Source organism: Rhinolophus ferrumequinum, chromosome 17 (genome assembly GCF_004115265.2).
Source record: "Rhinolophus ferrumequinum isolate MPI-CBG mRhiFer1 chromosome 17, mRhiFer1_v1.p, whole genome shotgun sequence".
Classification (NCBI taxonomy): Eukaryota; Metazoa; Chordata; class Mammalia; order Chiroptera; family Rhinolophidae; genus Rhinolophus; species Rhinolophus ferrumequinum.
The window spans coordinates 6,919,431-7,464,840 of NC_046300.1; the positions used below are offsets into that span (position 1 = coordinate 6,919,431).

At 46.7% G+C, this 545,410-nt stretch overlaps 28 protein-coding genes and 1 pseudogene across 60 annotated transcripts in view; 20 read left to right on the forward strand and 9 right to left on the reverse strand.

Moving 5' to 3' along the window:
* DAG1 (dystroglycan 1) overlaps nt 1-8,053 on the reverse strand; it is a 54,229-nt gene extending 46,176 nt beyond the window's left edge. The window contains exons 1-2 of one of the 4 annotated variants that reach the window (XM_033131729.1): nt 7,736-8,053; nt 1-69 (exon numbers count right to left, since the gene is read on the reverse strand). The exon at nt 1-69 is cut by the window's left edge and continues 66 nt beyond it. The gene's annotated coding sequence lies outside the window, so the exon portion shown is untranslated. The other 3 variants (XM_033131732.1, XM_033131733.1, XM_033131728.1) reach the window with 3 other exon arrangements.
* Nucleotides 8,054-32,783: 24,730 nt separating this feature from the next.
* Nucleotides 32,784-37,011, forward strand: NICN1 (nicolin 1, tubulin polyglutamylase complex subunit). 2 transcript variants are annotated; one of them, XM_033131745.1, is made up of 6 exons: nt 32,784-33,019; nt 34,125-34,301; nt 34,556-34,669; nt 35,131-35,202; nt 35,540-35,644; nt 35,718-37,011. In XM_033131745.1, exons 1-6 carry the CDS (start codon nt 32,888-32,890, stop codon nt 35,757-35,759), a joined length of 642 nt encoding a protein of 213 aa, XP_032987636.1. In that variant the 5' UTR covers nt 32,784-32,887; the 3' UTR covers nt 35,760-37,011. The 2 variants fall into 2 exon arrangements, with proteins under 2 accessions (XP_032987636.1, XP_032987637.1); XM_033131746.1 differs by lacking the exon at nt 32,784-33,019 and adding an exon at nt 33,611-33,759.
* Nucleotides 37,012-37,149: 138 nt separating this feature from the next.
* AMT (aminomethyltransferase) lies at nt 37,150-42,192 on the forward strand. Its single transcript, XM_033131737.1, has 9 exons — nt 37,150-37,605; nt 37,708-37,875; nt 38,412-38,492; nt 39,322-39,453; nt 39,856-39,934; nt 40,225-40,370; nt 40,461-40,641; nt 41,016-41,171; nt 41,273-42,192. Exons 1-9 carry the CDS (start codon nt 37,321-37,323, stop codon nt 41,449-41,451), a joined length of 1,407 nt encoding a protein of 468 aa, XP_032987628.1. The 5' UTR covers nt 37,150-37,320; the 3' UTR covers nt 41,452-42,192.
* A 360-nt stretch (nt 42,193-42,552) lies between these two features.
* On the reverse strand, nt 42,553-45,889 carry TCTA (T cell leukemia translocation altered). Its single transcript, XM_033131748.1, has 3 exons — nt 45,442-45,889; nt 45,038-45,092; nt 42,553-43,913 (listed from the first exon to the last, which is right to left on the reverse strand). Exons 1-3 carry the CDS (start codon nt 45,662-45,664, stop codon nt 43,871-43,873), a joined length of 321 nt encoding a protein of 106 aa, XP_032987639.1. The 5' UTR covers nt 45,665-45,889; the 3' UTR covers nt 42,553-43,870.
* Nucleotides 45,890-46,099: 210 nt separating this feature from the next.
* RHOA (ras homolog family member A) lies at nt 46,100-95,529 on the forward strand. The gene is made up of 6 exons (XM_033131747.1): nt 46,100-46,280; nt 49,971-50,049; nt 88,212-88,369; nt 91,874-91,994; nt 93,264-93,394; nt 94,281-95,529. Exons 3-6 carry the CDS (start codon nt 88,214-88,216, stop codon nt 94,452-94,454), a joined length of 582 nt encoding a protein of 193 aa, XP_032987638.1. The 5' UTR covers nt 46,100-46,280; nt 49,971-50,049; nt 88,212-88,213; the 3' UTR covers nt 94,455-95,529.
* Nucleotides 95,530-96,537: 1,008 nt separating this feature from the next.
* GPX1 (glutathione peroxidase 1) lies at nt 96,538-97,688 on the forward strand. The gene is made up of 2 exons (XM_033131744.1): nt 96,538-96,902; nt 97,132-97,688. The coding sequence occupies exons 1-2, from the start codon at nt 96,642-96,644 to the stop codon at nt 97,489-97,491; spliced, it is 621 nt and encodes a 206-aa protein (XP_032987635.1). The 5' UTR covers nt 96,538-96,641; the 3' UTR covers nt 97,492-97,688.
* An 8,825-nt stretch (nt 97,689-106,513) lies between these two features.
* Nucleotides 106,514-145,502, forward strand: USP4 (ubiquitin specific peptidase 4). Of its 4 annotated transcripts, XM_033131726.1 has the most exons (22): nt 106,518-106,676; nt 108,421-108,548; nt 111,839-111,969; nt 113,163-113,289; nt 113,911-114,056; nt 114,186-114,247; nt 123,310-123,450; nt 124,275-124,392; nt 127,330-127,503; nt 129,098-129,256; nt 130,094-130,318; nt 131,084-131,167; nt 132,082-132,176; nt 134,445-134,636; nt 135,275-135,363; nt 138,647-138,874; nt 140,187-140,257; nt 140,481-140,599; nt 140,907-141,056; nt 142,098-142,201; nt 144,379-144,467; nt 144,825-145,502. In XM_033131726.1, the coding sequence occupies exons 1-22, from the start codon at nt 106,576-106,578 to the stop codon at nt 144,984-144,986; spliced, it is 2,895 nt and encodes a 964-aa protein (XP_032987617.1). In that variant the 5' UTR covers nt 106,518-106,575; the 3' UTR covers nt 144,987-145,502. The 4 variants fall into 4 exon arrangements, 2 of the variants coding, with proteins under 2 accessions (XP_032987617.1, XP_032987618.1); XM_033131727.1 differs by lacking the exon at nt 123,310-123,450 and having other exon boundaries at nt 144,825-145,445; XR_004425426.1 differs by lacking the exons at nt 140,481-140,599; nt 140,907-141,056; nt 142,098-142,201; nt 144,379-144,467; nt 144,825-145,502 and having other exon boundaries at nt 106,514-106,676; nt 135,275-135,431; nt 140,187-140,258.
* On the reverse strand, nt 137,504-137,575 carry LOC117037356 (uncharacterized; annotated as a pseudogene).
* A 178-nt stretch (nt 145,503-145,680) lies between the features above and the next one.
* On the forward strand, nt 145,681-149,367 carry C17H3orf62 (chromosome 17 C3orf62 homolog). 2 transcript variants are annotated; one of them, XM_033131743.1, is made up of 4 exons: nt 145,681-145,818; nt 146,476-146,890; nt 147,704-147,795; nt 148,799-149,367. In XM_033131743.1, the coding sequence occupies exons 2-4, from the start codon at nt 146,481-146,483 to the stop codon at nt 149,062-149,064; spliced, it is 768 nt and encodes a 255-aa protein (XP_032987634.1). In that variant the 5' UTR covers nt 145,681-145,818; nt 146,476-146,480; the 3' UTR covers nt 149,065-149,367. The 2 variants fall into 2 exon arrangements, with proteins under 2 accessions (XP_032987634.1, XP_032987633.1); XM_033131742.1 differs by having other exon boundaries at nt 145,701-145,847.
* A 6,185-nt stretch (nt 149,368-155,552) lies between these two features.
* Nucleotides 155,553-179,605, reverse strand: IHO1 (interactor of HORMAD1 1). Its single transcript, XM_033131736.1, has 7 exons — nt 179,550-179,605; nt 177,136-177,310; nt 175,410-175,573; nt 163,355-163,403; nt 163,085-163,172; nt 157,393-157,496; nt 155,553-157,079 (listed from the first exon to the last, which is right to left on the reverse strand). Exons 1-7 carry the CDS (start codon nt 179,603-179,605, stop codon nt 155,991-155,993), a joined length of 1,725 nt encoding a protein of 574 aa, XP_032987627.1. The 3' UTR covers nt 155,553-155,990.
* An 8,769-nt stretch (nt 179,606-188,374) lies between these two features.
* On the forward strand, nt 188,375-196,982 carry C17H3orf84 (chromosome 17 C3orf84 homolog). The gene is made up of 4 exons (XM_033132836.1): nt 188,375-188,401; nt 190,297-190,410; nt 196,126-196,182; nt 196,569-196,982. The coding sequence occupies exons 1-4, from the start codon at nt 188,375-188,377 to the stop codon at nt 196,980-196,982; spliced, it is 612 nt and encodes a 203-aa protein (XP_032988727.1).
* An 810-nt stretch (nt 196,983-197,792) lies between these two features.
* KLHDC8B (kelch domain containing 8B) lies at nt 197,793-204,840 on the reverse strand. The gene is made up of 6 exons (XM_033131741.1): nt 202,526-204,840; nt 201,089-201,592; nt 199,857-200,021; nt 199,292-199,516; nt 199,096-199,197; nt 197,793-198,648 (listed from the first exon to the last, which is right to left on the reverse strand). Exons 2-6 carry the CDS (start codon nt 201,462-201,464, stop codon nt 198,452-198,454), a joined length of 1,065 nt encoding a protein of 354 aa, XP_032987632.1. The 5' UTR covers nt 201,465-201,592; nt 202,526-204,840; the 3' UTR covers nt 197,793-198,451.
* Nucleotides 204,841-206,683: 1,843 nt separating this feature from the next.
* CCDC71 (coiled-coil domain containing 71) lies at nt 206,684-210,500 on the forward strand. The gene is made up of 2 exons (XM_033131738.1): nt 206,684-206,835; nt 208,820-210,500. Exon 2 carries the CDS (start codon nt 208,872-208,874, stop codon nt 210,267-210,269), a length of 1,398 nt encoding a protein of 465 aa, XP_032987629.1. The 5' UTR covers nt 206,684-206,835; nt 208,820-208,871; the 3' UTR covers nt 210,270-210,500.
* A 122-nt stretch (nt 210,501-210,622) lies between these two features.
* LOC117037112 (laminin subunit beta-2) lies at nt 210,623-222,735 on the forward strand. Its single transcript, XM_033132838.1, has 25 exons — nt 210,623-211,877; nt 211,996-212,177; nt 212,355-212,469; nt 212,541-212,614; nt 212,718-212,906; nt 212,979-213,042; nt 214,417-214,616; nt 214,706-214,826; nt 214,904-215,092; nt 215,185-215,364; nt 215,496-215,608; nt 216,177-216,256; nt 216,340-216,496; nt 216,750-216,896; nt 217,052-217,210; nt 217,298-217,419; nt 218,400-218,520; nt 218,993-219,185; nt 219,278-219,421; nt 219,515-219,746; nt 219,826-219,989; nt 220,327-220,566; nt 220,658-220,878; nt 221,794-221,890; nt 222,329-222,735. The coding sequence occupies exons 1-25, from the start codon at nt 211,874-211,876 to the stop codon at nt 222,733-222,735; spliced, it is 3,915 nt and encodes a 1,304-aa protein (XP_032988729.1). The 5' UTR covers nt 210,623-211,873.
* A 169-nt stretch (nt 222,736-222,904) lies between these two features.
* On the forward strand, nt 222,905-226,655 carry LOC117036657 (laminin subunit beta-2). Its single transcript, XM_033131740.1, has 9 exons — nt 222,905-223,057; nt 223,236-223,492; nt 223,624-223,788; nt 223,898-224,036; nt 224,434-224,620; nt 224,701-224,842; nt 225,024-225,197; nt 225,401-225,557; nt 225,814-226,655. The coding sequence occupies exons 2-9, from the start codon at nt 223,283-223,285 to the stop codon at nt 225,945-225,947; spliced, it is 1,308 nt and encodes a 435-aa protein (XP_032987631.1). The 5' UTR covers nt 222,905-223,057; nt 223,236-223,282; the 3' UTR covers nt 225,948-226,655.
* A 579-nt stretch (nt 226,656-227,234) lies between these two features.
* Nucleotides 227,235-238,784, forward strand: LOC117036648 (laminin subunit beta-2). 3 transcript variants are annotated; one of them, XM_033131708.1, is made up of 33 exons: nt 227,235-227,297; nt 227,418-227,503; nt 227,622-227,794; nt 227,874-228,009; nt 228,090-228,163; nt 228,559-228,747; nt 228,840-228,903; nt 229,137-229,339; nt 229,429-229,549; nt 229,883-230,071; nt 230,267-230,446; nt 230,569-230,681; nt 230,927-231,006; nt 231,096-231,228; nt 231,426-231,584; nt 231,662-231,789; nt 233,488-233,620; nt 233,803-233,995; nt 234,075-234,218; nt 234,429-234,660; nt 234,742-234,905; nt 234,987-235,211; nt 235,299-235,516; nt 235,627-235,723; nt 235,811-236,183; nt 236,277-236,461; nt 236,535-236,776; nt 236,856-237,204; nt 237,535-237,742; nt 237,819-237,960; nt 238,044-238,220; nt 238,312-238,471; nt 238,551-238,784. In XM_033131708.1, exons 2-33 carry the CDS (start codon nt 227,419-227,421, stop codon nt 238,685-238,687), a joined length of 5,406 nt encoding a protein of 1,801 aa, XP_032987599.1. In that variant the 5' UTR covers nt 227,235-227,297; nt 227,418; the 3' UTR covers nt 238,688-238,784. The 3 variants fall into 3 exon arrangements, with proteins under 3 accessions (XP_032987599.1, XP_032987600.1, XP_032987601.1); XM_033131709.1 differs by lacking the exon at nt 227,235-227,297 and adding an exon at nt 227,313-227,330; XM_033131710.1 differs by lacking the exons at nt 227,235-227,297; nt 227,418-227,503; nt 227,622-227,794; ... (2 more) ...; nt 228,559-228,747; nt 228,840-228,903 and having other exon boundaries at nt 229,138-229,230.
* Nucleotides 238,785-238,949: 165 nt separating this feature from the next.
* On the forward strand, nt 238,950-250,412 carry USP19 (ubiquitin specific peptidase 19). Of its 13 annotated transcripts, none has more exons than XM_033131715.1 (27): nt 238,950-239,108; nt 240,591-240,865; nt 241,111-241,149; nt 241,320-241,448; nt 241,535-241,668; nt 241,747-242,049; nt 242,166-242,388; nt 242,513-242,666; nt 242,764-242,835; nt 242,951-243,066; nt 243,175-243,389; nt 243,473-243,668; nt 243,752-243,885; nt 243,994-244,152; nt 244,236-244,346; nt 244,813-244,923; nt 245,010-245,111; nt 245,859-245,999; nt 246,099-246,217; nt 246,447-246,584; nt 246,684-246,997; nt 247,097-247,207; nt 247,296-247,512; nt 247,595-247,747; nt 247,846-248,006; nt 248,088-248,266; nt 249,279-249,788. In XM_033131715.1, the coding sequence occupies exons 2-27, from the start codon at nt 240,727-240,729 to the stop codon at nt 249,504-249,506; spliced, it is 4,098 nt and encodes a 1,365-aa protein (XP_032987606.1). In that variant the 5' UTR covers nt 238,950-239,108; nt 240,591-240,726; the 3' UTR covers nt 249,507-249,788. The 13 variants fall into 13 exon arrangements, with proteins under 13 accessions (XP_032987606.1, XP_032987614.1, XP_032987603.1 ...); XM_033131723.1 differs by lacking the exon at nt 249,279-249,788 and adding an exon at nt 249,934-250,412 and having other exon boundaries at nt 238,951-239,108; XM_033131712.1 differs by having other exon boundaries at nt 238,951-239,108; nt 243,169-243,389.
* Nucleotides 250,413-253,288: 2,876 nt separating this feature from the next.
* On the forward strand, nt 253,289-260,210 carry QARS1 (glutaminyl-tRNA synthetase 1). The gene is made up of 24 exons (XM_033131734.1): nt 253,289-253,651; nt 253,797-253,944; nt 254,303-254,412; nt 254,556-254,631; nt 254,861-254,925; nt 255,487-255,540; nt 255,676-255,736; nt 256,070-256,141; nt 256,265-256,350; nt 256,527-256,613; nt 257,031-257,130; nt 257,250-257,328; nt 257,409-257,517; nt 257,615-257,745; nt 257,831-257,923; nt 258,029-258,166; nt 258,257-258,344; nt 258,434-258,577; nt 258,677-258,781; nt 258,953-259,045; nt 259,164-259,291; nt 259,385-259,451; nt 259,523-259,648; nt 260,075-260,210. Exons 1-24 carry the CDS (start codon nt 253,535-253,537, stop codon nt 260,123-260,125), a joined length of 2,328 nt encoding a protein of 775 aa, XP_032987625.1. The 5' UTR covers nt 253,289-253,534; the 3' UTR covers nt 260,126-260,210.
* Nucleotides 260,211-261,082: 872 nt separating this feature from the next.
* QRICH1 (glutamine rich 1) lies at nt 261,083-302,365 on the forward strand. 3 transcript variants are annotated; one of them, XM_033132101.1, is made up of 11 exons: nt 261,083-261,533; nt 263,000-263,059; nt 270,951-271,280; nt 285,966-287,000; nt 291,907-292,084; nt 292,709-292,863; nt 294,000-294,114; nt 298,891-298,999; nt 299,359-299,510; nt 299,822-299,912; nt 301,375-302,365. In XM_033132101.1, exons 3-11 carry the CDS (start codon nt 270,972-270,974, stop codon nt 301,565-301,567), a joined length of 2,337 nt encoding a protein of 778 aa, XP_032987992.1. In that variant the 5' UTR covers nt 261,083-261,533; nt 263,000-263,059; nt 270,951-270,971; the 3' UTR covers nt 301,568-302,365. The 3 variants fall into 3 exon arrangements, with proteins under 3 accessions (XP_032987992.1, XP_032987991.1, XP_032987993.1); XM_033132102.1 differs by lacking the exon at nt 261,083-261,533 and adding an exon at nt 262,079-262,181; XM_033132100.1 differs by lacking the exon at nt 263,000-263,059 and having other exon boundaries at nt 261,369-261,533.
* Nucleotides 302,366-302,656: 291 nt separating this feature from the next.
* IMPDH2 (inosine monophosphate dehydrogenase 2) lies at nt 302,657-307,476 on the forward strand. Of its 2 annotated transcripts, XM_033132103.1 has the most exons (15): nt 302,699-302,796; nt 303,232-303,280; nt 303,503-303,604; nt 303,720-303,794; nt 304,136-304,342; nt 304,819-304,906; nt 304,980-305,179; nt 305,259-305,349; nt 305,444-305,539; nt 305,781-305,852; nt 306,505-306,648; nt 306,732-306,876; nt 306,971-307,114; nt 307,192-307,275; nt 307,379-307,476. In XM_033132103.1, the coding sequence occupies exons 1-15, from the start codon at nt 302,699-302,701 to the stop codon at nt 307,398-307,400; spliced, it is 1,617 nt and encodes a 538-aa protein (XP_032987994.1). In that variant the 3' UTR covers nt 307,401-307,476. The 2 variants fall into 2 exon arrangements, with proteins under 2 accessions (XP_032987995.1, XP_032987994.1); XM_033132104.1 differs by lacking the exon at nt 305,781-305,852 and having other exon boundaries at nt 302,657-302,796; nt 307,379-307,456.
* A 560-nt stretch (nt 307,477-308,036) lies between these two features.
* Nucleotides 308,037-310,777, reverse strand: NDUFAF3 (NADH:ubiquinone oxidoreductase complex assembly factor 3). Of its 2 annotated transcripts, none has more exons than XM_033132108.1 (5): nt 310,646-310,777; nt 308,790-308,982; nt 308,567-308,633; nt 308,368-308,468; nt 308,037-308,288 (listed from the first exon to the last, which is right to left on the reverse strand). In XM_033132108.1, exons 2-5 carry the CDS (start codon nt 308,886-308,888, stop codon nt 308,172-308,174), a joined length of 384 nt encoding a protein of 127 aa, XP_032987999.1. In that variant the 5' UTR covers nt 308,889-308,982; nt 310,646-310,777; the 3' UTR covers nt 308,037-308,171. The 2 variants fall into 2 exon arrangements, with proteins under 2 accessions (XP_032987999.1, XP_032987998.1); XM_033132107.1 differs by lacking the exon at nt 310,646-310,777 and adding an exon at nt 309,083-309,614.
* A 1,189-nt stretch (nt 310,778-311,966) lies between these two features.
* Nucleotides 311,967-314,938, forward strand: DALRD3 (DALR anticodon binding domain containing 3). The gene is made up of 12 exons (XM_033132106.1): nt 311,967-312,154; nt 312,236-312,531; nt 312,647-312,903; nt 312,988-313,049; nt 313,154-313,267; nt 313,600-313,670; nt 313,759-313,820; nt 313,928-314,010; nt 314,103-314,285; nt 314,362-314,475; nt 314,566-314,634; nt 314,706-314,938. Exons 1-12 carry the CDS (start codon nt 311,990-311,992, stop codon nt 314,823-314,825), a joined length of 1,596 nt encoding a protein of 531 aa, XP_032987997.1. The 5' UTR covers nt 311,967-311,989; the 3' UTR covers nt 314,826-314,938.
* Nucleotides 314,490-321,698, reverse strand: WDR6 (WD repeat domain 6). 2 transcript variants are annotated; one of them, XM_033132098.1, is made up of 7 exons: nt 321,504-321,698; nt 316,267-318,748; nt 316,104-316,187; nt 315,909-316,025; nt 315,697-315,815; nt 314,993-315,596; nt 314,490-314,870 (listed from the first exon to the last, which is right to left on the reverse strand). In XM_033132098.1, the coding sequence occupies exons 1-6, from the start codon at nt 321,601-321,603 to the stop codon at nt 315,136-315,138; spliced, it is 3,363 nt and encodes a 1,120-aa protein (XP_032987989.1). In that variant the 5' UTR covers nt 321,604-321,698; the 3' UTR covers nt 314,490-314,870; nt 314,993-315,135. The 2 variants fall into 2 exon arrangements, with proteins under 2 accessions (XP_032987989.1, XP_032987990.1); XM_033132099.1 differs by lacking the exon at nt 321,504-321,698 and having other exon boundaries at nt 316,267-318,299; nt 318,623-318,749.
* A 192-nt stretch (nt 321,699-321,890) lies between these two features.
* P4HTM (prolyl 4-hydroxylase, transmembrane) lies at nt 321,891-336,293 on the reverse strand. 2 transcript variants are annotated; one of them, XM_033132095.1, is made up of 9 exons: nt 335,590-336,293; nt 335,323-335,404; nt 327,202-327,326; nt 326,164-326,260; nt 324,606-324,768; nt 323,864-324,049; nt 323,129-323,219; nt 322,797-322,920; nt 321,891-322,324 (listed from the first exon to the last, which is right to left on the reverse strand). In XM_033132095.1, exons 1-9 carry the CDS (start codon nt 335,917-335,919, stop codon nt 322,104-322,106), a joined length of 1,419 nt encoding a protein of 472 aa, XP_032987986.1. In that variant the 5' UTR covers nt 335,920-336,293; the 3' UTR covers nt 321,891-322,103. The 2 variants fall into 2 exon arrangements, with proteins under 2 accessions (XP_032987986.1, XP_032987985.1); XM_033132094.1 differs by having other exon boundaries at nt 327,136-327,326; nt 335,590-336,291.
* A 4,906-nt stretch (nt 336,294-341,199) lies between these two features.
* ARIH2 (ariadne RBR E3 ubiquitin protein ligase 2) lies at nt 341,200-385,727 on the reverse strand. 4 transcript variants are annotated; one of them, XM_033132090.1, is made up of 17 exons: nt 384,032-385,718; nt 381,175-381,236; nt 379,571-379,914; nt 367,313-367,357; nt 355,834-355,901; nt 353,150-353,213; nt 351,183-351,333; nt 349,773-349,894; nt 348,668-348,777; nt 347,675-347,792; nt 346,690-346,740; nt 346,578-346,599; nt 344,460-344,611; nt 343,693-343,836; nt 343,058-343,126; nt 341,893-341,976; nt 341,200-341,685 (listed from the first exon to the last, which is right to left on the reverse strand). In XM_033132090.1, the coding sequence occupies exons 3-17, from the start codon at nt 379,817-379,819 to the stop codon at nt 341,614-341,616; spliced, it is 1,521 nt and encodes a 506-aa protein (XP_032987981.1). In that variant the 5' UTR covers nt 379,820-379,914; nt 381,175-381,236; nt 384,032-385,718; the 3' UTR covers nt 341,200-341,613. The 4 variants fall into 4 exon arrangements, with proteins under 4 accessions (XP_032987981.1, XP_032987982.1, XP_032987983.1 ...); XM_033132091.1 differs by lacking the exon at nt 384,032-385,718 and adding an exon at nt 383,676-383,911; XM_033132092.1 differs by lacking the exon at nt 367,313-367,357 and having other exon boundaries at nt 384,032-385,715.
* A 6,432-nt stretch (nt 385,728-392,159) lies between these two features.
* Nucleotides 392,160-414,103, forward strand: SLC25A20 (solute carrier family 25 member 20). The gene is made up of 9 exons (XM_033132097.1): nt 392,160-392,691; nt 397,602-397,694; nt 400,692-400,819; nt 402,376-402,466; nt 410,904-411,021; nt 411,718-411,790; nt 412,125-412,234; nt 412,705-412,829; nt 413,251-414,103. Exons 1-9 carry the CDS (start codon nt 392,587-392,589, stop codon nt 413,311-413,313), a joined length of 906 nt encoding a protein of 301 aa, XP_032987988.1. The 5' UTR covers nt 392,160-392,586; the 3' UTR covers nt 413,314-414,103.
* A 6,023-nt stretch (nt 414,104-420,126) lies between these two features.
* Nucleotides 420,127-496,467, forward strand: PRKAR2A (protein kinase cAMP-dependent type II regulatory subunit alpha). The gene is made up of 11 exons (XM_033132502.1): nt 420,127-420,677; nt 454,286-454,321; nt 463,437-463,489; nt 466,634-466,717; nt 472,743-472,849; nt 476,300-476,453; nt 482,551-482,652; nt 483,115-483,189; nt 490,089-490,154; nt 492,281-492,422; nt 492,587-496,467. The coding sequence occupies exons 1-11, from the start codon at nt 420,425-420,427 to the stop codon at nt 492,718-492,720; spliced, it is 1,206 nt and encodes a 401-aa protein (XP_032988393.1). The 5' UTR covers nt 420,127-420,424; the 3' UTR covers nt 492,721-496,467.
* Nucleotides 496,468-508,062: 11,595 nt separating this feature from the next.
* On the forward strand, nt 508,063-530,031 carry IP6K2 (inositol hexakisphosphate kinase 2). Of its 2 annotated transcripts, none has more exons than XM_033132271.1 (6): nt 508,063-508,215; nt 522,368-522,702; nt 524,632-524,854; nt 525,685-525,860; nt 528,665-528,840; nt 529,264-530,031. In XM_033132271.1, the coding sequence occupies exons 2-6, from the start codon at nt 522,501-522,503 to the stop codon at nt 529,762-529,764; spliced, it is 1,278 nt and encodes a 425-aa protein (XP_032988162.1). In that variant the 5' UTR covers nt 508,063-508,215; nt 522,368-522,500; the 3' UTR covers nt 529,765-530,031. The 2 variants fall into 2 exon arrangements, with proteins under 2 accessions (XP_032988162.1, XP_032988163.1); XM_033132272.1 differs by lacking the exon at nt 508,063-508,215 and adding an exon at nt 508,218-508,314.
* A 1,877-nt stretch (nt 530,032-531,908) lies between these two features.
* On the forward strand, nt 531,909-542,173 carry NCKIPSD (NCK interacting protein with SH3 domain). The gene is made up of 13 exons (XM_033132696.1): nt 531,909-532,172; nt 534,666-534,775; nt 535,000-535,204; nt 535,398-535,488; nt 535,734-536,221; nt 537,335-537,505; nt 537,667-537,753; nt 537,840-537,978; nt 538,063-538,143; nt 538,313-538,441; nt 538,542-538,634; nt 538,759-538,931; nt 541,275-542,173. Exons 1-13 carry the CDS (start codon nt 532,002-532,004, stop codon nt 541,476-541,478), a joined length of 2,142 nt encoding a protein of 713 aa, XP_032988587.1. The 5' UTR covers nt 531,909-532,001; the 3' UTR covers nt 541,479-542,173.
* The last annotated feature ends 3,237 nt before the right edge of the window (nt 542,174-545,410 follow it).

The following is a 545,410-nucleotide window of genomic DNA, read 5'->3' on the forward strand; positions in this document are numbered from 1 at the left end:
CACCCTTGGGAGCAGCAGGCCTGCCTCTCCAAATATGGCCTCAGATTTGCAGCAAGAGTGAGCTCAGGCCTGCAAAGGGGTCCACAAGAATGTTTATCAAAACGTGACACAATCAGAGGGCAGACCAAGGGGCAAACAAAGCATGAGCCACCCCTCAGAACACTCCTGAATAGCAGGGCGGCATGTGAGGAATTGAGTGCTTGCACACCCAGTAACCACAGCAGACCGGACGGAGAGGCCACGGCAGGCCTGACACTGAGCGGAGGGCTGTGCCTGTGGGCACAGCCCACAATGGGCCCCATTCTCCCTGGAAGCTCATGGCAGGAGGAGAGCGGGGAGGCCAGGACATTCCTTCACCCCCTCACATGGAGGAAAAGGGCACAGGCAACCCGGAGAACCAGAGGCCTGCATACGAAGAAAGCCGAAGAAGAAGCCATTTTCCTTTCCAGCTGCACAAATCAAAAAAGGGACCCCTCCTAAAGAGAACAGAATGGAGACCTAAGATGCCATCTGATTAAATCAGGTGGATTAAATGGCCTGCACAGGAGTCCCCTCTCTGGTCAGCAAGGCCGAACCAGAAGGGAAAAAAAACCTCAGGGCTTTGCGGCGACAGGGGACCCCTCAGGCCCTATCAGCTTAAGGCTGGCACTGCAAGCAGAACAATCAATTTCTCCTGCTAAGGATTTCTTCCTGGTGCCAAGGAATCCAGTCACTTTTTAAACTACATTTAAAACTGGGGGGAAAAAGCACATCTTCAGACTGGCAAACAGTGTTTTAAGTCTAACTGTTAACTCGTCTGACAAAATAGTGTGATCTTTTCCAGGTAAGCAGAAGCAACAGCTGGTAGCACAAATCCAGAAGAGAGAGCGAGACAGGAACCCTACTTGTTATCTATTTGTGATTTTCATAAATTCTATTTTTACATCTTTATTAAAGAGCTTCTCTTCTAGTCTCCTCCTACCAAATTTCTCTACTCAGGCGATTCAATCTTCCCAACACAGCTCAAAAGTCTAAAAATATAAGACACTTACTGAGGCCTGCTTAACAAACAGGTAAAGCAAAGTTCTCGACACTTCGTTTTCCACTAGACCCAGAATCCAGCCTGCTCCAGGGCTACTCGTGCGGCAGATCTCCACTACTGAAAACCCAATAAGCAAGGCTCCCTGAGGTCAGGGCAGATCCAATGCGGAGAGAACTACCCGCCACGCAGGCGTACACACAGCCATTTACAGTGATGAGAGATGCACATTTTATGGAAGCATTCCATAGTAAAACAAGGGCCCAGAAAATGGATGGTGTCCAGGTTCTGATTAATAGCCAAATAAAAAGGAAATGCTATTTGGAATTCCACTATTGACTGTATCATTTTTCTTGACAAAAACTGGCTAGAGAATCAACCCAGCCCTGGAGAACAAGTGAGCTAATTAAGAGAGGCGGTTATGACAACTAAGGCGGAACTGGTTTCACTTCTGCCACAGACAGCCTTGGGAAGTTTCTTAAGTAATCCCATACCAACACCTGGAATGCCTGGGGAGAAATACTCCCAGCACAGCGAGAGGTAAAACAGAGATGACCACAACATTTGCAAAAACAGACATCTTCCAATTCCACTAACCTGTTCCAATAGATATTATACACCAACCATTAGAAAGAACCCTGTAGGAGGAGCTTCTTGTTTGTAGATTCCCATACTCCATATACAGAAACGCAACATCCAAAGACATGAACAGCAAATGCCAAAACAGGGGACCAAGCTGGGCACTGGCCAGTGTTTCCTTGAATATGCCATATCCTTCCAAGTGCTTCACTCATCCTCGTCCTTAAGCTCCCCTCAACTGGCACACTGGCCTATACTTAGGGTGTCTAAGGGCTGTGAATGCCTTGGGAAGAATGAATCTGTGTCTACACATACCTCCAACGGCAGGGAACATCAAGTCGGGGCTTCCACAGAGCTATAAAAAACCATACACCCATGCAAGTCACAGGAAAGGGACTGGGGAAAACATACCCAGTGCTTAGAAATAAAAATCAATACAAACCTGTCTTACTTGACGTTATAGGCGTGCTCCTGGAAAACTAAGTCACCTCTCACTTTTTCAAAGGCTTTATATTTAATGTTATGGTAATAAGAAAAAGATTCTAAAAATACTTTATGTACAAATTATAACCAAAGTAAGAAACAACCATCTAAGAACTGGGGACAGGTTAACCATGAAAAATGTTCTGTTTATGGGACAATGTTCACCCTCAAATGCTGGGAGGGGAAAAGCAGGATAAAAATTAAACCTATACTCTAACCCACACTTGGTAAAAGAGCTGCCCAGGGGCCATCTCTGGAGGACACCCAAGAATCAGAGAATAATGGCTGCTCCTGAGATGGAGGACCAGGGACGGAGGGGGTGGGTAGAATGAAGATTTCTTTCCCTTGTATCATCCTTTTGAACTTTTTCAATTTGTACCACGTGTTGGCATTTCCTATTTAAAGAAAAAATAAAATTGGGAGGGACAAGGAATTTTTCCTCTTCTTCTAATACTTTCATCTTCTACATTTCTTATTTTAAATATCTGTATTATTTGATAAACTTTTTCCCCAATATGGTGTTTTTAAACTCTGGTTAATCATTTTGCCAAGTATGTGTTTATCCATCATCTTTCTTTCGCAGAAACCTCTCTTTTCAAGTACCTTACCTCACCTTCTAGTGCTATGCTGCTTTATGAGCCTTATCTTCCTGGAGAGCAGAGGCCCTGCAGGAAAAGAACGAACCAATATTGGTGAATGCCCACAACCGAAATAGAATTACACCACAATGACCAATTCCAAAGGAAGTGGGGAATGCCAGTCAGTCTCCTGCCCACGTTACCAATTAGTCACCCTTCTTTGTCAAAAGGTGACAAAGAAAATGAAATGTGTTCTATAGTCAATCCAGGACCAAAAATTATAAAGTTTCAAAGATATAAAATTAATTCCAACGTCTAAAATTTAGACAGCGGTATTTTAAAAAACAATGAGCTCAAGAAGGTTTTAAAAATAAAACCTCAACACTATTAAATGCACCCCAAGATGTGTAGGAGAAAGACATTCAGTCATAAAAGTGACTTTTTATTTTCAATGTATTTCCCATGCTTTTAAAATATAATTAAAGTCAACATACTGCTCGAGTTTCATTCAGATTTACTTCACTCCAACAGAGAACACAGAACAGCTTCACCAACACAGAAAACCCTCCGTTATGATACTGTACCACTGCATCCCATCCATCTTTCCTCCCTGGACCCAGAGCAAGGCTAAGAAAATGCTTAGCTATCAAACCTAAGAAATAGGAAAATAGGAAACCCTATTCATTAAGGCTAAATTAAGCCCTATGGCTGGTGTAATTTTATAAACTACTCTAAAATCCTATTTATAGAAATTGCTATCTGAGCAGTATTACTGATTAATGATCAGAGAGAAGAACGGTCAAAAGGCAAAGCAGGTTATACGACTTTAGGAAGACTGCTTTAAATTAATACCCAAAGTCACGGACACACAAAGACCTATTGGGAAGTGACCAGATTAATCACTTGTATATTCAAAACCGCCATCACCTTACTTCAGGCCAGGAGTGTCAACACAAGAAACGCAGAGGAAGAAGGGGGCTTAGGAATAAAGAGCACAGTAACACTGGCAAAGGCATAGAAAACACTTTTTAACGTGGAGGAAGACAAAAACTTGCCCTAGAAAAGGAGAGAGAAACCCTTGACCACCACACACGACACACTGAAGAACACATTATTTGAATCTATTCTCACTGAGATCCCTTGAGGTTCAATACCATCTCTCTCTAGTGCCCATCTGGGACCCCTCAGATGTTCATACCAGCATTTCTTACTTCTCTGGAAGCCTCTAAACAGGCACATACTGCAGTGGCTCAAATCTAAACAGCACACCCGGGAACCTGGATATTGAACAAAGTTCTCATAGCTGACTTCCTATACGGGCTAGAAAAAAAATCACAAGGTCTCACTCTTATTCTCACCCATCCACAAATGGGTCTATCCCAATTTGCCATTCTGCGAGGCTAGCTGTGAGCCTCTTATCAAGAAGGCTACGAGCAAAATAAATCCAACTCAAAAAGGCAAGCACAGGTAAAGGGGCTCTGACTTCACACCATCATGGACCACCCCTAGTTTGCCCTGCACAGGTCAAGTCTTTTGAGCCAGTCAGCCTTCAGGTCAACTTTCTGCCCTACTATTCCCCAAAAGACACTTCCTTTGGCTCCAGCCTATCCATTCCTTGATCCTCGGATGTGGCCTGCTCTTTCCCTCCTTCACTCTTTTCTGCTCATCCAAAGACAGCCCCTCATCTTGCCTGCCTGCCATAAAGACTCAAGCCTTCCTTACTTCCTTCGATCCAGGGGCCCCTCTTTATTCTGAGTCTCTCTAGTCGTCAGCAGCACTGGGCTGATGCAGTCTTACACCCTCACCTTTTCAGTGTCACCTCCAGCGCCTTCTACTCAATGGCAGAGCCCTGAGGGTACGAGCACCTTTCAGGTCGCTACCATTGGCTGAAATGTCTCATTTGAAACCTTCTCTCTCTCTCTCTCTCTGCTCTCCTGTGAAGCACTGTCCTTATTCAGGTCCACTCTCTCCCCACTGGACCACAGCAGTAACCAACCTGCCTCCCGTCCAGTCTCCATGCTCACACGGGGGGCTCACTTCTTAAAACCAAGAGCTGATCCTACCACAGCTGTGCTCCAAAACCTTTAGGGTTCCCCATTCCTGCCTACATAATTCCAAACTCCTCCATGTGGCATTCTGATTCCAACATTCCAGAACATACAAAAAAGGTGCTCGCCTCCCCTTCCCACCCCTTGCCTCTGCTCCTCTTTTCTTCCCCAGATTTATGAACTTCCTGCCACCACCCCTTCACCAAGCAAACTAACCCTTCTTGAAGGTCCAGCTCAAAAGCAGTGCCCATAAAGTCTGCCCCCCCAGCCTAGGATCCAAACTCCGTGGCTCCCTACAGCATGGAGCCCAGAACAACCAGCACGGGCACCAGGACGGCTCTCACAGCCCTCGTTTCTGAAAATGGGCCCTCACAGCGTGTTTCTGGAGTTCCATGTGGGGGCCTGATCACCTCTCCCAGATCATCCTGGCATTCTGCCCACCACCAGACACCTGGGCTTGGTCTTCGCCACAGAAGCGCCTAACCGAGACCACCATGATGTCTGATGCAACACAGACACACATGGGTATAGCCAAATGTTCACCCTGAGTTCAAATCCTAATTCTGCCACAAGACAGTTGTGCGACCTTGGGAACATTCCTTCATCTATGACTCAAGTTTTCTCAGCCAGTGGAAAGGATTTTCATGAGCATTAGCAAGGGGGCACGTGGAGCAGAAACACAAGAGGCCCCCAAATGTGGCCGACGTCGCTCCGTCGCATCGCTCACCTAGACAACAGGAAAGGCTGGAACTGCTGTGAGGTAAAGAACTGAACACGCTCTCATCTGCCTCCACGAGGATGGACACATCTCCTCACAGGCCAGTATACCCGCACTGCCCAACAGGACATGCGATGCTGCCAGTTCAAGCGACAGAGGTTTTTAACAATCAAATGCCAAGCCTCTCCTTTCCCAAAAAACAACCTCAGCCTAAGTGGCCCCAGGGTCCCTCCAAGCCCTACTATTCGCAATGTTTAACAGACACCAGCAAACTCGTAGAAGAGGTAGTTAAAATTCTTGGTCACGCTTAGTCTTCGGACCCACACATTCCTGAATGCAGGCTCCTCCCCTCACAGCTTGGTATCCCCTCTGCTCAACCTTTGCAGCCTCTTCTCAGCTGGCTCTGCCTCCCTCCTCATCTCTCCTTTACTGGCTGACCTCACAGCCAGAGGTCCTCACCCCCACAGGTCCCCTCCCTGCCACTAGCGATGTGGCCACCAGCAAGATCTTTCTGAACACAGATCTGGACCATGCCACTCTACTCATTGAAAGTCTTCCCAGGCTCCTGTACTCTGAATATGAAGTTTGAACTCCTAAGCAAAAGAAAGGCCCAGGGCTCCCAACTGTCAAGCTGGAGGACTCACAGGTGCTATTTTAGGCGCTCTTGTACATGTGGTTCCCTATGTCCGACCTTGCTGTCCCCCAGCTAATTAATTCTTGCTGGCCCTGCAAGCCTCAGCTCAGGGATTCCCTCTCCCCAGGCTTCCACATCACTATGTGAGCACACTTAGTGGCCAGACACCTTCAATCTTAGGTTCCCTAACCCCCACTGGCCCCAAAACCTAGTTCCGTAAGGGGAGAATCAGCCTTTTACATGGGTCCTCAGGACCTACCACAGAATTTGGCAAGTAGTGAAGTCAAGCATTTGTTAAATGAATGAATGTATTTTGCTAAATTGAATTTTTAGTACAGTGAAGACTTGCCCTCTGCCTCTTTCAACAGAGGCTCATATCAACACAAGCTTTCCCGTTCCAACCTGGTGTTTGCTGCCTATATAGCACTGCTTGCTCCAACTTTCATACGGTATCCCAAAGGCTTTGAACAGGCCAGCACTATGCATCCAACTCCTCCTCAAATCTGATTTCTCCAAGAAATGGCTCCTCAGCCTCCTTTAAGGATGCAGGCTATGGGCTCTTGCTCCTTGGCTCCAAGGAAAACAAAGTTCAATTCAAGGTTCCCATTTTCAAACTACAGATCTTTATGCCTCCAAGGTTGAATTCTTTTTTAAAACAGGGACATTCCAAAAGTATCATGTCTCTGAACACTAAGCATAGAACAACTTCATAAAGTTACAATATCCCATCTACACCAGACTCCAAAAACACCTGGTAGCACATCCAACTCGTTATCTGGACTTATGTCCTATAAACACCAGCCTCCCTGCATAGTCTGGGTTCCATGCCAGGAATCACTTCTACTCACTTATTTAGGGAAACAGCCGACTGGGCTCTTAAGTTAAAATTCTAGGCTATAAACGTGGTGTCCCAGACTGTTGCTCCCACCAAGGCAAAACTTCATGGTCACTATTAAAACTAATTCTAAAGTCAGTTTACAAATCTAAGAGCTTCTCAAGTCATAGAGATTAAAACATGCATTTTTAATTAGTAGTTGAGTTTTATAAAATTAAGTTGGAATTTATGGCAGAAGAATTTTTAGCTGAGCGATCATTTGCTCTGGAGACCTTTTCCAAATATACTAGGGGGTGGGGGATAGGGGATCTGGTTTTCCAAACACCAAGTGAAAAGACAGTGAGCTTCCAAAGAAGTTCAGGTGTATATGTGTTGGGGGGGGGGTGACCCCAAGGCTCTGAGCAGCTCAGGACTCAGCGGCTGCAGCGCCCTTCCGCCTCCTGCGGGGGCTCGACTGCCCATTTCTCCGGCTTCCGCCCATTTGGGCCACGCGACCCTCTTTGGAAGCCCGGGAGGCGGCCCACAGGCCGCATACGCCCATGGCCGACGAGCAGGCCCTGCATTCCGGGGAGCGCGGGCCGAGCTGAGGCCTGGCCCATCGCCGCGGCGTGCAGCCGGGCCCGGCCACCAACGCCCCGAGCCTTCCCCTGAAGGGCCGAGAGCAGAGGGGCGGCTTTGCCCCAGCCGCGCTGCCGCCTCACCCGCAAGGACGTCCACGACCATGTCCCCGCCCCGGCCAAACAGCGAACAGCAGCAGGTGTTCCTCGGGAAGCTCGGGCGGGCGACGGGGGTGGGGGCCTGGGCTGCCAGGCTCGGCGGCAGGGGGCGGACGGCGCACTCACCGAGCGCCGGCGGGCGGGCCGCGGCAGGTGCTCGCTCCTCCTGGCCGCAAGACGCTGCCGCCACCACCGCTCCCTGGGGACTCAGCGCAAAGCTGCCGCCGACGCTACCGCCGCGGAGCCCGAGGACCGCGAGCGCCGCACCGCAGCCTCCGCGCGAGCACGTACCGGGCAGTGAGAGGGCGCCGAGCGCGAGGGCGGGGCGCGCGGCCGGAGCCTAGCAACCGCCTGACACGCGAGTACCGCAGCCAATCCCGCGGCCAGCTCCGCGCGGCGCCGACCGGCAGTCCGCGCGACGCCCGCTTCTGCCTGCGTCGGCCGCCCCGCAGCGCGCCGCACCCGCGCACAGTCCCCGCCCCCGTCCGCTCCGCTCTGCTCATTGGCCCGCCACGCCCCCGCGCGAAAAGACACGCCCTATACTGGAGCCCCGCCCCTCTGCCAGCCAGGTCCGTCCCCGGGCCACGCCCCGGCCCGGCCGGGTTGCCCGGAGCGTCCTGGACTGGGAGTGGGGGAGGGGTGCCCCGCCCAACCCAGGCCTTTGGGCCTCTTAGACGTGTCCAACTAACCCGGGGTGGTTAGGCTCGAGAACTGCCAGACTGCAACTGGCCACCCATGGACTTAGTTCGGCCCTCCTGATTGCCCTCCAACGCAAATCAAGCAGTATTTCTAAGCCATGCAAACAATCAGGAAGCGTCCTCCAAATTACCAAGGATGATGGGCCTGTTGCCCAACCCTTACACGAATGGGGAAACTGAGGCGGGGGCAAGAAAGGCAGGAAGCCAATACCTCTCTGAGGGCTCAGCCCCCAGCAGGCTTGGGAGTCTGGGAAGTGCCTCAGGCTTGACCCTCATCCCCTCCCCCTGCTCTGAACGCCGGAATCTGATGCTTCCTCGGGTGTCAGAAATAGCTCTGACCCGCTGGTGTGCTGGCCACTCATTCCTTGTGGCCTGCATTCTTTCAGGGGGTGGGGGAGTAAGGCACAGAGGTGACTGCTGAGTTCCGTCTCCCTTCAAGAGGACGATCAAAAAGGTGCTCTCACTCTCCGCAGGGCTTACCTACAGCTCCCTACCCCAGAGGCGCAGGACCTGACAGTTACGGGTCCTGAACAATTCCTGGATGGGTCTGGGGATGGGACCCGTGGTGGGCTCTGCTCCCTTTCCCTCCCCAAACCCTGCGCAGGATGTGTCCATTCCCTCCTGGGCCTGTGGCCAGACTGGAATTCCAGGCCCACACTTTTGTCAGCAAGCATTCTGAACACAGAACTGGCTGCTGCCGGACAGCTCTGGGTCTCCTCTGCTTTCTCCCCCACCTTAGGAGGGTCTCGGAAAAGCAAATTTCAGAGAGAGCAAAACAGGAGTGCCCCATCTCCCAAATACACCCTTTGTGATTCTTTATACTTAAATGCATAGGCTCCAAACCTCATTCATACAGACTAGAAAAGGAACTGAAAATCAAGAAAAAGGCCCAAAATAATCCCTTAGATGTTAAAACTGAAAAATTTAATGGCCTCTCAAATTCAGCTCTAAAATTCTACAGCTTTGAAAACACTAAGAATGCAGAAAGAGCTTTGGGTTTCTATAAACAAAATATATTCTCTCATTCACACCATCAGCTTACAAAGTCTCCCCTACCCCCCACCCTGAAACACACACCAGGCACTGCTTTGCAGCCCAAGGTTCTGCTGAGGATTTAAGTGTCTGACTTATAAAAACAAATAAATATGTTTTTCCAAAACAAAAGATAGCAGTGGGTACAGGCCTCATGAGGCACCTCCCTTCTACCATTTGCACAGAAGTCGACCACCTATGTAAGATAGAGAAGGGTCATAAGGACTATTTTTTTACAGAAGAAACTAGGAGGTTGGATTCCCAGCCTGCTGCCTACGTGTTCAAAGCACAGAACTCAGGCAGACATTAATCAACCTCACAGAACAGACCATTGCAAGAGATTCCATTATGGCCATTCCCATAATTAAACCTATTACAAACTAGCCACAGGCTGTACCTTACAAAAGTTAAAGGTAAACTATTCTTGTACCCTGCAGAAGTTCCCCCCCTACCAAGAAGTTTTCCGTGGAAACAAGAAACACATATAAATGCTAGCCCGGTGGATGGAGGGAGGTCTCCCTTCCATGATTAGAGACTGCCACTCTGTTGGGTGGCCTTCCTTTCTTTACTTACTCTCTGCTAAATAAACTTACTTTCACTTTAAACTCTATATTGGCTCACGTTTGAATTCTTTCCTATGTGAAGGCAAGAAATCTTTTCTTTCTTTTTTTTTGCCCCTGCCCCCCTGTTCCTGGTTATTAAGCCATTGTTTCTCAGTCTAGTTGTAGGGCGCAGCTCCCTGGCCCATGCTGGTATTATGAGCCTTGCGTTGCCCGGGCAGTCAGTCGCCAGTCATGGGAAGGCCACTCACAGCTGCTCACAGCAGCCCACGCCAACCTCAACCCGGTGTTCACTGTAGCCCAGCTCCAGGCAGAGCCACTGTTCACAGTGTTAGCTGTAGAGGGCGCCACTCACAGGCCCATGTGGAAATCGAACTGGCGGCCTTCGGCATTAGGAGCCCAGCACTCCAGAGCCACCGGGCAGCCCACCAAGAACCTTCTTAGCCCAGGATTTGAGTCCCCACTCCGGGGATTCACCTCGCCCAGCATCATCTTTGGTGACTATGAAGGAACTCCTCATCGCCTCTGTAGGAGAGAATTGACCAGGACCCCGGGACTGTTACCTGGACCCCAAATAAAGACCGCATAGCACCTTTTGGCCATAAGGACAGTTGAGTGAGCCTCAGGGATCCCTCCCTCTTGACATTTACTTTACTTCTCTTCCCTGTCCTTTCCTATATCTGAGTGCACCTGTCAAGACGCTGCTTGGAGGGTCCCTCTCTTCGTTTCATTTTCCTGATTGGTTCTGGGATGCCAGAACAATCTTTGAGGAAAAACGTTTCCCTTGGACTTCAGCTCAGCAGCCCCCAGGGCTTCGGGTTCTCGATCTGTCGTTCCCCATCAGCTAATACTTCTGCTCAAAAAGCAGAACTTGGAGTGGCTGGTTGGCTATGTGGTTAGAGCACAGTGCTCATAACACGAGGCTTGCCGGCTCAATTCCCATATGGGCCAGTGAGCTGAGCCCTCCACACCTAGATTGAAAAACAACAGCTTGACCTGCACCCTCCACAAATGGATTGAAAGCATTACTTGACTTGGAGCTGAGCTGCGCCCCCCACAACTAAATTGAAAACAACGACTTAACATGGAGCTGATGGGTCCTGGAAAAGCACACTGTTCCCCAATATTCTCCAATAAACATTTTTTTTTTTAAAAAAAAAGCAGAATTTATTGCCCTCATTAGGACACTACAGTTGAGCAAAGGACTCAGACTAATATTTATACTGATTCAAAATACAGATTTATGGTGCTTCATGCACATGCCACCATCTGGAAAGAAAGGTCTCCTTACTACAGAGAACTCCCCAATCCAACATAAGCCTGAAATTTTACAGCTCTTAGAAGCTGTAAATGAACCTCAAGGGATGGCAGTTATTCATTTTGGGGGACATCAAAGGGGAGATTCAGGGGAAATCAAGGGAAACAGTCTAGCAGATAAAGCAACCAAAATTGCAGCAAAAGCTAGCCCCCTCATCCAGGCAGCCCTCACACCAGATGTCCCACTTTCCAATTACATACCCAATTATACCTTAGAAGAAATTACATGGGCAAAACAAAGAGACCTCACTCTGGACCCATCAGGATGGTGCACAGATACGGAAGGATTGTTCCTCCCAAAGGCTGAATGAACGCTAGAAGGTTATTAAACATTTACATGACTCTTCCCATTTAGGTCGAGATTCATTATATAAGTTCATCTCCCGTATCTTCATAAGAAAGAGATTATCTCAAACCATTAAAGAAGTAACCAGAGCCTGTGACCTTTGTGCTCACAATGACCCAGAGAGTCACCGGATCCCATCTCCTTTGTAAAAGCCAGTACAACACAGGGAATCGTTCTGTGGGGAAGACTGGCAAATAGATTTCACCCAAATGCCATCATGCAAAGGATTTTTAGGTACTTATTAGTATTTATTGTTATCTTTAATGGGTGGATAGAAGGCTTCCCCACCCGAACTGAAAAGACCTTAGAAGTTTCTAAGTTTGTATTTATGGAAATTGTCCCTAGATTTGGATTGCCAAGAAGCTTGCAACAACAGGCCCTCTTTCACTGTTAAAATAACCCAACAAGTAGCCTCTGCTTTAGGAATTAAGTATCATCTTCTCTCTTCCTGGAGGCCCCAATCCTCGGGGAAGGTAGAGACAGCTAACCATATCCTTAAGAAAACCCTAGGGGCCAGCCAGGTGGCTCAGGCAGTTGGAGCTCCATGCTCCTAACTCCGAAGGCTGCCGGTTCAATTCCCACATAGGCCAGTGGGCTCTCAACCACAAGGTTGCCAGTTCGATTCCTCGAGTCCAGCAAGGGATGGCGGGCAGCACCCCCTGCAACTAAAGATTAAACATGGCACCTTGAGCTGAGCTGCCCCTGAGCTCCCGAATGGCTCAGTTGGTTGGAGTGCGTCCCCTCAACCACAAGGTTGCTGGTTCGACTCCCACAAGGGACGATGGGCTGCGCCCCCTGCAACTCGCAACCGCAACTGGACCTGGAGCTGAGCTCCGCCCTCCACAACTAGGACTGAAAGGACAACAACTTGACTTGGGGAAAAAAAAAAAAAGTCCTGGAAGTACACACTGTTCCCCAATAAAGTCCTGTTCCCCTTCCCCAATACAATAAAAAAAAAGAAAAAGAAAAGAAAAGAAAACCCTAGTTAAACTCTGCCAAGAAACTTCTGAAACACGGGTAACTCTTTTACTGATCACACTGTTAAGAGTCTAGGTAGCCCCCAAGGACACCTTGAAGCTAAGCCCTTTTGAAATGACTTATGGAAGGCCCTTCTTAACTTCAGATTTGTATTTCTTTTTTCTTTTTTTTTCTTTAAATATTTTCTAATTTACACTATGATGTGTGTGGGTTTTTTTAACCCATCACTTACATAGAAGCATATTTCTTAATACTCAAACATTTGGAGATTTTCTAGTTGTCTTTTTTTTTATTATATACTTCCCCCCCACTTTTTTCGTCTCTCTCCCCCCACTCGGTTCAAGCCATTGTTTCTCAGTCTAGTTGTGTAGGACACAGCTCCCTGGCCCATGCTGGTAATATGAGCCTTGCGATCCCCTCGGCTGAGGCAGTCGGTTGTCGTCAGTGGGCTGCTCATTGCAGGTCTTGCTGGCTGCAGGCCGCTCACGATGGCTGCCAGCCACTCCTGGTAGCCCACGGCAGTCTAGCTCTAGGGAGGGCTGTTGTTCACAATCCTAGCTATGGAGGGCACAGCTCATTGGCCCATGTGGGGATCGAACCGGTGACCTCGGGCGTTAGGAGCACAGTGCTCCAACCGCCGAGCCACCGGGCCGGCCCCCAGATTTGTATTTCAATGAAGAAATTCAACAGATACTATCTCATATCATGAATCTAGGCGGAGTCAAAAGTACTAGGCACTCCAATAACATTCTACCTAGTCCCTCTAAAACTCAATTAGACCCTCTACTACAACCAGAAGACCATATCTTATTAAAAACTTATAAGGAAAGGTTCCCAGAAAATCAACTTCAACCCAAATGGAAGGGGCCCTACCAAGTTCTGCTAGGTACCCCAACTGCTATCAAATTACAAGGAATCAACAGTTGGGTACATCTGTCTCAAATTAAACCTGTTTTCTATGAATCCCTGCAGGTCTCTCCAGAAAGCCCAATGAAAAGTGTGACCTACTCTTGTGAACCCATAGAAGACCTCAAGCTTCTCTTCTGGAAGGAAAACAGATAAATTAGACACATCGAGAGGCTTTCCCCGGTAGTCTATCCTCTCATCATGAAAATTTTATTTAACATTATACCCTTCTACTCTATATTAAACAGATAGCCTAAGCCTATCATGGGAAAATAACTTTATTGTCAATTCTTCTCGGATTATTACTAAGGGAGAAAATATGTCTAACTGCTGAGTCTGTCATTTGAAACCTGAAAGTCTGGGAAATGCCCAAACTAACTTAAGAGCATATCCCATAAGTAATGGCACAATATTTCAGACCCTAACACCGCTTTAAATATTACAAGGCCAAAAACCAGTTTTATAATACAATGGGCTAATACAATGGGCTTCACTTCACTTCCCCTTCTCTGTTTTCACATAACCAAGCTCACTACTCACAAGTTTATTTATACTACCACCTCTTTAAATTGTAAAATGAATGTGGGATGCACACACTCTTACAATGATACCCATATTAGTGAAATAGACCCCTACAAAGTTTTAGCTAATTTAAGTCAGGGGGTAACCCGCCCCCAAGAAGGATCTATAGTTAAATGGCTAAATTGGTCTAACATTGTAACAGTTTAATTTTAAATTGGATTGTATCCCCAATACTACCTTTCATGTATTGATTTAACTCATGCTCCCAGGTCTAATGGAGCTGGTTGTACCTCCTGGAAATTAGGCTACACTCTTCAAGGATTACCCTCCTTTAAAAGGCCTCCAGCAACAAAAGATCTCTATATCCAGTTTTCTCTCCAGGTCTTTATTGCAATTGCCTAAGTCCGCCCACAACACTCCTATACCGATTTAATCAAATAAACCAAACTTCCTTCCCTGTTCCTAGTACTAGTGCCTAGTACTTTGGGACTCAGCCTAGATTAATGATATGAGATACTATCTGTTGAATTTCTTCATTGAAATAAAGCAAACTTCCTTCCCTGCTCCGTGGGACTTCACTGGCTTTGCGGCACCCCTAATGATTTGATTTTCTTAAAGAACCTAGAGAACCCCTTAAGGCACGGGTCTCCTCTCACTTAGACAATTCCCAACATGAAAGTGATTGCACCCTAGGAACCATGGCCCCTGGAAGTGTTACCATTCTTAACAAAGACACACCTTGAGAACCAAATAAGCTTTTGGCCTAATCCTCACAGGAGCCATTGGAGCCACCTTGGCTTTGGCGCACTGTGGAGGATTTGCTTATCATGAAATCACTTTTAGATAACTACCAGTAGAAGAGGCCATTAGTGGCCGACTCATTAGGAGCATTACAAACCTCTCTAAACTCATTAACAAATGTAGTCTTTGACGATTGATTAGCCTTAGATTATATTCTAGCAGAACAGGGGGGTGTATGTGCTGTTATTAATCAAACCTATTACATTTACATCAACAATTCTGGAATCGTAGAAACCAGCACCAAGAAAATATATGACCAAGCTGAATGGTTGCATCGGTATAACAAAGAAAATAAAGATTCACAAGACGCTTGTAAGGGATGATTTCCTGGCTTTACCTGGCTATTGCCCTTTACCACACTTCCAGTAGTCTTAGTTTTACTGTTAGTCTTTGGCCCTTGTCTTTTTAATCTTCTTATCAAGTTTGTATCTCCTAGGCTACCACAATTTCATATAAAGATGATGGTCTTACAGGATTTCCAGCCTGTTCCAATCACAAACCAAAACCCACATCCTCAGCCCCTAGGGCTCCTAGAACAGGCTTCCTGAGTTTTATGCCCAACAGGCAGCGACCACTGCCCTTTCTCAGCCTCGAAGAAATTACGAAAGTAAAGATTTTATGGGGTATCCGATGGACATTTGTCTTATTAGGGAGACCACTTCATGGACGGTGTGGATGCCTGACCACTGTGCTGTACACCTGACGCTGAAGCTGAATAATACTGAATGTCAACTATGATTTAATATATATATGCAGTCCTACAGGATGTGGAGTACAGCATAGGGAATAGAGTCAATGGAATTGTAAGAGCTATATATGATGTCAGAGGGGTAGTAGATTGGGGGAGAGGGGTTACCACTTTGTGAGGGGTATAAATGTCTATTACATTGTTTTGTACACCTGAAACTATTTTAAAATTTTAAAAAAGAAAGAAAATACAAAAGAGGGATCTTTGTCCTTCAACAACCCATTAAGATTAACGGAATAATATCTTGGGGCGAGGGAGGGAATAATATAGGGAAGAGGCATAAGGACTAGTTTTACAGAAGAAGGAACTAGGAGGTTGGATTCCCAGCCTGCTGCCTACGTGCTCCAAGACACTCAGGCAGACATTAATCAACCTCACAGAACAGACCATTGCAAGAGATTCCATTATGGCCATTCCCATAAATTAAACCTATTACAAACTAGCCACAGGCTGTACCCTACGAAAGTTAAAGGTAAACCTATTTTTGTACCCTGCAGAAGTTCCCCCTACCAAGAAGTTTTCCATGGAAACAAGAAACACCGTAGCCTGGCGGATGGAGGGAGGTCTCCCTCCCTTCCACTAACGATTGGAGACTGCCACTCCATCTGTGGGATGGCCTTTCCTTTCTTACTTACTCTTTGCTAAATAAACTTACTTTCACTTTAAACTCTATATTGGCTCACGTTTGCATTCTTTCCTATGTGAAGCCAAGAACCTTCTTAGCCCAGGGTTTGAGTTCCCACTCTGGGGATTCACCTTGCCCAGCAACACATGGATGCCAGAGAACACCCCTTCTTCCTTTTTGCTACTGGTCTTGCTAGATGAGGCAATAGGCTACATTCTGGTATCCAGGGTCCTATATCCAAGCACCCCTAGAGCTCTGGCCAAGGGAGGATCTCTACCCCAACTAGCTGGTGCCAAAAGGTGAGATAAGCCCTTCCTCTTCCCAGGAGGAAAGAGTTAAGTCAGAGTTTGCCTGAAGCCCTTTCAGCCAAATCCTTTCCAATCCCTGCCTCTCCAGGTTTGGGGCTCAGTTGGAGGTGCTATGGCCCCAGGCTGGCCCTGATGCTCTCCCGCTCCCCCAGCCAACCAACCCTGGCAGATCTCTCCAGGCCAGAAGAGCTTTGAATTCTGGGTTCCATTGCTGACTTTCTTCATTTTTTTGTCTGGAGTTGGGGTTCCCCCAATCCCCCGTTCCTTCAGGCCCTAGAAGTTAGGAGGCCTGGCTGGCCAGAGTTGGACCAACCTCTTGGAGTTTAATTAGCCCAACCAACCCCCATTAAGCCCATAGCTAAGTAAAGAGGGAGGTAGACAGCTGTCTTCAGCGGCCCCTAGCTTGGGTGAGGGTGTGAAGTCAAGGCCTTGTTACTCTCTGTAGCCCTGAAAGCCGATGCGTTCCCCTCCTGGGGAACTCCACGTCCCACCCTAGGGCTCAGCAGCACGTTTCCAGTGACTCCCTCTTGGGGGCTCTTCTGGAACTCCAGCAGGGCCCAGGCCACCCCAGGTCACGGTTGGTGCTCAGAGCCTGTTGGAGGTCACAGCCAAGAATGAGACCCACACAACACCCACAAGGGCCCATGTGGTATGAGCCTGGAGAGGACCAATGAAGAGGCTGAAAATGGGACCCTTCAGGCCTGACAACTCTCCTGGCCCTTCAGCCTCCAGTGCTTCCTCCACTTAGAACCCAAGCCAGAGGCTCCAGGAAGATTATCGGGGTAAGGTTTGTCTCAGGCTGGAGTATGAGCCCTTGAGGCCGCAGACCAATCTGCTTGGCCCCACATTACAACCATCACCCAGCAGCCTACACATAGTAGAGTAGAGGCTCAATTTCTCTTTGGGGAGAAAGGAATTAGGATGCTGCCCACCTCACTTCCTGGTAGGCAGTCATCCCCAAGGACCAAGTGCTATGCAAGGCCCAAGGCAAATGTCCCAGTGTTTACTTAGGGCTCATGTGGTTCAAGCTCAGGCCTTGGTTCTAGCTCAGGCAAAATCCAGCAGACACCTACATGGACCAACCTTTTCTGTGGTCTTAGGATTCTAGCTTTTTATTCTGGCACGTTCCCAAGGAACTAAGGGCCAAGGGCCAGTGCCCAGCCTCAGACTCTTCTAGAGGGAGGAAGGCTCCTGCTGCTGATCGTCCCCCAGGCCCAGTGGAGAGGGGTAGGAGGCAGTGCTGGCTGAGGGTGGAAGCTCCTGACCCAAATGCCAGGCCTTCAGGTCTGCCTGGGGCAGTGGGCTGGCAAGCAAGTCAAGTCAGGGTAAGGAGGGGTCCTTTTTGTCTGGGTTGAACAGAAGGCAGATTGTCTGGCAGCTCTGGCAGAAAGAAAGGGCTGATAAGTTCATCCGGGAGAAAGTGCCAGTAGGCGTGTTTGTGGGTCACCACCAGCCTTCCCTTTCAGGGGAACGCACAGTCCTATAGGGACAGAAGCCCCAAGCCCCACAGCAAGGGTGAGTGTAGACTGAATGAAAGAAAGTCACCTCTACCCTGGGTAGACACACATGTCCGTTGGCCCCTCCCTCAGCCACATTCCACTCCTTGCTGGCTCTGGGATAAGATAGTCCCCCAAGGCCGACTTTGGGTGACTCTTCCCAAAACACTGGGCTTGTGGCCGTGAGCCCAGGAAATAAACACCAGATTAGGCCTGGTCTGGCCAGGCAGCCAGTGGAGACGAGCAAAGCTGAGGAGCCTATTTGTTGACTCTCTTCAGTCACTGACCAACTGGCCCCTAAACTCAGCCCCCCACATTCATGTAGGTCAGCTGACTGAGAGTCCCTTCTCTGCTCTCAATCATACGTCCAGGTCTGGCTTAGGGCTCGGCCACAGGCTGCTCCTGTGGGGCAGAAACACTTCTTCCTCACAGGGTTGGCCCAAAATCCGGGCATGTCCCTCTCATCAGCCTGAGCTCCCCTCAGTGGCCCCTTAGTCAGGAGACATTGATGGGCTACACAACAATCACTGAGCCTATTATCATGGCCGATGGGCTTGTCCTTTGAACACTGGAAAGTGTTTGACCCAAGTGGACAGAGAGCCTTTGCTCTAGGCTGAGTGCTGACAGAGACAGGCAGGGCCTGCAGTCTGGAGCACCCACAACATTTCCGGGAAGAATGAGAGGGATCCCTGCAGCCATCTTGAGGGGAGCTAATAAAGGGATAAAGAGTGAATGATGGCTCATCAGACAAAGTTCCCAGTGTGTCCATGTGAGGAATAAACTCCTGCTGAGACCCAGAGCTAAGGTCACTGTGTGACTTTATGTAAGCTGCTTGCCTTCTCTGAGCCTCTTGGTCATCCCCATCATCAAGTGACCTCACATATGGGCTTCGGACCTGCCGGCTCACTGAGAGTGACAGAGGGATCACTTTATGTGACTGAGTCAGGGCCAGGGTGAAACATCCATCATGTGCTGTCAGTCCACAGATATTTACTGAGTCTGTTGTATGCTGGCAACAAAGTGAAGGACAAAAGGATAAGCCCTATACTTGTGGAGCCCAAATTCTAGTGTAACAAGATAGGCAGTACATAAAAATGGAATAATCGGACTGGAGGACTGGGGGGGGCCAGGATCTATGGTAGGGTATAGTTCATCTGGACGTCCGTCCTGTAGGAGCTGAAGGAGGAAGCACTGGGGCTTTCTAAGGAATGGCCACGGTGAAGGCAGAGAAAGAAGTGAGCAAGCAGGTCTGAGGAACCTGGGAGGACACCACAGCCTGAGCAATGAATGGAACAGTGATCAAGGGAGAAAGAGCAACTGGTGGGAGGGCAGGTGCTGGAACTGGATTTAACCAGGCTAGGGTTTGCCGGAAGTAGAGGACCCCAGGAACAAGGGGCAGGTTAGCTGAAGGGAAGGAGGGAAAAAGGAAGGGAACAGGGACGGTGCCCTCAGGCCTTCTGGAAGGAATGTGGTGGGGTGAGGAATGAGAGGGCAGCAGCTTGGCCCCAGGCCTGGAGCCCCTCCTCCCCCGGAGGTGGGGAAAGAGAGAGGGAAAGCAGGCAGGGGGAGGGGCAGAGATGGGGGTCTTTGGGAGGAAGGCACGCCAGGCCCCAGGGAAGTCAAGTCAGAACAAGCACACAGAGAGCAAATTTCTCACTTTCCCTACTTCCACCTCCCCCCCCTGGAATGCAGAGAGATTACATCCCTCCTTCCAGCCCCAGAGGGGGAAGGACCAGAGCTGAGGGGATGGCCCTGGGCTTGGGCAGCTCCTGGTATGTGCTGCAGGTGAGGGCTTCAGGAGAGGCCCTGCAGAGCCCACCAGAGAGGGACTAGCACCAACTCCCCGGGGAAAGGAAATCCATGGATTGGGTCAAGGTGGAGGTTGGGTCAATTGGGGGACAGTAGGGGAGTGAGAGAAGGGGGAGTGGGAGGTGAGGAGTAGTCAAGAAGGTCCTGTCCCAGGAGGATTCCAGGGCAACTGTCCACCAACTCCCCTGGGGCTGCTGCCACACACAGGCTTGCAGGAGGTGCTGGGGACAGCTGGGGTATCACCTGGGAGTTACTTGAGGCCTCAGCCAGCTGTCCCATTCATATATTTCCTGCTCACTGCTCAGGGCCAGTGACCTTCAAAGGTCCCTCCCTGCAGCTGCCACTTGCCCACACTGGACTGAGGTCCCGCCTGGGGTCACCTGTGAATGGGCAGGAGAGGTTCTGTTTCCGTCACATGCGCTCAGTAAGCTGAACTTGACAAGGGACCCCAAGGACCAGGAAGGCCTGGAATGGGAAGGATAGGGCGTTGGGCTCAGGATGGGCCCTCAGGTAAGTGAGACCCCAGCTTGGAGCCGGCACTCTGGGTGTGAGCAAAACTGTAAATACTAATGGGCTGCAAGCACAGTGGGGGCTCTCTGCACAGGGGCTGACATGTCCCAGGGGCCGTGCAAAGACCCATTCGTGATGCATGGCGAGTTTGTCCAGAAAAGGTGAAAAACATTTCATGTCTGCCTCTCGCATCTCATCTCTGTGTCCATGAGGGAATGTGGCAGCTGGTACAATACAGAGGTGGGGACATGGGGGTGGAAGGAAGACTGCTCCCAAAGGGGATATCCTGGGCCTCACAACCAGGGTGCAGCAGCTGCTCGTCCCATGGTGGGGGTCCCCAGGAAGGAAGGCTAGCCTCAGCTGACTCCCTACCTTCCCCTCTGCCTGAAACTTCCTTGTATTCATCCGGCTGCCCCAACTCTCAGCAACTGGTTCAATGTCAGCCATGGCACTGAGGCCCTGGGGTTGAGGTGGGCAGAGAAGTGGGAGCGCACAGACCTCCTTGCCACACCTGCAACCACTGGGACCAGCCTCACTCAGTAACTCTCACAGGAGGCAGGGCTTGGGGTTACCTCACGAGTGGATACAAATGGACAGCCCAGAGTTGAGGCCCCTGAGTGTTCGTGCAACAGGCAGGGGCCCTGGTGCCTGCCTCTGACTGACTGGGACCTTGGCCAAACCCCTTTCCCTCTCCAGGCCCTTTCTGTCTCCAAACCTTGTGGGCCAAAGTTTTCCAAAAGGCCCAAGGTTGTTTACTTTCCTTCCTAGGAGAGGGGCCAAGACACAGGTGCAGATAAGGAGCTGAATGCAGGTAGGGATGGAAAAAACCAACCCAGGGACGAGGGTGGGTGAAGCATTGCAGCCCAGGGGAATGGTCTTTGGGGGAACCACTGAAAGGGGGTGAAGAGCACTTGGCTCCCAGTCTAGCTCCCCAGCCCCCACCCCAGCCTCTCCTTCCCTGAGGAATTTCTGTTGCATCTGAAAGCCAGGCAGTCCCTCCCCCAATGCCCTCCCACCCGCACTGGCTCTAGACCTCCATTCCCACGGCCCAGCAGCCAGGGAGCTTCCTCACCTGTTGCTGCCCAGGCTCCCTCCCTCTTCCTGGTGGCAGCTGTTACCAGACAGCTGGATCAGAGTGGGATACTGCCCTGCGCTGAACTGCCATGACCTCCTCTTCCTCTGCCTTGAGGGCTGTTGCTGGCCCACCCACAGCCCTGCCTTTCAGATGTCCATGACCTCAACTCCTCGAAACCCACCACAGCTGTGGACTGCCTATACCCTCACAAGGAGCAACAGCTGCCACTGTTCCCAGGTTCCTCAAGGGCCAAGCTCCCCTTGCCTCCTGTCAGCCGAGGGTGAGGCGCCAGCCCCTACCCTACACATCCCCCCTTGTCTTCTTGGGTCTTGGTCTTCTAAGCACCTTCTCCCATAAAACAACTGTGGCCTTCAGGGAGGAGGGGCTGTGGGGCCCTGTCCTCTGCTGACCCAGCTGTCCTGGGGCAGCAGCCAGAGCTGACTTCCAGACCCAGATCTACCTGTGATCCTGCCCTACTCAGCACTCTGCCTGACGTACTGCTGCCGGAGGACAAGAACTCATTTCCTCTTTGTCTGTCCAGCTTGGCCCGCTCCCTTCATGCTGCTCCCCGCACCTCTTCAGTCGCCACTCCTACCCACGTGATCTCCACTTCCACTTCTCTCAATACCTACCCACACCTCATTACCCCAGTTTTTCATGACCCCGGCCCCATGGAGACTCTTTAAGTTCCTACAAATATGCCAGGCATCTGCCAGCTCCCCTCAAGACTTCCCACTTGCAACATTTCTACCCACAGCATTCTTTTTCCACTTGGCCAACCTCATTCCTGCTCATCCCCTGTCTCAGTTTCCAGCCTGGGCTTGTGTCCCTCCTCTGGATCCCTGTTTAAACTGCCACATTATTATGTCAGATTTAAAGATGATCCCTAGAACAGGCCGAAAGGTCTGTGTCTGTCCTATTCCCTCCCTCCATCCTGGGAATCTCTACTAGCTGAGACAGGGTCCAGCACTTCGAAGGTACTCAATAAAACTGGAATAAAATGAATGAACATTTGATGGAAAATGAAGCTTCCTGGAGCCTCAAGTCTATGCTAGAGACCTACAGCCTTCTGGAGAGACCTCCTAGAGAGTCCAATTGGCATCTAGGAGCCTAAACCCCATAAGCGAACATACCTTCAGGGACTTCCAGTCACCTACAGAATAAATTTAAGCCGCCCCCTTTCCCCCATAATAGGGACCTGCTCAAGCCTGTTTCATCCCTTCCCCTCAGCTCCCTGCAGAGTACAACCTGTATGGTCCCCTCTTTATCCACCTACCCAAGTTCTGCCTATCCTACTCAAGAACAATACCCACAAGCCTTCCCAGCATGACTCCTCATTATCTCTAGGGGACCTCAAACTCCTGGAGGGCAAAGATCACCCTTGATTATAACAGTTATCATCATTGAGCTCTTTCCTGCACCCTTGCATCCTGGACACACAAAATTTCAGCATGCCTCCCAACAACCATCTGTGGCCGTTACTATCAGTGGCCCATGTTAAGGATGAGGAAACTGAGGCCCGAGGGTTGTCACTTATCAGAGGTCACACAGCCAGTAAGTGGCCAAGCTGTGGATCTCTGCTCATCTTCATAGCTTTCACTATGTCTGGCCCAGAGCAAGGAACTCCACTGATTCTTGCTGAATGAGTGAACAAATGGATACATTTGCCTCAAAATTTCAACTACCAGGACCCATCCACTCCTGGAGCCCAGGGCACAGAAGCTTTGAATTCATGAGGGGGGTCTTCCAGGGCCAAGTCTGTCTCCCTCTCCCCATGTGCACATGGCCAATGGCCATCTTATTGGGGTCTTGACACTGTTGAGTTCTGGGAGTAGTCAGGGACCAGTAAGGGAGGGAAGAGGCTAATGGCCAACCTCAGTGAGGAAGAAAAGGCAGAGGCCTCCAGGTTGGCTAGCCACGTTCAAAGAGCAGCAAAAAGGCCTGGGGGTTGGACAGACGTATTCTGAGAGCGGCCCGATTGCAGGGTCTTCTGCAGTTCTGCCATTTAATCTAAGCCCACCTCAGTCTTTAATTGTAAAAGGATAAGGAACCAGGTAGGGGGCCGGGGAGTAGCCAAATCAAATCACAAAACCCCTTACTGAGCACCTATTCTGTCCCCAGACATGAAGAAGTCAGAGCAGAGAGACAGAAGTCATAGCCAGGGCAACTGAGAAGCATGTTTTCCAGCCCTTCAGTGGAAAGCTGCACACGGGAAACAGGAGGTGTGTGGAGGGAGTCAGGCAGCCTGGCCTGGTCTGAGGAGGCCACGTGGAAGAGGGGTCACTACAGCCACGTCTTTGGGGGAGGGGAGCAGCTGCATTTCCTGCTGGCTTGGTGAATTCCCAGAAGGTCTTCAGGAGTAGAAGAGCCTGTCCAGGCCTGGCCAGATGGACAAGAATGGGGCAAAGGTGACTGCCTGAGCAGGCCCCAACCAAACCTCCTAGACTTTGCTGGAACTTGTCTGACTCTGAGCAGAATGGTCTGGCGTGGGGGCCAAGCAGGCGGAGCTCAGAAGAGGAGGTAGGGGAACTGACAAGCTGCCCAGCTGCTGGTCCTGCATTGCCCAACACTAGAGTCATCTCGTTCCAGATTCCTTTCATAATAGGATAAAATGTACCAACAGGGAGGCCCAGAGTGGAGCCTGGTGGAGCCCAGTGGCTTCAGTGGCAGGACAGTGGGTCCCAGGAAAGCCAGGGAAGCACAAGCATTCCTTGGCTTCCTGTCCCCAGCAGCTGCAAGACACTGCTCCAAGTTCCCAGCTATGCCCAGCGGCCCCAAGGAGAGAGTCTTATTTCCTGCCACCCCCCTGATTGGACACACAAAGAGTCCTGGATGGGGTTGCTGAGTATTCCATGGCAGGCCCCAAGGGATATGGTGGGTGGAGCTGTCAGCCGACATTCAGGAAGGCAGCCTAGGCCTGTTTGGAGACCAAACCTGGGAAGGGGCGTTACCATGGATTTCATTCCCTGTGGAAAGACCCCCAGTCTTCCTTCCTCCATAATCCAAAAAGCTATTGACACTTTCCCAGACAAACTCCCTACACACAGAACCTTGTCTACGGTTTACAAGGGTCCCTGAACAGCCCGCCGTGCTTCACGGACTCCAGGCTAGAAGCTCCTGCAGTGTGCTTAAGGTCGGAGAAATTCCAGACTGCTTGTACTCCAGCTGGCTGTGAGGCTGGGGCCAGCTCCCCAGCCATCTTAACTTGCAGTGCCCTCTAGAGCCTGTGGAGTTGGGCTAGGGAAATCTCTTGGGACCCACCTGCTCTGCCACCTCCTTAGAATTACTTCAAATCATCTTATTGGGGACAATATAAAAGAAAGAGCAGCTTCAAACCCAGCTGAGAATCTAGACCTGCACTCACCAGGGCTGGGCTGCCCATTTACACAAGGCCTCCCCAAATTCCCAACAATATCTGCTGTTCCCCTACCTCTGCCCATCCAACTGGGGGCCTCTGGAAGCTTTGAAAGCTCTGGGTTCTGATTCACATACACATTCATCAATATATGTTCTGTCTTTGTTTTGTTTTTTTAATCAGCTGTATCAGTCATTCGCCACATTTAGTGAGCACCTATTATGTCAATCATGCCTATTTTTCTGGGTCCTGCCTGAATTCCATGTCCTCCCAACCTTCGACAGCCCACCCAATGTGGCCCTCCCAATTGGTTCATCTTGAAACTGAATCCCTTTTCCATTTATTTAGTAAGCTGCCAAGTGTGGCCACCTCTAGGCAGAGCCTGACCTTGTTGGTCACTTCTTGCCACCTCCTCCAGGCAACCAGCAACTTTGAACCCACAGTAGGAGATAAGAAAAGAACTTGTCTACCCTAGGATCCAGGAAGCCTGAAATAAAGTGACCTGGCTGAAACCTCATAAGGGTATGTTGGATGTGTTCCTCGCCATTACTTGTTCCGAGTGCTTACCACTACTAGCCATTATATGTAAACTGATTTATTTGTCTTATCTCCTCCGCTAGAATGAAAACTCTATGAGGACAGAGACTTTGGTTCACCGCTTTATAGCTATGTGAAAAAAGTATTCACATAAATTAAATTAAAAAATGCATAAAGTTGAGACCAGAGTTTATATACAATGTGGTATCCCTTCCGCCAGTGTTGAACCCCAGTATGGCCACTCCACGGCTTTATGGGCTTGGGCAAGTTATTTAACCTTTCAACTCAGTTTTTCTTTCTTGTGATATGAGAATGATTGTGATTTCTACCTTGAAGAAGAATGGGTTGAGTGAAGAACACAAGTGTGAAGAGAACAGTGAGTGTCTGGCACAGAAAAAAATGTTAACTAAGTGTTAGTGGTTATTGTTTTCGTTACTATTATCCTGCTTTGTCATTGCTAGGAGCTTTCCCCATCTGGATCAGAAACTTGATTGCTATTGGGCCACTGTGCCATTGGACCAAGGTGCCATTCACTCGGTACAAGCTTATACATATGAGCAAAAGCAGCTGTGTGTGTGCGCGCGCGCATGCGCTGGAGCAGGTTGGCTTTCATCAGGTTCTCAAAAGTCCAAGACCAAACAGAAGTTAAGAAGGGCTGATCAAAGGGCTGGCTTGTAGGAGACTCTTTCAGGCAGCCATTTCCAGAATCCAGGTATGGATGGACCTTGCAAAAGGGAACCTGGCATGGTCTTCTTGTTTTTTTGTGGGTTTTTCTTTTTGTTTGTTTGTTTTTTTAATTTTTTATTGGGGAATATTGGGGAACGGTGTGTTTCTCCAGGGGCCCATCAGCTCCAAGTCGCTGTCCTTCAGTCTAGTTGTGGAGGGCGCAGCTCAGCTCCAAGTCCAGTCGCCGTTTTCAATCTTTAGTTTCAGGGGGCGCAGCCCACCATCCCATGCGGGAATTGAACCGGCAACCTTGTTGTTGAGAGCTCGTGCTCTAACCAACTGAGCCATCTGGCCGCCCCAAGGTCTTCTTGTTTTTGACTATTGATGGGATTCTTGATACGATAGTCGCATTGGTAATACTAGGAAATAAGATCTGGGAAAGACCTTTGGAAAGTTGAGGGTCCAAGGCTCAGGTGAAAAATATCATTCCAGGTACCCAGAGCCTACCTTCCCACCTATGCCTGCCCCACCAGCCTTGAGTGGAGGAGCCTGATTCTCACGGGTGGGTGACTCTCCACTGACCAGCAGGTGGCGCCACTGTCTTGACTATGCTGAGAGTTGCCAGCTAGGAGGTGGTTCTCAGGGCTGGTACCAGGACTAGTCCCAGGGGATAGCACAAGGAGCACAAAGCTATTCCATTCATTCAAGAATTCAACAAACACTAACGAACACCTACTCTGTGCCAGATGCTCTTCTAGGTGCTGGTAATCTAGCCATGAACAAGACAGACCTGCTTTTACAGGATTTATATTTTAGAGTGATGCTGTCAAGTATGGTAGCTACTAGGCACATGTGACTATTGAGCATTTGAAATGTAGCTAATCTGAATTGAGAAGTGCTGCAAGAGTGAAATACACATCTGATGTTAAAGATTCAGGAAAAAAATAATGTAAAATACCTAACATTTTTATAGTTTTACATTGAAACGATCATATTTTGTATATTTGAGGTTCAATAAAATACCTTATTAAAAAGAATTTGCCAAAATATACAATGAACTCATGCAACTCAACAACAAAAAAAACAAACAACCCAATTGAAAAATGGGCAGACGACCTGAAGAGACATTTCTCCAAAGAGGACATACAAATGGCAAATAGACATGAAAAAATGCTCAACATCACTAATCATCAGAGAAATGCAAATAAAAACCACAATGAGATATCACCTCACCCCAGTCACAATGGCTATCATCATCAAGACAAATAGTAACAAGTGTTGGAGAGACTGTGGAGAAAAAGGAACCCTCATACACTGTTGGTGGGAATGCAGACTGGTGCAGCCGTTATGGAAGGCAGTGTGGAGGTTCCTCAAAAAATTACGAATAGATTTACCATATGACCCAGCAATCCCTCTCCTGGGTATCTACCCAAAAAATCTGAAAACATTTATACATAAAGACACATATGCTCCAATGTTCATTGCAGCTTTGTTTACGGTGGCCAAGACACGGAAACAACCAAAATGTCCTTCGATAGATGAATGGATAAAGAAGTTGTGGTATATATACACAATGGAATATTATCTGGCGGTAAGAAAAGATGATATAGGAACATTTGTGACAACATGGATGGCTCTTGAGAGTATAATGCTAAGCGAAATAAGTCAGACAGCAAAAGCAGTGAAAGCATATGATTTCACTGATATGTGGTATATAAACCAAAAACAACAAAAGAACAAGACAAACAAATGAGAAACAAAAACTCATAGACAGTTTAGGGGTCACCAGAGGGTAAGGGAGGGGTGGGTGGGAGATGAGGGTAAGGGGGATCAAATATATGGCGATGGAAGGAGAACTGACTCTGGGTAGTGAACACACAATGGGATTTATATATGATGTAATACAGAATTGTACACCTGAAAATCTATGTAATTTTACTAACAATGTCACCCCAATAAATTAAAAAAAAAAAAATTGGGGTCGGTGCCCGGTGGCTCAGCTGGTTGGAGCCCTGTGCTCCTAATGCCGAGGTTGCCGGATCGATTCCCGCATGGGCCAGTGAGCTGCATCCTCCACAGCTGAGACTGTGAACAACAGCTCTCCCTGGAGCTGGGCTGTCGTGAGCAGCCGGAGGTTGGCGTGAGCTGCTGTGAGCTGCTGTGAGCTGCTGTGAGCTACTGTGAGCTGCTGACTGACCACGACTGGCGACCAAGTGCCTCAGCCCGGGGGAGCGCAAGGCTCATAATACCAGCATGGGCCAGGGAGCTGTGTCCTACACAACTAGACTGAGAAACAACAGCTTGAACCAGAGTGGGGAAGAAGGGGGGAAAAGAAAGAATTTAAACTGTTTCTTTTATTTTTTTAACATAAATACTAGGAATTTAAAAATTACATTTGTGGCTTGCATTCTATTTTTTTATTTTTTTATTTTTATTATTGGAGAAGGGAGGGGAACAGGACTTTATTGGGGAACAGTGTGTACTTCTAGGACTTTTTTTTTTCCAAGTCAAGTTGTTGTCCTTTCAATCTTAGTTGTGGAGGGCATAGCTCAGCTCCAGGTCCAGTTGCCATTACTAGTTGCAGGGGGCACAGCCCACCATCCCTTGCAGGAGTCGAACCGGCAAACTTGTGGTTGAGAAGATGTGATCCAATAAACTGAGCCATTTGGGAGCTCAGTGGCAGCTCTGCTCCAGGTGCCATGTTCAATCTTAGTTGCAGGGGGCACTGCTCACCCTCCCTTGCGGGACTCGAGGAGTTGAACTGGCAACCTTGTGGTTGAGAGCCCACTGGCCCATGTGGGAATCGAACCGGCAGCCTTCGGAGTTAGGAGCACGGAGCTCCAACCGCCTGAGCCACCGGGCCGGCCCCCTTGCATTGTATTTTTATTGGACAGTGTTTTTCAAAAGGATAAATCAGACAACATGTAAACAAAAAAATGTGCAATGTGATGTCAGGTGGGGAGATATTGGGGCTGACAAGTGACAGAAATGAAGTGGAAATGAACCTGTGAGCTTGGGGACAACATGAAGGCCAGTATGGCCAGAGCAGGAGAGTGAGAAGTGTAAGAGACAGGTTAGGAGAGGAGGGAAAGAGATGTAGTTTAAAAAGATTCTTACTGTGTGACTATTTAGGAAAGACATTTGATGTTATTGACTAAATTTAAGGATATGCATTCTCCCATAGCCATGATCCAGCAATTTGACTCCCAGAAATAAACCCTAGAGCAGTGGGCCTCAAAATTTTCACTCTCAGAACCACAGTACACTCTTTTTTGTTTTTTAATTTTTTTTTTCAATTACAGTTGACATTCAATATTATTTTGTATTAATTTCAGGTGCACAGTATAGTGGTTAGGCATTTATATAATTTTTCCCCCTTCTTTCACTTCCTCCCCTCCCCTCTCCGCCCCATTCCAGTTCAAGCCGTTGTTTCTCAGTCTAATTGTGTAGAACACAGCTCCCTGGCCCACGCTGGTATTATGAGCCTTGTGTTCCCCCGGGCTGAGGCAGTCGGTCACCATCCTTGTTTGGCCGCTCACTGCAGCTGGTGGCAGCACTCAGCAGCCCATAGCCACTCACCTTTCTATAGGTTAATAAAAAGCTAGTAAATAAAGAGAATATCATTGTACTTTGGATTTGGTTTGTAACTTCTCACTTTTTTTATATGACTTAAAAGGCAAATGCATAAAACAACAATTAAAAATCTATGTCAGTCATAAAATGTATAAAGATATAATTTGTGACAATGACAATATAAAGGGAGAGAAAGAGAGATGTATGGGAGCAGGGAGTTTGTATACTATTGAAACTAAGTTGGTATTATTTAAACTAGCTTGTTATAAATTTAAGATGTCAATTGTAATCCCCAAGTTATCCGCTAATAGTTTAAAAATATACAAAAAAAGGAAAGAAGGGAATCAAAGTGGTACACTACAAAAAAAATCAACTAAATACAAAAAGGCAGAAAGGGAAGAAGTGAGGAACAAAAAAATCCATTAAATATACAGAAAACAAATAGCTAAATGTCACAAGTAAATCCTTTATCAGTAATCACATTAAATGTAAATGGATTAAACTTTCCTATCAAAAGACAGATTGGTAGATTGGATTTAAAAAACCAAGATCTATCTATATGCTATCTACAAGAGACTCACCTTAGATATAAGGACCAAAAGAGGTTGAAAGTAAAAGGGTGGAAAAATATATTCCACGTGAATAGTAGCCAAAAGAGATCTGTGTGGCTATGTTATTGTAAGACAAATTAGACATAAATCAAAACAGGTTACAAGAGACAAAGAAGGAAATATATTGATAAAAGGTATAATACATCAAGAAGATATAAAAATTATAAACATATATACATCTAACAACAGAGCCCAAAAGTACATGAAGTAAAATTGACAGAATTGAGAGAAATAGTTCTGCAATAATAATTGGAGACCTCAGTACTCAAACTTTTAATAATGGATAGAACAACCAGACAGAAGGAAGGAAATGGAGGACTTGAAGAAAGCTATAAACCAACTAGACCTAATACACTCCACCCAACAACAGAATATATATTCTCCTCAAATCCATATGGAACATTCTACAGGATAGACCATATGTTAGAAACAAAAAAAGTCCTAAAAAATTTTAAAAGATTGAAATTATATATAGTGTCTTTTTTCATCACAATAAATGAAACTAGAAATAAAAGTAAGAGAAGGAAAACAAAACAAAAGTCACAAATATGTGGACATTTTCAAACAGTTAGTTTTATGTGTCAACTTGACCATGGGTTATGTAGACATTTAGCCAAACATTTTGACTCTGTGTCTGTGAGGGTGTTTCTGTGTGAGATTAACATTTGAATAGACTGTGTCAAGCACTTCGCTTTCTCTAATATGGGTGGGCCTCATCCAATCAAATTGCAAACCTGAATAGAACAAAAAAGCTGAGTTAGAGGAAACTCCTCTTCCCTGATTGTTTGAGCCAGAACTTTGGTCTTTTCCAGCCTTCGGATCTGAACTGAAACATCCCCTCTTCTTGGGTCAAGTTTCTGATCCAGGTGGGGAAAGCTCCTAGCAGTGTTGAATGAACAAAGCAGGATAATAATAGTAACAATAACAATAACCACTAAGTCATCTGTTGATAGTGGTTTTGTTAACTTGGATTTGTTAATTTGGATTTGTTAATTTTTTATTGTTGACTAAGCAGTATTCCATTGTATGTATATACCAAGTTAGTTTATCTCTTCATGTATTGGACATTTGAATTATTTCCAAATTTTGGCTGTTGTGAATAAAGCCCATGGGTGGACGTATGCATTCAATTCATTTTTGTTGGGCAACTACTTAGGAGTACAATGGCTGGACCATAATATAGGTGTAAATTTAGTTTGTTTTTTTTTTAAAGATTTTATTGGGGAAGGGGAACAGGTCTTTATTGGGGAACAGTATGTACTTCCAGGCCTTTTTTCTAAGTCAAGTTGTTGTCCTTTCAATCTTAGTTGTGGAGGGTGCCGTTCAGCTTCAAGTTGTTGTCCTTTTAGTCCTAGTTGTGGAGGGCGCAGCTCAGCTCCAGGTCCAGTTGCCGTTTCTAGTTGCAACGGGCACAGCCCACCATCCCTTGCGGGAGTCAAACCGGCAACCTTGTGGTTGAGAGGACGCACTCCAACCAACTGAGCCATCTGGGAGGCAGCTCAGCTCAAGGTGCCGTGTTCAATCTTAGTTGCAGGGGGCGCTGCCCACCATCCCTTGTGGGACGGGACTCGAGGAGTTGAACTGGCAACCTTGTGGTTGAGAGCCCACTGGCCCATGTGGGAATCGAACCGGCAGCCTTCGGAGTTAGGCGCATGGAGCTCTAACCGCCTGAGTCACCGGGCCGGCCCCTAAATTTAGTTTTTAAAGAACCGCCAAACTTTATCAAAACGGCCAGAAATTGAGGAATTGAATAACGCTTACCAGCACTCCACATCGTTGCCAGTTGTTGGGACAGAGCCAGGAGTGCAGTTTCCAGGCTCTCGGCCTCACATGGAAAAGTGCTGGCTGAGGTAGTAAATGGCCATCAACTGTGATTGGATGGCCACCAACTGTGGCTAGTTGGCAGTCAGCTGTAACCAGTGAGCCATTGGCCGCTAATATTACTGCCGTGGCTTCGCTAGTCGAAAATGGAGGCTAGCAAGAGGATGGTGGCTGAACTAGCAAGCATGGACTGCAGCTAGCGAGTGGGGTTGGTTGGCAGAAAAGCAACTGGCAGGTTGCAGATAGTGTGGCTCCTGCTTCCTGTGTCTCCAACCCAGCCGCCAGAGAGAATATAGTGGTATGACTCTCCTAGCTATGGCTCTGTGGGTGTTCCTTTTTGGCCTCACCATATCCCGCATTCTTATGTGGGGAGCGGGACCAGAGACCCCACACGCCATCCTGCATGACACCAGTCTTTAATTTTACTTAGCCTGTTTTTCAGTGGCTGTGTGGGGGTTCTAATTTGTATTTCCCTGATTAATAATCATGTTAAGCATTTCTCATGGGCTTATTGGCTACTTATCTTTTGTGAATTACGGTATCTGTTCAAATCCTTCCCTTGTTAAAAAAAAAAGTAGTAGTTAAAATATATATCCATTTTTGCAATTAATGTCGACCAGGCACTTATAATGATTCGTGCTCATGTTTTTACACAGTTAACTGACGCCCGCCCTGCACAGAGGAAGTAACGGAGGGAGACCGGGGGACCGTTTAGCTACATAAGCGCTTAGCTACAGAAGCACTGTGCCATTTCTGGGCAAGTACGGAGTGGCTCTCGAAGGCTCGCGCGGTGATTGGCGGAAGGAGCACTTCCGCAGGCACTTCCGACTCCCGGCCCGCCCTGAGCATTGGTGATTGGCTGGGCTTGCGAAGCACGCATCCTCCCGGGAGTTGTAGTTTTGGGGGCTTGGCTGGGGACGCCGAGAAAGACCAGCGGTCCCAGGCCAGGATCGGCGTCTGTGCTTGCTCCTGGCCGCTGGCACCATGTCCCGCGTGTTGGTGCCCTGCCATGTGAAAGGCACCGTGGCCCTGCAAGTGGGCGATGTGCGGACCTCCCAAGGCCGGCCTGGCGTGCTGGTTATCGATGTCACCTTCCCCAGCGTCGCGCCCTTCGAGGTGAGCAAGCCCTGTGGGCGCGACCGGGGCTTCTGGGCGGGGCTGACCTGGGAACTCGGGCGTGTCCCAGGCATTGAATCTTTTAATAAAGCCTCAATACTGGCCTCGCCCTTGCGAATCAGTTAACCATTTATTCCTTCAGTTAACACATATTTACTAGGACACAGTTTCTTGTCCTGTTCTGTACGCCATCTCTCCCCCATGTCCAGGGCAGCGTTGACAGGGAAGTGCCAAGACACGTAGTAGGCTAGGTACTGGAAATACAGTTGTGAACCAAATATAGGGAGAGGTCATTTTGTCCCTGGCCCCTGGGTGGGGATCATTACACACAATAAGTTACCCCAAAATCTGCCTCCTGCTCATTCCTACAGTCCTTGCGGTAGGTCAGGTTCAACTCATCCCTCATCAGGATCTTCCCAATGGCTTATTTTCAATCTCTAATTGCACTTCCGCATCAGTTGGCAGAGTGACTGGACACTGCAGGACCTCAACACAGAAGACAAAGTCCACTTTCTGGTGGCCTGGCATTCAGGGCCACTCTGTGTTCTGCCTGCCTCTCGGCCCCATGCACTTTGTCCTATAGAGTGTGGTTCTTCCCCAAGCTGTTCCTTACTGTACACTGGGAAATTTCATTAAAGGACCCAACCCTCGAAATCCTGATTCAGTAGGTCTGGGGTGGAGCCTGTACACCTATGTATTTTTCAGAAACTTCCTTAGGTGATTCTGAGGAGCGTCCAGTGGTAAGAACAGCTGCAGCAAGGCTGAATTACTCAATGTTATATGCTACTTTTACATTCTCTGCCTTTCCTTTCTTGGTGCACTTGGTGAACTCTTCCCCCTTCAGGCCTCATCTGTACATTTTCTGTCTCCTCTAGAGTTAGGGTTCTGACCTCTGGCAACGTCTTGGGCATGTGGCAAGACCTGTGGTTGTGGTTTATATGACTGTGATCTCCTCTAGGAAAACAAAATTGTCTTTGGGCCCCAGAGGATGCTTGTTAGATTGGCAGAAGAGAACATTCCCGAGGGCAGGAGGAGATGATGCCTTTGAGTCTCTCGGGCCCTGGGCCTGGGTCTGATTCGTCATGGTGGACTGTGTGTGCTCTAGTTGCAGGAGATCACGTTTAAGAATTACTACACAGCCTTTCTGAGCATCCGTGTTCGCCAGTATACCTCGATGCACACACCAGTCAAGTGGGTGACCTGCCTGCGGGACTACTGCCTGATGCCTGACCCACACAGTGAGGAGGGAGCCCAGGAGTATGTATCGCTGTTCAAGCACCAGGTCAGCTGGGACTCATGGCCTGTCAGCCCAGATGAGGGCTCACAGGGGGCCTGGGAATGAGACCAGGATACCAGGAGGGAAGAAGGGGGATAAGGCTGGCCCGGGCTATGGCTCTTTGGGAAGTACCTTGGAGGGACTACTGTTCTTTCCTTCCCAAAGGCCTGGGAGACAGCAGCTTGGCTCACTGCTTGTTGGGAGGCTCCTGGGCAGTGAGCTGGGCCCTCGCTGGGTCCTTGTCTGTGTGTATGTGTCAGATGCTGTGTGACATGTCCAGAGTACTGGAGCTGCGCCTGATTCTGCGACAGCCATCACCACTGTGGTTGTCTTTCACAGTGGAGGAGCTACAGATCTACCAGCAGGGACCGAAGGTAAGTGACTAGCGCAGAGGTGTTGGCTGGCCTTTTCCCCAGGAGGCTCCTAGTTATGGCTGGGAGAACTGGGGGTGGGGGTGGGAGTGGATGGGAAAGGATGGTGAGACCCAGAAGGAGGCCTTCATGGAAGTTAGCCAGGTTTGAATGCCGGAAACTCATGATGTGAGGTGAGGCCATGTCCCTCTATCCCTTAACCTTTGGGACCACCTGCCTCTTTCAGAGCTGGAGCCTTCAGGTGCTGGGAGATACTTCTCTTCCTTGTGTTCCTGGGGCCTCCTTCTGCATAGCAGAAGAGCTTAGGTAGTCTGACTGCCTCTTGGGCCTCTGTGGACCCCTGAACAGGATTTTCCCAGTGTCCGAGGCTCAGTGGCCCTTCTCTCTGCTCCCAGGACCTTGGAATCTGGTCTCAGGGCTCTCCTCCTCTGCCTGTCTCAGAGCAGTATGCCTTTGCTTTGCAGAGTCCTTCCATGACCTTTCCCAAGTGGCTGTCCCACCCAGTGCCTTGTGAGCAGCCCGCTCCCCACCTTGAGGTAAGCCCTCACCCTGAGTAAGAACCATGTATGAATAGCTCTCGTGTCTAGCACATGCCCAAGTGGGCCCCCATTTGCAAGAATCTGGGCTGGACCCAGGGCCCTTGGTTCACTCTGTGCCATCTTTCTCCTAGCAGTTCCATGGGATTTGAGGCATTTCTGTGTGGGGCTGGGCCACTTCCTTCACATCAGGCCCCAAACTCATGTTTTTTACAAGTCATCTGGGAATGTTACTGGTCTCAGCTATAGGGTTCCATAGCCCAACTTGGCTTCTCTGGAGCTGTAAGGGCACTGCTTGGGAGAGACCCATAGCCACTGACCCTTCCTTCTGGAGCAGGGTCTCCCAAACCCCAGCAGCGTATCCTCTGAGGTGCAGCAGATGTGGGCACTGACGGAGATGGTCCGGGCCAGTCACACCTCCACAAAGATCGGCCGCTTTGATGTGAGTGATCACTTCCTCTGCTTGGCTTCCATCACCCTGAGTGGGTCAGATCTGATGGTCTTTTGTGTTGCAGGTGGATGGCTGTTATGACCTGAACTTGCTCTCCTACACTTGAGCTGTGGCTCTTAACCCAGATGTTGAGCTTCCGTGCCCGTCCAGGCCTGGTTTGGGCCACCAGAGGCCGAAGTGCTTTCCCTGTGCATTCCAAATGTTGCCCGCATGTCTATTCTGTCTGGGCCACATTCACAGATTGAAGATTCTTGGGGGCTTGGGCTCACTGTGGTGCTTCAGCACGAGCTCCCAGTGGGGGTATACTCTCCTCGCCTGATTGCAACCCTAAACTCCTCCTTTTCCTGCCCTAAAAACTCTTCAGTTCTACTCACTAAGAATCCCCATGTGCCCTCTGCCCTCCTGCTGATGTGCACACGCCTGTCTTCTGCCTGCTCCCTCACCTGAGTGCAGTGGGCAGGAACCTGCCCTATCTAGCTCACCTTGGAAGGCTGCTGTAGCCATGGCACTGTTGTAGCTTGGCAGCTTGAGGGAGAAACAACAGCCCCATTTCTTCCTTCTGCACCCCCTATTGGTCTTCTTTCCCTCTGTGTTATGCCCACAAAAAGAAATTTCCTGTCTAAACTGCTGCTTCCTTCCTATGGAGCAAAGCTGGGGATTTGGGCTGCCGCCCAGGTCCCTTGGTCTCTGAGCTGGCACCTGGACGTGTGTTCCAATGGGTCTGCCCATCCATCTTGGGCAGGTGCCCCTGTGAAGGCTGGGGCCTGAGTGAGTCCTGAAACCTGTTTGCCGTCTAATGTAGCCCAAAGCACATCCTCGTCCTTTCTCCCAGGTGCTCCCTTCCAAAAGTCCTGCTCAGTGTGGTGAGGGATCATGGTGGGGGGTGGGTCCAGGTGAGGGTTCTCACTGGTGTCTTTTAAAAAGCTAAGTTCCTCTACATCCCCAGGCCAGCTGCTGTATAAGGCAGATTACTCTTCCTTATAAGAAAATCCTGCTTCTCTTTGGTGTTTCCTGGCTTTGCCCCTTGGGGCTAAGATAGTACTGCAATATGTGTTGGACCTGGAAAATTGGACGTTTGTGTAGCTTGACAACTTTCTGGAGGAAGGTTAGCTCTCTGCTGTCACCTGTCAGGGTTCTTGCAGGTGGCATCTTTCCCTGCCAGGACATTTACTTAGCTCCATTCAGTTTTTGCTGAGAGGATAATGACCATAGTCCTGTGCTCAGGGAGTAGCCGCCCTCTGTGTGTGTGAGAGGGGAGGTCCCTGGAGTGGCAGGGACTGTGCTTCATTCACAGCTGTGTCCCCAGCACCCAGCACTGGGCCTCTCGTGCAGCAAGATCAATAAATATTTGTGGAATACATGACTGTGCTGGCTGCCTGTGTCCGCCCAGTGGGAGAGCTGGAGACACTCACAAGAGCCCAGGTGACTCCATCTGGTGCTCTGTCTGCCAGGCTGGCTCTCCCTCCTGTGTCCTCTCCACCCCTTCCCCTCCCATTTGACCTTACTCTCCTGATGTCCTAAATGTGCAATTCTGTCCTCTCCACTATTTGCTGAACTTTGGCCCCTGGAGGCAGGACAGTGAGCAGTGGGAGGTCAAGCCCCCAGCTGTGATTCTGAGCAGCTTAAAGGGTTTGGACCCAAGCCCAGTCCGCCCTCATCAGCTGTTAATGCCTGGGGCTGTTTCCCTGCAGCCAGGACCCATTGCACTGTGTGCTCTAAAGCCCCGCCTGCTCTTGGGGTTGCCCGCCCCTATTCTGATCCCCTTTGTGGGAGACTTGACTAAGCCGGCCCGGACTACATCTCCCAGCGTGCCTGACAGAGTGGTGGCCTCTGTGCGTCGGCTGCACTGGTCGCCGGTAACAATGCAGCGAGTAGTGAGCATGGTGGCCCGCCTGGGCTTGCGTGGGCAGCCTCTCCCCTCGGTCCCGGGCCGTCCGCTCAGTGGCTCACAGGTGGGATAGAGGGTGCTGGGGCATGATGCTAATCTTGGAGGGTGGGGGAAGGAGCGGGCTGGGGGCTGGGACCCTGGTGGCATTGAGCCCGGCCGCCCGCAGGATGTGCTCCGCAGGACACCCCTCTATGACTTTCACCTGGCCCATGGCGGGAAGATGGTAGCATTCGCAGGCTGGAGTCTGCCAGTGCAGTACCAGGACAGCCACGTTGACTCACACCTACGTACACGCAGGCACTGCTCGCTCTTTGATGTGTCCCACATGCTACAGGTGAGCCAAGGGAGCAAGCCAGTCTCTGGACCAGGGCTTCCTCCCCAGCCACAGTGGTGCAACCCTGAGCTTTGTTCGCTGGGAGCTGAATTCCAAGGGCCGCCATGTCAGAAGAGTTGGAGGTCTCGGGCGTCATCGGCTATGGCCCCCAGGAAATTAACTCAGAAGTTCTCCTGATCAGCTCCTCTCTAATCTCTCCAGCCTGCTCCCACTTAGTGGCGTGCCTTAATGTTCTAGGGTTTCCAGGGTTGGCACCCATTTTCATCCACTGTACTGGGTATTGGTTTGGAAAAGTGGGTATTTCAGGAAGGTGTTGGGTGCTTTCAAATGCCCCCCCCTCCCCGATTGTACCCCTTCCCATATTGGCAGATGTTGGGGAATCAGAAAGTGGGGACTTCTACCTGCAGAACCAAAAGACTGGTCAGGCAGTTTGGCTGGGTGGGACGGTGCTGTGGACAGCAGGAAGGACGCCTCCTTGCCTCGTGGCCAAGATTGGAGCTATTGCAGCGTCCTGAAGCTTTTGAACTCTTTCCCAGACCAAGATACACGGTTGTGACCGGGTGAAGCTGATGGAAAGTCTAGTGGTTGGAGATATTGCAGAGCTAAGGCCAAACCAGGTGGGCCCCTCTTCTCTCATTTCTGCTCAGTGGGTGTTTAGTCATGAGCCAGCAAGCAGGCAGACTCCCTCCTTCAGGCTTGGGGGCCCAGTGATGGATCAGACATAGCTTCTCAGATTGCATTCTTGGGTGACTGAGTCCCTGAGACATGGCCAGACACCCAACCATCTGCAGGGAGGGGCCTATCCTATCCTCACACATCAGGCTGGGAGGCCAGAAACCCAGATTTGTGTCCTGTTCTCTGACTTTCCGTGTGGCCTAACCCCTCACAATTGAAAGTCTGGTCCCTAAGGCAGCCTTTTCATCACCTACGAGCTTGTTAGGAATACACTCTCAGGCCCTGCTCCAGACCCGCTGAATCAGAACCTGCATTTTAACAAGATCCCCCAGGGATTCCCGTGACCTCAACCTCAGGCTTTTTGTCCATCCAGTGTGGAGGCTGAGGACTGCCTCACAGTATTTTGGGGCTTTGCTGCTGTGGAGCATATGAGATCAAGATGGACTTTGAAGCTTCTTTTTTGAGGTTTAGAGGATGGGCTGAGTTGTTCTAGGTCTGAGTGGGATAAAACAGCAAGTCCTGGGTATCCTGGATTAACAGTGACACGGGGCTCTCAGTGCTGAGTAGGAAGGGGTGCAAATGTCCTCAATGCATGAGGATCAAAAACTCTGGGCTTGGGCAGGGGCCTGGGCTGACCCAGCCTTATTCCTTACGTCTTCCCAGCCCTGTTCATGAGTTTGTGGTGGTTGAGTGGGCCCAGCTGTGTGTCTCACTCACACTTGACCTTGGCCTTGTGAACCTGGAAGCAAAGATGCTCCATTTTGGTGTTAGGGGACCCTGTCGCTGTTTACCAATGAAGCTGGAGGCATCTTAGATGACTTGATTGTGACCAACACCTCTGAAGGGCACCTGTACGTGGTGTCCAATGCTGGCTGCTGGGACAAGGACTTGGCTCTCATGCAGGTAGAGCCCCCGTGTTTGGGTACCGCCTTTGTCGTTCGCAGAGCAGCATCCTTGGTGTCCAGGGCAGACCTGGTGTGGAAAAGGGACTCAGACAGTGGGTCTTTGAGTGAATGAACAGCAGGCCAGAGTGGGGCCTCCCTGGCGCATGCCCGGTGTCAGTGGTGGGGAAGTGGAGGAGGTAGGGGGGGTGAAGCTGATCCTGGCCCCTAAGTTAGCATCTTCTGGTGAGGGTGGAGGGCTGGAGCCTGGCATTAGAGCTGGGATTGGGTCACCACTTAGCAGCTACACAACCTTGTGACAGAACCATCCTACTCTGCCCAGCTCTGCAGCACCCAGCCCATGGGTGGTGTGGTGTTTCTGTCTTCCCAGAAGCTGATGCAGTGTCTCTGTCTTTCCTTTCAGGACAAAGTCAGGGAGCTTCAGAACATGGGCAGTGATGTGGGCCTGGAGGTGGTAGATAATGCCCTGCTAGCCCTGCAAGGTGAGTGGCCAGGTGCCGGCCTTGGCTTTACTGGCTTCCTCGACTGTTCGCACAGAGGCCATACCAGGAGGAAGGTGTGGGTGCTGTGAGGTTTGTATGCTATCTTCTAAGCTGGGTGTCATGCCCTCCCTCTACCTGCCCCAAGACTTCATGCCGTAGGCAAGAGCATCTTCTCCCACCTGCAGCAGAAGACTTGGTCAGGGCTTGTTCTGATCCCCAAATAAGGGTTACAGTTCAGCTTTGAGGGGCACTGGGACCTGGATACTTGGTCACTGGCTCTCTGGGCTCAGGCCCCACTGCGGCCCAGGTGCTACAGGATGGCGTGGCAGATGACCTGAGGAAACTGCCCTTCATGACCAGTGCTGTGATGGAGGTGTTTGGTGTGTCCGGCTGCCGCGTGACCCGCTGTGGCTACACAGGAGAGGACGGTGTGGAGGTGTGTCAAGAAGTGGGTGCAGGGTAGTAGTAGTGCAGGGCACAGGACTCTGGGGCCAGTGGCCCACCGGCTCTCTGGTGTCCCATTCAGATCTCGGTGCCAGCAGCTGAGGCAGTCCGCCTGGCAAAAGCTCTGCTGGAAAACCCAGAGGTGAAGCTGGCAGGGCTGGCGGCCCGGGACAGCCTGCGCCTGGAGGCAGGCCTCTGCTTGTATGGGAATGACATCGACGAACACACCACACCTGTGGAAGGCAGCCTCAGCTGGACATTGGGTGAGCTGGGCTAGCACTCAGGGATGGCATGCTGAAGGCTGGAGTGGCTCTTAATGAGACCAGCCAGCCTGTGACTGCTCCCAAGGTTCTGTTGGCTGGAGCAAGTGACTCAACCTCCCCAGGTCTCCATTCCCTGAAGGTGCCACTATAGCTTTGCCCATTAGACAGAGGACTCTCAGCAGGCTGAGGTGGGCAGCATGGCCTCTCAGACCAGGGGGCGGAAGGTGGGTGGCTGACTGACTACATGGCAGGGGAGTGATGGGTCCTGTGGGCGTCGAAGTGACAGGGCCTCTATGCTGAATAGATGTCACTTGGGGTCCTTGTAGCCAGGGGTCGTATGGACTGTGGCTTGAGTCTGGTGTGTTATGCTTCAGGGAAGCGCCGCCGAGCTGCCATGGACTTTCCTGGAGCTGCAGTCATCATCCCCCAGCTGAAGGGCAAGGTGCAGCGGAGGCGTGTGGGGTTAATGTGTGAGGGAGCTCCTATGCGGGCACACAGCCCCATCCTGAGTACAGAGGGCACCGTGATTGGTAGGTACACCAGGAAGGTTGGGGAGCCCTGTCCTTTCCCCAGGAGGGTGGGGGCACTGGATTGGCAGGGCAGGGCTGACACACGGCCTCTGTCTGGATAGGTACTGTGACCAGTGGCTGCCCCTCACCCTGCCTGAAGAAGAATGTGGCGATGGGTTATGTGCCTTCTGAGTACAGTCGGCCCGGTACCCGGTTGCTGGTAGAAGTACGGCGGAAACAGCAAACAGCTGTGGTTAGCAAGATGCCCTTTGTGCCCACAAACTACTACACTCTCAAGTGAGGATGGCTTCAGACCATACCCTCCCCTCTAGGAGCCTTGCCCTGGAGGGCATTCTATAAGGAGTTAGTCAGGAAGCTGAAGCAGAGGGTAGATGGCTAGGGTGCAGGCTGGTTCTGGTTGTCTGGTTAAGGGGGCCACATCATCTATACCCCCTTGTCCTTCAATTTCAATTCTCAGTGACGGACCAGCTCACCCAGTGTCCTGTTTCAGCCCTTGCTCCCACTGACCCCACTCTTGCCTGCTGGAGGGCTATGAGAAGCACCAGTTCTGGTGTCTCTCCCTTCCACTCTGCCAGGTGCAGGTGCAGCAAAGTCTCCCCTTTAGGATAAAGTCTGCCTAACCTACCTCACCACTGTTTCTCACACTGCAAAGGGTTATTACGTTGGGCAGGGCTGGCCACCTCCTCCAGTTTACTTTCCATGAATGCAGACTGCTGCCTCTCCCTGGGCAGGAATGATTCCTGACTCACAGAGGGTTGGCCCAGGAGGGCTACTGTGCCGGTGTGTAAACGCGGGGATGGCCGAGGGGGCAGACTCACTCTTCCACATTCCCAAGTTGGCCCAGCTTGCTGCCTAGTACCAAACCATGCCAGGCTCACCACCTGTTCTGAGCCCCAGGGCTGTTGTAGGGCAGGCTGGGCCTTCTCCTTGGACTCGCCTTACCCTGCGCTGACCTTTGCCCTTGCATCCCATTACCAGACTCCACTGACTCCTAAAAAACATTAAACGAGCTTCCTTCTTGCCAGTCTCTACCTTCATTGTCCTTTGCCTACAGGGTTGCTGGGGTGCCAGGCCAATGCCTGACTTCCTGGCCCAGTTTCCCCTTGAGAGGGACAGGTCAATAAGAACTAATATAGTGCCCACGTTGGGCACACAGCACTGTTGCTTCCGGTAGCTGGTGTCACCTCTTCGGTCCACGTTCCCACCGACCCCACTCTTGTCTGCTGGAGGGCTGTGAGAAGCATCTGGTGTTTCCCCCTTCCACTGCAAGTCATTAATTTCTGGGTGCTGAGGGGCAACGGCCCTTGGGGTGTTCCCCCTCGTTTCCCCTGTGCATGCACACCCTTTTCCTGTCTGAATAACCACACCACTGATGCACTTCCATGTTTGATAAGCCATGTTTAATGAGCCTGGAGTGGAATGTGAGACCCTGATTCTGTGTGTGGTATCAGTGGATAGGCCTGGAGCCGCAAAACCACCATCCTGCCAACCAGAAGATAACTCTGGACTAAGTACTTGTGCAAGAGCTGGGTATTCCTGTTTCCAGTGCACCTCTGCTGCAAAGGCTGCCAGATGGAAATGTGACATCTAACAGAGCGGAAGCAGGCAGCGGGACACAAGTAGCTGGTGGCCCAGCAGGAGCAGGCAGAAGTACATCCATCAGGGAAGGAGGCCGGTCTAGGGCCGCACTGCTTTCAGGAACTGCCGTTTGCTACCCACACCTCTGGAAGCCCCCCTGGCCCACTGTGGAAGTAGCAGGCCTGCCGAGCCAGTGGCTCTTCCCTCTTAAGGGTTCTTTGGGGCTGAGATGGTGCTAGTGGGGATCAGCTGAGCCCGTGGGCTCTTACAATGAAGCTCCTGAGGTTCCAGGTCAAGATGGCAAGTGATGAAGCGGCAGGGCAGGGTGGGGCCGCTCTGCACTAACAGCTTAGTATCTGAGCGGGCAGGGTTCACACCCACAACCCCATGGGCACTTACGTGGTGGGGGTGGAAGGTCACGCCTGGGGCTTAGCCTCTTTCAGACACCCGGCTTCCCTCCAAGAAGAATTGAGAGGAACATGAGTATGATGCTTGGGAAAAGACAACTTCCACAGCCAGGCTCACACATGGAGAGCTCTGGATGCACCAGGGAGGTGTGTGTTTAGTACCTCCACATCTGGATGGTGCCAGCTGCCCCCTGCCTTATACTTGGATGTCCAGCTAAGTGGCCATAGAGTATAAGGCTGTGTTCAGGCCAAGATTCTTGGCTCCTTGCCAACAAAGCAAAACTAAATTCAGGAAACCTGGGGCTTAGGGGAAAACAGACTTCCCTTACAAATCCCAGAGCTGGTCAACCTCAGGCTTCCTCTCGGACAAATCTCTATGGGGTCATATCCCAGGGGGATGGGTAGAGGGACAGGAAAAAGCCAAGACAGAAAATGGACCTTCCCAACCCAGAGGCTTCTCCTAAACTGACCCCTGAGAGGGGAGGAACATGTTTTCTCTCCTAAGGCCCCCAGATCAGGGTTGAGGCAAGCTCTTTACTGGCCTAGTGCGTGGGGCTGCTGGAGGAAAGGCCAAGGGCAGTGGAGGCCCACCCCGACAAGCACTGGAGTACTCCCTGACCCCCCTGCAGTCATCCCTGGGGTCTGGTTAGCAGAACCCAGTGTGGGAGCCAGCAGACCCGGTGATGTCCCTGGAGACCCCTCTGCTGCCTTCCCTTATTCTCTGTGGGTTTTGAGAGGTTCGTTTGCTGCTGTTTCCCTAAAAGTGATGGAGAGAAGAGAGGGGTTATTCCACGGGCAGCACAACAGTCTGAGATTGGCTTTCTCTAGCCCCTTCATAGGGGCTGAGCTGGGCTCAAAAAGGTCACACTACAATCTAAACCTCTCTGCTGAGCTCCCACAGCCTACACTGTTTCCCCTGGAGCCCACCACCTTTCCCCTGTAGACCTGTTTTTCCTTCTGGTTCCCCACCTTATGATGGGGATGGTTCCCATCCTTCTCCATTTGCCCAAGAAAAAAACTTGGGGAGTGGCAGGCCTCCTATCTGGCCTCCTGCTCTCTCCGTTGGCCTCCTTTATGTACTTGCCATGAGGCAGGCAGACAAAAAGACAAATTAGGTTAGGTCATGGCCTAATCATGGCTGAGGCCTTTAATAGCTCCCAAAAGACTAGTGCTTTGCAGGTCCCTCCATGCCTTCATATTTGAGCTTCAGCATCACATCTTTGTCTGTTTTTCCAATATGTCACCCTTGCATTACCTCCAGCCCTTTTTCTAGCCATTCTCTTTGCTTGGTACACTTTACCACCCCCTAGCCTTTGCCCTCCGCTTAGGTGTCTCTCTTTGGAGAAATCTTCTCTGACCATATTCATCCCTGCACTGCTGCCCTCCCCTTTCAAATATCTGGCTCCCCCTGTGAGTAGGGCCTGGGTTGTCCTTGTTCTCTGGACATAGCAGGGCTCCTCCCAGGTGGAAGGAGCTCAGAGAGCAGCTGAATGAATGCCCTGATTAATGAGTTCATGTTTCACAGATGAGCAGGCTGACCCTGATGAGGCCAGTTGGAACAGAGAATGGTACAGTTGGTACTAAGGACAGAGGCTGCCACCTTTCCAACTAGTGACTTTCAGTGGAGTAGAATCCAAGGGACTTGACATTTCTTCTCTGAAATTGTCACAATAACACCCCCCACCCCACAGACTGCTGAACAACATCCTGATGGATTGTTCAGACATCATTGTCACTTGAAGCCTGAGCTCTATTTGTGAGCCTGCTGCAAAGGCCACAAAGCTGGTGGACTCCTACCCTGAGCACTCCCGTCCCATCCCCAGCACAGGAGTGTCCTCTCCCTGCTAGGCATGGGGTTGAGATGGCAACAGATTTACTCACCACGAAGGGAAATGCGTGGAGCCATCAGGTGTGGATCCGTTCTGGCCGCCCAGACCTGGGGGCAGGAACACATCCAGAGCTGCAGCATGTTGGCTTGGGGATCTGAGCAGGCATCAGCCCAGGTCAGGTTAGAGGCTAGAGAGGTATTTGGAGAGTCTGGTGGGGGACCTAAGGGGCTAGTGGTATTGTCCGATGAGGGTTTAAGGTAAGAATTATGATGTGATGGGTGGTCTGGTGGGGTTTCTGGCGTGAAATGGTATGTTGGCATTAGTTAAGAGTACTGCGTTAAGTTGCGATAAGGTTCTTAGGGGACCAGTGTAGTCTAAGGGGGTTCTGGGGAGCCCAATGGTACAATCCTGAGGGTTGGGGGCGGCCAGCTCACGGAAGTTGGTGGGGAGCCTCACCTGGGCGGTGATATAGCCCGGTCACCGTACTCCCGTAGAACCCCCACGCCAGCTGGATGCCCAGGAGACTTAACACCAACCACAGCAGCAGAAGCTTGAAGAGGGTCACGCGCATGTCCTGCGCCTCCCACTCCCGCAGGAACTCGCTGCCCAGGGCGCCCAGGACGCCTAGCACCGTGGCCGGCAGAGCTTGCAAGGACTGCCCGGACCAAGTATCCGCCATGATTGGCCTGCGTCCCACCCGGAGGACTGTCACCGTAGTTCCCACAGCGCAGGCGTCTGGTCTTCCGGGACCAAGCCCGTTAGGGCGCACGCGTGAACCCAAGCAAGGCAAACCTACCTCGCCCGCGCGCAGAGTTGGCAGTTTGGGAGGAGTAGTAGAACCGCGCACGCGCAACTAGCCCCACCCTGCTCACTTAAAGGATGAGTGACTCGAGCAGTACAAAATAGCAACCATGTCTTTTATAGCCCCGGAGTTCCCGTGATGCCTCACGCGGTTGCAATTATTGGTTAAGCGCCTTGCTGTTAGGGCGTGGACGCGCTCCTGAGCAATCGTGGCTGAGCTGTGAATGCGCGCGCGTGCGCGGGGCCGCGACTGGGGCCAGCTCGAGCCCGCTGGGCAACCGGGGGCGCGCACGTCGCTCCCCGCCCTCCCACCGCCACCCGCCCTCGCTCGCTCGCGCTCCGCTCGCGCTCCCCTCCCGCCGCCCGCCGTCCTCCGTCGGTTTTCTCGTTAGTCCGCCGCCGTCTCCTTAGCCACCCGCCCTAGTCTCCGAGCTTGCGACTCGCGGACAAGCGTTCTCGGCGCGCAGAGGCCGGACTCGGAGTCGTTGCCTGAGGTGAGTGAGAAGGTTTCCTCTTGGCGTCGCGGCCCCTCGGCCCGCCCGCCCCGCACTCTTCCGGCCGCCCTCCCGTCGCCCCGCCGCGGCCGCGCCCCACCTGCTGCTCTCGGCTGGCCTCCCCTGGCTCCTGACCCTGACTCCGGGTCCGGACCCCGCTCCCCGAAACGGCGGCCCCGCCCGCGTAGTCCCCGGAAGCGCGCCCCGGGGCCTCCCGCGCCCCTTCCCCCGCCCCACCAGGCCTGGTGGAGACCAAGTCGCCCGCCGGCGGTCCCCGGCGCTTCCTCTCTCACGGCGGTGCGGGGCAGGGCGGGGGCTCTGAGCCGGGCCCCACAGCCGCTCGGTGCAGCCAGCCGCTGCGAAGCGCGTGTGGCTGTCCGAGTTGAAATGGGAAAGAAACTCTTTACAACTCCATTTTGGCCTTTACATGTAATGTGAAACATGAATCACCGTTTTATACTGCGTGAAGTCCAGTTATATTAAGTAGATTTTCTTGTTCGATGCTGTATTTTTGGAGATTGTGTAAGTATTAATAAAAGATAGTGTTGAAATCTTGGGGGTTAGGATTCTTAGGTATTGCAAAGAAGGAAAATATACATTTAAAAAATATTTTTCATGATTTAAGCTATGTTGCATCAAAATAGTATTAATTTGCAATGTTGCCTAATCTGAGTTACTACTTGACTAGGAATCATCCAAACTATCTGTTCTTAGTTACCGACTAGAACCAGTTACAAGTCGTCCTCATTAAATAGCACTATTTGCACTCAAATTGATTTGGTCAAAATCGTGTTTATTAGTTTATGATGGAAAATTGGCATTTTAACCTCAGAGTTGGTTCCACTTGTGTTTTTAATGATCCGGATTTAAAATCTTAACCACTGTTTGTGTCTTCACAAGTAAATGTTTCTTGCAGGTGTGTAATCAGGTTATATTCCTCCCTGCCAGATCTGAAGGGGAAAAACACTTTAAAAAAATTATTTAATGTTGTATGTGGTGAGAAATTTTCAACCACTTAGTGTCACATACCCAAATGTATAATGTGTAAAGTGACATTGCATGATTGTCACTTTAGACATGGCTAAAATTGGTAGAGATACTGTTTTGAGTATTTGGCACAAGTGACATTGTTTGGACTGAATATACAAAACTAGTTCTTAGTTTGAAGGATAACTTCTTGAAGGATCTCTTTTAATAAATTGTCTTTGTACAACACCACTGATGCTCTTGAGTACATAAAATAATGTAAGCTGGAACTTGCTTAGAGTCAAAGTCTAATCCTAGACTTACAGCCTCTGTTCTCAAAAATCTGTATTGGAGGGAAGAAGGGAGTAGGACTCCACTGACTTTTTTCGTAAATCCAGAATTTTAGACCTGAATAGAAGCTTCAGGATTTATAGTCCAACCCTATTGGCAGATAAAGAAATAGAGTCCCAGAAGCTTAAGTCAATTTCCCAAGGTCAAATGTCTAGTCAGGTATAGGCCACAACTATTTTCTCTGTAAGGTATTCTCCATGTACTCCCAAACATCTTGTTTAGTGTCAGCTTAGTGAAGCTGAAGTTCAGGACTTACAATTTATTCCAATGTGTTCTCCTTTTATATATTGCTGATTTTATATATATTGGGAGAATCTGAAAAATTCATTTTCCAAACAAATTTCAGTTCTTTAGTTAAAGCACTCTTCTCTCTGTAACTGAATGGTCCTGTAGCAGTTGATTGGAATAGATAAGTGAATATACAGAGCCCCTGCGTGGCTGGCTAATCCTGGTTTTAGGAGTTTGGGTTTCTTGAGGGACCAACTTCTTCCACAGGGAGGCCCAGACTCCCCTGCACTAAATCCAACATAATTAAGTCAGTTTAAGATGTTACCAGGCGACTGTGGGCTCTTGACTATTGATTTGAAGTAGGATGGGGAGAAAACTACATATATCAAGTAAATAGTCCCTTGCGTGTATGATAGTGGTTTTGTTGGAGTATTTTCATAGTCCTGATTCCTTTTTGTGTGTGTCAGTTAACTCCTTTTAAAAGTTTATTCTGGTCACAAGTGGGGGTGTAAGTTATTAGGAGAGTGAAAACAGGTAGATCTTAGGTGTTTCCTGTCCATGGGGTGGAGTCCAAGCAGTGACAGGAGGAGGAAGTGGGTTGCCACTTTGGGTCATGTTAATTGTTCTAGAGCTGTGAGGTTTATGTTGTCTCTGTCAGAAGAAAGACTGATTTTCAACTTTTAAGAGCACTAATTTGGGCTTGCTGGGCTTCTATAGACAGCACCTTGGGTTTAATTGCATTATGGCTATTAGTGATAAATGGTACATAATCACTGGATTTTAATCATATGTACGGTATTAGTAGTTTTAAAAGGTCCATAAGTATTTCATCTTCTCCTTACCACTTAGTTTATCCGTTTTGCACCTAGCCAGTGGAACTCAATTTGTACCTACACGTTAATGTAACTACATTTTAAACTTGTTTTGATGTGTCTTCCTGTATTCTGCTCTTTGGGGACATGGTCACTGTTAAGTACTTGTGAGATTAATAAAATTTCCAAGACAGTTTAAAGTTAGTAATTACTGTAAAATTCCTATTTCAAGTGTTTCTATTTTAAATGACTCATTTTTAATCTGTGGTGCTGTAGTAATAAGTGAAGGCCTTGTATACTCATAATTATGGTAGTCATGTGACTGCAAATCAGATAGGCATTGAAGCTGCTGGTTCTGGGTGTTGGTCTGAGTTTACTGGTGTTTAGATGATTCTGAATATATCTTTATATAGCTAATAATCATCAGAATATGAGATACACTCTGTTAAATTACAGTCAGTTTGCAGTTTGTACCAACTTGAGCTTGATTATTTTTTAAGAGGATGGGTAAAGTAAATGTGTTTAAGCATATTTGTGATAGTATCTTAACATCCAAGTAAAGGGAAAGAGGAGAACATAAGCAGCCAGTGAAATAGGTTTGGAGTGTGGGGAAAAATGAGATAAAATAAGAGAGGTAGGTGGGGACCAGATTGTGTAGGGCCTTTAGGACATGGGAAGTTCTTTAGGTGGTTCTAAGATTAGACATTTGTTTGTTTAGCAGGGGAATATGATTTGATATTAAATAAACTGTTAGAATCGCACACCGAAGGTAGGGGTAGATCTGACTTTAAACAATAGGCAAATACTGATCATTTCTGACAAACAGAAGGATTTCCTTGACCTATTTTTTGAATCAATTGATCTTCGGACAGTTGCCTTTCAGCCTGCAATTTCTCTGTAATGCCAGTATTAAAAAGAAGTATAGTTTGATAAAGCAAGTCATTAAAGTGTTCACGGTAGTCTGGGTGGTAGGGATACAGGTGTTCACTATAAAAGTCTTGTAACTTTGCTGTGTGTTGGAAAATTTTTATAATAAAATGTTGGGAAATTTATATAGAATTCATCTGCTTTTGATTTTTGCTTTTAAAAGGGTTATATTTATAATCAGAAAATAAGGTTGATTGTGTACATTTTTTAAGTGAATGAGGCCAACACTTGTATAAATATGATAAATTTTTATGGTATGTCAATTAAAAATTAAATTCTGTTCTTTCTCTCTCGGATTCTAAATTACTTCACGGAACTGTGAACAAGCACATTTACATCTTGAGCTTTGTTTTCTTACTTGTAAAATGAACAGACATAATTCCTGGTATTTTTTACATTTTTGTAGTGCCTTTCATCTGAGACGTTCAAGGCACTTTGTGGAACTTCTGCCACACAGGCCGTGGGTCTTGCAGCACATTTGTAAGGTATGTAACTAGAACCTCATCTTTCATTCTCCTTTCCCCATGGAATAGAGATTATTGTTACATGGTATACATTAAAATAAGTTCTAGGGAAGTGTGGGTATCACTATTGATTTTCTTCGCCAATCTTGATATCTTTATGTCACTCCATAACTTTTCTCTTTGGTCTTATTTCCTGCCTCTCCTAAGATACTCCTCTAACTTCCTTTTTCTCTCCTAAGTGATACTTCTTCCTTAGGTGAAGATGTATTTCCTAACCTCTTTCCTAATCTTGAAGGAGATGGACTAACCATATTACACACATAACTTTTCTTACTTGTGGACCATTCCTCCCATCCTGTTCCTTCTTTCATTTTTAAGTTTTCATTTTTTTAATTTTTTTTTTTACTTTTTATTTATTTTAAGTGAGTTTTTCCAGGACCAATTAACTCCAAGTCAAGTAGTTGTTTCAGTCTAGTTGTGGAGGGCGCAGCTCACATTGGCCCATGTGAGGATCGAACTGACAACCCTGGTGTTACGAGCATCATCCTCTAACCAACTGAGCTAACTGGCCGCCCCCGAAGTTTTCATTTTTTGATGGAGTAGTTTGGTCATACAGTTTATGCACAGCCTGTGCTGTGGGTATATCTAATTATCAACTACAGAATGAGGAACAGGACAGACTTCCTTCTTACCAGAAGAGTCAGCAGTGGTAGGAGAGAGTGGTGTTAACAGAAGGTGTAACAGCCTATCCAGCAGCTGTTCAGGTATCTTAAACTGATTACAAATAAGGGAAATAGTATCTTAATTTAATGGACACCATGATAAATATTCTGGTCTGGTACCATTTTGACCAACTTTTCTTGTTTTCCTTGGATTTGAGGGCACTCCATATGGAAAAATGAGCTGTTAAGGGGATTCTCCTTTGGTGTCATGGGTGTCATTACCTGGCAGAGAAGGCATATGATGGTAGTAGTTTTGGTTGGCTATGAATTTGTCCTTGTCATGGTAAGAGGAATGGCCAAACTTGGTTGTGCTTTTGTAATTATTCATTCATTGAACAGATAGTTACTACTGAATAGCTACTATGCCAGAATGCCAGGTAGTATTCTGAAGAAAACAAAGAAGGTCCCGGCCCTCGGGGAGTTTTTTGTTTGCTTTACAATCTTTCTTTTTTCTTCTAATTTTTGAAAATATAGCAGTTTTAATGGTTCTTTTAAAGTTTTTTTTTAAAGTTTATCTGGGTGACAATGGTTAGTAAAGTTACATAGGTTTTAAGTGTACAATTTTGTAACACATCTTCTATATATCACATTGTGTGTTCACCACCCAGCGTCAGTTCTCCTTCCGTCACCATATATTTGACCCACTTTTACAATATCTTTATTCTGAAAACATGAACAGTTGGTTTGAAAAGTCTGTTAGTTTTGAATTATCCCATCTACTTTTCTCGATATCACTGACAAGAAAGTGGAAAGCACATCAGATGTTAATAATCACAGAAACATTGAAAACCCTGCTCATGGAGTTTTTATTCTTTTTTTTCCCCCTCTTAAGTTAAAGAACAATTTATCAGTGTTTTTATTTTTATGTTTTTTAATTTTTAAAAATTTAAGTGTGGTTGGAATGCAATATTATATTAGTTTCAGATGTACAACATAGCCATTCAGCGTTTATATACCTTACAATGTGTTCACCACTCAATCATCTGTCGTCATCCAAACTTACACAATCTTATTGACTATATTTCCCTTCACCTTTTTTTACCCATCCCCCACTCCCTTCCCCTGTGGCAACCATCAGTTTGATCTGTTTCTATGAGTCTGTTTTTGTTTTGTTTGTTCGTTTGTTTCTGAGATTTCACATGAAAGTGAAACCATACGATATTTTTCTTTCTCTGTCTGGTTTATTTCACTTAGCATAATACCCTCTAGGTCCGTCCATATTATTGCAGATGGCAAGGTTTCATTCTTTTTTATTGCTGAGTGATATTCCACGTATGTATGTACCATATCTTTTTTTATCCATTCATCTCTGGACACGTAGGTTGCTTCCATGTCTTGGCTATTGTAAATGTTGCAATGAACAAGGGGTACATGGAGTTTTTATTCTAGTAGAGAAGACTGATGATAAACAAGTAAGAAATGGGCTTGCCTTTTTTAGGGAATTGCAAAAGGGCTTGAATGGCTGGAGTCTAAAGGGCAAGCAGGAGGAGTCTAAGAAATAAAGTCTTAGAGGTAGCCAGGGGCCAGATCTTATAGGAACCGGGAATTTAGGGTTTATTCGGAGAGCGCTGGGAAGCCATTGATGGGTTTTTGTAGGAAGGGTGTGATATCTGATTTATTTCTATTTTGGGCTGCTCTACAGAGAATGACTATAGGTAGGCAAATAATGGAAGCAGGGAGATCTACTGAGGGCTCTATAAATCCAGTGACAGATTATAGTGGCTTGGATAGGAGTGGTAACTGCAGGTGGTGGGGTTTATGATACAATGTAAAGACGTGCTGCTAGGCTTCCCTGATAAATTGGAAGATGTGGCCTTTTTTTAAAGATTTTATTGGGGAAGGGAAACAGTGTATTTCCAGGACTTTATTGGGGAACAGTGTGTTTTTCCCAGGACCCATCAGCTCCAAGTCAAGTCATTGTCCTTCAATCTAGTTGTGGAAGGCACAGCTCAGCTTCAAGCCCAGTTGCCGTTTTCAGCCTTAGTTGCAGGGGGTGTAGCCCACCATCCCATGCAGGAATTGAACCAGCAACCTTGTTGTTAAGAGCACGCGCTCCAACCAACTGAGCCATCTGGCTGCCCCTTGGCAGCTCAGCTCTTAGTTGCGGGGGACGTGGGGGTGGGGGGCAGCTCACTGGCCCATGTGGGAATCACACTGGCAACCCTGTTGTTCAGAGCTCTCGCTCTAACCAACTGAGCCATTCAGCCACCCCGGAATATGTGGCTTCTTGAAGCCTTTATCCATGGCCAGAGATTAACCCAATGCAACTGCTGGTAATAGGACAGCTAGCCTAACACCACTGGAGATGGTACATTGTTGTTCCATGAGGCTTGAAATGGATTCTTTAAGTAGCTTCGAGTAATGCATTTGGGTAGTTTGATTGATATCTCCAGACTCATTTCAAAGTTGTTTCCTTAATTGTTCGTTCCTACATTGTGTTAAAAACAAAAGTGAAGTTATGCTTTTCATCTGTAGGTTTGCTTAAACCAGAGTATTATTACCAGAAATGCTGATGGCCCTGTAATTACAAAGGAGTTCTAGCATAGAAGAGGTAGACAGACAGACAGACACACGCACACGCTTGGTGTTTTTTTTTAGGTGCTTTATATAGTTTATTTCATTCAATCTTCTCTATTACTTTAGTGAAGTGTTTTTGTTTTTTTTTTAATTAAAGTTTATTGGGGTGACAATTGTTAGTAAAGTTACATAGGTTTCAGGTGTACAATTCTGTATTACATCATCTATAAATCCCATTATGTGTTCACCACCCAGAGTCAGTTCTCCTTCCATCACCATATATTTAATCCCCTTTACCCTCATCTACCACTTCCCTCCCTTGCTTGTATTTCTTAAGCAAGTTATTTTATTTCTCTGAGCCTAAGGACCTATGTCTGTAGAATGAAGATAACACCCATTTAATGGGAATTTTAGATGAAATAATATACAAAGAATACAGTGCTCAGTGCATATTAGTTTACTCCCTTAGTAAAAATACTTGTAACTCTGGTGGATTCTTCAAGAATATTTTTCCTTTAGGATATCAGTGCATAGTATTTATATAGTGACTGCTTTCAGAGTGACAAATAAGGATTTTATTGGTAGGAAGCTAAAAGTTGTATGAATTTCTTGACTGCAGCCTGACTGTATCAGAGAAACACGACATGTTTGGTGTTTTTATTTTCTTTTAAACAAAAGAAACTGTTAGGAGTTAGTATATTGGGGCTTATGTCCTAGGATTTTACCATCATTTTAAAATGTTATTTGACATTAGAAATAATAACTTGATAACATGAGACCATGTAAATCACACATTGTCTGAATTCATTCTTGGGTTGTAAGTAGAGACTCTGGAATCATTTAGTTACACTCTTAATCATCAGTAAATCGTACCAGCAGAGATGGCACTCTTCAGCAAGTGGACAGAAAGTAGTTAATGGGTTGGAGATTTTTTTTCTAATTACTTGCGGCCATCACCTTTTATAACTGAAGGGTTCTTAAATTTCTAACCAATGCCAACTCTCATTGTCTCATCCACATGTGTGTGTTGGAACTGTCGCTGAAGGATCTTCAATCACGAAGTCAGAAGCGTTTTTTGTTGTTTGGTTTTTGTTTTAATTTTATTGGGGAATATTGGGGAACAGTGTGTTTCTCCAGGGCCCATTAGCTCCAAGTCGTTGTCCTGGTTTTATTTTAATACAAGACTGGGTCTTATATAAGACTGGGTCTTAATGGTAATTTTTGCTCCAAAAGATGCATTAGAGCTGATGGTCCGGCTAGGTCTTATTTTCGGGGAAACACGGCATTTAGGAAGCCAGAAGGTGTATGTTCCCTCTGGAGTTTCTTGGTCTTCCCCCTCCCAAAGAAGAATTTTAAGTCTAGATTAGTTTCATTTGGCAGTATATTGGAGGCTTTGTTCTCTGTTTGCCTTTAGGTGCCTTAGGCCCTCTGTTCTCATCTCCAAGGGCCCTTGAACTGGCATCAACCCTTGGCACCTGCTTAATCAAGATGGCCAAATAATGGCAGTACCAGGCTCAAGCTCATTATGAACAAATGGACAGATGGTAGTGTGGGCCTTTTTGCCAGAGGTTCCTATGTAGTCCATAAACAAAATAAATGGCTTTATGCTTTCAATTTAATTTCCCATTTGTTTAATGGTGTTTCCTCTGCCAGGCAGTCCTGGGTGTGGGTGAACCTGGAGTTGATAGGACAAGTTTCTGCCCACTGCACTGAAACAGTTTCAATATAGGGGTGTCCTTCCTCTGATATAATGAAGCAGTACGTATCCTGTTCATTTTATGTATACTTCAACAAAGGAGAAAAGATGGGAATGGAGGGTGTTAGAGAAGGGTGCTTATGAAAAGTGTACATTTCCTTTCAACCAGGTTTATTGTTTGAACAAAAATTTGATTCTAGTTTGGTTGTTATTTTTAGGGCTATTTGGAGAAAAGGCTGTATTTTGACCTTTATTTTCAGTTTCATAGTTTCGATAGCTTTACTTCAAGAGGATGCATTGAGGGGCAGCTTTTAAACTTTTATGGGATTCACGTGTTTACATATGGGAGGTATGGCTTTTGAAGAAAAAGTGAGCTCTTAAACCACTGAAGTAGTATTATTATGTTCTCGATAACTGAAGCTTCTTTAAGCTTTAAAATTTGTCTATTTTTGTAATGGATGTCTTCTTTTGTCCTGTCTGACTGTATCTGAGCCTTAAGCTTCTCTGTGATGATTAAGGTCTTCTTTCCTCTAGGAATTTTGAGGTCTATCCTTGGAGTCTGTTGCCCCACTTTAGGACTCTGGCCTGGCCTGAATGACACTTCTCTCCCTCCCCATTTTACATTTCCGGGCCTGGTTTACAGGGTTTTCTGTCTCCTACATTCTTGTCAGAGGCTGCACCTTTTCTCACCCAAGCATGTATTTTTCTAAATTGCTGTGAACTGAGCCACTTAGACTTAGAGTTGTCTAAAATAAGAGCAAATGGTTCAGAGGGTAGGTTCTGAGTTTTAACACTCCTTGTTACAGATAATTGAAGTTTTTGGTTATATGAGGGGTTTCTATAATTCTATGAGGGTGAATTCTTGAACTATTAAAATTAAAGCCAGTGTCCTAGGAAGTAGTCTTACCACGTGTGTGTACACAGCTGATCTTGTAACTGTTTTCTTTTTAAAATCTATGTACAACAAATTGGTTATATAAAGTTTCTTTGCCCCTGGAAATTTATTTTTTCAAATCTGTTATTTGAACACTTAACTCTTAGTGCTTGTGTCTGTACTTGTCCAGCAGGGGTGGGTAGGACAGATAGGATTCTATACTATGGAGTTTGGCAGGAAGAACGTGGGAGGAAGGAGTATGAAGAGTGGAGCGGAGAGAAATGCTGGTGCTGGGGGAGTACCTAAGGGGCCTGATCCAAGTTGGGAACTTGGAAGGCCTTGAGAGAGTGTCACTTAGTCTTAAGTATGAGGTTTTATCTAAGTTGGGGAAGGGTCAGCAGGGTGCATTCAGGGCAGAGAAAAGAAGGAAAAAATCATGGCTTAATAACGCAAGTTACAGGATAATTTTATTGTTTTGGCCAAGGGTGGTTGTATACTTTGGTTTTTTAATAAGTTAGTGTCTTGGGATTTATAGTATTTCCTTATCTGCAATATGACATTTTGTACACAGATTTCATCCAAAATATTTTTTGTACTGCTTGCATTGACACTGCTACCTCTCGCGGAAACAAACATTGACAAAACCTAGGGTTGGGTGGAAGTTTTTACGTACACTCGGAGCATGCTTAATGAAATTCACAGGATTTTTATGTGCCTTAAAATTTCCTTTTAAACTTTCAAATTTAGTTTCTACAAGACTACTTTAACTCTTATAATAGTCATCTGTACAATACTGATTTGAGCAAACTTTCAACTAGATTACTTTTTTTTTGGTAAGATTTTAATCTTTTATTAGATTTTTTTTAAGTTTATTGGGGTGACAATTGTTAGTAAAGTTACATAGATTTCAGGTGTACAATTCTGTAATACATTATCTATAAATCCCATTGTGTGTTCACCACCCAGAGTCAGTTCTCCTTCCATCACCGTCTATTTGATCCCCTTTACCCTTGTCTCCCACTCCCCCTCCCCCCTCAACTAGATCACTTAATTGAAGCGTATGGATGTTAACAGGATAAGTCTTACGAACTCAATCTCTAATCTGTTGTGTCCACTGTATTTAAAGTAATGGATGCTGGAAAACAAAATAAAAATTAAGTCATGTCCAAAGCTATGCTGTAGTAAAAGCTTTTATTTCATGGATGGTTGAGAAATGGTAGAAAGCTTGCTGTAACTATCACTGTTTCTTTTGCACAATTAGTCCATTTGAAGAATTATGGGGTAAAATTATAATTATCTCAAGTAGTCTGAATTAGTAATTTTTAAAGCTGTGATTATGTGCATGGAAATTTATTATCTTTCCAAAATATTGTAAAGATCTTGATCTAATAGAAGCTACATAGTTATTCAGTCAAATTATTTCCACTCCGTTTCTTGGCTGGAGAGCTGTTTTGTGCTTGCTTATAAGGAATGTTTGGCTAATAAATGTCTATAATACATTGATTATAACCTGGTAGCACCATCTCAAACATCTTTGGTGTCTCCTTATCTGCCAAAAATGATCTAAAAATTGTGCACAGAGGCAGATTTATAGTGCGTCTAAGAAAGTACTGTAAAATGTGTAGTCCCTAAACAAGTTACCAGAATTATTCAGCTAAACAAAAATAAAAAGCAATCCCTGAAAATTAAAAAAAATTGAAATGAAAAAAAAATTCAGCTAATTTAGGATGTGGAATTTAAATTACTGTCCTCCCTGCAGTTTAGCTTACGCACACCAACACTCAAACCCCTACTCACCTAATTTAAAGGCTATTTTCTTTTAATTTCCCAAGAGAAATAGCAGGAGGGGCTCAGTCCACTTCTCTGAGATAACAGCATGGTTATGAGTCATGGAAAAATCAGACGGGAGGGAATTAGAAAGGGTACTTGAAAAGTATTGAGAAGAAGGGACTGAGGGAGGGAAGGAGGGGGGAAGAAAGGGGGAAGATAGGGAGAGAGAGAGATATTAAAACAAATTGTCATTGGGTTAAGGCTTTTCATAACTGCCATTCAGAAAATTCTGAAAACCACAAAAGCATTTGATACAAAACCCTGAATTTAACTGATGTTGTTTAGTCTTTAGTCTACTTAGTGTGAATATTCATTTATTTCACTGAAGAACTATTAACCTATTGGGTGCATTTACAGAGTATTTTACATTTGCACCATACTACTTTTCTAAAATCTGAAAAATTCTGAATTTAGAAACATCTGTCTCCAAGAATTGTGGGCCTATTGTCTGGGCAGTGAGAGATAAACTAAGGTTTTTTTGTTTTGTTTTGTTTTGTCTTAATAGGCAAGAAGAGGGTGGGATGAGGTGTGCATGGGGCGTGCTCTGTGGAAAAATAATTATTTGCTAGACTGGTAAAAGTTTCATTTTAGGAAAAACAGTGTTCTTTTCAGGTCAGGCCATATTATAAACTGTTCTTCAAATTCTGGACAGTTGGAATTTGAAGGAAGGAGTTGCTGTTTGTCCAAAATAAGATATAAATAATGACAAGCATTTATTGAACACTGACCTGTTTTCAATATAGGTAATCTCTTTTTGGGCAATAATTTTAATTTAAGCTCTTTTTGTGTGATAGCTTATTTAATCTTCATACCAACCCTATTTAGAATGTTCCATCCTCCACGTGACAGATAAGGAAACTGGTTGTAAAGGGGCACAAAACTAGTTAGTGGAAGGGCCTGGATTAACACTTAGGTAGTGTAGGTCCTTCACCACTACTGTAAATAGCTTTCTTTCTACAGTCTTGCCGCCTGTAACTGAAATTAATTTCTAGTAGAACCTTCTACTTTGGCTAGTCTACATGGGACTTGCTCAGGTAATGAATATTTCTGATTTTATTGAGTAGTTCATTTGGTAGATGCTAAATGCTCGTGAGACACACCTAGGGTGGGACTCAGCTTTTGAAAACCAAATGGAATGTTTGGTCAAGTAAGGTTGGTGGTAGTGTTTTGGGTGGGGAAGGGAGGTGGATAGGAACCACCTGGAACTCTGAGAACCTGTGTCACTTCCAGAAGACAGGCCCCTTCCAGAATTTGTCGATGGGGTAGAGATTGGAGTGTATGTAATTACACCTTCCTCCAACTTCAGTGAATAATCATGATTATTCACAGGGTAAGATAACAGTGATTGTGATGCACAATTTTCAAGCCCTCTCTCTTCTGCCTGGGAACATTTACTAGAAAGCAAGAGAGGAATGCCGTAGGCCTTAAAAACTTTTGGTCTTAAAAAATAGTTACTGGGGGGAGGCCGGTTGGCTCAGTTGGTTAGAGCGCAGTGCTCATAACACCTGGTCACCGGTTTGATTCCCACATGGACCAGTGAGCTGCGCCCTCCACAACTAGAGTGAAAACAATGGCTTCACTTGGAGCTGATGGGTCCTGGAAAAACACACGGTTCCCCAATAAAAATTAAAAAAAAAAAAGGCTAGCTATATTCCAAGAGTACCAGTCTTTTCCTCAGGTTTTTGCCATGTTTAAGGTGATAGACAATTTAGTCTCTTTTTTTCTCCCCTTTATGTTGTTTTCACACGTGAATATAGGGACTAGGGAGTTTTATATATACAATGGTTTGTTAACTTGTAAATCTTGTTTGAAAAGAAGTAACTTCCTGCTTGAATAAGACTAAGGCCAATCTAGAAAAGAAGGGAAGTGATTTAAAGGAAGTAAATTTGAAGGCTAATGTCTAATCTTAGTAACTTGAGCTTTTGAAAATTAACTTTTTTCTTTTCTTTTTTTTAAATTGGGAAATATTGGGGAACAGTGTGTTTTTCCAGGACCCATCAGCTCCATGTCAAGTCATTTTCCAATCTAGTGGGAGGCGCAGCTCAGCTCCAAGTCACCTTGTTTTCAGTCTAGTGGAGGGTGCAGCTCATTGGCCCATGTGGGACTCCAACCGGCAACCTTGGTGTCATGAGCACTGCGCTCTAACCACTGAGCCAACTGGCCGTTCAACATTTGTATCCATTAATTTAGGAAGACTAGTTTTCTTTCAAGACTAGTTTTCCTTCATTCAATCAGTGAACACATGTCTGTTCAGTGCTATTTTTTTTTTAAAGTATTACATATAACTTTCCCCCTACTCTTTTTTTAAGATTTTATTGGGGAAGGGGAACAGGACTTGATTGGGGAACAGTGTGTACTTCCAGGACTTTTTTCCAAGTCAAGTTGTTGTCCTTTCTTAGTTGTGGAGGGCGCAGCTCTGCTCCAGGTCCAGTTGCCGATACTAGTTGATACTAGTTGCAGGGGGTGCAGCCCATTGTCCCTTGCGGGACTCAAGGAATTGAACCAGCAGCCTTGTGGTTGAGAGCCCACTGGCCCTTGTGAACATGGAGCTCTAACCACCTGAGCCACCCAGCCGGCCCCTGTTCAGTGCTATTTTTGACCCTGCTAGGCATTGTAGGAAATATAGAAATGAAGATACAGTTATTTTATTGAAGCTTACGGATGATAGTATCCAACAGTTAAACATTAGCTGTTAAGTGCTAGGAATTCTTTATTTTAAGTGCTTTCCTTTTTTAACTCATTTAATAATTACCACTAATCCTGTGAAGGTAGGAACCATTAGGGTACAGAGGCACAAAAGGGTTAGGTAACTTGCTACAAAATTCACAGCTCCTTTAACCCTAGCACTTAGCTCAAGGGCTTTCTACCAGTGCAAACAGTATCGAGTGATGCAAGTTTATAGTTATTTGGGAAACAGCACTGAGTAGACCAAGTGCTATAGGAATTATGGGAGGAAGAAACATTTATGCTGGAGTAGCCAGGCCTCCCTCGCCAGGGTGTAACTCTTAGTTTTAAAGGAGATAAAGGGGAATGTTACGAGTGGGGGGAATCAGCCCTTGGCAGTATTAACTTGTGCTTGGACAGATAATCTCGTTTTACCTCCTTGTAGGGAAGAGCGGGTGGCCAGTGTTGTTTAGTCTACGGAAGTGGTGTTGGGGAGAGGGGCAGTATACTCCTGTAGCCTTGAGGAGGTCAGATCCCAGAATAGATCTTTGCATATGGACTGCTTTGTCTCCTCCTTTTCCTTACAAAATATACTGTGTAGATCTTTCCAAGTCAGTACATTTTAAAATTTATTAATCTTTTTCGAAAACATAATACTTTCCATTTGGTAGATTCAGACAGCGCAAAGGAATATATGGTTCGTAGAGTGATCATGGTTAAGAGTTTCCTGTGTCTTTTTTGAGGGATTGTCCGTGCAGTGTTCGTTGTTCTTTCGTGAATATTAATTGTGCACCTCTACCAAGCCCTGTTCTGTACATGTATACATCCCACTATTACATAATGGTATGACAGTGTACATACTCAGTATCTTTTTTTCATTTAATAATCTTGGGGATCATTTAACAAGATTTTTTAAATGATTGCATAATATACCATTGTATGGCTATATTCATAAGATACTTAACCAGTCCTCAAAAGGGGCATCTAGGTTGTTTATAGTCTTTTGCTTTATAATATAGATACTGTTGAAGAGTTCATTCTTGAACATAAATGTCTGCTTCCATGTGTGAATACATTTGTAGGATAAATTCTTGTAAGTGGGATTGCTATTTCAAATGGTGTATGCAGTTTAAATTTTAATAGGTGTTGCCAATAGCCTTTAAAAAAAGTCACTCCCTACGGTAATACCATGTTTCCCCGAAAATAAGACAGGGTCCTATATTAAGGTTTGCTCTAAAAGACGCTTTAGGGCTTATGTTCAGGGGATGTCATCTCAAAAAATCATGCTAGGGCTTATTTTCCGGTTAGGTCTTATTTTTGGGGAAGCACGGCAATAGTATTCTCTTTTTTTTTTTTTTTTAAATAGTGTTCTCTTTTAATGACTTAATCCAGTGAATAACTCAGACACTGAAATTCTTCAACTGCATTCGGTTTAAGATCCATTGATCTTACTACCATTTGACTGCCCCCCCACCATCTTCAGTTCCCACTTTCCTTTTCACTTAACTTAGAGTTCATAGTCCATATCCAGGGTCAGCCCCTCCACTTGTATGCTAGGTGCTATGCCCCTTCATCTCAAATGCTGCTCTGGAAGGTGTCTCTCCTGCATCAATTCTGCATACAGTCCTTAATGACTCTGTTGAAACTGAGGCGGGGGATGTAGTCTTATTGTTGACCAGGAAGGGGAATAGTATAATAGATACTGAGGCAGACAGCAGATAGTGTCTGCCACACCTTCCAGACTTTTTTTTATAGATACAGAAAACAAATTGACTGTCACCAAATGGGAGGGGGGATGGGGTGAGGGGGTAAGTGAAAGGGATTGAAAAGAACAAATTGCCAGTTATAAAAATAGTCATGGGTGGTGTAAACTACAGGATAGGGAATATAATCGATATTTTAATAACTGTGTATGCGTACTAGACTAATGAGGTGATCATAAGGTATATGAATGTCCAACCACTACATTGTACACCTGAAACTAAATTGTATGTCAACTGTAATTGAAAAATAAATTTAAAAAAGAAAAATAAATTAAAAAAAAAATCTTTGCTTGTAACAGTTTTACTGAGATGTAACTCATGGACCATATAATTGACCCATTTAAAGTGGGTTTTAGGGGATGACCGGTTAGCTCAGTTGGTCAGAGCATGGTGCTGATAACACCAAGGTTGCAGGTTTGATCCCCACATGGGCCACTGGGAGCAGCGTCCTCCTTAAAAAAAAAAAAATTGGGTTTTAGTACTGTATATTCACAGATGTTTGCAGGCAATTTTAGAACATTTTCATCACCCCCAAAAGAAACTCCTGTGCTCTTCAGCTGTCATCCTCCAATCTCCCCATCACCACCCGCAGCCTTAGGCAACTACTGATCTTTCCGTCTCTGTATTTGCCTGTTTTGGACATTTCATATAAATGGAACCATATAATATTTGGTCTTTTGTGTCTGGCTTTTATTTAGCATAAAGTTTTCAAGGTTCATCCATGTTGTAACGTGTACGAGTTGTGATTGAAAAATAAGGTGAATGTTTAAATAAAAAAGTTTATTACAGTAAAAGACAAATTGCCATTAATCTCCCTCAAAATACTCCCCCTCACTTCAAACACACTTATCCCATTGTTCTTGCCACTTTCTGAAGCAGTTCTGGAAGTCCTCTTTCGTGAGTGTCTTTACTTCATCCTCCATCATGACAACGCTCCGTGTCACACATCGCTTCTGGCACGGCAGTTTCTGTCAAATGAAAACATTATATTGTGTCCTCATCCACCGTATTCACCGGATCTGGCACCATGCAACTTCTGGCTCTTGCCCAAAGTTAAAATGACCATGAAAGGAAAATGTTTTGAATCAATTCAGGGCATTGAGGCAGCCACGAGAGCACAACTAAAGACACTCACCTTTAAAAGAGGACTTCCAGGACTGCTTCAGAAAGTGGCAAGAATGATGGGATAAGTGTGTTCGATGGGAGGGGCAGTATTTTGAGGGGGATTAATGGCAATGTGTCTTTTGCTATAATTTTTTAAAATTTAAACATTCACTGTATTTTTTAATCACACCTCATTTTCTGGCTTCTTGAAAGAACATTTTACTGCCCTTATCTTACCTTCGTGCCCTTATCTCCTCAGTCTGTTACTTCTCCCCCATGGCCAACTGAAAGGGTTTTCCCCCGTGTTGCTAGAGACCTGATTGCTAGGTGTATTTCCCTTTTGCTAGTCATGTAAAGTGGATACTTTCCTTGAAACTCCCCCTTCCTTTCGCTTGGTGCTGGTTCCCGTCATATCTTTCTATTCTTTCCCAATATCTCTGGCTCCTTCACGCCCTCTGTTTTCATGCAGTCTCTAGAGAGATCACTGCCTCTCCCCATTCCATGCACTTGAGGGCTGAGCCTCTTAGATTGTGCTCATTCCACTTCACCCTTCTATCAGGTTTCTTTCTCCCCCTGGGCACTCTGACACCCTCACGATGGTCCTCTCATCCCTGTCAGTTCACCTCCCAGCCATTTCCCATACTTTGTAAACCACAGAGCTGATCATGTCATGCCGTTGGTTTTACCCGCTTCCAGAATAGAATACAGATTGCTATGCATGGCCCTGGAGATCGTTCAGTCTCACCATCACTTATCTTTGTAACATTTTCCAACAGTCTCCTCTCTGAATTCTTGTATTTAAGCTCATTTGCTCAGGCTGTTCCCTCACATTAGAAAGTATTCCTCAGCCACCATCACTTTACTAAACTCCCAGGGGATTTGTTCTCATTCTTAAAGGTGTCCAGGTCACATGTTACCTTCTCTGAAGGCAGAATTGCTTGCTTTTCTCTCGGTTCAGACGAGAGAGGATAAGCTTCTGTTGTAGCACTTACATTGTGTTGTTTTCTCTAAGAGCATCTTCTAGAAAGCACTGCTGTCTAGCACCTAGAGCAGGGAATGGCCCATAGAAAATCGTAAGTTTTGTGTTGGGTTGATTATCAGAGAGAGAGAACTGGGACAAAGCGACTGGACCTGGCATGGAGCTGTTCACGATTGTACGGAAGTAGTGGGTGGAAGAGGCACTGACTGGAGAGGAAGTGTGAGGGACGGATGGGAGTGCCTGCCAGATATTATCTTTAAATGACCTTATGTTTACTGGAAAGATTTCCTAGAAAAATCTTTAACATGAAATTATTATGGATACGTCGTCTTTGGCAGATCCTTATAGCATGCGAAATGCCAGAGCGTTGAATAAGAATCCTGTCGTCTGCCACAGCCATGGGAGAATCGTTGAGAGCATCCCTGTCCGTGGTGGCGGTGGACACGTTCTGCATCTTCACTGGCCAATAGCATAGTCAGATGCAGCTGTTGAGCATTTGGAATGTGGCCAGTGTGACCAGGAAGTGAATCTTTAAGTTAATTAAAATATTAATTAAAAAACTAAAATACAAGTAGTCACATGTGTGACTAGTGGCTCTCGTGTTGGGTAGTGAAACTGGCAGTACCAGCTTTGGGAGTGAATGAGGCCCAAACATTTTGTCTCTTGTGCTTAAGATTCAAACAACGGCTCTGTTCCCTTGAATGTACGTACTTTTTACTATTTTAAAATAACAGTTTATAACTATCATTAAAGTCTTCGGCTTTCGTCCTGCTTATGAATTAAATTTATATATAAGGGCAGTCTTACCTTAGGGTGTTGAGGAGAGCTTCGTAAAGGCTTCCTTTGAAAGGTAGATTGAAGTTACATTTTATTTCTGTATGTAGCAGCCAAGGTGAATTACACAGTGGCTTTTTTTTTAAATAAAGTTTATTGGGGAATATTGGGGAACTGTGTGTTTCTCCAGGGCCCATCAGCTCCTTCATTCAGCAAACGCATGTGGAGAGCCTGCTGGTGTTTGACACTGCTTGCTTGGCATTGGTGATGCAAAGATAAGTTAAACTATCCCTGTCCTAGATTGGCTTTCAGTCTAGTTAGAGGGAGTCTTGTTTAAACAGGAATTATTACATAGGAGTGATAAATAGTGTAAGGATACTTATAAAAGAGATTGTGTGGGGAGGGAAAAGGAAATGAAAGAGATCATGAAAGAAGTAAGTTTTGTCTTCTTGAAAGGTAAATACTTGCTAGGTAGACAAGAGATGGGGAAGCTTCCTAGGTAGACAGAAGATGTGTCTAGGACCAAATGTGCCTTTACTTTGTACAAAATTATATTGTGGTGCAGAAGAGCAGCGAATGGAGTTGCTTCTGCAGTGCGGTCCTTGAAGTCCAGAAGGTGTGCTTGTAGGTGGATTTGTGATCCAGGCTTAAATCTCTGAACTTTGATCTTTGAGCTGGTTTTTCTATCCCACCATTCTTCTGACCTAATCCTAGGTGAAGTTGTTATTTACTCATACATTACTTTAATCAAAGCCAACCTTTGTAGGCAGTTACGTGGTTATTAATGGTTGGTGTGTGAACATAGTTGGTGCTTGATAGATTGTCATTGAAATATCTTATGAGTCCTGTGAGTACCTAAGTTTAAGCAGCTTTCTGCTTGTCTTTGTTCCTGATAAACTGTAATTAAGCTGTGTTTTTATAAATCCAAATAACAACAGTGTTTGTAACAAATTATTGGCCGTACTTGTCACTCTGGGCTCTTTGAAGAACAGTGACTTCTTCACTGTTCTTCATTAAGTAAATTTTTCACTGTGATCCCCTATTTTCCCCTTTGATGTCTCTTCTTTCATATTAGTAACCATAACTTCTTTCTACCTTTCCTGAGTTTTGTTTAATTTCTCTAATGCCACCATGAAAATTTGTAAAATTTCCTTGGACTCCTGAGCCCAGAATTAGGCCACATACTCTTCCAGTCCAACTTTTGTTCCATCTGTATTTCCTTCTCCATGTCCGCTGTTTCACACTGAGTAGCCTTTTCAGATAAAGTCGGGATTAAATCCCAATTTGGACTGGCAGGCTAATTGCCTCTCGTAGCCTGTGGACACTAGAAATGGAACACAGGTGCTACTTGCTAACAAGGAGGGAAGGCTCCTTTTCCTTCGTAAAACTGATTTGCCTTGGTATTTTACATCAGTGTGCAGACTGAAGCCCACTAATTTTTTAAAATTGAGTTAAAATACACATAATATGAAAATTATAAGCCATTTTTAAGTGTACAGTTCAGTGGTATTAAATACAGTCACATTGTTGTGCAACCATCACGACCATCCACCCCTTTAACTCTTTTCTCTCATAAATATGAAACACTATACCCATTAAATATTAACTTCCCATTCTCCCTTCCTCCAGCCCCCCCCCCCCCCCCCCCCCCCGCCATTTTACTTTCTATCTTTATGATTTTGGCTACTTTGAGTAACCTCTCATAAGTAGAATTACACAGTATGTATCTATATGTGACTGGCTTTTTTTTTCTTCACTTAGCATAATGTCCTCAAGGTTCATGCATGTTCTAGCATATTGCAGAATTTCCTTCCCTTTAGAGCTGACTAATCCATTGTATGTATTTACCACATTTTGCTTATCCATTCATCTCTTCATGAACACTTGGGTTACTTCCACATTTTAGCTATTGTAAGTAATGCTGCTATGAACGTGGAGTGCAAATATCTCTTTGAGACCCAGCTTTCAGTTCTTTGGGGTATATACCCAGAAGTAGAATGGCTGGCTAATGGTAATTCTGGTTTTAAATTTTTGAGGTGCCTCCAACTGTTTTCCTCAGCAGCTACACCATTTTACATTCCTGCCAACACTTGTTTTCTGTTGTTTTGTTTTGATAGTAGCTATCCTAATGGGTGTAAGGTGGTAGCTCATTGTAGTTTTGATTTGCATTTCCCTAATAATTAGTGCTATTAATCATGTTTTCATGTGCTTATTGGTCATTTGTATGTCTTCTTTGGAGGGATCTATTCAAGTCCTTTGCCCATTTTTGAATTGGGTTGTTTTGTTGTTGAGTTTTAGTTCTCTCTATATTCTGGATATTAATCCCTTATCAGATACATGGTTTGCAAATATTTTCTCTCTTTCTGTGGATTGTCTTCACTTTCTTGATGGTGTCATTTAAAGCCAAAAGTTTAATTTTAACGAAGTCAAATTTATCTTTTATTGACTTTGCTTTTGTTGTCATATCTAAAAAATCATTGCTAACTCCAATCACAAGATTTTCTCCCAGTGTTTTAAGGTTTTTGTAGTTTTCCTTTTAAATTTAGGTCTTATCCGTTTTGAGTGAATTTTGTTTATGGTGTAAGGTAAGAGTCTAAATTCTTTTGCATGTGGATATCCAGTTTCCCAGCACTGTTTGTAGAAAAGATTGTCCTTTTCCCTGTAGAATGGTCTTTGCCCTTTATCAAAAATCGACTAACCATATATATGAAGGTTTGTCTGATCTCTCTGTCCTGTCCCATTTGTCTATGTCTTTATACCAGTCCACACTGTTTTGATTTACTACTGTAGCTTTGTAGTAAGTTTTGAAATTAGTAAGTTGGCCAACTTAATTTTTCTTCTTCAAGATTGTTTTGGCTGTTCGGGGTCCCTTGAGATCCATATAAATTTGGGGATGACTTTTTCCATTTCTGCAAAAAACGCTGTTGACATTTTAATAGGGACTGCATTTATTCTATTGATCACTTTGTATAGTGTCATTTTTATTAATATACTAAATATTTCAATCTGTGAACATGGGATATCTTTTCATTTAACTCTTTAATTCTTTTCATCAGTGTTTTGTAGTTTTCAGTATTCAAGTCTTTGGACTCTTTGGTTAAATTATTTCTAAGTATTCTTTTAGGTGTTATTTAGATATAATTAATTTTTTTTTCCTTTTTGAGTTACTGCAAGTATTTGGAATTATAACTGATTTTTATGTGTTGATTTTATATCTTGAAGTTTTTGCTGAATTGATTTATTAACTTTTAACAATTTTCATGGATTCTTTAGGGTTTAATGTTCCCATCAGCAATGTATACAAGGATTCCAGTTTCTTGACATCCTTGCCAACACCTGTTATTTTCTGATTTATTTTTTTAATAGTTATTGTAATGGGTTCTTTTTTAATGTATACATTAAAGCTATCAATTTCCTTCAGTTCTGTCACTTAGTATATCTCGTAAATTTTGGCATAGTTTCATGAATCGCAAGGTATTTTTAGATTTCCCTTGTGATTTCTTCTTTAACTCATTGGTTGTTTGAGTTTGTTGTTTAATTTCCACAGATTTGTGAATTTCCAGTTTTCCTTCTGTTAGGATTTTTAGTTTCATTCCCTTGTGATCAGAAAAGATTCTTTGTATAATTTCAGTCTTTTAAAGTTTATTAAAACTTGTTTTGTGGTCTGACATATGGACTGTCCTAGATAATGTTTCATGTGCACTTGAGAAGAATGTGTATTTGTGTTGTTGCAGGGTGGAGTGTCTTAGGTCAAATTGGTTTATAGTGCTGTATGTCCTCTACTGTCTTACTGGTTTTTCTGTCTGGCTCTATCCATTATTGAAACTGGGGTATTGAAATCTCCAACTATTATTGTAAAACTGTCTACTTCTCCCTTCAATTCTGTCAATTTTTGATTCATATATTTTGGGATTAGGTGTGTATATGTTTATATTGTATCTTCTTGCTGTATTGTGCCTTTGGTCAATATACAATGTCCTTTTTGTCTCTTGTTACCGTTTTGAAACATTTTTAGTTTTTAATTACAGTTGACATGCAATATTATATTAGTTTCAGGTGTACAACATAGTGATTAGACATTTATATAACTCAGGAAGTGCTTATCCCGATAAATTTAGTACCCAACCCATCTGACATCATATATAGTTATTACAGTTTTATGGACTATATTCTCTATGCTGTACTTTTCATCCCCAAGATTATTTTGTAACTACCAGTTTGTACTTCTTAATCCCTTCCCCCTTACACGCATCTCCCAACCCCCCTCCCATCTGGCAACCATCACAGCGTTCTCTGTATCTACCGTGTTTCCCTGAAAATAAGAGATAGCCAGACTATCAACTCTAATGCGTCTTTTGGAGCAAAAATTAATATAAGACCCGGTCTTATATTATAGTAAGATAAGACCGGGTCTTATATAGTATTATAATAATACAACATAATATAGTGTTGTATAATATAATGTATAATACATAATACTGGGTCTTATATAACTTTTTGCTCCAAAAGATGCATTAGAGCTGATGGTCCAGCTAGGTCTTATTTTCAGGGAAACACAGTATGAGTTTGTTTCTTTTGTTCATTTATTTTGTTTTTTAAATTCCACATATAAGTGAAATCATGCTTGTCTTTCTCTGTTTGCCTTATTTCACTTAGCATAATACCCTCTAGTTTTGTCCGTTGTTGTTGCAGATGGCAAGATTTCATTTTTTTTTATGGCTGAGTAATATTCCATTGTATATATGTACTACTTCATTCATCTGTTGATGAACGCATAGGTTGCTTCCATATCTTGGCTATTATAAATACTGCTGCTGCAAAAAAAATAATGCTGCAGTGAACATATGGATGCATATGTGTTTTTAAGAGACTCTAATTCAGATCAAAAAACAGACTGAAAATGAAGGATTGGAAAAAAGATATTGTATGAAAATGGAAAGGGGAAAAAGAAAAGCTGAGGTAGTGTGTGGGACTAGGGACCCCTCATGACAGGTAGCAATACTTACACCAGACAAAATAGACTGTAAAACAAAGGCTATAACAAGAGACAAAGAAGGACCCAGTAATCCCACTTCTGGGTATTAATCTGAAGAAACCCAAAACACCACGAATCTTGTAACCTTTTTTGATTGAAAGTTATTGTCTGACAACAATATAGCTACCCAGCTGTTGACTGTTATTTCTGCCTATTAGGAATACTGCTATTACAAATCTTGCATATGTGTTTGGTATATTTATTTTACTAAATATTTCTGTGGGTTTATACCAAAGAGAATGTTCTTCTGCTTGAGTACACGCTACTAAACAGTTTTGCAAAGTGATTATACACTCCCCCAGCGGTGAATGTATGTTCCAGTTTCCCATCTAACAACACTTCTTAAATTTTAGCCAAGCTGGTGGGTATGTAGCAGTATCTCATTGTGGCTTTAATTTGTATGTCTGTGTGTTAAATACTTTTTCCTGTGTTTGTTGGCCATTTTAGTAAGATGCTTTTGTGAGAAAGGATTACTTTCAACTAATATGATTAATCCTACAGGGGAAATAAGATACCTATAAAAAGATGTAGATTGGGATTTTATAATAGAAGCCAAAAGAGTAACAGAATAGGTCAGATTATCACTAAGAAGCGGATAAAAAGATTTCAGAGAAATTTTAAGATTCAAAATTATCCCTGGATACCTGGTGGGTGGGTACTTCATTTTACCCCTCTGGAAAAGCTACACACACACTAAATCAGTGGTTCTCACAGTTTAGCATGCATCAAAATCACCTGGGGGGCTTATTTAAACCCAGATTAATGGACCCACCCCCAGAAGTTTTGAATCAGAAGGTTTGTGGTGAAGGCTGATAATTTGCATCTTTAACAAGTTCTCAGTGGTGCCGGTACACTGCCTGGGGATCACTTTGAGAACCGTTGACTAGAAAACAGATTCTAAAGGAAAGAGCAGCTAGTGGAAGTGTCGTAATTTGCCTTAATATGAAATATGATTATTTTGATAATTGAAAACTAATGATTAAAGGATTAAAAAGGATATTAAATCTTTAGTTCCTGACAACATTTGCTTTTGATTCAGTGAGCAGCTATTTTTAATTTCCAATACAGTTGAATCTAGGAAGACTTTAAAATATCATATACTAAACTCTAGGCTAATGAACAGCTTCAGTGAACCGCTCCAGAAAGCCTCCTGGAAGCTATTCAGACAAATGTGTGTCAACATCATGGTCACACAATCCAAGGAAATCACCAAAGACTGCTGTGTTAAATGGAGAGAACTGAATGCTACTTCATGGTTGTGGTTTACCTACACAAATGCAGGCAGCAGCCACTCTTAACGGCTGAAAAATGTCTGGTGGACAGACCACACCCATACTGTGCAGCTAGATAAGCAAGGCAGGCAGGAGTGTAAATAAGCTGTAGTCACCAGAATGAATCATTAGACTTGTAAAAAATAGTGTGCAAACGGCTGACCACCACTTATCAGTCTTACTGTAGCAGAGCTTTCTGAAGCTCAGAAAACTTCAACCCTTTGCTAAACAGCATCTGTCCCCCAATGAAAGAAAACAGACTTAAAACACACTAGAACCAAGAGTTGATGACCTCACAGCAACTCAAACATACTTGACATTTGGCATTGTCTTCCCTTGATATGTAAATGACATTCTTAAAAGAATGTGTGCAAAATAATCATAGTCTAGAAAACAAACGGGGGAAAATGTAAAATATAATAGTTTTTAAAACCACAAGACTTTCTATCAAATGCATTAAAAACTTAATTAAGAAGGGGTGGCTGGTTAGCTCAGTTGGTTAGAGCCGTGGTGCTAATAACACCAAGGTTGCGGGTTTGATCCCCACATGGGCCACTGTGAGTTGCACCCTCCTTAAAAATAAATAAATAAAAGACTATTAAAAAAAACAACAACACATGAGATACCACTTCACACCCACTCTAATGGCTGTAATTTTTTAAATGGAAAATAGCAATTGTTGGCAAGGATGTGCAGTAATTGGAGCCTCTGTAATTGCTGGTGGGGATGTAAAATGGTGCAGCTACTGTGGGAAACATTTTGGCAAAGTCTTTAAAAAGCAAAACATAGAATTGCCCAACAGTTCCACTCCTAGGCACAGGCAGACCTCAGAAATACTGTGGGTTCAGTTCCAGACCACCTCAATAAAGCAAATATCGCAATAAAGTGAGTCACGTGAGTTTTTTTGTTTTCCAGTGCATAGAAAAGTAATGTTTGCACTATACTGTGGTCTATTAAAGTGTGCACTGTGTCTGAAAAACAATGTACATACCTTAATTAAAAAATACTTTATTGGGGCAGCCAGATGTCTCAGTTGGTTAAAGTGCGGGCTCTCAACAACAAGGTTGCCGGTTCAATTCCCACATGGGATGGTGGGCTGTGCCCCCTGCAACTAAAGATTGAAAACAGCGACTGGACTTGGAGCTGAGCTGTGCCCTCCACAACTAGATTGAAGGACAGCGACTTGGAGCTGATGGGCCCTGAGGAACCACACTGTTCCCCAATATTCCTCAATAAAAATTTTTTTTTTAATGTCTTTTAAAAAAATACTTCATTGCTAAAAACGCTAGCCATCATCTAAGCCTTCAGTGAGCTATAATCCTTTTGCTGGTAAGGGTTCTTACCTTCAATTTGTGAAAACTGCAGTATCTGCAAAGTGCACTAAAATGAGGTTTATCTGTACATACTCAAAGGAATCGAAGGCAGAAACTTGAACAGATACTTGTATTCCGGCGTTCATTACAGTGTTATTACAATAGCTAAAAGGTAGAAGCAACCCCAAGTGTCCATCTGCAGATAAATGGACAAACAAAATGTAGTATATCCACACAATGGAATATTATTTGGCCATAAAAAGGAATGTAATTTGATATATGCTACAAGGTAGATGAACCTTAAAGATAACCTTAAAGATTATGCTGACACAAAATGACAAATATTGTGTGATTCCATTTATATGATGTATCTAGAGTAGGCAAATTCATACACAGAAAGTAGAACAGAGGTTACCAGAGGCTCAGGGGAGAGGAGAACAAGGAGTTATTGCTTAATGGTTACAATTTCTCGTTGGGGTGAAAAGGCTTTGAAAATAAGTAGTGGTGCTGATTGCCCAACATTGTGAATATAATTAATGCCACTAAATTGTTGTAAAAGGAAAAACACATCCTGTTCTCCTTTATTCTCAATACTCTACTACAACATTATTTCACTTCTGATACTTCTGGTCACCAACTGGGGGGTTTGGGGTGGGGTTTCCCACACCAAGCAATTCTGTGACAATAGCTGATGTCCTATAGTTTAGTTCTAACACTTGTCTACCTGGAGTTAGCATCAGATCCCACAGGTTAAACACTCAGTCCCGCAAGATTGCCCCACAATCACCCACTTCAGATGCCAACAGCAAGTCCACGTTGTTACCTGTGCTTCTGACAGACTGAATATAAATCCCAGGTTCATTACCCCCTCCTGGAGTTCAGTTAGGTTGCTAGAGCCGCTCACAGAACTCAGGAAAATATTTTACTTACTAGATTACCATTTTATTAGGATATAACTCAGGAACAGCTAGATGTATAGGGCAATATATGTGGGAAGGGGTACAGTTTCCATGCCCTCTCCTTGTGTGTCACTCTAAGCACCTTCACATGTCCACCAACCTGGAAGCTCTCTGAAACCCACCCTTACGGGATTTTTGGAGGCTTCGTTACATAGGCATGATTGATAAGTCATTAGCCATTGGTGATGAATTCAACCGCTAGCCCCCTTCCCTACCCTAGTTCCATCCCTTCACTCACAAGGTTGGTTCCCCTGGCAACCAGCCCCCATCCCTAGGGATTTTTCCAACGTCACCTCATTAACATAAACTCAGGTGTGGTTGAAAAGAGTTTGATATGAATAAGAAGACACTCCTTTCACCTTGATCACCCTGGAGCTGTTTTCAGGAACGAGCTATTTGAGGACAAAAGACCAAATACTGTAACAAAAAATTCTCCCATTGTTGTGTATGTGGAACAATATGTATTTCTTATTGTAAATCATATCACAATTGTACACTAAAAAATGGTTAAAATGGCAAATTTTGTTATATATTATTACAGCTTCTAAAAATTAATAATATAATACGCCCAAAACTATTGAATTGTATGCTTTCCCCCATCTTTATTGAGACATAATTGACATATAACGTGTAAGTTTGTGTACAAAGTGTTCATTTGATGCACTTATGTATTGCAGATGATTACCACTGTAGCATTAGCTTACACCTGCATCACACCACATTCCATTTCTTTTTTTGTGGTGAGAATATTTAAGATGTGCTCCTTTGGGCCGGCCCGCTGGCTCAGGTGGTTGGAGCGCTGTGCTCCTAATGCCAAGGTCGCTGGTTCGATTCCCACATGGGCCAGTGAGTTGCGTCCTCTGCAGCGAAGACTGTGAACAACAGCTCTCCCTGGAGCTGGGCTGCTGAGTGCTGCTGCGGGCTACTGTGTGCTACCATGAGTGGCTGGTAGCCAGCGTGAGCGGCCGGCAGCCAGCGTGAGCTGCCATGGGCTGCCATAGGCTGCCGTGGGCTACTGTGTGCTGCCATGAGCGGTTGGTAACCATCGTTGAGCGGCCGGCGAGAGCTGCCTTGAGCTCTTGTGAGCGGCCTACTGACGACCTGTGAGTCGACACAGTTCCCCCTCAGCCCAGGGGGGAGCACAAGGCTCCTAATACCAGCATGGGCCAGGGAGCTGTGTCCTGTACAATTAGACTGAGAACCAACGGCTTGAACCGGAGGGCGGGGGAGAGGGGAGAAAAAAGATTTACTCCTTTAGCAACTTTTCAAGTATGCAGTATAGTAGTATTAATCATAATCACTATGCTGTACTGAATTGTGTAATTTAAATGGGTAAATTGTGTGCTATGTGAATTATATTTGAATAAAGCTATTTTTAAGAAAGACTTTTTTGTGTATGTACCATGTTTCCCCAAAAATAAGACCTAACCGGAAAATAAGCCTAGCATGATTTTTCAGAATGGCATCCCCTGAGCATAAGCCCTAATGCATCTTTTGGAGCAAAACTTAATATAAGACCCGGTCTTATTTTGGGGGAAACACGGTATGTACACACTTTAATAGAATAGCTTCTTTCATTTTACATGTTGAGCGCCCACCCCATGTGACCAGTTAGATGTCCCACATGGGTGCTAGTGGGCACTGGGTCCCTGTGACAGGTTTGCTGAGTAGACCCTGCCTAGTTTCTGTTTACTGGCAAAAATGTAGACTAATAGAGTTTGAGTGTGATTGATTTGTAGGCTCTTTGGCAATGAGTAAATCCTTTGTTGTCTATCCCAAATTGTCCAAGTAACGTTTCGGTAACCTCTCTGAAAACAGATGGGAACCTTATTCCAGAAGAATTCTTCAGCTTGAAAATTAATGTATTTTAATAACATACTGGCCTTACGCTCAGTAAAATCTAGTAACTCTAAGCGTCTTTCCCCATTGCTAAAATGGGGATGAGTGATAATTATACATACCTGCCTCTGGAAGTTTAGGATCAAATCAGTCCTATCAAATATATAGGAAGTGCATCGTGATAAACCAACGTAAGGTGTCACAGTGGCTTTTGAAGATCCACACAGTTTCTTAGGATCTGTTGTAGTACAGTAGATTTTGAAACTTCCGACACCATTTGTGTCATTATTAAAGAAAAGACCAGAAGAATGATTAGCATGTAGGGTGTTTTTCTGAAGAAGTTGTATGTCAGTTAGTAGGGTAAGGCAGAAATGGAGTCTAGAGTCCCCTGTCATTAGCGATAGACATCTATCAGATGTGGCAGAGAAGTGTATCTTGTGGTTGCTATGGTTTCCTCCAAAAACCCAGGCTATGATGGAGCCAGTGAGATATGTGCTTCGGAAAGTGCTTCATCATCATTGCCAGCAGAGGAAGTCGCCCTGAAAAGGCATTGCTTTGAGTACTGACGACCATGGCAACCAGGGTTTGCACATCACAAAAGACATTCTTACCCTCTGTTCTTGCTGTTGTTCAGGGGAGGATGTTTATGTCCAGACAGCCCTATTTCCTCTTGTAGGGGGAAGGTGGTGGTTTCCAGAAGGGTGACCTCTTGCCATTTTTTCCCAGCTGTGCTTCTCAGTAGCAGTGCCCGTCCTCTCCTCCTGAGTTCCAATTCGGAGCCAATCTTGGGACAAATAAAACAAAGGCTGCTTTTTAATAGAAACTCTTAAGTAACAGTTAACAGTTTTTCATTGTTTTATGCTTTAGCCACCAGATCATTGACTCCTGTCCACAGAGAGCCACCCATGTGGCGTTGTTGAGTTCACCCTACTGCGGTAGCTTAAAGCATTCTGGATGCAGAGTTAGAAGGGCTTACTGACTTCGTTTTGTGGTCATCAGTGACTTTGTGAGTGAAAGTAAACTGGGAAGACGTTCATGTTGCCTGTAGAGTAGTAACTGTCATCAAGGCAAGACACCAGAGGCAAGGCAGGCTCCACATCCAAGTCTGGGCACCTTCAGTTCTCATCGTTGTGGTTGGTTTTGAGAGGCTGTACAACCAGTGATACCACATGTGTTCCCTTCCAGGGAATGTTCCTGACCTTGTAAATCAAAGGGCAGGGCTGGGCCCGATACACTTGATCCACTGTCCCCCTATGAACAGTAACCACTAAGAGCAAGCATCTTTGCTGTGGTGTTACAGCATTTTACGGGATTTTTTTAGCTCTGAGGGATCCAGCTGCAATACAGTGATGGTAGGAAGTGTGTATGGACTTAAAATTCGAGGCTTTTAAAAGGCAGATAGCAAACATTATATATATGGTATATCAGATCTAAAGGGGGGAAGCTGGAATGTCGAAACTCCAGAAACATCCCTAGTAAGTCAGGCGAAAGTAAGCTTTAGGCTGACATATTTCGGTAGTCTGTTTTTCAAAGGAATGTCATTGAAATTCTCTACTGAGTATCCAGGTCCAAATAGTATTTCTGAAGTCTTTTCATTATTTTGATGCTTGGCCTGTGGTAGTTTGATTGGAATTTCAGTTTTCTGATTCTTTTCTTTTCACTTTTTTTGTGTGTGCAAGTTTCCTACCTGCTGAGTCCTCTGTTTTGAAAAAAAAGAAAGTCATTGTTGCAAGAAAAGATTGATCAGAGAGGGCCAAGGAATCAGATTTTTTTTGGTCAGTATTTTTGGGAAACATGCCCCTCCTTTGGGCTTTTTTATTCCTCTCTCTAGGGTTTCCAGGTGGGAATTCCTGCCCGATCTCAGGAATTTTTTTCACTTTTCCGTTCCGAAATCCCGAGAAAAGTTGGTCCGGAAATTGGGCAAATCGGCTCCTTGAACCCAGGTGGTTGGTAGTATTGGCTGTTACTTTGTGGAGACGATTCATCGTGGAGAACAGAAAACAGTTTGTATCTCGGGATTCAGGAACGGGAAAGCAAAAAAAACTTCCTGAGAACGGGTGGGAATTCCTGCTTGGAAACCCTACCTCTCTCTATATGGATCCTATTCAGCATGTCTTTGCCACATTACTGCAGCTGGAATACAGCTCCTTGTGGGATAGGCTAAGCCAGAAGTAGTCAGTGTCTTGAAGGAACTTATACTCCAGGAATGGGTGAGTCAAGCATACAGAAATGCAAGGTGCCAAAAAAATGTATGCACATTTTAAGAAAAGAAAAACTGTATTAAAATTATAATGCAATGAATGATACTAGCATTCATTTGACTAATGTCATCTTTTGAGCCAACGTCGTACGAGTACTACACATTGCTACTGTAATTCAATTCAACTTCGAAAAGTAATACATAGATAACAGGTCTTAAAATGTGTACATTTCTTTGGCACCCCCGGTATATACTATGTGTACAAAGGGTGCCCAAAAATATATACACATTTTAAGGAAAAAACTATTAAAATTGTAATACTCAATATGTACCGACAACAAAAGATGAATACAAGTCAGGTTTGACTTCTGCAATTACAAGAGGTGCTCAAAGTGGTTACCATCAGCGTAATTTTAATAGTTTTTTTCTTTTCTTAAAATGTGTATATATTTTTCTTTTTTTTTTAATTGGGGAAGGGGACCAGGAGTTTATTGGGGAACAGTGTGTACTTCCAGGACTTTTTTCCAAGTCAAGTTGTTGTCCTTTCAGTCTTAGTTGTGGAGGGCGCATCTCAGCTCCAGGTCCAGTTGCCATTTCTAGTTGCAGGGGGCACAGCCCACCAACCCTTGCGGGAGTCGAACCGGCAACCTTGTGGTTGAGAGCCCACTGGCCCATGTGGGAATCGAACCGGCAGCCTTCAAAGTTAGGAGCATGGAGCTCCAACTGCCTGAGCCACCGGGCCGGCCCCCTGTATACATTTTTTTGGCACCCTCTGTACAACTGCTATCTCACTCACATACAGTAAGATGCCTGATAAAAGTGGTTGAACTGAAGTGTATAAGGACCAAGAGAGAGCCAAAGCCCCACGTGGAGGCAGCACCTGATTTTTGGATGTGAAAGGTGTAGGATCAGAAACAGGCTTTAGAATGGAAGGTAGTAAGTTGGGGCAAAAGTAATTGCAATCTTTGCATTTTTTTAACCTTTTAAAGCACACTTTTGCACCAACCTAATAATACTTGAGGTGTACAAGTGTAATGTTATTTTCTGGGGAACTGGAAGAAATTTTAAAAGATGGCATTGCTTTGAGCTGAGGTGGAAGAGTTTTAAAAAGGACAGTAATGGAACCAGGTGTGTGATAAGAAATGGCAAGAAGGTGGGAGGAGAAAATAGGTTGCTGTTAGAGTTTTAGAGGACCCTACAGGTAAGGCTGAGGTGTCTTGACCTGATTTTGGCATTGAGGACTTTCTGAACTCCTTTGAGCAAAGGCACGATGGACTGAAACCCGGGCGTAGGAATGGAGAGTTCGGCTGCCGCAGGCAGGGTGGAAGGGAAGTAAGGAGACCGGTTGGTTTTTGCTCTTTTTCCAGGAAGGCGGTTCTGAGGACTTAGCTGGAATGCTGACTGGGAATGGGAAGGGAGTTGTGGTAGAAGTGAGACCCGGGAAGGCCGAGAATTCCCCAGAACTTGACAGTAGTCATGCTCAGAAGAACAAAGGGAGTAAGAATCGAATTGGTTCACCTCCGGGTTTCTACACTGAGCTGAATATGTTCAGAGTGTAATCTTGTTTTCACCACCAACATTAGGGAACTGGGAAGAGAAGATTTGGCAGGTTGGGATGATGGCTTGGAGACACTGAGTTGGAGGTGCAGGTGTATAGAGCACAGAGTATAGGTGTGTCGGGTTGGAGAACAGACTTGAACAGAGACAGAGATTTGTATTTGAAGAATTGGAATCCTCAGAGAGAGGTAGAATATTAGGAGAATGAGCAGGTGAAAAACCAAGGAAGGAACGAGGAGGTGGAGGCTGGAGCTGAGGAGACAGAAGACTTAGGGATCAGCGTGTGGCAGGGAGGTAAATTGCAACACAAGATATCAAGGAGAATGAAGACTAGATTTTGTGAAAGTTGTCTCATTTGGTGACTTTAGAGAATGTTTCAGTAGAAGTTTGGGCAGAAGGCAGGTTGTAAGAATTTAAGCAAGTGAGTGGGCATGAAGCAGCAGAAATATGTACCTTTTCTTTGAAACAGGCCAGAGAAGAAAGGTAACTAGAGGAAAGCATGGATGTGGGAAGATTCATTGTTTTAAAATAGGAGCATCCTGCACTTCGTTGTAGATTGAAAGAAAGAAGCCAGCAGAGAGGGAGAGAGGCAGGGGCTGTGGGATACCTACCACAGGTGGCAGCGCAGTACTGTGTGAACTGAAAGGTTAGGCCGTGGCAGGAACAAAAGACCCTCTAGTAGAAACCACTGTTTCCGGAGTGCCTCCTGTGATGCCAGGCCCCGGAAGAGATGCTTGCTGAGATCCCCACACCCTCTGGAGGAGTGCTGCACTAGAGGGCTAGGGTGTGCGCTCCTGAGAGTGAGCTGGCTGCTCTTGTGTCTGCTAAGTGTGGGATTCTGCGGGACACTGCATGGCTCCCTTCAGTTGCTTCTCATGGGCACCCTTTCTGTTTGCATATATGGGTGGGAAATACAGTGCAAGATTAGTTTTCTTTGTTTTCTTAATTAACAATCATTGCTTAATGTAGTTTGCTAAAGTTTGTTCCATAGCCAGAAGGAACACATTGTGGGGTTTTTCGTTTGTTTTGTTTTATTATTTTTTTTAATTAAAATTTATTGGGGTGACAATGGTCAACAAAACTACATAGGTTTCAAGTGTACAGTCCTATAACACATCATCTATATATTGCATTATGTGTTCACCACCCAGAGTCAGTCCTCCTCCTATCACTGTATATTTGACCCCCTTTACCCTCTTCTACCATCTTCTTCTCACTTACTCTCTGGTAACCACTAAACAGTTTGTGTCTGAGGTTTTTTTTCTTTGTCTTGTGCCCATGTTGTCTTCAGTTTTATATCGCACACATGAGTGAACTCTTACGGTTCTTGACATTTTCTGTCTGACATATTTCACTTAGCATAATAATTTCAAAATCCATACATGTTGTCGCAAAATGGCAGTGTTTCAACTTATGGCAGAATAGTATTCCATTGTGTGTGTATATATATATATATACATACAACATCTTTATCCAATCATCTGTCAAAGGACACTTTGGTTGTTTCCATGTCTTGGCCACCATAAATAATGCTGCAATGCACATCGGAGTCCATATATCTTTACAGATAAGTGTTTTCAGATTTTTTGGGTAGATAACTCAGGAGAGGGATTGCTGGGTCATATGGCAGTTCTATTCTTAATTTTTTGAGGAACCTCTATTCTGTTTTCCATAGCAACTGTACCAATTTATATTCTCACCAACAGTTGATGAGGGTTCCTTTTTCTCCACAGCCTCTCCAACACTTGTTATTATTTATCTTGTTGATGATAGCCATTCTAACAGGTGTGAGGTGGTATTTCATTGTGGTTTTGATTTGCATTTCCCTAATAGCTAGTGAAGTTAAACATTTTTTAATGTATCTGTTGGCTGTTTGTATGTCTTGTTGGGAGAAGTGTCTGTTCATGTCCTCTGCCCATTTTTTAATTGGATTTTTTTTTTGTTGTGAACACATTGTTTTTTGAGATTTGGGGAAAGACTGGTCTAGTAATAGCAAAGAATATAACTTGGAGTAGGTATTTTCTGTGCCCTTTCAGCACCGTGAGAGAGCTCCTTTTGACTTGAGTGAGGGTAGCACAGTAACTAATACTAAAGATTTTGAACTTAGGAAAATAATAATTTTTGAAAGAAACAGGTAGTCATTTGTATACTATTACAGGTGACTTAAACATATTTTTTAATTGACTATTACTGGAAAAATCAACTTCTATCCAAAGCTCTTAAGAGTTATTTCTGAGACTGAATTGAGCCTTTTTTCTAGGCTCAATTTTCATGACACATCTGGCAGAGAGACTGCAGAGAGAGCCCAGCATGATTTCCTTTTTCAAGATGACAAGCCATGTAATTTGAAAAGATACTGGATTATAGCAAAGTGGAAAGGAAAGATGCTAGAGCCAAAAATATTCCTGGGTCATTTCAGGAAATAACAGCAAGTTTCATCTTCCATTGTTTGTACTTTTCACGTCTTAGCATCTCTAGTTGTATTACCAGACTGCCACGCAGCATCCCAGAAATCACCTTGTAATTGTAGGCTTTCATTTTTATTTTGTCCCATAATTGTAATTTCTGTTTTTGTCATCAGTAGAGGCTGAATGGTTTTACACATTTCCTGGGCCAAAGTTCCCCCAAGGAAAATTTTCTAGAGCCTTTTTGGTTTCTCGTTTTCATTTTGTGTGTCTTTAAGCACATTCAATTGAGAGAAATTATTTCTCGAGAATTGAGTGCCTTCTAGCAAGGATGCTATTCAGAGATGGAGCCTTTTCTTGAACTAGGGGATTTCTGATGAATTCTTTTGTTTGCATCCTGTAAGGGTGTTTGACTTGGGGCACAAACAGATACAAGTTAGGCCTGAGGAGATGTAGAAAGTATAAAAATGTTGACAGGAATTTGAGAGCATGAGGAAAACAGAACATTGCTTACGAATCCTATCAAGATGTCAGCAGTCAGACAACATAGAGGAAGGACTTTTTATGAGGTAAATTCATTCGTGTCTGTGCTCTGGATTATTTCCTGGGAGACTGGAAATGAGGTAATCTATCTCCTTTCTCATTGAAGAAAATTTGTTTTATTTTTGTATTTACTTAATATCTACTACATGCCCACGAAAATGCTAAACTGCATAAGGCTGCAAAGAAATTTAGGATGTTCTTTGCTCTGAGGTGATTTGCAGTCTGGTTGGAAGACAAAACACAAGTGAAACAAGTGCAGGACCTCGAGGGAGGTCCCATATTCATGGAGATCCAAAGCAAAAATGCAGGGAAAGAGGGATATAGGCACTGAGTGGCTGGCCAATATGCTGGGCTCTCGTTTAAATGACTGGTCTCAACGCGGTATGGTTTCCATTGCATGGCCTGTTGTTCAACGAATTATAATGAGTAGGGTAGCCAGTTGGCTCAGTGGTTAGAGTGTAGTGCTCATAACACCAAGGTCACTGGTTCGATTCCCACATAGGCCAGTGAGCTGCGCCCTCCACAACTAGATTGAAAACGACTTGAAATGGAGCTGATGGGTCCTGGAAAAACACACTGTTCCCCGATATTCCCCGATTTAAAAAAAAATTATAATGAGCACAGTTCTCCTCATGTATCTGCTTATTACTGTGCTTTCATTATTAGTACTATCCTCAATCCACTACTTTTTTGCAACAAAAAATCTTTAAAAATCACTAGATTATATTGTGGGTTTGGTTAAAGCATAATATCTGTGTATGCATTTAGGTACATAGTCACTGCAATATGTCACTGCTGAGTACTTGCAAATGAATGATGGCAGCACTGTCAGCCATTCCCAAACCTTCTGTTTATGAGTTTACATTAAATTTTAAAGCTAAATTTCTTATGTTTTCTAGACTGAAAAAGATTAGTTTCTGATGTTCACTTCATGCACCCCAGTGGATTGTCTCAGCCACTCCAATTTGGGAAACATTCCCTTTAGACAATGTGGTTTTGTCAATGCATGTGTATTGTTGAGGATTAGTTTGACTCTAGGTAGTAGCAGAGACCTGAAAAATACCACCTTAAACAAGACAGTTACTTAGTTTTTGTTCACATAAAACAAGTGTGGAAATAGACAGTCTGCGGCTAACATGCTGGCTCCCCACATCCTCCAGGATCCAGGCTCCGTCTGCCTTTGATTCCTCCAATTCCAGAGTGTGGCTGTTTACAAAGCTGCCCTGGCTCGAGGTTTAAGCAGCAGGAAGGAGGAAGGGGGTCAGGACAGGCATGGAACTTCTCTTTAAGAAAGACTTCCTAGAAGTCCCAAAAGATACTGCTGATTACATCTCATAGGCTAGAACTTTGTACATGGCCATACCTAGCTGTAAGGGAAACTGGGAAATAAAGTCTTTTAACCAGGCACCAAGGTGAAAATTGGAGTGCTGTTCCGAGAGGGAATGGTGGTAATTGGGGTGACTGACTGTTAGTCTTCACCGACAGTCAGGGAGGAAGTCTGCATGCATGTCTGGTTTGGTTTTTTTTTGTTTTTGTTGATGGATGTTTTTTGGTAACAGCTTTACTGAAATATAACCCACATACTTTGCAGTTCACCCATTTAAAGTGTACAATTCAGTGGTGTGGAGTGTATTCATAGAGTTGCACATCATCTCACAGTCATTTTAGAAAAACTTCATCATCCCATAAAGAAACCCACAATTCCCTTAGAAATTATTCCCTCTTCTCCTTTCCCACCTCTTCTTCCTAGGCAACTACTAATCTACTGTCTGTCTCTGCATTTGCCTTCTCTGGACATTTCACATAAGTAGAATCACACAGTATGTGGTTCTTTGTAACTAGCTTCTCTCACATATATAACATTCAAGGTTCATCTATGTTATAGCATGTATCTGTACTTCCCCCTTTATTGCCGAATAATACTCCATTGTATGGGTATACCACATCTTGTTTATCCATTCAGTTATTGGGCTTTTGGGTTTCCACTTTTTGACTATGATGGATAACAAATGCTGCTATGAACATTCGTGTACAAGTTTTTGTGTGGACATGTTTGCATTTCTCTTGGATATATACCTAGGAGTAGAATTGCTGGGTCATATCTATTCAGATGCTTTGTCCACTTTTAAATTGGATTTTTTTGTCTTTTTATTATTGAGTTCTATATATATTCTGGATCCAAATCAACATCTTGACTGTAGCCTCAAGAGAGACCCTGAACCAGACCACCCCACCTAAGCTGCTTTTTTTGTTGAGTTGCAAAAGTTATTTATATATTCTAGATACAAGTCCTTTATCAGATACGTTATTTGTAAACATTTGCTTCTATGCAGTGGGATGTCTTCTCATTTTTTTGATGATAACTCTTGAAGCACAAAAGTTCTAAAATTTTTTATGAATCCAATTTATTTTTTCTTTGCTTGCTGGTGATAAATATATTCGTGAATATACTATTCACAATATATTGTAAAACATATATTATTCACAATAGCTGAAAGGTAGAAGCAACTCAAATGTCTTACCAAGAGATGAATGGGTAAACAAAATGTGGTATACACACACACAGAGGAATGTTATTCAGCCTTAAAAAGAAAGGCTACACATGCTACAAGAATGGATATACCTTGAAAATGTTATGCTGAGTGAAATCAGCCAGTCACAAAGACAAATACTGTCTGATTACACTTATAAAGTAGCTAGAGAAGTGAAATTCATAGACTTCAGAAAGTAGAATGGTGGTTGCCAGGGGTGGGAGGGAGGGGAAAGGGGGATGGGGAGTTAATATTTAATGAGTATAGAGTTTCAGTTTTGGAAGGTGAAAAAAGTTCTGGAGACGGATGGTGGTGATGTTTGCACAACAATATTAATATATGTAATGCTGCTAAACTGTACAATTAAAAATTGTTAATGGTAAATTTTATGTATATTTTATCGCATTTTTTAAAAGTTTTTTTTTATTAAAATAATAGCTAACATACAATATTATATTAGTGTCAGGTGTACACCGTAGTTATTCAACATTTGTACACCTAAAGAAGTGATCACCATCATAGTCCAACAAGCATCTGACTCTGTATCTGTCACACTATCACAATATGATTGACTGTATTCCCTATGCTGTACATTACATCCCCATGACTTACTTGTTTTATATCTGGAAATTTGAATCTCTTATTCCCCTTCATCTTTTCCCTCCTTTTAAAATTTTTCAATTACAGTTGACATTCAGAACTTTATATTAATTTCAGGTATGCAGCATAGTGGTTAGACATTTATATAATTTAAGGAGCAATCCCCATGAGTATTTTGTAACTATCAATTTGTACTTCTTAATTCTTTCACCTTTCCCACCCTACCCTTAACCCCCTGCCATTTATCACCTTGATAAATCTAGTACCCTTCTGATACCATACATAGTAATTACAATATTATTGACTAACTTCCTTGTGCTATATACCCTACATGTCCATGACTTCTTTGTAACAACCAATTTGTACTTTTTAATCCCTTCCCCTTTTTCACCGTCCCCACCCCTAACCAACCCTCTCACCTGGCAACCATCAAAATGTTCTTTGTATCTATGAGTTTCTGTTTTGTTTGTTCACTTTGTTCTTTAGATTCCACATATAAGTGAAATCATATTGTACCTATCTTTCTCTGACATACTCCACTCAGCACAATACCCTCCAGGTCCATCCATGCCACCACAGATGGCAAGAACGCATTCCCTTCCATGGCCAAGCAATATTCCATTGTATATATGTACCACCTCCTCTTTATCTTTTCATCCATCGATGGATACCTAGGCTGCCTCCACATCTTGGTCATGGTAAACAATGCTGCGATGAACATAGAGATGCACACATCCCCTTAAAGTAGTTTTGGGTTTCTTCGGATAAATACCCAGAAGTGGGATTAGTGGTGGGTCTTTTGTCTCTTGTTATAGCCTTTGTTTTGAAGTCTGTTTTGTCTGGTATAAGTACTGCTATCCCAGTTTTTTTTCCTTTTCCATTTTCATGAAATATCTTTTCCCATTACTTGACTTTCAGTCTCTGTATGAGGTGCGATCAAACAATACAGTGAATGTTTAAATTTTAAAAAAGTTACTACAATAATAGACATTGCCATTAATCCCCTTCAAAATACTCCCCCTTGCTTTGAACACACTTATCCCATGGTTCTTGGCACTTTCTGAAACAGTTCTGGAAGTCCTCTTTCGTGAGTGTCTTTAGTTGCGCTGTCGTGGCTGCCTCAATGTCCTGAATCGACTCAAAATGTTTACCTTTCATGGTCGTTCTGACTTCGGGGGAGAGCCAGAAGTCACACGGTGCCAGATCCAATAAATAAGGTGGATGAGGACACACCATAATGTTTTCATTTGACAGAAGTTGCTGTACCAGGAGCGATGTTTGACTCAGAGCCTTTCCATTGTGATCACAAAATACGGTGAATGCTGCTGCTGAGTGCCATCCAATGGAAAGGCAGGGATCTTTAGTACGGGAAGCGGCATATGGAACCTTAGTAACAGTGTATGACAAGTTCCAACCTGTTTGGTGCAGTCAGTCAGGTGAGAGTTACGGTTGAGAGAAGGTGTATTTTAAAGTGTGCTGTAAATCATCCTCCATCATGACAACGCTCCGTGTCCCATATCGCTTTTGGTATATGGCAATTTTTGTCAAATAAAAACATCACAGTGTGTCCTCATCCACATTATTCACCAGATCTGGCACTGTGAGATTTCTGGGTCTTCCCCAAAGTCATAATGATTCAAGACATCGAGGCAGCCACGACAGTGCAATTAAAGACACTGGTGAAAGAGGACTTCCAGAACTGCTTCAGAAAGTGGCAAGAACTGTGGGATAAGTGTGTTCTAAGCAAGGGGGAGTATTTTGAGGGGGATTAATGGCAATGTGTCTTTTTCTGTAATTTTTTAAATTTTATTTAAATATTCGCTGTGTTGTTTGATCACACCTCATGTCTTTCAGTCTGAAGTGAGTCTCTTGCAGCTATCACATTTTTTAAATTCAAGATACTTTATGGTTCTAGCTCTTACCTTTGGGCCTTGAGTTAATTTTTGTATATGATGCGAGGCAGGGTTATAACTTCATTCTTTCAAATGTATCTATTCAATTATCTCAGCAACATTTGTTGAAAAGACTTTTTTCTCCATTGGATTGATTGTCTTGGCATCCTTGTTGAAAATCACTTAACCCGAAATGTGAGGGCTTATTTCTGGACTCTTCATTTCTACTTCATTGATCTATGACTATCTTTATGACAGTGCAACACTGTCTTGGTTACTGTAGCTTCGCAGTAAATTTCGAAATCAGGAAGTATGAGTCCTGTAACTTTGTTCTTTTTCAAATTATTTTGGCCATCTGGGTCAATTGAATTTCAATTTGAATTTTCTGATCAGCTTGTCAGTATCTGCAAAGAAGCCAGCTGGGTTTTGATAATGATTGTGTTGAATTTGTAGATTAATTTGGAAGATACTGCCATTTAATATTGTCATGGTTCATAAATATGGATGTCTTTCCATTTAGATGTTTAATTTTTTTCAACAGTGTTTTGTTGTTTTCAGTGTGTTTTGTACTTTTATTAAATTTACTCCTATTTTATTTTTTGATGCAGTTGTAAATGAAATTGTTTTAATTTCATTTTGAATTTTTTCATTGCTGGGATATAGAAATACAATTGATTTTTGTATGTTCATCTTATAGTCTGCAACTGTGCTGAATTTTTTATTCTAATAGTTTTTTAGTGGATTCCTTAGGATTTTCCATATATAAGACGTTGTCATCTGTGAATTGAGATAGTTTGGCTTCTTCCTTTCTAATCTGTGTCTTTATTTCATTTTGTTGCCTGATTGCATCTAGTATCATGTTGGATAGAAGTGACAAAAATGGACCTCTTTATCTTGTTTCTGATCTTGGGGAAAAGGTTTCAGTCTTTCTACCATTAAGTATAATTTTGGTTATGGGTTTTTGGTGTGACCTTTTGATGCCAAGCGGAAAAGGTGTACTAACATTTTGTATTGAGTGTGCTAATAGAGTCTTGTGCCTCATGGTCAGAAAAGTGTGACTCATAGCCTGAAGCTAGTATGGCACTCTAGATAATACCTTTGTCTCCTCTTTTCAGCAATGGCTGCCATCCGGAAGAAACTGGTGATTGTCGGTGATGGAGCCTGTGGCAAGACTTGCTTGCTCATCGTTTTCAGCAAGGACCAGTTCCCAGAGGTGTATGTACCCACAGTGTTTGAGAACTATGTGGCAGATATTGAAGTGGATGGAAAGCAGGTAAGTATACTTTCTGAAACAGCAGATGCTGTTTCGCATGTTAAGCTGTTCATAGAGCCTGTAGAGAATTCAGCCTTCAGTAGATAATACAACAGTTACAAAAATGTTAGATTGAGAGATCCATTCTCATCCTGCTTTCTTAGCCCAACTTTGTTCATTTTTAACTGCTGTCATCTAGACTTTGTCCACATTCATATGTATTTCATGTGGGGAAGCCTTAATATATGTGCTTTTTTAGTTTATATTTGAAATGAACTTCTTTGTATGGATGGATTTTTTTTAATTCTGTCATATTTCATTAAGTGTAGAAATAGATTACTAGGTCACGAGGTCCTTATTAATTATGCTTCTCAAAGAGTTATACTGATCAATACCACCAGCAGTGTGACATTTAGACAACATCTCACATTTAACTTTTTAAAACATTTTTTGACTGTAACATAAACAGTGCTGCCACAGTTGCTTCAGTTACCCCTTATTGTCAGTGAGGACAGTGTTTTCATATGTCTGTCCCAAAAACCCACTGGCAGGACTGGGGCAAACTCTTCTGGAATTAAGAGCACTTTTTTTTTTTTTTTTTAATTTTCTGCTCCCTTTTGTTGTCAAAATAATGTCTTACCCAGCACTCTGTATGCCTTTGAAGAGGAGTGAGATTCCCCACTGCAAACGGGTCGGCTGAAAAGAGAACTAGAAGAAGGGGCTCTTCTGCAACATATTCAGTCCCCTTGGGCATCCAGTGATGTCTCCTGATGCTCGCACCTAATATACTGGCTTTCATAATTCCATCTCCTTTCTCCTTTCTCATTTTCCTGCTTTACCGATTATCCCTGTCTATCCTTGTGTTACCTCACCCCAGTTTGTGACACCAAATGTGGAAAGCACATGAGGCCAGCGGCCAGAATTCTAGGGTTCCTCATTATAGGCTGTCCTGATAGTTCTGTGACCATTGACCATGAGTAAGCCACCTAAGTTTTGAGCTGCTTTCATTTGTGAAGTGGCTTAAACCATTTTTGGGGGTGGAGGTGGTAAAAACTAGTTGGTGGAAGTTTGATGAGGAATAGGACATTTACACGAGATACTTGCTAATTACAAAGACTGAAAAACACCTTTCCTTGAGGAAATCGGGCAAACAGTACCGTAATCAAATGGTAAGAATCAATATCATCTGTCGTGGGAGTTGTGCACCGTGAGATAGGAGGAATGCCGATGACACAGCAGCAATTAATTCTACATCACCTTGCCAAAAATTCTTAAGTTGAGTCTATCAAGGAGGAAACACCAGACAACCCCATACTGTGGAACATTCTACAAAATAGCAGACATGTGATCCTCAGAAAAACCAAAGTTACGAAAGTCAAAGAAATACTGAGAAACTATATCAAATAAAAGCAGATTAAAGAGAGATGACAACTCAATGCGACTTAAACCATTTTACAGGTGACATCAGGGTTCTCGAATTAACTGAATGCATTTGGAAACACCACAGCACTTTCCAGATTGGTCTGAACAATAGCATACTCAAAACCTCCTTTACAGTTTATAGACCATTTTATCCAGTTGCAGTCATGCCATTAGGAACCACAAGGCACCTTTCTTGCCACGAATGCATGGGGAGGAAAAAACCCAGTAAATTCCAGCCTAACAGAACTTGAATCCTACCCTGCAGGCGGTCCATCAGTGCTGAGTGTTGCCAATTCAACTCAGTCGGTTCTCTGCGTGAATGCTTGGATACAGGTGTTTCTGTGGGCCTGGAAGATTGGTTTTGTGTAGACACATGGCACAGTTGTGACAAATGAGTTGGAAATGTGCTGAGATCTATACAGAAAGACCAGGGGCTTGAGGGTCAGGTTAGTTTCTCAAATGCCTAGTGGATGCATATTGCTGGTTTTATCCTGTCATTCCTTCTAGAGAGAGCAGCTGTTGGTTACTATGTGTCTGTGACCATCAGTTGGGAATGTCTTTCCCACCTGTGACAGTATGTATGTGTGTATGTTTTGGGGACAGTAATGGTTATTCTGTCCTCTTTGCAGTATCATCTGTGCTTGGGGGTCTTAGAACAATCAGAATCTTACCCGTAAGAAATTTAGGGACCTTGACTTAAAACCTTGAGGAATGGTCTATTAGTGTCTTTCTTGCACTGCCAACTTTGAACATGCCTGACCATGACAAGATAGGGAGGTCCCCTTACACAGGGAGAAGAAACCCTGAAAGAAAGGTGCTTGATCTAGAAGAGGGTATCCCAGCCTAGCTGCTTACCTTAGAGCAACTCGGTAGCCACCAAAGTGGGAGAGGACACTATCTGGGAATGTTGTGAAAGAGTATGCACTAACATAACCTAGGGAACCCTCCAAGATTCTAGGTCACGGTCCCAGAAGTAGGCCTCCAAAAATGGAAAGGCCCATTCTGACATGAGGTAGGCCCAACACCCTGGAATCATTTAGCAGGAGATAATCAGAGTTGGGTGTGTCTGACTGAACACCCATGAGGTGTGGAGGGGCAGGGGAATGGGATTTGGAAGAGAGGCAATGAGCTCTACCATTCCGAGATCAGACCAGTTATGAGGATTGGGTATATGTCATAGATCCACACCAAGCTGATGGTGTGAGCATGAGAGAAGTGCAAGGGGCCTTATGGAGGTTGGAAGTGACACGTCCTGGGACAGAAGTTGAGGGTGGAAGAGATAAATAGTCGTCAATTTTAAAGAAGTAATAATATTTAGAAACTGAAATAAGGGCTGTGAAGGTGCTAGAAGGATATTCCAAGCACTAGAAGGAGAGCTCCTTGGGCCCTGAAGGACCTTGGAAGAGAGGGTATTAAAAATCCACTCTGATTGAAAGAAGTGACAGTGCTGGCAGCAGTGGTGGACAAGTTCCCAGGTATGAGGGGCGTATCTTACCCTATGTGATGCTTTCAGCCAGTCCGACATTTTTTCAGCAGTAAACGCAGAGCCGGAGTCCTTTCCTGTCTGCTCAGACCTTGCCTAACACCTAGCATGGTCTTTTCCTCACCCACCAACTCAAATACATTCTTGTGTCCGTGTTTCCACATTGGAAAAGAATGGTGAGACAAAGTATGGAAATGGTCGACTGAGACATACTGGGAAAAATTACTCAGTCTGGTTTTTCCCTATCTTCTGTACCTGGTGGAATGTTATTTACAGTTTGATTTTTCCTCTTGTTCATCCACTTTCTTTCCAAATGTAGAATATTATTTATAATTAAATACTATTTATGAGCTACAGAGTTATTTTTGACTTGACATTTTTAATTATGCACTTTATTCTGTTCTTGTATCTGTTCATAAAATTTGTGATTTTGAGAAATTTCAACCTAAAACAATTTAAACACGCCCTCTACCGTCAAGCTTGATTCTAATAAAAGTGAACACTCCTATGTTTTACGGTTTTGGACAGTCTGCCATTTGAATATACTGTAGTAAACATCACTTCTGAAAGTGGGTAATGCGATTAACCTTACACTCCTGTGTTGATTTTTCCTGTCACAGGTAGAGTTGGCTTTGTGGGACACCGCTGGGCAGGAAGACTATGATCGCTTGAGGCCCCTCTCCTACCCGGACACCGATGTTATACTGATGTGTTTCTCCATTGACAGCCCTGATAGTTTAGGTGAGTAGCCCAGCAGCTTGATGTTTGTCACTACCTGTGTGTCTGGCCAACACCTGGTTTTTCAGGTCCTTTCTGGGCATCAAGTGGCCGAAAAGCAGACATGAGCTTCAGAGAAGGAATCATCAGTGGCCAGAGTTCTAGAGCCTTGGGTCTGTAGAGCCTGGGCCCTGGGTCCTTTTCAGCCTAGGTCTCTCATGGCTGCCATGCGTCCGCTTTGTAAAGTAGGTGGGTTCCAAATACAAATACAAAGCCATCTTTTGGACTAAGACTTGGGGCAGTCGTTTTTTTTGGGGGGGTGCCCATACCTTTTCTCAATACTTCATATTGAGTCTGCTAACTCCCTACATGTAGACTAGTGACTTGCTATTTCCCAGTAGTGTTTTTAAAGCCCTATTTTAGCCCTTTTCTAAAGTGTCTTAGCTAATAAAGAGACTTGAACCTGACTATTCCACTAGCTTACTTGGCCACATGTTTCAGAAGCTACTTTACTTCAGAAAGACTGAATAATACTGACTATGCAAAACAAGGCACCAAGGCCTTGAAATCAGAGAGTGAACAGTTTACTTCTAAAATAGTCTCAAACTACAAACAGTACCATTTAAGTGATCGTCATACTAAGTACTTTGTATGCATTGACTCAAACTAACCCTATGTAAGGTAGATATTACTGTTATCCCATTTTATAAAATTATCCCTGACATTGATGTGCCCAAGGTGTGGATATGGGAGGTTGAACCCAGGCTGCTCATCCACCATGATGTACATTCAACTTTACCAGATTAGTACAGTATTGGCAAGAAGCGACAGCTGGTTATCACTCATTTTCAAAAATCACTCTTGAGCCATTTGAAATACCACTAACCCACAGGGTGTGGGGACCCTCATGCTGAGGGTCCGTGAGCAAGGTGTAGAGAGAACATGTGGGCTCTGGGCCAGCTGTAGCCCCAGAATAGGGACCCCCTTGTGTAAGCTGTGGTCAGAATCACCTGCCAACAGTGACAGATAGGAAGCCTCCCTCCGTGGGGCGGTTGGCACCATTGTGGAGCCACCCTGTGTTCACGATCCTGTGCTGCTGCAGAGCCTTTCCCTGGGCTCCACCTCCAGAGGAGCTGCGCTTCTTGGTGGGACTCAGGAAAGCCAGTGATTCTCTGCTTAAGGGGAGGGGGTTATATACGAAGTAATTTCTTTGCAATTTAATTAGGGCTCTTAGAGATTCTTCAAGATAGAATTGTATGTATCCCTAAGTTATGTGCGTTTCACTTCTTTCAGAAAACATCCCAGAAAAATGGACTCCCGAAGTCAAGCATTTCTGTCCCAACGTGCCCATCATCCTGGTTGGGAACAAGAAGGATCTTCGGAATGATGAGCACACAAGGCGGGAGCTAGCCAAGATGAAGCAGGCATGGTCTGGGGCAGGGTTCTGTCTTCCTGTAGCATTGTTGAACGTGAAGGACCCGTGCTTGGAGGGTCAGGGAGTCCAGCAGAAACCCTTATAGGCCAGGCTATTTCAGAGAGAGTCCCAGAAGCCTCTCTGTTCATGTGGCCCTCATTGACTGGGGTTTAGTCATAAGAGACGGAATCTCTCTTGTGAGGTCGTGCTGTGCCCCCAAAGATTGCCTTCCTGAGAAGGGACCATCACAGCAGTAGTCAGTGCTCCAGATACAGGAACTTTATCAGGCTCTTGATTTCCCTCTCTAGTTATTACCTTGATATGTCTGTGAGGCCAAAGATAAATTGGTGGCAACTGAAGGGCTGGGAAATTCTGAGGGCAGGCAGTCCAGACAGAGATCCCTTGATGCCTTTATAAAAGTGATCCTGGAGGTGGCATCTTGGCTTCTGAGAAGCCAGGTGCCCAGTGGCAGGGCTTCCCTATTTCAGGAGGAGTGCCTTGAGTTGAGGTCTTCAGCCCAGGTTCTCCCACTGAAGTGTTTTGTCTGAATGTCAGGCTCAGGATTTATTTCCTTCCATGGGCATTCATCCCTCTGCGAAGCTAACTACAGGAAGACCAAGGGCTTACCCTGGATTGACAGCTTGCCCTTCACTCCCTCTTTAACCCTCCAGGACTTCTGCCTCTCCTTTCTTTCTCTCCATTTCCCAGAGAAGAGATTGTTTGATAGGGATATATTGGGGTAGGGGTCACTGACCATGAGTTTTCATAAACAGAACTCAAACCTGGGGGGTTGGTAGCTTTTAAAAGAAGTCTTTTAGCTGAATTTGAATACTCGACACTTATTCACTGTATGTATATTACACTTACCTGAATGCTCTTTTTTCTTTGCTTGCTAGGAGCCGGTAAAACCGGAAGAAGGCAGAGATATGGCAAACAGGATTGGTGCTTTTGGGTATATGGAGTGTTCAGCAAAAACCAAAGATGGAGTGAGGGAGGTTTTTGAAATGGCCACGAGAGCTGCTCTGCAAGCCAGACGTGGGAAGAAAAAATCCGGGTGCCTTGTCTTGTGAAACCCTGCTGCAAGCACAGCCCTCATGCGGTTAATTTTGAAGTGCTGTTTATTAATCTTAGTGTATGATTACTGGCCTTTTTCATTTATCTATAATTTACCTAAGATTACAAATCAGAAGTCATCTTGCTACCAGTATTTAGAAGCCAACCATGATTATTAATGATGTCCAACCCACCTGATCCACTGGGGTCCTTCTGACACTGCTCTAACAGCCCTCCTCTGCACTCCACCTGACACACCAGGCACTAATTCAAGGAATTTCTTAACTTCTTGCTTCTTTCTAGAAAGAGAAACGGTAACTTCTGTGAATTAGGCTGTAACTGCTTCATAACTAACAAGTTTTGCCTATCATCTGTCAGCTGCAAAGTTCTCTGGTGAATCACCACTTCAGAGCTTTTATTCCTTAACAGATTTCATTAGCATAGCTCTGGAGTGGCCATCTAGGTTTTTCAAACTATGTGGAGCCAAAAAGGCCCAAGTCCATGCAGCTGTGGCAAAGTTACAGTTCTGTGGTTTCATGTTAGTTACCTTATAGTTACTGTGTAATTAGTGCCACTTAATGTATGTTACCAAAAATAAATATATCTACCCCAGACTAGATGTAGTATTTTTTTGTATAATTGGATTTCCTAATACTGATATTTGTCATCCCCACAGAAAGTGTATTGGTTTTTTAAAAAAGAAAGTGTATTTGAAAATAAAATCAGATGAAAACTTCATTTTTAAAATTCCCGTTTTGTCAGTTTCTCTGATAAAAGATGGCCATATCCTGTTTTCGTCCCCACATATCCCAGTACCCCTCCCCAGAGCTGGGCTAAGTAAATAGGAATTTGGTTTCATGCCAGAGGCACTCAGACTCTTCCAAAGGTGGCACAATCTGTCTCCTGGACTGCAAGGTCAGCCTCTAGTTCACAGTGCTTTCTCCTCACTGTATCCAGGTTCCCTCCCAGAGGAACCGCCAGTTCTCATGGGTGACGCTCGGTTTCTCTCTTCTCTTCAGCTGACTAAACTTTTTTTCTGTACCAGTTAATTTTTCCAACTACTAATAGAATAAAGGCAGTTTTCTAAACTTCCTGTATCCTGGTGTTTGTGTTTCTCTCTCCTGGGCTGGGAGAGGGAGGATGGATTCAGTCTAGCTGGCTCTGGAAGATTCCTTCAGAGTGCAAATTACCATCTTGCCCACCACCACCACCCCATTCCCCAATGTGGCACTAACCTAGCTCCTCCTAAGAACATGGGAACAATTATCTTTGTCACATTCAAGTTCACAGTGGGATGGGGTGGGAAATGCAGCCTGAGGAGACATAAGGGGCAGTCCCAGCAGTCGTTCTGCACAAATCAGAAGTGGGATGTTTTTCTCTGACTCCCTGTCCAGTTTGTGTCTTACTTCCAGGACTGAGCTCCAGATGAAGTTGACTAGGTATGGAGGGTAGCCTGATATCGGCAGGGTCCACTGGGCCCGGCATGTCCTTGGGCTCCACTCCAGGAGGCTGGGGCAGTGCCGCAGTGGGGGTGTAAAAGGAGGATGGCGACCAGAGGCCTGGACGTGAACATGCTCCAGGCAGCCCCACAGTGGGGAAATAGGAAGAGCTGGCTTTTGGAGCCTGAGCCCTGGCTGCTCCTAGCATTGCCCACCCGCCTCCAACTTAACCGTCCTAGAACCCATGGGGCCTCATCGCAGAACTTGCCATGGCAGCTGCTGCCAACCGCACCATCATTGCAAGTCGCAGCTCGCTCTGCACCTGGCGACAATAGGGCACACACTGCAAGAACAGTAGTATGGCATAGGCTGGGAGTGCTCTGGCCAGGAGCAGCGCCCGCTGCTGTCTCGGCCTGGCTCCAACCCCTAACTGAAAAACCTTTGAGACCTTGGTCCCCGCGCCCAGCGGGGTAACGGGCGCCCGGCTGCAGCCGTGACAGCGCTGTGCCGCCTGCCAGGACCAGATGCGCCAGCGGTTCCTCTGGTCTGGGCGGTGTCCGCTTCCGGCCAGGCCGCACCCTCCCGCCTCGCCTCGCTGGTCACCCGCCCGGGGAGGGCGGAGGCCGGATGAGGCGGGGCCGAGGGGGAGGAGCAGCCGGAAAAGTGCTTTCACCACATGACCCCATCGCCCGCTTATTAAAAGGAGGCGCAGCTCGGGACCCTTTTTGTCGGGTCCCCAGCGCTACCCCCTCCGAGACGTCGGCCATGTGCGCTGCTCAGCTGGTGGCGGCTGCGCGAGCCGCTGCGGCCCCGCGCTCCGTGTATGACTTCTCCGCGCGCCCGCTGGCGGGCGGGGACCCTGTGAACCTGGGCTCCCTGCGGGGCAAGGTGCTGCTTATTGAGAATGTGGCGTCGCTCTGAGGCACAACGGTCCGGGACTACACCCAGATGAACGAGCTGCAGCGGCGCCTCGGGCCCCGGGGCCTGGTCGTGCTCGGGTTCCCGTGTAACCAGTTCGGGCATCAGGTACGCGGGGCGGGACAGAGTGGGTTGGGCGTGCAGCTGGGGTTAGGATTGCCGAGGGGCGGCTGCCCGCCCGCTTCCCTCCGGCGCTAGGCCCGGCTGGGATTCAGGTCCAACCCGGAATTGTGCAAGAAGGGCAAAGAGCCTGATGACTCATGCAAACACTCCGTGTTTGCGTCAGAAGGTTTCCCTCCTCGCGGCCCCGGGTCCCAACTGCTCTTCCCTCCCGCAGGAGAATGCCAAGAACGAAGAAATCCTGAATTCCCTCAAGTACGTCCGACCTGGCGGCGGGTTCGAGCCCAACTTCACGCTCTTCGAGAAGTGCGAGGTGAATGGCGCTCAGGCGCACCCTCTTTTCGCTTTCTTGCGGGAGACTCTGCCCGCGCCCAGTGACGACGCCACTGCGCTCATGACCGACCCCAAGTTCATCATCTGGTCCCCGGTATGCCGCAACGACGTTTCCTGGAACTTCGAAAAGTTCCTGGTGGGCCCGGACGGCGTGCCTGTGCGCAGGTACAGCCGCCGCTTTCCCACCATCGACATCGAGCCTGACATCGAAGCTCTGCTGTCCCAGGGGTCCAGCTGTGCGTAGGGGGCTCTCCTGGCCCTGCTGTTTGGCGGTGACGGTGCTGCCCTCTGGGGATTTCATCCATGACGGTGTTTCCTCTAAACGTGCACGGAGGAACGCCTGATGTCCAGGAAAATCCCCGAGATGGGCGGTGGTCCTGTCCATCCCAGCTTCCCTCTCCCACACCACCATTCTTCACAATAAAGTGTTGGGTGTCAGCAGAACTGTGTGCTTGTCTTGTCAGTGTCAGTGGGGAACACTTCCCTACTAACCTCATTGTCCTAGGGCCGGGAGCTTAAGCCTCCACTCGTTAGCCCTTGTCCTAGCCAAGCCTGAACATTCTATCCTTTGTCTGCAGTGTGTGGAATCCACTCTTCCCTATGTGGGAAGCACGGGCCAGTGTTTCTCCGTTTGCCAGGATATGCAATAGGGCCTTCCTAAGACCCTGGTAGAAGAGCAAGTCCTTATTCCAAAAAGGAAGACAAGTGAAGGTCTGACTGCCTGGCCCCAGTAGTGGGCCTCTCCTTTCTGAATATTTGCTGGGTGTGAAGTGACCTTCATAAAAAAGGAACACTGTGGGCTCCCATTCACTGAGCCTGTGGCTTCTCCAAGTGTTAAGCCCACCCAAGCCTATTTTACACAGTTGGAAGCTCATGCAACATGACAAATTCTTTTCCCTCAGAGTAAGAAGAGTGTACACTCGCCCTCTGACTGCCCTGCGTGGCACTTGGCAGTTGGCAATTGCATGGTCAGGCTCAGTAGGGGCCTATCTTGGAGGCCAGCTGCTGCTGCTTAGGTGTGGCTCAAGTCCAACCTCTCCATCTGTTGGCCCTGCTGTCCATAATCTTCCCACACATACCTGGGACCACTTCCTATCACAGTATAAGGGTCTCTGCGGGGCTTGGATGTGGTTTCTCTTTCGGCAGATAGGTACCCAGATACATGTTTGCAGTGTCCACCCAGTCCAGACAGGGCCAGCGGTGCCAGGGTCCCAGCATTCCTGCTCAAATTGGTGGCTCAAGGCCCTTCGGTGTCTGAACCAATGCTCGGGGAATTTTTCCTCCAGCCATAAGCAAGAATCTGCTGCTACCTTCCCCCTCTGTCTGCCCTTAGGTTATTAAGAGATGAAGCCCTCTGCACCTGTTCTAGTTCTCCTCCAACATAATTCCTGCACAGGCCCACCTCCCTCTGGCTACAAGGCCTCCGCGCCTCAGGGTTGGAATCCCCTCTGAGGTTACCAAGGCAGAGCTGTCTGTTCCCCTTTGTACCCCACCCCACATGTACTCCTCAAAACTCAGGAACCTTGATTGTATCTGTGAGGGAGTGGTCTGCTTCCCCAGAAGGTTAAGAGTTTAGGAGGTGGACTGGGGCTGGCCATGTCAGGGTCCACAGGGCCGGCATATGATGTGAGTCAGCAAATGTAACAGTCACGTGGGTGCTTGTTAAAACTTTCCACAGCTCACCTCCAGAGACGGTCATGAGAATGTGTCATTATAAAGAGAACAGGGCCTTCCCACTCACACAGGGCCAGGGCCTTTTGAAGATCATTTGTGGACCTCAGATCTGATTCCTGGAATGGAGAATAGGACCCATACATCTGGGTGTACCTGGGTGTACCAGGCCACCTTAAACCCCACGTCTCTTTCCCGAAAGCCCTTTGCGTCCTTCCTACTCCACTCATTACTCAGTCCTGTGCTACGGGCTCTGCTGGGCACCAGAGATACAGTTCTCGGGAAAGCAGAGAGCTAATACATAATTACTAAAAGCATGTTTAGTTCTACGATGGAGCACTGAAGGCCTAGCCACATGGAAGAAGTGACAGTGAAGCTGAGGAGAGGTCAGTAAGAGTCAGCTGAGGAACAAGCTGACGGAAGGCAGACAGGCAGCACAGTGTGTGAGGGCCTGAGGCAGGAAGGTGGCCTCACTGACAGGTGGACAACATGAGGAGTTGGTGTGGGGAGAGGAGGATGTGATCAGATTCAGATGTGGTGCGTGAGGTGTCCCAGTGGAGGTATTTAGGGCAGGTGGTTACAAGGGGCTCAGAAAAGGAATATGGGCTGGAGACAAAGGTCTAACCTAGGGCACAGTAGATAACCATTGGAAAGGATGAGGTTACCAGGGGAGAGTGGCAAGAAAAAGATCGGGGGCCTAAGCCTGAGGCCTATGGATCCACAATCTTTCCAGGTCAGGTGACAGAGAAGCGTACCTGGGAGGAAGAAGAATGGAGTCAAGGAGCTGGGGGAAGGGATTTTCTATAAAGAATGTTCAGCTGGGTCAGGTGCTGTGGATTGTGTGTTCCTCCGTAAGTGGTTTCCGGGAGGCAGCTGGAGTTGAAGCCAGAGAGCCAAGTGCAGAGATGTACCAGGTCCTGTTCCCAGAAGCTAAACAAATAGTGCTCAACAGTCACGTGGGTGCTTGTTAAAACTTTCCACAGCCCACCTCCAGAGATGGTCATGAGAATGTGGCGTCCTACTAGATGACCTACAGCTAAGCACATGGGGGAGAGACTTCCTGCTCCAACACTCCCCTTTCCTGTAAAGGGTGTGGGGACAGAGTCCCAGAGAGCAGTTTCCAGGCTCTTGGCTTCACGTGGAAAGGTGCTGGCTTGGGTGGCAGTTGGCCGTCAGCTGTGGCCAGTTGTCCAATTAGCCACTGATGTAACTGCTGTGGCTACGTTGGTTGGTTGGTTGGTTGGCAGGCAGAGAACCTGATGGCGGATTGTGGATCATGTGGATCCTGCTCCCAGTGACAGCCACTAATATAACTGCCGTGGCTAAGCCAGCAAGCGTGGATTGCGGCTAGCAAGTGGAGTGGGTTGGTTGGCAGAGAAGCGGCTGGCGGATCATGGCTAGCAAGTGCGGTTAGCAAGTGGATGGTGGACTGCTGATTGCAGATCGTGTGGATTCTACTTCCTGTGTCTCGCCCGGCCGCCAGCAAGACTGAGGTACAGGAATACCCCTCACTGGGGTACTGGCGGATGTTTGCTTTTGTGTCTCGACCAGCTGCCATCAAGAATATAGTGGCATGACTCCCCTATCTATGGCACCATGGGTGTTCCTTTTTGGCCTCACCATGTCCATGTTGTGTGGGGAGCGGACCAGAGACCATGCATGACGAGGGTCAGTGCAGTCCAGGCCACACACTCTGGTTAGGCTCCAGGATGGGAACCTGGAACTGACTCGAGCCTCTTCCACCCAGGCTGTCTGGTGACTCACCTCTCCTTGTCCACTTCCTTTCCTTTGTTTATGCCTTGGGCTACCAGGGAAGAGAACATCTGAGGTCCTAACATGGCTGAGCCTAGCTGACAAGGATTCCTCCTCAGACTCTAAGGTGCCTGCCTCCCTGAACTGAAAGTCCTTTCTAACTCTCTCCTTTTCGGGAAAACTCAGAATGGAGCCAGTTAACACTTCATCTTCCTCCCCAAGGAGCTGGATATCTTCCCCCAGCACACACACACACACACACACACACACACACACACACACACATTCCTACCCATACACATTCTTTATCATTCAACCATGCAACCGCTACTGGCCCCAACCTGCACCCAGCCCACCCCATTGTGAATCAGCTGCTCAGATGAACCAGTAAAAGGGGAGGGATCCCAGGGAGCCTGCCTGAGGTCCTGTCTTTGGGAGAAGTGGCTGCTGGCAGTTAGGCCACAAGTATTCTAAGAAGGGAAGGGGATGGGCCCTGCTATTACTCAACTAAGTTCAGAAACTTCCATTTTAGCAGTTCTTAAAGAAATGCTGTTTGTTTTGTTTTGCCTTTGTTTTCTTTTTTTTAACACTAAATCTGATAGGATTATGTATATCAAATCACCACGATGTACACTTTAAATATTTTACAGTTTTATTTGTTAAGTATTTATGCATCAATTTTTAAAAATTTGGTCAGGCACTTCTTGCACAATTAGCCTTTATCAGAGGACTTCCTTGTTCTGTTTCACTGTCGGTCCAAAAACATTTAAAGCAAGATTATTTTTAGAGAAGCATTCCTGGCCTCATCAGCCTAATAAATCGCTTAAGTTTTGGATAGTACTGAGTAAAAATTACTGCCTAAAAATTTCCCCAAGAGAGCCCAGCATAGATTTTGAAAGAATGGGCAGATTCCTGTCAGAGTACTTTGAATTTGGAAGGTTTTTGTTATTACAGTCACCAAATCAGCTGGAAGAGCACGCTTTCACACACGAAGGTGACACATACCTTGGCTGGCCCTAAAACAAGCCCCATACCGTGGGGCAACAAGTTTTCGGACACGGGCCTCACATCAGACACTGCTCAAGTGGGAGCTGAGAGCACAAACGAGAAAACATGTTGCCCAGGAAGTGCAGTCTCATGAGCCCCTGGGGGTAACAGAGAAGCAAACTCTCAGCTTTGACCTGCCCAAGAACGTAACTCCAGACTTGTGTGAAAAAACAAGAACGAAAATCACCAGCTAGGTAGGCCACTTGCTGGTGGGTATTCTGATAGTTGCATCCAGAAGCATGATAGTGACTTGCTGGGCGGGGTCACAGCAGCCTATCCATCATTCATCCCGCAGGCAGAAACTCCACCCCCAGCACTCCTCCCAGATCCCGCTTCCTGTGGCCGCAAGGCCCAGGTAGGAGATCACAAAACAGGCCCCCTTAATCCAAATGCCTAGAGTCTGAACAGTCTCCAGGGACAGCCCACCTTGGGTGGTGTCCTTCTGCAGGCCTCCTGGCTCCATAGGGAGGCAAGTGGAGGGGATCCAAGTCTCCCTGCCGAGGAAGCACCTGCTACCCAGACCTCCTCTGTCCCCAGGATGTGACAATACCTGTGCATGTGTGTGAATCTCAAGAAGCCCCAGTCCCCGGAGCATCCCTGCAGACTCATCATGTTAAGTGTGCCTTTGCTCCTTATGCCAATTGCTTAAGCTTCCTTCCCCGAGAAGTATCTCTGGCATCACACTCCATGTTCCTATAGATGTAATTACATGTGAAAATATCTTCCCCAACCACACTGCCTGTGAACCCCTGGAGGGTAGAGATTGTAAGCACATAACATATTATTGGTCAAACGAAAAAATGACTAGCATCTGGACAATTTTTTCATTCATTTATCCAAGAAACGTTTACTGAGAATTTGCTCTGTGCAAAGGGCAAACACACACAATTAACATCTAAATATTTGTTTATGGTTAAGACACTGATGGTAATAGAATTAGGAGAAAAAGAAGACACTGGCCACACCTGGGCCTAGGGTGCCACGCCCCCCTCCCTGCCCAGTCAGACAGTGGCCATAGACAGTGGCATAACCAGAATGGAATGTATCCAACTGCACGAGTCTCCAAGGTAGGAAAGGTGATCCCACTTCCTCTCTATGAGATTCTTTCAGGTTTTTGCCTCTGTCACCTTCCCCAATAACCTAACCCTTATATAACAGAGGTTATAATGTTACCGGTCAGACCTTTAGTTCTTCTAAAATATACTAGAGATTTTCAACTTTTCCACAGTCCCCTGGGCAGGTTAAGGAAGCACAGGCAAGAAGGAAACAAAAATACTTCCCTCCTCTAATCAAAAGGTGCCCACCTCTAATCAAAAGGTGCCCAATATTTGTGTCACCTCTAACCAAAAGGTGCCCACTCACTGCCACATGTGCTCTGTAATTGCTGGCTAAGTGTGGACCAGGGGTGACTTTGGAGGGCCAATGCCAGTTAGGTATAGAGCAAGCCACAGTACCAGCCCACACGAGAACTTTATGATTTGGCACCAAATAAAGCTTCAAGTTCACATGCCCAGACATTACAAACCCTCAAGTAGATCACCACAGTCCAACATCAAGCAGTTCATGACCAATCAGCCAAGCCTCTCCCCTCTAGCTCTCTTCCTGCTTTCCTCCTGGTTCTTGTGGCCCAAGTTCCCATGGCAACAGGTGGGTTGTTTAGTTCTGGGGTCTGGTTGTGGGGCCAAATGAGTGCCCTACTAGGCCTACACCTCTACACCTCTCCCAAGCAAATGGCCTAAAGGGGAATATAGCCCTGGGGCCAGGGTGTCTCCTGGCCTGAATCACACTTCCTTTTTTTTTTTTTAAAGATTTTATTGGGGAAGGGGAACAGGACTTTATCAGTGTGTACTTTCAGGACTTTTTTTACAAGTCAAGTTGTTGTCCTTTCAATCTTAGTTGTGGAGGGCGCAGCTCAGCTCCAGGTCCAGTTGCTGTTGCTAGTTGCAGGGGGCACAGCCCACCATCCATTGCGGGAGTCGAACCGGCAACCTTGTGGTTGAGAGGACGCGCTCCAACCAACTGAGCCAAACTGACAGCCTTCGGAGTTATAGGAGCATGGAGCTCCAACCGCCTGAGCCACCGGGCCAGCCCCAACTCACTTCCTTCTTAATCCACAGGTCACTCCCACAATAGGTGGAACAAATGGCAGATGCTCATTGTTCTCAGTTTTTAACGTTTTAATCAAACTAACAAAAGTTTTAAACATTGGAAATAATGATCTTCTGACTATGATGTTTCACTTTGTTCCTCACATTTTAACTACTGGCACTTTGCAGTCTTAAATTTTAGGAAATACCCATAATTAGTGTACTATTTTTATTGCTATTTAATAGCACTGAAGAAATCCAGGTTTAAAAAGATTTTCCAAAGTTTTCATTTTTATAATTAGGTTTTGTCCTTCTTTCTAGTCGTGCTGAGGACTCGTCCTACTTCCTTAAGACTGTGACCCATGCCATAAATGGTACAGGGGAAACTGCTAAAAAAAGAAGAGGGAAGCAGACACTCTCTAAAGTAGGTTCTGAAGTAATGTCACTAACCCAACTTTCTTTTTCCATAAATAACAGGACTAAAGGTAGTGTTTCTTGTTTGTTAACATTTTAACAATTTCAAATAACTTTCAAAAAAGGGCACTCGGGTTGTCAGGCCTGGCTCCCCAGCTGTTGAATTATCACCAGTGGTAACTTTTTTTTTTTTTTTTTAATTTATTTTTAATTTATTGGGGTGACAATTGTTAGTAGAATTACATAGATTTCAGTTGTGCAATTCTGTATCACATCATCCATAAATCACACTGTGTGTTCACCACCCAGAGTCACCAGTGGTAACTCTTATCTGCAGGGGATTAATTGCTATGTGATTATTGAAGGCAATTTTAATTCCAAATTTACTTTCCCCTGCTATCTACCCAATTACCAAGAGGCCTGTGTTACCAGATGGTGTGTGATGGATGTCCCAGGGAGTATAAATTAATTTCAATTAGCCGTAACCCAACATAGAAATAGTAAATCTGTTCAGATGACCAACCATTTTCACCAGGCCAGCTCTCCCTCTTCCATCACATGGCTCATCTGAGTCTCCTCTCCTCTCTCATAACCCCCTCTTCAGGGCAAGGTCCCTAGTAGGTCTTTGGGCTGCACCACTGTGTGTGTGTAAAGCACCCTAAGCCATTTGGTCTCTGCTCCAAAACCTCTTACAGTAACTGTGGACCATGCAAGGCAGGACATGTAGATCTAGAAAGCTTTAGATCTCAGTCTCTTTCAGTAGTCTGTGCCCAGCTCAACTGGCCTAATCCTCACTATTTGATCCTACCCTGCTTTTTCCAGAAATTCTCTCTGACCTCTCTAGTCTCCCCTCCTGTAACACACACCATCATTTCTATGCTTTCTTCAAGACCTCACTCAAATGCTACTCAAGTCAAAGGCTCCCTTTCAGAGCTCAGGGTCTACAGTCTGGTTCATACCTGTTAATGGCATTTACCACACTCTGCTTGGTGCAGGGGTATTTGTAGATTTCTTCTCTATTAGATTGTACACAGGCAGGTATTGAGTCTTATTTTTTTCTCTGAGGATAGAAACTGAGAGACAAGTGAATGGAGAGTCATGTAGACCAACTGTCTGGCTTTCTCCTTGTTCTGGGCTTCCGTCCCCTCCAGGGAGAGGGCTGTTTTTGTGCACAGGGTTGAGTGGAAAAGATACAGTATTCAGGATATTGTACTTGTTGCAGCAACAAATTAATAAGCCTGGGCACCTAAGGTGGAGAACACACCCAGACCTCTCCCCTTCCCACCTTGCTATCACCCCTCTGTGGCTGTTTGTCCCTCTGGCAAGGCAAGTAGCTCAGCGTGGAGCGCTTGTGGAATTCTGCCGTGGGCCAGGTGATTCTGGCATCCAGACTATTTGAAACGATTGTTAATGATCAGACCACACCTTCCAGTATATGCGATGGTGCACCGGGCACATCTGATATCCTCCGGGACAGTAATCCCCATCTTATTTCTGGGCAGCTAAGGACGCGCTCAAGCCTTCTGCTGAAAGTGGAATGGCAGGAGTGAACACAAGAAAATCCAGTTCCAAGGCTTCCAGTCTCTAGCAGTGCATTTAAGACCAGGATAACCCCGCAAGCCTCCAGGGAGCTTCCGGATAGAATCTGAAACTGGCCCTAACACAGAAGACTTGGAGAGCGGAAGAGGGAGGCCACTCCAGATTGGTAGGTGGCAGGTTTAATAAGCAGGGTAACTTACATAGGGCTTGTCTTGGGCGCGCAAAAGTAGAGCTACTTGACCACCAGAATCTTAAAGTTTGTACAGAGGCCTTAACTACTCAGTCACGAAGACCTTCCAGAAGTTCTCGGCACCACATTACTATCTCAAAACTGCGTCCTTGGGCAGTTTCTAGCACCTGGAGCCAAGCAGAACGCTCACTCCAAGGACAGGGGAAGGGGGAGAGGAGCCTCCGATTGCCCGAGTCGAGCTCGCGGGTCAACCGGTCATCACGTCCTTTCAATGACTTCCTCCATCAGAGGAGAGGGGTCGTGGGTCCTGCATTCTGACTCCTTGAGACCGCGGGGCTGTACAGAGAAAGGAGTGCCCGACACCCCTCGGAGCGGGAGGAAGTGGCCGCTCCTTCCCCGGCGCCCGCCTGCTCTTCCGGCCCCCTCCCTGCTTTGCTTCACGGCGCACCCGTGGGAGAGGGCGGTGGGTGGGGGCGGGAGAGAACGCACAGGCGGGCCGCGCTCAAGGCCGCTGCGCCAGGTGGGGCTTTGGGCGCGCGCACGTACGTGCGTGCGTGAGTGGGCGTGGCCCACACACGCTGTGCGCGAGGCGGATGTCCGGACCGGCTGAGCCTGGGCTGCGGACGAGATGGCGGAAGGTGGAGGCTGCGGTGAACGACCGGATGCTGAGACCCAGAAATCGGAGCTAGGGGCTTTGATGAGGACCACGCTCCAACGGGGGGCGCAGTGGTGAGCGCCCGGCCCACCTTTCCGCCGCGCAGGGCCAGGGGCCGGGGCTCTGGCGCTCAGGCCGGCCCCTTTTTCTCGGCTTGGGTAGGGGCCGGGCGGGGGCGATGTAGTGACTCTGAGAAGAGTGGCCTGACCTCGGCCCCTTAGGAAAGGGACCCTGAGGTCACTTCTGGGAAAGCGTGGGCGGAGTTGAGAGTCGTCTCAGCCCTTTCGGAACCCCAGTGGGCGGACCCGGCGGGGGAAAGAGCTGCAGGATAGGGACTGGAGTGCTCACCGGGACCTTCAGGATGGGGAGAGCCCTTTGCCTTCGGGCATTCGATGTGTGACCTTGGGCAAAGGCGTCCACACCTCATAGACCCCAGTTCCTTACTCTTAAAACCGTGGTAGCAGTATTTGACACTACATACTCCCCTTCAGTGGGTTGAGGCGTATCAGAAGTAGACACTTTGTAACTTGTAAACAGCAGAACAGATGTCAAGGTCAGAAGCTGAACAAATGTTTGAGAGCCCCAGGTTATTTTGGTAGCAAATGTCAAAAATAATTGTGGCAGCAGCATTTCATAGCCTAGGTAAAAAAAAAGATGAAAAGACTGGGCTTTAGAAGATCAAGTCTGAGACAAGAAGTTTCATAATAAATTGTTTAGTGAAAGGGACAGTACTTCCACTGGTAAAGAGATTCCTGGGTGGTATTATTGTGTGGGTGTAGAAAACTGGACCTTGGCTTTATTACAAAGAATGATTGAGCTTCCCTCTTTAAGAAACCATGGTGGTGTTGATAATGCCACTTACAGTGCCAGGAATGAGCAGGGAAGAGAGACATTGGGATTAGGAGGAACTCATATAAGACTTTACACTGTTCTTGAGCGAGCCAAGCTGTGACAGGCAGGGCACGCAGGGGCAGAGGACACTTGAGAGACTAAAATCACACTCTTAGCGTGTTTAGAGGGTATTGTTCAAGGGGTTTGGAGGGAAAAGAGCATTTAGAGATTTGGATTTATGGATCCTTGTGACCCCTGAGAAGCTGCCTATCTCTGAGGTTTGTTGGTTATAAAATTTGAAAGACTCACCAATATAATTGTGCTTTGTTTCCCCAATGGAGGTTTTCCCCTCCTTCTGTCTTAATTGTAAAACAGCATAGTAATACTTAAAAAATACAACCAGATCAACTTGCTTTTTGACAATATAATTGTACTTACACATTACATGTGTATGTATGTACATGTGTGTATACATGTATGTCTGTATGTACACATATATACATATGTACACACATTTTTTTGACATTTTGTTTGGTCCTCAAAGGAATGCTGAAGTGTGTGATGTTATTATCCCATTTTCAGAAAGAAAATTAGTTTAATGTTATTCATGTCAAGCAAAGCAGTGTAACCAAATTGTCTACCTGGAGAAGGACCTCTGTAAAGATCATTATGACATTAGTGACTTGGTCCTTAGCAAACAAGATTTTCACAGTAGAAAGACTTGCTTTAAATAAATATTTTGAAGCCAGTCATTTCCTTCCTTTCATTTATTCATTTTTCAATAATCGTTTCACTTACTGGATACTTTCAGAAGTATCCATTGGCTCTTTGTGCCATATGGGGCTGGCCCTGCTTCTGTCTTGAGAATGTTTTTTAGTGGGGATTGCTTGTTCCCTAAGTGGAAAGACCATAAAGAAATTAGGGGAGCAGCTGCAGAAACTTACTATCTCAGCTTTTCTGGTACAGTAAATTTTTGTCTATCTCTAGGTATCTTATTGACAGCCGGTGGTTCAAACAGTGGAAGAAGTATGTGGGCTTCGACAGCTGGGATATGTACAATGTGGGTGAACACAACCTGTTTCCTGGCCCAATAGATAACTCCGGACTCTTTTCAGGTGCAGTATTCTGTTCCTTTTCTATCCGAAATGTCAACCATGGTAGTGGCCTCAGGTCATAATTATGTGTAACATGGACATTGTGAACTTGACTTTCCTCCTGTGAGGGGACGGAAACAAGTGTCCTTGACTTATGTCTGTAGCAGAAGTCTTTGTAGAGTCTTGGAGAAGTGAACCTGCCTTTTTCCTAAACTAACTTCTAACAAGAGCATGCTTGTAACATTTTAAATTTCTTTCTCTCTCTCTCTCCTTTTGCAAATTCTGCCAGAGATTTTAGATTAGTATATGGGATGGAAAGAAATAGGATATTTTGAAATTGATCTGGAATCTGAAATTTGGGAACCAGAATTTTCTTGGTTACCTTTGCAGTGGGACAAATTGTAGATCTGTCGATATTCTTCAGACATTTCTGTGATGGCTGTGTTTGTCATAGAAATAGTACGAGGAAAGATAGAGGGTCAGTAGAGTTATCACAATCAGCTCCCAGTGGAAGAAGTGATTGAAAAAGTGATGCATGACACACTTGAGCTTAGCTTGCACCTGTAGATGCACAGAGATGACAGTCAGCCTTTCCTAGTCTGTTCTGCCTGGCTTTAGACTCCCTTGCAAGCAGGACAGAGGTGATCTGTCTTCTGTGACCAAAATCAGGGCAGCAGGACGGCAGATAATGCATGAAGCTTGATCCAAGTACCTAACACTAACCTGCGTGCTTTTAAAAATGAGTAGTACTTCAGCTCAGACTTCGTTTTTGGGGAGTCTAAATGACGCAATCAACAGTCATATGCTATGTTTCCTGAAGTAGGTCAGATGGTGGCATTATGCCATGAAGTTGCCTCAAGGGATCATTGCAAAACGTTTGCTCTTTGTCCTCTCTTTGGAAAAGAGAAATCTTAAGGCTTTTAATAGTAATAGTGATGAGAATCCTAGAGCTTGAGGGGCCCTCGAAAGTCATTTTGTATGACCTTCAGCTAAGGGTAAGCATTCCTCCCATGGTCCCCCAATTTGATGTCACATGGCTTTGGCTCGAAACATTTGCTGTGTGCTTGGGAAGTGAGAAGTACATTGTGTTCAAACCCTGGGACATTGACAGTACAGGAATGACCTGTCTGGCGAATGAGGGTCACCCCCTTAGTTCCCAGGCTCTCAGTTACTTGTCAGTCCCAGTCTGGCTGCCTTCCACCTAGGGTCATGGGAGTGGTCTGGAAGGTGCTCTTGAAAGTGTGGGACGTTGGGGATAGAGTACTCTCTTATTCCCACCTGTGCCCCTACTGTATGTCAGATGGAATCCCTCTGCCTAGACCAAGCTGTGCTCTCATTTTTCTTCTTTATTTGCCTCTCTGTTGAAGAAATTGGCAGACTGAATCCTCATTTGAATCCCCTGTGTGATTTTTAGCATGATGTCCTTGGATTGATCCAATTTTAAATGAAAATAGTGAACTGCGTTGATAATTCCAGTTTTCTGCATTTGCACTGTAGTGTCATAAGAATGACATGTTTGGGGAAAATTGTCACTGAGCCTCTGAGGGGAAAGAGCCGTGGAGAACTGACATACTTGGGGGGTTGCTGATCCTGAAAGCTGCTGGTTCCTTTCCCATTTTAAAGGTTTCTGGCTGCCCTTTGGCACAGTATGGGTGGCCAGATCTGCATAGTGCTTAGTGTGAGAACTGAAGGTGTATCTCCCCAAGTAAGACAATAAGTGAATAACTTTTATGTGTCTTTAATTTGAAAATCAGAGAAAAATTTGGCGTTTAGGTATGTTTTTTGGGGGAAGCTCTTGAACTCCTGGATCTTCCTTCTGTTGCTGAACAGAAAAAGTGTGGTCTGTCAGTGTTAATATTCATACCATAACTGCTGTGGAAAGTGGTTGGTTCATCACTGAGAGTGACTCACCCCTTTTTTTCAATTGCGATAAAAGACACATAACATAAAATTTATCATCTTAACAATTTTTAAGTGTACAGTTCAGTAGTAGTAAGTATATTCCCATTGGTGTGCAATCAACCTCCAGATTTTTTCCTCTTGCAAAACTGAAACTCTGTCTCCATTAAATTGTAACTCCATATCTTTGCTCCGCCCAGCCTCTCGCAACCACCATTCTACTTTCTGTCTCTATGATTTTGACTATTCTAAGTACGTCATGTAAGTAGAGTCATCCAGCGTTTGTCTTTCTGTAACTGGCTTATTTCACTCAGCATAATGTCCTCCAGGTTCATCCATGTTGTAGCCCGTGTCAGGATTTCCTTCCTTTTAAAGGCTGAATAATAGTCCACTGTGTGTAATCTACCACATTTTGCTTACCATTCATCCTTATCACTCACCTGGGTATTCCTGTTCTCCAAGGCTATTTAATTCCTTTCCTTTTTCCTTGGAAATGAAAACAGCAGAGATAGATCAGATCTGAAACTCACGGTGACGAAGGGCAAAATCCTGGTGGCATGCGGTGACGGGAAGGCCCGGTCACCTGGTGAAAGCTGCTTATGGTTTTTGTTTTGTTTTTTCCCACTGTCGGCCTTGAGTTACAGATGAGTTGCACTATTGTGGGGACTTTTTTTTTTTTTTTTTTTGTGGGGACTTTTTGCTTTCCCAGTTTCATGGCTTCACATGTCTGCTCGAGAACAGTGGCTTCTGCTACTGCAGGCGTGGGTGCTTAGCAGAGAGGCTCCCTTGGTGGGAGGTGATCAGTCTTCCCTCGATGCAGTTCCTTAGTCCTCCACTGAGGGAATATGTTTCAGACCGTGGGTGTCCACTCCTGACTCCCAGTCACGTGGTGGGTGTAAAATGGATGGTTTAGCCTGTTAAAGATGTTCTCCCTCCACAGGGGGGTGTCCAGCTAGGTTTTGACTTGGAATGTTGAAAACGAAGTATGCTAAACGACTAAAATCAACTTCACTTCAGTGACTAGTGTGTTTGCTTTCTCAGTAAATCTTTCAGGGTAAATCTTTCAATCTCTGACCTTAATACGGTTTCACCATGCAGAATATTATGTTAAATATTCATAATTAGCAATTTTAATCATGGAATCTGGAAGCTCTTTGAAATGTAAATTGGAGTTTTCCTCTTTTATTGTTCCTTCTCCCTCCAGTTATAGAAGAAATACAAGGGCCTCATAAATGCTCAGAAAGCATGGCTAAGACTCAGAGTTAGGCCTGCTGTGTTATGGCCAGTGACAGAATTTTGTAATTTTGTACTGTTCTTACAGTTTTCTGGTTTCTGAACAGCACCTAAGAATCATGTAAAACAAACCTTCCTGGGGAGAAGAGCGTGAGTTATGTGCTGTTTTCCTTTTCCAGATCCTGAGAGCCAGACCTTGAAAGAACACTTAATTGATGAATTGGACTATGTATTGGTCCCAACTGAGGCTTGGAATAAGTTACTAGACTGGTATGGCTGTGTCGAAGGCCAGCAGCCCATCGTCAGAAAAGTGAGTGCATGAATTACCACACCTGCTGGGCAGTGTCTGCAGCTGCTCCTTGGTGGACCATGATGGGTGTTGCTTTCCTGGGGTACTGGACATACCTAAGTGGTTGAATGTTGCTGTCGGAGGCTTGTTTCTGGTTCTCTTTAGGGAATTACGGTTGTGAGTGGTGGTAAGTGAGGCTGCTCATCCAGGATGTTACAGTGAGTGGCCTTCAAACATCAGTTGCCCAGTGGCTGGGGGATGTGTCCAGGAGTGCCATGAGAGAACTTTCTGGAAGGTTCTAAGAAAGAAAGTTTACTTGGGGTCATATGGACATGCAGTGATGTACTGCTTCTTATTTATCTTACAGCCTTGCTGATACTGCTATTTCCCCTGTGCCTAAGAGTCTTTGGCCACACTGTTGAGTGTCTCAAAAGGCACGTGTTCAGAGCCCAGAGAGAAATAGCTTGTTGAGGGAAGGCAGGCCCTGAGACCCAGATTGTTAAACCCAGATTGTTAACCTCCCTGGTAGACGGGACTTGTGAGAAGACTGCCACCCGACTCCCACAAGTGTTTGTTGTCCGACCAGAGGGGAAATCATAGCAGCCTGCATGCCTGCCGATAGGTAGGCATTGGGTACATTTCTCTCTCTGCCTGGTGTGTCGCTCCCCTTCAGAGCAGAGGAGAAAGGAGCTGCAGTTCTGAGGCCATGCTTCTGAGAGTCACTATTCAGGGCCAGAACTACCTTCTTTTTTCTTTAGCTTGAAACCTGGGCCCTGGAGAGGGGTTAGGGATCAGAAGTTTAGGGGCACGCCAGCCACCTGCAGACATCCCCTACTGCCCACCCATAGTGCTGCCGTGTGGTGAGTGTTCTGCCAAGGACTTGACTATATTCTCTCGTCCTTTAATTGGACAAACTCCCCTGATGCAAGGGAGGCATCACAACCCCCACGTAGAGATGAACAGTGACTTCCCTGTTGGGCGGTGCTGCTAGCTTTGGTCCCATCATGGTGCTCTTGGTTGGCCCTAATGAGTGAAGAAAAGATTGTTCAACTCCTAGGACAGGTGCCAGTGACTTTAAAAACTGTACTTTTGATCCCCCGATCACCGAAGGAAACTGATTATCAGGAGGATTCTGCCTTTTGACACTGATGAGCCGTGTTGCTTCCAAGAGTGCCTCGGGGTGCTGCTCCTTCACCCCTGCCTCTTATTCACAGGTCGTGGAGCATGGCCTGTTTGTCAAGCACTGCAAGGTGGAGGTGTATTTGCTAGAACTAAAGCTCTGTGAGAATAGTGATCCTACCAACGTGCTGAGTTGCCATTTCAGCAAGGCAGACACCATCGGTGAGTGGCTGTGCTGGGGTTCCAGGTGTCCAGTTGACAGAATACAGAGTGTTGGGGCTGACAGGAGGGAAGCTGGGGCGTCCTCTTCAGTCTTAGTATCGGAAAATCTCAGGTTGTGGTTTCCAGCCCTGACCTGGGAGCCTGCTCCCCAGGGCATTCTTGTGAAGAGCTAAGCCTGAGAATCAGAGTCTGTAGAACACCAGGCATGGTCCCTCCCCGTCTGACATACAGTAATAAAGGTGAAGAAATGCAGAGTCAGAGAACTTCAAATAACTCCCTAAAAGAACTCAGTGGGAAAGTGGCAGAGCTAGTATCTGAACGCAGATCTGTCTTAACTCCAATGTTAAGTTTTCTCACTTTTCTGAGTTGCGTCTGTGCTATAAATGGGAGCCACATCATCAAAGAAGGAGAAGCATAGGGAAAGTTTCCGGGCGTGTAAGTGCAAGAAGATGCCCATGGGAGATGTCGGCCTTGGGAGTCATGAGGGGGCTGAGGTCAGTCAGAACTTTTGATCCAAAGCATCCCGTGACCATCTGACAAGGAAGGAGGGTGAGCCTCAGCTTGCCAGAACTGTCCTTCCCTCTGCGGAAAGCCCTCAGTGATGTTTCTGCCTGTTTCCAGCGACCATCGAGAAGGAGATGCGGAAGCTGTTTAACATCCCTGCGGAGCGTGAAACTCGGCTATGGAACAAATACATGAGCAACACCTACGAGCAGTTGAGCAAGCTAGACAACACTGTCCAGGACGCTGGGCTGTACCAGGGTCAGGTAGGACGACCCAGGCCATGCCCGACAGGTGGCTCTGCCCACGGTGTGTGGCCAGAGAGCTTCTGGTTCTGAGCGTGTCAGAAGTGAGGTGGTTTTCACGTTCCTCAGATTGGTTTTCTTTTCATTCAGGTGCTAGTAATTGAGCCCCAAAATGAAGATGGCACGTGGCCAAGGCAGACCCTGCAGTCAAAGTAAGTGAACTTTTTCTCCCTTGCGGCTGGGCACACAGGTGTAAGAGAGACACTTGCCTAAGGCAGTTACTTGTACTAAGAGAAATTTTCTCAGTCATGAAAAAACCTAATTTGATTTCATATCCAGAGTCTGTCATCCTGGTTGAAGGCCCTGGCCTTTGGTAGGCAGCATGCTTGGCAGCCGTCTAAGGGAAAACTGTCAGGGTGTGTGGAGGAGGCGCTGAGCCTCTCCTTGTTTAGAAAGAGGAGGAGAAAGGGCCTGATCTGGCAAGAGGTGGCTTTATTTTCGTCAGGGGTTTTTATTTTTTCCACCTGTAGGTAGAGGCGTTGATGGGAAAGAAGGCAGCTCAGGCACGGGCTCTTGTATGATGTAGAGGTAATAGTTGGATCCCGCCCCACTCTTTGCCCGGTTGCTTGCTACGGGCTTATTCTGCTATAAACTGGGACTGACGGCACTTCTGTCTCAGGAGATGTTCGTGTGCCGTGTGGAATCGTGCATGTCCTGAGAAGGGGACAGAAAGAAGTGCTGGATTTCTCTTAGGGTATAAGGAGGGGAAGTAGTGTCTGTGTTCTTGGAGTTAAGGGGACAGTGCAGGTCTTTGCTCTCTTCCCTCAGGCCGTGGACAGTGACCATTTCGTAGTGATGGGCTCGTAACTCCTTTGAGAATCATGAAATCTACAAGCTCTCTCTTAAGAAACATGCAAGAAGACACAACATTTTGCCAGCAATCTCAAGGGTTTTACAGACACGCTGAAGGTTAGCCATGGACTCCAGTTTAGGAAACCCTGGTTACCAGTTCCTGAAAAGATGACAGAATGGCTGTGGTAGGCTTAATAATGCCCCCCACCCCCACCCCAGATGTCTGCATCCTAATTCCCAGAACCTACAAATACGTTAGGTGAGGTGGCAAAGGGGATTTTGCAGATGTGATTAAGGATCTTGAGATGGGAGATCATCCTGGATTATCTGGGTGTGGCCCTTGTAATCACAAGGTCCTTATACATGAAAGAAGGATAAAACTAATATAATATTGAATGCCAAAAGTAATGGGAAATCAGTCAGTCAGTCAATAAAGAGGGAGACGGAGAGTCAGAGAAGGAGATGTGAGGCTGGACGCAGAGTCAGAGTGATGGAATGTGAAGAAGACTCCACTGGCCGCAAGCCAGGGAATGTGAGCAGCCTCTAGGAGTCCCAGGAGCCCCCACAGAGGAGCACAGCTCTGCCCACACCTTCATTTTAGCTCAGTGAGGAGCAGTTTGGACTTCCGACCTTCAGAACTGGACGATAACAAATTTATGTTGATTTAATCCACTGAGTTTGTGGTGATTTGTAATAGCAATAGGAGACAAATATACTAGCCCAGGGTGCTAACTCCCTTCTTGGAACTGGAAGTGCCACAGAATCGAGAGAAATAACATAAAAACTCTGAGAACCCCTGGGGCGACAGAAGGTGGTTGGATTCCAGGCTGTGAGAATGAATTGACAGCTTAAAGCAGAAGAGGCTGGCTGGCCTGGCCTAGGGAGACTGTTTTAGTTGTGCCTTTTTCTCTTCCTAGTGTTGTTTCTCTCCATCCCTTCCACACCCTGAGGCCTAACAGATCCTAGTAAAGGGAGACAGCTTTTGGAAAAGAGCAGTGCCTCACTGAGATTCCCTGAAGGTTAGAGTCTCCCAGTAAAGTGTATCCAGTGGTGAGCGAGCCAGTAGCTTCCTAAGGCACCTTCCCCTCCCTGCTCCCTCAGTAGTGCCAGACGCAGTTCTAGATGCTGAGGCTACAGCAGTAAACAAAAAGTCTCTGTCCTCAAGGAGCAGCAAATAGATAAATAGGAACAACACACATGTCCAGTGGTTATAAGTACTGTGGAAAAAAGGGAAGAAAATCAAGTGCGAGGCTCTGGGAAGGGACGGATTTAAGCAGGATGTTGGGAAGGCCCCGCTGAGGTGCCATCTGAACGTGGTCATGAAGGAGGGGAGGGAATCAGCACTGAGTGGTCCTTAATGAGGCGTAGGTGACAGCAGCTGCAGAAGTTCTGCGGCAGAAGCAGGCCTGGTTGAAGACCTGCAGGAATTTGTCGTGGCTGGAACTAGGAGGGATGACGAGCGGAGCGGGGTGAGGCCTCGTAGGTGATGAGGTGGAAGGCCTTTGGTCCTTGTGAGACTCTGGATTCCAGCCTTGCCTCTGGGGGAGGTAGGAGGCTTATTGGAGGGGGTGCGGGGAGTGGAGGAGTATGATCTTACCTCTCGGGAGCTGTAACGAGAAGCTGGCAAGTATAGTTGGATAAAAGAAAATTGACGGCCTGTGCTAGTTGGAGCGGAATTCATGTTCCCATCCGCATAAGAGAACGGAATAAGTGTGATGAATATCCTTCACAGAAAGAGGAAATGGATACATGAAACAGGAATAAGGAGATATACTTGGGAACAGAACTCAGGAGATGGGTTGCGTGGCAGAATGGATGTAGGTGAAGACTGATTGAACAAGTTGGAAGGTCAGGTGGAAGCTTTCTAGAAGGCATTATGGAGGGATAAAGAGGTGGAAGATAATAGAAAAGTGTTATGGAGGAGGGGAGTAGAAATGTCAATATCCATTTAATAGGATTCTCTGAGGCAGAGAGGAAATGACAGGGTCAGGGGTAAGAAAATGTTGGAAGAAATGATGACCAAGAGTTTCTCAGAAATCATAAGATGAAAGATCTTAAATGAAAAGAATGCCAAACACGATCGATAAAAGAAAGCCCACACGTAGACACATTAGAGTGAAATTTCACAACAAAGAGGTAGAGAAAATTCCAAATCTTCTTGAAAGAAAAAGTCACAAAGGAGTAAGAAGCAGATTAATAATCAAACTTCTCAACAGCAATAATAAATCTAAGAGATATTTTCTCATTGTCAAAACAACTTTAAAACTAGAATTTTGTATCCTGCCAAACAACTATTTAAATGTAAAGAAAAAATGTTTTGTTTTTTTTCCTCTGGCATAGATGACCTCAGGTGGTTTTCACACAGAGCTCCTCTTTGAAAACCTCTTGGAAGTAGTGTTCGAGTCTAGGGGCACGTGTGAAATCCATGAGGTGTGAGGGAGAGTACACAACTAATGAAGTGTCCTTTGGCCAGAAAAGCAAGGACTTTGTGACTTTGCAATAAGCAAGGATTTATTACACAAGACCCAGCACTGCAAACCATAGAGGAGGGAATGGATAGAGTGGATGACTTTTAAATTACGAACCTTGTTCATCAAAGAATAAAAAGGCAAGCCACAGAGGGAGAAAAAATATCTGCAATACATGTCTAACAAGTTGCTTATCTCCAGAATTGCAAAGAAAATCCTCTAAGTCAATAAGAAAAAGTCAGACAATCTTATTAGAAAAGGGGGCAAAAAATTGTTTAAACAGTCATTTTATAAAAGGTTACCCGGATGGCTAGCGAGCGTACCAATGGAGTCCAATGTCAGCAGTCAGCCAGAATGGCAAATTAAAACCACAGTGCAGTGCTTTCACACACCTGCCAGAATGGCTAAGGAAAGAGCTGGACGGTACCAATGTTGAGGTGTGGAGCAGCCTGAATTGTTGGACCCTGCTGATGGGACATCAACACTGGTAGATGATTTTAGAAGATTTGGCAACAAGTACTAAATAAAGAGTTATCTGCATATTCTACAACTCAGCGATGTGCTCCTACTGTGTTTCCCCGAAAATAAGACCTAGCCGGACCATCAGCTCTAATGCATCTTTTGGAGCAAAAATTAATATAAGACCCGGTATTATTATATTATATTATATTATATTTATTATATTTATTATATTTATTATATTTATTATATTATATTTATATTATATTATATTATATTATATTATATTATACCTGGTCTTATTTTACTATAAGACCGGGTCTTATATTAATTTTTGCTCCAAAAGATGCATTAGAGCTGATTGTCCGGCTAGCTCTTATTTTCGGGGAAACACAGTAGGCATACAACCAACAGAAATACATCCCATATTTACTAAAAGATGTTTACGATAATGAACTGCTTGTCATAGTCACAAAGTGGAGCTAACCCACGTGCCCGCAAAAAATAAAATGGATAGATAAATAGTGTATTTGCACAGTGGAATTCTGTGTGGCTGCAATTCTGAGTCTCGTAAACAATGTTGAATGAGAGAAGCCAGACACGAAACATGGCATACTATATGATTCTCTTGATGTAAAGCCGAAGAACAGGCAAAACTAATCAGTAGGACTCAAGGTTCTGACCATGGTCAGCTTTGGGAGGAATTGTGAGTGAAGGGATCATGAGGAAGGCACCTTGGGGGCTGGTGCTGTCTTGTTTCTTGCTCCTAGTACTGGTTAGAAAGATGTTGTCACTTGGTGAAAATTTCTTGATTTTTGTACTCTCATAATTTACATATTTCTCTGTGATACTGCAGTGAAAAGTTTAGTAATAAAAGGAAGAAAGGTTTAAGAAAGCAACCTGCATCAATTAACAATCCAGAAGTAAATTCTGGGTAATAATATGGAAGGCCTGTGTTGACATGGAGACAGAAATCAGTAAAGAGCAGAGAAAGATGATAATGTCCTGAACTACTTCTCTTGCGGCACATGTAGTTGTAAGTTTAAATAATTGATGGGGAAAACCAAAGTAGTTATAGATCCTAATAAGTGAATGGAGTAACTACCAGAAATATCAAGATAGCTTTTATGTCTGTGTTGATTCGGAAAGGTGTGTGGTGGCAATTAAGAAAGACCTGAACATCAGTATGTTAATCAAGATAGATGCTTTGTAGATAGATTTCTACCAAGAATTTCTGATGTGGATGACTCAGTGCTGGTGTTATAAGAAACCCAGCCGCTCTGTCACGTAGCTCTACTGTGTGTGGCTTCTACTTCAAAGGTGGCCCTGACGGTCCAGGATGGCTGCTGGAACTGAAGGTATTATACCTGCATTCAAGTAGCTAGGAGGAGGAAGCAGGAAGGACTCATCCCTTCCTTTTAAGGAAATTTCTCAGATATCACACATAAAACCTCCCTTTACATCTCTTTGCCAATTATATGACCACACCTGGCTTCAAGGGAGGCTGGGAAATGCCTTTTAGCAGGGGGCAAGGTGTCGAGGTAAAAATTGGGAGTTCGTAAATTGAGAAGAAGGGAAGACTAGCTCTTGGGAGGTAAAAGAAACCAACACACTTTTTCCTCTGCCAATACTTCTGGCCACCAAATATGTGGGGTTTTTCTCCCCATACCGACCAGCTGAGTGTTCTAAAATTGAGCTCAATTCTGATACTATTTTCAGGAGATAACGTCAGATCCCACAGGTTAAGGTTCCGTCCCACAAGACTGCCACCACTTTAGATGCCAATCCCAAGTCCAGATGGTTGTTACCTGTGCTTCTGATGACTGGTTACAAATCAGAGGTTCCCCTGACTTACTCCTCCAACTTGGTAATTTGTTAGAACGGTTCACACACTCAGGAAAAGTTTGTTTACTAGGTTTCCAGTTTATTATCAAAGGACCTAACTCAGGAACAGTGAGATGGAAGAGATGCATAGATAGGCAAGGTATAGGGGAAGGGGTGAGGAGCTTCCATGCTCTCTCTAGGAGCTCTGTCCGTGTTCACCAACCTGGAAGCTCTCCAAAGTCCCATGCTTCGGGGGTTTTCGTGGAGGGGTCAGTAAGTAGGCATGGTTGATTAAATCACTTGGTCATGGGTGACTGAACTCGATCTCCAGCTTCTCTCCCCTCCCCAGAGCTGGGGGAGTGGTGAGCGTAAGGCTGAAAGATGCTACCCTCTAATCACGTGGTTGGGTCTCCTGGCAAACAGCTCCCCCAGTCTTTTGGTACTTTTTGAAAGCATTAACATAAACGGAGGTGTGGTTGAAAGGGGTTTGTTATGAATAACAGAAGACACTCCCCTTTATATCGCTTTGGAGATATTTTAGTAACCAAGGACCATAGACCAAATATGACAAAAGGTGCTCCCATCACTCTTACCACGTGGGAAATTACCAGAGTTTTAGGAGCTGTTTTCCAGGAACCTTGGACAAGACCAAAATACATACCATTGATGCCAAAAATATGTATACACATGACTTGTATTCATCTTTTGTTATTGGTATATATTGAATATTACAATTTTAATACAGTCATTCCTTTCTTAAAATGTGTATGCATTTTTTTGGCACCCTCTGTATTTCTTATTATCACAATACCATTGGAGGCAACTAAGAAACTCACACCTAAAAAGGGAAGTACAGTGGAAGTCAAGAAAGGGGAAACGAGAACAACTGAGAAGAATGATAATTAGAAAACATGAAATAAGAAGGAGGCTGAATTAAGTCAGCTATAACAGTAATTAGAATAACTGTAGGTGGATTAAATTCACTAATCAAAAGATGTAACTTTCAGATCAGGTTTAAAAAAAAACCCCAGCCATGTTCAGTAATACATTAACTATAAAAGAAGACAGAGAGGTTAAAATTGAGGGACTAGGAAAATACATCAAGTGAATATGTCAACCCAGGGAAAAGTCATTAATTGGCTTAATCCTTTCTTGTTTTTTTTTTTGTAAACCCACCTATAGGAGACAATTTTACACATTTCCTGGCAGGAGAACAGCATAGTGAAATTGTTTCCATCCAACTCTTATTCACTAGGAGGGCCACCTCATAAATTCTGAGCATTTTCAAATAGTTTTCTCTTCCTTGTGGATTGCTCCAAGCTTTCTCTGTGTTCGTGTAGACCTGGCCTCATTTCTCTCTAGCTTTCTTTCTCACTGAACTCGTGTGAGGTCTGTAGGGCCTGGTTAGCTCTGCACTGCGTTCCGTTAAAGGCTGCCTGCCCAGAGCTGGAGGAGGCCAGCCTTCCTGCAGTGGAGGTCAGAGTGCACACAGCTGAGGGTTGGCAATGCTGGTGTGGGCAGGTCACAGCTCAGGATGTTGCAGTGGCAGTGAGAATGCCAGATGCTAGCCTCTGGGTGCTGGAGGCCAGTCTTCAGGTGGGCTCATCCTCACAGCGGCATTCGGCCTGGAGAACATCTGAGAAGCAGGCAGGGCACAATGGAGCAGCAAGTGCAGGCCTGGCTGTGTTACGGGGCCTCACGCATGGGTTCAGGGCGTGTGTGACTTGTAATCGAGAATGACCGACATGCCTAGGAGCAGGACATATCTCAGTAGAAAGGTGCTGGGGACCAGAGGCTTGACCAGAGTGTCTTTGAGGAGCAGAGGGAGTCTTTTTTGGAGGTGTAGCCTCTGTTTTCAGGGTCATATGGCATGGGACCCAGTCACAGTTGAGAGTGAGGTCTTGCCTCATCTAACATGTGCACTTCACAGGCAGGTGTTTCCCACTGATGCCTATTTCCCAGCCTGCAGTGCCCCCCAGGATGTGCTCTGAAGCTTCCTGATGACAAGTGCCCAAGCATTTCCTAGATGGAAGTCACTTTTCTGCATAGAGGTCTTGCTTTTGATTTGTCTGTCAAAGGTGGCGTTTAAAAAAAAACACACCAACTTTTGTATTATGTAAAATTTCAAACATCTAAAAATATCCTTATGTACTCATCACTGAGTTTCTTTTAGACTGAATTTACTCTGAAAACTGCTGACAGCATTTTCTAGAACATTTTAAACAAATGTCAAATAAAATTTTTCTTTGATATGTTTCATTTCAACCAGAAATGTTGCCTAAGAAATTGACAGGTCTTAGATATGTGTAATGGCTTATATGGAGTTTTGCCCTTTTTAAGTTCAAGGGAATAGAATAAGTTATCAGTGAACAGTTATTAAGGGGAGTGTTAGACCACATGCCTTGAAGTTCTGCGTGTCAGACTTTGAACTGCACTCTCCTGTGGTACCTGTTCCTACACCGGAGGTAACTGGGTCCCACACACTAGACCAGCCTTGGGTAGCGACTTGCCTGCTGGCAGAGGAGGCTGGGGATACCTGCCTGTCACATTGGACAGGCCTAAGCTGTGTGCTTAGGTCACCTGTGTGGTGGACCACCGTGCCCTTGTCGCTGACAGGTCTCAATGAGCTGCCTGAGTTCTTGGGCTCCTTTGCAGCATGAGGCTCTGTGAAGCTAATGGTCTTCAAGATCAGAGAAGGGGCGCTTCCCTATGGGAGGTGAGAGGCTGGGGAGCCCCCTTTCCCTCCTTGCTGTGACCTCAGTGTGGAGCAGAGCTCAGTTGCATTTAGGCCCCTGGAGAGGGGTTCCTGACGTCTCCACTGCTGGTGTGGGTACAGACAGGTCACTCTTTATTTCTGCTGCCATGTTTTGCTTGTCTTCTCATAGGAGGCCTGGTTGCCATCAGATCCCATGAGGCTGGGCAGTGTGCTGTGACAGCGCATCTTAATCATTTTCCGTATTCTAAAAATAACCCCAAAGCTAGAAGGAAAGTCACGGTTGTATGGGTTTGAAGTAGGGCAGAACGATTCACTTTCCTTCTACACGTTCTTATGCAGATTTTAGAAGAAAACTGACATCAATTTAAGATTGGGGCAGTTACCCCTGGGATCTATTAATGTGAAAGTAGAAATAAATCTGAAAATAAGATGCTGTGAAAAATATTGAAACATGAGTTTGAAACAGGCTACACACTTGATAAATTGGAGGAAACAAAAGCACTTCCCCTTGAGTAGCACAGAGAAACCAAATCGCCATTTTCCTGTTCCAGTGAACTTAAAGTCAGCTCTTAATATATTTGGGGCAAGTGATTTTGGGGAAATTCACCTCTTACTGCAATTTCTCTATGTCTTTCACTGGTAACTCTTAAAATTCAGGGAAGCTTAACGATTTACAAATCAGACTGGATGCCCTGGAGATCAACCAGGTGGTTTATCCTACTGAAAACTTCAGTGTATGAGCATATGGACGAACAAGACAAGAAAACCAATTCACTGTTTGACTCTCACTTAAATAAAATCTATCTTGAAGGTAGCATGAAAGTTGGCTTTTTGCACTTTATTTTAAATAACTGAACGCGGAGAACATTTATTTCTTGAGAAGAGACCTAAGGCATTAAATAGGGCTTGCTTTTTGCCAACAGTCAGTAGCATTGTTTCTGCTTCTCTCTCTCAGATCAAGCACTGCGCCTAGCAGAAATTTTGCTACCTCTCCAAAATCATCAGCAAGTCCCTATTCCTCAGTGTCTGCCTCTCCCATTGCAAATGGTGATAGCACTAACAGCTCTGGGATGCACAGCTCCGGTGTCAGCAGGGGGTAAGAGCAGGCCCTTTCACTTTGCTTCCCTTCCCTCTGCTCCTTCCCCAGCCTGTCCCTGGAGGGCTCCTCTGCTGCCATGCGAGCCTCCTCCTCGTGGGATTAGGGTTCCCCTGGGAACCTACTGCATGTGGTTCCTCCTCCGGTTTATACCCACAGTGAGGTGTGCCTCCTACTTCTGACTTCTGTTGCTTGCCTTCCTACGAGCTGGTGGTTTCCCCACCGCCTGAGTCTCTGGTGGTTGTGGGGGTCACTGCATTTGTCTGTGAAGGGGTGGGCTGGCCTTATGTCAGAGTAGCTCTGAGGGGATGATTCCCATGGTGGGAGAGCCCTGCCTGTTTCCCCCTTGGAGGGCTGTGATCCTTTCTCCAAGCATCTCAGGAGCACCTGCCTCAGCACAGACAGGGTGGAAGAGGAGGGTGAGGTGAGAGGGTGTGCATGGACGCTCAGGCAGTGAAGGCTGAGTGTGGCCTGCTGGTGGCGGCAGTACAGGCTCTTGAGTTTGGTAACCACCGTTCCTTCCTGACGTCGCCTGGCAGTTGGCCCTCTGGAGGGATCCAAAATTAACGTTTGCCAAAGCCCAAGAGCGGAGAATTCAAATAGCATCTCTCCCCTGTAGGCTGTGCTTACCACCTACTGTCATGTCACATTAGGGCCGGGCTGGGAGTGGGCAGGCTGGAGGGCTGGAGACGGGAGGAGAGAGAACTTGTGTTGTGGGCTTATTACCAGACAGGATGCCAGGGGCCCTGGAGTAGCCCCAAAAGGCATCCTGAGGGCCTGTGTGTAGTGCTCGTTTTCATTGTGATATGGATTGTGTTTTCCAGTGGATCTGGCTTCTCCGCTTCATATAGTTGTCAGGAGTCCCCATCGTCTCACGTACAAGCTGGGGTCTGTGGACTCGGAAACCTGGGGAACACCTGCTTCATGAACTCTGCTTTGCAGGTAAAGGGGAGAGCTGCCATCGCAGTAGCACTGTTTCTTTGCAGTCCTTGAGGCTTTGGTAAGAGTGGCCTGCTAAGGTGTGGGGAGGATCCGCTCTCCGGGCTCCCTGCCTACCCTTGGTTAGTCCTCCAGGGAACCCTGCCAGGGCATCTCCCACTCGTTAGTACAGAATGGCTTCATCAGTGTTTGTGGCCCCCAATGTCTCGTTAATCAGTTCTAGATTTGGTTTTGTAGTAAAACTAGTTTGAATTTTGTAGACATTAGGGAATGATCTCCCCAGCAAGTACTGGAGCACCAGCCTGGTTGGTCTCTAATGGGATGAGGTCACAGCAGCTGGTGCCAAGCTAAATCATGCCTGGGGTCACGTTGACCATCTTTTCACCAGTGGAAGCTGTCTCACCTCATGCCCCTGACTGGAGAAAATCCTAAAATCCTTCCTTTGAAACCTCATTGATTCGTTCATCACATGTTTATTGGGCACATACTATGTGACAGTATGTTGGACATGGGCTGGAGTTAGGGTCCAACTACATAACTGTAGTTATGTCCAACATGTCCTAACGGAGGACATGTCCCCAAGACTGTCTTTACTTCTGGCAAACTGCAAGTTTGGGGGTCTCCAAGTTCACCCTTAGTTTTGATAATTTGTTAGGAGGACTCATAGACTCACTGAAAACTTATACTCACACTTATAGTTTATTGTAGGGAACGGATACAGATTGTAGTTAGCCAGGGGAAGGAGCAAACAGGGCAGGGTCCACGCGGGGTCCCATGCACAGCTTCCATTGTCCTCTCCCTGTGCAATCAGGAGGCACTGCTCTTCTGGCATTGATGTGTAACCGCAGGCCTGGAGTATTGCTCACTGAGCTTTGGGGCTTCATTACCTGGCATGATTAATTGATTGATGAATTATTGCCCAGGTGGTTCAACTCAGTCTCCAGGTAGACTGATACCACGTGACACAAAACCCCCACCCTTAGTCATATTGTTGGTCTTTCTGGAATGGCTAACCCTCACCCTAAGATTATGCCAGTATGGTCAGCCCCCACCCTGAATTACAGTATTAGACGCTTCAGTGTGACTGAAGGCTTTCAAGCAATTAGAAATACCTCTAGCAGGGATAACGTTCCAAGGGTCAGAGGAGTGCTTTCCAGAAGCCAAGCACAAAAGCCAGACCTTCTCTTTGGACAAAGCCAAATTTTTTACTATACATGGACATTCAGTGGTGAGCAAATCAGACATGTTTTTTTTTTCTCACAAGACTTACAATCTAACTTTGAAGTTTGTTGTAGTTTATAATAATTTATAATTTAAGGGAAAAGATAAAAAGAGTAGTTAAAAAATTAGGTAACTCTTAGGTTTGGAAATTATCATTCTCCACTGTGGTGAGGTGGAAATAAGCCTAGTACTAAAGAAGAGAGACAAGATTTGGCTTTTCATGGGGACGTTTTCTCAATTCTTTGTACTCTTCAATGTTCCTCACTGTTGAGTAAGCGTAGTAATAATGAGGACATCCATAGCTCTAGATATAAGTATTAGGAAAAAAAGAAAGGTTAAGCACTGATTCAAGTTTTTATCTCATGATGCTAGGAAAAGAACAGGTGCAACCAAAAGGAAATAGAAGGAGGGAAATAATAGGGATAAGAACAGAAATTAAATTAATGAAATGCAAAGCAGATTTACAGGATAGCCAAATTTAATTCGTTGTAAAAAACAAAACAAAATTGATAAGCTCCTAGGGAAACTGATCAGGAAGAGAGAAAATATGAATGACTAATGCCAGCAATGAAAAAGGACTATCACTATAGGTCCTACAAACACGAAAAGATAATATTAGAGGATAGTAGAACAACTTTATGCCCTTAAATTAGACAATTCAGATGGCAAGTTTTAGACAAGCTGCTTTGAAAAACATAATTTATCAAGCTTAAACACAGGAAGAAGTTGAAAATCTGCATAGTCCTGTATTTGTTAAAGAAATTAATTCGGTAATTAAAACCTTGTAATGAAGAAAACTCTTCTTCTTGATGGCTTTATTGGTAAATGTATTCAAAGATTTAAGGGAGAAATGATACCAGTCATATAAACTCTTTCAGGAAGTAGAAAACAAGGAACAAGCTCCCCAAATAATTTTACAAAGCAGCACACTCTGCTACCAAAATCTGACGAAGAATTTTTAAAAAGGAAAATTTTAGACTGTCATATCTTTTAACTATAGACACAAATAAAGTAAAAATTTAGCAAGTCAAATTTAACGATATCTAAAAGTGGTGACACAAGTAGGGTTTGTGCCAGGAGAGAAAGGTTGGTTTGACTCCTGAAAAAATAAGCAGTGTCGTTTAACATAATGACAGAATACAGGAGAAAACCATAGAGCACCTCAATAAATGTAGAAAAAAACATTTGATGAAACTCAGTACCCCCCTTCATTTTTGAACTTGAAGAGTTAAAGTTAGTATACACACGTACAATGATATTATTTATTGTTTTTGTACTGTCTCAGCCTGATTCCCTCCCCCCATATTGTTTTGGCTTCAGTAAAACATTTTGCCTCCAGTTTGTTTATAGTTTGTCTTCTCATGAAACAGTGGAATGTTCCAATCCCAACAGAGAAATTATCTTAAAAATGGTCTTCCATTGAATAGAAAATTGTTGGGTGCCAGGCACTTGGGGTGCAGAGCTTTTGCCCTCAGAGACGGTTCTTAGCCAGTGCGTGTGAGCTCCTCTGAGGCCACGTCCAAGGGAGGTTAGCTGCGAGGTGGGCCTGCAGCCTGGGCTTCTGGGAGGCTGGGCCTGAGTGCTGGGAGCCTTTCAGAGACTCTGCTGAGCACTTAGTTCATTTCGTTGGCGTTGACCCTCATCCTTTAGAATGTGGTTTGTCTTCTATCTCTGCTGCTCTCCTGAAGGGGTGTGAGCTCCGATCGTGTTCTCTTTCAGTGCTTGAGCAATACCGCGCCGCTGACCGACTACTTTCTCAAAGATGAATATGAGGCTGAAATCAACAGAGACAACCCTCTGGGGATGAAAGGGGAAATCGCAGAGGCCTACGCAGAGCTCATTAAGCAGATGTGGTCTGGAAGGGACGCTCATGTGGCACCTCGCATGTTCAAAGTAGGTTCATGTATATACTTTTTTCCTGTTCGGGGAGTGCGGTTTCGTGGTGTAATGAGGCATTCCTTTACTTGCATTTTGGGATTAAGATGGGACCTGAGACTAAAAACACCAACTGATCAGATCTTCCTTTTCTGTTGTTGAGCGGTTCAGCCCACACTCATCTTAAGTGACCTCAGCCCCCTCCTCTGGCTGGAGATACTTGAGAAGTCATTTGTAAGCTGGTTGCTCAGAATGGGGTTTTCTGTGGTACCCGTTTTTAGGTGGTCAACAGCCTAAGCCAGACCATAGCAATCCAGTTTAATTCCCAGTATTGTGTGAAGGGTATGCCTGGGTTCTCTGAACCTGGAACCTATATCCTCTGTGGTTTGAGTTGGGTCAGGAATTGGGTTGATATTCTTGGAAGGCGATGTAAGGGGCAGTTCTTACTTGGGTCCCTCAGCTAAGAAGATGGGCGCTTGGAGCAGCTCAGCCTTTCCATTGCCCTCAATGTTTTTCCCGCTGAGGGGGAAGTGCCTTGCCTCCATATTTTGAAATCTGAGAAATCGTATTTAGCGTGCACCACTGGGATTCAAGGAGCTTTCATGAAGCCCATGGGAGGTAAAGATATGCATATTTTTGATTCAAAAAGAAAAAAAGAAGAGCACCTTCAATGAGAAAATTAAAATCTTAGATGGTTTGTTGAAATTGAAAACTTAATTCTTTTCATCCCCATTTTCACATTAATTCCTGGGAAATATATGTAAATTGCTACGAACATACCAAGTCATAAAGAGATTCGAATTGGGTAGCAACACATTGGGCTGAAGCTGATGTAAGTAAACCCTCAGCAGACAGTATTTAGGGCTGTTAGGGGTAGTGTAGGGCCTCCCCAATTATGGATGTATGATATGTATCTGGTACGATAGACACTAACCACTTGAAATGTGGTTAGTGTGAACAAGGAACTGAATTTTTAATTGTATTTAATTTTAATTTAAATCTAAATAGCCATGCATGGTTAATGGCTTTGGTATTGGACAGCACAGGTGTAGAGCAGTGGCTCTCTAACGTTTGGACTTATTGCAGGGTCTCTGGAAGGGCTTGTGGAAACGCAGGCTGCTGGACCCATCCCCAGAGTTTCTCATTGCGCAGGTCTGGGGTGGGGTCTAAGTAGCTCCCAGGTGGTGTTGAGGCCGCTGGTGGGGGGCCTTACTCTGAGGCTCACTGGTGTAGATCAAGGCCAAGCAGAGTTCTTTAGTCAGGTCTAGGAGGGTTAGTTACAGGGGGAGTCCTCTGGCTGATGCAGGTACCATTTGTGAAGTTCTCATGGAGACTGAACTGGAGAAGGAAGTTGGAGAGGCATTCATGTCAGTACGTAGGAGGTGTGGCTGCTCTTCTTTCAGGGCAGTGGCCCAGGTCCCAGGTCCATTGTCCTCCCTCTGGTGAGAACTGCCGTCCCCGTTTAGGCCTCGAGGAATTAATCGGGCTGCTCAACCAGATGCTGTTCTCTCCTACTGTCCCAGCTGACTCTGCAAAGCTATTTTTGGTAACAATTTTCTCTCTGACTTCACTGGTTCTTTATATCTTATGCCTTCTGATACCTTTGTCGTAGACCCAAGTGGGACGTTTCGCCCCTCAGTTTTCTGGCTACCAGCAACAAGACTCTCAGGAGCTGTTAGCCTTTCTTCTAGACGGATTGCACGAAGATCTGAACCGAGTGAAGAAGAAGCCCTACCTGGAGCTGCAGGATGCCAACGGGCGGCCAGATGCGGTATGACAGGGAGGCCTCTGCGCACGAGTGTTCCGAGAAGTTGCCTCCTAGTGAGACTTGCAGGGACATTGTCTTGTTCTTGGAGTATTGGTGCCGGGGCCCTGGCTGCCTCTTGCTGCTGTTGGTGGTGTGGACGTGGGTTCTGGTACAGAACAGCATGCCAGGTCAGAAAGGGCCAACCCGGGGTGCTCCCTCTGGGCGTCTTCCAGTTGGAGTCTGTGTCTCAGTATAATTTCATTGGTGAATCAGAGACCGGGACACTGAAAGCTATAAAGTGTCTGTAGTGTGGGCTCTTGAGATTATTACAGCTGTCATTAAATCCATCTATGATTATTAAAATAGTTTGCTATTAATATTATTAGGGTATTTGCACTTTTTACCTTGATTTTCTGATCTGTGAAAAGGGAATTTGGTAAGTTACCTTGTCACAGTGGAATCATTGATACGAATCTTTTAAAGTAGCATTTACATCTTAAAGGGAAAACTGTCAGTTCCCTGAACAATGATACAAGTTAAAACCTCACTGAAAGGACTTTGGAGCAGGGAACCAGACAGGAGGCAGTCCTTGCCCTGGGCATGTCCACGTGCTCATGAAAAGACAGACAGATGCCTTAGATCCTATGTCACCAATTTGTTTGTGATTGGGTGTAGAGCTGGCGTGTGGTGTGAGCATGGTACGCTAAGAGCACGGTCCTAGCCAAGGCTGGCCTGGACCAAGCTCTTGGCTTCACAGACTGCCTCGTGGTCTATCTCAGATCTTGCTGTCAGTCATTCTGGATGCAGGGGTAAAGGACGGGTATTGAGAATGTCTTATTGATCCTCCTCCTCTTCTTCCAGGTCGTCGCAAAAGAAGCCTGGGAGAATCATCGGTTGAGGAACGACTCTGTTATTGTGGATACGTTCCACGGCCTCTTCAAATCTACTTTGGTTTGTCCAGAATGTGCTAAGGTTTCTGTGACTTTTGACCCATTTTGCTATCTAACTCTCCCACTGCCCTTGAAGAAAGATCGAGTTATGGAGGTCTTCTTGGTACCTGCTGACCCTCGCTGCAGACCTACTCAGGTAAGAGACTTGGCATCCTCGTGGTACCTCTTGTTGTGAGTGGTCTTCAGACCAGAGTGGGGCTGCTTCCATCTGCTGCATCAACTCGAGCACTTGTCTCTGAAACCCACTGGCACTTGCCTAAATGTGTGCCCTTGGCTTCCATCGGACCTTTGCGTAACCTGTTGTGAAGGTCCTTTGGGCTTCTCTGTCACTTTTTCCCCACGCTCCATTCATTCGACGAAAGCAGCCTGGCTGATCTGTTCAGTGGCTCTTGAATCTGAATGTTTAGGACTCAGAAGCAGGGTACTTTCCTTGGTTAGGTTACCCCTAAATCATCTGGGAGACCTTGGCCAGACCAAAGGGCCAGATGGGAGGTGTGACCAGCAGGTCCAAGCATCTAGCCCTGCTCATGGCTCACTGCATGACTGTACTGCAGTCTCCTGGCTTTGGTTTCTTCATCTGTCAGGGAATATGACATGCAGGACTGGTTGGCAATTTGTATAGTTTAACAGTTCTTTAAAGAACATAGTTAAGAATAAAATAAAGGAATGTTTAAGAGGGAAAGAGCTCACCCCACACCTGCGCTACTATCTGAGCAGAGAACGAGGTGCTGGTACAGAAGACCTGCCTGTTTGCTCTGCAGGCCGCTCACCTGGACCCTGACCTCACTCTGTGCACTGTTTCTGGAAGGACACCTCTGCCTTCCGAGGTGCTTGCTCTTCCCGGCTCGTCTCCCCCCCTTTGCGGAGCACCCTCGTCACCTCTCCCATCTTGCCTTTGCAGTACCGCGTGATCGTGCCGCTGATGGGGGCCATGTCTGACCTGTGCGAGGCTCTCTCCAGGCTGTCCGGCATCGCTGCAGAAAACGTAAGGCGGGCTGGGCAGTGGCACTCGGCTTGTTGGGGTCACTTCAGAGTCCTTTGGAGTTTATTTTCTACCTTGTAGCCACTTTTGGGGGGTAGTTCTTATTTGCCAGCGCAGATGTGATTATATCTGGATGCCTCGGATCCCTGACCCTCGCTCACTGTGCTCTGTGGCTGAGACCATTCCTGCCAGCCCCAGGGAACACAATTTTTCCTCCATTGGTCAGAGGGCCAGGAGTAGGGCTCTGCTCTCAGCTTTACCACCCTTCCTGCAACCTCTTCTGTCATGTGAGAAGCTGGAAGATTTTTCCTGCCCTAAACTCCATACCTCTGTGGAGTGACATTGTGATGTTCCTGATAGAAATCTTTATTTAAAAACAGCTGCCCATCTGGGCTTTCTGCTGAACCTGGCCCTGTGTGGAAGTGGGGAAAGTGAAGACCTTCCCTTGCATGAGGGCCCATCCTCCTGGATGCTCCCAGTCCCTCCCCTGTCCTAGCCTGGGTCATGCCCTTGCTCCTCCCCACTCCTCTTGCATCCCTGCTGGTATCAGGTGGTTGTGGTAGTTGGGTTTTGGTCTGTCTGCTATATGCTGAGGATGGCTTGGAAACTTTTAGCCCCAGGGAACCCCCAGGGGTTTCTAGATAACTACCAGTCTCTGGTCAGTACTCACTCCCCACCGTTCCTGCCACTCAGGGCAGATTCCATCATAAACCTTGGCTCAGATGTTAGCAGCATGTTTTTTACTGGAGGCAGCCATGGTGTTCCCCCTTGGGCCCTGGCCCCTGAGCTTTGGGGCTGGTAACATGATGGTCTCTCTGGAGGCAACGCTCTAGCACATTATTTTCATTTGTTTCTGGGTTTTAAGTAATGGCACTGTTAATGCATCCTGTAATATTTCTGTTACTCTTGGTTCTTAGATGGTGGTCACGGATGTGTATAATCACCGGTTCCACAAAATTTTCCAAATGGACGAAGGTTTAAACCACATCATGCCTCGGGATGACATTTTTGTGTGAGTACTCAGCAGTTTCTGCTGCAGGGTCGAAGGAAACATTCTGGAGGCTTTGCCTTGTTGGTGCAGAGCAGAAGTCCTGGCAGTCGGTGCCCATGTGATTGGCCCTGATCCCTGGGTGCAAGACATAGGTGTTAGGGAATTGTGGGTAGCCGTCTGTGCTAAGCACCTACTGGCACTTCAGAGCTGGATATTCCAGATAACTCTCCTCATCGTGAACACAGCCTTTTGTCAACCGTTGCTACCCCTTAAGATGGCCTGTCCTGTGGTCCTGCACATGGTCTTACTGTTAGAAATGCCTTTCTCAAGAAGAGTCTGCTGTGTGAGGGGCATGGGAAGACAGAAGAAGGGACGTGGGACAGGGAGGGTCTCGTCCTTGCTGCATGCTATAAGCAGCAGATCCTTAGACAGATGCCATCTCGGAATGACAGAGAGGGTTGATTTAAAGAGCCTTTCTCAGCTCTAACACTGGTAAGCTCTGAGGCTCAGTTTTCTCATTCCTGTGGGGACAGTGCACTTAAACTCCAGCTGGTCTCCTCGGTCCCTCCCACGTCTTCTTTCTTTAAGGCTGCGCCTTGTAATTTTGTATATGTCCCTCTCCCAGCTAGATGGGGTGGAATGCGAGCTTGCCTGCATTCCCAGACAGCCCCTTGCCCAGGGAAGTTTGAATGTGTACCCCATCCCGGCTCTCTCTCCCTGATCGCCTCTCAATAACTTGCCTCTGCTGAGGAAGGTTTTGGGGATTTTGTTTTGTTTTAGTTTTTGGCCGAGGGACAGTAAACAAAGGAGTCATCTCCTTCTCTTGACTTCTAGGTCACTCTACAAGGAATAGTTTTTGACCATGTCTAGGATCCTAGTTCTGTTCAACTTGCACAGGCTGCCTCCCCACTCATAGCCATCTTCCCTCACTTTACAAATGGAGGGCTCCCAGGCTCATACTGGGGTGCAGGGCTAGGGTGTGACCTCAGGTCCTTAACATAGTCCCCCCTCAATTCTGGAAACTGTTTGTACACACCTGAGCTAAGAAGGCATCACCCCATGGGGAGCTTGGCAAACCGCCATCACCGAAGGACATTTCAGAGGGCTTGAGGGCTAACCAACAGGAACTCAAATTAGTTTAAAGATGAATTGATAATTGTCATATGAAAACACCCAATAACCATGTGGTGCACTGTGATTCTTAGTTATTTAATTCTCACTATCACAAAGCAAGGTGGGGCATTGTGTTGTCTATTGAGTAAACAGACTCAGAAGTTAGGGTGCTTGGCCTGGTCCCAGCAGCTGGAAACTGGCAGTGATGGACCTGGAACCTGGGCCAGCCTCACTCCAAGGCCTGGTTCCTCACCTTGATGCTAGATCACTGGGTCCTTACCTTAGAGCACACCTGGACATTTTTGTGAATTTTCTTAGAACTCCCCCTGCATTTACTACTGTCAGGACTGTTTGCCAGGCATCTGGGGAGGGGTGTGTGTGTGTGTGTTTGTGTCAGTAGGTTTCAAAAATTGAATCAGTAAGTTTGTGTCTCCCCCTATAGGAAGAGGGAAAGACTACAGTCGGTTGCCAGCAATTTTGGTAACACCTGTTCCAGGATAAAACATCTATAAATCTCCTCAATCCCATGTATTCACTAAGTAAGACACATTTTTCAAAATCATTGATTTCTATTTAGCAGTTTCTTTGGTTATCTCTGATTTTTTTTTTTTAAATTAGATATGATTCTTTTACTTCAGTGTTTTTAAAAGAACAAAGATGGCAAGCAATTAGTTTTATAAATCAGCTTCCTCATTTGAAATAAAAAGTCTTTGGTTAATGTTCTAGGGGTGTATATCTTTGTACAATTTTTTGTTTCATTAAAGGGCTAGGCCCTGAGAATGCCTTTTTAAAAGTTGAGCTCCTTGGTGACAGAAGATGAATTTGGTGGCCGGGCACCCTGTGTGCCTTTGTGTGTGGAGTGACAGTCCAGATGACAGTCGTCATCTGTGCTGAGTCCCAGTTGAACGACCAGAGAATTGGAGGCCATGGTTGGGGGAAGGAGGATCACGGTACCCCGAGCCCCGGTTATGTAGGTTTACGTTGTGCTGGCAGTGACCCTCCCTGGGACTCTTGACCAAGCCTCTAGAATCGTCTTGAAAGTGGTTTCTTGCCTTTTGTGCTAAAGTATGCTCTGTCCTAATAACCATAGTCCTGGCCACCATGTAACTGCAGCTCACATGTCTGTCACTCATAGGAACCTGCTTCTGAACTTGCCCTCTTGTGTCATTGACACAGGTACGAGGTCTGCAGCACCTCCGCGGATGGCTCAGAATGTGTCACGCTTCCGGTCTACTTCAGGGAGAGGAAATCCAGGCCGTCAAGCACTTCCTCTGGGGCAGTGCTGTATGGGCAGCCACTGCTGATTTCTGTCCCCAAGCACAAGCTAACCCTCGAGTCTTTGTACCAGGCTGTTTGTGAGCATATCAGGTTGGTGACAGGAATGTGATTGGCTTGTTATCTAAAATCAAGGTAGGCCCAGTAGTGGTAGTGACTGCCCCCAGCAGAGTGCCTGTGTTGATGTCGTGTGCCCACATCTGTTAGAAATGCAGCTGTGCCAGCCCCTGGCAGGGCCAGGGCAGGTGCTGTTGGGACAGGATACCCGGCACATCTTCAGCACCGTGAAGCTGGGCAGCTAAGCCTTTGGTCCCTGGAATCCTGGCTGTCAACACCTGTCAGTCACCTGCTTTAGGGAGTCTTGTGCATTCTTCATGGCATTTTGGATTTGAATATAATTTTTAAAGTATTCCGCTGTCATTCTGAGGCTGATAATTAATGTGACTGGGAAATGTCTTTTAAATGATGGTGCTACATGTAGGACATTTGTGGAAGACTCGAAACAGACCTTCTCAGAGTCCCCAGTGACTTGGTAGTGAGACATCTACCTCTTGGGGGCCTCTCAGTTTCTGGAACTGCTGAATCATCACAGGGTTTTAAAGCCCTTTATACACAAATTGCTTTGCAAATAGCTGAATATATAAATTATGGACTACCTCTAGCTGAGTAGTGGAGAAAAATACGTAAATGTTACAGCTAACAGTTTTTCCCCCCCCTTTCTTTCTTTCAAGCCGCTATATAAAACAGCCACTGCCTGATGAGTGTGGCAGCTTGCCCTTGGAGCCGGGGGCCTGCAATGGCTCCAGGGGCGGCTGTGAAGGTGAGCGCTCGCCACGCTGTGGGGCTGTGACTGACCAAATCCCTCCTGACCTCCCTCTTCTTCCAAAGGTGTTGTACACGTGGGACAGGGAGGCTCTGAGGCTGGGGTGGGGGCTCTGCCTAGGGAGCAGACCTGGGAGCTGGCTCTGCTGGTGCCCACTGTCCAACTTGGGCACCTCGTGGAATCTTCTTAGACGTGTAGACTGAGCCTAGCAGGACTGAGCAACTTGCCCAAGGTCGTGAGGCAGTCAGGATTTGATTCTGATCTATTGGGATTGCAAAATGGTTGCTTCTCCAGCACTTGACGACCTCCATGACCCAGCCTCTATCAGCCTCTATTGGCCTTCACCCATGACCGTGGTATAGCACTGCCCAGGGGAGGACAGGAGTCCTGGCCAGCCAATCAGGAGGCAGAGAGAGGTTCTCTTGGGCGTATCTTTCTACCCAGGAAGCTACAGCGGTGGCTGACTAGACAGGTCCTGCTATGGGAGGGAAGAGAGCCATAGTCTGAAAAGCCTTGGGATAGGCTCATTGCAGGATACTCAGAGCCCTTGCCATCCTCCTGTGGCCGGGTGCTCACAAGCTCGTCTCTGACCGAGGAGCCATATCTGACCTGCACTGTGGCTGACACCCTTCTTTTGGGGGCCACGTGAGTCAGTGGTTTTATTTCCATAAAATCGTAAATGTCCTCCAAGTTAGTGCCAGAAATTCTCATTTGTAAATCCGAAGGCCCAGATTTCTCTGACATGCACCGTCCTGGAAAGTGAGAATTGACATTAAAAGCAGTGACCACAAGGCTGTGTCTTCAGCGGGTGTTCAAATTGTTATTGGTGTTTTAGTTGGAGCATTTATTGTCATCGTATTCTTATCCTGGCCCAACATATCCTGTTCTCCCACTGGGACGAACAGAAGTGCATTCTGTGCACAGGTCCCACAAGCAGAGGTGTCGCAGGGGTAAGGGTAGTCTCGGAGCAGACTTGGTGACCTGTGCGTTCTCAGTGCTCTTGGAAGTTGAGGCCCTGTGATTCCCAGCTCAAGGTGTGGGTGGACTTGGTCTAATCACTTCATACTTCTGAACCTTGGCTTACTCATCTGCAAAATGGGATGGTAACACCTGCCTCACAGAGTTGAGGTTACAATTTCATAAGATAGTTAGAATACATGGCACGTAATAGACGACTAAGAACACCACGTAAGTATTTGCTGTTGTCATAATTAGCCACGCTGCTTAGACATTCCATCTGTCAGTCTCCTGTTCAGGAAGAATTACTCCCTCCTTTTGAATCCTGTAAGTGAGTCTTGGGGCATAGACTTCAAACCCTGTTTAATTAAAATTAAATTTAAAGCATTTCTAACCACTTTACTGCGGTGGCTCCTTGGTGGCTGTCTCCTGCTCATTCTCTGAGTGACCTTGGCAGTTGCTGTCAGTGGACCCTGCTTTCTTTTCTCATCCTGTGATACACACTTCATGACATTTAATTCTGACAGCATTAGCAGAAGGTTCCTGAGATTGTCCAAGTAACTGGCTGGTAGAAGCACAGCCAGGGATGGCGTTCTTACAGTGTCAGGCATTGTTCATTCACAGTGGGGCTGAGGCTCCCGGAGAGGTGGCAGGCAGGGTAGGGTTTCACTCGGGAGTCTGGGAGTGGGGCAGGCTTACCTGGGTGTAAAATGGGCAGTGCCATTGTCTCAGGAGTCACGCTACCTGGTTGGGAAAGGAACATCCCCGAGAGCTGGGCCTCGCAGCCTTGTGCAAGCTGGCCGTTTCGGGGTGGTGCTAACAGGGAGCCACTTCACACCACTCATCCAACGCCATGCTGTTTCCAAGAGGAAACGGCACTGTCCTGGGACCGACTCGTCCTTCCTAGCGAACCCCAGGACCATCTGTCCTTGAAAGAGGATTCTGACGTAGAACAGCCTCCTCTCAGAGTAGAACAGCCTCCTCTCAGAGTCTCCGATTCTACTGATACTTCCCTGGATGTAGAATAAATTCATATTCTAAATCTTTTCATCCCGTTACTTTATATCACCTGTTGGAATTGTCCTATCTTTGTTGAAATTACTTACCTGATAGCTTAACTTTCCCCTTCAGCTGCCCAACAAGTCTGATGACTATATTCTTGGAGCTTTTTTATTTTTCCTTAAGTATTGAACGCTTCACGAATTTGCATGTCATCCTTGCACAGGGGCCATGCTGATCTCTGTATCGTTGTGTTGCCGGAGTGAGCACTTCTTGGAACTTTTTTTCTTTTCCCCTTATTTTTTCTAAGATTTTTTTTTTTTTTTTAATTGGGGAAGGGAGCAGGACTTTATTGGGGAACAGTGTGTACTTCCAGGCCTTTTTTTCCAAGTCAAGTTGTCCTTTCAGTCTTAGTTGTGGAGGGCGCATCTCAGCTCCAGATCCAGTTGCCGTTGCTAGTTGCAGGGGGCGCAGCCCACCATCCCTTGGGGGAGTCAAACCGGTAACCTTGTGGTTGAGAGCCCACTGGTCCATGTGGGAATCGAACCGGCAGCCTTCGGAGTTAGGAGCACGGAGCTCTAACCACCTGAGCCACTGGGCCTGCCCTGTTGGAACTTTGTATTGCAGCCACATAAACCAGTTCTGGAAACACCTGGGAAATTTACTCATCAGCGTATGTCTCTAAAATGCCTCTTAAAACTCATGAAACTCAGCAATATCAAATGAAAATAGAAAAGAAAGGAGGAGAGGACCCTGTCAGCTGTGTTCCTGGGACCCATCGTAGCAGTAGCTGTGGGAGACATCAGTAAACACTGGTTGAAGGCACAGCCAGCAAATGTTTCTTGTGGAAGAGCTGAGGACTTTCACTCAACACTGGTGTTTATTATAATATTGAAAAGCTGACTTTTCACTTGCACTTCTTACCAAACTGTTTTCTCGAGTGTTGAGTGCGTGTTTAATTTCGGTCCTTTTCTCTCTGTGGGCCTGATAATGACGTCGAGAGTCAGACTCCGTGGGGTGAAGCCCAGTAAACCACAGGTGGTGAGGGGCCAAGTTTAGGACTGGCAGGACTGCCGCTCACTTTCTACCCTTGGGCGGCTCTCTGGGCCTCCGCTTCCTCATTATGGAACAGCACTGCCCACTCTGCCTGTCTCCCGGCTTGTGCGGGGCACCTCAGGTGCCTTGGAAATGCAGAGCCGTAGATGTAGTTCCGCATACACAGTACAAGATCTGGAAGGGAGCACCGCGGTTACGTAACAAATACAATTTTTGACATTGAGGCGGTGGCAAATTATATGCACATTACTTTTTGTTTGTGTGCCAGGAGAAGATGAGGAAGAAATGGAGCACCAGGAGGAAGACAAAGAGCAGCTCTCAGAAGCGGAAGGCAGCGGGGAGGCTGAGCCAGGCAGTGACCGTGGGGAGACTGCCCGGAAGACCAGCACAGGTCGGCCCTGCCCACGAAGGCTTTTCACCTTTAGCCTGGTGAACTCCTACGGAACAGCCGACATAAATTCACTTGCAACGGATGGAAAACTACTTAAACTCAACTGTAAGCAGTTCCTCTGACCTTTCAAATGGCTTTTTGGGGACCTAAGTTCTACTTGAAAACACTAGCTCTCAGTACTCACTGCTTTGGGCTCTCATGATCTCCATGTAGCTTCAGGAACACACATTTGTGTGGTCCTTGGCACGAAGCTCCCTGACTGTCAGAGAAAATGCACGCGCGCACACCGTGGTAGTCAGGCTTTTCTCTTTGGTCCTTGATGACTTCAGATGGAAGTGCGCTCTCCCTCTGCTGGCACCACCTTTCACAACCTTTGCTGCGGGTTGATAACAATTCTTGTGCATCCCCTCCCCTTCCCGTGGTAGTGCTCCCCCAGACTCGTTTCACTTTATGAGAATAAATGCATTTTTCTTTTGTTCCATAAGGATACTCATGAAATGTGACCCATCTGGAGGATGGTCATGGGTTTTGTAGTCTTTCTGGTCCCTGGAGCCTGTCATGGGGCCTGCCCTCCAGGTGGAGAGAGGCATCCACGCGGGTGTGGTGTGCGTTGTGTGTGACAAGCATGAGTGGACGGTGAAGACGCCTGCCTGGGGTCGGGAGGGGAGCTGCAAAAGCATCTCTGTGTCTTCTAGCTTCCTTCATTGGAGAAGAAATTAGCTACATGTCCTTTAGCTAGCTAGCTACTGGTAGCTCTCTTTTCCCCCTTTGTTATACCTGTTTAAAAATATTTTAAATAACAGCTTTATTGAGATATTGTGCATTCTATCTCTGTCTCTGTCTTTGCAGCTCCCGCCTCTCTAGTACAGTGCTTTGCAATTCCCAGCTCTTTTCTGGAACGCCAGTCTTTGACTCCTCCCCTCACTCTTCCTCTCTCTTTCCTCCTCCCTCATGCTGTGGCCTGGAAAATACTTCCAGGCACTAAGTAAGGGGGGAGGGGCATGTGGCATCTCCTTGTTTGTTTTCCATCTCTCAGGTGTCTTACTCTTGCTCTGCCTAATATCCAGTGTCTGAAGAACAGTTGTTTCTCCTGTTTTGTCAGGTTTTCTCATCGTTTAAGGTGGGAGGGTAAATCTGGTTGCTGTTACTTCATCTTGACCTCTGCCCTTTCAGAATTCTTTATAATCAGCACCTTTGGAGCTTGTCTGTAGCACTAAGGAAATCTTTGCCAAAGGATTTGGGGACCCAGGGATTCACAGCTGGCTAAAGGCAGGGCGTTGCTCTTGGCAGTGGCTGGTGACGGGTGAGCAGGTATTGATGGTGCAGTCTGAATGGGCCTTCTCACTGCTGTCACCTGAAGAGCCTCTCCTGTTGCTGGCCATTCAGTAACGAGTGACACTTTTGTTCTCCTCCACAGCTCGATCCACATTGGCCATCGATTGGGACAGTGAGAGCCGGAGCCTTTATTATGATGAGCAAGAATCTGAGGTAGGTCTGCTCTGGATGTGTGTTCGGGTCACTCTCAGTTCCGTAGCCATTTAACAAGTTATACTTCAGACTGAGAATGACAGGCACTTAAGAGATTTTGTCATCATCTGTTCCGAGGCTCCAGAAAGTACATTATATTCCAGGCGTGAGAACTCGTGGGGTTGCGGCTCAACCTGGTAAGATCTTGTTTCCCCAGCAGAACTCGGCCCTTTGTTCCTCACAGGCCTTCGAGAAGCACGTGAGCATGTTGCAGCCTCAGAAGAAGAAGAAGACTGCCATGGCTCTGCGAGACTGCATTGAGCTCTTCACCACCATGGAGACGCTTGGGGAGCACGACCCCTGGTAGGCAGCGCCCCACTCTGGGCAGGGTCACCCACGCACACTAGACTCCAATCCACTGGCCCAGTGGTGTACGTCAGATCCCTTTGTGTTTGGACGTGTCGCTCTTTTACATGGCCTATCCTACAACACTAGTCTTTCTGTGTGGATCGTTTTTTCCAGACGAAGAAAGACATCACCCTGTTTTAGAAGACGACTCAGAGCCCTGCCAGCCCCAAAGCACTCAGACCAAGTGCAAGAAGGGACGTGGGCTTGCTGCTCGTCCCCAGCTGGAGCGCCCTCCCCACTCAGTGGAGATTTCTCTTTTCAGGTACTGTCCCAACTGTAAGAAGCATCAGCAGGCCACAAAGAAGTTTGACCTGTGGTCCTTGCCCAAGATCCTGGTGGTGCACCTCAAACGTTTCTCCTACAGCAGATACTGGAGGGATAAGCTCGACACGGTTGTGGAATTCCCAGTCAGGTGGGTCCCTGGGCAGCAGTGTTATCGGGAGAACTACAAGACAGGAGGACGTTGGTCACTGACTGGCCGAGGGTTTTCTGCGCTGGGGTGTGTATGGCCGGGTTCTAGGAGGTTAGGCTTCAGCTCACTTCACCTGCCCGTCATCCCACGTTTGGGGAAAATTCTCCAACAGAAGAACTTCCCCAGGCTCGGGGTTCTGCTGGTGATATCGGCCACTGCTGGTTCCCCTCTCGAGTCCCTCCTGCCTCCTGCTTGACTTGGTTTTCCCATGTCATTGGTCCTGGGGAGCCTGGAGTCAGCAGGTCAGTGCAGGCACAGTGCTGCTTCTCATTCACGGGTTCGAGGCAACCCGGAAGTAGTCTGCTGGGGTGCATTGGATTATGGGGGCCACGGGTGGGGGTGCAGACCCACCTGCACCTGTCCCTGGAGTAGAGATAGAGACTAGGACTGGCTGTCTACTCTTGTCCTCCCACGTCGCACAGTACAGAGTGTAACTGACAGGAAAGTAAGGCACCAAGAGAGGCATTCCTCCATGAAGTGCAGTTTTTAAAGTGCTTTGTGGGGAGGTGGATACGTGCATGTATCTATCTAAGTATAGACTGGTAAGCGGGAGTATGTAGGGAGTGGGTACGTAAGTCTTGTACAATTCTTTTGACTTCTTTTGTATGTTTGAAAATTTCAAAATAAAATATTGGGAGAATGTTTCTGGGGCCTGTTTTCATATTTAGCTTAAATTTTTATGGCACCAATCGTAATTTTGAGAGTAGCAGCCATTTCTACATAGTTATGCAGCCGTCACCATGTGGTCTGAGGTGGGAGTTACCCAGAAGGCCTCCTCTCTTTTCTAACCTGAACTTGTCAGTGGTCAGAACAGGACTTCTGACCCTGGGCCCCTCCTGTCATGGTTTGTTCATTCCTCCAGCAGCTGGTGTTTGAGCGCCTCACTGTGTTCTAGCCTGTTGCATAAAAGGGGTTGCTGCGTTACTCCAACTTTCTCTGAGTTGAACGTATTTAAGGGCTGTTTTTGTGTTTTGTGCTCAGAGGTCTGAACATGTCCGAGTTTGTCTGTGACCTGTCAGCAAGGCCGTATGTGTATGACCTCATTGCCGTGTCCAATCATTATGGAGCCATGGGGGTTGGCCACTGTAAGTACTGGCATCTGCTTCCTTCTGAGATCTTGAAATGCCCTCAGCCAGGCACCTCTCACCAGCCTCTCCCTGTGCCCCGAGCACTGCACTCACAACTCCACGGGCCTCGGCCTCTTCCATTCTGCTGCCCTTTCATTAAAGAGCTTTTGTGGTTTTCATATTCTTTAATCCAGTAATCCTACCTCTGGGAATTATCCTAAGAAATGACTTGACATTGGGCAAAGCTTTATGCACAAAGATACTCACTTATTTATAGCAATGAAAAATTAGTCACAGCATTGGTGATTAAGAGTTGGCACTACTCTCCATTCACTTGATGGAAGAGCTCACAGCCATTGCAAAGTGAAATTAATGTGGGCAAACGCCGGTGATTTGTTAAGTGAAAACTACACACACTTACGTCATTACAGAAGGTAGTATCACAACTATGTTAAAACAAAAAGCAAAGAAACCGATTGGGGGTGGGGAAGCTTAAGAGTAGAGACACCAAAATGTTAATTTTACTCTTTTCTCTTTGCTCATTTTTATTTTTCAAAATTTCTGTGTAGTGTATGTTTACTTTTATAATGAAGACAGACAGATCTAGTACATTTTGTTACCTGCTTACGGAAAGGTGTTAGTAACGTTGAAATGAGGAGCTGTTTCCTCATGTCTCCTCTACTGCATCAGCACTGTGCCAGCTGCCACCACAGCCAATGTTAGGGCCCCAAAAGGTGATGCCACGGGAGGTGTCAGCTCCATTTATGCTCACAGTGGATTACGGAATTGCCCCGAACCCTCTCCTTCTCCCCTATACTGGTAAGCTGCTTCTGTTGGCCCAACAATCTGCTGTCCTACTCCTCTGTTCTTACTGTGTCACCTACTGGCTCCAGATGGCTGCTCAGTCTCCAGCCCTCAGATCTACATTCTATGCCATCAGAAGAAAGGGAAAAAAGAGCAGGACCTCCCCTTTAAAGCAGACCTCCCAGAAGTCCCCTTGGCTCTTGTACAGACATTGCAGTGGCTGTAACCTGGTCACAGGGCTACATCTAGTTTGAGGAGTGGCTGGAAAATAAAAATTGTGTCTGTTTGAAAATGGGGGCTCTACTGGAGTGGTGGTTAGCAATCTCTGATCACATCACATGCTACAGCTACTTTACTCTTTGACACCTTTTTTCTCCCCAGATTGACTGATAGTGTGTCCGTGCTTGCTGGTCAGATGCACTTATTTTTAATTGCCATTTTAGCATTTAAACAAACCACTTGGGCATGTTTCTTAGTCTCCATATGCTTCAGTTTTCTCATCCATGAGGTTAGGCTTGTTGCGTGAGGGCCCACGTTGGGTCCACAGTTGGGTCTCCCAGATTGAGATCCCCCGTCACTGTTAGGCCGAGCAGACACAGTGGGGACAGGCGCTCGGCACCGTGTGCCACCTTCCCTTTGCTCTTCCCTACCCTTTGCACTAGGCACCCTAGTGAGGAATGGGGTAATCACATGGCAGGTGGAGACTGGAAACCACACCTCCACTAGACTGTCATTCTTAGAGTTTGGAGCAGGGTGGAGCAGGCATTGGACACTGCTGTGGGATTGCTAGTGTAAACACATCCTGCTTGGAAACGGAAATGAAGACAGGAAGTGTTGGCTGTGGGGAGTTTGGATCGTGAGGCACTGGTGCAGACTCTTGACTCACTGTTTTAGAGAAAGATAAATTGAAGTCGTCTGCCCACATCCCAACTCTGCAAACCCACATGCCCAGTGAGTCCCTCAAGAGGCAGGAGTAGCCCCCGCCTGGACAATGGGGGAGTTTGACTTGGCGTGTTCTTTTGAGAGGAGAGCGATTGTTTTGCTTAAATCTTAACATCTCAGCAACTTTTATGGATCCCCCGGCTCTGGATTATTGTTCATGGCCATCTTGAAAATCGATCGGGATTTCTCTGTTTGTTTTTTAATTCATTTCCCAAAATTACAGTTTAAAGCATTGGTCCCTGACAATCCATTTTTCAAGCCTAAGAGAAGGAACATTTTAGAAGGGCATGTGAGTTATCTTTGGGTTGTTAAGGCAAGCTGTAAATTACTTTTAATTTCAGGGTCTTTGTTTTGCTTCATATTTTTGGAGTGTTGTTATTGGTTAGTGCAAGCCTAATAGGCTAGCCAGATTAATTCTCTGGTGACTGTTAAAGTATTGTTTTTGGCAGACACTGCATATGCGAAGAACAAACTGAACGGGAAGTGGTATTACTTTGATGACAGCAATGTGTCCCTGGCCTCTGAAGATCAGATAGTGGTGAGTAGGCCCTGATATCTGTGTCCTTCTCTTTACTTGATGGATTAAAGCCGGAAGTCTCCAGGCCAGTTGGTTGTTTAGTCATCCTGATGTGACAGTGGGACCAGTGGGTAGAGAAAGAGTTGGCTGCCATTCCTTCTGGTACCCTCCACAGGGCACCCGCCCTGCCCAACTCCGTCTCGGGCAGGGTCAGCACGAGTAGCCTCAGGTGGAAGGGCCTTCCGGCTGCCTGTGTGTGTGGACGCACAGGCAAAACACACCTCTCAAGGGGTGTGTTTTGAACAGTGAGAAAAAACTGGGAAGAATGGGTGATTTTTTTCCAACCAGTGAATGCACTTTTCCTCTTTTGTGTTTTAGACAAAAGCAGCTTACGTGCTGTTTTACCAGCGTCGAGATGATGAGTTGTATAAGACGCCTTCACGCACCAGTTTTCCCGGGCCCTCTGATGGAGGGACAGGGCGGAGCAGCGCACAGCAGGGCCTGGGGGATGACGAGGCTTGTAGCATGGACACCAACTGACGCTGACGCTGCCTCTGACCCACCACCCGCAGCACCAGTGTAATCCCCCCGGGGACATCTTTGACCCTCTGGAGACTAGTGTCTGGTTTAAAAACCAGATAAGGAAATTCCCTTCTTTTATGAGCAGAAGAAAGAAAAAAAAAAAAGACCCTGTTTGCTCAGAAGGGTTATGTCAAGAGGCTGAGTTATTCTTCTTTTTAAACAGATGGTGAAAAATTGCTATAAAACCTGTAGAGCTACAGAGTGGGGGTTGGGCAGGGGGCACCCAGTGGTGTGTCTGATGGGTTCCAAAGACTGGAAAGGAACACACTGAGTCTGGTGTGGCCATGAGGACGAGACCTGCTGCAGGCTGCACTGAGCTCCTGGATTTCTGCTTCTGGTGCCAATTACTGGTCAACCCAGTAGTCTGCCCATGGTAAACCAGGCCTCAAGTAAACTTGATGTCCCCTTCTCCCTTGCTGTGCCCTGTGATGGGTTTATGATTCCCTAAAAATTGGCCACTGAAGCCCATTTCTGTTTCCCTTTGAGTCGTCTTTGAATTTCCAGCTACCCCTAATGAAATGAAGATTATTTGGTGTGAGGGTCATCTGCCCATCCATCTCTGTGGAATCTCGCAGTTCCGTTATGTCCCCCGCCATCCTTGATTAATTGAGACAGCTGGATACTATGTGGAACTTTCATTAGCAATCACAAGAGTTGTACACAAAACTGTTGAGTACCTTGGCCCATCCACCGCTTTCTCTCCATGTTGGCTTGAAACCTGGAACCTTCTTGGGAGTTTGTCAAGCCTAGTAAGGGCTCCCTATCTTGCCGACTTTTGCTGAGAAGTGAGGTACCAGTCTTTCCCTTCCATGACCTCTGGTAGGCCTCCCCACCCCTGCCTTTCCCACCCCTGCCAAGGTCCCTTGGGTCACTTTACCCCACCCCCACTGGCCTTTGTCGTCGTGACCCGGAGCTCAAGTCCCCACCGCCTCTGTGTGGGAACCGGTGTTTCCCCTCCACGTGGGTTTAAAAAACTGTCCAGATTTTTTTTTTTTTTTGACCTTTAACCTGAGCTGCGGTTGGGGCCGCTGGTCTGCGGCTCGCGCACGCTCGATGGGGCAGTGACCGTTGGTGGGGGCGGGGGCGGGGGCGGGTGGTGGCTGCGGTGTGGCCACGCTGTTTCGTTGAGGACGAGGGAGCGAGGGCCTGGTGCGGTGCGGTCCAGAGTAAGGCGGCCTGAGAGCCGAGGGGCTGCGGCTGGATGGGCCCCACAGGGAGGCAGGGCAAGGGCGGGGCCGGGTGTCCCCGGGCTCCTGCGGGATCGCGGGTTCCTGCCGCCCACACGGGGAAAATGCCGGGAGTATGGGGTCCCCTGCTTCCCGGCCTGTAGCGTGATCAAGCTCAAATGCCCCATTTGGGAGTGGTTTACTACCTTGCCCTAGCGTTATTCTCGTGTTGGTCTGTACATTTCCAACGTATTACATAATAAAGACATGGTCGCTTTTAGGGAAAATGTCTGAAAAACTGAGAAGATGCAGGAAAGAGCTGACTGCAGCCATCGATCGGGCCTTTGAAGGAGTCAGCGATTCCCAGGAGTCCCCTGGCCGGTCGTGGCTGGAGCCCGACACCGCGCCCCTCTCCTTCCGCCGCCCGGTGCGCGGGCTGCTCTGCCCGAGGCACCCGCTGGCAGCCTGCTCATCTCCTGCTCCTTTCGCTCCTGTCCCGTGTACTCCCGAGAACGAGAGCCCTTCCTTTGCACCAAACCCTGCTCCAATGAGTGCAAAGCCACATGCTTTGTGCCCCCAAAGAAAACCTCTTACCAGCAAGGAAAACGTATTGCTGCATCCCTGCATTTTGGCACCTGAAAGACAGTTTTGGAGGGCGGCAGGCGATGGGGACAACTGGAGAAAAGACGGTCTGAGGTGATTCCAATTTGATAAGTTTCATAGCTACCATTAGGGGGGCCTCGTTTCTGAACAAATTGTTGAAGATCCTAATTGAGTCCCTAACACTGCTCCTGCCTGCCTTTGGGAGCTCTACGACTATATTTAGAAGTTCAGAGACTTCAGATTCTGGCCCAGAAAGCATGCATGGGGGGGGGGGGGGGCGAGGAGGCCTGGATGTCCAGCCAGTCCGGGAAAGCGCTTTGCAGTACCAAAGGAGTGCTGAATGCTCAAGAACCTGATTTTTAAAGCCACCTTATTTTTTATACCACAAAAACAAAATCCTTAGTTCTGGTGACTTGGCCACATTGGGAACAGACTGAATGGATGGTTCGTTTCATCCTTGTCTCTGCTCCCTCCCCTTGCCCGGAGCTTTTTCTACTAGCTGGGGTTAAGGTCTCCCCTAGACCTTTTCTCACAGGTAGCTTCAAACTGCCTGGCGCCCAGCACCTTGATTTAGGGCAAGGATAACTGTATGGAATGAAACTTCAAGTTCCTGCCATCTTGGCTGCCCTATGGGCAGAGAATGAAGAAGCCATTTAACTGGTTGAACTCTACAAATAGTTATACCGGTGTTCAGAGACATTAACCCTTAGTCTGTGATGCTCACCGGTCATTACAATGATGCCATTACTCACTGAGTGAGCAGCTGCCACTTGTCCTCTAATCACAAATGACAAAGTTACCAGGACATTTTTGTCTTTAAGATTAGCTAGCACTGCGCTCCCCTTCAATAATTCCTTGAAAGAGGACCTAATTCCCCACCTTTTTCTTTTCACCTGGGGGCTGCAGGAAGGATACGGAGAAAGATTTGAAGGTTGACTCAAACGTACCACTCAGCAATTCTGGCCAAGAGGTCACAGGGGACGTGCTTGAAATGATCGGTGAGTACAGCAGGCCGGCCCATCCTCTTCCTGGGAGGATCGGTCCTTCACACAGGCCCCTGCATTAGCAAGTGTCCTGTGACACTTTCTCACCCATGTACTTGGTAGGCTTGTTTTGCTCATGGCCGGTTCTGTGCATAGAGCTCATGGAGCTGCAAGCCTGCTGGAGTCACTTCAGAAATGTCTAGTTACAGTGATCCCTGGAGGCAGGGAACGCGGCCTCCAGGACTTGGTGGTTGAGCTTAGAGCTGAAGGAAACAGGACAGAGGCAAAGACGGAGGGAGAGCAGTCCAGCTGGGGTGGGTAACATAAGGTTAAAAGAAAGGTAAGAAGCCAGCAGCTCTGCTGTAATTTCACCACCCAGAGACTTGACGTAGTGCTCTACATCTGGTCAGACATGTTTTTGTACACACGCCTGTGTATATTCTGTGTGTGTATATTACGTGTGCCCTATTTGCAGGGACTCCCGTCACAGAGTGGCAAACAGTTCCTAGTTCAGGGCTCTGAAGGGCCTCCAGGTTACAGGGGATGAAAGGGAGGCCTGGTGAGGGGAGGTACATGCCCTAGACCACAAAGCAAGACCCCTACCAGCCCGCTGCTTTAGTGGATTGAGTCTCCTCTAGCAGCCTCTGCAGGTGAACTAAGGTCGCCACTCCTCTGCTCACCATCTTCCTCGGCCCTAGCCAGTGTCAGGCACATTCTGATTACTCTAAAAAACCCCCTTTTTCACACTGTCTTGTCTGGTGTGCGGGGCAGGGAGCTCCCTGAGAGCCGTGTGCATCTCTCTATGCTCCCTCTCACACCTCAGGGGCCTGGCAGTTGGTTGGGACTCAATAAGTGCCAGAGCCACCTTAGTATTTGTCACTGGCTCTGGCAGCCTGCCTGCCCCGGCTTTGCACAATCCCAGGGGAGTGGCCACCCATTCCTGGGTTTTACCTTGTGCTTGAAATGTCTTTGGGCAGCTCTCACTGGAATTGTAATGCCAAATGTTCTTATTTTTAAGACCATACAAGCATCCGAACTATTGAAGAATTAGCTGGAAAACTAGAATTTGAAAACCAGTTGAACCATGTGTGTGGTCGCGGTGAAGATTTGCCCTTCAAGGAGGAAGCCTGGGCCCTGCTCATGGACGAGCGCCCGCAGACGGCCTCTGAGGCCCACGCTGGCAGCCTCAGGCAGGCTTTCGACGATCACAGTGTCATCGAGACAGTTCTGGATTTGGAAGAGGACTACAATCTGATGACGTCTTTTAAATACCAAATCGAGTAAGGACAGTGGCTTTAGCTTTGATTCTTTGCAGCAGGAGGCGGAGGCTGACATTAAAAGCATCTGCACAGTTGTCAACAGAGGCCACGTTTTTCAAAGGGTTGACAGTCCCTGAATTACCACACGCTTGGTAACTTGCAGTCTTGTCCCTTTTGAGCTGAGAGACCTTTTTTTAAATTCTGTTGGCTTTGAAATGTTTCTTACGGTTGATTTTTTTTTCATTTTTCGTGACATCTGTTTTTTTTTTTTGATTGATGTTCAATATACCCAGTACTCAAGGCAGGTGCAAACCATGGGCCTCGGCCCTGTCTCTTTGGTGTTCTTTTCCACGAGCACCCGAAAAGGTACAGTGGCCACACCAGGTGGTTTAGTGGGCCAGCCGCTTTCCGGCCAGCTCAGCCGCTTGGAGGGCCCGGGGCTCAGAAGGGCCCTGGCCTCAGGCCCGCTGCCACCCTCGCGTGCTTCCCGCTCCTTATAACTTCGCACACAGGGCTGCCTTCTTCCTGCGTGGGCCCCATGCCCTCCTCATGTTCAGACCAACCCCCGCATTCCTGCCCCTTCCCTCTTGGTTGTGTCAGAGGGGCTGGCAGCATCCTTGGTCCCCTCCTGACAGGACATTCCCATGAGGCCTCCCCACCACACCCCACATCAGACACCTGGGTCCTCAGTTGAGGGAGGTGGGGAGGGAAAGGGAAGCACAGGTCCTGCCCCTCCACCTTAATGTCTGAGCCTCCTCCGTCCCACTCCAGGCCTGGAGGCCCTGGCAGCCCCTGCTGGGGCAAGACAGGTGGGGAGTGAGGGAGGGGCCGGGCCCCTGCCCTCCGGAGGTCGGCATAGCCCCCAGAGCTTAGGGCTGGCTCCAGCCCCACCCCTGAAAAGAAAGCATCTCATCAGAAATTATTTGGATAAATCGCTTAAAACCATGATGTTCTTTCAGGAAACCTAATAAGCTGTTCGGCAAGGTTTGATGCCTTGAAACTGACTCTCAGGGAACTGCCACCTGCTGGACTCATGGGGGGATGGGGCTGAGGAGGCTGAGTGTCCCCGGGCGGATTGGAAGACCCACAGCCCAAGCAAACCAAAGGGCTGGGGAGGAATGCCCAGTGGCCGAGCCTCACCACCCACCATCTCCTGGCCATCTTTTAAGCTAGTGACCTCAGCAAAGGGCAGGCTGTAGAGCCGGCGACACCCCTTCACCACAGGTCAGGTGATTCCTCTGAGCTCACAGGTGGAGACTGCACACCCACTCCTTAGGGGGGCAAGGCCAGGCACCTGCCCACAGCCTGAGAACTAGCCCTGGCCACTTTGTGGGGGGGGGCTTCCCCTGCTTGGGGCGGAGGGCAGGACTAGGCCAACCCAAGGCCCCTCCCGGCCCCCTGACACTCAGCCCCTGCAGGGCAGCACCCTCAGTAGGAACTCACAACCTGTGGAGTGGGGTGTCTGTTTCTTCTTCCTGAGCAGGAAGGACAGGAACAAGTGAGAAGAAATGCTCCCAGCATCCTCCACTGCCCTGCTCAGATGGAGAAAGGGCTGTCTGGATGGAGAGATGGCAGGCTACTTGATCTTCCAAACACCAGGTCTCATAACAGTGTGTTCCAAATAATATGTGTTGCCGTGAATACTCTCCCACAGCGGAGGTGGAGCTTAAAACCCACCCCCTCCCCACCCTCAGGATGGAAGGGAAGCTAGACCTAGTGACTGACTTCCCCGGAATAGAGTAGCGAAAGGGGAAAACAGATTTACACGAAGAAGCCTGAAGGTGAACTCCACCGTAGTGTCCCCTGGGTGTCACCCACCCCTGCCCTGACAGGATGCGGTGAGAAGGGTGCTGTACCTCTCTGTGCTGTTCTTACCAAAAACTCACATCCCCAGTCTAATGAGACAAACGTCAGGCAAACGCAGATTGGGAGATATTCTACAGGACCCTGGCCCGTACTCCGACTGTCAAGGTCATGGAAAACAAGGAAAGACTCAAAACTGAAGGTGACACAATGACTAAATGCAGTGTTGACATTCTGGATTGCATCCTGGAACAGAAAGCACATTACGGAAAGACTGGTGAAATCTAAATAAAGGCTAGAATTTAGTTAATGTATTTGTTAGTTTTTAGTTTTGACAAATCTGCCAGTTATGTAAGATTAACATTAGGAAAGCTGGGTGAAGGTATATACAAACTCACTATCTTTGCAGCTTTCCTGCAAATCTGAAGTTATTCCAAAATTTACAGTGTATTTGTTTTTTAAAATGCAATTGATCCCAAGTTGGTGAAAAATGTGTGTATGAGCACACGTGCAGGAAATTGTCATGGACAGGACAAGGGGGGGCTTTAGTTTTCTTTTTTTCCTGTATTTTTTAATTTGCAATGGACATGTTTGACTTCTGCAGAAAGAAGAAATAATTTGTTTTAAATCCTCACTTCTGTGAACCAGCCACGGGAATCCCTCACCAGGTGACCTTAAGTGTCCAGGGACTGGGGCAGAGGCCAGGGCCCCGCCACAGGAGGGCTCAGGGGACCTGACAAGGGAGTCGCCCATCCCTGAGGGGCCAGAAGCTCAGGTCTCACAAAGCTGTTTCTGGGAACTCAGTTCCTGCTCCTTCCAGGCACTTTGCAGAAGGTGTGTCTGCTGGGAATGGGATCTACTTCTAGAAGACTGAAAAGAGGAACTTTTGGGGTAGCCCTTGGGAACAAGGGCCAAGCCTGGTGTAGGGGTGGGGAGGAGGGAGGGTTCAGCCTCTCCCTGGCCTCACAGACAGATTTTTATGTGAAAGTTCAGATTTACCACAGGGGCAATTTATCCCGAGCCCTGGAAGGACAGCCTTGCCTCTCTGTAGAAACACAGCTGTTCGGTAAAGCAGGTGAGCCCTGTGCTTCTGGCGTGCCAGTCCCAGGTCAGTAAGGAGCGTCATTTCCCTGCTGCCACCTACTCCCCTCTCTGCAGGTGCCCCAAGGAGACCTTCCTGCCTTTGTCACCTGCATCAGTGCAGCGGGCAGATGTGTGTTCCTCCGCGCAAAGCCAGGGCTCGGGGACTGGGTCTCCGGGATTAGCCAAAGGGGTAACAGGAGACTGAAACATTTATTTTAATAAAACTTCCCCAGGTTTGCAGGGTGCTGGGACCAAAGACTTCCCTGGGAGACGCTAATATCATAACTGAGGAACTAAAACTGTTTTACGTCATTCGGTTCTCTCCCCACTGCAGTTCATCCTGGCAAGCCAACCACTGAATTGTTTCCGTGGAAACACCAAACTGCAATTTGGATTAGCAGAATCAAAATAGAAACAAGGCAGTGCCAAGAATAAATAAGAGCACTGGAACCTGCTAGTCACAAACTGCGAATTCAAGCCACAGCACAAGGCATGTGAGAAGCGGGTCCCTTTAGGCCCCTGCCTGTATCCCACTAGTGTCGATGCTGAAGCCACTAGAAATCAGCTCTTTATGCAGAGTGGTAGGCTTTATAGTGACACTTCAGGCAGGAGCCAGGTCTGTAGAAGCGCTGAGGCGAGGCTTGTGGGCTGGTGGGGGAGCTGGGGAATAAGGGATAGGAAAGGAGGTGAGTGAACCGCCCAGGCCACAGAGCTGAGGCCTGAGAGCAGAGCAACAATTCGTTCAAAGGACAGTTAGGATGGCCATGGGCGGGAAACGGAGACCCGGCCCAGCGCAGTGAGGATTGCAGTGTGTCCCACATTCTGGCCATTGCTGTCTAGACACATGGGTCTAGACCAGTGTCTGAACTCTCGCCAGGTGAGCTCTGGGCGCCCTTCTGCTTCGTAAGCCTCTGTCTCTGTGTGGCTCTAGCCAGCACAATAGGGCACGGAGGCCTGTCTTCTCATCTCGGGCCCTCAGGCTTCCCCCTCCCTTGCCTCCTGCTCCCCTCACTAGAGGAATAGGGGAGCTACCTCAGGACCCACCTGCTCTGGCTCCCTGGCACTGTCCTGGACCCTCCACTTCCAATCCTAGGGAAGCGTCCCAGGGGACCAGAAGACCAGGAGGAAGGTGACAGACAACCTGGGGCCCGTGCCCCTCACGTTTGCACCCGGGAATGTGCTGGTAGCACCCACCTCATCTGGGGACTTGTGAGCTGTTAGCGATCAAGTGGATACAAAGGCTTTGCCAAAGAGTCTCCCTGCTCCAGAACGGCCAGGCCAGGGGCTCACCTGGCACCGGAGTGGCACCGCCTCTAGGTGAAGCACGAGGCCTTTAATGTGGCAGTGAACGAGGCGTGCAAATGCGGGCGGCCACCACGCCTGCCAAGGCTGGCTGGCATTGCGGGACCACCTGAGGCTCTGGCAATTTGCTTTCTCCCTGGAGTATGTAGAAGGACATTAATATTTTAGGTTCCAGTTAAATATTTATAGAGCGAGCAAAGTTTTACTCAGGAAATCTTGACAATGGATCCTAGCCCTCGTGGGGATGGATCTGTGGCAGTCCAGCTAGAAAATGCTGGATTTGATGAAGAGTTTTAGCCTAAGGCCTGGCATGAAAAAATGTTCAAAACTGCTCAACTCTTGTAGGAAGCAGCTATTTTCTTTTTTTTTAAAGGCAGAAAGGCTGTTGTATTCTGGGCACTTTGTGTGGAGAGCGGCCTGGGAGAGATGCCTCATCAGGAGCCCTTTGGAACTTCTGAGACAAAACCCAAAAAAGTCAAGTTGCAAGGGGAGGCTGAGAGTCTGCCTTTCAGGACAGGGCTGCGGGGAGCTGTGTGAGTGATGAGCCCGCAATCTCTTCCCACAGGATGTGTTTATCAAATGTGTACGCGTGTCAGACACTGTCCTGGATGCTTAGTGGACACGGGGAGGAGGCAGACGCTGCTCTTCCAGTTTATATGTCACTGGGCAAGGCGGTAAAACACTAGTATACACATTAATACATCCTTTCGGATGAAGCTGTATGAGAAATAAAAATGGAGCAAGGGAATAGGCCCTGAGTACAGGGAGCTTCAGAAGGGGAGAGGTCAGGAAAAGCTCTCTGTGGGTGACATTTAAATTGACACTTGAATGTTAAGACAGTGAGGTGCTGCCGCGGCTTCATGTCCATCCTCAGACTGTCTGGAGTTGTATCAGAGGGAGGAGCCCCTCGGTGGCTCTCTGGGCCCGAGGCCCATGGACCTCCCACCACATCGGCTCCTGTGTAGCCACATCTACGTGTTCCAGGGACGCGCCTGGGTTGTGTCACACTCACCAAATTTGGCGGGAACATGGGAGTTAAAAAAAAAAAGCCTTAGGAATAAAATAAGAAACAGAATATCCTTTTCTGACAATTGCCAGAGACAGGCAGTGTAGTTTTAATTAACCCAGCCTTGTAAGGAGATAAATTTACTGCTCAGGCTACAAAAACACGCAGGTCATGGAACATTGAGTCACTCTGACCTTTGACTTCATGACATAAATAAAATAAAATACTTCTGAAGAAATACAAGAGTTCATAACCCACAGCAGAATCAGAGAACAGAGGGTCCTGCTTTGGCATTACAGTTGCACAGCCTCTTCAATGCGAAGGCCATGGTCATAAATACTATGGAGTTCTTTCAACAGGTCTCAACTTTGAATTAAACTGATTAAACTTTTCAACTTAGAGTAATAAAAGATTTCCAGATACAGACCCTCTGGTCTGCAAGCTTCATGCTAACCGCTCAGTTTGGGAAGTTTGGGAAGACCTGGAAGGAATCCCTGGCGTGCCTGAACCAGCAGGGCAGGCAGTGGAAGCTGGTGGAAGGTGGGTGAGGCAGACCCTCGGGCGGGGCTGCTGCCATCGCCTGCAGCTCCCAGCTGGTGCCTGGGACCCCTGCCAAATGTGAAGCAGGCAAACTAAACTCTGGGGCTTCTGTGGGATACACACCCCTGAAAAGAAAAAATACAAAAATAAGAAATCAAGAACCACTGCATTTTATAATGGTTCACACAGAGGTCCCAATGTCATTTACTGTATGGACTTGAAAATGGGCAAATTCTGGAAGCCGTGTATCCCATGAAGATTTTTACTTTCATACAATAAAGGAAAACCAATCAGGTGTCATATATTCAAAATCATCTTGTGAGAAGCCTACGGAATAAAAACATGGTTTGCATCTTACCTATTTGATTGTCTTAAGTAAACTGATGGCAGATCAGTTCAATAAACTTAATGAAAGGAAAAAACTATGCTTTAAAAGTTTTATCTTTTTTATTTATTTTTTAATTGCAAAAGAAATACATATGTATTGCAAATATTCTAAAACAGCAAGATATAAATGGAAAACCAAAGTCTCATAGGCCCACTCATCTCCAGAAATAATACAGGGCCCACAGCTGCTCCATTCACTTTAAAAGTGGTTGAAAAACAGGACGAGGGGCAAAGGAATTGTGTGGCTTGTGAAAGCCGTGCTCTGGGCATCTGTTTGGTGCTGTCACCTCTCTGTCACTGGTAGCTTTAACACTCTCTATTTCTCTGTTCACAGCAGACTGACTTAACGTGTCCTGTAACATGTCCATTGAAAAATGCAAATGCCCTGGCAGCAGAACAGGATAAAAATAATAAGAAAAAAATCCCGAGGCCTGGAAAGGTATTTGTCATGTGTGGGGAATACTGTGAAGACCAAAGATGTTGTGTTTGAGAGTTCTGCTCCCACAACAACAGTTCTGAGAGAGCCTTCTGCTACTCAGTACTCCCTTTGGGGACCAGCCTTCCTTTCACCAACTCAGCCCCTCTTCCTGATGCCCCACGCCAGGCTGCTGCCCAGCTCTCATCACCACCATCTTCATTCCAATAAATAAGGATGCACTTGTCCCTTATGCCCTGTCACGGGCAGCACCTGGTATCCAGGATGCCAGACCTGCACCCCCTCAGGGTCCCAAGCAGGCTTGGGGGCTTTCTGCTGTTAGCAGCCCAAGTGTTCTGTGATGTGTCTTTCCAGCGGAGACCAATAAACCACCAGCTGAGGTCACTGTGGCGGGTCAGAAGCCATCGTCGCTGCTATCGAAGCCTAGGTCATAGAGCAGGTTCTTCTCTGGCTGCGTGCACAGAGGGGACTCGAAATTTTCAAGGTTGAGGTCGCTGAACCAGCTCATCTGCTGGTCCCCGTGGGAGCTGTTGTCTTGAGAAGAGTACTGTCTGGGCAGCAGGAGGTCCCCTTGTGCTGCGTTTGCCCTCTTTCTGGGTGTGACTGTCCCTCCCAGAACGGGGCAGACTGGCTTTGGGGGGCTCCTGGGGCAGCACCGATGCAGGGGCTGAACAAGGGGTTCCTGCTGCTCCAGGGAGGAGCTTTGGGAGCCCAAAACTGGAGGTGGAGGACATTTAAAATTGAAAGCATGGGTTTTGCTTGAGTTTTGCTCTTGCTTCCTGGCGAGGGGCCTGCTTCTGCGGGCTTTCCTGGGCCGCTGCTGTTTGCCTGTCCCCCCCCTTTCGATAGCTGTGCCTTTCTGTTCAGTCACTATACTTTGTTCAGAGGGGTTGGCTCGACATTTTTGGCGGGTGTTCCTACTGCTGGTCGCAAAGTTGTTTAAGTCCAGGGACAGAAGCTGTGGGGCTCCTTGGGCAGCCTCAATGCTGGCACCGTGGCTCTCAGGGCCTGTCTCAGTAACAACCCGCTTCTTGCAATGGGGCTGCACGGCCTTGTCTCTGATGCGCCTGTTTCTTTTGCCCCCTCCAGCTGCCGGCAGCACAGCCTCTGTTTGGAGAGCAGCACTCTTGGCTCCCTCACCCCAGACACCCACGTCCTCAGGCCGCAGGGAGCCCATCCTAACCTTCCCTGCAGCAGGGAGGGCCTGGGCCTGCCCCATGGCTGCTTCCTCAGCGGTGAGTTTGTCCTGCCTGCTGACATGCGGGCTCTGGGCCAGAGGCGGTGAGGTCTGGGAGCTGCTGTCTTTCCTGTGCCCGGGCACCCCAGGCCCGGACGACGTCTGTCTCTTCAGCTCTGCTAGGACACTGGGCGCAGTCAGCTGGCCCAGCTGCTCACACAGCTGCTGGACGTCCTTACTCTGCTGGGTCACTAAATCTTCAAGGTGCCTCAGGCTGGACTTCATTTCTATAAACTCTGCTTGTCTCTAGGGAAAGGCAGTGAGAAAGAAGATAGTTACGGACAGTGCAGCTCAGACGCTCAATGAAATGTGTGATCAGACCAAAGGAAGTGCCAGCAGAAGCCAAGCCTGTCCCTTGCTGGGCATTACAAGGGCAGCAGAGCCACAGTGAGCCGGTGAACCGTGGGGCAGGAAGCTGGACTCTCCCCTGGCCCGTTACCAAGGAGCTTGTGTTGGCCTCTGTCCTTTGCTGAAAAATTGCAACATCAAAGGTGTCTGTCTGGGTCTTAGTGGCAAAGCCAAAAATGCGCTTGAGGAGAGGGTCGGGGTCTATACTTACGGCTTCAGATCTCTTCTGCATTTCAAGGATGGCCTGTTCCATGTTGCCTTTGTCCTGCCCCGTTTCCAACGCCCGATCACTCTGGGCCTGCGCAGCTTCTTGCACTAAATACGGAACAATGACAGGTGACCTCATGCAGACTCTGGTAGGCCCCATCCTGCCCAGGGCACACTGGTGGAGAGGGAGAAGCGAAGCTGGCCTGGGCCACAAGCCTGCACGCAGGCTCAGACGCTATCCGCCCAGACCAGCCTCGGTGAGGAGAAGCCGGGGCAGGATGGTTTCCCCTCCCTGAGAACGTCTTGGCCATGGCACACTCAACCTGAGCACCTGCTGGGGACCCTGAAACCTGCTCCCCAAGTGACAGCACCAATCTCCTCCTTGGCCTGCCTTCTTGGCCCTGTCATCAGAGTCACTTTCCTAGAATGTAGATATGATCATGCACCTTACTGGCCATGGGATGAAGTCCAAACCTTTAAAATGGGCGCACTTCCCCTTCCCATGACCCGCAGGGTTCCTAAGCAATCTCTCTGTCGCCATTGGCCTCGTGCATGCGCGTCCCGCAGCCTGGAGTACTTCCGTTTCGATTGCGGCCACTTACCCATCCCTTCAACCACCACCTTTCCTTCCAATTTCTGTTCTTCCTCCTGCCCTCGGCAGTCACCTCCTTGGAAAACACCATTTTCTGGGTGCTGCTCTCTGCAGTGGCGGTGTGTGTGTCCTGCCATCACTTCTCATCATCCACTTGTTTATCCTGCATTTACACTTGGGCTCCAATGGGCTTGGAGAACTGGGTGCTCGCTACTCGGGACTGATTGGTTCCCCTCTTTCTCACAGGGAGATTTTACACACCCATACACACATTTATTTAATAACACATATTTTGCAATTAATTATTGCCATCCTCTTGCTAAACTACAGGTCATGTGAAGATGCTCTTATCTTCATTCAACAAACAGTTAACAGGCATCTATGATATGTGAGACGCTGGGCCAGGTGCTCTGGATTTAACAGTGATTGAGATAGATAAAACCCTCTTGAAATTACAACTTAATAGGGAAAGTGGGTAGTTAATGAGTAATTATACAAAGAACTATGTATACATGTAATTTATTGGTGCTCCAAAGGAAAAGTAGACCGAGGTTGAGACCATGTATCAGGCAGATCAGCTCTAATCTCAGAGGTGAGTTATGACTTCCAGACAGAAGTGATATTTAGCTGAAACTTCATTAACCAGGGGGAAAGAATATTGGCTGCAGAATAAAGAGCATGGTCTCCAAAGAGGAACCATGAGATCAGCATGGCTGAAGTATGATGAGAGAGAGGAGGGAGGACACAGCCAGACAGAGGAGTCTGTGGGCCATGACAAGGTTTGTGGCCGTGATTCTAAGATTTCATTCACTGACACAGTTGACTGAGGTTGACACAATTACATTTTCTCTTTATAAAGAGCACTCTTTCTGCAATAGGGATGATAAACTGGACGGGGAAAGACTGGGTACAAGACCAGAAGAGAGATCAGAAATGACCCAAACAAAAACAGGAATTTGAAATCAATGGGAAAAAGATGGATTTTTCAATCATGTCATTGGGACAAACTGGGTAGTGATTTACAAGAGAACCTGAATCTCTACTACAATCCTGTTAAAAATATCAAAGCTCCACTATATGTTTTAGTTTAGAAACCATCAGAAGTTCTTTTACTTCTTACTCAGGCTCATTGCAAATACCTGCAGAAGAGGACAAAGAATTGTAATGGCCATTTCAAAACCCCTTTCCTGGCCTTTTCTGCTCTGGAGAATGAAGCCTGAACTGTAGGAGGGAGCACAGGGAAACTATTGCAAGTTCACGTACATCTCAAATGCATAACAAGTACAGTTTACACCAGATATTCTTTTCTCTTCTTGTCACTATCTAAAACATGTTATAAGGTTCTTGACATTTTTTTTCATTTCAGATGGGTCAAGACAATCTGGTGGCAAGAGTGCTTAACTCTTCACAGTAAATGGAAGGAAAAACAGAGTAACCTCTAGTGCTCAAAAGACAGGAAAACAGACTCAAGTCAGTCTTACTTGAAAACTTGCCTCAATCTGATCGGTGCTTTGGTTACTTCCCTGTCTTCTAACTATTTTATCTCTTTTGTCTTCTCTTATCAGCCAAGGGCAGCGATTTCATAAAGGTTCTTTTAAGTTCAAGTGATTTACTTCAGAGTTTCTCTTTAAAATAAAACATAACTCCCTTCCTAAAAGGAGGCTTACATTTCAGATTTCTCATATTAACATAAATTCTACATAGATTAACAATTTTAGTTTAATCAAATAAACCATAAAAATATAAGAAAGAAACATGGGGGGAAATGGTAACCTTATAATGGGGAAGGCCTTTCTAAGCAAGATTTTATATATATATATATATATATATATATATATATATATATATATATACACACACACATACACACACATATAAAATATATATAAAAGGGTGAGTTGTGTGTCCTTATTAAGTTTATCCCTGGACAGTTTATCTTTTGTGTTGAATTATATAAATGGCATTTTTTTCCCCATTATATACTTTATTAAGTTCTGCTACATTACTAAATTATCTGGTGGTTTGTGGCACTTCTTTTGTTGATTCTCACAATAGCAAGATGAAATTCAAAAAATGTCCATAAAGGGTTGTGGGGGAAGAACCGATAACATAAAGAATCAAGAAGCAGAATGGCATCAAACATCTCAACAGTCAAACTGGAACTAGAAGACAGTGGAGCCATGCCTTAGAAATTCTGAGGGCAAAGTATTTCCCACCTAGGATTCTAGACCCATGTGGAGATAGAAGACATTTTCAAACGGCCATCTATCACAGAAGTTACCTCCCATATACCCTTTCTCTAAAAGTTACTGGATTGACATCATATGCTGTACAGACTATATCATTGAAGCATTTTCATAGTGAAAAAAAAAGTTACTGGAGTATGTGTACCACCAAAAACATGTGCAAAACAAGGTCCAGGAAACAAAGGGATCCAAGACTGGGGATGAAAAAGCCTCAGAATGACGAGGAAGAGAAGTCCTAAAACTAGGACCTAATAAAGAATGATCAGCTCAGCCTGGAGCTGCAAGACTAAGCTCCAGGCAGGACGACTCTAATGAGCAAGTGAAACAGAAAGAATTTCCGAGGTGTTTGAACATGTTAATTGGAGATTTAACAATTTTATCTGAAAGTTTATTATTAAGCACTATTCTAGGAGCATGGAAACAATTTTGAATACAACTGTTTACTTACATGAATTTTGCAAGTCTTGAAGAGGAAAAAGGAAAAAAATAACAATAGACAAGTAAACACACATGCACATAAATAAATGAAAATTGTAATAAATGCTATGATAGGAATGATAATAAAAGTAAGAGGGTGGGGCACCTCTTAGATAAGGTCATCAGAGAAGGAGACATTCAGGTGAAACCAGAAGGCTAAAAGGGCTGGCCCTGCAAACATTAGGAGAATGTTATTCAGGTGGAGGAGACAGCCGGTGCCAAAGGTCCTGTTAGGACGAGGAAGAGACAAGCCACTGTGGTCTTGCAAAAAAAACAGTGAGAAATGGCAAATTTTATATTCCGTGTATTTCACCACAATAAAAACAGTAAGAAGTTTTTAGAAAGCAAATTTTCTCTTATTGCCCAATACAAGTTAAATTTCATGGGCCAACCGGTTAGAAAAAGGCTGTTTACTTATGTTTCAAGTACTGGATTCCTGTTCCTAAACTCAATTAGTCAAATATTTTTCCAGCCATCCATGTGGATATTTGTAGTAGAAAGCAAATGTAATTATTCTACCCTAGATGAGTTCCTAAATAGCGATGCTTCTTAGCAACAGTGAACATCACCAACCACAAATGCAGAGTATGAGGAAGACAAGCAAAATGTTCAATTCTAGACTCAGCCTGTCCCACATTGTCTTTCTTTGTACCGTGGGAAACACGACTGGGGGCTTCTTTATAGGAACTTTTGTATGAAGCTCATTACTTTCAAAGTCTGTTTTTTTTCTTTTAAAAAGTTTATTTCTGAAAATAACTCAAAACCATAACTGTATAAACAAGCATACAATGAAAAATGATCAACTCCCATGCAGACCTTGGTTCCACTTCCTGGGTTTAACACGAGCAGTCCTGGAATTTTGCATTAATACAGATGCATATCCATGGACAGAGTATAGATTGTGTTGTACGTATGTGTGTTCTCCAGAAGGGGACTCATTTCATTTCTGCTTTGGCTATAAACCTCAGATATTTTTAGCTTTTTTGTAAAAATGCCATTTAAAATCTATTTCCATATTCTGGAAATATCTGTCTTCTTGTGAAGATGATTTTCAAAAATTTGTTTCTATTTTAGTGACTTGACAAAGGCTCCATTGAGATGAGATCAGATTCTGATGCTTTTCCATTGCTGGCCAGTGATTTTCCTTTTACTCTGTAGTTTTGTTCTCCCTGCTGTGCTGAGAGCCTGAGCAAAGGTCTGGGAGCCACCATGTGTAAAAGGAGATTCCTCAGCCCCCCTTTTTTGGGTGGGAGGGGGGTTACCCTTCCCAATTTTCACTGACTGGTCACACTCCCCTACGAGATATGTCCTGGAGCAAAAACTATGTGCACATGAGCTGTTTTCACTTCACAATGAATAAGTATTTGCATTCCAACATGGTTCCTACCGATGGACCACATTCTTAATAATTATATGCTACACAAAGCAAGCATCCCTGATTTGCTTCTGCTCTTTGTCTTGCTACTTCTTTGGAGGGTAACAGTTCTAGGCTTACAGAAGCGGTTTCCAAACAGATGCACAGTTGTCCTGTGTGTGGGATACCCAAGTTGGAAGCCAGCAGACAATACAGTGCTTCTTTGCAGACATATGGGGATTGATTTCTAAGCCACACAGAGTCATTAATTTTTGTAAATCATGAGCAATCCATCCCATGGCATTTGAATAAGTTGGCTTCAGTTTATTTAAAATAAAAAATAAACACACAGGCAAATGCAAACAAGTGCAGATGTAGCCATCATCTTGCTGTTTAGCTGAGAAGCTGTTGGTTTCAGAGAGGAGTCTGTCTAAGGAAAGCTGTGTAATGGCTCTCTCCTGTTTACCAAAGGCCAGGACCATCCATGGTTTCAGCTAAATGCAAATCACTGATTGGCAGAGCCCGGGACTTTACAAGCCACAAACTATAATTGAAGTTGAGAAAGATGCTGTGATGCACTATAAAAAGCTCTCATTGAAACCAAGGCAGCCAGAAGAACAGTAGGTGACTGGAGTATTTTAACTCCCAAGGGAGCAGTTTCTTTCTTTCTAAGTCCGGAGGGAGAAATGTCTTTATAGACATCACAGGCGGCAACTGTTTGGAACTCAGGGAGGCCACTGTGTCAGTCAGGCAGTGAGATGAGAAATGGGGCCCCTGTGGAGTCACTGGCTGAAGGATTAGTGCTTCACACAAGTCATCCAGGGACAGGGGCGTTCCCTCCCAGGGCTGGGTCCCTCTAGCCAGCTGAGTGTGCACCACATTTCTTCAGGGCTAACTATGCACCCAACCTCCCATCTGAAATGCAGTAGGAACCTCACCACTGGCAGACACCCATCAAGGGTCAGCAGGTTCACGTTTACTGCTCGCCAGTGCCCTCTGCTGATAGCCACAAACACGACACACTCACATGTCTTGGCCACAGTCTCCAAAGAATCCAAAATAGATTGGCTTCTTGCACTGAGATGTTCCTCAGACTTTTCCACAGATGTCTGCAACTAAGAAACCCAAAATGAAGAAAGTATTCACAGACTGTTGCCTTATTTTACTAACTTGGAGAATTGTCATTTAATGATAAAAACAGTAGTTAAAATATTGCTCCTCTACATGAACTAAAATCAATACAATTATTAAACATAAAACGTAAGGTGCTCTAACTCTGAAATGTAGCTATACTTACCCTGTGAATGCTTTCTCTGATATGGGAAATGAAGTTGTACAGAGTCTCGCTAGAGTAGGAGAGAAAAACGAAAATAAATCTTTTTGAAATACTGAAACAATATGTAACAGAAATGATTGCATGAAGTGGCAGGCCTTCATCAGTATAGCATCAAATAGCACTTGAGCAGAGCTGGACACCCAACCCTGAGAAACCTTAGTGCCCAGCTGGAAAAAGAAGAACATAGACTTTTCATGACCATTTCCAAGGCAAACCACTTTTTCCTTTTTTAAATTCACTCTATATGTATCTTAAATTAGATTAAATTTTAGCAACTCCATTGGTTATCTACTGAACAGACTAACTTTTGCAGTCACGTGCTGCATCACTACATTTTAGTCAACGATGGACTACATATACAACTGCAGTCCCGTAAGATTATACTGGAGTGGAAAAATTCTTATTACCCAATGACTCCTAACTTCTGGACACAAATTTTGATTGTAAGAATGAGGTATTAGAGAGACAATTCTGGGAACAGTATTAATTTCTAATGAAAAAGAAACTATCACAATTATTCCTCAAATAAATATCCTACTTTTGAAAAAATTCAGACATGGATTGTCATTTAAAAATGTTGCAGATTTTGTCTCTTTAATTTACATAATACAAAAGCAAATATCAATTTTGAACCCCAGTAGAACAATTCTTCATACCAAGTCTTTTGCATGCCCCAACTGACTGACTTTGAAAGGAGAATTTAATAGAACCATTTAGAAATCTAATATATATATATATATATATATATATATATGTATATATATATATGAAATGAAAGATATTGGGACATTAGCTGAAAACAATAAAAATATTAAAAATGAAAAAATGAATTAAGGATATTAAGAACAGAATGTCATTAAATTATAAAAACAGAGAATAAGGGTACCTAGAAATTTAAAATAGCATTGATTAAACAAGTAGAATAGTTAGAAATAAGATAGAAATAGAACTAGAGATAGATATATGATAGAAATAGCTAAGGAAATATGATAGAAAACAGAACAAAAGACAGATGAAAAATAGTTTTAAAAAATTATAGGATCAATGCAGGAGATCCACAATGTACCCATAATTGGAGATCCAGAGAATGAAAATGGAGAGGAGATTTTCAAAGATATAATAAAAATTCCCAGAACTAAAAGACGTAAGTTTATAGGTCAAAAGAAACTACCCAATGCCCAGTGATTATGACATGCCACATCAAAGCACATTATTGTAAAATTTCAAAACTTTATGGATAATAAGAAGATCCTAAAACTTCCAGAAAGAAAAAAGCGAGTGACATACACAGGATCAGGAGTCAGAATGGTATTGTAATACCACTGACTATATTCCCTATGCTGTATTTTACATCCTATCACTATATATATATTTAATTATAGTTGACGTTCAATATTACTTTATATTAGATTTCAGGAGTATTGCACAGTGGTTAGGCATTTATATAAATTAAGAAATGACCTCCCTGACTAGTCTAGTACCCACCTGGCACTATACATAGTTATTACCATATTATTGACTATATTCCCTGTGTTTGCTTTATATCCCCTTAACTGTTTTGTAACTACCAACTTATACTTCTTAATCCCTTAAATTTTTTCACCTGCCCCAAACCCCCTCCCATTTATCACCCCAATAAATCTCGTACACATCTGACACCATACAGTTATTACAATATTATTAACTATACTCCTAATGCTATACCATACATCCCCATGACTACTTTGTAACAACAAATTTGTACTTCTTAATCCCTTCCCCTTTTTTCACCCATCCCCCCAACCCTCCTCCCATCTGCCAACCATCAAAATGTTTTCTGTATCTATGAGTTTGTTTCTGTTTTGTTTATTTTGTTTGTTAGATTCCATATACAAGCGTAATCACATTGCATCTGTCTGACACTCCACTCGGCACAATACCCTCCAGGTCCATCCATGCTGCTGCAGATGGCAAGAACCCATCCTTCCATGGCTGAGCAATATTCCACTGTATATATGTACCACCTTTTCTTTATCCATTCATCCATCGATAGACATCCAGGCTGCCTCCACATCTTGGCCAACGTAAATAATGTTGCAATGAACATATGGATGCACAGGTCCCCTCAAAGTAGCGTTTTGGGTTTCTTCAGATAAATACCCAGAAGTGGGATTACTGGTTCCTTCTTTGTCTTTTGTTACATAGTGTTTGTTTTAAAGTCTATTTTTTCTGGTATAAGTATTGCTACCTCAGCTTTCTTTATATTTTTTTTTCTTCATTTCCATTTTCATGAAATAACTTTTTCCATCTCTTTACTTTCTGTCTGTCTGTGTCTTCCAGGCTGAAGTGTCTCTTGTAAGCAGCTTATGTAAGGATTTTGTTTTCTTATCCATCAGCCTTGCTATGTTTTTTGATTGGAGCATTTAATCCATTTAATGAAAGTAATTATTGATAGATATGTAGTTATTGCCATTTTATTATTTACAATTTTGTCCCCCCCCCACATCTTAAATAAGTCCCTCTAACATTCCTTGTTATACTGGTTTGGTGGTGGTGAACTCCTTTAATTTTTTCTTGTCTGGGAAGCTCTTTATCTGTCCTTAGATTTTAAATAATAGTTTTGCTGGGTACAGTAATCTTGGTTGTAGGTCCTTGCTTTTCATCACATTGAATATTTGTGCCAAGTTTGTGTTTGTTTCTATGTACTAGGTAGATCTGCTGTGTTTCCTAGTCTTGGCTGGGTGGCCTTATGTAGCAGGTGCCCTGTGGGGCCCTACCTAGCACAGTCTCCCTGGTCACCTGTACTGGGTGCTCCAGGAGTGTCCCATGTGTGGGTTGTATGTACCGTCTTGTTATAGTTGAGCCTTGATTGCTATTGGCACATCAGTGGGTGGGACTGACCCTTGGGCTGACTGGCTATAGGGTTTGGCCACATCCACAGCTTACAGGCTGTGTGGGGGGCTTACCCCACTGAGTGGGATTCGCCCCAGCAGACTCTGGTGCCTGTTGAGACCATCCTTTGGGTGTGCCACTTGTGGGGCTAATTGGGCAGTGCTCTGCTGTGGTTTGAAGCCAACCTCCAAGTATGCTGGTTCTGGGGCCTCTTGGGAGGGGCTCCGGTGCAGGCCCAGGTCACCCACTACCTGTGACTACCCTCTGGCTGGGGACTACCTGGTAGAAGCTACAAAGTGATCAGTGGTTGTTTACTGCCTGTGCTAAAGTTGAAGGCATGTGGGAGAGGCCACACTGTGAACCGAGGATGGCTGCCACCAGTACTGGACCTTGGGTAGCTCTGCAAAAAGCCAGGACACCTGGAGGCCTGCTGCCACCTGACGGCTCCCTTAAGGTTCAGCCACTGATAAAGCTCCTGTGGTACATGAGTTGCATGAAGCAAGATCTCAGGGAGTCACTAAAATGGGAAGAGTTGCGGTCACCAGATTAATGTAGACTCTGATTTAGTGCCAGTGCTGAGCCTGGAGCTACTCACGAAAGTCTCAGAACACACTGAGGCCAGGATTCTGAAAATTTTCCAAGAAAGAGTGCAATTCGGGTGGGACTGGCTACTCCAGACAAAGTGCCTACGGCATTAGGGGAGTTGAGTGGGGCAGGGTCCCAGCAGAGTCAGCAGGGTAGAGCAGCAGAGCTCACAAGACCAATCAGATTCAGATTTGGCCGTAAGCGTAGGGGGAGGGCTCAACACAGGAAAGATGGTGACCACCTGCCGGTTGCTCGGGAGAAGGACCCCATGCAGGGGAAATGGCGACTGTTCTCCAGCCTTCCCACTGAAGCCTGAAACCTCAGTCTGCCCCCTGAATGCCTCTGATACCTCCTGAGTCACCGTCCCTCCACCGGAGCCCAAGGTGAGTGTCTACTAGAGAGTGAGTCTGTGCGCAGGCTGTTTAAGAAGACGTTTGGGTTTCCCCGCAGCCTTCCGTCCCACCTGATGGTCGGAACCCCCACTGTTTTTCACAGCCAGATGTTGTGAGGGCTCTTCTTCCTGGCACCAGTACTCCAGGCTGGGTTTCCTTGCTCCTCTGGGCGGAACTTCCGTGGCCAAGTTATCCCTCCTGGTTCTCATCTGCCACATGCAGGTGTGGGGCCCATTTTGCGTCTCCAACCCTCCTACCAGTCTCGATGTGGCTTCTTCTTTATATTTTTAGTTCTAGGACTTCTGTTTGGCTAGACTTCAGATGGTTCTAGAGGTTGATTGTCCTGTAATTTAGTTGTAATTTTAATGTGTTCACAGAAGGACGTAGGGACAGTCTACTCCACCATCTTGGATCCTTGACCTCCAACCAGTCTGCAAACTCCATATTAATTGTCCAGTTTCATTTTTTTTTACACGCATCTGTCTAGTTTTCCCAGCACCATTTATTAAATAGACTGTCTTTACCCCACTGTAAATTCTTGCTTCCTTTGTCACAGATTACATGACCATACAGACATGGATTTATTTCTCTATTTATGCTCTCTGTTCTGTTCCATTGATCTATGTGTCTGTTTTCATGCCAATACTATGCTGTTTTGATCACTATAGCCTTGTAGTATAATTTGATATCAGGTAGCGTGACACCTCCTGCTTTGTTCTTATTTCTCAGGATTACCGTGGATATTTGGAGTCTTTTATGGTTCTACATACATTTCAGGATTGTTTGTTATAGTTCTGTGAAAAATGCCATTGGTATTTTTATAGGGATTGCATTGCATCTATTTATTGCTTTGGGTAGTAGGGACATTTTAACTATATTAATTCTTCCTATTCATGAGCATGGTATGTTTCCATTCATTTGTATCTTCTTTAATTTCTCTCTTCAATGTCCTATAATTTTCTGAGTACAGGTGTTTTACTTCCTTAAATTTATCCCTAAGTATTTATTTATTTATTTATTTATTTTTGATGCAATTATAAATGGGGTTTTCTTAATTTCTCTTTCTGATAGTTTATTGGTGTATAAAAAGGCAACCGATTTCTGAATATTAGTTTTGTACCCTGCTACTTTACTAACTTCATTTGTCAGTTCTAATAGGGTTTTTTTTTTGTGTGTGGAATCTTTGGGGTTCTTTATATATAGTATCATGTCATCTGCAAATAATGACCATTTTACTACTTCCTTTCCCATTTGGATTTTTATTTCTTTTTTTTTTTTTTTTTTTTTTATCTAACTGCTGTGGCTAGAACTTCTAGTACTATGTTGAATAAAAGTGGTGAAAGTGGACATCCTTGTCTTGTTCCTGATCTTAAGGGGAATGCTTTTAGCTTTTCCCCATTAAGTTTGATATTAGCTGTGGGTTTGTCATACATGGCCTTTATTATGTTGAGATATGTTCCCTCTATTCCCACGTTCTGACAGTTTTTATTATAAATGGATGCTGGATTTTGTCAAATGCTTTTTCTGCATCTATTGATATGACCATATAATTTTTATTTTTCATTTTGTTTTCGTGGTATATCACATTAATTGATTTGCAGATATTGAACCAGCCATGCATACCAAAAATGAATCCCACTTGATTATAGTGTATGATCTTTTTAATGTATTGCCGAATCTGGTTTGCTAATATTTTGTTGAGGATTTTTGCATCTGTTCATTAGGGATATTGGCCTATGTAGTTTTTTGAGTTTTTTTGTAATGTCTTTGTCTGGTTTTGGAATCAGGGTAATTAATGGCGGCCTCATAAAATGAGCTTAGGAGCTTTCCCTCCTCCTGGATTTTTTGGAATAGTTTGAGAACAGGTGTTAATTCTTTTTTGAATGTTTGGTAAAATGCACCTGTGAAAACATCTAGTCCAAGACTTTGTTGTTGGGAGCTTGTTGATTACTGATTCAATTTCATTGGTAGTAATTGGTCTGTTCAAATTTTCCGTCTCTTCTAGATTGTGTGCTTCTAGGAATTTGTCCATTTCTTTCAGATTGTCCAATTATTGGCGTATAGTTGCTCATACTATTTTTTTAAAACGGTTTTATTGGGGAAGGGGAACAGGACTTTATTGGGGAACAGTGTGTACTTCCAAGACTTTTTTTCCAAGTCAAGTTGTTGTCCTTTCAATCTTAGTTGTGGAAGGTGCCATTCACCTTCAAGTTGTCCTTTCAGTCTTAGTTGTGGAGGGCGCAGCTCAGCTCCAGATCCAGTTGCTGTTGCTAGTTGCAGGGGGCACAGCCCACCACCATCCCTTGTGGGAATCGAACAGACAACCTTGTGGTTGAGAGCCCGCGCTCCAACCAACTGAGCCATCCGGGAGGCAGCTCAGCTCAAGGTGCTGTGTTCAATCTTAATTGCAGGGGGCAGAGCCCACCATCCCTTGCGGGACTCGAGGAATTGACCTGGCAACCTTATGGTTGAGAGCCCACTGGCCCATGTGGGAATCAAACCGGCAGCCTTCGGAGTTAGGAGCATGGAGCTCTAACCGCCTGAGCCACGGGGCTGGCCGCGCTCACACTATTTTCTTTAAATTTTTTGTATTTTTGTGGTGTGCGTTGTTACTTCTTGTCTTTCATTTCGGATTTTATTTATTTGGGTCCTCTGTCTTTTTTTTCTTGATGAGTCAGGTTAAAGGTTTGTCAATTTTATTTATCTTTCCAAAAAAACAAAACAAAAACAGCTCTTGGTTTCAATGATCTTTTGTATTGTTTTTTTAAGTCTCTATTTCATTTATTTCCACTCTGATCTTTATTATTTCCTTCCTTGCATTCACTTTGGGCTTTGTTTGCTGTTCTTTTTCCAGTTCCCTTAGGGGTAAAGATAGACTGTTGATTTATTTTTCCGTGGCTTGTTGGGCAGGGCCCGCCATCCATGTGCCCAGATTGCCCCTGGCAATGCAACTCTAGGTGGGTGGGGCGGGGTTCCAGAGAGCTAAGGGATGTGGTGGGTGGTTTCTACAAAGTAAATATAGTCTTGGGTTCTGCACTGGTGCTGGGCCCGTGACCACCCACAAAAATGCCCCAAGAACACCGGGCCAGCCACCACCCATCTCAGGCCAGTAGGTTCCCAAGAGCTGCCCACCAGCAAATGTTTCCGGGGCTACTGAAACCCATTTACCCCTACAGACTGGGTTCCAAAGGTTGTGGGGTGGTGCCAGCAGCCCAACAGTCAAGAATTTCCCAGACAGTGTAGCACCAGCTATGCGGGGGTAAGGGGATCCAGGACATCACCAAACTGTTGCACATGAGCAGATTTTACCAAACCAATGCAGTCCCAGACATGGCCCTTTGGGGGAGGACTTAACACTGAAAAGATGGAGTCCTCCTGTAGGCCATACATGTGTCCGGCTCCACACAGGGACAACAATGGCTCCTGTCCCTCCAGCTCCCACGCCGAAACCACACAACTCAATCCTTCCCCACATGTCCCTGGGTCTCCTGAGCTGATGCCCCTCCACCAGAGACCTGGTGAGTGCCCACAAGTGAGCGAGTCCGTGTGCCGGCTCTACATGAGGGTGTGTGGGTTGCTAGCCACCCTCTGTCCCACTGGAAAGGGCAGACACGGTCCTCACTGATTTTCACTGCCTGATGCCGTGGGAATTCCTCTTCTCAGCACAGGACCTGGTGTGGGGCTGAGACCCCTCCCTTTTCAGGGGGTCTTCTGCCACTGAGATGTCCCTCCCAGCGTTCAACCACTATCTGTGAATTTGGCATCGGCCCATTTCATGTCTCTGCCCGTCTTCGATGTGGCCTCTTTTTTATATCCTTACTTATAGGAGTTCTGTTCAGCTAATCTTCAGATGATTCTTGAGATTGATTATTCTATAATTTATTTGTAATTTTGGTGTTGTCCTGGAATGCAGTAGGCATAGTGTTTACCTAAGCTGCCACCTTGCCACGGTGTGTCTGGCTCTGAGCTGTTCCACTCTAGAGATGAGGGGTGTCTTCCAGGTGTGGAGAGGATAACTTTTATCATTGGAGAGTTATTTTCTGCCTCCCAGGAGACAAGTGAAGGCCAAGGTGTCCTTCTTGCACAGGCAACTTGTCAAGTAACTTTAGTTAAAAGTAATCAATTTGCCATTGTGGGATATTTTGGAGTGGCCTGTCTCAGGCACCAAAATCTTCTTTGGAAAAATGTCCTATTCCGTTCCTTTGTCCCATCTTTTAGTCAGGCTATATGGCTTTTTTGCTATAGAGTTGTAGGAGTTCCTTATATATTTTAGATATTAACCCTTTATATGGATTATAAATATTTTCTTCCGTTCCATAGGTTGCCTTTTCATTTTATTTTTGTTTTCTTTGTTGTGCAGAAACTTTTTATTTTGATATAATCCCATTTGTCTATTTTTGCTTTTGCTGCCTGTGCTTTTGGTATCATCTCCAAGAAATTATTGCCAAGGCCATTGTCAAGAAGCATTTCCCCTATGTTTTCTACTAGGAGTTCTATGGTTTCAAGTCTTATGTTTCAGTCTTTAATCCATTTTGAGTTGATTTTTGTGTATGGTATATGGGTCCTTTTTCATTGTTTTGCATATGGATCCAGTTTTCCAGATTATCCTTTCCCTACTGTGTATTCCTGGCAGTCTCTCATGCTGTATTAAATATTTAAAACATAGCCCCCTGAAAGATCCATAGGATAGAATACAATGCAACCATTAGAAATGATTTTGTAGATGAAATACAAATATAATCATCAAATACTATGAACTTTAAAAAGCAGATTACAAAATAGTCCCTAGGAAATGATCACATTTTTATTTTTAAAAATACAGAAAAGCTGAGCAGTTATACAAAACAGTTTAATGATGGTTCACAGAGTAAGTTGATTCATAAGCAGACTTGAGAATCTGACAGAACCAAGATCTCTGCCCAAAACTCCCACTGAGTTTAGATGTGCTCCCTTGGATGGAATCTTTCCTGACGCCCCCATTCAGGGCTGGGAGCCTGTCCTCAGGGATCCCAAAGCATTTGGATCCAACCTCTACTACAGAATTTACAACTTTGTACTTAGAATGGAATGTCTAGAGTCTTTATTTTTGTCTATTCTTCATCTGACCCTCTTTTCTGTTTGAGGGGTTCCTCAAGTTAGGAATATTGGGGAGAAGCAGAGCCTCTTTCCTCCTCTAGAGACTGAGAGTACCAGGTGTTTACTTCTTTAGCCTCTCCTGAGCCCTAGGCTGTCGTCTCACACATGCCTTGTCAGACCGGGAGGCAGGAGAAAAAGTCTATGAGCTCTCTCGGGTAGCTGTGGCTACAGTAATAGGAAAATGGAATTCCAGGGGATAGGTAAAAATGTCCAAGACCTACACTGGCTACAGTGTGGGTCTAATGCACTCTAGGTAAGGGTGGAGGGCAGTGGAATCTGCACTGGACTAATTTTGAGACTTGTTTGGAAAGTTGTCCATGGTAGGTAGCCGTTGGCAACTGTATGACAGTGGAAGAAACTTATAGTGACCTCATTTTCTTCCTTGGAAATCAGAATCTTGATTTCCCCCCACTCCTGGTTTCACTGTCACCCAGAGAGATGACATTCCCAGAGCCCCTTGCAGCTAGTTGTGGCCACATGTGTAAATTTTAGCCAGTGTGAGATACAAGCAAAAGTGTTTCATGCAACTTCCAAGAAGAGTCCTAAAGGGAAGGGAAGACACCTTTCTTCCTCCTTCATCCATCAGCTGTATGGAACTCTGATGTAATAGCTGGAACCCCAGCAACCACAAAGTACTGTGAAGATGGGGGGGGGGCGGGGTCACACTTTAGGGATGGCAGACCAGCGTGCTGGAATGAGCCAGATCCTCAAGGACCATGGAGCCACCATTCTAGCCCTGGACCATACACTTCAGGATGAGTTTTGCATTAAAGAAAAATAAACATCTATCTTTTCAAAATCTTCTGTTATTATGAGTTTATATACTGGGGTGCCAAAAAATGTATACACATTTTAAGAGATGTTAACGTTTATCAACATTGCTCAAGCAGTAGTTCGCTGTAATCAGAAGTGTCTGGATGCTGATTGTAACCACTTTGAGCACCTCTTGTAATTGCAGAAGTCAAACGTGACTTGTATTCATCTTTTGTTATTGGTATATATTCATACAGTTTTTTCCTTTCTTAAAATGTGTATACTTTTTTTGGCACCCTCTGTATGTTATATGCAATTGAAAATAATCCAAACTAATAAAAATGAGCCACCCATATCTTTTACTAATTCTTTAACATTTAAAAAAATTTAAATTAACATATAAAATTAATGTGTGTGTGTACACAGTTCTTTGAGTTTTAACACAAATTTAGGATTCATGTTACCATCACCACGATCAGGATATAGGACAACATCCAAAAAAATCCTTCATGCTGTCCCTTTGTGGTGAAGTCCCTAACCCCTGGTAATCACTGATCTATTTCCTATCCTCTAATTTTGCCTTTCTCAGAGTGTGAAATAAATGGAATTATATAGTATGTAACCGTTGTACTGATTTCTTTCACTCAGCATAGTGCCTTTGAGATTAATCCATGTTGTTACATGTTAACAGTTCTTTCTTTTTTATTAAGAACTTTAAAGACACTTACCATAATTCTTCCCTTTGGGATTACCCGTTTGTAGTATTAGGCCTAGCACAATGTTTACTGGGTGGATAAATGAACAAATTTCACTATGGTTATCAATAATTGTTGGAAAAAATGTGGTTATTTATATAATTTATTTGTGGTCCTTGGCTTATTTATTAGTTATAAGACTAATCTGTTTTCTCAAATATTACAGATAAAAAACAATAATCTGGGTAATGGCCATCCATTGTTTAGTGTACCCAGCATCCTCCTCTAAGGGGAACTTCCTCTTTCTGCATCCAAAAAGTGGTTCTGGTGAGGACTTCCAGTCACACCCCTCTACTCACCCACATGACCTAGGCAAACCAATCAGATGCCTTCACTAGGATTTTTCAAATTGGAGCTAAGGGAAGAGAGTCTCTTCCTTTATGTTAGTAGGACGTGGTCTCTAGTAGGAGAGAATGAAGTGTAGATGGAGAGAGAAGCACAGAAAAGAGATTCTGATTCCATTTCATTCTCTATCTTTCCCAGATTGGTTAAGAGAGATAATGCATCCTCTTTTTTGTCAAAGCAATGTATTTTTTTGCCCTCTTGTACATACTTGTTAACAGAAACTCATTTCACTACAAAAAAAACAAGGAAATGAAATAGAGAGAAAGGAAGGAAGGAAAAGAAGGAAGGGTCGAGTGGGACTTAATGTTTCAAGAAAAATTTTTTTAGTTCAGAAATCTTGGTCAAACAAAATATAATCTAACTGAGAGAACAACAACAACAACAACAACAAAATGAGCATTTTGTTTTTCTCAATGAAAGAAGATAGTTATAGTAGAAAGGATACCTAATCTAGGTATTCTTTAAGGAATTCTGGCTCTTTCAACATGAAAGTACTAGTGGTGACATTAAGCAATATATCTTCACTGTCACATAAATAATAAGGCATATCTCTGCTTGGGTGTTATGATTTTTATGATATCTAAAGATGTTGCCCTGATAATAACTTACTACAAGAAATGAACATGTTAATTTCCTCAGTGACTTCAACTTATTTAAAAATTATTATTGCAGCCCTAATTTATCTCACATATTTGCTTTCAAAAATATAGTAACAAATAAGAATATGTATAAAAGTTAGAGTATATCCTAAAAATTGCAACATTTCAAAGTGAGAAAGTCAGCCTGAACTATGACTTAAGAATTCATGTGATATATTCTTGACCCAAAAATAATGTTATCTTATTTTCTAATTGTGATCTATAAAGAAAGCAAATTAAAAGGCAGAATTTTAGGCAGAATAGACATATTACTTGAATATTGCATTTCTCTAAGAAGTCCTTTAGCTCACGTTTCAGAGGGAGCTAAAGGACTTCTTAGAGAAATCCAAAACTGTGACAGCCATACAGAAATCTGCCAAAAGTCACATTGACAAGAAAGTCAATAAAGAGTAATTATTAGATGAGTTATAAAGGCAAGAGAGCTATCATGCTGAAATTGAATTATTTCACTATAGACATTCCATTTTCTGTTTCCCTCAGAAAAGAGGATTTGTCTTGTCTACTGGAAAGGTCAACATACCTGTCACATTTATCTTTGGCCCTTTTCTTTTTCTCCTCAAACTGTTCCAAGAGGCCTTTTGATTTTCCAACTGGCAAAGGAAGAGGAAATAAGCCTCCACCTTTTGTATCTCCTCCAAACAGCTGGGGCTTTGTCTGGTACTTTGTGAAAATACTAGGTTCACTCTGTTAAAGTAAAAAAAAAAAATCATTATAGCATTTCACATATATAAATACTTATAGCATTTACTATTTTCTATACAATGCAGACTCACATTAAGTGCAAACCATAATACTAAATAACAACATAGCATGTAGTATTTCCTTTTCTTTCATATATGCCAGAAAATTATATTAAAATAAAGCAACTCTTTATTAATACAGGTTCTGTCTTACCAGCCCAGAGATATTTAAAATGTCAACTAAAATGGCTTAAAATTCATTGCATAAATTTAAAGGCTACAACAGAGAATTATTATTTTCTTCTATGAACTATTATTTTAAAATTTTTAATTATAGGTGGCACATAATATTATATTAATATTATATTGATCTCAGGTATACAACACAGTGATTCAACATTTATATACCATACAAAGTGATCACCACCATAAGTCTATAACTATCTGTCACTGTGCATAGTTATTACTATATTATAGACTCTATTTCTTATGCTGTACATTACATCCCTGTAACTTATTTTATAACGGAAGGTTGTATTTCTTAATTTCCTTCCCTTTTTCTGCCTAACCTCCCACCCACCTCTCCAGCAACCATCAGTTTGTTTACTACAGAGAATTATTTATGCTCCCTCTGAGATGATGTGTTAAAGTTTTCATATTACTAAGTGTAACTCAGATTGCTGCTGCTCAGCTGCTGGTGAACTAGCCTTGTTGATAGGTGTGACATGGACGGCCCAGTGGGCATGTAGCCTATAGTGCTATTTCCTGCCCATAGTAAGCCATTTCCTGCATTCTGAAGCAAAACTTGCTCTGAAACATTCAGGGAGTACCTTTACTCCCCTTCATATCACTGGGTACCAATGTTTGCTCTGAAATACTTACCTCAGAGCATACCCTACTAACTGAAAACACTGACCTAGTCTGATTTATTAAGTCTCTCTTTAGTGCAAGTGAGTCTGTATATAAAGTCAAATCTGGTTTTGACCAAAATAAATAAATAAATAAATAAAAATATTTCTGGCTCACAAAAGAGGACATGCTAGTCTCAAAAAAATCAAGGACTCAGGAGACTTGGTTCCTCATTCTGGCCCTTATTCATTAACTTAGGCCTCAGAATGCTCCTCTCCGTCTTCAAGGAGATAATGTAGCACAGTAGACTAAAATCTACAAAGCACCTGAAGTTTCTTAGGAAAAAATGTCCATCTAAAATAAAATTTGTTACTTTATTCCTATTTTTCTAAAATTATGTTTTCTTATGAGATTTTTATAAATAACAGTATGACTAATCTTAGAAAATATCATGCAATATTTGGATCTCCCTAGAAGTCGTCAATGTACTGGCACTTTTTTGTATTGCTTTAGCAATAGAAGAAACTGTAAATATATTTTTTCCATTTCAGGCTACCAAGTCAAGTGAGTCACCAATCAAGCACAAATCCATTTGAGAGAGTATTCCTTAGAGATGTACAGTTCTAAAATAGAATCCAACAGAATAAGTCTCCTTTATAGCTTATCTCCATAATGACTGTGAAATGTGTGCAGAGAAATTCTGGAAATCAGACTCACATCCAGAGAATTCTGTTGTGACTGCTTGGGCTGTCTCAAGTGGGCACCAAAGTCCAACGGTGCTGACAAGGTCTCTGAATTTTCTGGACAGAACTGAGATCCAAAGAGGAACTGGGAATCACTGAGACTGGAGTAATCAGTCTGATTATTGGTCCAGGTAGATGACTTAGCGGGACTGAAAGTAAGCAAGAAAAGAAAAGTGTAGCAAGTGGAAAACATCCTGAACAAATGAAACCATAATTTAAAAATATTCATTTCAGAATATTCTGGGCAGAGTACTGGCTTGTCCTGACCTGAACACTGCCAGTACTACCTATAAAGAAACACAAGAATATTTTGAATGCCAGACATATTGATGACAACAACCTGGGAACAATCAGATGGAAATTCAAATAATAACACTGTTATTCCTTGTATAACAGCACTGTGGGCTATAACACCATTTTGGAGGTCAAAGTTCATAAACTCTTTAGGGATTAAGAGAACATTATCTTTTAAAAAGTTGAATCTTTTCATCACTAAGAGAATAGATAAAATGCATATAACTGATGTATTAGTCAGAAGCAATAAGCTAGATTTACATATAACCACATGGATAAGTCTCAAAAATTTAGAGTGCAGAAAAAAGGTAAAAGCTGAATAAGAACTATCATATGTCATTTATATAAACTTTTAAATCTACATCATTCATACTATGAGGGTGGGGCCCTCATGATGGGATTCGTGTCCTTAAGAGAAACCAGAGAGCTCTTCCTCTCTCTTTTCCTCACTACTATGTGAGGACACAGCGAGAAAGTGGATATCTGCAGGCCAGGAAAGGAGCCCTCACCAGAAACTAATTATGCAGACATAAGGTTCTAGGACTTCCAACCTCCAGAACTGTTAGAAAATAAATTTCTGTTGTTTAAGCCATCCAGTTTATGGTCCTTTGTTTTGGCCGCCCAAGCAGACTAATGAAGGCCTCATCCAGACTGAAGAATGATCAATTCAGATCTGTGCACATGAGGATGCATTAACAATTGTTTTTGAAACACGGTATTGTTCCCTTTCACACTTGTAGCGTCTTATCCAATTTGCTTTTAATGGATATCTATGCCAGTCTTTGAACCTCACATATGAAAGGGATAGTAATATCAATAATCATACAATCACATTTGAACTGTGTACAAGCCTACTACAGAGACAGCACATAAGTAGGAAGTAAAACACAGTCTTCAAGTTTTTACTTGAAAGATGCCTTAACAATTTATGTTACATAATACTGTTGAGTAACCCAAGAAAACATGCTTTTCGTTAAAACACACACACACACACACACACACACACACAAATCATTCCTTTTCGAAATGTTAAATTTCAAGTAATTAGATAAGCTAAAGAAACCATCATATATTAATACATATAAGGCAAAAAGAAACACTAAAGTTCAGACAGGAAAGAGCAATTATTTTGACTCGTAGAACCATTTTCTAAGATTAGCTAAGGTAATAGTCTGTACACATATAGTACAATTTAGTTTGCATAATCATTACTCAAAATAGCTAAACAGCTCTCTGTGACTCCCCTCTTAGGTCAAAGAGACTAATTAGGTGGGCTGGGGAAAAAAACAAACTCAGTGAGCCTTAAGAAATCGCGTAGGATTTACATCTTAAAGCTATGATCTGGATTAAACAAAGATAGATTTTCCCTACATAGAGTAAGTGCTTATCAACTGTAAGCACTTTTATTTTTTTTTCAAAAAATAAAAAGAACAATGCTCTTAAGTTTTTGCTAAATCAACTGTCTTTAGGAAGGTGTTAGAAAGAAAATAAACTATTCAATGATAAAAGCATACCACAAGCAATTAGAAATCCCTTGGATCTATACACTGCTGGGACACACCCAGCAAGTTAGCAATGACAGGCCTACTGCACTGCTGGTGGACACCAGTGGAAGTACCTCCGTGGTGTAGTAGAGGAGGCAATATCTCAATGAGCCTTGTCAACAGCTGGAGTGGCTCTTAACTCCACAATAACTACAAATTGTACTACACAACTGAACACATATCTGAACATTGTTTTGTTTGTTCTCCTTGCTATTTCAATAGCAATCACTCCAACTGAGGTGAGAATTTCTGGATGTTGGACCATGTGTAACTCTCACAGGCCTCAGAGTCCCTGGGCCCAGTGCTGGACACAGAGTTATTGCTCAGTTAACACATATATGAGCTGAATGGCCATTGCTTTTATAATCAGAAAACAGGCAAAAGGAAAAAGACAAGTATTTGAGGGTGCAACAGGTGGGGGAAAGAAAAGGGAAGAAGCTGTAAGGGGTAACTCTATTACTATAAACCAATAGGAAGGAAAGTGTCTTTCTATGAAATGAATATAAGTAAAAGATCTTAAAGTACCAGAGTATGTAACCACAAAACTTACCCAGAGCCTGAGGGAATACTGAGCATCTCTTTGATATTCCAGACATTAAAATTCATTTCTTATGATTATCCCTATTAAAAGGAAGAGGAACATTAAATTAGAAGGTTAATATAGTATAATTTATTTCCCCAAAGATTACTTTACTGGTGACTGTTACATGTAGATGAGGACACTGCAGCAGTTAGAGTCCCATCCAATTGGTGATGATTCCCATTACCTATGTGCCAGAAACAGGTATTTTCTATTGTTAAAATGCATACAAATTCCCCTCCTTCTTAATACTACCAGAGAGTCCAGTCACCTATGAAATAGTAAGTTTGCCTTTCATCCTCTGCTCTCTTGTCCTTTTTGTCACCCTACCAATAATCTGCTTTTAAGAAAAGACTAATAGGGGATCAAATATATGGTGATGGAAAGAGAATTGACTCTGGGTGGTGAACACACAGTGTGATATATATAGATGATGTGATACAGAATTGTACACCTGAAGTCTATGTAACTTTACTAACAATTGTCACCCCAATACACTTTTAAAAAAAAAGACTAATAAATGTCATCTTTCATTGCCTGATACAATGAATGATTTAATCTATAACCTCTCCCAAGAAGACTAGACCAGACCATAGCGTATTAAAATGCCAAGGAAGCTGTGGAATCAGGCAGGAAAGAAGCTGAGTGAGTGTTTTGGGCAAAACTGCCTTCCCATGACTCTACTAAGCAGGTGCCTCACAGCCTTCCCCATACACTGCCTGCTACAGTTCATCATGATGATCACACGGCTTGGATTTTATGAAGCAAGTCCAATTTCTAAATTTGGTCTCCCTGGTTTCACAGAACATTCATATCTATCAGATTATATATTGCCATTGAGGGCATCAGAAAATGATGCCTACACATATGGTGGACATATTTGATCAAATACCAAATACTGTTCCAACATAGATCTGAATAAAATGAAACAGAAGTTCTGAACAAATATAGACATTTAGTATATATAATTGAACCTTGTTGAGAGAAATGGGTTACATTGAAATTTTCTAGAAAAACAGATGCACTTGGGTGTTTTTAGCCACCTGGTATGCAAGAAAGTTAAGTATAGATCACACGAGCAAGGGGCTAACGGCACTGCCACTTACACAGACCCTATTATGTGCCAGGACAGTGCTAGATACTTGCAAGATACAAGTTTAATGGTTTTGTAAGGCAGGTGTTTGTAATCCCCATTTAGAAGTTTGTGAGGACACAGATGGGCTAAATAATTAGCTCAAGTTCTCTCTAATAATTAGAGGTAAGTAAGTTCTCTACTAGGTCAGCCCAGAAACAAAGTTCATGCTGTTTCAAGCACCCCATGGTCTTGTTTCTCAACACTGGCTCTGTTTTAGTTACTTTCTAGAACCAACCCATTCTGTATTTCTCTCTTTGTAAGCAGCAGGGTAATGACTTGCAAGAGTATGGCTTTAGAGCAGGGGTGTCCAAACTGCGGCCCGCGGGCCAACTGCGGCCCATGATCCATTGTTAATTGGCCCGTAGCAAATTCCAAAAATATATTTAGTTTACTTAAATAAACCAGGTGAGGCAATACGTACTTCACCTCGAGTGAGTGGCCCGGCTGTTTGTGTATTTTACCACATATGGCCCCTGGTGAAAACCGTTGAAAAAAGTTTGGACACCCCTGCTTTAGAGGAACCAGATCAAGTTTCTGATACTGACTCTTGTAGTTATAAATTGTGTGAACTTGGGCAAATTAGTTAATTTCTGTGAAGCTCAGTTTCCTTATCAGTGAAATGAAGATAACACCTACCTTTAAGGATGGGCTAGAGAATTCAAGATCAGGGATATTCACTGCCTGGATATGGACACTGACACTTACTAGGTATTTCTTAGTTACTTCCTCTGACACTGTGGCTTCACCATTTTCAAACAAATCCATGGTCTCTGAGGGCCTTCCACATTCACCTACTCTCAGTTCAAAGCACTCTCATTTGTAACACACCAAGTCTCTCAAACTCACCCTAGGTTGCTACAGGGTTGGGACTAAATACAATGAATTATCTTGTTTCAACCTTATTGAACACAGTTTAGATAATGTCTTCTTTGTAGACTACCTTAAAAGGAATTCAGTGCAACAATTACTTTCCCAATAAATTAATAAAATAACTCATTGATACGAAAACCAAAGAAAACTCAATATTGTACAGATGGGTTCACAAGTGGATACTACCAAACACTTAGGGGGAAAATTATACCAATTCTCTACAATCTCTTCTAAAAGACAAAAACAGAGAGAATACTTCCTAACTCATTCTATGAAGCCAGCATTACCCTAATATCAAAACCAAAGAAAGCTCAGACCAATATCTCTTATGAACAAAGGTGCAAAGTTCTTAACAAAATATTAGCGAATTGAATCCAACAATGTATAGAAAGAATTATACAAAACTAACTGGGATTTATTTTAGGCATGCAAGTCTAGTTCAACATTTGAAAATCAATTAATGTAATCCATTACATCAACAGGCTAAAGAAGAAAAATCATATGATCATATCAATATATATCAAAAACCATTTGATAAAATCACCATCATCTATAATAGCAAGACCAGAAACAACTCAATGTCCATCAACTGGGAATAGCTGAACAAACTATGGTACATTCATTGCAATGGAGTTCTGTGGAGTTGTTAAAAGGAACAAGGAAGATCTCTTCTATATACACTGGGAGTGGTCTACAGGGTATACCGCTAATTAAGAAAGCAAAGTGAAGAATAGTGTGTGTGGTATGTAATATTTCATCCAAGAAAAGGCAGAGGAACATAAGTATAGACAAATACACACACATACAAATAGGCTTATATTTTTTTAAAGGAAGGAAAGAAGGGAGGGTGGGAGAGAAAGAGAGAAGATAAACTGAAAACCAATAAAAATGGTTACTACCTTTAGGGGGAGAGTGGGAATAGATAGGGAGAGGCTAAGGTTGGAAACTAGACTTCTCCAAATGGGGCAGTTTTCAAGGTTTCAACTTTAGAATTATGTAAATGTTTATATGTAATCACATAATTACAACACAAAATTAAATCAATATAGGAAAAACAGAGCAATCCCTACAAAGAAGCAAAATGAAACAAATGAGTAGGTGAGCCAGCCCCACAGAGAGGGTTAATTTCTTGTTCCTCTAAACATGGTGATTTGACTCCATATCCCTAGTGGAGTGTATCCTAGAGACAAAATAAGCAGCAAAGGAATCTGTGTATCTGTTTTTAATAATCATACTTAATAAAAAAGGTACTGTATAAATATAAATAATATCTCAGAATAAAGTAAATAGTTGTATTAATGTGATTAGAAATCAAAATTTCCAGTGTATGAAAAAAGAGATACAAACACAAAATCAACGAAGTTAAGCAAAAACCCTGTAATCCTAGGCTTGAAATAAATTGAAAATCATTATTAACTTGATGTATTTTTCTCTTTAAAAATATGTTTCATAGCTCTGTCCACTGAAAATGCCAGGAAATAATGACCAACCCTAGCACCCAGCTTTCAGTCTTGAAATACCATTCCTCATATGTAAATATGTAAAAATATTACATATTTTTAACAAAGGAGGTGAAATGAAGTAAATGTACGATTCCTGACTCTTGTTTACTTATTTCTTTGATAGCCTGAGTTTTTTTCCTTCCATCCACACTAGCAGAAATTCCTCCTTCTAGAGTCTAAATTTAGGATCTTATACAGTTTTATATACATCACTACAAGACCATTATTTAAGGCGATTACTACTACATCTAGGTGATAAAGCCTGTTGTCTTCTATTTGTTTATGCTGATGGGAGAGTAATTTACATAGCATGTGGCTTGGGGTTTAGAATACTAGTCCCAGGGTTCCAGACCTAACTTATTCTTAAGAGGTTTCTTAAATGTGGTTGAAGAAATTCCATGGTTCCACCCTTGACCATGTCTAAGGATGATTGGGGCTTGATGTGCTCAGCCTCAGGTTTATGAAGAGGCAGTCAGTCATTCTTCAGTAGGACACTAGTCATTCTAAGGTAAATTAAAACTGAAATGCACACGTTAAAAACTTTGCAGGGCAAGCTTCCGTCCCCCTTATCCTGCATCTCTCTTAAAGCATAAAAGGAAAGGTGTGAGTGCGTGCAAAGAATGCGACTACTTCCTTGGGAACGTCCTGGCGAGGTGGTAGGCAGAGGAGGAATACGTGGGCTGAAGAGAGCCCCCGCCAATCTGACCCCCTCTTCAACTAGGAGGCCCTCCAAGTGCCCCTCCGTTTCTCCACTCGGTCGCAGCAGCTCTCTCCCTCAGACTTTGTGGCCCCTCTGGCCTCGACCAGGCCCGCCTCAACCTCCTACAGCCGTTCTCTCCCGTCTTCTGTCTCTTCTTTTCCAGCAGGAGACAAGCTCTGGGCTCCTAGACTCAATCATTCCGATGGCCTTTCCAGAGGATTCCACGGGATTTTCCGTAATAATAAAGACAAATCCCGGTGAGTTTCCCTGGCTTCCTGTTCACCCTGACTTCCCCCGGCCAACGCTTTTCCTTGCCTCGGAACTAGGGACGGGAGGCGTGGCCCCGTGGAATCTGACAGAAACATCTCTCAGAGGATAAGCACAGAAGTCATGTCTCTGTGGAAAACCAGCGCGGCCTTCCGTCGCAGGGAAATAAACGGCGGCTAGGAACTGCAAGGCAAAGCTCAAGTGGAGAAGCCACGTGTGTCCCCGGAAACTCCTCACGGTCCCGGGGAATCTTGACCCTATCGGCAAGGCCCATTCAGATCCCCGACTCTCCTCTACCTCCCCCGAACCCCTCCTAGGTCCTCTACACAAACCCCACCTGCCCTCTGAGGGCTACACGCAGCGCACCAGACCTGAGGCAGCCCTGAGTTGGCTTCGAGGCTTCTTTGTCTCGTGAAGGCCGCCTAAGCATGCGCGGCCCCGCCCCTAGGGCCTGCTCTGACCAATGGGGATTAAGCCTCAAGCCTTGGGCCCGCCCCTGCTGCAGCACGTGACTAACGGCTTTAACAGATATAATGGTTTTAACTCTGGGATTATTGGCCAGGCCTGATGGCCTACTTTGCTCCACTCACCACTACACAGCACACTTAGCCCACAGACCTGTCCTGAGATGTAACCTCACACTTCCACATCCTGCTGCCCACGCACACCCAACCCGTCACCCCATCGCTAGATGCAGACCTGCTGAGGGGTCACCAGACGCATATCCTGTTATATGTGGAGTGAACTGTATGTTCATGAGTCAGGGCATGGCTGGGGCCTGGGTGGTCCTATGGAGAGCTGCGGGATGGGTAGCTGGGGCAAGAGATGCTGTGGTCAGAGACGGACACACAACTGGGGGCCTGGAAGGAAGAGAAAGGAGGAAAGAAAGCATTCAAGGTTCCTGGCCTGCTAAATGCTGCGGCAGCCTGATGGCAGGTTGGGCAGAGGTCGAGGGTGTCAGGCAGGAGGGGTCTATTGAACTCTGCCTCTGATAGCTATAGATGGATTTTAAAAGCATGAAACAGGATGAGATCACCAATGAAGGAGTATGGATGGAAAACAGAATTGTACTGAGGCCGAGGACACTCAACATCCAGAGGCCTAGAGGAGGAAAAAGCAGCAAAAGGAGCCAGAGCAGATGTGGTCAGAAACAGAGGAGGGACACCAGGAGAGTGAGGCACTATGGAAGCCACCTAGAGCATCTTTCAAGGAGGAGGAGGAGAACAGTTGTATCAAATGCTGCTGACATGGCAAGGAAAATGAGGAGGTAATTATTGGTGACTTTGACAGAGCAGTCTCAGTGGTGAAGTGGGGACAAAAACCAGACGGGTGTGTGGATTCAAAAGACATATCTGATAAAGAACTGCTATCCAAAATATAGAAAGAACTCTTAAAACTCAATAATGAGAAAACAACCCAATTAAAAAGTGTGCCAAAGACCTGAAGAGACACCTCACCAATGAAGATATATAGATGATAAATAAGCATATGAAAAGATGCTCAACATTATATGTCATTAGGGAAATGCAAATGAAAACAACAATGAGATAGCACTACATACCTATTAGAATGGCCAAAATCCAGAACACTGACAACACAAAATGCTGGTGAGGATGTGGAGCAACAGGAACTCTCATTCGTTGCTGGTGGAAATATTAAATTGTACAGCTGCTTTGGAAGATGGTTTGGCAGTTTCTGGCAAAACTAAACATACTTTTACCGTACCATCCAGCATTAGCATTCTTTGGCATTTACCCAAAGGAGTAAATACATTTGGTATTACCAAAGAAGTTGAAAACTTAATGTCCACACAAAACTTGTACATGCATATTTATTGCAACTTTATTTGTAATTGCCAAAACTTGGAAGCAACCAAGGTGTCATCTTCAGTAGGTGAATGGATAAATAAACTGTCATACATCCAGGCAATGAAATATTATTCAACACTAAAAATAAATGAACTATCAAGCAATAAAAAGACATAGAGAAAATGTAAGTGCATTTTACTAAGTGATAGAAGCCAATCTGAAAAAATTACAATACTGTAGAATTCCAACCATATGACATTCTGGAAAAGGCAAAATTGTGGAGATAGGGAAAAGATCGGTGATTGCCAAGGGCTGGGGGGAGGGAGTAATGGATAGGGAGCACAGAGGAATTTTAGGGCAGTGAAACTATTCTGTATGATACTATAATGGGGCATATATGTCACTGTACATTTGTCCAAACCCATAGAATGTACAACACCAAGTGTGAACCCTAAGGTAAACTATGGACTTTGGGTGATAATGACATGTCAATTCAGGTTCAGCAATAATAACAAATGTATAATTCTGGTGGAGAGGTGTTGATAATAGGAGAGGTTATGCATGTGTGGAGGCAGGAAGTATCTGAGAAATCTCTGTATCTTTGATTTTGCTGTGACCCTAAAACTGCTCTAACAAGCGTATTTAAAAAAATTTTTTTTAAAGGCAAGCAGAAAGATTTGGCATATCCATATAATGGAAAACTACACAATATAAAGGAATGAATGATTGGTGGGCACAATGCCATGAATAATTCTCAAAATAATTATGCTGAGTGAAAGCACCCAAACACAAAAGAACACAGGCTGAATAATTCCATTTATATGAAATTCTAGACAATGCAAATTAATCTATAGTGACAGAAAGCCAACCAGCACTTGCCTGAGGACTGAGTGCCACAGACAAGGATTAGCAATAAGCAGAAGGAAACTTGGGGATGACGGGTATATTTACCATCTTGATTGTAGTTGTTTCATAGATGTACACATAGATCAAAATGCACCAAATTGTACCCTTTTAATATGTGCAGCTTATTGGGTGAATTTTACCTTAAAAAGCTTTGAAAAATAAAAACATTACAGGGTTGAGGCTTCACTCTCCCTTCCCTGATACCATTTTCCAGGTGACTTCTATCCTGAATTTGATGCTTCTCATTTCTACGCCTGCTTTATGCTTTTAGTTCATATGTTCTAGTCATAAACAATATAAGAGCATTGTTTTGCATGTTTGTATCATTTTAGAAATGGTATACTTTGTGTATCTTCCTACAACTTGACTTTTTGACTCACCGTTTTTAAGATTTATCTCTGTGGATTCAAGTATCTATAGTCCATTAATAGTACCTCCAGCATTTCAGTGTGTGACTATAGGTCAATTTCCTCGTTGTCCTGTTGGTAAACATTCAGGCTTCTTATTGTTTTTCTCCTGTACAGATGCTGTAATGAAACTTCTTGTACCTGTGAATACATATAAGAAGGGATCTCCAGGGTATTTATACTAGGGTGGGCTTGCTGGCTAGTAGGTCTTGTGCCAATGACACCAGCAGGGTTTGAGTGTTTCCAGTTGTTGAACTTTCCACTGGCACATTTTTAGAGGCTGATTGCCAGCTTCTTTTGCTTAGCAAAGGGGGTGAACTGTTCTCGTTCCTGTGTTATGAGAGAGAGAGACAGAGACAGAGACAAACAGACTATTATTTGCCCAGAGATAGCTTGGAATGAAACCACGATGTGAAATATTTTCATGTTCCTTCTTTTGTGCCTCTATTATGCTCTCCTTCACTCAGGCCCTTGTAACATTCACCTGGCACAATCATGTTCCCAGTCACCACAAACTCCTGACAAATTGACAGAGACTTACTCCGAAGCAGCAATTTTAATCTAAGAGCCACCAACACCTTTAACATTTCTTCTGACTCCATGGAATGCTTTCTAAATTGATAACCCTGGCATTTGGGTTGCACAGTTTTAAAAATCCAGGATTCGCCTCTAAATGCTCTTTAATATTTCATTGACTAAGTTCATCAGACTGCACTGGAGCCTTATGTGTTTCTATATAAGGACTCTCTCAGGCTGTTAATGATGAGGATGAGGGGAAAATTTCTCTCATAAAGAAGTAAATACAGGGGCAGCCAGATGGCTCAGTTGGTTAGAGAGCGAGCTCTGCACAACAGGGTTGCCGGTTCAATTCCCTCATGGGCCAGTGAGCTGCACCCTCCACAACTAGATTGAAGGACAACAACTTGGAGCTGATGGGCCCTGGAGAAACACACTGTCCCCCAATATTCCCCAATAAAATGTATTCTTTTTTAAAAAAAAGTAAAAACAGAGCAGGAAGCACAAAGGGGTAGCAGGCTAGGCGCTGCCTCAACAATCAGCAGCATTATGCAGTCACAACCTCCCTTTGTCACTAAGCAACAAGAAGTTGACTTCCTGAGATTCTCTTCCTGAGATTCTTTCCTTAGACAGCCTCAGAAAGACAAGAGGAAAATTTGTCTTTTCTGCTCCTTTCCCGAAAAGATGCAAAGTGCTTTAGTGGGCTCCTGGGTAAGAGTGCACTTTTTAGTTAATCCTGGCCCTGGGGTAGTACCTAAAATTTGAATGAATCATGAGAGTAAAGTGAGAAGGTTTTCATTCAGCATTCAGGCTAGTGGAGGGCCCCAAACTGCCCACTTGCCCTCTGCCATCCTGAGGTCACCCTGGAGCTTACTTAGTCTTCCTGACACCATACCACCTTCCATGTGTCCTGGTCTTGTGCTAACCAGCTGAACTTTCTAGTCCTCTAGCCATCCGTTCCCAGTCCTATGCTTGATTCCCCCAAACTTCTGGAGTTTGACTGCTCGCTAGACTGGGAACATCTTGAGGGCAAAGACTGTTTTCCTTCATCTGTATATCCCATGCCCAGCCCCATGCCAGAAATACAGTAAAAGCCCAATAAATACCATTGAACTAAACAGAATATAGAGCAAGGGAATTTCAATAGATAATAGAAGGACGGAAAGTAAAGTGGGATGAACCAAGTCTTCAGCGGGATGAAAAAAATAACGAGCTTCCCAGTCATGCTTAGGACCCCACTGTGATGGCCAGAGGCGGGCTTGGGACAGGTTCTTTCTGTTCAGGTACGTGATCATGGAGGATCAGACACACCATCCTCTCCAAGGAGCGCTCCGGACACAGAGGATGGGCCATGGCCGGATACCCACAGGGTGTCTGCCTAATGACATCAGCACAGTGCAGCCCCTCCTTAGACCCCTAATAGATGCTCACTTCTGTCTGCTGCCAGTCCCAATCTCTGAAATTCTCTCCAGATGGTATCCACTGTTGGTGAAACTTCTTTTGGAAAGTTCATCCTTTAGGTGCTCCAGTTTCAGAATAGCTGCAAACAGGTGTTCACGACTTTGCAATGGATGGATCCATTCAGTCCTTGCTCTTCGGGGACCTTTGACCTATTTGTTAACTTTGGGAGGAAAACAATGAAGGCAACTTCCTCTCGGATCCCCCAGGGGAGGGCCATGCCACTAGACAGTGGCCCTGTCTGCAAAACTCTGCTCAGAGCTCTGCATCACCCCAACTCCCCAACTCAGAACTTGTCTGGCCCCTCCCCTGCTGAAAAGTCTTCCCTTGCTCTTCGAAGACAATCCGTATTCCTAACCTTGTCCCTCCCTTGTCCCTCACTTCGCTTCTCTCCAGCTCATAATCCTTTAGTCATAAGGCCTTTTGTTGTTGTGGTTCTTCCAACATCTCTCTTTCTGGCCTCTGAGCTTTACAATTCCCACTACATAGAATGCTCTTCTGCTGCTCCTCACATGGCTGACTCCTTTTTATGCTCAGATCCCACCCCCATTGTCACGAGGATCTGTCCCTGTCCCTTGTCACTCTTGAGCTAGTCATCAGGCTATTTTTTCCCTGACCTTATTCACTGTGTCTGACTCCCCCTCAGAAGGAAGATTCATAGGGGCCAGGATCCTTCTGTCTTTTCACTGCTATCTCCCCAGCCCATATTAGGACCTTATTAAAGAAACAAAGAGAGAGATAGACAGAGAGACAGAGAGACAGAGAGAGAGAGAGAGGAAAAAAGGAAGGAAGGAAGGAAGGAAGGAAGGAAGGAAGGAAGGAAGGAAGGAAGGAAGGAAGGAAGGAAGAAGAAGAAGAAGAAGAAGAAAGAAAGAAAGAAAGAAGGAAAGAAAGAAAGAAAAGAAAAGAGGAACTCCTTCACACACACATGACCCTCCCAGATGGGCCAGCACAGCTGAAGCCGACTATTCTAATGATTGATGGGAGACACCTCTTCATAGGCTCCTCTCCAGGGATGTCCCTCCTCCTCAGATTCTTTCTAGTCTGTCAGGAACTCCCACGAGAGGCTTCCAGCCTGGGAGCCCTGGAGTCTGGGACTGTGGGTTGGGGTTCGGGTAGGATTTACCCTCACACCTGACTTATTATAGCACAACAATGGCTTCTATGGGCACTACAGAGGCCAATTCAAGAGTGAAAGTGCTCGAGAATACCGCCTTGCAGCCAAGCCTGAGCCTCCGGCAGTGTTCCAGCAACGATGTCAGGTACGAGGCAGTCTTGTGGGTAGCTGCGGTGGCTTGGCCAATTGCTGCTTCTCTCAGGCCCCAAGAGTATCATCCTCAGCCCTACCATAGTTAGACAGGAACCTGGGGCCAGCCTATCCCCGGGACATGCATGAGGCATGGCCCGTCTTCCCTGAAATGTCAGGTCTTCCCCCTATAGACAGGGCGGAGAGGAGCCAATACCAGGATGGACTGGAAATACCAGTCTTGCTCAGTGCTCCTAGGTGGAGGAAGGGTCAGGGCCCCGGTGGGGTGGGCAACCATGGAGAGAGAGCCTCCAGAACCCAGGAAGTAAGCCTTGAGTTTTGCTGACAACAGCCCTTGGGATCAGACTCCTTGATGCCATGGAAGCCCATGGTCTAGCCTACAATTAGCCTCATAGCCCAAGGACTCAGGAGTGAGTGAGTGGGAGGCCTCCTCTGATCAAGGAAGCAGCATAGAAAGAGGCTGGGTACCCACCCGCATGCCTAGCCAAGGAGAACTGGAAAGCGGTGATGGCAGAAATGGCCTAGAGTGGCTGGAAAAGGCTTCCCATAATAGAAGAGGGATGCAGGGCCCCATGCCTAGAGACGGGGAGGGAGCACTGGGCATCAGTTGGGCTCCCAAAGGAAAGAGCCCACTCAAAGGAGAACAACTCAGGAGGAGTAAGTGAGGGGCCTCAGGGGAAGGCAGTCTCACAGATTGCCCACAACCAAGGGGTCAGTATAGCTGGGCCCGAAGGGACAAGTGGAAGGCATGGCTCCTAGAACCCAGAAGGACAGAGTGGTATGGAGAGGGCCACCCTGACAGCAGTGGCGATCTTGGGTAGAGAGACACAGCCAGGTGGGGGCTGGCCTGGGAGGGAGCCAGGAGAAGAAACACCTCTTACCTCCTTCCCCCCGTCCTCCCAGGGCTTCCTAAGGGTCAGAGGGAAGGCAGCCTGGTGAGAAGTGCACTCAGATCAGCCTCCTGGGCAAGAACAGGGTGGAGGAGAACTGGGAGGGTCCTGGAGGGGTGCCTGGAAAATGCCCACTGCACCTTCTTGCTTCCCAGCCTTTAGCCAGATCCTACTTGATCGGCCATGTGGATTCTCAGGAATCACTTTCCCAGGCCAAGAGAAGGGTCCTGGAGGCTGCCTGCTGTGAAGCCTAAGCTGCCTTAGCATCCCCAATGAAAGAGCTGCCTGGCACTGCCTACTGAGGCAGGCCCACAGGCAGCCCCAACTGCTCGTCTGGGGCCACCTCCCTTGTGAGAGTGACGGGCCCCAAGTAGTACAGGGACTCCCTGCTGGGTGTTTGTAGTAGTCCTCAGTGGCAGCTGTTACCCCAAGACAACATCCTCTCAACCTGTCCCCCAGGGACAGAGTAGGGGGACATGTTTTGGTGGAAGACTTGATATATAAAGCATTTACTAGCATTATCAGCAGCCAAAAACATCATGAGCTGTGTGTTTGGGGCTCAGGTTGTATAAATGCCAGTCTCGTAGCTCTTTCTAGGTCTAAAGCTGTTTTAGTTAGTGGGACTGTTAAGGGAAGGTGCATATTTGCTGAGTGATACCAGGTTTCAGCTGGCTGATTGCAGCTATTGTTGAAAACCTTTCCAAGAGGTGGCATCCACTTTAGTTTGGGGCAGGTAGAAATTTTGCCCATGTCATTCAGATACAAGGAAATTCTTTTACTTCTACACTAGATAAATTTATTTCTATCCTTCACCTGCCTGCTTCTTGGGAAATATATCCTGGTCCTGTTTGTTCTTAAGGTCACACAAGAGTCCTGGGGCTCATGGTTGGGGCAGGTCCTTCGCTGGTGGTGCCACGGTTGCTGCGTTCCTGCCCCCTGTCCCCACCATGCCTCAGACTGCCACAGATATTCATCTCTCAGCACCCTGACTGCAGACTGCCCAGCCTCTGCATGCAAACACTACCCCCTCCCAGGAAACTTACCCATCCTCAAAGTCTTCTCCAGCTGGAACCCAAGCCCAAGCCCCACCTGTTAAGAGACCTGGGGTTTTAGCACCTCAGTGGAAAAGAACCCTGGATGCTAGAAGCGAAGATGTAGGTAAAATTCTCCTCAGGGGCCAGAATTCTCAGAGCTGCCTGGGTGGAGAGGAAATGACTGCATGTTTTACCAGGCTCCCACAGCTGTGAGAACAAAACTCCAGTCGGTGGGCATCGATAGAATATCCTACCGTGGTAAGAATAGTGGGTTTCCAGAGTCAGAGCTGCCTCCCACACGAAGGTGAACACATTGCAGGGGTGTGTACAATTCTACAGCTGAGGATAGTGATGGGGGAGAACTTGGGGTCAATTGGAACTTGCCCCAGACCCCCAGATGTTTTTATTAGCTTCAGGTATACAGAACGACATATCATGTTTCCCCGAAAATAAGACCTAGCTGGGCCATCAGCTCTAATGCATCTTTTAGAGTAAAATATAATATTATATAAGACCCAGTATTATATTATATTATACCCAGTCTTATATTAAAATAATACCGGGTCTTATATTAATTTTTGCTCCAAAAGATGCATTAGAGCTGATGGTCCGGCTAGGTCTTATTTCCAGGGAAACATGGTAGTAATTAGACATTTATACCCCTCACAAAGTGATAACCCCACCAAGTCTACTACCTGTCTGATACCGTACATAGCTATTATAGTACAATTGACTACATTCCCTATAGTGTACTTTACATTCCATGACTATATATTTTTAAGTTATACTTGACATTCAATATTATTTTATATTAGTTTCAGGTGTACAGCGTAGTGGTTAGGTATTTATATAATTTGTGATGTGATCCCCCCCAATAAATCTAGTACCCATCTGACACTATACATAGTTTTTACAATAGTATTGACTCTAGTTCACATCCCCTCCCAGATTTTTTTAATTGAAATTTTTATTGAGATTCATAAGCAATTGTAAGAAATAATAGATTCCTTCTACACTTGGCCCAGTTTCTCCCAATGACAACATCGTGCAAAGCTATAGTATAATGTGACATCCAGGACACTGATGTTGACACAATCCACCTGTCAGTCAGATTGCCCCAGTTTTCCGTGTGCTTATTTGTATGTGTGTATAGTAAGATTTATCAATTCTTATCACCTCTGTAGGTTTGTGTATCCACCAACACAGTCAAGGTCCTTGCCAATGTCACAAGGATCCCTGGTGCCACCCTTTTATGGCTACATCCACCACCCTTCCACTCCTTCATCCTTCCGCTGTCCTTCACCCCTGTCAACCACCAATCCCTCCTCCATTTCTAAAATGTTGTCACTTCAAAAATATTATATAAATGGAATGATACAGCATGCAATCTTTGGGCATTGGCTTTTCTTGCTCAGCATCATTTCCTAGAGACTAATCCAGGTTGTTGTATCAACGGTTCATTCCCTTTTGTTACTGACTAGTATTCATTGGATGGTATGTATACACCAGTTTGTTTAACCTATTCACCTATTAAAAGACATCTGGGCTGATTCCAGTTTTTGGCTCTTACAAATTAAGCTGCTATGACTATCTGTGTACAGGTTTTTGGGTGAACATAAGTTTTTGTTTCTTTGGGATAAATACCCAGGAGTGCAACTGCTGAGTCATATAGTAATTGGATGTTTAGTTTTTAAAAGAAACTGCCAAATGGTTTTCCAGAGTAACTATGCCATTTCACTTTCCCACCAGCAGTGTATGAGGAATCCAGTTTCTCTGCATCCTCACCAGCATTTGGTGTTGTCTCTTTTTTCCACTTTAGCTATTCTGATTGATGTGTCGTGATATCTCATTGTGCTTTTAATTTGCATTTTCCTGATATGTAATGAAGGTGAACATCTTTTCATGTGTTATTTGCCATTTTTTATATCCCCTTTGGTGAAATGTTTTTATGTTGTTTGCCCATTTTCTAATTGGACTGTTTATTTTATTGTTGTGAGAGTTCTGCATTTCTAGTTGGTAGTCCTTTATTGGGTATGTGGCTTGCAAATATTTTCTCCCAGTCTGTAGCTTCTCCTTTCATCCTCTTCACGTGGACTTTCACAGAACAAAAGTTGTTTTATTTTGTTTTTTAATTTTGATGAAGTCCAATTTATCAATTTTTAAAATGGCTCTTTCTTTTGGTGTCAAGTCTAAGAGCTCTTTGTCTAGCTCTAGATTCTGAAGATTTTCTCCTGTTTTTTCTTTTTTCTAAAAGGGCCTTGGGTTTTTAATCCCAGTGATGTCAGCTTGCTTTATGAGGAATGAAAGGTTAGGCCAGCTGGCTACCCACCTTCATGGAGCTTTCATTCTATTTGGAAACTGTCAGTGGCTGTCTAAGGCAGGAGGGCCTAATAGGGGAGTTTGTTAAAGACACATACCACCCTGAAGATTCTGGCTCAGCAATCTAGGATGAACCTAGTACCTGCCTTTTACTTAGGAACCTGCTGTCAGCCATTGCTCATACCCCAACCCAGCCAAGACTGAACTCACCAGATCAGGTACTATATTGGGCCAGGCACTGTTCTTCAGGATGGAGTTACAGATGTGAGCAAGACGATAACATCGGACAATAAGCAACATCATAATATATAGTATGTCAGAAGGTGAAAAATGCAGAGTTGGGGTGATGGGACTGCTGGTGTAGCACTCAAGGAAGGCCTCCCAAGAGGTACGTGAGAAGGGGTTATATGGCCAGCTCGGCAGAAGGAACAGGGGGTTTGAAGGTCAGAGGTGGAAGTAGCTGGTATGTTTGAGGAGCAGCGAGGATGCCGGTGTGTCTGGAGGTGATGGAGAGATCAAATATTGAGTGGGTCTCACGGGCTACTATGATGACTTTGGCTTTCACAAACATGAGGAACTGTCGTGGATCTTTGGCAAACAAGAGATGTGATCTGACTTGTGTATTAAAAGAATTACTCTGCCTGCTCAGAGGACAATAGACTGGAGGGGCAAGGTTAAAAGCAGGGACACCAGGTGGGGATGCTCTTTTTTTCAGACAATTATTCAGACAAAAGAGGAAGGTGGCTTGGACCAGGGAACGCAGTGGCCATGCTGAGGAGTGGGCCAATCCTAGATACATATTGAAGGAAGTAGCAACAGGATTTCCTGGCACATTAGATATAGGGTATGAAAGAAAAGAATCATGGGGACCTGAGGTGTTTGGCTAGATTTAGCTGCCATGACCTGAGCTGGAGGAGGCTGTAGGTGGGGTGGGTTTGGGGAATGATCCAGAGCTCAGTCATGTGTTTGAGATGCTCGTTAGATATTTGTAGTTGGCTACTGAGTCCAGCATTCAGGAGAGCTTGAGCTATGGAGAAATTTCAGGTTTTTTGGTGGTATTCAGGATCAAGTGTTTGGGTTGCTGATGAGGGGTAGTAAGTGTGCACAGAGAAAACTGAAGCCTAGTCCTGAGCAATATAGAGTTAAGGGCCCAATGTAAAATTTGAACCACTGCCCCCTGATGTCAGGATATCCTGGATAATAGCTCAGCCTCTTCCTCAATCAGAGGCTCCAGAGGCTTCTGTTTTGGGGACCAGTGCCAGGATGAAATATCCCAGATGTGAGGTGTTGCTTTAATTTGTACCTGTCCTTTCAGGGTGTTAGCAGTTTAGCGTTTTAAGGGTGGTGCGTCCTGGCATCTTCCCCCCATTATGGGCTCTGAAGCAATATCTTGGGGGGCAGGTAAGCATCATTTTCCCCCACTACCTTCTTTTTCCCCCACTACCTTCTTTTTCCCTCTCTTTCAAGGAGCCAGTGCAGCAACACTTCTTCTCCAAGCATGACAACCGTACTTCCTTCGACAAAGTGAGTGCTGGGCAAAGGAAGGAGAGTGGGTGGCTCCAGCCTAGGTTGGTGTGGAGGTAGGATGGAGGGGGTAAGACACTACGGGCAGGGAGGGCTCCTTATACAGACAACCTCTCTCCCATGGGAAACAGCCCATGCCACGAAAGAAGGTGCCTCTGCTTTGGTTTCCTCCACCTGCTTGCCTGACAATATGCAAATATCCTAGGGGCCACTGACTATCTGGGGGCTTCACCCTGCAATGAAATGCATGGCTGGCCACAAAGACTGGGGTACAGGCCAGGGAGTCCAGGCACAGGCCAGGCATCACCAAGAGGCTGGGTTTAGGAGGTGCCCAAGGCAATGTCTGGTGCCTGGGCTGTGGGCCAAGGGCCCGTACCATTGAGGAGGGCCCCTACTGCCTACTGCAGGGAGTCGGAAGGCGGAAAGACCTGGAACGCCTGCGGCAGCAACACACCTTCCTGCGCTGGGCACCCTGTGAGCTGGAGTTCCACCAGAAGCGGCCCCTTGAATCCTCCTACCAAGCCAATTTCCGGTCAGGCCCAGGACTCAGTGATCTCCCACAGCGCCTTGTCCACTTTGTGCAGATCCAGCTTCCCCATGAAAGCACTACCTACCAGCAGAACTTCTGCCAGCCATCCCGAGGTGGCCATCGTGGCAACAATGTGGGACCCCAGGCCCCTGTCACTGACACACTGCCTAACCTTCCAGGGATCCCAAGGCCCAAGCTGCTGCAGCATTACCTTCATGCCGGGGTCTCTGAGTGTCTTGACTGGTCCAAAACATTAAACGAGAATGGCTGATACAGCAGCCTGTCTGTGCTTGCAGCCCAAGAGAGCTCAGAGGCTGTAAGAGCAGTAAGGCCCTACCAGGCCCTATGCCTGGCTCCTACGGTGCTTGTGCCCATGGTGCCTGGGTGCTGGGCAGGGGAGGTGCAGTCCTGGGAGCCCTGCCACTGAGTGAGAAGGGGTAAAGTCTACAGGAGGCTAAGGGTCCAGAAGGGTTACCATGGCCACAATAGATGGGTTCCGGGTCCCCAAATCCATTGTTGCAGCAAACCCAGCTGTGAGCTGCTTGCAGTCAGTGTGGCTGCAGGGAAAGCAGAGTTAATAGTCCCTACTAGGGGGCAGCAAAGGCGAGGGGAGGAGGCCAGGGCTGGCAGCTTTGCTTTCTCTGGGAGGCTACCACTAGGGATCTGGTGGGTGGCCACACAGTACTGACACAGCTGGGACAGAGGGAGACTGCCCTGGCCACAGCCCCCTTGACCACCCCTCCCTATGGAGGTGAGCAGAGGCTTTGAGGAAATGCTGCATGACAAAGACTGGGAGGACATCCTGACCCAATGGTGTTTTGTTGTAGTTTTCTCAGCTCTTCTCTGGCCATCCTGGCCGTGCCCTCTAATGCCCAGGACAGTGGGGGACAGTAGTCATCTTATGTCACCAAAAGAGAAGCTGAGGCTTAGAAGGGGCTGAGACACCCAACACTTTGGGGGCAGAGGCCAGATCCAAAAGGCTCCTTTGGACCCTCATCCCTTGGAGAAGTGAGGCCCCCAAAGGAGGGCCAGGGGCTGTAGGGGTAACATAGGAGTTTACACCAGGGGTCATACACCAGATTTTAGCAGCACTTTTACTTCCATATCTAAACTCCCTGGGTCCTCACAACAGCCCTGTGAGGTAGGTAGGGCAGGAAGGTTTCAGAGATCCCCATTTACAGATGAGGATGCTGAGGCACAGAGAGGTGAAATGACTGGCCTAAGGTGACACAGCCAGAAGTGTAAAGGGTCCAAAGCCAACATTACTCTGGCCCTCTGGAGGTTCCCGCATCCACTCTTCCATTCCCTCTGTGTCCCCTGCACTCTCTGAACTCTGGTGCCCACGGGGTCTTCAAGGCAGGCTGGCAGCTAGGATTTTTCAGGAACAGTCATTGGGGTGGGCCTGGTCAACTCCAGGTAGCCACTGACCCTGCAGGGCATGAGGCCAGCTCTCCCCTCCCCCCACTTTCCTATAGGACACAGGGCCCATAGGTTCCAGAGCAAGGGTGGAGCTAGGCATGGTCCATGAATGAGTGGGTGTAAAGGTGGTGTATGCAGACGTATGTCCTAGGCTAAAGACGAAACACACCCCCCCACCATTCCCCGAGGCAATGTCTCAAATCCCCATGCCTGTGCCTCCCTCTCCCACAGAGCACAGTGCGCTTCCTTAGCAGCACAAGGAGCGACAGACATCTGCGTCTGGCACTGAGCTGCTCCACTGGACAAGGTCCCATCAGGCATTCAGACTCCATCACGCAGACACAGAGCCTCCACAGCTTGGCTGGGACCCTGGGCCACACCCCCAATCACAAACAGACGAGGTCCAGCCTGCAGACTAGAACAGGAGCAACGTGCTGTGGGCATGACAGGCAGTGCCTCCCAGCGCCTCCGTGCAAGGCTGAAGCCCTCCACAGAGCCCAGAGGGCACGGCTGGTTTCCTGCAGGAAGGAGACAGAGATTGTAAAGGGTACAGGCTCCAGGGCTCCAGCTCTATTGCTCCCTGAGCCCAGAGTATAGCCCAGCAGGCATCACCCCAGGATGGGCTATCAGTGCCTTACTGCTCATTGCCCCCATTTACCATTCATTCATTCATTCATTCATTTGTTCGTTCATTTATTCCTATTTGTCCATTCATTCCATGGTCATTTGTTCTGTTTCTGTCTCCTAGGCCCCTGCTGGCACAGAGTCCTGAGTCAGGCACTGAGGATATCCCAAGGGCTGGGCCATGCAGACCACACCCCCTGCCTGCTTCACAAGTTGGGAAAGGGAAGCTCACAAAGCCCTGAACCCTGGAGAGCCTAGAGAAGGGCAGGAGGTGGTGCTCAGGCTGGGGGCCACTCCTTCCTGTCTTGAGCTGCCCTCCATGTCTAGCCCCAGAGACTCACCAAGGCCCCCAATGGCCACGATGTGACCCCCAAGGGAGCCAACCACAAAGTCAGCCCTCTTATCCCTCATACGCAGGCCACGGGGCAGCTTGGTCCAGGACCCTGCAAGAGAGGGGAGGTCAGATCTGGCCCCCCCACACTGCGCCCCTCCATCCCATGGAGAGAGGGAAGACAACCCAGGCCAGTCACTGCTCACCATGCTCCAGGTCGAACATCTCCACAGTGTTGACAAAGTGTGGGCGGGAGTAGAAATTGTGGGGCCCAGGCTGCTGCAGGCCACCCAGACTAAAGACGCTGCCTTCGGCCATGGCGCAGCCAGCAAAGGCCCGGCGGCTAGGCAGGCTTGGGTGCCGGGTCCAGGTACGGGCCTCCAGATCAAAGGCCTCAAAAGCAGTCACTGGAAGCTTGCCCTGGCGGCCCCCTGCCAATGGAATTGGGGCACCTGGGAGGGAGCCCTGGGGGCCTGGCAGGCTCCTCCTCTACCAGGTTGCTGAGCCTTCACCACTGCCCACCCCAGCCGCCTATACCCAGCTGTGTGCACACCAAAGAAGGGATGGCCCACCCCTCAGATCCTCAGGCACTGGGGTTTGGTATTCCAACTGCAGCAGGGCCCCCACAGGTCGGAGCCTACAAGCAAGCCTGGCTCACCCCAACAAAGCTTCTCTCGTCCCTCCATCCTGGACTAAGCCTAATCCCAGCTAACTACAGGGATAGGTGTTTCTGGACTTCAAGCCCCTTTCCCACATCCCCCAGGCCCTTACCCAGGACATAAATCTTGTTCCCATGCAGGAAGGTGGACGCCCCATAGCAGGGTGTAGGCATGGAGGGTAGTGAAAGCCAGCAGTCCCGGCGGGGCTCATATACCCGAACCTGGGCCTGGGGTGCCGTGTCTGGGCCCATTCCCCCAAGAGCATACACCATTCCATCTGCATAGAAAAGAATAGTTCAGACTGTACCATGGCTTGGCTAGGGTACCCCACACTGACAGCTGCCCTGTCAGGCCTCGGGGTGGCTGGGGACCTGCCAGGCGTGAGGGCTAGGAGAGCTAGGATTTCTGCTTTGGCCAGGGCCCCTCCAAGTGAAGAGCAAGAGGCAGCAGATCTAATTATAATCTGTCTCCGTCTCCCTGGAGACGCTATGGCAACCAAGTCTGGCATCCAAGCAGAACCAGACCTGGTCAGACCTGGAGGCCACAAGGTGGGGGCACCCTTGGGGGAAGGAGGGTAGAAAATGGTTTAAGGCAGTAGTGGAGGGCATATGGGGATCTGCTCAGCATGGAGCTCAGACTGGGGAGGGGCCCTGGGGATCAGTGAGGGGGTAGCTGGTAAAAGGGCTTGGGCCTACAGGATGGGGGTGCTGGCCATAAGCCTTCTGCCCAGGAGCTCTGCCAGCACCTCTGCACCCTACCTTTTCACTAGAGTAGGTTCTTGCCCTGTTATGCCCTCAGGGTCAACTGGAGGCATGTCTGAGGACCTTGGGGAGATAGGCCAATCAGCTGGGGGTTTCCATGGCAACTGTCCCCAAGCCAGGTTGGCCTTTGTCCATCTCAGGCTCCCTGGTGTGTGTGTGTGTGTGTGTGTGTGTGTGTGTGTGTGTGTCTGTGTGTGTAGGGGGACAATCTAAGCACTTGCCTGGTTCTGAGCCAAGGTCCTGCTCCCTTCCCCCTCCCCCAGATTATTTATAACCATGGGAGTCATTGGACCACCCCTCCTGTCTTCAGAGAAGTCGATGGGGCAGGGAAGGGGCTGGGATCTGGCATCATGCTGGGGGCCAACCTGAACACTACCTGTCCTCCCACAGCTAGAAAAGGCAGTTAAGGCTGCTGTTAGCCTAACTCGGAGGTAAGTAGGGGCGGGTACAGGAGGCAAAGCCATGTCCAAGGCACCCAGGCAGAATTTACAGCTGTTATTCAATCTCTGCGAGTAAGGGATGAAATCAGAAAAGAATGCGGGTGTTGGGGCACCTGAGGGACCTTTCTTGGGATGCCACTCACCTCTCTCCACAGTCGCAATTCCCATGGCCGCCTGCGGGAGGGTGGCCCGACGCTCCCAGCGGCCCTCCTCAGGCAGGAAGGCCTCCACAGCAGCTACTGGACTCTGGCCCTCATCCACACCACCCACCACTAACACTTGCTTGTCCAACACCACGGCAGCAGCGCCAGCCCGGGCAGTGGGCAGGGGCGCCAGTGCCAGCCATGTATGTGAGGCCATGTCCAGTGTCTCGGCAGTGTCCAAGGGCATTCCAGCCCGGCCACAGCCCCCCAACACTAGCAAGTGCCCATCCTGATATGCCACGGTGCCATAAACCCGGCAGGTGGGCATGGGTGGGAACACCTGCCAAGCAAAGGCCCGGCTACCTCCTGTAGCCATGGTGTTCACCTCCAATAGCAGCAGTTCATGCTATCTGCTCAGGCTGCAGGCCTCACTGATGAAAGCCTCATCTTGACTCTACCAGGGCTACAGGGGGCATCTGACCAATCCAGGGACCTTGCTTTCACCTGGAAGAGAGAGGGAAATAAAGGGTCGGGCCATTGGCCAGCCCTCAGGGTACAAATGAGCAGCCTGTAGCTAAGGGCAGGGCTGGCCCTGAATCACTGGTAGGAAAAGCAGGAGGAGGACCCACCCCAGCTGGTTAGCAAACCACTGTGGAGGCCTCCCTGGAGGGAGAAGGAGGGCAGACTCCCAGATACCGAGGCAACTTGCCCCCTTCCTCTAAGGCATGTGGGATTCTCCTCCCAGCCCCTTCCCTCACCTAAGAGCTCCCTGGTCATATCTAGGTCTAGGTGGGAGATAAGGTAATGAGGACAGGAGTCTCCATCCTAGCCCCCTTCCTTTCCCCTCAACAATCCTCACCTTGGTGCTCTGCAAGAACGGAGTCCTACTGTACCTTCCTCATAACTGGCTTCCTGTGTGCCCCGGGCAGCCATCAGGGTCTCCCACCCACTGCTGGGATCAGACTTACAACCCCTTTGGGAGCCATAGAGTTCATCCATTCTCACCACCAAAATGCCAATATCAGGGCATTTGGGACTGGGAGGGGGAAAGCTGGACGCCAGGGTCCCACCTTCCCAATTGAGGTCTACCCTCAGGGGTTTGCCCACGTCAGTTCCCCAAAGGCCAGCCTCTTTGGTGTCCAGATTGGGGGAGGAGGAGGATTGGGGGATCCCATAAGCCCAGAGTCTCAGAGTCCAGGGGGTTTCCAGCAGGAATGGGCAGCTAGAGACTTCTGGGTCCCCTCACAGCAAATCCCAAAGTTCCCCAGCCTATCCTTTCCAGAGGGAGCCACACTCCTGGGACCCCTGGAATGAGGGCCTCCCGGCACCAAACTTCCAGCTCTCGGGACGGCAGGGGGGCGGGTCCGGACGAGCGCGCTTAGGGTTCTACACCCCGCGCCCCAAACTTCCCCTGAGCGCAGCTCCCGCGGGACTCACCGGCGGGGGCTCCGGCGCTGCTGGGGCGCGGGGTCCGCGGTTCTGGCTCCGCTGGTGTGGGCTCTGGCTGGGGCTGAGGCCGGGCTCCCGCGGGGCTCTGGCTCGGCTCTTGCGCTGGGCGGGGCTGCACGGGGTCCGCCCCTCGTCCCCCCTCCCGACTCGGGAAAACCTCACCCCCACCCCCCGCCTTAACCCTGCACCTGCCGTGGCTGGAGCAGGGCGCGCCGACCCATAGTCACACGCAAATGGGCGAACAGACAAACGGACATGTGGACACCGGGCCTTCCCAGAATTGAGGGTCCGAACTCGGGCGGGGGGAGAAATGAGGCAGCAGTGAGCAGCACATACGTATATGGTGGGGGGCCGTTCTCCGTTGTGAGCGGGACCCAGCCTGGGAGCATCGGCGGGGGTTCCGGCCAGCAGAACGTGGCGGCTTAAGGGACCAGCGCCCGCCCACTAAGACTGAGCTCTGGTGAGCCTAACGACAGGCTTCGTGGCGGTGCCCCGGGAGGCTACTTGGGGCGTGGCCTGGGCCTCTCTGGTGGGGGCAGCCTCTGGGTCGCTCTTCCCCAGGCACAGAGCAGGGCACGGAATATAGGTCTATGGTGTACATTGAAGCTAGCAGACGCTGGAGGAGCAGACAGTGCCGGCGTCAGTACTTGACAGGCCCTTCCATAGGCCTGAGTGGGGGGCGTCCTGGGGGTAGAGTAGTTCTGAGCAGGGGATGAGCTTGAAGAGTCCAAGGCCAGGCAGGGCACTCTGGCCTCACGTTCTGTAAGGCTTGAAGCCTGGGCTATTCTGGGGGCTCAAGTCACTTTGTGATGACTGTCCATCTTCATGTCCTGGGCTTGCCTCTAGCCAACTCTGGGGTCAGGCCAGAGCAAGTTGGTGTGACAGAGGACTACCCACCTCACACCCAGACCCTGGCCCATCTTCTGAACACTCAGAGTACTGGCTAAGTCTGCGAGCCAGCGGCTCATTCATACAAGTCAGTGGTCACCTAAGAGAAGAGGTCCTGTGGTTGTGCTTGCTACTATCTTGCCCCTGTTTCATGGACAAAGTCTGTCTCACTTTTCCTAGAAGAACACCTGGAGATAAAGATGCCAGTGCATCTGGTTAATGTGGGAGATGAAGCCAGGAAGCATCAGCAGAGGAGTGGCAAGGAGACAGGGGAAGCAACCAACCAAGGGGGTGTCACCAAGCAGGTTACCACTGTGGGCAGCTGGGACCAAATCCTGCTGGGGACTCTGGGAGCCAGTGTAGAACATGGGCCTCATATTATTGTTCTCTCCCAGAGCAAAGATTGCTGAGGTCCCATCCTCAGATCTCCATCAGTCCTGGGTTGACACCTGCTTGGGGGCATTAATTGGGGGCCTAGCCCACCTGACCTCTGGCCTGCCCAGAGTGTGGGCAGAGCCTTGACTGTGACCAGAAAGTCTTCATCCCCTTTTAGGGGCTGGCAGTTGGAGTTGGAGGGCCTACATAGAAATGGTGGTGCCAAGGCCAGTTATAGATCATGGCTAGAGGGTTTCCATCCTTTCACTTCACTCTGCCCCAGACTTACTCCTCACTTAGGGCACTGGTACCTTCCTCCTCGGAGTGTTCACACTGCCTTGCAGACCTTCTCACATTTTCCACTATTCCCTTTCCTAGGCCCCTTTCCCTCTCCTTTCCAGCAATTAAGCACTTAAAAGCTTCTTATCCTTAGATACTTCCCAGCACCCCAAGTCCCTCCAGTCTCCTTTTCCCTCCAGTCAAACTCTTGAAGCCATCTGCTTTCACAGTTTCCACTGCCTTGATATTTGCCAGCTAATGTCTGCTGCCACTGCTCCCCAAAATTCTTCTTGCCAAAATCACCATGGCACACCATATAGCTAAAACTAGGAGTTCCCTGTGGTCTTCGTCTCAACTGAAATGTTGCTGGCATCTTCAAAGTTTCACCCCTTGTGACTTTGGCTTCCTCCTGCTGCTGTCCTGCCTCTCTGTCTCTTACAGGCCCTGCTTCCTGTAAGAGGCCTTCCCAGGATGTGGCTCCTCAAGATCTGGCCCTGGCTTTTCTCCTTGGCACACGGACACCCTCCTGGGGTGGTCCCTCCCAGGCCACTGGCCTCACTCACATCTAGATCTCCACCAGATCTCTCTTCTCAGATGGATATGGGTCTAGGGTCCATCCCCCAGGGCTATAAAAGATGCCGAGTGGAGAGCAAGGGCTGGATCTTGGGAAGACCCTGTGGTCTCTCCCAACCTCATCCCATCTGATCCCAGTATGCCTATAGGGTCAGCATCCATCAAAGTCTAGGTCAAGGAGACTTTGCTCTGATGAATGTTTCCAGAGAGTTCCATCTGGGCCATGCCAGACACTAAAAGGCAGAAGGATCAGCCTCCACTCAGGAAACTTGGTAGCTCATGACCCTTACCTCTTAACCTCTATCACCACACCTGGTTCTAATGTCTGAAAGGGACACAGCCCGGGGATGGAGCTTCCCTTCCCAGTCCTCCACTTTATGCTGACCTCTGGGCTGAACATCACCAGAGAGGGGTCCCCTTTCTAGAACACACCTAGGTCCATGCCATCCTTGAAGGCTGGGCTCTGCCTCTTCATGAAAGTGGCTAAGTGGCTTCTGTTTACACAGCCCTGACCCCACCTATACACAGGAGGCCAACACTGCTGGCTTTGGAGAAGCTGTGGAAGACAACTGGGGCAGAAGATGAGGCTGGATTGGTCCTGAGAGTGAAGAGCTAATCCTCAACCATGGATGAAACAGAGACAGGGAGTGGGAGTGCTAAGGTGGCACTTCCTGGTTGCACCCCCTAAGACTCTGGCCCTTGGGACCCCCACGCTTCCCTTCTCTCTGCCAGGATGAAGGCTAGAAGCACTGACCCCAGAGGGACAGGAGAGTTTACATTTCCTGTTAAACACCTTGGCTACACTTCAAGGCACTGAGGACCCCACCATCGTGCTGAGGCCCTGGGAAGCTCAGGGGCACCAGGGGAGGCCTAGGGTAGGGTGGGTGTTTCTCTTTAGGGGTGCCCAGACGCCTCCATATAGGCGGGGAAATGTAGAACAAGCTGAAGACCCTGGAGTGAGATGGGGAGGGAGGAGGTCTATTAACCAGGCCCCAAGTGAAGCATCCAGCTACCCTCTTGTGACTGTCCATAGGCTTCCACCTGCCCCTAGCTACCAAATTTGGCACCATTTGTCAAGAGTCACAGAGTTGTGGCAGTATTTCTGCCTCCTAGCTCAGGCTCTGACTCAAGTGCAAATGACCCCACCATGTCATCCATGAAACCAGGGCTCCCATGCTGCCTCCCAACCTGGATTTGGGGGGCCTTGACCAAGAGAGTCCTTTGATCAGAGCAGTGGAGACCTTTCTAACCTCTCAGACTCCTAGGGTTAATGTTGACCTGTGTCCTTTCACGTGATGCTTCTTGGACAGTGGAAACTGTAACCACCAACCCTATGCTGGCCCCAGGGTATAGGTGGAAAGACTGAGGTCCCAGTCTCCTAGGCAAAAGAACAGAGATTCTGGGCAGAGTTAAGACTGGAGGGAGGGCTTCCTGTCCTTGAAGGGGCTTAAGCTGGCCAGGGTCCTCCCATCACACCCATGCACAGGTTCCTGTGCAAGTTCCCTCAGGCCCACACTGGTACGCTGGGACTCTCAGATTGGACATGCCCAGCTTTGGGCTTGTGCAGCACATGTGTGTACACCAGCCTTCCATGCCACTTCCGGGGGGCTCCATTCACAGGAAGAGAGGAGGGCCTACTGCCCTTAGAGGAGGTACCCCTGCTGCTAAACAAAGAGGCTCCCCTGCTACACTCCCAGGTAGGAGGCACTCCTCTTTTACCCTCTGGTCAGGCGCCTGGAACAGAGGCAGGCCTTGTCAGTGGATGCTGGAGGCCTAGAGGGTGGAGGGTGGCTTGGATCTTGCTTCCAGTCCCTCCCAGATGTTGCTGCACTACCAGATCCCTCAAAGAGGTGCCAGTCGGGCTCCTAATCCAGTCCCAGCTAGGCTCCAATGCAGTCCTGCCTGGGGGTGCCTCAGAGAGTACCTCTACTCATCAGAGTCCAGCACAGGCCCGGAGGGATTTAGAACGGTCCCCGCGGCTACCTCCTCCAGGAAGCCCTCCCTGGTACCCACCTGTCCCGCCCCCAGACTTTGGGGGAAACGGGGTCTCGGGGTCAAAGGTCACCAGGGCGTGCCAGGTCCCGGAAGCGGAAGCACAGCGCACTTCCGGTGCGCAGCGGGCGGCCATGTTGGAGCAGCGGAGGCGGCGCAGAGGCGCGTCCTGGGTCCCCGCGGCGGCGCCGGTAGGTCGGGGCCGTGGGCCTAGCCGCGCCGTGGAGGGGCTGTCCGCGAGGCGTCAGGGCGGATGGGCCTGGCGGCCGGCTCTTCGCCGGCCCAGCCGAGACCCCCCACCCCACCCCCACCCCCACCCCGTGCCCAGCGACCCCACCCTGGGGCTGCACGACCCGTCGGGCTCGCCCCGCCGCCCCGCGTATCTTGTTGCTTCTGAGACCCCAGCTTCTACTCGCGGCTCGGGCCCCAGGGACGCGGACTCCTAGACCGAGGGCTCTGATCTACCTCCTCCCGGCGTCCGCTTGGATGGGGCCTCTCCGGTCCCCCATCTTTCATCAACTTCCCCTAGGGCACGTATGAAGGGAATTCGGGGGCCGGGCTGCAGTCTCTTTTTCCGGAGCTTCTTGGAAAGTCCAAAGACCCCTCCCAAGAGTCCAAACCATCCTGGGAGGAAGAGCACCCAGTTCACCCCTAATATCTTTGCCTGGCATCTGAACCCCTCCCTGTACTACAGTTCACAGCCCTGGGAACTACACTCCCTTGAAAAAATAAAAGAACTAAAGCCACATGCGAGGATTGTGTTTGGGGAATGGCCTCTGGAGAGGGGAAGTGCCCGAGACACCTGAGGATCCGAGAATGTTTCCAAACAAAGAGCCCCAGGGCACGTCCTCCAGGGGATTGTAAAAACTTTTTCTGCTCCATTAGGGCGGTAGGAAGAAGCTGCACAGAACGCTTTCTGGCCCCAGGGACTTGCCTGATCCCAGCTGATCTTTTAATGCTCCCTTGCAGATGGGGAGCTCCCTCTGGGGGCCCTCAGTACTGGGTTGGGCTTTAGGTATTAGTCATGATTGACAGCCTACAGCTTCTTCAGAGAAGCGTGGGCCAACTTGGGTGTTCCCAGACAGCTCCATCTAGGCTGTACCGAGGTCTGCAGCGCTTCAAGCCCTAGTTCAGACAGCTCACATCTCTGCTGTCCACCTTATTAACCGTCCTGCTTGGAGCCTTTGGATCCCTGGGTTAGACTTTGGGCTCTTGGTCTGGCTGCCTTGCACCCAGGTTGCCTAATTGCCTAGAGCTGTGTCATTAGTACCTGCTGCTCATCACCTTTAGTTTCTGTTGAAGGAGAGTCTGGTTGGTCTCCATGACTCCAGTGCTAGGAATTGGACCTCCACGTGGCCTGTCTGGGAACTCTGAAAGCAGAACTTCTGGTGGGCAGGGAGATTCATCCCTGAGCACTTGAACAGGAGCAGCTGGAGGAATAAAGAAGGGGTATGGACATTGGGTGTAAGTCTGGACCCTTTGGGCAGCATTCAAGGGGTATTCAAGGCTCGTGTTGCCCTGCTTTCACCTGTTTTTCCAGCTAGATTCTCCCAGCCCTGACCACAGACTCTGGTTACACCAAGGGTGCCTTACTCTTTCTCACTTTGGAGTCATTGAATAAGCTGTTCCCCTTTTTTATTTCCATCTGGTCCTTTCCCATTTACTCATGTCCCAGCTAGGTGTTGCCTCTCCCAGGAATCCTTTCCTGATTCATTGGCAAGCTGAACTGGCCATTGTGTACTCCCAAGAGCCTTAACGATGTCTCTGACTTGCTTTCCATACTGTGTTCCTTGAGGACAGACATTCACCTGTGTTCACAGGGTTGATTCTAATACTAGATTTCTGGTCTTAGATGATACAGAATTGAATTAAAATGGGCTGGCCAACCCCAAGTCTTTCCAGGGACCCAGCAGCAGGTTGCATGGCTCTGATAAGCTTGTGGAATGTATCCTGAAGGCCCTGCCTCTGACCCACATGGGTCCTCTCTCCCCATCCCCCACCCCGCCACCATGGTAGGTCAGGAGAACAGCATTTTACTTCAAGGAATGGCTTGCTTTGGCCAGGCCCCTCTGCGTCAGTGGATGTTATCATGGAGAGTGCAAGCCCTGATTGACCCATCTACCTACTGCCTATCTTGATGCCTTTCTTACTGACTCTTTTCCTCTTGCCTTGGAGGTGCCGAGTGCTGGTTTGCAGATACCCAGGCAGATCTGCAGTGCCTAATGCCATGAGCGTGGTGGTGCACCATGTGGAGGAGAAAGCTGTACACTCTTGGTCACGGATCTCCACGGCAGGGAAGAAGGCCCTGGAGGAGGCGCTGCTTGTCTTTAACCCCATGAGCCAGGATCTCAGTGCCACAGAGGCCCAGCTTGTGGCCTTCCTGCAGGGCCTGCGGGATGATGGCTTCCAGCCTACCATCCTGCGCAGTGGTGATGTCTACGGCTATAGTTCATGCACAGCCAGTCCCCCAAGCCAGACGAAGCTGCAAGCTCGTGCCCCCACCCCAGCCACCACATCACCTCCAGCCAGTGCTCCCCGAACTGCCGTGCGGCTGCCTGCAGGTCGGACCACACTGCTCCCCATGGCACTGTCTGGCAGGCTGGCCAAAACGTCCACACCAGCCCTCGCCAAGCATACCACCACCAACCTGCTACTGAGCTCCTTGAAGCAGTCAAGTGCCAGCCGTGCCCGGGGTGCGGCAGTGGGCTTCCCCGCCCACCTGTATCCAGGTGTCTACCCTGCCATGAGGCTCTCTGTTGTCCTTGAGGCCCTGGTTCCACTCAAGACTTCCATGCCCTGCTTGGATGCCAAGCACAAGACACAGTCACTGCAGCTCTCACTTGCGGACTCTCCCTTGAAGCTGCGGAAAGGTCCAAGGAAGGGCCCAGGGGGTCCTCAGCCCAAAGCTCCCAGAAAAGCCACAAGCAAGGGCCCCAAGTGTCTGATTCGCAGAGGCCCCAGGGCTGGACCCAGAGGCCGACAAAGTACTGGGCCTCAGAGCAAGACCTACAAAGCCACTAGGTCCCTCAGTGGCCCACGGATAAAAGGTGTCTCTGCTCTGGGCACCAAAGCAGCCCAGGCCAAGGTGGCTCAAACACAGGCCAAAGCTGCCAAGGCCCGGGCAAAAGCCAAGGCCGCACGGGCCAGAGCCAAGGCCAAGGCAGAGCGGATCAAGGCCAAAGCCAAGGCAATGCAGGCCAGGGCCAAGGCCAAGGCAGTGCGGGCCAAAGCCAGGGCAGTGCAGGCCAAGGCCAAGGAGGCTCGGACCCAGCACAGGGGCCGGGGCAGGCCAAAAGGGTCTGTTCAGGGCCGGACTGCAAGGTGGGGCCACAAAAGCTCCCCTGGAATTGGGGGGCAGAAAAGGAAAAGGACTGAGGAGGAAAAGGATCTTCCTCCCCGGAAGAGAACACGGCTTGGGCCCCGAACCCCTAAGGCATGGCTAGGGCCTGGAACAGCAAAGCTGCTGAATTTCCGGGCCATCAAGGTGGACAGGTGGTCCTCGGATGATGAGGTGCGGCAGCGAGCTCAGCGGATCCTCCGTGTGAACCTGTCCCCTGTCATCCAGCTCCAGCCGCTGCTGCCATACTCAGTGATTCCTTCACATAGTAATGTGTGGGGAAACTGAGCCCAACTGTGTGTGTTGTCAATGGCACAGTGTGCAATGCCCGTGGACTCCACAACTCCGAGGACGGGGTGCCTCTCTACGGCCCTGGCAGCCACCAGCCTCCTTTCAAAGACTGGAGGACGTGGGGTAGGGTGGACGGGCGGGAGGGGTGTTATGGCGCAAGGCACTGTGACTTGTTACTCTTCAAGTTGTATGTCCACTGTTCCATCTATCACGTTTTATACCTTTCCACCTTCCAGTCTCCCTGCCCACCTTCCATGGTCTTTTGTGTGTGTGTGTGTGTGGCTGCAGGAAGCCAGCTTGAGCATAGAGGAGCAGTAGCCCCAGCAAGAGGGCTGCCAGAGAGGGTCCTGGTAGCTGGGAGCAGGTCATCGGTGTGAGTGATGGGATGGTGTGAAGGGGCAGCTTCCCGGCCCCTCTGGGGATGTGAGAGGCAGCCCCGGAGTACAGGGACAGAGCCACTCAGATGGGACACGTCCCCTTGGGGCTGCCCTGGTTTGTTATCCAGATAGGCCCCATGCAGGAGGACAATAAGTGGCTGTGCAGGGAACCTTGCACCCCAAAAGTTGTTAGGCCAGGAAAGGGGGTTTTGTACTGCTCCCCAGAGGCCGTGCAGACAGCCTGGCCTTGTCTTCCAGCCTGCTCTGACTGAAACCCTGAGGGTTTGCCTGGGCTTGTCAGGGCCAGGGCCAGGGCCAGCCCTCAGATGGCTGACGTGCCTCTGCCTCTCCCCTCTGCTCCTTCCAGGAGAGTGACTAACCTCAACTTTTCCAGTTTGCCGCAGGGGGTTTGGGTTTGAGTCAGGGGCCAGAGCTCTGGGCCACAGAGTCTTTGACCAAGGGATTTTCTCCTTGGATGGGTGGGGTACTGTGGTATCTGAGCCAGGTGAGTGTCCAGACTGCCTCCATCATCAGTGCGCTCTGCCTGGGTTCCATGTGCTCTATCTGTTCCCAGGTCCAGCCTCATGCCTCCCCACGGACCTGTATGTTTCAGACTTTATCAGCTCTTCCTGCTTTTGAGAGGGGGCTGGGCTTTAAGCCCTGAACAAAACTAGTCCCTGCCCATCTGCCAGTCCTTTGCTGGCTGCCCAGCCTGAAAAGCAGTGGCTGGGGCTGGCAGGGAGGGGGATACATTCCCCAGAGGCTCCTGGAGACACACAGCCTTTCAGTGCTGGGGGTGGGAACCTCATTTGAATGAGAATCAGATCTTTTCTGTGTCTGTGGGTTAGTCTGAACCCTGGCCCCACTAGCCCCAGCTGCGTTGGATGGTGGACCTGCAAAGAAGCTCTGCTTCTGCTCGTTTCTTGGTGGCCCTCCCCACCTTTATCTGGTGGCTGTTACTAATCTTTCCCCTGGGTTCAGCCTCCATTGGTTTCCCTTGCTCCCAGCTGCATGGTGGCCCCACAACCTGCATGCACCTTATCTCGGCTTTCGTCAACCATGTAAGTATGGGGAATGACCTGAGGGCCACACAGCTCTGCAAGGGCAGCCCAGCGTGGGGCCCACTGCCTCCTCTCTCTCAGGCCTGATTCCAGCTCCCATCGCCCAGGATCCCCAGCTGGGTTAGGCCCCTTCCTTTCGGTCCTGCTGCTGCTGCCACTACCAATGGGTGAGAGACTGGCTCTCCCTGAGAGCGGCCCAGAGGAGAAGGAGAAATTTCCAGGGCTCCCTGTGGGGTGGGGTGGGGGGTCCCCCTCGGATCTTAACTCAGGCCCTGCTCCTCCCAGTCCAGGCTCCCAGAACAATTACCCAGGAGGTGCCAGACCTGCTTCCCCCTTCCGGCTGCTCAAGCAGCATCTGCTACCCACCCACCGGCAACCTGATTGTTGGCCGTGGCCAGAGCCTTCGAACCTCATCGACCTGTGGACTCCAAGGCCCTGAGCCCTACTGCATTGTCAGTCACCTACAGGTGGGGAGGAGGCTGAGGGCTCTGGACATGGTATCTTAGTTTTCCTGGGAGGTTCTGCCCTGTGGGATTTCAGGTCATTGCTGGGGGCTAGAGGGAGAGGTCTGTGCTGTGAAGTTTCGGAGTGGGGTCCTGACCATGTACCTCCTGCCTGATCTATCTCCTTGGGCACTCCCCCAGGACTCTGAGAAGTGCTTCTTTTGTGACTCTCGGGGAAGGGGAGGCCATGGCATTGAGAATGTGATCTCCCGGAGTGGTCCCGATGGCAACAAGACCTGGTGGCAAGCAGAGAGCGGTGAGGGTGTTGTGCTTATATGTGGGGTCTGAGGTCAGGGCCTGGTCACTGACCAGGCCTTGTGCTTACAGGTGTTGAGAACGTTACCATCCAGCTAGACCTAGAGGGTGCCTTCTACTTCACCCATCTCATCATGACTTTCAAGGTGACCCAGTGCCCCAGCATAAAGGTTTGCTCTGTCCCTCCTAGCCTGATGGCCACCAGTGATGCTTGCCCCTGGTGACCCAAGGACCCTCTCCTGTCCCCAGACATTCCGCCCAGCAGCTTTGCTCCTTGAGCGCTCAGTGGACCATGGCCACTCGTGGCACGTGTACCGATACTTTGCCCACAACTGCTCAGGCCTCTTTCCAGGGATCCCTCCTGCCCCTGGCCACAGTGTTCATGACCTCGTCTGTGACCAGCGTTACTCGGACGTGGAGCCTTCCACTGAGGGCGAGGTTAGGCCCAGCGGAAGGGGGGGTTGGGCCGTGGGGTGAAGCCAGAGGCTCAGGCTTGCTTCTTCCTCTCAGGTAGTTTTCAAAGCCCTGGACCCAGCCATTCTGGTGGAGAACCCGAACAACCCCAAGATTCAGGGTAATCGTCCCCACAGCCAATCCAGTACTCCCTGCGTGTCAGGAGAGTCAGATGCTGCGGGGAGGTGAAGTCCTGCCTGGGTGTGTGTACCGGTGGGGCAGGGTGTTAGGCAGGCCAGCTCAGTCCCCCAGCTCTGCCCCATCGTGGTCCTCTATTGTGGTCCCTGGTATGGCCCCCATTTGTGTCCCATCATTGTTCCCCATAGCTGTGCCCAGTGCATAGGGACTGTCATGAATAGCAGTTGCCATCTCTGCCCCATCACTGAACTCCTTTGTGAGGCCCTATTGTGGTCCCCATCACTGCTCTCCATGCTAGCCCCCAACACTGCCCCCCATATCTCTGCTCCTATCACTGTACCTCAATTCTCCCCTTTGTGAGCCTCCATCACTGCGCGGAGACTTGGTCCCCCTATCTGTTGGCCCTCCCACTTGATGGATCATCCTGGCCTTAGTTAGTGCCCTGCATCCCGGCAGCTGCCTCTAGGTGGCGCCGAGGTGTCTCTGGGTGTGACCTCTTGTAAAGCCAAAGTCTTTGTTCAAGGTCGAGAGACTCAACATAATCCGACAAGGCAGCCCCGAGCCAGGCCAGGATGATGAATGTCCATAGCACGAGGACAGACCCCAAACTAGCTTTTTCTCTATGTTCTCCACCCTCCTTAACTGGTGATTACCAACTGCTCACCCTGAGCTCCCACACTAGGTCTCCAAGCAACTGGCGCTTGTTCCTTTCATCAGGAGAAAGGGGAGATCTGACAAAGGAGAAATACAGGAAATAGACTTGGCCTGGTAACTGACTTAGGTGTGAAGCAGAAAGAGGAGCCGTGGACCCATCTCTCTATCCATGTGTACATTTCACGAGTGCCCATCGAGCCCCACTGTGTGCCAGCCACCTGAGCACTGCTCACTGGGGAACAGATAGACAAGGTTCCTGTCTTCTTGGAGCTGACATAAAAATGAGACAGTTGACAAATAAGCAAACAAGCTAATACCTTATGTGGTTTGGATGATGAGCTGATTTCTAGTTTGGATGATGAGCTGGGGAGTGGAATCCTTTACAGCACTGGGGAAGCAGGTTTCAAATATCTAGAGGCCAGAACGGGGTGTCCGGGAAGTAGTGGGATGTGTAGGTCGCAGCTCAGGAGTGACATCAGGGCCGGAGCAGCACAGAGGCGGAATTATCACCAGTAGGCTGTGGTCATACTAAAATGTTCTGTCCAGGGGTCAGTGGGAGTCCTATAGCAGGGGGCGGGAGGAGGTGGCTGCAATGACGCAGGGGGCAGAGGGGAGGGACCTCCCATCCCCGATTCCTTCCCCTCTATCCCAGCCATAGAGGAATGGCGACCAATGCACATGAGGTCCCACAATCTGTCTCCAGAGTTCCTCCGTGTGACTAATCTCCGTGTGAACTTTTCCAAGCTGCACACACTGGGTGACAGGCCCCCGGGGGGCCTCACGGGACACCCCTTCTACTACTACGCCCTCTATGAGCTCGTGGCCCAAGGCAGCTGCCTGTGCCATGGCCATGCCTCTGAGTGCAGGCCCGTACCTGGGGCACCAGCCAATGTGGAAGGCATGGTGAGCCCCACGGGAGGGGCACCCTGTGGCTGGTGGGGTGGGCAAACTGGGGAACTGGGGCAGACTTGTTGTGTCCTCCTTCCTGCCAGGTGCATGGCCTTTGTGTCTGCCGCCACCACACAGCTGGTACCCACTGTGAGCTCTGCCAAGACCTGTACCAGGACCACCCATGGCACGCAGCAGAGCCTGGGCACTCCCACGCCTGCCGGGGTAGGTGCCCTACTCTGTCAGGCCATACGTGCTGTGGGTCAGCCCACTCCACATCCACCTTCCTTGTTCTTCCCCAGAATGTGAGTGCCATGGGCATGCCCGCAGTTGTCACTTTGACATGGCCCTTTATCTGGCATCTGGCAACGTGAGTGGAGGCGTGTGTGACGCATGTCAGCATAACACAGCTGGGCGCCACTGTGAGCTCTGCCAGCTCTTCTTCCACCGAGATCCGTGGGAAGATCCCCGTTCCCCTCACTCCTGCAAACGTGAGCCCTCAGATCCCAACCCTGACCCCGCCGATCCTTCCACTCCACGGTGACCTCTGACCTAACTGTCCTCACTCTGACCCCTGATCCAGCCTGTGACTGTGACCCTATGGGTACCCTGGAAGGTGGTTTATGTGATACACACACAGATGAGACCCGTGGCCTCCTCTCTGGGCAGTGTCGCTGCAAAGTAAACGTCTGGGGCCAGCGCTGTGACTCCTGCCGGCCCAATCACTATGGTCTGAGCGTTACCCAGTCAGAGGGCTGCCAGCGTGAGTGACCCTGAGAGTGGACCCCCCACCCCTATGTCCTCCTTGCTCTGCCCCCAGTCACTGCCCTGATAACACATGCGCCCCCCCCCCTGCAGCAGTCCCATGAGCACCCTGAGAGCCTTATGCCTTAGCCTGCAGGTGTAACCCCCAGGGCCGGGTCCCTGGCACTCAGGCCTGTGATCCCTCCAGCGGTGCCTGTCATTGCAAACGCTTTGTCTCTGGACGGGACTGCAGCCGTTGTCTGGTGAGCCTTGACCGACCTTCTGATTTGACCTTGATCTTGGGTGCTGAGCTTCTAGAAGCTGACAGGTATAAGGCTATAATCAGTGTGACTGTAAAGTGGGCCTGGCACATGAGGTGGTGCCACTTCCTGACCTGGTCACCAGGTCAGTGGCACCTTGGCTAGCTGAACCAGCATATGCCCTCAGGTGGGAGCTTTGGAAACAGAAGGAAAAGCAATGAAACAAGATCCAGCAGTATTATATATTAGGTTGAAAGGTGTTTCACAGCCAACGTGTTTGAAGGAAGACTTAGTCCAAGGAACAGCTCCATCCCCTTCTTGCTGTTCCTCAAACATTACAAATCCTTCGTTTAACTTTTCTTTTAACCTTGGCAGTGTCCTTCTCTTCTTGCCGCTTATCTCCTGTCCATGAAGCCATGCAGGCGTTACACCAGGGTCTCCTCTGCCCTCTCCTCCGCCTCAGGCAGAGGAGCATTCAAACCCTGTACCCAGCCCCTTTCCTGCAACAGGCAGTCCCAGGCCCCTGATCCTCCTCTTCCTGTCCTTCCTCCATCCCCCTGCTCTCTTACAGCCCGAGTTCTGGGGTCTGAGCAGTGACTCTCTAGGCTGCCGGCCCTGTGACTGTGACTTTGGGGGTGCCTACAGCAACAGGTACAAGGCAGGGCCTGGGGGTGGGGCAAGTGGCAAAAACTGGGTGTTGATTCTGCCCTCTCCCTGTCCCCATGCTCACTCAGGTGTTCTGCAGGGGAGGGCCTCTGTCTGTGCCGCCCCCATCTCCATGGCCGCCGCTGCAATGAACTCCAATCTGGGCACTTCTGTGCTGCCCTTGACCAGGCTACTGCTGAAGCGGAACTTGGCCAGGGCCTCCAGCCAGCTGACCCCCAGCTGCCTGTACGTGTCCAGGAGGGTCAGGGGTGGGAGGAAATCAAGGCTCAGCCCTTGGAGCTCAGGGGAAGGAGGGAGTGTCCAAAGAGAGCTAGTTGGAAGAAGAGTTTGGGCAGGCTTAGAAGATGAGGAAGTCCAGGTGGGGGCTGTCAGCATGGTCAGAGGTTTGGTGTCTTGGGCACAACCTGTATTCCCAAGACAGTGTAGGAGAGGACAGGGCCAGAATGTCAGAGGACACTGATATCCCACTTGCCCCCAGGGAGGCCCCTGGCCTGCTCCTCCCAACTGTACACAAGCCCCAGGGACCTCCCCTGGTTGGCTCCAGCCCCGACTTTGGAGACAGCGTGACCCTCGATGTGCCCTCTACCCTGCTAGACGGGCCCGTTACAGCCACAAGCTGCCCAAGGTGAGGAGTCTACAGAGTGGGCTAGGGTCCCCGGTTCTAGGGTCTTAATAGGGACTGGGCCCAAGCTCTGGGGGTCTTGAGGGAAGGGAACCTAAGTGTTGAGGGTCCTCGGTCCTGGAGTGGTCTGAGTCTGGGACTCTGTGTCTCACATCCAGGACCCAAAAGAGCCCGTGCCCCTGCATCCAGGAGCTGGCTCTGCACTGTGGACTGGCTTGGACTTTGCACGTGTGGTTGATGGAGCTGGCCTCTCTCTGCTCGCTCCCACAGTGCCTCGTGCCCTGGAGTATGACATTGTCTTGCGCTATGAGACCCAAGTCAGTGGCATGAGTGCCAGGCAGGTGGATGGGTGGTACTGGTTGGTGGGTAGGGGCATTTCTATGACTGCTGACCCCTGACTCTAGGCACCTGAAGACTGGCAGGCATTAGTCAGGGTCCGTGCCCAGTCACTGCCCAGCAGCGCTCGCTGTGCCCATCTGCTGCCCTCAGAGCAGCTGTTCCAGGCGGCCTTGACCCATGCACACAGGTAGGCAGGACCCTGTGACTCCCAGTACCAAGACCCTATTATGTTGCCAATACATTTGAAACAACACCCAGTGGAAACAACAACATGGAAAATTCCCAGTATGGAATACTGTGTTTCCCTGAAAATAAGACCTAGCTGGACCTTCAGCTCTAATGCATCTTTTGGAGCAAATCTTATATAAGACCTGGTATTATATTATATTATATTATATTATATTATATTATATTATATTATATTTATTATATCATACCTGGTCTTATAGTAAAGTAAGACCTGGTCTTATACCTGGTCTTACAGTAAAGTAAGACCCGGTCTTATATTAAAATAAGGGGCCAGCTGGGTGGCTCAGGTGGTAGGAGCGCTGTGCTCCTAAGGCCAAGGTCGCCGGTTCGAATCCCACGAGAGCCAGTGAGCTGCACCCTCTACAGCAACAATTGCTCTCCCTGGAGCGGGGCTGCTGTGTGCTGCCGTGGGCTGCTCTGTGCTGCCAGGAGCGGCCGATGGCCAGTGTTAGTGGCCGGTAACCTGCCTGATCGCTGACGATGGGCGACTGACTGCCTCAGGTGGGGTGGGAGCACAAGGCTCACAATACCAGCATGGACCAGGGAGCTGTGTCCTACACAACTAGACTGAGAAACAATTGCTTGAACCAGAGTTTGGAGGGGGGGAGGTGGAAGAAGGGGAAAAAAGAAAAAAAAAAAGACCAGGTCTTATATTAATTTTTGCTCCAAAAGACACATTACAGCTGATGGTCCGGCTAGGTCTTATTCTTGGGGAAACATGGTATCATCACATCAAAGAACAATTGAAACAGGGACTTAATTTAAAATGGAGCAGGATTTAAGAAACTGGTCATTTTCTATTTGCCCATATGGTGAAATGTTGGATCCAATAATTGCACAACGGAAATGGGGCACCCTGGGACCACATGATTATGACCTTCTTACCCCACCCTTCCTCCTCTCCCCTACTCCCTGCAGAGCTGTGGTTCTATCCAGACCTTTCTGCTTTGAACCGGGAACACGCTACTCCATGACCCTGCGGCTGTGGCGGACCAAAGCCGTGCACAGGCCTGAGGCGAGCACCATCCTTCTGGATTCGGTGAGACCCCCCATTTGGGGAGAACAAATCGTAGCAGGCCATTACAGGCTGGGCGACGGGGCTCTCAGGGGTCTGGAGTGGTACCAAGAGGACTGAGGCAAGTGGGAGGAGAATCCAGATGAGAAAAGCACATGCCGGAGAGGAGGTGAGAGTAGACAGGGACCTTACAGGACGCTGTGGGCTAGGAGAGGGGCTTAGCCTTTATCCTGGGGCAGTGGGGAACTGTGGAAGGGACTTGAGCAGGGAAGAGACATGGGGAGAATAGATTGTTAGGAGGAGGCTGCTGCAATGGACAAGTGGCGTGGCCTGAACTAGATTGGGGGCATTGGAGAGGAAGGAGAAACAGACTCCAAAGAGAAATAAGAAAAGGGCTGGGAGAGGTTGTGAGGGCCTATACAAGAAGGGTCATAGGTGTTCGTGAGTGGGGTTGGCTCATTGCCCCCCTGCCTGCCACCCTCCACCCTCCTACCAGATTGTGCTCCTGCCACGGGTGAAGGAGTTGCCTGGGCTGAGATCCGTGGACCCCGGGGCCGCAGGGCGATTGCAGGAGCTCCACAAAGCGGGCTGCCTGGATGCAGCGAGGACGGGTCTCTCTAGCACCATGGCTGAGGCCTGTGCCCGCCTCGTCTGCAGCATCTCGGCTCTGCTCCACGGGGGTGGCCTCCGTGAGTGTGTGCCCCTGGCTTGAGGGGGCTGCAGGATAGGGGTTACAGGAGGCACCATGAGGCTTGTCTGATCTTGCCCTTTTTCCTGCTAGCCTGTGAGTGCCACCCCCAGGGCTCACTGAGCACTGAGTGTGCCCTGCTGGGTGGGAAGTGCCCCTGCCGTCCTAACATCATTGGTCGTACCTGTGACCACTGCATGCCTGGAACATATGGCTTCGGTCCCACTGGCTGCAGTGGTGAGCCTTCAGGGTCAGTGGGTGTGGGTATGGGGGCTGGGACCAGCCATATCCTTTCTCTGCATGGCTTGATCACCCTATCATTCCCCACAGAGTGCCACTGCCACTCCAAGGGTGCCATCAGTGCCATCTGTAACCCTATGAGTGGACAGTGCACATGCCGGGCAGGCCTTGCTGGTCGCCGCTGTGATCGCTGCCTCCCTGGCCGATGGGGTTTCCCACACTGCCAGCCCTGTGCCTGTAATGGGCATGCTGAGTTGTGCCACCCACTTACAGGCATCTGCCAGGCCTGCCATGGAGCCACAACAGGCTGGCACTGTGAGAGGTGAGCACTGCCACTGGAAGGGTTGGGTGGGAATTAGAATGAGAGGGCCAGGCTCCATTCCACATGCTACTGCCCCCAGGTGCTTGGACGGCTACTATGGAGACCCCACCCTGGGCTCAGGCGAGCAATGCCGGCCCTGCCTCTGTCCTGGTCACCCTGGCTCTGGCTTCTATCACGGGACTTCCTGCCATGTGGACAGTGCAAGTGGACGTGTCCTGTGCCTCTGTGCACCTGGCTATGCAGGTGAGGCATGGTTGGCAGAGGCAAACCCACGGACCTGCTCTCTTGTTTATAATCCAGTCAGGTCCACGAGGCGAATCTTTGCCAGTGCCATCTGTATGTTGAGCTGCAGGTTGGGTACCTCTCCTCAAGGGGTTCCCATTTGGGGGAGAGAGGATCAAATGTGAGGAATTACAGGCTTGGAATTTGGAAGCCAGGAAGATGGGCCATAACGTAGCTATTGTGTCCTCTGCCCTCCTGGCTAGACCTTAGACTTTCTGGCGGGGTTTCAGGGACCCATTATCCCCAGAGTTCCAGAAAGACATCTGAGACAATCTACACATACCCCAATCCTCTCCAGGCCCCCGCTGTGACCGCTGTTCCTCCGGCTACTTTGGGCGCCCTTGGCCAGGAGGAGACCCCAGAAGGAGTCCATGCCGGCCCTGCCAGTGCAACAACAATATTGATCCCCGTGATCCTGCTGCCTGTGACCCCCACAGTGGGCACTGCCAGCGCTGTCTACACCACAGCCATGGCCCTGGCTGTGCCCACTGCAGGCCTGGCTTCCACGGCAGTGCCTTGCGCCCAGGGGGCTGCCGGCGTGAGTGTGTGGGGTGGGGTGGGTGGAGACATCCCAGGTGGGTGGGTAGGTTCTCTTTCCTCTGTTGCTGCCAAGCCCTTCCTATTCCTAGGCTGCAGCTGTGACCCCCGCGGCACTGTTCCTGCGAGGTGCCCATCTAGAGCTGAAGCCTGCTTCTGCAACCAGGTCAGCGGGCAGTGCCCCTGCCGCCCCCACACACTGGGGCGGGACTGTAGCCGCTGTGCCCCCCGCTTCTGGAACCTGGGGGGGTCCCGGGGCTGCGAGCCCTGCAGCTGCCATGCCCAACACGCTTTGCAGCCGGTGTGTCACCCGGTGAGTGAGCTCATGTTGCACATAGCACGTGGCGGTGTCCAGGTGTGAGTGGATGGGTGTGTGCCTATGACAGGGTGTAACTCATGGCTGGTGTGAGTATTCAGGTGACCACCAGCACTGGTGTATGTGTGGCTGCAAACAGCTCTGTGAATCTCTGTTCTTGTGTGACATTAACTGAGCTAGCGGCGGGGCCTGGGGAGAGCAGACAGGAGCCTGCATGTGCCCTAACCCATGCGTTAGAGTATAGGTGAACCCCTGTGTGTAGGTCATGGCTGATCCCCGTGATCCTGCTGCCTGCGACCCCCACAGCGGGCACTGCCAGCGCTGTCTACACCACAGCCATGGCCATGGCTGTGCCCACTGCAGGCCTGGCTTCCACGGCAGTGCCTTGCGCCCAGGGGGCTGCCGGTGTGAGTGTGGAATGGGCATGGCGGTGGGGGTTGGGGGGGTGCTGGGAAGGAGGCTGAGGAGACACAGGCAGAGGGTTAGGATGGAGAGCTGGTACAGGAGAGAGGGATGGCCATGGGAAGCGAATGTTTCCAGGAGAGTGGTGGGCCACTGAATGAGATGAGGCATGAAGTGTTCTTGCTTCCTTGGTGAGGAGAGGGTGAGAGTTGGGGTGAAGGAGGCATGGGAGTGAGTTATGGAGACTGGGGTGTTCGAGAGGAGCAAAGCGCAGCAGGTCAGAAGTTGAGAACCCAGAGGGTCTATGGGAGGCAAGGCTGGCAAAGTGGGGAGGTGGGGCTGGTCAAGGGGGTCAGGCGAGAGGAAGCAGGAAGCAGCCAAGTGCAGGTGTGGGTGTGCCAGGAGCCGGAGCAGGGCGCAGAGGGAAAGACGGTGTGCTCTGGCGTATCTTCTCCGTCTCCCAGAGGAGTCTTTTTGTTCCTGCTGACGGGTCTGCATGCTTTCTCTCAGGTCACGGGTCAGTGTCCCTGCCGGGCAGGATTTGGGGGCCGCACATGCTCCAGGTGTCAGGATGGGTACTGGGGTGACCCGGAGCAGGAGTGCAGAGGTGAGGGGGCATGCACGTGAACCACCACCATGGGCGAGGCTGCCGTGAAGGCGCCACTGGGTGTGGAGCAGCAGGGGAGCGTGGGGTTTTCCTGAGGGAGATTACAGCATGCTGATCACTGTTTGCTCCAAAACTTCAAGAAAGACTTGTGAAAACAACTGTAGGGAAACAGTGTTGGCAAAACCAGGTGGAGTATGCCTGCAGAGGACTCATTTGTGGCTCTTTCCTGACCCCACCTGTCAGTCCTTGGCCCTAGTTGACCCCTGACTGGGCTGTAGACTCTCTGCATCCCTGTGCTGTTTTCCTGCCCAAAGGCTGCCGTGCAGTGTGGCCTCTCTGGCCAGGGTACATGCCAGGGCCCATGGCAGATCTGAGCAGTGGCTTAGGCAAGGGCAAGTGCTCCCTTCTTCCTGCTCTGACCCTGTCTCTCCCCCACAGCCTGTGCCTGCGACCCACAGGGCTCCATGTCGCCCAGCTGTGACCCATACACAGGTGCCTGCCTCTGCAGAGAGGGCATCTCAGGGCAGAGGTGCCAGGCATGTGCCCGTGGCTCCAGAGGTGGCTTCCCACACTGCACGTCCTGCCCTACCTGTTTTACCTCTTGGGACCAACGCCTGGCTCTACTCCAGCTGCAGCTGGAAGCTATGGCCCAAGAGGTGGCCGCCCTATGCCAGGGGATGCCTGGCTGGAGTGCTAGGGGCCGAGGCGGACAACTGCAGGCCCTGGAGGGGATACTCCAGCAGGCACAGACGCTGCTCCTGGAATCTCCTTCACCCACTGTGGGCACCCTGCAGCAACTTACCGAGTGGATCGCTGGACTCAGGCAAGGGGTTTGGGGTCAGTAGGGAGGAGGTCTCCAGCCAGCTTCCCAGAAAGAGGGATTCAGAGGGTCACAGGTTGGCCTGTCAGAGTCCTGGGTCTGGGAGTCAAGTGGGTTTTCTTGAGTGAGGAATCATGGAGGAGAGGACATCTCCAGCCATGCTGTTGCTCCATCTTCCCACAGGAGGGAAATGACTACTCTGCCCCAGACACTGTGGGCCACAGGACAGGTTGTGGCAGAAAGAGAGCTGTGGGTTAGGGGGCAATGTGAACGTCTGAAAGAGTTATCCCAGGAGCTAGACTGTGTCAAGGAGTTGGCCTGGTCCAGGAGGGCCACTAGAATCCAAGGTGAGGCCATATGGACGTGTGGGTGGGCAGCAGGAGAGGGCAGAGGCTAGGTTGGGTCAGGAGGAGGGGACCAGGTGCCCTTGCTGACATACCTGGGGGACCCAGGAGGTTGATTGACCCTGCCTCAGCCAGTGGAGCCCTAAGCCACCCCTCTGTCCATCCCTCCCATCTTCTGCAGATGCTGAGGCCCAGGTCTCTTCAGCTGCCCTGCTTTCCCAGGAGGCCATGCTTGGAGCCCAGATAGTGGCCACACTTGGAGGACCAGACAGCATCCTGGGACAGGCCCGAGAGGCCCGGCAGTGGACAGAGCAGCTGCTACGGGGGACCGCCCAGCCTATAGGGACAGCTATGTGGGAGTTGAAACTGAAGGGGCTGGTCGACAGGGTCCAGACGCTGCACCCACAGCTTCTGGAACTCCTAGTCAAAGCTGGAGTGGTGGGTGGAGATATGGATCACTGTGGGGGTTTTGCCAAGGCGAGGACTCTCTCCTAGGAGTAACCTGGGTGTAGGGCAAAAGGCAAAGGGAATCTGAGATGTGCATTCTGGATCCCCTATCTTGTTTGCAGGAATGCAGGGGTCAAGGACCTGGGCCGGCCTGTGTTCCTCTACCCTGTGGTGTTCCCTCTTGCCCTGGGACCCTGCCCACTGCCCAGTGGGCTCTGGTTGCCTCCCGTAACTCCTCCAATAGCCTGGACATAGCAACCACAGCCTTGGAGCAGCGTCAGCAACTGGTACAAAGCCATGGTGGCCATGGATGGGAGCTAGGGGGAGTCACAGGGGACCATGGCTTAGCCATGGGATTGCTGGAGACACATTCCATATCTGAACCCTACCCACCAGCTGCAGCAAATCCAGGCCACAGCAAGCTCCACGGGAATCCAGGCTCAGGAGATCTGGCATCGTGCAAGGGGGCCCTGGGCTGTGGCCACCATGGCCCCTGTGCAGGCAATTGTGCATATCATCCAGCGTTTTCTCCTGGGTACATGTCTGCTTGTTGTGTGTCCACATCTGAGGGCAGGGGCAGGCAGGTATCCAGGTCACCGCTATGACACTCCTTCCAGAATAAGGAATACACTGAAGGGCTCACCAGCGGTCAGATGGCAGCATTAGTGCACTGGTAAACGTTTAACAACTGGCTGGGGCTCAGAGGGAACTGATTAGTGTTTGTCAATTTCTATGATGTAAGTAATCCCACCATGGCTGATGAGTCTACCTACCATTTAACATCTGATTCACAAAATTCCTGAAAATGTAACAATTGTCTCTTGTAAGCCTCCAACACACCATGCATTTGTGTCAGAGGCAGGGTCAGTGAGAAAGAAGTTAGGGTCAGGGGTCAGAGTTCACATCCAAGATTCCTACCCTGGTCCCCACAGATGAAGGTGCAGATGCTAAGAGTGTGGAGCTGGTGGCATGGCGTGCGCTGGCAGTGCCCCTCCCCCAGGGTGGGGCAGCAGGCATTGCCCTTCTGCTGGATCAGATCCAGGGTGCCTTCCCTGCACCAGACGGAGGCCGAGAGCTTCCCAGAGCTGAAGGTGTCCTCCGTCAGGCACAGGAGACCAGGTGAAGGGCCAGAAGGCTGGAGGCAGAAGTCAGAGGGTGGGGAGGAAAGGGATGCCCGCCTGATCATCTGCACCCTTCAGGGAGGGTACAGCCTGGGCCCATGACCAAGCGCTGGATGTTCAGGGTGTGCTGGCTGAGGCGGGAACTCACGCAAGAGCTGCAGAGGAAGGTCTGCAGGTGGTGAAACAGACACTCGGAGGCCTGGAGGCCAGTGTACAGGAGGTGATTCCCCCTCGAACCCCTCAGCTCCCTTGTATCGTACCTCTTGTTCAGTTGCTGCTGTGGCCCCATTCTCTCCCTGAGGTCCGTGACCCGCTGTGATCCCATGATGCTACCATGTAGACACTCTATTTAGTTGCTGCCCTGGTGTGACCTCCCTGTGATCCTCTGACCTTTGCCTCAGGTGGCAGGGTGCCTAGCCCGGGTGACACTGGCAGTAGATGTGACCCCGGTCCTGGGGCTTCCGTCCAGTGCAGCTGTAGCTCTCAGGACTCGCCTGGCATTGAGTCAGCGACAGGTCCAGGAGGCAGAGGAGCGTGCAGCACATGCCATGGGCTTGGCTGGGGGCCTGGGCAAGGTGAGATGGGAACAGTAGACATCGGGCTCTCAGGGAACCTTCTGGAACAGGGTGAAGTGGGGTTAAGGTGGGGACTGGGCTATACTGGGCTGAGGCAGGGTCTTGATTCTAAAACCCCCATGCCCCCCAGGAACCTTAGGCAACGATGTGTTTGGGACAGTAGGGTCTAGGTGGGGTGGGTTTCAGGTGCAGTCCTTCTCTAGGAGATGCAGGTGGCCCGGATAGGTGTGGCGGAGTTGCAGGAGGGCACATACAGCCTGATGGCTACGGTGCAGGACGCTGAAAAGAGAATACAGCGAACGCGAGCTGAGGCCCAAGAGCTGCTGAAGCGGGTGCAGAACAGCTGGAGCCGCCTGGAGGGTGTGTGGCTGGGCCATGGTGGGGTGGGGACCAGGTGGGGCAGGGTCACAACAGGGGTGGTATGGGAGGATCAGGGCTGGGTCCAGGTCAGGTCCAGATTCCTGTAGGGATCAGGGCTGGGGTCAAAGTTCAGCAGAGGAGGTCAAATGTAAATTAGGGTTAGAACTTATTTAGGGATGGGGTCTGAGTCAGGGTCATGACAGAGATGAGGACCAGGGTCAGAGCTCAGAGCCTGGCTCAGATGACTGCTTCCTAGGGTTGGAGCGCCGTCTGGTGCGGAATGAGCAAGCACTGGGCAAGAAGGTGGCCACCCTGTGGGCCCTGGAGCAGCGGGCAGCAGAGCTGCTTGAGCACATGCAGCTATGGGCCACCGCATATGCCACTTGCTGACTGCTGTCTGTGGATGCCAAAAAGGGACTCTGGGACTACCTGGGTGACTCAAAGTGACGCCAGAGTGACCCAGGAATCTCCTGACCTTGAGGGACCACAGACCCCATTGAGTGCCCACTGACCCTGAGTGACCGCCATGTTACCCCATGGTGTCCTTCAGTGGCCCTCTGACCCTGAGAAACTAGAGAGATCATGTAAAACTCTGAGGCCATCTGGCGACCCTGACCCTGATAGTTCCTTATCTCAGAGTGATGTACAATTCTGAGTCACCTGTAGTATCCCTGAGCCCCCCAGGTTGACTACATGACCCCCAGGGTGACTGGGGTCCCCTACTCCAGATAATGGGTAACTCCCAGAGACCCTGAAAGTTCAGCAGATTGACCCCCTGCCCAGATTCCCCTTGTGAAGCCAGGTGATTCCCCTAAAGAATCCCAGGCTTCTCCCCTGGGTCCACAGCTCCAGATACTCTGCCCCGGGCCCCACAGAACCAGCCCGACCTAGCCCTACAGATCTTCCGAGTTCGAGGTCCCAGCCGCCCTCCCAGGGGCCTGGGTGGGGCAAGCGATCGCCGGCAGCCCGCATTCCAAGCCTGGGCTTCTGCGCTCCCGGCAGGCCGGAAAGTCCGGAGCGGATAACTAGCTATAAGATCTGGATCCATTCACTGCTTCTCCCATTGGTCTGTTGGCAATGCAGCACCCAGTTTCTTACCGGACGACTGAGAAAGCACCTCTTGTGCCTACTCACTGTAGTGACTAAGGGAGGCGGAGACCCCTGGAGCCATGCCTTGGGCAGGGGATGGCCTTTCTCCATCTGTCTCCCTAACCCCATCTTGTCTTGTCCCTTGGGTGGGGCGTCCTAAAGCTTTCCAAATCCCTGAATAGAGGTGCTTGACGCCCTGAGTGGGTCCTCCCATTCCCTGCTGATGCTGGAGCCCTGGGACTGAATACCTATTTGCTCGTAACTTCCACAGCACCCACGACCCTGGGGACAAAGGTTAGTTTTCATGGGCTGTTTGAGGTCTCAAAGATCAGATTCTTCACCTTTGCTCATTCCATGGCTCCCCTACTTGGTGTGCCCCTTGACTTGTGGCCTACAGCCCCAAACCCCGACCTTCCCCTTGCTCTGCAGGGGTCTGGGCATGGGGGCACAATAAAGATTTGCAGGAAAGCTGGTCTGGATCTGGTTTCTGGAATGAGGGGCTTTTTTGGAGGGGGAGGAGGAGCGCTACATGATGTTGCACTCCTGCCGGTGATCCGCTCCACGCTTTCCTTCCTGCCATGCTTCCCAACTTTGCTCAAAGTCGCCAGACTACCAGCAAGTGGAGGGACCGCCTGACCGACACTGGACTAAGTGGGGACGCAACCAAGGACCCATACGGGCAGGGTCATCACGGGACCTCAAGTGAGGGGGTGGGTGGGCACGGGCCCCAGACCTCTCATCCTTCCTCTTCCCGATTCCCTTCCTCTTTAGGATGGAGTGGGCCACAGGGGAACAAGGGAGGGACCCGCGGGGAGAGCCTGGGCCCTGGGAGCTTCGAGTGGGCCTGCTGCTGAGCGGTGAGAGGGCCTGGTGAAGGTCTGGGGGTTTGGGGATGTGATGGTGGGTCCTGGGGTAGCCGGCTACTGGGGCTACGGGGTGGGAGCACAGCAGAACCGGCGGATCCACTGTTCCCAGTGCTGGCCACCGCACTGGCCCAGGCTCAGGCCCCTGATGTGCCGGGCTGTTCTCGGGGAAGCTGCTACCCTGCCACGGGTGACCTGCTGGTGGGCCGCGCTGACAAACTGACTGCCTCTTCCACCTGTGGCTTGCATAGCCCCCAGCCCTACTGCATCGTTAGTCACCTGCAGGTGCGTCGGGGGTGGGTGGGGGAGTCACTGTGGGGCTGGTACTGGCTGAGGCCCTGACCCTGACCCTGACCCAACCCAGGATGAGAAGAAGTGCTTCCTGTGTGATTCGCGGCACCCCTTCTCTGCTAGAGACAACCCAAACAGCCATCGCATCCAGAATGTAGTTACCAGCTTTGCACCACAGCGTCGGTCAGCCTGGTGGCAGTCAGAGAATGGTGAGGTCATGGGTGGGCATGGGGTGAGCAGGGCTGCCCACCAGTAGCCTCAAGTCCCTGACCTCCAACTCCTGCCTCAGGTGTCCCTGTGGTCACCATCCAGCTGGACTTGGAGGCCGAGTTCCATTTCACACACCTCATTATGACCTTCAAGGTGCCGGCATGTCTGGGAGCCTGCTTGAGTCCCCCTGCTTGGCTCCCCACTTCCCCTGAACAGAGTCCCAGCTCTTTAGCCCAGTCCTCCTGAGCTCATGTGCTGTGCCTGGGAGGTTCCTTCATCTCCCATACCTTCTATTGCCTTTTGCCTCCAGACCTTTTCACATGCTGCCCCAATCCCAGGCTGGGTGAGGCGCTGCCTCCTTGGATCCCATGACCCCTGAGCCTCCCCACTAGAGGTGGCTACTCTCCCTGATCACTGCTTGGCTTCCCCTGGTCAACCCCATCTGTCTGTGAGCTGCTTGAGGGCAGATCCTAGCTGGGCAGGGCTCTTGATGGGCTTTGGCTAGGCTTGGGTCCTGGTGCTACTGATCAGCCATGCTCCCCACCCAGACGTTTCGTCCTGCCGCCATGCTGGTGGAGCGCTCAGCAGACTTTGGACGCACCTGGCATGTGTACCGATATTTCTCCTATGACTGTGGGGCTGACTTCCCAGGAGTCCCACTGGCCCCCCCACGGCAGTGGGACGACGTAGTCTGTGAGTCCCGTTACTCAGAGATCGAGCCATCCACTGAAGGCGAGGTGAGGGCTGGGATCTGGGCTTGGTACAGGAAAGGGGGATTGAGGGGCCTGAGGCAGGGTCTGGTATCTCTAATGATTCCATCCTCCTCCAGGTCATCTATCGTGTGCTGGACCCTGCCATCCCTATCCCAGACCCCTATAGCCCACGGATCCAGAGTGAGTGTTCCACCCTTTATGCTGGCATAGTCCCAGTGTCCGGCTGGTGACTATTTGGGGCCTTAGTAGCTATTTTGGGTGCTTCCTACGGCAGATGCCAAGTCCAATTTAGCTTATATAGCAGTAGACAGGAGGTCTCCCAAGGTGACCTTGGCAGCTGCAGACCCTGGGTGGGTATGGGGCAGCAAGAGCCTGCCTGGCCAGCTGACCCCCAACACTTTCCCCCCACTTAGACCTACTGAAGATCACCAATCTACGGGTGAACTTGACACGGCTACACACACTGGGAGACAACCTGCTTGACCCACGGCTGGAGATCCGTGAGAAGTACTATTATGCCCTCTACGAGTTGGTTGTGCGTGGCAACTGCTTCTGCTACGGACACGCCTCACAGTGTGCACCCGCCCCAGGGGCACCAGCCCATGTTGAGGGCATGGTGAGGGGCTTCAGCTGGCTGGAGTAGGGCTGGGGTCAGGGGCAGGCATGGCTGGACAGAGCTGACCACATGCTTGGCGACCCTCCTAGGTTCATGGGGCATGCATGTGCAAACACAACACTCGTGGCCTCAACTGTGAGCAGTGTCGGGATTTCTATCATGATCTGCCCTGGCACCCAGCCGAGGATGGCCACAGTCATGCCTGCAGGAGTAAGTGAGATCCTGGCCCCCGTAGCCCCAGAACTCTGTGGCTTGGTTGTGCCCTGGGTAGACCCTAGAGCTGGCTGGTCAAGCCTCTGACATCCAGGCTGTGTCTGAAAGGTATCCAGGCCTTGATGCCCCTGGGTTCCCTCAATGCTCCTCCACAGTCTGCTCTGGGGAGGAGCCCAGTGTGGTGCTGAAGCCTCAAAGTCCTGAGCCTCCACCCCAAATCCTGGCCTATGGCAGGGACCTAAGGTGGCAGTGAGGCCCTCTATGCCACTTACCTTTGGGACACGGTCCCTCAAGAGGCCTTTTGCTCTGCCCTTCCCTCCCCTCCCCAAGAGTGCGAGTGCCATGGGCACACCCACAGTTGTCACTTCGACATGGCCGTATACCTGGCATCTGGCAACGTGAGTGGAGGTATGTGTGATGGATGTCAGCACAACACAGCTGGGCGCCACTGTGAGGTCTGCCGACCCTTCTTCTACCGCGACCCAACCAAGGACCTGCGGGACCCAGCCGTGTGCCGTGGTGAGGCTGGGATTGGGCGTTGGCTGAACCTGGGGTAGGAGCCGGGGAGCCAGGCTACTGTCCAGGTTGTAGAGACTTGGGGTAGGGGGCCTAGGGTGGAGCCACACCGGGAATCTGGGGGAGGGTAGGACTTGGGAGATGACTGGTTCTGGACTAGTTGAGATATGGTGACCTTCTACCTCTTCCTGCCCTCAGCCTGTGATTGTGACCCTATGGGTTCCCAAGATGGTGGTCGATGTGATCCCCATGACGATCCTGCACTGGGGCTGGTTTCAGGCCAATGTCGCTGCAAAGAACACGTGGTGGGCTCTCGCTGCCAGCTATGCCGTGATGGCTACTTTGGGCTCAGTGCCAGTGATCCTGTAGGCTGCCAGCGTATGTACTTCCTGCCCTAACTCCTGTGCTGACCTTAACCCTTGACTTCTTCCTCTTGACCCCACTGAACACAAGCACTGCCACAGCTCCCCAAAGTGCTGATGGGTCTCTTTTCCCTCCAGGATGTCAGTGTGATGCACGGGGCACAGTGCCTGGGGGCACCCCTTGTGACCCCAACAGTGGAACCTGTTTCTGCAAGCGTCTAGTGACTGGACGAGGTTGCAACCGCTGCCTGGTGCGACTGGAGGAGGCTGGGGATATGGGGTCCAGCACTTATCCTCAGAGCACAGGGCAAAGTGGTAGTGTCCATGCCCCACGGGGTGGGTGCTGAGAGCTTCAGGTTTAGTCCTGGCTGGGAGGCCTCAAGTCTGGGAGCCAGTTTTCACCAAGGGGTGGTGGAAGCTAAGAGAAAATCATTGGATTCCCTGCTGGGTGGCGAGGGATTCTGTTTCTGGCTCCCAGCAACCTCTTCTCCCACAGCCTGGCCACTGGGGCCTGAGCCATGACCTGCTCGGCTGCCGTCCTTGTGACTGTGATGTGGGTGGTGCCTTGGATCCCCAGTGAGTGCTATAGAAGGGGCTCTGCGAGGGGTGGGAAATGTTACTGGGCCGGATAGGGGGTCCTTCTTGAGTAACTGTGTGCTCCCCAGATGTGACGAGGCCACAGGACAGTGCCGCTGCCGTCAGCACATGGTGGGGCGACGCTGTGAGCAGGTGCAGCCTGGCTACTTCCGGCCCTTCCTTGACCACCTAATGTGGGAGGCTGAGGACACCCGAGGTCAGGTAGGGGGGCAGTGTTAGAAGGCAGGTCTTGGGGGCAACTATGGCTGGAGAGGCGGGGTTATGGGTGGTGCCTTGTGTGGGGAGGGTGTATGGCTTTGGGCAGGGCCTCAGCTGGAGAGCTGGGGTTTGGGGATAGGCTATGGCAGAAGCGGTGGTGCCTTGCCCGAACCCCCTCCCACAGCCACATCTCCTCCCAGGTACTCGATGTGGTGGAACGCCTGGCCAACCCCGGCGGAACTCCATCCTGGACAGGCCGGGGCTTCGTTAGGCTGCGGGAAGGCCAGGCACTGGAATTCCTGGTGGCCTCTGTACCCAGAGCCATGGACTATGACGTGCTGCTGCGCTTGGAGCCCCAGGTCAGACTCTGTGACACCTAACGCGGAGCTGAGCCTCTGGGTGTGGGAGCATCTCCTCCATCATCCCTTTCCCCCAGGTCCCTGAGCAATGGGCAGAGATAGAACTGAGCGTGCAGCGCCCAGGGCCTGTGTCTGCCCGCAGCGTGTGTGGGCAGGTGTTACCCAAGGACGACCACATCCCAGGGACTCTGCAACCAGACACCAGGTAGGGGCACTAATGGCAGCACCTACAATGGTGGAAGGTTGTGGGTCAGCCCTAAGCTCCTTGAAGGGTACTTGGAAGACCCTGCCTCTCATTTTTCTGTCCCTTCCTTTAAGTGCCTCCTCCTAAGTACTGTTTGCCAGGTGCTGTGGGGCATGACACTGGTCAGAGGGAGAAAGTAGACAGAACAAGACTTGCTCTTTCTACGTTCCAGTGGCTAAGCAGGAACTAATGGGAAACCATCCAGCATCACTGTAGGGAGTGCCCCTGGAAGGGAGGGAGGGCATCAGAACACTCTGAGCAAAGATGGGACTGGTCTGATTACTGTGTTATTACATTGTGCAGAGTATTTGTTTCATGTATCTTTTTTCATCACTTTACTTGTTTTTAAACTTTTTATCATGTAACTATTCAAACATACACAGAGGCAGAGAGAATAGCATAATCAACCGGCTGTACGCATTATAGACATTTTGCCAACTGTGACTTGTGTTTAACAGCGATCCCTCTAGTTGCTGAGTGGAGAATAGACTTAAAGGGGTCAAGGTGAAAGCCGGAAGATCTGCTGGAAGCTACTCAGTTAGCTAAGTGACAGTGGTTTGGACAGAGGTGTAGCAGTAGCGAGGCAAGAAAAGGAAGGTTCCAGAGGGTTCTAGTGGCAGAGCCAATGGCTTAGACATATAGGAAAGGGAGAGAAAGTAGAAAGGTGATTCTAGGGTTTTGGGTTTTGGCATCTGGGTGGGGATGGGGCTCTTAAGTGAGATGGAGACATAGGAGGAACAGTTCTGAGATGCTCAGACATGGGGGAGAAGGCCAGCAGGAGATTGGATTTCTGTGTCTGGAATTACGGGGAGGGCTCAAGTTGGAAATACAAATTTGGGACTTGTCACTAAAGAGGTGGGTCTAGATGAAACAACCAGAGAAAGGAGGGAAGACCAGAACCAACCACCTAGTGTTAGAGGCCAGTAGAGAAGGAGGAGCTGGGGTAGGGGGGAAATCGGGAGTGTGGACAGGATCCCAGAGAACAGAAGAGTGTCTCAGGAAGGAAGGTGCACTGATCTCATTGGGTGCTGCTGAACACTGGCGCAGATAAGGATAGAGAAGTGGCTGCTGGGTTTGGCTACACAGAGGTCATTAGTGACCTTGGCACAGGCTGTCTCCACGGTGTGGTGGGGCAAAAGCTCCACTGGAGTGAGGGGGGTTGAGAGGGGAGGCAGTGACTACAAATTTTAGGAATTTGTTGGGCAGGACAGCAACAAGGCAGCAGCTAGGGGGAAACTGAAGGGATTGAGGGAAGAGTTTTATCAGGGGTACAAAAGAACCCCGGTGGTTTTGCAGGCTGATGGGAATGACGTGGGGTGGGGGGTAATGCAGTCTTGGCGAAGAGGAGCAGAGGTTGGAAATTGGAGATCGAGGTCAGAGGAAGTATGAAGAGGCTGAGGAAAAATTGGCAAGTGTTTGTGCCAGGGAAGCTCTGTGGGTGGCAAGGTTGTGTGGAGTGTTTTCAGTGTGACTGGTCAGCACAGGTGTGTGATTCCAGTGAGGCAGGTTTGCGGGAATCTTCTGCACAGATTCTGTCAGGCTGTCCAGCTGTCTTTGGCCTGGCCATGGTTTGGTTGCTATGTGTGGGTTGAGGGAGGTCCAGGGTGATGGGTACAGGGACCCCCGGTGATCCTCATGCTTGTCCTCGCCTCCTCCCAGGTACATGGTGCTTCCCAGACCTGTCTGTCTCGAGCCTGGTGTCTCCTACAAGCTGCATCTGAAGCTGTTGAGAACAGGGGGAAGTGCCCAGCCTGAGGCCTCTTACCCTGGACCCAGCCTGCTCATTGACTCGGTGAACAGTCCCTTCTTCCCACACCAACCAAGATGGCAGGGCCTGTGGGATGGAACCTATAGTGGCTGAATAGGAGGAGTGTGTGACAGAAGCGGCAGGCCGGTGGTGGTGCTGAGCTAAGTGTTCCGGCAGTGCCCATATGACCCCGAGTCTGAACCTCACTTCCTTGCTCATCTCTTCAGCTGGTGCTGCTGCCCCGTGTCCTGGTGATGGAGATGTTTAGTGGGGGTGACGCTGCCGCCTTGGAGCGCCGTGCCACCTTTGAACGCTACCGCTGCCACGAGGAGGGTCTGGTGCCCAGCAAGACCCTCCCCTCTGAGACCTGTGCCCCCCTCCTCATCAGCCTGTCCTCCCTGCTCTACAACGGTGCCTTGCGTGAGTGTCTGTGATGTGGGCTGGTGGGGCAGAGGTGTGGGGGTCCAGCCTAACTTGGCCCTGTCCCCACTCCCCACAGCCTGTCAGTGTGACCCCCAGGGCTCACTGAGTTCTGAGTGCAACCCCCATGGCGGTCAGTGCCTGTGCAAACCTGCCGTGGTTGGGCGCCGCTGTGACCTTTGTGCTCCTGGCTACTATGGCTTTGGCCCCACAGGCTGTCAAGGTACTTGCCTGCCCCTTCTTTCCCTCCGGCCCACGACCCTTCTGCCTCCTCTTTCTGGCTCTCCTTCTTCCTTCCTCTAACTGCATTGGACCCCATCCTCTCAGCCCTGGGTTACTTGAAGTTCTCTGCCATTCCGTGACCTTCCCACCCTGACCCCACCCAGGTTCCCCTCAAACCCCCTCCCTGGCTCAGCCTCTGCCTTGCCCCTAGCCTGCCAGTGCAGCCCTGAGGGGGCGCTCAGCGGCCTATGTGAAGGGACCAGTGGGCAGTGCCCCTGCCGACCTGGTGCCTTTGGACTTCGCTGTGACCGCTGCCAACGTGGCCAGTGGGGATTCCCTAGCTGCCGGCCATGTGTTTGCAATGGGCATGCAGATGAATGTGACACCCACACAGGCGCTTGCCTGGGCTGCCGTGACCACACAGGGGGTGAGCACTGTGACAGGTGAGCCAGCAGCAGCCATGAGTGGGTTGGTGGGAGGGCAGGCTGCTCAGGGATGACACCTCTTCCCGCCTCTCCATGCAGGTGCATTGCTGGCTTCCATGGGGACCCACGGCTGCCATATGGGGGCCAGTGCCGGCCCTGCCCGTGCCCTGAAGGCCCCGGGAGCCGGCGGCACTTTGCTACATCTTGCCATCGGGATGGGTACTCCCAGCAGATGGTGTGCCACTGCAGGGCAGGCTACACGGGTGAGTGAGTAAGGTACAGGCATGGGAGCAGGGTGGGGCAGCTGGGCTGAGCACTCACGCCTTCCCCCTGACTGTGGGCAGGGCTGCGATGTGAAGCTTGTGCCCCTGGGCACTTTGGGGACCCATCAAGGCCAGGCGGCCAGTGCCAACCATGTGAGTGCAGTGGGAACATTGACCCCATGGACCCTGATGCCTGTGATCCCCACACGGGGCAATGCCTGCGCTGCTTACACCACACAGAGGGGCCACACTGTGCCCACTGCAAGCCTGGCTTCCATGGGCAGGCTGCCCGACAGAGCTGTCACCGTGAGTGTGGAAGGGGAAAGGATGGCTGGGGTGGGGCTCCGCTGCTCGGTCTCCCCTTCATTAATGTGCTCATCTTGGCTGGCACAGGCTGTACCTGCAACTTGCTGGGCACAGATCCCCAGCAGTGCCCATCCACTGACCGGTGCAATTGTGACCCAAGCAGTGGGCAGTGCCCATGCCTCCCCAATGTCCAGGGCCCTACCTGTGATCGCTGTGCCCCCAACTTCTGGAATCTTACCAGTGGCCTTGGCTGCCAGCCCTGTGCCTGCCACCCAAGTCGAGCCAGAGGACCCACCTGCAATGAGGTATGGGTCCCTCCCATGAATCCCTGGGTAGATGGGGCCAGCATCTGCCTCAAGTCTCAAGGGCTCAGCCTTTGATTGAGGCTCTGACCTCTGCCCTATTCCCACTCTAGTTTACAGGGCAGTGCCACTGCCATGCTGGCTTCGGTGGGCGAACCTGTTCTGAGTGCCAGGAGCTCCACTGGGGAGACCCTGGGTTGCAGTGCCGTGGTGAGGAAGCCAGCGGGCCCAGGGTGGATGGAGGACTTTCCAGGATGCCCCACTGGTGCCCTAACTCCGGTCTGCTCTTTCCTGCAGCCTGTGATTGTGACCCTCGTGGAATAGACACACCTCAGTGTCACCGCTCCACAGGCCACTGCAGCTGCCGCCCGGGCGTATCTGGCGTACGCTGTGACCAGTGTGCCCGTGGCTTCTCGGGTGTCTTTCCTGCCTGCCACCCCTGCCATGCATGCTTCGGGGACTGGGACCGCGTGGTGCAGGACTTGGCTGCCCGTACACGGCGCCTGGAGCAGAGGGTGCAGGAGCTGCAGCAAACGGGTGTGCTGGGTGCCTTTGAGAGCAGCTTCCGGCACATACAGGAGAAGCTGGGCACTGTGCAGGGGATTGTGCGTGCCCGCAACGCCTCAGCTGTTTCCACTGCACAGCTCCTGGAGTCCACAGAGGAGCTGCGGTGCGGATGGGCCTGAGATACGTGATGGGATGGGGTTGAGGCCCAAAACCAGGGCTGAAGCCTCTACAAACACCTCCCTCCCCACTGGCGCAGGCGTCAAATCGGGGAGGCTACTGAGCACCTGACCCGGCTGGAGGCAGAGTTGACAGATGTGCAGGATGAGAACTTCAATGCCAACCATGCACTAAGCAGTCTGGAGCGAGACGGGCTGGCACTTAATCTCACACTGCGGCAGCTTGACCAGCATCTGGACCTCCTGAAGCATTCCAACTTCCTGGGTGAGTTGTTGGTCAACTAGGCAGGTGGGCCAGGGCTGATCTTCAGCTGACTGCCTGCCTCTGCCCAACTCAGGTGCCTATGATAGCATCCGCCATGCCCACAGCCTGTCTGCAGAGGCAGAACGTTGTGCCAACGCATCGGTCCTGACAGTGCCCAGCCTTGTGAGCAACTCAGCAGGCACCCGGCACCGGACTGAGGTGCTGATGGGTGCCCAGAGGGAGGACTTCAATCGCAAGCACCTGGCCAACCAGCGGGCACTGGAGGAGCTCTCTGCCCGTTCCCAGAGCCTCAGCCTGACAGGCATAAATGAACTGGTGAGGCAGAAGCGTGGGGTGGGACACGTGTGTGTGGCCATTCCTTCCACAAGGCCCTGACTTATTCTGTGCTTGGCAGGTGTGTGGGGCCCCAGGGGATGCACCCTGTGCTGCGAGCCCTTGTGGGGGTGCCGGCTGTCGGGATGAGGATGGGCACCCTCGCTGTGGGGGCCTCAGCTGCAATGGGGCAGTAGCCATGGCGGACCTGGCACTGGGTCGGGCCCGGCACACACAGGCAGAGCTGCAACGGGCACTGGCAGAAGGTGGTGGCATCCTCAGCCAGGTGGCAGAGACCCGTCGGCAGGCAGGCGAGGCACAGCAGCGGGCCCAGGCAGCCCTGGACAAGGCTAACGCTACCCGGGGACAGGTGGAGCAGGCCAACCAGGAACTGCGGGAACTTATCCAGAGTGTGAAGGACTTCCTGAGCCGTGAGCCTCCCGTGTGGCACAGGCCACGTGGTTGTTTCCCCTGTGTCTGTGTTCATACGTTGTGTCCCTGGGTTCATGCTTGGTCAGGGCTTGCACTGGACCTGTGTTTATGACTCCATGTCTGGCCCCTAAGTCCTTGCCCATATGTGGTCCTCAAGTCCGTGACCCTGAGTCTCTGCTCCACATATTGTCCCTCTCCTTGTGGTTACATCGTTATGCCTATTAGCAAACCCATATCACATGTGCAGTCCCTGAGTCCATACCCCAAGATTGTGTCCCCACTCCTGTGCTGGAGAATGTGTCCCTGAGCCCTTGCCTGTGTCCCCATAGAGGAGGGGGCTGATCCTGATAGCATTGAGATGGTGGCCACACGGGTGCTAGAGCTCTCCATCCCAGCATCACCTGAGCAGATCCAGCACCTGGCTAGCGCCATTGCAGAGCGGGTCCGGAGCCTGGCAGATGTGGACACAATCCTGGCGCGAACTATGGGAGATGTGCGTCGGGCGGAGCAGCTCCTGCAGGATGCACAGAGGGCACGGTCTGACCCCAACCCTGGCCCCGTCCTTGGCACTTGATCCTGATATTTGCAGGCTCTGATTCCTTCTCTTCCCCAGGAGCCGTGCTGAGAGTGAGAAACAGAAGGCAGAGACAGTACAGGCGGCACTGGAGGAGGCCCAGCGGGCACAGGGTGCTGCTCAGGGTGCTATCCAGGGGGCAGTGGTTGACACACAAGACACAGAGCGGACCCTGAAGCAGGTGTGGTCTGTATGGGACATCAGTGGGGCAAGGTTATGGGCATGCCTCATAGACCTGTTTAACCCTGGGCTCACCCATGGCAGGTGCAGGAGAGGATGACAGGTGCAGAGCAGGCACTGAGCTCTGCAGGTGAACGGGCTCGGCAACTGGATGGTCTCCTGGAGGCTCTGAAATTGAAACGAGCAGGGAATAGTCTCGCAGCCTCTAGTGCTGAAGAAACAGCAGGCAATGCCCAGGGTCGTGCCAGGGAGGCCGAGCAGGTAGGTTGAGGCAGAGCCAGCTAGAAGGGGTGAGGGTAGAGGCTAAGTCCCCACTGGGCTACCACAGTGATCCTGCCGTCTACATCCCCAGCTGCTGCAGGGCCCACTAGGCGACCAATACCAGACAGTGAAGGCCCTGGTTGAACGCAAGGCCGAGGGTGTGCTGGCTGCGCAGGTGCGGGCAGAGCAACTGAGGGATGAGGCTCGGAGCTTGTTGCAGGCTGCTCAGGAGAAGCTGCAGAGGCTGCAAGGTGAGGATAAGGGTGGGTGGGCACCAGAGATGTGAGACTGTGGGAATAAGATCCTTCAACTGAGACCTGCCCCCTCTAGAGCTGGAGGGCACCTATGAGGAGAACGAGCGAGCGCTGGAGGGTAAAGCGGCCCAGCTGGATGGGCTGGAGGCCAGAATGCGCAGCGTGCTTCAAGCCATCAACTTGCAAGTCCAGATCTACAACACCTGCCAGTGACCCCTGCCCCAGCCCCGCCCCGCCCCGCATGAGTTACTGCCTGTGCATGGAATAGTGCCCAACCTGGCAAGGCCCCCAATAAACCGTTGTGAACCCCTCCTGTGTTGTCTGGACTCTGATTTGGGGAGGGTGGGGTCTCTGGGCGGAACCTCGAGGCTGCCCCCAACTGGGCCGGGGCGAGGCCGTGGCACCGGAGTCCCGCCTCCTCCGTTCGGGCCCGCTCCCGCCGGAAGTGCGTCACCAACTCAGCGCTAGGCCACCCGCGGCCGTAACTAGAAATCGAAAGAAAACAAGCAACAGAGGCGGCGGTGCCGGGAACGGGGGAGGGGCGCGCCGGAACCGGAACCGACCTGACGCCGGAACCGGAACCGAGAGCGGGTTGCCAGGGCCCGAAGAGGGCTGGCGGCGGCGGCCTCGCTCGGTGAGTGGGACGGGCCGCTAATCGCCTGTCTGGCGGAGCGGGGAGGCCGCGACGCGGGCCCAGGGCGGCCTGTTCAAGGTCACGGGCCGTGCGAGCCTCTGCCCCTCGAGTCCCGCGGCGTGCCGGGCGCACCGATGAAGGCGGGGCAGTTACGCTACGCCCGTGACCGGCCTCCTGCCTCGGAAAGGGCTGGCGGCGAGCGCGGGCGGCTTCCTGGAGGAGGCGGTGGCAGGCCCAGGGTTCGGAGGTTGGAACTGGGTTGCAGCCCGGCTGGGGCGCTGATCTGCGGTCCCGTAACCCCGAGCGGCCTATTAGACCGGCATGGTTCTCTAAGGCAGTCCATTTACCCGCTCGAAGTTCCGGGAGGATGGGGGAGGGACGCGACCTTCAGCTGGGGCCCGGGTGCAGAGAGGCGGAGGGCGCCCGCTCCTTGGCTCTGGACCTGTCGTCATTAAAGATCCAGCCTACTGGTCACACATCTGACCCATAGAAGGGTATCTGCCCCCATATACGCCCTGTGAACAGAGACTAGTCACTGTCTCTCCTGCTACTTGAGGCAGCCAGGGGTCCTGGACCCGTAGTTCATCTCCACTCTTATCTCCGTTTTGAGAACTTTATTTTGGATGGAGAAACAGCCCAGAATCCACTGGTGGGTTTGTGGGAAACTGGGTAGAAGGTCTCTGGCTCAGAGCTGATGAGAGAGTGGACCCGAGAAGGACGGGGATAATGTCTGTTTCAATCTCAAAACTGCATGCCTGCCCTGCCTTGGCTCTGGGGCAGGACTTCTGCTGAAAGGGTAACGTGACATCTTTTCACCCCAGCTTTTGCAGTCCCCTCTTTTCTTGGGATATCAGCTGGACAGAGGAATCTCTTTTGAGATGTAGGAGGGGAAAAAAAAAAACAACACCTCAGGAGCAGGTTTAGAGGAGGGTGGAAATTGGCAGGCAGCAGGTGGGGGCATCCTTAGCCCAGGACCTTGCCTGGGCAGTGGTAGCACCTGGGCTGGGCCTGTTTTCAGCCACAGAGCCTGGTCTTCCTGCTGCACAATCGTCTTTTCCTTTCCTGCCTTCCTCTTCCACCTCCTACTTCTCAGGTGGTGACTAAGCAGCCAGTGAGAGTGAAGGAAAAGTGAGCACCCTGCTCAGAGTGCCAGCCCTGTGGGCTGGAGCTGTGGCTCCTCTCCAGATTGGTGGAGGAGTCTGGTCCTAGGCCATGGCTGCCTTGACCTGGCGTCTCCTCAGTGAGGCTTCCATCTTTGCCGGGCTGTGTAGCAGGCATCTGTGAGGCTCGGCCAGACGTGGTTGCTGCTACTTGCATTATTTATTCCCCCTTCAGCATAGTCTGAGTGTGTCCAAGGCTACATCAGGTGGTGGAGAGAGATTGCTCTGTAGGGTTAGGAGTATCCCAGGTTGCTGAGCCCTGGCTGTAGCCAAGGAACAAATTGTTGGGCCTTGGTAGTGATCTCTGGTCCCTTCTTGTTAGGCTGTCGGTTCCTTGCTGGAGAATTTAGCCACAAAGAGTTGCCAAAATAGCTGGGCCAGGAAGAAAGCGCCGTAGCCCTGACCCAGACGCCGTCGCTGACCCCGGGGCACTCTGGCTGTCGACCAAGCGGCTCAAGATGTCTGGTGGGACCAGTGCCACTGGCCCAAGGAGAGGGCCCCCAGGACTGGAGGAGGCCACCAGTAAGAAGAAGCAGAAGGATCGAGCAAATCAGGAGAGCAAGGATGGAGACCCTAGGAGAGGTGGTAATGAGATTGGTAGAGTGGTCTTCTCCTCCTCCCTTCCTGTTGAGCATACAGATTGGGGGTTGGGAAATGACTTTTTTGCTGTTCCTTCTGCCCTGGTCTGATGCTGAGAGAAGGACCCATGGCAGGCTGCATAGAGCCTCAGCTTTGATGTCTGGATACTTGGCTGAAATCCTAAAGATGGTGTCTGGAGGGGTGATGGGGTCTTGAAAGCTGTCTGCCCATCATCGTTTCTCTATTCTTTCCTTTGTTGTTAGGGTCAGTGTCCACTCCTCAAGAGGAGCAGACCAAAGAGGGTGAGTAATGAATAGGCCTTTTGGGTGCTAGAGTGCTGGGGAGAACAGAGGTCCCTGCGGGTATAGCCCTCATCTGGAGCAGTCCCAGTAGGGCTGGGTCTCTGGTACCTGCCTGTCCCTGTCAGGAGTTCCTGGAGACCCTCACAGTCTTATTGGCACTCCCCCTACAGAATTGTTGCTCGATTGGAAGCAGAGTGCAGATGAGGTGATTGTCAAGCTGCGTGTGGGAGCTGGTCCCCTGCGGCTGGAGGAGGTGGATACTACGTTCACGGACACAGACTGTGTGCTGCGGCTTCCAGGTGCGTGCATCCCACCTGAGCCCGGCAGTGTATTTGAATTCTCTGATATCCCCCACCCCAGCTCACTGCCGCCACCTTGTCTCCAGATGGTCGGCAGTGGGGTGGTGTTTTCTATGCTGAGATAGAAAGTTCTTGCGCCAAAGTACAGGCTCGCAAAGGTGGCCTCCTGCAGCTGGCATTGCCCAAGAAGGTGCCTCTGCTCACATGGCCTTCTCTCCTGGTAAGTTCCAGAGTGGGGTAGGGTAGGGTAGGGATACCCAGTGTACTTGACAGGGCCTGACTGCTGTATCTTTGGCAGAAAAAACCTCTGGGGACCCAGGAGTTGGTGTCAGGGCTACAGTGCCAGGAGAATGGGCAGGAGCCGTCTCCCATTGCCCTGGAGCCAGGCTCTGAGCCCCGCAGGGCTAAGCAAGAGGCTCGGAACCAGAAGCGGGCCCAGGGACGTGGTGAGGTAGGCGCAGGGGCTGGCCCCGGGGCCCAGGCAGGGCCCAGCGCCAAGAGGGCTGTGCATCTCCGCAGAGGGCCAGAGGGGGAAGGGTCCAGAGATGGCCCTGGACCCCGGGGCGATGCCCCCCCCTTCCTGGCTGAGTCAGCTACCCAGGTGAGACGGGGGGTGCCTTTGTGGGAATAGGGAGATGGGGGAAGGGTGTGGGCTGCAGTAGTGGAACCACTTGCCAGGCCCATGGCTGATCTTGCCCACAATCTCGCCATGAATAGGCTGAGGCTGAGGAACAGCTCCAGGTACCACCGCTGAACCCCCAGACCTGCCTCCTGGGCTCGGAGGAGAGTCTAGCACTTTTGGCAGGAGAGAAGGCAGTGTCCCCCAGGAATGACCCAATCTCCCCCGCCATGACTCGGAGCCAAGATCCTGAGAAAGGTGATCGTTCCAAAGAGGAGATGGCAGTAGCAGCAGATGCTGCACCCTTGGTGGATGGTAAAGGTGGGGCTGGGGGTGGGCGGGCAGAGCCCTAGGTTGGGTTGCTAGGTTGGTGGGCGGGTAGGGAGTAGAATAGTAATAGGTGGGAACTTGTCCTGGGTGGCGCTGAACTGTGGTCTCGACATAGAGCCCGACATGGTGAACCTGGCATTTGTCAAGAATGACTCGTATGAGAAAGGGCCGGACTCCGTGGTGGTGCATGTATACGTGAAGGAAATCTGCAGGGACACCTCTCGCGTGCTCTTCCGTGAGCAGGACTTCATGCTTATCTTCCAGACCAGGTCGGTGGGTGGCAGGAGACAGGGAGACAGTGTGCTTTAGGCAGGACAGTGCGTCTCATGCTCTTCTTCCTGCCCTGCCCCCTCTCTGCCTCTGTAGGGATGGAAACTTCCTGAGGCTGCACCCGGGCTGCGGGCCTCACACCATCTTCCGTTGGCAGGTGAAGCTCAGGTGGGTGGTGCCCGGCCCCACCGTTGTGCCTTTCCCACCCTGGGCTCCATCTCCCTGGCTCGTCTAGTCAGACCCCCACTCTGCCTCAGTTCCTGAGTTGAGCCTTTTTCCACAGGAACCTGATTGAGCCAGAGCAGTGCACCTTCTGCTTCACGGCCTCTCGCATTGACATCTGCCTCCGAAAGCGGCAGAGTCAGCGCTGGGGGGGCCTGGAGGCCCCAGCTGCACGAGGTCTGCACACGAGCTCCCTTCATTGCCCAACCTGCATGACTGGGACCCCCACCCCCTGCCACGTGCTGCTAACCACCAGCCCCCTCATTCCCCCTTTTTAAGGTGCAGTGGGTGGTGCAAAGGTGGTCGTCCCGACAGGTCCAACCCCTCTGGATTCAACCCCACCGGGAGGTGCCCCACACCCCCTGACAGGCCAGGAGGAAGCCCGGGCTGTGGAGAAGGAGAAACCCAAGGCTCGATCTGAGGACACAGGGCTGGATGGTGTGGCAGCCCGCACCCCCATGGAGCACGTAGCCCCAAAGCCAGAACCACACCTGGCCTCGGTGAGATGCCTGGGCGGTGGCGGCCAAGGATGGAGGCTGGAGAGCCTCGCGGCTGCTCTCTCATGCCTCGCTTGCTCCCACAGCCCAAGCCTACATGTATGGTGCCCCCAATGCCCCACAGCCCTGTGAGTGGAGATAGCGTGGAGGAAGAGGAGGAAGAAGAGAAGAAGGTGTGTCTGCCGGGCTTCACTGGCCTTGTCAATCTCGGTAACACCTGCTTCATGAACAGCGTCATTCAGTCTCTGTCCAACACTCGGGAGCTCCGGGACTTCTTCCATGGTGAGAGCAGGGCCTGGAGCGGGGGCCACGGGCACAGGGGGTGTCTTCCCCTGCTTACACTTCTGCTTGGCTCCTGTCCCCAGACCGCTCCTTTGAGGCCGAGATCAACTACAACAACCCACTGGGGACAGGTGGGCGTCTGGCCATTGGCTTTGCCGTGCTGCTGCGGGCGCTGTGGAAAGGCACCCACCATGCCTTCCAGCCTTCTAAGCTGAAGGTGCTCTGTGGTCACTCCTATTGTTGGCTGGGAGAGCAGGGAGGGCCAGCCAGCTGGGTACATGGGAGGTGCTGGGGTTCCCTGCTCACCCCTTATCCCTATATCCAGGCCATTGTGGCGAGCAAGGCCAGCCAGTTCACAGGCTATGCACAGCACGATGCCCAGGAATTCATGGCTTTCCTGTTGGATGGGCTGCACGAGGACCTGAACCGCATACAGAACAAGCCGTACACGGAGACAGTGGACTCAGATGGGCGGCCCGATGAGGTCAGGGTTGGGGGCAGAAGTGGGCATGTCTCATGCACATCCCAGGCCCCAGTCTCCTGGGTCCTCACCATTCTGCCCCTCAGGTGGTGGCGGAGGAAGCATGGCAGCGGCACAAGATGAGGAATGACTCTTTCATCGTGGACCTGTTTCAGGGCCAGTACAAGTCGAAGCTGGTGTGCCCTGTGTGTGCCAAGGTGTGCTGTATTCCCCTCGAAAGAGACTCCGTAGCTTGGCCTTGCTAGCCTGGTCCACTAGAGGTCAGAGGCCTGTGCACCTTTAGGTGCTTGGACAAGGTTTGGTCGAGGAAGCTGACGGGAAGCTTCAGGCCCCTGGGTGGGCTGCAGGGGTTGGCAGGGTTGGCTGCTTGACTGAGGTAAAAGTGATATTTGGGCTCGAAGACAGCTGTAAGGTGGGGCACGGGTGTGGGTAAGGTTGAAAAGGCGCAGGGGGAACAAGTGAGGGGCACAGTGATAAGATGACTTGGCTGGGCAGGGCCTCGAGTGCCAGAAAGAAGGAGTAGTGTCTCCTGGTGGCCCTCCTGGTCTATCCAGTGTCCTGAGAGTTTGCTGGTTGGCTGTGAGGCCCTGAGAGCCATCCGAGGGCCTGCGGCCTGCCCCTTGCCCCCTGGGTGGCCACCCAGTGCCACCTGTGTGTCCGCAGGTCTCCATCACGTTTGATCCATTCCTGTACCTGCCAGTGCCCTTGCCACAGAAGCAAAAGGTTCTCCCTGTCTTCTATTTTGCCCGGGAGCCCCACAGCAAGCCCATCAAGGTAAGGAGTGAGCTCCTCCTTCTGGACTGTCCAAGAGACCTTGGCCCACGTCTCCCGTGGACTCCTGACTACTCTTGTCACCACAGTTCCTGGTGAGCATCAGCAAGGAGAACTCCAGTGCAAGTGAAGTGTTGGACTCCCTCTCTCAGAGTGTCCACGTGAAGCCTGAGAACCTGCGTCTGGCCGAGGTGTGTCTGTCCTTCCCCAGGTTCTTAAGTGTGTGGACACGCGTATACTCAGAGCACACAGACCCTTATGAACAGTCACTGGCACGTGTACATGCACATGTGAATGTGTGTGTGACTGCATAAAAACAGGTCACGTGCTACTGGTTGAGGCATGGTCAACACCAGGCATGTGGGCTGTGCAACAGATACGCTCTCAGTTCCCAGCCATCGTCAGGGTTTACTCCCCCTTTTGGTGGTGGCCCCCAACTGCTTTTCCTTCTTTAAAGAAGGACCTTGAGCTGCAGAACTATTCTCCCGCAGCTATGGTTCTCCCTCCATCTGCTGTTCCTTTGTGTCGTCCCAGATCGTGCGGTGTTCCCCAAAGGTCCCTAGCTTCCAGCCCGGCAGTGTCCTTTTCCTCATGGATACGGGTAGGGAAGAGCCTCCTCCATGGCCCTTCCATGACAACCTGTTGCAGTCTCAGCAGGTCCCCACTAGTTGACAGCAGGGTAGAGGCCCTCAGTGTGGAGAGCTGGTGTGGTTGATACCTGCCCCAGTCCTGCTCTTTCAGGCTCTGATGCACCAGGCTCCTTATTCCATTGGGCACTAAGGCTGGTGCTACCAAAGGCATATGCTTCTTGTGGGCCACCATCCCCACCCCTGCTCCCTTAGACCCAGGTTCAGGGCCAGGCCTTGTCCCTGTGTTCTGGGGCAGCGCTGGGGGAAAGTCTAGTTCTCACGTTGGATCTGTGTGTTCTCTGTCCCTAGGTGATTAAGAATCGCTTCCACCGTGTGTTCCTGCCCTCCCAGTCATTGGACACTGTGTCCCCATCCGACACGCTCCTCTGCTTCGAGCTGTTATCCCCAGAGTTGGCCAAGGAGCGGGTGGTGGTGCTAGAGGTACAACAGGTGAGTGGAGGCCACCGTGGTGGCGCAGGGCCCTGATGGGGTGGGGGAGGGCTCATTCCCGCCTGGCATGGGCTTGCTGAGCCCGACCATCCACCCTAGCGCCCCCAGGTGCCCAGCATCCCGATCTCCAAGTGTGCAGCCTGCCAGCGGAAGCAGCAGTCCGAGGACGAGAAGCTGAAACGCTGCACCCGGTGCTATCGAGTGGGCTACTGTAACCAGTGAGGACCCCCGCAGTCTACCCCCTCCCCTCCCCACCTGCCACCTGCCACCCTGCCTCCCCTTTACGTAAAACCACATATGTTCTAAGCTCTCTACTCACCAGCCCACTGTACCAGGCCCTGGGGGAGTCAGGGCTGGCATCCCCATTTCCCAGGCCAGAGGCTAGCCCCCAGTATAGTCATAGGAGTTGGGGCCAAGGCCCTGTTCTTCTCTCCCCCGTCCCTCCAGGCTCTGCCAGAAAACCCACTGGCCTGACCACAAGGGCCTCTGCCGCCCTGAGAACATTGGCTACCCCTTCCTGGTCAGTGTACCTGCCTCACGCCTCACTTATGCCCGTCTTGCTCAGTTGCTAGAGGGCTATGCCCGGTAAGTGCCCTGTGGTTGAATTCTGGTGGGGGAGGTAGAGGGCAGATGTGCCGGATGGGCTCGTCAGGATTCTTAACTTGCCTTGCTGCCTGTTGTCAGGTATTCTGTGAGTGTATTCCAGCCGCCCTTCCAGCCTGGCCGCATGGCCTTGGAGGCCCAGGGCCCTGGCTGCACCACGTTGCTTTCCACTAACTCCCTGGAGGCTGGGGACAGTGAGAGGGACTCCATTCAGCCACCTGAGCTCCAACTGGTGACCCCCCTGGCTGAGGGGGACACAGGGATTGCCCGGGCATGGGCAGCCCCCGATCGGGGCCCTGTGCCCAGCACCAGTGGGGTTTCTTCCGAGATGCTGGCCAGTGGGTCCATTGATGTTGGCTCCATGCCTGCTGGTGAGAGGGTGTCCCGGCCCGAAGGTAAGAGGCAATGAAAGGCTCTGCCCCTGGGGCAGGGGAAGCAGGGGAAGCTCGTTTGGACTCTGCTACACAGGGGTGCTCTCCTGTGTTCTCTCATAGCTGCTGTGCCCGGGTACCAACATCCAAGTGAAACCATGAATTCCCACACATCCCAGTTCCTTATCTATAAAATCGACTCATCCAACCGAGAGCAGCGGCTAGAGGACAAAGGTGTCTTGAGGCGCGGGTGGGGGCCGTGGGTAGGATGGGCTGCCTGGCCTGCACAGTTAGGTGACTCCCCCTCTGCGCCCGTGTCCAGGAGATACCCCACTGGAGCTGGGCGACGACTGCAGCCTGGCTCTCGTCTGGCGGAACAACGAGCGCCTGCCAGAGTTCGTGTTGGTGGCCTCCAAGGAGCTGGAATGCGCGGAGGATGCTGGCTCCGCCGGGGAGGCTGCCCGTGCCGGCCACTTCACTCTGGACCAGTGCCTGAACCTCTTCACGCGGCCGGAGGTGCTGGCACCCGAGGAGGCTTGGTGAGGATGGCGCAGCAGGCAGGTGGGGGGCTACATGGGGGGGGAGACCTGCTGGTCTTGACCCGCCTCTGTCCCCATTCAGGTACTGCCCACAGTGCAAACAGCACCGCGAGGCCTCCAAGCAGCTGCTGCTGTGGCGCCTGCCCAACGTGCTCATCGTGCAGCTGAAGCGCTTCTCCTTCCGCAGCTTCATCTGGCGCGACAAGATCAACGACTTGGTGGAGTTCCCCGTTCGGTGAGCGAGGGGCCCCGGGGACCGAGGCGGGCCGGGGCCGGGGCCGGGCAGGCTCCGGGGCGCCCGTGAACTGTCTCACTTCTCCCGCCACGTCACAGCAACCTGGACCTGAGCAAGTTCTGCATCGGGCAGAAAGAGGAGCAGCTGCCCAGCTACGACCTGTACGCCGTCATCAACCACTACGGAGGCATGATCGGCGGGCACTACACTGCCTGTGCGCGCCTGCCCAGTGACCGCAGCAGCCAGCGCAGCGACGTGGGTGAGGGCACATGCAGCCGGCTGGACAGGTGGTCGGGGTGGTGGTGCAGGTCGTGTTCACACTCTTCCCACCTTGCTATAGGCTGGCGCTTGTTTGATGACAGCACGGTGACAACAGTAGACGAGAGCCAGGTTGTGACGCGTTATGCCTATGTACTCTTCTACCGCCGGCGGAACTCTCCCGTGGAGAGGCCCCCCCGGGCGGGTCACTCTGAGCACCACCCAGACCTAGGCCCTGCAGCTGAGGCTGCTGCCAGCCAGGTGAGGCGATGGGCGAGGCTTCGCAGGTTAGTGGGTGTCACTCGCTGATGGGAGGGGGCGGGGCACAGCCTCCTCTCCTCCAGCTGTAGGCCTCTGCAGCCTTGGAATTCGTGAGTCGCAGGTAGGGTTCTCTTACATCGAAGCCTTAGCCAGAGGGATCCCCATGCTGTGGGGACACTTACGCGCATGCATCCCGACATGCTGCCATTGGCGTGCACGTAGGCACCCACATGGCACAGGCCAAGTAGCTTCTCTGAACCTCACTGGGTGCGGTGCCATGAACAGACTGTACCTGACACTCCGCCTGCTCCCAGCTTTCCTCCACACGCTGCCCATGTGCCAGCCCACAAACTCTCACTTGTGGTCATCCCTGTGTTCTGATGAGCACTCAGGACAGGGCCTGTCCAGGCTGGCCATGGCCTAGGGTGGCCGGCACCCTCTCTGAGGTGAGCATGTGTCCCTGCTGAGCCACGGGGATCTTGTCTCTTACTGACATGGGGTGCCAAAGGCCCGGTCGGTGGGCATAGCCACCTCTCTTTTCTGTACGAGTTTCCACCTTGCTGTCCTCTCCTCCCTTGAACCCTCTACACTCAGACTTAGAGAGATCCCTGCAGAAGACAGTGGTCAGGCTGTGGATGTGGGGGGGGGGGCAGGCGATGTCTCGGTTGGCAGCTCCACCCTCCCTGAGCCAGTCCCCTCTGTGGTAGGCCTGGGCTGAAAACCTGACCAGCTACCTGCCCCGCCCACGGGAAGCTGCATGTCAATTGGGAATGTTCTGGAAGCCAAAATGCTGTTCAGATTCGCCTACCCTCGTGCTCTCGGTTTAGACAACCCTGTGAATGGCCCACTTAGTTCCTGCCTTCCCACCTCCCTGCTGCTTGACCTGGGATGTAGGTGTTTAGTGCTAGTTACTTTGGGTAGGACTGTCATGGCCAGGGGTCTCAGGGACACTGGGCCCACCCCCACCCCCACCCCCACTCTGGCTGCTGATGGCCGTTTCCGCACACTGTAGGCTTCCCGGATTTGGCAGGAGCTGGAGGCCGAGGAGGAGCCGGTACCCGAGGGGCCTGCGCCCCTGGGTCCCTGGGGGCCTCAAGACTGGGTGGGCCCCCCGCCACGTGGCCCTACCACACCAGATGAGGGCTGTCTCCGGTACTTTGTTCTGGGCACCGTAGCAGCATTGGTGGCCCTTGTGCTCAACGTGTTCTACCCTCTGGTATCCCAGAGTCGCTGGAGATGAGCTCGCTTGCAGGCAGCTGCTGTGAGCTGGCCCACCTGCCTGCCCACCAGGCGTGCCTGCCTCTGTGCTGGGGACCAACCCTGGGCTTGGGCCTCAGTGTGTGCATCTGGAGGGCGAAGGTGGGGACTGTGGCTCCTGCAGGGGCAGAGCATCCCAGGGTGGGTATCCGTCTAGCTGTCTGTCCATTCGTCCTGCTGCTCTGACCCTTGGTCTGGGGCTTAGCCCTGCCCAAGCAGCTTCCTGTATTTAAAGTGTTAATAAAGCAAGACTGTTCAGGCCTGATCTTGTCTCTCTGTCTCAATGCCGCTGCTGTCTGCGCCTGCCTTTGGGGCCCTCCCTTGGGTGCCGGGGCTCCGAGCCAGCACCCCTGGGATGCCAGGCAGCATACTGGGCAGCCCCCAACCCCTGTCCTCATATTCTGTTGCAGGGACTAGGCCCTGGCCAGGCCCCCGAGGTGGCCCCCACGCGGACAGCCCCTGAACGCTTCGCCCCCCCTGTGGACCGCCCAGCCCCCACCTACAGCAACATGGAGGAGGTCGATTAGCAGGTCCCCGGCTGGTGGGGGGACTGGGTTTGGGGACCCCACACAGAGGGCCAGCTCTTTGCCGCTTCTCCTTCTCTAACCCAGAGGATACTGGCTTCATCAATGGCGAGTTCGGGGGTGTGATTTGAGGGTGGGAACCTCACAGTTTGGGACCTCTTGTCAGCTTGAACCCCCATCCAGTGGGCCTTGGCTTCTCCAGCCACCCTCAGTGCTGCGTGATTTGATTCAGTTGTACCTTCAATTCTTTCTGACTTGCATTATAAACGTTATAATTTTATTCTAAAAATTGTAATTTTTTTTTTCATTTTGGAAGTGATTGCTGCTGTTAAATATATTTTAAAAATAAATGAGAAATAAGCAGACTTAGTGACTGTGATACACCAGGTGCTGAGGCCCCTCCCTCCCCATCATCTGATCGTGTGTGTAAAAGACCCAGCAAGTGCTCTGGTCCGTGGAGAGATGGTGGCTCCCCACCTCAGGCCCTGTGGGTCATGAAATCCTGTGCCATCAGTTCTCGAGGGCCTGCCTGCTGCCTTTGGACCCCACTGGTCCTGGGTCTCACGTGGAGGCAGCTATGGTTGGCATCACTGTTAGTATCTCACACCCAAGGGATGGAGCCCACGAGGCTCCAGAAGCTGACAGACAGCAGGTCAGGGGGGACTTGGAGAATCTTCTTCCTCCTTTCCCATTCTCAGGTCTTTCTTTGCTAGTTTGAGTACCATCTGGATCCCTCAAGGGAGAACACAGGAGGAAAAAATTGGGAAAGGAGACCCCGCTCTCCAAAAGGAGGACAGGCAGAAAGGATCAGAGCTAATCTTGGCTGATTTCCTGTGGAAGAGAGGGTACTGGGTCCTTCCAGGCCATTTCTTCGCTTGAGTCTCTGAGACCTTGGCTCCTGGCAACTGCCCCAAGCTGCTCACCCACAGTGGGTTTGCAAGCTTGTCTCAGCCTCAGGGCCTTTGTGACTTTGTACACTCGTACAGCAAGGACAAATCTTGTGAGAAATCAACCTCCTTGCCTCTTCGGATAATGCTACCCACTCCTCTCCATTTCTTGGGGGTAGGGTGGGTGTCTCCAGCTGGAGGAAGATGGGGAGCGAAGGTACTCATGAGGCAGGTATTCAGACACACCAGAAAGAGTATAAGGCAAGCAGAGGTGGGACGGGGTCCTGGCAGCCCTCTCGGTCCATCCCCACTCCCAAGCCTGTGGGGCCAGTCTTACAAGAAGCTCATGTGGGCCCTACTAGTACCTCTCAGCCTCAACTGGCGTTAAGAGTGGTGGTAAGCAGAGGGAGCTCCTGGGGAAAGCTAGCCTGTGATCAATGCTGGCATTTCCCTATGGGGACAACAGCACAAGTCCCACGTGGTGTTGCTGGCCTTGGATAGCTGGGTGTGAGACCCTGCAGACATGGTGGAATTTACAAGCTGGGAGCTGGTGGTGGCATACTGCGGGAGAGCCTACTAGGCATGGGCTGCAACAGGATTGTGCTGGGCCTACACTGGGTAGCCCCAGATGTCTGGCCACCAGTGGTCTATATGTGCCGGATGCACTGATCAGGGGCTCTGTTCTGTCCCTGACCACAGCCCTGCTGCTGCTGATCCTGCCACATTACCCTTCTGTGGCATCTATAGAAGGCTGCTGTGTGCATCAGCACTGCAGCCTCTCCTGCCTCTACGTTTACTGTTAGCCTACACTGTAGGGACCTGTCCATAGGCCTGGCTGCTGGACCCTGCCTCTTCCCATGCCACAGCTGGCCTTTACTGGCTGCAGCCTGGCTTTTCTCCTTGGTCTTTGTCTTGATTTTCCTGGAAGTAGTGCCCGGGTCTCATGCAGGCAAGCCAGCCCTCTGGGCTGGGCCCATACAACTTCATGATTCTGTTCTGTGCAAGTCATAGGACTCCAGAGGATGGCTGGCCTGCCACTGCCACTTGTGGCATTCTTGGTAGCACTGGCGGAGCTACTGCCTCATCCTGTGACATGGAGCCACAGGCTCCAGAGGTAGGTATCCTGAGGCCAGGGAAAGGAGTGCAGGCCCTGACCCCATTGAAGGGGCCATTACCAGGCCTGCAGGACTCAGCGATGGTGCTATAATAAATCCTTCAGTGGGATCGGGTACAGAGGAGACAGTGGCATTGGCAGGCACTCTGCTCATCATAGACACCTTTGTGGTGGGCTGGGCAACTGCAGCTGTGGACTCAGCACAGGGCTGTTGTGGCCATGGCTCTGCTGCTTGGTGCCTATCTGTGGCACCGCTGCACTGCATCCCCTGATCAGTGCCTGTACCTGGACTTCACTGGGCTGTGTATTAGGCTGAGGCCAAGGGGCCCCATGGAAGTGGGAAGCCCCAAGACACGGGACTGGACCTGGATATTGATAACTGTGGGGCGCTGGGCAGAACCTGGCATTTGGGCATCATGTGGGACCCAGATGTAGGCCCAGGAATGGAACTTGGTCATTAATGGAATATGGCCACAAAGCAGGACACAGAATACAGATACAGACGTAGTCAGGATCCTGCCGAGTCCTTGAAGGGTGAGGAGTATTAGCGACACCAAAACCCCAAAAGCCTGAGTTCCAATTCCAAATTTGGGGATATCGGGATATCCTCACCATCCCACCAGCAGCAGCTCCAATTCCACAAAGAAAACAACTTGTTATGTTCTATTTAACCTGACGATTCCCAGCAGATTTTGGAAGTCCAGTGAGAGACTGGGGAGACCCCCTCCCCAAGCACAATAGCCATCATAATGAAAATTCTATTTCCTCGGCACCACTGTATCCCAATTTCAATAAAATACGCTGTCAAATGCTTGTAGATGGATTTCAAGGTATAACTTGCTTGTGGTTTTCGTGACATTTACATGCTTTGGCAAGGGGAGGTTAAGTGTGCCATAAGATTTTAAACCAAATCATCAGAGAACTTCTGCGAGGTCCTTCCTGGCCCCAAACCTCTCCTTCTCCTGGCCACGTGTGTCCGGGTGGTCCCCTGAAAGTGCCAGTCTTATGGGGCCCTCCAGCGGCCATTCCGCCAGGTCTCTGCGCTGGAGTATTGACCAGATTTCCAGGGCTTCATTTTGCTCTACTGTTTCCACGGCAACTCCAAAGCTGTGACTTCAGAAATGCGATAGGGACTCACATTTGCTCCCGAGAAGATTGGGATGGTCCCAAGGTTTCCAGGGCGGAAGGAGAAAAGTCGAAGAGCAAAGGGCCATGCATGCGTCTGCATCCTGCCTAAAGTCCCGCTGCCCTCTGCATCTTCAAGTAACCAGTAACGCGGAGACGGAAATGAAGCGCCAAGAAAAGCCGGTGTGGCCGCCGTCTGTTCCTTAAATGGCGCCGACAACCCTGAAGAGCCCCGCCCCAGCCCGCCAAGGAAAGACACCATTGGCTCTGCCTGACGGCTCCGCTCTCCTATTGGTTAGAGGGCTAACGTCAACGGGCAGAATTGCCCCAAAGTTTTCTTTTGGTTTCCGGTGTCCCTGCTATGGCGACTGTGGACTCCGTGTCGCTCTTCACTGGCCTCGGCCTGAGCGAACACAAGGCTCGCGAGACGCTCAAGAACACGGCTCTGAGCGCGCAGCTGCGTGAGGCGGCGATCCAGGTGCGAGCCCCTCTGCCCTTGGCCCGACTGCGGACTGTATCCCCACGCAGCGCCCGTCCGGTCCCCATCCAGATCTACCCACCTTGTCTCGCGTACGCCTTTCTCACTGGGCGTGGTGCTTCTCTCCTGACCCCTCTGACCCCAGGCGCAGCAAACTCTGGGCTCCACTGTCGACAAGGCTACCGGGACCTTGCTGTATGGCTTGGCCTCCCGACTCAGGGATCCCCGGCGTCTCTCGTTCCTCGTGAGCTACATAGCCAATAAGAAGATCCACACCGAGCCCCAGCTGAGCGGTGAGACCCCCGTCTGTCCTGCCACTTCCACCTTCAACCTTCAGCCAAGACCCCTTTCTGCCAAGTCCCCCAATAGCTCTCTAGATGCCTAGTTCAGCACTCTTCTCTCAATCAGACCTACTAACACTGAGGGATGGAGAGGCTTTCTGGTGAGACTGACTGGGGACCTGTGTAGGTCTGGGGAAAGCCTCCCTCAGAACACATACGTCTCTCTTAAGGCCTCGGGGTTTCTCTAGAGTGGTGCAATGCTTAGCCTCCCAGAAGGCCAAACTGTAATTGGGGTTTCATGGGATTAGGGCCCAGTCTACCTCCTTCTTGGAGCTGACATGCCACAAACTCCTTGGCTCTCCTTCCTCAGCTGCCCTTGAGTATGTGCGAAGTCACCCCCTGGATCCCATCGATACCGCGGACTTTGAGCAGGAATGTGGTGTGGGCATCTCGGTGACCCCAGAGCAGATTGAAGAGGCTGTGAGTCTTTCCCCACACATTGGCTGCCGCCTTAGTTCTGACTCTGGAAAGGAGTGGCTTAGCTTCTCCACCCAGGAAGACCCAGGGTGAAGGTGTGGTTCTGAAAGACACTTTCCTGAATGGTATGCTTTGGCGTTTTATAGGTGGAGGTCGCCATAAACCGCCACCGGCCCCAGCTCTTGGTGGAGCGTTATCGTTTCAACATGGGGCTGCTGATGGGTGAGCAGAGCCTGGGGAAGGGACTATACTGTTCTCTCTGGTCATGCCTTCTCTTCCGGGTGTGAGAGAGGGCGGTGTGGGGAGGCATAGAGGAGTGGGAGCACCTTAAAAAGAGGTCTGGCTGGGCCCAGACTCTAGCTCCTGAGGTCAGCCAGGACCTTTTCTTGGGAAAGAGGGTGGGAAGTGCCTTTCTTTGCCTTTCTGCAGCTCCTTGTGCCCACGTTTCTAGGAGAGGCTCGAGCTGTGCTCAAGTGGGCAGATGGCAAAATGATCAAGCATGAAGTAGACATGCAGGTGGGCGCCTCCTTGAGCTGAAGCAGACGAAGACCCTACTGTGGAAATGGCCTAGAGTCCACTAAGAGATAAACGGGGGTCGGGGGGAGGAGACCCTGTCGCTAGTCTGCTGGTGAATAGAACAACCTGGCATGGAGGGGGCAGCACCTGGGTGGGCAGACTTGGGCCTCTGAGTTGTCCCGAATTTGTGATGAGTTACTTTACTCTGAACCTCAGTTTCCTCACGTTGTAAATAGGAGTGATGTGGCCTTCATCTCATTTGAAGACGAGCATCTTCATGTAGGAGGCTAAGGGTGATGGCTGAGGTAGATGGCTTATCTTGCTGCTGGGCCAACAGTTTCTCTCTAAATGGCAGTTTTTGTTACCTGAGCCCAGTATTGATGCTCAGGAGGGAAAGAGGCCAGCAGGACCACGTGAGGAGCAGAGGTGGGATGGGCTAGGTACGTTTTTCAAGGTGGTGCTGGTAAACAAGCCAGGAAGCCCTTGGGTGGATGGCGTCAATCAGGGGCTCTTGGAAAGAAGCCCTTCCCTGTCTCATGCCTGACTCTGGTCTCTGCTCAGGTCCTCCACCTTTTAGGTCCCAAGACGGAGACTGATCTGGAAAAGAAGCCCAAGGTGGGGCTGAGCATGGTTCTGGGTCCCTGGGGATGAGGTGGTGAGACCTTAGGCGGGGGAAGGGAGTGTCTGACCCCAGTGATCCCAAGACCCTGCCCAGGAGAGACCCTGACTCAACTTCTGGGCTTCTTGCAGGTGGCAAAGACTCGAGCGGAAGAAACAGACCGGAGGACAGCAAAGGATGTGGTGGAGAATGGTGAGAGACTTGAGACTCCTGTCGCATTCAACTCCCTGACTTCTGGGCTTTCTACCTGATGGGTCCTTACTGCTTTGTCCCCTCAGGCCATTGGCTTGCATAGCACCCTTCCTTCTGCTGTAAGACTGGAAGTCCTGGTGTTTCCTTTGTTCCCTTTACCCAGAGACTGACCTGAGAAGTCTGGCTGTGTATCTCTTGTCTCTGGGGTTGGGGGAGGAGGGGCCTGCTTGATTCTGTTCTGGTTGCAGGATATTAGTACCAACAGGTGCCTTTCTGAGCTGGATGTGGTAGCTGTATCCAGAGGGTAAGTTTTCCTTGGTCTCTTCTCTGCAGGCGAGGCTGCTGGCCAGACCCTGTCTCTGATGGAGCAGCTCCGAGGGGAGGCGCTTAAGTTCCACAAGCCTGGTGAGCAGGCAGGGCAAAATTCTGGCGAGGGCTGGATCTTGATAGCAACTCTTGCAGCCAGGCCCCTGGGGTGGGGAGCCTTGGCCTGCAGTCTGGTCCTCAGACTCGTTCTGGTCCTGGCAGGTGAGAACTACAAGACTCCAGGCTATGTGACCACTCCACATACCATGGATCTACTGAAGCAGCACCTGCAGATCACTGGGGGACAGGTGTGTAAGAGTATGGCCAGGCAGGCTAGTGCCATCAGCATTTGGCAGGGGCCTGGGCTGCCTCCATACTGCCCTGTCTCACCTATCACCATGGCTTCCCTGAAGAACGGTGTCTGTTCCTTTAGGGTAGTCTGAGCTCTGACCTAATTCCTCTGCTCCCATCCCCCTCATCTCAGGTACGTACCCGGTTCCCGCCAGAACCCAATGGAATCCTGCATATTGGACATGCCAAAGCCATCAATTTCAACTTTGGCTATGCCAAGGTGAGTGTGTGTCTGGGAACCTGGCGAGCAGAGTGACCACTTGTTGTTCCCATGACTGATACCAGAGAGGTGTCCTGCCTTCCCTGCTGCTTCTATAATGTGCCCAGAGCACACAGAGGCCATCGAGGGGAATCACACGTGTTACAGATACGTAGCAATCCTTTGCGCTTATTGGGAAAAAGCTCTAAGGTGAGGCAGTGAGTCCAAATTTGAGGGACTGTCCAGTGCTACCTCTCTTAGATCCACGTTGGTATAGACGGTGCCTCGTTTGCGGCATTTAGATACAGAAAGATGAGTGAAACTCTTGAAGATGTTTCCAGTTCTGACACGGGAGAGCTCTGAGAACTGCCTAGTTTGAGGAGTGGAACTATGGGAGCTGATGACATGGGCGCTCACAGATAACTGCGCTTCTCCTAGGCCAACAATGGGATCTGTTTTCTGCGCTTTGATGATACCAACCCTGAGAAGGAGGAAGCGAAGTTCTTCACTGCCATCTGCGACATGGTGGCCTGGCTGGGTATGGGCTGGGAAGGCCTGGGCAGAGCTGGTGGTCAGTGGGCCTCTCCTTGGGCCATGGTCAGCCATTGGGTGTCCCTGGTTGGTTGCTCATACAATATATGTGTCATTCTGCCCCAGGTTACACACCTTATAAGGTGACATACGCCTCTGACTATTTTGACCAGCTGTATGCCTGGGCCGTAGAGCTCATTCACAGGTGAGGCCAGGGCATGATGTGGAGCCAGGCAGGCTGACCAGGACACAGCCATGCTGGGCATTCACACCCCTTCCCCATAGGGGCCAGGCCTATGTGTGCCACCAGCGAGGAGAGGAGCTCAAAGGCCACAACCCGCTGCCCTCTCCCTGGAGAGACCGTCCCATAGAGGAGTCACTGCTGCTCTTCGAGGTGGGTTCTGCAGGGGCAGCTGGGTCCGGGTGGGCCAGGATGCTGAGGGTGAGATGCCCCCATGCTGGGAGGCAGCCTGAGCCCTTGCTCCCCTCAGGCAATGCGCAAGGGCAAGTTTGCAGAGGGTGAGGCCACGCTGCGGATGAAGCTGGTGATGGAGGATGGCAAGATGGACCCTGTGGCCTATCGAGTCAAATATACCCCACACCACCGCACGGGGGACACCTGGTGGGTATGAGCATGGGTGGGTTGGTGGGCCATGGGTAGTGCAGAGTGGGACTGGATGGTGGGGCTCACTGCCTATGCCCCGCAGGTGCATCTACCCCACCTATGACTACACGCACTGCCTCTGTGACTCCATTGAGCACATCACCCACTCACTCTGCACCAAGGAATTCCAGGCCCGGTGAGGGATGTGGGCCCATGTGGTGGGCAGGGCCAGTGGGATTCCAGCAGCCCTTCCTGCAGTCTCTCCCTGGTCTGAAGTCCTAACTCCACCCTCCCACCCCAGACGGTCTTCCTACTTCTGGCTGTGCAATGCCCTGGATGTCTATTGCCCTGTGCAGTGGGAGTACGGCCGCCTTAACCTGCACTATGCAGTTGTCTCTAAGAGGAAGATTCTCCAGCTTGTGGCAACTGGTGCTGTGCGGTAGGTGTGGTTGTGGTTTGGCTCATCAAGGATTGGTGGTACTAGTGGCATGTGCTGCCAAAGGCCTTCTCACCACCTCCTTGCCCGCAGGGACTGGGACGACCCACGGCTCTTCACGCTCACAGCCTTACGACGGCGGGGCTTCCCACCTGAGGCCATCAACAACTTCTGTGCCCGGGTATGGCCCATTGGGCTGGGTGGGCAGGTGGGGGCTGAGCACGGCAGTCCGTGGTTGTGGCTATGACTGATGCTGACCTTTCTTCTTAGGTGGGGGTGACAGTGGCACAGACCACAATGGAGCCACATCTGCTAGAAGCCTGTGTGCGTGATGTGCTGAATGACACAGCCCCACGGGCCATGGCTGTGCTGGAGCCATTAAAGATTGTCATCACCAACTTTCCTGCTGCTAAGGTAGGTCTCCCTCAATATATGTGTGTGCATGTGTGTGTCTGTTGGGGCGGGAGGTGTCCTAGTGCCTAGTGTGACTCACACACCCATCTCTTGGTATAGTCCTTGGACATTCAGGTGCCCAACTTCCCAGCTGATGAGACTAAGGGCTTCCATCAGGTTCCCTTTGGATCCATTGTCTTCATCGAGAGGACTGACTTCAAGGAGGTGAATGGGAGGGTGGAGGGTCCTATTTGCTGCCGAGCGCAGCCCTGCAGTCCATCTCCTTCCTGCTTCAGACCAACCAACGCCTGCCAGACATAGGGGTGAGGGGAGGAAGCCTCTGGTAACTTTCCAACCCTTGCAGCCTCTTGTGTCCACCCTACTTCCTACCTCTAGGAGCCAGAGCCAGGCTATAAGCGCCTGGCATGGGGCCAGCCTGTGGGCCTGAGGCACACAGGCTACGTCATCGAGCTGCAGCATGTTGTCAAGGTGAGAGCCAGCTGCAGCCTTCCTACCGCAGTGACTGCTGGGGAAGGATCTGGGTGCAGCCTGCAGTCCTGGTAGTGGACCCCAGGTCTGATTGCAGGACTGTTCCCTCGACTTTCAGGGCCCCAGTGATTGTGTAGAAAGCCTGGAAGTGACCTGCCGACGGGCAGATACTGGAGAAAAGCCCAAGGCCTTTATTCACTGGGTGTCACAGCCTCTGACATGTGAGATTCGCCTCTACGAGCGGCTGTGAGTGAGCAGAGCAGGGGTGGGGTCAGGTACAAGGTGGGCATTGCCTGCTGTGGCGGCCCAGCTGGAGTCTGACCTTCACTCTGGCTGCAGATTTCAGCACAAGAACCCTGAGGATCCTACTGAGGTGCCTGGTGGATTCTTAAGTGATCTGAACCTGGTAGGCTCATGGGGTATGGGGGTAGGGGGGGCTTCCCTGACTGGATGGCCCTCTGAGTTCCCTGCCCACAGGCATCACTACAAGTGGTGGAGGCAGCATTAGTGGACTGTTCTGTGGCCCTGGCAAAGCCCTTCGACAAGTTCCAGTTTGAGCGGCTTGGCTACTTCTCCGTGGATCCAGACAGCCACCAAGGACAGGTGCCTGAATTTACCTGCCTGGCCTTTCCACAACAATGATAGTGGCAGCTGCCATTTACCGTGCAAACTGCTTTGCCTACATTTCCTTAGTTAGTCCTCACCACCGGAGGTGGCATTCATGTTCTGTTGATGAGGAAACAGACTCAGAGGTTAAGTCCATGCACATAATTTTGTACGGACCCTGCCTTTCTTATTCCTCAAGGTGGGGGGCAGGCCTAGGGGTTTTATAATTCATATAAAACGGAGGCCCAGGGCCATTCAGTTCCTTATCCAAAGTCATAAAGTTCTTGAGAACCTGAGTCTCCTGACCCTCAGCTCCTCTGGGATGAATGAAGTGAGGGTTGCAGTGGGGTATCTGGTGAGACCCACCCTGGCCTGCTGGCCTGGTTCTGGCTTGGTGGTCATTCTTCCCCCTCTGCCCTTTAGCTTGTCTTCAACCGGACCGTCACACTGAAGGAGGACCCAGGAAAGGTGTGAGCTGCAAGCCCTGTGGACTTACCTCATCCTTCTGGAGGCTAGGGGAACCCAGACTCCCATGTCAATAAAGAATAGCTAAATCTCCCTGGAGTCTGTGTTACCTGTCTGCCCTCCCAGCACCTGCGGGCCTTAGAGACATGCTGAGGGTAGGGGTTGCGGAGGGAATGAAGCACGGCACACACAGCAGTACTTACAGCCTTGAAACCACTGGTGCACTTCTTGGTGTTCAAGGGCAGGGGCCCGAGTCTGATAAGATATTCTCTGCATCAGGTCTGAGGGAATGGTGGGTCCTGAGGTGATGCTCCACCGCTTAGGAACCCCGTGCCAGAGGGACCTGGAAAGTTTGTGTCTGCCTGTGTGCCTAGTAGATTTAAGAGGCCAGGCTCCCTGTCCAGTTATTCAGCAAATAATGATTGAGGGCCTACTACGTGCCAGGCACAGTGAAGCACTGTGCAGGAGAGGTCTCCCTGGGGCCTGTTGGAGGCCAGAGGAGGATCTTGTCCCAGCCTGGGCTTCAGAAGACTACCCTCAGGAAGTGACTGCTGAGGGGAAACCTGAAGGATTAGGGGTAGTTTGCCAGGGCAGGAGGAACAAATGCAAAGACTCAGAGGCCTTTTAAAAGAGTATTGCAGGCCCGATGCCCTCTAGGGAAGTGTGCGCTACTGCAAGGCCCACATGCCCCACAAGCGGGTGCCTGCAGCTTTAACACCCTCCACATTTTCCCTGTATACAAACACCAGGCTACCAGAGGCCCGTTTTAAGGTGGACTGGGTTGTGGAAGGGTGAATTAGACAGAAGGTGGGGGGTGAGGAGGATCCCAGATGCTAGGGACACGAGAGGAGAGTTCCCCGGGGGGGGGGGGCGTCCCAGGTGGGGCTGCGGCTGGAGGCGACAGGCCTAAGTCAGAGCAGTGAGGACCACCTTAAGCAAGAGGCCGGGCCCCGCCCTGCGTGGGGCTGCGCGACCTAAGGAGGCCCAGGTAGGCGGCAGAAGGTGGGTCCAGAGAGCAAGCTTGGAGCCCCTGCCTGCCTAGACTCCAAAGCTAGGCGAATCTCAGGCCCTGGCTCCGCCCCGCATGGAGGGGCGTTCGAGGGCAGCGAGCTCCGCCCTACACCCCTCTTCCTGCCGCTACTGCAGCCGGAGGCCCGGCCTACCTGCGCCGCAGAAGCGTTCCCTTTAAGCCTAGCCAGGAGGCAGCCTCAAGTCTCGCGGGATCCGACGCTCAGATTATCGCGAGAGAGGCATTCAGCACCCATTGGCTGTGAGGGTTGAATGTAAGATGGCGCCCAGGGAGCTGTGAGGGGAAAATCCTGTCGGTCTTGGAGCGGCGACGGCAGAACCGGGGCCCCGAACGGTGCAGCGGGGCCGGCGGGTAGAGCGGCGGCGGCGGCGGCGGCGACGTCGCCGGGTGAGGGCTCCAATGGGGGCAGGGATGCGGGGAGGTTACGGGCCTGAGACAGCAGGCCCACCCCACACAACGGCGGGCGGGGGCGGGCGGGTCGCTGTTGCTGGGCCCAGGAGACCTCGGGGCGGCTCCGGAGCGGAGAACGTCCCTGGCCTCGAGCGCCCCCGCCCCTTGGGTGGGGGAGGGGCGGGTCGGACATTCGGGTGGGCGCGGCGCGCGAACGCGCGCTGGTGCTCACGCGCGGCAGGACCTGTTTATATGCGCGGGCGCGCGGGCGCTGTGCGGCCCTTTCGGGGCGCGTGGCCGCCGGCGTGCGCGTTCCCGGCCCGGATGTCTCGGTTCCTGGAGCTGCGGCCCGTAGGCGAGAGCGGTTTTCTGGGGCGCGCGCCCGCCCGCGACCCCCGGCTTCGGGGCGCGCGCCGTGCTGTTGGGTGGCGGCGCCGCCGCGAGGGCGCGCAGGTGTACACCCCTGCTGCGCGGAGGGGCGGCGGGAGGGAGGCTAGCGGTGTGAGGAGGGTTGCGGGTTGGGCCCTTCCTGCTCTGGTGACGTCCCCGGACCGCTCGGGAGAAACCAGCTGGCTTTGCGGTCTGGGTAGCGGCCCCACTCCTCTGCGAGGCGGGCGAGATTGCTCGTTTTCCTCGAAGAATGCGGTGACTAGAGGCCCAAGTGCGGGGTGGGTGCTTGGGGTGGGTGCTGCCCTGCTTCTAAAACCGAGTTCTCCTGGTCTGTGAGGGCTGCGAGCTCCTTCGAGTTTCCTCACCTTGTTCTGCTGCTTTGTGTTGGGGAAGGAAGGTTAATCCTAGAAGGCCCTTCTTCCTTCAGCGGTACCTGCTTTCTTGTCATTAGAAAGTAATTCTTCCATAAGCGCAATTCCTGCACATCTCTGCGCTCCGGAAAAGGGGATCTGTTTTTGTGGACGAAGTGAAACTACTCCAGCTCTAAAATGCCACTTTCATTAAATCCTTAATTGCAGCCGCCTTCTGTGTGGATGGGAGGGACTGACTTGTACTATTAGACTAAGGGCCCACTATTGCCCAGCCAAAAAGTTGCCCAGAACAAAATTGAACAACTTGAGAATCAGTGCTTTGCCTTTTGTAATTCCTGAATTCCCAGCAGAAGAATGACCTAAAATCAGTCCATGTATCACTGCAGAAGTCACTTTTGATACAGGTTTCAATCCTTTTCGGCTTTTTTCTTTTCGACTCCAGCACTGTGTTCTGGTGCCATGGGGAGTTCTAGGTTTGTCCTAGAGAAATATACACTTATTTTTTTCTAAGACAAAACATCTTCTATGTTTTACAGTCTTTTATTAAGTGTAAGGGAAAAGAAGCTAAGAGGAAGTAAAATTAATCAGATTTGATACTGATGGGGGTAGTTTTTTCTAATACAATGTATTATTTTAAGAGCAAGGTTAAAATTTAAAAAGAGGCTGAGGATGGAAGGAACTTCTTTGTTCTGTCTTCTTCAGAATGTTACAAGTCTTAAGAACTCAGGACAAGCAGCAGAAATACATGCAACATGGTGACTGGTGAGTTAAAATCGTTCATATGCTGGAAATATGTGTGCGGTTTTTTCTTGGTAATACTGAAGCATTACGAATTCCACCAATCATTCTGGGTGCTTTCTGCCAGAAACTACTAGGTGCTGGAAAATTGAAGATGTGGGAGAACTACATCTTTGAATCCAGCCATAGATTGCTGCTTCAAGTTTTCTCTTAAACTATAAGTCAGTGCAGATTTTAGGTTTTTAGCATGACGAGGCTTCAGCTTTTCTAAGGACCCGAATGATTCAAAGAAAAGCAGTCAAGTTTATCTAGGATACACTTAAATTTTTAATGTATCTCTTAGGCCTTATTTTCTGGGATGTCTTTGTTTTTAGCTATTAAGTGTGAGATATGCCTTTTAAACTGGTGTTTGCAGATAATATTTTTTGTAAGCTCATTAACTTAGATTTTACCTATTAGAAGATGTCCTACTTCCAGCCCTCTATGATGAATAATTTGTGTACCGCTCCATGAACCTCTGGCTTTCCACATCCCCTTTCCAGCTTACGTTGCTATTTCAAACAAAAGATTAAATAGTGGTTGAAATTTCGTGTAAATTTGAATTGCTTCAAAAAGGTAACCAAAGTCAACGGCTCTTGGGTGTGGCTGTCGTCCATTATGACATCTTCAGAATCAGGAATTTCTTCCTTCAAGCTTGCATGCCTTTAATTTAATCAGTTGTGAGTTGTCCTTGATGTGCCATATTTCTTGCTTGTCTACTTTTTAAATGGTCACCCTTTATCTCTAATGGTCTTTTCATTTCTCAGTCTCAGATTGAGGTGTACATGGACACCTGTTGTTTTCTGTTACTTTGTATTTAGTTACCCTGCATTTTGTTCCATATGTTTTAAGTCCTCTCCAGCCTTCACGTAAATGCTTCATTCATTTTTTTTCCTAATTGTCATACTGGATTGTGATTTCTGATTGTGGCTGCATGAAGAAATGATGGATTAACCTCTTGCTTTGCTGAAAGGGGGGAAAGAATTGTCCTTTGGTCCGACACTATAGGTAGAGCTGGTGCGCTGTGTCAGAAAGCTCTTTTTCTTTTTAAAAATTTGTGAAATACCGATATAAGTTCAGGTGATCTGTATACAATTTAGTGAAAACTATAAAGTGAACTACTGTGTACCTCCCACCTCTTCAAGAAGTAGAGCAATGCCAGCATCCCTGAACTGAATCTTTCGTTCTTTGTTTTTCATTTTACTTGTACCACCTTGTATCCCTCAACAACATGATTTTGTTTGCTTTTGAAATTTATATAAATGGAATCATGCTGTATTTTATGTCTTCCTTTTTTTTTTTTATAGCATTGTGTTTGAAATTCATCTACCTTGTGGGCAGCTGTAGTTCATTCACTCCCCTTTCTGTATAGTGTTCTGCTGGATGGATATACCATAATTTATCCATTCTATTGATAGACATCTAGATTCCTTCCATTTGGGGGCTATTATTAACAATGCTACTATGAACATTCTAGTATAAGTACCTTTGTATATGTGTGTGTCATATATTCCTAGGGATAGAGTTGCGGGGTTGTACGGAATGGATATTTTCAACTTCTCAGATGTTGCAAGTTGTTGTACCAATTTACAGGACACCATTCTTTGGTACAAATGTAAATTTTAAGTTCCTGGTTGAAAAGTAGAACCATAGTGAAAATGAGGGACTCCTCTGGTAAAAGTACAGCGCAGATGAATGGCCCAATGGGATAATTTCTATCACAAACCCTGTAGTGAACCCACTTATATCTTTAAGAGTAGAAATATGTCTCTGAATTTGCTTCTTTGAAATGGCTCTTTATGTTAATTAGGACAAATGGGACCGCAACTCCTTAAAATGGAAATTGATTTTTTTTTCATGTAACTGTTCTTCAAACTAGACTTCCTAGGCTGTGAGGAGCCATTGCTAGAGTAGATGGGAGCCCTGAGGGGCCCAAGAGCATGACTGTTTGGGTAAACAGGAAGAGGCAGGGCTTTGAGGCAGCTTCCGGTAGCTTAGTCCATCACATATTCAAGACCTACTCTGCAGAGCTGCATGGGGAGTCAGGAAGAGGTATCGGATTTGAGGGGCCCAAGAAGGGATAATTCTGGTGAGTACCTAGTTCTTTCCTTGGTACCTAAATAGAAAGAAGAAAGAAATTAGCAAACAGACCAATAGAAATGTAATAGATTGCTGCTTTGGAGTAACCTTTGTCCGTGGTACCATCTTGTGTTCTAGTGGTAAAATAATGATGTATGAGGGTCTGCTCTATGTCAGGACCTGTGCTAAGCTCCAGTAAAAGAAAGTACAGGAGAAATACTAATGATCAAAGTGTGCATACAAGAGAAAATTTATTGGGTCTGTTGGTGGGGAGCTGGTTTGTCTGTTCATTGTTTTGCAAAGCAGCTATACCTAAGGTATTCAGAAGCAAATGCTTGTTTACAGACTCCTCCTTCCCCATTGAACCCCAGAGTGTTTTCCCATCTCTTTTCTTTTCTGAATCCCAGAAATTGGGAGTACTCAACTATCACTTCAGCTTCATGTTTTTCATAAGTACTTTAATTAATATTTACTGCTCCTCACTAAGTCTTTGACGTGGAGCTACATAAAATCTTGTTTCTTTGGGGGTTTTATTAAGTTTTTGCATTTCTCTTTATTGTCAAGGTTTAGCCTTATGTGTCTTGTGAGCAGCTTCTTGAAGAAGTTAACAATCTTTGTTGTTATGCAAACTTCTGGTGCTTCTGATTTTGTCTGAGTTTCAGATTGTGAGGGAAAAGTCATACTGTGAGCAACCGGAATCGTTTGTATGTCTGTTACTGTTACTGCACTATAACTGCTGTGCAAAAAAGATTTTTTTTAATTAATTTTTTTGTTTAACAGAAATTGTAGAAAATACAGGAGAGTATTAAACAAGAAATTTAAGTCCTCTGTGATTCCACCACCCAGTCAAAACTACTGTCAGCATTTAGATGCATTTTTTGCCAGCTTTTTTTCCTTACGCGTATCATTAAACAATACTGTAATATATAAATAGAATTGTGTTGGCTCCATTTTCACACATAGTGTGCTTCTGTGTCATTAATTTTTTTTTTTTAACCCAACTTGTTTTTTAAACCAACTACCTTCCAGGTACTAACATACTTTTTTTTTTTTTCAAAGCTACTGTGTTATAGAAAGACCTGTGGAATCACACACTAAAAGCATAGAAGCAGACTTTCCTTATAGGAATTTGGTATATAATGACAGTGGCATTTCAAGTCAGTGGGCAAAGGAATTGCAATAATAAATGATAAAGGGACAAGTTGTTTGGTCTTTGGAAAAATTAAAATTAGGCATTTACCTTACACTATGCAAAATCAATTCTAGATGGATCAAAGCGTTATATAAAAAATACTGTATATTAAAAAAATTGGAATTGGATAATGCCCTGATCTTATGGTAGAGAGGACAATTTTTCTGAACATAAAAACAAAGGAAGAAGCTACCACCACTGTTGAGAATTTAATTTTTCTCAGTGTTTTTCTTTCTCACTAGTCTAAAATATTTCAACATATTTCTGAAACTTTTTTTTCCTTCTAAGCAGCACTTTGTATCAGGTCAAATGCTGATTTAGTGTACTTTCATTGCTAGGATGTGTCAGTCTGGTGGATAGTGCCAAGTGAGCCGGTTAAAAGGATAAGAAATGAAGCCCTGTGTGTTTTAGTCTGTATAAATGGACACATTGAAATGTTCTTTGAAATTAGCCTTTTCCATTAATTTGTTTTAATTTGCCATTGAATCCATTATTAATATTTTTTAGCTTCCTCTGATTCCGTGGTTCTCGAACGATTTGGTGGGCTTATACAGAGTCAGTGAAGAACCTCCTGGGGGCTTAGTGACAAATAGAGTATTTGGAAGCAAATAGCTTCTGCTTGAAGCCCCAAAAAAGTAGGCTTTAAGCATGGAGCACTGCAGAGGGTTTTATACTTTGGAGTCTAAACTACTTAACCAAAAGGTGTTTTTATCATAGAATAATTCAAATATTTAAAAAAAGAATAGGAATAGAATGAACATCTGTGTATGAAACTTTTTTATCAACATTTTCTAAGTTTTATAGAATTTTTTCTACTTCAAGCTATTGGTCTTTTTCTTTTTTTGATGAAAGCTTAAAGAATGAACTGAGACTTTGTAGCAGATACTTTTCTAAGATACTTTCATTCCATTCTTTTTGAGCACTGAATATCCGCCTTACTAGCTCTTCTGCTCAGGGAATAAATTTAAATTCACATTAGAGTTTCTTGTAGTGACTTTTGAAGGCTGTGTTCTATAAATTACTGACAGGTAAGATTTGTTTGGAGCAGAATGGTTTTTCTCCATTAGAACCTTGATTTAAAAATTAGTTCTGAGTTTGATTTGATATGAAATACTTTATTCTAAAACTAAAAGATTAAACAGAAATTATACTCATTTAGCTAAATGCTTGTCAAAAATAGAGGACATGGAACTTTCATTTCCTTATGTTACATAGTGGAAAGTCTAGAGATCCTCTAAAATTAATGAGTCCACAACTAGAGATTTACAGCTATGAAAGTGTAAATATAAAAATGGCAAAAATAAAAATGTGATTGGTAGAGGTTGGTGAGAGGAAGTTGATTTAAATGACTTAAACTCACCTTTCCTAAAGGACAGATCAGTGATTATTTAAAATTGGTAGATCAAGAATCAGAGGTCAGGGCCGGCCCGGTGGCTCAGGAGGTTAGAGCTCCATGCTCCTAACTCCGAAGGCTGCCGGTTCGATTCCCACATGGGCCAGTGGGCTCTCAACCACAAGGTTGCCGGTTCAATTCCTCAATTCCCGCAAGGGTTCCCGCAAGGGATGGTGGGCTGCGCCCCCTGCAACTAGCAACGGCAACTGGACCTGGAGCTGAGCTGCGCCCTCCACAACTAAGATTGAAAGGACAACTACTTGACGGAAAAATGTCCCAGAAGTACACACTGTTCCCCAACAAAGTCCTGTTCCCCTTCCCCAATAAAAATCTTTAAAAAAAAAAAATTAACAAAAAGAATCAGAGGTCAAAGCACACTTAGCTATTTTTTGCTTTTCATATTACGCATTCCTGTACTACTTGAACAGCTTTTTCTTAGAAAGTGGATGTATTACTTTTACCCTTCCCACAGAAAACCAAAACTTAGGTGGAATTCTACACTGAAAACTGAAGAAAGCTTGTTTTTAGGAAGAAAAGTTGGTGCAATTCTCCTTTATACTTAGTATCAGACCTCTGGAATTACTGAAACTTGAAAAAGTGAAAGGAAATAAAATCACTAGGAAGATTCTAGGACTGCCTTTACCAAGCAGTATTTTTATGAAGGTTTTCTGGTTCTATAAACTGAATTTGCAGTTTTTCTTTGTATTTGTGTTTGCTCATATTTATCTTCTTGCAGATTTGAGACGGAAGTTTTTGCTGCATTATTCTCTCTACTTTTTTAGAAAATTGCTTTGACACCGTAGCTGTGGTTCCTGCACAGGCAATCTTCAAAATTCAAGCAGCCTCAGTATTTTATAGGAATGCAACTAATTTTTGAAGAAGATAAATTTTGGGAAAAGTAAATTTCAACTGACCTCTACTGTTCTTTTATAATGGAGGTAAAAAAACTGAAATATGTACCAGCATGGTACAGCGTGGTAGAGAACTGGTTAATTGCTGTTCATATAATCTCTTCCTTTGTTCCCTTTTGAGCAGAAGGGTATATGTAATTAGGTATTAGAGTCACATGTTGTGAACTTTGTAATGCTGTTAGGTCTATATTTTGAGAGGTACCTTCTTAAGAAGGACTTTCCAGTCCTGGTGTTCTTAACAAAGGGAAGCTTTGACACATGCTGTGCCAATGTAGTGAGTTTGTGAGTCACCTACTCTGGAGCGGCCTGCTCTGAATATGTAACAGGATGGAGTGCTCGGCCTGGATGCTCTTCCTACTCATGTGCCATTGTCATCACTGATAGCTTAATTTTGAAGTCTCACAGCAGACCTCCTAATTTTCTACGAGAGAGATAACTGAAAGCCCCTGCAGACAAGGAAGAGCTGGACGAGGGAGATGGTCGGAAGAGAGGTGAGAAAGGGACAGACGAGAAGTAAATTTCAGGAGCATTTGTGATCCTGCTCCCCAGCATAGGTTGTCAGTTTGGCTCAAATAAACTCATAAACATTTAAAAAAAAATTAAATTTGATAAGACAACAGGCCATCAGCAGCAGTTTCACTTTGCATCCCCTTGACCTGCACTCTATTGGGTTTCCTGAGAAGTAAGTGGAGGCTCTCCAGAGAGTAGTGGCCTAGGAATTTTGATTTTAGACAGGATAAGGTGTATGTGTTGTTCTTGATGCCAAAATCTATTTTATAATCTGTACGTCATTATAAAAGATTTATTGCTGGGTCTATTCTGTTTGAAAGCACCCGAATACAATTTGTATGCTTACATAGCACCCCACAGAACTAATACCAGTGTCAGTAAGAATTACATGTTTTCTTTGATCTCTTGCCGTGGTTTTTTTCCCAACGTATATACTAACCTTTTACTAGGGAAAAACATAACATTTACAGTTGTAAGTTATAGATGTTATACAAACAAAGTCATCATTCTTGTTTCACGTTGAACTCTAAATGCAATGAAGCCTACCATGTGTGAGCCATTCAGAGAGGACCAAGACACAGTCTTGTCTGCCAGGTAGAAGAGATGAGATACACACACCTTATGTCTGTAATGTAAGGCAGAATATGTGGACAGTGAAAGAGAGACTGATATTTCTAGCCTGATGGCTCAAGGAAACAAATCACTTTTCCCAGACATTTGAGATTGGCTGAGAGTCCTTTTGGCAAAAAGGTTCACTTGGTTTGTGTTACTCTCATACCGTGCTGCTGCTGTTGTTCTGGAGGTGGGACTGATCGAGAAAGAATCGTATGAAAGTAGCAGCAGCAAACATCCGTGGATAGATTGCATGGTTGTCCCTGGTAATTGAGAGTTGGTATCCACCCCTGCAGATTAATTCTTAAGGTAAATACCCTGATGAAAAAAATTGTGGAATAGATTTCTGAATTTTAGTAGTGACTTAGTTATTTAAAGCACTATTCAATTCCCTCCCACTTATTCTAATAATATTAATACTTATGTAGCACTCTCTGTGTGTAATGTACTTTTTAAAATGCTTTACATGTTTTTAATTCTCATGTCAACTTTGTGAGGTAATGCTATTTTATACTCATTTTATAGACAAGAAAACAAAGGTTAACTGACTTGTCCAGGATTACACAGCTAAGGAGAGATTGAACTAGTATTTGAACCCAGGCAGTCTGGCTGTAAAATCCATGCTCTTAACCAGTAAGCTATGTTACAAAGGAATGTGAGCAGTGTATGGCAAAATGGGATTTTAGGTGGTCCCAAAAGGAGGTGAACATGTCCCCTGTCTCTTGGGTCTTGCCACAGCTAGATGGTATACCTGTCCCTTCACTGTAGGACATAGAACATGGCAGCAGGAATCTCGAGCTTCCTTGGTAGTCCTCTCTGTGATGGTCAGAGAGGAGTTCTGCATGTGACTTATTGTCCAGTGCTTGGCTCTGCAGAAAAGATGGGTTGGCCTAGTGCTGGGTGGAGAGTGTGTTTTTGGCCTGTTTCATCTACTACTGTGACGCATGCTTTTGTTTTTTGTCTTCAGTGTGAGTTTGATTTATGAAATGTTTATGAACATATTTTTCAGATACCATTAACTGAAAAAATAAGGTGGTATAGTAAAACTTTACTTTGGATTCCAGACGTATACAGCTGCCCTGAATATTTCACTCTCCTGCAAGAGTGATTGCCCTGTGCGTTTCAATGTATAAAAACAATAGCATAATTTTGACTTCTGGCTATTCATTTTATTACTAGGAACCCTAAGGACTCTACAATATGAATAATTCTCTGGAGAACACCATCTCCTTTGAAGAGTACATCCGAGTGAAGGCGCGGTCTGTCCCGCAACACAGGATGAAGGAATTTCTGGACTCACTAGCCTCCAAGGGGCCAGAAGCCCTTCAGGAGTTCCAGCAGACAGCTACCACTACCATGGTGTACCAACAGGGTGGGAACTGCATTTACACAGACAGCACCGAAGTGGCCGGGTCTTTGCTTGAACTTGCCTGTCCAGTCACCACCAGTGTTCAGCCACAAACCCAGCAAGAACAGCAGATCCAGGTTCAACAGCCACAGCAAGTTCAGGTAAAGGAAATGTTGAGGCGCATCCTATTTAATAGGCTTTATTTGCCATCACAGTTTTGGTTAGTAGGAGCATCACATCTGCCAGAGGTTATTTTCACTAGGGGGAATACTCTGGGTTTTTTAAAACATTTTCTTTAACACAAAGGCTTTCATATTTCTTAGTTAATGTAAACTAAAAATATTTAGAACCACTGTAAACTGAAAAGACCACAGATACTTGTCATTTGCTTTGGAGAATTAAACAGTATAGAAATTAGAGGTCTTCTGGGACTGATTTGGATGTGATATAGCTCTGTGTGAATGAAGCTTCCCTCTGTCACCCTGAGCAAATGAAGGACACAGGGTTCATCTTGGTTCATTACTAAAAAACATGACATTTGGAACTTGTTTTTAAATGGAAAGGCTGATATAGTTTAGTGATCTTCATTTAGTTGTATGGTTTCATGATTCAGGTCACCTGTAGACTTTTAGGTCTGCATTTGTTATTTAATAATGCTAATTGATAAGCTTACTGAAAGGACAAACTAACAAGCTTCTGAAAGAGGAGAAACTAATACATTTGCTGACCCGGTAAAATTTTTCTTTTTAGAGGGTCTTTATGTGAAACTAATGATCTCCAGTTATAAATGCTGTTTTCTTGCTACTGTCTATTGTTGCATTTCATTTTGCCCTCAGTGCGTTTTCCACCAAGAAAATAGGAAAGGGGGTGGAACATGGAGAGGCAGGAGTGTGGAAAGTTGTGTCTGATTGATGAAGGTAGCCCCTTTGCCTCTTAGGAGTGCAGGTAGGTACTATATGGGAAGAACATGGCTCTAGGTTTAAATTGGACTTACCCTCTTATTTGTTGACACGATCCTACTCTTTTTAGCCCTAGTTTTTCCTCTGTCAAATAGGGATAATACTATTTAGTGAGACTAAATGAGATAATAGACAAGAAAGCATCTGGGACATGGGGATGCAGTGATTTATTCCAATCGTTGTAAGGAAGGAAGGGCACAGGAAAGTTAGGTAAGAGAAGGCTGACTTTTTGGTTCAAGAAATTGTTGTTTTACAGTTTGGACCTCCTTTTTCATAAAATTAAAATAGTTTGGGATTTGAGTTTAAAGTGTTTGAGACTTTATGTTCACGATGGCTGACTGAGATCACCTATTAATATCGTCTTCCATAAACCCCTTGTAAATAAAAGAAGAAATGGAAATAATAAAATCCATGAGATAAGTTTAATATGGTGGACTTGTAAGAACACATATTTTCGCCATTCTGTGTAAGTAAATAGATACTAGAAGTACTGGAAAAAACAAAGGCCATCCAAAAAAAAAACCCCATTAAATCTGAGAAATTACAAAAAGAGAGAGGAAGCAGACAGAATCGGGTGACAAATGAATTCAGATAGGAGAGAACTTTTAGGGGAGGTAGAGCTGTTCTTAGGGTGCACTGAGCCTAGAAGTGAAGAACAGAAAGAGCCAAAAGGGTTCCCTGGGGCAGTCTCAGACCCATAGCTTGGGAGGTGACAAAGGATACACATGTGACTATATACATTGTGAAAAATGTCAGGTGCAGGATGAAGGTGACGCTGCTAATTGGTAGGGAAAGGATATACTCCATTTAGTGGAGTAAGGCAATCTGCTCTTCTTTTGGAAATAAAGTCAGATATTTCTTAGAATACAAATAAGATACAGATGGTTTAAGAGTTCAGATAAAAACAAAACAATAAAACCATTAAAAGACAATATTGAAAATTTTTGTACTTTTAGGTTGTGGAAAGCCTTCCTAAAGAAGAAAGTAAACTGAGAGATCTTCTCCCAGTCTTTTTCACCCTGAAGAAATCCTTGAAATAATTTTCAGGTCTCAGGGAACCTTTACATAAAAATTATATTTGCAGATCATGGAACGTTAGCTTAATTGGCAAGTTAGAGATATAATAATTCAATAATAATTGTCAGTGCTCTTGATAAAAATCATTTTTTTCTGTGGATGTACGTTTTGGCCAAACTGTTAGGCTACTTTTTGTTGTGATTGCCTTCACACAGGTTATCAATTTTAATTCAAATTATTAGTATAGGTAGAGGAAACCTCATTTTTTCCTTTTAAAAAATAATTTCTCACTTGAGGTTTTTTTGGTTGTCTTTTTCAAATAGTCCTAAAAATCTTATGACAGATTTTTACTATACAAGTTGCTGAGTTATGGTTTGTGGTATATATACTTGTATGTGCAAGCGTAGTTTTCCCTTCTATTTAAAATTAAAAATGACCTTTTAGTCAAGCTTTCTTGGGTCAAAGTGTAGTTCAGCCTAGCTTATCTTTCTTGAGACTAATCCTTCTTTACTTTTCATAAATTTTTTTTTTTTTTTTTTTTAAACAGGACTTTATTGGGGAACAGTGTGTACTTCCAGGCCTGTTTTCCAAGTCAAGTTGTTGTCCTTTCAATCTTAGTTGTGGAGGGTGCCGTTCAGCTTCAAGTTGTTGTCCTTTCAGTCTTAGTTATGTCGGGCGCAGCTCAGCTCCAGGTCCAGTTGCCGTCGCTAGTTGCAGGGGGCACAGCCCACCATCCTTTGTGGGAGTTGAACCGGCAACCTTGTGGTTGGTTGAGAGTACCTGTTCCAACCAACTGAGCCATCCGGGAGTTCAGCCGCAGCTCAGCGGCAGCTCAGCTCAAGGTGCCGTGTTCAATCTTAGTTGCAGCGGGGCGGAGCCCACCATCCCTTGCGGGACTCGAGGAATTGAACTGGCAACCTTGTGGTTGAGAGCCCATTGGCCCATGTGGGAATCGAACCGGCAACCTTCGGAGTTAGGAGCGTGGAGCTCCAACCGCCTGAGCCACCGGGCCGACCCCCACTTTTCATAAATTTTAAAAACTCTTAAGGCAAATATATTTTCATTAATAACTGGCTTAAGCCAAATGAGATTTAATTTTTCTAAAAGTTGGCTCTGCAGATTTAATTTAAATATTAAAAATTGATGTTAACTAATGTTACTTACATAAAAGTTGAGTGTTACTAAATCATAAGTCAGATAATATTAATAAAAATATGGCTGAAAGTACAAGTGTATATAAAACTTTGAAAAACATTTTCTTAGTGACATCAGACTCAAATATAGGCACAGCAGTTATAGAATTACTGTACACACATGTTGGTTTCTTAATCTTTTTTATAGGTCTGTATATACTACTTTAAAGTATAATTTTTTTTTGGCTGGGGGGAATGTTGGGGAACAGTGTTTTTCCAGGGCCCATCAGCTCCAGGCCGTTGTCCTTCAGTCTAGTGGTGGAGGGCCCAGCTCAGTCCTAAGTCCAGTCATCATTTTCAATCTTAGTTGCAGGGGGCGCAGCCCACCATCCCATGTGGGAATGGAACCAGCAACCTTGTTGAGAGCTCGCGCTCTAATCAACTGAGCCATCCGGACTATTATAGTATAGTTTTTGAAACTAAAAGCACATGAGGCACAGGGAGGTTGTCATAGTCTGACAGGTGGCATTTGCACCCACACTGTTTTAACTCAAGCCTATACTCCTAACTTGTGTTTCTAACACATAAAGAACTCTTACAAACTAGAAAAAAAAATAATCAAGTAGAAAAATGAACAGAGGGTACAAGTAGACAGTTCATAGAAGAAGAAATACAGGTAGTGCTAATAGGCATATCAAAATATGCTTCGAGCTACTGGTGATTATGGAAGTATAAATTTTTAAAGTGAAATATATCATCTAGGGCAGCAGGGATATGAGAGCATAATAATGTAACTTTCTTGGAAGTGAATTTGGCAATACTTGTCAAATGTTTTAAGTGTGCATACCTTTGGAGTTGCATTTGTGGTCACAGATACATGTTTATATAAGGATATTCCCTGCTGCATCACTTATAGTGTAACATTGGAAACAAGTTACTCTTTCCATATGGGGAAATGGCAAATAATGCTTCAATTGTAACAGCGTCTTGTCCTCTGTGATCAGAAGAGTGAGGTAGACCTATACATATTGACAGGATAGGGTGTTTAACAAATCCTTGACTGTCAAAATTAGTATCATTGGTTAACATAGTAGCAAAGCCCAAAACAGTAATTGGACCGGGCAGTGAGGTGCTAAGGAGGTGAGCTTGAATTTCTTTGTAATTAAAAACACAAGTGTTGCTTGGAAATGTTTTGCTCTTTGAACTGGTTGGTATAGGACAAAGATTATTAACCTTTTCCCCCCATCCTAGACATTTCCATGTGCCTGTGTTTACATGTAAAGCCCTTTCTCTGCTAGATGCTTGAGTATAGCAGTGAACAAGACAGAAAGCTCGTTGACTTTTTGCAGCCTACATTATAGCTGGGAGGCGATTGGTGATACCTAAAAAAAATCTTGTTATATAGTGATAATTCCAAAGGAGAAAAACAAAGCAGTGGGGGTGGCCAGGGTAAGTAAGCCTGGATGTACTGGTGATGACATTTGAGGTAAGACCGAAGAGAGTTGGCAAATGTGGTTATCTGAGGAAAGAGCATGCCAAATCAGAACACCCTCAGGTGGGAGCCTGCTTTTTGAAAAACGGCAAGAAGGCTAATGTAACCAGAGTTCACTGGGTGAGTGGGTGACACTAGAGTGTATGCACTGAAAAACAGCACTGAGCAGACCTGCCTTCTCAACCCAAATGTTAGAGGACTCTGCCCCATAGTATTGTGTCTCAGCCTAACTCTTGATAAGAATAAAAAATTATGTCTATATTAATATTATTTGAAATATTAAGACAATTTACTGCCTTGAGGGCGGAGGCTGTTTTCTAGATTGCTTTTTTAAATTAAATTGTGGTAAAATTAGATTGCTTTTTAAAAACCATTTGTCATCACTGGCTCTGCTCCTCTGACTTCATCTCGTCTAGCCTACGAGCAGCACATATTATATAGATTGTTGAATTTGACAAAGGAATTAACATCCTTAGAACAGTTTTAGTGAATTGCTGGGCGACGAAGGTATATGTCAAAGGTTAATTAGAAGAGTAGCTGTCTGAATTAAATTGTTCCTTTACTGCCTCCTACCATCACACTCACATTTCTTTTTTTTTAATGGGATGACAATTATTAGTAAAATTACATAGATTTCAGGTGTACAATTCTGCATTACATCATCTATAAATCCCATTGTGTGTTCACACCACCCAGAGTCAGTTCTCCTTCCATCACCATATATTTGATCCCCCTTCCCCTCACCTCCCACCGCCCATCTCCCCACACTCACATTTCTGACCACCAAATGTGTGGGGTTTTCCCCCACACTGACCAGTTCTCTAGCATTAGCTGACTTTCCTACAATTCAGTTCAGTTCTGACACTATCTACTAGTAATTAGCATCAGATACCACAAGTTAAGGGATCAGTCCCATAAGACTGACATCCACTTAAGACACAGTTCCAGGTCCCAGGTTGTCACCTGTACTTCTGACTTGATTGGCTATAAATTAGGGTTCTCACTACACCTCCTTTGGTTCAGTAATTTGCTAGAAAAGCTCACAGAACTTGGAAACACGTTTCCCGGTTTATTATATAATAAAGGACACAGATAAACAGCCATATAAAGAGTTAATAGTGTGAGCTCTGAACAGCAGCGTTGCTGATTCGATTCCCATGTGGGCCAGTGAGCTGTGCCCTCCACAACTATCGTATTTCCCCGAAAATAAGACCTAGCTGGACCATCAGCTCTAATGTGTCTTTTGGAGCAAAAATTAATATAAGACCCAGTATTATATTATACCCGGTATTATATTACATTACTATATTATATTAAAGACCCAGTCTTATAGTAAAATAAGACCGAGCTTCATACTAATTTTTGCTCCAAAAGACGCATTAGAGCTGATGGTTCAGCTAGGTCTTATTTTCGGGGAATCACAATAGATTGAAGATAACAAGCTGCCGCTGAGCTTCCAGAGGGGCAGCTGGATGGCTGAGTTGGTTAGGGCACGAGCTCTCAACAACAAGGTTGCCAGTTCAATTCCCACATGAAATGGTGGGCGGCGCCCCCTGCAACTAAAGACTGAAAATGGCAACTGGACTTGGAGCTGAGCTGCACCTTCCACAACTAGACCCGAAGGACGACGACTTGGAGCTGATGGGCCCTGGAGAAACACACTGTTCTCCAATATTGCCCAATAAAATTTATTAAAAAAAGAAAAAAGATACATAGCGCAGGAGCTTTTGTCCCCATGGAGCTGGGGTACACTACCCTCCTGGCACATGGATATGTTCAAAAGGTTCCTGAACCCCAACTTTTGGGATTTTTATGGAGGCTAAATCATGTAGGTGTGATTGATTAATAACTCAATTTCTAGCCCCTCTTCCCACTCCAGAGAATGGCTGGTGGGTTTGAAAGTACCAAGCTTCTAATCATGGCTTGGTCCAGGAGCCCCCAAGAGTCGCCTCATGAGAACATAAGATGTTCTTAGCACCTTTATTATCACTTAGGAAATTACAAAGCTTTTAGGAGCCCTGGCCAGGAACCAGAGACAAAGACCAAAATATATATTGCTTATATCACAATATCCACCGCTGCTTATGTCTATTTAAGATAGGGAGGCACCTTCTGAAGACAGAAGGAAGCGTTCCCATGTAAATGCCTTAATAGTGTGTACAATACTAGGAAAGGCCCAAGTTTCCTGTTGCTGGCAGGTCTGCCTGAGCTAGGTGAAAGAGGTTCATTTGGAACTTCCCTCTCAAGAGCCCTCTTGAGTTGGGTACTTTCTTAAAGCATTGACATGGAGTGCGATGTGTGTGCCAGAAGGAAGGCCCACTGATGGTGGGTGAATCCTAGGGGTTGGGTTTCACTTAGCACCTGTAGACTTGCTGTTTCTTCTCTGCCCTTCTACAGGGCAGGAACTGAGGCTTCTCGTAAGGGTAAGGCTGGTTCGTCAGTCTGGCCTAAAGGAAGGATGTTTTGGGAAAGGACTTCACAGCACTTCTTTTGTTGCCAGAAGTAAAGTTCTCAAAGCTTCAGTGGCTCAAAGTGCAACTCTTCCTCATTTGTCATCCCAACCTCTATCCTCCTCCTCTTTCTTTTTGCTGTTGCACGTTCCCTCCATGCTGGGACGTTCCCTAACTCCCCATTGCAGAGTAGAATTGCTGAGAGTGAGGAAGGAGGTAATCAAGAGCCAGACTTGGGCCTTAGACAAACATGCATTTGGTCTGCCTCTGCTACATTAGGTAATGTCATCTTAGGCAAGTGGCTTAACCACTTTGAGTCCATTTCCTTATCTATATAAAGGAATTAAAAGAATTTAGGTGTTGTGGTTACTTTGAGTATTACATAAAATATCAAGTCCTAAGCGCAATGCCTGGCACATAGTAAGCCCTCGGGGAATAAATAATAGTGCCGCTGTTTTCGTCTTCCTCTTCTCTTCATTAGTGCCAAACATTTATTTATAAATGAGTATTCGTTTGCCTTTTTTTAAAAAGACATACAGCGTTACAGATGCAGTTTAAATTTCTAGTACCCCTCTGTGAACACCCACCTCTCCCCAGTGTGAATAATGAAAGTTTTGGTGTGATATTTTCTGTGTCCATCTGGGTTTTGGGTTTTAGTTACAAATACCAGGCAGCATCCCCCCTCCTTGCCCTAGTGGACTCAGAGAAAGAATTTACTAAAGGATAGTAGATAGCTCAGGGAATTGATGGGAAGGCCAGAGAATGGGTCCTGCAGGCTGCAGAGCCAGGAACGGGACTCAAGCCACGTCGCCAGCCTGCGGCAGAGATCTCAGCCATACAACTGGGCACATCCTTGCCCTGTTACAGTTTCTCCTTGGGATTTATGCCATCCTGCTCCATTTCTGCCACATTCTTCCAGTCTCACCAGAAAATGGAGGTTGTGGTTCCTGTTGCCTCATGTAGTTCCCTTCTGAGTCCAAGATTCATGCAGTGTGTCTAATTTGGGAATCCTTGGTCACATGCCTGCACTCTAGCTGCAGGAGAGTTTAGGAGAGAGATCCTGGATTCTGTCTTGGGAGGCAGCACTCATAATATAGTGCATTTTACAAACATGGGTGTGCAGCCAAAGACGGGATTCAAATCAGCTACTCTCAGCCTGGTCATCACTTTGGATTGGTGAACCTTTTGTTTATTGCTGCTTTTTCTAGCCTTTCATGTCTTGTCTTTTACCCACATTTAAATCTCTTCCCTGACCATGTTTCTGAATTCATTTATATAAGAATTGGGTAAATGTTTACTACTTGGATAAAGGCCACTTTCAGAGGAGCGTTCTTTGAACAGTGAAATTTGACCAAGATCCCTACGGTTTTGCTGACTAGTTGTTAACAAGACACAAGTGGATTTGGATCCCAGGTGCTATGATTCCTCACCTAGTGGGAGGGGCGGGGGGGGTCTTCTAGCACACTGAGCACTATTGTCAGCAGTCCCTCCTCATGAAACTCAAACATTAAATAGAATGGAAGCCATATATGCTATTGTAAATTTTCTGGTAGCCTCTATTTTAAAAGGGGAAAAGAGGTGAAATTGATTTTTTTTAAATAATCACATTTTATTTAACCCAATATATTGTTTCAGCATTTAATCGGTATAATATTACTAATGAACTATTTTACCTTTTTTTGGTATAAACTTTTGCAATCTGGTTGTCTTCTGCACTTGTAGCACATTGTAGTTTAGACGAGCCACATTTCAGGTGATTGCTACGTACCTGTAACTAATGGGTACTGGACGAGTACAACCTAAGAAAAATGTGAGAAGAGTTGTTTCTTACTTCTTGTGGAAATAAAGTAATTTAAAAAAGTGTTTATGAGGTGGAATTTGGAAATTGACCCAACATATAACCCAGTTTATTCTCTTTTAAGTAAAGTATTAGTTTGATACTCTTAAGTAGCCAAAATGAAAAAGAAAAATCAAGAAATTGTATTATTTAGATATGTGGTTTTTTTAGCTTTAGTGATTGGAAGAAAAGATTCCTAATGGGATAATGCATGTGTTACTTTATGGTTTATCATTGTACCTTAGTTGGAGTACTTAGTCCTTAATGTTGTGTTGAGCTCTGGATTACTAGGTTCTGAATGACACTGAGGAAAAAGAAATAGATTATTCATATGCAAACTAGTTAAAAGCCTACACAAGTGAGGTCCAATAAAACTTCTGAACTAGTGGTTATCAAACTTTAAGTACATTAGAATCACCTGGAAGGTTTCTTAAAACAAAAGGCTGCCCCACTCCCACCCCCCATTCTGATTCAGTAGGTCTGGAGTCAGTTCTGAGAATTTGCATTTCTTTTTTTCCCCCAGTTGTGTTGAGATATAATTGACATGTAGCACTGTTTATAAGTTTAAGATGTACCGTTTAATGATTTGACTTATATCATGAAATGATTACCACAATAAGTTTAGTTAACATCCATCATTGCATGTGTATAAGGAAAAAAAATTGTTTTTCCTTGTAATGAGAACTGTTAGGATTTACTCTCTTAACAGCTTTCATGTGTACTATACAGCAGTGTTAACTATAGTTGTCATGTTGTACATTACATCCTTAGTACTTACTTACAACTGGAAGTTTGTACTTTTTGACCACCTACATCCAATTCTTCTCCCCACCCCCACTTCTGGTAACCATAAATCTGATCTCTTTTTCTACCATGTTTCCCCAAAAATAACCTAGCCAGACAATCAGCTCTAATGCATCTTTTGGAGCAAAAATTAATATAAGACCTGGTATTCTATTTATTGTATTATATATTATATTAAAGAGCCAGTCTTATAGTAAAATAAGACCGGGTCTTATGTTAATTTTTGCTCCAAAAGATGCATTAGAGCTGATTGTCTGGCTAGGTCTTATTTTCGGGAAAACACGGTATGAGTTTAGTTATGTTTTTCAGATTGTATATATCAGTGAGATCATACAGTATTTGTCTTTCTTTGTCTGACTTATTTCACTTAGCATAATGCCCTCAAGGTCCATCCATGTTGTCCCAAACAGCAGGATTTCCTCCCTTTTTATGACTGAATAATATTCCATTGTATGTATAATGGGGGTGCCAAAAAAATGTGTGCAAGTGGACACTTTGGTCAGTGTTGCTCAAGCAATAGTAGTTCGCTGTGATCAGAAGAGTCTGGACACTAATGGTAACCATTTTGAGCACCTCTGTAATTGCAGAAGTCAAACGTGACTTGTATTCATCTTCTGTTATCAGTATATATTGAGTATTACAATTTTAATAGTTTTTTCCTTTTCTTAAAATGTGTATACATTTGTTTGGCACGCCAAAAAATGGTTACCATCAGCGTCCAGACACTTCTGATTACAGCGAACTACTGCTTGAGTAATGGTGACCAAAGTGTCCACTTGGGTACATTTGTTTGGCACCCCCAGTATCTATTCCATAACTTCGTTATCCATTTATCCATTGACAGACACTTAAATTGTTTCCATGTCTTGGCTATCATAAATAATGCTGGTTTGAACGTGGGAATCAGATATGTCTTTGACAGTGTTTTTGTTTACAGAGAATTTGCATTTCTAACAGATTCTTAGGTCAGCGCTGCTGCTGCTGATCTGTGGACCATGTTCAGACATACTTTCTAAAAAACTTAATTGATAATATAAGTGAAATAAGGAATCTAGGAAAGAAGTCATGAAAAGAAAAGAAACAGAACTAGCTCAGAAGTAAGATCTAGTCCTGGTTTGGTAAGCTGTACAAAAGACCCAGAAAGCAGTCTGTCCAGGTTGAAGTAGAAAGAATGTTCAAAAGAAAGTAATTAGCACTGTATACATTATATGATCAAGAGCCAAGAAGTATAGTTATTCTAAGTGTATCCCTTCTGAACAACAATAACAAAAAGGCAATTAAAAACTGGAAAAGGTGGTGGAAACGTCTGATTGAAATATGAAGGTAACTAAAATAGATTATGTGGTATTAATAAAAGGTAAGAAGCAGTGCTTTTTGAAGCAATAAAACCAAACTCTTTTCCCCAGAAGTGTCCCCGTCCTTTTTCCTAAGATACACTAGACTTAGGGATGGTCTTTTTCCTTTTTGTGTTTCTTGAGAAGCATCCTAAATCTAGGCTTCAAACTGCTCTAAAAATTTTTTTTGTTTAGATCTGTCAGATGTTTTTCTGACCTAAGTATTATAATCTTGAAAATTATAGCCAAACCCATTAAGAAACATAGAGTCAATAAAACTAAAGTGCAGTACCAACTTCTGAATGCCTTTCTTAGATTTTTGCCTTTTTCTGTTTTTTTTTAAGGAATCTTTTCAGAGATATCCTCAAGTAAATTTTTTTACTTTGCTGAGTTTCCAAATTCTTACCATGACCATGTAGTAATTATTTAATCAGATAAAAAGCTGTTTTGTCGAAATAAAAAATGTAAAGGGAGGTAATCCGAATAATATTTAATTTCTTATTGACTCAGGATACTTCTGAATAAAAGTTATGAACATACTGATTTCTTATTCACTGTGTTGACATTGGTAAAGAAATGTCAGAAAGTGCTTTAACTCTTAGCTCTTACTCCCCTAATTTTCAATTTTAACTACTTCAGCTATAAAATGCCATTAGATTATTTAGGCTTATTTGTTTTGGAGTAAGGGGTAGATGCCCTGAATTCTGATTCCTTAGTATTTCAGCTGACATGTTTCTGTTGGAAGCTTGAATAAGTGGTTTCTAAGATAAATTAATTAAAAGACATAGAGTAAAACCATGAAGGATATGAGCTATGATTCAATAATGATAACCAAATTTTTGAAAATTTTAAAAAATCAAGTAATAATATAGTTATAAAACCTACTGCGTATTTAACTCTGTAGCAGTGGATCTTAAAGGGTGATTCAGGAACTGGTGGTCCCCAAAACACTTTCAGGTCATAGCTGTTGTTACAACACTAAGATGTTGTTTGCCTTTTTCACTCATGAATGTACAGTGAAGGGCAGGGCAATGTGTGTTGTGTGCAAAACAGATTGAACGTAGAAGAATCCAGCTGCCTTCAGTTAAGTCAGCCAGTAAAGAGGTTTGCAAAATGTGAAACAATGCACCTCTCACTATAAACATTTTGTTTTGGCAAATAAAGTTATTTTTCATAAGAACATGTTATTGATGTTAACGTGATTGGTTTATGTGGTAATTTTTAATGAATTAATATTTTTAAGTTTTCTAGTTTTAATTTCTAATACTATAAATACCGGTAACTATACCCATATAAACAAAAGCTCTTTGGGTTCTTCAGTAATTTTTTTGAGCGGGTCCTGAGACCAAAAAGCATGGAAAACTGCTGTTCCATAGTGATTAGCTTCCTAGTTTTCTTTCTGTCCTCAGTGAAAAGCACCCGCTCTCAAACTTCAGCGTCAGTCACCGGGGTCACTTGTTAACATCCAGATTGCTGGGGCCATTCCCCAGAGTTTCTCATTCACTAGTTCTGAGGTGGCTGAGAATTCTAACAGTCTGGGTGGTGACGCTAATGGCCTGGGAACGACATTTTTTAAGACTCACTGGTATAAAGAAATACTGCTTATAAGGAAGAAAAATCTGCTTTTTGAGCACCTACTATATGTAAATAAATATTGTTTTATACTCACGCCAACTCTGTAAGGAAGTAGGCATTCTCTCCCTTTTTATATACCTAAGGAAACGGATGCTTAGAGGACTCACAGCCAGAAAAGTGCAGCATTAATTCCAGTTTGTGACCTTAAGGCCTGTGCTCTTTACACAACCTCCTTGCTTATCTCTCTTTTAAAAATTAGTATTATTAGCTTTAAAATTAGCTTTATTGAGATATAATTCATTCATTTAAAGTGTACAATTAAGTGGTTTTTAATCTTTTCAGAGTTATGTAAACATTACCACATCAATTTTGAGTATTTTCCCCACCTCAGAAAAGAAACCTTGTACCCGTTAGCAGTTACTTCATATTTTCCCCAAATCCCTGCTCCTAGACAATCACTAATCTACTTTCTATTTCTATAGATTTCCCTATTTTGGACATTTATATAAGTGGAATCGTACCTATATAGTCTTTTGTGACTGACCTCACTTAGCATAATTGTTTCCAAGTTTCATCTGTGTTGTAGCATGTATCAATTTCATTCCTTTTTATTGGTATAATATTCTGTTGTATGGAAATACTACATTGTATTTATCCATTTATCAGTTGGTGGCTTTTATCATTTGGGTCCTTTACCCTTCTTGGCTATTATGAATAATGCTGCTATAAGTATCCATGTCCAAGTTTTTGTGTGGACACATTTTAAATTTCTCTTGAGTATATACCTAGGAGCGAATTGCTGGTTCCTATGGTTTGTTTTTCGTATCTTTGTATATTTAACCTTTGATGAACTGCCAGACTATTTTCCAAAGTGGCTATACCAATTTTACATTCCCACCAGTAGCAGCATATGAAGATTCCAATTTCTAAACATACTCGCCAATGTTTGTTTTTTTTTTTTTATAGCCATCCTAGTGGGTTTCAAGTGGTGTCTCCTGGTTTTGATTTACATTCCCTGATAGCTAATAATGTTGAGGAACTTTTCATGTGCTTGTTGGCCATTTTCATATCTCCTTTGGATAAATGTCTATTCAGATCCTCTCACCTTTTTTTGTGTATGATACGAGGAAGATGTCCAACTTCATTCTTTTTATATGGCTTGCCAGTTGCCCCAGCCCTATCTTTGGTTGTCTTTTGTGATGTGTCTCCTTCTGTTATTAGATAGATATAATCTCTCATCTGTCTTCTTGTTTTCTACTTTCCTAATTCCTACCTGTGTTTAGAGTAATTTAGATACGTGTGTCTGGTGGGGAAAGCTTTTCTTTTAAAAATTACATACAGGTAACCCCCGTATAACACGGTTGTTAGAGTCCTTAAAAATTCCGTGTTACGCGAATCCGTGTTATACGAAACAAAGAACTAGTACAAAAAAGGAGGTTAGGTTCCAAAATTTTAAAAAACATACTGTTATATTTTTGTAATTAAGAGAAGTATCTTTGTTAAAGCAATTTTCACCAAAAGTATAACATATTAATATGTATTAAATAATATTTTCTTCGTCATCACTACTATCGTGTTTCCCGAAAATAAGACCTAGCTGGACCATCAGCTCTAACGCGTCTTTTGGAGCAAACATTTGCTCCAAAAGACGCGTTAGAGCTGATGGTCCGGCTAGGACTTTTGGGGAAACACGGTAAGCACCATTAACCGAGGGCATAACCGAGATATTTCTGAAAGAAATTTCAGGAAATTTCACTCTGCGGTGTTTTCTACCAGTTGTCTGGTGGGAGTGGTTTTGATCCTGAGTTGGGAATTGAATGCCTGGAACATACTTGTCTGTCTGACCTTTTAGAACAGTGGTCCCCACCCTTTTTATCGCTCACTCCATGGATAAACTATTTTTTGAATATACACATAAGTATATATTTCTAAGTGATGTACTTATACTACTGTACCAATATGCAAAAACAGAGGGATCACATTTTACAAGAAGAGTAAACAAAGGGAGCGAAGGTTTTGCTCTTTCGTTTGTAGACACCAGTTGTCGTCTTGCATGCTCTCACAGTGCGGCGTAGTGCTGGCGACTTCGGCGTGTGGTTTGGGGGTTGTGGCCTCCTCAGAAGCCTGGGGTATGGCAGCTCTTCCCTTCACTTCACCTGGGCTTCGGCCTGAGAGCCTCCCTTCCCTTGAGAGATGGATTCTCAGTGTTGCCTGGTTCACTGACTGGTGCATCTTATCGCTGCAGGTACAGGTGCAGGTACAGCAGTCTCCGCAGCAGGTCTCGGCTCAGCAGCTCTCCCCGCAGCTCACTGTTCACCAGCCTGCTGAGCAGCCCATCCAGGTCCAGGTGCAGATCCAAGGCCAAGCACCGCAGCCAGCAGCCCCTTCCATCCAGACCCCGTCTCTGCAGAGCCCCAGCCCCTCGCAGCTGCAGGCGGCCCAGATCCAGATGCAGCACGTGCAGGCGGCCCAGCAGATCCAGGCTGCAGAGATCCCAGAGGAGCACATCCCACATCAGCAGATCCAGGCGCAGTTGGTGGCCGGCCAGTCCCTTGCTGGGGGTCAGCAAATCCAAATCCAGACCGTGGGTGCCCTTTCGCCACCACCGTCCCAGCAGGGCTCACCACGGGAAGGAGAGCGGCGGGTTGGCACAGCCAGTGTTCTCCAGCCAGTGAAGAAGCGCAAAGTGGACATGCCCATCACTGTGTCCTACGCCATCTCAGGGCAGCCGGTGGCCACCGTGCTGGCCATTCCACAGGGCCAGCAGCAGAGCTACGTATCTTTGAGGCCAGACTTACTGACAGTGGACAGTGCCCATCTGTACAGTGCCACCGGGACCATTACTAGCCCTACAGGAGAAACCTGGACCATCCCTGTGTACTCTGCCCAGCCCCGGGGAGACCCTCAGCAGCAGAGCATCACCCACATTGCCATTCCCCAGGAAGCCTACAATGCCGTGCACGTCAGTGGCTCGCCCACGGCCCTGGCAGCTGTCAAGCTGGAGGATGACAAGGAGAAGATGGCGGGCACCACGTCTGTCGTGAAAAACTCCCATGAAGAGGTAGTGCAGACCCTTGCAAACTCTCTCTTTCCAGCACAGTTCATGAATGGCAACATCCACATTCCAGTGGCTGTGCAGGCTGTGGCAGGCACTTACCAGAATACAGCTCAGACTGTCCATATATGGGACCCGCAGCAGCAGCCACAACAGCAAACCCCCCAGGAGCAGACGCCGCCGCCGCCACCACCGCCGCCGCAGCAGCTCCAGGTTACTTGTTCGGTAAGTGCGACTTGTCTGTAGGGCAGCCTGCTCCCTCGGGGCCCAGTGCAACACAGAACTTACCTGGCAACCTCTAGCACCTGGCTTGTTTACTGCAATGATGCAGGTATTTAACGTTTCAGTTGGGGCAGGGAAGGGGGCAGAAGCAGCAGCTGAAGCTGTGCAGCCTCAGGAGTTCTAGCCTCAGACCTGGAGGTAAATGAAAACACCGGTAACTGCCTTGGAGGCTGCCCGGGGTGCTTCATTGTAATCTCTTTTTAGAAAGAGCAAAGTTCTAGATGGAGACTAGTGGGACACCCCAAGTGTTACCTTGTCCCAGTAGCTACCTTCTACATCACCAATGAACGGACCTGGTGGAACCCCTGTAGTGTAGCCCACAGATTATAAACTCATCACAGTGGAGGCTGTGAAATTGTTCCTTCTTTAGTTGCCATCTGCAGACACAGTGTAGGTGAATTACTAATAGAAGAGGTAAAACACCTCCTGGTTGGCCTATTACAAGTGATCACCTTTGGGAGTCTTGAACAAGCCACCTATGCAGTGAGATTGTCCAAAGATGTTTTTATTTTCCTTAAAAATAATCAAGATAAGCATTGGTTAACTGAGTTTTCTGTCATGGCAGCTATGTTGAAAGTTTCTTTTTTACTTTGAAATAATTTAGATCTACAGAAAAGTTGCAAAAATAGAACTCTGTTGAAATTTAAACTTAAAAAGTGTTTGGCTCTTTCATCTTTCGTAATGGTTAATCTTCTTAAGGCTCTCATCTTTTAAGACTGTTGGTAAACTTTCTGGCCCCTTTTCTAGCAGACCTCTAGCGTGGATGTGGGGCTCTGGTCTCACAGAACTGCTGAAGACTGCCTCAGCGGGCGGGGCTCCTGGGAACACATGGGAGGGAGCCGCGGTAAACAAGGCCCTGCTAGACCAGGGAACACACTCCTGAACGCAGGCCCTGCTGGGTTACACAGACACTGACCGAGTGCTTTCAGAAAGGCGACAGTATATTGTTTGAGGTGACTTTGTTAAGGCACTATTAATTACCCAGCTTTCGGGCTTAGAAGAACAAGATGGAGTCATTGCTTCTGGTAGCTTATAGTCTGGCTGTAGGAATAAGAACAAGAACATGATTTCTGTTTCTTTGAATTATTTATAAGGCAGCATAATCAGGTGTGACATTGTGTGCCACACACACAAAGACAAAATGGGAATTCACAAATCATTCTAGGTTAAAAAGTCAGCAGAGGCATCTTGGTGCGAAAAGTGGCATATGCTCTCTGGTTTATAGCTTAGATTGACAGAAGAATGGAGCAGCCTGAGTACGAGTCAGATCGAAAGAAGGGACATGGCCTAGGGCAACATGAGACAGGATCTGGGAGAGTGCTTAACATGGGGGCAAAGGGGTTGTCTTCCTAAGTGAAGAGTTGAGTTTGATGATCTGTGGTGGGAAATTTTTCCAGAATCTTGAGTCTTGGTAACATGAAAAATCAGGTGCAGGTGATAGAATTGATTACATGTGGGAGACCAGCCAGGAGACTTGTAATGGGGCTCTGTGCTCAGCTTTTGCTCACAGGGACGGAGCTCTTCAGGCCTCTTCTCAGCTCTCTTGCGCCTGATGGACCAATTTGTAGGTCAGGCCTCTTGGTCTCATTGGTCTCTTTATAATTTGCATATTTGGGTCCTTCAGGAGAACGTCTTTTCTGGAGTTCATTTTAGTGAGCCCATGTTCTTCAGTTCTGTTGTCCCCTTTGGGAAAGTCTTACAGGGACTTATATCAAGTATTATTACTAGAAAAAGAAAACTTGGGAAGAATACCCATCATGCAGTTTGTCCATTTACACTCCAGACATCCCCCTGCCCTCCATATCAGGCTCTGTGCTGGAGAACAGCGATGAATAAGACAGTCTCTGGAGCATTCACAGCCCACGGGGACGGTAATTGTGCTGTGATGTCACTTGAACCCTACAGAGAGCTGATGCCAAAGTACTGTGCTCCTTCACCTGGCATCCCTTTTATGACAGCCCTCTTATCATACGCCTGGCTTTAAAACCTGATTTATGGCGAAGCTTCCCTCCCTTGACTCTGCTCTGCTTTACTCCGAGTGCTCACCAGCGTCACCCGCACAAGCTGACTCCACTTGCTAACCAGTTTTCTCTTCAACTCATGACTGAGTCTGTTCTTGTCAAGCGGTGTTCCTCCGAGCTCAGTACCAGCCCGCTCTTCTCCCTCAGGGATTTCTGTGCTGCGCTGTGGTTCTCAGCACCTCTAGGTGCTGCTGCTGCTGAAGGTCTAGTCCAGGGGTGTCCTAACTTTGTTCAGCAGTTTTCACCAAGGGCCATATGCGGTAAAATACAGAAACGGCTGGGCCACTCACTCGAGGTGAAGTACATATTGCCTCACCTGGTTTATTTAAGTAAACTAAATATATTTTTGGAATTTGCTGTGGGCCAATTAACAGTGGATTGCGGGCCGCAGTTTGGACACCCCTGGTCTAGTCACTGACGCCGTCAGCCAGCACGTTCTCAGAGTCACATGGTAACTTGCACAGCGGCCTTGTGAAGTAAATACTACAGTATCTCCATTTTATAAATGAAGAAACTGAGGCACAGAGAGATTAGACGGCAGTGCCAAAGCCACCGTTCATAAGTAGCAGAGTTGGGATTCAAGCCGGGATCGGCTGGCCCAGCAGCCCGTCTTAGCCCTTGTGCTGCGCTGCCACAGATTTTGTCTCCAGCGCGCACCTTTCCCGTTAGGCCCCTTCCTGCGTGTTCAGCAGCCTGCTTATTTACGTGGATTTGCTGAAGATACCTCAGCTCTTCATTGGCCTCATCTCTGTCATTGTCGAATGCTTCCCCATCTCAGCCACCCATTTGTTTCAGCCAGAAACCCAGGAGCCCTCCTCAAGTTGGCTTTCCCTTACTTTTCATGTCCAGTTCATCAACAAGCCACGTTGCTTTTACCCTTTTGCCACCAAACTTCTCAGAATCTCTTAAATCATCTCCACTGCTACTGTCTTAGTCCAAGCCAGTAGCACCTGCTTCCACTTTGTGCTCTTCATTCTCCATAGATCAGCAAGAATAATTTTCTTAAAATGTAAGATTATGTCATTTCCCAGCTTAAAACTCTCCGAAGGCCCTGTTGTAAATAGGAAAAAAACTACACTAGTGTCCAAGGCCTCCTTCCATCAGTAGTTTTCCCCCTGGGTGAGGTCATTACTACTCCTACCCACTGATAGACATTTGGACACTTGTGGAAGAACTTTGGTTCTTTGTCAGGGTGCTTGGGAAATGTTACATTTAGTGAGTGGAGGAGCCCTGTGGAGGGGCCCTGGCTAACAAGCCAGTAGAGAAGCACTGCCCCATTTGCTCTGGCCCCCACCTGCTTACCAGTCAGAATCCTAGATTTCCAGCGTGAGTAGATGGTGTTGCCATTGAACAGGGTAGGGAGCGAACTCTGAGGAGAATAGTTCCGGATGGGGCGGGGGGTGAGTTCTCTCTCTAGATGTTAGTGTGAGGTGGCTGTGAGATGTGCAGTTGGGGGGATACAGTACCCACTGGGTGTGTTTAAGAGAGGTCTGGTTAGCGTAATCGGAGGCACATACTGGTAGTTAGCCATCATTTCCACAAACATGGAAATCCAAACTGGGAAAGGGCGACAACAAGGCAAATTGGTAGTTGAACTGAGAAGTGTGTCTAGAGTGGAGCTCCAGGGTTGATGAACATTTAAGGGCCCGACACTGGTATTGTTTTGGCTCCTTGTTTAATAATGTATGTTATCAAAGCTAGTAGGATAGTTTTTATTTTTATTTGTTAATAAGCAAATATATGTGTTATGGAATTATTTTGCTTTCAATTTGAATGGTTTGACATTCCTCAGCCCTCGAATGGAGAATTGGTATGTAGACAAGTGTGTGAGACCCAAGAACCTTTGCGGGGTATCTGTGTTGGTGTGGGGATTCCGACCTGGGTGTTCTCTGTACCTTTGTCTACGTAGCTTGGCTGTCAAAGACCATTGAGGACAGGACCACTCTACTTTGAACCTCCTGTCTTCAGAAAATGTCCTTATAAGTCTGAGCTGTATTATTGAGAAGGAACATGACAAACAACCTTAGATGTAGCCAGAGAAGCCATACAGATCTTCAAGTCTTACCCTGTCATCTTGCAATGGCAGGGAGAGGGACATGACTTGTTTGTTGTACTTTCATTTCTCTAAACACTGATACTCAGCCATGGTTGGACTTGAGAATCACCTGAGGAGCTTTTTAAAATTCTGATAGCAATAAGCCCCCATCTTAGACCCATTAAATAAAGATCTCTGGGGATTAAGGTTCAGGCATGTGAGTATTTTTTAAAAGCAGTCCAATTGATTTTAAGGGGCAACCAAGTATAATATTCACTGCTTTGGACACTTGATACTCAAAAGTGTGGTCTGCAGACTAGCTCCCTCACTTGGAAGCTTGTTAGAAATGTAGGATTTCAGCTCCTCTCTGAGACCTTTTGAATCAGAATCTGTACTTTACTAAAATCCTCAAATGATTTGTTTGCTCATCATAGTTTGGCAAGCAGTGCTTTGGGCCAGTAGTTCTGAGCAGTGACTAAACTTAGAATTAGAATTACCTTTTTACATGGAAAGGTTTTAAAAAGACTGATACCTCTTTAAAAAGAGATTCTGGGGTAGAGCTCAGGTATTGGTTTTTAAATCAGACATTCAAAAGTATAGCCAGGGCTGAGAATCACTATACTAGGCTTTGCTATCCCTGGGGTAAGGAGTAGAACTCCAAAGTTTCTTGACAGTAGGACAGCAAGGAGAAGAGATTTAAAACAGAACAAAGCTATAACATTTTTCTGGCAGTTTTGCCAGACAGCCTGCTGCAAAACAGTATTGACACATTTTGATGGTTTCTTTTTCATAGGCTCAAACTGTCCAGGTTGCTGAAGTTGAACCACAGTCACAGCCACAGCCTTCCCCAGAACTTCTGCTTCCAAATTCTCTGAAGCCAGAAGAAGGGCTAGAAGTGTGGAAAAACTGGGCCCAGACCAAGAATGCTGAGCTAGAGAAAGATGCTCAGAACAGACTGGCACCTATTGGGAGTAAGTGGAAGGGAGAAGGGAGTCAACTGTCTTAAAATGCAGTGGCACTAAAACAGCAGGAGGACAGAATGGCAGGAAAGCAGTGTCTCTTGGCCCTAGGGACTAGGGAGCTCCATCTGCAACAGTATACTGAATTCCAGGCGAGCGATAAGCAGGTCTGACCAGCTGCAGATGAACAGGATTTGTGGGATTTGCCCAAGACCAGACATTTTGGTACACATCGATTTCTGAAGTCAACCTAGATTCTGGGCAGAGCAACTTCTGGGAGGAGGTGGGAACCAGTGAGTGTGCTCAAGGCCGTTCTTCCTTATCATTATGCTTATATACTTCCTCTTATTACAAAGGGTGGATTTTTTTTTTCTTTCATGTTGTGGCCCTAATAAAAATTGTCAGGATATGTGAGGTGGGGAGCAAAGTGTAAAGGAAACCCTTGGTGTAATAGGGCATACAGGATTATTGCCTCAGTTGGCCAGTTTTGATCATAGATACAAGTGACCATTTCCATCCCAGCACCCTGATGGACAGTATCTATCTGCTCTAAGCCCTCCTTTCAGGGATATGAGACACCAATAAAGAGATGTTTGTTGCCAGAACCCTCATTCACCTTTGGCACTTGTGTTGTAGGGCGCCAACTTCTGCGATTCCAGGAAGATCTCATCTCTTCTGCTGTGGCTGAGTTGAATTATGGGCTCTGTCTAATGACACGGGAAGCTCGGAATGGAGAAGGTGAACCCTATGACCCAGATGTACTCTACTATATTTTCCTGTGCATTCAGAAGGTAGGAAACAGAACTTCACAGGAGCATGTTTGAGCTGTGTTCCCGTTGGGTATTTGCTGGTTAGTCAAATTAGTAAAATGACAAGCAAGAGGTTATAATGAGGGCATTCTCTTTGAACTATATTATGTGTTTTAAGCGTGTATTTTTTTAATTGCAAAAGACCTACGTGTTCACTTTAGAAAATGAAATAAGCATCAATCATAATCCCACATCTAGAGAAAGTTCTGTTAAAATGTTTAATGTATTAAAAAGAAGAAATAAACAAAAGAACAAAGAAAACCCAAAAAGTAAATATTTGGTATATTACCTGAGCTTTTCCCCCCCCCCATCATTAAGCACTTTATATAGCACTTTTCTTTTTAAAGTAAACATGGTTTGCATAAAAGTAATTCATCCAAAATAAAATCTGGTGCTAACATACAGCTTGTCTTATTGTTCCCTGTGTTAACACAAAATAATTATAGGAGTCTAGTTAAATATTCAATTGTAGTTAGGTTTTCAGGGCATCTAACGTGAACCATAACAGAAATTCATTTTAGACTAGCAGTTTAGGAGAGTGAAGGTGGATTTTATAGTGTTTGAATGCTCCTGTGGAAAAGCCCACACTAGGATGGGAAAAGGCATTTGCCGGTTTGCACTCACCCTCTTGCCTGGGCCTGAGCAAAGTTGGTATCCCAGTTTGTTCTTTCTTCTCAGTCAGGGCACTGGGTGAATTGCTTTACGTGCTGTCTCATTCCATGCCCTCCCCAGTCCTGGAAGGCAGGCACAGTCATCTCCATTTACAGACAAGGAAGCAACCTCGCACGAGTTATTTAACTTCCACCATAGCTAATAAAAGGCTGGCCCCAGAGCCTGTACCATTGTTTCTGCTACCACAAGACAGTGCCTTGCTTGAAATAGCATTCACAGAATCTGCCCTGTTGACCCAACTCTTAAGAGTGTTGTGAGCGTCGGTTCACACAATCTGAAGTGTACTGTGGAAATGTCACGTGCTAGACAGTTTTGACCTGGTGTGTTGATTTATTAAGGGCGAATGGGTAGGGAGAGGTGATGGTACTGGCAGGAAAATGTTTATCTCCCCTGAGAGTCTTACTGAGGAAACTACCAACAACTTTTATTGATTGTTTTTCTTGTAGTATCTTTTTGAAAATGGACGGGTTGATGACATTTTCTCAGATCTTTATTATGTTCGATTCACGGAGTGGCTCCATGAAGTTCTGAAGGACGTTCAGCCCCGAGTCACTCCACTTGGTAAGAGTTCCTAGTCCTTGGATGTCTTTCCCACCTGGGTTTAAAAAAGATCAGCTGCCCGTGTGGCTGGCTGTGAGACAGCATGTGGGTGAGGGTGCTATTAAACCCCAGGCACCAGCATGGACTTCTGTGCTGCTTGGCCTGATACAGAAGGGGCACTGCTTACCCAACACAGGACCCAGCTGGTCCCAGTGTGGCAAGGACACGGGGTATGCAGAGCGTGGGCTAGTTACGTTTTTTTTTCTGTTAAAATTTATTGATTAGAATCATTGCAAAAATTAAGAATTATAAACTGTTTCATCTAGGTTACTCATGTTACATATTGGGGGGGTTTCCATGTTTGAACATATGTTCTACAGATATAGAACATACATTTTTGCTTTACCCATAGGTAATTTCCTAGGCAGCGTGTTGTGTTGGAAAGAACATGAGTTTTGCAGTAGAATGTCGGAAGTGTTTTTTTTTTGTTTGTTTTTTTTTTAATAAACTTTATTTTTTAGAGTAGTATTAGGTTTATAGAAAAATTGGGCAAGGGAAACAGAGAATTCCCATATACTCCCTAACGTGTTCTCCTATTATTATTTTGTATTAGTGTGGTATATTTGTTACAGTTGATGAACCGATATTGATACATTATTATTAAAGCCTATAGTTTATATTAGGGTTCACTCCTTATGTTGTACATTCTGTGGGTTTTGACAAATGTATGATGACATGTATCTACAATTATAGTATAATACAGAGTTTTCACTGCCCTAAAATCATCTGTGTTTCACTTAGTCATCCCTCTTTCCTCCCCCTGAATCCCTGGCAGCCATAGGTCTTTTTACTGTCTCCACAGTTTTGCCTTTTCCAGAATGTCATATAGTTGTAGTAATTTAATATGTGGCCTTTTCAGGTTGGTTTCTTTCACTTAGAAATATGCATTTAATGTTCCTGAGTGTGTTTTTTGGCTTGATAGCTCATTTCCTTTTATTGCTGAATAATATTCCATTGTATGGATGTACCACAGTTTGTTTATTCATTCACCTATTGAAGATTTTCCAAGTTTTGGCAATTATAAATAAAGCTGCTATAAACATTGTGTGTAGGTTTTTGGTGAAAGACTAGGTAGATACACTAATGGAACAGAATAGAGAGCTCAGAAATGGAGCCACAAAAATATCACCAACTTACTTTGGACAAAGGAGCAAAGGCAGTTCAATGAAGAAAGGACAGTATTTTCAACAAATGGTGCTGGAACAACAGGACATCCACCTGCAAAAAAATGAATCTAGACACAGACTTCACACACTTCACAAAACTATCTCAAAATGGATCATAGACCTCAATGTAAAATGCAAAACTACAAAACTCCTGGGAGATGACATAGAAAATCTAGGTGACCTTGGGTTTGGCAATGACTTTTTACATACAACACCAAAAGCACTGTGATCGATGAAAGAAAAAAATTGATAAATTGTATTTCATTAAAATTAAAAAACTTCTGCTCTGTAAAAGACACTGTTAAGAGAATGAAAAAACAAGCCACAAACTGGGAGAAACTCTTCGCAAAACATATATCCAATAAAGGCCTGGTGTCCAAAATATACAAAAACTCTCAGCACTCAACAATAAGAAAACAGATAAACTGATTAAAAAGATCCGAACAGATGCCTCATAAAGAAGATATACAGGTAGTAGATAACTATATGAAAAGATGCTTATCATGTCATCAGGAAATTGCAAATTAACATAATGACATACCACTATACAGTTATTCGAATGGCTGAAATCCCAAGCACTGGCAGCACCAAATGCTGGATAGGAAGCAACAAGGACTCTCATTCATTGCTGGTGGGAATGCGAGGTGGTACAGCCACTTTGGAGGACTGTTTAGCATTTTCTTACAAAAGTCAACATTTTCTTGTATGATTCGGCAATTGCACTCCTTGGTATTTACCCAAATGAACTGAAAACAGTCTAGTTAACATCCATCACCATACATAGTTACATGCTTAACCTTTTAAAAAAATTATTGGTTAAACAAATATTTTTGAGTGCCTACTATGTGCCAGGCAGTATTCCAGGTATAGATAATATTACATGGTAACGAACAGAATGGAGCTTATAGTCTAATGAGGGAGACATTGTATAAATAGTCAATTTATGATTAAGTGCTTTGGAGAACAAAGCACAAAGGAATGGAAAGTGTAAAGGGCACAGCAGGGAGGCCTCTCTGAGTGGCTGTCATTAGAACAGAGACCTGAGTAAGTGAATCATGCTACATGATTTGCAGATTTGCAAGTGAAGTGTGGCTCTTCAGTTTGCTTTTTAATACTTTTTATTACGGAATTTCAAGCACATATAAAAGTAAACTGTAAAAATAGATTAATGACACTTCCATGTACCTACTGATTATGGCAAATCTCGTTTCATATATATACCATCTATTCTCCCCTCCCATATTATTTTGAAGTAAATCTCAGACACTATCCGTAAATATTTTAATATGTGTTCTTAACATGTCACAATGCTATTATACTTTAAAAAAAAATGATAATTCCACAGTGTCATTAAAATACGCCCTCTGTTTGAATTTCTGTCTCACAAATGCCATGATTTTACCTGAGTTAAGGTGCAGATAAGATCCACACATTGAAATTATTAGTGTACCTTTTAATGTTTACCTTTAATCTTTAATTTCTCCCTTGATTTTTTTTGTTGCAACGTATTTATGGAAAACCTAGCCTTTTAAATTGTTACATAGCCTATATTTTGCTGAATACTTCCCATGGTGTAGTTTGACATACTCTTTCCCCTATATTTACAGTTAATTGGTAGTTCCATGTAGAGACTTGATTGATTAGGTTTTTTTGTTTTTCTTTTTGGCAAAGTTACATCACAGATGAGTTATTTCCATCAGATGTCCACAATGCCTGGATCCTTTAATTCATTAGTTGCAAATGGTGATACTCTAATGTTACTACTTCCTCATTATTAGCTGAAATACAAAGAAACTTTCCCTTGTCAACTTTCTGAATTCGTAGCAGTGTAGATTATATAGAAGAGGAAAGATAAGGGCTTGTTTCTTCACCCTTGTTTAGCAAGCATTTTTTATAGGAATGAGTTGGTTTACCAGCTTCCCCCAGTGATAACCAATTAGCTGGATGGTGTTTGTTTGTTTGTTTTTAAGAGTCATTGTGAACTAATGAATTTAAACTTATTTAATATGATTCAGTCTATTGCAGGTGTTATCTTTACTGATGTGCAAATTGTCCAATCTTTGGGTATTTGGAGCGTCTTCAAATTGGCCCTTAAGTTCTTTTGACACAACCCTTCTTCCTTGATTTGTGGTTTGCCAAAATAGTCCAGGCTCATCTTGGAAATTTCCTGTCCCAATGTAGAATCAGTCTGTTCTCCATGGGGCCTGGTTATTTTAGTGGCAAAGGGTATTTTAGTACCAAAGTCTGGATGCTAGACGTGCTCATTGCTCCTGGGTTGGTCATTGTTTCTAGGCTTTTCAGTGAGCAGAACCAAAAATATAAAAAATGAAAACCAAAATAGACCATTTTGATACTTGTAGTTTACAATCAGAACTACAAGGCTTTTTAATATGAAGTCTCTATTTGTATCTCCCTTCTCCCATGCCAGGATTCCTGGTTTTCAGGCATTAAAGTTCTCTTTTTAAGTTGTATTGTTAAGATGTGATGACAGCTAGGGAAGTGACACCAGGCAGAATGAACCCAGAGAAAATAGGGCATGCCAAGGTATGTCTGGGACCAGTCCTAGGGTTGGCCTTCCATGAGGAGGGCTGTCTTCTGCTACTCCTCCGCTCCAGGCATGCCTACCTCATTGTCACTGGGCCATAAAATCACAAGAGTAGAGGCAGAGCTGCTCTAAAGAGATGGAAGTTCGCAAATGGAGTCAGAACGCCAGCTTTGGCAAGAACAGAGAAGAGGAATGTATTGTGCAGAATATTTCTTTCCCTGCTCCTAAGAAGTGGCACCCGCACTGCCTGCCTGGAGAGTCCTGAAGCTCCTTCAAGAGAATGCTGCTGCCTGCTGTTGTTTTGGCATGGCCTCTGTGTCCGGCACAGACACACTGGTACCTGGACTGTTGAATGAACACATGAAAGGGGCTTGGTGATCAAACTGCTGGCCTTTGCCCTTGCCTAGCGGTTAATTCGCTTATGAACCAGGGTCTTTCAGTAAAACGTGCCCTGTGGGGGACACCTGTAGTAGTTGTGAATGCAGTCTCTCCTTTATCTAGAGAAGGGATGAGAATGGATTTGCTTTCTAGAGATGGAAGATGTGACAGAAGGTTTAGTAAGGGCAAATGGACATGATACCTGTTCTTTGAGTCCTGGACACCTTTGAAAATATGATGAAAGCTCTGTACCCTCTTTCTAGAGATGTATGCGTATATGTAGAGTTTGGTTTATAGTTTTGGGTGTTTCACTTTCCCTAAGGGCTATCCTTTTGCCCCATGTTAACCTTGGATTAAAGGGAGAATTAACATCAGGTAAGAACAGTCATGTGTAGGGCAGTGGTTCTCAAAATGTGGTCTTAGGAACTTGTTAGAAATGTATGTTATTAGGTCCTACCCCGGAAATTTGCGTTGGGACCCAGCTATTTGTGTTATAACAAGCTTTCCAGATGATTCTGCCATGTCAGGGAGACTTCTGGTTAAACTTGTACTCCTGTGTGGTCCGTATTGCGCCTTGCACTTCCCGTCCTGCACCTGTGAGGGACTGCCTGCCATCCTCTTGTTGTAGCAGTCCTCTGTTCCTCCTAGGCTACGTGCTGCCCAGCCACGTGACTGAGGAGATGCTGTGGGAGTGCAAGCAGCTCGGGGCCCACTCCCCTTCCACCCTGCTGACCACCCTCATGTTCTTTAACACCAAGTAAGTGTTCTAGAGGCTCCATGCTTAGCCACTGCTGGCATCTGCCCAGTGAAGAGGGTGGAAACGATCCAGGCAGCCTTCTGAATTCCTTTGACACATATTTAAGAGCCTTTGGGCTACTGAAAGCCCTCAGCCCCACTTGGCTGCATTTTGTGTGGTGACCAGTGAGGCTGACATGCTTGCCAGACCCCGACCATCAGCCTTCATACGGCTTCTCCACTAGACAGTGTATTTGGGTGTGGGCCTGCCCATATCCTGGGAGTGTGGGCAGTGGTTCCTCTGAAGCCCTGATGGCGGAGGGTGAGTCATGGTCTCCTCCTGGCACCCCTCCCTTTGCCTTGCTTTCACTTGCGGTGCAGGTACTTCCTGTTGAAGACAGTGGACCAGCACATGAAGCTGGCCTTCTCCAAGGTCTTACGACAGACAAAGAAGAACCCCTCTAACCCTAAGGATAAAAGCACGAGTATTCGGTACCTGAAGGCACTTGGGATACACCAGACTGGCCAGAAAGGTAGGGGAAGGAGGTGGCTGCAGAAACAGGTGTTCTTGTCCGGCCCTGCCCCGTGCCGAGTGGTGACTGAAGGTTGGGATTTGCTGGATAGGAATTCTCCATTCCCTTCTCAGCCAGAAACTTCAAACTCTTCAAGAAGCAGAGATTGCCCAGAAAAGAGCTTGCCTTTTCCTTCATAGTCACTTGCCATGCCTCACACCCTTTCCCCTTCCAGTATTTCCTAATTGGGACGGCTGGAAGCCTAAGGGGCCTAATGTGGGCCTGAGCTAAGGCAGTCTGACGCCATGTCTGTGGTGGGGTGTGTTTTATAGTTACAGATGACATGTATGCAGAACAGACGGAAAATCCAGAGAATCCACTGAGATGTCCCATCAAGCTCTACGATTTCTACCTCTTTAAATGGTGAGGAGGCTTTATTCTGAGTGGGTAACTGTGTGTGCATGTGCGTACCTGTGTATAGAGGCATTCTCTAGTCCCCAACTGAGTAAAAACACACTTCCCAAAAGCTAAATACAAAAGTATCCTTACTGTTTTCCCCAAAGCATGCGATGTGCTCAGCACTGTAATATAAAAGGGGTCCTTGCTTCCTGATGGTCCCCTTTTATGGAGAGGGGATGAAGGTAGAGGGAGGCAGGTACCGAGAGAGGCTCCATCCCATTGAGCACAGCCCTGCTTCTCCCAGGGCTTATCGTTTGTCACTCCCACCATCAATCTGGAGATGGGGGCGGGGAATTCTTTCCTTGGCTTTTGTTCTCTCTGGCCCCTGCAGTTTGGCTGTCATCTTCACAGCAATGCCAGAATGATCTTTCTCCCTTGTAGGTCTTCTCATGTTACTTAAATTAAAACTTGCAGTGGTTTTCTTTTTCACAGTAATCCTGATGTGGCCAACAGGCCTTACATTCACTCCTCTTTGCTAACCTAATGTCCATCTAACTCTTGGCTCTCTAGCTACGCGTCTTCCTCTCCGCTCAAGGGCATCATGCGTGCCCTTTCTCAACGCCTCAGCACAGAATTTTTCCTTATTGGCCAACCCCCACCCACCCACCCCCACCCCTACTTGTTACCTGCTCCTCCTGTGCATTCCTGCCCTCCAGCACAGCTTTATGAGGGAAGCATTTTCAGATTCCCTGCCTATTCCCGCAGGCTGTTTCCTCTGTTGTACTTACCACTGTTTTTGTCATTTTGTGTGTATTTGTGTAACTTTAATTACTGTCTGCCTCTCATCGGTAAACTATAAGGTAGGGACTCTTGGATTTTGTTCATTTGTTTCACATCAGCACCTAGTGCAGGGACTGGCATACAGTAACCCTTTGAAAAATCTTGAGTGGATGGTTGAATAACAGAGAATGGCATGGGCTAAATACTTAAAAGAGAGGTACAGTACAACATTGAGGGGATAGAGGTATGACCCCAGGTAAGGGCCCCACATCATAGCCATACTGGGAAGGCAGATAGAGCCCATCAGGTAGAACTCAGGAATTATCAGTGGATTGGGCAAAGGAAACGACGTGAACAAAGACCTGGAGATAGACCTCTGGGCAGTGAAGTTGGTTCCACGTAGGACATGGTTGGACTCAAGTAGTTGAGCCCAGGGACCCTAGGCAGTCCTGTTTGTCTGAGGAATCGCAGCTGGCAGTGTGTGAGGGAGAAACAGAAGAGAGGCAGCCTATCCCTGGCATTTGCAATAGTTCCAAAGGAGGGCCTAGGTAGGTATGTGTTGGCTGCATGGAGTTCAGTAACTGCCACCATACCTTGCAGAGCCTGTGCTTTCCCAACTGTTGTAGGCAGCGTCTGTCTGGGAGGTTCAGGCGGGAGGGCTGAGACAGGGGTAGATTTAACCAGCTTTTACTGACATATTCTTCAGTCCCCAGAGTGTGAAAGGCCGAAATGACACCTTTTACCTGACGCCAGAGCCAGTGGTGGCCCCCAACAGCCCAATCTGGTACTCGGTCCAGCCTATCAGCAGAGAGCAGATGGGACAGATGCTGACTCGAATCCTGGTGATACGAGAAATTCAGGAGGCCATCGCAGTGGCCAACGCCAGCACCATGCACTGAGCTCCCTTGGCCACGGCGCAAGGGGGAGCATCCAGGAAAAAACGGACAGACTTTCACACTAAAGAAGAGGCCTCCATTTTTGCTTTTCTTTTTTTATTGGTGTAGTTATGAAGCCTTTCGGACTGCTTCTGTTTAAAATACAAAAGGAAACTTTGCCCCAGTGCATTTTCATAAACCTGCTGCGGCAGACTCCTCAGCCCGTAGGGGCTCTGGGTTTCCTAAGAGCCAGGTGTCGGGGCTCTGGGTTTCCTAAGAGCCAGGTGTCCTAGAAAGTTGCTGGCTGACTTTTTCTTTCTTTCTTTCTTTCTTTTTTTTTTTTTGGTCTGGAGCCTTGGGAAAGGGCTTGGACTGTTAGGAGAAATGTGGCCCCTTCCCTTCCTCCAGAAAGATGGAATTAATGATGGATCGACCCTTCAAGGAGTCTCCCCAGCTGGTTTCCACTCTTTAACTGGCCGACTTCGCAGACCACAGGGGAGCCACAGTCATTTCTTCATGCTCAGACATAAACTTAGCATCTTAATGGAAGGAAAATGAGGGGAACTTCAATTATGATTTATTAAAGACAATTTCTATTACACCCTCCTTTATGACAAGTGACATTTTAGATGTTAAAGTAAAAACTTTACCATGCCTTTTTTTTTTTTTTGGCCTAACAATGAGGCCTTAAACCTGAGGCTCCTGTGCCTGATGGAATTCTTGTAACATACACTTGTGTATCATATAAAGATACCACTCTGTTTCTCTTATGTATTCTTAATCTAGTTGTTTATTAAGAATGACAAGCACGTCTTTTCAACATGCTAGTGAACACCGCCTCTTTATTTGGGAGGAGATTGGCGGGACAGTGGAAGCAAAATCGTGCCTATTAATTAAATGGGCCAAGGTCTTGCGGGAGGGGGCAGCGACGCGAAAACGCCCAATTCCTTGGCTACGGGCGTAGGTTGTGCGCATGCGCCATCCCGCCAACCCCGCCCCTGGTACGCACCGGCTCCGCCTCTCGCGCTGCGTCCTGACGTCTGAGGCGCGCAGGGCGCAGTGACGACAGTGACGAGTGTATATTGGCGCGGCCCTGACGCTACAGGCCTCTGCAGCGTGGTACTCCAAGACACGCGACTTTTCCCCGCGCCCGCCATGGCTGACTACCTGATTAGCGGGGGCACGTCCTACGTGCCAGACGACGGGCTTACGGCACAGCAGCTGTTCAACTGCGGGGACGGCCTCACCTACAAGTGCGGGGCTAGCGGGCTCACCTGGGCGAGGAGAGGGGCGGCGCGCTGAGCTGAGGGGCCGGGTGGGGCTTCCATTGACCGCACTCGGGCCGGGGGCTGCGGGACAGGTTCCGGAAATTGCCTGCTCATCTCGGGCTCACTGACAGATCGGAATCGGGGTGGGATGGAGGCGGTATCTTGACAGTGCTTGGGAATTCAGGCTAGAAACTACATTCTCTGGGCACATGGAGTTGTCGGTGCCAGGGGCGCTGATGACAGCTAGGTGGCAGAAAAGGTCCCGTCGCCATCTCCACCTTGTGCTGTGCCTCGCCTGTGACACATGGGCTTAGGTCATTGTCATCTCTGCCCAAGTGCCTATGAGATGATCGATGGGGATGGAGTTTCGGGTTGCACTAAGCCTGAGCCTTACTTTCCATTCGCTCCCCTCCCCCGTAGTGACTTTCTCATTCTCCCCGGGTACATCGACTTCACTGCAGACCAGGTGGTGAGTATGGCCAGGACTTGGGTCCTTAGCATTCAGGTTGGGTAAGGTGTTGGCTGTACCCTGGTCTCTTGACTACCTCACCATATGGGGCTTGGGGGTGGATTCTATGGAATGGTCTTACTAGCATGCAGGTCACACAGGACACCTGTTTTGTGGGGGAACCTGGCACCATCATGAGGTATGTGAGGTGCTTTCCCACACTAGCTGGCCTTCTATTTTCAGGACTTGACCTCTGCTCTGACCAAAAAGATCACTCTGAAGACTCCACTGGTTTCCTCACCCATGGACACAGTCACAGAGGCTGGGATGGCCATAGCAATGGCGGTGAGCACTATGAGGTGTGCGGGCAAAAGCCGGGGCCTGATCTCTCTTCCCCAAAGGCATACAGCCATGCCTCTCTTATTCTTGTCACTTGCCCTGTTTTCTGCTTATTCTGCAGCTTACAGGTGGCATTGGCTTCATCCACCACAACTGTACCCCTGAATTCCAGGCTAATGAAGTCCGGAAAGTGAAGGTCAGAAGGGCAAGGATTGTGGTCAGGAGTTCCTGGGAATTCCATTGAAGGGGAGTGGGGTGGGAGTGGGGGATTTATTTTGCTTCTAATTTAGAATCCGTTTTCCCCACTGTGGCGTTGAATTCCTGAGCAGAAGAGCCTGAGACCCTGGGTCTTAAGGCAACAGGACAGGACCAAATGGACAGTGCCTACAGCTCACCCATGTCCCTTGGGTTGAGATGTTGGTGTGATTTGTCCTGTGGCACTCACTGCCAAAGGGGGAGTTGGCACAGAGCCCAGGCTTCAGACCAAGAGCTTGGTGGAAGTGGTTCAGAAATGCCCTTTCTCACCATCCCTTCTAGAAATACGAGCAGGGATTCATTACGGACCCTGTGGTCCTCAGCCCCAAGGATCGCGTACGGGATGTGTTTGAAGCCAAGGCCCGGCATGGCTTCTGTGGTATCCCCATCACTGACACGGGCCGCATGGGGAGCCGCCTGGTGGGCATCATCTCCTCCAGGGACATTGATTTTCTCAAGGAAGAGGAGCACGACCTGTTTTTGGAAGAGGTGAGTGGCTGGCAGAGCAAAGCCAAGCTCTGGTAACCAGGAGGCATCTCTGAGGGCCTCTGTTGTCCAGGAAAGATGAGTGCCTTGCCAAGTTTTTGATCCCTTTGTGGGGTTCCTGCATCGCCCCCACCAGAGGCTCTCAATCTGCCCAATGTTTGCCAGCATACGTACTGTGTACTTTGTCACCCCCAGAGTGGGGGCAGTGCTTCACGACCAATTTCAGCCTCCTCTTCTAATTCTCTTGTCATTGGTCCAGGGAGGCCCTTCTTCCTCCACAGTGTTAACAGGCTGCTCCATGTCCCATGTCCTTTCTTCTCCGTTCTCACGCTGGCCACTAGATTGCTGCAGACTGTTGGTTTCACTTGAGCAGGGTGGGTTGGGTGCAGATGTGTGAACATGGTCTTTGGAACCTCACGTGAGTTACAGGCAGGGCTGGTCTCTGACTGGCCTTTCCTCACATCTCCCCTCCCTCCTAGATCATGACGAAGAGGGATGACTTGGTGGTGGCCCCTGCAGGCATCACGTTGAAGGAAGCAAATGAAATTCTGCAGCGCAGCAAGAAGGGTAAGTCCTAGGGGGTCTGAGGGGTTCTGTAACGAAAGACCAGGGTCCTGATTCATGTCCTGCTCTGCCCCAGGAAAGTTGCCCATTGTAAATGAAGACGATGAGCTGGTGGCCATCATTGCCCGGACAGACCTGAAGAAGAACCGGGATTACCCACTGGCCTCCAAAGACGCCAAGAAGCAGCTGCTGTGTGGAGCAGCCATCGGGACTCATGAAGATGACAAGTACCGGCTGGACTTGCTAGCCCAGGCTGGTGTGGACGTAGTTGTTTTGGTGAGCCGCCGCCCAGGGCAGGCGGGGGCGGAAGGGGCAGCCGCTGTACCAGGCTCACGGGGACCTCCTCCCTGTCCAGGACTCTTCCCAGGGCAACTCCATCTTCCAGATTAATATGATCAAGTATATCAAAGAGAAATACCCGAGTCTTCAAGTCATCGGAGGCAACGGTGAGGCAGGACAGGCATGGAGGATGCGGGGCAAGTGAGAAGCTAGGCTCCCATCTCGATGTTCCCCTGAGCCTTTCTTTGTTCCTCATAACAGTGGTCACAGCTGCTCAGGCCAAGAATCTCATTGACGCTGGCGTTGATGCCCTGCGGGTGGGCATGGGAAGTGGCTCCATCTGCATCACCCAGGAAGGTAGGAAGATGCTTTGGCAGGGCCCTTAGCTCCGCGTGCCCTGGAGCCAAGAGCTCTCGTGGGAACTAAGTGAGTCCTCCAATAGGGGCAGCCCCAGGGCCAAATAGGCCCCTTGGATGGGTGACCTGCTGGAAGCAAGACGAGCTCGTCATTCCTCACTTGCCACTCCCCCCTGCCTAGCCTGGCCTCCTTGCTCCTGCTCTGCGCCCTCTCTAAACTCTGGTCTGTTTGTTTTATTTAGCGGCTCCCAAGATCCCTCCAGACATAAAGTCCCACAGCCCCAAATGCCCTTCTACTGTCACGGGCTGCTATAGTAAGTCCGGCCCGGCTCACTGGCCCGGCCCAGCTGCCCACCGCCCGGCTGCTTGGTTGATTGTAGCTGTAGCTCCCGGGGTTTGTGGTGCTGGTGGGTGGGCAGGGCAGACTGAATGACAGACCATGGTTTTGGGGGCTGCTCGAAAACAGCTCCCCATCCTCTTCCTGGGGTGTTTACAGGGCAGACCTCCTTCCCCAGGTAGGCCCTGCTCTGCCCACATCTCCTGCAGTAAGCGCAGCTCAGGGACCAACTCGAGCACACTTTTCCTTCCACACAACCACTGCTGATTTTGCCTGAGCTGCCCACCGTCTAGGGAGGAAGGGATGGGCCTCTGGGTACTAACTGCACGGTGACCCCAACCCCACCTGATACTAGTTGGGGGCTTTCTCAGCTGCTGCCTGCATGTGCCTGAGGCTGCCCTGGGCCATGCACATGCACGCGCACACGCAGGGGTGAGTGGTGGCCAGCACAGCTGTTTGCACTGTTCAATGCAGATTGGGCGGCAGCCATCCCAGACATGACTTGTCCTCAGCCAGGCTGTAGTCCTGGTACAGGTGTAGCTGAGAGCTCCTGGGTGCAGAGTTGTGGCTACAGGGCCCCTTGCCTGTCCCCACTAACTCCACCCACCCATCTGTTCCTGTCTTAACAGTGCTGGCCTGTGGGCGGCCCCAAGCAACAGCAGTGTACAAGGTGTCAGAATATGCACGGCGCTTTGGTGTTCCTGTCATTGCCGATGGAGGAATCCAAAATGTGGGCCATATTGCCAAAGCCTTGGCCCTTGGGGCCTCCACAGGTGAGGCCCAGCACCTAGGGAGCCTGGTGGGACTCCTTCCCGTGCCACTCAGGGTCTGCCCCCAGCACTCCATCTGTCCCTAGTCATGATGGGCTCCCTCCTGGCTGCTACCACTGAGGCCCCTGGCGAGTACTTCTTCTCCGATGGGATCCGGCTAAAGAAGTATCGTGGTATGGGCTCTCTTGACGCCATGGACAAGCACCTCAGCAGCCAGAACCGATACTTCAGGTGGGACAGGAAGGTCAGTTACCGTGTGCCAACCCTGCACGGACAGCCTCATCTGTTCTCTGACTTTGTCCATATCTCTTGCCTTTCCCTGCAGTGAAGCGGACAAAATCAAGGTGGCCCAGGGGGTGTCGGGGGCTGTGCAAGACAAAGGGTCCATCCACAAATTTGTCCCCTACTTGATTGCCGGCATCCAGCACTCCTGCCAGGACATTGGTGCCAAGAGTTTGACCCAAGTCCGGTAAGTTGGGGAGCTTGGACATGGGGTGGGGGGTGGGGGGTCCAAGGCCAGCAACCCACATCGGACATCTCCTTTAGAGCCATGATGTATTCTGGGGAGCTCAAGTTTGAGAAGAGAACGTCCTCAGCACAGGTGGAAGGTGGCGTCCACAGTCTCCATTCGTAAGTGACTAACCCTTTTCCACTCCTGTGTCTTCAGGGCGGAGGTCTCTGCTATGCCTCCTTCCTGCTACCCTCATCTCACAGCTGGTCCTTCTGCCTACAGGTATGAAAAGCGGCTTTTCTGAAAAGGGATACAGCATATACAGCATACCCCATTGGTTTTTCAATAAAAGTTTGAAAAAAAGTGATGCTTGATTTTTGAGGTCAACAGGCAAGGAGGACTGTGCAGCTGCCACATTACACAAACACACACCTTCATTTCCAGGGAAAGCCTCAGCCCCCGACCCCCCATGAGATAAGGATGCTCATGGACCTGGAAGGGGGTAGTTCTAGATTCAAAAAGTGCCTCCTGAGGCAGCTCACAAGCCAGCTCTGAAGAGCTGGCTCCCCGGGGCGCCATCCCAGGTTCTGACTGGCTGCTTAAGGGACGAGTCAAGGGAACAGTCCAGGGGCTTTGGACTGACATCCACAGGGCCTCCTGCTGGCCCAAAGCTTGGCCACATGGGACCAGGTTGAGACTCACATGCACCTTCTCTAACTTGACTCTCTGCTGGACCTTGTGGAGAAAGAACTGCAATCACCTCCGAATCTGCATGTGAGCAAGTAGACATGTGCAGTTTGGAAGAGGTGTGTGTGCCACCTCCTGGCTTCTGAGAGCATGTGGTCTAGATGAAAAGATGACCCTTTGGTTTCTCTACCTCCCCCCCATCAAGAGCCTACTGAGCCAGCAGCCCTTGGCAAGCAACACACCTAGTACAAAATGGGAGAAATACATTAAATTATTAACTTGCTGGCAAGAAAGACAAGCATCACAGTGCCACCGGGGAGGGGCTAATGAAAGCACTGGGACCCCTGCAGTCTGCAAAAGGTGCCAGGGTCAGGTCAGTTCCTGGGATTCATGCTGCAGCTTGGGCCAGAGATGTGAACACTGTCCCTCCAGGTGGGGGAATGAGAGCGGCTCCTGTCACTCGGCCTTCATGACACAGGAAGTTGAAAGTGGCACAGGCATTGGGCTGCAAAGAAAAAGCCAGCATGAGCTGGGCTAGGGCTAGGTCTGGGCTCCCCTCAGCCCGCCCAAGTCCCGGCACTGACCGTGTCCTGCACTTCCACAGCGATACCCCGCTGCCTCATGGCTCGCAGCACCTGGGACTGCAGCCGCTCAGTCCGGTCTCCAGTGCCGACCACAACAATCTCTAGGAAAGGATGGGCAGTTAGTCTGCAACCAGGTCTGCTGATGGGCTGGGGAGGGGGTGGCTCTGTGGGGCTCAGAGCACCTCAGCCTCTTCAATACCTATTCGCGGCTCCAGCATCCAGAAGAGAGAGAAGCTTTCTTCCGTGATGTCCTCGTGGGACCCTACCTGTGTGGGGAAGAGGCACGTTAAATACAACAAATCCACAGAGCTTTCCCCACAGACCTCCACAACGGACCCACGATAAAGCTAAGTTGCCCGGGGCAGAATCCCGCAACCCTGGGGCTCTGGCCCTCAGATTCCTCACTGCAGGGAAGGGCTCACGTTCCACTGCACCACCGAGTGCGGGAGAAGCGCGCAGGGCCCAAACACGCGATTTCCGTTGACCACGAAGCCGCGGCTGCTATAGCTGTCGACGTACATAGTGTGCGAGGACTCGCGTTGCAACAGAGAGATACGTGTCCGCTGATACAGCTCGTCATCCGCGGGAGTGAGCCGGTGCCCACGCCGTGGGGCCCTGCGGAGGGGTACAGTCAGGGTCTAGGCCAGGAGGTGCGGGGCCGGGGGCCGCCGGCCGAGGCGGACGGGGTGGTCAGGGACGCTGGAGCCGGGCTCACCATAGCAGATCGGCTGGCGGACAACGGAGAGCGGGTCGCGCTCGGTACAGGGCGCGAAGCACGAACGAGGAGACCATGGCGAAACCGCGCGCAGTGTCAGCGGGGTCGTAGCGGAGCCCAGCACAGCGCGGCTACAGCGCCCCCTGCGTCGCGGAGGGCGCCGCGCAGCCCGGCCGGCCCAGCGCGGGAGCCGGCCCGTGCCATCTGTCCCAGAAAGGCGCGTCCCCCAGCGCGGCTCCGGTGTCTGCATCTGCTTCCCGCCCGCCCCGGGCCCCCGCAGACCGTCCTGGGGGAGCCAGACACCTGGCGGTGGGGTCGACCTCAGGGCACTGCCTGGGCCCCAGCCGCGGCCTGGCTGCCGGCTCTCAGCCGTTACACAGGGCTTTGGGGGCCCGGGCGGGGCGGCCGCGCACCTGGCCCAGTCCCGAACACCTGGCTAGGGCGTGGTGCCCGTCTCCAAGCCCCTAATCCCGGCTTTGGGGCGTCGGGTTCCGAGGGCGGGGCGGACTGCTCAGGTTTCCCCCGCTCGCCGCTGAATCACACCCCTCCCCAACCGTCACCCGCGCGACCGTTGCCGTCGCCTCCGCGCGCCGCACGGGGCGTGGCCGTGCGTGGATTGGCTTTCCGGGAGCGAGAGGGGGCGTGCCCGTCTGGTTTCGCCTTAAAATGGCTCCAGTCTGCGGCCAGAGGTAGCGGAAGGGGACGCCGTGATAGGGCAATTGTAGCTGTCCGGGTGGGACCGACCGGGCCGAACCGGACCAGACATTGAACTAAACAGCGGCTGGAGCATCGCTCTGTCCTCGCTCACTCTGCTCGCGTCCCGAGAATCCCCCGTCCCCGGTTTGAGCCGAATCAGAGGGCCTACTGGCGCCCGCGCGGTGTTCGGACATCGCGCGCCCACGGTGTCGGGGCCTCAGGGGAACGTTGCGGCGTCTGCTATCCGCGGGGGCGGGCGGGCAGCTCGGCACAGATGAGGACGGTCGCAGTGGATTCCCAGGGGTCCCGTCGCCGCCTTACGGGCCCACTGGGGCCCCTAGCGCTCTGGGCGCTGGCAGCTTCACCGGACAAAGGGCCCCGGGTGCGGGGGTGTCCCCAAGGCGGGCGCGCGGGTTTACTTCCTCCTCGGCCCCACGGGCGCGCTTCTCTCTTGCCTGTCCCGAAGCCCGCCCCGCCACCGTCACCGCACAAGTGGCTCTGGCTGCATGAGACCAGCAGGACCAATCCTACCCCGCAGATCTAATCCGGATCGGGACTCGGTCCCAGGGGAGGTCCCCACCGCCCCTGCTATTGTTTGGGGGCCCAGGTGAGCTCCTCGTTCCCACTAGCCTCGGTTTCACTGCCTACTCCTAGGTCTGCCTCCTGGGCCTGGGTAAGGGGGGTTCTAATCTGGCCCCAGGGCGAGGGACCCCTCCCCCCAACGGCTGGACAGCGGGCAACGGAATCCCAAAAGCAGCTGTTGTCTCCAGAGCATTCCAGCTGCGCTTGGATTTCGTTCCCTGCTCTCCTGCCTGAGCAGCGTCCTGGTCCAGATGGGATGGTCGAGCCCCTGAGCCCCAGACATACTTCACTGGATCGTTCTGGTCTCCGTCCCTCTCTCAGGTGCGCCTTCATGCTGGAATTGACGGGCGTAGACGTCTGAGAGCCTGGGAGGTGGCCATCTCCGGAACCCGGGGTAGCACTGGTGAGGGAGGGAGGACCCAAGTCCTCCATATAGGGCTGCAATGGCGGTGAGTCCCACAGGGCTGCCCCAGCCCGCAGCTCGCTAAAGATAGCCCTTCACTTCCTGGGGAAAAACCACCTAAACCGTCTTCGTATACGGAGAGTAGCTGAAGTCCCCAGCTGGGCCTCCAGGCTCAACCCTGTTAACTGTCCCCGAGGCGCACGCCTGCGGCATAGAAAGCGCTTTGGAATGACACGATCACTCCCGTTGAGTGGGCACCGAAGAAGCCATCGGGAATGTCGTGTCCGCCCAGTGCTCTTTCGGCGCCTCCCAGGAGGGCCTTGAAGCCCTGGCCCACAGAGGGGCTTTGCCAAGCTTTTCCTGCCTCTACGGTCCCCTCCCTTCTGAGTTCTGGGCACTGTCACTGCTCCAGGGCAGAGATCACTGTTTTCCCAGCACTCTGTGCTGTGTCAGGGAAAAGGGGATTTAAGTTACATTGAAGTGAAAACATAGGGGACAGGAAAGAACTTTCTCTTGGGCAGAGGAGTGGGAAGCTCCAGCTGGGCTGCCCTTTAGCTGGCTCTTCTCATGGTCACAGTGTTTAGTTGGCCCACAATGGCTCGTTGCATAAACCAGGAAGCAGGAGGTCCCTGTTAAAGTACACCAGGTTAAAGGAGAAAGCTTTCAAAAGCCGGAAATTCTGGAAACCGTCATGATGGCTTTAATTCCTCAAGAATCAAGACGAGAAAACTGGCAATTCTATCAGTGGGAATAAAGACAACCCATGTTCTAAAGTAGGAAATGCAAATAACCTGAAACCGCGGAACACAAATTCTTTTTAAAATGAGATTTATTTATTTTTTTTAGTAGCTCGTGAAGGTGGCATTAATGGTTCGCTGCCCTATTCCGGTGACAATTCGTTTGGAACTTTAAACATTTTGTTCATGTGTAAAATGGGGAAATGAAACGCAGACTTCGATAAGAGCAAGAGTCCCCACCAAGTCGCGAGGATCCTTTCCCTGGTTGGTAACGAAGAACCGTAGGTCCCGGAGGACTCCGAGATTTCGGACCCGGGACCAAGCAGGGCAGGTGGGCCACGCCGGGGCAGTCTGTCGAAAGCAGCCGCTACTGTTTCCCCTGGTGCACCTGCCCACTCGGGCCGGATCTCCGTCCCCGCCAGTCGGTCTTCCCGGAAGTTCGACCTCCCGATATTTTGCTTCCGCTTCCTCCTGCTCCTTCCGGTCGTCATGGCGACGGGGCGCCTTGGGGTAGAAGAGACTCTGGGGGCCCTTAACGCGGCCCTGGGACCTGGCGGCCCCGTGTGGTTCAAGGAGACGCGCTCCCGCCACCTACGTGCCCGCGACTTCCTGGCGCCGCGGCGGGCGCTGGAGGCGCGCTTCGGGGACGGACAGGTGGGCACGGGCCGGACGGGGACGGTCTGCCAGGGGTAGCTGGGAGTCCCGCGGCCCGCTCACCCGCCTGTCCTTACGCAGGTGCCCGAGCGTGTGTTCCATGCGGTGAGCGACCTGCAGGGCCCCGGCGTGGCTCCCGTGCTGCGCTGCGCTCCGACCCCCGCAGGCCTAGCGCTCCAGCTGCAGCGGTCGGCTGTCTTCGAGCGCGTGCTCGGCGCCGTGGAGGCCTATGCTGCGCCCGCCGCACCCGCCACGCCGGGCCCGCGCGTCCTCCTCCACTGCTCGGCGCTGCGTGCCGCCCCCTGCGCGCTCCGCCTGAGCCAGCTGCGGGTGATACTCGTGGCCGATCACCTGGCGCGAGCTCTGCATGCTCACGGGTGAGCGGGGACGCGAGACCAAAGGGCGTGGCCCTTGGGGACTGGCTGCACCTGGTGGGAATAGGGGTGAATCGGGCCAGCTGCTCGGGCTGAAGCGGCCACCCTCGCTTCGCAGGGTGAGTGTGCGCCTAGTGCCCGCTGTGCGGGATCCGCACATGTCGACCTTCCTGCAGCAGCTGTGGGTGGACTGGCCTGCTACCTCGGAGCGAGCCGAGACCGAATCCTTGAGGAGCCGCGCACTGGCAGAGCTTAGCCCTGCCGATGACAGGGGAGCCCTGCCCCCTGGCGTTCTGGGCAGTGTGTGCCTGAAGAATCTGTTGGAAGAACGGGGACGCGCAGCTGGCTATGACCCCAATCTGGACAACTGTCTGGGTAGGACCTGGAGCCTATTTAGGGCCAGAAAGGCGGGGACCCCTGCAGTCCTGGCTAGTCCCAGCCTGTGTGTTCCCTCTGCAGTGACTGACGATTTGCTCTCCGTGCTGGCTGAGCTGAGGGCAGCCCTGCTGCACTGGCCTGAGGTAGGTTCCTGAGGCTTGGTGAGTGGCTGACACCACACCCTGTAGGCAGGCCTCCAGCAAAGCAGGTGTTCTGTCCCTGCAGTGACTGTCCTCCTCCCCCACAGGCCGGTGCCGACAGCTGCATGGTGGTACATGTGGTGAGCTGTGAGGAGGAGTTCCAGCAACAAAAATTGGACCTGCTTTGGTGGAAGCTGGATGATCAGGCTCCTCTCATACAGGTTAGTGATGGCAGAGCTCCCCTGAAAACCCATCCAGGGGCCTGCCAGCTGACAGGTCCAGACGGGGACACTTGACCTTGGAGAAACATTGGGCTTGGTGAACGGGCACGTGCAACAGGTGGAGTCCTGGGAGAAGGTGGGGTGGGTCTGGAGGCACATCCCGGAGGACGTTAAATCGCTAGACTGAGTCCTGAGGGGCTGAGCTTGAGAGGGAGGCACTCCGCCTGGTGGTAAAAGGCTGGGGGAGTCCAAGCACCAGATTTCAGTTCCTTGAGGGTTTTATTACTGGAAGGTGTCGCCTGCTGGCTGAGCCCCTGCTATTTTCCTGACAGAAGCACCTGGTCTGTGGCTCAGTGAAAGTAGCTGGTACACCCGGCACCCTGACTGCCCCCGAGTACTACGAGTGAGTGAGGCCAGAAGGCCACCAAGCCAGGGTAGTTGACGTGGGGACTCTGGCCACTGGCCCCCTTCTCACTCTTTTCAAAATGTAGGCTCCGGCACATGCAGGTCTGCAAGGCCTCGGCACTGAAGCACAGCAGGGACCTGACAGAAGGTGTACCTGGGAGGCCTGGCTGTGCATTGGGCAGGGCAAGGGCAGGTCATTTGCACCCCACCCCTTGTTCCTTGCCCATGAAGACTGACTGCTCCCAACTCCCTCAGACCCAGCCTGGACAGAAACCTTCAGGGTTCTCTCTGTGGCGACCATCAAGTTTGAGATGCTCAGCACAGCCCCGCAGAGTCAGGTGAGCTTGGGTGCCCACAGCACCAGGACGCAGGGGACAGGGTGTGTGGTGGCTGCCTTCCACAGCTCTGCAGCTGTGTCCCCATTCTTCAGCTCGTCCTGGCCCTGGCGGACAGCAGCATTTCCACAAAGGGCACCAAGAGTGGCACCTTTGTCATGTATAATTGTGCCCGTCTGGCCACTCTCTTTGAGGGTTACAAGCACAGCATGGAACAAGGTCTGTACCCCCCTTTTCCACCTGTGAGCAGTCTGGATTTCTCACTGCTCCACGACGAGGTGAGTGGCCCACCCTGCCGGTAGCTGGCACCGCAGGAGGCCCGGATTTGCCCTTCCAGCAGCTTTGTCCCCACAGGGTGAGTGGCTGCTGCTGTTCAACAGTATCCTCCCCTTCCCAGCCGTGCTGAGCCAGGCGGCGGCCCTGGACGGCACTGCCGCAGGGCTGCACATCGCGGCGCGAACGGAGATGGTGAGGCGGGCAGACCAGGCCAGAACTGCACTCTTTATTCTCGTCTGGGGACAAGAACAGAGACCCGCCAGTGACTCTGTCTGTCCCTAGGTGTGCAAGTCCCTGGTGAAGCTCAGCATGGACTTCAGCTCCTACTACAACCGTGTACACATCCTAGGGGTGAGCGCACAGCAAAAGTGGGGGCGGGGATCGGGAGGAAGATGAGACCACCAGGCCCCTCTCTCCTCTAGGAGCCTCGGCCACACCTGTTCGGTCAAATGTTTGCCCGTCTGCAGCTTCTGCGGGCCGTGCGTGAAGTGCTCCACACTGGCCTGGCCTTGCTAGGTCTCCCGCCGCTGAGCCACATCTAAGGCTACAGAGGGGCCAATGTTTGGGAATGTTCACGAAGTCATCAACTGAGGAAAAAAGAAACCCCACAGGTTTTGTTAGAGGCCCAGAGCCAAAATAAAGCGTTCCGAAGCTCTGTTCTGTCATGAGCAGTGGGGCTATTCTTGGTTGGCCCGGGCAGCGTATTCACCTCCAGCGCCTGCTCCGAATTCAGGAGCCCGCGGCTGCCGCCTCCTCCCCTCAGGCACACTGGGCACGGGCACAGACAGTCGCGCCAGCTCCGCTGTCTGCGAGCAGGCCCCATGCCCAGCGTGCCGGCCACCGCGGGCCACCTCAGTCATACCAGTTGTAAACCTCCAGTCCCTGGCCCCCAAGAGCACAACGATGGCCAAACTCGGGGCTCACAGGCCAGCAATCCATGTCGGCCACATCTGGTACGTGGTACACGGTACTGTTCATGAAAGTGGGCTCGCCGTGTCCGAGACGCCAGAAGGTCAGCCGTTGGTCGATGGAGGCTGAGACCATGAGACTTGGGCTCAGGATATGGAGGCCGGTCACGTGGGCAGCATGTGCACAGGGGACAGAGTATTCCTCTAGCACATGCAGCTGGGGCACCAGCTCAGCGCCCCCCACCGCCTCTTCCAGCTCTGGCACCTCCACCGCAAGCACAAAGACATGGAGGGAGCCATCCTCACTGCCACTGGCCACCAGGTGGCCCTCACGGGTGGGTAACGTGTGCAGGCTGTTGACACCACAGCTGTGAGCCTGGAGGGTCAGACAGGGGGTGCCCAGCCCTAGAGAAAGAAGATGGTTGTTAGGGCCCAGTCTGCCACATGGGTGAAGGCAAAGTGGGAGGTGGGGAGGGACAGCCACAGTTGCACACTAGCTACTGACGGTAGGGAAGGCCAGGGTCCGCTGGGGGCTCGAGGGCGGTGGAGCCATGGTCCAGCACAGTGGTGAGATCCCAGAAGGCCAAGCTGCCATCGGTGGCTGCGCTGCACAGAAAGAGTCTCCTGGGAGCCAGGAAAGGGCAGCTGAGTCAGGGAGATGGAAAGCAACAGGAGCCCCCACAGACCCACGCAGGCCCTTCATGCAGCCCCTCTCACCGCCGCTGGTTGGGTGCCTCATGCGTGAAGGAGTGGACCTTGAGGACACACCGCTTGTGGTGAAAGGTTTCAGCCAGGAGCTGCAGCCGCCGCCCAGAGTCCTGCAAGAGAAAGAGCCTGGGGGGGGGGGGTGGCCCAGCTCAGAACCCTTTCTGCACAACCACCCCACATCTGCCCTGCCCACCCCATGCTCACCTCACCGCCCCGTCACTACAGGCTGCAGCCACAAGGGGGCCAAGGTCAGGCTTGTCAAACTCACACACAGCTAGGGACATGTATCTGCAGAGAACACAGCCGTCAGGCAGGCGGAGCGCTGCCATGACCCCACCCCAGGCCCCTGCCCGGCAGCGCACGTCACCTGGTCTCCGGGTCCACCTTGACCATCCGGCGCCGACTGCGCAGCCGGTCCCAGTCCTCGTCCAGCCGGTGAGATGAAAGATGCATAACATGGCAGGCGAGGCGGCTTGGGGTACTGGGGTCCAGGGTGACCATGATGCTGAAGCAGTGCATCTCAGCCCGGCCCCCCGCAGACACCACGTGGGCAGTCAGGCCTGGCCGAGGATCCTGGGGGCCACCTGGGGTGCCAATGCCCCACACAGCCACTGCACGCACCGAGGAGATATGATTACAAACAGCTGTAAGCGCACGGGCAGAGCCCGTAGCTGTGGGGAGTGCCAGGATACAGATGGTGGTGTCCTCACTGCACGTGATGACGATGTCAATCATGCTGGGCCCCTCGCTGCCAGGCTCCAGGTGGTCAGGCTGCATGAAGCTGGGCACCTCAAACTCAGGCCCCAGGATGATGGTGCCCACACGCTTCACACAAGTGATCTCACGGCCATGCAGGCTCTCCCGGAGAATCACGTGTGGCCGCGTGCAGCCGCCCAACGCCCGGTACAGCATGACATCCCCATCCTTGAGGTAGGCAAAGGCCATAGCTGCCTCAGTGTCAGAGAAGGCCCAGGAGCGGTGGCCTCCACCACAGTTGACAATGTGCAGCTTCTCGTGCGACCGGGGGCTCCACACCACAAACTCATTGGCGTGAAACCCCAGGATGACCATGTTCCCATCAGCCACCATGCGGAGCCCAGCCACCCAGTTCATGCCTCGACAAGACTTCTGCCTTAGGACTGGCTGGAGTTGACCACATCGCACCAAGAGCTGGTAGTAGGCACCATCGCGTCCTGTGCTGTACACGTAGCCACCATGGCAGGTGACCGAGGTCACACCCTGCTTCCCATGCAGAGAAGGGAGGGTAGACACAGGGCCCCACTCAGCTGAGGCGTCCTCGTCCCCACCACTGCCACTGCCCACTCGGGGTGCTCCGCTACCAATCACAGCCTTGCCTCCCACCCCAAGATCCTTGAGCAGAGCTGGTCTGGAGGGGAACAGCAACACAGAGCCCCGGCGGTCCCCGCACACCAGGAAGTCACCGGGAGGTAGGAAGGCACTGCATGTGTGCCACCTCTGCTTGCTTGGAGGCAGCAGGTACCGGCAACGTTCCTTGACAAAGATGGCCTTGCCCGAGGGTGCAGCTGAGATCTCCAGGCATGCCACCACGCCCCCAGGGCCCGAGGCCAGCAACAGAAGCTCCTCGTAGCCACGCAGGGCCCAGCTCACGCTGTACACCTTCCCTTGGAACAGGGTCAGGTCCACAGCTGCAGTCGGAGTATTGATGGGCACAACCTTGACACGACCCTCCCCATTGGCCATGGCGCACAGTCCGAAGCCCTCAGGCCCAGGGGCTGCCTCCAGGAGGCAGTAAGACTGGAAGCGCTTGTCCTCTAGCAGTTGCTCCCAGCACTTGACCTCGAGGTCATACAGGTACAGGGCCCCTGCATCAGTCACTGCCAGTACTCGCCAGGAGCCAGCCAGTGTCACCGCCTTGAGGACACCTGGCCTGCTACGGGACTTAAAGCAGAGAGCCGAGACCCCCGAACCTGGGTACCCACGCCCTACCAGGTGCCACAGGCGGATGCCTGAGTCATCGCCCCCGGTGATCACCCAGGCTTGCCTCTCATGGGCAGCTAAGGCCCGGATGCCACGGCCCTGGTGGCCCCGAAACGCCTGGAGGATGTCACCCTCGTGGCTCCACACCAGGCAGACACAGTCCTCTCCTGCACTGACAAGGTAGTTCTCCAGCAGCTTCACCTGCCACACACGAGCACTGTGCCCAAAGCAGTGCCCAACATTCTGTACCCGACCCCCGGGCACCCGCAGGTCACCCACCTTCCAGATGCGAACACTTCGGTCTTCTGAAGCTGTGGCCAACAAGCCCTTGCTTTCCAGGTATGACATGCTGAAGATGACACCCACATGCCCACTGACCCGACGGTCGGGGGCCACAGGTTTACTGTCCATTAATGCGGTTGCTGGGTACCAGACCAGGAGCTGGTTGGAAACAGCACCCGCCACTACGGTCAGCTCCTTCCAGGTGTCTCCGATCAGACAGGCGGAGGAGAGGGTACACCTGTCTGTGCAGGGTACCTCCTGCAGGAGGCAGCCTATCACCGGGTCATACAGCACCACTGAGTTGTGGCCCAGGGCCAGCGCTATGTTCCCCTCGAGCCACCGTGCATCCCAGATCCAGTCAGACATGTTCCACAAGCCCGAGCGCCAGAGCTCCCGGAAGCGGCCCTGTCCCCAGCTAAGTTTCACAATTCGGAGTCCCTTGCTCCCAAACACAGCCACCATGGCCTCAGAGTCAAGGTTGCCATTGGGTTCTGGTCGCACCCGGAATCCATGGATAAGATAGTGGCCAAGCAGGTTCTGCACGCGCCTCATCATCCGCAGGTGCCCAGCAAAATCCAAGCTGTACACCAGGACATCGGGCCCCTCACCTAGAGGGAGGCAAAGAGCCACATCAGAAGTCCTCACTTAACCCTGACGAGCCGTGAAGAGCCAGGGAGCAGGGAAAAGTCTGCACATGCAGCCTGTGAATGTTAGGACACGCAATCCTACAGGCTTGAACCCTGAAAGATCCTTGCTCTCGGCCCCAGCTGCACTTTTAGTGCTGATGCTCCGATCCTGCCACTCCCGACTTTCAGTTCAACCACGAATTCCTCAAACCCACAGCCTCCTCCTGACCCCACCGAGAACCCAGACAGGAACCTTTTCAGCTTCAGTCCCACAGTCCTTAGCCCCCAACTGCACATGAATCTAATTGACCCTCCCTCCCCCAGGGGAGCGGTTGTCCCACTAAGAGGACCTTTCCCCCTTAGGACCACGGCAGAACCCCTCCTGACTTCCAGAAGCTTCTTCCCTATATCTCAGAAGATGGGAGTGTGCTCCATTTCAATGGGGAGAACCAGGAGAGGCAGCCCCCACTTTGGCGGCAGGGGCTCCTGTGGCCCTCAGCGGCCTCCTGGCTGCCCCACAGGCACCTCCCAGGCTATTAGCTCATCCTCAAGTTCTCCTGGCGCTCCTCAGCCCAGGGACCATTACTCCCTCTCCCCCAGCCCCAAACCAGGAAGCCCACAGCTTACTTCTCTTAACTTCCCACATCTTCTCTGTCTCCAAGTTCTGTGGATTTCATTTTCTAAAGAGTTTGCAAATCCTCCCCAGCAGTGACATTGGTCCTGGACATCACATCTTAACCTGACATCACCCTCCACCCTCCTGCTGCCACGTGGTCAGCAGTCTCAATCGTGACATTCAATCAACATTCATTGGGCATCAGTTAAGAACCAAACAATGAACTGTACGCTGGCGTAGTGAATAAGACAAGCAGACCCTGCTCTGTGGATGAGGCAGACTAATTAAGCAATACCACAGATGTGCACTACATCATTATAATTTTGGTAGGTTCCAGGAAAGAACCATATAGGTTGCTTTAGGAATATAAACTACTCCAGTGGTTCTCAATGGGGGCAATTATCCCTCCAGGAGATATTGGCAATGTCTGGAGACATTTTTGATTGTCACAACTGTGAGCTGTGTTACTGGCATATAGGAGTGGAGGCCAGGATGCTGCTAAACATCCTACACTGCACAGACAGCCCCTCACCCAAAGAACCATCTGATCCAAAATGTCAACTGTACCAAGAATGACACCTTGAGGACACATCTTTTAGGCTGAGGAATCACGGATGAGCAGTGGTAAGCCAGAGGAAAAGCAGTTAGGGGGTAGGGGGAACCTTTCTTGACAGAGTATATAGCAAGTTTGATGTCCTTGAGGTGAGCAAGAGCTTATTGTGGCTGGAACCAGAAATGAAGGGCTCAAGGATGGGCTAGAGAATGCTACCGAGGGGGTCAGGGAGACATAGCTGCATGGCCTCAAATGACGGCAATAAAGGTACAGATGCCACAGGTACGAAGTCCGAATCCACCAGATGGGAAGTCACAGGAGCAGGTGAACTCACTAGAAGAGCTTTCTAACCTGTATTTCCCAAGTCATTCCCCTGCTTCAAACCCTTCAACGGGGCCTCCGCACCACCTTTAGGGATAAAGTCAGATCTAGAGCTAAAATGGTCTGGCCTCTGCTCATTTTTCCAGCCTCTTCCAGATCCCACCCCTGCTCCAGTAGCACAGGAATTCCCTTTCCCCCAAAGTGACAAATTCTCTCAGCCTCAAGACCTTGGCATGCTTACCCTCTGCCAGGAACACACCCCTTTTCTTCCCCTAGTTCATTCTTGTGGTTCTATAGGTTTCTGCCTAGGCATCCCCTCCTCCAGGAGCCTCAGGAATTTAGCTCATGGTAGGAACCCTGGGTTCCCAGAGCCTCCTTATTAGACCAAAACTGGGCCATCCTTCCTCACCCCCACCTACCCCTCTTGGGATTGGTAGAAGCTCACTCAAGGCTTGAGAGAAGCACCCTGCCTTGGGACACATAAAACTCTGCAGCAGCAGCATCAGTCACTAGTGGCTTCCAGTCGGGCCTCACTGCTCCCCAGAGCTCTGCCGCCTCCGGCCCCAGGTCTTTGCCAGCCTGTGCTTCCCAACCCGGCCCTCCTCGGAAGGGAAAGGACGTCGGATTTCCACAAACATCTCAGGAGGGGCTTCAGCCTTCGCCTTCCACTGCCTAAGCACTGGCCTACTCAGAAAGGTCTCATCCTGGCTTTCCTGTGACCCCATCCTCGTCATAGGATCTTCATCACCGCGCTTTCAGGGAAAAGCTTCAACCACCCCCGAAGCCACACCCCCGCCTTTCCAGGCCCTGCCCTCCTCCGAGGGCACACCGGGGCCCCCGGACCCGCCAACCTGGGTGGGAGGGGATCCTCATCCGCAATCTCCCCGCCCCATCTCCTCCAGAAGGGCCAAACCCCGCCCTACTCATCGAAGGGGCCACACACCTCTCTCCCTCCCCTTCCCTCGCTTCCAAAACGACTGCGTGTCCCTGCACCTTCCCGCGGCCCCACCGCCCTTTCCACTTCAACTGCAGGTTGCGAAGGGCCTCGGTAGCCACATCGGTGTTTTTGTCTCCTGGGCCCCTCAGGTCGGGTCTCATACCCGCCACCTCCAGGGCTCTGTCCCACCTCCGGACGGACCTCCCCCCGTCGCCCGCCCTCCTCCTCGGGGCATCCCTTTGTTCCATGCCCCGCCCATGCGAGCACTCGGCTGCTTCTCCGCTAGCGCGCTCCTCAAGCCAAACCTCACCCGCCAGCAGCCGTTCCCCCACGCACTCCAGACCCGTGACCGGGAGGAGTATAAGCTCCGAGGTTGCCCGCGGCCAAACGTAGTCCTCATGAGCGTCCATGGCGGTCCTCTAGCCGCTGCGGCTGCCACCGCCGAGAAGAGAGGAGCTCTCGCGAGACCGGTCTTCCCCGCGCGCGGCGCTGCCCATCTACAGCGCCCTTAGCAACAGGTAGCCGAGCCCGCTACCGGTGTCCAATGACGACCCCTTGCCCCACACAACCCAGCTAACGATTGGCGGGGCCGCCCTCGCCCCTCCCCCTCACGTGACACTCGCCGAGCTCTCATGGTGCGGCCCAATCCCCCTGCCCACTCTACCTTCCGCAGACCTCACCTTTTCAGCCCAGCGGCTCAAAGCTGTGTGGTTTTATTTGACTGGGCAGCATGGGTCTGTACACAATAAATAACACGAATATAGGAATTGTGCCCTAATCGCGGCTGGAGGCGGGGATGGGGCGAGACATCGGCCAGGCCTTTGGCCTACAGCTGGACAAGGGAACTGCAGGGCCCGCCGACCTTGGGTGGCAGGCGACCTGCCGCTGGAGGCCAGGGCTGACCCTTCCCTCAGAGCTCCACGCGCGCGTCGCGGTAGGCCCGGTCCAGGGTCCACTCTGGCTGCGAGTCCGCGCCACCTTCGCGGGCCAGGCGCGCCATCTCTTGTTGGAACAGCGCCTGCCGCGCCCGGCTGGGGTCCACATTGATCCAGTTGTTGGCAATCCACTTAGTGCCTCGCGTGACCAAGCAGCCCCCGTGCAGCGAGTAGTCGTCCACATCGCCCACCCAACCTAGGAGAGGAGGATGGTGTGAGCAAGGGAGGGGACCAGAGGACCGCTAGGCTGGTCTGATTTGAGCTTGGCCTCATACAGCCCAAGGACACAGGGTAGGCCCAGCTGTGCACATCTTCCGTGGCAAACATCTGGTCCCAAGGCCACCTTGGGAGCTCAGCATCTCACCAACTAATGCCTTGTCAACACCGCTGGCCCTCTGAAACCAGCTTTCTTGCCAGGCTGTCCAGAGCCCTTCCCAGCCTTGGTTGGTGAAGTGGGAAGGCTGGGGCATCAGGGAATCACGGGTCCAGATAACCCAGGAGACTACACAGATACAGGCCACTGAAGCCACTGAGGATGGTTTTGGGGAGGCATTAGGGGCAGAAAGCCATTTGTAGGGCAGCCAAAAACAGCTCACCAGGGTGGCAGTCCCAGCTGGATAAAGGAAAGCTTCCCTCAGGGCATCCCTGGCCTGGCCACAGGCTCTCACCTTGCCCATCTGGCAGGTAGTTGTACCAGAAGACTGCTGTGCCCTGCCGGGGCTTGACACGCAGGTTCCCTTTTTCACAGTGTCTCCGAGTGTCACGGAGGTCAACATCATCCTGAATCAGGCTCTGTGGGCAGCAGGGTGGTGGGTTTTCAAGCTGTCCCCATTGTTTGGCCAGCAGCCAAGGCCAGATAGCCAAAGGTAGCCAGAGGGAAATGAGTCAGATGTGCCCAGGGGACCACCGGGGCCCTCATTCCAGATCTGGAGGGGAATGAATGTACCATGTTTGCCCAAGGCCCTGCCATCCCACCCAAGTAACAGCCCGGTTGGCTCACCATTTCATCATAGGTCCTGTTGTCTGCTACAGGGAAGACAGTCTCTCCCCCACCGGTGACGTTGTTCAAATAAAACAGCACTGTCATGTAGCTGTAAGGCAGGGGGGCCATTGAGCATGTCCCCAGCAGGGGCTGCTCCCAGGGGCTTTACCTGTAGGCAGGATAAGCTGCCCAGGTTCCCAAAGGCCAGAGGGGCAGGCTGAGATCAGTGACCACAGGGCAGGTCAGTGCCAAGATATCCCTAGCCCGTTCTTCCCACAAGCCTGGTCTCTTCCTGTGTGTCACAGTATTTTTTGTGGCAGATATCACAGGTGCACTTAATTAAATTACGTGGCCCTGACCAAGGGCCCGCTGGGAAAGGTAGGCTAGCAGAAGCAGCAAGATCATGGAGAAGAGCTGGCTGCGACGAGAAGGAGCTGAGTCACAGCTGCCACATATAGAGGAGAGACCTGCCTCTATGCCTTGGCAGGGGCAGGGGACACAGCTTCAAAGGAAGAAACTGAGTCCTCCGGCCGTGGAAGCAGGATCGATACCCGAGAAGGGGGCAGAAAGAGCTGGGGTCTGGCCGCTGAGACAAGATGGCCACCCCCTTTCCTGACACTTGGTAAACCACCTGGGGGGCAGAGGTAGGAGTATCCCCTGCCAAGGGACATGCCCACAGGGCAGGGCTGTGACTGTGTCATGGCGGTGCCTGGCCTGGGAGTTGAAGGCAGCCCCCAGGTGGGAGGTACTTGCCGGCAGGAGGTCTCGAAGGGTACAGATTCATTGGCTACTAGCTTGGTGTGGGAGCAGATGGTCTCTGGGTACACAGGCCCGCTGTCCACATGGGCATGGTAGTGGCCTCCCTCTCCGTACCGCACCACCTGCAGGGGCTCGCTGAGCTCCACGATCTCAGGTGACAGGCGGGTGAGGCGCAGCACCCTGGTGGGCAGCAGGCATTCAGCGGGGCATCCCCATGCAAGGTGGCACCCTGAAGGAGCTGGCCACAAGCTCTGCCCCTGCCCACCTCCCCTGGGAGCCCCTTAAGCCACCCCAGTCTGGTCCTATAGGAGCAGGAAGAGGTTACTCTTAATGAGCCCTTCTCCCTGGATGTTAGAGACACCCACCGGGTGGGAGAGAGGAGATTTCCACTAAATTGGGTGGGGGACACTCCCCCAGGAAGGAGGTTATCTAAAACCCCTGGATGCTCAGAAGCAGGGGGTCCTGTAGACAGAGATAAGAGGTCATGTCTCTAATTAGCAGAAAATAGACATTCAGTCTATCTCTAATCCCAACTGTATACTGTTTGCCCACAGTTAGGGCTCATTTGCCTTTGTTAATTGCCTGTCTTTCGATGGGTCCCAATCCTGGTCTAACAAGTGGAACTTCATCCTGAGTTAGCTAATCAATTCTGTCCTCTCCACCCCAGCCAAGGCCTTCTGTGGACGCCCTGCATGGTCTCCCCCGCTGCACCGAGAGGACAGCATCGGGTGCTCACCTCTGGCGGATGGCACGCATGACGTGATGGGCACCTTCCCCCTGGTAGAGCCATGTGTGGTGGCTGTTCCGCACCAGCTCGCTGGACTCTGCCTTGTGTCTCCTCATGTACTTGTGGAAGTCCCGAAGGTCCATGTTGGAGAACTCCTGCAGGCTCAGCACTCCTGCACGGGGCACCCACCATCAGTGCCCACCAGGCCCATGCGGGGAGGCCAGTGGCAGGCTGCACCTTCCTACCTACCCTGGCCTCAGGCACTGGGGGGCCATGTGCACCTGTCCCCCAACCTGGACTCCTGGGTCAGACGAACCTGGCTTCTGTCACATCAGGCCCTACAGGAAGACCCAGAGAAGTTCATTTCCTCACTTTAAGCCCTGAAGTGGCCCCCAGCCAGAAGAAGCCCAACTCCTATTAGATTGGCCAGAGCAAGGTCTCCAAAGGAAGTTTGAGCTACATGACCTGGACCCTAGGCCATGCACTGCCCCTGGCCCTCCAGCCTGGCTCTACAGAGCATGGTGACCACCCTTGGTCCTGTAGAAGGTGAAGAAAGAGAGCAGTTAGTGCCAGCTTTTGTCTAGGGCCTTCCACACTACAGTGTATAAGCTAGGGCTGGGCCCCAGAAGACTTCACGACTCAGGTCCCATCCTGAGTGAAACATACCTGTTCAGTCCTGCCTGCTGGGTTACCAGATTACCTTAGCAAAGAAAGCCACGCTCCGCAGTGAGAACACTCTCCCTCTATTCCTTCCCAACCCACAAAACAGGGGCTCCCCCCTCTTGGGATTCTGGAACAGGAGCTGATATCTTTGCTCCATATTATCCAGGCTAACCCAAGGGAGACACCTTCCTCTCTTTTGTCCAGATTTCTCTGAGGATGGGGGACACCCAAGGGCTTTGAGCCTGTCACCAGCTCTGTCCGTAGGGAAATACAGCAGCATGATGCCGCTCTAGCCACAGGTCTCGGGCAGATTTTTCACTCTGGGTTCACCAGCCACAAGGTCATTCTTCCAAGTCCTATTTGACTGTTGTATCTTCCTAACTTGGTCAAGAACTTGGGCATGACAGAGGTGACTACACCTCCGAAACCTCCTGAGAGTTATTGTCAAAGGTTGGGGGCACTTGCACGAGAGCTTCCCCGCCCACACCCACACCCAGCAGTTAGAATGACTCCAGGTGGGCAAGAGGAAGGCAAGGGAAACCTTGCTCAGACCAGAGACGGTGTCTGCTAGAGCGGACCCTGTGCCTGGCTGGAGAGAGGCAGATGGAGCAGGTGAACAGCCAAGTTCAATCTGTCCCTCTCTGTCCCTTTGCTCTCGCTCTCCCACTGTGCCCTCTGCCAGCCAGCAACTCTACCTCCTGTACCTCAGACTCTGCCTGATGAGATTAAAAGAGTCTCCAAAAACCGCCCTCTAGACTGTCACTAAGGAGAATGGGAAGGCCTGCCTCCTGCCTATTTCCTCAACTCCTTGCCTGTGGCTACTCTAGAAGCTGGGCATAGAGGCAACCTGGCTACGGGGACAGAAGGCTCCCAGGAGCAGAATTGTGGCGAGGTATGCACTCACCGTCACCATCAGGGTCGGCCTTGATCGCGGTGTACATCTCCTGAATGTTCTCCGGAGTCATCCACCGTCCATTTCCCAGGCGAGTCTGGGCCAGGACCTAAAGCACAAGACGGTCCCTCAGTGGGGTGGCCCCAATGATGGAGAGCCATCAGAGTACAGGCAGCTACCCAGTTCTTGCTGTGGGGCTAAGGTTTCAGGTGACAGGGCATGGGCGACGGCACAGGACAAGCCTGAGCTGAAGTGGGGGTAGGTGGTGAGGTCAGGCAGCATCTGGGGAGGAGACCAGGAAGACAGCCAAGAGCCCTGAGGGCCACGGGTACAACCAGCCCTGCTGGGACTAGGGCCTCCGTGGGGAGCACTGTCAACTGGTTGGAGGACACAGTGAAGGCCAGGCCCGTGTCTCGCTCAGATACCCCAGGTGAGCTGTGGGAGCCCAAGGCCTGGGTGTGAAGAGCAAACAGGCAACGGCAGCGGCCTGGCCAGGGCATGAGCACCACGCCCCTTGGGAAGACCAGGCTCAGTGGGGCACTTGATATAGACAAGGGACCCCACACCTCGCCAAGACCTGTCTCAGAAGCCTGGGGGTAAGAGGCATGCCGAGAGAGAGATGCAGACTCCCCCTCAGAGTTGCCACCCCGTCCACCATGAAAAGTTCCACGGGGCTCCCCCCTATGGCAGCCAGGAATCCAGTCACAGATGGCACAACACCCAGGAAATGTGGTAATAAATGCCATCCCTCCCAGGCAGATTCTTCTGTTAGCCTCTGGGATTCCTGGGGCAGCAAGGAACGCCCCGGGGAATGAAGGGGACAGTGGGCCTGGGCATGCCCAAGCTGATATGAGGTGTCATCTGACTGTTGGGGCCAAGCCTGAGCATGACAAGTGATGTGGCCACCAGAAAGATAATTCTGGGCACTCCCCACCCACATGCTCCTCACCCCGCTATGCCTACTCCAGGCCCTAGGATCCCAACCTCGCGGAGCTGCAGGCGACCATCACGGTTCTGGTCCAGCAGCTGGAAGAGGTCCAGCTGGCTGACCTGCATTGTGCCCATTGCCTCCTCGTACTCTTCAGTGGGCAGGATCTGGCTGCGCTGTAACCCCTTCATCTGTGCCAGGTGGATGATGAGCCGACACTCCGCGTCACTCAGGAAGCCAGGGATTTCTGCCAGAAGAGGAGATAAGTGAGGGAAGGATGGGCCAGGGCATGAGTACACCCGGTAGCTTCCTCTCTGCAGGGTTCCTGGGGTACTCCCGGCCGGTAGTCACCAGGTTAGGACACACCCCTTTACATCTGCGCTGGACTCTGAGTTGTCCTGCAAAGGTTGGCCAGCATTTAGGATGTGGGGCCTCTCTGATGCTGAGAGCACACATTTTCTAGGAGAATCCTGGGAGGTAAGCCAGAGCTACGCGGGGCCTGGGCTCACCCACCTTGGGGTGGGACCAAAGGCCAGAGGGTGGACCTGAAGGGTGGAGGGTTGACCTCCACTTATCTGGTATATATTCAAGAAGTAGAGGGATGGTGCCTGACTTTTGCTTTCATTTGTACTTTTCAGCATTAGTCAAATAAAAACAAAGTACAAGACGTTTGGCACTTTAGGCTGGTCCTTCCCCTCCATCCGGCTGCACAAGTGGGCGCTGGCTATCTGACCGGCTGAGTTGTCTGGTGCTGGGAGGTCAGTGGGAGAGTCACTCAGGTTTTTGGCAGACGCTCTGAAAAGATGCCCTGAGATGGCTTTGGGAACAAATGTACACTGAACACCTGTTCCATGCCTCTAAGTCCCTGAGAAAAGGCCACTGAGGCCTGGGCTTGGCCCCAGTGGCTGGATGACCCCACACCGGCCCCCAACCAGTGTGGTGGAGCTGGACTGTGGCCTCCCACTTGGGGAGCCCCCATCTCAGTGGCCCCAGGCACTTCCAGGACAGGAACCTAGGCCGTTTTCATTCCCTTGTTCCTGGGAGAGAAGACGGGGAGGGTGAGGGGACACAAGAAGCCCACAAAAGGAACTGACTGGAGGAAGGACCACACTGCCACCAGGACCCGATGGCAGAGTGGCCTGCCACTTCTCTGGGTTACACTTCCAGCATGAAGTTCCAGTTATCACCAAGAAGAAGGAAAATGGCCATTCAGCCAGGATTGGAGTGGTTTTTAATAGTAATCACAGCAGCTCACACTTAGGAAGCACAGACTGTCCTGTCCTAAGCACGTCATGTCCTTAATCTGTACACTCTTCCAAGAAAGCCGGGCCCCATTAACTCGCCCTTCCTATCCACTGGCCCACGGCCACCCAGGCTGTTGTACTCCAAAATCCAAGCTCACGTCCAGAGTCACCTTCCACGGGTAGGTGACCCAGCTGTGATGACCCTGAAAACAGGACAAAGGCCCCCACCTCTGATGTGCTTGACACCCCAACCAGGCAAACCCAAAAAGAGTGTAAGCCATCCCCTGGAGGGCAGCACTGCTGGACTATGACTTCGAGTGAATTGCTAATGAACAGTTGCCTCCTGAGAGCTTAAAAAATAAACACGCAAACAAGAAAAGCCAGAAAAAGCAAGCACAGGCCCAGGTTTCTTCAGTTTATTCGGTGCTGAGAATATGCAGGCCCCTGCCATGTGCTAATCGAATGCAAATGGCCCAGGCCAGCGTGCTGGGCTTGACCAGGTGGGTCCTTGCACCTGGGACCTGAGCGAACATTGACTCCTGGGGTGTAGGGATAGCCCATAAAGCCCTCAACCTTAGCCTATTAAGGCCAAGGCAGAGAAAGCAGGTGGTAGCTCAAGGGCTATGGCTGCTGCTGGCACTGGTGGTGCTGGGCGGTGATGGAGGAGCACGGCCTCCCTGGGGCCCCACGCGGTGCACGCCCATTCCCCAAGCCATGGTACTGTGCCAGGACATTGGCTACAGAGATGCGGCTGCCCAACTTAACTGGACCATGCCACAGCCCCTGACGCCACCCAGCAGTCAGTCAGCTGGCTGCCCCTGCTGGTCAGAGTGCCATCCTGATGCCCGCCTCTTCCTCTGCTCCTTCTTTGCTCCGGTGTGCCTCGGCATACCTGTCGAGGGGCTCCCAGGTGAGGGAAGGGGGCCTCTCTTCAGCCAGGGCCTGTGCTGGCAGCTCTTCACTAACCATTGCTGGGCTGCATCAGTGCCAGGTGCTGACAGCGGCGGAAGGACGAAGAAAGATTTTTTTGTCAGGGTGTTCCTGGCAGAGGGGGGCAGGTGCCCATGGGACAAGGAGACACAGGCAGGAGTTCACCCATGGTGAACACCCTTGGTCTGGCCCCACAAACCATCAAGGGCTCTTGATATCAAGGTAGAGCAAGTGGGCAGGCTGCTTTAGGCTGGGGGGCCGGGAGTCCCTCTCCAGTGAGGTTTGGAAACTCTGCTCATTAGGTGGCCTTTTCTCCTAGAGATGGCAAGGCGGATTCCTCTTCCCTAGCCTGACCTATCTGGTTATCAACAGATCCCTCACTTCCTTCTTTGCAGAGCAAGGGCCCTTCCCAGAGCCACAGGGTGACCATGCCAGTAGCAGCAAGACTGTGTTCTTTCAGAACCCGAGGCTGGGACCCCTGTACTTTTTGCCAACACGAGCCCAGGCCAGAAACTGCAGTATCCTACAGGTCTTTCAGGACAGGAGTGCAGCGCCCCTCCTACATCCTCCCACCCTGCCAGGTATTAGAAGTCCACCGGAGCTGGAGGCAGGGGAGGGCGCTGGAAAGGGGAAAGCAGCCTGGGCTAAGGGAAGAGGCATGGGGATAGAAGAAGCAGCTCTGGGAGTGGGGATGCAGGGCTGAGGGCTGAGATTCCAGCAAGCACAAAGCAGGTGCTACCTAGCAGGTTGCTAGGTGACCAAGTGTTGCTCAGCAACCGCTGAGTTACAGGCCATACCTCAGTGCTCCAATACCCAGAGGGTCCAGCCTGGAGTCCAGGAACTCTGGTCCTGAGCGCCCTGCCACCCCACCCCTCCCCTTTCCCGGCAGAGTCATCTACCCGAGCCGCAGCCTGTGTGAGGTTGTGCAGGCCAGCTGTGCGCCCATCATGGCCTGCTACGACTCCCTGGCCAGCCATCCTGCATTGCGGAATCTTTCCCCTCCGGCCAGGGCCTCTGCATGGCGGCCATCTCCCGCCCCGGCTGCCCATGTGAGTCTCTGCAGCGCTTCTAGGCTGGATTTCCCCTCCGTCGACCCCACCCTTTCTAATCACTCCCCATGGGGGGCAGGTAAACGGGGTCTTGGGTGGGAAGAAAAGGGACCGCGATAGCCAACAGCAGCCGTCTGTCTGAAAAAGGGGAAAGCGGGAGGGACCTGTGCTGATGGCCCACCTCCCCCACCAGCAGCCTGGTGGGAGCCTCACTCAGTCCCTTCCCCCAGTGCCACATGCCAGCTGCAGGGACTGTGAGAAGAAGCCAGCTCCTCCAAGGAGGTCCTGGACACGATCTGTGCCAGTGACTTTGGTGAGCCCCTGGGGTGCAGCAGGCCTTCCACACACCTTAGAGTGCCTTCATTCCAGCTCCTGGCTCGCTGCTAAGACAAACCAAATGCTATGCCTGGGTTAGCGCTAAAATATGAGTTCCTTTAATAAGTGTGGGACACTGCTAAAACAACAAATCTGCTAAGGAGGGTGGCAACCAGGGGGATAGCCTTCTCTAGGACCCCAGTTCCAAAAGCAGAGTATTAGACAAGAGGGCCACCAGCTGGAAGGGATGGGGGAGAGGTACTACCTGAGGCCGGGCTCATCAACCTGCCCCTCTGATCCCAACCAGCAGTGAAGGTTAGGTTCTCCCGGCGCAATGGGTCGTCCTCCAGACCCTCAGACTTCGAGCTGGACTCATGGCTAGAGGTGCTGAAGGCAGGCCCACTGCCCCCTGTGGAGCTAGCACCCACTCTGCGAGGCTGGCTGAAGCTGGATGCCACATGTGTGCACAACCTCCTGTGAGGAAGACATGCTGGCACCTATGGGCTGAGCAGGGAGGTGCAGGGCCACCCGTTGCTGGTAACCACAGCCTATGCTTGGACACCGGGTCACCGAAATCTGCAACTGGCTGTGTGCAGGTGGCACCATCGTCAGACCTAGAATAGGGACTAACACAGGCAGGGAGAGCCTGGGATTTTGTAGCCACAGCCTCTGTGGTAGCCATGCAAACCTGTGCTTCCTGGACACACATAAAACCCTCTTTCTGCTACCCCCATGGATATTTGCAGATCAGAGTCCAGAAAAGACCCAAGGCTCACCCACGAACGGCTCAAGCGGGGCAGAAGCCCACTTCCATGGTCACAGCTAGGAGCCCCTTCCTGAGCGGGTAGTGCTCTGCCCAGACAAAAGGCAGGCCAGCACCCTGGTAGCTGTGTGTGCTGGGCATGCAAAGACACATTTTTGTCCTTCCTAGGCCTGGGATGACAGTGTGGCTTAATGTCATCTACTACCCACAGCCCCAGCACCCCACGCTGAGTCTCAGGGTAGGCACAAAGCCTTGGGCTATGCTCACCCTGGGCCTGCTTGTCAAGCCCCAGACTCAGTTATACCTGCCTGACCTTTACTGAGTCTAGTTCTGCCAAGCAGCAGGCCCGTGGAACAGCAGTGGGGTGGGGAGGGGTCCATGCAGAAACGTGCCTTAAGCTGCTTACAAACCTGAACATGCACCCTTAAAATTCTTGCCCTACTTCGGGGCCTCCATGTTTGTCAAGAGCACAGTGGTCTTAAGTAGCTGTCTAACTTTTTCTTAAGCTGAAAAAGAATTGGGAAATCCTGTGAAAAAGTAGTCATGGTTTTAAAATAAATTGTGTTGTGTACTGGTGTCCATCACTGATTTACCTCAAATAGTTAAGAAGAAATGGATGAAAACTTTGCTGGCCCACTGAAGTGCCCCTTGCTGCTCTTGAAGAGGGTGAATCAGGGGCACCTGCCCAGGATGGTGGTACAGGCCTCTGCGCAAGCAGGCAGGGGCTGAGTGCCCAGGAAATCCCTCCAGCTGGCCAATAGTTGTCAGTAGTGGACAGGACTCTGGCTGCTGGACACACAGCCAGAACAAATCAGGCCTCCCACACATGCAGCTCACCTTGAGAGGCCGCGGCACACGTGGTACAAATACAGAAGATTGATGCTAAGCGCTGAGAGAAAACCAGTCAGGCTGATGCAGCCGAGTACCTGTGAACCTCTTAAGACCAGTTTGAGGGCAAGAGGTCTCTGCAGTGGGGATGTCTGAGCAGAGGCCGGGCCGAGCTGAAGGCCCCCTCCGTGGGAAGAGCCAGGTCTGAGCCTGCTGGTGGAGGGAACAGCACAGAGAAATGCCCCGAGGTAGCAATGAGCTTGGTGTTCAGAGAATCAGCAGGGAGGGCATGAGGGCATGGCAGGGGACAAGGTCTGAGAGGTGACAGGGTTTGGGGGTATCAAATGAGACTTAGAAGTAAAATGGGAAATCTTGGAGGCTTTTAAGGAAGGGAGTAATGAGGTCTGATCTGCTATTTAAATACAGAATGCGTGCAGGTGGGGTGGAGGGAGAAGTGAGCCACTTGAAAGTAGGGTTCCCAGAGAGATGACAATGACAGAACTGCAGCAGCTCCCTTCGGAACGGAATAGGGCCAAGTCGTCAGCTAATGGTGCAAATCCTTGGGAAATGCCTACCACAGTCAAGCAGGTATTTCCCAGGAACTCGGGATGGAGTTCCTGAGTTTGTGGCCCAGGTCCCATTTGCTAAATGTCTCTAGTTACAAGGGTGGGAAACAGGAAATGTTCCCCAAAGAGACGGGAGGTTGCATGGGGCCCTCCCTGTGAATTGGCGGGGTTCCCTTCCACGGAGATGGAGGCAACCTGGGTAGAGCCCAGTTTCTTTGCCCCCAGCTTACGTTCTGAGCATACCCCTTGAGCCCTGGCATTTTGGGCCCCTAAGGCTGGCAGGTCACAGGTTTGGAGACAAGAGCAGCAGGGCACAGGTGGCAGAGCCCACAGCAGGCCTGTTCTCCTAGGGCCCCTCCTGCCTCTTTAGGGTGACGATGGATGGACAGGCAGGCACAGAGGACAGACATTGCTCTTTCTTGGGATGAGGCTTCCTTCTGTGGATTCATCCAACACCACAGCTTTCAGGAGCTGCCTTCCCACCCCAGACATCCCTCCCCTTCGGTTTCCCTTTCTCACAACTGGACGTGTTGTAACCACTGACCTTGGCTTCATTCGTTTCACCTCGTTTCACCAAGCAGCAAGCCCCAGGGCTTTCTGGGTAAAACTGGGACATCTTCCAACAGACTCAAAGGTAACGTAAGAGTCTGGAGGAAATGAGGACCACAAACAAAGTTGTTGCTGCAGCTGCCTAGTTCTCCTATTCGTGCCCTTTGTTAATTTGTTTGTGGAAAGAGACCCATCTGATGGCTGAACCAGAACCAGTTTACCTTTTGACAGATCTCTTCTGCTTCCTGTAATTTATCCTTGGGTAACCTTGGGTTTTTCCTTCTCTGTTTTGTAGGACTTGAATGCAACAAGCTGCATGTTAGGGGGTTAGGGTGAAGGATTGTGGCCTCATGGCTCACTTAACCTACCACACATGTGAATTAAGTATACACAGGTCCCAAGAAGGCTGAGAGAAAGCACAAACCCCTCAGATGTGCCTGGTCCTGGCAGTGTGGAGGTGATGAGGTGGTGTTCTCTTGGCCTGGATCACCCTTTCCTGGCAGCCACCTGGCCTGATCCCACAGCTCCTACAGGTCTTTGCTCAAATATCTTTCTCAAGGAGGCCCACCTGGCCACCCTATGAAGAGTTTCAACCCCACCTGAAATCCTGCCTTACCTGTCTGTGATCACTTATCACCACCTGATCACCATGTATATTTATTTATTAGTTTATTTATTGTCTGTCTCCTCGTGTGAGTGTCAGCTTCTGGTGTGTTTTGTTTCTGTGTTCCTATTTTGTTCAATGCTGTGTTCCCAGTACCTAAAACAGTGCTTGGCACAGACTTCAACGTTATGACTAGTAATAATAACAGCAACAACAGCCCCCTTTTAGGGCCCCTCCCACAATGGGACTGACCTCATAACCTATTTTCCCTCAAGCAGCATGCATGTGAAATCATTCTCCCGGGTCTAGGCATAATCCCCCACCAAGGACCTCTGCTCCAGGAGTGGTGGCATGTGCTCAGATCCTCTGCTTTGGTCCCCAGCCCCCTCTTACCCCCTCCATCCTCCAGCAGCCGGGAACAGCCTGGCTCTGCAGATAAGTGTGTCACCAAAGCTGGGTACCCAGGGCTGGGCTCAGCAAACCTATCGTACTCAAGGTCATGGGTCTGGGGCCCTCACCTTGTTGACACTGGTGGTCTTCGAAGGACTTCAGAGTCTTCACAGCCAGCACGCTCACTGGCTTTAGAGTGCAGGCTCTAGAGGTAGGCTGCCTGGGTTCTACTCCTAGCTTCACCACTGAATTAGCTGTATGAGCCTGGCCAAGCAAATGCGGCTCTGTGTGCCTCGCTCTCTCATCCACTAGCCTGAGGGGGGATCTACACCCACCGCATAGACGTAAGAATGAAATGAAACCGTCACATAAGGCCTGCCACATAACAAGAGCTCAGAAAATGTGAGCTATGATGCTGGTTCCAAATGAGGTCACCTGGGAAGTACGTGCCTACTATGGCTGAACACAAGACTCCATTCTAAGAAGGATCCAGAGTGCTGGTAGCAAAGACTAGTGCCCCGGTGGGGCCGGTTTGGGGGCACCAGTTTATCCACAGTTGGACAACCTGTTTCTTATCAGCCCACAGGGCTCACTTTAGGAGTGAGATTCCTCTTTAGGGGCCTGAGATCAGCGAGGACCAGTTATCAGTCTCTCTCACCCTTCCCCCATTCTAGAATGTGACAGAATTAATGGTGACAAAGAGTGTTCAAAGACAGTTTCAATGAACTGTTTAGACACTGGCCTCAGGGTCACATTGCCCAGCCCCGTGATGGAAGGATCCTCTGCAGAGAACTGGGATCAGAGACGGGAGTGTGGAAAGGTCACCCTGTAACCCTATTACGGAGGTGGGGCGGGCACTTCACTTTGGGAAACCTCTAGATGGGGGGCAGGGAGGGCTACCGGGAAGCAGCCTTTTTCAAAACAGAAGTCACGTGGTCAGAACAAGCCTCCAGGCGGCCACGCACAGCAGCCCCCGGCCCCTCCCAGAGCGCCCAACGCACTTACCGAAGAGCAGCGGCTTGAGGCTGAGAGTTCGGATGAAGTGATCCCTGTCGGCGACCAGCTGGACCTTCCGCTCGTGCCCCACCTAAGGGAAAGGGGCACAGTGGGCAGCTCGGGTGCCAGGCCGCGACGCCCAAGGACGGAAAAGGCGCCCGGGTTGGGGCGAGAAAGGGGGTGCGCGCCCGGCAGACGGGGAGAGGCGCCAGGAGCATCGCGTTGGCCGGAGCTGGGGGCCCTGGACCCGGAGCGCGGCGAGGCGGGGGACCTCACCTTGATGCCCTCGAGCCGGGTGAGGGGAGCCAAGGTTGGCGCGGGCCCGGGGCCCGGGGCGCGGCGCTGGGGCCCGGGGTCGCTTCTCTCGTCGCCGTTGCTGTAGTGGACGAAGAACAGCAGCGCCAGCACGTTGCCCAGGTACAGGTGCACGAACACCATCAGCACCAGGAAGTAGGCGCGCGAGCAGATGCCGCGGGGCTTGCACAGCGGCCGGACCGGTGCGTCCTCGCAGTCGCCCAGCCCGGCCGCTGCCCCAGCCGGGTCAGGCGGCTCACACTGCGGACTCGCGGCCTCAGGCCTCGGGCCCGCCGCCGCCGCCGCCGCCATGGCGCCCAGGTCGCGCGCGCGCCCAGGGGAGGGGCTGCAGGGATGCCCGCGCCGCGCCGCGCCGTCGTCCCCACAACTGCCGCCGAGCCCGCGCGCGCCGCGGTCACTAGGAGACAGGACCTGGTGATGCTGCGCCCGCCTGCCGGGAGCCGCCCGCGCTGCTCTCCATCTCTCTGCGCCGTGGACCTTGACCCACACTGGAGTTTCTTTTCCCCAGCTGGGTTATCCTCAGGCGGAGATGCACTCCACGCCCCAGGACAGAAGCCGACCCCCCCAAATGTAGATGCAAACAAGAGCAGCACCGTTCAAGGAAATCCAGTGGAAGTTTCTCCGTTTCCTAGTTAAGACGCACTTCCCTCCTCCCCGAAAAGTATGGTCTGCATATTCTCGCTCCCGGGAGTGGGGTGGCAGCAAGGAGGAGGCAGTGCCAAAGGATGACTCAATACTGCGGCGGTTTGGGGGCGCTGCGGATGCCGATGGCTGCGCATAGGGTGGGGTAGGACCCATGGCTTTTGGCGCTTGACACTCGCCGATTGGCCTTCTACACGTAGGAGGCCAGTAAGGCCTGAGAGGTCTGCTGAGGTCGGTCAGCACCTCCCGGGGAGGCCTGCTGGAGCCAGGCTTAGGAACAAGCTGCCTGATGTGCTGGCTCATAGACGAGACGGTGGGACCCAGCCTGAGGTGGTCAGGGAGGGCTTCCTGGAGGAGCCTGGCACTAGGAACGTCAGATCCCTAACAGTAACCCGCAGGCATGCAGCCGGTGTTTAGGTGCACAGAAAAACTTCTTGCCTCAAATCTGGTACATGGGAGGGAGAAAGGGACTTTTCCATAATTGAGATACCATTACCTCTGAGGAAAACTTAACTCAGATTATTGCCAAATATGGAGGTGGGAGGACATACAAGTAGCCAAGTGCCAAAGCCTGGGCATTTTGGGGCTCCCTGCTTTTCTAGGGCTGGGTTATCCTCAGGCAGAGGTGCACATGCCCCAGGGCAGAAGCCAGCCACCCACTCCCCCACCCCCCACCCCGACCATGCAGACAAGAGCAACACCACTGCAGCAGGTCCCACTGGTGGTGTCTCCTTACCCCCGTTTAAGACCCACTGCCCCTCCCACTTCCAGAAAAATAGTCTGCATTTTCTGGTCCCAGGGACAGGCCAGGGGCTCCAAGGGGCAGGGGTCCACCTTCTTCTCAGAGGTTCTACACATAGGGGATGCACCAGTGGGTGCATCCACTCATCCAGCCACCCTCAGGGACTATCTTCTCTCCTTAGAATACTACAGATAAACTGTCCAACAAAAGGAGAGGTTCTGGATGTTTCCAAGGGGAGAGGAAGGAGCAGGTGGCAATGGGAGCTGTTGTGGCTCAGCCAAAGCTGGGATGCTGACCAACCACCACCAGTGGTCCAGCATTCCGCTTCAGAACTGACAACCAGGCAAGCCTGGATTCCCCCAACATGGATGCGAAGACAGAGGCAGTGAGGATCTGGCCTTGCTCCCTGAAATGAACTCGAAAAGAAATGGAATGGCTGCAAAGGTAATGCTTCTTATTCAAATAGATGAAAATTCTATTACCAATTTAGGAATGTTCAGATTTCCTTAAATCGGCGTTTCTTTTAATCCACTCTAGTTAATCCACTCTAGGTCAAATGTCTCTCAATTTCTTTTAATTTTTATTTTTCATGAAGTCTCTCAATTTGACTACAACAGTGTAATAGAAACAAAGTTTTCCAAAATCATACAAATCTCCTAAGTTCTTAAATATGATAAATACTGAGAGTCACAATTTTATCAAGGATGTCATGGTGTTCTGGTACCCACGAATGAATGATGAGACCATTTCCTTTTCAGCCTTTTAAGACCTACAATTAGATCACTAGGAAATCCCCATGTTCCTTCAACTATTTTTCTGAAGGAATCAAGATTGGGAGAAGAGGGGGTGCTGCCTCATCCCCTATTTCTGCTCTACCCACTGTTGGCTGTGGGAATTTCACAATCACCTCATAAATTTCTTGGCCTTTTAAGACCTATGGCCCTTTTGATGCCTAAATCTCATCAGTCAGGCTGGCTCACCTCGAGAGTGGCAGTCCCATTTCAATGACTGATGCAGTCAAGTCTGGGCCTGTGCTGAGCTGTGTTCTCATCTGTTACATTGTATTTCCTTTCCAGTTTCTAACAGTGAACATGTTGTTTTGCCATTTACTAGCAGTGGTGACCTTGGGCAAATCACTTCTCATTTTGAACAGCTACATGTGGACTGTGACAGCACCTGCTTCACAGGGCTGCTGTGAGGACTAACTGGGTATGTGCTCAGTCCACCATTCGTGTTGACTTGTGTTTGGGGACAGGAAGTGGTTTAACAAGCCATCATCAATGGCTGTGACCTCAGTGCCCAAAATAGAGCCCAGTCTACAGGCAATGCTCAGATTGTTGCATGAACTCCTGGGGCCATGTGGAAAGACCATTCCTACAAACTTTGCTAGGATGTGCTATCTTTCCTTACCCCTTTTTAAGATGACCAAAGGGTATGGTACCAGGGCCATGGTACCCTGCCCACTGATCTACAAGCGTGGCCCCTGACTTTGCTGCCTCCATGACAACATTCACCAGCGACCAATTCCATCCGTGTCCCCCATGTTCTGGAGGCTCTCAGAGGGTAGAGCCCATGTATCTTTTGCACACCATTATAGGCCCAGGTGCCAGGCATGGGGCTTGGCAAACCTGAGGTCCAAAGAGGAGCAGCTGTGGAGTTCAGACTAGCAACGTCTGTGGCCTCTCTGGCTTTGACTGCCCTGTCCATGTAGCCCACAGCTATGGAGCCTTCAGCCCTGAGCTGCTACTTAAATCGCTGCTAATTTGATACCACAAATGGACCCTCTCAATCAGAACTCACATTCCATTTCCTGTCCTCAACCCTTGGGATTAACTCCAAACATTTCCAGTTTCTATCTCGAGTCCTGTCTTCATAACCTAAGGCTTTCTGCGAAGCCACAACTCCCCCTGCTGAACTCCATAGCACTCTGCTCCCACATCGGCTTTGGAGGGACCCAGGGGTCTTCTGAATAAGGGGCTCAGGGCCTCAGCAAGGGCTGTGGGGCATCTGTATCCGAACCCTACCACAATCCAGGGATCCGTCTGAAATGGGGAGTGGTTTGGCCTGTACGCAAGAAAGGAGAGCAGAGCCCAAACTGCCAGGATTCTAATTTCCTCCACAGGTGCCCTCCCCAGGAAGCCAGAAGAGAAACAAGGCTGAGCAGTCAGGCCACTGGGGCCCTCACAGCCCTCTGGAGGAGGGGCTGACCAACAGGCAGGCCTTCATTTGGTCCTCAGTGCCCACAACCCCCTGGGGGTTGTTTCAGGGGTTGACCTGGATCCTCTGAAGAAAGACTCTACACACATACTTTTATAATCAGAAACTTTCAGTTTATTTTGAATAAACTACTCAACTTTGAGCAGACGACATTACCTCAAATTTTTCTTTGAAGAAAACAAAGATATATGGTCAATTCATGAAAACACAGTGCCTTCTGTGTCTTCTGTCCTTTGTAGGACAGAAAAATTCTGCCTGACCTTTCCCACTTCGGACAGCCACTGGGAGCACAAAAGGACGCTCTCTCTCCACAGGTCAAGGGCTGCAGGCTGTGGTTTGGGCACAGAACCTCCCACAGCATCAGTGGTTGGGGCCACAGCTGGATGTAAGGGCACTCACTACACAGCAGCTGTGCAGTCCAAACAATGCACAGAGGTGTCCAGGGGCGTGACTTAAGGCGCAGAGAGGCCACTCAGGTCCTGGGCCATGGCGGCAACACAAGATGGAGGTAAGACGCCAGGATCTTCCATGTACCAACCCAGCATTCACACCCCCAGATCCCACAGCAGGAACTCTCCTTGTCCAGTGAGCTCCCACTATCCAATTCCGGGCTCATCCACTACACTTCTAACTTGTTTTCCCACTCCACCCCCAGTCCCTCCTTTGCAAGAAATGACAGGAAGACACAAAACCTGAGTGGGGAGAAAGGGAGGCTGCAGCTAGCCGTGCACGCCTGACTCCAAGTCACAGCTGGCCTCTGTCTTCAAGAGTGATTCAGTTTACAGCTTACATGGCACATGGGAAATTGCTGACTATGGTGAAAATGTTTGAATATCAAAGAATTTCCAATACAATTTTCACACATCTCCCAAGCAACTCCTTCAGGTCAAGTAGGCCCTGTCAAGTATAGACAGCTCTGCCAGCCTCAGAGTGGAGGCACTGAACAAAGCCACAGAAACCCTAGAATCACAGATTTAACTTTGCAAAGGCCCACAGGACCAAGTTCAGGACAGGCAGGACACCACACCCCCCACTTGCTCCTTTGCGCTCAACTGTGCAAAAATTGGCCCTCTCCCCTGGCCAGCCTCTCCAAGTACAGGAGCCGGGACAACGAACCAAGGACCCTCAGGGCCTCTGATTCCCAGGTCCTAGAGATGGTGTCCTCCGACACCTGAAATCAGGCGACGGGGCGAGCACCCAAGCCCCAGAGCAGCCGCTGGACACACTCCAGGTAACATGAAAACAACTTGTGCAAACATGGCCCCTGAGCCAGGAAGACTAGTGCCTTTGGGAGGGCCAGGCTGAACGCTGACCCTGAAGTTCACCAGAGCGTAGCAGGTCAGTGTCAGATATGGCTGCATGTGAACCTGGTCAGTTATACCACTGGGACACTGGCACAAAGAAGGGACCAAGGTAAACAAATTTATGTGGGGGAATAATTCCCTTTGAAAGTACATCTCTATCTTTAGGAGACAAAAGGAAACACTGTGCTGAATTCTTGTCCCCTGGTCTGGAGGACCTCAAGTCTACCCACCTATCTATGCTCTGCTGCGGGCTCTGGCTGCAGCAGCCAGACCCAGGTAAACCTCACCTTCAAGAATAAAGATAAAGCCACAGACACGCAGCGCCATCAGAGACAATCAGATACCCGTGGCACCCGTGGCAAGACCCTGTTCTGTACTGTCTCCTCATTGCCAAGGTATGGAAGGTGCACCTGACCACAAATGGGTCTATGAGGACCAGGTGGGAGGCATGGTATGATTCCCTAGGCGCCATGCCCATTACACAGCCCGACTCATTTCCCACCATCTGCCACCCATGCTCTTCCCTTGGGACTCCAGCTGCAGCTGTGGCCAAACACCATGTGAATCTGGAAAGCAGAGACCACCCTGGGGCCTTCTTGCAGGAGACGTTTGGAGGCAGGGTGTGTAGGCAGCAAATATTACATTCTAAGTAAAATACCTAGAGGGTAAAACACTCCAATGCCAATTTATTTTTTAAAAGGGTTTTGTGTAATTCTATGGTTGCGTTGACTTTTTTTGGTATAATTGTACAACCTTTGAAAATTACATAAGTTGTATTGATCTAATACTATTAACAGTCATTCAGAAAAAACTTCCCTCCCTCCCAACAACCATCCAGGGGGAATTAAAAGTCCTGAAAAGAGGCCAACTCAACATGGCCGCTTCCATAGTAGAAACAAAAAGCGAAAAGATGAGAAGGAAACAGAAATCGACTAGGAGGTGTGTGTGGCCAGTGTCTCTCAGGAGTGGGGCCCTGGCTGTTGCCTGATGTCGTGAAATGCAGAGCCTTCAGCATGCAGCATGGCAGCTGGGAGAGCTCGTAGCCACGTCTTCCTCACTCCCGCACGTCCATGCCCCAGCCTAGGTGTCGTGGAAATCCTTCAGCAGGGTTCGCCTCCGCTGCTCTGCTATGTGCATCTGGTTTTCTAAGTCCTGCACCAGGGAAGCAAGAAGGGTGATTGCATGGCCCAGCCTCGTGAGGAAGGGGCAGCCAAAGCTACGCCCACGTCAGGGGCTCCGAGAAGTCAAAAGCGAGGCCCTTCCCACCCTTCTCAACAGCAGCCTCCAGGCCACATGTTATTAACATGGCAGTGCTCACCTGCCTTCAATAGAGGGTCCAAGAGAACAACTGGCACTTACCCCTCTGTCATAGCTGTCCGCACGCTCCACTTTCCATGACAGGTTTTCGATCTCAGCCTCCAGCTGAGCCTGCTGGTATTCAAACTGTATGGGTAGAGCAGGAGGGTCAAAAGGAGAGGGGGCTGTAGCCGGGCAGGGCCTGCAGATGGAGGGGCAGACGCAGCACCTCAGGCTCGCATGAGCTACAGACAGCCCTGATGCTGTTCAAAGAGCAGTGCCAGCCCCTGTACCCGGAGCCAGAACCCAATCCAAAGGCTACCTAAAGAGTACAGCCAAATGGCAAGGCCACTGGCTCTCTAACCCCAAAGAAAGAGCAAGAATTTAAGCCACTGAACAGAAAGCTCCCAACATACAGGGAAACAGATGCTGTAAAAACAAGTCAAAATGGATATCCAGACACTGTACTCCCTGAATACTGCATTTCTTTCCAGCCCTTCTGCAAATCAAGTCTTAAAAATAATCAACCCATTTGACTTAGTAATTGTACATCCAAGCTCTGTGCACAAAGGCATTCCTCAGTGTCTTGTTTGTAATAGTAACAAACAAAAACAATACCCCAAATGATGGTACGCCCATATAATGGAACACTTATGCAACTATTAAAAAGTGGTATTCACCAGCCTCGTAAATGACAGCTGCCACAAAAACCTGCTGTAACAATAAAATGTTATGCACACGCATACACAACCTTGATTATATAAATAGTATTGATTTTGAAAGGCTGAAAAATCCTAACAGTGGCCATTCTTTCTAGTAGGATTATGGATGATGTAAATGTTTTTGTTTTTCAACAATGAAATAATAAATGTGAATTACTTTATAATTAGAGGGCGGGGAGACAACTCATATCTAAGATAAAGAATTAAACAAAGACGTACAAAGTTCACTCGCTTTTAGGGACATGCATGCTGGATATCCTCCCAAAGCATGGGCACTGGCCTCCCAAGTAGCCGCAGACCTTTCCAGTCCACTGCCATATAAATATGGTCGCATTCAAGGGCTTAAGTATATCTGCCTTATCATTACACAAAATGCCAGCACCTGAGACCTATTTTGGAGCTGCCTAGAGAAACGCAATTTGAAAACTGACAGTTGCGTTGATTTTGCGCTCTTCTGGGCACCTCTGAAAGTAAGAGGGCAGAGTAGAGCGATTGCTTTGCCTTACCAGCTTCTTCCTGGGTCCAGACTCCATGTAGTATGCGTACGGGTAGGTGTATTGCAGGGTATATCGACACTGCGATGGGAGAGAAGAGAAGGTACCCGTGTCTATGATCCCAACCCACGTGCAACTCAGTGGCTTTCACAATTCTTACCCCACCATGCAAATAGCCTGGCCCTACATTGAAAGAAAGGAGGCCAACCCAAATAAAGGATGAAGTGGGGGGACAACGTGGGAAAAAATGAAACCAAAGTGGCCACAGAACACCCACAGTTCCTTTTTCACGGATTTAGCAGCAGCTGTCTCAAGAGCTGCCTCTTGAGTCGGACATCAAAGTCCACATATTCTCTCAGTAACTGTCCAGAGACAGGCTGTTATTTTCCTTTGAGTGATGCATGGATGGAACAAAGAAGAAAAAGGCTCTAGTTCTGCTCACAGGCAAAGGCAGTGGAGTCTTCTTCCTGAACCCCTGGGGCACCCAGCTGAGTGGGTCCTGAGTGGGCACAGCTCAGGGAAAGGAAGTGTGCAGGGCCGCACAGGGAGCTAAATACCCTCCCCGCTCCAAGGTCCCCCACCTTCAGGGGACTGGGCCTGGTTGGGCCAGCCATTAGACCGGGATCAGAACAGTGAGGGGTACAGACCTTGGCCAAGAGCTTGGCAGCGTTCTGTAGGTACTGCCAGTCGATCCACGTCCCCAGATTATTCATGACCCTCTCCTGAATCTTCTCATGAATCCGCTGGTATGTCTGTGCCTCCAGCTGCAAGCTCTTGTTGTGGTTTTCCCACTACAGGGCACAGAAGAAGGAGAGAACTGTAACTGTAGAAGGTACAGAAGGTACAGAGGTCCACACAGGAGTGTGGAACAGACACGGTGGCTGGCAGGGCACGGCCACAGCTTCAACTAACTTATGGGACCGTGTGTCCTTGAGAGTGCAGGAGGGGGGACTTCTCCAGTCCACACGAAAAACCCTGCCTGCCCAGGGCCACAGTCTGCCTGCCAGATCCCTCTGGGGCAAGAGGGCTCCCACCTTGAGGACTAACAGACCCACTGCTCCACTGTGCTTAGAAACCAAATGTGCCATGCTCTGTGGGCTTCTAAAGGCTCTGCCTGAGAAGACATACCCTCTAATTCTGACTTTTAAGATGGCACGGGATGGAAGACTGCCACTGTCCTCTAATCCATCTTTCAAACAAGGTTAGCACGATGCCTTCCGTGGTGGCTGTGGCTGTCCTGTGGAGCCCGAAAGCCACATGCCTGGAGGCACCAACCTGGGCCCCGCGGGAGCTCCATTCCCTGACTTGTGTGTGCACACGTGGGATCTGGCTACCAATCACTGGAAATGCCACCCCAGGAGGCCAACTGGAAGAAGCACGCCTTGGAGGGGCGGAGGCAGGAGACGACACCTACCCGCTCAAAGTAGAACAAGTACTTCTTGAGGGCCTCCCTGGCTTGGGCTTGCTGGCTCTGGTTGACAATGTCGGGGTTCTCCTTGTACCGACTGCACTCATAGTACTCACTGCCGTGGGTCTTCCAATCTCCTAGACACATCCAGCAGAAGTCTGCACAGAACAGAAAAAGAGGCATTTATACCCTCAAGACAAGCCCACATTCTTCCAAAGGCATTGGCAAAGCAGTGGACAGAGATCCTGCTGGGGGGCAGGGGGCGCCCCCTGCCCAGGACTTCCCAAGGGTGCCCCTCTTTCCAGAGGAAATGGGAATGTGCACCTCTCATTTCGTCACGCCCACTGTTCCTGTAGCCTGTCCCTGCCAATCTGAGAAGTAGCCTACGGATATTCTCAGATCCATGAGCACACATGCTTTGTACCCTTTAATTCAATGCAGGCAGACGCTGACTGTATGAGGCCATTAGTCTGCTGCGTCAATGCCACTACGAGAAGCAGACACTTGTCTGACTGAGGCTCAACTGGGTCTTCAGAACACACATTTGCCCTCCCGACTCCCTCCCACCCTTACAACATCTGTCCTAGGAAGATTTTGTACATGAAGCTGGGAATAAAGGCTTCCCCCCCTTTTTCTTGTTTTTTAAAAAGCACATTTTTATATAAAATCTACAGCTACTCAGTTAGTTCATACCCAGAATTGTGACACTGCTTCCACACTGAGGAAGCAAAAAGGGAAAAATCAAGATCCCTGTGGATGCTAAAGACCCAAACAATTCCTGTGAGCTAATGAAGAGAGACCAACCACGGTTCTGTGAGTCGCCCAGTATATTTTGTCCTGCCAGAGACCTGACAGCGGCAAGCCCTGTTTCCCAGGATTTATTCCCATAAGTTGGCTCATTGACTTCCCAAAAAAGACTCCTGTAAAATTCAGGAAAACTAAAGCCAAACCCAGAGACCCAGATGTCATTCACTTCTCTTGGGAGCCTTCACTGCACATTGGCAATACTGCTCTCTCCTTCATCAGCTGGGTTGTGCTTGTGACTGTTTTAAATACTACTACAATGCTTAGGGTCCTCTATCCAGGTGGTAAAACCATACAGCAACACCAGGGAAGACAGTTAACTCTAGGTAGCCAGGCATGAGGAGACCATGGCTGCGGAGGGACACACAGGGCACTTCTTAGGTACTAGGAACGTGGGGGTCACTTTGTATTTCTCTTTAGACTGTACGAGTGTCTTACTCACTGTAGATGATACATCTCCCTATAACTCAAACACAAACAGAAAAATAGAGTGGGACACATCTGAGGATATCTGCCACTACCCTTAGCCCATATTTTTTCTACATTTCAGAGTTCCCTTCTTAAGACCTTGCATGTCCACTTTGATTACAGTGAGCTCCTGGGAAACACAGAATAGCATTAGATGGGCCCTTACAAAGAGAAACTCTCAGGGCCTCCTGGTCAGCATCCAAACAGCTGTGGGGGAGATCTATCCAGACATACTTTCTACTTGCAAGAATTTTATTTCTTTACTTGATCTGGCAGGAAGAAAGCAAAACCAACAGGTTGTATGTAAGCTACTCCTGATAGATGAAGGAGGCCTGAAAGGCCAAATCAAAACTCCTGTAGACTAAAGACTACCAAGTTATGGCTTAAATTTGTAATTAACTTCAGTATCTTGCAATAAACTGACAGTTGAAACAAGAAAAAAAAAAAAACCACTGGAAACTTTATAAAACCTCAAAGGAAAAGTATTATTTTACTACCTCTAGTACAACCAGGTTACAAACTGCTTTAAAAGGTACCTGGAAGGTAGCACAGAGAAGCCCCATGCTACTTACCTGCCTTGGCAAAAATAGAACATGCTAAAATCTTCTTGGATGACTGAGGATCATGAAGGTCTAAGAGTCATCCCCAACTTGATTTCTGACTACATGTGTCAGCGAGACGGCAGTGGGATTACAGGGGACCAAAAAATAAACAGCATGACTATAACTGACCGAGACTGTCCTGTGTTTTGTCACACCACTACAAAAGTACTCAGTAAATAAGCAATGGAGACCCAAGCACAAGAGATACAGACTGTGCCACTGGGCCTTGAGCACCAAGCCTGGGACTCACCGTGTTTACACTTGGAGCATTGCTGTCAGAGGGAAACAGAAGAGAACATGTTAAGGGCATGCTGACCAAAGGCTCCACGTCACATATGCAAAAGGTACAGGCTTCTGCTCACCATGTGATTGCAGCCTCCGTTCTTCTCAATGCAGATGTTGCACTTGGGACACTGAGGAGACAGAAGGGCGCCATTAGGCTCACGCACCATCAGGCCGCCTCTAAGATAAATTACACAAAGCTCCTGGCACCCGTGCCCAGTAACTCATCGTGCGAGCACTTCTGGGGAGGAGCATCTCCCTTAAATGTGGCGGGTCGCTGAGGCTGGAACAGCAATCCAAGGAAATGAGGTCAGCACGTTTGGCTCTGAAGCACTCCAAGCACCAGCTGAGCCCACTAAGTCTTCCACCATCTGTCCCTGCCACAGGCCGCTCAGGTTAAGGACAAGCTGAGTCAACAGAGAGCCTGCCTGCATAGGAGGAATGCCAAAGCGGCACAAGAGCTGCACTAAGTCCTGGTCAGCTTGCCTGGACTTCCACTTCTAGAAGAGGGCAAGGAGCAACCTCTAAAGCTTGCTCATTCTCATTTGAGAGATGCCTGCAACCCCAGGAAACACTGCAGAGATCAGTCCGATACTGTGCCATGCAGTGGACTTTGGTTAATGATGTCATGGTCACAGCTGTGCTTGTGAATGCATCAGCTCAGCGCGTGACCGGCACCGGGTAGTGCCTTGGGTGCCGAGTCATCCAGAGCTCAAGGGGTTGCTGGCCATGCTTTCCCAGGGGAAGTTGCAAAAAAAGAACTGGGCAGGCCTGGGCTTGTGTTAGAGCCTTGCTATTTAATAGGTGTGGCTATCAACCTGAGAGGCTTCAATAAAACCTAGCTTTTTTTCCTAATCAGTTCTCCTAACTTTTCCAGGCATTTCAGCATCTTATTAAAATAAATGCACCCATGCATATGATAAACCGCTAACTCTGCCACGTCTGGGCAAGGGTCTGCAGCCTCCAGCAAGGGCTCCGGGGCCCTACGTGTTCTGCTCTCAGATGGCAAGGCCTTGGGCAGCACTAAGGAGGGCAGATCCATGACAGGTAAGATACAGTCCTTACGTCTTTAGTGTGAGCACTAATGTAGTTGGCTGTTTCAGAGTCGTCTGCACACTTCGTGAGCCATTTCCGGATTGTGGCGCAGTCTGTGGGGGCGTGATACATCTGACGACACTTGAAACTTAAAACCAAAAAAGAAAAACACTCAAATAACCGTTAGGTCAGGGTCCCATGTTTTAAATTTTCCTTCTGTCCATGCCAACAGATCCTGAATTAAAGCTTTTCAGAGGGAAAGTCACCTATCGAGGCCTCTGAGATCTTTACTTACCCAGGATTATACTGAAATACTGTGTGAATTTCTTTTCAGTCTAAGCCTTTCTAAGATATACTTTCAACAAACCCAAATGAAATGCTTCTGTTGTGAATATCTGTGTGAGGTCAAGCCTTCCTGAAAGGATGTCATATTCAGAACTCAGCCGTCAACAGGCATGGTGAGGTGCTCTGAGACGGATGCTTGAGCTCAGACCCATGGCAGGACCGAGATCCACTTCTGGGAGCCTTGGTTTATCTCCCAGCCAGATGTGCACAAAGAATGCACGAATGCCAGAGCGTGGGCAGTGTGCGGGGGCATGATGCAGGTGACGATGCCTGAAACTTCAAATCAGAAAAATCTCCAACACTCATCAAGCCTGGCTCCTGTGACTTTAATTTCCCTTTTGTCCAAGCCAACACAACTTCATGGAAAGCAAAGGCTCTCAGGTAGAGAGCCTAACACGTGCCCTAAGGAAAGAAGTTCACCATGTGGGAAAAAGGATGGAGAGCAAGTACACCTGTAGTTCTTTAACACTTTGGTGAGCCACACTCCCTCAACAATGCCCTGAAAGGCAGGCACACGTGCATACATGCCACATTTTCCACGTAGTTTCTCTGAAGCCCCTGAATCTTCCAGGGAGGCCTTTGCTCTCCCAGCCCCAACCTCAGTCAGAGCGGTAGCAGTGGAGCACTGAAGGAGAAGGCATGAGCCCAGGGCTGCTTAGCACCCACACTCACTCTTACCAGAAGACCTCGTTGCACCGATTGCACTGTACTCGGCGAGCTCTGGGCTCCTGTACCTGGATAACCATGGGGCAGTCTGCACCAGGGCACAGCTGGAGCTGGTAATGACTCTGTGAACACACCAAGGAGGAAACATTGAGGTCACCCACTAGTTGCTGCCTCCAAATGAGACCTCCCTGAGTGCTTAAACACCTTCTGTTCTTCCAGCTCATGACTTACATCAAAGGGGCTATAGGAATTCAGGATGAATGTTGTGAAGAGCAGATATTAGGCAGATATTGAAGACCTTTAAATGTTAAGTTAAACTAGATAGCAACTCACTAGAATGATCTAAGGTTAGATTACAAAATGGAATACAGAATTGTATCTGTGAGAAAAGCACAAAGGGACAAGGGCTGGAAAGGAACATAGCCTAATCAGCTGTGCACAAGACTCTGAGGCTCAATGACCCTCAGGCATCCACCAAAGGCAGCAAACAGCATAAGACACAAGGCATTGTTTATCCCACAGCATGTGCACAAGAAGACGCAGACCGTCCATCAATCCAATAGCTTAGGCATAAAAAAGATGACAACTATGCTGCTGCATGGAACCAGCGAGTCTGAAAAGGTAGCCCGATATGGAGGAAGAACTCCAAAACTGACCAGGCTGGAATCCTGGACAAATTTTCAAACTGCATGAGAAACAATACCCCTTCTCTGTGCCGACTCACACAGTAAGCCGAATGGAATGGCAGCTCCTGAGATACGCCTGACTTGTGTCCATCCCCTGGCGTACAATAGTTCGTTTAAGCAACTGTGTATAAGGTGGGCATGATTCACCATTCCACAAGAGAAAACCAAGGCTCAGAGAGGTCAAATAATGGGTCGAAGGTTACACAGCGAGGAAGTAAAAGAACGGAAATTCACAGAAATGTCTGTCTGACTCCAGGGCCTGTGTTCTTCACTACCATTCTAGTGGTTTTCAAACTTTTTTAAAGCCATGGAACTCTTTCTTTAAACACCAGTACCTAATCGCAGCCTAGACCATAAAGCAACTGTAGTGAGCACCTAATGGAAAGCAGGCCCAGGAAGACAGAGCGCACAGCACCAGGGGCTGGTCGTACCTCCACATAGTCCCTGAAGAGGTAGCGCCTGTATTTGTCTCTCAGTTCTTCGTTGGGCAACAATGGAAACACAAAATCTTCCGGTGTTCGGAGCAGGCAGTCCTGAGCCATGCAAGAGACTCCTGTTGAACAAAGACAACCTGATGGACAACTGTCCTGTGGAAGACACAACTTATAATAATATGTTTGCCCGAGTTCAACTAGTGAATTCATATTCCACATAGAAAACCCCTGAAGCAACAGAATTTATTCAGAGACAAATTAATGTATCTGCACAGTGATGTAACTAAAATAGTATCCCAAATTACATATACATACATCACAAATAGCATCACTAAAAAACATTTTAAAAAATCCTATAGGATTCTTTACTAACAATTTAGTTTTGTGATGTTCAGTATTATGTGTAAGTGATGACCACCCACACATGAGATTTTGCAGATACAATTAATGTGATGCTAATTTCACTTCAATATCATCAAGTCATAATGTAACAAACACTCCTGTAACCGAGCATCAGATTTTCTTTTTTCTTTTTTTTTTAAGATTTTATTGGGGAAGGGGAACAGGACTTTATTGGGGAACAGTGTGTACTTCCAGGACTTTTTTCCAAGTCAAATTGTTGTCCTTTCAATCTTAGTTGTGGAGGGTGCCGTTCAGCTTCAAGTTGTTGTCCTTTCAGTCTTAGTTGTGGAGGGTGCAGCTCAGCTCCAGGTCCAGTTGCCATTGCTAGTTGCAGGGGGCGCAGCCCACCACCCCTTGCGGGAGTTGAACCGGCAACCTTGTGGTTGAGAGGACGCGCTCCAACCCACGGAGCCATCTGGGAGGCAGCTCAGCTCAAGGTGCCGTGTTCAATCTTAGTTGCAGAGGGCAGAGCCCACCATCTCTTTCGGGACTCAGGGAACTAACGGCAAATCTTGTGGTTGAGAGCCCACTGGCCCATGTGGGAATCGAACCAGCAGCCTTCGGAGTTAGGAGCACGGAGCTCTAACCGCCTGAGCCACCGGGCCGGCACCACCACCCCCTCCCCGCCCCCGGTCTTCAGATTTGATTTGTGCTGTTACCTAAATCGCAGCAAACTCTCTGGGTGTTTCTAAGTTATGGCTCCTACTTGCGGAATCAAGACAGCATAGGCAGCTTAAAGGACAGTTCTCCCAAGAGGTACCCCGGCACTCACACCAACATTTACATATATGCCCAAACAATAGCCTTAATTTTCTCATTTTGCTCAGGACTGGGGAAAACTTTGCTACTATTCAGACTGATGTGTTTGAAAACCAATGGTTCTAACAATAAAATCCTCAATCAGGCTCAGAAGAAAACACCCAGTTGACCTGAGTACTGGAAAGGGCAGAGTCAGAGATAAATACTCTTCATGCCAGCCTTTTACAAATTCTATGGCAGACTTACCCACACCCACGCCATCTTTGACAAGTACTGCACAGTGTTGCTCCCAGCAGCTGCGGCAAAACTGGTGTTGACAGGCCAGAGAGAGTAGGTTTTCCTTCCGCACAAACTGCATACACACTGCACAATGGTGAGGGGGATGGGCTGTGGTGACCTGGGGAGGGGCAGAACCATGAGTCAAAGAGGAGCCTTCAGTTCCCAGGAGGCCACAGGGGTGCCTTGTGTAGCTAGGTGCATGGGACGCAATCCTGACCCTGTAACAAGGGTCAGAACTCAGCTACAATGTGTGGACTTGGAGTCCCAAGCGTTCTCAACAGAAGATATCTATCAAGAAGGCTTCCCGGAGGAGGTGGCACCTGAGCTGGCTTGCAGAATCACTAGGATTCAGAGAGGTAGAGAAAAGGCTAGAATGAGAACTTATAGTAGTTCATAATGCCAGGCTGAAAAGCTCAGTCTTTTAGAATTGCCAAGGTCCTTAGAGGTCATTCAGGCCAACTTCTTTTGGAGGCTGCTGGATTCCTTTTGTAAACTGCCCCCCTGTAGAACAGCACACTTGCCTCCCAACAGGTACTACCACCCAATCATGACATTCTTACAGGCTGAGTGTGTGAAGCTTCTAACAGCCCACTCTGCAGTTTTACTTACCAAAGACAGGGATTTTCCCGTATCAATATGCCCAAAATATAAAATATTATTGCTTTTACCAAGTTACAACTCATCCTTCACACAACAAAGAGATGTCAGATACAGTTAATTTAGAGGAATAAGGAAGACTCCTACTAGGGAAGAGACTCTTCTAGGATGTGGAGGACAAATAACTACAAAGCTTAAACTCCCAGGTTCACGCCATGCTACACAAACCGCCAAAGACAATGACTACCTGGGGCCCCAAATCACAACCAATGGAGAAGTCCACTACAAATTTACCTTCAGTTCTTGGTAGTTCACTGGAAATGCAAAACACAATTTGAGGGCAAGGACCATATTCTCATGTTTACCACGTATGCTCCTAGAAGTTTTCTCTTAAGAGGCTACAGAAGTTCTGTGGTGATCTGAGCCCCAATCCTCCCCCGAGAGCTCTTTCAAGATGGCCCTCATTCCTCTGACAAATGTTTGTTAACTTCGAGATACACAGGAAGTTGTTAGATATTGTAGAATATGGTTCCTATCCTGAAAGCACTTACAGTCTGGTAGGGGAGCTGAAAGATGAGTGACTCACTACAACATACGTATAAAGGTTTAAAGATAGAACTAGAGGAGCTTGGAGGGGAGACAGGCTTTGTGAGAGACGGCTTAGATTTGCGTCTTTGAAAGTGAGTTGCATTCCTACAAGCAAAGATGGGGACAGGGTCTGGACAGTCCAGGCCAGGGAAGGCACATGCAAAGTCAAAGAGGCAGCAGTGAGCTTGGGGACACCAAGGAACCCAGCAGGAATGGAGGGCGCGCTGTGTCTAGTAAGTGCAAAGACAAACGTGAGGCTGAAGAAGGGCCCAGGACTGGCAATGACTTACTCCTCATCTACGAGGAAACTTGTCAAACTACAATGGAAATAAAAGATTTAGGCCTCCTTAATAATATGGGGCATTGAAATTAAACACAATTAGATGCCATTTACACCCACCAGACTGTGTGACACTCATATACACTGGTGGGCATGTAACACGATACAATCACTTCAGAAAATATTTTGGCATTATCTAGTAAAGGTTTAGAAACACATACCTACAGCCCAGTAACTCTATACCTATACTTTAACCTACAAAAATTATGTGACACTAGGAGTCATGTACAGAAGTTTTCAGAGCTGTGTTATTTGTAACAGCAAAAAACCCCCTCACAAATGTTTTTTTGAAAACACACACCGTAGGCAGGTTGCATTACAAACAAAGCTAGATGGTTCTCAATAGCACGGTACATCAGGCAAGAGTCATGTGCACCACAAGACGCCTTAGCAAGTAGGAGACACTCACGTGTTTTGATGGATTGGGCTGAACTCGAGCCTCAACGAGCAGCTGAGCAGAATTAGACTTGTATCTACAAAACAAAAAGTAGAAATAAAGGGAATCAGAAACTGAAGATGAACATTTTTACCGCTGAACAAAAACAAAGAGACCAACACGTGCTGTGGTCACACTAAAATCTGTCTTTAATTAGCTTCTCACAGAACCAAGCTTCCTTTTCCCTTAATACAAACACTTTTTTCACTTTCCACGTTTTAGCTCTCAATTGGTATGAGAATAATAACTCTGATTCAAAGGCACTGAACTGTAATAAAAATACTTATGAAAGACCATTTGCAGTTTAAATCCCTTTCTGGAAATATAAGCAAATATCTCCAAGGCTTCACAACAGGAAAGGATATCTCAAGACAAAGAAAATGCGAAGCATTAAAAAAAAACTGACAAAATATGCTACATTTAAAAACTTCAGTTCATCAGGAGACACCCTAAAGTGGAAAGCAAAGCTATGAACTGGAAGATAATTCAATACATATAACTGGCAAAGGACTAATACTCAGAATTAAAAAAACCCAAAAACTCCTAAAAGTCCACTTGAAAAGACAAAACAAAAATAGGCAAAAGAGAGAATGGACATTTTACAGAAGAGGAAGCACAAATGGCCATTCAACATATGAAAAGACGCTCAACCTCCTTAATAATATGGGGCATTGAAATTAAACACAATTAGATGCCATTTACACCCACCAGACTGTGTGACACTCATATACACTGGTGGGCATGTAACACGATACAATCACTTCAGAAAATATTTTGGCATTATCTAGTAAAGGTTTAGAAACACATATCTACAGCCCAGTAACTCTATACCTATACTTAAACCTACAGAAATTATGTGACACTAGGAGTCACGTACAGAAGTTTTCAGAGCTGCGTTATTTGTAACAGCAAAAAAATCCCCTCACAAATGGTTTTTTGAAAACGGGATGATAAGGATGTCATGAAATGTAACCTTGTTAGTGATTTAAAAAGTTGAAAACACATACAGCATGACTCTATGTCTGTAAAGGTCTAAAAACATACAACACTAAAAGATATGGAAGGGGGTGTGGCCAGGTGGGAATCACCACCTTGGGCTCCTGAGTAAAGTCAGGGGGTTTCTTATTTGGGTGGACACGTGAGACTTGTGTTTGCTTTATTATTCTTTAAAACCTACATACATCACACGTGCGTGCATGCATGCTCACACATTTGTGAAAAAGTATTTCTTAATAAAAATTTAATTCCTTCTGGAATGAGGCATGGCATACATTTAAAAACAACATCACATGGCAATAAAAGTGCCACAAAAAGCCCCGGAAAACTTATTATCAAGGTAACAGGAATCTGAGCAGGGAAGAATTATGTCTTATACATGTGATGTCCTTACTACACCTTTGACTGTTTTTACCCTTACTTCTCACACTAGTATTCTTAACATCGTTAGCTATCCAAATCTCCGTTTCCAAATTAGATGAAAGAGTTTGGACAGTGAGAGCTACTCCACTGCTGGAACCTACGTTGCTCCCGAGTTCGGGGTTGCGTAACAGTGGTGCAGACAGTGGACGTTCACCTGGAAGTCTATCTACATGTATTTGGCTCTTGCGTATGGACAGTGAGATGCAGTTAGTGAGTCAGGAACACATTTGCTCTTTCTGAGTGGAATGAGCTGTTCTAGCTGGTATAGCCATCCCAGTTGTGTTTAGCCTGGAGAAGACAGACTTGACCTTCCTCTGCAGATAAGTGGAATCACACCAAGCAGAAAAAGGCTGACTCACTGGAGTGTGAAAGGGCAGAATGGTGACCAGTGTCTCTCACCAGGGGACATTTTGTTCTCCAGGGTTATTTGCCACTGTTTACAGACATTTTTGATTTCAAGGACTTGAGGATGCTATGACTTGTGTTAAGTAAAGCCTAAGGGTTCCACCAAACTTCTTACAATTCACAGAACAGTTCCCCTACAACAAATAGTTATCTAGCCCAAACTGTCAACAGTGCTGAGGATAAGAAACCCTGAACTAGACAGAAGCATGTGTCTCTGAGGGTGGGGCATAGGGAATGTCGCCAAAGATTTAGGGGGAAGAGAAACTCCTCGTCCTGATAACTTCCAAGGTATCTTAAGATTCCAAGGTCTGTGCCTCAAGAACTCTGGTTCTGGAGGTGAGTGGTAAAGCAGCCAACTTTTTCTGAAGCTAATACACAATACGGTATGATGCACTGCTCACTTGATTTTTCCAAAAGAAATAACTTTGGCAAATGTTTGGAGATGTTGGCAAATGTTGTCTAGAAGGGCACTGATTACAAACTAACAAGGGCATAAAAATTTTGAACTTCACTGTCCAACAGCAGAGGTTTAGAAAAAGTATGGAACAGCTATATGATGAAATACTGTGCTAGCAATAAAACTGGGGTAGGAAAAATATGCTGAAAAATATATGGGAAAATGTTCACCATATATTGAGAGAAAAAGGAATATATGGTATGAAAAAGGAATATATATGAAAAAGGAATACATGATAATAATATGATCTAGTGTTTTAAAAATAGAATATGCACATTGTAAGGATATATTCCAAAACATAAACAACAATCACCACTGGGTGGATGGGCAGTGAGAGCTATGGGTGATGCCATCTCTCCGCCGCCAAACACCTTACCTGTCCAATATTTCTGCAACTTGCCAGTGGAAATTAACTAATATAAGTTTAGCAACTGAATGAGATACCTAAAAAAAGAAAGAAAGAAATCAAATTATAACTGTAGTTTCTTTCAGAGAGGTGCACATTTTGAGAAATGCATACATTCATGTCTGTAGCAGGCCCAGGCTTGCTTTCCAAATTATTCCTCTTGGTTCTCTGCTTCGTCTTCTAAGTTCAGACACTTATCATCTTAGTTGATTTCTGGATCTCTCTGATTTTTCTATTTTTGTTTTCATTAATGACCTTTCTAAGAAATTAGCTTGAATTGAAACTTAAACAAAACCACCCCATCTACAGTAAACAACAATTCAGCATCAAACCTAAGCAAAAGAGCTATGGGCTCCCTATTGTGGTACACGTTCCCTCCTGCTGCTGTAGGAGGTCACACACGGGAAGCGTACTTCTTGTTAGGCCTGTGACTTGAAGAAAATCTTCAGGCTTGGAATTTTTGTATAAATCCAGCAAAACAAAACAAAACAAAAACCCCGCCCGTTTAAAATCTCTGAATGCCTGGCAACCACGAGCCCCAATTGCAAGGATGACTTAAAAGTCTACAGGCAGATTTTCTGGCTCCTGCCCATTCTCTCTCTCTTCCCTCCCTACACTGTCTTTTAAAGCACACTGGTTATGGCTACCAAAGAGCCTCAGAAGGTGCTCTGAGCTAGCGATTCTACTTCTGTGAATTTTTCTGAGGAAATTAGAGGATATGTGTACCAGTGTTTTACAAGAGTAAAAAATTAGAAATAACCTAAATGTGCCCAACGAAAAGGATCTAGATAATGTATGACATTCATACAATGGATTGCTATGTAATCACTGAAAAGGATGGTGCAAAAGTTTATTGACATAGAAAGAAGTTCACATTTTAACATTAGGTTACAGTAGCCAGTAGTAAGATAGCATGTACGTGTTATAGCCAGAGTATCTTGTTAATAATAGGGGAAGTAAGCTAGTTACAAAACAGACCACCCTGAGTGTCAAAACTGAGGGGGGTTGCCCACAGAAGATTGGGAAGTGTTTGGATGTCTCGATCAGGCTTCCCACAGAGACAGCACTGCATGGCAAGAGGGTGCTACTGAACCCAGGAGAAACAAGGAGCACGCTTCAGGCTAGGGAGCCAAGAGCACACACAGAATCTTGGTATCCTGCTTACTGGACCGAGTCTTTAAAAGAGGAACTACCTCTAAGGTAGTACATGCCTGGTCCACAGGTAAGAACTGTGTGGGGAAGACACACAGTGACCAACACGTGATCCCTGCTCCTAGAGCTCAAGTCATTCCTGAGACAGGTGCACCCCTCCTAAACAGTGACCTGTCCCAGAGCACAGTCAGTGTCAAAGGCTATTCAGTGAGTGACGGCCTTCCTGTCCTAAAGCCCAGGAACATCTGGAGGAAACCAAGGACTCAAGACCGCTTACTTCACCAAGGGTGGGGGCCCCCGATTCCCTTCCACGCGAGGCAAGAGGCATCTGACCCAGGCATCCTGCTGTAGTATTTTCTTGTGGAGGCCCAAGGAGACTTTAGGCCAAGGATCCCTGAATTATAGCAGACACTTCTTCTAACTGTGGCCACAACAAAACTATTCATCCGCAACAGACCACTATCACAAAACGAAAAGAGACAAAACATTTGGTTTAAACTTTAATGACTGCTTGAATGTAGCTTTTGGCTATAAATTTTTTTGAAAAAAAACCTGACAGTGATACTGTTTGGGATGAGCGCCTCGCTAGAACCTTTTCTCTCCTCTCTTACCCAATGGGGCTCAGTCAACTGTCCTGACTTCTCAATGTCTCGCCATGCAGTGGCTACCAGGTCCTAGCAAAGGTACTGAGCCAGGCGAGAAACCCAGAAGAGCCCTGGCCAATTCCAGCACAGGGGGCTCAGATGGAGCTTTGAAGCTAAGAATGGGGTTCAGGCTGCCTCTCACAGATCCACAGAACCCAGAACTGGACTGGACACAGGGTGGCCACTCAACACATGCTGATCATTAAATTACATCAGGTCTTTAATCTCTGTGTATTTTCAAAGTGGAATTTCTCGACCTTCCTGAAGAAATAGAATTTTAACACAATACCTGGTCTGATCACTTGATCTCAACAGCACTAACAGTAGCAACAAAGCCTCAGACTTCGCATACCAGGTGCCACCCATCTATGGAAAACAACATGGCCCTCTGTTGAAACTGAAAATTGTATTGGTGACTACAAGTCCACTAATGACCAACTCAGAATATCCCAGTGGAGTTGAGTTTTGGTGAGAACAGACAATGAAGAGAGGATGCATCTAACACTATAAAACAGTGGAGTGATGTGAATCTATCCTTTTAATGCCAACAGCCAAGACATACCAATATAAACAAGATAGTAGGCGTACTTGAGCCAGCTGTATGCACCTCCCACCAGCCTTCTGCAGGAGGCGCTACTGTGGGCCACACACCATAGATGGGGGTTGAGAATGGCCCATATCACGTCCATTGTGTATCACAGAAACATGAAGGAATTCTGAAACCATTAATTTAAGCAAAATGCAGTGTAACTGCATCTCACCCAGACCAAGGAAGATCTGTAGGGAAGTCAGGTTCCAAAAGGCTCTCTGAGCAAAAGAAGCACAGGGGTGGAGAAAGAGTACCTAGAATAATTTACGCTAAAAGGCAGTCCTAGCAGGGAAGCCACCCTTTCCCTGATTTGGGTCACAAGAGAAATGTGACTGACTGCACCCACCCCCCACCCCCAGCAGTCCCAGAGGAAGCGACCTCAGGTGATTTGGGGACAGAAAAAGGGGTGTGTATGTGTGTGTGGGGGGGGGGGGGGGTGGCCAATACGTACTAAGCCACCTTCAGTGGGCAGGCCAGGACAAACCTCGTAGGTGCTATTTTAATCATTAATGATAAAAACCTGTCTTTCTCAGAGTGCAAACATCTGAGCTCTCTCAGCAAACAAGTACCTGAGTATTCATACCACTACTGTAATGCTCAAAGAGCTAGGCAATCCATTCTGAATCTATTACAGTCAACACTTCACAACTGGCAAAAAGTGTTCCCCTCTTCTGAAAAGAACCTTTCAGCAGAATCAAGACGAACTCTTGCTGGTCTGTTTTGATGAAGAAACAATCTGTTACTAGGTTCTGTACAGTTCACCCTAGAACAACACGATTTGAACTATGCGGGTTCATTTATATGCGGGGTTTTTCAATGGACCTGTCCAGTTCAAACCCATGCTGATCAAGGGTCAACTCCAAGGTTAGGAATCGAGTATACAGAGGGCCAAATGTAGTTATACTCAAATTTTTGACTACACAGAGATCTGTGCCCCTTCCCTCTGCATTGTTCAAGGGATGACTGTATTATCAAGAAGGACTTAATGAAAAGTCAAACCTCTTCCAAAAGTTAAATGGATCCAGGGTGGTAATCAACCAGTGAAAGCCAAAAAAGACTAATGACTTAGAGAGGAACACATATGACCATGTCATGTTCAAGATAAATGTGCAGTTCTATTAGGTCAACATGTAATAGGATTGTAAGTCTTATTTATTTGAGTTCTTATTCTACTTCTGGAAACACTGAGGAAAAGACTAGTAACTACCGTTTCCCCGAAAATATGACCTCGCCAGACAATCAGCTCTAAGCGTCTTTTGGAGCAAAAATTAATATAAGATCCGGTCTTATTTTACTATAAGACCCGATCTTATATTAATTTTTGCTCCAAAAGACACACTGCAGCTGACTGTCCAGCTAGGTCTTATTTTCAGGGAAACACAGTAAAAACTAGCAAGTTTCTTTATAAAAACATATAATCAATCCCAAGGTAATTACTCACAGACTAATCTGAGCCTTTACTCAGAGAGACAGAATCATAGAGGCCACCATTTTCTCCATCTCAGGGGCCAAAGAGAGCCCCTCTCAGTAGGAATAGGGGTAACTACTTCTAGCATACCTACAAGTTTTACCCCTTCCTCCACTGCAAACCCTGAGCTGGTGGGACCTGTCTTTGACAGCCACTTTGGACTTTCACAAGATCATGAGTCAAGGACAGTTACAATGAATTTAAACAAAGACTCTCAATAGCAAAGATAAGCTGTTTTCCTATCCCGTACCCCCCCAATCATGTTAAATTACATCTTAAATCTAGTCTCAAGAATCATGTTTGATAATTTATGTACTTTAGAAAGTTAGTGCACCTGCCAAAAACAGAAACAAAAAAAATCCATAAGTTATTTCTGATTTTAATTCAATTTGGTTCATAATTTGACAAAATGTTGGTTCAATTGCTGAATTTTAATCTATTCAGAACTGCTGACAGTGGATATACGAAGGTATCCTTTATACGTATACACCAGGCAATATAAACTTCCTTTTGTCAAATTCAACAAACATTTCTCATGCTTTATTTCATTGGTAGAATCTGTCACATTCCCTCTGCCTTAATAGCCCTCTTGGTCTTTGTGATGAGTCTCTTACGGCACCTGTTTGGGTTGGGCATATCTTGTTTTATTGCGCTATACAGACAATACATTTTTTACAAATTGAATGTTTGTGGCAATCCTGTGTCGAGCAAGTCTACTGGAGCCATTTTTCAGACAATGGTTAGTATCTTCAACAATAAAGTATTTTTCAACTAAGATATGTACATTTTTTAAGACATAATGCTAGTGCACACTTAATATACTACAGTATAGTATAAACATAACTTTTATATGCACTGGGAAACAAAAAAATGTGTGACACACTGTATTGCGATATTCGCTTTATTGTATTACCTGGAACCTGCAATATTTCCAAAATATGACTGTATCTAAATGTGCTCTTCCTTCTGTATGCCCAGTCTGGCACTGGGGGCACCATACTCTCACACCTTGCAAGCTAGCACCCTTAGCCTTTTGTCTCACTCCATGTCTGACTCTTCTTACCACTTCCCCCTCGCCCATCACTACCTCTCCACTGCCCAATCTCAGCCCTGCCTTTCTAAGCACTTCCATCAGAAGAGCCTCACTGATCACCTGGACAGCAGAGAGGCACCTTATATCTATTTACATGCCTGACTGCTATCTGGACCCCCCCACTCCACAATCCTTAGGATGAAGCTTCCTGAAGGCCTGACCCAGCAGGACAATAATAGACAATTCTTACAGAGCTCTTACAGAGCTCTTACATCTTGCCAGGTTCAGTTCCCACCCTGTTACAAACCCATCACTGCCCTCCAGTGCCCACAGACAAACCTTAAATAAGCCCTTAGGGAAGAGTCAACAGGACCCACCGCTGAGCCACACCCACTAGAGTCCATCATTACACCCAGTGATTCCAGCATCCCCGTGCATTTCCCTAACTGTTCTGTCAAGAATGCCCTTCTTTGTAGCAAATATTTGGAAATTGAAGAATATACTTTTGTAAAACCTGTGTGTCAAAGAAGAAATCAAAGAGGAAATAGACAACGTTTTGAAGTGAATGGTAACAAAAATACCACATAGTAAAATTTGTGAGATGCAGCTAACATAATGCCTAGAAGAAAATTGACAACTGTAAATGTTTACACTAGAAAAGGTCCAAAAATCAATGACATAAGGGCCCATCTTAAGAAGCTAGAAAAAGATGACTAAACTCAAAGCAAGTGAAAATAACAACAGAAATAAAATCCAAACCAAGTAATAGTGGAAATTAACAAAGTCCAGAAGTTGATTCTTTAAAAAGATCAACAAAGTTGATAAAAACTTTAGCTAGAACAATTAAGAAAAAAAGAGAATACAAGTTACCAATAACAGGGACTATCCCTACAAATCTTACAGATATTAAAAGGAAAATAAGGGAATATTATGAATAATCTAATAAATTTGATATCGCAGATGACATTGACAAGTTCCTTGAAAAATATTTACCAAAACTGAAATAAAATTAAAAAGAATAACTGAACAGCTCTGTATCTATTAAAAACATTGAATTCATGATCAAAAATTTTCTCATAAAATTCCAGACCCAGAAGTTTTTACTGGTGAATTCTATCAATACTAATCTTACACAAACACTTTCGGAAACTAGAGGAAAAATGAATACTTCTTCCAAAGCCATTTTATGAGGTAAACATAGCCTTGATACAAAAATCTGACAAAAATGTAACAAACAGATTACAGACCAATATTCCTTGACTATAGAAACAAAAATCAATCTATTTTAGCAAATTAAATCCAGCATTATAGAAAAAGGACAATGCATCATAATCAAGTGACATTTATCCCATGAATGGAGAGCTGATTTAACATTTGAAAATTCTTAAAAGTAATTCATCAAATTAACAAAATAAATCGGGGGTGGGGAACAAATAATCATTTCAGTAGACACAGAAAATCCATCTGACAGAATTCAATATTCATTCAAGATAAAAATTCTCATCAAATTAGGAAGAAAAGTAAACTGCCTGAATCTAATATAGGTTATCTATGAAAAATACACTCAATGATGACGTAGTGAATGCTAATATCAGAAAAATGGATAACCAATCTCACCGTCTTTTTTAACATAATATTGGAAGCCCCAGCCAGGGCAGTAAGGCAAGGGGGAAAAAGACATAAAATAAAAATTAATAAAAGATTGGAAAGGAAAAAACAAATCTGTCTCTATTCCTACATAAAATGACTGTTTATAAAGAAAATCCTAAAAGAATCTGCAAAACTACTTCTAGAAGAAATAAATTTAGTAAGGTAACAAAATATAAGATCGATATACATAAATCAAATGTATATCTATACAGCAGCAAACAAATAACTAAAATTTTAAACAGGTAAAATGTAGTTTAATAATATATTTTATTTAACTCCAAATATCTAAAATATTATTTCAATATGTAATCCACAACAAAATTAATGAGTTATCTGACATCCTTTTTAAATCTAAGTCTTCAAAGTCCATTGTATTATTACAGAAATATAGTACATACCAATTAAAACTGGCCATATTTCAAATGCCCAACGCTACATGTAGTCATAGCTACCATACTGGATAACACAGCTATAGACTGAACACAGCAATCAAAAATTAAACAAAATCAAAGCAATGTTGTTGGGTTTTTTTTGTACAAATTAATAGTTGATCCTAAAAATCTGCAGAAATGTAAAGAATCCAGAATATCCAAAGCAATCTTGAAAGAGCAAAGTTAGAGGACTTATACCATCTGACTTCAACACTTGCTATAAAGCTACAGTAATCAAGACAGTGGCATAGTGGCTTAAGGACAAGGCATATAGATCAATGAAACAGAGTCTAGAAGTAAACTTCTATTTATGGTTAATTTTAAACAGGTGCCAAAGTAACTCAATGGAGGATGGGACAGTCTTTTCAACAAATGGTTCTGGAATAAGTAATCATTATACAAAACAAACAAACAAAACATAGAACAGAGACACTTCATACCACGCAAAAATTAACTCAAAATAGTTCACAGATATAAACGTAAAACTGAAAACTATAAAACTACTAGGAGAAAATTTTTGCAACCTTGGTTTAGGCAAAGATTTCTCAGATGTGACAACAAAAGCACAAACCTTAAAAGAAAAATGGATAAATTGGCTTTCATCAAAATTACTTTTACTCTTCAAAGGCATTATCAAGAAAATGGAAGAGACAAGCCACAGACTGGGAGAAAATAATTGCTAGTCATTTTTTTGATAAAGGACTTAATTTAGAATATATAAAGAACTCATGCAACTCAATAGTAAGATGAACAACCAATTTTTAAAAATGGGCAAAAGACTGGGCACTTCACCAAATAGAAGTATGACAAATAAGCACAAGAAAAGAGCCTCAATCATTCCTCATTAGGGAAATACAAATTAAACCACAACATGCCACTTTCACACTCACTACAATGATTATAACCCGAAAGACTGACAATACCAAGTGTTAGGAAGGATGTGGAGAGATGGGAACCCATCAGTAATGCCGGTGGGAATGGCAAATAGTAGAGTCGCCTAGGGAAACAGTTTGGCCGTTTCTTAAAATGCTAAACATACTCTTCCCATCTGACCCAGCAATCCCACTCCTAGACGTCTACCCAAAAGAAATGAAAACACATGTCCATATAAAGTCCTGGACATGAATGGTCACAGCAGCATATTTCGTAACAGCCCAAAATTGGAAACAACCCAATGTCCATCAACTAATGAATGAATGGATAAACAAAATGTGGTACATCCATAAAATGGAAAATCATTATTCAGCAATAAAAAGGAAAGCACTACTGACCTGATACAACATGGTTGAATCTCAATAACATTATGCTAAGAAGCTAGACACAAAAGACTACATATTGTACGATTCCATTTATATGAAATTTCTAGAAAAGGCAAAACTACAGAAAGAAAAATGATCAGTAGTTGCCTAGGGCTGGGAGTGGGGACTGACTACAAATAAACACAAGGGAACTCTGGGTGATTAATATGTCCTGTAACTCAAATTGTGCTGATGGATGCACAGTTGTATAACTTTACTAAAAATCATCTAATGGTATACTTTAAAATGAGCGAACTTTATGAAATGTAAATAACACTTCAATAAAGCTACATAAAAATAGATTGGTGGATATATGATAAAGTGTACGTAGCAAAGGTCAGAAATTGTATAATCTAGATGATAAGTATATGGTTGCTCACTGTGCAATTCTTTAAACTTCTTTGAATGTTTTAAATTTTTCATAACAGAAGTCAGGGGGAACGTTTGTCAAATTTAATTCAATGACAATCACTTGCATAAACAAATGTCACAGTAAACAAACTGCATCAAATAGTTCACTTTGACCTTTTACTTACTCCTCAAAAGGAAAAACTCAAAGGAGTTTTGAGCAGGTTAAACTGATTATATGACAACATGCATTTTGGCATAAGTAGATGGAAAGTCTCACATGCATCTGTAATGCTGGTAACTTCACGACACGCTCGCCCTCCCAGATCTCGCCTTACTGCTCCGCCGGATGCTCTCCTCCCAGTCTAGTCTGTCAGCTCCTTAAATGTTGCTGTTCCACAAGCTCTCAGGCCTGCCCTCTTCTGATTCCCTGGCTTGTCCCTGAGAAATCACATCCATCCTAATCCTTGGTCAGTGCGACTATAAGCCCCAAAGAATCCCTCTCTCACTTTTCCTGGAAGCTGGGAAAGGGAGTGTGACTGATCAAGGTGCGGAAGGGAGGGTGAGAAGTGGTACAGGCAACCCCCGTATAACACGGCACTTCTATAACACGGTTTCGCTCTAACATGGTTCGAGAATTGGGGAAAACCCTCGTACAACACGGCATCCTAGAACACGGTTGCGCTCTCACACGGTTTGAGAATTAGAGAAATCCCCGAACAACACGGAGCGTAGTAAGAGCTTTTAAGAGCAAAAGATACCTCATTTGAAATTTTTCATTTGAGCGTGGATGTCCTTTCAGATTTGACTGCAGAATTTAAAAATTTGTTAGAATTTTAAATCCATTTTGTTCATGGAGTATTAAGTTCAGAGGATGAAGATATCTCGTCAAAAAGAAAACGCCCTCGGTTAATGGTGCTTAGTAGTGATGGCGAAGAAAACATTATTTAATACATATTAATATGTTATACTTTTGGTGAAAATTGTTTTAATAAAGATATTTCTCTTAATTATAAAAATATAATAGTATGTTTTTTAAATTTTTGGAACCTAACCCCTTTTCGTACTAGTTCTGTTCCACATAACACAGATTCACATAACGGCATTTTTAGGAACCTAACAACCATGTTATATGGGGGTTATCTGTATAAAGTTCATCAAAGACTGAAGGATGCCCTCAGGTCTCTGGTCCAGAGAAGGCTTTCACAGAGTCAAAGAAAGGGTCAGAGCAGAGGCCAAGTGCAGCCCATCTTCTGTGCCCCCAAACCTGACCCACAATGGGTCAGAAGCCTCTGAGGGAGCTTTCCGTCCAGCTTGAAAGGACTGTGGGGTCACCTGCTGCCATTTCCCCTGGATACCACTCTGCATGACCAATCCAATCTAGCTTTGGTTTGCTATTGCATTTACAATCTCAGTACCCTCAGATGTTCACAGATCTTTATTTCAGGAAGCACTTAGCTACGTGCATGTCAAAAAGCACTTTGCTGCTGTTCCACAGTATTTCTCAAAGGTTGCATGCAAACATCTTACGTCATCCTCTATGTTCTGTGTTTGGGGTAGACACAAAAGATACTTCTCTGATACAGGTCCTCAAAATATGTTCACCTATGCATAGACACCTAAAGAAGAAGACTGTTGCTGGGGAATCAAGTTTTCCTTTCAGTTTTTATTTTATTTTTATAAAGAACGCAGTAAATGTGCCACACAATTCTATCCTTGTGTCCTAAGTAAGGCTTGGGAGGGTGGGGGGTGGCGACCCGGGGAAATGCAGGATATGGGCCAATGATGCTAAGTGTATCTGCTTCAGCACTGCTTCCAGCAAGCCGTTACTGACATGGTTAACAGCGCACGAGTCGACTGCCTCAGCGTTTCATTAGATATTCTGGAGGCACTTTCTCCTATGATCTCAGGACTTCAGAGACTATAGAAACGAAATAGTGTAAACATCAAACTGTCAGCTGGGAATGGAGACCATCTTGGCAAGATAAAACTTCAGCATCTGTGTGGCCTCTGAGCCACTCATTACCAGGAGACAGCTGCAGGATTTCAGGAGCTTGGATAAGCCAACTGCAGCAGCGACTTGGTTATCAGTTTCTACGTTAGCAACTTGGTTAGCAGTTTCTACTATGACTTGCTGTCTCATTCTATGTTTCAACTTATTGTGTCTCTCTTTTCATTAGGTCCCTAAGCAGAAAACAGACTGTGGTAAAATAATTTTTCAAATCACAGGTCCCCCAAGTCCACCTGAAGTTTGTTAGTAAACAAGCCACAAATTTCTTCTCTGGTTTCCACCAAACCCTTACCCTCCACCTGCCCTCCCCAAATTCAAGTAAGTCTCTATCAAACTTTTGTATTAATCATTAGAGCAAACATTTCTTGATCCCCTGACCACACAGCACTTAAAATTCCAGAAGGAGATAAATCCTGCTACTGAAGGAATCGGTAGGTACACACGCCATTCTGGACCCTGTCTACTACACAGCCAAGCCAACCTCTGTCTTTGAAGAAAATGTTTTAAGAATTTCAGTAAATTTAACAGTTGTTACTTGCCATCACTTGGCTAATATATGTCCACTATTCAAAACAGTGCAGAGAGCATGCTAACTTTCTGTAAGGATCAGGGCACATACTGAACAGCCTCTGCTTCCGACAACAGGTCCCCAAGGAAACCACGAGCACGGTCGGTTGCTTCTTCTTCTCTTTAGTCTCCTATAGCTGGTTCGCGCTGTCCAGCCCTCAGGGACAAGTGAACAACAGCACAGCTTGCAAACAGATCCCCCCGAGAAAAGAAATCCAGCAGCCCGCCAAGACTGTCAGCAGCCCGGCCCACACTTACCGGTGCCACAGGAGGGTGCAGCTGATGGCAGTGAGCATCAACGGCCTGAAAAAATACAGGTGGTAGTTTCAATTTTTATTTAGAATTCTTACTTGCCAACTGCCTGCAATCTTTTAAGGCTACACGAATGGGTCTCCATGCCTCAGCCTGTGTTAGGCCACTTTGTGGTCCAATGACACTTGCTAACACTAGTGGTCATTCACTACACAGCAGAGATCAAGGGACGGAGTGACCTGCGGGCCAGCTTCTGGGGCTCGGGTAGAAAGGGCCACGATACAGGAAAACTAGCCTCACAAGATCAAGATGGATGGATTCAGGTCTCAGGGGGGCGGGGGGTGAGAAGGTACTGGAGGGATAAGAAGAAACAAGGTTAAAGCACAGAGACAAAAGAGCAGGTGAACAACAGCCTAGAATGAGGCAAAATCAGCAGTGACGGTAGTGGTAGTGGGGTTCCAGGGGGCCTCTGATCTTAAGCAAGGCTCACCCCTGAAGTCTAATATAAGTGGTAGGCCTTCACCTCTCTTATACTTCACACCTACATACTCTCAGCCTCTAAAAGGTCAGCTCTCTCTTTGTTTCCTTTCACTTTTTCTCTGAAGCTCTCCCCGGAGAAAGGGCTGACTTGTAATCGAGGCACCCACATGTTATACATGTTTTTAAAAAATCTGATTAATAAACCACAAATTTGAAAATTTCTCTCCAGTCTAACTTTAATTCAGTCCCGTTATGGTCTCTGATCATTAAAATCAATACCAAAAAACCCAAGACCTCACTGTAATGAAGTTTTTTATGCAAAATATAGTAAAGCAAAAATATGAAAGTCATCATTCTTTGACCATGAGGGTACTTTTTTTTTCAATTATGAAAAATTCCAAGCATCTCCAACAGTGAAGAGTAATGAAACCCATGGATCCATCACCCCGCTCCAACATCACCTCCTGGCCAGGCCCACTGTGTCTGTACCTCAGCTATCCCCTGCCCCCTAAGATTATTGTGAAGTAAAGCCCCGCCAGCAGATCTTTTAGGGGGCATTTCAATGAAAAGCCTTTGGGAAGTGCTTAGTACAAAAGGCTGGTTACAGCCCCTTCTAAAATTCTAAGTTTGCTAGGGGGATGCCATATAGGCAGGATGACCACCATTTCTACAAACTAAGGTCATGTCCAGTAACCACAACCAAAACAAATGCAGACAAGAGTTGATAGCTAATGAACTGCACATAGTAGGGCTAAAGGCCAGGTCTCCTACCATGTTCCTGCAGCTACAGCCCATCTTGTCCAAAAATGATTACAATCAATGTTCTGTCTCTTCCAGCTACTGCTGCTGTGAAGAGGCAAAGGAGAGGGAATACCAAAGACCATCTCGGCAGCACCATCCTGGCCCATCTTTTCCAGAGGACACCTAAGAGGCTAACAGATCTTTCTGACAAAGCCACAGGTTCCAATAGCATGTTTCAAAGACAGAGCTACTGACTGCTGTCCTTAGCTATGTTCAAAACATATAGCACTATTTTTATAACCTTTCTGTTTATGTAAAACTCCATTATAATGGAAACTCCTTGAGGGTGGAGATTTTTAAAAACGATTTCCTTCTCTGCCACACCCAGGCACCTGGAACAACGCCTGTGCCAGTACTAGGTTCCAGATGCTACCACGACCCTCTGCTCGTCGTCATCTCTGGTCTGGTCTCAAATCACTGCCCAGCCACATCCACCTCCACAGCCCTGGCAGGCACCGAGGTCTCCCAAGCTCTCAGGGGACTCAGGAAGAGCCCAGACACAGCTCCTCAGAGGAAGGTTTTAAAAAAAAAAAAAAAGGATGCAGGGCCAAGAGGTCTTCTGAGGGTTGCAGGAGGACACATGCTGACAGGAGGCAAAAATCAAACCTGGGTTAGGGAGAGGAGCCAGAGGAAGGACTGCAGGCTGGAGTCTGGAGAAGCTACTTTAAGTTTTTCAACACAGCAAGATAATCAAAGTGATGCTTTTAGTGGATGTATCAGAAAACTATGAAATAGCAGAAAAAGTTTTATTAATTTATACCTCCTCTTTCACCATTCTAAAAAAGGAGGGGCAGAAACTAAAGGCAAAGAGATCTTTAAGTTATTTTATGGTAGAGGTTAAACTACTTTCCCCCTATCTCTTAGTGTCTGCCTAAAAGTTAAAACAACAGAAAGCAGCAGGAAACATTTGTTTATTGGGAACCAACAAATTCTTAACCTATCCCAATTACCAATGAATGAAGAAAATCAAAGCGTTCATAAAAAGCACTTGGATGAAAAAGAACACCACCTACCAGCCCATCCCCCACCCAGACCATCACCCTCCCCGTCTTCCCACTCAGGAGAAATCTCTATCAGCCATTTGTCTAGGTTCTTCTGGTTGTTTCTACATCGCTGAGTACGTCCATAGTTCTCCACCAGACTTAGTTTACTTACACCACTCCCTACCTCTCCCTTCCAAGCCCAGCTTTCTAGTGTTTAAATCACTATTTAATCCTCTGTCCGTTAACCTTTATATTTTTACGACATTGTTTCCCGGATCAGAATTGCATTTTTCTTCCTTGTGCTTCCCATGTTACTACTCTTGGGCCACTCAGAGAACGCTCCTACGTTAGGCATGAATACATTGTCAATTACTCACACTTGTGTCACGTGTGTTTTGCTTTACATTTGGCTTGTGATTTTGAGTGTAGTTTTTCTGCTTTGTGTGGGAATTCTAATTCCCTCGTAAAGAGTTCTATGGTTTCTTCACCGTATCACAACTATCTTCCAGCTTCTTCATTCTACTTATTGCTTGGAATCCACCCCATTCCTAGTCCTAAAGAAACTGTTCTTGGATCTCACCAAAATTCTGTTCAAATGTGGGCTGACTGCTTTGTAGGCCTGGTGAGACTTTTCTGTGTTCTACTGAATTAGTTCATCCATTTCTTGAATTCTTTCTTTTCCTCTTTTTCCTATTCTCATCTGCAAATAACTACATCATAAAAGGTACAAGGGAAGTAAATTTTGGAAGTCCTTAAACGCCTGGAAATGATTTTATTTTGCACTTTAGGTGTAAAACCATTTTCCCTCAGGACTTTGAAGACTTGCTGCATTGTCTTCTGGTTGTCACTGTTGCTGATGAGACGTCTGGTTCCCATTTCTCTTAGATGACTTGGTATATCTTTATGGAAACTCTTCTGTCTATCCATGTTTTTCTGAAACATCACAGTGACAACTGCAGCAGTGGGTCTTTATTATTCTGGGCAATGGGTAGACCCTTTCAATACGAAGACTGCTCCTCTCTTTAGCTCCTGGAAATTTTCTTCTTATACTTTTTAGTGTTTTACTCCTTTCAATACTTTGTTCTCATTTTCCAGAAATTCTAGTAGATGTTAGATCTTTAGATTGAGACTCTGCCTCTTTTTTCACATATATATGTATATATGTATATATATGTTCATATATGCATATATGTATATATACTTTCCTGTATTTTGGCTTTGTTCTGAGAGATTTTCTTGATTTTATCTTCTATCTACAGAATCTTTTCTAACTTGGCAAACCCATAATTCATCTCCACAATATCTTTTTATTTTGATTGTTTCTTCCTGATGGCATCTGATTATTTTACGGATGCCACATCTTCTTGAATATCTTGGAGAATACTAAATAGTGTGCTTTTAAAAACAAGCAAAATTATCTACTGCTCTGTTTCAGCTAAGGCCAATTTTTCTGTTTCTCTTTTATTCTGCATATTTTCCTCAACTGTCTGGTGATTCTTGATTAGCTATTCACATTAAAAAATGAAGGGTCACCAAAAAGAAAAAAAGAAAAAAGAATGAAGTACTGATACAGGCTACAACTTGGATAAACCTCAAAAACATGCAAAGTGAAATCAACCAGACATAAAAGGTCATATATTGCATAATTTATATAACATATGTAGAATAGATAAATCCATAGAAACAGAAAGCAGATTAGTGGTTGCCAGGTGCTGAGAGGAGTGGAGAGTAAATGCTTAATGGGTGCCAGGTTTCCTTCCGGGGTAATGAAAATGTTTTAGAACTAGATGAAGATGATGGTTGCACAACACTGTGACTGTACTAAATGCCACTGAATTGTATACTTTAAAATGTTTAATTTTAGGTGAATATTACAATTTTAAAAGGCAGGGGGAGGCGTGTGTATCAGAAAAACGAATCCTACCTCTGTGTACATGGACAGAGCCCGTCAATCGACAGGCTTTGCTTTAGAGCGATCAGAAGCAGCTATTTCTTAAGACGCAAGGGCCACCCAAATGACCAACGAGGTCAGCCTAAATCTCACGTTTTCTAAGGGCCCTATTTCTCCCTCTTTATTCAATTTCGTAAAAATAAGCAGATTATTTTGCTTAAAGACAAAGTGGGTGCCAGGCTGAGTGTTCTACACAGACCATTAATTAATTCCCCCCTGTGAAGCACACTTCTCTCTTCTAGCCCTTGTAAGTCAAATCAGAGCCCACAGCCTCTTCAAAGATCTGCTGGACAAACTGGCTCCCGTGTGCAATGATGTCCCCACATGTGACCCCAACCTGTTCTCTGTTGTTATGAGTTTATAACATATATGTGCCTTTACTTTCATTTTCATGGTATTTAAAAATGGAGGAGCACCCCATATTTACCTCATGTTCTTCAATAACTCTCTCTCCCTGCCCTCCCCAACTCTCCAGGCAACCAACCACTGATTTACTGTCCTTTACAACAGATTTGGCATTTTCCAGAATTTTATATGATTGAAATCATAAAGTATTTACTCTTTGCTCCCCTGGAATCCCTCATGCAGCACAGTTATTTTGAGATTTATCAATGATGCTTATATGAGCAGTTCACTCTTTTTATAATGCTAAGTATGTTGTTCTACAGGCATTCCATTGTTTGTTTGTTTATCTGTTTGTGGATATTTGGATTGTTTCCAGTTTTTGGCTATTACAAATAAAACTGCTAAAGACATCTGAACACCAAACAAACAAAAACAAATGGAGGGGGACAAAGGTATGTGAGGGCGGCCAACCAGCTTGAGGTAGAAGCCAATATAAATATAAGCTAGCCAAAAAATTCGATGTGCTCTACTACAAGTGTCATAAAATTCTAAACTTTTAAAACATTCACACTGTATTTATGATTGCAGACACCATTAGTCATTTTTACAGCTACTTACTCGTATTATCAACGTGCACATAAGAACCCACTTTCATCTTGACAATCAATGAAATATGGAGTTACATTTAGACATCAAAAATATTACTGGAAACCTATCCAACTTGAAAGTATAGCTGGGCAGTGGCTATCCTACCCCCCCACCTCCCCCCACCCCCGGTTACAAAACCAGTCCACTGAATGGTGGGCACATCCTTTCAGCCACCAAAGAAAGGACGCACTCCTCTCTCCTCTCTTCCATAACCTGAATCATTTCAGTTTTTTTGTACTTCCACGTGAATATAATGGAAAATACCTTGCTTCACCCCTGAGTTCCATTAGAGACATTTCATTACGTCTGCACGAAGGTTAGGCTGCTGTATGAGAAATGCTGAAACTAATTCTGAGATGCACCCACAGTGGGAACCACACATCCATTGGGTAATATCCTGTCTCAACTTAGAAATCAGCTGGCTTCATGGAAGCCCTTTGACGAGCATGTCCTCTATTTGCAAATGGGAACATACAAAAATAGAGCTTTGGGGTTAATTCTCAAAGTTTGCATTTGTTGACTGGACTTACACAATCAGATTAATAAGCAACACTTACTGAAAACAAAAAAATAACCAGGCATTTTTCTAGGTGCTATTATACAAAAAAAAAAAAAGTGGACCTCTATCTCAAAGAGTTCAAGTTTACAAACAACTAATTTCCAATCAGCACAAGTACATACCAAGAAACATGCATACAGTGCTACAGAGACAAGAGTATCTGATTCTGCCTGGGGATCAAGGAGGGCTTCATGGGAAAAGGGAGTCAAGGGTAAATCTTCAGTTTCCAGCTTGGTGAATGGTGGTATCACCAATTAAGATAGAGAATCCAGGAAGCTAGGTTTGATGGCATTGCAGTTATTTTGGAGCAACAGGAGGCAAGGCTATCTGCAGACTCTGGAAAACGATGATGAGAGCATTTAAAAGACTGGGAAAAGCTTACAATAAGGGATAAATGAGTTGGGTAGAGCATATACTGGCCAGGAAAGAAACTGCTAGTCAAAGAGAGCAACTTTCCCAGATACAGGGGCCACTCTATGTTCACGATTTTAAGAACAGCTCTGTTCTCCTGTTAAAATCTCCAAACAAACCTCTCCCTCATCCCACCTGTATTGTCTCTAATTTATGGTTGATAACTTGTGGTTATCACGTAAAACCATTTCATGTTTATAAAGATTTGTGATAGTTCAGAGAAAAGGGAACACAACCTAAGCTACAAATTCTGAAAACTCATGTCAGATTAAGTAATCAAGCCACAGGGCAGACATATTTCAGGAGGAACAACATAAGAAACTTCCTGCTATCTTACTCTGTACCTTTCTCAAATCTTTCCTACAACTCTTCACTCTTTTGGACAGAAAAATCTAAACCTTTAAATTTTTCGTAGAGTAGTAGGGACAAAGAAAAGGAGGGGGAGAGGGAGAGGGAGAGGGGGAGGGGGGGGGGGGGGAGAGAGAGAGAGAGAGAGAGAGAGAGAGAGAGAGAGAGAGGAAGAGAGGGAGAGAGAGAGAGAGATATTGGGACAGAGCAAAAATTAAATTGGGGGGGCGCCTCAACAACAAAGACCCCTGAAATCAACTAAACACTTCATTACATAGAGCTGTCAATGCGGTCACAGCCCAAACACAGTAGTCAACCAGAAATGTAAAAACGACAGGCTATATGACCCTGTATCCTTTTCCCGATCCTAATTCAACATTCATTTTGTTATTTTTACTTTTCCTATCAGCGGGCCCCAGATGCTTCTGATAAAAGCAAAGGAATCCAAAGTACACAACCCAACTACTACATGCATACTTAGGCATCAGTCAACATGTCACGCAGAACCTTCCTCCATGTGGCTCCTACCCTGTGACTCAAAGCACACAATCCTAAGGTGCTTTGAAGAAACCACAGCAAACACGTGAGAGCAACATTCCCACTGTTCTGCTCTTGCCCTGCCTCCACTGTGATCAAGCATTTGCACACTCATGTGCCAGGCACTTGGCATGCATTACTTCATTTTAAAGCTGTGAAGGAGATATTATCATCATTTTATAGATGAGAACGCTGAAGTTTGGAGATGTTGAGAAACTTGCCCAAGTATGCAGAAAAGGGACTGGAAACCAGTCATCTGACCACTAGCACAGGCTCTGGCCAAGTCCCAATGCACACAAAGGCCACATCCACGAAAATGCTCAGAGCAATATAACCAGTGCCCCACAACTGTAACACGTAGTACTCACCGACATGCCCCATGCGGAAAGCTGGAGCAAGTTTTGGTTCAAGAATAAGATGGTATAGGCTATACAGTCATTTAAAGTAACTTATGAGAATGAAGTAAAAACAAGGAAATGTTTCAAATGTACATGACAATACATGTACATAATGATTACTAGAATGTAATGCCGACCAAGCTAGGGATTTTTGTCTGTTTTGTTCACAGCTATTGCTCCAGTACCTGGCACATAGTAGATACTCACTAAATATTGGTTGAATGAAGCAATGAATTACAGCACAGTAACATTATGTATGAATATGGACAATACCTGAAGGATTATAAGGAAGAAAACTTTTATTTTAGGTTAATGGAATTATGAATATTTAATATTGTAGTAACAGCTCAACCAAAAAAAATGTAATATAAATAAATTCAGCATAAGAACACAAGTATGGCATTAGAATCACCCCCTGATTACACATGGTTTACAAGGTTGCTGAGGTAGTATAAAAGCACAATAAAACGACCAGAATGGAAGCTGGCCTTGAATCTGATGAAGAGCTTCTTTTCTGGAAGGTGGTGAGCTGTTGTGTGTGGTGCCAAGTACACAGTGAGCACACAATGATGACAATAACCTTCCTAAGCTGGCGAGATGGGGACAGCGTTAGCTCTAGCTGAATGTAGACAATTCTCAATGTCACTCTGGACATGTCTCATTGCCCTTTCAAAAGGAAATTTATACATGAGTAAAACACACATCAGACTTCCAAACTATAAAGCATCGTGAAGTATGTCAACATACCCAATAAAAACCAACTATTTGGAACACAGGAATTTAATCTAGATTCTACTGAGATACAAGCATGCAAAGAAAACTGACATCAGGTCGTAAAAATAGAAATTGGATAGCTGCTCAGCTCACAAACACTCAGTGTTACTATGCCCAGCTTAAAGATACTTTCCCGTGAGTAGTAATAAAAAAAAAAAACACCATTATTTAGTTAATATATAAATAAAAATGGTCTTAAAAGTCAGCTATATCAAGACATAAAAAAGTTAATTTAATAAATAAAATTAAAGTCTTTGCCAGGTATTATACACAAACTTGATGCCACTTAAGAAAAAGACTAAATATAAGGTAGTTTGTGTTAAGAACGTCAATTGCTCACGTTACAAGTGACAAATGCATAGAAATCAGGTTGTTTTGAACATGGGACTATAAAGTCTTCTGCACTTGAATCAGAAGCCCTGAAAATTCACTATGATTCATCCACAAAGGGGGAAAAATGATCCACAGAAGACCCTTGAGACATTTTCCAGCCACATTTTGCTGAGTAACAAACACTAGATTTTAAAATAAATTCAAGCAAGAGGGCGGCAGAATCGTGTTCTAGGTAACATTTTTCCAGCTCTACTTCAGTTAATACAGCAATTCATAACGCAAAAAGAACTGTAGTAAAAACACAGAAAATACCAGCTTATTTCTCTAATCCTATCCGGGGAATACGAGGTTTGAGAAGTGAGCAGCACAGTTCAGCGCTGAAGTTTAAAAACTCTGTTCCTTGCTTCCAGTGGTAAAGACACTTCAGTCTGCATTCATGCTCCGCCGTACTTTATTCCTTTTGCCTATCCATTCAGTCTCCTACTCCAGCCCAGAAGGTAACTTTCCTACTCCCATGCTTATGGAACCCTGGGGTCTGGACTTCTGTTACCTGCACGGCCCTTCTACCACACCTTCAAGGTTCTCCTGTCAACACAAAGCTCAAACAGTTCACTGTACTCCAGGGACTAGATCTGGCGAAAGTAAACTATTTCTTCCCCCTTCTTAAGCAATTGGGTGGGGCCGAACAACATTCCGCCTCTCCAGCCCACACCCCTAACATGCGGAGAGAAGGAGCACACCATGTGGCACACACTTCTGGCCTGTCACCAACGAAAGCAGCCTGGGCTCCGTCTAGGGCTCTACCGTGGCTGAACCCCGTCCTGAGGGGCAGCTATTTGATAGCAAATGCCTCATGAGCTTCAGGGAACCTAAGAGGATTCACTGAAGGACACAAATTCTTCTTAGCTAACTACTGCATATACTGCAGTAAAAATGCCTGTTATTACTAGAAAGGACCTCTCTCACCTATAGTAACAATAATCTTTATGTAAGTGTCATATAAAAATGTAGTGTGTAAAAAAGGTAACTTGGTTTTCTTTAAAGACTCATACGTGATCACTAAAAAAATGTGTCAGAGATTTTCTCCCTCCTACAACGCAGTACTTCACTTGGCAATCATCTCATCTCTGATGACTACTACATTTGTATAGGATACCTCATTCTAAACATAATGCTTCTTGTTTCGCCATTATTTGAACACCAGCAGTTTCCCCCAGTAACAGATAAGCGTTTTCTGTTGTCTGTCCTCAGCCTTGATCTGATTTTTTTTGGGCAGTTTCCTTTCTCAGTCTTACTAATGGACCAGTCCCAGAACACATACAGGAAGTTACCCTCTCACACCAAGTGCCCTCACTAAACCAAAAGCACAGTGTCCCAAACAATTGGGGATTTTTTTTACATCAAATTCTAAAAGGCAGTAAGAGGCTAACTTTATGCTAGACTGTGGCTCATCCATAGGCAACTGCCAGCACACACAAAATGAGTAACACAGACATGAGTTATCAGTGAAAAATTCAAGCCACTCCTCAAACTCAGATAGCTTTTGTTCATAGACAGCTTTTCATAAGACTACATAACTTTAAACCACATACATGTCACATCGCCTACTAGCAGGGACTAGGAAATCTTGCTCATACCAATAGCATCAACTACTGTCATCAACAGTTGGCAAAATCCGCAAGTATCCAAGTAATTAGATGAAACATTGGGACAGGAATAATTAGATGAAGCACTGTGACAGGAATAATGGGGGAGGGCAGGTATAAAGCAGTTTCTGCCCTCCAAGAAGTAACAATCTAGTTGGAGAGATCATGCACAAATATGTGGAAAAAGTAAAACAACATAAAGCAGTCAGCCTGTAGTGTATGATCTAATATGCATGAGCTGTAACGTTTGGGCACTGAGACCAAAGGAGGGCACAACCACTGTGTTCTAGGAGGTCTCCAGGAGACTCGCTCAGGGAAAGCACAAGCTAGACTTTAAGGGAGCCCTGAGGGTACTGAGAGGTAAGAAGGGCTTTCTACGAGGAGAAGGTTTTTTTAGGGGGCTGACCATATGTCAGTCTAGTAAGGAAGGATATAAAACGGTAAATTTCACATATGTATATTTTACAATAAAGGAAAAAAGGAGGAAAGATAGGTGCTTCAGTCCCTCAGCTGTCTCTAGCAGGGTAGGAAAGTCAGCACAGAGGGCTTGACAACGGAGAATTGCTATGCACAGATACAACTATCCTGATGAACTCGGTCGACTGACACTGTCCAACGCATAGCCGCACATCTGACAATTCCTTTTCTAATTTTTAAATACCAACAATGCGTATAACCTGACAATATGATTAAAGCAAAAGAAACTAGTGGACCAGATAGGGAGAGGTGTCCATGATGAGGAAGAGACCTGCTCCTCTTTTCCACTAGGGAGACGCTCTCTGGAAACAGAGGTCCCAGCAGCTTTGCTATAGCTGTGGTGCAGAAATCCCGAACTCAGCGGTTCCAACGGGTCTCCTTTCTTCAGGTTTTCTGCTGTGCACAAGAGAGGAAGTCTGCAATCATGTCTACGAGTGAATCACAATAAAGTTCTAGCTTTCAGCTTCTAGCCTGTTGCTGATAAAGCCCTGAGTATCTAAATCCTAGGTATTAGCCTTTGCTGGCCACCAGGGAAAAAAAAATCCCTAAACTAGTAGATAAAGCAACTGTCATAGAAATCACACATGGCACACCTTAGTTATTTCCCTTTAAATACCAACAAGAAAATCATTTGGTTGAAATTATACCAATGTGCCCCTGATCTTCTATTTGGGCAGGCAACAAAAATCCACATAATAGTTCCAGAAGGAAGGTCAGGGAAAACAGTAAAGTAAGAGAAATGTCCCCATTTATATAACGACCAACATCAGAGAAACATGGTGGGAAATTGTCCAAATGGCCCTAAGAATACCCACCGTACACAGTTCTATGTGAATATACTAAGTACGGCTTGCAGTATCACGTGCTACAAAACATACACAGCAAGGACGATGACTGGCCCGAGCGGCAAGACACTGAAAAGTACGCCAGTTCAACTGTTAAAAAGAAGAGTCTTGCTGGAATAACCAATTTTATTAATTCTTTTAAAATTCTCTTAAATATGAATATCCCTGCCCCCAAATCAGTGAAATACAAGCTGTGAGAACTTTATTCTTACAGTTATCACTAAAATCTCTTTCAACTTTAGGCATTAGTCATCAGTATATGAAACAAATGACCTCATTACCTCAGAGACACAGATTATTCAGGGCAAACTGAAGATCTAGGTACTTCTCAAAACATTTATCAGTCACTCACACATGGTTGTGGAGAAGATGGTGATCTGATGCTTATCATTACCTTACCTCCTAAAGTTTCGTAAGACTTACTACTTTCTGAAACAAACGTTAATCTATGCAATTCTGCTACTCGTACTCTGCACTATTATCTCCTGTATCCACCCCACCCCTCCTTTCTAATTCTTAGCAGTCTGGGAATCTGAGGGCCTTAAATACACATATATTAGAAAACAAAGTAAACGCATCAAATGTGTCCAAAAATGATGCAACGTAGACTTAAATGTGATTCCCAGCTACAGGGCCATTCAGCCAGTCTGGAGGAAATGGTGGTTAACAACAACTCAGATTTAGCTTTAATTGGGGGGATTCCACTTGGCACTGACAAGAAGGCTCACCTTTAGGACCGAGGCTAAGCTGGTCATGTGGTCATTGAGGGCACCCTCGGACTCCTTGTAGGTCAGGCAGGTGAACTGGTACTCCTCAGGATCAAAAGCATCGGCGCCCTGCTGCTCCACATCGCTGGCCACTCCCACGTAATAGTCTTCGATGTCACCAGGGTCCTCGTCCTCCTCCTCTTCCTCACAATTGGGGTCGTAATCCTCCTCATTGCTGTCAGACCCCTGGCTATTCATGTCCACGGACATCTTAGCATCCAGCCAAGTTGCAGATCAGGAAAGCAGGGTTTTTCCCCTCCCCCCACACTTTACCACTTTCTCAAATGCATTAGTGTTTTTGTCTTCTAAAGGATAAAAAGAAAAAAAAAAGTGTTACTTGCCCTGTGAGAAGTTCTAGCAGAAACCATTCAAAAATCAAAATGGCACGGCCCTGGCCCTACCCCTAACACGGCCTATTCCCAAGTCTCATCTCATACAGGTAACCTCATCATCTTCTTCCTGCCCAGGCTCATCAAAGGGAAACCCGTTCCTGGAGGGAAATACTAACTTCACATGAAAGGGTGAGGCTGTCTGCTCCATGTCAGTGAGTCAGATTCCCATGGACCTGTCCTTCCTGCCAGAGTCTGTACCAGAGCAGCACATCCCCACAGCTGGCTGCCCACCACGGGAACACTCTAAAGGTTGAGCTACCAAGGTTTAAAATCTCTTTACTAATCATGCCCCACTTAGTGGTGACACAGACAGTAAATAGGGACACAGTTCCTTCCCACTATAATATGTAGGAAAAGAATATTATTCTTTCATAGACATTGCTCTAAGGTATCTGCAAAACAGGTGTATTGTTAGTAAAGAAAAAGTAAAAGCCACATCGTTCTTCAACATTCTCCTCTAGTCTGCAAAGTTAATTGATTTCTCAGTTTTAAAGAGTTCTACTGATCCTTTAAAAGGGGGTTCTTACAGGCGAAGAACTGACCCAATAGTGAAAGTATCAAAGCTAGGGAAAACTAGAATGTATTTAGGGTGAAGAAACGAGTTTAAATGGAAACAGCTACTAAAAAATCTTCACATGTCAAAATGTTACTCAATTACATATAAATGAATAGAGAACACTAGTTGAGAAAAGAAAACAATCAAAACTACTAACTGCATCTCAAGGAACAGTATCAAACAGCGACTTAAATCTAAAAACAGAACCTTAAAATGCAAGAGCATTTGGATTGAATAGTATGTAAATAATTTAAATAACTAAATCTGGATTAAATATAAATGTTGAGTCTATCTGAAGTAGAAAATCTCTCAAAAAAATCAACCATAATTAAAACACAGATTAAAAATGAATATATACTAAATATGTAAGCAGTCTACAGGACTGCAGAGCCGCCTTTTAACGGTATAATGAAAAGTCAGTGAACCTAAGTTTGATGATAATTATAAATACCCATTTTTTAAAAAAATCACATGAATGAGAAGGCAGTAAATATATAATATTTGTGATCTGACTTTCAACAAATTGTATTATATGGTAGAACCACCTACTCACAACTGAACTTAACTGTGGTATTTTTCTTTTAGGAGAAAAATGTTACTTTTGAAATAAAAAATACCTGCAATTCTTGAAGATCTTTCAGGAAGATGTCACCCAAATAGTCTGTCATATAATTTCCATCTAAAATGAAAAGAGAGAATTCTAGTTGCATATTTTTAAATTGACATCTTACTTTTGTATTTATTTTTTAAAAAGCAAAGACATTTGAAAGGACAAGCAGCAAGGGTCCAGGGTAAATATGAAATTACAGCTGACCCTTGAACAACATGGGTTTGAGATGCGCAGGTCCACTTATGTGTGGATTGTTTTCAATAAATACTGTAAATGTATTTTCTCTTAATATTTTCTTAAATTTTTTTCCTCTAGCTTACTTTATTGTAATAATATAGCATATAATATATATATATAACATACAAAAAGTGTTAATTGACTGTTTTAAGACTTCTGGTCAATAGCAGGCTATTAGTAGTTCAGTTTTGGGGGAATCAAAGTTAGACACAGATTTTCAACTGTGCAGGAAGTCAGCGCCCCTAACCCCCACGCTGTCTAAGGGTCAACTGTATTTTCTTATATGTCCCACAGAAATCCCTGTCAAAATTACATTGACAAAAGTTACATGGCCGTCTAAAAAAAAAAGTATTCAAAGTAAACAGCTGACAACTTTACCTGGAATACTGGTGATGGAAATGGATACCCAATTCCCTGCCTCAGTTTGAAAGCCCACCACCTTACCCCTATTTCCTCTTGTTCAGTCCCTGAATTTACCACAATTTCAATCCTGAGTGTTGGAGGTTGACAAAGTAAATTGTAACTGACTTGAAACTGAACTTTTACTATCAAATCACCTCCACTGTGGCAATTTAACACAGAATACTGCCAATATTTCAGATCTCACTATACTCATGAAAAAATTAGTTTCAAATTAAAAAATGTCCCATACAGGATGCCACCAGGCAATATTAACACCCATTTCTAGCCTCTCTTCTGACATGCTCAAAAGGGCCACCTGACTTTCTCAAAGATACAGATCCCGCTATCCCAGACTAGACAATTACTATCTGCTTACTCAATTGAAAATTTTATGTCTATTCTTTTTATCCTTTACAATTTCTTGGAAAACCTGAGCTTATTAACTTCCAAACATAGACAGGCAAATATAAACAAACTGGATATCAAAGTCCAAACAATGATTGTAGAAGATTATTTCCAAAATGGTAGAGGGAAAATTGATTTTTTTTTTACCTTTTTTCTTTTGCCTGTGTGTTTATGTAAAATACTATTTACGGGGCAAATAGAATCTATGAATATTGCTCCCATCTACAAAATATCACTACCAATAATAGCTCTCATGTAATGGGAGCCAATTGCAGGTCAGATTCACTCTTACTAAATCTTCAGAACCCCACAAAGTGGCTATCATCCTGTTCTTACAAATGAGGAAGCTCGAGTTCACAAAGATTAAGTAACTTCCCCAGGACCACACTGCTGGCAAACAGAAGAGCCCACAGTGTCATAATTCCACCAGCTCCATGACCTACGGTGATTCATAATTCCCTATTACCCTTCCAGAGAGCCTAATGCTATCCACAAAGCTACCTCCAGAATCACAGCAAAAGAGCATGTTTTCACTTTCTTTGGACTTCTCCCCAGGATTTGGGTTTAGAGGCTGCCCAGACTCCTCACCAACTAAATATTCAAGAATCAAGGCTCCTCTCCTAAAGGGGAACCTGAAAAAAGAGAAGGCCATTCGTGCTTACTGGGTATTCTAGGTCCAGATTTAAATAAACACTTAATTTTCAATCTTGCCAAAGTTAAATATTCCTAGCGCTGACATAGCTCAAAGGGGACAGTATGTTATTGCCTTATTAGCAGAAATGATGACAATGCTTTTAATTTCTTAGATGTTAAATATTATCCCTACATCCCAGTCCGAAAGGGAGTAAAAGAAATTACTTTTCCCCACAAAGTTATGTGTTCAGAAGACCTGACACCCACCCTGGACTAAGGGAGCTAAGCTGAAGACGACTCAGTTTTCAAGTTGACAAGAATAAAACGGACTTTTTTGTGTGAATCTGACGGTGTTTACTTCATATATAGTATTTAGCACCGAATGGTCCTTTACTAAGCCGACATTTCCAAAGAGAACTACTTGGTACAAAAATATGAACCAGCAACTTGGTTTCAACACCCTACCCTAATGCCCGCACTGTCAAACAGGGTAGCCACTAGCTACAAGTGGTTAAGTTAAAACTTAAATACAATTTAAAGTTTGGTTTTTCAGTCACACTAGCCACAATGGTTACGTGTGGCAAAGTCATAGAATATGTCCACTGTGACAAAGTTCTACGGGACAGAGCAACAACCCGTACGGAGGTGAAGTCATCCGTGAAGGCGGCTGCCTCTCCGGCGGCTACCACCGCGGCGCAGCTCCTGGGCCACTGGTCCCTGCCGAGGCGCCGGGACATCCGCGAGGACACGGAACTCACGCGCTGGGGGACCCTTCAGAAGCGGGCGTTAACTAATCGCGCGGGCGGCCCTGGGAGAGCTCTCCATAATGACCTGAGCGGGGAGCCCCGGAGGTGGCGCGTTTCCCCGGCGCGCCCGGTGGGGAGGGCCCAGATAGGCCGGCGCCAGTCGGTCAGAGGCGACGGCCTCCGACCTCTCCGCGAGCTGAGAAGGCGGCGGAAGAAGGAATAACGGAGACGCCAGGCGCTCGGCCGCCCCGGCCGTAGCTTTCAGCCGTCCGTCCGCGGACGGCGGGGGGCGCTGAGACTGTACCGGCGACCGCGGACGCCGGGGCCTCGCAGGCGGCGACGAAGGCGGAGCCCCAGTCGGGCTAGGGAGGCGCACGGAAAGCCCACCCCCTCCCCCGACCCGCCGGGTAAACAAGGCCACGATTCGCGCTTCACACTTACCGGAAGGCGCGACCCCGCGGCCGCTGAGCCCGGACGGGCCAGACCGGGTTGGGCGGGGCCAGAGGGATCGGACACAAGCGCGGCGGCGGCGGCGGCGGCGGACGCGGCAAGCCGACGCCGGTCAAGGCCCGCGTCGCTTCCTCCAGCGGAGCCGTCTCCGCCGCTCCGGAAGTGCTCGGCGTGGTTGCGTCACTTCCGGGCCGGGGTCGACCCGCGGTCGCAGGGGTCGAGGCGTGCGCTGGGTAATAGTACCCCTCTGCTGGCGCTCTGTGGTATCCCGGCGCTGGATCCCGGGGTCTGACCAGGGCACGGCCGGCGCGGAGGGCTGCGAGAGGCAGCAGACGAGAGGGCTCGGCTTACTGGAGCGCAGTCACGGCATCGCTTCTGGCTTTCGCCTCCCAGCGCTGCCCGCCAGGATATTTTTAACCCGCGTTTTTCTGATGGACTCCTTACTTCACTGTTTGTAAACTCGAGTGTCGGGTACCGGGAAGACATCCTGACGTCGGTGGAGTTGGTAAAGGACTGTTGTTTCCCTTCGGCTCGCTGGACGAAGGAGAACAGGGCCTTCGGGTCAGCGCGCCGGGCCGGAATTCCGCCTACGCTCAGGTTGTGGCCTGTTGGCCCCCGAGCCGCAGGACCTCGCCGGGTTTTCACTCCCGTTTCCTCAACTGGATTCGCCGCCCAGTTCTTCGGCTTTCCAGTGACTGTACAAGGCTGACTCTTAATTGCCTTGCTGCCCAGTTTCTTCAAACAGTATAAGAAGTGCCAGTTATGACTTCTAGTACCTACTAGGACCTGTTGTCAAGTGTTATGGATGGAGCGAGCCACGGAGGCTCACTCAGGTTGCTGCTGCACGAGTGCAAACGCCAGTGTGAAGCTGGTGATGTTAGGCATTGTATTGGGATGTGCAAGTCCGTAGATAATCCAAACGATTTCCACCCGTACACCAGTCGTGTATGTACTGATATTCGAGACAAATGATGTGTAACGGGCTCTCTAATTTAGTGCTTGCTTCTTGTATGCACTCATGTATTTCTTACATACGGGTTTCAGCTTCCAGTTTTAACACAGAACATGGACCAAGATCAGATGCAGTCAAACACATACTGGAAAGCCCCAAATTAATTTGGAGTGAAAATTAATAGCAATGAGTAATATATTGTAGGATTATGAATTTGGTATTTAGCAACATAAAAGTCTATCATCCAGTGTACCTTAATACATTTGTTTTGAGAAAACATATCCCTTTAAATTATACTAGCAAAGGGTCCAAATTATATTTTCTGCAAATGAAATGTCAATTAGAAGCTCTCACTTTGGGTTGCTGGTAATAAATTCCAGTGAATAAGGGGAACAATCAGTCTTTCTGTAGCATTATTGCACTTGCTAAATAGAGAATGAGGTCACAAGCATACTGGTGCATGTACAATATATTGGAATCCTCTTTATTTGTTCATGTGTCTTTCCCCTGGTGAAGGTGAGTTTCTTAAGGGCACAGATCCAACCTTGTTTTCAGTATTACTCCATTAAATAAACATTTATTGGGTTGATGATAATATTTTTAACTAGTGGCAATCTCTCCCCAGGAAGTAAATTTAAAAATTAAGCCAAAACATTTAAGGATACACATAAAAATTTGTGCGCATTTATGTGCTTTGGAATGATGATTCTAACAGGAAAAAGTTTGCAGCATCCCAAGCGTCCAAAAGTAAGGGTTTGTTAAATTATGGTAAAATATACAATAAAGAAAGCCATCAACAATCATGCTATACAAAGGCCCCTCTTGACAAGGAAAGGTACTTATGATACATTCTTCAGTGATAAGACTAGGATGTGAAACAATGTGCTATTCCATTTTCAAAATATATATGTGTGTAAAATATATCTAAACTCTCATGGTTTCTGTGGGACAGGAATCTGGACAGTTTACAGGAATCTGGGGGAATGGTTTATTTCAGCTCCTCAGTGTCTGGGGCCTCAGCTAGAAGATTCAAACTCTGAGAGCTAAAATTACAGGAATAGTTATTTACTCGTGCATCTGGTAGTGGCCTTGCTGGGACTGTCAGTCAGAACACGTATACACAACCTCTCCATGTGACCTTGTTTTTCTGGAAATATGGTGGCTGGGTTCCAAGGATAAGTGCCTTAGAACCAAGTGGAAGCCATATCTCCTTTTATGACTTAGCCTTTGAAGTCACACAGCATTATTTCTACCACATCTTATTGGTCCAAGCAAAGGTCCTCTCAGGTTCAAGGAGAGGAAATGAAACCCTACCCCTGATGGAGGAATACCAACACGATATCACACTGTAAGAAGAACATATGGAATGGGATACATGTTGGTGTGGCCATCTTTGGAAAATGTAATCTGTCACGTAGCATATGTTACATATATATCATACATATGTCTTTCATCTTTGCCTTTATTGATTTTAATTACACGATAATATATTGATACATTAAAGTTGTGAAAAATTTATACAACAGTGTTGATAGCAACATGTGAATATTCCCATTAACTCACTCCAACTCTCTACCCTATCCAGGATTGCTGCCATTTTCCAGAGTTTGGTGCACATCTTTCCAGGACCCTTTTCTGTGCATCTACATACATATCTGTATTTATACACATATACACATATATTTATACAAAGTTCTAAAAAATTTAACAGGCTGTTATAAATATCATCCTGCTTTCTTCATTTAGTAGAAGGTCCTATTATTATTCCCAATTTACAAATTAGCAAACTAAGACACAGGAAGGTGTGGTAATTGCTCTAAAGTTAGGAAGTGGCCAAGCTAAGCTTCTAACCCTGGCCGTCTGGCTCCTGAGCCTACCACATCTTCAATATTTCCTAGTGTGATTATACTGTCATCTTACCACGCTCCTTTTGCAGGTCATCTGTTTCTGATTTTTCACTCAGGTGAAATGACAACTGGTGCTGCAATGAACACCCTTGGATGTACTACTGTTTGCATAGATGTGAAAATGGTTCGGAATTTTTGGAAAATGAAATGGAATTAGTGAGTAAACTTCTATGCTCAGTTTACATTGTGATAGATACAGCCAAATCACCTTTGAAAAATGCCTTTGATTCTTTGAGCCCAGCTATAGGCCAGGTACCATGTTGTTAGATTTAATGGAGAGGGCAGGAGACCATGGTCCCTGCAGTCAAAGAGCTTTGGCCTAGTAGCGGATTCAGAAATTAGAGGAATATTTAAGTAAGTATGAAATTGCTGTGAGGAGTACTGCACAGGAGAGTCGGTGGGCTCCATCTTCAGCTTCTGCTCCATCTACCCTCACTCTCTAATGACCTTATCCAAGCTCTTTGCCTAATTAAGTATGTACCTCCAATACACTGATGACTTCTAGGCTTTTATTTCTAGGCCTACCTAATCCCCTGAACTCCACACTCAATACATTCAACTGTCCATTCAACACCCCTACTGGGATGTCATGTTAGCACTCAGATTTAACATGTCCCAAACAAAACTCAATTTTATCTCCAAACTTGGCATTTCCCCGCACCCCCCGCCCAGTGTTTCTGAGCTCAGTGATGTCATTATCTCTCACTATTTACTCAGACCAAAAATTCACCAGTCTCCCATGACTCTTCTTTCCCTTTCAAATTCCACATTCAATCCATAAGCAATTCCTACGTGCCATACCTCCACAATATGTCCTGATTAGGCACTTCCCACCACCTGGTGCTCCAGAGCAAGCCATCACAATATGTCCCTGGATGTGAGCAGGTCGCTTAACTAAGGTAGTTTCCGTGCATCTACCCACCCTTGCTCTACTAAATCTGTTCTCTCCGTTGTTTAAAGAGATCTTTTTAAAGCATAAAACATGTCATTTCCTTGTTCAAAACCCTCCAAAGCTCTCTCTCATAGGCTTTGGCCTTAGAGGCCTACAAAAGGTAGGGTCTGGAGCCAGATAGCCAGGGTGAGAATCCCAGTTTGGCAACTTCCTAGCAGAGTGACCTTGCGCAAGGAAACTTACCTCTCTATGACTTAGATTTCTCATTTGTGAAATGGGGATAATAGCACCTTTCACTGAGTAAAAAAGCGGAATTATATTTACAATAGCTTTTTTTTAATGAAAAAGGTTTTGTGTAAATGTGTGTTTGTGTGTGTACCTATTAGATATAAATGCATATGTAGATGCATAGAAAGGGTCCTGGAAGGACATGTACAAAATGCTTATATTTTATATTGTTGTTTTTTAGGTTGAGCTCTTAAATCCATCCAGAATTTGTGTTTGGTAGGATGTGTAGAGAGTCAGTTGTCCCAACACCGTTTATTGAATAGATCATTCTTTATCCACTATTTAGAAAAGCGCCTTTATGATGATCTAAGTTCCCGTGTATATATGGATCTGTTATCTGGTTCCTTTTTCCTGGATATCACTTACTTTCAGGTGTACTGAGTTCAAGATCTCTTTGGGCAGCTAGAGAGGCAGGATTGGAGCCCATGAGAGGCACAGAAATTGGAGAGATTTCAGCCCAGACGTGGAATTTGAGCTAAGAAAGAAGGAAAGAGAAGAAAGGAAGGATAGACATTGGGAAAATTAGCCCCTTTTTCATGTTTGATTCCCAGGGTCTAGGAACAAGATTTCTCATCTGGAGTCCAAGGACAGCTTCAAGTTCCCATGAAATTGAAAGCAAACCTGGAGGTACATGTGCATATGTACATTTTTCTGGGGAGAGGGTGCCAGGGATTTTCCTCCCCACAAATGGCTAAGAACCACTGGTTGGACGATGTCTAGCATATGGTAGCAACTCAGATACACCTCTTGTATCAACATGTTACAGAGTGGAGAGAGAAAAGACACCTGTGCTAAAGAGGAAAATATGTGAAAAGGGGCAGTTAAGTAGCAGATCTGTATGGTAAATCAGGAGAAGCTCAGTTTGCTCAGAGATGAAGATATAGTCTAGGGGAAAACAAAGTTGAAGAAGTAAACTAGCATGAAACTATGAAAAGCTCCGATTGCCCCTGAGCTATTTGTAGTTTATTCTGATGCAATAAAGAACTGAGGAGCTTTTTTGGCCAGGGAATGACATAGATTAAATTTCAGGTAAGTTTTCTAGCGGTGTGTAAGGCTAACCACATCAGGAAGCAGGAAGACCATTTGTATAGTGGATTATTGATTACGTTTTACTGGTGGGCTTGAGTTGAGTCCACATTGAGGTCTGTCATGGAGGTGGGTAGGTTTACTGGATTTTTACCAGGAGGGCTGTTCTATCTATATCAAATACCATCTCTTCCTGAAATTGCTCTGAGTGCAAACTGACTCTAAATTAGCTCCTCCTCTGCAGCCAGAGTGTTACAAAATATAAATAAAAGAAACAAGGTCCCATTACCAAATTGTGACTCTTGGGCCTTCTGTCCAATAAAACTCCTGAGGTTAATCTAGCGATGAGTAGTTTTACAAATCAGAAGTGCTCAGTAAATGTGTGCCCTGGACACTAACACAGTACTGCCCTCTCATGGTGAAAATTCCCCATAATCTGTGGGAAACAAAGACAACAGTATTCACTGGGGTAGGAAGTCAGGAGGAAATGTCAGGCTTCAACCAGAACTGACAACCTGCTTTGCACCTGAGCTCCCTCCTAACAGCTCCTTCTTGTTCCAATGTCTGAGATTCTTCTCCCCAGCCAGACTGAAGCCCTTTGAGGACAGGGACCCAGATAAACAGTTTAACAACAATCATCTTATACCTGTGTTTCAGGTATTATGCAACCTTACTTTACAACTTGTGGGCTATCTCTTTGCCAAACTCGAACACTTCTATCTTGGAAATTCTTAACAATGGGTGCTTCTCAAACTCAGTCACAGAGTTTTAAAGACTTGTGTCAGGACTCAATTCCAGATATTCAGAGTGAGAGCGCTGGAGATCCCAGGGCATTTAGAAGCAGCTTGCCAGGGGAGGCCACACAAAGCAGATGCCACACCACCACCTCAGGGACCCGGCCTCATCAGCTGTGCTTTCTGTCCTTTCTTGATGTTTCCCTCAATCTCAGTCCCATCTTAAACAAACACTGAAATCTAAACCCTCCTTGAACTCTTTGTTCCTTTCCCCTCCCTACCAAGCTCCTTGAACCAGTAACTGACTCTTAGTGCCTCTGCCTTCTTGCTGCCTGTTCATTATTAGACCCACCACATGCCAACACTTCTGGCAAGTGTCTTCTAAATGTCATCAGTGATGATTAGTTAAACCTCATGAGCACTTAAAATTCCTTAGCTTGACCCAGCATTTGACTCTTTCATCCCTTGGACTCAAAGGCACCATTTTCTCTTAGTTTTTCTCCAAAATTCTAATAGCAACCTCTGCTTTGGGGGCTCCTCCTTTCATGCGGCCCCTCTCCCATGATACAGTCTTCCCGGGGTTACATATATGTCTTTATGATGAAATCTTCCCAACTTCTGTCTCTGGCCTTTACCTCTCTCCTGGTTCCCAAACTGTGTACCCGACACTAACCAGCTATGTCCCCAGATGTGCCATGGGCACTGCAGTATGTCTCAAATCTGCTATAGGTTTTCTGCTAATGCCTCTGGGGTTCTATCTCCTTTTCCATCCTTCTATGATCCCTGCCTCATTTCACGCCTTCACTGCCTCTTGCCTGGACTGCTGTAATTCTCTCTTAACTGGTCTCCCTGCTTCCAGTCTCTCCGAAAACAAATTCATCCATCTAAAATAGATTTTCTAAAGCAAATCTAATCAGGTCACTACTGTGCTTAAAAAATTCTTCCATGGTTCCCTATCACCTCCTAGAAAAAGCCTATAGTACAGAGTAGACAGGGTTTTGGGCCTTGCCCCAATCGCCTTGCCCTCCATTCCCCTATAGGTCTCTGAACCAATCAGGCCCAGTCACTTCCTGATCCCAATCCTGATCCTGGAAATGATGAAAGAGTAATATAATGAATACCTGTATACCGTGCACCTAGAGTCAATAAGGCAAAAACATTAGCATCATCCTTAACTCCTCTCTTACAAGCCTTATATTCTATTCATTAACAATTCATTTAGGTTCTTTCTTCAGACATATCCAGAATGCAGTACTCCTCACCACCCCCTCTGCAATGCTCTGATCCAAGCCAGCATCGCTGACAGTGATCTTTAGTTTCCTGAAGGCTCCCTGCGTCCTCCTTGCTCTCTACAGTCTATTCTCGCCCAGCAGAGGGCTCCTGTTAACTCCTAAGTCAGACTATGTCATTCCCCTGCTCAGAACTCTTGAATGGCTCCCATCTGCTTCAGAGAAGCCGATGTCTCCTCACAGTGATACACGAAGTTTGCTTTGCATGCTACCATCACCTCCATGTTCCGGTCTTTATTAGCTGCTGTTCTTGCTCTCTCTCCCTCACTCTGCTCTAGCCACAAAGAACTCCCTGTAGTTTCTCAAACCTGCCTGGTACAGACCATCTCAGGGCTTTTGTATTTTCTTTCCCCCTCTTCTACTGCCTCCCCCGCCACTCGGTTCAAGCCATTGTTTCTCAGTCTAGTTGTGTAGGACACAGCTCCCTGGCCGATGCTGGTATTGTGAGCCTTGCGCTCCCCCCGGCTGAGGCATTCGGTCGCTGGTCGTCCATTGGCCGCTCACAGCAGCTCACAGCAGCTCACGGCAGCTACCAGCCACTCATGATGGCTGCCGGCCACTCACGCCGGCCACCGGCCGCTCATGGCAGCACATGGCAGCACATGGTAGCCCACAGCAGCACACAGCAGCCCATGCCGACCTCTGGCTGCTCAGGGCAGCCCAGCTCTAGGGAGAGCCTTGTTCACAATCTTAGCTGTAGAGGGCGCAGCTCACTGGCCCATGTGGGAATCAAACTGGCGACCTCGGTGAGCCACCCAGCGGTCCCACATTTTCTTTTCCTCTTCCTGGAAGGCCTCTCAAACTCTACCTGCTATCTATGGACAGAACTCACTCTCTCACCTCCTTAGGTAGAATCCAATCACCTTCTCAACGAAACCTTCACTCTCCTAATTAACATTGCATATTACTCTGCTTCCTGCCCCAACTCTCTAATCCTTTTTCCGGGTTTATTTTTCTCCGTAGCAGTAATCACCACTTGATAACTATGGGTTTCCCACTTATTTTTGTTACAGTCTGTAAGCTCCACAAGGACAGGGACCCGTGTGCTGTGCTACCAGCTGTGCTTCCAGCACTTGGATGGGCGCCTGACACATAGCAGAGCGCAATCGACTTCTGTTGAGTGAGTGGAGGAATGGGAGCACAGAGAAGGAAACATTTAAGTCCAGAAATACTTCTTGGAGGAGTAAATCCAACCATTGGCACATCCCAACTCCGCCCAGACCGGTCACAGCCTGTCAAGCTCCCTCAAGCCACGCCCATCGGGGCGGGGCCGCGGCAGGAAGCAGCCCCCCCTGGCGGAAGCCAGGCAGGACAGTCTAGGCCCGCCTCCCGACCTGTCCCAGGGTCCGGCCCCGCCCACGAGAAAGTGGGTGAAAGGTCAGCGGCGCCGGCCCTGCGGCTTGGGCAGTGGAGCTACGCGGCGGCGAACACACAGATAAGCTCACGGACACAGCGACCATGGCAGACCAGGCGAAGCCCATCAGCCCGCTGAAGAACCTGCTGGCCGGTGGCTTTGGCGGCATGTGCCTCGTGTTCGTTGGGCATCCGCTGGACACCGTCAAGGTGCGAGGAGGCTGGGGGGGGATGAGGCCCGTGCGGGGCGCGGAAAGCAGGTTCTCCCTCGAGGCGCGGCTCGGGACAGATAGGGGGCCGTGGGAGCTTCCGTGAGAACTTTAGAGGATCGCCCTTTCTCGCGTTTTGGGGTTTGCGGGCGCTGTTCCTCGCCCGCAGAGAGCTGAATCGTGCAGAGTGAGCAGCCTCTCACAGTGCAGCAAGGGCTCTGATTTAAAGCTCTGTCCCGGAGCCTCTCCTGACCTTGCGCCACTTTGGAGATATGAAAGAAAAAGCGCCTCCCCAAAACTCTGACTTCAACAAACCCTAACATTACCAGCAAGGTTGAAACAGGTCACCTGTAAAGCCCGCCTCAGGAAGAGAGCTAAAGACAGAGGCACGGTTATTCTAGAGATGTCTTTTGACCCATGCCTCTGGGGCCAGGGTGCCTCTTTACCATCTTCTTTGCACCTTTCCCCGCCGGAGAGGGACTTGGCTATCTTCAGCCTGTCATCCTATGTTAGCCTGAGTGGTCTCCTATGGGAAGCGATGGTGTCCTCAGTGACAGAGCACCTGCCAAGGAAAGCCAGTGACCAACTTTGCCCAGTACCAGGCTGACCCTCACCATTCCCAGGTGAGGACCCCGTGGTCAAACTGAGGCTCTGGAAAGAAGGAAACTCCTCAGGGCTTGTTCCCTGGTCTTCGTCACATCACAGCCTGCCTGAACTCTTCTCTCTGCAGCACTTTCAGCCAGGCCTTGGGTTAGGTTAAAGTCCACACCCTGTGACTTAGCTAGCATTTAAAGCTTCATCCTAGTTTTCTCATCCTATTTCTGGATACACTGTTGGAGAAAATTGACAGATCAAGCCATTGTGGTCCTGTGGGGAGCAGACATGAATCTCATAGTGAGATATGAAGCCTGTGTAGGGATCTTATTAGAATGTCAGATCAGGTTTCCTCCACAGGAAAATAGCTTTGGGGCACTTTCTCTTTGCCTGTTTGGGAAACAAGCTCTTTGCTGCCTTACATCTAGGAGAGGAGCTGGGCTCATTCCTAGCAAGACCAGGATTAAAGGAACCGGTCTGGTTAGGGCATTGTGAAACATGAAATCAGATATTTATTCAGCTGATGATATATGCTGAGTTAGTGTATTAGTGCTTCCCAGACAGTGGTTATTCTAAGCAGCACTGTCAAGTAAGGGGAAAGAGTTGTCTGGTCTCTTTTCCTACTTTAAAAAAAAAAAAAAAGTTTCAGGTATACAGCATCATAATTCGACATCTGTATACACTACAAAGTGCTCACCCCCAAAAATCTAGTTACTAACCATCACCATGCAATTGACCCCCTTCACTTCTCTCTCTCGCCCCAACTCCCTTTCCCTCTGGTAAACACCAATCTGTTCTCTGTATCTATGAGTTTGTTTTGGTTATTTGTTTTTTTTTTTGTTTTTAGATTCCACATCTGAGTTAAATCATATGGTATCTATTTCTGACTTACTTCACTTAGCATTATGCCCTCAAGGTCCATCCGTGTTATTGCAAATGGCAAGATTTTATTCTTTTTTTATGGCTGAGTAGTCTATTATATACAAAGGATGCCAAAAAAAAAATGTATACACATTTTAAGAAAGGAAAACTATATCAAAATTGTAATACTCAATATATATTGATAACAAAAGATGAATACAAGTCACATTTGACTTCTGCAATTACAAGAGGTGCTCAAAGTGGTTACCATTAGTGTCCAGACACTTCTGATTACAGCGAACTACTGCTTGAGCAACGTTGAACAAAGTGCCTGCTTGTATACATCTATCTATCTATCTATCTATCTATCTATCTATCTATCTGTCTGTCTGTCTGTCTATCTATCTATATATATCACATCTTTATCCATTCATCCATTGATGGATACTTAGGTTGTTTCCATATCTTGCCTATTGTAAATAATGCTGCAATGAATGTAGGGGTGCATATATCTTTTTGAATTCATGTTTTCATATTCTTTGGATGTATACCCAGAAGTGTAATTGCTGAATCTTATGGTAATTCTATTCTTAAATTTTTGAGGCATCTCCCTCCTGTTTTCCATGGTGGCTGCACTAGTGTGCAATCCCACAATAGTGTGCAAGGGTTCCCTTGTCTGCACATCCTCGCCAACACTTGTTATTTCTTGTCTTTTGATAATAGCCATTCTAACAGATATGAGGTAATTTTTCTTGGTGATTTTGATTTTCATTTCCCTAATAATTAGTGATGATGACCATCTTTTCATGGACCTGTTGGCCATCTGTAGGTCTTTGGAAAGATGTCTATTCAGATCCTTTGTCCATCTTTTAATCGGGTTGTTTTTTTGTTGTTGAGTTGTATGAGTTCTTTATATATTTTGGATTTTAACCCCTTACGGGATCTATGATTTATAAATATCTTTTCCTTTTCAGTGGGTTGCCTTTTTGTTTTGATGATGGTTTTCCTTTGTTGTGCAGAAGCTTTTTACTTTGATTTAGTCCCATTTGTTTATTTTTGCTTTAGTTTCCTTGCCTTTGGAATCAGATCCACCAAAACATCCCTCCCTATGACCTGTGTCAAGTAGCTCACTGCCTATGTTCTAGGAATTTTATAGTTTCAGGTATTATGTTCCAGTCTTTAACCAATTTTGAGTTAATTTTTGCATATGATGTAAGGTCGTGGTCTAGTTTTATTCTTTTGCATGTGGCTGTACAGTTTTCCCAAAACAATTTATTGAAGTGACTGTCCTTTCTTAATTATATGTTCTTGGCTCCTACATTGTAAGTTAATTGTTTATATATGTGTGGGCTTATTCCTGGGCTCTCAATTCTCTTCCATCTGTCTGAGTGTCTGCTTTTATTGCAATACAGTTCCGGCTCTCCTGGGACTCCAGCTTGCTGACTGCAGATATTGGGCTTTGCCTGCCTCCGTAATTGTGTGGAACCAGTTCCTTATAACAAGTATAAATAAATAAGTAAATTGATCTCCATGTCCTGTTGATTCTGTGTCTTTGGAGAATCCTGACCAATGCAATACCCAAGAGAATTGAAAACATGTCCACTTAAAAACCTGTACACAAATGTTTATAGCCCCATTATTCCTAATAATCAAAAAGTGGAAAAAATGCAAATGTCCAGTATCAGATGAAAAGATAAACAAACGTAGTACAATGGAATATTATTCACCAATAAAAAGGAATGAAGGACTCATACAGTCTACAACATAGATGAACTTTCAAAGCATTATGCTAAGTAAAAGAAGCCAGGTGTGAAAGACCACATATTATATGATTTCATTTATGTTAAATACACAGAATAGGCAAATCCATAAAGATAGAAAGTCATTTAGTGATTGCCAGGGACTGAGAGATTGGGAGTGACTACAAGTGGGTGTGGTATTTCTTTTTGGGGTGATGAAAATGTTCTAAAATTAATTGTAATGAAGGTTGCACAACTGTGACTATACTAAAAACTGTTGAACTGTATGTATACCTTAGTGAATTTTATGATGTATGAATTCTATCTTAATAAAGCTCTTTGAAAAAACAATACTGGACCAAAGATAAACATGTTGGCTGGGACTGCCCTCATCTGAAGGATTGGCTTCCATGGGGTTCATTCATATGCTGGCAAGTTGGTGCTGGCTGTTATCAGGCCTTCTTTCTTCTGCACATGGCCTCTCCAGGCTGCTTGAGTGTCCTGATGACATGGTGGCTGCCTTTCCCCAAAGCAAATAACCAGAGATGGAAACAGACAGAAGCTGACCTTTTATCACCTTGAAAAAATCACATAGCATCAATTCCACCACATTCTATTTGATAGAAGTGAGTCACTGAGTCTGGCCCACATTCAAAAGGTGGGAAATTAGGACTTACCTTTTGAATGGGAAGAGTGTCAAAGAATTAGTGCACATAATTGAGAACCACCTTCTGGGTAAGGATGGCTGAGGACTTGGCCTAGGGGAAGACTCAGACCCAGAAAAAAAGAAATGAAAATTCTGGAAGCATCTTGAAGGACTACTCCAATAAACTTGGTCCTCGTGATAAAAGCAGGAAGAGCAGCAGGAAGTAGCCAGAGGTGATGCCAGGGTTTCAGATCCTGAGAAAGAGGGTAGTTAGGCGGCTCTGGCACACATGGGACATTCATAGGAGGGTGAGAATCTGGAGGTGATTTCAGTAGGGAGAGCTTCTCCAGGCAGTTGGCAATGTAGCCCTAAAGGTGGGGAGAGAAAATCTGGAGATGGCCCCGTGCTAGTCATCACTGAACAGCAGCCGAAGCCCTGGAATTTGGGTTTTCTGAAAGGAATGGTGGACCGGAGGAGTAGGGTGCTAAGCCTTGGAGAATGCCTGGAGTAGAAAGGAGACAAAGGAAGTACTAAGAGGGGAGGTTTAAAAGAGAGACAGTTTGAAGCATTGGATACACCAAAAGATCAGGGAGGACGAGGACCAAGAAAAGTAGGATTAAAGTCACCTCACTCCAAAATGCGTTTGTTGAGCACCTAAGCAATATGCCACTACAGATGACAGTGGGGTGGTGGCCTGAGCTAAGCTTTGCATCGGCTAGTGACTGCCATGTCACTGGAACTCACTAGACCCAGTCTCCTCAGCTGTCAATTGGGAATACCTATCCCATGGGGCATAGGGGATCCATTAGATAAGAAATAAATGGTGAAAGTAAGTGGATGAGGAAATCAGAAAAGCGTTGCTCTCTCTAAAAGCATGCTACTAATGACTTGGGAGTGCAGGGTTTGAATAAATTGAAGGAAAGAGAAATCTGAATCCAGCAGGTTAAGTGAGTGCTGAAGACGTACACGGGTGTGGCTTTTCTCTGTTCCGTTTGGCAGCCAGTTGGGCCATTGCTACCGACAGGCAGTTTTGATTTTGGGAGATGACTGTATTTTAACTTCTGATTTCAGGTCCGACTGCAGACGCAGCCCGCGAGTTTGCCTGGACAGCCTCCCATGTATTCTGGGACCTTTGACTGTTTCCGGAAGACTCTTGTCAGAGAGGTATGATACTCGGTGCTGGCCATTTCTCTTACTCAGAGGAATACATTCACAGGGTGCATTCGTTACTCCCTCGCGGGGACAGCTCTGCTGGAGGTCTGCCCCACAGCAGCGGCTCTCTCACCATGCCATCCGATGCCCTCCGATGTCATCGTTCTGGAGTCTTCGCTTGTTCCAGCTTCTGTTTTATAGATGACTGAAGCTGATAAAATGATTCTCTCCTTTGGAAGGCAGGGTTTAGACCACAGGCAATTACTGAGGAATATTTGGAGACTCAAAATGGAAGAAAATGCAAATCTGTATCAGTCAATTTGACAGAGGTGGCAGAAGTTCCCATAAAGTCTGAGGAATAGTGAGAGAGGCCAGAAGAGTCTTCAAACCCCTAGACAAGGACACTAAATTGGTTTGGAGCTACCAGATTACATAATAATTTTTCAGATAGCTCCTGGAGTGAAAACATGGGATTTTTAAAAAGTTTTAATTACTAGTGACATTTATTACTCACTTCATTAGCACATGTGTGAAAAGACCTTGTTGAGAACTTTTTCTTTGCTTCCTAAAATAAGTCTCATAATGAATAAATGCCTTATTGAATACATAGTCTTTATTAAATATACAGCAACTGAGAAGCAAGTGTCACTCAGATAAAGAGGATTTTGGTAGTTGATAGATTTAGCCTTGGGGGAGAAGTTGTTTCCCAGGGTTCCTGCAGGACCCAAGCGTCGGAGGAAGGTTTTGCACCCATGAGTGAAATGGTGCTGCCTTTTCCTCCATAAGGAGCTCCTTCTTTGGTCTGTTCCTCCCTGGACGAAGTCTCATCAGTGTCCGAGGAAGGCTTTAGGCTTCAGGTCAGCTCAGAGTCCTCTGCCCTTCTGGAAGAGAGGAAGGTTTACATGTCCCTGCCTCAGGAAACATTATTGAGCACTGTTTAGTGTCTGGACAATGTGCAGGGTGCTGGGGACCTAGTAAGAATGGCTTGTGTAAACCCAACTCCCTGCAGAGTTGCTCACTAGGCTTCCTTAGTCCATATTTGTGCGTGTCCCTGGTTTCTACTGTGCCAGACTTCGCTCTGCTTTCCGGAGCTGCCAGACAGAGGTCTTGGTTGTGCTTAATGGAACTGGGTGGGCCAGTGCTGTGAAGAAAGGCTAGAAGTGTTGTTGAGAGGCGTGGCTTTGGCCCCTGGGGACCCCAGCATCCTTCTGAGTCAGGTGGGAAGCTGTGGGCGGGGCTTTGGAAGGACTTTGTCCCTTGCTGCTTTTGCAGACCCCCCTCAGAACCTTCTTTGTCCTATTAAGCCTTTCCTGTGTACTGCCTCTGCATTTTATCTTGGGGGAGCTGCTTATAGCCGGCAGTAGTGTGTGACTTTTGCAGCATCCAAGAGGAGTGCTGAAAGGTACAGCTAGTGTCCCTTTAGCTCTGGAAAGTAGATTGCTTGTAAATGCCTGGGGTCTGCAGTGCAGCCGGTTCTCCAGCCTGGGCCTGGACCTCCCAGTGTGCAGTTGCACTGTTCACTCCTGCTGCTCTCTCTATAAGGAGCAACTTTCACTTTTTTTCCATTTGTTTTTAAAATTATTCCTTCTGTTTGTATTAAAGTGATACAAGCACTTAGTTTATTACCCAAAGCCTTGTAACAAAGTAGCAAAGCGATCTCTTCCCGCTCCCCATCCCCCATTCTCCAAGGGCAATTACTTTAAGCTTTCAGTGTTGATGCTGTTTCTACAGAGCTACATAATACACGTTTACTACTATATTTTATACATTTTTATATGTTTTAGCTTCCTATTTGTGGTAGATGATTTTAACTCTTACGTTACTTATCCCCTCTTTCAGCCCTGCCTATATAATTTTATCACACTTTGTGATTGAATCCAATTTACTGTTTTCATGATTCCCACTTCATGTATGTTTCTCTCTGTTAACTAAGTCATGTAGTGTGATGTGCATTTCATTTCTTGGGCAACTTTTTGTTTTTCTTGAGTTTGGGTTAATAATTATGTCAATTTCTGTTACTTGTGTTTCTTGGAATCGTCTCTGTCATCCTGTACCCATTCTGATCTGTAGAATACCTTTCTGTTTGGTTTTCCACACTGCCTAAGCAGTAATGATCTGTTCTTCCAATGTATGTTGTTTCGCTTTGTTTTTCTTGGAAACATGCCTCCAGGAGAGCCCCTCCTCGTACTCCCCTATGGACTGGCCCAAGGCACCCAGGACCATCCTGGAAATCCCCTTCACCCGCCTTGGGCCGAATCTTTGCTCTCCCAGGTCCCAGACCTTCCTCTCCCTTGGTTTACTAAACTTGTTTGGTGGGGATATCTTTCTGTCTTACTGTTGTTTTATTGCCACTACATAGTTGCTTTCATTATTAAACTGTACTAGTGAAAATTGATGTGCAGTCTTACCATTGTTTTTAATGATACAAATCCCATGTCTTAATACTTGGAAAAATACAAAAATTTCTTAATCGCCTGTAATCTCACCCCAAGGAAGTCAGATCACACTGTACATCCTGTTTTGTAGCTTGCTTTTTTGTTTTTCATTTAATAGTCTCTTTTCATGTTACAATGTGACTTTATGGCTATGTGATAGTCTATCTATGGAATTCCCATAATTTGTCTCATTTATCTCCTATTTGGGAACTTTTAGATTCATTCCGAAATTTTGGCCTCCGATAAATGCCTGAGATGTCTTTTTTTTTTAAGATCTCTGAGTATTTCCTTAGAATAAATTTATAGACTGAGAATTCCCTGATAGCAGGTATACTACATATTGCCAGATGTTCTTCCAGAAAGGAAGCTGTTTTCTATTTTCTCCAGCAGTACATAAGAGGACAACTATTTCTGATAAATGTGGTAGTTTTTTTCCTTTTAAAAGCTCTCCTTGCTTGGCGGGGAGGTGAAGGAAGGAAGCCTCCGGTGAGTAGACACAGGCTGCTTCTCTTTTTCAGCGGTGTAAAGGGTGGTGGTGTCTGTAAACAGCTTCTGCTTCTGTGATTCCTTACAGGGCATCTTCGGGCTGTATCGGGGCATGGCTGCCCCCATCATTGGGGTCACCCCCATGTTTGCCGTGTGCTTCTTTGGGTTTGGTTTGGGGAAGAAACTGCAACAGAAAAACCCAGAGGATGTGCTTAGGTGAGTACTTACAGGCTTGGGGCACTTGATGCTTCCCTGCGTGGCGGTGTGGTATGGGTTGGAGGAAAGGCAGTGGCTATCCTCCTGGACTCCAAGGCTGGCTCCTGGGACTCTGCATGAGGGAGCTACTTGAATTTCCTTTGCCCTGTGAACCAAAAAGGGAAAAAGCCCCTCGCCCCTTACCAGGTTGTCATCATTCCTCCTGTGAAGTAGTATCGCTTACTGGGGATATTAGTATTCCCAGCCCTGAAGGTGTTGAGAGGTCTGAATGCTACACTGCATGTCAGGTGCCCAGAGCAGTACCTGCTGCTGCAGTAATGACAGCGGCAGCCATGTTTTCCATCACCTAGTTGGGAAAAGGGAGGTTCCCACTTTTCTTTCACTTCATTTTTCTAACATGATTGTAATCATTACAGATATTGGTTTCTCTGTTAAAGAGAAATAAATTAGTGTATTTCCTTTCAATAAACTTTAAGAAGTTGGATTTGGCTATGAAGAGGCAGATGAGAGAGAATTACAGCTCAGGATTGACATAGTAGTAGTTAATGAAAACAGACTGCTTGGGATGCAGGGTAATTCTGAGTAGAAACGGGGTGTTAAGGGCTCTCAGTCTGAGCTGTGCAATGTGACCCTTGGGAGGGACTGCAGGTAGCACAGGACACACACAGGCTGCTCAGGCTTGGGATCCAGGAACTCGGGGGAGGTAGCCCACGGTGCCAGGTGGTTGTTTTCTGTCACTACTTCAGGCCACAGCAGGCTAAGGAAGGGTCTAGAATGTACATAGAGATGCTTGTAGTGGGACACTCTATTTCTGGTTTCCTTGTGACCCTCCGAAAGTGCCCAGCTTCTGTGAACAGCCACAGGTGGCCCCAAATGTGGGTGTGTATAGATAGGGTCCTTTGAAGCTGTGTTTGACTATTGGCAGTCCGAATGTCCCATGGATCACGCCTGTCTGGGTACCATCCCTGTTTGGCCCTTTCTCAGCATTTTCTAGCACATTCCTTACAACTGGCCTGGCTGCCCCTCAGCTTGTGGAGGTGGCCACAGCTGTTCCCCTGGCCTTGATGCTGTCCTGTCCTGCTTGAACCTTGGCTTAAAATGTTCTCTGGCCCTTGGTGATCCTGAGGTGTGATTGGAGGGGAGCTGGGGTCGACAGAAATCCAGATCCTGGGTTAGTGGCTTTTTTCCATAACAACCCTGAATTTTACAGATGGGAAACAAGGCTCAGAGAGGCCTGGAAACGTGACCATAGCCATTGTCCATGGCAGGCTCAGGGAAGGAAACCACATCTCACTATAAAGCTTCTCCCATGGGTGAGGCCATCGGAGTGAACAGATGGGCCTCGTTTGGCTCTTGGCACTAAGACCCCTGCCCTGGGAAGTTGGACATCAGAATATAGTACCCGGAACTTGGCTTTGTGTGAAATATGATTCATTTGTGCTGGGCTTAGTCCAGACCAAGTGCTTATTTTTCTTACAAAGTCTTCCTCTGCTGGGATTGCCTGTCCTGGGTGGGTAGTCACAGGTGCTTGCCTCCGGTTTTTGTTTTCAATACAGCTACCCCCAACTATTTGCAGCTGGGATGTTATCTGGCGTATTCACCACAGGAATCATGACCCCTGGAGAACGGATCAAGTGCTTGTTACAGGTTAGGGTGTGAGCTGGGGTGGGGGATGTGACGTGAGGGGGGACGGCTAGCTCTTGCCATTCAGTGTATAATTTTGTGTGAATGTTTATGTCCCTTCATCCTTTATAAAGGCTTCAGATCGGGTGTGCAAAACCCTTTCAGGGTTTTCAGGATTATGGAAGCAATCATAGTAGAATCAAGAACGGACCCATCAAAATGTCACACCTGTGCTGTGTCAATCCCTACGCAGCCACTTTTGTTAGCATCTACTTCAGGTGAAAGGGAAGCTGCTCTTGCCCAACATCTGCTCTCTGTACCGACTGCCCTCAGGCTTAGTGACCTTACAGCTCCCCGCCTGTTGGTAGGCAGAGGGTGAGCGGGCTGCCTGGCTTACCACACAGTATTCCTTTTAAAAAAGGAATGTTACCACATTTTTCTTCAAATGGCTGACGTAATGTAACACACAATTAATTCTTATTAGAAAATTTCGATTGTGCAGAGAAGCGCAAAGGAAAAATATTCTTTGTATTTATTACCCATGATACCACTGAGGTAACCACTGTTACGTTGTGTGTGAATTCTTCTAGTCTTTTTGGTAAATATGTATGTTAAGAAATGTTATCTTTGAAATAAAATTGAGTTAGTTTTGTAACCAATTTTTTTCACTTGACATAATATTTTTCTATTATTTTTCTCAAGCATCATTTTCTGCATGTTATTTCATTACATGGCTGTTATTTACCCAATCTGCCCTTATCTGGGGGTATGACAAATTATATGCCATAGCGAACATCTTTGTAAATAAGATTTTACAAAGTGCCTGATTACTTTCTTAGGATGAATGTCTAAAGTTGGAATTAGTATGTTTAAAGCGATATACTTTTTAAGGTTTTTAATATGCATTACTAAATGGCCCTTCTACAAAGGCCTATCACTTTCTATTCCTGTCATTAGTATACAAGAGTGCCCATTTCCAGCAGACTCTGCAGCATCTAATTTACAATCTCTGCTAGTCTGATACGTGAAGAATTTGTATTGTTTTAATTTTGTATGCTTTTAATTGGTGGTGAGGTTAATTATTTTGATGAATGTTAGTTGCTTGTATTTTTCCTTTGTGACATGCCTGTTTGTGTTCTTTGCTCATTTTGTTTTCTAAATTGATTTATAAAACCTTTGGACATGTTAAGGTTATTAATTACTTACATGCAGCAAGTCTTTTCATGGTTTACATCTGTTACTCAATTTTGTGTATTTTTTAAAATTAAACTTTTTATTTTCAGATAATTATAGATTCAGATGCAGTTGTAAGAAATAATACAAAGGGGGAAAAAGGAAAGAAATAATACAAAGAGAGCCCATGTAATGTTTACCCACTTTTCCTACAGTGGTAACGTCTTGCAAAACTATAGTACAATATCACACCAGGATGTTGACACTGATACTGTCAAAATATAGAATATTTCCATCAGGCCGAGGATCCCTTTTATAGCCACATCCACTTCCCTTCCCCCGCTCCAGTACTTAACCACCCCAGCAACCATTCATCTGTATTCCATTTCTATAATTTTGAAATTTCAAGAATGTTATGTCAATGGAATCATACAGTATGTAAACTTTTCAGATTGGCTTTTTAAACTCAACATAATTTTCTGGAGATTCATTCATAGTGTCGCACGTACGAATAGCTCATTCCTTTTAAGTAGTTCCTGGTGTGGATATACTGCAATATGTTTAACTTTTCATCCATTGAAGGACACGTGGGTTGTTTCCAATTTGGGGCTATTATAAATAAAGATGCTGTAAACATTCATGGATAGAGATTTTCCTGAGAAAATAAGTCCTCGTTTCTCTGGGATAAATGCCCAGGAGTACGGTTGCTGAGTCATGTAGTAGTTGCATGTTTAGTTTTTAAAGAAACTACCAAACTGTTTTTAGAGTGGCTGTACCATTTTACATTCTTCCAGCAGTGAGCAATATATGAGTGATCCAGTTTCTCTGCATCCTCATCACCATTTGGTGTCACTACTTTTAATTTTAGCTATTCTGCTAGGTGAATAGTGATATCTCCTTTTAATTTGTATTTCCCTAATAGCTGAAGATATTGAACTTTTTTTCATGTTCTTATTGGCTATCTGTATATCTTATTTGGTGAAATGTCTGTTCATGTTTTTTGCCCATTTTCTAATTGGATTATTCAGGGTTTTTTTATTGTTGAGTTTTGGGAGTCCATTATTCTAGATAATAGTGCTTTGTTAGATACGTGGTTAGCAAACATTTTTCTCCCAGTCTATAGTTTGTCTTTTCATCCTCTTAATAGAGTCTCTGGAGCAAACATTTTTAATTTTGATGAATTTCAGTTTATTAATTTTTCTTTTGTGGGTTGGGCTTTGGGTGTTTAGGGCATTTAGGGTCTAAGAACTCTTTACCTAGCCTGAGATCTTAAAGAGTTTCCCCTCTATTTTTTTCCTCAAAGCTTTGTTCATAGTTTCACATTTTATATTTAAATATGTGACCCAATCATGAGTTAATTTTTGCATAATGTATAAGAATTAGGTCAGAGTCCTGTTTTTCTTTCTTTTCCTTATGGATGTCCAATTATACCAGTACCATTTGTTGAAAAGACTTATATTACTTCCACTGAATTGTGTTTGCACCTTTGTTAAAATTTAGCTGAGCGTACTTGTGTGTGTCTACTTCTGGGTTCTCTATGTTCTTTCGTTGATGTATATATGTCTATCCCTCCACTAATACTACACAGTCTTGATTAGGATAGCCATAAATTAGTCTTGAAGTTGAGTAACCTGATCCCTTCCACTTTATTATTTAAAAAAACAAATTTCTAGCTATTCTAATTCCTTAGCATTTCCATATAAATTTTAGGATAATTTATAAAATTGAGAAAAATCTTGCTGAGTTTTTGATAGAAATATGTTAAACCTATAGGTCAATTTAGGCAGAATTGACACTTATTATTTTGAGTCTATCAATCCATGGACATGGTATGTCTCGCCATTCATTTAGAACTTTAATTCCCCCCCCCATTTATAAAGATGTTTAATAACAACATTATTTTCTATTAAAGAAATACCAAGTTCAAATGCCCAACAATAATTATGTCTAACACTTGGTCTACATATGAATACAGATAATGGCTGCTGAGTAGATACTGGATTTGAAATTTGCACATATAATTGTGAGTTTGTCTGTTTCTCCTTTCAATTCTACCAGTTTTGCTTCACATAGTTTGCAGCTTTTTTGTTTCATGTATATACATTTAGTATTGCTATGTCTTCCTGGTGGATTGGGCCTTTTATCACTATATAATGTCTCTAATATTATCATTATGTAATATCCCATGTTTTTGCTTAATGTGTTCTTTCTTTCTACCTAATGTTCCAGCGTTTCTTCTTTTATCGTTTTCTTTCTATTTAGAGAACTTATTTTAGCCATTCTTTTGGGATAGGTCTGCTGGTGACAAATTCTCTTAGGTTTCCTTTATCTGAGAATGCCTGATTTCCCCCCTTTATTCCTGAAGGATATTTTCACAGGCCATAGGATTCTGGGTTGACAGTTATTTTCTTTCAGCCCCCGAAAGATGCTATGCCATTTTCTTCTGCCCTGCCTGTTTTTTGCTGTCATTCTAATTGTTTTTTTCTATACGTAAGATCCCTGTAGAAGTCTACTCTTCAGATTTTTTTCTTTATCTTTAGTTTTCAGAAGCTTATTTGTGATGTGTCTTGGCATGGGTTTATTCTGTTTAGTGTTCACTCAGCTTCTTTTTTTTTTTTTTTTTTTTTTAAAGATTTTACTGGGGAAGAGGAACAGGACTTTATAGGGGAACAGTGTGTACTTCCAGGATTTTTTCCAAGTCAAGTTGTTGTCCTTTCAATCTTAGTTGCAGGGGGCGCAGCCCACGATCCCTTGCGGGAGTTGAACTGGCCACCTTGTTTTTGAGAGGACGCACTCCATCCGGGAGCTCAGCGGCAGCTCAGCTTAAGGTGCCGTGTTCAATCTTAGTTGCAGGGGGCACAGCCTACCATCTCTTAGTTGCAGGAGGCACAGCCCACCATCCCTTACGGTAGTTGAGGAATCAAACCGGCAGCCTTGTTTGTGGTTGAGAGCCCACTGGCCCATATGGGAATCGAACTGGCAGCCATCAGCGTTAGGAGCACAGAGCTCCAACCACCTGAGCCACTGGGCCGGCCCCTCACTCAGCTTCTTGAATCTATGTTTATGTTTTGCCAAATTTTTGAAGTTTTCAACAAGTTATTTCTTTGAGTACCTTTTTAGTCCCTCCTTTTCTCCTCTCCTTCTGGGACTCCAAGGACACAAATATTAGATTTTTTTGTTACAGTCCCACAGGTCCTTGAGGTTCTGTTCAATTCATTTCAGTCTATTTTCTTTCTGTGGTTCAGATTGGGTGTTTTCCATTGCTCGGTTCTAGTTCACTGATATTTTTTTTCTTCTCTCTTTATTCTGCTGTTGAGCGAGCCATCCGCTGAGCTTTTAATTTTGGTTATATTTTTCAGTTCTAAAATTTTCATTTGTTTCATCCTTATATCTTCTCTTTTTGTGCTGAGACTTTATTTCTTTGCTTTGGCTTTGTATTTTTAAAAATCTGTTTCAGTCATATTTATACTTCCATATTGAAGGATTTTTACCATGGCTGCTTAAATGTCTTTGTCAGACATCTCTTAACATCTCTTGTTATCTTGGTGTTGGCATCTATTGCTTGTCTTTTTTCTTTCAATTTGGGATCTTCCTGATTTGGGGTGTGATGAAGTATTTTCAACTGAAACCTGGATAATTGCACATTATGTTGAGACTCTGGCTTTTACTTTCTGTGTTAGCTGGCTTTTTCTGACACCACTCCAACAGGAAAGGGCAAGACGCTGCCTGGTTACTGCCACGTAGAGGTAGAAGTCTTGGTTCCTCGTTCAGCCTCTATTGACACCTGAGGGTAGGGCACTTCTTTTTACTGGTTGGTGGGTGTGGGAGTTCAGTGTCTCTACTGACCCCACAGGATGGGGGGGGCTCTGATCACTGGCTGTCAGGGACGAAAGTTCTAGTTCCCTACTTGGCCTTCTCTCACTCCACCCTGGCAGCATGGTAGGTGCCTTATTACAGCCCTGCAAGGGTAGAAGTTAGGCTCCACACTTGGTCCTTGCTGGTGTGGATGGGGGTAAGGCCACAGTTTTTCCTGTGGTGTTTGGCTGTAATCGAGTGTTTATTGTCTAAAGGTTTTCTGTCTTTCTAGGCTGTCCGTTTTCTGGTCATCTGTCTAGAGAATACAGGCTGTTGAGGATTCTTTTTGGTCTGTGTCTGTTGGCATTTCTGGACTGCCAGTTTCTTCAGCGCCAAGTCTGAGATATATCAAAAAGAAAATCCCAGGAACTTGCCACCATGTATGTCATTCCTCAAGTCCCAAGGTCCCTCACCAGTCTGCCTTCTGTTCTCCAAACTTTCAGAGTCTTCTTGTGTTTGTTTAAAAAATAACGTCTAGTATTTTTGTTGTACTTAGCAGGAGGAATAGAGAAAAGTACTTCCCTAAAAGAAAAGGAAGTCTGTTTATTGATTTTGACTGAGGGAATGTCTGTTTTCAGTAGCCTTGTCCCTCAGTCTTTTCCCTCGTGGATTCTTCTTTCTGCTTTATGCCTGAAGTCCTTTTCTGCTCCTAGATGAGACAGTCCCTATTCATACGTTTGTCTTACACTCCTCTGCTCTGCTAGGTGACTATTTTGTACCTCTCCTCTCTTCTCAAAGCCCCATGCTCAGTGGATGACCTGGCTTCCTACTTCACTGAGAACACAAAACCCCCAGAAGAAAACTTCATCAGACGCCCTCCATCACTTCTACCCACCACTGGAAGCTGCTGTTACATCCATGGCTGCCCAGCTTGTTTCCAACAAGGATGGCCCATGCTTCTGCCTGACCCCACCTCCTATTTGTGTACTGGACCCCATCCCATCCTGTCTTGCCCATCCACAGACTCGCTTCAACAATTCTTCTGTCTTTTTCTTTCAACATCAGTTTTTGTTCTGCGCTGGATTGTTCTCACCAGCAACAAAAGCATAAACATTCTTGTATTTTCACCTTCAAAACACAAACTTCTCTCTATTCTACTTCCCACATCAATTTCTGTGCTTCATGTCTTTGTACCCCCTTACATCAAAACTCTGTGAAAAAGTAATTTTTTTCTTTTGTCATTGTCTCTCGTTCCTCTTCTCTAATTGCTAAACCCACTTCAGTCTGGCTTTTGCCTCACAACTACAACAAAAGTACTTTTGTCAAGGTCACCAGTGACCTTTATACTAAGCCCGATATTCAGTTCTTGGTCCTCATCTTTCTTTTTCTTTTTTTTTTCTTTTTTTTTTTTTTTATTGGGGAAGGGGAACAGGACTTGATTGGGGAACAGTGTGTACTTCCAGGCCTTTTTTCCAAGTCAAGTTGTTGTCCTTTCAATCTTAGTTGTGGAGGGTGCAGCTCAGCTCCAGGTCCAGTTGCCGTTTCTAGTTGCAGGGGGTGCAGCCCACCATCCCTTGTGGGACTCGAGGAGTTGAACCGGCATCCTTGTGGTTGAGAGCCCATTGGCCCATGTGGGAATCGAACTGGCAGCCTTCGGAGTTAGGAACATTGGAACTCTAACCACCTGAGCCACCGGGCCGGCCCCGGTCCTCATCTTTCTTGATCCATCAATAGAATTTGACTCAGTCGATCCCCTTCTCTCCTTTGAAGAGCTATCTTCTCATGGCCTCTGTCTTGATTTTCCTCCTGCCTGCTTGGCTGCTCCTCTGACTCTGTTGATTCACCATTATCTTCTTGATCTTTCAGTGTTCATGTGTACAGGGCTCCGTCCTATTACGCTCATTTTATGATGATTTCTCTCTTCTTGTATCATGACTTAGATGCCATGTATATGCTGACGATTCTCCAGTGTTTATCTCCAACACAGACTTTTCCTGAACTCCAGACTCGTTTATCCAACATTTCCATATGGATGCTCAGGGGCACCTCAAAGTCACCATGTGCAGAACTGAACTGGTGTTCCCCAGTGCTGGCGTGGCCTGCAACCTTCTGCAGCTCAGTCGGTGGCAATGCTATTCTTCTGGGTGTTCAGCCCTAAAACCTGCATTCCTCTCTTTCTCCTACTGTACATAGCCCATCTGTTGAACAGTTAAGTTGACTTTCAACGTATCCCAAATCCATTCCTTCTCATCACCTCCATTGCACCCACGTCGCTCCAGGTTGCCTTCCTCACTAGCCAGGACCACGGTGAGGGCCTCCTCACTTGTTTCCCCGCATACAACCTATACGGTACATGACAGTGAGAAGACGACTGTCAGTTCTATACCCGAGCCTCTTTGGCTCCCCATGTCACTGGGTCCTCTGGTCACATGGTCCTCCCTGCTGTTCCTCACACTACCAGGTTCTCACGTGCCTGGATCATTTGGGGAAGTTATACCAAAAAAAGCCACTGGTACTCAATTGACATTGTCTTAAATTTATTATTTTTAGAAAAATTGACATCTTTCTGATTGGAAACTTTTCCTAATCAGCTTTATAACTCTCTGCTTAGCTACCTGTTCTTTCATGTCCCTTGGAGATGTTTTAGAGTTTTGTATATGCAAATCCTATTGCTTGATGCACATATATTTTATTGCTATTTTGAATGGGATTCTTTTCCATTATTTTTTGACTGGTTAATGCTGGTACGTAAGAAAAATTATTGGACTTATATTTTTATTTTGTAAGTGTTTCTCCTTGGAGCTGTCAACACTGAACTCTTTTTCCCACTTTAATTACTCTTTGGTTGATGCCCTGTGTGTTGTGAGTCCTTCTGGCTCTGTACCTGTTGTGGATCCTGCACGAGGCTGTGTCTGAGATCATATCTGTGATTACCTCTGCCTTCCCTCAGGTTCTTGGCTCTTAGGCCCTGGGTCCCCGAGGCTGGGACGGGGGCCTCTCCTTGGCCCTCTCCTGGCTCTGCCCAGGACCTCTGTCCAGGCACTTAGACCTCTGAATGCAATTTCCAGTTCACCTTTTCTTAACCAAGCATCCTGATCAGTTAGGGCTTGGAATGGAGTTGGTGCTCAGTGGATATTTGTTGAAACAGAGTAAGCGAATGACTGAAGTATTTGTCTCCTCCTTTCTAGACCTTCAACTAGCTTTAGTGAGAATGCTCTTGTATTTGGGAGAGTTCCTCAACTTACTCTCCAATTGCTCTGTGAATTACTTTTTCTAGTCAGTGTATATTTTGTGATATTTGCACCTCGTCTTAGTCCATAGTGACTTCCACCAGTGTTATACGTTCCGCATAACTATCTATTTGACAGTCAAATTTTCCGTTGGTCTAATGCATAATGACCGCTTCCATACTCCCTTTGTCATCTTCTGAAACGCGCCGAGTCTGTTGACTTTGATGCGCTTGCTGACTTGCTGACTCTTCCCTCCCTCCCAGATCCAGGCTTCTTCAGGGGAAACCAAATACAGTGGTACCTTGGACTGTGCAAAGAAGCTGTACCAGGAGTCTGGCATCCGCGGCATCTACAAGGGCACGGTGCTCACCCTCATGCGAGGTAACCTTTGAGGTCCCCCACCTGAGGTCCCCTTGGGAGGCTTCCCTGAGATGGTCTTGCCTGGATCGCCAGATTAGCCTTGGCACCATACATGCCACAGCTCGGACAAGGCTGGCGCTGTGTAGCCTGGTGTTAGGCAGGCTCACCTCTGTCCATCAAGGACACAAATGAAGGTGGGGCGAACCTTCCATTTTTCTAGCAGACTGGCCCTCAAGGATAGAAGTCATGACAGTGGCAGTTGGAGGGGAATGGCAAGTCGGTAGAAATTGTGGCTGGAGGGATGAGTGGGAAGAAAGAGTGACTTAGGAACGGTGGGGCTCACCCTGGTTTCTAGAGGCATGTCCTGCTGGGGGGCAGTAGGAGAGGCAGAGACGGCCCCACCCGTATTCTGAGATGGCAGCTTAGAGAAAGGCCAGGTACTTGCTGTGGTTATAGCTGCTTAGAGTGGGCATGTCATTGGGACCACTCCAGAGGGACTTTGGAGATGAAATGATGGCATGTGTGTTTGTACTCACAACAGTGCTTGGCCCAGGGCAGCATCTGGTCACTGCAAAGTCATTACTGCAAGTGGGAAGTGCTGCCGAGGAACTTCTCAGGAAACCTGGAAGGATCCAGTGCCAAGCGTGGCTCTGTTAAGTTCAAGAAATCTGTGAGTGTTTTATGTCATTTAATTGACCTCTTTCTTACGATTAACAGATGTTCCAGCCAGTGGGATGTATTTCATGACATATGAGTGGCTGAAAAATATCCTCACTCCAGAGGGAAAGAGGTGAGGAGAACAGAAGAACTTAGAAGTCATGGGTAGGTTGCCATTTCCTGGGAGTGGATTTGGAGGCAGAAGTGGGACTGGCTGGTGGCTCCATGCCCCCTTTCCTCTTGTTGCTGCTGAGGCCCAGCTGACATCTCTTACTCTGTGCCTCATCCGATGGAGCAAGCATTTGAAACAAGTGCAGGAACCCTCCTCCAAGGAGTGGCAGCTGCCGTGTCACAGGAGCCCTGGCCTTGGGTTTTCTACTTCTCTGTAACTGCCCTGTCTGCCACCGGAGGGATGGTCTGAAGGCCACCCTCACAGCCTCTGTCTGCCTGTGGTTGGTGTTCTGCAGTGTCAGTGAGCTCAGCGTGCCTCGGATTCTGATGGCTGGGGGCGTCGCAGGGATCTTCAACTGGGCTGTGGCAATCCCCCCAGATGTGCTGAAGTCCCGCTTCCAGACTGGTTAGTGGAGGGTAGTGGGGTGGGTGGGAGTGGAGTAGGTCCAGGAACTGGCTGCCCCTGGGGTGCAGAGCTCGTAGGGCCCAAGGGGTACTCACTCTCCACAGTGCACCCACAGCGTCTGTCTGCCCAGCATCTCCCTTGCAGTCATTTGTGTTCTAGGAACCTAGACTCCTTTTCATGTCGGCCTAAACACAAAATAAGTGAGACAAGAAGTCAAATCCATTCTCCGTTTCCCACATGAACAGAAGGACTGTTTCATTCCCTCGGCACCAGTAATCCAGCCATTTGTGTCTGTTTGTCCCAAGGTGAATTGTGTTGTCTGTGGACTGGTCCCAGATGACTTACAGTGTGTCCTCTCCCTGGTGCTGTGACCCTGCAGGAAGACTTGACTACACGATTGTGCTCATGTGTGTCACCATGGTCAGGTCAGGAAGCTTCCTGAAGCTTTAACAGTTGGGTTCTGTCCACAGCACCTCCTGGGAAATATCCTAATGGTTTCAAAGATGTGCTGAGAGAGCTGATCCGGGATGAAGGCGTCACATCCTTGTACAAGGGCTTCAACGCAGTAATGATCCGAGCCTTTCCAGCCAACGCGGTGAGTGGCTTGCAGGGGCTGTTCTTTTTCCCTTCGGGGTTCAGAGCAGAGTGCAGGTGGGCTGACTTTTGCTTGCTCCTGGGATTCGATGGGAGGCCTCAGTTTACCCAAAACTCCACCCTCAGCCAGAGCCTCCTAATTTGCTCCCTGTCCTCCTGAAACTGTCAGAAAGATTTGCCTTTGCGATTCTCTGAGGTGAGGGGCCATGATTTTCTGACCTGGCTATCAGAAGTGGGCAGTTGTGAGACATACGTTTTCTTCCCCTCTTGGGAAGAAGAAAGCACAGCTTGATTCCCTGACCTGGGGTGGGAGTGAGGTCTCAGAGGGGTTCTGGTCCTGTTGGGCCAGCCAAACATGGTGCTGGAGTCTCTGAATGGTCACAACTCCTGCTGCCTTTTCTCTTCTTCCAACCCCTTGTCAGGCCTGTTTCCTTGGCTTTGAAGTTGCCATGAAGTTCCTTAATTGGGCCGCCCCCAACTTGTGAGGCTGAAGGCTGCTCAAGGCTCTGGATGCTGGAAGCTGTTACCGAAGAGGAGCAGTGGGCAGGACTAGGTCATCCTGGAGGGTGAAGGGAGGGGGATAGTGGGATCAGAGCTCTGTGCATGGACTTGTTGAGACCATTTTTGCCTTAATGACACCCTCTACCTGGTATAACTTGATGTGCTGTTTTGAAACTTGAATTCACTCTTGTCAATGTAAGGGATCTCAAGAGGGGGATGGACTAAATAGTTTCTAGACCAGATACTACTTGGGCCAGAGTATGTCTACTGGTTGACTACTATCCCTACTGTACCCAGAATACTCATCTTGAAAGAGGAACTCTCAACCTATCACTGGATGCACTATGCAGGTTTTCAACCAGCTGACCAGGAGGTGGGGTCCTCTTTGATCCCTAGCCAGGAATACCCACCAGACTTCCAGGGTACTATCCTATTCTGGCCTGCACGTGGGGATGTGGCTTTGAGACCCACGTCTGTCTGTCAGATGGACTAAGCAACTGTAGGCACAGATAGCCTGATAACAGTAGGGTTGATTTTTCCTTTTTTAGGCATACAAGTAATTAAAATGGAAACTAGAGTGGCCTAATTTCCCAGGAGACAGTGGAGAGCTTTCCCTCCTACACAGTTAGGAGAGAGTTTTGAATCAACAGTCCCAGTCTGCTGGGATAAGTGAAAAAGCCCAGGCAGGGAATAGGAAGGCTCTTTTTGCATGCTCTTTTCTCATGAGACCCCCCCCCATTTTAACAGGAAATAATAAATACATTTTTAATTTTTGCATTGTGTGAGACTTTTTTCCTTTTTTTTTTTCTAAAGATTTTATTGGGGGAGGGGAACAGTACTTTATTGGGGAACACTGTGTACTTCCAGGACTTTTTTCCAAATCAAGTTGTTGTCTTTTCAGTCTTAGTTGTGGAGGGCGCAGCTCAGCTCCAAGTCCAGTTGCTGTTGCTAGTTGCAGGGGGCACAGCCCACCATCCCTTGCGGGAGTCGAACCGGCAACCTTGTGGTTGAGAGGACATGCTCCAACCAACTGAGCCATCTAGGAGCTCAGTGGCGGCTCATCTCAAGGTGCCATGTTCAATCTTTAGTTGCAGGGGGCGCTGTCCACCATCCCTTGCAGGACTCGAGGAATCGAACTGGCAACCTTGTGGTTGAGAGCCCACAGGCCCATGTGGGGATCGAACCGGCAACCTTTGGAGTTAGTAGCGTGGAGCTCTAACCGCCTGAGCCACCCGCTGGCCCGAGACTTTTTTCCTTTTGATTCGGGTATTTTAGCAGGCAGCCTGTGGCCTTGGTAGAGGCCGTCAGGGATCCAGTGTCTTTCCCTGATTCCTTCAGGCAGGGGCTCCAGTAATAGAAAGGGGGAAGTTTTGGCCAGCCCAGCCTTCCCTGACTGCTCCAGCCTCAGCTGCTTGAGGGAGGGTGGGGTGGGGTGGGGCTGGGCGACTTGGTTGGTAACTATTCCCACAGCCCTCAGTGCAAGCCTGGCATGCAGGCCCCACAGCCCTAGGCTGCAGCTCATCCCATCATTCCTTAGCCCCTCTGCCCTCAACCACATACCGTGTTTCCCCGAAAATAAGACCTAACTGGAAAATAAGCCCTAGCATGATTTTTCAGGATGACATCCCCTGAACATAAGCCCTTAATGCATCTTTTGAAGCAAACCTTAATATAAGACCTGGTCTTATTTTCAGGGAAACACGGTAGGTGCTGAGCTAACAGGTCAATTGTTCTGAAAGGCCAAAAGCAGTCCTGAGTTGTCCTATGGGCTTTGGTGATCTGATGTCACCAGCCTGGCTTCACTCATCAGGCTAAGGATGATGCCCAGGTGCTGCCCGAGCAGGTGAGAGAGTGGAGAGTCACAGGCTAGTCCTTGTCTGGTGGAGGTTGAGGTTCCCAGAGCTGGGCTTCTCTGGCAATGTCCTATCTAGCAGTCACCGTCACTGTTGCTCTGACACTTCCCGCCTCGCTGCAGCTGCACAGAGACCCGTGGACTTTGGCTTTAGAGCCACCACTCTATGTAAATGGGTGAGTGGGGCAGGGACCCACACCTATCTGGGAGTGGTGTGGCCAACCTGGCAGGAAGCTGCAGATTTGGGGATTTAAGGAAGGAGGCTTTATTCCTGGGAAAATATTTCTGGATGACCAGATAGGAATGATGGTCAAGTCAAAAAACAACATTTTTTAGAGAAGAAAAGTGTGTGCCCGCTGCCTGGGAAGATGAAGTCAGTGCCTCTCTCATGCTGCAGGATGTCTGTTTAATTTTTTGATTTTAGGACGACCACATACCGTATGTGTCTCCTGAAGCTCTTCTCAGCACCACCCAGTTTTTGAGCGGGTCCTGAAACCTCAGCCTTTGCTCGAAGCCCCTGGGAGTTCATTTGCATTCCAGTGAAATGCCAGCTATTCCCTTGGCTCCGGATCACTTTTACGTTCTGTGCTTCTGGATACTTTGCCCTTTGAAATAGTTTCTATTTTAAAATGCAATATTTTGGCTCCTTGATGTTAGTGGTGGTAGATTCTTTTACTCCTGTGGATGTTCAATAGATGTTAAGTCAAATAGGGAAGCCTCTGGAGGCATATTTGTGAGGGGAGCAGAGCAGATGGTGAGTAACTCCCTCCTGGCTGGCACTTCATTTTTATGATGCACTTTGAAATGCCACCTGTTCCTGATATATCTCTTCTCTCCCTGATGGGAGTAAGGGTAGGGGAGAGATTGGGGCCCTCCCCAGCGATTTGTCTGATTGTCACAGAAAGCCTTAAGTAGAAGCTAGACAGTTAAAACAATCAGCTGGTGGTAACAGCCTCACCCAGGCACAAAGTAGAATATAACTGGGTCAAAGGTGAAGGACAGAGAGCACGTTGTTGGAACAGCAGCTTATTAGAAGCAATTGTAACATCATATCTGCTGTCCTTACATACCGTCTCTACTCACAGCTCTCCCCACAGTTCTTTTGAGGCTGGAACCCCCTACGCCCTTTCCAACGTCTTCAAGGGTTCATTCTCATCTCTTTATCCCCATGTAACTCATTGTTTAATGGGTAGGGATTTTTACCCCCACTTTCAGATGTGGAAGCTAAGGCTCAGACAGGGTAAATTGATCTGCCAAGATCATTGGCAAGTTCATAACAGAATGGAGATAATAGAGTGATGTCTGAAGAAAGGCTTGTGATCCAATCGGAGGTTGTCCCAGGGCCACTTGACATAAGCTCCAAGAGGCTTGTCTGTACTGCAGGCTCAAAGCCCAGCAACTGGCCTGTAAATCAGGCCAGGGGTGGCACACAGAGTCCCAACAGGCCCTGGCAAGGCCCCAGGGTCAGATGCTCCCAGAGGGCTCTCTTTTCTGTTTTCTCTGCTCTGGTCAACATGCAGGCCTGTGGCTCTCCAGCCAGGCTCTCCCTTGCTTCCCGGGTTCTCTCTTTGCCCTGAGGTATCTCAGAGACAGACTCTAGGTCCACTGCAGAGACTGATGCTTTCTTAGGACACTGTCCTACAGAGTGGGGTGGCTCACAGGTACAGAAATAGGTAGCCCAGAAATTGACTGCTCTTTGGAGCAAGGACACTTGTTAAAATAGACCGGCCTTCCTGGACCAAAGGCAGTGGCCTCATAGGGGAGGCATTATGAATGCTGAAGAAGGCAGAGGAAACATTGCCCACTTCCCCAATCCCTTCTGCCCACTAGAGACTCATGAACACTTCTAAGACAAAATAGAAACTGATGGTGGTCAATACTAAATGACCTGTGAGGACTCATCAGGGGGCTGGCATGCAGAAGTGGTCAGGTGACTAACAGGTCCCAGGAGACAAGTACAGGACTGGAGTGATTTAGAGAAGCAGCCCCTTTGGGCAGAGAAGAGGGAGGTGTACCCCCTGGGGCTGAGTCCCTCTGGCCTCCTTCAGTAGGCAGAGGGCACTGGAGGGCAGAAGATGTGAAAAACAAGGGGTGTGGGCCAAGAGCAGGCCTCCAGAGGAATCGGGGGGAAGTTTGGGCATGTATTCGTGCTGAAAAGAGTGTAGAAAAAAAACTTTTAAATAATGACCCTATCAAGAGCACATGAAATCCACAATTTCATTGGAAATAGTAGTTGGTACCCTACCCATGTTTATTTTCACCAGACCCATTGCTGTCAGGTTAAATATGTGCCCCACCTGTGTTACTCTGCATCCATAGTTGTAAACATCTCTGAAAATTGGTCCCATTGTGTCCATGTCTGCCTCTGGTTGGTGTTGTAGCACTCTGTGCAAGATGTTGACTTCCTGCTGGGTAGTGAATTAAGAGTGGGTTGGAGTTGAGCTCCCGTCAGGGCTGTGGGGACTTGTTTTCTCTACCACGGTCCATATATATCTCCTGCTTTTGGGGATCTCTACTCTTGATCTTTTCCATCTATCATCACTTACAGCTGTTTCCCAGTTCCTGGCTGCATGTGGGTTTGGTTGCCATGGTAACCCCCCAGTGGTACAGCTGGACAGGCTTGAATGAAGGCAGTCCTAGGAGGGCAAGGGTAGAAATTGTGGGGTTCAAGGCCTTGGTATTCTCTTTTACTTCAGGGACCCCTTCTTTGGCCAGCTCAACTGGGCATTCATGAAGGCCCTTGGGACTCCCCTTCCTACTGAAGGGTTTCCCAGAAGGGGCAGTGATGGATCCCTGCTCTAGGGACCAGGTGCTAGCCAAGTTGGGCCTGGAGACTTACTCTGAGGCTAGTCTGTGGAGACAGGTAAGGAGCCTCATTCCCTCCAAGTGCAAAGATGCCTTTGCTGGCTGGCTGGCTGACCAAGCTGTGGGGCATCTGAGAATGAGCGAGGCAGACCAGCCTGCTTCTGGCAGAGGCTGATGGGGGTTGCCTGGAGCAAGTGGGAGAACCTACCCACACCCAGCTCTGCCGTCAGCCCTGGAGTAGCCTCCCTTTATCCTATTTTGTAATTGAGGTCAGAGTCCTAACTTTACAGATGCCTGTCTCCCCCTTAAAACATATAAAACCTGACAAATGGGCAAACCAGGGAGGGCAGCTGTGAATTTGCCTCTCCAAAGGGTTGGTTGTAGGATTGTTTGAAGTAGGACACATCCCCAGGTGTGGCAGTGCAATGCGGGTCACACCCCAGTTTCCTGGGTGTGACCTGACTCCTGGAAAACTTAGAAGGGTCTGTCTATCCAAGAGCAAAGGAACTCTGCCCCTCCAACCTCTCACTGCCTGGCCTTAGTGAAGGCTTTGTATTCTGAGACCAGAAGCACAGCTTTGCAGCAAAGGATCCTACCGTGTTTCCCTGAAAATAAGACCGGGTCTTATCTGCTCCAAAAGATGCATTAGGGCTTATGGTCAGGGGATGTCATCCTGAAAATTCATGGTAGGGCTTATTTTCTGGTTAGGTCTTATTTTCGGGGAAGCACGGTAATTCAGAGACTGAGATCAGGAGGGCAGTTTAATTGACTCTGCTTGCTGTGTGGAAATTTATCATTCATTTATTCAGTAAACCCTCTCCAAGAGTGTGCAGTAAGGACCCAGCAAGGCATAAGTTGGACACTACCCCTCCCCTTACAAAGTTGGTGGTCCAAGACTCCTTCCAGGGGTCAAGAAACTTGACCAGGGAGACACGGCTATTTGAAATCACAGGACTGCCTAGCCTAGAACCTGGATGGCTTCCAGTGGGGATCGAGTGCTCCTGCTTCCAGCAGCTCAGTTCCCAGCAGCACTGAGCTCATGGGTGTGGGCCAAGCCAACATGAGAGGTCCTAGTGATTTTAATTAATACTGGTTAATTACCAAGTGGAGCTTAACCATCCCAAGTGCCTTTCAGGTTCCCAAGCCTATAACAAGTCACTTTCTGGTGGGGCCCAGCAAGGAGAGGGAGGACTCTGTCCTATATCCACTGGGCCTTTGGTCAGTGCCTAGGCTGTGGGATGGACACCCCAGGGAGGTCTCCAGCTTTTTCTATTCCCTTCCAATCTGGTGTGGGTGAAGAAGGCAACTTGGGAAATAGACTGGCCCCTCCAGTTTTCCTATGTCCCTCGCCAGGGGCAAAGGGTAACAATGCCTTTGTGGTCTGCTCAACACCATCAAGCAGTGCTGGCCCAGGACCCAGCGTGGAGTGTGGGGTGCGATGGGGTGCACCGACCTAGTCCTGGGAATTCCGGTTGGAGTGCTCAACAGGGTGAACAGGCACAGAGGTGGTTCTTGCTATGGGACTTACTCCCTTTTCTCAAGGTACATGCTTGTCCTAGTGAGCTCCTCAGCTTCTTTCTTTGCCTGTGGCTCCCAAATTACGGTGTCATTGAAACTCCTACTATCTTCAAGGCCTTCACCGTTTGACATCTCACAGACCTCCTGCCAGACTTCTGAGGGTCTTACGGTCATTCCACCCTCCCACCCAGTGCCAGGGTGGCCCATGCCTTTGCTCTCACTGTCCACTATGCTCAGATGGCTTTCCTCCTGATCTTCTTGTGGTCCAATCCTGCTCAGGCCTCAAAGTCAACTTGAATGTGTCACCCCTCAAGTGGGCCCTCTTGCTCTCCACCACAGCCAGAACCACACTGAGGAGGTAATGTGTTCCTGCATCTTGCTCTGGACTGTGTCCCTGACGCCCAGTAAGTGCTGGCAAACAAGAGGCTCTTGGCATGTATTGAAAGAATAAATGAAAGGTCTTCATGACTAGGTAAGAAGCACTGACGACTCCTCTTGGCCGGTAGAGCCCTCATTCCAGCTCCTCCACCAGGGACTGGCCAGAGCGGGCGGGCGGCTCAGCGGCGCACGCGCACTGAGGGCCGGCGCTCGGCGGGGGCGCGCACGCCCGCGCCCGCGTGCGTCACAACCCGGGCTCCTGCTCCGCCGTCCCGCCTGCCAGCTCGTCGGTCCCCGCGGCGGCGGCGGCGGCTGCCCAGTGACAGCGGCGGCGGCACCAGGCCGGCGGTAGCTAGGGTAGGATCGTGCGGCCCGGAAACGCACAGCCGGCCGAAGGGCGGCGCGGCGCGAGGAAGGCCTGACCGGGGTCGCGCGTGAGGAGACCTCGCGGGCGCGGGGCGAGAGGCCGGCGTGAGGGAGCGCGGAGGCAGTGGCCGCCGGCGGCCCGGACCCGCCAGCCAGTCCTCGCGGTCGCCGCCGGCATGAGCCACATCCAGATCCCGCGGGGGCTCACGGAGCTGCTGCAGGGCTACACGGTGGAGGTGCTGCGGCAGCAGCCGCCCGACCTCGTCGACTTCGCGGTGGACTATTTCACCCGCCTGCGCGAGGCCCGCGCCCAAGCCTCCAGCCCGCCCGCCACCCCTCCTTCCGGCTGCCAGGGTCTAGAGCCCAGCCCTGGCCTTGTCGCCGACGAGAACGGGGACAGCGAGACCGAGGACGATGAGGACCTGGACGGTAGGCGGCGGGCCGGGCCGAGGTTTGCGGGTGGGGGGACGGAGGGCGCGGGGCAGAGGGTCTTGGAGGGCTAGAGGGGCTGCGAGGGTCCAAGCCAACCACCCCGGGCGGAGACCTTGGAGCGGAGTATGTCGGGGCTCCCCGAGCCGCCGGCGTGAGCCTCGCGTGCGCCTCTTCCTTGAGCTCCTCGGTGCCCCGAGCCTAGGAGCGCACGGAGTGAGTTGTCTAATTCAGCCTCGAAGGAAACGTGCGCTTCTTTGGCCCGCGTGGTGGCGCGGAGCTCGCGTTCGCTTTGCTGGAGGAGCCCTCGCTTCGGCTAGAGACCCTTCGCACGGTTTCGTTCCGAAGATAAGAACATCCCCTGACTCGTGTTGAATAACCAGGACGATAACTGTTTGGAAAATTATTTGGTGAAAAGTTATTGGGAGAAAACTTCAAGCATAGACAAAATTAGAAAAGATGAAATGAACCCCTAGATGCCATCACCCACATGCAACAGTTTAAATGTGTCACAAATGGTTCATCTATAGTAGCTTTTTTTTTCCTTCCCTTTACTGAAGCTTTTTTTTAAAGCAAATCCCAGTAAGGTCATTTTACCCCTGCCTACTTGAGTATGCATTTCTTAAAATATGGACTCTGGGAATATTTATAGTTTGTAATTTGGCTAAAAGAATTGGATCAAATTTGGTGAGGGTAAACAGTAACTGTCTTCTTTAGCATATGGGGTGCAGGAAAGAAAACAAGGAACATTTTCTATGTCTGATTTCAGCAAGGTTGTCAAAAAGCAATTCCATATACCTTGGTTGCTTCAACATAGGCTTTGTCAATTTAACAATAGACTTCTTTACTTTTGAACAGCCAAAATTTAACAAAACAATGAAAACATTTGAGAGATAAAGTTAGAAACTTAGTGTTATTAGACCATACTGAAAAAGAAAAACTAGTTCTGAGTTGAATCCACATTAAGTCATGATGGCAAGGAGTTAATTATCGGTCGTTGCTGTTGTAAGCTTCAGTGTTCTAGACAACTTCCCTGAGTTTATTCATGCAAAGAGTAGAAATTGCTCTTCCATGCTTCCCTTAACTTACTGCACATTAAATTATTGGGGTTTTCACCCTAAACCTGGGAATCAGAAATTGTTATTTCCCAAATCTCTGCGACAGATTTGCTTTGTGGTCTAAGACAAGTTGTCAAACCTGTTTGGTTTCAGATTTACTTATCTTTAAAACGGGGCAGTGACAACAATTTCCCAGGGGTAAATGTGTTTTAAAACGTAGGAATGACTCCTACGTTTGTTTCATTGTCATATCTACAAATCACAAAGCTGTAACGTGCTTTGTGACAGTATTTTTTCTGGTCTTTTGTTTCTTTTTTAAAATTTATTTTTCAATTACAGTTGGCGTACAATATGGGGTAAAGTGATCACCCCATAAGTCTAGTACCCATCTGCCACCATATATATGAATAGTTACCACAATATTACTGACTATATTCTCTGTGCTGTTCTTTATATCCCCGTGACTATTTTTATAACTGGCAATTTGTACTTCTTAATCCCTTTCACCTTTTTCACCCAACCCCCTCCCATCTGGTGAGCATGAACACCAATTGCAACAGTTTTTATTTACACAAAACTTCAGAAATTAGTCCCAGATAAGTAAAATGGAGTTGATAAATTTTGTGTTATGTCTTCATTCTTTGTTATTTTTGATACCTTTTTCAAAATCGAGTGGACCCAGATCTTTGTAACCCTGCGCTTTATTTTTCCAGCATTTAAATGTGTTTTGTTTATAGCTCTTAAGTGGCTGTGCTACATATAATTATAGAAATCAACACAAGGTGAACATCTATTTCCAAATAACAGACTAAAGCATAGCACACAATGAGATACCACTTCACACTCATGAGGATGGCTGTTATGAAAAAAGAGAAAATAGCAAGTGTTGGTGAGGATGTAGAGAAGTTGGAACCCTTACTCATTGCTGGTGGGAATGTAAATTGGTCTGACTGCTATGGAAAACAGTTTGGTGGTTCCTCAAAAAGTTAAACAGAATTACCATATGATCGAGCAATTCCACTGCTATGTATATATACCCACCGGAATTGATAACGGAGTCAAACAGATACTTGTATGCCAGTGTTCACTGCAGCATTATCCACTATAGCCAAAAGGTAGTGTCCTATCAACTGATGGAGGGACGAACTAAATGTGGCCTATGGTACATACAATGTAATACTATTCATTCTTAAAAAGGAATGAAACTCTGATGCATGCTACAACATGGATGAACCTTGAAAACATTATGCTACTCTATTTGCTAGACACTAAATTACAAACATTGTACAATTCCGCTTATATGAGGTACCTAGAATAGGCAAATTCATAGAGACAGAAAATAGAAAGAGGTTGCCAAGGACTGGTGGAGCAGGTAATGGGAGTTATTGTTTAATGAGTATAGAGTTTCTATGAACAGTTTTGATATCAAACAGCACACCAAGTATGAAGTATTTTGATGAGTATTTAACTCTTGGGAAAGCCTAAAGAGTTCAGATTTATTAGTAAGTTACTCTAACCGAATCCTCATAAGAACAGTAAATTAACATTCAGACTTGATTCACTTCTGTAAGTATAAAACATTTATACTTGTGGGTCTCCCAGCATTTTATTTTATTTATTTATTACTTATTTTTTGGTAACAACTTAATGGAGATTGAATTCACATAACATATAATTCACCCATTTAAAGCATATAATCCAGTGGTTTACGTATGCTCACAGATCTGTGCAACCATCACCATAGTCCATTTCAGAACATTTTCATCACCCCAATGAGAAACCCCGTACACTTTAGACATCACTTGCTAACACCCCCATTCCCTTTAGCCATAGGCAACCACTAATCTCTGCTTTCTGTCTCTATAGGTTTGTCTATCACGGATATTTCATGTAACTCAAATAAAACAATATATGGTTTTACGCTCCTGGCTTTTTTCGCTTAACATGATGTTTTCACAGTTCATCAATGTTGTAGCAAAAATTAGTACTTCATTTCTTTTTTATGCTGAGTATTTTCCCCCTGTATGCATACACCACATTTTGTTTATTGATTTTTCAGTTGATGGACATTTAGATGGTTTCCACATTTTTTAAAAAAATTTATTGGGGAATATTGGGGAACAGTGTGTTTCCCCAGGGCACATCAGCTCCAAGTCGTTGTCCTTCAGTCTAGTTGTGGAGGGCACAGCTCAGCTCCATGTCCAGTCGCCGTTTTCAAGCTTGGTTGCAGGGGGCGCAGCCCACCATCCCATGCGGGAATTGAACCGGCAGCCCTGTTGAGAGCTCGTGCTCTAACCAACTGAGCCATCTGGACTCCCCAGTTTCCACTTTTTGACTAGTATGAATAATGCTGCTCTGAACATTCATATGTACAAGTTTTTGTGTAGATACATATTTTCATTTCTCAGGTATATATATACCTAGGAGTAGAATTGTTGGGCCGTGTGGTAAGCTTTTGAGGAGTTGACAGACTGTTCCAAAAATGGCTGCACCATTTTACATTCTAACCAGCAGTGTATTGAGGGCTCTAATTCCTCCACATTCTTGTCAACACTTACATTTTTATTGTAGCCAACCTAGTGGGTGGGAAGTAATACCTCATTGTAGTTCTGCTTTGCAGTTCCCTAATGATGTTGAGCATCTTTTCATGTGTTTGTTGGGCATGTGTGTAGCTTGGAGAAATGTCTAGTCAGGTTTTTTGTCCACTTTTTAATTGGGTTATTTGTTTTTTTATTATTGAGTTGCAAGACTTCTTTATATATTATAAACAAGTTCTTTATCAAATATATGATTTACAAATATTTTCTCTCATTCATTGGGTTGTCTTTTCACATTTTTGATACTGTCTTTTGAAGCACAAAAGTTTTTAATTTCGATGGTGTCCAATGTATTGTTTTCTTTTGTTTGTGCTTTAGGTGTCAAATCCATTGCCAAATCCAAGGCCTTGAAGATTAACCTCTGTGTTTTCTTCTTTGTTTTATAGTTTTAGCTCTTTCCTTTAGGCCATTGGTACATTTTGAATTATTTAATGTGTAAGGTGTGAGATACTTTATCTTTTATGTGTGGATATCTAGTTGTTACAGCATTATTTGTTCTTTTCCCATTTAATTGTCTTGTACTCTTGTTGTAAGTCAATTAACTGTAAATGTGATTTGGAGAGTATTGTTTCTAACTCTCAATTGTATTCCACTGATCTATATATCTATCTGTATGACACTACTATGCTGTCTTGATTACTGTAGATTTATAGTAGTTTTAGAATCAGGGAGTGTGAGTTCTCCAACTTTGTTCTTTTAAAAAATTATTTTGGCTATGTTGGGTCCTTTAACTTTCTATATGAATTTTAGGATTAGCTTGTCAATTTCTGCATCGAATCCAAGTGGGATTTTGCTAGGGATTACATTGAATATGTGGATTAATTTGGAGAGTATTGCCCTTTTAACAGTGTCAAGTCTTCTGATCTATGAATGTGGGATGTTTTTCCATTTATTTAGATCTTTAATTTAGAAATTAAAGAACAATTATACTCTATAGTTTTAGAGTATAGGTTTTGAACTTTTGTTAAATTTGTTAAATTTATTCCTCAGTAATTTATTCCTTTTGATGCTATTGTAAAGGGAATTGTTTTCTTAATTGCATTTTCAGATTGCTCATTACAAGTGTATAGGAATGTAGTTAATTTTTTATATATTGATCTTGTATTTTGCATCCTTACTGAACTTGTTCATTAGTTCGAATAGTTTTTTAGTGGATTCCTGAGGATTTCCCCCCAGCATTTTTTACTGCATGTAGGACTTGGTCCACACTTATTTGGTAATGGCTAATAATATTCCTGCAGTTCACAGGCCTGCATCTCAGCAGGATTTGACACTGTTGAACACCCCCTGTTGAAACTCTCTCCCTGCTGGGCGTCCATGTCATCATTTCCTTGGGTTTCCATCCACCACTTGGCCTCCTTTCTGCCCTTTAAATGCTGGTTGGTGATCCCTGGAATTTAGTTTACTTTTGCTCCCTCAGTGAGCAACTCTCTTCCTGAGCAGTTTTTACTGCCTTGAGTCTGAATCGTCAAAACTGCAGGTCAGAACTTTCTCTGCTAAGACACCTATTGATGCTTATCTTGCCAGCTGGTCATCTTTCGTTCATCTGTCAAACTCAGAATGCCTGAAACCAATGTCATTAGCTTACCTGTCACACAGCTCTGTTTCCTCTAGTTCCTGAAGCAAGAAACCCAGGAGTGAGTCTATCTCTATTTCTGTCTCTGTCCCTATCTCTGTCCCTATCTCATCTCTCTCTCTCTCTTTCTATTGCCTGCCTCTCCCATCTTTTCCTTTCGCATTGTCTCTGCCTTGGGTTTGGCTTTTATTGCTTTACAGTTGGATCCAGCTGAGCTCATCTCTCCTCTACCCTATCCATTCTCTACACGTTCTTTTCCCTTTTTTAAGTTGTGATAAAATATACATAATGTAAACTTTTCCATTTTAACAGTTTTTAAGTGTGCAATTCAGTGGCATTAAGTACATTCACAGTGTTGTGCATCACCTTTTCAGTTAAGTGAACTTTTTTTGAAGTAAAATGCAAAAAGGCGCACAAATCCTAAATGTGCTGCTTGATTGTTTACAAAGTGGACACCCTGTGTATCCCATCAACTAGATTAAGTGGTAAGCGGTTTCTTCATATCATGGGCATACGTTTTACATCTCGTAACCATAAATACAGTTATGCAGTAAGGGTAACTGGCATTTATTAAGCCTTCGTTCTGTACTAGTGTTCAGCAGTTTATTTGTATTATGTCATTCAATCCTTCAAATTCTTTAAGGTAGGAATTGTAATTCTCTCCATTTTACAACTGAGGAAATTGAGGCCTAGAGATTACCCACATCATATAATAGGCAGGGTTTGACTCTAGGCTGGAGTTACTGCCATCATACTATTCATACTACTTCATGCCTGGACTGCCTTTTGTTTTTGTCTTGCCTTATTCTTTATTTTTCACAAAAAAGGCTGTAAGCATGTTACTGAGCAGTGGCTGGCTGCCAGATACCATAGAAGCCAGTACGATGGCACCGGCTTTTGAGAAAAGAAAAGCTTTTATTTGAGAGTTTGGCTGGCAAGGAGACAGGAGGCAAGGTTCGAATCAGCCTCCCCCATCCAGGGCTCAGGGCCGGATCTTAAGGGTTTTCAACAATGGACCCTTCGTGCCTAAAAGGGTTATGGTGACGTCCCACCGTTCTGGTCAGGTCCCAGTCTTTTGGTTCCGTGGCGGGGAGCCGTTCATGGTTCACAAATACTACTTGTGAGTGGTATTCACTAGTGTTACTTCTAAGGCAGAAGATTTGGTTCCGTGTCTTCTAGACACTAGACTTCTAGTGTCTTCTAGACACTAGAAACTGGATAGGACCAGTTTGAGCCGGTTGGTTCTGTGTTTACAGCATTTAAAAATTTCTCTACATAGTTGTCATAAGGAATCTTTTATTGTGGAAGAATATACATAAGCTTTACTGTTTTCCCATTCTAAAGTACTCTTTTCATTTCTCTTGGGTATATACCTAGGAGTGGAATTGCTGGGTCATATGGTAATTCTGTGTTTAACTGTTTTCCACAGTGCACAATTTTACATTCCCAGCAGGAATGTATGAGGGTTCCAGTTTCTCCACATCCTGTCTAACACTTGTTATTGTCTTTTAAAAAAATTTTTTGCAGTGAAAGTCACATAACAAAATTCACCATTTTAAAGTGAACAGGCATTTAGTACATTCACAGTGTTGTACAACAACACTTCTATCCAGCTCTGAGATATTTCCATCACTCCAAAGTACAACCGGTCACCCGTTACGCAGTTTCTCTCTGTTCTCTGCTGTTCTTCCCCCCACCTCCGGCAACCACCAGTCTGGATTCTATCTCTGTGGATTACCTGTTCTGGCAAATGGAATCATACAATATGTGTGACCTTTTGTCTTGCTTCTGTCACTTAGCATAATGCTTTCAAGGTTCATCTGCATTTTAGCATGTATCAGTACTTCATTCTTTTTTATTGCTGAATCGAACTGGCAACGGTATTGTTAAGAGCTCCGCTTTAACCAGCCAAGCCATCCGGCCGCCCCTGCCCCACCCACACTTGTCTTTTTGATGATGAGTGTGGAGTGGTATCTTATTGTGGTTTTGATTCATATTTCCCTAATGACTAATGTTCAACATTTTTTCATGTGCTTGTTGTCCATTTGTATATCATCTTTGGAGAAATGTCTATCCAAGCCCTTTGTCCATTTTTTAATTGGATTATTTGTCTTTTTGTCGTTGAATTGTAAGGGTTCTTTATATGTTTTGGACACTAGTCCCTTACCCGATACATGATTTGCAAATATTTTCTCCCACTTGTATTTTTACATTCTTAAAGCACACAAGTTCTAAATTTTGATAAAGCCCAATTAATCTTATTTTTTCTTTTGTTGCTGTTCTTTGGGTATAAACACCCATCTGCTTTTTCTTTGTCCGTACCCTAGCTCTCCTCTTTTGCTTGGACAACCACAGAAGTTTCTTATCTTAGATGCCTTGCCCGCTCCAATCCATTCTCCACCCAGTAGCCAGAGAGATTTTTTTTAACAGTGGAGATTAGATCACTTCACTCTTCAGTTTAAATCCCCTCATTGCAAGTGGAATCAAATCCACATATCTTCCACAGTCCTGCAAGACTTGGTCCCTGTTTTCTCTCTCCCTTCTCTCTCCAGCCCTACCCCTTCCTCCTGCTAAGCTTGTTTCTACACTTGCCAGGCTCTTTCTCTCCCCAAGTAGTCTGTGATTGCTGTTGGCCATTCCTGAATCCCTCACCCCTGGCTCTGACCAGCTGGCTCCTCTCTTCCTTTAGGCCTCAGCTTCAGGGAAGCTTTTCCTGCCTAGAGTGGGTCCCTCTGTTGTTGGGGCTCAATAGCACCCCAAGTGGTTACTTTAGAGCTCTAGTAATGATTTAAAATTCTCGTTTTTTGTTGTTTTTCTCTCAATAGAACAGAAGCTCTGTGACAATGAGGAGCTTTGTGTCTTGTTCTTTGTTTTATCTCAGTGCTCAGCATTTAGCCTGACCCATAGAGGATACTTCAAAATCTCTTGTTGAGTAAATGAGTGAATGAATGACCGAGGAGCTGATTTTGGAGACTGATACGGCAGAGCACAGCCCAGTGTGGGAGCACAGAGATGAGTGCTAAGGGTCTATGGTTGGTCAGCAGTGTTGGAAGCAATGGAGAGGTCAGGTCAGGCCTGTGATGACGAGGTTGGACTCAGTGGTACTTCTCAGAGACTGAGGCTCCAGTTGGATTGTGTGGTGGAAGAGGTGTATTGTCGGTGGGTGAGGGAGTGTGTGTGTGTGTGTGTGTGTGTGTGTGTCCACCCGCAGAAGATTCAGATGGGGTGGGGAATATTTGTGAAGAAGTGAAGAACTGACTGGGTGGTAGCTGAAAGAGAGGTCGATATGAGGGAATGTTTCTGGTTAAGGTAGAGTCATGTTCATGTGCCAAGGGGAAGGAGCCAGTGGAGAGTAGCAGCTAACGGAGCAAGGTCCTAGAATGGGCGAGTGGTTAGAACGGAGGGAGTAAGTGGGGACGCCTCGTATTCAAAACCTGGAAAGAAAGGTTATTTGTCTTAGCAGTTATTTAAAGGGTAATTTAAGGTTGTACTCTTTTATGCCCTTGATTCAAGGCCTTCTCTTTTACTTACTTAAATCTGATAAATATGAATGTTTAAGCTAAGGGAAAATTATCTCTTTGAAACAAATTATTGATTTTTCTGGCTTATCTGTCTAGTGGCCATGTTGAATGCCATGGATATATGAAAGAGAAACAAATGCATTTCTTTTAAAGGTTTATATAATTTAGACCTTTTTGCGGGGGTTTCTTTTAAAAATATATCAACTATTCCATACAGAATCTTTTATCTAGAAATGAAGGAAAAGGCAGCTTATTGAGACCTCTTTCAAATCTCAAAACTTCAATATGTGAGGAGAGATGAGCTGTTATTTCTGGATGATTTTATTGGTTGGAAATTTTTCATTTGTTGCTCTTATAAACTTCTTAGTTACTTTCTTGAAAAAATGAAAGCAATTAAAAATCAGCATTATGATGAAAAAATATGTGAAGCATTGTAATAATGTAATAGTCACTTGGTTTCTGGAGACAGCCAGATATTTAAAATCAACAGTTAAGTGATTTACTTATCATTGGATTGGTTTTTTGATGGAGATGCTTAATTGAAAATGCAGAAGATTCCTGCTGCTTCTTTTGCTTTGCTTCTGATGTTAAAATATTTTTAATTTATGAAAAAGAATGATGTCCCTCAGTGATCTGCTCACAAACTTTTTATTTCAGCAAAGGACAAACAGCCAAATAGACAGTAAGTATGTGGTACTATGAATCAATCACTGCTTCTCCTGGTCCTAGTTTTTGCTTTGAGAGAGACCTTGTAAATCCTGTGTTCATCACATCATGATTAACACGTCTGTGATTTTGGTGGGGCTCCTGGGGCCTGTCTTCCCTGGGGTGACTCCTCAGCTTCCGGGTGCGAGAATGTGTTAGAGTCGCTGCTCCTGAGGGACCCCGTTCTCCACTGTGCAGCTAAAACATATGCAGTCTTCTCCTTCCTTCCAAGCTTTTACTGCCGGATGGCGGTAAAACTCACAAGCCTCCTGCCCTTTTTGAAAGTGACGATGAGAATGGGTTGTGTGGAAGAAATTATTTTCCAAACACAAGAGAAAAGGTGGGCTCTGTCTGTCTGGTGGCCCTTCCTAAGGAAATATGATTATTAAAAAAAATTAGAGGACACTTATTCACGGAACACAAAAGGTTCACTCTAGTGTTAATACAAAAACGGAGCTTTGCTTATGCATTTTCTATAATCTGCAGGCAGCCTTTGAAATGTTCTCATTTGAAGGACCAAATGCATTTGGGGCCATCAAAGCATAATATGTGGGCAAGGACTGGTTGGGCATATTTGACCATTCTGGAGACTGAAGAGCTTGCTTTCATTGTCTTTGGCACAGAATATCCTTAGTTTACAGCTGTTGAAGGATGAGAGATTTTTTTCAAGATTAAATGTTTACACAGTAAAAATGGATCAAGACTTCTATTCAAATAAAAAGCAACTTGAAGGAAAATAATAGGGGCAATATTTTGCTCATGAAAGAGTCCTTTTGTAATCATGTTAAATGATGGTGCCCCAGGAATGAAAATAAGTACTGGCATAGCTATTTGTTTTTGTCTCTAAAAACATGTGGTCTGCCAGGACTGTTCTCGTATATTGTATTTTCACAATACATATTTCTCATGTAATTTTTCTTGTTTAGTGTAAAATTTAGTGTATGACTCTTTGGAATTAAGAAAAAGGTAGGAGTGTTCAGAGCCTGGTAACTAGAACTTTTAGTTTGTATTATTTCTTTTGCATTTGAGGTTCCATTTAAATGAATCTAAAAATAGATGGCTTGAGTTTTACTCAGTCCCCGCCATGGGAATTTGTCAGCAACAGTTTAAGATGTGCTACCCACAAGATATCATGTGTGAAGGCGGTGACTAATAATGTAGAAATTTGGATAAAGATTTTTTTTGGATAAACTAGTGGCTGGAGAATTATTGTTCAGTTTGCAATGTTATTATTAAGCACTTTTGTTTTTTGAGGCATCCAGTATTTTTAAAGAAAAGTGAAATTATGAGAAGAGGATGTGCTTCATGCTGTATATAGACATTATCCCCTTTTGTGATGTTTTTGATGGCTCTTTGGGAAAGATTATTGAGGCTTTTTTGTTTGGTGAATCCATGAGCATTGGCAGGGCAGGTGATTAGTCTTGCCATTACCATACCAAGTGTCTAATGCTCAACTAATGGGTTGATTTCTTAACTCACAAAAGAGAAGCCACATCTGGTTGGTGATGCTCCAGGGTTTTTTCCTCGGGATTACTAGATAATTCTCGGATTACGGTTAACTTGAATGCACACTAAATTTTTAAAATATTGTATAGTCTAGTAGATCAATATTATCTGAAATGCTAATAAATAAGAATGGGATTTAGTGCCCCTAAAATGAGTGGACATCAGTGGCCTTGGATATCTTTTTTTATGTTTCTCTTTATTTTTGTAAATTAGCTAGGGAGTTTTAACAGTTTATTTTTGTTATACAATAAAGAATGTGCCTGGCCTCTGTCCCAGATTCCTGGCACAGAGCTTCTAAAACTCTTAGAATTTCCTAAGAGATAGGAGTCTTTCTGTTATTCATGAGCACCTTGGATCACATCTGATTTTATGTTAATGAGGTGATTCAGGATGGGGCCTGGTCACCACAGAGCAACCAGGCAATTAGAGGATTGGGGCTTTGCGCTAGTCTGACCTCTGGGGGAAGGAGGGAGGCTGGAGCTTGAATTTACTTACGTGGCCCATGATTCGATCAATCATGCCTATGGAATAAAACCCCAACAAAAACTCTGAACACCAAAGCTCGATGGAGTTTTGACTTCCTGGTTGGTGAACACATTTATGTGCTGGAGAGTGACGTGCCCTGATTCCATGAGGAGAGGGCGTGGAAACTCAGTGCTCAGGACTCCACACCTCATCTATGTACTTCTTCATTTGACTGGTACTGATTTGTACCCATTATAATAAAACTGTAATTGTAAGTGTAGTGCTTTCCAGAGTTTTGTGAGTTCTAGCAAATCAAACCTAAGGAGTTGTGGGAACCTCTGAATTTATAGCCCATTGGTCAGAAATGTGGGAGGCCCAGGGACCCCCAAAGTGCAGCTGGTATTTGAAGCATTGGGGACCATGTCTTAACTGTGGAGTCTGATGCTACTCTGGGTGGTTAGCGTCAGAATTATATTGAAGTACACTGGTTAGTGTGAGGATGGTTTTATATTTCTATTATAATTCTACTTAAATTGGTGGCCAGATGTGAGTTGATGAGAGGATATACACCACCAGAACGGGACATGGCTTTTATTCCTTTCCAGACTGGGTAAAAGAAAATCGTTTATTCAGTCCATTTATATTTAGTGTCTATGTGTGCTAAGGTCTTTACAAGACAAAAAGTGGCAGGAAGGGAACTTTTAATGTGATGTACCAGACACACGAGATTTTTGTGTTCTGATAGAGAAGAAGTGCTCAGCCCTTGGAATGGAGCTGTCTTCTCTGAATCTTGGATGTTGGAGCTGAATTGGTGATAGGTCTTTTAGGCAGTGGGTACTTTAGGAGCAGAGAGATGTCAAACCTACTAGTGTTGTAGGGCAGGGGGTTATGGGTGACAGTGGTTATTTCAGAATAAGTGACTGTGTTTACTGGCTGGATGTATGTGTTAGGGCCTCGCTTTGCAAAGAGTGGGTAAATGAACTACCAGTATCAGAATCACCCTGTCCACTGGTTCCACCTCCCCTCCCAGAAATGATGGTTTTCTTTTCTACCTTTTGTAGGATGGAAAATGTCAATTATTGACAATAGTTAGAAGAATAAGGTAATAAACTTCCATCTACTCAACACCCAACGTCATTAACTCATGGCCAGTGATAGAATGGCAATAGGTTCTGATTTGTAGTGTTAGCCAATTCCCCTTGGGGAGTATTTTCCTGTGTATTTACCATGCCAGTTTCAAACTACCAACACAATTTCACTGAAGAAGGAATTGGGAAAAGATTCTCAAAATCAGTTTTCCTGACCTGGCATGAGCTGGCCCCAGCTCATGAATCGTTTCTAGTCAAACTTCCCTCTTTCCAGATTGTTAAAAAAAATTCCAGAAATAATTTTATTCGTAAGTATTTAAGTTTATATCTCTTATGACAAGTTTTAAAAATATACCCACAAACCTTTTATTACATATAAGATAATTGACAATAATTCCTTAGTATCAAATATTCAATCTGTTCAAACTTCTCCATACATCCTCAAAGATGGCTCATAAATTACATTTGGCTGCTTTGTCTAAGTCTCTTTTAGTCTCTAGGATCTCTCTCTCTCATCCTTTGAAACTTATTTGTAGAAGAAAATTTTTATAGATTTTTTTACAATGTAGAGTTTGCCAATTGCATCCCATGTTTGTATCAGAATTTCTTTGTCTCCTGTTTTTCCTCTAAATTCATACTAGATCTAGAACATTGGTTCTCAAAGTTAGGTTCTAGGATCAGAAGCATTAGCATCAACCTGGGAAATTTGTTAGATTCTTGGCCTTACTCCAGGCCTATTCAACCAGAAACTCTGAGGATGGGTCCCTGCAGTTTGTGTTTTGACTAGTCATCCAGACGATTCTCATGTACCGTGAAGTTGAGAACCATTGCTGTACAGGCTTGTTCAGATTCAGGTTTGTCCCTGCAACTATTTCATAGCTGTTGATGCGTTTTCTATTAGAAGGCACATAATAAAGCTGACTGATCTCTCGTTTATGATGCTGGTGATCATGTTGATATTGCTTAAACTGTATCCATTAATTCACTGGGGTTGCAAATGACGTTCTAATTCTATCATTCCTTCCTCATTCATTAGCTAGAATATTTTGTAAAGAAAAACTTCCCTTTATTAACTCTTAGGTTACCCTGTGGAATAGTTTATTCAGGAAAATCAGGATAAATGCTTGAGTCTTTCCTTTTATTTACCTATGTTCAGAATAATAAGTTGGTTTTCTAACATCTTCCAAAGATGACCAATGAAATCTAAAAAAAAAAAAAAAAAAAAAGTCAATATAAACTCACTGAAGGATTTAACTGTGTCTGACTGTTTTAGTCCATTGCCATTTTGTTCTTACTTGATGCTCATGTTATCCCTTATTTGTGTAGTGGGAACCTCTTCAAGTATCCATCTAATTTGTTATGACATGACCCTTGGAGTCTTTTATACATGCTTTATTTTTGGTAGAAGATTTTCCAGTTTTATTATATCTTTAGCTCCAGACCAGGAATCAGCAATTTCTTCAAGGGGCGCTATTTCCTTTTAGGCAAAAATAGTGGAGACCACAATCTGGATGGCAGGGGTGCTCATTGCTCCTGGGGTTAGTCATATTTCCAGTTAAATTCAGGACGAGAGCATTTTTACTACTTAATGTATATCCTTTCTCTAATGCCAGAAAATCCCAGCATTCAATAACATAATTTCTCATTTTCTTCATCCCAAAATGCATACCTAACAGTCTCAGAATCATAAGAGTAATGGTATTTCATTCTTTTTAAAAATTTTTATAAGAGTTTATTTGAGCCAAAACTAAATACATATGCTGAGAAGCAAGATCTCAAATGCTCCCTAACAGTATGATTTCTGAAAACTAAGATTTTCTTGAGTTCTTGTTATTTTTGGGATATCATCCCACTAGGATGTCCAATCAAGTCACTTAAAATAGTTCTTTGTGTGCTTCTCCTCCCAATTCAGTAGACAGATAGTTTGTTTTATATTTGGGGGATTGTTTTTCAGGTTTAATTTTATAACTATGTAAAATATTTACGTGATTTCAAAGTCAGAGAAGTCTGACTTCTCCCCTTGTCTCTTCCACTTGATTTCCTCCCTCCCCTGTAGCAATGATTTTCAGCCTTGGAAGCTTTTGAAAAATACTGATGCTCAAACCCTGCATCCAAGAAATTGATTCATAATTTGGGAGGGGAATGGAGGAGAGTGAAATCCAAGCATCAGTATTTTTTACAAGTTTCCAGGTGATTCTCATGGATAGCCGAAGTTAAGAACTGACATTTAACTTTTTTTAAATGATGTACCGTTTTGTTTAAAAAATACACACACATTCACACACACACAAATGAGATACATCTATTTCGATTCCTTCTTCTCGTTCATAAAACACAGGGCAGTGTACTGTATAACACTCTTCACTGAAGGTGACCTGGAGAGCAGCTGTGATACATTGTGCATTTAACATACCCCCAGGTTATCTTGCCACCTGCTGAATGTGATAGATGTTATAGGACTTAAAAAAAAGCTACAACTGAGTAATTTTTCTTCTAAAATATATTTCTTAAATATAAAAGTATGAAATTCTAAACACATATAAATCTAAAAGTTAAGAATTCTGGGGTATCATGGGCACACACGTGACTTGGGGTCTGCATGTTACTGCATGACTCACATTTACTAACCAGCATGATGTGTGATTTCCATTTAGTTACTAGTCTGTGACATGTGTCTTGTGTTCTAAATGTAACATGAAATTTTGTTTGTAAGAAAATGAAAATAGCTTAATTTTTCTAATCTTTTTTAAAATTTGATTATAAAGTTCAATTTTTTTTGTTTTGCATCAATTACTGAGGTCCTTTTTCTCTCTGTTCTAATTCAAGCACTCAATAGATGTTGTGAGTGCCAACTGGTGTTCTATCAATTTTAAAATGATTCTGTGGCCACACAAGTTTGTGAAATGCTGTGGGTTGGAGACCCATTGAAAAGCTTTATAAAGGGCAGGGACAGCATCGTGTTTGCACCCTTGGCAAGCAGGGTGGAGAGCTGGGCTGAAGCAGGGTGCAGTGGGTGCTGTGAGGCCCCCTTGTAACGACACCAATGAGTGATGATTAGGACCAGAGCTGACCAAGTGAAAGAGTTAGTGTTAGGAGCTAGCAGGAATGTTATGAAAAAGCACTGTTTCTCTTGAGTTGAGTCACCATTTCGAAGGTTTGTTTTTCTGTTTTGCTTTTTTCAGGTCCGGAAAGTAACTGCTTTAAATACAGCCATATATGATCAGTCCCTTGATGACTGACTCATGTCAATTAAATTCACTAGAAACTGTCTTATACAGGAATCAGGTAGACCTGAGTTTATATCCTTGCTCTGTCATAGCACCAACCTTCAATATTTTCATTCTTAAAAGGGGGATTCTTGATACTTCTCAAGGGTGGTGAAAATTAAAAATACTTGTAGTGTATGACTTATAGCTTCTATAGTGTCTGGTGTGATAACTATAATCGGTTGGGAAATCTTTTCTATTCATCTTAGAATTCATATCCCTGAAATACAGTGAACCTGACTGTATTAATGTCCTCAGTTTGGAATATGCCAGTGAAGGACCTCACATGGCTTAGCTTGAGTCAGGTTCCCATTCTGGAGCATGTTATCTGGGACAGTGGGAACACTGATTTTCCAGCTTGGATGCCCAGCTGGGCCAGCTTGGATCATGGGCCCCATCCTATGGCCAAATTGGAAGTGGGTTGGGCAGGGGCAGGGTTGGGAGTGAAGCCCAACAAAAACTTCAAGTTTGGACAAAGACTTCAAGTTTGAAAGAGGCCACTCTTTTTTTTTTTTTTTTTAAATTGGGGAATATTGGGGAACTGTGTTTTTCCAGGGCCTATCAGCTCCAAGTCAAGTAGCTGTCCTTCAATCTAGCTGGGGAGGGCACAGCTCAGCTCCAAGTCCAGTTGCCATTTTTTTTTTTTTTTTTTTTTTAAACTTTTTTTTTTTTTTAACTTTATTTTAATTTAATTTTTTTTTTTTATTGGGGAAGGGGAATAGGACTTTATTGGGGGAACAGTGTATCAATCTTAGTTGTGGAGGGTGCCGTTTAGCTTCAAGTTGTTGTCCTTTCAGTCTTAATTGTGGAGGGCGCAGCTCAGCTCTGGGTCTAGTTTCAGGGGGCGCAGCCCACCATCCCGTGCGGGAGTCGAACCAGCAACCTTGTGGTTGAGAGCCCACTGGCCCATGTGGGAATCGAACCGGCAGCCTTCAGAGTTAGGAGCACAGAGCTCTAACCGCCTGAGCCACCGGGCCGGCCCGCCATTTTCAATCTTAGTTGCAAGAGGCACGACCCACCATCCCATGGGGCAATTGAACTGGCAACCCTGTTGTTCAGAGCTCACGTCTAACCAACTGAGCCATCCAGCTGTCCCTTCCCCTGGAGGAGGCCACTCTTAAAGGATAAGTCCAGTTACCTAGCTCGAAGGAGGAAGGGGTACGGAGTGGTGCCATGGGAAGGGTGGCTGAACACTGTCGCAGGCTTCAGCCTTCCCTCTGTGTTCCTGCTTTAGCTGGGCAGATGTTCACTCTGTTGGGCGCTGGGATACAGAGGACAGGTGTGTTCCTGCCTGCGAAATCCACCAGCTTATCATCTGGTGGGGGCGGCAGCAAGCAAACAAGCAACATGATGTGATGATTTCCTCCACAGGAGAAAGCTCTGGAACTCTAATATTAGGTTAAGTTCTGAAGCTAGAATGTACACCTGTCTTATGACTTCACATCTTATGACTCACACTTGCCTTGTTCTCCAGTCTTGTCAAATATTAAGAATGAATGACTTACATTGTAGAACGACAGTTCAACTAAAGGTTGGTAGTACAGCTTTTGTCATTTGAAAATATGACAGATATTCCTTGTGCAAAGAATATTATTCGTTTAGATCTTTGGCTTTCAGTTTTCTGAGGCTGATTTCTGTTGGAAAGTATGCCTTGCATGTGGATAAATGTGGAAGTGCCCCACCTGTATGACTGGCATGAGAAGGAATATAAAGAAGCCTGATTTGCCTTTTCACACCTTTGCATCAGTGCAGAGGGCAGCTGAGATAGCAGAGTCTGTTCGGTGGTACCTCTTCGCTGCAATTAATAATGTTTATGAACTAATGAGAATGGAAAATGACTCCCCCTTCTTCTAAATTGCAGCATTTATGTATATGGAGGACTAAGAATCTTCCAGTTTCTAAGTAGCATAGCACCTCTAAATGCTAGTGCTTTCAAAAGAAACAAAAATCTTAAATGTGGCTGGCCCGGTGGCTCAGGTGATTGGAGCACCTTGCTCCTAACGCCGAGATCACTGGTTCCATTCCCACATGGGCCAGTGAGCTGCTCCTTCTACAACTAAGATTGTGAACAACGGCTCTCCGTGGAGCTGGGCTGCCGTGAGCTGCCGTGAGCAGTCGGCGACTGAGGGGAGCGCAAGGCTCCTAACACCAGCATGGGCCAGTGAGCTGTGTCCTACACAACTAGACTGAGAAACTGGCTTGAACTGGAGTGGGGGGGGGGCGGAAGAAGGGGGGAAAATCTTAAATGGTATATATATTCATAATTAAATGTTTACAAAACACAAAGCTTGAAATTAGAAAATAAAACGGATGACTCCCTCTGAGTTCACGAACCGCACTTCCCTTTCAAGTGTGTACTTTCCTTTCAATAAACTTCCTGTGCTTTTCCGGCATCTGTCTTGCTCTTGAATTCTTTCTCGTGTGAAGACAAGGACCTGGTCACTGCTGCTCCAGGTGGAGTCCGCTCTTGGCCATCCCTGTGAGCTTCCAGTGACAAGATGAAGCACAGAAAATTGAATCAAAATTAATTTTACGTAAATGATCCGATTCTTGTCTAGACTTTATTTTTCAAAAAAAAAAAAAAAACTAAAATGGACCGGGTGTTTCCTAATATAGACTACTAGAGAGCTATCCCAATTTCAAGGCTGAGGAAGCGCAACTACTATGATTTTCTGTTATCAATTTATAGCAATGATTCTTCACTCTGGTGCACATCAGACTTACGGAACTTTATGGAAATATAAATGGAACACGGCATTGCAGAGTTTAAAATCAGCAAAAAGGCCAAACTTAAATCAAGATTCAAAATGTACCTTTCTTAAAAGAAACTGGAAACCAAAATCCAGTTCACCTTCTGGGTGCAGAGAAAGGATTGTAAAGTCAGTTGAATACCTACCCTACTCAGTGACTCTTCACTGTTAACATTGTTGATAACTTCCCTACATTATCTTATCCGGCTTTACTTAGAACCTTTAACATGGCTCATAGCAGCTGCCTAAATCGCATAAATCTTTGTGGAGATTGCAGGCGGTTATATTAATCTCAAGGGAGACTTCTGTGAATCCCAAATCTCTGCTCAAATGGACTTTTGTCTTCTATATCCAGAAGTCGGAAACTCTTCTTTTCCAGTCAGAATTAATTTTCCCCCTTCCTTGTCTCTTCTCTTTAGTTCTTTGTGCTTTAATATGTACCATGTTTCCCCGAAAATAAGACCTAGCCGGACTCTAATCAGCCCTAATGCATCTTTTGGAGCAAAAATTAATATAATACCCGGTCTTATTTTACTGTAATATAAAACCGGGTATAATATAATGCAATATAATATAATATAATATATAATACTGGGTCTTATATTAATTTTTGCTCCAAAAGACACATTAGAGTTGATTGTTCTGCTAGGTCTTACTTTTGGGGAAACACGGTATAGAGTGTTATGTCCAATTTGATTACTCTGACTAACACAAGATTAGACAAGTTTTTGCTGTCTGTAGAAGACAACTATGTTTACAAGTTCTTAGAGTTTAAAAACAAGCGTATTTCAGAGTTAAATTTTAAGTTTAACTAGAACATAAGGCTTTAAGTAGAGTAGTAAAACCTTTTTGTTTTACAGCTGCCTGTCTCCCCAAATGAATAAAGGGTATGGTGAATTTTTTTCCCCATTAACATAGTTCAGAACCTATTGGGTCTTTGCCTTATTATATTATAGGATGTTTTTATTTATTGTTTGTCACCACAATTATAAACTGCATGAGGACAGATGGTTTTGCTCTCTAATCCCAGTGACTATCATATAGGTAGGAGTTCAGTAAACATTTATTGAATGAAAAAGTTACATATTTTTTCTGCTCTTTGCTCTGCTTCATTTCCTCCCCATTCTCCTTATATTTAATACTGCCATGAGTCATGGCTGAGGACTTTAATAGTTTATTTTTAAGAACTTTATTGAGGTGTAATTTATAATATCATAAAATTCACCCATTTTAAGTGTACAATTCAGTTATTTTTAGTAAATTTACAGAGTTGTGCAGCTATCAGCACAATTTTTTTTTAAATTGAAGTTTATTGGGGTGACAATTGTTAGTAAAGTTATATAGATTTCAGATGTACAATTCTGTATTACATCATCTATAAATCACATTGTGTGCTCACCACCAAGTCAGTTCTCTTTCCATCACCATATATTAGACCCCGTTTACCCTCTTCTAGAGCCCCCCGCGCCCCTTACCCTCTGGTGACCCCTAAACTGTCTATGAATTTTTGTTTCTTCATTTGTTTGTCTTGTTCTTTTGTTGTTTTTGGTTTATATACCACATATCAGTGAAATCATATGGTTCTCTGCTTTTTCTGTCTGACTTATTTCGCTCAGCATTATAATCTCAAGATCCATCCATGTTGTCACAAATGGTCTTATTTCATCTTTTCTTACCGCCAAATAGTATTCCATTGTGTATATGTACCACTTCTTTATCCATTCATCTATCGAAGGACACTTTGGTTTCCATGTCTTGGCCACCGTGAGTAATGCTGCAGTGAACATTGGAGCACATACGTCTTTATGGATAAATGTATCACCACAATTTTAGAACGTTTCATTACCCACAAAAGATCCCTTGTGCCCCGTTGCAGTCCCTGCTTCTACCCCAGTCCTAGGCAATCTCTAATCTACTTCCTGTCTCTCTAGTTTTGCCTGTTTTGGGCATTTCACATAAATAGAATCATATAATATGTGGTCATTTGAGCCTGGCTTCTTTCACTTACCATAATTTTTTAAATTGAGATGAAATTCACATAACATACAATTAACAGTTTTAAAATGTACAATTCATTTAGCATTTAGTGCATTCACAGTGTTGTACAACCACCATGTCTCTGGTTTCAAAAATTTTCCATCATTTCAAAGGAACACCCTGTATCCAATAAATAAATAATTCATATTCAGAATATGAATCATACAGTATTTGAGCTTTTGTGTCTGGCTTCTTTAACATTTTTTCGAGGTTCATCCAAGTTGTATCATGTGTCAGTACTTCATTCCTTTTTATGACTGAATAATATTTTACTACATGGATATATTGTAATTTGTTTATCTGTTCATCCATTGATGGACATTTGGGCTGTTTCCAGATTTGGCTATTGTGAATAGTGCAGCTATGAACATTAATGAACAAGTATCTATTTGAGTCCCTGTTTTCAGTTCTTCTGAGTATATACCGTGTTTCCCCGAAAATAAGACCTACCCCAAATATAAGCCCCAGTTAAGATTGTCAGCTAGAGGGAAACATTTAGTACATTATGACGGTGTTCCAGAAGAAGATGACAGGACTCTATTTGAATAAATGTAGATTGTTGCACATGAAAAAATAAGACATCCCCTGAAAATACGCCCTAATGTGTCTTTTGGAGCAAAAATTAATATAAGACCCAATCTTATTTTCGGGGAGACATGGTACTTAGTAGGAGTGGAATTGCTGGGCCATTTGGTAATTCTCTCTACTTTTTATTTTTTATTTTATTGGGGAATATTGGGGAACAGTGTGTTTCTCGAGGGCCCATCAGCTCCAAGTCGTCCTTCGATCTAGTTGTGGAGGGCGCAGCTCAGCTCCAAGTCCAGGAGCTGCCCTCAATCTTTAGTTGCAGGAGGCGCAGCCCATCATCCCATGTGGGAATTGAACCAGCAACCTTGTTGTTGAGAGCTCGCGCTCTAACCAGCTGAGCCATCCGGCCCCCCTCTCCCCTCCAGCCCCGGCAGCTCAGCGGTAGCTCGTTGTCTTCAATCTAGTTGTGGAGGGGGCGGCTCACTGGCCCATGTGGGAATCGAACCGGCAGCCCTGTTGCTCCAAGCTCACACTCTAACCTACTGAGCCATCTGGCCGCCCCTCTCTCTATACCTTTTTGAGGAGCCACCAAATGATTTGCCACAGCAACCATACCACTTCACATTTCCACCAGGAGTGTTCAAGGGTTCCTATTTCTCTCCTTGCCGACATTCATTTTCCTTCTTTTTAGATTGATGCTGTGTTCGTGGGTATGGAATGATATATCATTGAGGTTTGATTTTCATTTTCTTAATGACCAATGATGACATCTTTTCATGTGCTTGTTTGCTGTTCATATGTATTCTTTGGAGATATATCTATTCAAGTCCTTTGCTCATTTTTTAATTGGATAATTTGTCGTTTTGTTGTTGAGTTATAAGATACATACTGAAGATCTGTCATGTGCCAAGCATTAGTAATACACTGATAAGCAAAAACAGATTCAGTTCTTTTCCTTGGGAAGATCTCAGTCCTGTGGGGGGAAACCAGCATTAACCAAATGACCACTTAGATCATTCTAGCATTGCACCTGTGGCATCACTGCTTGGAAGGAAAGGTACGTACTTGGTTTTCTCAGAGACTGTAATAGGGATTTGACCTCATTAGGCGTGTCAAGTAAGGCTTTCCTGAAGCGGTAACCCGGAGAGAGGTGGACACTATCTTAATTCCAACATTTGAAATAGGAGTTAATGAAGCAAAGTAGTGGGGAAAGCATTCTCGGAGGACACCTGGAAGTGAGAGGGAACTTGGGGGGAGAGAACTTGGCGAGAAGGCCAGTGTGGCAGCCAGGAATATTTTCAGAGTATTTTGGAATGGTGGGAGAGAGGGAAATAGATGCAGAGAGCAGATGACCATTATACTGAGAATGGCATGTACAATCATCTGATTCTGTTGGGCTTCAGGTTTATAAGGTGGGTCTTAAAAATCACCTGTGTCTGAGGTTTTGCTCTGGAGTTCTAAATAGATTAGCACACTAACCATCAAGGAATGGAAAGGTAATGGTAGCAGAACATAAGTTATGAACCAATGGAACAACTACTGATTTTTATTATGGTGAGTTATATTTACTTGTGAGGTGATGGTTTTTGTCACATCTCATCCTACTGGATATATAATACATTTTTCAAGGCAAATGAATATGTCCAGGATAAGCCTTTATTTAACCAGTGATAATGAATGTGCCCATGTAGATGTCTTTACTAATAGATTAACAAAAATTTTGCCTTTATTCTTTCTGGTTAAAGCAACTTCCTGTTTATTATCAGTTATTATAACAGATTCTTACTTCATTGAAGAACAAAGATCCAAAGCCAGCAAGAGTACAATGATTGTGAAGTCTAGACTGGTTTGCTGATTACAGACTTGAGAATTGTTTTTCTTTTTCCTAGTGCAACTAAAGGACTGCACTTTTAATTTTATTTAAATTTTACCTAATTTAAAATTGATTTAAATCGCCTTATATGACTATTGGCTATCATATTGCATAGCACAACTTCTACAATTTTTGTTCTAATGTTAGATTTAAAGTGAAATTAGTGGGAGAAGATTACCCAGCAGCAGTTTGGAGGATATTGTGGCTGAAAGGACAGTTCCAGAGCAAAGTAAACTCAGGAATACCTCTTTTAGGAGCACATGAAAGAAACCTCATTGAGACCAGCCTCTGTATATAAGACAGTGTAGTATATTCATATACATGGACATGTATAAAAAAGTCAGCGTGTTGGTTCAGGTGTGAGGAGCTAAAGGAAAAAGCATTCAATAAAAATGTTAACAGCTGTTTTTAAATTGCTTTTAAAAGTTACAGATTATACTTAAGCAAAAAAGAATATAAAAAATATGGCATGCAGATCAGCAGTTTTGACATGGATATATAACTTTCTGGACTTTTTTCTCTGCCTGCCTGCCTTTCATTCATTTATTCTCATTCTCTCTCTCTCTGTATGTGTGTGTATTTTACAAAGGTAATCATATTGTATATTCCGATTTTTAATCTGAGTTTTGTATTTATAGTATATCCTGAATATTTTTAATATCTTTTAAATATTTTCTCCATTTTAGTACAGTATTTAATATCTACTTAAAATCTACAGACTATTTCGTCATATAAATGATGTACAATTTACTGGAAGTCAGCTGTTACTGGACTCAGGCTGCTGAACACTGGCATCCCTGCATACATCTTAATACACATTTACAGTCATTTCCTTGACGAAATCCTAGAAGTAGGTTTGTATGGTTAAATTCTTGCACATATTTCTATATGCCCTATTTAAATGATTGTGAAGTCCAGACTGACTTATGGATTATGAACTTGAGAATTGTTTTTCACCATCAGGTCACAGGGGCAGAGATGATTTTTTTAAGATGATCATGAATGAAATTCTGTTAGCTCTTCAAAAATAAGGATTTTTAGCAGTAATAAATAAAACAGTTTACATCAGCCATTAGAAATGCAAATCAAAACCATGAGATATACTTTACACCCACTTGTTACAATAAAAAAGACAGCAACAAGTGGTGGCCAGGAGTCAGAAAAATTGGAACCCTCATACACTGCTGAAAAACAGTCTGGCAGTTCTTCAAAAGGTTAAACATAGAGTATGACCCAGAAATTCCACTCTGAGGTATATACGCAAGAGAAGTGAAAACATATCCACAAAACAGGCATGTTCATGTTCATAGTAGCATTATTTTTAATAGCGAAAAAGTGGAAACAACCCAGATGTCCACCAGCTGATGAATGGATACACAAAATGTGTTTTAGCCACATAATGGAATATTATTTGACAACAAAAAGAAATGAAGTACTGATACATGCTACAAAAGGCCAGCTATTATATTTCATTTATATGAAATGTCCAAAATAGGTAAATCTATAGAGACTGACAGCAAATTAGTGGTCGCCTAGGCCTAAGGGGGTTGGGGAAATGAGTGAGTGCTGATGGGTAAGGGGTTTCTTTTTGAGGTGATGAAAATATTCTAAAATTGATTGTAGTAATGGAGACACAATTCTGTGAATAAAACTAAAAACCATTGTACACCTTAAATTGTAAACTGTATGGTGTGTGAATTATCTCTCTATAAAGCTGTGACTTTAAAAAAAATAAGCTGTTATTTAAGAAAAGTGGCTTTTTGTTTGTTTTGTTCTCCTGTCCCCAGCTTTTGCAGCTCCAGGCTGAGACGTTTATCAATGACCCAGTGCTGTTACTTCTACTTTCCTTTTATACTTAAATAAATTCATTTTAAATTAGAAAAATACTCAGTTTGGACCTGGTTCCTCAGTAAATTTTGATTACAGTAGTCCCTCCTTATTCAAGGGGGATCCATTCCAAGACCCCAGTGAATGCCAGAAACTGGATAGTATGAAATCCTATACAAACTGTTTTTTTCCTATACACACATACCTATGGTAAAGTTTACTTTATAAATTAGACACAGTAAGAGATTAACAGTAATAATAAAATAGAACAATTGTAGCAATATTCTGTAATCAATGTTATGTGGTCTCTCTCAAACTACCTTATTGTACTGTACTCGTCCTTGTGCAGCTGTGAGATACGCAGTGCTTGCGCGAGGAGATGGAGCGAGGTGATTGACATAGGCACAGTGATGTGGCATTAACCTCCTTATTATAAAGGTTATTTGAACACAATCTCAGTAGTATCTCCACAGCTACCTGATAACCAAGATGGCAACTCAGTGACTAACGGGTGGGTAGCATATACAGCGTGGATACGCTGGTCAAAGGGATGATTCACGTTCCTGGCAGGAAGGATCGGGAAGGCTTTAGATTTCATCATGCTACTCAGAACTGTGTGCAATTTAAATCTTACGAACTGTTTATTTCTGGAATTTTCCATTTACTATTTTCAGACTGGGGTCCATGGGTAACTGAAACCATGGAAAACAAAAGGGGGGCTACTGTAGTTTGAAAGTACTAATATTTGATAATCTGAGCTAGACTCAGAAATTATTCAATCAGAACCCCAGATACAGATTTCTAATGATGGCTTTTAATTTCATTTTAAAAGATATGTAGGCATTTCAAGAAAGAAGGTGCTTTCATAAAGTACCGTGGATGCGAGTGTCACCCAGTTACCTGCTAGCATCCCTGGGGTTATTCTGGATGTTCTCCTTCCACAGCTACCTGTGTGGCTGAGAGCACGGGCTATGAAGCTAAGACTGCCTGCCATCTCGTCTGATTCCACCTTTGTTAGTAATTTAGAGCTATTTAGTTAGAGTGAGTTATTTATCCTTTCTTGCCTTAGAATCTTTATTAAGTAGTACCTCGTAAAATGTGTGTGAGAACTAAGTGACTTAATACCTATGACGTGTTTAGGCCAGATCCTGCCACAGAAATATTAGATGTTACTCCATCTCTACAATTTCCAGCATTCTTTGCATCTTTATAGGCAGAATTTGCTTTTGGCTTCTGTATTGATTAGGAGTAGGTATGGCTGTAAGGGACAGAAAATCCAACATAATAGGAATTGGGAGTGGGGAGAGAGAGATTAGAGATGGATTAGATGTGTTTTGTTGATGTTGTTTTCTTAATTATAGCCTTCTAGTACTGTTTAGCTTTTAAATTTGTGACATGTAATAGTTTGATTACAGACAAACTTTTTAGAAAGTTAGGATTGTACTTACTGTGCTTATGCAATTTTTTTCCACATAACAATATATTTTGAAGGTCTCCCTGTCTCAGTTCATATGGGTCTGTCGCATCCATTTTAATGATTGCATTAGAGGTTCATACTTTAGCTGCACCAGTATTTCGTAATTTGTTTTTTCAGACAATTTTTATTTCCACTTTTTTTTTTTTTGCTATTACATACGATACTATAGTGATTGTGTGTGTGTGTGAATCTATATGAATTTTGTTTAGAACATATTCATAGAAGTGGAATTGTTGCTAGGTCAGAGGCAGTTCACATTTAAAATTTTGACAGAAACTGCCAAATTGTCTTCCAAAATTTTAAGATCACTCTGATAACTGTGTGGAGAAAAGATTGACAGGAGCAAGATTGGCAGCGGGAAGACGAGTTTGGAGGCTGATGCAGTCATCCAGGCAAGCAGTGATGTGCTTCAGACTAGGTAACAATGGAGGTGGAGAAAAGTGGACTGATTCAAGAAATAAAGTGGGAGGAAGAACAGACGGAGCTGTTAATGAAGTAGATGTGAGTAATGAAAGAAACGAAAGAGCCAAGGATGAATCAGCTGGACCAGTGACATCAGAGTTCCATGAGAGATGAAACCTACTTGCCATGGCCAGACCAGATGACTTTATACTTTGCAACGCTGACATTTTATGACTTTGGAATCCATGACAGCACCCTTCTTTACAGATTGGATGATATCCATATTGAATACTTGGTCTTTTATAATTGTAGGGATACCATTTGATTCTGTTGCCACTTGTGGAGTAAACATTGAGTCTGTTACTAAACTGTACAGATTATATTTTCTGTACTTGTCCGGAATCCAGTTTCCTGTCCACAGCCACACCTCTAAGCTAAGCCACTACCTTCCTCCACTAGCTGCAGTCAGGATGATCTTTATAAAATCCCATCTACGATGATGCCCTGTGCTCCAGGTCCCTCATGTTGTAACAGAAGTGCTGTGTCCACAGCTAATCCCCTCACAGGGAACATTTCCCAGTGGTTTCTGTTCATTTCCACCTCGTGTGGGGTGTCCAAGTCCCCGATCCTCTTTCCAGTGGTCATACAGCTGACAGGGCTGTGGGGAAGCAGAGAACCCACAGAGTCTGCTGAGCAGGAGGACAGGTGTTCTCTCCTGGACGACTTGCCTGCCACTCCCTGGTCCTGAGATGGAGAGTTCTTTCTTTGTTCTGCTCCTGGTTAATACTTCCTCTCCATCAAGCCTTGGTCACTATTCTCCAGACTTTTGGTTTTGAATATTTCTCTACCAGGATGGCTTTCAAAATATCTTTGCTCACCTCTTTCCCTCCTCTCTGGGCTTTTTCTCCACATTGCTCATGCTCATATTATACTCCTTTCATTTTCTGAAATCACAAGCTCACTTACCTTCCAGCCCAACCATGTTTAGACCTTACTTTCTGTAGACCAGGGACCTTCCTTACTTCTCTGTAGACGCTCTTCCTGTGTGTGCACAGAGCACACTGTACTCACATATGTTGTAGTGTATAATCACATTATCTTGATTATGATGTGATTATTTTGGGTCACTCAGGAGGCTCTTAAGACTTTTGTGGGCAGGGGCCATATCTGGATCACTTACTTCCCCTCTGGATAGTGTAGTGCCTGTCATGGAAGAGCTCAGTAATTATTTGTTAAATGAAGGAATATGTATTTGGCAACAACAATATTGAGTGATTTTTATGTAGTTCAAGGATAGAGAAATTAATATAGAAGGACAATATAGAGAAAAACTGATTTTAGAGAAAGCTGCTTTAAAATTAGTAGGCCCTAGTAGGGCCAGGTAAGAGTTTTTCTGTAGGTAGGTAGTGGGAAGATGGATATCACATGTTGGGCAGACAGGAGACGAGGCTCTGTGAGGTGGCCTCATTATTGGTACTCATGTACCAGCAGAAATTACCGTACCAAGGCAAACACACCCCTGGGGCTTCTGCTTTAAACTTTGATGACCACGTGCCTAGTTTCACCAGCACAAGATTCTACAGAAAGAGAAAAAGTGAAGATAGAATAGCAGCATTCTTTCCCTCTTCCGACCCACAGAGAAAGAAAGCAGAATGCATCTGTGTGTATGAAATCATGGTGGTTGGTTTTTGTCTTTTCTCTAATTTGAGTCTCAGACCCCTAAATGGGCTGCCCAGCACTTTTCTTGGGCTTTTCTTGCCTCATTGCGTGGTCCTTCTCTGACATCTGCTTTTCCATCATCTGTGTTTCCAAGCACCTTGGGATGTTTACACTCCCTAAAAACTTTCTTGCCTTTGGGGCATTCCTCAGGCTGTTTCATCTTGCCTAGAGATGCACTTTCATCCCTTGACCCAGGGGAGTGTGGCACACCTGCCACCTGTTGGTGGCAGCCTATCCTGGCAATCCCTTCATTGTGATTAACCACTCGTATGGGCCTGCCCTAACAGCTGCTTTGTATTCCACTTTTGAGATTTACTGTATTGTGTTATGTTATACTGGTCCCGCAAACACAAGGCCCTCATTAATGCCCTGCTCCCATCATCCGTCTGTACACAGTTGGTGCTGCTAGCGTCCTCACAGCCTCCCTGTAAATTGAGTATTTCTACTGTTTGCTTTTCCAGCAGTTGTGGAATTCTGTTTCCTCCTGAGCTTTGCCCCATTGTGGTTGTGCGTGGATTATGTGCTTTGGGTATTTATGTATGCCATTCCCTGTGACATTCATAACGAAGATTCCATTATCTTGTTCATCACAGGTTTGAAGTTAAAATAGGAGAGACTTTCGGAAATGTTTTAATTTCTCCAGCATCTTTTTAATGTTGTCCACCACATACAATATTCCACCTGCTCTAAGAAGCATGTTTTAATTTTCAGGGCATGTGAGCGTTTAGGAGTTCATTTCATTAGGAATGATGAATCGTAGTTTCCACTGAGATTGCATTTGTTAATGTTTTTTTTTGTTTGTTTTTTGTTTTTATTGGGGTAGGGGAACAGGACTTTATTGGGGAACAGTGTGTACTTCCAGGCCTTTTTTCCAAATCAAGTTGTTGTCCTTTCAATCTTAGTTGTGGAGGGTGCAGCTCAGCTCCAGGTCCAGTTGCCGTTTCTAGTTGCAGGGGGTGCAGCCCACCAACCCTTGAGGGAGTCAAACCGGCAACCTTGTGGTTGAGAGGACGTGCTCCAACCAACTCAGCCATCCAGGAGCTCAGCGGGAGCTTAGCTCAAGGTGCCGTGTTCAATCTTAGTTGCAGGGGGCACAGCCCACCATCCCTTGCGGGACTCGAGGAGTTGAACTGGCAACCTTGTGGTTGAGAGCCCACTGGCCCATGTGGGAATTGAACCGGCAGCCTTCGGATTTAGGAGCATGGAGCTCCAACTGCCTGAGCCACCGGGCCGGCCCCTGTTAATGTTTTTAAGGCACATGTTTTCAGATCAGTTAACCTAAATTTTAAGTCTTCCTTTCAGTACAGTGGTAGCTCGATTTTCAAACAGTAATCTGTTCCGGAAGATCGTTCGAGTTCTGAAATGTTCGAAAACCGAGGTACGATTTCCCCATAGAAAATAATGCAAAATGGGTTAATCTGTTCCAGACCTTTAAAATCAACCCCTAAAACTGAAAATTTTACGATCTATTGATACCATAGATTCATAAAATTTACAGTGTTCGTAAACCGAAATGTTCGTCAACGGAGACGTTCGAAAACCGAGGTACAACTCTATTTGTTTATAATAGAAAAAGGAAGGCATTTTAGGTATTGTTTTCTGCTGGAAAGATTTCTCATACTTGTTATGTTGGTTGAATATTTTGTCTGATCCACATAAAGTCTGATGTGCTCTGTTTTGAGCTCTCTAAGTGGTGGTGAAATTAGAGCAAGATGGTTTCTGTACTGTAGTCATCGATTGCTTTGGTATATCTTGCCACAACTGTAGTTGTCTCTTCTGGTCTTTTAAAAGCTTATAAGACACGTACTGATTGAAACTTAAATAATACATAGGTTTATCAGGCAGCATGCTTTTTACCCATTTTATTCACCTTTTTATCTACTCAGTCACTAATTCAAGCCAAATATTTTAAGTCTCCTTTATTTTTAATTACATTTTCCATTGCAAGTCAACTTTTTTTTTTTTTACACTTTTGGACTCTTTCACAGTAACAGGGAACACATTAAGAATTTTAAAAAACCATTTTGTCTTTTGGGCATGATAAATAAAAATAGTGCCTTTAAGTTTGCATTTTAAAATTTTAGGTCAGTATATTGCGAAACAAATTTAGTGAGTTTCAACAAATTGTTTATTTTAAGACCAGGCATGCATTTAATTTACTTTGAATTTATATAAAAATATGATTGGACAAAAGAATAAAAGTGAAATTTTATCACATTTGTGGATTCTGTAAGGTTTTCTTCTTATAAGATCATGTCATTCTGCAAACAGATAATTTTAGTTTTTACCTTTCCAATTTGGATGCCTTTTATTTATTTTATTTATTTTTTTTTTGCCTAATTGTTTTGGCTAGAATTTCCAGTAGTATGTTGAACAGAAGTGGCAAAAGCAGGCATTCTGTCTTGTTCCCAATCTTAGGAAGAAAGTTTTCAGCCTTTTACCATTGAGTGTGGTGTTAGCTGTGGGTTTTTCATATGTACCTTTAACATGTTGAGGAAGTTCTCTTGTATTTCTAGTTTATTCTTTTTTTTTTTTTTTTTACCGTGAGTATTGGGTTTTGTCAAGTGCTTTTCTGAATCATTGAGATGATCATGTAGTTTGTTTCCCCCTTCGTTCTATTAATGTGATGTATGTTGTTTAATATTCTTATGTAAACCACCCTTGCATTCCTGGAATAAATGCTACTTGGTCATGTTGTATAATCCTTTTAATATGTTGCTGGATTTGGTATGCTAGCATTTTTTGAGGATTTTTATGTCTATATTCATAATGTATATTTTACTCATAGTGTCTTTGTCTGGCTTTGGTATCAGGGTAATAATGCTGGCCTCATAAAAGGAGTTAGGAAGTGTTCCCTCCTCTTCAGTTTTTTGGCAGACTTTGAGAAGGGTTAGTCTTAATTGTTTAAATGTTTAGCAGAATTTACAAGTGAAGACATCTGGTCCTGGGCTTTTCTTTGTTAGGAGGTTTTTGATACTGATTCTATCTCCTTCCTTATTATAGGTCTGTTAAGATTTTGTTTCTTTTTGAGTTACTTTTGGAAGTTTGTGTGTTTGTAAAATTTGTTTATTTCATTGAGGCTATCCAATTTGTTGGCATACTGTTTTTCACAGTATTCTCTTATAATCCTTTTCATTTCTGTATATTCAGTAGTAACGTCCCCACTTTTATTTCTGATTTTAGTAATGTGAATCATCTTTTTTTAGTTAATCTAGCTAACAGTTTATTGATTTTGTTGATCTTTCAAAGAATCAACTTTTAATTTTATTTATTTATTATATTTTTTTCTGTGCTCTATTTTATAGTTTATCTCCACTCTGACTTACCTTCTTTCTGCTAGCTTTGAGTTTAGTTTGCTCTTTTTTTCTTGCTTCTTTAATGTGTATAATTAGGTGATTAATTTGAGATCTTCTTAAATGTAGGCATTTACAGCTATAAATTCCCCTTAGTACTGCTTTCAGCGCATCCCATAAGTTCTGGTATATTGTGCTTTTTCATTCGTCTCAAGGTATTTTCTAATTTCCCCTTTCATTTAAATTTGTACCTTTAAATCAATATTGTGGTAGGTTGTTGGTAGTGGTGTTTTAAAATTACTTTTCCAGCATTTTTATGTGTTATATATTGAGAGAAGGTGCTTTGCATTACAGTTTTTAATTTCAATGACTGAATTTTTTCCCCCTAGAAGTTCAAGTTTTTGTTGTTGTTTTTTCAAGACTCCCTGGTTGTATCTTATTCTTTCTCTTTATACTTTTGATTCCTTTTATGTCTTTAATTGTTTAAATATACTGTTCTTACTTTATAATAGTTCTATAATCTTGATATCTAATCCTTTGTTTGAGGTATCCTTTGGTAGCACCCTTGCTAAATGGTTTCAGTGTATGTTTTATCATTTTAGGTTGTATGCTAACATTTAGTGGGGCTTCAGTTATGGAAATCCATGAGGCCTGGGCTGAGGACATGTGCGGGTGTACATTTCCTCTGTCTACCTGAGTGAGAGGGACTTGTGTTTCAAATGATCATAGGAAACTCTCCCACATCCCTCAAGCTAGAATGCAAGCTCCATGAAATCAGAGGTCTTTCTTTGGTTCACTTATGTCTATAAAATAGTCTACTGCAGTGCATGGCACATACTAGGTACCCTACCTATAATGTTCGTTGAACTGAATTTATCATCTTTCTTTGCTGGTGGCTGGATTAATTTTGATTGATCCACTCTCATTGAGAAGCAGTGAAGCCGTGAGGGACTCTTGTAGATACTTTCTATCGGTAATGGCTGGGGTTTTCTTTCGATTTTTTTTGCCTGTTTGTTCTAGTAACATGACTTTGACCCCATACTACACAAAAAGATAATTCTAGTCCTATTATGCTGAATGAGCATTTGCCTCTTTCCTGGGTCTAATGTTTCAAAGGCTTCACATTAGTTGAGTTTGGCTCTTTGAGCCATATTTTTGTTTTTCACTAATACTCAAATTTCTCTCTTTTGAAGGGTGAGAAGATATTTTAATAAAAACAATCAGATTAAGCTTTGAAGGTAAAAAAACAGGAAAAAAAAAGCCCTTATACAAATGATATAGTTTAGTAGCAAGAATTTAGATAACCATGGAATGATAGGTGAAAAATAGAAAAAAATTAGCATAGAGAAAACTTTTGTGTTTTTTTTTCCCCAACATAAAGACATGTGGTACATTTTTCTGATTAATACACTAATCATGACAGGAGAAAATCCACCCCATGTTAAGGGAGAGTATAACTTAATGCTTAATTTATTTTTCATTTTAGTGTAATGCTCATTAAATTATTTTAAAATGAAATTTAAATGCTATTATCTATCAGGTCTTGGGTTTATCTTTCAAGAATATTAAAGAAAAAATTTAATTTTGATATCATAACATTTCCAATAAATTTGTTAGACTTCTTATTCATTGGTATGATATAAATTAGATTGAAAATGGATATGAGCAGAAATAAAATTGCCACTTTGAGTACATTGAGGTTATAAAGAGCTTGTTTTCAAAGAGATATATTAGTTTCTATGTTATCTTTATATGATCATGTTGAACTACTATCTGTGGTTGATTATGAAGAGTGTGAATTGACCCACCACTTTGTATTGAGGTGCTTAGTACTGTTGTCAAAGATCTTTGCAAAAATGGAGGATAAAAACGGGGTCATGTGACATAATGATGACTAAATGTTGCTTTTTTGTTTTGCAGTTCCAATTCCTGGTAGATTTGATCGGCGAGTATCAGGTATGTGTTCTCTTTCATAATATACTGCCAAATAGCTATTTTAAGATAAGATTATCTTAAATAAAAACAAACTGATCTTTTTAATAAAAAGAAAATTTAATAGTATTCAAAACATATTAAAATCATCTGTGATTTCTTCACTGTTTTATTTTAAGTTCTGAATATATATGTACATATTTTTGTGTTGCTATAATTTGTCTCATTTATGTCATTAATATTTTTCCATGTTCGTAATTATGGTTTCTAAAAATTACTTCTCATGTCACTGTTTCTGGTTTTCTAGATCATGCTGCCATTAACTTTTATACTTTATTTTTGAGCCACTTAAATTATTTCCTTAGTTACAGTGTTGGGAGTGGCATTCCCTGGTTAGAGACTGAGCATTGCGTTGGCTTTTTCTGTTTGTCGCTTTCTAGAGACAAGTCTACAGAATAGACTGCAGGAAGCAGGATATCCTGCAAAGGCCTCTTTTCCAAAACCATCTCACTAATATGTACGATGCCTATTCATTTAGTTTAGATGTAAAATAGTACCTCAGATTGTTTTATTTGGCATCCCTTTGATTATTAACAAAAATTAATGTTTTCCAAACATGGGAAATCTGGTTTGGTTTTCTTATGGGACTAGTTTATTAATATTTTTCCCTTTTAACTGTGAATGGCCTAGATTATTTTTTATAAGTTTGAGTAAATTTCTATCATGATTTTTAACCGTTTGAAATTTTTTTTTTTAATGTTGTTGTTGTTTTTTTAAAGATTTTATTGGGGAAGGAGAACAGGACTTTATTGGGGAACAGTGTGTATTTCCAGGCCTTTTTTCCAAGTCAAGCTGTTGTCCTTTCAATCTTAGTTGTGGAGGGTACCGTTCAGCTTCAAGTAACCATTTGAAATTTTTAATGCAAAGTTTTCCACATTGGTTGTGCTATTTAAATTTTACTGTTTTTTATTGATTCAAAACTTTTATTATGTAACTGGTATCTTGAACACTGCCTGGCACATAGCAGACACAGCAAATATTTATTGAATATATACATCCTCTTCTTTTTTTTTTTATGATTGCTCCTAAGCTGAAAAGTTCTTTTTTTCATAGAGCTGATAAATATATTTTGTAAAAGATTTTCATAAAAATTGTTTGAATTTTGGATACATCTAGAGTTTATTTGGTTGTACAGTGGGATGTTAATGTGATTCAAAATTGCTCTGCAAGCTGTAGGTGTCACATTATTCTTTCACATCTCCTTGTTCAGGGAAGGTTTCTTACCCTTCCATTTACCCTTTTCTGTCCCTCAATCCTTTCCTTTGACAAAAATCAGCTTATTATGTTTTCAGAAAGCCTTTGGTAAGGTTGTACACCAAAGTCTGTTGAAAAGAGATTGAAGAATGTGTTCTTACGTATAGAGAAGTCATTTTCAGAAAAGAAATAGAGTAAGGATTAAGGTTGGTGCAAGGCCCATGAATGATTATCTCCCATTTCTGTTCATCCCTGCCCTGCATCGCTTTTTCCCCGGAAGATTAATAATATTCCTGGACGTCTGGAGGACAGATGTGGGAGATGGAGAATACAGTGACATCTCCAGAGGTCACAGATGGTGTCAGTTCATGAACTGCGGCTTGGGCTCTGTCTGTGGTTCAGTCCTTGAACTGTGGAGGACTCAGACAAGTACCTGTTATTATTCCTCCCCCTTAGATTTTACCATCTTACTGAAGATTTAAAACTTTAATATTATCCAAATGTTAAGCGAAAATAAAAGATTCTTAAAAGAATCCCAAATGAATGTGCAGGAGAGAAAATAGCCTCATCCAGATGATGTGCTAGGTGCACAGTTTTAAAGTCTTTCTCAATGCCTTCTTGTGTTGTTGAACATAATTCTTACATTAACACTGTGAGGTACATGCTGTAATTATCCCCATTGTACAGATGAGGAAACTGGGGGCAAAGCAGAGGTTAAGTAACTTGCAACAGTCCAGGTGATAATGTGCCCAGAGGTAGCATGAGTCCTAGGTACTACCCTTCCCATCTCTACGGATCCTTTCTTGTACCCTTTGGAACTCTTGGTCGATGTTCAGGTAAATCCTCTAAATCCCAGCCTGTTTTCTGAGTGCAGCCTTCATCTTCGTGCTCTGGCTGAAGCTTGCCTTACCCTGCAGGCTTCTCAAACGGTGGCTCTTTTCTCTTCCACCTTCCTTGTAACGCTGACAGGAGATGGGTCAGTGTTTCTCATGCTCCTCATTGCTGCTTCCAAATCATTCTCTTTCCCTCCTCCCTAAAATTCTCCGCTTCAAACCTCACACTGTTATATTCTACCAGCCACCGCCCCTCCTCATTTCAGTCACCTCACAATCTCCAGGATGTTCCTTGTTATTCCCATATAGATAATGCTTCAGAGTCTGGCCCTTCTGTTCTTTGGCGTCCTCTCTCCCAAGGATCCTGTCTTCCTCCCTGTGTTCCCATGGTCGTCCTCTGGTGTGACAGCCATCACAGCTCTTCATGCCCTGAATCAGCGCTCCGCGTGCACCGCTGCCTGCTACTTCTCAGCTCCTGCTCCAACCCCCACACATCATCGATCCTGCTTCCTTTCACTGTTCGTCACTTGCTCTTCACTGACCTTAAGTTCCTTGATCAGTGAGTATAACCACTCCCTGGCACATACCCTCCATTTATTTTGCCCTTTTTACTTGCTTGGCTAAATCACATTCTGGTTAAGTCCAGCTCTGTGCTTATGCTGTGTCTACCCCCACAGCTGTTCTTGATTGAAGGAAATACACAGCCTTGTTGATTGATCTTACTTTCAGTTCATGATCATTAACTTTCAGTAGGTTCTTGATCACACACACACACACACACACACACACACACACCTCACCCCACCCCCACGCCCCGTCTCCCTTTATTTTCTCCTTACTGTTCTAGCTATCTCTTTTAACTTATTTATCCTATTTATTACCTAGTTCCCTATACTAGAATGTAAGCTCCTATTGGGCAGGGAATTATGTGCTTTGTTCATTGGTTATATAGTTAACACTTAGAATAATGTCAGTAAATATGGATGGATGAATGGATGGAAGGAAGGAAGGGATCAGGAATTAGGAGGAAAAATTACTGTAGGCAGAAGAAATACCAGAAACTTTTTGAAGGAAGGCAGAAATTGCACTAAAAGTTGAAAAAAACATAGTTACTAACTTGGCTAATACCGGGAAGGATTCTACTTGGAAGAATGTCTTAGCATTCAGAGGGGGATGAACTGGGCCTGGCTGTGGGGGAGGAGATAAAATAAGGTTGAAAAGAGGTGAGGCGTGGGGCTCCTGATGTGATCCAAAGACTTCAGCAAAAACTAGTGTGTGGGGACATGTGTCCTGTGTCAGAGACTGTAGAAAAGATTTCAACAACTCAGGGTCTCTGACAATAATTGGAACATAAAGCAGCATAGGAAAGCGAGCAGTTACTGAGTGTCTTCTGTGAGCCCAGCCTTGTGATTTAAATGTCACCTCCTATTATTAACCCTTCATATGGTTCTAATATTGTTATCCCCTTTTAACCACTGAAGAGACCAAAGATTGCGAGTATGGAGAAAGAATGGGTGGATGGATCCAAGCTCGGTGTGTGTAGCTTCAAAGAGGAGCTCTTTCCCTCTTGAGGCTGCCTCTCCCTTGCAAGCACTGGACTTGAAAAGCTGTGCCTTCCAACTTTTAAGTTGTAGCAGAAAGTCTCTCTCCATCGAATGAAGAGAGTTTATGAATTCTTTAAAGGCAGCTTTCTTGAAGCAGTCCTGAGTTAGTGTTAACTATTAACTATCTTTGAGTTTGAAATGTTAGTGTGTAATTAATAAAATGTCATCCAAAAAAACCCTTTATTAAATATATGTTGAAGCTTCAAAGCACATTAATTGGAAATTTGTGTGTTAGCATCATGCCACATTTAGGCAGGGAATACGTAACTCGAGTGATAACTGTAATACAGTCAACAGAACAGTCTGCTGAGAATCTGGTGCCATGTCAGTCACTCATTTCTGCATGAAGGTGCCCTTCACAGACATTCCTGCCTTATAGGGCTTTCCTACTTAAAATGTACTTAAATAGTGATTTTTGTCTTTATATCCTTTTCACAGTATTCAGTATTTTTTTCATCCATAGCTGTCTTCAGCTGAAATATTACTAAACGTTGCTTAAAATAACTTTGAAACCCAATGGTATGGATAGACTTGCGTCCTCCTCAAATTCATATGTTGAGGTCTAACCCCAGTGTGATTCTACTTAGAGATAGGGCGTGGAAAGTGGTTAATTAAGGTTAGATGAGGTCACATAGGTGGGGCCCTAATTCAGTAGGACTGGAGTCCTGTAAAAAAGAAGAGACACAAGGAGTGCAAGCTCAGAGAAAAGGCCATGTGAGGACACAGCAAGAAGACATCCATCCATCTGCAAGTCAAGAAATGAGGCCTCAGGAAAAACAAAATCTGCCAGTACCTTGAGCTTGAGCTCCCAGCCTCCAGAACTGTGAGAAAATGAATTTCTGTTGTGGAAGCCACCAGTCTGTGGTGTTTTGTTATGGCGGCCCAAGCAGGCTCCTTCACCCAGGCTGTATTAACTCCTCGTGGAGCCTGGCAGGACAGCACAGGGCCTCAGGCCTGTGACCGGGATCTGTGCTCATTTCTTTGTAGAAATGAAACGGTTTTCTCTCACAGCACATTTTAACGATTCACATTTCTGGATGAGGTAAGCACCAATTAAAATTTGAAAGAAGAAAAATTGTGCTGGATAATCTATTGTCACTTTGTACAGTTTCATATTACTGGCTAGTGACATCTGCTGGAGACTGGCAGCAAAATAAATTCCTTCGAACAATGGGCTGTGCTGCCCTTAGTCTTCATTTTCAGTAGGCCTTAAGCATCCCGTGCCCTCAGTGGAGTTCTTGAGGCTACACTAGGAGATCGCACAGCCTCGCCCAGAAATGGGAGTCACCATTTCTCAGGTAACTTGTGCGCTGAGACAAGCTCCCTGATGTGTAGAATGTAAGGGCAGCAATCACACAGACACTTAAAAGTGCATTTTTATACAGAAAATCAGAAAAATAATTTGGGATCAAGATCAGGAAGAAGTAGAGAGGTTGGGTGTAAACAGAGAAAGAGAGCAAAGGGTGGCGAGTCCGCAGTTCAAAACAAAAGGGAAACAGTTACCAGTTTTGAAAAATAAAGACAATGTTTTCCCACTAACAGAAGCATATTAATAATTTTTAATGAAAATTACCTCTGTTTAAATCATAGTTCTGTACCTTAAGACTTGAAGACTGTAACATTTGCTGCCTCAGTTATATTAATGTCTAAAAATATAAAAATGAGTTAAGTTGCTAAAGTACTTTCCTCTAAAATCAGAGGAAAAGCAAACCTGGCGATACGCTAGCCCAAGACTAAGCGTCCTTATCAGTGAAATTCAGTCTCATCATTGAAGATTATTATTTTAAACGAAAATTTTCATATAGAGGCAAAACTAGAGAAAGTATAATAGTACCCATGTACCCACCTGTCTCCAAGGCTTTTTTTAAAATGCATTTTTCTAAGAAGACATTTTGAAGTCATGGACTAAAGAGTAGCAATTGGAGTAGACTGAATAAAGGTCAAAATGAGAATATTTCTGAAGTAGAATTTGATGTATTCATTGGGTAAGAGGAGAAAGAAGGAAGTCATGGTGAATTCCAAATGTCTAGTTTCGAAAACTGGGCTGATAACGCCAGCATTCATCGGAGCACAGAGAACCAAGAGGCTTGCCGGGGAACGTAGTGTCTGGTCAGCTGCCCTCAGTGCAGCTTCCTGAGCCACCTACAAAATACCCGTGAAGATGCAAAGCGTAGTAACAATGACATCTAAGAACTCAGGCGTGTGTCTGCCTTACTCTTTCGGACAGATCTGAGATAAACACCCTGATTTTCTCTTGCAGAAGCAGGAGTGGCTTGGAGAAAGGTAATTAGTCATTAGGTACATCCCTTTGTCACTTCCCTGGCTCAGCTACCGGAAACGGAAACCGAAACCAGCCAGGGGCTGGACAGCCCTCTGCAGAGTGTCACCTTATGCTGTTCTAGGGCCTCGGGGGGTGTCTAGCCTCTTACTCCCTTCTCCCTGAGTTTTCTCTATTTAAGGGTACTGGGAGCCTGTTGGGCAGAGTAGTAATGGCATCATGGCACAGGAGGTGTGGTCCAACGAGTAGAGTATTATAGGCTGGGCAGGGAAGGGAGTCCTGTCTATAGGACATGCTGGGGGTCACCATTTTTCAGGTATCCCATTAGTTCAGAGAATCAGTGAGGAACAGGAAGCTGGGATACAGCTAGAGCAGGGCTGCAGTGAGTAAATGTCCCTAAGAAACCAGGAGTTACATTGAGAGTGGTATGTATCCCCTTGTCCCCTAGTTGTAGATATGAGGTGTGATAAAAAAATACAGTGAATGCTGCTGTCAAGTGCCATCCAAGGGAAAGGCAGGCATCTTCAATACGGGAAGCAGCACGTCAAACCTTAGTGTGTGACAAGTTTCATCTTGTTCGGTGCAGTCAGTCGGGTGTGAGCTACAGTTGGGAGAAGGTATGTTTTAAAGTGTGCCATAAATCACCCTCCATCATGACATGCTCCATGTCACACATCGCTTCTGGTATATGGCAATTTCTGTCAAATAAAAACATTATGGTGTGTCCTCATCTACCTTATTCACCAGATCTGGCATCGTGCGACTTCTGGCTCTTCCCTAAAGTCAAAAGGATTCAGGACATTGAGGCAGCCAAGAAAGCGCAACTAAAGACATTCATGAAAGAGGCCTTCTAGAACCGCTATAGAAAGTGGCAAGAACCATAGGATAAGTGTGCTCAAAGTGAGGGGGATTAATAGCAATGTGTACAATAAAAGTACTGTAATAAATTTTTTTATTTAAACATTCACCGTAGTTTTTTATCACACCTTATATATAGGCTTTTTCAGCCATCACACGAATTGAGTATAGGGTCAAAAACCATTTATACTCCTTGCCTGCTAACAAATGAGAAGTAAACCCTAACAAATAATGCAGAGCCTATGAGTGAACTTCACAGATTAAAGATAGTAGAGGAATGAAGACTAGAAAGGTCCACTACAAAATGCTTATAGAATGCAAAAAATCTTTGCCTCTATGAGTTCTGAGTAAAAGCCAAGAAAAGAATAGGCCGAGATGAAAAAGGAAATGGGCATGATGAAGAAAAAGATTGTAAGGAAACTAAACAAAATAAGGAGAAGTTAAATACATAGAGAAGGCCAAAAAAGCAGAATCGTTAAGGGCAAAATCTGCGATGGAGGGCAGCCTTGAAGAAAGGGTAGTTGTTGAAAGAGCTGAGATAGAGAATAGAACCAAGATAATAATATTTCTGAAAACCAGAACAAATAGAACAGAAGTGATAATAGTTACAGTTCAAAGAGTTGGAACTCACTGTATTCTTACTGTGTGTTGGACACTTGCCTGATTGAATCCTCATGACAGGCCTCAAAGGGGAATCACTCCTGTTAGCTCCATCATGCAGAGGAGAAGGTGGAGATTTGTGGTAAATCCCTCCAGGTCACACAGGTATTGCAAATAACTGAGCATTTATTAAAAGAGAAATTTCCCCTGTATTGTGAAGAAGGAACAGGTTTGCTATTTTCTGGGCAATACCACTGATCACAGCTAGATTGTTCCTAGCCAATCGGTTTTGTTAGTGAAATCAACCAATTTTTTATTCACTAGATAATACATTGTATCTTTGCCACTAACACCTAAGAGTAAGATTTTTAAATGGTGACTTACACTGACATTGCCAATCCTAATCCTTCTATTTCATGTTTGTATCCCTCTTCTCTCCAGTGAAAACATCAGTGTGTATGCTTATTTACTCCCTGCTGTAATACATACAGAAGAGTTTTGGAATTGCTGTGCCAGTCAACAACAGTTCTTTTTTGTCATTGGAACATACCCCATTGAGGGTGGATGGTCAGAGTACTACTTTAATAAGCTACTTAGAATAATTCTCTTTTCCTTCGCTGTGGTTTATGTTATCAGCCAGATGTGTGGTTAGGTTCATTTGTTTCTCTTTCTTTTCAGTTGTTGGGTCCCTCCATCCTTATCAATTTAATTTAATTTTTTATATAAAACATTTAACATGACTTAATGTCAAAACTGTATAAAAGAATGTCCTCAGAGAAGTTTTATTCCTTTCCCTATACCTTCTTTTTTTTGTTTCTGCTTACTGTCTAGGAAAAAATTTCATTACTTTCTGGTTTATCCTGTTTCCTTTTGGAAAAATAAATAAACAAAATTTTTTGTATATGTATTCATATTTATATTTTTATTCCCTCCCCCATTCTTAGTTCTCCTACTTTCTCATGGAAGTCCTTTCTGATGGAAGGGATGGCATACTAAATGTACTGTTACCTTGCCTTTTTTGTTTTTCCCTACACCTCACTATTCTTTCTTACAGCTGTATTATTTTCATGGATACTTATATTATGTCTGATATTTGCTATCTTAAACAGTTGTTCAGTAAATGTATTTTAAATCTTTGAATTATGACAAAGGCAAGTCCTGTAGGCAACTGGCAGAAACACAGGTTACCTCCAAAGAAAATCAAGTTGGTTTTAGGTTTATATAATATTGTACCTAGAAGAGAGGCTGATACATAGTATTTATTTTGTTAAAAATTCATTCTTATTTTTAAGTCATTCATTATGATGTTGAGCTATTTTAATTGATTGTTTTCATCATTGTTCCATGTTCATGTGTTTATATTGCATACATTGTACTTTGTAGTTTTCCATCCCTGCTTCATAACTCAGCAGAGAAAGCATGTCCTTGTGTGTCCTTGCTACTCCCATAGGATTCAGAGGATGGTATGTTTTATCATCTCTCTCCTGTTTGAGACAACCAACCCCCAGAAAGCTGGCTTTTTAGCACCTAACAGAATGCTTGGCATTAGTAGGTACTTAATGTATTTATCAATTCAGAGAAGGGATTAAAAAAATCATTACAGCTTTCACAAGCAGTGAATAAAAAGAAATTGTGTTCACTTCCTATTTTTCTAGTAAAAGCACACATCTGTTTTATTCATTTTTCTCTTTATTTTTTCTCTTCAAATTTAGTCTGTGCTGAGGCCTTCAACCCTGACGAGGAAGAGGAAGATACTGATCCCAGGGTAAGAACTACAGCCAAGGTATTAGGTAGAGTTGTTGTATTCCCCACTCACCCCCTCTACTCACCACATCCAATGATGCTGATAATTAAAATACATACAAATTAAAATATCAACAAGATGCCATTTGAGGTATTGGTGAGAAAGGGTGCGTAGCTGTCAAAGCCTTAAACATTGTCAAACCAACTGAGTCAGCAGTTACCTGAAGAAGAATTCATTCCTGACAAACAGTTGGATTCTTCCTAAAGAGGTACTACAAATGGAGATCATTTATTACAGTGCGGTAATAACGATCTATCCACTTATTTATTTGTACAAACAGTTATACCTGGAAGGATAGACCCCAGATGTTAACGGTGGTTGTGACAGGGCTGTGGTTGACTTTTGAATGCCTTTTTAAAAAACTCAGGTTTTTAAACTCTTGTACAATTAACAAATTATTTCTATAAAAGTAACTATGAAGCATCATTATAAAAAGATGGATGTTAACAAAAGAAACTTTAATGATTTTTCAGGTTAGCCTTAAAATGAGTAGTAGCCTGTGAAAGATTTCTGAAGTATTCTAATAATAAAATGCTACCATTGTGTGAATATAATAGACATGTAGATATAAAAATTTTTAACATTCTGGATATTGTAGAATTCTTGATGACTTTTAAAAGTTAAAATGGGCAGCCGGATGGCTCTGTTGGTTAGAGTGCGAGCTCTGAACAACAGGGCTGCCGGTTCAATTCCCACATGGGCCAGTGAGTTGCTCCCTCCACAACTAGATTGAAGACAACGAACTACCGCTGAGCTGCCGGGGCTGGCGGGGGGACGGGACCGGATGGCTCAGCTGGTTAGAGCGCGAGCCCTCAACAACAAAGCTGCCAGTTCAATTCCCACATGGGACGGTGGGCTGCGCCCCCTGCAACTAATATTGAAAATGGCGACTGGACTTGGAGCTGAGCTGTGCCCTCTACAACTAGATTGAAGGACAATGACCTGACTTGGGACTGATGGGCCCTGGAGAAACACACTATTCCCCAATATTCCCCAATAAAATAAAGAAGAAATCCTCTATTTAAAAAAAAAAAAGTTAAAATGGTTTTTTACTAACTTTTTAAAATCACAAATTCAAAATACTTAACACTTTTGATATGTTATTTCTGGTTAGATTAAGTGAAGACTTTTTTTAGGGTGAAGACAATACTTAGGAAGGAGCTTGATAGGTCTCACAATTTTAACAGCAATATTAGGCAATAATTACTTTTTTTAGTTCAATAAATATTGCATATAATAATAGTAATAGTTTTTGAGCACCTACTAAATGTCAGGTACTGTTTTAAATACTGCATGTATTAACTCATTTAATCCTTATGACAATTCTAATTTTATAGTTACCACTAATAATAATAATCTAATAAGTTGTTGATGTTTGAACTCTAGCTTGTATAACCATTTAACATGAGCTCCTGATTATTTTCCTTTAAACATTCTTCTCCAACCACAGTCTTTAGCTCAGTTCATGGCAGTTGCTCAGGCCCAAAACTTCAGGGTCACCCTTGGCTCCTCTCAGTTTTTTATACCCACATTCAATTTTTCAGCACATCCAATGGGCTCAGTCTTCAAAACATAACCCCAAATTCCTCTACTTCTCAGCACATTTATCACTACCACCCTGGTCCTAACCACCACCATCTGGCACTAGGATAACACGACAGTAGCTTCCTGGCTTCAAATGTCTTCCCTCAAGGCTGTTCTTTACAGAGCAGCCAGTGTGAGCCTTTAAAAACATGAGTCAGATCTCTTTTCTTCCTCAGCCACAACTCTCAAATTGCCTTCGTGTCACTAGAGAAAAGTTCCATTCAGTTCTGTGACCTATAATACCCTCTGTGATTTGGGCATCACCCCCCCCCCCCCCCCCCCCGCTCCCAACTCCCCCAACCTGGTCTCTTCCTGATCTTTCCCCCTCGCTCTGCATCAGTCACTGCTGTTTCCTGGTTATTTCTCAAACATGCTATTCCCCTACCATACGCCTTGTTTCTACTGGATGTTTCCGCTCCTTGAGGTGCTCTTCCCATAGGGATGGTCCTCATGACTCACTGCCTCAAGTTGTCCTCACTTCCTTGAGCTCTTTACACAGATGTCATCTTCCCAGGCTGCATCTGACACACACACATGCACACGTTTTATCACCCTTCCCTACCTTATTTTTCTCCTTAGCCTTATCACGCTTAACATATTTTATGTATTTATTGAATGTGAGAGCAGATATTTTTGTGTGTTCACTGCTGTGTCCCCAGAGGTAGGACGGTGCCTGACACCTAGTAGACGTCTAATATTTGTTAAATGAGCAAATCTATAACCCTCTGCTATACGGATGAGGACTCGGGCGCTCCCAAGGGGTAGCTGACTTGCTGGCAGCCACACAGCCAGTGGGTGGCTCAAGGGTGGGTGCTCTTCACCCCCTATTGTATTGCCCTCCACGACCAGGGCACTGCTTGGTATTTGTGTAGAATTAAAATTATAGCAAATATGCTCTTAGTTTTTCCCACTTTTTTTTTTTTTTAATTCTCATTGTCTTAATTTGGTGAGAGTAGGTTTTTTTTTTTGTTTGGTTGGTTTTTTTTAAAGAGTTTATTGGGGAACGGGAACAGGACTTTATTGGGGAACAGTGTGTACTTCCGGGCCTTTTTTCCAAGTCAAGTTGTTGTCCTTTCAGTCTTAGTTGTGGAGGGTGCAGCTCAGCTCCAGGTCCAGTTGCCGTTGCTAGTTGCAGGGGGCACAGCCCACCATCCCTTGCGGGAGTCGAACCAGCAACCTTGTGGTTGAGAGGACTCACTCTAACCAACTGAGCCATCCGGGAGCTCGGCGGCAGCTCAGCTCAAGGTGCTGTGTTCAATTTTAATTGCAGGGGGCACTGCCCACCATCCCTTGCGGGACTCGAGGAATCGAACTGGCAACCTTGTGGTTGAGAGCCCACTGGCACATGTGGGAATTGAACCTGCAGCCTTCGGAGTTAGGAGCATGGAGCTGTAACCACCTGAGCCACCGGGCTGGCCCAATTTTTCCCACTTTTTAGGAGAAAGAAATATACTAATTTGTAAGCAAAGTAAGATTTTTAAATGGAATTTAAAATTGTCTTGGTTTTACTTGGATTGGCAGGTGATTCATCCTAAAACTGATCAACAAAGATGCAGACTTCAGGAAGCTTGCAAAGATATTCTCCTTTTCAAAAATCTTGATCAGGTAACATTGATTTAAGAAAAATTTTTTTTTTCAATTACATTTGACATTTAATATTATATTAGTTTCAGGTGTACCACATAGTTGTTAGACATTTATATAACTTATGAAGTGATCCCCTCGATAAGTCACCCACCTGGCACCTTACAGTTGTTACAATATTATTGACTATATCCCCTGTACTGTACATCCCTGTGACTATTTTGTAACTGCCAATTTGTACTTCCTAATCCCTTCACCTTTTTCACCCATTCCCAATCCCCCTCCCATTTGGCAACTATCAGTTTGGTCTCTGTATCTGTGAGGCTGTTTCTGTTTTGTTCATTTATTTTGATCTTTAGATTCCACAAATAAGTGAAATTATATGATTTTTGTCTTTCTCTGACTTATTTCACTTAGCATAATACCCTCTAGGTCCATCCATGGTGTCATAAGGTAACATTGATTTTTAAAATATTTTTGTCTTTTAGCTTTTTTCCTGTTTGTCACTTAGTTTTTAGTGTCTTAGTCACAGCCATATGAGGCATAAAACTTTAGACTCATCTTAACAAATGTTTGCATTGAGTTGACCACCATAACCCATAATGAGCTTTTCAGATGACTTTAGTATTTCTCAGAACTGCTTTGGCACTTCCTCCCAGACAGTACCATTCGAGGGCCTTGCCGTTTAGCCACGTAAAAAGGAAATGCTCAGGTTTGCGTGACTGGCTTAATTCGAAGAGTTTAAATTCATGCTGCAGAATAATTTCTCCAAAGATTCCAGTGTGATGCTCTCTTCATCGGTATCAATTAACTCACTGGAAGTGCATGACTGCATCTGAGACCTTAGGTGTGGCGCAGCTCTCGTGATTACTTCTCAGCAAGACCTCAGGCCTGGGGTACACACAGAGTGCTGTGTGTCTGATCTTTGCATGGGCTTGTCTGCCCTCCTTGGTGGAGATAGAAAGCAGGGGCTTCCTCCTGAAGACAGAGAATCTTCAAATTTCCTGTCTCTTCTCTACTTTGGGGCCTCATGCTGAAGCCACATGAATGGCTGAGGTGCTGGGCCTACATTCAGGGAGTCCCTGAATGTGCATAGAAAGAAAGGATGTGTTCAAGTTCTCCTGCGACCCAGCTCCTGCACATAAGTCTTCTGAAGACACCCCAGCCCTTCCTGGGAATCCGGCTGGTCAAGGGAAGCAACCGTCCCTGGTGTCCATAAACCAGTCTGTTTGGTAGCTGTGTGGCTACAGGAATGCCCAGAACTTTAATCAGAGTTTTATTAGTCTCAGGCTGAATAAATAAAACAAGGACCATGCGCTCGAGGAAAGGCTGGTTGTGAGAAATACTGGTTTGCGTCAGCTGTTTTCTCTGGAAGACCCATCTGTATCAATGCAAAGGGGATTTGCTTCTTTATCTACTGTGAATAAAACCCCTTGTAAGTTTAATACCAATCAGATGTTCTAAGGGAAGTTGCTATGTCAATTTAATATTCAGAGTTTTCTCAGTGTTGGAGAATGCCATTTTACCATTTTAGTGTTGAAAAATTATAACTGAATTTTCAGATTTAATTATATTTTTCTAACATTTTATCATGAAAATATTCAAATACAACAAAGTTGAAAGAATTTAATGGACCCCTAATTTATTCACTGCCTTGATTAACTTTTTATCATGCTTACTGTGTTATATACTATCTATCCATCCCTCAGCAAAGGGGTTGGCAAACTTTTTCTTAAAGAACCAGATAGTAAGTATTTCTGTCACAACTACTCAACTCTTTTATTGCAGCAGGAAAGTAGCCATAGGCAATACGTAAATAAAAGGTTGTAGTTGTGTTCCAATAAATCATTATTTATAGAAACAGGCAGCTGTTTGCTGGCTCCTCCTACATTAACCCATCTTATTTTGGGGTGTGCATTTTAGAGTAAATTGCAGATACCAGTGTATTTTCCCTTAAGTGTTTTGGCATGCACGTCATGAACTAGAGTTCAATATTTGTTTATAATTTTCTTATGTAAAGTTTGCATGCAATGAAATGCACAAATTTTAAGTGTTCACTTTCTGAGGTTTGACAAATGCATGCACTTAGGTAATCCAAACTCCTATCAAGATACAGAACATTGCCACCACTCCAGAAAGTTCCCTCAAGTTCCTTCATGATCAGCTCTTGTCTCCCTCCCCCTAAGGGCAATTACTATTTTGATTTATCTAAATTTATAATTTACTAAATTTATAATCTATAATTTACAAAGTAATTTATAAATTACTTTGCCTGTTCCACAATTTCATATAAGTGGAATCATACAGTAATCTTTTGTGTGAGACTTCTTTCACTCAGCACAATGTTTTTGAGGTTTATCCATGTTGTAGCTTATATTAGTAATTCATTCCTTTTTCTTTTTTCACTTTTTATTTTGAATTAGTTTTAAACTCATAAAAAAAGTTGCAAAAATAATAGAGATCCCATATACTCCTCAACCAGCTTCCTCCAATATTATATCTTACATAACCTTAGTATAGTTATGAAAACCAGGAAGTTAATGTTGTTATAATGCTATTAAGGGCCCGCCCGGTGGCTCAGGCGGTTGGAGCTTCGTACTCCTAATGCCGAAGGCTGCCGGTTTGATTTCCACATGGGCCAGTGGGCTCTCCACCACAAGATTGCTGGTTCTGCTCCTGCAAGGGATGGTGGGCTGCGCCCCTGCAACTAACAGCAGCAACTGGACCTGGAGCTGAGCTGCTCCCTCCACAACTAAGATTGAAAGGACAACAGTTTAACTTGAAAAAAGTCCTGGAAATATACACTGTTCCCAAATAAAGTCCTGTTCCCCTTCCCCAACAAAAGAATCTTTTTAAAAAAAATACTATTAAATTACAAACCTAATGCAAATTTCACCACTTTTCTCATTAATTTTTTTTTGTTTGTTTGTTTTTCCTGGTTAAGATCTAATCCAGAAGCCCACATTGTGTTTAGTTATTATTTCTCCTTAGTCTCCTCCATTCTGTGAGTTTTCAGTTCTTTCTAGTCTTTCATGATATTGACCCTTTGAAAAATACTGATTAGTTATCTTATAGAACATACCGCAATTTGAATTTGTCTGATGTTTTCTCATGATTAGAATATGGTTATACATTTTTGGCCAGACTACCACCGAAATTGTTTTGTGTCCTTTTCAGAGCATCATATCATGGGATCCATGATGTCAGCATATCTTATTGTTGGTAATATTAATTCATTCCTTTTAATTGCTGAGTAGTATTCCATTATATAAAAATACCAATTTGCTTATCTGTTTTTCTGTTGATGGAGACTTGGTCTGTTTCTCAATTTTAGCTCTTATGAATAATGCTATGGACATTTTCTACAAGTTTTTTTGTGAACCTTTTTTCCCCATTTCTCTTCAGTAAACTACCTGAGGGCAAAATTGCTGAGTCATAGGGTAGGTATATATGTTTGGCTTTATAAAAATCTGCCAGGTCTTTTTCAAAGTGGTTGTACCAGTTTGCATTCCTTCCAATCATATATGAGATTCCCAGCTGGTCCATGTCCTTACCAACATTTGATGTTGTCTGTCTTTTTAAAGTTTAGTCATTCTGCTGAGTGTATTTGTTTCAATTTTTAAAAATTTATTCCCCAAGTTTCTGTTTTTAGATTTTCAAATTTACAAAAAAATAGGACCATGAACACTCATATACCCTTTACCTAGACTGACCAGTTGTTAACATTTTGCCATATTTACTCATGTGTGTACGTACTATAAGTACATATGAACAGCTTTTTTCTTTTGTTCTGAGCTATTTATAAATATGTTTAAGACATCATGACTCTTAGCCACTAAATACCTTAAGATGTATTTTCCAAGAATGTGGATATTTTCTTACATTGACACAATACTATTATTAAACCCAAGAAATTTAACATTGGTGTAATAATATTACCTAACCTACAGTCCATATTCAGATTTTCCCAGTAAAGTTCTCTATAGCTTTTTAGTTTTATTTTTCAATCCTGAATCACATGTTGTTTTTGGTTGTCATGGTGTCATTTTAGTCCCCTGTAACCTAGAATGCTCCCGCAGCACTTTGTTCTGTATCTCATGACACTGATGTTTTTAAAGAGTCCAGGCCAGAACAAGAATTCCTCAGAACAAGAGGCTGCCAATAGACAGCCCACAGGCCAGATACAGCCAGGTATAGGTGTGTGTGTTTGGTCTGTATTGTACATGAACATTTGAATTTGTTACCAATACAGTCATGCGTCACTTAACGATGGGGATACATGCGTTCTGGGAAGTGAGTTGTTAGGCGATTTCATCATTGTGCGAACATCATAGCGCACTTACACAAACCTAAAGGGTGTAGCCTACTACACACCTGGGTATATGGTGTATATAGCCTATTGCTTCTAGGCTACAAACCTGTACGGCATGTTACTGTTCGGAATACTGGAGGCAATTGTAACACAGTGGTATTTGCTATCTAAAAATACTCATATCTAAACGAGATGAAATCAAGCACAGGAGAAAATGATGCAGTAAGAGACACAGTAAACATGAGCTATATAAGCCGCTGCCGACGTAATATGGCATACCGTGTTACAACAAACTTTTTTTTATAAGTAGAAAGAGTCCACTCTAATGATAAAATGTGTAGTATATAATAGTAAATACATAAACCAGTAACAAGGTCGTTTATTATCAAATATTATGTACTGCACATAATAGTATGTGCTATACAGCTGGTAGCGCAATTGATTTGTTTCCACCAGCATCACCACAAGCGTGAGTGATGTGTAGCATTACATTGTTAAAACAACTACAACCTCACTAGGCAATAGGGATTTTTCAGCTCCATTGTAATCATGGGACCACTGTGGTATATGCGGTTCGTCGTTGACCGAAATGTCGTTATGCAGCAGGTGACTATATTTAAACATGAGATTTCTGGCAGCACTGAGCTCACATTTTACATGAATGTGTGTGGCACATGAGTAGCAAGCCTTCCTTTTTAGTATTTGTCAGCTTATGCAGAATTCAACACACATGGAACTGTGGAACTAAAAAGGTGCATTTGGTTGATAATTATTTTAGGTAGCACGGCCACACTGGCAGAACACTAAATCACACAGAATTGTGAGCAATCAAATTCTTTCCTCACCAGGTCTTCAGTCCACATTCCTCCAAAGAGAAAGTCTCTCTTTGAGTTGAAGCTGATATTCTTTAGTGCCCCTAACAGTCGCTGATCGCCCTGCCTCTCAGAGGCACCCTGGCCCCGGACTGAGACCATTGTTTTGTTTGAATTTAATGACACTGTTTTGTTTTTATTATACTTACTGGCACTGTTACCTTCTGATTATGGCTGGTAATATTGGTAAGTAATTGTATGTGTTATATATAAATGATGGAAGCAGTGTTAGCTGTCGGATAATAAATCTCATTTATTGAGTACTTGTTGTGTAATAACTGCTTTCCTTAGATTTTTCTCCTGTAGTCATAAAAATTGATGAACGAGAAACATGTATTAAACCCCTTTTTACATAGGAAAACACTGGGCTCAGAGAGGTGAAGTGATGTGCATGGCTAGTCAGAGCAGTTGTCCTGCTCTGAGAGATCACCTCTGAAGCCGCCCCAGCCCCTAGATCTGAGGATCCTGGTAAGAGTAACACCAGTAGGAAGTTGGCACCGTCACACGACACAGTGACATCAGGGCCGGTGACAGTCACGTGCGTATAGCTGGCAGAATGGGCCCCATGATTTAGATACCTGTTTTTGCTTAGAAAAATAAGAATGTTTTTGTAAAATATGGAATGTTTTTTCAAAGCAATACTGCCTCAAAAACCTTGGCAACTATGCCGTGTACGTGGAGGTACAAAGCTGACTGGTCACAGGAAAGCATTTGTTTCAGACAGCCTTTAGGTTACTGCTTGAATATGGGGAACAGTCGGATTTGGGGACTTGCACTATGTGGTCACAAAGTGAGGCAAGCATAGTCCTTTTTTCCCCAGCAAATGTAAAAGCCATCTTTTCTCCTTGTGTGTACCCTGCAGGAACAGCTTTCTCAAGTCCTCGATGCCATGTTTGAAAGGACAGTCAAAGTTGATGAGCATGTTATTGACCAAGGAGATGACGGAGACAACTTTTATGTTATAGAACGGTAGGAATTGGAGCTTTGCAATTGTGCGGCTATGCTTAGTAAGATTCATGATTCAGGACAAGCGCTTTACCTGTGCTTTGCGCAGCCCAGGAGGACTTAGCCATAGCCAAGTGGACGAGCTTCCCAAAACTTGCCTCTCTCTGTCCACTGCTGTCCTGAGTCCTCAGTACAGCCCAGACGTGGGTTGCCACTGTTTACAGCAGAAAGTCTCCTTTACAATTAGATGAGATGTGCAAGGTGTGCTTTGTAAACATGTTATTTGCCAGTATTCAAGTGGGTTGATTTCCTGAAGAATAGCTGTGACGCTATATTATCCTTCGGATCTTTCAGTCCCAGCCTAATTTTACACACAAGTAACCTGCCTCAACCTCCGTGCCCCTGGCCCCTTCTGGCTCTGTTCCACATATAAGCTATGTTGGGGACCATGAAATACGTGGGTTTGACCTGCTCGCCTTAGTGTGTCCTAACTTCTTGAACTGTTAGTATCATCTGGGGGGCTCCTTATGACCTCCTTCTCAGTCCTGAAAGGAACACCCTCACCAGAGTTTAAGATCAGTAAGGTGTTGCCTCACCCAATAACTTCCATTATTTTTCAATTTTTTCTTTTGAAGTAATTTCAGAGTTATAGAAGTGTTATACAAATAGTACAAAAAAAATCTCATAAACCTAGGTTCCCCAGGTTAATGTTTTGTCATGTTTGCTTTATTAATTGTTTGAGAGTAAATAAGTTACAGGTATAAGGCCCTTTTATCTCTGAATATTTCAGTGTATATTTCCTAAAATAGAACATGCTTTGACATAAGTACAGAACAATTATAAAAATCAGAAATTAACATTTATACAGTACTATCATCTACTCTGCAGACTTACTCAAATTTTTCCAGTTGTCTCCCTGATTTTTGAGGTTCTTTTCATCTCCATCAAGTAGCTATACTAGATTCATTTGGTCCCCTTTCTTGTCAAGCCTTTGCTCATTCAGATTCTTGAACGGAAAACGTTCTCCTTGATATCTGTGACAGTATTATAATTAGAAGAAATGTTTTATTTAAAGAGTAAAGATAATACAAATAATACCTTCTTAAAGAGTGTTTTACTTTTATTTGTTATGCTCATGCTTCCTACATAGAATTCTATAAGTAGTCACAGAATAATTTTTTACGTTATATTACCACCTCTAGCTGCGACCTTTCTGCCTTGCTCTGCCATGAGTTCCCCTACCAACTCAGGAATCCCAGTAGCCACCTGTAGTCTGGGAAATAGGCACCCACCTGCACCCATAGCTTAAAAGTTGAAATGCCTGTCCACAAAGAGAATGATTTGCTATATGTGTAAATGAGAGGGGTTATCTTTTGTTATGCCATTAAAGGGGTTGTTAACAATTGGGAAGACTGTCATTCAAGTAAAAAGATACAGTTCCTGACCTCGAAAAACTTACTATCTTGTTGGAGAGACAGACCCTTAAATAGATAATTATTACATAATGTGGTAACAACAGTGATAATAGTATGTCCCGTTGCTTGGAAGAGAACCTGAGTGGGAGAGGTTAGGAAAGACTGCTGTGTGGCTGTCTGAAAGGGTTTGTGTCATTCCCAAAATTAAGTAGCTAGTGTCTCCTGGAGGAGAGACAAACAACACGTAAGTGAATTTACTCTGACTTCTGTTTCCCATTCCTGGTCTCATTACTTTGGCCTGTCCACCAGGTCTAGTACAGGTCAGTTTCCCTATTGAGTGGTGAGCTCTCTTAAGAGCAGACTTGGTGCTACACAAGTGATATTTGAGTGACTGGTTTTATTCTCTGCTTCACGTGTGACATATGATGCTTAGTGATTTTATCAGACAGGTGGAGGCTCTTTAGAGGAAATTTAGAAAATAAAAACAATAAAAACAGAAAAGAAAATAATTTGGCCATAATTTCATTGCCAGAATGTATCCTTGCATTTTTTTTCTGTTTTACGGTTGTGTCAAATGCATTACCCCACGTTGGGTTCAGATGCTGAGACTGATGATGCCGTACAAACACTAAGAGGGAATGAAAAGGTTTCTTACTCAGGTAATGAGGCTTTTTAGAAAGAGCAAGGTAGGCTCCCGAGAGGTCCACAACTGGCTTGAGACAGCAAGGAGGGGTGCCTGGCTTGGAATTTCATGATGGTTAGAAGGTGGAGCTGGGTTGAGGGTCCTCTCGTGTATGGGCTGGTACTTACGATGGTTGAATTTCCCACTAGCGACAAAGGAGGGAGCACCGAGGCTTTCTTATCAGTTTTCCCCGATGTGAGACAGAAGAGGAAGGAGGATTGGAGTAGTAGGGTTTGAAAGTGATTGCCATCAAACATCAAAAATGGAGTCAAATCTTTATTACATTTACATATATATACTTTTTATGTTGGATCATTCATCGTTGTGTGGCCTGATATTTAAAATCTCTTTTTTTAAGTGGCTTGCCGTGGGATGCAGTATTATTCTGTCATTATTTATATTGACTGCATAATGTGAATATAGCCATATATTTGACCTATCCCCTATTGTTAGCAGATTAAATTGTAATTTTTGCTCTTATAAATATTAACTGGTGAGCATCCCTGCAGTTAAATCTTTTTCAGTATCTTTGATTAATTATCTACTTTAGAATGCCTACTAGAAAAGGAATTGCTATGTCAAAGGGTCTCTTTAAGGAATTTGCTATGTATTGTTAATTATCTTGCAGAAACTTAGAAACATTGACGTTTGCCTCAGTTGTATACTGTGAGTGCCTGTTTCTCCAAATAGTTGTCAGTTGTGAATATTATTTAGCAGTCATTATCAATCAACAGATAGAAATTTTATATTTTTGGTGTCTTTATTTTAATCAGTTCTACATCCTAGTTTTCAACAGACTACAAAAGGAAACCCATACAATCATTTCAATACCTGCAGAAAAGCATTTGACAAAATTCAGTGCCTTTTCTTGATTGAAAACTCTCTGCAACCTAGGAACAGAGGGAACTTTTCTCCAACCTGATTAAAGGCATTTATAAAAAACCTACAGCTAACATCGTACTTAATGGTAAAAGACTGAATGTTTTCCCCTTAAGATGGAGAACAAGACAGAGATACCTGCGCTTACCACTTCTATTCAATATTTTATGTAGTCCTAGCCAATGCACTAAGGCAAAGAAAATGAAGGAAAAGAAAAGGCGGGAGAGAAGAAGGTCATATAGACTGGAAAGGAAGAAGTAAAACTGTCTTTGTAGATGACATGACCCTCGACAAAATCCCAAGAGTGCTACAAAAAAGCTACTAGAATTAATATTTGAGTTTAGCAAGGTCACAGAATACAAAGTCAAAATGCAAAAATCTGTTGGGAATCCCCCGTAACAATGTTTTGTATCATATGTACCTTCTATTCATATATCGCCTTTTAGTTCTTAAATTTATTATTAGAAGTAATAAAATTGTTTCTTGTTATACTTGCAGGGGAACTTATGATATTTTAGTAACAAAAGATAATCAAACCCGCTCTGTTGGTCAGTATGACAACCGTGGCAGTTTCGGAGAACTAGCTCTGATGTACAACACTCCGAGAGCTGCTACCATTGTCGCCACTTCAGAAGGCTCCCTTTGGGGACTGGTGAGTAGAGAAATGGTTCCCCTTGCATGGCACAGTGTTCATTCCCCTTACTTCTGGGTCTCTATCCTTGGGATGTTCATTAACACTATATTTTATAGCCAGTTATCTGAAAGACGTTGTGGAAGGTCTTGTACCAATGTACTTTTCCATTTCTCTAAAATGATTTGTCAATAAACCATTTACTCCAAATATAGGGAAAAAACTGGGTCTTATGACCTTGCAGTCTTGTCAGCTCTTAGTACATTTTTCTGTTTGTTTTTATGAGACAAGTGGCGGGGGAGGGGATAAGTCTTTATATAAGAGACAGCCTAGAAAAATAAGTGTCATTGAAAGCTCTGCAAACAGTGTTTTCCATCTCTAGCTGTCCCAGGACTATTCTCTATGTTCAGCAATCCACTTTTATATTGGTCCATGCCAAATCCAGTAGGTTTAGATGATTAGAAAGGCTGGTGGCCATATTCTGGGAAAGAGAACTTTCCTAGAATATCTTAGGCATAGCACAACTGTGTTCCCTATATCCTTTATTATACATGACCCAACCTTGCTTTCTTCAGCATCATGCCTTCAAAATATATCTCTCTTCCTTCTTAAACTAAATAATCTGCCTCTTGTACAAATTCCAAATTTCACTTTCAAAATGGTGACATCTATGGCAATCTGTTTCTGTTTACCTTACAATCAGAATTCAATGTATACCATAGAATTATCAACGTATTTCCTCGAATGAAGTCCCATTTTAAAGACATAATAGAGCACTTTACTGTGATTTCAGAAGAATCAGGAATGCTCCTGAGAGATGAGTGACACAATGGCTTAAGAATACAGCACACACTTTGGGGACTCAGTGATTGAAAAACTCAAGGGCAGATCAGTAAATAATGGGGGGAAATAAACTTAGTTTTAAAAGGCATTGATGCTAACTACTGGTCTAAGCCAAGATGGAACAACCACATTCTTCACTAGTCTTCCCCCTTAAAACTAAAAAACTCATATATCATACAACTAACAAAGGTAGGCAGATCCTAAAAGATGGAAAAGAGAAGGCAAACTGACTAGGGTCTTGGGACTTAAGGAAGGATATAAAAGTGAGTTCCCTGGGTTTTCTTATTGCTTCCCATATATCTCAGATGGGGTGCTGGAAAGGCCTACAAGCCATATCCAGCAACAGATACATACAAAAACAACCCCAGGAAAACGCTGCTCCCTTTACCCAAAGGTCTAGGAAAAGGGCAGCCTAGCAGAACAGAAAATCTTTGTTTGATAATACCACCCTACTCCAGCTAAATACCAAAGAAAAACTGCTTCTGTTAGGTTGGTGCAAAAGTAATTGAGGTTTAAAAGGTTAAAAATAAATGTAAAAACCGCAATTACTTTTGCACCAACCTTATATCTTCACATAGTGTCACTGGGGCTAGCAGGAAGCTGGACTTCCGTCCTCACCCAGCCTCAAAGGGGCAAAATGAGGTGATGTGTGGTATTACTAATTGGTACTCCACTTTCCCTGCCCAGAGTACTGTCAGTGGGGTCCAGAGCGGAGGTGAACGTGTACTCCCACATTTACATGTATGCTATATCTAAACAGCGTGACTGCCTATAAAAAAAGATGAGATAGGATACAGAGTTTCACAACATAATACCCAAATTGCCCAGGGTACAGTAGAAAATCACTTGTACCAAGAACAAGGAAGTTCTCAACCAGAAAGAGAAAAGACAATTAACAAATGCCAACAAGATGACACAGATATTGGAAGTAAGGATTTTAAAGCAGCCATCATAAAATGTTTTAACAGCCAATTATGAACACACTTGAAACAAATGGAAAAAAAAATAGAAGGTCTCAGTGGAGAAAAAGAAGACAGAAAGAAGATCCAAATGGAAATTTTAGAACTGGGAAATACAATAACCAAAATAAAAACTCACTGGATGGGCTCAATAGTCGAATGAATATGAGAGAGGAAAGATTGGTGAACTTGAAGATAGAACAATAGAAATTACCCGATCTGAACAACAGAAAGAAAATAGACTGAAATGAAGTGAGCGGAGCCTGTGGGATATTCCAAAAGATAACAGTATTTGTATCATCAGAGTCCCAGAATGGAAGGAGAAAGAGTATAGAGCTAAAAAATTATTCAAAGAAATAATAGTTGAAAACTTCCCAAATTTGGTGAAAGCTAATAAATCTACAGATTCAAGAAGCTGAGTGAGCTACAAAGTGTATAAACCCAAAGAAATCTATGTTAAGACATATCATAATCAAACTTTAAAAAACTAAAGACAGAAAAAAATTTGAAAGCAGCTAGAGAGAAACAATTCATTACCTATAGGGGAACAACAATTTGACACCGGATTTCCTATCCATGGAGACCAGAAGGAAGTGGCACAGCACTTTTTAAGTGCTAAAAGAGAAGAACTGTCAACTCAGAACTCTATACCTAGTGAGAATATCGTTCAGAAATAAAGATATTCTCAGATAAAAGGAAACTAAGAGACTGTTACCAGCAGGTCAACCTTAAAAGAATGGCTAAAGGAAATGATGCAGAAGGAAATACAGAGAGGAAATGATAAAAGAAAGAAGTTTAGAACATTGAAAGTGAAGAAAGAACAACAGAAAAAGCAAACAGATAGGGAGACATAAAAGCCTATCTTCCTCTTGAGTTTTCTAAATTGTTAGATGGTTGAAACAAAATTATTGCATTGTCTATGTGGTTCTCAGTGTATGTAGAGGAAATATTTAAGACAATTTTACTCTAAAGGGGGGGGGAGTGAGGAGACCTAAATGAAAGTAAAGCTTCTACATTTTACTCGAACTGCTAAAAGGTTGACACTAGTAGACTATGACAAGTTACCTATATAATATCTAGAGCAACCACTAAAATAATCAGTACAAAGAGATGTGTTCACAAGCTCTCTAAAGCAAAATGGAGTTCAAAAACTGTTCACATTACCCATCGGAAAGCAGGAAAAGGAAAACAGGAACAAAAATACGGAACAACAATAAAATGGTATACTTAAGCTCTCATATATGAATAATAACTGTAAATGTAGATGATCTAAATATACGAATTAAATGACAGAGACTGGTAAAATAGATATTTTTAAATGACCCAAATGTATGCTATCTACAAGGAACTCAAATATAATGATATAGGTAGGTTGAAAGTAAAAGGATATAAATAGATACACCATGCAAACATTAACTAGAAGAAAGCCGGAATAATAATATTAGTATCAGATAAAGTAGATTTCACAGCAAAGAAAATCACTAGGGACAAAGAGGAGTATTACATAATAATGAAAAGGTTAATCTGTCAAGAAAACACAGCAATCCTAAATATGTGTATAGCAAACAACAGAGTTACAAAATGTGTAAAACAAGTGATAGAAATGAAAGAACAGACAAATCCACAATCATAGTTTCAGACTTCAACATCCCTCTCTCAACAATTGATAGAATGACTAGACAGAAAATCAGGAAGGACATACAAGAACTTAACACCATCAACCAAAAGGTTCTAATTGAAATTGATAGAACATTCCACATAACAACAGTAGAATACACATTCTTTTCAAGCCATGGAATGGTCACCAAGGTAGACAGAACAAGAGATAACAGGAAAATCTCCAAACACTTAGAAATTAAATAACACATCCTAAATAATCTCTAAGTCAAAGAGACAGTCTCATTAGAAATTTTAAAAAAACAACTGTAAAACCACCTGTCTTGTTGGTTAGGGTATGAGAATTAAATACTAGATGGACATAAGAGAAGCAGCTCCTGGCACCAGATCAGTGCTGCACCTGGTGACAGCTGCTCCCCACGGTCGTCGTGTGCTGCTCACCACCCTTCTCTTCCGGAGGCTCCCTCTCCTGGGATTCCTGCCCTGCCTTTCTGCTTCCCATCCTTATCCTTTACAGTCTTTTCTTCCTCTCCCTGCTGTCTTAAGTGACTTATCATGATGCCCTTTGGGCCTCTGCTTTTCTCCTGCTTTGTTCACTTGCTTCACAGCCCAGACCATCCCAAAGCTTCATTACCACCTCCCGGAAAGTGAGTCCCGGAGTGTCCTCTGCCACCTAACTTTTTGTGCTTTCCAAGGCCTTGGAAATGTCTACTGGAGCCAAAGCAGGGAGACCTGGTGTTGTCACTGAGTTTCTGAAATTGGATTCTCCATTCTTGCTCTTACTGGAGACGGCTGCTACCATGGCCTCTACACGTAGTCTCTGCTCCCATTCTGTCTTGCTGAGTGAAAGTCACAGCACTTTCTTAGGGGACTCCTGTGTCTCAGGAAAGGGCAGCATTCCTTTTATCTTTGGAACATCAGGGCTGTTTCCTTAACTCTGAACACTTGCTGCCTGAAGGAGCTACCATTTCACGGTGGGAGTTTCCTCTTCAGGACTCCATCGGAAGTTCCCTGAAAGCTGGTGTCAGGTGCGTCTTCATACTCTCCGCAGTCACAGGAACTGGCCTTGCATAGCGCTAGAGTTCTTGAAAGTGTGCAAGCATCCGTAGAAAGGGTTGGAACATGAATAGACAAGTCACTTTGAGAGACAGCGGTGGTTTTCTCTTCAGCTTCTTCAGCTGGAAACACAGTTTGCAATTGCAATTGTAGTCATCTTTACAATATGATAGGTGAATGTAAAAAATATTGTTTTTGACATTGCCTACTCAAACGTAAGGAAGAAAACTTTAGGATTCCCATTTTCTCAGTCTTGCCTGTCCTCTTTCCACAGCATTCTTGGCCTAGGTTGGCCCAGAAAACATGTAGAAACCGAATTCTAAAGGTAACGGAGTAATAGTCCAAAGTATGATAGTTGCATTTTAAGTGATACATTCCTGACCTTGGACTTCAAAAAAAGTCGCAGCATGTGATGCAGCCCATGAGAGCAATCAGAGATTGAATGGCTGTTTTCAAGCAGACAGGTGAAGAAAATGGGGCAGAATCTGGTGAAATGTTAGAGAGCAGACATTTGTACAGCAGTTTAGGGAGGGAGAGTAAGACTCTGCCATCACTGTCGCTAGGAGTGTAGGGCGCAATAGGTTACTTCTCTCGTCAGACAGATGAAACATGGCGTAGGATGGGGCCTGGGGATTCTGTAGCTGATGGAACGTGAGCCAGTTTGTTCTTCTATGTGTTTTTTCCACCACATCATTAAGAACGCTAAAATAATAAACCTACAGCTAAACTTGCCTTTACCCGCTTGCTGTTTTTCATCCTGCCATCCTTTAGGATGTCATTTCTTCTCCCCCCACCCAAAAAAAAAAATCTTTCCATTCCTGACAGACTGAGATGGAAGAAAGGTACAGTTAACTTAGATACAGGTAACTGCTTACCCATTTAGGAGCCCAAAACTAATCAATCAACAGTCTCCTGGCTATACGACGCTCCCCACACATGTGTACACATATCTGAGAGGTGCCTGGCTGTAGCTCTAGTTAAGTCTCCTCATTCTGAATCCATGGCTTTCACATGCCTGCCTGCCTTCCATCTTGAGTTCCCTCTTATCTTTCTGTTAATTTAAATTTGAAGAAGGGGTGGCCCTTCTTGAAGTCTTGAATAATAATTTATATTATTGCGACAAAATTCTTGATCACTCCAGCCTGCTGTGATCTGTCTCCCTCCTCAGAATTCTTGTGGCACTCATTTTGTGTCTATAGTTCACCTAGTACATTTCATATGCTGTCTTGAACTGCAGATTTTTTTTATTCCTGTGTATTTTGTATTGTCTCCTCATTGAAGTTGGAAAGCCCTTGAGGGCAAAAACCATCTGATTATTTTACCTCCTTTTTATGAATGTACATCTTTTCACATTGAACAGTGACTGAGCTCACAAATGTTTGATGGGATTTTTCATTTTCTATTTATGACCCATAGGTGGCACCCATTGAGTACTAGAAAGCAAGCAACAACTTGTGGGACATTGTCTGGCTCAGGCTACAGGTCTTTTTCTTTCAATGATGATTCAGACTGAAGTAATCATTAAACACTCAGTTAACCCAGTACCTTTTGTAGTCCTCTAATGTTTGCTGTGGCCCGTTGATTAGACCATCAATACTCTCTTACATAAGCATTTACCAGAATTTTCATATTCTTCCTTGTAGGACCGTGTGACTTTTAGAAGAATCATAGTGAAAAACAATGCAAAAAAGCGGAGGATGTTTGAATCATTCATTGAATCTGTTCCCCTCCTTAAATCTCTAGAGGTAAAGTCTGTTTGAGTAAGACTCTATATACGGGGATTTAAGAAAAACTGTTAAGGGCGGTTGGTTGGCTCAGTTGGTTAGAGCGCAGTGCTCATAACACCAAGGTCGCCAGTTCGATTCCCACATGGGCCAGTGAGCTGCACTCTACAACTAGATTGAAAACAATGACTTGACTTGGATGGGTCCTGATGGGTCCTGGAAAAACACACTTTTCCCCAATATTCCCCAATTTAAAAAAAAGAAAAGCTGTTAAAAATATTCTATTGTTGGGGTGGCTGGTTAGCTCAGTTGGTTAGAGCATGGTGTGTATAACACCAAGGTTCCCGGTTCAATTCAAAAATATTCCATTGTTAGGTTTTCAAATCATACTATTTTAACCCATTTTTGTGTTGTATAGATATTATTTGTGACTTTCAGTTGAGGTCTTTCCCTTACAATTGGTGAGCATGTCTGTTGTTTCAGGTGTCAGAACGAATGAAGATTGTGGATGTAATAGGAGAGAAGACCTATAAGGATGGAGAGCGTATAATCGCTCAGGTGAGTGGGGAGCGATTATTCCTGCAGCTCCTTTCCTGGAAGTCACCTCCTGAAGAACTAGTGCATCATTTGTCCTCTCACTTTTGAGAGCTCGTGTTGCAAGGTACTAGGGCCCTCTTCCTGCAGAGTCTTCTTAAGCTCATTGATGTTCATCTCACTGACAAGAGTACCGCTGCGATCATAATATATAGCATTTCCAGCACCTCCAGAGGTTTCCTCATTCGTATTTTCAGTCAATCTTCTCCCCACCCCCTTGACTCCTGAAAACTACTGATCTGCCTTCTATCACTATAGAAATTCCGTTTCTAGAATTTCATATACACGAAATCATATCATGAGCTGTCTTTTGTGTCTGACTTCTTTCTGTTAGCAGAATGTTTTTGAGATTTATCCGTGTTGTGGTATGTATCAGCAGATCATTCCTTTTTATTGCTGAGTAATATTTCATTATATGGATATACCATACTTTGTCTTTCCATTCACCTGTTGAGGGACATTGGAGCCTTCCAACTTTTGGTAATTATGAATAAAGCTGCAATGAACATTCGCATACAAGTCTTTGTGTGGGCATATGTTTTTATGGAATTGCTGAGACATGTGGTAAATGCATGTTTAGCAAACTTCCAGATTGTTTTTATAGACGGTAGTACCGTTTTGCACTCGCCCTAGCAGTGTTTTATGAGTTCCAGTTGCCCTGCATACTCACCAACACAGTTTCAACAGTGTTTAATTTTAGCCATTCTAGTGGGTATGAAGTGGTATATGATTTTGGTTTTATTTGGATTTACCTAATGTCTGATGGTGTCGAGCATCTCTTCCTGTGATTGCTTGCTATCCATGTGTTTTCTTTGGTGAAGTATCTGTGCAAATGTTTTGCCCTATTTAAAATTAGGTCATTTGGCTTCTTGAGTTGTAAGAGTCCTTTATATATTCTGAATACAAATCCTTCATCAGACAAATGATTTGCAAATATTTCTCTCAATCTGTGACTGTGGCTGTGGCTTCTCTCTTCATTTTCTTACTAGTAGCTTTTAAAAAGCAAAAGATTTTAATTTTGGCAAGTCTAGTTTGTCTTTTTTTTTTCTCTCTTGTAATTCATTCTTTTTGTGCTCTATTTAAAAATATCTTTGCAAGGTTAATAAGATTTTCTCCTATGGTTACTTCTAGACCAGAACCATTCAATAGAAATATGTGAGCCACATAAAATAAAACAGGTAAATTTAATATGTTTTGTTTAACCTAATATATCTAAAATATTACTAGTTTAACATCTAAATGATATAAAAGTTTAATAATGAGATGTTTTACATTCCTCTTTTTGGAGGAGGGTAACTCAGTCTTCAACACCTGATATGTATTTTACACTTAAGCACATTTAATCTATGCAAACTACATTTCACGTGCCCAATAGCTACCTATGACTAGTGTCTGCTGTATTAAGCAGTACAGTTCTAGATGTTTCGTAGTTTTAGCTCATAAATTTAGATCTATGATCAATTTTGAGTTAATTTTTGTATACAGTGTAAGGTTAGGGTTTTGCATATGGATGTCCAGTCGTTCCATCACCATTTGTTGGAGAGATTATCCTATCCCGTTGCCTTAACACTTTATTGAAAATCCAGTTGGCCGTGTATGTTCTGATCTCTTTTTCGTTCTGTTGATCTATATGTCTGTCTCTGCCAATACTACATGTCTTGATTATAGTAGCTTTATAAAATGAGTCTTAAAATCAGATAGTTTAAGCCCTCCAAATTTTTTGTTCCTTTTCATAAGTATTTTGACTATTCTTTGCTCTTTGCATTTCTGTATAAATTTTAGAACCAACTTATCAATTTCTACCCAAAAAGCCTGCGAGATGTTTTTATTGGGATTATGTTGAATCTCTAGTTCAATTTGAGGAGAAATTGACCTCTTAACAACAGTGAGTGTTCTGTGTCAGTCTCAGCCTAACAGTGGTGATGCTATTGGCTAGGAATGCCTGGGCACTCACCTGGGCCGGTACTGGGGCGAGCCTCCACAGACATTTCCCTAACCAGAGCCGGCTGGACCACCCCTTGTGGCTCTTATGATTACAAGATGCACCTCAGCAACAACCATCAGGGAACTTTGAAAAAAACAAGGTTTATAACGCATAGGTCTTCGAGGTTACACGACATGGCCAGGGCCACACAGCGAGGTCGCAGATAGAGAGTAAGCATGGGGACCTGGGGTTCTGCCATTATTGGGGATAAGGGTGGGGTGAATAGGGCTTAGTGGGTTCACTCTTTATTGGCAAATTTAAAACATTAAAGCCAGAATTAAGGCTCAGGAGGGGAAACGTGGGGTCACTCAAGTGGCCAGTTTTCTAGGTTACCTGGGGCTTTCTAAAAGGGGAACTTCATGGATGAGGCTAGCCTGGCTCTTTATCTAGTTATGTAGCTGGCAACATGTTTGTTTGAGATGCGTGTCTTTGAAATGGATACCTCAGCAATCGAAAGCTCACTGTCCGTCACTTACATTGCTTAGAAATGTCAGTCAGAAAAGCTTATTGTCAAGCTCTTACACTGCAGGGACTTGGTTCATAAGCATAGTACATCTCCATTTATTTAGGTCGTCTTTAACTTTTTTCTGTAATATTTGGCAGTTTGCACATTTCTGTTGAATTTAGCCCTGGATATTTCATATTTTTGACACTATTGTAAATGGAGGTTTTTTTCCTTGTTATTTATTTCCAGTTATTTATTGCTAGTACGTAGAAATACAGTCAAATTTTATATATTGATCCTGTGGTATCTACAACCTTGCTAAGCTCATTTATTAGTCCTAACAGCTTTTTTGTAGCTTCCTTGGGATTTTCTACATGAATGATTATTTTGTCTATGAACAAAGATAGTTCTATTTCTTTTCTAGTCTGTATGCCTTTTTTAAGTCTTACTCTATTTTTTTGCCTAATTGCATTGGGTAGGACCTCCAGTACAGTATTGGATAGAAATGGTGAAAGCGGACATCTTTGTGTTGTTCCTGATCTTAGGAGGAAAGCATTCATTTGTTCACCATTAAGTATCATGTTAACGGTAGATTTTTTAAAAATGCCCTTAATCAGGTTGGGAAGGTCCCTTCTGTTTCAGTTTCCTGAGGTTTTTTTTTTTTTATCCTGAAAAGGTGTTGAATTTTGTCAAATGCTTTTGCTGTATTTATTGAGGTGTTCATATGGGTTTTTTTTTTCAGTTAACAAATATGGTGAATTACATTGATTGAATTTTGAATATTAAGTCAAGCCTGCAAACCTGCACTTGGTCATGATATATTATTATTCTTTATTACTGGATTTAATTGGCTAAAATTTTGTTAAGGATTTCTGTGGCTCTTCATGAGGGATACTGGTCTGTAGTTTTCTCTCCTTGTGATTTCTTTGTCTGGTTTTAGTATCACAAGACCCCCCAGGTGATTTTGATATTTGCTGAAGTTTGAGAACCACTGCTCTAGACCATTCCATTCTTAATGCCCTTGCATTACCGTGTTCCCCCAAAAATAAGACCTAGCCAGACAATCAGCTCTAATGCGTCTTTTGGAGCAAAAATTAATAGTAAAATAAGACTGGGTCTTATTTTATAGTAAAATAAGTATTATAGTAAAATAAGACCGGTCTTATATTAATTTTTGTTCCAAAAGACGCATTAGAGCTGATTGTTCGACTAGGTCTTATTTTGGGGGGAACATAGTAAGAATACTTAGTGGAAATGTTTGAAAAACACTTTCAAAGGGTTTTCAGAGGAAGAATGAGATGATGAGAATTACATTTTCAAAGCTCTGCCATCAGTGAGAAATGGGTTGGCTTCAGCGTCACTTAGTAATCAAGGAAATATATAATAAATTAAAAATTACAATGAAAAATCATTTTCAACCTATTAGCTTGGCAAAAAGTAGGAATCTGACAATTCCAAGGGATGTAACAGGAACTTTTATTCACTATTAATAGGAGTTAGCTTAGCTGAACCCTGTAGGAGAGAAATTTAACCTTATCCTATAAAGTTGAATTTATTCTATAATCCAGTTTTTTTCCTTGATATTTTCAGAGAAATACACCTCTGAAGCTGCCCCACCCTCTGAGTTTTTTCCCTCCTACCACCATCTCCTGACTTTTATGGTAGTCATGTATTTGCTCTTTGTAGTTTTTACCACCTATGTATATACATCCTCAACAATATGGCCAAGTCTTGCTGTGTTGTTTTTTTTTAATTCCTATCAGTGGAATTAGAAAATATGTATTCTTTTATTTGCATCTTGCTTCTTCACTCAGCGTTCATTCACATTATTGGTTTTCATTGCTATATAGTACTCCAGTGTGTGAATATAAACTATTTACTTTCCACTGCTGATGGACGTTTGGGATGTTTAAAAATGCCCTTAATCAGGTTGGGAAGTATGAACAGAGTTTCAGTGATTTCATTGATTTGATTTTCAAATGTTAAAGCAATCTTGTGTTGCTGACATAAAAACCAACTTGGCTATTGTTTAGTATCCTTTTTATATATTGATGAGTCCAGTTTGCTAATATTTTGTTTAAGATTTTATGTCTACAAGTATGTTCCCAAGGGAGACTTGTCTGTAATTTTCCTTTCTTATAATAATGTCATATTTTGATATCAAGATAATGTTAGACTCATAATGTAAATTGGGATTCTGTTCTCTTTTTATTATCTGAAGAGTTTGTGTAAAAGTAGAATTTCTTGGATATTTTATGGAGCCAGTGTGTTTTTTTTTGTGTGAGAAGATTTCGACTACAGATTACATTATTTTAATTGTTAAACTATTTAGATTTTCCATTTCATCTTTGTGTTTTGGTAAGATCTATTTTTTAGGAATTTATTCATTTTATCTAAAATTCAATGTTAGTGGTATAAAGTTGTTTATAATGTTCCTATTAGTATCTTTTATATATCTACAGCATCTAGAATGACGTTCTCGTTTTCATTTCTAATGCTGTTTTGTGCCTTCTCTTGTTTTTTGCTCAGTCTTGCCAGGGGCTTATCAATTCTTTCAGTCTTTTTCAAGAACCAACTTTTACTTTTACTAATTCTATTGAATGTTTGTTTTCTATTTCATTACTTTCTGTCTTATTTCCTTTCTTCTACTTTTTTTTTTTTTTCCTATTCTCTTGAGTTGGATTCTTAGCTCTTCACTTCTTAGCCTTTCTTCTTTTACATTACGGGCATTTTAAAAACTAGAAAGTTTCCTACAAGTCTGGAGATCGGTGATGACCTTCAGCACTTTGATTCCTACTTCAAGTCGCCTGGGACACTTGTGCTCTGACTCCTGTGATTCTTTAGTACCAACATGGCACTCCCCTCTTCCTGCAGCCCAGTTGTTCTTTACGTGTGGGTTGGGTCTGAGGAGGGTACCTTGCCTAACACAGATGGCCAGCTGGAGTCCAGAGACAGCAGAGGAATAGAAGCCACTGCCTATTGCAGGGGATGGTGGGATCCTAACTTGCATCTCAGCCTGTCTCTGGATGTTCTCCAGACCACACATGCTGTCAGGGGAGTTCCTGGCCAGCTGTCCCTTCAGGGTTCCTTTTATTACATCTTTTCAAGTTCATCAACACAAATTTTTATGTTTGGGTGATTTTTTTAGTTTCTTTCATGGCTCCCCACCCTCCCTCAACTCCTGTCGTGCAGCTATTTGTGTAATGCTAGAACTTCATGGTGATTTGGCTCTCTGATGTAGGGTGGCTACCCAACATAGCAGCACAGAAAGCCACAGACACCCCTTTATAAGGCTGTGGCTTTCACTCACAAGGAGCAGTGATTATTATCTGATGACCTGGCACTAGATTAACTCAGGAACGTCAACCTCAGCTTTGAATGTTGCCCACTTAGAGTGCTGTATGGTGGTCAAAGGATATGAAGTCTTATGAATGCTCAGAAGAAGTGTAGATTCTCACTGAAGACATAAGACCCAAATGGAATGAGAGCACATGGTTAGTATTGAATTATCCAGTGTAGATGGTCACTGCTTCAGAGGTTAAGAGTGAGGGCGCAGAGTCTGAAGTATGCCTGAAAGCCTCTTCTCCCATACCTGCTTGCCTGCCTCTCACCTCCTTCCAGCCTTTGCTGAGATCTCACCTTCTCAATGAAGCCACCTCCTCCCGCAGCACGCCAGATCCCACCTTCCCTGTTCTACTTTTTTCCCATAGCACTTCTACACAACAGCATAATTTATTGATTCAGTATATTGATAGCGTACAGTTTATTTACCCTACCAGACTACGTGCCACAAGGGTAAGATATTTGTTTTGTCCACTGATACATCTCAAATACCTAGAACTGTGCCTTGCACATAGTAAGTACTTAATTATTTGTTGAATTACCTGAATGACTGGTTCAGCTAAGTGGGTTAAAATCAAAACAAGCGAAAGAAAAGCCTGAGGCTCATGAGGGTGATATCAGAGCACCTTCCTCACCAAGGCTGGGCTTTCTCCAGGTTCACGCTGTCCTCTGGAGGGCTCCATTTGATGGTCCAGATTATCCCTGGGCCCCATGACCCTGGCATAGCCAGGAGCCGCCTTGATACTATGTGTAGCAGTCTTGGCTACTGATTCCTTGTCACATGTTTCAATAGTGGACCAACGTGAGCAGCAAGAATAGCGATGCTCTGTGCGGTTGGCAGCCTGGGCATATTCCTGGAGAAAAATGTCAACAGTCCATGTTAGGAAGTGAGAGATGTGTGTCAGTCATATTGGACTGACCCCCTGGGATCAGAATCCACTCATTCTGTTCTGAATTTGTTAGCCATGGATTGACTTGTAGCGTTGAAAAATAAATACAAATCAGAGCTCAGGCAGTGACAAAATGTTGTATTTCTGTGTCCCTCTTCAATACATATGTATGGATCTTACATGACCTCCTTTCCCTTTTCAGGGTGAAAAGGCTGAAAGCTTTTACATTATAGAGTCCGGCGAAGTGAGCATCTTGATTAGAAGCAAGGTGAGTTTATGTGTGATGATGCAAGTTATGCCAGGGAAAATGCAGATGCCATGTGTATGCACAGAAAGTAACTGTTTTAAGTAATGTGAAGTGTGTTTAGTGTACCAAAGCCATCATTGTTAGATAAGGTGTGTGACGGGCAAAGACTCGTGTTTAAGCCCATCCATTGGTAGAGATTTAGGATATTTCTTCTTGTTCCTGTTGCCTTTGCCTCTGTTACGTAACCAATGATATGAGAAATACTGGCCTACAAATCAATAAAAAGATAAACACCCTAGTAGAAAATAGAGGAACTATATAATTTAAAAATACATGTAGGTGTTGAATATGAAAATAGCTACCTTTTTAGAGCACTGGGAGGGTCCCTAGGACAATTATTATTATGGCCCTTTGATAGATAGGGAGACCTAGAAAACTGATGACCTATGATTCTAACCATAAATCTATCATCACCAGATTTCCCTCTTTCAATTTTTTTGACTACAGAATTTGTTAGAATAGTTATATATAATACCAAATCAACCTGTTATGAAACCTTGTACAGAATATCTTTAGTAAAAGTTAAGTATGAAGGAAGAAAGAAAAATATGATGATTACTGCTTATAAGATAGCTTGATTCCTAATTAAAAATAGATCTGTTGTTTCACATGAAACAATAGTTTGAAACTTCTGTGTTCTTTTACTTATAGTTTTTGGCCTACTGATATATTGGTACATTTCTCAAATATTCATTGACACACAGCATAGTTTTGGGTGTGTAGGATCAGCATCACTGTGGCGTTGGTTGGGGACTTGGGGAAGCTGGTCAGAAATGCAGCCTTGGGCTCTGCCTTGGAGCTACTGAATCAGAATCTACATTGTAGCAGAACCCCCAGGGGGCTGCTGTTGGCGTGATGGTCTGATAAGTGCTGCTCTAGAGAAGGGCCTAGTTGGCCACTAACGTGTGTAGTCCCACAGAATGCTCCAGAGATAAGAAAGAGACCATTGGCTGGAATGGGGCAGATTGGCATAAGAGCAAACAGGTCAGGGCAGAAGTGTGGAAGGAGAAAAGTTCACACCATGTAAGCTAGTGTGGGACTTTTGTTTATTTTTCTAAATTAACCTTCAAAAAATTATCTATCTGCCCATAACATAAGGTGGCTCTTAGAGATTGAGACTAATTCTTAATAATAAATTCTAAATAATTTTATACTTAAACATGTTATTGCTTAGCTTAGCAGAGTGATTTGTTAAAAAAAAAAAAAAACTGTAGATAATAAATACAATATAGTACATTATTTTCAATAATTTGATAAGCACAAATTACAACCTGCTTGATTTCTTAATACAGAATTAAACCACCAAAGTTCAAGGTTGAACATTATTTTTTAAAATATTTAGGTACTTGGGGGTGGCTGGTTAGCTCAGTTGGTGCTAATAACACCAAGGTTGCTGGTTCGATCCCACATGGGCCACTGCTTAAAAAAAAAAGAAAAATTCAGGTGCTTGACTCTTCTTTAAAAATGCAGACAGTAGATGTAAACAGTACCGAAAAAGAAGATTTGTCACTGTAAAGTGTTGTCCGAGAAAGGCATGGTCTCAAATCAAAACGTAGCAGCCCAGGATTGTGACTCTTTACTTAAGGGAAGCATTGACATTATTTAGAAAGTAGCAAAAGACCTTGTCTTTTCCCCTCCGTGCCTCAGAAGTCAGCATCTACCGAATGGAGAGGATTCATATGTATATATGTCTGATTATATGTTAATATATTAACATTATATTATAATATTATTATGTAATATATATTATAATATATATTATATATTATATTACAAATATAATATATAATGTTATTAATATATATAAATCTTCAAAAGAAAATGGTCTGCACCTTACCTTTTGATAATTTAGCTATTACCTGAAAGGTGTTAGGGCTCAGATGAAGCACGAGGTGAAAGCGAGCTCCTCGGATGAAACCAGACCACTGAGATTGCCCACACAGTGGGCATGCATGTCAAGAGTCTCTGCAAATGAATTCTCAGTAATTGTGTTAAGTGTACTGATAAAGGAATGCAAGTGTGTGCAACTGGACATGCCCAGCTGTGCTGCTGGAGTCAGCCCCAGTCATGTTCTCTACCTGCTCTAGACTAAAGCAAACAAGGATGTTGGGAACCAGGAGGTTGAGATTGCCCGCTGCCATAAGGGGCAATACTTTGGAGAGCTTGCACTGGTCACCAATAAACCGAGAGCTGCTTCGGCTTATGCAGTGGGAGATGTCAAATGCTTAGGTAAGAAAAATTCTTTATGCAATTTTTCCAAGTGCCCTGTATCCTAAAGTCTAATCTCCTATCACGTGAGTGTCTATATTTAAGGAAAGTTTTGCACGAGGGAAATGACTTTGAATCGTTGGTGTAGAGAATTCATTCTCTCCCCCATCTTTTTAACAATGCAGTTATGGATGTACAAGCATTTGAGAGGCTTCTGGGGCCCTGCATGGACATCATGAAGAGGAACATTTCACACTACGAGGAACAGCTGGTGAAGATGTTCGGCTCCAGCATGGATCTGATCGATCCTGGGCAGTAGGTGTGCCGCACCCCGGAGCCTTCTCAGTGTGACACCAACACCTTCCGGTCAGCCACAGAACACACACAGAAAACAGACACGACAGAACTGTTCCTGCTGTTGCCACCTCTGCTGCCATTACATGTGGCCGTGGGCATTTAGAAAACTTGAAAGTCAGCACTAAAGGATGGGTAGAGGTTTGACCCGCACCCCCACTTTGCTCTGACAGCCCATTATTAAACCATTTGTAATGATTATTCCAACCCAGTTTTCACATCTTTGGTTCAAAATGGCATGTCTCTCCAACAATTTAAGTGCCTGATACAAAGTCCAAAGGGTAAACATCTTCCTTTCCTCTCTTGCTGCTACTGTTGCTTTTGGAAGTTACCACAGGTCTCTACAAACCTGTTGTATAACTGTAGACACCCTCCCCCAACCTTTCTCAAGGGAGGAAATGTTATAACCTTCGATCTCCTCATTTGTTCTTTGAGAAAGTCCACATTTGTTCACAATTGTAACCTTTGGTTTTACAATGGAAAATGGTGGCAGATATGATGGAGGTCTGTATTCCTGTGGCATTATACTTTCTGCTGAAAGCCACACACGTGACAGCTGTCTCCAAACTCACAGGGATGCTTAAGGAGGGCCCTGCTCAGGGCCCAGCAGGTCAGCACCCAAAGCACACTGATCCGTCATTCGGACCCCTGTTCAAGCAGACAGTTTGGGTTCAGCACATTCTTCAGGTAGCAGAGAGCCAGGGAAGGCTTTCTGGGTTGGGGGGTTTGTTTTGTTTTAGTAGATTTTGTTTTATTTTGTTTAATCTCTGTGCTATTTTTATGAATGAACTGCTGTCCATCTATAAGGAGCCAGGGTCTGGAGGTGCCATCACGTTAACTGACCCAAATACTTTCCTGGATAATTCTTGCCACCTCTTGTTTCCAGTTGTCGCTACTGGATAATGGCAGTGTGCCAACAAAAGTTTGTCCTACAAAGAGAGCCCTTTCCTTCTACTCCAGAGTTATTACATAGCCTTGCTGCTGAACCATCAATTTTTAAACTCTTTAAAGAAGAAGCAGCTATTTTTTTGAAATTAAAAAAATATTTCTCTATTTAGGGAATTCCCCTTGGACATGTTCATATGTATCAGTTTGTCAGCTGACTCGGGCATTCATCCTAAAGATCAACTCTTTTGTTAGTTTTCAAAACTTGGCATCATTTACAATTTTATAGAATTATTGTGAAGACCTTTCTAATTAAGATGTTAGGATATTTGTGGTTTCAATTGTTCATTCCAGGGGAAAGTAATTTAGCTTGTATTTTAAAACTTTTTTAACCTTTTAATTATAATCAGGCAGAATTCTGATGAATTATCCTAATTAGATACATTTCAGAATGAAATTTTTTTCTTCAGAATGACTTAGAATCAGATGTTAAAAGTGTAATGTGAAATTTGCATAAAAGTTAATTTGAATGTCATAGCCAAGTTTATATTGAATCAAGAGGCCCTTTACAATATGATTTTTTAAAACTTGTATAACTCAGTAAATCCCTAAGAGATCACGTGCTGGGGCTTGACTCATTCCCATGGTGGATAATGATGGGGACCACATGGTTGCCTTCCATTGTCCACATAGGTCAGGCTCTCTGTTTTTTACCAGACAGTATGGTCGAGAGATTTCCAGAATGGTGACTCACCACAGCCTTGGTGAGTTCTCCCTTTTTCTTGTGCTCCGTGGAGTGAAAGCAGGAGTCTTTTTCAGACTGCTCTAGGTAGCCTGCACTGCGGCTGGGAATTGTGAAAGGTTGTAACTAATACTCCAAACAGGCAGCTAGCACTGGGAAAGCCCCTGTGGTTTTTCCCATGATTTTTCAAGGTTCTTCTTTTCTGTGGTGTTGCTTTATTATCAGATAAGTTAAGAAAGCAGACCTTGCACTTTAGCGGACAGAACCACACCAGTTTCTTACAAAGGGAACAGGTACATTGGGCTTCAAGAGTGACACAGAGGTCTATCCCCAGACTCTGTGAGGCCTCTGTTTAAACACCAAGCAGATGCTCTCTTTGCACCCCCATGCCAGCAATGTTAGGACTGGCTGTGAAGTCTGCTAGAGTCACTCCTGCACGCTGCTAGGGAGAAGCCTAGCCTTCTCATCCTGCCTTCTTGCACTTGCCAGTTCTGTCTTCCCCTTCACAGAAGCCTCTTGGATACGCCCAACTCACTGATGGTTGCTGTTTTACAGAGTAGAATTCATCAGTTGTAAGTCCTCCTGATCTAGTTAAACACTGACGTCTAGATGATCGGTCTAGCCCCTCACTGCATACAGGGCCCCTTGGAGTCCTGGCTTGAGGAAGGGAGACTTTAAAGGGACCAGTGTAAGTGAAATAGGACACAGCCATTACCAAGGTGCCAAGAGCCGGACAGTGTTCCAGATCTCTGTGCAGGATGGGAAATCAAAGGTGGTAGACAAGTTTACCTCGAGGCTCTGGTGTCCACATGTGCCAGGCAAGCCCTGCATTGATTATTGATGGTGTGTTGGGAAGACATCCCTGTGTTAATTGTTTCATATTGTTCTCTTCTGTGGGTTAGAGCTTCATGCCTTTTTCTGGCTTTGCTTTTGATTTCGGATGGTGGAAAATGTTCCCGAGAGCCTTGAGATCCAACCTGCAGTATTATCCTCCCTTCTGGCCCCAGTTTATCGCATCCACTCTCTTTTGGTTGTGGTCTCTGAAGGAAGGGTTCATGTGTTCTTTCCCCTTACTCGACAGTCCTTATATATAACGGTGTTATATATAATTGCTGTAGATTCTCAGAAAGCAGGGTGGAGTTTTTCTTTGAGTAGTTTAATGAGCGAAGTCAGCAGCAAAGTTGCAAGGAATGGTTCTCCAGCCAGTAGAGGTCATGTTCATCCTCTTATCACCCAGATTCTCTGCTCACTATGGCAGAGTCATCAGTGGTGCCGCTGGCAAACACCCTGGGCACACAGCATTTCCATGTTGTGTCACAGTGTACAAACCAATCTCTCTCGTTTAGAAAAATTGCAAGAGCATTTTTTGCACAGAGAAAGAGAAAAAAGACCCATGAATGTCATCTTTTATCTTTTGTTTTTAGTTGGCTGATGTTGGAATTTTTGTTCTTGACATGCACTTGTAAACCAATCTTGCCAAGATACAAGTTATTTTGGTTTTTCACTACAATTACCTCTTGTTCCTCCTGTCTTGACTGCTGACGTTCCTCAATGATTCTAATGTCTATTTTATGGGAAGCAGCCTTCCCATGGGTTTCCTTTTACACACTGCAGGGCTATCTTTATACTTTTTAAAAAATTAAAAAAAAGAGAGAGAAAACTGTCACTAACCTCATGGGGGATTTGCAGAAAACCATTTAGCCCACCTTGAGCAAAAGGTAGACTCCTCATTGTTTTCTTAAGCTCATTGTATTAAAAGAAATCTAATTCAGCATTATTGTGCTACCTCAAAGGTAAAAATGTTTTAAGGTCTTTTTTTGGTCCTTAGTTCTACACGTAGTGTTTGAAATGTCTTTCAATTTAAATCATTGGGGAGAATCTTATTTTAACCTGTTTTACACTTGTATTTTAATCTCAGAAGAATAAGTGATTGGGAAATGATTAATTCTTGCTCTGTAGTATTGAACATATAATTAAATCATTGTTTGCCATAAATAAGGTTGGGTTTTTTAAAAGGAAACTCCAGGGCTTGGCTTTGCTCTTGGTTAATAAAGGCTGACAAATCATGTCTGACTTTCGGGTGCAGCCTGTGTCGTGTGTTTGTCCTCTCATTTCAGGGCTACAGGCCATCATAGCCCTTATCTGGCAGGTACATTGTTGGGATTGGGGTGTGAGTTCTTGGAAATGAGAGAAGAGGCCTGGGCATATGTATTAGGCAGGGTTCTCCAAAGAAACAGAACCAATAGGGGGTGTGTGTGTAAAGAGATTTATTATTATAAAGAATTGGCTCACCAGTTATGGAGGCAGGCAAGTCGCAAGATCTGCAGGGTTAGTTGGCAAGCTGGAGACCCAGAAAAGCCAATGGTTTAATTCCAGTCTGAGTCTGAAGGCCTGAGAACCAGAAGAGCCAATAGACACTGGGGTCTGCCGGGTCTGCCAGGGTGGTCCTAGACCTTTCCTCCAGTGCTGCAGGAGCTTATACTCCATATTCCTGGACTCAACACAGACAGCAACCCCTGTCTCCTATTTTGAGGGTGCTCATGCTCCCAAGGCCAGTTGTTGACCTTGGTCATGCTGCTGTTTTTCTATCTGGGCTGCCATTGCCTCTTTGTAAAGTGAGTGGTTTGAACACACAAGAATGCAATGACCCTTACTGCTCTAGCATGCAGCACGCAATTCTGGTTGCAGAAGCATCGGGAGAGCTGTGAAAGGAGAAAAACTAGATTTAACATTTGAGGGAAGACCCCCCCCCAGGTAGGGACCCCTCAGAAATCATCATCGTCATGCTAGTCATTCTACACATCATGATGAAGCTTGTCCAAAGATGACTTTCTGTGATGACGTAAGAATCAAATGTTTCTGAAAGTGTCTTTCCTGTGACATTTCTACCCCTTCTTCTTTGGCTTCTTCCCATCCAGCATCCTTGATCCCGTGGGCCCTTTTTTCTGTTCTATAAACCAGTTATCTGGCTTGTCTTTGAGAATACAGAGTTGGGCAGTGCCCAGCCCGTTTATAGACTACAGAGCTACAAAGGCTGCGAAGGAGGTTTGGCCAGGCTAGAGTGTGAAGCCAAAGGGGAACTGGGAGCTACCCCAGGCACTAGGAAAGCCAGCAGGACCTGACTCCACCAGTCAGTCCATCCTGACAGGTACAAGAATTGGCATTTGCCCGTCAGCATTTGGGAAAGGAGTTGCAACAGTACCAGCCAAAATCTCCATGCCCCACCCCTTCCTCTTCTGCAGAACTGCACTGAGCCATGGGTCAAAAGTCACTGTGTGTTCTGCTGGAAGCCAGGATCCCGCAATCTCCTTTCTGGCCAGGTCTTCCAATGCACAGAATGAGGAAGCAGAGGTGTGCAGTTGGCTTGTGTTCTAGCAAACAGGTAAAAAGAGCTAAAGTCCAGACCCACCACATAAGCAAAGCAGCACTGTCCAGCATAACATCCAAGCATAGTTAAACTTGACGTTTTCATTCTGAAAAGGAAAGGCCAGGACAGGCATGACACCTGCAGTACGCACTCCCATGTCTGCCATGAGCCCAACCCAGCAGCTGGAGGACCAGGGGACCTGAAGCTGAGTCTCGGGCCTGTTGGGCAGGAGAGGAGAGGCCTTTGGGGCACATGTGCCCAAGTTCTGGGGAAGTCGGAACAGCAAGCGAGCTGCCTTGAACCCTAGTGTCCTGCCCCAGAGCTGTGCAGCCGGCCTCATGCACGGAGAAGTGAGGCCACACAGGCTCAGAAGCCCCCAGGAATCGGCCTGGACCCCAGACAAGGGGCTTTTCCCCCTGCAGATGCAGCCCTGGGAACCAGAGTGCTTCCCAAACCAGGATGGAGCTGGGGGGTGGAGAGCACATGCCCCCAAGACCCTGAAGTCTGGGCCGCCATTGTGGGTGAACATACAAAATGCCCATATCTGCCCTGCCTCAGAATTCAAGGTGGTTCCATACAGCTGGCAGCTCCTCCTGCCTGAGGCCCGGCAGATGAAGGTGAGTTGGAGCCCTCAGCCAGGGCCTCTGTTTTGCTTCCTCATCTGTAAAGGAGGCAGGTTTGTGGGAGGCCTGCACCGCCCCCCCTACACACACACACCCAGTGCCCCCTACCTTGGCCTTGCCTGCAGGCATTGGCCCAGTGGGTTTCCAGCCCAGCCCCTCACCTGCCTGGACTGAGGCAAGGACCAGCTATTAACACATAGGGGGCTGGGATCCAGTGGCTGGTGTGGTCTCTCCCGCTGTGGTCACTTTAAGCCTGTGGCATCTTTGGCTCACACCAAAAGAACCCCCACCTCCTGACAGACAGCTGGCCTCACAACTGAAAACTGAGTGGATTAGTCTCATCCCCAATAAATGGGTAAAGCTAGGTTTATAACCCGAGAGCCTCGCACCCAGGAACTGGTTCTAGGCCAAGTTTACGACGTGTAGGCAAAGGTCCGTTAAGAGTGCTGGAGTGCGGCCTGCTGAGACCAGGCGGGCTTGCCAGCACAACAGGGATTTCCCAGAGTGCCCCAGCTCTTCACTGCCTGATTGCCAATTGTGCGATTGTGCCAGGGACAGGGTGTGTGAGTCCAGGATGTGCTCTAGCTGCCTCCAGCCTGGCCCTGTGAGATCTTTGTCTTGATAATTTTCCTGCCTTTTGTTCTGGGTAAAAAACCCATCAGAATCATTTGCAGTCAGCTCCTCCCCTCCTGGCCAATGTCCCAGGGCTGTGGGTGTGGAGGGCGGGGGCTGTGGGGGGTGTTGGGAGGCACCCCTGCCCTGGTGGGAACATCACATCATGTTCCCTATGCTGGGGGCCCTGGCAGGACTCCAGGCCAGAGGGCGTGGGGTTAGGCCAGAAAGGCTAGCTCGGTTTAAGAAACAGGCAGGAAAAGGGATGTGGAGACGTGCCTGATCCCAGACAACTCTACCCGCGCACTCCCACCCCCATTCCTCTCCTGGCTCCAGCCAGGGCTGCGTGGGAGACACAAAGTGTGGCAGGGAGCAGCAACTGCCCACACGCACTCCCCCAGGCAACTTTGATCTCCAGCGCAGAAGGGCCACTGTGAACTGTTGGTCCAATTCTTGCCCCCCCACCGCCCCCCTACCCCCCCACCCCCCACCCCCCGGCTTTGGACTACCTCTTTTGCCCAGGCCTGGGACCTGGTTACTTATCATACATCTCGGAGGCCAGCTCCCTGCTCAGTACCTCCCTGCCGTCCTTCATCTCCAGGCTCCTCACAGGGCTTGCTGCCTGGCCCTGGGGCCCATCCTCAAACCTCTTGCACCCCTGCCCCCCGCAGCAACGGCCTCGCTTTGTTTTTAGGGAGAAAACAGAAGCAATAAGTCAAAAGCTCCTCTGCTCCCCACATCCTCCTCGAGCTCCTGCCACATTTTTCTCCCTTCATGGGAAAAGCCTGGAGACTTTCCTGCCGTTCCTTCCTCACCTCCCCTTCTCACCACATCTTCTCCTGCAGCCCCAGTGACTTCCACAGGCAGAGCCAGTGTACTTGCAGGCTCCCTGACATCTCGTCCCAAGTGGTAGATGCCTCCCTCCTGCTTTAAGGACCACCTCAGGGCTATCCAGTTCTCCTGGTTTGCTTCCCACCTCCATTGCCAGCTTTACCCAGACTACAGTTAAATATTGGAGTGGCCCACGGCTCCACTCTGTGTTCTCCTGTCCCCCTCCAAGGAGATTCTGTCGGGGACAGCATGTCTCTGGGTGTTACCTCCATGCTGCTCAGTGGGACCTCCATCTGGAACACTCTGCTGAGCTGAGTATCCAGTGGTCCCGCTAGAGTCCCTGTTCCATGACTCACTGGGAACCTTCTATAAAGTTTGCTTTTCTTTCCTTTTTTTAATTGAAAAAAAATTTAAGTATGGAATATAACAGATACAGAAAGGTGCATAAAGCGAAGACATTGTGCTGAAAGATTCTCACAGGCCAAACACACAAAACGAGACTCAGACGAAGCACAGTGTCAGCACCCTATCCTGAGTTTTCAGGTCACGTGGTCACTACATCCTTGATTTTCTTGATTACTTTTATCATCTCAACATGCCTCTCTAAAAAATCATTCTTCATACAATTAAATATACACCTATAGTCGCATGCAGAAGGAGGAACCCATTCTAACTTCTGGTTTTTAGCAGTCTTTTATCTTTTCCTCTTTTGCTTACCCCCGCCTTCCCTCACCATCACTCTCTGGAACCCATAGTTACAAGATATATGTTCCCTATATTTTTCCTTGCTTATATAATTATATGTATATAGTTACAGAGCAGTTTTTTTTGTTGTTGTACATATTTAGATCATTTTGTACACAATTTTCTGCATCTTATTTTTCTCACTCATCCCAACTTTGGGGCAAGTCCTCCAAATCAAATGGTATTATTCCTTCTTTTTGATGACATAAAATCTTTCAGTCTACACACTTGTTGATACTTCTCCCACAAAAAGTGGGGTCTAATTTCCCTCTGCTTGGATATAGCCCAGTCTTAGTGGCTTTGCCTCTAACGAATAGAATGAGGCAGAAATGACACTGTGACTTCTAACTAAGTCTACGCTGGAAAGATAATACAGCTTCCAGCTGGCCTCCTCTCTCTTGGGACAATCCTCTTTGGAACCTTGCCACCATGTTATTAGGAAGCCCAGGGTGCAAGGAGCGGCCACATGTGGGTGTTCAAGCCCCAGCTAACGTCTCAGCTGCCAGTCAGTAATGCCAGACTTAAGTGAGAAGCCTTCAGATTCCAGCCTCAATTTTCAAGCTGTTCAGACCCGTGCAGCAGAGTTGTCTTCACTGACTCCTGCCCAGATGACAGATTTTAGTGAGCAAAATAAGTGTTACGGTTTCAAGCCACTAAATTTAGATAATTTGTTATACAATATACGGTGGTAACTGGTGGTAACTGTAAGAGTATGGAACTACTGAAAGTGCCCTTATGGGTGGGCCATCACTTTGCAGGGTTTTTTTCCCACTACTCATGATGTAGCAATAAATATCCCTGACCATGCAGCTCACATCTGAGCACTTTGATTTCTATAAGTGAGAATCCCAAGATTTAGATTATAGGGTCCAAAAGTATATGCATTTTTATCTTACTGGAATTTGCCTGATTGCTTTCCAGAAAGGCTGTAACTGACCTTCCCTTGTCAACAATGTTTAGACAAATCCGTTTCCTTCCACCCCTGACAGCAAGTGTTGGTACAGCCCTTTTTAACTTTTGCTAGTCTACAAAATAGAAAGTGACTTATTGTTACTCTTTAAAAAATTAATAGACTTTCCTTTTTAGAGCAGTTTTAGGTTCACAGCAAAATTGAGCAGAAAGTACAGAGAGTTCCCATTTCCCCCCTCCAGCCTCCTTCACCAGCCCACCACACGCCTCCTTCACCATCAGCATCCTGCATCAGTGTGGTACGTTTATTTCTATCAGTGAACTAATGTTAACACATCATCACCCAAAGTCTATAGCTTACATGAAGTCCATTCTTTGTTTTGTACATTCCATGGGTTTCAGCAAATGTCTAATGACCAATATCCACCATTACAGTATCATACAGAATAGTTTTACTGCCCTAAAAAACATCCCTGTGCTCCCTACCCCATTTAATGCCTGGCAACCACTCATCACTTTACTCTCTCCACAGTTTTGCCATTGTTACATTTTTCATTTAGATTTGCATTTCTTGTTTTCTGGTGAGTCTGAACATCTTTTCATATGTGAGGTTCTGTTGATTGCCTCCCAATATTTTTTCCTCCTTCATCTTTGCTAACAAATCCAGAGTTTGTCCAGGGTGGCACGTGTCCAGTCTCAAGTGATGGACCAATCTTGACCCCATTTCCTGAACTCTCAGCCTCCTTGCACGTAGGGGTGGCCACGGATGACACTGTTTTAGTCAATGAGAAATAAATGGAAGTCTGCGAGGAATTCTGGGAAGTGTTTGCCTACCTGATAAAGGGGATAGATGTGACTGGTGCCAATCTTCCTCCTGCTTTGAATATTAATGTGACATCTGGAGAGACTGCAGCTATCTTGCAATGCTGGGTCCACAAGCATGAAGACACCAAGAAGCTAAGGATGGTGGTGAAAGGTCCAAAAAGCCTTGGTTATATGCAACAGAAATGAATGGTTGTGTTCACCAAAGACATGTAAAGAAACATCCATGGAAACTGTATTCATGGTAACCAAAATCTGGAATCAATCTAGCTGCCTATCAACAGTAGAATGGATTGATAACTTGTAGTATAGTCATATAATGGAATACTATACAGAAATGAAAAAGAGAAAACTATCGCAATACACACTATCATGGAAGAATCTCAAAGACATAATGTTGAATGAAAAATCCAGATACAAAAAAAGTACGTATTGTATGATTCAATTTATATAAAATTTAAAATGAGGGAAATTTCTATATGGTAATAGAAGTCAGAATAATGGTTACTTCTGTAGGACAGGTAGTAGATGGAAGGGCACAAGGTGATCTTGAGAGTGGGAGTGGTTAACCTTTGGTCGGTGGCTGCCTTCTGCTGAGGACCATTCCCAGAGCTGAGGGTTGAGATCTGGACCACATACCACACCATGAATTTAGCATGTCTTTCCATTTGTTCATACTTTATCTTTTAATAATATTCTATAGGTTTCATGTCCTTAAGTAAGATTTTTTTATAGGTTTCCCACCTAGTATAGTTTCTATACTTATTAAAATAAATTTGTTCCTAAATATTTTATAGTTTTGTTTTTAATCAAATATTTTTTTCTCATTTTTATTTCCACGGGCTTTTGTAATAAATGCTATTATTTTTAAGATATTTTCTTGTGTTTATACTTTAACATTTTCTCATTAATTGTAGTAGTTTTCGAGAAAGTCCTTTGGATTCTCCAGATTTACAATCATTTTTTTTTTTTTTTCCAAGTCAAGTTGTTGTCCTTTCAATCTTAGTTGTGGAGGGTGCAGCTCAGCTCCAGGTCCAGTTGCCGTTGCTAGTTGCAGGGGGCGCAGCCCACCATCCCTTCCTTGGGGGAGTCGAACTGGCAACCTTGTGGTTGAGAGGATGCGTTCCAACCAACTGAGCCATCCGGGAGCTCAGCAGCAGCTCTGCTCAAGGTGCCGTGTTCAATCTTAGTTGCAGGGGATGGAGCCCACTATCCCTTGCGGGACTCGAGGAATTGAGCTGGCAACCTTGTGGTTGAGAGCCCACTGGCCCATGTTGGAATCTAACCGGCAGCCTTCGGAGTTAGGAGCATGGAGCTCTAACCGCCTGAGCCACCAGGCTGGCCCAGATTTACAATCATTGCATTGACTGAATAGATAGTGCAATCTCTTTCTTTCCAATATTTATAACATTTAATTTTCTTGTCTTATTACATTTGCTGAACTCTAAGGCAATATGTAATAACAGTGTTGATACCAATCTTACCTAGTTCCTGCTTTTAAAAAAATAGTTTTAGGTTTTTGCTTCTTTTCTGTGAATCTTCCATGCAAATAAAATATTAACATAAAAAATAGTTTCAGTATCTGGTGTATGTTGACTTATGATTTTTGAAAATATTTTTTTCATAAGTTGTGCCTTTGTTAGATAATGGCCCTTTTTGTTTTGCTCAATGCCTATCACCTTAAATCTTAACCTTCTTTGATGTCACATGGGTAATCCTGCTGTCTTCTGGTTTGTGCTGGCCTGACCTCTCTTTCTCCCAACTCCTTTATTTTCAGTCTTTTCTTGTGGTTTCAAGTGTCTTTCTTATAAACAGTACATGGCTGGGTTTTGTCTTTCTAACCCAGTTTCTAGGTCTTTAATGGGGGTTTGAGGTATTCTTATTTAGTATGATAAAGATATTTGATTTTGTTCATTCCACAATTACTTTGTTGTTTTGTTTTCTTTGTGGTTTATCTTTTTATTCAATTGAACTATGTAAAACTACCATTTCTGTGGTTAAAACAGTTGAATATTAGCAATTTTATACAGAAAATCTAGTATTTTTTTCACTTTCTTTTAAGACATCATTAATTTAATTTTTCCATTTGGTAACTTTGAAATTCCACTACTTTTTTCAATTCCATCAGTGGCCCTTTCCCTCTCTGAGCATGAGCACTGTCCCCTGGCTGGGCATAGGTCATGTGCCTGTGTTGTGCGGGGAGAGTTTAAGGCCAGCTGGTCCTTCTTCCTGGGTAGGTAATTTGTTTGATCTGTTTGTACAATGTTCTCTTTCTCCTTCAGCTTAAGAACTTTATTATAGTCTTTCCATCCCATACTGTCTGGGAATGTGGTCAGTGCATCCCATTTGTAGACACAGCTTCTCTTTTTTTTTTTTTTTTTTAAAGATTTTATTGGGGAAGGGGAACAGGACTTTATTGGGGAACAGTGTGTACTTCCAGGTTTTTTCCAAGTCAAGTTGTTGTCCTTTCAGTCTTAGTTGTGGAGGGCGCAGCTCAGTTCCAGGTCCAGTTGTCATTGCTAGTTGCAGGGGGCACAGCCCACTACCCCTTGCGGGAGTCGAACCGGCAACCTTGTGGTTGAGAGGCCGCGCTCCAACCAACTGAGCCATCCGGGAGGCAGCTCAGCTCAAGGTGCCGTGTTCAATCTTAGTTGCAGGGGGCGAAGCCCACCATCCCTTGTGGGACTCGAAGAGTTGAACTAGCAACCTTGTGGTTGAGAGCCCACTGGTCCATGTGGGAATCAAACCAGCAGCCTTCAGAGTTAGGAGCACGGAGATCCAACCGCCTGAGCCACCAGGCGGGCCCCACAGCTTCTTTTTATGTCAGCAAAGTTTTTTTTCTGTAATTTGGTTGTTTGGTGCCTCTATTTCATCCATCCTTTTCTTTCCTTTTGGACATCAGGTTTGCACATCAGAATTCCTGGATTTGGCCTCCACATCTCTTATCTGTTCCCTCAGGCTTTTGAGCTTTCCACTGAGCTCTGAGATCTTTCCTCCATTAGACCCAAACACCTTTTTCACATTCTTCTAACATGCCAAATGCGTTCTTTTCTTGGGGTCTTTTCAGTGGCTGTACTTTCTGTCAGGAATGGCTTCTCTGAGATCTTCCCACTCAGCAAGTGCCTTTGACTCAGATGTTCTCTTCTCAGATATACCTTTCCTGCTACCTTGAACATAGACACCATACTTGGCATATCAGCTTAGTTTCTTCTCTCCATTGTATTCACACTGCCCATAATTATTTGTTCTTTTATTGTTTGTTTTATCCATACTTCACCCCACCCCAACCCACACTCCTCACTGGAGGGCAGGGACTCCACAAATCATTCAAATTTTTGTCGTGTCCTTTCTTGCCCTGTGCCCAGTGTCTAGGCCAGATCAGCCCTTGGTAAGCACTTATGGAATGAATGGAAGAGTGAATTAATGCTGGGGCTGCCGAGGGAGACCCTGCCCTATCCAGCCTCCACCCTATACATGGGAGCACTGAAATGGGACATTGGGTGGGCAGAGGAAGTGGGACAGTCCCTGTCTGTGAGGGCCTGAATGACTGGTGCCTGTTAGGCTTTTTTTCTGTGTTTACAGCACCTACTGCAGGTCCTGAAGTCACAGGTGGGGAACAGGAGCAGGAGATGGGCTGGGCTTTCTAGCAGTCATGCTAGGTGGAGGGCCTTTTGGGCCTTGATCTGGGACACTCTCCTCCTGCCCAACCTCCTGTTGCCCCATTTTAATTTTTTTCCATACACTTATCACTTAACACCACATGGCATTCATTTTATTCAGTCAGTCAGCAGGTATTTCTGGAACTTACTTGGTGTTTGAGGTACTTAGCATACATCCATGAACAATACAAAGATTTCCACCTCACAGAGCTCTTGTTCTAGTAGAGGAAGCCAGGCAATGCTGTACGAGGATAATAAATACCTACATAAATGAGTGAGGAGGTGGTAACAGCTATGGGAAAGAAAGTGGAGTAGAGTAAGGGGATCCAGGAGATCCTGAGTGCTGGGAGCCGAATGGTGCAGGTTGCAGTCTGAAACGAGGGGCTCTGAAGGCATTGAAGTGCAGTCCTGTGGAAATCTGTGGAAAGTGCATTCCAGGTGTGGAGAACAACAGAAGCCCATTCCTTGAGCCAGGAGAGTGCATGGGTCTGACATGCGAGTAACACTGGGAGGCTGAGCTGTGGGGCTGGAGGTGAACAGAGGAAATGTAGTCAGAAAGAGGAATCATGGGGCCCATGCCAGCCCTGGCTTTTCTTTGGGAGCTGCTACTGCAGGATTCTGAGCAGGGCATGAGGGGTTGGGCTTTATGCATTCACAGGCTGGTGGGTAGAGAACAGACTGAAGATGGCAAAGGCAGCAGCAGGAGACTGGGAAGTGGCTGTGACATTGCCCTGGGGACAGATGGTAGTGGCTTGGACTGGGTGGAGGCCATGGACCTGGTCTCATTCTGGGTAGATGATGCAAAGGAAGCAACAGATTTCCTGGGGCATTGAATATAAGTAGTCAAGAGGTACTCCAAGGCGTTTAGCCTGAGCAACAGGAAGGACTAAGCTGCTATCACTTGAGCTGTGGGAGGTGGGTTTGATGGATGAACCAGAACTAGAGTGGCACAAGTTGATTAGAGATGCCAAGTGGAAGTCGAAGTGCAGCTGCCTCGTCCACAGCTGGACATCGAGTCTGGCATTCAGGAAGGGTCTGGACTGGACATACACCTTTGGGTGTAATTGACATGGAATTTGAAGCCATGAACCTGGATGAGATTATGAGGGAAATAGTGAAGATGGAGAGAGAAGAGGCAAAGAGTAGGAACCAGTAAGATCAGAGGAAACTGGAGGGCAAGGAACCCTGAAAGCCACACAGGGAAGGTGCTTCCAAGAGAGGAGAGATCAGCTGGTCACAGGAAGTCTTTGCTCTCCGCCCCCATAAGGGCTGACTTTTTTTTTTTTTAACTGCTTTTGTTAACAGCTGTATTTCCAGCACAGAGCATAAGTACTCAATGAACACTTGTTGAATGAAGTATTGAATTCAAATACTTGTTGAATTCAAGTATATGCTTGAATTTACACCTCTGGGAACATACAGCACAAAGGGCTGCAACACTTACGTTATTCACAGAAAGAGCAGAGATTAGGTAGGAGGCTCTGTCCATCCTCAGCACCTGCCTTTCCCAGCTACACTGACATTCATTCACGTGGGAGCCCTACTGGCCAACACAGGGCCCAGGACAAATGAACCCCAGACAAGCCCTGCAGTGTGGAGCTTGGTGGGACTTGGGTCAGGCACTGGGTCATCCACCAGTCACAAAAACGGCAACCATTCCTCTGTCCACCCTTCTGTGTTTAGTCATTTGTCCACCCATCTTCATCCAGTCATCTGTCTACCTGTACATATATACACTCCTTTATCCACCATCTACAGCCACTCTTTAGTCCATCTTTCCATCCATCCACATCCAGTTCTATATCCATCCATCTGCTAGGGTGACCAGATTCCCAGTTTGCTGCCAACTGTTTCAATGTTAGCAAAGTCCCACATCCTGGGAAACACCTCAGACTCGGGGGAAAATGGTACGGTCAGTTGATCCATCCATCCCCCAGGCATCCCACATTGCAGCCATCAGCCCGAAGCCGTCAGTCCACCCACCACTCACCTGACCTCCTTGGCCACCCTCCCTGGGGAGGCAGACAAGGCTCCGCCCCGCTCTCTGGCCCCGCCCCGTACCCCGCCCCTCCCGGAAGCTGCCGCAGAGAATCCCAGCGCCCTAGCAACAGCGCTTTTCAGGCTGCCCAATCCGCGGGCGGTGTGAGCCAATAGCGAGGGTCGCCGGGAGCGAGGCGGGGGGGGCGGGGCCCGATGCGGCCGACGCCATCTTGATGGGAGAGAAACAATAGGACGGAAGCGCCGCGGGACAAGACTGAGGCCGCAGGTAAAGCCATCCTTACGGTGCCTGCTGCTCCGCCGCTCCGGGAGCTTTAAGGGATGGTTGTTCCGGGCTTTTGTGGGGCGAGGTCTCTGGTTATTAGAGGTATCCGCAGGTTATTTGGGGAGGGGCTCCCATTGTTATGGAGGGGAGGGGAGGTCTCCCAGGGTCTTTGTGGGGCCAGCTTTCCTCAGGTCATTTGAGAGAGACGTCTTTCTTCAGGTTATTGGGAGAGAAGATCTATCCTGTTTTTGAGGGGCAGAATCTTCCCATGTCATTGAAAGGGGTCTCCTGGATATTTGGGGGATGCAGAATATACCCCGGTCATTGAGGAAGTCTCGGGTCTTTGGGGAGGAAAGATTCCCCCGGGTCATCGTATCCCCAGGACATTGACGTCCACGATCTCCCGGGTCATTGAACGGGTTCTCTCCTTGAGTGTTTGGGTGATAGAGTCAACCCAACGTCTCAGGTACTATTACCTGGGGCCGGCAGATGTGCAGCCATTTTGAGTGTTGAATGGCGGTTGGGTCCGTCAGCTGGTATCAGCTGGTATCTGGTGGGGAAATCTGCACACCTAACCTTATTATCCAAAAGTCTTAAAATGGATCAGAGGACGCCTTCTTTATAGTGATAACTTCACTATGGGTGGAGCTTTCATTTCTTTCACATTTGATTACAGACTGCTTTTGTTTTTTGCATTCTAATGATGTTTCATTTTACAATTTTATTAATTCTCTTAATTCTCATTTATTAAAAAGCTGCACTAGCAGAGAAATGAATCCAAATGTTGTGGAAATAAAATGTAGAAGCCAGTAAAATCTAGTGCTCTTAAATGCCAGGGGAAATAGAACTAGTTACTGCTTGGAATGAAACATTTTGATAGCAAAATGTACATTGAACAAGAAAGTCATCTGGAAGAATAATTTTTAGAAAAAGTACTGAGCTTTTGAAAAGTGGTAACAAAAATGTTGCAGATAACGTTTTATGATAGTTTTTATAAAGCACTATGATTACAGTAATTTTGATTAATTCTAGTATTTAAAATATTTGCTATATTTGCATTTTTAGCAGGGTAGCATTTTAAGTGAACTAAGATGCTTATTTACATTGGTTGCTGCTGTGGAGTTTGTATAATTGCACGCTGTAACCTGCTGTTAAGTATTTAAAGAGAAGTTTCAGGGTGGTGTTCTTATTCTAACTTTAGCCACTGTCATAATTAGAAACCGGGGAAAAATGAATACTTTATCATATTTGACATAATATGCCAGTTGATCGCTTAGTAACTTTCTTTGGAGAAAAAGTCATTTGAACTGTTAACTGTTACTCCAGTTGGTTTACCTGCTTTGTGATTTTAGAATAGAATTCACAGGATTTGTTAGAAATCGAAGTGGATGAGAACAGGGATTATAGTTGATATGATTGTAAAAACCAGTTTAGCAAATGTAATAGACTTGTCTGCTTGAAGGCTTGGAAGGTGACAGACCAGTGCACTGTATACCTGTAACCAGCCCTGTATCTGTCAGAGCAGTGGAATGTGTGAGGAAGGAACAAGGCTGAACAAGGAACCTTATCCAGTCTCCCTTGCAGAAAGGTACCAGAGCCTTCTCTGAGCACTGGAGATGCACTGGTATCCAGGCAACCGGGATGAGCCTGAGCCTCTCTGAGGCCAGCTTGCTGAGGTGAAAATTTTCCATTGTTTGGCAGAAGCCTCCACCAAATACTTCCTCACGCAAGCAACCGCATCCATGCGACTTACATTAGCTATCATTATCAGGCTCATAAAGAGGATGCACTGGGGAAGAATTTTCCCTTTAAGTGCAGTTATTTTACCTAGTTAGATAATCACCTTAAACAAATTGAACATATTTTTGCATAATAGAAAGTAAGCAGACGATTACCCTAATGTGATTATATTTTAAAGCATGTTTTTGTTTTTTAAATAAATTGTATTTCTTCATATTTGCATACCGAGTAACAAGAATGACAAATAGTACTAGCATTTTGCAGTATGTTCCTATGGCAGGGAATGGTCCTTTTCACCAAAAATTTAGTTGAGAGGCCACCTCAGAGTTTGAAGGAAAAGACAGCCTTCTAAGAGGATGCACTGTTGGTTTGGGTCTGTCACCCATCACCAGATTCCACAGTTAACAACTCCTAGCCAGTCTTGTTTCATCTACACTCTGCCTTCCCCCACCCACTTAAAAAAAATGCTGAATTTTTTAGGAAGCTTATACCCCAAATGTATTTTATCCATAAGTGTTTCATTGAGTGTCTCTGAGAGACAAGGGGCTACCCACTGTATCTGTAACATCATTATTCTGCCTGAAAAACAATGATAATTCCTTAATTAAAAAAAAAAAGTCCTGTTCAAATGTTCCCAATTATCTCATTATTTTTTTAGAGTTGGTTTGTTCAAATTGGGATCCAAATAAAGTCTACATATGGCATTTGATTAAGTGACTTTTGTTTCTTAAATTTATATATGCTCACTCTGTTTTTATAATTTATCTGTTGAAGCAACTGTCTGTCATTTGTCCTGTAGAGTTTCCCATCTGCTGGCTTTGGTGCTTGAGACCTTTTGACTCTGATGGCTGGGGTTTGACAGGGGTCATTCCCGTATATCTTTTCAGTAGGAAAAGGAACTGCCAAGGCTCATTCAAAACTGAGCCCCAAACTGAACTCTGAGGGCTGTCAGGGACCCAAAGAGCCACACAGTACATGATGCTCCCCCTCCCTCTGTGTCATGTGGTTTAAAGGGTATGAGCCCTAGATTTTCTGTGTGGAACTGGAAGGAGAGTCACCTTTGGCCTCCAGGAGGTGAAGAAGCTCTGCCTGCTTGTCTCCTTATTGACCTCCTCTCTCAGTGACATCGCGCCCTCTGCTCATGGGCAGTTCCCAGTTACAGGGGCTTTGACCCCGGGCTCTTCTTTCTTTGCACGCTAGTCTTGAGGTGCGTTCTGTCTCCTTTGTAGATCATTCCCAAATCAGTTTTCAAGTGAGTTTCACTCAAGTTTCAGTGTCACTGCTCCCAGCTATCTGTTCCTTCTTGAGCGCTTGACCTTCCCCTCATATGTAAGAGTGTCCACCGCAACACACTGTTTTCCTCGCTGTCTCTGACTTTATGGGTAAAATACCCACCTTCCCAGGGTTGCATGCCTGGGAACCTTACAAGTGGATTGGTATTGCTGCACCTGCTCTGGAGACCAGGGGAGGACTATAAACCCAGGATGCAGAGTCCTCAGGCATTTGGAAGGGTGGACCTTGCAGGAGTGCCAGTTAGCAGCTGACACTCTGGACCCCCAAAAACTAATGGGTGTTTCCAGCAGATCTGGGGCAGGTGAGGGCTGGGATAGGAAGGGGCAGGCTGCCGCTCTCCTAGGGATGATTTCTCTCACTCGCAAAGAATGTTTTTACTGTGAAAGTACCTTAGGCTCCTTGTATAGCTCCAAAGAGAGGGCACAGAGTGGTAAGATGGCACAAAGGGTAAGTGCCCCATTGACCTTCCCTCCCAGTCCTCAGATGTGCTCTTGATTGACTGAAGTCACTGTCCTCATAAGCCAGGTGATTCTGAAGGGATCAGGGCGATTTGCTTCAGCACTATGGGTACAGCTGAGCTTGCTTTCCCCAAAGAAGTTTTCTTACATTTGGCTATGCCTTATTTTGGAAAGAAATCGCAGACTCCTAGAGGATGATTGGCAAATGGTCCTGTATTAAACATACTGCTTGACTTGTGCGATGTCAGGAATTTTCTCGCTCCCGTATCTTGTTCTTTTCCTGGCTAGTTGGAGAACACGACTGTACTTAGAGTGGTTGGGTGATGAAAGCTGCCAGATTGATGTTTTGAGCCTGGCATGTTTCGTAGGCCTTTGAGGGGAGTGTTTACCTGAGTGAGGTGTTGTGAGGACACAGAGGAAATTGTGCCCCCCTGGGCACAGGATTTAGTGCAATGCAGGGTACACGTTGGTCCCTCCACCAGCAGGTGTAGCACTCTAGGGGTCAGTGCTGGCCTGGGCAGGTTAGGGCTGCCTGGATTCTGTGCTTGCCCATGAAGACTGAAACATTTTGGGCACCCTTTGTTTAAGAGGATGAGTTCATGTGTCATCTCATTTGGAAACTGGCTGAGAGCTGAGCAGGGTAAACACTGACCACAGGCCAGGACATATAATCTTGCCTGAAGCTAAGGGATTGTTCATTGTTGGCAGTGAGAGAACCAAAGTAGGAATGTCCCCTATATATTGAGACCTCAGAGCAATTTCGGCCATAGTCTGAGAGGGTCACTTCTCCGAGTTCCTGTTGTGTATGTTACCTACAAGGTGGTGTGAGTCGTAGGCTGTACCAAGGAGGAAGAGACTGAAAATGGAGATTTACCCTTGAAGAGGAGTAACAGGCTTTTCTAAGAAGGACTGAAAAATCTTGGTATGTGTATGGAATACATTTATTTATAAAAAAAAATTGATATTCTCATAAAGAGGACATGTAACACCTTAGAATTAATAATTTAGGTTTCCTTAAGGGAGTGGTTACACAGTTTAAGCTAGAGAAAGCTTTTAAAGTGCTTAAACTGTAGTTCTAGCGGTATAACTGATGAACGTATTTTTGGGCATCTTGAAAGCTCCTCCTCCCTGTCCCCCTCCATTCTTAGGGCCCTTTAGTCTGTCATTGCAGAAATCTGGTCTGATGAGGCGGAGAAGGGGCAATGTGGTCGTGCTGGCGGTTGTAGACAGGAGAAACATCAGAGGCTGATGTTTCTGAAAAGCTTGTTCAGATATTTGGAACAGAATCTGCTGTTTTATTTGTTCCTCAGCATGGGGGGAAGGGTCTGCATTACTGTGACTTTCATGAAATAGTTCCACTTACATACCTGAGGGAGAAAATCAACGATTAGTGATGGATTGCAGGCACCTCTGTCAAGTCGATGCAGGGCTTCCGTGTCTTGGCTCTGGCACTGCTGCTTTGGCAGAGCCAGCACCTTCTGTGGCATGGTGGTGACCCAGCCAGCCAGCCAAGCTGCAGCTCCTTTGAGGTTAGGACTGATTCCACCATACTTGGCAGTGACTCCTTCATCTCAGGTACCTGTCGCTTTTCCTGATGAGGCCTAGGTGATATACTGACCTCATAGTGCCTCAGTGTACCCTTCTGTAAGGGAGGTAATCATAGTGTCTTCTCCAGAGGGCTGTTGTGAGAGTGAAGAAGTAGCTCTCATCTCTGGCATGGTTGTGTCCCACTGTCATTGAAGGTTGAGCAGTTGGTTACTTCCTTCTCTAACCTTCCAGCATCTTGTATGCATGTCAGGGACATGATGTGTTGGGTTGTTATCCTCACTTGTTTCCACATGGTCCGTCTCCCAGGGTCTCCATTGTGGAGTGGAGCTCTCAGCACACAGTGTGGATAGGATCATTGGTGTGTGTGTGTGTGTGTGTGTGTGTGTGTGTGTGTGTTCAAGAAGTTTGGAACATACGGAAAACTGGAGACGGGAATAACCACCCTACCACTTAGTACAGGCAGATCCAGGTTTTGTGGTGCTTGAAGTTTATATAATGTAATAGAAATATATATTTTATACATAAATATATAATTTATAATTATATAATCATAAATGTCATCTTTCAACAAAAGAATTTACAATTATGAAAATAATTAGGTAACTGAACATTTTAAATTGAAAAAAGAAATGGCTAAAAGTTACACATTTCAAAAAGCAAACATATACTATAATACTTTTTTCCTTACATATTGGGGCGGCATTTTAACTGCCTCTTTCTAGGACAGCAGTGCCATTATTTATTTGTCTATAGAAAGGTCGCACAGTCACTCTAGGGTGGTTGTTCCCCATCTGCTTTCTATTACTGACAACTTAGAAAAGTTTCTTTCAGCTCCACAAGTCATCATATGTCATGTAAATTTTTAGGATAGTTGTCAGATCTGGGAAACCTGTTCCCAAGTTTCTTTTCACACATGAGCTGTAAGACTTTAAGGCATTGGAGGTTTTCTATGCACTGACTATAGGGCCTTGGAAGTGGGTGGGCAGCCGTGGCCCCTGGGAATAGCTGCTGCTTTTGTTTTTAGTTTTTTTGTGTGTATAGTGAACTATATACAACGTAAAATTTACAGTTTTAACTTTTTTTTTTTAATTTTATTGGGGAACGGGAACAGGACTTTATTGGGGAACAGTGTGTACTTCCAGGCCTTTTTTCCAAGTCAAGTTGTTGTCCTTTCAATCTTAGTTGTGGAGGGTGCCGTTCAGCTTCAAGTTGTTCTTTCAGTCTTAGTTATGGAGGGCGCAGCTCAGCTCCAGGTCCAGTTGCCGTTGCTAGTTGCAGGGGGTGCAGCCCACCACTCTTTGCGGGAGTTGAACCCGCAACCTTGTGGTTGAGAGGACGCGCTCCAACCAACTGAGCCATCTGGGAGGCAGCTCAGCTCAAGGTGCCGTGTTCAATCTTAGTTGCAGGGGGCAGAGCCCACCATCCCTTGTGGGACTCGAGGAATCGAACTGGCAACCTTGTGGTTGAGAGCCCACTGGCCCATGTGGGAATCGAACTGACAGCCTTCGGAGTTAGCACGGAGCTCCAACCGCCTGAGCCACCAGGATGGCCCAGTTTTAACCATTTTTAAGTGTACAATTCAGTGGCATATCTGGTACTTTTTGCCAGTCTTTTTCTCCTAAATCTTTGGACATAGTTCACACAATGTAGATTATACAATTTTGTGTCTTGCTTCTTTCACTTAAAGAGCATATCATAAGCATTGTCTGAAATTGTTTAAAATAGAAAATTGATAAGCAAACTTTTTATAGTATCCTAATAGTTCATCGTACACTCTCCTATTATGGACGTGGAGGTGAGTGCATTCATGACGGGGGATAAGAGCTGTCCTGCCAGGACTTGATTTTTACGGAGCAGTGGTGGGAGTTTTCCTGAGGTTGATGATAGTTTGATGCCATGTACTCAGATGGATCGGTCTGGTCAGCCACCATCCTTGGTGCCTCGCACAAGGCAAACATTGACAGTTTTTCTCTTCCTGGCTTTATTTTGCTAAAACTCCTTTTTGTATATTCATTTTGTCAGCAGGGAATGTGCCTCATTTGTTGCCCAACTTTCCTGGAAGTCCTAGTCATGGAGAGGATGATTTTCCTTCTGTATTGACTTACCGAGATACTGCATCTAAAGCTGGATGGCAGACCCACCAGCATTGCTGCAGAGCCCTGCAGCATGTACTGAGCACCAAACCATGGCCTTTCTTTGCTTTGCCTGCAAAATATGGGGTACTTACTTTCGGTGATAATTTAGCAACCCAAAAACCTTGGGTCTTTGGGATGCAAATTCAATACCAACATAGAATTTCAGAATGCTAAGTAGTATGTTTGTTTTAAACTATGATAAAATTTTAATCTTCTTATAGCAACATTTTTTTTTAATTTTATTGGGGAATACTGGGGAACAGTGTGTTTCTCCAGGGCCCATCAGCTCCAAGTCAAGCTGTCTTTCAGTCTTAATTGTGGAGGGCGCAGCTCAGCTCCAAGTCCAGTCGCTGTTTTCACTCTTAGTTGTAGGGGGCACAGCCCACCATCCCCTGTGGGAATTGAACTGGCAACAGCTCACTGGTCCATGTGGGAATCGATCCGGCAACCCTGTTGTTCAGAGCCCACGCTCTAACCCACTGGGCCATCCGGCTGCCCCAATAGCTACATTTTTAAAGTTTATTCTTCAGTGAGCATTCTTTTCTTGTCTGAGTTTCTGTAAGACACTATTCCAGGAGATTGGTTGTCATTACATTAAGAGCTTAGGCTTTGTTTACGTGAAATGTTTCCACACCAGCAGGTCTCAGATGAGTGTTCAGGTGCGGGGTCCTTCATTTTTACTCCCCAGTTAATGCAGCCTTGATAAGGTGGGAGATTATAAATACAAAATAAGTACCAGTCTGTGCTCAGAATGCATTTTGTAAGGTGTGTGACATGCCTCGTTTTCATAATTGTACTCACCGATGATTGTACACCCTACCGGATATGCCTCAAATCACTCCTGCACCATGAACACCTGCTGCACACAGGTCAAGAGAACTCAAAGGCACCTCTCAAAGAACTCAAACGCCTTTGAGTTCTCTTGACCTGTGTGCAGCAGGTGTTCATGGTGCAGGAGTGATTTGAGGCATATGCTGTAGGGCGCCTGGTCTCTGACTTTATGGACTTTGTTTTGTGGTGGAGGCAGGGTGGGGGAGACGGGAAATAAACAAGACAAATAAGAAATATGCAGTATGTTAGATGGTGGTAAGTGCTAAGGAGAAGAGCAAGCGGGGTTGTATAAGGGAGTGGGGGTGGGGAGGTGTGGCTGTTTCAGGTGGGGTGGATGAGAAAGACCTCATTAAACAGGTGACATTTGCATGAAGAGCTGGAGGAGGTAAGAGTGAGCCAATGGGGATACAAGCAGAGGGAGTGGCAAGTATAAAGGCCCTGAGGTGGGTGTATGCCGGCGTGTTGGAGAAATAGCTAGGAAGCCGTGTTGGAGCAGATTTGATGTTGATTTTTCTTATCTTTGGATTGGTGCTTTACAGAAAGGCCTATTGAACCTTTATGCTTCCATTCTGCTTGTTTGTGTGTAAAGGATGCTTTTGCTTTGGCTTTACAAGAATTGGAGAAAATAACCATGCAACTGGTAGAAGTCTGCTAGTATTAATACCCTGATAAAAATTATTCCAAGTGAGCAGATGGCCTTAGGGTTAGCAGTGTATTTCATGGATTTATGAGGGAAAACATAGCTGTCAGGGGGTACCTGCACAGAAAGAAAGAAGCCCTTGCTTTGACCGAGATGGTGACTCAGGCTGACCTTGGTTCTAGTGACTCAGGATGCTCAGTGTGAGGCAAATGAGCCCAGTTAGAAAGGAGGGGAAAGTCGGTTCAGCCAGTGCATTTGCATGTGGACACTAGTACACAGCTATGGTGGTCTTTTTAAGTATAGTCTTTTCTGATTATATATAATTATGACATTTTTATAAGTTCTAAAATGTGTAAGTAAAAATTAATCCTTTTATTGAATATAATTTGTATACAATAAGATTCATTGGTTTTAAGTCTATAATTTGATGAGCTTTGACAAGTTTATAATCACTGTCCCAGTCACAGCATAGAACACTTCATTTAGGGGTTCAAGAGAACCCTAAAAGCTCTCTTGGGCCCCTTTGCAGTCAATCCTATTCCCCTCCTCTTTGTCCCCTGGCAACTGCTTATTTGCTTTCTGGTACTTAGTTTTGCTTTTTCTAGAATTTCATATACTTGAAATTATACAGTATATATAGTCTTTTGTGACTGACTTTTTTCACTTAACATAATGCTTTTGTGATTAATCTTTGTTGTTGCATGTATCAATACATTCCTTTTGCTGAATAATATGCTATTATACAGATATACCACAATTTGTTTATTCATTCATCCATTTGATGGACGTTTGGGCTGTTTCCACCTTTTGGCCATTGTGAATAATGCAGCTGTGAACATTCATGTACAAGTCTTTGTGTGGACATTTGTTTTTATTTCTCTTAGGTAAATACCTATGAGGAAGATTACTGGGTCATATAATAAGTATATGTTTAACTTTATAAGAAACTGTCAACCTGTTTTGCAAAGTGGTTGTATCTTTTTGTTATTTCTCCCAACGGTGTTTGAGAGATCCGGGGACTGAGCTGGTGGAAGAGTCGTGGGGTGTGTGTGGATGTGTGCAGATGCCGGGCGGTGGTTCTAGGGCTCACGGAGAGGAGGTGCGTGTGGTGAGCGTTGTTTTTCCACCATCAGGGTGTGTACCTCACAGCATCATCCCCTGTGACTACCCCAACCTGGGGCTTTTCTTGAGGCAGAGTAAGTGGCCCCAGCGGATCCCATTTTGTAGCCTCATTAACTAAATTCAAGATGTGTGAGCTAAGGGCCCAGGGGCGTTCATGAGTCATAGCTGTTTTGTTTGTAGTATTTTAAAAGGTAAGAATATTAAGATACTGTTTCCAGCAGATCCTTAAACCAGTTTGATAGATTTAGGGGGATGGCTGTGGGGGAAAGCTATGTCCTAGCCTAGGATGAATCATGCTCTCTCTGTTCCTTACCTGTTCATAGTTTCATGGACAAATGTGTGAGGCAATATAGAAAGCTAATATAAAATCTGAAGCCAGTGTTTTATGGTTATTCCATATCTCCCTAGGTGCAGGGTCCATCCATAGCATGGACTTCACAGTAACTAGAACTATTCCAGGATTCCTGGGAAACTGGGCCTTAGACCTCAGATGTTTAAAAACCATTAAAAGATCCCGCTGCTCAAACTGCACGTGGAACAGAGAGAAGAGAGAGAGTAGCAGGAGAAACAGAGCAGCTGCTTTGCGTGCTTTTCTTTTGAGGCTACTAGAGAGGAAGTTGATGCTTCATTTTCCCACAGGGATAGGAGTTGTAAGGAGGGAACAGAAGCCCCACTTCTTTATCTGCAATTCCAAAACTGAGAAATATGTTTAGTTGTTTGTTTGTTTGTTTGTTTTATTGGGGAATAATGGGGAGCAGTGTGTTTCTCCAGGGCCCATCAGCTCCAAGTCATTGTCCTTCAGTCTAGTTGTGGAGGGTGCAGCTCAGCTCCAAGGCCAGTCACCGTTTTCAATCTTGGTTGCAGGGGCACAGCCCACCATCCCATGTGGGAATTGAACCGGCAACCACATTGTACAAGCTGAGCAATCTGGCCGCCCTGAGAAATACGTTTTACAGTGAGGCCACACTTATGTTCAAATTGAGAGATAGAACATAATTGAAATAAAATAATCACAAAAAGGACTCACCTTACTATGTGTAGTAAATTGATATTTACTGGTTTTTCCTTTTTGATTAAAACAAACTACTGGTCACCACTCACTGGGTAGCACTGCCTGCTCCAGGCCTCTCCTTTCCGTTTTACAAACCAGAAAACAGTTCTATAAAATGTAAAACTTAAAGGGAGTCAGGGAATTGGAGACTTCCTCCAAGTAATTGATTGGCAGAACTTGGGACTAGAATCTGGCTCTATCTCACTATAAGATAATCTATTGTCTCCCTAATTCCGCCTCACATTTGGGAGTTTCCTGTCATCAGACTTGGCTCAAGCGAGAATGAGCCTTATTTTTCTTGCCTCTCTAGTCAAGATAATTCTTCTGTGGGGAGCAGTGCCCTGTGGACTGCCAGAGTTGGGTGCTAGGGGAGGGTGGCAAGGTGCCACATCATACCCAGCAGCTACTGAACACACTGAGGACCTGGGAGAAGGAGGTGGGGACCCTAACTGGGCCTTTCAGGCTCCAGCCACACCCACGAACTGTACTCTAAAGAGCTGCCACGAAGGACTGGGGTTTGTTTTGGATTTGTCGTTGGAAGTGGGGATGGGTAAGATGCCTGGAGATTTTCCTACTTAATTGAATACATTTGAGGAATCTTTAACAGAATTAGAAAGGGATTTTGTATCATTGTTAGCATTACTCTAATAACAAAAGCAGTTTTATACTTATAAAAGGTTTAGATTGTGTTTTTAAAGCCTGGCCCATGAGTGTCTTGTGCTTTCACAGTTTAATAATTATGGTTTCTGGTTCGTGCTTGGCCACCCATGAGTCACTAGTTTTCCTTTGGTGTTGCTCTTACTAAAGAGGTCTTTTCAATAGACTAGTATGAACTGGTCTCTATAGATCTAGAGAAGGGGCTTGTGTAGCCAAGCATCTCAGAGCTCCACCTTCTGGAGCGAGTCCGGAATTGCTGGAATGTACGCATTCTTAGAACTGATTGCCTGTGTTGTGTCATGGGACTCTTCTCTGCACATGCCCTCCTGAGGGCTTCTCTGCTGATGACAGGGTAGTGCCAGGTGAGAAATCAGGACCTTTGGTTTTCTGCTCTTTGTATATAGGGAAACTCATTGATTCTTGGTCCTTGAGTCCAATTGGGGCCCACAGTCAGTTCTCTGTGAAAGGAAGAAATTAACAACAGCTTAAACTCTTTAAAAGAGGCCCAGCGTCATACGCTGCATAACGACATTTCAGTCAACAACAGACCACATACATGATGGTGGTCCCATAAGATTAAAAGGGAGCTGAAAATTTCCCATTGCCTAGTGACCTTGTAGCTGCATTAACGTACACAACACATTACATGTTTGTGGTGATGCTGGTGGAAACAAACCTGCACCACCAGTCGTATAAAAGTGTAGCACACACAATTATGTACAGTACATAGTACTTGATGATAATGACTATGTCACAATTTTATAAATAGGAACAGCTCTCTAGAGTACAGTTTATATATTTACTGTACTATACTTTTTATCATTATTTTCGACTGTACTCTTTCTACTTACTAAAAACAACAGGTTTGCTGTAAAACAGTATGCCATGTCAGGCCAGCAGCAGCCTCGTATCTCGTGTTTACTGCTTCTCTTGATTGCATCATTTTCTCTTGTGCTTGATTTAGTCTTGTGTTGTTTTGTACAGTAACCTGCTTGCTGTACAGGCTTGTAGCCTAGGAGCAATAGGCTATATAGCATATAGCCTAAGTGTGTTATAGGCTGTGCCATCTAGGTTAGTACATACTATGCTGTTTGCACAGTGACAAAATCGCCTAAACACGCATTTCTCAGAATGTACCCCCATTGTCAAGTGGCAGATGACTATTTTATAAATGGGAACTATGAATACATGGTGAAAGCACTCTGAGAACAAGCTGAATGTCCCATGCACATAGGAGTGCTATACTAAGGCAGGAGAGCCAGAGACCCTGGGCCCTAGCGGCAGCTGTGTGGGAGCATCCAGCAAATGGAGGTTCATTTGGGAGCTGTGGCTTACTGTCTCTTGCCCTGGATTAGTTTCTTCACCTCCTGGAATCAGCTTCATTGTTTACAACAGGGAGAGTAGTGTCTACCTTTTAGAAAGTATCATAAGGACCAAATGAGTTGCGCTCCTGTAATGAGCCTAGCACATAATAGGTGCTTTACCCACCTTGGAGGACTGTGGGCAGATATCCAGCAGGCCATTTTCACCACCACCATCTATCTCGGTTGGAGTCAAGAGAACCAGAAGAGTTCCCAGTAAGAAACCCTATATAGATACTGTAGTGTAGCCCAAGCCCTGTATGTAATGCTGGTAGTGACTCTGTAGTCTGTAATTTATAGATAGAAACAGGTAACAGACCATAGAGGCGGATTTTGCTGAGATCCAGTGTGTTTGGGAACGGGAAGCCTGGTGTAAGGCCCTGGACCTGAGTGGATGAGTGTGGCGATGGCCCCGGGAGTACAGGTTTGGTTTAAAGGTGTGCCCCAGCTTTTGGCGATCAGGATAGAACTGATAAAAATAGTCGGTGACCTAGAACACTCTGTATCATTTTAAAGGGAGTTAGCCACCCTTGATCAGTTGTTTTTTGATACAGACGTTAATCATTAAAGCTAGGCCCAAGCTCCACTGCTAATACGGTTAATGGGGCTTGTCTTTGGCCTGGGGCAGGGGTGGTGTGTGTGGACACCCTGGGGGAGTAAATCTTGATGGTGTGTAAACAGGTTTTCCCTTTAAATATATTTTATAAAAACATAATTAATGGCTAAGAGTGAACCCTAATGTAAACTATGATGATGCAGGGTCTTCATCATTGTAACAAATGTACTGCGCCCGGGGGCTATTGATAATGGAGGAGGTTGTGCATGTGTGGGGGCAGGGAGTTATGTGGGAAATCTCTGTCTTCCTCCTAATTTTGCTGTGAATGTAAAACTAAAAAATAAAGTTTATTTAAAAAATATATATATATATATATACGCACACATAAAATTAACAGATATTTGGGCATTCATCATCTTAAGTTTAACGATTTTATTTAGAAATGGTCAGATTTAATCCGAGTATTGGGTTGGAAATTGTGACTACTTGGGCGTGGCTTCGCGTTTGCGGGCAGCTGTAGCTTTCTAAGGCACCGGCTGTGCAGATGCACCTGGAGTCAGTCCTCGCCTGTGGGCGTCCGGCCCCGCCCCCGCGAGAGCTCCGGCTGTTTTTCTGCGGGAGGAGGCGGGGCCAGAATGGGCGGTGTAGGCGGGGCCCCGAGTGAGCTCTGTCTGTTTGTCTCTGCTGAAGGAGCAGGGCTACCGCTCTGAGGCGGTTGGTTCCCAGGCCTCTTCCAACTCCTGTCACTGTTTGCTTCCGGCAGAGCGTCCTAGCCCGTGCAACCCAGGAGCCGAAGCCAGACAGACGGACGCACGGATAGACAGACGGCAGACAGAGGACTCGCTGGCCGCTGGATCCCGCCGCCTCCCCCTCTCCCTGCCGCCTGCGCCTGGAGGATGAGCCCAGCTTTCAGGGCCATGGACGTGGAGCCCCGCACCATGGGCGTCCTGCTGGAGCCCTTTGTCCACCAGGTTGGGGGGCACTCCTGTGTGCTCCGCTTCAACGAGACGACACTGTGCAAGCCCCTGGTCCCGAGGGAGCACCAGTTCTACGAGACTCTCCCAGCTGAGATGCGCAAATTCACTCCCCAATACAAAGGTGAGCCCCCAGCTGCTGTAGGCGTCGCCTGGCGAGGACATGCGAGGCGTCGCGGCCTTCCATGGCAGCCATCCCCGGGGGCCCCCACCCCCTCATTCTGTGTTTTCCCTCCTCCTCCCTCCTTCTCCTCTTGGCTCTCAGCCCAGCACCTCACACCCTCAGTTTTCAAGCCCTGGTAAGATTGCTCAATTCTCTTTTGTGGATTTGTTTTGAGTTTATTTTTGGTGGAAGTGTAGTTGTGTTTTATGTTCAGATGTCTCTTGATCACAGTAACCCATAGCCCCCATGGGGGCACAGTGGGGGAAGACTTTGGGAGGAGTTTACGTCAGAATACTTGACGCCTGCTTTTTGTCCTCCAGGAAACCAGAAGCCCTGGTGATTAGGTAGGCTCGGGAGCAGGGCTGAGTCAGATGGAATGCAGGAGTGGGAGGCCTGTGCTGATTAGCTGAAGCCCATTGCTATTACGGAATGTCCCCAAAATTGCAACGTTAACAGCAACCCTTGAATCACATATGGTGACTCTTTCTTCCTTTTTAGAATGCATTTTGGGGGATAGCAGCAGCCACCAGCGTGGTGTGATCTTTCCTGGGGAGGCTGGATCCTTTGTAGATCAAGGAAGAATCCAATAAGGAAAATAATTTAAATTTTGCATTGCCTAGTTATACAAAAGACTCTTGAACACTTTAGGTTCTTCTGGGACTATTTAAACATGCTCTTTGAAGACAGAATGTACTGGGCGCCTGCCTCTCTGTATTCTGAATATGCATGTGTGTTGCGGTGGGGGTGGGGGAGTTGGGGGCCCTCACTTGGTCCTTCTCTGTTGTTTTTTTCCAGGACAAAGCCAAAGGCCCCTTGTTAGCTGGCCGCCCCTGCCCCCATTTTCCCCCTGGTTCTTTCCCCGTGGCCACAGGGAAGTGTGATCCCCTGAATTCCCCACCCCGGCTCCTCTGCGCCCAGAGCCGGGGGACCACCTCACAAGTGTCGTCTCTCTGTGAGCACGCATTCCCCAGCAGCGGGCGGGCAGCAAGGACTGAGCAAACTGAGTGATCCCCAGCCAGAGAGGCCTGGGAGGAAAGGTGTTCAGCCAGTCGGCTCTAAGGCGCTCGTCGGCACCTGCTGAAATGCTGCCACCTGACAGCCCCCTCAGAGACTGACTAATTACACATGGCAGGTTCTAGAGACTGGAGGGGGAGAGCTGCTTTCAAGGCCACCATGCGTCCGTGCTCCCAGCCCAACCCTATTTGCCTTGTGTTCATTTTGTTCTTTTGTGACATGAGACTGCAAAGACCAATAAAGTTAACATTTAAGGACAAAAGGCTTGGGGTGCCCACTGGTGTGGGGGGTGCTGCAAAAAGCCTTTGCTAGGGTGTCTGTTGTGCTGTGTGGTTTGTTTTGTTTGCTCCTTTATTTTGTTCCGCTTGCCCAGTCTCCCCTTACCCTTGGATGCTTCTTACCCCTCAGAACCTCTGTTCCCTGACCCCTGTGTTCAGGCTCTGCTTTAAAGCAAGCCTCAGGGCCATTGGAGTTTCTGTTTAGGGCATTAAAAACTCCCACAAGATATAAAGAGCAAATGTTTTTACGTTTCTCTTAGGATTAGAAGAATTACATAAAAATTAATAAACATTTTCAATGATGGAAAAATGTGTCTTGTAATTCTTTGGCTCTTGCCTTGTTGAGTGCATCAGAGAGGAAGACTCGGCCATGTTTGCTCCCTAATCGCTTGTCTTGTATGGTGTCATCTTTTCTAGCTGTTCTGATATTTGTTAGGTTTGCAGATGAGTTTGGGGCCTCTGGCAACATAGAGACTAAGGAACAGGGTAAGAAAAAACACAAACGTTACAATCATGTTATTTATAACACATGTGGAATTGAAAGTCCTCTCTGCTCCTGTGGAATTAAAAGTGCTCTCTGCTCCTCACCCTCTTCCAGGTGTGGTATCTGTGTGCTTTGAAGAAGATGAAGACAGGAACTTGTGTTTAATAGCATATCCATTAAAAGGGGACCATGGAACTGTGGACAGTGTAGACAGTTCAGACTGTGACCCAAAAAGTAAGCTCCTGAGGTGGACAAACAAAAAGCATCATGTCCTAGAGACGGAAAAGACGCCCAAGGACTGGGTGCGGCAGCACTGGAAAGAGGAGAAGGTGAAGAGGTGGGTGTAAACGGAGGGGGCCTGGACCCGGGGAGGGGGGCACTCGGGGCCGTTGTGACCGCTCACCTCTCCGGGCCTACGGGCTCACGTGGTCCATGGATTTAGTAGGCACCTTGTCACTCAGTGGACAGTTTCCCACGGGGCATGTCCCGCTTCTCTGGAATTGACTCTGCATTAAATCATGTTATTTTGGGTAAATAGCTGCAGTGGCAGCTGTAAAAGAATTTCAGTCACTCTTTCCTTCTGCACCTGACCTGTGCCAGGCCCTGTACTGCACTGTGGGGCTATAGCAGCGACCAAGACAACCATTTGGTTCAGGTAGTAGACGAAATGGTCCACTGTGCATCCCCACAACTCTGCAGAGCTGTAAAAATATAAATTGAAGTATGTGTAATCTAAGTAGATTGACTTATTCCTGCAGAATTGCAATTCACATTTTCCAGCAATTCAAAGTCTCCAGCATTCAGAGTCAGGGAACCTGGATGTACTAGAAACCAGGGATGGTTCTGCCTAGAAGAAAAGGGTAATGAAGGCTGCCTTATGTGGCGGAAGTGGAGGCAGAGGCTTTCTTGCATCGTAGGTTCTCCTTACTGTAGAAAAATAGTGAGCTGGACCCTTAATTTACAAAAAACAAAAAAATCACCTTTCTTGAGGTATAATGTATACCCAATAAAATGTACCCATTTAAGTGTTTGATGTGTGTACAATAAAACCACCACATCAAGATACAAGTATCAAACTTTCCATCACTCCAGTAAGTTCCTTTGTGCTTCTTTGGCTCTGAATTTTGATAAGACATTGTGATTTATTGGTTCCTTATCTCTTTGTAGCCATAAGTTAGAAGAAGAATTTGAGTGGCTAAAGAAATCTGAAGTCTTGTACTACAGTGTAGAGAAAAAGGGGAACGTAAGTTCCCAACTTAAACACTATAACCCTTGGAGCATGAAGTGTCACCAGCAACAGTTACAGAGAATGAAGGAGAATGCAAAACACCGGAACCAGTACAGTATCCTTTGTTCACAAGGCATCTCTGACGGGGGAGGGTAAATGGGGAGACTCTCGGAGCTTGGAGAAAAGGGTTGGATTTTTTTCATCATGATGGCGCCTGGACACCCTGTATGATAACCATGGGCAGATATCACTTCCCTCAGGGCCAAAGGCTGGTCTGGGAGTACAGGTGGTGGGGAAGGGCGTTCGTTGATGGGTCCCGGGGGTTACGGGGCTTCTCATGGAGGGACCAACTTGCATCAGGGGGGCTTTAGCCTAGAGTGTAAGGGGCTAATTTCAAACTCCTGCAGAAGTCCCCAAACAGTACTTACCTGTCAAGAGCCAGGTGGTGGGGAGGAGGACTGACCTTTCAATCCTGTGGTTCACCCAACTGGCACGGAAGAAAGCACAGCGTATTTTTTTTTTTTTTTTAATCCCTTCTTACCCATTAAGCTATGCATCATTGCTTTTTTCCTTGTTTTTTAATCTTACGGGGAATAATTCCTCACAGTTGAGTGTTGTGTTGTATTTATGCTTTTTTTAAAGTTTTTATTATGGAAAAATTTAAACATTAAAAATAGAATATGTTGAACCTGTAAGTACCGGTCACCCAGGTTCAGCAGTTAACCCAGTCGTGCCAGTCTCGTGTCACACTGTCTCTATACACTGAGCCCCTGCAGCTCAACTATTTCTGAAGGCAGGTCTCCAGCATGTCATTCCATCTGTGTACACCTCAGCATGCATCGCTAAAAGATAAGCGTATTTTAAAACATTAATACCATTACTTCTTAAAAAGTGGACAATATTCCTTACTGTGAAATAATCTAGTTTGTGTCCATCTTTTCCTAATTGTCTCATAAATATGCTTATATTGATAGTTTCTTTGGGGATCCAGATGAGGTTCACATGTTACATTTGGTTGAAATGTTTTAAGTCTTTTTAAATACCCTTGTTTTTTCTTCTTGGAAATTTCTTGCCAAAGAAACTGGGTCTTCTAGAGTTTCCCACCATCTGGATTTTACTGATTACATCCCTGTGGTGTCTTTTACATGTTACTCTGCCTTCTCTGTTTCCATTAAGTTGATAATTTGATCTACAGTCTTGATCAGATTTAGGTTCAATTTTGGGTGGGATGAGGGGCAAGAGCCTCCCAGAGGTGGTCTTGTACTTGTCCATCGGGAAGCACAGCGTTTTGTCTTTTCTCTTGTGTATTGTCATTGCCTTAGATCCATTTTTTTTATTAGGTGATACTCAATTTTGTCATTCATTCATTAGCTGGAATCCTTCTGTAAAGAAAAACCTTTCCTCATCAGCTGTGTGCTTATCCTGAGGTATTGTTTATATAGGAAAGGCAGGTTAAATTTTTCCTGTATTTACTATGTATTTGGAGTAATGAGTGGGTTTCTTAACATCCTCCAAAGGTGACCAGTGAGTTTTTTAGCATCATGAATCCATAAATTTAAATATATTTGAATGTTTTAGTCCATTGTAGTTATCTTTATTGATGCTCATACTGTCTCATGTTTGGCCAGTTGGGAGCCTTTTAAAATAAGCTCTTGAGTCATTTTGACATAATCACAATAGTCTGTGATAGCTCTCTTACTTTCTGGTATGAAAAGATAGTCCAGGGTTGTGTGTTATGTTTCCACTCCAGATGTGAATTTAGTCATTCCTCTAAGGCAGGGATTGCAAACCTTTTCAGTAAAGGGACAAATAGTAAATATTTTAGGCTTTGCAGGCCACATACTCTCTGTCACAACTCTGCCATTGTAGCATAAAAGCAAGTAGCCATGGATAATAAATGAATAAATGTGGCTGTATTCCAATAAAATTATGGTCACAGATTTTAATTTCATTTAATTTTCATGTATCATGAAGTATTTTTTTTACATATAGAGAGGGGGCCGCAAAAATGTATACACGTTTTAAGAAAGGAAAAAACTATTAATGTAATACTTAATATCAAAAAAAGATGACTACAAGTCACGTTTGACTTCTGCATTTACAAGAGGTGCTCAAAGTGGTTACCATCTGCTTCCAGACACTTCTGATTACGGCGGACTACTGCTTAAGCAACGTTGACCAAAGTGTCCACTTGTACACATTTTTTTGGCATCCACAGTATATATATCTTTTGACTTCTTAAAAACGTAAGATCCATTCCTAGCTTACAGGCTGTACAACGAGGAGCAGGGGGCTGCAGTTCACCAGTCCCTGCTCTAGGAGCATTAGTCTGGGCTGGCTGGGGGCACTCATACTGTTTCCCCGAAAATAAGACCTAGCCGGACCATCAGGTCTCATGCATCTTTTGGAGCAAAAATTAATACAAGACCTGGTCTTACAGTAAAAGAAGACCGGGCCATGTATTAATTTTTAATTAGAGCTGATTGTCCGGCTAGGTCTTATTTTCGGGGAAACATGGTACATCTATTATATTTTGGTCATTGTTTCTAGACCTTTCAGTGCACACAACTGGGAAATACATTTATTTTGAAAAGAACTTTTCATGCATTCATACTAATGTTTTCAGTTCATATTTAAGGCTACAAGATTTACTGAACTTACTTGATGTTCTGTTTGTAATTTAGGACATGGTCCCACACGTTGCTGAGTTCAGGAAATGGTGTTTCTCTCCCAGGTTGGGGGAGCCCAGGCCTGTGTTAAGTCCGGACCCAGGCTGTTCTTGGGCAAGAACTGAAGGTGCCTTTTAGCCTTCTCTAGTCAGCTTTGGGCTCCCTGTGTGGGAGATGGCAGCACTGATAGAGCCCTCTGTGGACTTGGCATCGCGTCCTCTTTGGAGGGGCATTTTCCTTAACCACTCAGAATTTATTTTACTGGAGAACCTGACTTCGCGTTATGAGGTCCCTTGTGTCCTGGACCTCAAGATGGGTACACGCCAGCACGGTGATGACGCTTCAGAAGAGAAGGCAGCCAACCAGATCCGCAAATGCCAGCAGAGCACTTCTGCGGTCATCGGTGTACGCGTGTGTGGCATGCAGGTGAGGGAGTGCTGGTGCGTGGGTGGGCTGGCTGGGTTACCCTTAGCTGCCACTGCCCTGCCCGGGTATAATTCCTGTTTTCTCAAAAGATGCCAGATCTGACTGAATGTGGCACTTTTTGGTTAGTAAAGAAAGCATGCCTGGGTGATGCCTGTTGGGGCTGGCCTGGCTGGCTGAGTCCAGAGTCTGGGGACAGGAAGAAGAGAAAGAGTGAGTTCCTCTCCACCCATCAGACACTGACCAGGGTGCTGGGGACAGAACCCAGGTCAGAGGGCTGTATCCTGATGGGCACTGATTGGAGAGGACAGTGTCTCCTACGACTGGTGTACCCAACAAGTTAAAGGCTGTCCTATCACTGCCACTCCCAGGGTCTAGGCTCTAAGGTGGCTGTCAGCGCCTGACCTGCTGCTCTCCGTCCCACAGGTGTACCAGGCAGGCAGTGGGCAGCTAATGTTCATGAACAAATACCACGGACGGAAGCTGTCAGTGCAAGGCTTCAAGGAGGCACTCTTCCAGTTCTTCCACAACGGGCGGTACCTGCGCCGTGAGCTCCTTGGTCCTGTCCTTAGGAAGCTGACTGAGCTCAAGGCTGTGTTGGAGCGACAGGAGTCTTACCGCTTCTACTCAAGCTCCCTGCTCGTCATCTACGATGGCAAGGAGCGGCCTGAGGTGGCCCTGGACTCGGACGCCGAGGACTTGGAGGACCTGTCAGAGGAGTCGGCCGACGAGTCTGCTGGTGCCTATGCCTTCAAGCCCATCGGCGCCAGCTCAGTGGACGTGCGCATGATCGACTTTGCGCACACCACCTGCAGGCTGTACGGCGAGGACAGCGTGGTACACGAGGGCCAGGATGCTGGCTACATCTTCGGGCTCCAGAGCCTGATAGACATTGTCACAGAGATAAGCGAGGAAAGTGGGGAGTGAGCTTGCTGGCTGCACCGGCACTTGAGAGACTGTCCCAGGCACAGCTGTGCTGCGTCGGGGAGGAGGCCAGTATGGCCGGGTGGTGACCTCTGCAGCCTGGAGCTGATGTGCAGAGGCCGCTGTGAGTCCCAGTCTGAGCCAGCCCGAACTGTGCTCGGAGTCTTTATTTATTTTAACTGTTTCTTCAACATTCCACATTTGATGATGCAGATACCTCTTTCTTCCCTGAGTGTAAATGTTCTAATACAAATCTTTTTGTTAATTGTACACAGTGCTGCTGTCTTTCTTGCCCGAGGCAGGCAGCCAACCTTCAGAAAGTGTGTCACACATGTTATGACCTCCACCTTGGCCCAGCAGTATTCCCCACCCCATGGATCTTAAAAGTCACCACAGCCTCTTGGATTGGTCCTCAGTCCCCTAATCTAACACCCTTAGGACACCCCAAAAGGAACCCCATACACATAACCTTAGCCAGGCTCCTGTGGATCTGTGCTGGCCTAGTGTCCAGAGAGCTACAGCAAAGAGCTACTCTTGACACAGGTCTTTCCCTGCCCTCATGCAGCTTAAGCCAAAGGTGGGCAGCAGGTGTGCCAAACCTTAGGTCTAGCTGCTGCACCGCTGGCAGCAGCTAATTGGCTGGCCATTGTGATGTCAGGCGTCCCGGAACCAATACTTGGGCCTCCAGTAGCCACTGGGCTCTGGTCCATTGGCAGCCATGGCTCTGTGGTGAAGGGTCCCAGGAGGTGGGTTCAATGAGGGGGTGTTCTGCGTAGGCTGGTTCTCTTGGCCACACCACCTGTCACCACCCAGCCCTTGGCCCCACTGCAACTGTGCCAGTCTCATCCTTCATGCAGCTCCAGTCAGGGCAGACCCTAGGAGGGCAGCTGTTGCTGCGTTAGGAGGGTTTCTGGAAGAGGAAATACGGCAGGAGCTTCTTGAACTGCAGAACCAGACACCGGGGTTAGGGCACAGACCAGGTGCCAGGAAGGCAGGTGCTGGATGGCCAGGTGTAACAGCCTCACCCCTGTCCTGAACCTCCCAGCACTTTCTTTCCGAAGCCTGCTCTGCCCATGTCCACTATGTCCCAAAACAGGCCAACTGCATACACTGGCCCGGTTGTGCCTCCATCCCCTGCTCCCTGGGCCCAGGCTTCCAGTAGGGAACATACGCTGGACCAGGAATGGGGGACTCCCCAGAGACCCTCTCCCTAGGACCCTAGGGCCTCTCTCCAGGGTTCCCCCGCCTTCCTTCATTGGACTTAAAAGATCTCCAGGTCAGGACTGACTGGAAAGTGGGTGGGTCAAACAAGCTCTGAAAGCCACCTGGCACCCTATTCCCAACCTTCAACCAGCCCTCCTGACTGCTCTCCGAAGGGAGCATCGGAAAGAAGATCATTTGGAGTTGGAAGTCCTATAAAAAGAATAGCACAGAGCAACGTGAAAGCGATTGATAGGTGTGGGAGCGTTCATATTCTGTGAGGGAGGGAAGTGCGTGTTGTGTCCCAGGCAGAGGGAGCACACCACGCAAAGACGCACGTTAGGAAGAGAGAAGCTGCTAGCGGCGGAAGAAGAGGCTGGGTGAGGAGCAAGAATGGGGGCCCTACCTGGTTTCCGTTTGTACGGCCCCCTCCTCACTCTTGCTCCCTACTGCCCACCACTGGCGAGGAATGCGGCTGGATGGAGCTGCACTTGGTGAAGAGTCATAAAACCTAAAAAACAAAAAGCGCCCCAGCCTCCGCGGGCGCTTCCAGGTGTCGGAATAGCGAGACCCAACCGGATTACCCTCATGGGGTAGCCGTCCTTACTGTTAGGTCGGGACCCACCCCCCCGGGGTGGCAGGGACGCACGGGACACAGGCTCTGCCGTTGGACTGCCGGCCGAGCGCTCCTTCGGGAGGTAGGACGGGCCGCAGCACTTGGGCTTGAGCGGGGGAAATGAGGGCCGGGCGGGAGAAACTGAGGCTGGGGCCCTGGGGAGGGGACTGGGGCGAGGAGTCAGAGACCTGGAGTTGGAGAGGCCGGGGGCCGAAGGCGCGGCGGACTCTCGAGCCGCTTGGGGCCGCCAGGGGGCGCTGCACTTGAGTGCGTGGGCCGACACATTGGGGGCGGGGCTACGGCGGGCGGGCGCGCGCACGCGTCATGTGTCACGGGGCGGGGCGGCCGCGGCGCTCGCGGCCTGGCGACCTGGTTCCGCAGCGCCGGCCGCCTCGCCTGCCCCATCGCGGCCCTGCTCGGCCCCATGTACCGCGCGCTGTACGCCTTCCGCTCGGCGGAGCCCAACGCGCTGGCGTTCGCGGCAGGCGAGACCTTCCTGGTGCTGGAGCGCAGCAGCGCGCACTGGTGGCTGGCGGCGCGGGCGCGCAGTGGCGAGACGGGCTACGTGCCGCCCGCCTACCTGCGCCGCCTGCAGGTGAGTGTGCTCCTCCCCGCCGGGCCTCCGTGGACCCCTATGCTGGGCCCCATCGCAGGCTCGCAGGACTGACCCCGGAACCCCAGGCCCACCGGGACCTCAGCAGATAGGGAGTTTGAGAACCTGACCCTGAGACCCCAGACCCTGAGGACTGGCACCCCAAGAGCTCGCACCCCTATATAAGACCAGGTCCTTGACAGCCAACTCTGAGGACGCCAGACCTTCCAAAAGCCTAATTCTGGGACGAGACTAATTGGGATCCCAGTCCCATTGGGACCGAATATCTGAACCCCCATCTGAATAGAGTTCAAGAGTCAGCCCTGAGCTTCCAGCCCCACCGAATTCTGACCAATTCCCCAGATCCCTGAGACTCCAGACCCTTAATCTTAGGGTCTCCAGGATTCCACACTCTTGATTTCCACCCTCAGACCTCCAACTGGAGCCATTGCCTACGCCACTGAGACCTGGCCACCCTGGACACCACCTATTTCCCCAGCCACCCTCCATGTCCTCACCCTCTAACTTGGACCCTGGAGCCATAGGCACCCCCATCCCCTATATGACCCCCCAAAGCCCTGAGACCTCAGTATCTTTCACTACCCTGTATTCAGCCACCTTCCAAGCTCTTCCTAAGACCACCCACCCACCTACTTTGAACCAAGGATCCCAGCCCCTGCTGACATTTCCTGGCACTACTTCCCCTACCCCCCCCAACCCCCCAAGTCTCAGGTCCTGACTTTTCAGATTTCCTTTCTCAGAAAGTGAGGGAACTCCATCCCTCCTTTTCCTGGAGTGGGGACTGCTCCCATTGTGAGGAAGTGAGACCTCCCCATGGCTCCCGCTGGTCTGACTATGGCCCCATTTCCTTCCAATGGAGGCTGCAGCCCCAGTTCCTGTTCCCCCCCCCCCATAGTCCTGCTGTGGGGGCTGGGTACAGTGTCTCCAGCTGTTCTATTCTTACCACAGTGGGAAGGAAGGCCTTGAGTCTCCAAGGCTGGCCTGTGCCAGGTACCCCCGCCCCATCCTGTCCCAGCCCAGTTCAGGACAGAAATAACAGGATAAATTTGGAACTGTCCTCTGGTCTTACCGGAGGGGATGGGCCCTGGGCCCTGGACCCTCAGCCTGATCCCATCCATCTCGGAGTGCCTGGAGTGACAGTGAGGAGTGCTGGTCGTCAGGGCTACTGGGCTAGAGAGAGCAGATCAGGCCCAGCCTCTTGGCCTGGAGGGTTGTTGGAGGCCTCTGAGGAAAGTCCCTGCCGCTTCCACAGGGGCCTGTGAGCCCCCTCCCCAAGCCAGGGCCACTAGGGCTAGGTTTTTGGGGAAGGTAGAGAAGCTGCCGTTTTCTCTGTATTGGTTTCTTTCTGTATATCTCCCTGCCTCAGTCTCCCTAACTCTCTCTGTATCTCTGTGTCATTCTGACTCTCCACCTGTGTGTGTCTTTCTTCCTCCAACTCTCTCCCTGTCTCTGTCTCCGGCTCTCAATTTCTTTCTGCGTTGTCTCCCTCTGCCTATCTCTCCCCGCCCCCCGCCCCTCTCTCTCTCTCTGTCTTTCTTACTTTCTGTGTGTATGGGTGTCTTTCTGTCTCCTGTCTCCCTGCACTCTGGCACACCCGATGCTACCTGCAGGGCTTTGCTAACCTCTGTGTCCATCTGTCTGTCCCCATCAGGGAAGCTTCTCAAACCTGCTCTGGAATGACATCACCTCAGTTCTGAGGCTCCTGTGTAGCCTGATGGACCATGTGTGCCAGGCACAGGGGAGGGGTGAGGCTGCCACCCCGCTACTCTCCACCCCACTCCAGGCAGGCTGGGTAGATTGGACCCCCGAGTTTCTGGGGATGGCAACACAGAATCTGAGGCAGGGGCCAGGCCCCTTTCTCACGTCCATCCTTTGCCACAAAGAACCGCTGCTTACTGGGGCAGGTCTGGAAGATTCCTGGAACAGTTTGAGGAGGGATAGGGATGAGGGCTGGCAGCAGTGGTGGGGAGAGGAGATCTCTTTGGCCCGTCCTCAGCTACTAAGGCCTGCAGAAGACTCTATGAGGACAAGGCTGTTCTGCAGTGTGACCTTGGTTTTGTGAAGGATCAGCAAGATCCAGGGTGATTTGTTAAGGGTTCCAGACTGTAGAGGCTGCCTGCCTGGCCGCTCAGCCTGAGCTGAGTCAAGCCTGGGAATAAACTAGGTGTGTACTCCTGGCCTCAAGCTGGGGATCCCTGGGTTATGTTTTTGCTCTAGGCCTCTGGTTTTCAGAGCGTCTTACTATGGGGTAAAATCCTGAGCGGGCACCACTATGCCATGCCCCAGCTCCCCGAGTGACGCAGTTTGAGAACCCGGTTTCATATTCTAGTTCAGCTTTCTGTGTTCACGTCTAGCACTCCAGGCTTCAGCTGTAGTGGTTCTCTGTCTGCCCCGGGCTCCATCCTGGGCTAGGCCTGGGCTCAGTAGCCTCACTTGGCCCCCAGGTGTACTGTCCACCCTTCCCCCTCCTCCCAGGGCCTGGAGCAGGATGTCCTCCAAGCCATTGACCGGGCCATTGAGGCCGTGCACAATGCGGCCATGCGGGATGGCGGCAAGTACAGCCTGGAGCAGCGCGGGGTCCTGCAGTGAGTGTGGAGGGCACCTCCCAGTTAGCATGTGGGGTGGGCTCCTTCAGTGGGCACCCCCGGAGGCACAGAGGGCAGGATGGGCCGTAGTGCAGAGTGGAGCGGAGTATGAGGGAGGTGGGAGTGGCCTGGGCTGTGGGAGGCCCAGCATTCCACAGGGCAAGTGTGAGGACTTTGGGGGTTGTGAGGTAATGCCCCCAATAATCTCGCTGGTCCTTTATCAGGAAGCTAATCTACCACCGGAAAGAGACTTTGTCCCGTAGGGGCCCCTCCGCCTCCAGCCCTGCAGCTATGACCCCGTCCACCAGTGACCACCATCTGGACGCCGCTGCAGCCAGGCAGCCCAATGGGGTGTGTCGAGCTGGGTTCGAGCGGCAGCACAGCCTGCCCAGTTCTGAGTATCTTGGGGCAGACGGAGGCCTCTACCAGGTACGTGGTGAGAACATCCTGGGGGAGGGCGTGGATGGGGCCTAAGGCTTTGTCCAGAAGCTCAAAGGGTCCCCTCTGGTCAGCGATGTAGCGCAGAGCCACAGCCCTGTCCATGCTGGGAGTTCAGGGCCCTAGCCAGGCTGGCTCCCCACATGGCAGCCTGTCCTCTCAGGTCCCACTTGTGTCCTCCCAGATCCCACCACAGCCTCGCCGAGCAGCACCCGCCACACCACCCCCACCTGTGAAGCGCCGAGATCGTGAGGCCCTGGTGGCCTCGGGGAGTGGTGAGAAGGCGGGGTTGGGCGGGGGGGAGGGCCCCTGTGCTTGGAACGGTCGTTCTGCTGTGTCAGGGAGTTGGAGGTGCCAGGCTTGGGGGGAAGACGGCACATGGTGGGGCAACTGGGGCTCGGCCTGGTAGGGAGGATCTGGCAGAAGAATTAGGTCCTGTACTAGGGGGCAGGAGCTCTGGGCTCGGAGGGGTAGGGGCCCCCAGGGGACTGCCCTAGCACAGTGTCCACTCTGCCCACAGGCGGCCGCAACACCACGCTCTCCGGGGGCAGTTCTGTGTCCAGTGGCTCCTCAGTCAGCAGCACGTCCCTAGACACGCTCTACACTGGCTCCAGCTCATCTGAGCCAGGCCCCAGCTGCTCACCCACCCCCCCACCTGTGCCCCGACGAGGCACCCATACCACTGTGTCCCAGGCTCAGCCCCCTCCCTCCAAGGTGCCAGCCGCTGAGTCCCCTACAGAGGAGGTAGCAGATACAACCTCGGCCCCTGATGAGCTGGAGGGCCTGGGTGCGCTGAGCCTCGGGACCACAGAGGAGAAGGCGGTGGCGGAGACAGCTGTGCCCAAGACCATCGGGGCAGAGCTGATGGAGCTCGTGCGGAGAAACACCGGCCTGAGCCACGAGCTATGCCGCGTGGCCATTGGCGTTGTGGTGGGCCACATCCAGGCCTCCGTGCCAGCCAGCTCACCTGTCATGGAGCAGGTCCTCCTCTCGCTGGTAGAAGGCAAGGTGAGGGTGGGCAGCAGGGCCAGGGGCCTCCCCATCCTCCGGCCGTCCTGCCGCCCCTGCCCCATTCCCACCCTCACACTGGTGTCCAGCCTTTACGTGACAGGTATTTGTTGACCTCTGGCTCTGGGTTTCCATTATGCTGGGTGCTGGGAAACGTTTGAGCTGATCCCTGAAGGAGAGAGGGAGGAAGATCATTCCAGGCAGGGCTCAGCCTGGACAAAGAGCATGAGGCAGGACCAAGCTTGGCTCACAGGAGGAAGTGGGACAAGGCCAGCGTGGCTGGGTCACAGGGAGTGAGGGAGCAAGTGGTGTGGGAGGAAGTGAGACCTGGGGCAGGTGACAGGTGAGACCAGATGTGGGTGGCCAAGAGTTCTCTCTGGCTGCAGGGAAGGAATGGACATAGGGCATGAGTGAGGGCAGTGCCTTGCTGACCTTGGCAGTGGAGAGAAATGGGTGCTTCGAGAGCTATGATGGAGGCCTAAGTGCTGACTCAAACGTGAGTGAGGTGTGGGCATCCTGGGGTGGGCACTGGTCAGGGAGCAGGATCAGAGGGCAACAAACCCAGTCTACACAGTGGGGGCCAGAGAGGCCAGGGGACCTCCAGGGCTCCTGCAGCTCGGGTTGGAGGGTGTGGTGTCAGAGTCTCATTCAGGCAGTGACAGTCCATGGCTCTCCTCATGGAGGATTATCCAGGTCTGGGATGACAGGCAAGTTGCTAGAAAACACCTCTCACATGCGTTTTATGCAGAAACCTGTCCCAGGAGGTTATCAGGACTGGGGGGCGGTGGAATTACTTGGAGAGGGAAATAGAACCGGGCTGGTGCCTTTGGAAGCCGTGACGTTGATGGATGGGTCACGGGAACAGGTGTTGAGCGGGAGCTTAAGGGGGAGCAGTGGGGAGGAGGTGAGAGAACCCCAGTGTGGCCCCCTCACAGGTCCTAGGAGGATACTGACAGGGGGCAGCTCTGGTAGGTGAGGCCAGGGCCCCTTGCCAGATGCCGGCCTAGAGCTCATGCCCATGACCTCGGTGTGGGTTGAGCTCCAGGCCTTGGGGGCTTCCTGGAGGTGGTGATGGGCAGGGAGTGCGCTGAGCCATGCCTTGCCCTCCCCCAGGACCTGAGCACTGCCCTGCCCTCAGGGCAGGTCTGCCATGACCAGCAGCGGCTGGAGGTGATCTTCACAGACCTGGCTCGGCGGAAGGATGATGCCCAGCAGCGCAGCTGGGCCCTGTACGAGGATGAGGGTGTCATCCGTTGCTACCTGGAGGAGCTGCTGCACATTCTGGTGCGGGGCGGGGGCCCACAGCTGTCCCCAAGATCCAGAGCAGCACCCTCACCCTGCACCATCTTCCAGTGCTCAGGAGTCTCCCCTCCCTGTACTTAGTTTACTCACGTGTGGCCGCACGGCTCACACCGAGTGACTTGCACACTTCTTCCTCCCCACAGACTGACGCAGACCCTGAAGTTTGCAAGAAAATGTGCAAGAGAAACGAGTTTGAGTCGGTCTTGGCCTTGGTGGCCTACTACCAAATGGTATGTGCAAGACAGAGGGGAGGGAGCATGGAAGGACCTGGGTCGATGTGGGAGTTCCAGGCACTGAGCACACGGTCCCCTGCCAGGAGCACCGGGTGTCACTGCGGCTGCTGCTGCTCAAGTGCTTTGGTGCCATGTGCAGCCTGGACGCAGCCATCATCTCCACACTCGTGTCATCTGTGCTGCCTGTGGAGCTGGCACGGGACATGCAGACAGACACACAGGGTGAGGCGAGGGGAGCTTCCTGCCCTCTGGGGGTGGGGTTCCCACCATCCTGAGGGGCTCTGACTGCCTCCCTTGCCCCCCCAGACCACCAGAAACTCTGTTATTCCGCCCTCATCCTGGCCATGGTTTTCTCCATGGGGGAGGCAGTGCCGTACGCGCACTATGGTAAGAAGGCCGGTTGCTGACCAGCTTACTGTGGGGAGCGCAGAGCCAGGTAGAGCTGGGACCTGTGGCCTGAGGACTGGGTGTCTCCAGGGCTCACAGAAACCCCAGGAGGCTGGGTGGTGTGGGGGAGGGGTGCGGGGCTGCAGACTTCCGTGTGCCCCTCTCCCAGAGCACCTGGGCACACCCTTCGCCCAGTTTCTGCTGAGCATCGTGGAGGACGGGCTGCCCTTGGACACCACAGAGCAGCTGCCGGATCTGTGCATGAACCTGCTTCTGGCTCTCAACTTGCACCTGCCAGGTGGGGCTGGCGGTGGGGCCCGGCCGGGAGGGGGCTGACCAGCTGGGGGCTCTCCAGGCTTAGCACTTGGGCTCTCGCCTCCACCCATGTCCTTCCTCAGCCCCCGACCAGAACGTCATCATGGCCGCCCTGAGCAAGCACACCAATGTCAAGATCTTCTCCGAGAAGCTGCTCTTGCTCCTGAACAGAGGGGGTGAGGGCCCCGGAATCAGGGGGTGCCACATCGCTGTCCTGTGACTCCATGACCCCCATTCCTCCCGGGGGTGGCTCTGGGGCCCTCTGAGGACCGCCCTGAGGCCTCTTGCCCCGCCTCCTAGATGACCCAGTGCGCATCTTCAAGCACGAGCCGCAGCCGCCGCACTCCATCCTCAAGTTCCTGCAGGATGTGTTTGCCAGCCCCACCACGGCTGCCATCTTCTACCACACGGACATGATGGTGCTCATAGACATCACCGTGCGGCACATCGCGGACCTGTCGCCTGGAGACAAGGTGCTTGGAGGTGGCTGCGGCGGGGACGATAGCTGTGTAGAAACTGAAACAAAATGGGGGGCCATGACACTGGAGATGAGGGATGGGGACGCCGCTGGAGCCAGGTGTGGGAGGCCGCGCAGGAGCTGTGATGGGTGTGCCAGGACCCAGAGGAGCCGCTGTGAGGCGATGTGGAGGTGGGCGGTCCGGAGGGGGCAGTGGGAGGTGGGAGGTGAGGAAAGAGCAAGTGGGGTGTGGAGCTGCAGCACGAGGAAGGGGGAGTGACCTGATGCGCCTCCCAGACGGAATGGTGACGATGGGAGCGAGCACGACAGAAGCGGAGGCCAGTGAGGAAGCAGCCGCAGCTGTCAGGGGCCGGATGCGGTGCGGGAAGGGCTCCGGGTTGGGTGTGTTGGAAGTGGGTCTGGCAGAGCACGCTGCCACATCTGTCTGAGCAACCAGGTGGATGAAGTGCAGATTGCTGAGGTGGGGAGGAGCCTTCAGGAAAGACGGAGTTGTGTTTTGATGTGTCGAGGTTGAGAAGATGCCTGCTAGACATCCAGGTACAGAGGACGGCAGGGAGGCAGCGGGGTAGGAGTCGAGACTGGAGAGACACACTTTGGGGTTGTCTGTGCATTGATGTGGTAGGAAGCCTGTGACAGGGCGATCACCTAGGGAACGGGAATGGGCGGGTCAGAAGGAAGCTCAGACCTCAGTCCGGGGCCCAGTACAGCAAGTAGGGAGAAACCCAGGAGGAAAACCAAGCGAACAGGAGCCCAAAGCAATGTGTCTAGAGGAGGAGAGAGATGAGCCATCTCCCCAGTTAGGAGCCTGAGTAAGATGAGGGCTGAGAATTGGCCGTTGGTTGTGCCACACAGAGGTCAGTGGTGACTGACATGTCACGTCTGGAATGGAAGCAAGAGAGTCTGAGTGGAAAGTTTAAGAGAGAATTTGAAGTTGCAAGGGAGTAAAACTAGACGGGGGTTGGAAGAAGTCAATGGAGACAACTCTTGTGAGTTTCTGTGAAGCAGAGCAGAAAAAGGGGGGGTTGCTGGACGGAGACATGGGGGTAGGGAGAGTGTTTTAAAGGTGTGAGATGATGATGCATGTCTCTGAGCCAGAGGGGACGATCCAGTAAGCATAGACAAGGGGCCCATGTGTTGCGGAGAGGGGGCCACGGCTGAAAGCAAGGAGATGAGGCGGTGGGGCCGGGCCCACATCGTCAGGGGATGGCCCCTGGCAGGAGCCAGGGCAGTTCATTCCGGTAGGAACAGAGAAGATGCCGATGCCGAGAGAAGACAGGGCTTTCGGGAAGATTGCTTGTTTTCACCATGAAGCACAAGGCCAGCTGACCGGGCAGTCTAGGTTTGGAAAACAGAGAAGGTAGGCAGTGGTGCTTCATGGGGCAGCGAACAGAACCGAGAAAGTGGCGGTAGTCCCAGGCAGTGGCCGTCTGTCCGGCGGAGGTCTGTGGTAGGGAATGAGGTTGAGGCCTGCACACGGCTCTGCAGATGTCTGCTGTTTGGACCCCAGCGTTTCATTTGCAGGCGCTTAGGTCTGACCAGGGCTGGGAGTCAGTAGGGCGATGCTGCCTAGCGCTGGTTTTGGGATTGTCTCCTCTAATCAAAGGTAAAGAGAGAAATGAGGGCTGGGGAGGGGGACAGACTGAGAGGAAATGCTGGGGTCAGGTCAGGGATTGGGGGGTCTCCGTGAGGGCAAGGAGCAGCTTGGGTGTCTGAGTGAGGGCGGTTGGAGCTCTTTAACCTGAGGTGCTGGGAGGGAGAGTTGGGGCGGGGGGGATTGGAGATGGATTCAGGGCAGATGTAGAAGGTGAGATCATGGGCAGGTCACGGTGATGGGTTGAGCTTGGGGTGCAGGGAGAGACTAATCCAAAAGGACACCTGCATGAGAAAGCCTTCCGCTTTGGGAAGATGGGCAAGGTTATGAGTGTGATGGTGGACATAGGGGTTTGAGGTCGGAGCTATGCAGGAAGTGGCAAGTGGGTGGCTGCGTATTCTCACCTGGGGCTCACAGGAGAGGTCTAGGCAGGGTGAGAAGCAGAGGGCCTGTGACTACAGACTGGCACCGCGACGGCCCAGCCTTAAAGGAGGCTGGGGCTCCTCTTCTCCTTGCCACCTCTCTGAGCCAGGACTTCCTCGGGCCAGCCACACTCTGCGACTGACTACGTCTGGGCTGATTCATTCACTTACTTACTTACTCGACAAGTATCAAAGGTCCGGTTGTGTGCCGAGTACATTCTGGGTGTGGGGGATGCGACCCAGACCTTCGCTGGTGTGAGCTGGTTTGTGTGGCTGCCGTGAGGCAGTGGCGGCCTGTCCCTGAGCTCGCCTGCTCTTCCCCCAGCTGCGCATGGAGTACCTCTCGCTGATGCACGCCGTGGTCCGCTCCACGCCCTACCTGCAGCACCGCCACCGGCTCCCTGACCTGCAGGCCACGCTGCGGCGCATCCTGACCGAGGAGGACCCCTCACCCCAGTGCCAGATGGATCGCATGATTGTCCGAGAGATGTGCAAGGAGTTCCCGGAGCTGGGCGAGGCCCCCAGCTAGCACCTTCCTTTCCTCCTTTCCCTGCAGCCCTGGGCAGGGTGCAGGGGCCTTGGGGCTTGGCCCTAAGAATGTTTTGCACTGACAGCGTGTGTGGGGGTGGGAGATGGAAGGGACTTGAGCAGGGCCCCCCACCTGAAGTAGGGCTAATGCCAGGGGCCAAGTACAGGATTGGGGACCACATTCTGGGAGCGATGCTGGAGCACAGGGAATGTGTGATCTGAAGCCCCTCCGTCTCTCAGTAGCTGCTTCTTCAGCATGTCTCCCTGTCCCCCATGTACACACGCGCACTCAGAGTCCGGCTGCTGCTCCAGATGGGGGCCAGAGCCCCCATCCCCACCCTGCCTGGTCTGTGTCCTGGGCCTCACCAAGCCATGTCCTTGGGGTGAGGGGAGATCCCCCACCAGCTCTGTTCTTTGCCTTAGCTTTGCAGTACGTGCTGCTCGTGTGCTCCTCCAGCCCTCATGGGGGTCGCTGCCCCCTTACTCCCACCCCCAGGGGTCTTGGCCAAGCTGCTGCTTTGAAAGCAGAATCTTGGAGGCAGGCCAGCCTATCCTTGAGCCTCACAGAGTGGGGTGATGGCACTGAGAAAGCCAATGACAGAAATCTATTTTCTCTGTAAAAATGTAGACTGAAAAGCCATGTGTATTTTCCTATGTGCTGCAGCTCACCTTTGGAAATAAATCACAGGCCTCTGGGAAGGCTTCCCTGTGTGGTCCTGGGCAGTGATGGGGGAGGGTGGCAGGGGCACTGGGGCCTCAGGACCTCATCACTAGCTTGCCCTGGTCTCCATCCGCGGAGGTGATGGTCCCCAACAGGCCTCCTTCAGGGTCCCTGGAGTCCTGTTCCAGCCTCTCTTTCCTGAGTTCCCACTTCTGGGCCACAGCCAACAAGTGCCCTTTCGTCCATTTGCAAGTGACTGCCCTTCCACACTTCACTTAAAAATCTTTCTTTGCCTTGAATGCCCTCTCCCCACCCCCAATGAAACCCTACCCCAGCCCTGGCCTCAGAATGCAGCTCGACTTCCCTTCCTCACTTGTCAGGGGGCCCAGCAAGATCTCCTCATTTTGCTTCAGCAGAAATTTGATAATTACGTAGGGCATAAAGATTCAACAAGTGTGGGGTTAGATTTGCACTACTGTTTGAGAGGAAATTAGGGGCCATTTGGCAAAAACTTCATTTTCCTTGAGGGCTCCCAAGATAAAAGCTCTCGCCATAAGTGGGGGAGGAGAGTACAGAACCCACTGGCAGACACCAGTCAGAGCGGTTTTCATCAGTTCCCTGTATTTTTTCATTTTTTTTTTAAATTAGGGAATATTGGGGAACAGTGTGTTTTTCCAGGACCCATCAGCTCCATGTCAAGTCATTGTTTTCAATCTAGTTGTGGAGGGTGCAGTTCACTGGTCCATGTGGGAATCAAACCGGCGACCTTGGTGTTATGAGCACTGCTCTAACCACTGAGCAAACCAGCCACCCAGTTCCCTTTATTTTTTGTCCAAGATGATTCTTACCACAATTCCACACCTCCACAGTCGCTGGTACTGTGACTTCGGTCGTGACTTCCTTTCTCACTAGGATGCTGAAGACAGGGCTATTAGTCTCCCAACAAGACTAATTCAGTGAAGCACAGAGAGGCCAGGGCTAGGGATGGGGTCCTCAGTAAACTGGTCCTTAGGAAATGGAGGCAGAAACATATGCCAGGGAACCCATGGGAACAAAGCCCAGGAGGCTGATGGGGAGGCGTCCATCCCTAACTGTTGACTCAGAAAGTTAAGCACACAGCCTCACCTGGAGGAGGGGCTGACAAAATGGCCCTGGTAAGGCTTCCAGTGGTACAACCTGGTCACGCTTCATCCTGGAGGTATTCCACCTCCCTTTTGCATCTAGAATCAATGAAACACTTCAAGTCATGGTTCCTTTCTTACTGGAGTGCTGATGTCAGAGAAACACAATTCTGAGAAACTAATTCAGAGGAAAGCACAGGTCCTCGGGAAGCTGAGGCAGGAATATTTACAGCCTCTGTGCCTTTTCTGTTCCCTATGATGATGCATACGCTGACCTCATGGGAAGAGCAGGGTTCTGCTGTTCCATCTGTCCCAGGGCTGGCACCTATGATGAAGAGTGTGGCCCCTTTGACAGGAGGACCAGAAGCTGCTGCCCGCTTCCACACAATTGTCCCAGGGGCAATTGCTCATGTTTGTAAAGGATGCAGGAGCCCCAACTGTCAAAGTTAAATAAATGCTGGCCCCTGAGAGCAAAAACACATTCTGAGGGGGCCCAGAACTCCAGAACCCCCTCAGCAAACACCTTGATGATGGTCTCACAAGATTACAACCACAATCTGGGAAAAGAATTAGCCAGAGAACTCAGGGAACACCTTGGAATGACAGTAGGTGTGGGATGTGTCTAGGCAGGAGAAAAGGCAGAGAACTAAGCCACTCAAAGGGGAGTATTTGGGTGGGGTTAAGAAAAAAAACAAAAAACTCAAGCAATTTTGAGGGGCAATGAGGGCTGGGGTTTGGGCTGACTCCTGGACTAGAAATGGGTGCTGGCACCATGTCTGTGGGACATGCCCCAATGACCACAGGCTGCACATACATACAGCAACTCCAGGGTACGGGGCTGGGTGAAGATCACCTGCCTGTGCAGTTCCCAAAAGATACAGAGTGAGGCTCCGACTAGGTGGGGACGATCTTTTTTCTCTTGTTTTTATGGACGAATCACACTGAAAAGTAGAGTATACAGAGAGTACAGCTTCATGAATTATGAAATAGAATGCTAATATAACCATCACCCAGGTCAAGAAGTAGAACACCATCAATCCCCAAAGTCCACTTGTGCACCCCCTCTTAGTCCCCAACTCCCTCCTCCTCCCAGGCCACGTACCTAAAGGTAATTACAGATAAATTTTGCCTGATTTTGAACTTTGTATAAGTGAAATAATAAACTCTTGTGTCTGGCTTTTTCACTCACCATTAAGTTTTTGAGATTCCTCTGTGTCATAGTATGTGGTTGCAGTTCTTTCATTCCCAATGTTGTAGGGGACATACCCTCGTTTATCCACTGTTGATGCTTTCAATTGTTTCCAATTTTTGTCTTATGCATAGTGCTGTCAGTAACATTTGTTATACATGTCTTTTTTTGCACATATGCATTATATTGGGAGGTATGTTCTCAAGAGTATCATCGCAGGGTCACAAACAGATATTGTCAAAGTTTTCCAAAGTAATTGTACCAATATGCGCTCCAGTAGTGTCAGAGTTCCAGCTCCTCCGTATCTTTCCCAAAACTTGGTCATTTTTATTTTAGTCATTCTGATATAATAATATTTATTTTTAAATTTGTATTTCCGATAACTAAAGACGTTGAGCACCTTTTCATTAGTTCACCATCTATTTGGATCTTCTCTTTTGTAAAGTGCTTATTCAAGTCTCTTGCCCGTTCATCTGCTGGGTTATCTTTTATGGACTTGTAGTGTGTGTTCAGGATATGAGTCCTTAGGTTGTATACCTTACAATATCTTCTCTCATTCTTAACGTTATCTTTTGATGAAAGGAAGTTCTTAATTGTAATGTAATCCAGTCTTTCAGTATTTTGTGTTATGGTTACTGCATTTTGTGTCCTGTTAAAAAACCGTTGCTTAAGTCATTTAAACCTTCTGTAATTTCTTCAAAAAGCTCTTTCCTATTCAGATGTAAAATCTATCTGGAATTGATTATGTGGGCAGTATGAAGGAGAGGCCTCATTTCATTTTTTCTACATAGATACCTAACTGACCCAGCACCATTTATTGAAAAGCCCATCCCTTCCTCGTATTAGCTTTTAAGATAACCACCCTTGTCAAAATTCAAGTCTCCACACATCTTTAGGCCTCTCTCTAGATTTTATTCCACTTGTCTGTTTATTCTCACACCAGCACCAGACAGTCTTAGGTT

What these genes read in the sequence shown, in the direction of transcription:
- ARIH2 (XM_033132090.1), bottom strand. Translation starts at nt 379,819, where the DNA reads ATGTCCGTGGACATGAATAGCCAGGGGTCTGACAGCAATGAGGAGGAT. An exon ending in GCTTAGCCTCGGTCCTAAAG is followed by an intron (nt 367,358 to 379,570) that starts GTGAGCCTTCTT and finishes GTATTTTTTCAG; the next exon opens with GCCGTTGATGCTCACTGCCA. An exon ending in AGCCCAATCCATCAAAACAC is followed by an intron (nt 351,334 to 353,149) that starts GTGAGTGTCTCC and finishes GCCCCTCCCCAG; the next exon opens with GTCACCACAGCCCATCCCCC.
- SLC25A20 (XM_033132097.1), top strand. Translation starts at nt 392,587, where the DNA reads ATGGCAGACCAGGCGAAGCCCATCAGCCCGCTGAAGAACCTGCTGGCC. An exon ending in ATCCGCTGGACACCGTCAAG is followed by an intron (nt 392,692 to 397,601) that starts GTGCGAGGAGGC and finishes TTCTGATTTCAG; the next exon opens with GTCCGACTGCAGACGCAGCC. An exon ending in GGATCAAGTGCTTGTTACAG is followed by an intron (nt 402,467 to 410,903) that starts GTTAGGGTGTGA and finishes CCTCCCTCCCAG; the next exon opens with ATCCAGGCTTCTTCAGGGGA.
- P4HTM (XM_033132094.1), bottom strand. Translation starts at nt 335,919, where the DNA reads ATGGCGGCGGCGGCGGCGGCGGGCCCGAGGCCTGAGGCCGCGAGTCCG. An exon ending in ACAGGACCTATGATGAAATG is followed by an intron (nt 322,921 to 323,128) that starts GTGAGCCAACCG and finishes TGCTGCCCACAG; the next exon opens with AGCCTGATTCAGGATGATGT. An exon ending in CTACCTGCCAGATGGGCAAG is followed by an intron (nt 322,325 to 322,796) that starts GTGAGAGCCTGT and finishes CTCCTCTCCTAG; the next exon opens with GTTGGGTGGGCGATGTGGAC.
- IHO1 (XM_033131736.1), bottom strand. Translation starts at nt 179,605, where the DNA reads ATGAATTTTAATGTCTGGAATATCAAAGAGATGCTCAGTATTCCCTCA. An exon ending in GGAGACTGTGGCCAAGACAT is followed by an intron (nt 157,497 to 163,084) that starts GTGAGTGTGTCG and finishes TTCCGTATTTAG; the next exon opens with TGCAAGAAGCTGCGCAGGCC. An exon ending in TGCAGAAGAGATCTGAAGCC is followed by an intron (nt 157,080 to 157,392) that starts GTAAGTATAGAC and finishes GCCTTTCCCTAG; the next exon opens with AGACAAGCAGAGTTTATAGA.
- NDUFAF3 (XM_033132107.1), bottom strand. Translation starts at nt 309,159, where the DNA reads ATGGTCTCCTCGTTCGTGCTTCGCGCCCTGTACCGAGCGCGACCCGCT. An exon ending in CCGCCAGCCGATCTGCTATG is followed by an intron (nt 308,983 to 309,082) that starts GTGAGCCCGGCT and finishes ACCCCTCCGCAG; the next exon opens with GGCCCCACGGCGTGGGCACC. An exon ending in CTGTGGAAGTGCAGGACACG is followed by an intron (nt 308,289 to 308,367) that starts GTCAGTGCCGGG and finishes TTTTCTTTGCAG; the next exon opens with CCCAATGCCTGTGCCACTTT.
- QRICH1 (XM_033132101.1), top strand. Translation starts at nt 270,972, where the DNA reads ATGAATAATTCTCTGGAGAACACCATCTCCTTTGAAGAGTACATCCGA. An exon ending in CTCATGTTCTTTAACACCAA is followed by an intron (nt 299,000 to 299,358) that starts GTAAGTGTTCTA and finishes CTTGCGGTGCAG; the next exon opens with GTACTTCCTGTTGAAGACAG. An exon ending in GATTTCTACCTCTTTAAATG is followed by an intron (nt 299,913 to 301,374) that starts GTGAGGAGGCTT and finishes CATATTCTTCAG; the next exon opens with TCCCCAGAGTGTGAAAGGCC.
- TCTA (XM_033131748.1), bottom strand. Translation starts at nt 45,664, where the DNA reads ATGGCGGATACTTGGTCCGGGCAGTCCTTGCAAGCTCTGCCGGCCACG. An exon ending in CGGGCTATATCACCGCCCAG is followed by an intron (nt 45,093 to 45,441) that starts GTGAGGCTCCCC and finishes TCCTGCCCCCAG; the next exon opens with GTCTGGGCGGCCAGAACGGA. An exon ending in TCCACGCATTTCCCTTCGTG is followed by an intron (nt 43,914 to 45,037) that starts GTGAGTAAATCT and finishes CATCACTTTTAG; the next exon opens with GGAAACAGCAGCAAACGAAC.
- NICN1 (XM_033131745.1), top strand. Translation starts at nt 32,888, where the DNA reads ATGTCCCGCGTGTTGGTGCCCTGCCATGTGAAAGGCACCGTGGCCCTG. An exon ending in TCTACCAGCAGGGACCGAAG is followed by an intron (nt 34,670 to 35,130) that starts GTAAGTGACTAG and finishes TTTGCTTTGCAG; the next exon opens with AGTCCTTCCATGACCTTTCC. An exon ending in AGCCCGCTCCCCACCTTGAG is followed by an intron (nt 35,203 to 35,539) that starts GTAAGCCCTCAC and finishes CTTCTGGAGCAG; the next exon opens with GGTCTCCCAAACCCCAGCAG.
- NCKIPSD (XM_033132696.1), top strand. Translation starts at nt 532,002, where the DNA reads ATGTACCGCGCGCTGTACGCCTTCCGCTCGGCGGAGCCCAACGCGCTG. An exon ending in CCTACCTGCGCCGCCTGCAG is followed by an intron (nt 532,173 to 534,665) that starts GTGAGTGTGCTC and finishes CCCTCCTCCCAG; the next exon opens with GGCCTGGAGCAGGATGTCCT. An exon ending in ACCTGTCGCCTGGAGACAAG is followed by an intron (nt 538,932 to 541,274) that starts GTGCTTGGAGGT and finishes CTCTTCCCCCAG; the next exon opens with CTGCGCATGGAGTACCTCTC.
- LOC117037112 (XM_033132838.1), top strand. An exon ending in CAGCTGACCCCCAGCTGCCT is followed by an intron (nt 216,497 to 216,749) that starts GTACGTGTCCAG and finishes ACTTGCCCCCAG; the next exon opens with GGAGGCCCCTGGCCTGCTCC. An exon ending in GCCTTGACCCATGCACACAG is followed by an intron (nt 217,420 to 218,399) that starts GTAGGCAGGACC and finishes TACTCCCTGCAG; the next exon opens with AGCTGTGGTTCTATCCAGAC.
- USP19 (XM_033131712.1), top strand. Translation starts at nt 240,727, where the DNA reads ATGTCTGGTGGGACCAGTGCCACTGGCCCAAGGAGAGGGCCCCCAGGA. An exon ending in CTGGCACCCGAGGAGGCTTG is followed by an intron (nt 247,513 to 247,594) that starts GTGAGGATGGCG and finishes GTCCCCATTCAG; the next exon opens with GTACTGCCCACAGTGCAAAC. An exon ending in TTGGTGGAGTTCCCCGTTCG is followed by an intron (nt 247,748 to 247,845) that starts GTGAGCGAGGGG and finishes GCCACGTCACAG; the next exon opens with CAACCTGGACCTGAGCAAGT.
- C17H3orf84 (XM_033132836.1), top strand. Translation starts at nt 188,375, where the DNA reads ATGCAAAGTGCTTTAGTGGGCTCCTGG. An exon ending in TGTTCCAGCAACGATGTCAG is followed by an intron (nt 190,411 to 196,125) that starts GTACGAGGCAGT and finishes CTCTCTTTCAAG; the next exon opens with GAGCCAGTGCAGCAACACTT. An exon ending in ACCGTACTTCCTTCGACAAA is followed by an intron (nt 196,183 to 196,568) that starts GTGAGTGCTGGG and finishes ACCATTGAGGAG; the next exon opens with GGCCCCTACTGCCTACTGCA.
- C17H3orf62 (XM_033131742.1), top strand. An exon ending in TGGAGAAAAGACGGTCTGAG is followed by an intron (nt 146,891 to 147,703) that starts GTGATTCCAATT and finishes TGGGGGCTGCAG; the next exon opens with GAAGGATACGGAGAAAGATT. An exon ending in GGACGTGCTTGAAATGATCG is followed by an intron (nt 147,796 to 148,798) that starts GTGAGTACAGCA and finishes CTTATTTTTAAG; the next exon opens with ACCATACAAGCATCCGAACT.
- PRKAR2A (XM_033132502.1), top strand. Translation starts at nt 420,425, where the DNA reads ATGAGCCACATCCAGATCCCGCGGGGGCTCACGGAGCTGCTGCAGGGC. An exon ending in CCCTCCTTAAATCTCTAGAG is followed by an intron (nt 482,653 to 483,114) that starts GTAAAGTCTGTT and finishes CTGTTGTTTCAG; the next exon opens with GTGTCAGAACGAATGAAGAT. An exon ending in GCATCTTGATTAGAAGCAAG is followed by an intron (nt 490,155 to 492,280) that starts GTGAGTTTATGT and finishes TACCTGCTCTAG; the next exon opens with ACTAAAGCAAACAAGGATGT.
- RHOA (XM_033131747.1), top strand. Translation starts at nt 88,214, where the DNA reads ATGGCTGCCATCCGGAAGAAACTGGTGATTGTCGGTGATGGAGCCTGT. An exon ending in TTGAAGTGGATGGAAAGCAG is followed by an intron (nt 88,370 to 91,873) that starts GTAAGTATACTT and finishes TTCCTGTCACAG; the next exon opens with GTAGAGTTGGCTTTGTGGGA. An exon ending in AGCTAGCCAAGATGAAGCAG is followed by an intron (nt 93,395 to 94,280) that starts GCATGGTCTGGG and finishes TTTGCTTGCTAG; the next exon opens with GAGCCGGTAAAACCGGAAGA.
- LOC117036648 (XM_033131708.1), top strand. Translation starts at nt 227,419, where the DNA reads ATGGAGTGGGCCACAGGGGAACAAGGGAGGGACCCGCGGGGAGAGCCT. An exon ending in CTATAGCCCACGGATCCAGA is followed by an intron (nt 228,904 to 229,136) that starts GTGAGTGTTCCA and finishes CCCCCCACTTAG; the next exon opens with ACCTACTGAAGATCACCAAT. An exon ending in GAGGACCCACCTGCAATGAG is followed by an intron (nt 235,517 to 235,626) that starts GTATGGGTCCCT and finishes TTCCCACTCTAG; the next exon opens with TTTACAGGGCAGTGCCACTG.
- DALRD3 (XM_033132106.1), top strand. Translation starts at nt 311,990, where the DNA reads ATGGCGACGGGGCGCCTTGGGGTAGAAGAGACTCTGGGGGCCCTTAAC. An exon ending in ATCAGGCTCCTCTCATACAG is followed by an intron (nt 313,268 to 313,599) that starts GTTAGTGATGGC and finishes TTTTCCTGACAG; the next exon opens with AAGCACCTGGTCTGTGGCTC. An exon ending in ACCGTGTACACATCCTAGGG is followed by an intron (nt 314,635 to 314,705) that starts GTGAGCGCACAG and finishes TCTCTCCTCTAG; the next exon opens with GAGCCTCGGCCACACCTGTT.
- IMPDH2 (XM_033132103.1), top strand. Translation starts at nt 302,699, where the DNA reads ATGGCTGACTACCTGATTAGCGGGGGCACGTCCTACGTGCCAGACGAC. An exon ending in ACTTCACTGCAGACCAGGTG is followed by an intron (nt 303,281 to 303,502) that starts GTGAGTATGGCC and finishes TTCTATTTTCAG; the next exon opens with GACTTGACCTCTGCTCTGAC. An exon ending in TCTGCAGCGCAGCAAGAAGG is followed by an intron (nt 304,907 to 304,979) that starts GTAAGTCCTAGG and finishes GCTCTGCCCCAG; the next exon opens with GAAAGTTGCCCATTGTAAAT.
- KLHDC8B (XM_033131741.1), bottom strand. Translation starts at nt 201,464, where the DNA reads ATGGCTACAGGAGGTAGCCGGGCCTTTGCTTGGCAGGTGTTCCCACCC. An exon ending in AATTGCGACTGTGGAGAGAG is followed by an intron (nt 200,022 to 201,088) that starts GTGAGTGGCATC and finishes TTTTCTATGCAG; the next exon opens with ATGGAATGGTGTATGCTCTT. An exon ending in GAACAAGATTTATGTCCTGG is followed by an intron (nt 199,517 to 199,856) that starts GTAAGGGCCTGG and finishes TTCCATTGGCAG; the next exon opens with GGGGCCGCCAGGGCAAGCTT.
- AMT (XM_033131737.1), top strand. Translation starts at nt 37,321, where the DNA reads ATGCCTGGGGCTGTTTCCCTGCAGCCAGGACCCATTGCACTGTGTGCT. An exon ending in GTCCGCTCAGTGGCTCACAG is followed by an intron (nt 37,606 to 37,707) that starts GTGGGATAGAGG and finishes GGCCGCCCGCAG; the next exon opens with GATGTGCTCCGCAGGACACC. An exon ending in CAGCCTCAGCTGGACATTGG is followed by an intron (nt 40,642 to 41,015) that starts GTGAGCTGGGCT and finishes GTTATGCTTCAG; the next exon opens with GGAAGCGCCGCCGAGCTGCC.
- CCDC71 (XM_033131738.1), top strand. Translation starts at nt 208,872, where the DNA reads ATGAGCGTGGTGGTGCACCATGTGGAGGAGAAAGCTGTACACTCTTGG.
- USP4 (XM_033131726.1), top strand. Translation starts at nt 106,576, where the DNA reads ATGGCGGAAGGTGGAGGCTGCGGTGAACGACCGGATGCTGAGACCCAG. An exon ending in CAGCAAGGCAGACACCATCG is followed by an intron (nt 113,290 to 113,910) that starts GTGAGTGGCTGT and finishes GCCTGTTTCCAG; the next exon opens with CGACCATCGAGAAGGAGATG. An exon ending in TCATGAACTCTGCTTTGCAG is followed by an intron (nt 124,393 to 127,329) that starts GTAAAGGGGAGA and finishes GTTCTCTTTCAG; the next exon opens with TGCTTGAGCAATACCGCGCC.
- IP6K2 (XM_033132271.1), top strand. Translation starts at nt 522,501, where the DNA reads ATGAGCCCAGCTTTCAGGGCCATGGACGTGGAGCCCCGCACCATGGGC. An exon ending in AAAACACCGGAACCAGTACA is followed by an intron (nt 525,861 to 528,664) that starts GTATCCTTTGTT and finishes TTAACCACTCAG; the next exon opens with AATTTATTTTACTGGAGAAC. An exon ending in TACGCGTGTGTGGCATGCAG is followed by an intron (nt 528,841 to 529,263) that starts GTGAGGGAGTGC and finishes TCCGTCCCACAG; the next exon opens with GTGTACCAGGCAGGCAGTGG.
- LOC117036657 (XM_033131740.1), top strand. Translation starts at nt 223,283, where the DNA reads ATGCTTGGAGCCCAGATAGTGGCCACACTTGGAGGACCAGACAGCATC. An exon ending in TCCTAGTCAAAGCTGGAGTG is followed by an intron (nt 223,493 to 223,623) that starts GTGGGTGGAGAT and finishes TCTTGTTTGCAG; the next exon opens with GAATGCAGGGGTCAAGGACC. An exon ending in TGGAGCAGCGTCAGCAACTG is followed by an intron (nt 223,789 to 223,897) that starts GTACAAAGCCAT and finishes CCTACCCACCAG; the next exon opens with CTGCAGCAAATCCAGGCCAC.
- WDR6 (XM_033132098.1), bottom strand. Translation starts at nt 321,603, where the DNA reads ATGGACGCTCATGAGGACTACGTTTGGCCGCGGGCAACCTCGGAGCTT. An exon ending in TGTAGTGACGGGGCGGTGAG is followed by an intron (nt 316,026 to 316,103) that starts GTGAGCATGGGG and finishes CCCCCCCCCCAG; the next exon opens with GCTCTTTCTCTTGCAGGACT. An exon ending in GAGGCACCCAACCAGCGGCG is followed by an intron (nt 315,816 to 315,908) that starts GTGAGAGGGGCT and finishes CCTGGCTCCCAG; the next exon opens with GAGACTCTTTCTGTGCAGCG.
- QARS1 (XM_033131734.1), top strand. Translation starts at nt 253,535, where the DNA reads ATGGCGACTGTGGACTCCGTGTCGCTCTTCACTGGCCTCGGCCTGAGC. An exon ending in ATCTGGAAAAGAAGCCCAAG is followed by an intron (nt 255,541 to 255,675) that starts GTGGGGCTGAGC and finishes GGCTTCTTGCAG; the next exon opens with GTGGCAAAGACTCGAGCGGA. An exon ending in TCAACTTTGGCTATGCCAAG is followed by an intron (nt 256,614 to 257,030) that starts GTGAGTGTGTGT and finishes CGCTTCTCCTAG; the next exon opens with GCCAACAATGGGATCTGTTT.